This window comes from Balaenoptera acutorostrata, chromosome 16, assembly GCF_949987535.1.
Source record: "Balaenoptera acutorostrata chromosome 16, mBalAcu1.1, whole genome shotgun sequence".
NCBI classification, from domain to species: Eukaryota; Metazoa; Chordata; class Mammalia; order Artiodactyla; family Balaenopteridae; genus Balaenoptera; species Balaenoptera acutorostrata.
In genome coordinates, this window is record NC_080079.1 from 61,694,259 (window position 1) to 62,270,974 (window position 576,716).

At 38.3% G+C, this 576,716-nt stretch overlaps 11 protein-coding genes and 4 pseudogenes across 58 annotated transcripts; 12 read left to right on the top strand and 3 right to left on the bottom strand.

Moving 5' to 3' along the window:
- Positions 1-354: 354 nt before the first annotated feature.
- Positions 355-149,076, top strand: USP54 (ubiquitin specific peptidase 54). Of its 22 annotated transcripts, none has more exons than XM_007166601.2 (23): positions 355-467; positions 75,915-76,753; positions 87,569-87,661; positions 104,195-104,329; positions 105,890-106,003; positions 106,143-106,225; positions 106,646-106,751; positions 106,864-107,016; positions 108,716-108,865; positions 110,590-110,758; positions 112,097-112,267; positions 114,710-114,841; positions 115,011-115,391; positions 115,647-115,878; positions 116,808-116,941; positions 126,727-126,894; positions 129,410-129,529; positions 130,461-130,656; positions 132,470-133,851; positions 140,950-141,068; positions 141,682-141,822; positions 145,515-145,701; positions 147,768-149,076. In XM_007166601.2, the coding sequence occupies exons 2-23, from the start codon at positions 76,607-76,609 to the stop codon at positions 148,325-148,327; spliced, it is 5,073 nt and encodes a 1,690-aa protein (XP_007166663.2). In that variant the 5' UTR covers positions 355-467; positions 75,915-76,606; the 3' UTR covers positions 148,328-149,076. The 22 variants fall into 22 exon arrangements, 20 of the variants coding, with proteins under 20 accessions (XP_007166663.2, XP_057386531.1, XP_057386530.1 ...); XM_057530548.1 differs by having other exon boundaries at positions 373-467; positions 76,195-76,753; XM_057530547.1 differs by lacking the exon at positions 355-467 and adding an exon at positions 578-596.
- On the bottom strand, positions 36,940-37,397 carry LOC103000680 (protein FAM136A-like; annotated as a pseudogene).
- Positions 149,077-151,085: 2,009 nt separating the features above from the next.
- Positions 151,086-198,849, top strand: PPP3CB (protein phosphatase 3 catalytic subunit beta). Of its 9 annotated transcripts, none has more exons than XM_057530562.1 (15): positions 151,092-151,255; positions 165,100-165,300; positions 165,998-166,122; positions 169,900-170,011; positions 171,822-171,967; positions 172,236-172,375; positions 172,478-172,555; positions 172,661-172,755; positions 175,536-175,661; positions 183,328-183,405; positions 187,981-188,007; positions 190,065-190,149; positions 190,880-190,977; positions 195,787-195,816; positions 197,231-198,849. In XM_057530562.1, exons 1-15 carry the CDS (start codon positions 151,171-151,173, stop codon positions 197,407-197,409), a joined length of 1,605 nt encoding a protein of 534 aa, XP_057386545.1. In that variant the 5' UTR covers positions 151,092-151,170; the 3' UTR covers positions 197,410-198,849. The 9 variants fall into 9 exon arrangements, with proteins under 9 accessions (XP_057386550.1, XP_057386547.1, XP_007166661.2 ...); XM_057530563.1 differs by having other exon boundaries at positions 190,068-190,149; XM_057530565.1 differs by lacking the exon at positions 151,092-151,255 and adding an exon at positions 152,769-152,784.
- Positions 198,850-206,757: 7,908 nt separating this feature from the next.
- MSS51 (MSS51 mitochondrial translational activator) lies at positions 206,758-210,824 on the top strand. Its single transcript, XM_028168582.2, is given in 7 exon segments — positions 206,758-206,978; positions 207,262-207,417; positions 208,011-208,128; positions 208,623-208,781; positions 208,783-209,218; positions 209,530-209,623; positions 209,928-210,824. Coding segments are annotated over 7 exon segments (1,404 nt in total). The 3' UTR covers positions 210,148-210,824.
- Positions 210,825-215,586: 4,762 nt separating this feature from the next.
- Positions 215,587-243,720, top strand: ANXA7 (annexin A7). Of its 3 annotated transcripts, XM_007166608.2 has the most exons (15): positions 215,593-215,726; positions 219,005-219,110; positions 219,204-219,258; positions 221,729-221,933; positions 222,541-222,642; positions 223,255-223,319; positions 223,759-223,824; positions 228,027-228,129; positions 228,349-228,443; positions 231,264-231,377; positions 231,616-231,786; positions 234,718-234,888; positions 234,968-235,043; positions 236,464-236,576; positions 239,029-243,720. In XM_007166608.2, the coding sequence occupies exons 3-15, from the start codon at positions 219,205-219,207 to the stop codon at positions 239,149-239,151; spliced, it is 1,458 nt and encodes a 485-aa protein (XP_007166670.2). In that variant the 5' UTR covers positions 215,593-215,726; positions 219,005-219,110; position 219,204; the 3' UTR covers positions 239,152-243,720. The 3 variants fall into 3 exon arrangements, with proteins under 3 accessions (XP_007166669.2, XP_007166671.2, XP_007166670.2); XM_007166607.2 differs by lacking the exon at positions 219,005-219,110 and having other exon boundaries at positions 215,587-215,726; XM_007166609.2 differs by lacking the exons at positions 219,005-219,110; positions 223,759-223,824 and having other exon boundaries at positions 215,588-215,726.
- Positions 243,721-244,205: 485 nt separating this feature from the next.
- Positions 244,206-334,690, top strand: CFAP70 (cilia and flagella associated protein 70). Of its 7 annotated transcripts, none has more exons than XM_057530452.1 (28): positions 244,206-244,251; positions 245,995-246,097; positions 247,015-247,201; positions 263,101-263,199; positions 263,369-263,448; positions 264,650-264,829; positions 268,452-268,634; positions 271,018-271,112; positions 275,288-275,387; positions 280,159-280,293; positions 288,389-288,559; positions 289,500-289,580; positions 291,156-291,247; positions 294,071-294,131; positions 294,454-294,648; positions 296,165-296,296; positions 301,408-301,533; positions 303,600-303,733; positions 303,855-303,970; positions 304,169-304,393; positions 314,980-315,138; positions 316,007-316,128; positions 317,595-317,747; positions 318,267-318,428; positions 319,111-319,200; positions 324,428-324,529; positions 333,159-333,206; positions 334,553-334,690. In XM_057530452.1, exons 2-28 carry the CDS (start codon positions 246,035-246,037, stop codon positions 334,631-334,633), a joined length of 3,372 nt encoding a protein of 1,123 aa, XP_057386435.1. In that variant the 5' UTR covers positions 244,206-244,251; positions 245,995-246,034; the 3' UTR covers positions 334,634-334,690. The 7 variants fall into 7 exon arrangements, with proteins under 7 accessions (XP_057386435.1, XP_057386437.1, XP_057386438.1 ...); XM_057530454.1 differs by having other exon boundaries at positions 333,159-333,245; positions 334,553-334,659; XM_057530453.1 differs by lacking the exon at positions 244,206-244,251 and having other exon boundaries at positions 244,916-246,097.
- On the top strand, positions 326,992-327,655 carry LOC103001866 (ADP-sugar pyrophosphatase-like; annotated as a pseudogene).
- Positions 334,691-336,012: 1,322 nt separating the features above from the next.
- Positions 336,013-337,623, top strand: MRPS16 (mitochondrial ribosomal protein S16). The gene is made up of 3 exons (XM_007167675.3): positions 336,013-336,196; positions 336,634-336,894; positions 337,381-337,623. The coding sequence occupies exons 1-3, from the start codon at positions 336,184-336,186 to the stop codon at positions 337,512-337,514; spliced, it is 408 nt and encodes a 135-aa protein (XP_007167737.1). The 5' UTR covers positions 336,013-336,183; the 3' UTR covers positions 337,515-337,623.
- A 2,490-nt stretch (positions 337,624-340,113) lies between these two features.
- Positions 340,114-350,630, top strand: DNAJC9 (DnaJ heat shock protein family (Hsp40) member C9). Its single transcript, XM_007167681.3, has 5 exons — positions 340,114-340,440; positions 340,613-340,753; positions 341,401-341,655; positions 343,520-343,606; positions 343,978-350,630. The coding sequence occupies exons 1-5, from the start codon at positions 340,261-340,263 to the stop codon at positions 344,095-344,097; spliced, it is 783 nt and encodes a 260-aa protein (XP_007167743.2). The 5' UTR covers positions 340,114-340,260; the 3' UTR covers positions 344,098-350,630.
- Positions 343,589-436,101, top strand: ECD (ecdysoneless cell cycle regulator). 3 transcript variants are annotated; one of them, XM_057530460.1, is made up of 14 exons: positions 343,589-343,606; positions 409,422-409,639; positions 413,124-413,241; positions 415,393-415,480; positions 415,594-415,772; positions 416,720-416,912; positions 417,494-417,622; positions 420,268-420,396; positions 422,356-422,441; positions 431,126-431,232; positions 431,363-431,546; positions 432,560-432,627; positions 433,820-434,034; positions 435,816-436,101. In XM_057530460.1, the coding sequence occupies exons 2-14, from the start codon at positions 409,435-409,437 to the stop codon at positions 436,044-436,046; spliced, it is 1,932 nt and encodes a 643-aa protein (XP_057386443.1). In that variant the 5' UTR covers positions 343,589-343,606; positions 409,422-409,434; the 3' UTR covers positions 436,047-436,101. The 3 variants fall into 3 exon arrangements, with proteins under 3 accessions (XP_057386443.1, XP_057386441.1, XP_057386442.1); XM_057530458.1 differs by lacking the exon at positions 343,589-343,606 and adding an exon at positions 407,983-408,189; XM_057530459.1 differs by lacking the exon at positions 343,589-343,606 and adding an exon at positions 408,196-408,387.
- Positions 346,700-407,883, bottom strand: FAM149B1 (family with sequence similarity 149 member B1). Of its 5 annotated transcripts, none has more exons than XM_028162956.2 (14): positions 407,692-407,883; positions 403,628-403,732; positions 402,560-402,689; positions 376,814-376,956; positions 375,912-376,028; positions 371,515-371,682; positions 367,754-367,941; positions 356,399-356,523; positions 354,454-354,560; positions 351,854-352,078; positions 350,218-350,341; positions 349,847-349,972; positions 347,945-348,023; positions 346,700-346,829 (listed from the first exon to the last, which is right to left on the bottom strand). In XM_028162956.2, exons 1-14 carry the CDS (start codon positions 407,736-407,738, stop codon positions 346,777-346,779), a joined length of 1,737 nt encoding a protein of 578 aa, XP_028018757.2. In that variant the 5' UTR covers positions 407,739-407,883; the 3' UTR covers positions 346,700-346,776. The 5 variants fall into 5 exon arrangements, with proteins under 5 accessions (XP_028018757.2, XP_028018758.2, XP_028018759.2 ...); XM_057530462.1 differs by having other exon boundaries at positions 346,758-346,829; positions 347,955-348,023; XM_028162957.2 differs by lacking the exon at positions 354,454-354,560 and having other exon boundaries at positions 351,820-351,968.
- Positions 436,102-437,505: 1,404 nt separating the features above from the next.
- Positions 437,506-456,192, bottom strand: NUDT13 (nudix hydrolase 13). Of its 3 annotated transcripts, XM_028162978.2 has the most exons (10): positions 456,065-456,156; positions 451,932-451,997; positions 450,939-451,030; positions 445,277-445,416; positions 443,517-443,651; positions 442,586-442,692; positions 441,328-441,453; positions 441,052-441,163; positions 440,175-440,329; positions 437,506-439,077 (listed from the first exon to the last, which is right to left on the bottom strand). In XM_028162978.2, the coding sequence occupies exons 3-10, from the start codon at positions 451,019-451,021 to the stop codon at positions 438,877-438,879; spliced, it is 1,059 nt and encodes a 352-aa protein (XP_028018779.1). In that variant the 5' UTR covers positions 451,022-451,030; positions 451,932-451,997; positions 456,065-456,156; the 3' UTR covers positions 437,506-438,876. The 3 variants fall into 3 exon arrangements, with proteins under 3 accessions (XP_028018779.1, XP_007167745.1, XP_007167746.1); XM_007167683.2 differs by lacking the exon at positions 451,932-451,997 and having other exon boundaries at positions 456,065-456,192; XM_007167684.2 differs by lacking the exons at positions 443,517-443,651; positions 451,932-451,997 and having other exon boundaries at positions 456,065-456,192.
- Positions 456,193-474,521: 18,329 nt separating this feature from the next.
- P4HA1 (prolyl 4-hydroxylase subunit alpha 1) lies at positions 474,522-561,482 on the top strand. Of its 3 annotated transcripts, none has more exons than XM_007167686.3 (15): positions 474,522-474,707; positions 501,951-502,058; positions 502,996-503,092; positions 504,401-504,552; positions 507,282-507,419; positions 520,574-520,813; positions 523,180-523,376; positions 525,666-525,842; positions 528,942-529,012; positions 543,493-543,592; positions 550,442-550,495; positions 555,550-555,615; positions 558,249-558,317; positions 558,810-558,906; positions 560,369-561,482. In XM_007167686.3, exons 2-15 carry the CDS (start codon positions 501,983-501,985, stop codon positions 560,437-560,439), a joined length of 1,605 nt encoding a protein of 534 aa, XP_007167748.1. In that variant the 5' UTR covers positions 474,522-474,707; positions 501,951-501,982; the 3' UTR covers positions 560,440-561,482. The 3 variants fall into 3 exon arrangements, with proteins under 3 accessions (XP_007167748.1, XP_007167747.1, XP_057386344.1); XM_007167685.3 differs by lacking the exon at positions 528,942-529,012 and adding an exon at positions 527,848-527,918 and having other exon boundaries at positions 474,523-474,707; XM_057530361.1 differs by lacking the exons at positions 474,522-474,707; positions 528,942-529,012 and adding exons at positions 475,097-475,320; positions 527,848-527,918.
- On the top strand, positions 538,907-539,756 carry LOC103013291 (enolase-phosphatase E1-like; annotated as a pseudogene).
- Positions 550,517-553,818, top strand: LOC130705000 (vesicle-associated membrane protein 7-like; annotated as a pseudogene).
- Positions 561,483-576,716: the final 15,234 nt, after the last annotated feature.

The following is a 576,716-nucleotide window of genomic DNA, read 5'->3' on the forward strand; positions in this document are numbered from 1 at the left end:
AATTTCTGGCTTACTCCCTCCATCTCTACTCTGCATGCATAAGGAAAATGCCAGGAAGACTGAACTTCAGCCAAGGCGACACTGCTTTAAGTTTGAGGCCTGGGAAAAAGCCCCATACCTCAAGTTATTCCGGTGTAGGGTTCGTCATACTAACTTCCCCCATCCCAGACCGTCCTGCGTCCTGCCTACAATAGTTTTCCGACTCTCCTGCCAGTTCAATATCCTTCCCCGCCCTCGCCCACCTCCAGACCTTTCCAGGCCACCCCTTAAGCGCCTTGCGGCCGCCATTTTACACAATACTATCGCGAGATATACTTAGCCTTCTCGACCCTGACTCATTTACTTTCTTGCGAAACACTCTTCCCGGCCGTTCTCGGCGTAGCTGAGGAAAGTGTCGCGAGAGCTGGTTGCCTTGGCTCCCTGTAGCTATAGCAGCCACGGCGGTTAATGATGCGGCGGCAGAAGCGGTGAGTGCGACACTCAGGGGGGCGGGGCCGGAGGTAACAGGGTGCTGGGGTGGGGGGTGTGGTAGCGCTTGGGGGGGTAGTGGGGAAGGTCGGGTCGCGGGAGCAATGGGTCCGAGTGTGACGTGTGGGGTAGGACCCGGGTCCAGTGGCTATAGGGACGGGGCGCGGGTCTGCACTAGGGTACGCTGTGAGGGTTGAAGCTGGTGGGAGGTCCAGGGGGAGGGACCGGGGTGTAGAAGGGTTCAAGGGGCAGGGCCCGGAGTGTAAAAAGGGTGTTCGTGTTGGGAACAAGATGGTTATGGGGACTCAGAATTGGGTAAAGAGACCGGGCTACACCGAGGAGTAAGTGGGAAGAAATGGGGTACAGCGAGGAGGAGGGTACGTTAAGTGGGATCCTAGAGGTTGGGCCCGGTTTGCTTTGACCTGGCGGAGATGGGGGGTGCCGTGTCAGACCTTCGCAGTTTCCTGGGGTCCGCCTGAGGCTGGTCGGGGACTGCGCGCTAGGACCTGGGTCCTATAGGACATGGCGGGAATGGTGGCGTCCCGGAACTTCACCGCCCCCCCCCCCCCCCCCCCGCTTCCAAAGAAATCCCCCACGGACTCTGAGATGTGAAAGGAGGGTCCTGGTGAAATAGTGTTAGTTGGAAAGGTTCTTTCGGTGGTGGTGAGTGGGATAATGAATGATGCTGCTCTGAAATAAAGTGTGGGGTGGGGGCGGGAGAGAGAAATTCTTGAGAAAAAAAAACTAAGATGTGCGTATCGAGTTGGAAGAAGGGGGTGTGTGCTAAGTTCATGTTTCTTTCCAGATTCATTCAAGTGTAGAATTCCTTTACGGTGTACTTATGAAATTATATATGCGGTGTAAAATCAGTTTAGATCATACAGTGAAAGAATGTACAGTACGACATTTAAACCTTCCACGAATGTAGTTTAAAAACTAAGAAAAGTGTTTCTACTGCAGCAGCACAAGGCTGAACACTAGGGATAGTTTTAGTTACTTGAATATAAAACCTAGTGTTCCGAAAGTGTGTCTATTCAGGTTGTTTGCCTTTTAAGAAATGGATGAAGTTTTATTTTTAGGAGACAGAAAGAGTTTTGAATGTCCGTCAATCTGGAAATAAAAGGAGTCTTCCGGGAGTTAAAAATCACTGAGAGGCAAAACATTTACTCTCTGAGTCTCAAGGACTGTTTTCTAGAGACAGGTTTGGATCACTTTGCTGTTAACTCTTATTTCTAGTGAAAACAGTGGCATCAATTCAGGCATAAAAAATAATTTGTTCATTTCAATATACAGATACAAGCTTTCTGATAATTATTTCTCACTATCTTTTGTAGGTATAAATTTGCAAAGGCATAACCTCTCTTTTTATTAATTTATTTTTTTTTGAGAATTAACGTTTTATTTGATGGCCTTGCTGAGGACTTAAGCCTGGAAGACAGCCTCTCAGATGACTCTGAGGGACTGCTCTGAAGACGTAAGGGAGGAGCCAGGATATATAGGAGTTTTTGCAAGAAACCAGGTAGTAGGAACATCAAAAGGTTATTGTTAATGAAAGAAAAACAGGGACTTTCCTGGTGGTCCAGTGGTTAAGACTCCAGGCTTCCATTGCAGGGGGTGAGGGTTCGATCCTTGATAACCTCTCTTTTGATTATGTAACTGGCTTTCTCCATGTTGAGGTTCACAAATTCATTAATTAGAATAGTGGATTTTAATCCTTCCAGAGCCAGCCTTGATGTGGTTAGTCATTGAATCTATTTATTTGATGTATGTTAGACTAAAACTTTTAATTTGTAATGTTAGTAGCTAACCTTTAAAGTCGAAATGCTTTTCTGAGGCAAGATAAAGCTTTATGTGGTTGAGTCCAAAAGATTTCTCCATGAATCCATTAAGGAGCTTTACTGAGTTCCTATTATGTGTAGAGTACTGTGTAAGGCATTGCAGGGGGGAAAAAAGATTAATTCATTCATTTATCCCTTCAACAAACGTTTATTGAGACCTATTTTGTGTCTGATTACTAAGTCTCCAGGAAACAAATATAAGTAAGCCTTGCTCTTTGCCTTGGAATTGCTCAGAGCCTAGGAAGGGAGAGAAATAGAGAAACAAATCATTACATTGTAGTAAACACAATATATATGTGAACACAGGCTTATGAAACAAGATTCTGGCCCTGAGGAGTTTACATAGTAGTTGACAAGACTAAAATGGAAGAAATTATTTTAAAAATTACAAAATATTAAACAAATTCTAAACTATGCTGCATCAATAAAACACATTACGTTTCTCAGAAGAGATACAATTAGAATGGAAGCTTGAGGAGAAAATTCACAGATCGGTTCATAATTTAATAGTGTTTTTAAAGTACTCTTAAATATCACTGAACATTATTATTATTTTTTAAAATTTATTTATTTTATTTATTTATTTTTGGCTGCGGTGGGTCTTTGTTGCTGCGCGCGGGCTTTTCTCTAGTTGCGGCGAGCGGGGGCTACTCTTCGTTGTGGTGCGCGGGCTTATTGCGGTGGCTTCTCTTGTTGCAGAGCACGGGCTCTAAGCGCGTGGGCTTCGGTAGTTGTGGCTTGCGGGCTCTAGAGTGCAGGCTCAGTAGTTGTGGCGCACGGGCTTAGTTGCTCCGCGGTATGTGGGATCTTCCCGGACCCGGGCCCGAATCCGTGTCCCCTGTATTGGCAGGCGGATTCTTAACCACTGCACCACCATGGAAGCCCTTGAACATTCTTAAGTCAATAATAATAATAATAAGCATAAATGCTAACATTCATTGATTGATTATTAATGGCCTAGGCACATTATTTCATTTTATTTATTTATCCCCCCACACCCCCAATTATCTCATTTTATCTTCACAACACTCTGCTAGTCAGCTGGTACTAATACTTCAATTTTAAACATAAGAAAACTGAAGCTTAAAAAATTCAAGAAGTTGCCGAGGATCATAGAGCTAGTAAATGGCAGATTAGGGATTGGAGTTGGAAATATATGTGACTGGTAATCTAAGCAAGATTCCTTTCTTTTGCAGTAAGAGGGCCTTGGAATGGGGTAGGGGGCCAGTCATTGAACGTGGAATTGGTCAGAAGATCAGAATTCAATCTCTGTGTCTCTTTATTCATAGATTTTTCTCCCTCAAATATTGACACTACATATGAGGAACTAATTTGAATAGTAGCATGATGCTGAATATGAGGTTTGTATTGTACAGAGAATTGAGTACATTACCATATTCATGTTGTATATGATTGTATTGGTTGCTATGCTTGGGAAAATAGCTATAATAAGCAATTGTTAACATCTGTAAGCTTCCAGAAAGTGATCATTTTAACAGTGGAAATGGTTATCTATATTTATATACAGGGCAAATGTTATTACAGCAGACTAAGGGATTTAGGTAAAAATTTTTGTCTACTGCATTTTAAAAAAATTTTATTTTATTTTAATTTTTTTGTATATTTGCTTTCAGATTTTTAAAACTCTATATTCCAAAGTCCAAAATCTGATTTTCTGGTTGAAATTCAAATTTTATATCTTCCTTTTATATTGAGGAAACTGGGAACTTTTTTTTTTTTTTAATTTTTATTTATTTATATATTTATTTATGGCTGTGCGGGGTCTTCGTTTCTGTGCGAGGGCTCTCTCTAGTTGTGGCAAGTGGGGGCCACTCTTCATTGCGGTGCGCGGGCCTTTCACCATCGCGGCCTCTCTTGTTGCGGAGCACAGGCTCCAGACGCGCAGGCTCAGTAATTGTGGCTCACGGGCCTAGTTGCTCCGCGGCATGCGGGATCTTCCCAGACCAGGGCTCGGACCCGTGTCCCCTGTATTGGCAGGCAGATTCTCAACCACTGCGCCACCAGGGAAGCCCCGAAACTGAGAACTTTTAAATGACTTGCCCAAAGTCATTTAATGCAATGTCCCAGGTATTCTTAAGAATTATATGCAGATTTGACGGTGAGTCAGTGATTTTTTTTCATTGAGTTGACTTTCTGCATCAATCCCTCATCGGTATAGATTTTACCTGGAATAGCACGGGGGTGTGAATGAGATTCCAATGTTTTCTAACACCTTTTAACTAAGTGGGCTGTGTGCCCATGTTTTAATGTGAGTTATTTTTGAGACATTGAGACATTTTTCCAAGAAAGGTTTAGAGCAAGAGAGTGAGATGACAGGAAGAGCCTTGAGTGGTGAGAATGGGAACTTCTCCAGAAGGGTTGAAAACTGAAAGCAGTTGATGATGTGTAAAGAGGATAATGGTCTAAAAGTTTTCTTTAACTCCACCCACTACAGGAGAGCCTGGAGACCTTTTCTTCTACTTTGATACACACAGCCTCTGGAAAGATTCTGTCCACAGGGAGAAAGTATTACTTTCTCAGCATTTATATTAGCAATAGTAAATAGACATTGATCAAACCAAAAGCAATTTACATGGTAGCTGAAAAGTGATATCTCATTTTAGATTTCCATCTCTTTGATTACCTGTGAAGTTGAACATTTTCCTGTATTTATTATTTTTTATTAGGCAAAGAATAGAATAAGCAGTTTCACAGAGAGAAATACAAACAGCCAATAAAGAAATAAAAAACAGACTGACAGGCATAGAAAACAAACTTATGGTTACCAAAAGAGGAGGGAGGGGAAGTTTGGGATTAACAGATACACAGTACTATATATAAAATATTATTATTATTATTTTTTTGGCTGTGTTGGGTCTTCATTGCTGTGTGCGGGTTTCTCTAGTTGCGGTGAGCAGGGGCTACTCTTTGTTGCAGTGTGCAGGCTTCTCATTGCGGTGGCTTCTCTTTGTTATGGAGCACAGGCTCTAGGCGCGCGGGCTTCAGTAGTTGTGGCACGTGGGCTCAGTAGTTGTGGCTCACGGGCTCTAGAGCGCAGGCTCAGTAGTTGTGGCGCATGGGCTTAGTTGTTCCTTGGCATGTGGGATCTTCCTGGACCAGGGATCAAACCCGTGTCGCCTGCAATGGCAGGCGGATTCTTTTTTTTTTTTTTTAGACTTTTTTTTTCTTTTTTATTTATTTTATTTATTTTTGGCTGCGTTGGGTCTTTTTTGCTGTGCATGGGTTTTCTCTAGTTGCGGCGAGCGGGGGCCACTTCTTGTTGCGGTGCACGGGCCTCTCCTTGCGGTGGCCTCTCTTGTTGCAGAGCATGGGCTCCAGGCGTGCAGGCTTCAGTAGTTGTGGCTCACAGGCTCCAGAGCGCAGGCTCAGCAGTTGTGGCACACGGGCTTAGTCGCTCCGCAGCACGTGGGATCTTCCCGGGCCAGGGCTTGAATCCGTGTCCCCTGCATTGGCAGGCGGACTCTCAATCACTGCACCACCAGAGAAGTCCCCATACATAAAATAGATAACCAACAAGGACCTACTGTATAGCACAGGGAACTATATTCAATATCTTGGAATAACCTATAATGGAAAAGAATCTGAAAAACAATTTGATCTATCTCTCTCTCTACCTATCTATCTATCTATCTCTGAATCACTTTGCTGTATACCTGAAACTAGCACAACTTTGTAAAATAGCTACTTCAATTAAAAAAAGAAAGAAAGAAAAAGATCCTCAAACTCACATAATTTGGAAACTGCAAATTAAAACTATTTTTTGTTGACTTCTCTTTTTTATTATTTAAATTTTTTTTAGATTTTTTAAATTAATTAGTTTATTTGTTTTTATTTTTGGCTGCATTGGGTCTTGGTTGCTGCGCATGGGCTTTCTCTAGTTGCGGTGAGCAGGGGCTACTCTTCATTGCAGTGTACAGCCTTCTCATTGTCGTGGCTTCTCTTGTTGCAGAGCACAGGCTCTAGGAATGCGGGCTTCAGTAGTTGTGGCACGTGGGCTCAGTAGTTGTGGCACACAGGCTTAGTTGCTCCGTGGCACGTGGGATCTTCCTGGGCCAGGGGTCGAACCTGTGTCGCCTGCATTGGCAGGCAGATTCTTAACGACTGCGCCACCAGGGAAGCCCCTGTCTTTAAAAACATTTAAAAATCTTACAAATGTTTAAATTGTATACTTAATTTGAAGAAGGAGAAAAAAAGAATACATTCTTTAAAAAAAATAATTCTTTATGTAGAGGCTAAGAAGCAAAGGTTCCTCTTCTAGAACTATCCTGCTTGGTGAATTTTCTTCCAGTTCTTTTTCCTGCAATATATGCAATTTCTATTTATAATTTCTATATCTATTTATATCTTTTTTAAGTCAGTGGAATGATAATTTTTTTTCCTGTAGTTCTTTTTTTTTTTTTTTAACTTAGCAATATGCTTTTGAGATCTCATCCTGTCAGTACACACTTTTTTTTTTTTATTTTTAACATCATCCCAAGCTCGGGATGAGGTTTAGAGCTCTCCATCAGCATCACACCTGACAATTTTTTTTAATTTTATTTATTTATTTATTTTTGTATTTATTTTTGGCTGTGTCGGGTCTTCGTTTCTGTGCGAGGGCTTTCTCTAGTTGCAGCAAGCGGGGACCACTCTTCATCGCGGTGCGCGGGCCTCTTCACTATCGCGGCCTCTCTTGTTGCGGAGCACAGGCTCCAGACGCGCAGGCTCAGTAGTTGTGGCTCACGGGCGTAGTTGCTCCGCGGCATGTGGGATCTTCCCAGACCAGGGCTGGAACCCGTGTCCCCTGCATTAGCAGGCAGGTTCTCAACCACTGCGCCACCAGGGAAGCCCCAGTACACACTTTTTAACAGCTGATTGTATTTCAGTTTGAATGTCTGTAATTTATTTGTTTCTTTTTCTATGGACATTTAAGTTTTCTCAGATTTTTGCAGTTATCAGAAACACTGAAATGAACATCCTTTATTCTTGTCTCTTGTGCAAATGTCCTAGAATAACTCTAGAGTAGGTGCCTAGAATTGTTGTTTTAAAGGTATACATGTTTCTAATTTTGAAAGATACAGCCAATTTGCCCTACAGTCTATGTACCATTCTTTATTCCATGAGCAGTTTATGAAGTTGCCTCTGATACTTGATATCAGTCTACATTTTTACTAATATAATGGGTAAATTTTAAAATTTTAATTTATAGTCTCCAGATTACTTGTGAGTTTGAACATCTTTTTGTTTCTTTATTGGCTGTTTACATTTCTTTCTGTGAAATTTCTTATTCTGTTCTTTGCATATTTTTTAACTGGGTTGTTTTCTTTTTTCTAAAAATTTATTTGTTTATTTATTTTTGGCTGCGTTGGGTCTTCGTTGCTGCACGCGGGCTTTCTGTAGTTGCGGTGAGCGGGGACTACTTTTCGTTGCGGTGCGCGGGCTTCTCATTGCGGTGGCGGAACACGGGCTCTAGGCATGCGGGCTTCAGCAGTTGTAGCACGCGGGCTAAGTAGTTGTAGCTTGCAGGCTCTAGAGTGCAGGATCAGCAGCTGTGGCGCATGGGCTTAGTTGCTCCGCGGCATGTGGGGTATTCCTGGACCGGGGCTCGAATGCGTGTCCCTTGCATTGGCAGGCGGATTCTTAACCACTGTGCCACCAGGGAAGCCCCACCCAGGCTTTTTGGTTTTGTTTTGTTTTTAGTGGCCGTGCCAGGAGGCTTGCAGGATCTAATTTCCTGACCAGGGACCGAACCTGGGCCGTGGCAGTGAGAGTGCAGAGTCCTAACCAGGGAATTCCCAGTACCACCCAGTTTTAATTATTGCTGAAGGTCAGGTTCCCCTCAGTCTTAGAATATATATAAGAACAGATTTTTTTTTCTTTTAGAAGCAGTCTTTCAGGTTTTGTTACAAAGATTCTGTTGGGAATGTAATTGGGATTGATTGCAACAAATAAATTACTTTATGTGTGAATTTGTACACCCATGAATTTACAATGTTGAGACTTTCCATTTAGAAACAGTGTATTCTCTTTATTTAGGTTTAAAAAAAATCCTTTAGAAAAGTTTATAGTTCTCTTGATAGTGGTTTTGAACATGTCTACTTTTCTAGTTATTTTATGGTTATTTAAAGTTGATATGGCAATTGGGATCTTCTACCTCATGACATATAAAAAATTGGTTATTGCTGGCATATAGGAAAGCTATTGATACTTCTATGTTGATCTTGAATTGGATAACATAGTAAATCTTTTTTAAAAATGATTTAAATGGTTTTTCATTTGATTCTTTTGGATTTTCAAGATAGTTGTCTTTTTCAGCTCTTCATGTCTTTGCCAATTTTCATTTTGGTGTATGCAATTTTTTTCTTATTTTGACATGTTTTATAGCTCTTTATGGTAAAAATATTAATCATTTATTATATAGCTTGCAATGTTTTTTAGTTTGCTCTTTGTTTTTATAGGAAACCTTTTGACCATCAATGGGTAAAACACTAGAATGGGCTACTGTGATGCTTCAAAGTTATCTTGACAACAGGAAAATTCTAAGAGGGTTAGAATTATTCAAACCAAGTCTGGTAAATAAAACTATGAATTAAAAATAGAGGAAAAGGGGCTTCCCTGGTGGCGCAGTGGTTAAGAATCCGCCTGCCAATGCAGGGGACACGGGTCCGAGCCCTGGTCCAGGAAGATCCCACATACCGCAGAGCAACTAAGCCCATGTGCCACAACTACCGAGCCTGCGCTCTAGAGCCTGTGAGCCACAACTACTGAGCCCGTGTGCCACAACTACTGAAGCCCACGTGCCTAGAGCCCGTGCTCCCAACAAAAGAAGCCACCACAATGAGAAGCCCGTGCACTGCAGCAAATAGTAGCCCCCGCTCGCCACAACTAGAGAAAGCCCGTGTGCAGCAACAAAGACCCAACACAGCCAAAAATAAAATAAAATAAAATAAATTAATAAAAAAAAAATAGAGGAAAATAGCTCACTTCTGGGTTCAAATGAGATTTCATTAGAACATTCAGAAACTCTTTTAACCTTATTTATAGTGATGTGTCATCTGAGTTAAAGGAGTTGAATTTAAATTTGGGGAAACAATAGCTGAATAAAATTGATCAGGTTGAAAATATACAATAGAATATATAAATAATAATCATGTCTGATATTTAATCATACATATGGAAGAAGCTGGTTTTTCTGATTACTGTTATACCTGGGGAAAAAAGATAACTCTTTAGGAGCAATGTTCCTTCACAGCTCGCTTCTGAAGGGAAATCCTGACATGTGGACATTCCTGAGTTTAGCATTGAGGTGGAGGTTGGCATAGCAGAAAGAATGTGGGCTTTGGAACCAAACAAACCTTGGTTCCCATTCCAGTTGTTCACTTATTAGAATTGTGATCTTTAGCTCATTGTCATAGCCTCCTCTGTAAAATCGTATGCTTAAAAAATGGTATATCACATCAAATAACATCATCTACTGCTCAAAATTGATACTGCTGTGCAGCTTCATTACATGGTACAAATATTTGATCAATGAAAAGCATACTATTACTTAGGAGGTCTGAATTCACATGTTTGCTGCTGAGCCATCGTAACACCAGTCAGATTAGGGGTTAGGAGAACCAAGAACCTAGGGTTAGTACCACATAGGTTAGGTACCAAGCACCTAGAAGCATGTTAGAAATGCAGAATTAGAATCTGCATTTTAACAAGATCCCCAGGTGATTCATATACACCTTAAAGTCTGAGAAGCAGTGATCTAATGTGCAGTATCTAAAGGAAGGTGGTAACTCCAACTCAAAGCAATAGGGGTTGAGATGGTAGGAGCTATAGAATATTAGACAGGTAGTCACTCTGTGGTTCCAGATGATTCATTTATTCACTGTAGGACCCTCTCACCAAGCTGGGGGATACAAGGAACATCTTCTAGGAGACAGGGCTAGCAGGATCGTGGCTGGGTGTCTGGTCACTAGCCAAGGGGTTTGACATTAGAGCAATAGCTTTAGTCTCTGCAGGAATCTAGGCTAGCTGTGCTGTTCAATATGGAAGCCACTAGCCACATGTGGCTATTAAAATTAAATAAAAATTCAGTTCCTCAGTCATACCAGCCACATTTCAAGTACACAGTAGTCACATGTGTCTGCTATATTGAACAGCGCAGTGCAGATATTGAACATTTCCATTAGTGCAGAAAGTTCTGTTGGACAGCACTTGAGAGGAATAGGCAGAGCTGCCAAGGTAGGGTGGGTATTTGCCTTAAAGGCTGTGTCAAAATGGCCAAGTATAGAAGGCAGAGAAAAATCCATGAATTGCTGGTCACACACATAACTCCCCATCCTGTTCCAGAACCTTTCCATTGCTGATAGCTGCTGGTAAATTCCCTGTCCTGTTAAGGTCTGGGTGTGCCTGCAAGTGAAAGCATCAACTGAAAGGTAAGAGAGGGCAGAAGCTGACAAGGAAAATGTTCTGGAGAAATTGCTGAACACTGGGAAGAGTAGGAATGGCTGGGTATGGAGTTAGGAAAATCATATGAAGTACTTAAAGAGATATTTAGCTGCTAGTGAAATACCATTGCTCCCAGAATAAATAATACTGAAAATAAATTCTAATGTCCACATTAATGCCAAACCAGTCACCAACTTGATCACATCTTCACTAAAGTTTTTAAGTTGGTCTATCAATGTTAAAAATATGAACATATTTTTTTACGTTTAATGAGAATTAGTGGGAAAGTAGAATTCAGTTTGAGGTTCACTTTTCAGTCTTTCGCCCCAGAGAATACATCTATAGAAAAGGCTATCCAAATTCTATTTATTTTTGTTTTGGGGACGGTGCCATATAGTAAATTTGTGAATTACTGTATTTCTCTTTTTTTATTGATGGTTTATATCAGACACATACATGAATATTTGTAGGATTGTTGTATGTATAAAAATGTTTTAAATTTTCTGTTACTCTTTCAGAGTTTTCCTTATTTCAGTTTGGCTATGTAGGCAAGTGGCTTTGGCCACATCACGCAGCATGAGGAACTTCCCAAGCAGGGATCAAACCTGCGCCCCCTGCAGTGAAAGCACGGAATCTTAACCACTGGACCACCAGGGAAGTCCAGACCAGTGGCTTTTAAGAAAAACCTATTACATTTGTTTTTTGCAAATAGAAAATATAGCCCTTTCATTGTTGGTATGCAACTAATGAAGTTTCTGAAATTGACATTTCAGTATTTTAGCACTTTCCATTAACAGTACCTTCCTGTACCACATTGAAAGCAAGAAACATGTTCCAAAAAGCACATTTTTCAAATAACATTTCTTTTTTTTTTTGGCTGCGCCGCAAGGCTTGCAGGATCTTACTTCCCCCACCAGGGATTGAACCCAGGCCCCGGCAGTGAAAGCGCTGAGTCCTAACCACTGAACCGCCAGGGAATTCCCTCAAATAACATTTGAGTTTTTAAATGAAAACAGAAGCTGAGGATAAGGCTATATTGGACTTTTGCAAAATATATTTTTGTCAGTCTTATTCTGACCTGTGTATAGATTCATTTTTTCCTAAGACTTGAAAAGTAGGCTTTTAATATACAGCTGGTGGGAAGTCAGTGACTTCCCAGAAGAAAAAAATGTTCATTTTCTCCTGAGAAGAAAATTTGGATAAATACTTTTTAGTTAATACATTAGTTTCATAGTAGGTTTGTAGAAAAATTCACTTACTGTAGAAACAGAGCTTTCTCTTTGTATGTCATTGTCTCATTTCTGACCTGGGCTCAGCTCTTGTTTCCCTGTGCAGATCCACTTCCTTTGGTGGTGCATCCTGTCCTGGGTGTTGACCCCAGTCAAAGCTGTATGGTGCCAAAAGAAAACAAGTTCCTTGATCCTCTTTTGCTATTTCAGCCTCTTATTTATCTTTACTTGTGGTCTTTGAAGACCAGAAATGTGTTTGTGAACAATTGAGAATTGCATCATGGGTGTTGCTACAGTGTTGGGGAACACCAGAGAGAGGCAATATCATTTTAATCTTGGGTTTTTCCCCTTTTTCGGGTCCACCAGGTCTAAGGAAACTTCTAGTTATTTAACAGAATTGAAATAAGAAATTTTGTAATTACAAAGGTAGGTTTTAGACACCTCAGAGTTACAGAGTATTTACTGATATTGAGAATACACGTTAAAATTATTCATGCTTTATCAGTCAACACCAATGTTTAAATCACAAATTGCCACATAGCAAGTTATTTTGGGTAGGAATTCTGTATGAACCAAATTCTGGTAATGATTTTAATTGGGCAAAGTATAGAAGTCTGATTTAGAGGTGTCTTTTCCTATGCCTCCTCTAAAAATTCATGAAAAGAAACAACTCCCTTTAAAAATTCAACTTGTTTTTATTTCACAATGACTTTCATCCTTTTTATGCCTTATTTCAATAGATAGTTACTAAGCATCTGCTTTTTTTTAATGTATAAAGTGAATTTTCCAAAAAAAATAATTAATTTTATTTTTGGCTGCGTTGGGTCTTCATTGCTGCACGCAGGCTTTCTCTAGTTGTGGCAAGCGGGGGCTACTCTTCGTTGTGGTGTGTGGGCTTCTCATTGCGGTGGCTTCTCTTGTTGTGGAGCACGGGCTCTTGGTGCATGAGCTTCAGTAGTTGTGGCATGCGGGCTCAGTAGCTGTGGCTTGCAGGCTCTAGAGTGCAGGCTCAGTAGTTGTGGTGCACGGGCTTAGTTTCTCCGCGGCATGTGGTATCTTCCCAGACCAGGGCTTGAACCCATGTCCCCTGCATTGGCAGGAGGATTCTTAACCACTGTGCCACCAGGGAAGTCCCTGGTTTTTAAAAAAATTTATTTATTTTATTTTTGGCTGCGTTGGGTCTTTGTTGCTGCGTGCAGGCTTTTCTCTAGTTGAGGTGAGCGGGGGCTACTCTTTGTTGCGGTGCGCGGGCTTCTCATTGTGGTCGCTTCTCTTGTTGCGGAGCATGGGCTCTAGGCGCGAAGGCTTCAGTAGTTGCAGCATGAGGGCTCAGTAGTTCTGGCTTGCAGGCTCTAGAGTGCAGGCTCAGTAGTTGTGGCACACGGGCTTAGGTGCTCTGCAGCATGTGGGATCTTCCTGGACCAGGGATTGAATCCCCTGCATTGACAGGTGGATTCTTAACCATTGCACCACCAGGGAAGCCCTAAGCATCTGCTTTTAAAATAAGTTTTATTAAGGAATAATTAACATATCATACAATTCACCCATTTAACGTGTACAGTTCAAAAGTTACTATATGTGCAGAGTTGTGCAACTGTCACTTCAATCAATTTTATTACATTTTATCACTCCAAAAAGAAACTATATATCCATAAGCAGTCATTCTCCATCCCAACCCCTCCCTCCCTTGGCAGCTACTAATTTATTTCTGTCTGTATAGATTTACCTATTCTGGACATTTCATATAAATGGAATCATAAAATACCAATATGTGGTCTTTTGTGACTGACTTCTTTCATTCAGCATAGTATTTTCAAGGTTCATCCATGTTGTGGCATGTATCAATGTTTTATTCTTTTTATGGCCAAAAAATATATACCATATTCCATTATATGAATAAAACACATTCTTTTTTCCATTCATCAGTTGAGACATTTGGGTTGTTTCTACTTTTTAGCTATTACGAATGAGACAAATGAGGTGCTTAGCCCACAAAATAAGGATACTAAGGGTTGTGCAAGTGCAAAATTTAAGGAGGCAGTCACTCTCAGGGTTGTGCAAGTGCAGGGTTACTTGATTGACCTTGAGAGTGAGTGCCTCCTTAAATTTTGTACCTCCAGTGTCCCCCCATAGTCTTGGCAGTGGATTGGCTTTCCTTGAGCTTCACTGAATATCAACCACTTAAAAAAACTGAGTAAGAAGGTATGCTTTGCTCTTTGTCACTTTCCTGTTCAATAGCGTTCAGTGATCTGCCATTGACTATCAAAGACTAACCTGTGATTTGTGATTCTAGTTTTATTTCTAGTTAGATTTCCACTGTCTTATTTCAGCCAGTGTAAAGTACTTTCTATTCCCTAACAAGTCAAAAGCTTTTCTATTATCCTGACTTTGCCCAGTGCCATTTTTCACCTGGAACTGATACACTGAACAGATCCTATTTGTGGTGGCACTGATGAGGGTGAACCACTATTTGAGTTTATGACACTAATCTTGTTCAGATTCTAGTTCCCAAGTATTAGACATAATCTCCTTCCTCTCTAGATCACAGATATTTTTCAGGAAACTAGTTAGGAACTTTCTGACTAGATTTCTTACTCAGAATGCAGAAAGATATGTGTCCCTAGTCAGGACAGATTCCATAGTTATGGTTTAAATTTTTCTCTTTTTTTTGTTTTGGCCACGCAGTGCAGCATGTGGGTTCTTAGTTCCTCGACAAGGGATTGAACCTGTACCCCCTTAACCACTGGACCACCAGGGAAGTCCCCAAATTGTTATTTTTCCTACATTTCCTACAATTTCCTCAAAATGCTTTGCTTAGCTCTTGCTGAACAGTGCCCAAGGGGATTACTAATGTTATGCAACTGATTTGTTTGTGCCAATCTCTGTTTGTGCCAATAAAGCCATGCAAATTTGAGGCCATTAAAAGTAAAATCAAGTCATAGTAATGCATGTACATTGTTTAAAAGTGAAATGATAGTTTAAGGCTTATAAGGAAAAACATCTTTCTTCTGCTCTACTCTTCCTTACCTACTCCTGATTCTTGTTCTTCAGAGCACTTTTAAATGTTGTCTTTTTTTTTTCTTTTTTGTATTTACTTTCATATATATTTCTAAATAATATGCTTAAACTGCTATTTCCTACCCCCACCCCCATACACACACACTAATGTAAATATAACTTTTTTTTTTTTTTTGGTTAAATTAGTTGTGGTAAGCAGAATAATGGCCCTCTCGAATATATCTGTGTCCTTATCCTCAGAACCTGTATGTTCCCTCATGGCAAAAAGGAATTAAGTTTGCTAATCAGCTGATTTTAAAATAGGGAGATTATCCTGTATTATCCAGATGGGTTCAATATAATTAAAAGGATTGTTAAAAGTGGAAGAGGGAGGCAGAAGAGATGCTATGTGAGAAGGACTCAATCTCTGTTGCTGGTTTTGAATATGGAGGAAAGAGGACCGTAAGCAGAGGCATGCAGGCATCCCTTAAGCATCTGGAAAAGTCAAGGAAACATTCTGCAGTAGAACCAGAAGAGAACAGTAGCCTTACTACCACCATGATTTTAGCCCAGTGAGAGTGTGTTGGACTTTTAACCTACAGAAGTGTAAGATAAAAAATTTGTGTGTTTTTTTTTTAAATTAATTAATTAATATTTGGCTGCGTTGGGTCTTCGTTGCTGTGCGCGGGCTTTCTCTAGTTGCAGCGAGTGGGGCTACTCTTTGTTGCAGTGTGCAGGCTTCTCATTGTGGTGGCTTCTCTTGTTGTGGAGCACGGGCTCAGTAGTTGTGGCTCGCGGGCTCTAGAGCGCAGGCTCAGTAGTTGTGGCGCACGGGCTTAGTTGTTCTACGGCATGTGGGATCTTCCTGGACCAGGGCTCGAACCCGTGTCCCCTGCATTGGCAGGCGGATTCTTAACCACTGTGCCACCAGGGAAGACCTCCGTGTAATTTTTAGAATAAGCTTGTTTAGGTCTAAAGAAGGCCTTGCTGGGATTTTGATAGGAATTGCATTAAACTTATAGATTAATTTGGGGAGAATTGACATTTTTATCACGTTGAGTCTTCCAATCAATGAACAAGCCTGTTTATTTATGTCATCTTTGATTTCTTTCATCAAACTTTTAGCATACAGACCCTGTACATGTTTTTGGAAAGTGTATATACTTAAGTATTTAGTTTTTTTTACAGTGATTGTAAATGGTAATGTGTTTTTTATTTTGTTTTCTGCATGTGTATTGTTAGTACAGTTGACCCTCGAACAGTACAGGTTCAAACTATGCAGGTACACTTATAAATGGATTTGTAAAAATAAATACATACTATAGTACTACATAATCCTCTGTTGGTTGAATCCGAGGATATGGAACCGCCCATACTGGAGGGTGACTGTAAAGTTATAAGTGGATTTTCCTCTTGCTTAGGAGGTTCTGCACCCTGACCCCTGTGTTGTTCAAGGGTCAACTGTATATAGAAATGCAATTGGGACTTCCCTGGTGGTCCAGTGGTTAAGAATCTGCCTTCCAATGCAGGGGATGCGGGTTTGATACCTGGTCGGGGAACTAAGATCCTACATGCCGTGGGGTAACTAAGCCCAGGCACCACAACTAGAGAAGCCCATGCCCTGCAGGGAAGACCCAGCGCAGCCAAAAAAAAAAAAAGAAAGAAAGAAATGCAATTGATTTTTTTTTGTGTTAATCTTATATCCTGTGGCCTTGTTATTACTTCTAGGAGTGTTTTTGTAGATTCCTTGGGATTTACTATGTAGACATCATGTCATTTGCAAATAGAGTTTTATTTCTCCCTTTCCAATCTGTATGCCTTTTATTTCTCTTTCTTGCCTATTACAGTGCCTAGAACTTCTAATATTATGTTGATTAAGAGTAGTGAGAGCAGACATCCTTGCTTTGTTCCCAACCTTAGGGGGAAAGTATTTAGTATTTCACCTTTAAGTGTGATGTTAGCTGTAGGTTTTTGTTTTTGTTTTTGTTTTTGGCTGTGCTGGGTCTTTTGTTGTGGTGCATGGGTTCTTCTTTGTTGCAGTGCGCGGGCTTCTCTAGTTGTGGCACGCAGGCTCCAGAGTGTGCGGGCTCAGTAGTTGTGGCTTGTGGGCTTAGTTGCCCTGCGGCATGTGGGCTGTTAGTTCCCCAACCAGGGATTAAACCTGCGTCCCCTGCATTGGAAGGTGGATTCTTAACCACTGGACCACCAGGGAAGGCCCCTGTAGGTTTTTGGGTAGATGCTTTTTTTTAACATTTATTTATTTATTTATTTATTTATGGCTGTGTTGGGTGTTCGTTTCTGTGCGAGGACTTTCTCTAGTTGCGGCAAGTGGGGGCCACTCTTCATCGCGGTGCGCGGGCCGCTCACTATCGCGTCCTCTCCCGTTGCGGAGCACAGGCTCCAGACGCGCAGAATCAGTGATTGTGGCTCACGGGCCTAGTTGCTCCGCAGCATGTGGGATCTTCCCAGACCAGGACTCGAATCCGTGTCCCCTGCAGTGGCAGGCAGATTCTAAACCACTGCGCCACCAGGGAAGCCCTGTAGATGCTTTTTTATCAAGTTGTAAGCACATATTTTAAAAATTTCAGGTGAAATCATATTTCTTCTGCAGTGCTTCTCCAGATTCCCCCAAGCTAATATTTACCCTCCATGTTTCAACAGCATTCTGCTTATATTACTGTTACTGAACTCTTACTTAATTGTTTCCTGGTTGATTTGTGTTCATCCATCCCTCCCTCAGACACATACACCCTCTAGGCTATGAGGGCAGATGCTGTTTTATTAATTTTCATATCACTAGTTTAGAACAGTGTGCCTGGCACCATTGAATTGTTTGATTGAGTGAGGGAGTGAATGAATGAGTAATTGAACAAGAGAATAAAAAACTCTCTCTCACAGGGCTTAAGATAGTTTTTAGTGATAAGGGTATGAACTTTGGAGCCAGACAGAATTCAAATCTCAGCCCTTCAATTTAATACTACTGTGCAAAGTTGGTCAAATTACTAAATATTTCTGAACCTTAGCTCTCTTATCTGTGAAATTAGTATAATAATAACCTACTTGAACAAATTAAGTGAAATAATAGATGTTAATTCTCAGAGCAGTAGCTATCATGTTGTAGGCACTCAAATTTTAGTTTTCTTTCTTTTTTTTCTTCATTGAACTGTTTTAAGTATTTAATGATAGTGATTGTAAAATCACTTTGTGAACCGCAAAAAGTTATTTCAAATATTGTTCATGTTTGTGTTAAAAACAGTCAAACTAATTTTGATTATGTTGGTTTAAGGGGAAAAAATAGGGACATGAGAAAATGGAGAAAGTTTGAATAACTTCTGTTGAGCAATACCATGTGCCAGCCACTATGCTCAACACTTTACATATAGTAATCCATTTAATCTTTACAATAACCCTATGAAGCACATACTTCCTCTGAAGGATGATTTCTTAGTTTTTTAATTGTAGTTTCCTTACCTCCACCCTTTCTAAATAAGCCTCAGGAATGGGGCTAATACACTTTAATGCAGATTTCAAACTTTGTATAGAATATGAAGAAGAATAATTATTTTATTTCTAAGCTCTCATCTTAGTATTTGGGGACTGTGTACTTTAGGTTAAGTCTTTGTTTTTTTCAGCAAACCTTAGTGGTGATATTTATAGGCATACATTGGAGATATTGCAGGTTTGGTTCCAGACCACCACAATAAAGAGAATACTGCAATAAAGTGACTCACCTGAGTTTTTATATCCCACTGCATATAAAATTTATATTTATACTATAGTCTACTAAGTGTGCAATAGCATTATGTCTAAAAATGTACTTTTTTTTTTTTTTTTTTTTTTTTTGCCACGCTGCGAGGGCTGCAGGATCTTAGTTCCCTGACCAGGGATTGATCCCCAGGGCCACAGCAGTGAAAGCGCCGAGTCCTAACCACTGGACCGTGAGGGAACTCCCAAAAATGTACATATCTTAATTAAAAAATACTTTATTGCTAGAAAATGGTAAACATCATCTGAGCCTTCAATGAGTTGTAATCTTTTTGCTGGTAGAGAGTCTTACCTCAGTGTTTATGGCTGCTGACTGATCAGGGTGACAGTTGCTGAAGCTTAGGGTGGTGGTGATGGTTTCTTAAAATAAGACAACAGTGAAGTTTGCCACATCAATTGACTCTTCCTTTTACGAATGACTTCTCTGTACTATGCAATGCTGTTTGATAGCATTTTACCGACAGTAGAATTTCTTTCAAAATTGTCGTCAATCCTCTCAAACCCTGCCACTGCTTTATCAACTAAGTTTATGCAATATTCTAAATCCTTTGTTGTCATTTCAACAATCTTCACAGCATGTTCACCAGGAGTAGATTCCACCTCAAGAAACCATTTTCTTTGCTCCTCCATAAGGAGTAACTCCATATCTGTTCAAGTTTTATCACGAACCCGTCAAAGTCATCTATGAAGGTTGGGAACAAACCTCTTCCAAACTCCTGCTAATGTTGAAATTTGACCTCTTCCCATGAAGCACAAATATTCTTTTTTTTTTTTTTTGCCGCACCACGTGGCTTGTGGGGTTTTCATTCTCCAACTAGGGATCGAACCCGGGCCCTTGGCAGTGAGAGCATGGAGTCCTAACCACTGGACCGCCAGGGATTTACCCACAAATATTCTTAACGGCATCTAGAATGATGAGTCCTTTCCATATCTATTGCATCTATAGCCTTACAAAATGTATTTCTTAAATAATAATGAAGCTGCACACCCAGATAGGGACTTGAACCCACTGTCTTTTAATTGGGATCACACACTTGGTCTCAGGACTTAATGAAGCTCAGGTTCTTTATGTCTCATCACAGAAGGAATTCCGTGAGAGGCAAAGTGATAGATAAGAAGTGGATTTATTTAGAGATACACATTCCATAGACAGAATGTGGTCCATCTCAAAAGGCGAGAATGGTCTTGAGAGAAATACACTCCACAGACAGAGTGTGGGCCATCTCAGAAGGCAAGAGGCCCTAAAATATGGGGTGGTTAGTTTTTATGGGCTGAATAATTTCGTAGGCTAACGAGTGGGAGGATTATTCCAACTATTTTGGGGAAGGGGTGGAGAGTTCCAGGAACTGGGCCACTGCCCACTTTTTGACCTTTTATGGTTAGCCTCCAAACTGTCATGGCACCAATGACACTGTAGGTGTGGCACTTAGATGCTAATCTATTATAGTGAGCATATAATGAGGCTCAAGGTGCACTGGAAGTCTGCTATCTTCTGCTGTCTTGGACCTAGTTGATTCTAACCAGTTTATGTCATATCCTCAAGGGCTATGTCCTTTTTTTTTCCTTTTGGCTGCGCCCCACGGCATGTGAGATATAGTGCCCTGACCAGGGATCGAACCCACGCCCCCTGCATTGGAAGCGTGGAGTCTTGACCACTGGACTGCCAGGGCAGTCCCTATGTCATTCTTTTAGAGGTTGTTCCCTGCCCGCTTCCCTTCTATTTCAATAAGACCTGAAAGTCAGAATTACTCCTTGATCCATGAGCTGCAGAATGGATGCTGTGTTAGCAAGCATGAAAACAACATTAATCTGGTTGTACATCTCCATCAGAACTCTTGGGTGACCAGGTACATTGTCAGTGAACAGCAATATTTTGAGAGGAATCTTTTTTTCTTATCTCAACAGTGGACTTAAAATATTCAGTAAACCATGTTGTAAACAGATGTGCTGTCATCCAGGCTTCGTTGTTCCGTTTACAGAGCACAGGCAGAGTAGACTTAGCATAATTCTTCTTCTTTTTTTTTTTTAATATTTATTTATTAATTTGGCTGCACCGGGTCTTAGTTGCAACACGCGGGATCTTTGTTGCAGCACGCAGGCTCTTTAGTTGTGGCGTGTGGGATCCAGTTCCCCGACCAGGGATCAAACCCGGGCCCCGTGCATTGGGAGCACGGAGTCTTGACCACTGGACCACCAGGGAAGTCCTGACTTAGCATAATTCTTAAGGGTTCTAGGATTTTCAAAATGGTAAATGAGCATTGGTTTTAACCTAAACTTGAAACTGTGCACCTCAGATTGGGACTTGAACCCACGTGCTGGGACTTGAACCCAGCCTAAACCCAGATTGGGACTTGAACCCATGCGTCCGGGACTTGAACCTGGCCAAAACACTGATTGGGATTTGAACCCACGGTCCTTTAATTAGAATCACTCACCTGGTGTCTGGACTTACTGAGGCTCAGGTTCTTTGTGTCTCAGTGCAGAAGGAATTCAGTGAGAGGCAAAGTAATAGGCAAGAAGTAGATTTATTAATATAGGATGCTTGTGAGAGATGCAAGCGGTCAGGCAAGGAGGCTCTGCCCCAAGGATTAAGTGGGCTACAATTTTATAATAAAAGGAAAGTAGGGGAGGGGAAAAGACAGCCTTTTTCGAGTAGACCTCAGGCTTACATCACTAGCTCCTCCTTCCTATTGGACAGGACAGTGTCTGACCCTATGAGGTCAAACTGGGACTGTCATAGCGCTTATTCAAATCAGTAGAAGGGTGGTAACATTTTTCTTTCACCTAATGACCTGGGTCACATCTCCTGGTTTTATTTATCGCTTTATAGTTAAGCAAGGCTGCTGTGTTCCACAACATTCCGATAGCTTTCTTGAGCAATCATTAACTTACAGTGGTCTCCCAAAGTTTCCTAGGTTTCCCTCTCTATCTATAATCCCATACTGGGACTTCTACAACTACCTGTATAACTATCCTATCCTATCCCTATCAAAGTCACCGGCTGCATTGAAACCGAGCAGGACCTTGTGGGGCCTTCCTGGGTACAAAAGCCCCTCTGTGTCCCCTGTTTCTTGTTTGTAGAGAAATGTTTTAGTCTCCTAGGCCTTCCCTGAGTTCCACAGAGCAGACTCAAGCAGTTAGTAATTAGAGAAGTGAGGGAATGCAGAAACAAAGGAAAAGCAGTCAAGCAAGAAAAGTAATGATAGCTTAAACAATAGTTCAGCTGTAAAACAGAATCACGGGCTTTGCTGGTGGCGCAGTGGTTAAGAATCTGCCTGCCAATGCAGGGGACACGAGTTCGAGCCCTGGTCCAGGAAGATCCTACATGCCGCGGAGCAACTAAGCCCGTGTGCCACAGCTATGGAGCCAGTGCTCTAGAGCCCGCGAGCCACAACTACTGAAGCCCGCATGCTTAGAGTCCGTGCTCCACAACAAGAGAAGCCACTACAATGAGAAGCCCTCGCACCTCAGCGAAGAGTAGACCCTGCTCGCCACAACTAGAGAAAGCCCATGCAGCAACAAAGACCCAACTTAGCCATAAATAAATAAATAAATAAATAAATAAATAAAAACAGAATCACAGGACTCCTAGTTCCTCCTCAAGAGATATACATAACAATCTGATGCATATCTTTGAGTTGTTCTGCAGAAAATAAAACCCCCACCCAGGTGGAGGTGACTGCATGCTGACCACAAGCGCTAGACCCCAGACTGGTTAGACCCAGAAAGTTGATGATTAAATTTTCCAAAATGTCATCCTGTTTTCTCATTTTCAACGAACCAGAAGAAGGTCCATGAGCTGATCTTGCACCCTGCAACCTTCACCCCTAATGTTGCCTTTAAAAACCAGTTCAGGTCTTTTGAGCATGAGTTACCTGTTTGCCTTGCTTGGCACCCTGCAATAAATGCTGTACTTTCCTTCACCACAACTTAGTGTCAGTAGATTGACTTTGCTGCCTATTGGACAAGTGGACCTGAGTTCGGTTTGGTAATAGCATTAGCCCCTAACAAGAGAGTCAGCCTGTCCTTTGAAGCTTTGAAGCCAAACTTTGACTTCTCTCTAGCTATGAAAGTCCTAGAAGTCATTTTCTTCTAATAGAAGGCTGTTTTGTCTACATTGAAAATCTGTTGTTTAGTGTAGCCACCTTTATTAATTGTCCTAGCCACATCTTCTGGATAACTTGCTGCAACTTCTACATCAGCACTTGCTACTTCACCTTGCACTTTTATGTTATGGAAATGACTTCTTTCCTTAAACCTCATGAACCAACCTCTGCTAGCTTCAAACTTTTCTTCTGCAGCTTCCCTACTCCTCTTAGCCTTCACAGAATTGAGTAGAGTTTGGGCCTTGCTCTGGAGTAGGCTTTGGCTTAAGAGAATGTTGTGGCTGGTTTGATCTTCTACCCAGACCACTTAAACTTTCTCCATATCAGCAGTAAGGCTGTTTCACTTTCTTATCATTTGTGTGTTCACTGGAGTAGCACTTTTAATTTCTTTCAAGAACTTTTCCTTTGCATTCACCACTTGGCTAACTGTTTCATGCATAAGGCATAGCTTTTGGCTTATCTCAGCTCTTGACATGCCTTCCTCACTAAGCTTAATCATTTCTAGCTTCTGATTTAAAGTGAGAGACGTGACTCTTCCTTTCACTTGAACACTTAGAGGCCAGTGTAGGGTTATTAATTGGCCTAATTTCAATATTGTTGTGTCTCAGAGAATAGGGAAGCCCTTGAAGAGGGAAAGAGATGGGGGAACAGCTGGTTGGTGGAGTGGTAAGAACAAAGCAACATTTATCAAATTTGCCATGTTATATGGGCATGGTTTGTGGTGCCCCAAAATAATTGCAATAGTAACATCAAAGATCACTGATCACAGACCACCATAACAAATATAATAATAATGAAAAAGTGAAGCACAATAAAGTGAGGTGTGTTTGTACTTTCGACTTCCTTCTCTAGGTGTATGTTAGCTACCCCCAATATATTAGGTTCTTCAGTTTTATGAAACTGATCAGAGCAATAAATTCATTTATTGCCTATGGCACATCAGTTTTTTTCAACAAATATTACCAATAAGGCTTGAATTGATTTTTGTTTTTTTCTTTGGCTGCACAGCATGTGGGATCTTAGTTCCCCCACCAGGGATCAAGCCAGTGCCCCCTGTAGTGGAAGTGCGGAGTCCCAACCCTGGACCACCAGGGCAGTCCCAAGCTTGAATTGATTTTTGAAAGAAGAGAAAAGCAGCAGACTGTTTGAACTAGGATTTAAAATATTTCTCACTCAGTAATTTATATTTATCAGGTTTAGACCTATTTTGATTAGTTCTCTCTCTTTTTTTTTTAATTGTGGTAAAATACACAATGTAGAATTTACCACCTTAACCTTTTATAAGTCTACAGTTCAGTAGTATTAAACATATTCACATTGTTGTGCAACCAATCTCCAGAACTCTTCTCATCTTGCAAAACTGAAACTCAGCACCCATTAAACAACTCCCCATTCCTCCCTCCCCATAGTGCTTGGCAACCACAATTCTATTTTCTGTTTCTGAATTTGACTCTTCTAAGTACTTAATATAGATGGAATCATAGAGTATTTGTCCTTTTGTGCATGGCTTATTTCACTTAGCATAAGGTTCATATATGTTGTAGCATGTGTCAGAATTTCCTTCCTTTTTAAGGCTGAATAATATTCCATTGTATGTGTATATCACATTTTGCTTACTTGTTCACTTGCATTTCTTCCATCTTTTGGCTATTGTGGATAATGCTGCTATGAACCTGCGTTCAATTCTTTTTTTTCCCCCAGTCTTATTGAGATATAATTGACATACAGCACTGTATAAGTTTAAGTTGTACAGTGTAGTGATTTGATTTACATACATCATGAAGTTATTATCACAGTAAGTTTAGTGAACATCCATTATCATGTAGATACAAAATTAAAGAAATACAAAAAAATTTTTTTCCTTGTGATGAGAACTCTTAGGATTTACTCTCTTAACAACTTTCATATATAACATACAGCAGTGTTCATTATATTTATCATGTTGTACATTACATCCCTAGTACTTATTTATCTTATAGCTGGAAGTTTGTACCTTTTGATTGCCTTCATCCAATTCTCCCTCCTCCCCCTCCCCACCTTGGTAACCACAAATTTGATCTCTTTTTCTATGAGTCTGTTTGTTTGTTTTTGAAGTATAATTGACCTATAACACTATGTTAGTTCCTCTTACACAGCATAGCGATTCGATATTTCTATATATTTCAAAATGATCACCATGCTAAGTCTAGTTATGATATGTCACCAAAGATATTACATAGATATTGAATATATTCCCCAGACTGTACATTTCATACCCATACTCATTTATTTTGCAACTGGAAGTATGTACCTCTTAATTTCCTTCACCTATTTCTTTTCTCCCCCCAGCTGCCATTCCCTCTGGAAACCACTTATTTGTTCTCTGTATCTATAATTCTGTTTTGTTTTGTTTACTCATTTGTTTTGTTTTTTAGATCCCACATATAAGTGAAATCATTCTTCTTTTGATCTTTTGCATCGTAATTTGATGACTACTGTTCTGTTTGGATTCCTTTCTCCTTTTTTGTGTGTGGTTTTATTATAGATTTTTGGCTTGTGGTTACCATGGGGTTTATTTATTTTTTTATATCTTTTTTTTTTAATTTTTTAATTTATTATTTATTTATTATTATTATTTTTTTATTTTTGGCTGTGTTGGGTCTTCGTTTCTTTGCGAGGGCTTTCTCCAGCTGCGGCGAGTGGGGGCCACTCTTCATCGCGGTGCGCGGGCCTCTCACTATCGCGGCCTCTCTTGTTGCGGAGCAGAGGCTTCAGACGCTCAAGCTCAGTAGTTGTGGCTCACGGGCCCAGTTGCTCCGTGGCATGTGGGATCTTCCCAGACCAGGGCTCGAACCCGTGTCCCCTGCATTGGCAGGCAGATTCTCAACCACTGTGCCACCAGGGAAGCCCTATTTTTTTTTTTTTAATATCTTTTTTAAAAAAATAAATTTATTTATTTATTTTATTTTTCTGCGTTGGGTCTTTGTTGCTGCGTGTGGGCTTTCTCTAGTTGCAGCAAGTGGAGGCTACTCTTCGTTGTGGTGCGCAGGCTTTTCACTGCGGTGGCTTCTCTCGTTGTGGAGCACAGGCTTTGGTCGCGTGGGCTTCAGTAGTTATGGCACGTGGGCTCAGTTGTCGTGGCTTGTGGGTTCTAGAGCGCAGGCTCAGTAGTTGTGGCACACGGGCTTGGTTGCTCCGCGGCATGTGGGATCCTCCCAGAGCAGGGCTCGAACCTGTGCCCCCTGCATTGGCAGGTGGATTCTTAACCACTGTGCCACCGGGGTAGTCCCTACCATGACGTTTATATATAGCTATATATCTATATGTATGTGATTATTTTAAGTTACTGATCTCTTAAATTCAGATGTATTTTAACAGCCCTGCATTTTTACTCGCCCCCACTCCTCACCCATGTTTGCTGGTTTTGACATCATATGCTACATCTGGGTGTATCCCTTAACTACTTATTGTGCATACAGATGATTTTAGTACTTTTGTTTTTTAACTCTTTTACTAGCTTTACATGTGGTTGGTTTACTACCTTTACCAATGAGATTTTTCTTTTTGTAGTTTTTATATTTCTAGTTGTGGACTTTTTTTTTTTTTTTTACTTAGAGAAGTCCGCTAAACATTTCTGTAAAGTTGGTTTGGTGGTGCTGAACTCTTTTAGCTAGCTTTTTCTTGTCTGTAAACTTTAGATTTCTCCATCAAATCTGAATGAAAGCCTTGCAAGGTAGAGTATTCTTGGTTGTAGGTTTTTCCTTTTCATCACTTTAAATATATTGTGCCACTCCCTCTAGCCTGCAGAGTTTCTGCTGAAAAGACAGCTGATAGCCTTATGGGAGTTTATCTGAAACTTGTTGCTTTTGCATTGCTGCTTTTAATAGTCTGTCTTTATCTTTAATTTTTGCCATTTTGATTACAATGTGTCTGCGTGTTGTCCTCTTTGGATTGATCCTCTTGAGACTCTCTGTGCTTCCTGGACCTGGATGTCTGTTTTCTTTTCCAGGTTAGGGAAGTTTTCAGGTATTTTATCTCGAAATATGTTCTCTGTCCTTTTCTTTCTCCTTTCCTTCTGGGACCCCTGCAATGTGAATGTTAGAATGCTTGATGTTGTCTGAGAGGTCTTTTAAGCTGTCCTCATTTCTTTTTTCTTTTTTCTTTTTTCTGTTCAGCTTCAGTGATTTTCACTACTCTGTCTTCCAGCTTGCTGATCCATCCCTCTGTATCATCTAATCTACTGTTGATTCCTTCTAGTGTATTTTTTATTTTATTTATTGTATTCTTCAACTCCATTTGGTTCTTCTTTATATTCTCTAACTCTTTGTTAAAAACTTCTAACTTCTGACTCTTCATCCAATCTTCTCCTGAGTTCTTTGAACATTTTTACGATCCTTACCTTGAACTCTTTATTGGGTAGATTGCTTATCTCCACTCACTTAGTTCTTCTGGAGATTTATCTTGTCCCTTCATTTGGTACATATTCTTCTGTCACCTCATTTTGCCTAATTTGCTGTTTTTATTTCTATATATTTGGTAGATTGGTTATGTTTCCTGATCTTGGAGAAGTGGCCTTTTGTAGGAGACATCCTATGCATCCCAGTAGTGCACTTCCCTCTGGTCACCAGAGCTATGTGCGTGGGTCCTTCTGTTGTGGTGGGTTGACTACTATGGGTGGTCTGGTAGGTGTGGCTGGCCCCCTCTCTGGTTGGTTGCCAGGCCCTGACTTGTGCAGAGGCTACTGGCTGCTGGTGTGTGGGGCCGGGTCATGAGGAGGCTGGCTCTGGGGCCCCAGGGGTCCTGGGGCTAGTGCTGGCACACTGATGGGCAGAGCCATGTTCCAGGGTGGGTGGTTGTGGGGCTGGGGGTCCTGGATCTAGTGTTGGCCTGCCTGTGGGTAGGGCTAGTTCCTGACAGAGCTGGCTGTGGGGTCTGGGGTGTCCCAAGCTGGTATTGGCCCACTGGTGAGTGGGGCTGGATCCTGGGGCAGCCAGCTGAGGGGTCCAAGGTGTCGCAGAGCTGTTGTCAGCCTGCTAGTGAGTAGGGCCAGGGCCCAGGGGCGTGGGGGTGGGCAGGTTCCTGATATGGTTGACTGTGGGGTCCTGGGTATCTTGAAGGTGGTGTCAGCCTACTGGTATTGGATTCCTCTGCTGGTGCCTGCCCACTGGTGGGAGAGGCTGGTCCTGAGGCTAGTGCTGGCCCATTGGTGGGTGAGGCTGTGTCCCAGTGTCTCTGGCCAGCCTACTGGTGGGTTGGTCTGTGTTCCTGCTTGGCTAGCTGCTGGACTGAGGTGTCCCAGTACTGGTGCTGATAGGCTGGTAGGTGGGGCTGGGTCTCGGCATTAATAAGCTGAAGGGTGGATTCCAAATTGGCGTTTGCCAGCACCAATGTCCACATGGTAGAATGAGCTCCCCAAAATGGCTGCTGCCAGTGTCTTTGTCCCCAGGATGAGCTCCAATTGTCTCCTGCCTCTCCAGGAGGCTCTCCAAGATCAGCAGGGGGTTCTGACCCAGGCTCTTTTCAAATTACTGCTTCTGCGCTGAGTCCTGGAGTGTGTGAGATTTTGTGTGTGCCCTTTGAAAGTGGAGTCTCTATTTCCCACAGCCCTCTGCCTCTCCTGAAAGTAAGCCCCACTGACCTTCAAAGCCAAATGTGGGGCTTGTTGTCCCAGTGCAAGACCCAGGCCTGGAGAGCTGGTTGTGGGCCTTGGACTCCTTGTTCCTTGAGAAGAACCTATTCAATTGTAGTTGTCCTCCCACCTGTGGTTTGCCTACCTGGGGATATGGGTTTTTACTATACCATGTCACCACCCCTCGTACCCATCTTTTTGTGGTTCCTTCTTTATTTCTTTAGTTGTAGAAGATCTTTTCTCCTGTTCTTCCAGTTTTTCTCATCAGTATTTCCTCTGTAAATAGTTGTTATTTTGGTGCACCCATGGGAGGAGGTGAGTTCAGGATCTTCCTACTTCACCATCTTGGCCAGTCCTCTCAGTTCTTTTGGATATATACCCATAAGTGGAATTGCTGGATCGTATGATAATTCTGTCTTTAATTTTTTTGAGGAATTGCCTTACCATTTTCTATAGTGGCTGCACCATTTTACATTCCCAGTAGGAGTTCCAGTTTCTTCACATCCTCATTCACAACTGTTATTTTCTGTTTTTTTTTTTTGATAGTATCCATCCTAATGGGTGTTTTCAATTTTCATTTTGGTTTTGATTTGCATTTCCCTAAAGACTTGTGATGTTGAGCATCTTTTCATTTGCTTATTGGCCATCTGTACATCTTCTTTAGAGAAATGTCTATTGTCCTTTGTGCACTTTTCAATCACTTGTTGTTAACTTGTAGGAGTTCTTTATATATTCTAGATATTAACTCCATATCAGATAAATGATTTGCAAATATTTTCTCCCATTCTGTGGGTTGTCTTTTCACTCTGTTGACTGTGTCTTTTGGTGCTCCGAAGTTCTCTGTTTAAAAATTTTTATTATTTATTATTTAAGACATTTAAGAAGAATAATACAATAAGGATCCTTGTGTCTACTATCCAGCAAATTAAATATTACTAAATAAGTTGAAGGCTCCTGGTTTTCCCCTTCTTGATCACAAGTCCCTTGCCATCTCTCAAAGGTAACCGCTAATGAATTTGATGTTACTCCGACTAGTTTATATTCCTACCTCAGCCTGTTAGTGTATTAGAAGCTTACCATGACAGAGGTAAAAATACTGCAAAGGTCCTGAGGAAGGTTGAGATGGGAAGGGTTATTTCTTAGATTTTTTTTTTTTTTAAGTTGAAAGCCCAGTTCGGCACCGTCAGACAGTTTTATATAATAGGTGCACAGAAATATTTGTTGAATGACTATTTGGTACCCAGGTACTTTTTTTTTTAAATTTTATTTTATTATTTGCTTTTGGCTGCGTTGGGTCTTCGTTGCTGTGCACGGGCTTTCTCTAGTTGCGGTGAGCAGGGGCTACTCTTTGTTGCAGTTCGCGGGCTTCTCACTGTGGTGGCTTCTCTTGTTGCGGAGTACAGGCTCAGTAGTTGTGGCGCACGGGCTCAATTGCTCCACGGCATGTGGGATCTTCCTGGACCAGGGCTTGAACCCATGTCCCCTGCATTGGCAGGCGGATTCTTAACCACTGCGCCACCAGGGAAGCCCAGTACCCAGGTACTTTTGATTGAAGATAATTAAAGTACCAATATTACATCATTTTGAAGTGAATTCTATGTATCTTTTGAGTTAGTATTATTATGTGTTTTACCAATAAATAGACAGCTATGGCAGAGTAAATGTTTTCTTAGAAGTAGTGAAACTGAGGGGCAAACTTGGGTTTGGAGCATTTAGCTGTAAATGCATATAGTGCATTTAGCTGCCTCTGTTAATTGAGACTTGTAGACAAGACAAGCAGAATAAGAGAATGGAGAAGCATTACATTCCTGGTTTAAGAAAATGAGTTGTAAGTTCTGAAAAAAGGGGTGATTCTGGTCAGGTCTGACTCTGGGCAAGGACCTGTTGAAACAAATAGTGTGATGTTCACAGGGTAGAAGTGAAGAACCTGACCTCCATTATAAGCTGAAAATGAAATCCTTCTCTAGTGAGGCCATACTGGGAGCAGCAGCAGCTGCTACTGCTATACTGCCGCGTGAATTTGGTGGCTATGTGAGGTGGCCAGAGCAGGAAATGATTCTGTGGCAGTAGGCATGTATAGAGAAGGACTTGTTCTGGCTCTGGCCAAGTGGTTACACAGGTTGTGGGTGTCACTTTAAACATACAAAGACCTGCTGGCTGGAGGAGGAGCAACTTCCTGAGGATCAGGTGCACATCTGAAGGGATGAGCTCATCCTTCTAACCAGACCTGCTCTAGATGCTGAGTGAATGTTTTCCTAATTGCAAGTCCTGCAGCTGGGAGAAGCAGGAAATGGTTGAAGCTTCAGGCACTTTGTGAGTAGCAAAAAAACAGAAGCAATTTTGGGACTCTTTTGAAATGTGTGGTTGTGAATATCAAGTTGAAGGTGACACATGTGCACATTCATTTTTTCTCTAAGTTGAGGTTTGCAGTAAAGTGTGTCGATGGTTGAGGAAAGCTTTGGTGGTTTTAACTTTATTCTAGTGATTCGTTTTGAGGTGACTTAATAGTTTATTCCTATACTGTCTTTTTTGATTTTGCTTCTTTGGGCAACAAAAATCCTGGGAGTTCCTTTTTAATTTCCAAGGATCTCTATGGCTTTTTTAAAGCTTTAGTTAATGGGACTTACCCGCTTTTTAAGTCCCCTGTGCTGGCTTTCAGAGCCCTATGCATGATTATATTTTGTTTTTTGTTTTAATTTACCTAAACTATTCACTTTAAGTAAGCTTCTTTAAAATTAAGTTGGCTTAAAAAAGAAATATCAATTATTAATTATTTTTTAGTAAACATTTTTCTTTTGAGATACTTCTCAAAATTCACACAGAATTAGAGATCTGATATACTCTTTACCCAGTTTCATCCAGTGGTAATATCTTGCAAAACTGTAGTGCAAAATCACAACCAGCATATTGACATTGATACAGTGAGGGTACAGAATATTTTCATCACCACAGGATACATCATATTACCCTTTTACAGCTATACCCACTTCCTTTGCACCTACCCGCTCCTTAACCCCTGTCAACCACTAACTGAAAAATCAGTTTTTAAGCAAGAAGCTTTGTGTGCTGTCTTAAGTAGTTTTGTGTTAGAGATCTACATGACCTTATGAAAAGAGCCCTAGGCTGCAATAGGAGATTTTGGTTCATTGTAGCTCTTTGACCTTGGGTAAATAATTTAAATTTCTCTGTTCTTCAGTTTCCCTATGTGTAAAATAGGATAATGGTATATTAGTTTCTATTTAACCTATTTATAGGATTTTTGAGAAATTCTAAAGTTCTTTAAAAAATAAGCACTCTATAGATTATTACTAGCAGCAAGGACAATAGTTTTAAAACTAGAAAGTATATAGCAAATTGTAAACTACAAACTAGCCCAGATGGCAAGAATGATCATTTTAAAGTGAATTTAAATTTTAAGGCTCAGTTGAATTTCAGAGTACTGAATTAACTGGCTGATGATCTCAGAGTCACTGTTGTTAATCTTTGAGAAATCATAAAAACCAGAGAGAGACAAATGTCCTGATATCCAAAAAGAGGAAAGTAGTTGGAAAACTGCAGACCTGTAAAATTAATGTTAAATCCAGAAAAATTAAATTATAAGTGATCAAACAGATGATACGGAGTATTAACCCAAAAGATTTAGTATAGGCTGATTTATCATAACAAATTTCTTCTATTTCTATTCTTAAATTCTATTACTTCTATTTAGAATTACGAGGTTAGTAGATCAAGAGATTGTTCTAGTTATAGTCATAATCCCACAGTTTCCCAGTCTTTCTTTTTTTTAACAGCTTTATTGAGATATAATTCACATACCATTTAATTCACCCATTTAAAGTGTACAGTTCAATGGCTTTTGGTCTATTGCATTGTTAATGTTTTTTAATGTTTAAATTAATGCAATTTTTAAAAACATCTTTATTGGAGTATAATTGTGTTACAGTGTTGTATTAGTTTCTGCTGTATAACAAAGTGAATCAGCTACATGTATACATATATCCCCATATCCCCTCCCTCTTGCGTCTCCCTCCCACCCTCCCTATCCAACCCCTCTAGGTGGTCACAAAGCACCGAGCTCCCTGTGCTATGCAGCTGCTTCCCACTAGCTATCTATTTTACATTTGGTAGCGTATATATGTCCATGCCACTCTCTCACTTCGTCCCAGCTTACCCTCTCCTGCCCCCGTGTCCTCAATTACATTCTCTATGTCTGCGTCTTTATTCCTGTCCTGCCCCTAGGTTCATCAGAACCATTTTTTTTTAAAGATTTCATATATATACATATTAGCATACGGTATTTGTTTTTCTCTTTCTGGCTTACTTCTCTCTGTATGACAGACTCTAGGTCTGTCCACCTCACTACAAATAACTCAATTTCGTTTCTTTTTATGGCTGAGTAATATTCCATTGTATATATGTGCCACATCTTCTTTATCCATTCATCTGTCGATGGGCACTTAGGTTGCTTCCATGTCCTGGCTATTGTAAATAGTGCTTCCATGAACATTGTGGTACATGACTCTTTTTGAATTATGGTTTTCTCAGGTATATGCCCAATAGTGGGATTGCTGGGTCATATGGTAGTTATATTTTTAGTTTTTAAGGAAAAAACTGTTCCATACTGTTCTCCATAGTGACTGTATCAGTTTATGTTCCCACCACCAATGCAAGAGGTTTCTCTTTTCTCCACACCCTCTCCAGCATTTATTGTTTGTAGATTTTTTGATGATGGCCATTCTGGCTTGTGTGCGGTGATACTTCATTGTAGTTTTTTTAAAATTTATTTAATTTATTCATTTTTGGCCGTGTTGGGTCTTCGTTGCTGCGTGCAGGCTTTCTCTAGTTGCGGAGAGCGGGGACTACTCTTTTGTTGCTGTGTGCGGGCTTTTCGTTGTGGTGGCTTCTCTTGTTGAGGAGCACGGGCTCTAGAGCACAAGCTCAGTAGTTGTGGTGCATGGTCTTAGTTGCTCCACGGCATGTGGAATCTTCCTGGACCGGGGCTCGAACTCGTGTCCCCTGCATTGGCAGGCAGATTCTTAACCACTGCGCCACCAGGGAAGTCCACCTCATTGTAGTTTTGATTTGCATTTCTCTAGTGATTAGTGATGTTGAGCATCCTTTCACGTGTTTGTTGGCAATCTGTATATCTTCTTTGGAGAAATGTCTATTTAGGTCTTCTGCCCATTTTTGGATTGGGTTGTTTGTTTTTTTGATATTGAGCTGCATGAGCTGCTTGTATATTTTGGAGATTAATCCTTTGTCAGTTGCTTCGTTTGCAAATATTTTCTCCCATTCTGAGGGTTGTCTTTTCTTTCTCCCAGTCTTTCATGATAATTTGTAGCTGTTATGTAGTAAAATATGGTTTGGTTGATTGACTAAATGAATGTGTAGAAGATTGAATAATTGTACCCACTTAGACTCTTGATTTCACCAGGAAAAGCCTCTGGTGGATTTTCTTTGGACCTTGGATAGAGTAAAACAATTTTATTTATTTTTATTTATTTATTTATTTTTGGCTGCGTTGGGTCTTCGTTGCTGTGTGAGGGCTTTCTCTAGTTGCGGTGAGCGGGGGCTTCTCTTCATTGCAGTGAGCGGGCTTCTCATTGCGGTGGCTTCTCGTGTTGTGGAGCATGGGGCTCTAGGCACGTGGGCTTTAGTAGTTATGGCACACGGGCTCAGTAGTTGCGGTGCACGGGCTTAATTGCTCCGCAGCATGTGGGACCTTCCTGGACCAGGGCTCGAACCCATGTCCCCTGCATTGGCAGGCGGATCCTTAACCACTGTGCCACCAGGGAAGTCCCACTGAAACATTTTTAAAACAAGTTAATCAGAGATGTAAGTATTGCAAAGATGCAGGAATAGTTAATTTGACAGATGATAAATAAAGCCTTAAAAATTACGTCCATAGGGTGAAATCATGGACTCAAACTGAAATTAAACTTAGCAGGAGTAAGTCCTATATTTAAATTCAAAACTTCAAATGCACAATAACAGGATGAGGAAGAGCTGGTTGGGCAGGAGTTCATGTGAAAAATATCTGGGAATTTTGGTTAATCACAAACGTAGCAGCAACTGCCTATGAAATGTGGCTGCTAAAAACACCTTCAGCTATATTACCAGTTTATCCAGGTCATAAAAGTATTGGTTCCAATATATTTTTGGGCTAGATTGGAAATACATTTTGCATATTGGTTTAAATGGACACTGATAAAGTTGAGAGCATTCTAAGGAAGGGAGACTGGACCAAAAATGGTGTGAAAACCATTTATGTAGGAAATTGTTAGGAATTGAGGAGGGGAGTATTGAGAAATTTTAAAATAATTTAAAACATTTATTTAAATTTTATGCAATTTAAAATGGAAACATGGGTATTTGTTACATAATTTTTCTTTATCTCTTAGAAATAAAACAATAGAGATAAAACCAAAGCCCCTTCCCTCTCCCTCCCTACAAGGAACTTTATCTTATTTTTATCAAAGTAATACATGTGCATAGTTTTAAAAATGTGGGGCTTCTCTGGTGGCACAGTGGTTAAGAATCCGCCTGCCAGTGCAGGGCACACAGGTTCGAGCCCTGGTCCAGGAGGATCCCACATTCCGCGGAGCAACTAAGCCCGTGCACCACAACTACTGAGCCTGTGCTCTAGAGCCCGCGAGCCACAACTACGGAAGCCGGCGCGCCTAGAGCCCGTGCTCCTCAGCAAGATAAGCCACCGCAATGAGAAGCCCGCGCACCGCAACGAGGAGTGGCCCCCCGATTGCTGCAGCTGGAGAAAGCCTGCGTGTGGCAGCGAAGACCCAACACAGCCAAAAATAAAATAAATAAAAATAAATAAAATTTAAAATGTGAATAGTTTATATGTGTAGAAGGAAAAATAGCAGTTATCCCCCCCACAGAGGCAACCATAATCAAGTGTCTTAAATATTTCTAATAGTATAATCATATCAATTGCTTTTAAAAACTGTTAAATGTATTTAAAGTGTTCAATATAAAGAATATGAAGTGTTGGCCCTTTTAAATACATATATGTGTTCTCTGGTATATTTTCAACATAGTTACGTGATTTGGGGTGTAAAGTCGTTATTTATTATTTATATTATATAAATATTGAACCTGAGCTACATCATGTACAATGATGATAATTCTTTTTTGTTTTGTTTTGAAAAATTACGTCTTATTTATTTTTAAAACCAAACCACTAGGAAAATACATCACCATCTTGAAACAGCAAACAGACAGGCTATATTATCAAGTAATAAGTTGGTAAAAACACAACAACAAGGTCCTTAATAAAACGATAAGGTGCCAGAACTGGGGCAAGAACAACCCATGTCGCAAAAGTGGTATTTGGTAACGGGGGTGGGGTGGCTGTCCCATTTTTTGCTGTAAAGGAGTCACAGCTTGCCCCTGAGTTGCTTACTTTTTCTCCTTTGACCTTCATGTTGCCAAGGGATTGTTTCAACAGAGCTCTGTTACTACAGGGGACAAAGTAAGCAATACTGGGTTTAGACTTTCATTCTATTTTGTTTTATGAAAACCAGATTTTTCCAAAGCCAGTACTTCATAACTCTCTTAATTAAGCAGCTAACAATTCGTCTTTCGCTGTTCATTCCTGAATACTAGCATATAGCACAATCAAAATCCCCTTTCCCTTCAAGGGTGAGTGTCACTGCAAGATTGTCTTGTGACTCGGCTGGCTCTGCTGCAGACAGCCTCAGGGCTCATCATGGCTGCCAGTTAGAGGGAAGGTTTGCTTCCCCTACCAGTGTGATAGCGCTTCTTATATTTTTTCAGGGTCTCCAGGCTGAAAGATGTCATGTGTGAGAATTTTAAGAAATGTCCATCCACATTTTGACGGCCAGAAATGAATATCTGCAAGGACCCTTTCAAAGTTTTTATCCAAACTACCTCCCCCAACTCTACATCTTAAAGTAACTTCATGCCCTTGTATATAAAACAAAACCAAGCAAAACAGATCCCCAGAAGCCCCCTTTCCCCTTCTAAATTAGTGACCTCATGGATTTTGTTTTATTTCCAGTTTGTGGAAAATGTTGTAGTGATCCTTCTGGTAAACAGGAGGTTGGCAAAAATAGAAACACCTCTCCTCACACTCCACCAGATCATAAGCAGGTCAGATGAACCTGCCAGCCTGTTGGTATCTGTGTACTAAGAGAATCTGGTACCTTGGAGGGCTCTGGTTTGGTACAAGGGAGACTCCTTATTGCCAGGATAAGCACTTGCCACATGAAATTCAGGCTCACAGAATCTCTCCTGTGCTATCTCTGACCCAAATTTTAGCACCAGTTTTTTTCACTTTCTAGGATTCAAACACAAAGGAACCAGTGTCCAGAGGCAAGTGACCTAGGTCTTAAACTTGCGGCCATCCTTAATTTCCTCATTCATAAACTTTCCTTAGAAAACCCAAATCCCCATTCCTCTTTTTAAACAGATTCCTGCCTTCAGCCCCAATGGCCAATAGCAGACATCTATTTCCCAATGGATGAGAGAGACTCCTTCATCTTCTTGGTCATGGTTGGGATGAGGTTCATGTGGTCATCCACACACTTGGTCACGCAACTCTCTAGCTGCCGCTTCACCTGAAGCTCTTTACTCCCTGCATCTATTGAATCTTTGGCTTTGTCGTTGCAGTGCATAGTGCACCGGGCCAGGCCGTCCTGGAACTTCTCCAACTCACTGGTCACCAGGGCCTGGGCTTGAGCCAGAGGTGCATGGCAGCACGCAATGCACTGGTGCACTTGCTGCATGGACGCCTGGCTGTCCTCACAACAGCCGGCACTGCAGCGGAACATGAGGCCCTGCATCTTTCCCAGATGTTCTCTCTCTCCAGACTCTTCACCATGGAGTCCACCGCCTCCTGCACCAGGAGCTGTTGCAGCTGCGCTATGGCGACCCGGTGCTGCTCCCTGCCGGCAGGCGCCCACATGGACTCCCGCTCAAGAGCCCGCCCCCTTGCCGCCGCTTCCTGGGTCACTGCGGCCCGCCCTTTCCCGATAATTCTTTTCTTTTACAACTTTTCATTTGCCTTCGGCATAATTGCCTTGCTTTTTTCATTTGCTCGGTTTTTAAAGTTCTAATCACTATTAAATCATTCCCAGACTCTTAGCTAGGACCTAAAACTCTGCTTCATTCATTCAAATCCAGTAGGTAAGTTATCAGTCCTTTTTTTCCCCCTTAGAGATCTACCTTGTATATTCCATTTTTAAAATGATACATAGCATTAAATCTTAAGACTGTATCACATTGTATTTATTCATTCCCCTTTGATGAACATTTAACTTGTTTTCAGTTTTCCTCTAATTAAGGAAGATACATGTGTGAGAATTTTTCTAGGCTATGATGAGAAGTGAAATTACTAGTGTATTATTTATCTATTGCTACATAACAAATTACCTCAAAATTTTGCAACTTAAAGCAACAAATATTTGTTATCTGTGTTTCTGTGAGTTAGGAATCAGAGTGTGTCTCTCATAGGCTGTAATCAAGTTATTTATTTATTTATTTGGCTGCGTTGGGTCTTCATTGCTGGGTGCGGGCTTTCTCTAGTTGCGGGGAGCAGCGTCTACTCTTTGTTGTGGTGGGCTGGCTTCTCATTGTGGTGGCTTCTCTTGTTGCAGAGCATGGGGTCTAGGCATGCGGGCTTCAGTAGTTGTGGCACGCAGGCTCAGTAGTTGTGGCTTGTGGTCTCTAGAGCGCAGGCTCAGTAGTTGTGGCTTGCGGTCTCTAGAGCGCAGGATTAGTAGTTGTGGTGCATGGGCTTAGTTGCTCCGTGGCATGTGGGATCTTCCGGGACCAGGGATCAAACCTGTGTCCCCTGCATTGGCAGGTGGATTCTTAACCACTGCACCACCAGGGAAGTCCCTGTAATCAAGTTTTTAACAGGAGCTTTGATTTCATCTGAGGACTCAACTGGGGGAGGATCAGCTTCCAAGTTCTGCCTCTCATGTGGCATGATTCCGCTTCTCACGGGTTAATTGACTGAGGACCTTAGTTCCTTTCTAGCTTGTTGGCTGAGGCATCCTTCAATTCCTTGCCTTGTGGGACTCTCTGTACAACATGGCAGCTGGCTTCCATGACAGTGAAGAAGATGGAAGCCAGAGTCTATAATCTAATCTTGCAAATGACATCCCATCACGTTTGCTATATTTTGTTCATTAGAAGCAAGTCACCAGATCCAGCGCATACTCAAAAGAGTGGGGATTACATGAGGGGATGAATAAAGTTGTGTACTGCTCTGAGTCTTGGTTGTACTAGAGTATTTAGCCTGGAAAGAGGCGACTAAAGGAACACATGAGTTTTGTCTTACATATTTGAAGGCATACGTAAAGAGGAAATAGTAGATCTCTGTTTTTGATCAGAGATTGAACTAAGAGCACTGGGTGGAAATTAAGATGTATGGCCTTATAAGATAATGTGATTTCTGTTCTTGAACATAGTCTGTTAGGGGCTGGGTGACCTCTTGTAAAAAAGATTACAAAAAAATTTCTTGCATTAGGTTAGAAACTTTAAGTTCTTCAAAGATTATTTCTACTCTAAAATTCTATAATTATAAATGAGTGAGTTTCAAACTGTTAGTATTTGAGTAGTCTGTTAATCACTAATCGGGGAGAAGTGTATAGGCTTACATGTGTATTTGCACATATGAGGTTTCATTTAGAAGATTCAGATTAAAAAGTTAAGAGGAGAGCTATAAATTTACATTTTAATTATTTAAAATCACTGTTCTTATCCTGTTTTTATATTCCTTTGGCTACCATAGAATGTTTACTACTATAATTCTTATTTTAAAATATTAGCAGCAACTCAGGTTTTTTCTTCTAACAAAAAATATTTTCATTGTAAAAGAAAAAATAGAAAATACAAATAAGGAAAAAATAAGAATACCTTATAATCTTCCCACCCAAAGATTATATTAACAATAACTATATTAACATCATGGTATAATGGTATATAATCTCTCTGACATTTTAATTTAATTTTACATATACAAATACACACACAGATTTATTATTTGTGCTAATATGTTCTATAGCATCACAGCAAACGCTGAATTAATGAATACTGAATCATTGCTCCTAGGGGAAATATAGGATTAGGTTCCTATGAGTCTCTGGTCCCATTTTTGTTAACTAATCAACATGTAACCTTGTTTTATGTGTGTTTTTGTTTAAAGACACATTATTTAATATATATTATTGATTCACTAACATTGAACTCATGGTGAATAGCACTGTGACTTATGCCTGAATGAACCTTATCTAACACATGTATTTTCTCCAGAAGGCACATCACAGCCTTCTTGCACTTAGAAACAATAGACTTCAGTACTACACTTGGGAGTTATTTTAAACAGTGAAATCACCAACCAAAAGCACAAAAGTGTGAAAAATGTTGTACTAAATAAACCACTAAAAGGACACTAGCTTGTAGTATGAGAGCTGAAACAGAAGGCTGAGTATTGCCTTCAGGCTTTGACCTCAGTTGGGAATGTGCACCTCAGGCAACTCAAAATTTTCACCATTCTGTGCATTCACATGTCCATGAGTGATCACAGAAGTGTTACAAATATTGATTTTGAGGTTACAAATAATTTTAGTGAATAGGAAAATTGGCATATGAGGAATCCATGTAATGAGGATTGACTCTGTGTGTGTATAGTAGCTTTTGTTTTCCATTTTGCTTGATTTTATAAAAATGAAATATTTTTGAAAATACTGTTATAATCTGCTCTTTTCACCTAACATCCTAATAATTTATTCATTCAGCAAGTTATTTATGGCATGCCCACTATGTGTCCACATAGTATACTAGATTCTGGAGATACAGTAGCAAATAAGGTAAACAAAGCCCTTGCCTTATGGAGCTTGCATTCTAATGGGGAAGGTAGATAATGAGTAATGTCTGGTAGTGATAAGTACAATTTAAAAAACTAAAGCAGGGTAAGGAGATAGGGTGGCAGTTGTTAATTTTATTTTATTATATTAATTAAAAAATTTTTTTTTTCTTTGTTTAGAAGTTTATTTTTTGGCTGCGTTGGGTCTTCATTGCTGTGTGTGGGCTTTCTCTAGTTGTGGTGCATAGGCTTCTCACTGCGGTAGCTTCTCTTGTTGCGGAGCACAGGCTGTAGGTGCGTGGGCTTCAGTAGTTGCGGTGCGTGGGCTCAGTAGTTGTGGCGCACGGGCTTAGTTGCTCCGAGGCATGTGGGATCTTCCTGGACCAGGGATCAAACCCTTGTTCCCTGCATTGGCAGGCAGATTCTTAACCACTGCGCCACCAGGGAAGTCCCTATTATCTTAATTTAATATACTTTTTTTAGGTAAACAAATATTGACTTTATTGGCAGTTGGCCATTTTTAAAAAAAATTATTTATTTTATTTTATTTTTGGCTGCGCTGGGTCTTCATTGCTGCGCACGGGCTTTCTCTAGTTGCGGTGAGCGGGGGCTACTCTTCCTTGCAGTGCATGGTCTTCTCATTGCTGTGGCTTCTCTTGTTGCAGAGCATGCGCTCTAGGTGTGCAGGCTTCAGTAGTTGTGGCTCGCGGGTTCTAGAGTGCAGGCTCAGTAGTTGTGGCACACGGGCTTAGTTGCTCCACGGCATGTGGGATCTTCTCGGACCAGGGCTCGAACCCGTGTCCCCTGCATTGGCAGGCGGATTCTTAACCGCTGAGCCACCAGGGAAGCCCTAGCCATTTTAATTAATTAATTTTTATTGAAGTATAGTTGATTTACAATGTTGTGTTACTTTCTGTTATATAGCAAAATGATTCAGCTTTATATATATCTATATATTTTTTTCTTTTTCAGATTCTTTTCCATTATAGATTATTACAAGATATTGAATATAGTTCCCTGTGCTATACAGTAGGACCCTGTTGTTTATCTATTTTATATATCGTGGCATGTAGCTATTAATCCCAAGCTCCTAATTTATCCCTCCCCTACTCCTTTCCCCTAAGTTTGTTTTCTAGGCAGTTGCCAATTTTATTGTTTTAATTTTTTGTTAAAAAATTTTATTTTTTTTTACGAAAAAACAACCTACAAAATGGGGGAAAATATTTATAAATGACACAACAGACAAGGGCTTAATTTCCACAGTATACAAAGAGCTCCTACAACTCAACAACAAAAAAACCAAATAACCCAATTGAAAAATGGGCAGAAGACCTTAATAGACATTTCTCCAAAGAAGACATATAGATGGCAGTAGGCACATGAAAAGATGCTCAACATCACTAATTATTAGAGAAATGCAATTCAAAACTACAATGAGGTACCACCTCACACTGGCCATCCTTAAAAAGTCTACAAATAACAAATGCTAGAGAGGGTGTGGAGAAAAAGGAACCCTCCTACATTGTTGGTAAGAATGTAAGTTGGTGCAGCCACTATGGAAAACAGTATGGAGGTTCCTCAGAAAACTAAAAATAGAATTACCATATGATCCAACAATCCCACTCCTGGGCATATATCCAGAGAAAGCTATAATCCAAAAAGTTACATGCAACCCTATGTTCATAGCAGCACTATTCACAATAGCCAGGACATGGAAACAACTGAAATGTCCATTGACAGTTGAATGGATAAAGAAGATGTGGTACATATACACAATGGAATACTACTCAGCCATAAAAAGAACGAAATAATGCCATTTGCAGCAACATGGATGGAACTAGAGGTTATCATACTAAGTGAAGTCAGAAAGAGAAAGACAAATACCATATGATATCACTTATATGTGGAATCTAAAATATGGCAAAATGAACCTATCTATAAAACAGAAATAGACTCATAGAGAACAGACTTATGGTTGCCAAAGGGAAGTGGGAGGGAGAGGGATGGACTGGGAGTTTGGGGTTGGTAGATGCAAACTATTACATTTAGAATGGATAAACAAGGTCCTACTGTGTAGCACAGGGAACTATATTCAATATCCTGGGATAAACCATAATGGAAAAGAATATGAAAAAGTATATATATATGTATATATAAAAAATGGAATCACTTTGCTGTACACCAGAAGCTAACACAACATTATAAGGCAACTATACTTCAATAAAAAACTTTTTTTTTTTGCTGCACCATGTAGCATGCAGGATCTTAGTTCCCTGACCAGGGATTGAACCCGTGCTCCCTGCAGTGAAAGCGTGGAGTCCTAACCACTGGACCACCAGGGAATTCCCCAGGAATACATTTCTTTATATTGGTATGGACTCATAGATATTTATCTTATTCTTTAGCCTATAATCCAATATTACATTCTTTTTCTTCTCAAATTGTTTTAGATTTGGCCATTGGGCACTCCTTTGGTTGTCTTCTGTGTCCCTTTGATATACCTCTATCAATTTAGGATATTTGTTGTGTTTTGTTTTTAGCATTTCCTTACTTTTTGACATTATAAGATGCTCCAGGCTCATCTAATGTATTTCCTGTCCCAGGCCTAGAATCAGCCATTTCTCCAAGGAATCTTGGATTCTTTTATTGGAGAATAGTATTTGAAACTAAGATGTCAGGTCTAGGTGTGCTTGTTGCAACTGGTGTGTCATTGATTCTAAGCATTCTCAGCTGACAGAGCAAGTAAATATATGCGTGTATACATATACACATCTGTAAATATTTCTAGATGTAACCATCTTTATCTTTATTTATTTATTTTTAAAAAATCTTTTATTTTTTGGCCGCGCCGTGCGGCATGTGGGATCTTAGTTCCCTGACCAGGGGTCGAACCCACGCCCCCTGCATTGGAAGCGCAGAGTCTTAACCACTGGACTGCCAGGGAAGTCCCCCATCTGTATCTTTATTAAGCTAAACAGAAGTTTATATTCCAACTCTAATCTGTTACCACATGGATAATTTTAGCCTTTTCTTCCGTCTTATCTGTAACTTCCCATTCCAAACGTGAGAAACCTTCCACCATCTCCCATTCATTTACTTAATTGTTCAATTCCAGTATACATGTATAGTGTTTTTCAGAATTGTTAACTTGTACACCTTTGGGAAGCATCTGTACTAGCTAGAATGGCAGTGGTAACGTTCAGTTTCTTTGCCATTAGTCTTACAAACTCCAGTCATTTCCATAGTTGCTTAGGTCAGTACCTTTATCCACTACCCCCTTCAGTGAGGTTGTTTAATACATTTGTATGTTTTTATTATGGAAAATTTCAAACATATACAAAAGTAAGGAGAAGAGTGTGTTGAACTCATCTGTACCCATCACCAGCTTCATGAAACTATTAAATACACGGTCAGTTGTGTTTCATCTATCCTTCCCCCACTCCTCCTTTAGTCAACCCATAATTATTTTGAAGTAAATTCCTTACATATTATTTCATCTGTAAGTATTCCCAAATGAGACTTACCGTAATTTAACCAATCTCCTGTTGACAGACATTTAGTTTTTACTTATTACAAACAGTGCAACTGTAATATCTTTCTACATTATCTTTGCAAACTGCAGGGTAAATTTCTAGAAGTTGAATTGCTGAAACAAAGGGTATAAGCATTTTAAATTGAGAAATACCACCAAATTAATTTTATTTCTACCAGGAGTGAATGAGAATTTACCCCTCTCCTCACCCTCACCTGCTCTGGTTTCACCAAACTTTTAATTACTTGGCATTCTGAGATACAAAAGGTGATAGTACTTTTCTTTTGCATTTCTTTAATATGAATGAGATAGGACATTTTCCCTATCTTTATTGGTCATCTATTTTTTCTCTCTGTGAACAGGACATTTAAATTCTTTGTTTAAGGAAAGAAAATAAAGTGGCACAAAGGACCACTTCCTTTCCCAAACCATTAATACTATGCTGTCATGTCTCCCTTTTCCCCTGTTCCCAGTTCAGATCACCAACTCGGGAGTGGTGTTTAAGTCTCTTTAATGAAGGTAAATACTTGCCCATCTTTTTGCCCTATCCTTCTGTCCCCCTTTTCACTCACCAAAGGTTCATTAGTTCTCTGCTTTCTTTGCACCTTGAGCACAGTCAGATTGTTTTTCAAACAGATGGTTTTAAGTCAGCTTCTGAGAGTACTCTGGGGAAATTTGCCCGAAAAGCAACAGGAAGGATTTCTACAGACATGTAGGGGAATGTTTGTAATTGTTTAGCAAAGGGTGTGCCCAGCAAGTATCGTTTCAGGCTGCCTTGTTCATCTGTTCTGTCTTTCCACCCAAACATAACACTTGTACTCTTGACTTCTGCTGCTGTGACATGTCGGTGGCATTTTCAGCCTTATTTTTGTCACAGTGAATTATCTGTGTCCATTCACTTTGGACATACATGTAATCAGTAGTATTACTGTTGGCTTCTTGATTAGAGAAATGGTGATTGCATTCTGTCCTGAATTAAATAACAATGTCAGACAGTAAGAATGCCCTGACAGCCTGATTTTCTTGCTTATGTATTCTTTAAAAACAGCTATTCAGAATCTCATACACACATAAGTTGTTTGCCAAGCATTTGAAGCCATCTAGTTTTACCAGGTGGCAGCTGCTGTTGTTTATGGGAACCTAATTTAAACCACAGACATGAAACAGTGTCCTTGTTTTGCAAAGAGGAAAACTGTAAATTTTTAAAATAACAGCTTTATTGACATATAATTCACATACCACACAATTCATCCATTTAAAGTTTTACAATTCAGTAGTTTTTAATATCTTTACAGAGTTGAACAACCATCACAATTAATTTTAGAATATTTTTATCACCTCCAAAAGAAATGGTATATCTATTAGCAGTCACTTTCTATTTCTTTCACACCTCCTCTCAGTCCTAGGCAACCACTAATCTACTTTCTATCTCTGTAATTTGCCTATTCTGGATATTTCATATAATTGGAATCGTACAATAGGTGGTCCTTGTGACTGGCCTTTTCACTTAGCATAATATTTTCAAGGTTTATTCATGTTGTAGCATGTATTAGTACTTCATTCTTATAATGACAGAATACTATTCTATGGTATGAATATATCACATTTTATTTATCCATTTATCAGTTGATATACATTTGGGTTGTTTCCACTTTTTGGCTATTATGAATAATGCTGCTATGAACATTCATGTACAAGTTTTTAAGTGAACATATGTTTTAATTTCTCTTGGAGATTATCTATCTACCTACCCACCTACCTACCTAACCTACCTACCTACCTATCTATCTCTAGGAATAGAATTGCTGGGTCATACGGTAACTCTATGTTTAATCTTTTGAGGATCTACCAGGCTGTTTTCTAAAGTGGCTGCACCATTTTACATTTCCAACAGCAGTGCAGGAAGATTCAGATTTCTTTCCACTCTTGTTAACCCTTATTATTATAGCCATTTTGGTGTGAAGAGGTGGTTTTGATTTTCATTTCATTGTTTAACCTATGTTTGTTTTTTTAATTATTAATTATTAACAAGCTATCAGCTTTATTTTTTACAACAGTTTTAGATTCATAGAAAAATTGAGCAAATAGTGTTACCAAATTCAGATTCTGCTGCTCACTGCTCAAAAGCTGATACTTGACAGACATGTTGGTTGGAAAGGAAAGGTTGCTTTATTCAGGAGGCTGGCAATCTGGGGAGATGGGAGACCTGTGCCTAAAACCCAACTCTGACGATTCTGCTTAACCATGAAAGTGTTTTATTTATTTATTTATTTATTTATGGCTGCATTTGGGTCTTCGTTGCTGCACGTGGGCTTTCTCTAGTTGCAGCGAGCAGGGGCTACTCTTCGTTGCGGTGCACAGGCTTCTCATTGCGGTGGCTTCTCTTGTTGCAGAGCACGGGCTTTAGGCGCGTGGGCTTCAGTAGTTGTGGCGCACAGGCTTAGTTGCTCCGCGTCATGTGGGATCTTCCTGGACCAGGGCTCGAACCTCTATCTCCTGCATTGGCAGGCGGATTCTTAACCACTGTGCCACCAGGGAAGCCCCAGGAAAGTGTTTTAAGGGAGAATCATTTGGGGAGGAGGTCAGAGTCTTCCTTATTTTCTGTGTGCAGGCTTTCTTCTGATTGGTTGGTGGTGAGGTAACAGGGTGGTGTTCCAGGAATCTTGTGCACAGCCTGAAGTTACCCTCCTCCACCTAGGTGTGGACCTTAGTTCCTACAGAAACCCTCAAAGGTATTGTTATGTATATTCCTTGAAGAAGAACAAGGACCCTGCTTTTATTGCTGCACTGTTTCTTTCTTTTTAAAAAAATTTTTAAATTTATTTGGCTGCATCGGGTCTTAGTTGCGGCATGCGGGATCTTTCATTGCAGCGCACGGGCTTCTCTCTAGCTGTGGCCCTGACCAGGGATTGAACCTGCATCCCATGCATCGGAAGGTGGATTCTTAACCACTGGATCACCAGGGAAGTCCCTGCACTGTTGTTTCTTTTTTTTTTTTTTTTTTAATTAATTTTGTAAGTGAAATAAGGAGCATTTTCTTTTTTCTTTTCTTTATTAATTAATTAATTTATTTTTGGCTGTGTTGGGTCTTCGTTTCTGTGTGAGGGTTTTCTCTAGTTGCAGCGAGTGGGAGCCACTCTTCATCGCGGTGCACGGGCCTCTCACTATCGCGGCCTCTCTTGTTGCGGAGCACAGGCTCCAGACGCGCAGGCTCAGCAATTGTGGCTCACGGGCCCAGCTGCTCCGCGGCATGTGGGATCCTCCCAGACCAGGGCTCAAACCCGTGTCCCCTGCATTGGTAGGCAGAGTCTCAACAACTGCGCCACCAGCGAAGCCCCTGCACTGTTGTTTCTTAACTGCTCCTCCTTTGTTTCTGCATTCCCTCCCTTCCCTGATAAGCAACTGTTTGAATCTGCCCTTTGGAACTCAGGGAAAGTCAAGGTGGCTGAATAAAGCCTATTTCCTACAAACAGGAAACAGGGGACATGGAAAGGATTTATACCCAGGTGGGCCCCATAGGGTCCCGCTTCGTTTCAATAGTAGAGAGTTCCCATATTGTGTCTCTCCATACACGGTTTCCCCTACTAGTAACATCTTACACTAGTGTGGCACATTTGTTGCAATTAATAAACCAATATTGAAACATTATTAACCAAAGCCCATAGTTTGTTAAGATGTCTTCAGTTTTTTTTTAATATCTTTATTGAAGTATAATTGCTTTACAGTGTTGTGTTAGATTCTGCTGTATAATAAAGTGAATCAGCTATATGCATACATATATCCCCATATGCCCTCCCTCTTGCATCTCCCTCACACTTCTTTATCCCACCCCTCTAGGTGGTTGCAAAGCACCGAGCTGATCTCCCTGTGTCATGCAGCTGCTTCCCACTAGCTATCTATTTTACATTTGGTAGCGTATATATGTCAATGCTACTCTGTCACTTCGTCCCAGCTTAGTTTTTTTTCTGTTTAAGTCCCCATCTAAAATTCCACATTGCATTACTTATCACCGCTCCTTTTGGTTATAACGGTTTCGCAAACTTTGATTATTTTTGATGACCTGGACAGTTTGGACTATTGGTCAAGTATTTTGTGGGATGCCCCTCCATTGGAATTTGTCTGATACTTTTCTCATGATTAGACTGGGGTTATGGGATTTTGGGTGGAAGATCCAGATATATAGTATCATTCGCATCACATCATATCAAGGGTAAATGTTATCAACATGATTTATCATTGTTGATATTGACCTTGATCACCTGACTGAGGCACTGGCTGTCAGGTTTCTTCACTGTAAAGTCACTCCTCTTGCCTCTTTCCATGCTGTATTGTTGAGCAGCTTTTCATGTGCTTATTATTCATTTGTGCATCTTCTTTGGAGAAATGTCTATTCAGAACTTTTTTAAAATTGAGGTTTTAAGAAATACCCTTTTTTTTTTTAAACATCTTTATTGGAGTATGATTGCTTTACAATGGTGTGTTAGTTTCTGCTTTATACCAAAGTGAATCAGTTATACATATACATATGTTCCCATATCTCTTCCCTCTTGCATCTCCCTCCCTCCCACCCTCCCTATCCCACACCTCTAGGTGGTCACAAAGCACCGAGCTGATCTCCCTGTGCTATGCGGCTGCTTCCCACTAGCTATCTATTTTACATTTGGTAGTGTATATATGTCTATGCCACTCTCTCACCCTGTCACATCTTACCCCTCCCCCTCCCCCATCCTCAAGTCCATTCTCTAGTAGGTCTGTGTCTTTATTCCCGTCTTGCCACTAGGTTCTTCATGACCTTTTTTTTTTTTTTCCTTAGATTCCATATATATGTGTTAGCATACTGTGTTTTTCTCTTTCTGACTTACGTCACTCTGTATGACAGACTCTAACTCCATCCACCTCACTACAAATACCTCCATTTCATTTCTTTTTATGGCTGAGTAATATTCCATTGTATATATGTGCCACATCTTCTTTATCCATTCATCCGATGATGGACACTTAGGTTGCTTCCATGTCCTGGCTATTGTAAGTAGAGCTGCAATGAACATTTTGGTACATGACTCTTTTTGAATTATGGTTTTCTCAGGGTATATGCCCAGTAGTGGGATTGCTGGTTCGTATGGTAGTTCTATTTGTAGTTTTTTAAGGAACCTCCATACTGTTCTCCATAGTGGCTGTATCAATTTACATTCCCACCAACAGTGCAAGAGTGTTCCCTTTTCTCCACACCCTTTCCAGCATTGATTGTTTCTAGATTTTTTGATGATGGCATTCTGACCGGTGTGAGATAATATCTCATTGTAGTTTTGATTTGCATTTCTCTAATGATTAATGATGTTGAGCATTCTTTCATGTGTCTGTTGGCAATCTGTATATCTTCTTTGGAGAAATGTCTATTTAGGTCTTCTGCCCATTTTTGGATTGGATTGTTTGTTTTTTTGTTATTGAGCTGCATTAGCTGCTTGTAAATCTTGGAGATTAATCCTTTGTCAGTTGCTTCATTTGCAAATATTTTCTCCCATTCTGAGGGTTGTCTTTTGGTCTTGTTTATGGTTTCCTTTGCTGTGCAAAAGCTTTTAAGTTTCATTAGGTCCCATTTGTTTATTTGTGTTTTTATTTCCATTTCTCTAGGAGCTGGGTCAAAAAGGATCTTGCTGTGATGTATGTCATAGAGTGTTCTGCCTATGTTTTCCTCTAAGAGTTTGATAGTGTCTGGCCTTACACTTAGGTCTTTAATCCATTTTGAGTTTATTTTTGTGTATGGTATCAGGGAGTGTTCTAATTTCATACTTTTACATGTACCTGTCCAATTTTCCCAGCACCACTTATTGAAGAGGCTGTCTTTTCTCCACTGTATATGCTTGCCTCCTTTATCAAAGATAAGGTGACCACATGTGCGTGGGTTTATCTCTGGGCTAAGAAATACCCATTTTTAAATTGGATTGCTTTTATTATTCAGTTGTAAGTATTCTTTATCTATTCTAGATACAAGTCTCTTATCAGAAATGTAATTTGCAAATATTTTCTCCCATTTTTTTGGTTATCTTATTACTTAAAAAAATTTTTTAAATTTATTTATTGATTTTAGGCTGCATTGGGCCTTTGTTGCTGCGTGCGGGCTTTCTCTAGTTGTGGCGAGCGGGGGCTACTCTTCGTTGTGCGCGGGCTTTTCATTGCGGTGGCTTGCCTTGTTGTGGAGCACGGCTCTAGGCGCGGGCTTCAGTAGTTGTGGCACGTGGGCTCAGTAGTTGTGGCTCGCAGGCTCTAGAGCTCAGGCTCAGTAGTTGTGGTGCACAGGCTTAGTTGCTCTGTGGCATGTGGGATTTTCCCGGACCAGGGCTTGAACCCATGTCCCCTGCATTGGCAGGCAGATTCCTAACCACTGTGCCAATGATGGTGTGGTTTTTAAGGTTCAGTTGAACATGGGGAAAAATTTAGCATGTGTGTGTGTATATATATATATATATATATATATATATATATATATATTTTTTTTTTTTTTTTGGCTGCACCACGTGGCTTGCAGTATCTTAGTTCCCCGACCAGGGATTGAACCCAGGCCCCGGCAGTGGAAGCATGGAGTCCTAACCACTGGACCACCAGGGAATTCCCCTAGCATGTATATCTTAATACATTATTAGTAACTCTACCCCAAATCAGTTATAATTTGCTTAAATGTGGTAGAAATCTCAGAGGCTTTCACTACAGCTAGAGAAGACCAGAGACGATTTAGGATAAATATTGCCAAAAATGTAAATTACTCTGCTGACAGCTTAGCACAACTGTAGACTCAATTTGGTTCTTGTGAAACCTCTTAAGGAGAGTTTTTGCCTTTAGAATCTTCTGAGTTAACACGCATAATTATTTCAGTGACATAGCAAGGTGTTATCAGAACTGGAAGCAAATTGCTCTTCAGTTTATTCCCAATTTTAGTTTGTGGCCATCCTGAATTTTTGGCACAGTCACCACTGTCCTTTAGTCCTCTCATTATGTGCCTGACCTAAATCTTCACAGATTTGGAGTAAGAACACTAGAAGAAAGAGTTCTAGACGTGGATTTGGGGTCTGAGGGTTTGAAGAGGTTTAGGATAAGAGCTATATGGATAGAGAAGGTAAAAATGAGAAAAATATAAGATTAGGGGTCAGACATGGTTTCAGAAAATTGGAGGGAGAGTGTTAATGTAGAAGCAACATAACTGGGCCTCAATGTCCTCTACTTACAGGAAGTAGTAAGTTCAAGCTCTGTGTGGTCTCATGAGATCACTTGGACAGGGTCTGTCTGAACTTAGTCTGTTCTGGAGTCTATAGTACAGGAATAGGCTAGCAACATAATTTTTACTTGCACTCTATTTCATCGTCTTCCCCTCACCCCCCAACATTTTCTTCTTTCTTTCTTTTTTTTCCCTTAGGCATGTCTTTCTTCTTCCTTGATTTTGCCTTAAACTTGTAGGCTTAAGATTTAAAAGAGAATGAGAGGTTCGTGTTTTTAACCACTTTCTATGAGACTAGTGATGCCGAAAACTTGGCCTCTGCGCTCTGGTGCCGAATTGAATCTTGGACACAGAGTTTTGGGTGAAGTAGAAAAGAATAGCTTTATTGCTTTGTCAGGCAAATGGGGACACAGAAGACTTGTGCCCTGAAAAACTGTGTGTCCCAATGTGGGGGGATTTGGTGAGGATTTTTTTTTTTTTTTTTTTTTTTTTTTTGACCATGCCACATAGCTTGTGGGATCTTAGTTCCCTGACCAGGGGTTGAACCTGGGTCCTCAGCAATGAAAGCAAAAGAGTCCTAACCACTGGATCACCAGGGAATTCCTGATGAGTTTTACAGCAGTGGTTCAAGGGCAGGGTTGCTGATAAGGATCAGGGTGTGTGAAGGGCCTGCACTCCTTTAATCTGGCCTCAGGTGGTTTCCTGATGAGCTTCTGTAGGTTGTCAAACTGTGACCTTCTCTGGAATAAAGAATGCTAATATCTTCCATTTGTTGGGGATTTTAGTTCTGTAAAAGAGCTCAAAGATATCATTATGAGTATCCCTTGAGGACCCTGCCCCAAGGCTACACTGTTGTTTCTTGGCTGCTCCTCCCTTGTCTCTGCATCCCCTCCCTTCCCTGATTAGCAACTGTTCCGAAAGGCTTCCATGCCCAAGAGCCCCACAGAGTCCTGCTAGGTTTCACTAGCATTTAGGTGATTCTGTGGTGCTTGAGAGATATTTGACATCCTTACTCCTCTCTAGAAGCTTTCAGCCTCTTTGAAGAAATTTTAAACCGTTGTTCTAGAGATATGTTGGCTATATTCATAATGACATAGTGCTATTTCAAATAATTTTTAGGATAATGCAAGATGTAACTAAATATATGAATTTAAATGATAATGATATTATAACATTAGAAACTCAAATAAGTGGCCCCTGACTGCCTTTCCTCTTTTTTCAGAGTCCATTTGTGTGAGAAATACACAGAACTGTTTTTGGATGGTTTGTTGCTTAGGTCTGTGGTTAACAGCCAGAGTTTATCCGAAGTATGTCCTTAGGATCATAATTGTTTGGGTTTTTTTTTTTCTTCTCTCTTCCTTTTTTGCATTATACCTCTTCTTAGTAATGGATACTTGAGTAAAATAATCAGCTATTCAAGGTACATATGCTATTTACTAACACTAAATAAATCTCAGAATATAAACTAGATACAAATTAGCTATGTAGTTTTTATTGTTTTCCATGGACTTTCCAGTATATTCTTCTTTACAATCTAGAGTCAAAGGCTAGAATATTTTCTCTTGGGTTCCTTGTTAACTAAGATCAAGTCCATATTTTAGTTTCATTTTCCAAACTCCAGTTTAAGCTTTTTTTCCCCCATGTGAACATATAGCCAGGAGTCAAATGCTACTGTTCTATGGGCTTCCACTTGATATAAAGCAGTCTTTACCCTGCCCCTCCCCACCTCAATCCTCCATAGTTTATTTAAGAGTCTCCAAATTTCCTCACTGCTCCCTAGAGTGCTAGAATCAAGACACTTTTATTTTCCAATCTGGCTCCTACTCTGGAGCCACTCAACTCCTTCCTTTGCTGCTAATATCAGCATTATCATTAGCATCTCAGAAATAAAAACCAACAAAAATGGTTTTTGGGGTTACTCCAGGAGGGAGTCACCTTGGTTTTTCTTAGAGAAATTCTGTTTCTCTTTTATGGCTCTAAGAGAAGCAAAATATTCTCTTATTAAATTGAACATTCTGCTGTACCCTACCCCTCTGAATAGTGGATGTGACCAAGTGGGAGTTTTCAGCCTGTGTTCTTCCATATCACCCCCCCCCCAACATACCCCACCCACCCGCACAAGGATTTCTCTTGATTGTTTTATTCAAGTCTTAGAAGTAGTTTCTCCCTGCTAAAATTTTTTATATTTTTTCAGAGGTCTTTGTCTGTATAGTCAAAGGTGGACTCTTATGGTATAACATTCCCTGCAAAGTACTTGAAAAATAGGACAAGTTTTGTTGAAGCACAGTTTTACAAAGTACTGTTGTTATTGAACTGAACTTGAGTTCACATGCTTGGAGCCTAGGAAAGCCAATCTGCTGATACCAGGTTGTGGTGAAGGAAAGCACAGCATTTACTGCAGGATGCCAAGCAAAGAGAACAGTCAGCTTGTGCTTAAAAGACCTGAACTCCCCGGTGGCTTTCAGGGAAGCTTTATTTATTTATTTAAAGTTTTTTTGATGTGGACCATTTTTAAAGTCTTTATTGAACTTTTTACAATATTGCTTCTATTTTATGTTTTGGTTTTTTGGCTATGAGGCATGTGGCATCTTAGCTCCCTCACCAGGGATCGAACCCACACCCCCTGCATTGGAAGGGGGAGACTTAACCACTGGACCACCAGGGAAGTCCCAGGGAAGGGTTTTTTAAAGGCAACATTATGGGTGAAGGTTGCAGGGTGCCTAATCAACTCATGGACATTCTTCTGATTGGTTGATGGTGAGGTAACAGGGTGATGTTCCTGGAATCTCAGTCATCAATCTACTGGTTCCAGCTAGTCTGGTGTCTAGTACTTGTGGTTAGATGTAGTCACCATTCTCTACCTGGGAGGGCGGGGGTCTTAGTTTCTGTAGAACAGCTCGAAGATATGCATCAGATTGTTATCAGTATCCCATCAGGAGAACCAGGAGTCCTGTGACTAATCTAATCATTGATTGCATGAGGCTGCTCTTTGGAACTCAGGGAAGGCCTAGGAGACTAAAGCCTTTTTTCTACAACCAAGAAACTGAGACACGGAGTGGCTTTTGTACCTGGGAAGGCTCTGCAGGCTCCTGCTCAGCTTCACTGTTGTAACCAGTGTCATCCAACTTCAGGATCCCTGAACATTTAAAAATGACATCTAAACCCATATATGTTAGTCTTCCTCTTTGTTTGGGAACCCTTGACTGAAACTCCTCACCTTGGCTAGGCAGGATGATAACTGCTTGCCTGAGTTGTCTCACAATAGGAGGTCCTGAAGAAGAACATGGTTCTGCCGTGGAAAACTAACCGGGATAATTTGGGAGGAGCTGAAAGGAGGGAGGACACGCCAGCCCATAGTATGTCTTGTAAAACTAACCTGGAAAAATTTGGGAGGGGCCAGAGGAGGAGGGAGGAGACAGTGTGTCCTGGCAACCTCCCATAAACCTTCACAATGAAATCTATCTTAGCTGAGACATGCCTGTGCCACCAGGAAGGACCGTGAGTCAGACCGAATATGGGCCAAGCAAGATGATTGGCCACCTGGAAACTGATACCCTTACCATAAAACCTGAGACTGTGAACCATGGGGCAAAGGAGTTCTCCTAGGTTCCCTTATCCTGTTGCTCTCTGCTCGGGCACCTCTTCCCAGTAAAATCTTTTGCTTTTGTCAGTATGTGTGTCTCCTCGGATTCGTTTCCGAGTGTTAGACAAGAGCCCACTCTCGAGCCCTGGAAGTGGTCCCCCTTCTTGCAACATCTTGACCTAGCAATCATGCCCACAAAAACACTCCTACAAGCAATTTGGCACTCATCTAGCACAAAGCTGTAGTTACTCAATTTATTTTGGGTTGAGATGCCTAGTGGTTGACACAGGGTTCTCTTTATATGAGACAGAATCTCCTATGCAGTCTTGAAAAGGAAATAAGAAATGTCCAAAAATAACTTACACAAGGCAGAATGTGAGTATGTAGGAGAGTTTTGCATGAAGTATTTTCTGAGGGGCTTCAAAAGAGATTACAGTTCATTAGGGTGAGATTTCCCTGTGGATCACCTCCCTTACCTGGCTGAGATGAGAAGTCACGTTATCTAGTTGCATTGTAACCAGGGTTGAAGCTCTGTAACTCTGCCCCAGTATTCTTAGTTTTATTTGATTAGTTCCACAAGGAATATATAACCATCTCTTAAGGACTTGATTGGAGAGCTTGCCCTTGATATTTGTACACTCTTTTTTTGTATTTAGCACTGATCATAGAAATCCTGTGTTTCACATTTTGAAATGACACTAACATCTCCACCCCCCCACCAGGCACTAGGAGACCTGAATTAGAATGCTAAGGGTTAGCAAAAGAAAAGCAATAGTTTCTTTTTCTTTCTTTCTTTCTTTCTTTTTTTTTTTTAATTTGGGCACTTCCCTTGTTGTGAAAGGACTACTTTAGACTAGTATATTGTTAAAATGTAAGAGCTTAATTAGTTTTGGGTAGTGCCTGCTTTTGTTTAATTTTACCAATAAATCTTAATTAAATCTTTAAAAAAATCAACCCATACATTTTCTCTCAACCTATAGAAATACAACAGAACTTCCTATTCGGCAAGGATTCTGCTGATGAGTTTTTTCATCAGTATGCTTGTAAAAACAACTCCTTTCAATAAAGCTGTTTTATAACAGGGAGTAGTACATAGAAGGGTGTGCGTTGGTCCTCTGGGGCCTTTGTGCCCTGCCTGCAAATGTGAGTTCTGGGTGGAATGATCACATGTTTGGGGGTAGGACTCTGCCTGCTGTTTGTTCTTGGTGATATAATTTGGCCTCTTCCCTGAGAGAAGGAGGGAGAGTTTTCACTGTCCTCGCCTTTCAGGTTGGGAATCTTTGAGAGTCCAAGCTTTTAAAAATTGATTCCTGAATCCAACATCTCAGTTTACACAGTAATTTTCTTTAAGAGTGTGTCTTGTTTAAGGTAGTTGGAAGAGTTTTGCCTCTTAAAATGATTTAATTCAATTTAAGTCTAGACAGTCTTGGAATTATGAATTAAGAATTCGAACAACGACATCTTTTGACTTAGTGCAAAGGACTTTTTTAGTGCTGGCCCTCCATTTGAAAGCAGCTGCCACTCCGCAAACCTTATTGTTATAGTGCTGACCTCTGTCATCAGGAATGCCCCGGGAGGAAACAGACTCCTAAATGTTTTTCTTAAGCCTCTATGAAGTTTGTGATATGTCCTTTCAAATTACTTTTAGTTAGTTTCTTAAGTTTACTTTGTGTTTCGTTGGAAGCTCCATGTTTTTAGCTTTATCATGAATTGTCAGTGCTGAGTTCCTGGTAGGTGATAAAAAGAATTGCCCTTTCCCTGTTACTCTGTTCTGTGGGAAGCCTTTGTGGTTTAAATTCACAGTTTCCCATTGTTGCTAGCTTCAGTTGTCTCCTCCCTCTGTACCCTTCCCTCCCCAGAACTCTAGCTCTTCCCTTGCCCCTCCCCGTTCCTGTATCACTGGTCCCACAAATGCCCTTGTGATTGCTGGTGGCCTTTTGCTGGAGGTGTGAGTGTGCTCTCTGGTAAGTACGTGCTTATGGTAAAACTGGGTGGGTGGAGGGATGTAGGGAACTGGTCAGTCTTTGTGAAGTGTTGCTTTTAACAGGCAAAGTGTAAACCTTGAAAGTGAGGTTAACTTCCTAACTTTCAGAAGGCTTCTTTAGTGCTGACTGTTTCTGTTCTTCCCTCCTCTTATTCAATTATTAAGGCTTTGGAAATTTGATTTTTATTATTGGTTTAAAAACCCATTCTCATAGATTTTCTTGAGCTCATAGGATTAAAGGCAAGGGTTGTGGGTTTAGTATTTTAAATTTCCTTCAGATAGAAGGTTATTTGTGATTTCTTTATACTTATTTTCAGTATTAACATACTGATAAAAGAAATAATGAAGAAGAGGTCTTATTTTGTGGCTAAGCTGGAAAGTAGCATTTATTTCCAGAATTGGAATGATTCTTTTTTCTTCTCAGCAAATGTTGGCAAAATTCACTAAGATTTTGGCAATATATTGTCAATTCTGGGAAATGGTTTGCTGAGTACTTGAGGATAACAGATGGTTCTGGGAATTACTTTTGGGAAGTTAGATTTGTTCATTAGCACCTTCTCTCTTGAGATGTGAGATCTATAATCCTTTTGAAAGTAAAATATTTAATATTTGGTGTTCAGCTTAAGTCAAATATCACTTTCATAATGGGCTTTCTATTTCCTTGGATTATACGTTTTGATCCTCAACTAAGAAACTGTGTGTGTGTGTGTGTGTGTGTGTGTGTGTGTGTGTGTATGTATGTGTTGACATTGAATGGATGATATTCTGGTATTTCAAGCAGTTATAAAGTTGTAAGCCTTGGGTTCTTCAGAAGTACTGCTAATTAAAAGTTATTTTTATGGTAGATGATGCGAGGGAAAACTTGTTTGTGGTATTTCATTGCGGTTCATTGCAGTTTGTGGTATTTCATTGCAGTTCAACCTTCCTAATTGATAGGTGCACTTGTATAATAATGAATTCCTGAGCTCTACTACCATGTGGCAAGTGCTAGTTTCTATGCTAAGTGCTTTGCATTTACTTCTAATTCCCAGTATGACCTTGTCAGATAGGTAGTATTATCCCTTTGGGAAACAGTCATGCATAGGTAGAACATGGGTTTTTCTTTTCTGGAAAATGAGGGAAATAATCCCTACTTGGTAGATTAATTTTGAGAACTAAAGGACGTACCATGTGTCTGGTGCCTAGCATAGAGTTGGTGTTCACTAAGTGGTGGCTACTGTTATTATAATTTTACAGCTGAAAGAGCTGGAGGGTAAGTACTTTGCTTAAGGTCTCTCAGTTGTCAGAAGTAGAGGTGGGAATCGAACTGGCTCAAAACCAGGAGTCTGGCAGCATGTTTTTGTTTGAGTATTGGAAGGCTTTTAGAGTAGATTTCAGTGGATCCCTGCCCATCCCTCCACTCCTGCCCCCAGAGAGGAGGGGTTCTTGATATACGCCTTTCTTTCCTTGGTATCCTCTGTCACCTTCCCAGTCATGTGCTTGGTCTCTCACACTGGAGTTGCTTGTGCCATTCAGTGCCAGTGTTCTCCCAGCAGAAATGAGTCAAGCCAGTGCAGTCAGTGGCTTTTGAAAGAGCCATCATGCTTTCATTATTGTTTGTGCTGAAATAATTTGGGTAGTGGTATGTTTATTTTTTTTTTAATTTTTTAGTTTTTTAAATTGTAAACTTTTTTTTTTAAATGGTATGTTTATAATGATTAATAAATACTGCATGGTTGCAATCGAGCATTTAAGTTAAAAAAATCTTAGGGTTTAAAAAATTAGGAAAAAACTCTCTAGTTCTAAGTTACTGAACTAGAGGATAATATAAGGCAACTTTATGGAACTCATAGTTATCATTTTGCTATCCTGGGGCCTAATGTATTCACTATTGACTTTTTCCCCTTTATCTACCACAGTTACTAGTTTGGTGCTATTAGCAGTATGTTTGAGGAAGAATGTTGTGTTTGTCCTACTGGCTATTAGGTAGAGTATCTTTCTTCCATAGACCTTTGGGAAACAGAAGGTATGATTTAGGTATGATATGATTTAGGCAGTAGATTCAGGGAAGAAATAGAGATGACTGGTTATACTTATAACTGAGTTATCTCTAAATTGAAAAATGTATTTCAAAAAACTTAGTTCTTCATTTATTCTTTTATTTAACAAGTATTGAACATCTGCTGAGTGTAAGGCAATGTAACTTTCTGCTTTTTATTCTAATAAAGTACTCATGTGTTGGTTAAGAACTGATTAACAAAGTGTTCCTGGGAGGGAGAGATTAAATCCCAATTGGTGGGGGACAGTATTTAGAAAATCTTTTGGGAAATGAATTAAATATAAATGACTACTCCTTCCTAATAGGGTGTGACTGTTATTAGTCGTTATTACTATAAATTGCCAGCAGGATGGCTTCTTCAAACAGGTTTGCTGAGTGGAGTGGATTACTAGTATTAGGAAATACTGGGAAGATGGGGCTGGGGGAAGGGTAATACAGATAACCCTTGAACAACAGGGACTGGAACTGCATGGGTCCACTTATATGCAAGTTTTCTTCAATAAATATACATATTTCTTATTGAGCAAAATGCTGGCTGTATACATAGAACAACTCATTTTTTTGTGTTTTAAGTGTAAGTATTTTGTCACTGAAGTTTTTTGAGCTAAATAGTAATTGATCAGAGATTGCTTTTGGCACTATTTTATAGATAGGATTAGAAGGGGGAGAATAGTTTGGAAGTTACCACAGTAGTCGAGGTGAATTGTATTGAAAATGCATTATTTTTAGAATACATTTTCCCTCATTTTGATAGGCTTTTGGTTTGTGCTATCAATTATAGTTTAATCTCAGAATTTTTACAGTAAGTGTGTGTGTGTGTATGTGTGTGGGTGGGTGTGTGTGGGTGTGTGTGTGTAAGAGAGAAAGGGAGAAGGAAAGAGAGAGGATGGGTATAGGGGATGCAGTTATCATAATCATAGCTACTATTTATGGAGCTCCTATTTTGTACCTGGCCCTAAGTATTATAATTTTGTTGCAATACTCTCAATAAATCACATTTATTACATGTAGTAAATGACCTGAAAGTGATGGAGCAGGATTGGAATTTAGATTCATTTTATCCTGCTTCTTCATAATTATCATCAAAACATTTATGCCTCATTTACTAGATACTGGGCTAATTTTATATATATATATAACATATATATACACATATATGTATGTATACACACACACTATTTCATTTAACCCTCGTAAGAGTCGTATGAGAGACATATATATTTTTTTTAATTCCATTTTATTGATGAGGTACCTGAGACTTCAATAATTGATTCAATAAGTTGGTCAAGATAACACAGTTGTTAGGTGGTAGAGTCCAAACCTGTTCTACCATGCGAACTCTAGGTCCCTAAGTTTTATTTTTATTTATTAATTTAAAAAATTTATTTATTTTATTTATTTATTTTTGGCTATGTTGTGTCTTTGTTGCTGGGCGTGGGCTTTCTCTAGTTGTGGCGAGCAGGGGCTACTCTTCTTCGTTGTGGTGTGCGGGCTTCTCATTGTGGTCGCTTCTCTTGTTGCAGAGCGCGGGCTCTAGGCCCGTGGACTTCAGTAGTTGTGGCTCACAGGCTCAGTAGTTGTGGCTCGTGGGCTCTAGAGCGGAGTCTAAGTAGTTGTGGCACATGGGCTTAATTGCTGCACGGCATGTGGGATTTTCCCAGACCAGAGCTCGAACCCATTTCCCCTACCTTGGCAGGCGGATTCTTAACCACTGCGCCACCAGGGAGGCCCGGTCCCTAAGTTTTATAATTCACATTGTGTTCCCTGGGAATGGTACCTCCTGGATCTCCACTATGATCATGGTGTTTCCTGAGGTTATATAATGTGGTTGGCCCTGCAAAGGCTGCACTTTTAACCACTGTGTTCTTTCTACTATCATGCTGCCTCCCTTAGAAGTCAGTAAATTATCTATATAGCTCTGGATCTTTATAAGGAGGCGCTAAGTAGCCTGCAAATGTCATCTCTTTTTACTTATTTTTAAAATTTATTTATTTATTTATTTTTGGCTGTGCCAGGTCTTAGTTGCAGCATGTGGACTTCTTAATTATGGCATGTGGACTCTTGATTGCAGCATGTGGGCTCTTAGTTGTGGCATGCGGACTTCTTAGTTGTGGCATGCATGCGGGATCTAGTTCCCCCACCAGGGATTGAACTGGACCCCCCTGCATTGGGAGCACGGAGTCTTACTCACTGGACCACCAGGGAAGTCCCCAAATGTCATTTCTTAGTCATTAAATTTGTCACTTAATAGCAAAGTGAAACATGTCTTCTTGGGTTTTTTTTCTTTTTTTTTTCCAGCTGCTTTTGGACAAATTTATTGTAAATGGCAGTTTTCTAAGCTCTTACAAAAAGAAAAAATGTAAGACTTTCTGTCCTTTATCAGCATACAATTTTTCTTGTTGTACATGATGTAATAATTTGAAGCTGCCAAAGTTCAACCCTCAGGAAATTGTTTGAGTTGAGTAACTGTATTCACTGGGGAGTTTGTGATAACCAGCCCATAAATCAACAAATAACGTGGCCTTTTTTATGGTTGTAGATGCTATCTCTTTTTATTTTTAAGCTTGAATGAGAGCAATTATTGATTGAGTTGATACAGTCTTCATTAGAAAAAACCATCTGCGATATCTCAAGCTAGGTATGGAGATTTGGAGGACTTTTATTTAAGGAGAGTCAGAGTTTATCAGAATGTTGGAATTGGCTGTTCTAGGTACTTATCCCTTCAAACAAGAAGTTTTCTCTTTAAATTAAACTTTCAGTGATTCAGTGCCTATTATATTCAACTTCTGTGTGGAATAAAAAGATACCCTTAAGGAATATGTGAGGTACTCCATGTACACAAATAACTGTAATATGGGGGAAGATGGGAATGCTTATCTTGGAGTGGAGGATGAGTGAGGGGCACTTAATAGGTGCTTAGTGAAATGTCTGATGAATAAATGAGTGAGTAGAAGATGTAGCTGGAAAATGGTGGTAAGGTCTAATGATTCTTAAGCTTTGTGTAGGTGCCAGACATATTTAATTCAATCTTATAAATTAGTTAATTTTACTAGCAGACTATGCAAATGTAAAAATATGCAATAAAAAAAGCACAATCGGGCTTCCCTGGTGGCGCAGTGGTTGAGAATCTGCCTGCCAATGCAGGGAACACGGGTTCGAGCCCTGGTCTGGGAAGATCCCACATGCCGCGGAGCAACTGGGCCCGTGAGCCACAACTACTGAGCCTGCGCGTCTGGAGCCTGTGCTCCGCAACAAGAGAGGCCGCGATAGTGAGAGGCCCGTGCACCGTGATGAAGAGTGGCCCCCGCTTGCCACAACTAGAGAAAGCCCTCGCACAGAAACGAAGACCCAACACAGCCATAAATAAATAAATGAAAAAAAAGGCACAATCACGGACTTCCCTGGTGGCTCAATGGTTAAGAATCCACCTGCCAACGCAGGAGACATGGGTTTGAGCCCTGGTCCGGGAAGATCCCTCATCCTGTGGAGAAACTAAGCCCGTGCGTTACAACTACTGAGCCCACATGCACAGCTACTGAAGCCCGTGCGCCTAGAGCCCATGCTCCGCAACAAGAGAAGCCACTGCAATGAGAAGCCTGAGCACCGCAATGAAGAGTAGCCCCTGCTCGCCGCAACTAGAGAAAGCCCCCACGCAGCAACAAAGATCCAACACAGCCAAAAATAAATAAATTAATTTAAAAAAAAAGAAAGCGCAATCATGAACATGAGTCAATAAGAAAAAAAAACTGTCAAAATAGGTCCTGTTGACTGCTTTGGGTTTTTTTTTTTTTTTTTGTAGAAAAGAATAGCTTTATTGCTTTGCCAGGCAAAGGGGGACACAGCGGGTTCCTGCCCCTCAAAAACTGTTTGTCCCTGCTTTGTTGTTGTTGTTGTTTTAAGTTTACTGTTTGTTCATGTTTTTTTTTTTGTTTTGTTTTTTTGTTTTTTTGTTCATGTTTTTGCCCTGTAAGCAGTGGAATAAGTGGACAAGAAAAAATTATGGGAGGGAAACTTGTGAAAACGCCATCCATTAATTTCTCCCCTTGTGAATTATAAAAATACCATTTTTCTGTAGCCAAAAGAATACCCATCTCTGGAAGCCATTGAAAAGGGGAGTGTCATGGTATTTTAGGAGTCCTCTGGTAGTCACATATTTAGGAATGGAGACCTGTCAATGAGTCAGAATGTGGCCCAGTAGTCCAGAGGGGAGAGGATCTGGACCTTAGCAGCAGCAGCAATGAAAATAGAATGAAAGGAAGTAGAAATCCACATCTGACCCCCTGTTTCTAAATAGGAAGTAGTTACCAATTATTAAACAGCTTTCATATCGTTAGAATATTAGGCGTCTCAATGGTTGGTTACCTCTGGTCCAGAGTCCTTTCATTCTGCTTTTAGGGAAAATGAGTTTAAATTCCAATTTTAGTTTTACTTTAAGTAAGGAAACTATAAGTTAAAGATAATTCATCTATGAATTATAGATAATTTAGAAAATAGAGAAAAGAGGAAAAAAAATTCATCACCCTAACAAGACCCCCGTTATTTTACATTTACTTATCCTTGATCTTGTAGATTTAAAAACTTTTCTAATAGTTCATTCTAGGTAAATCAAGCTCTGAGAAACAGGTTTCTGAACTAATAACCCGTTAACTGCTAAACTGTGATGTTAAACATGATAACCCCAGACATTTCACACAAGCCTTCATTGGACTCTAAATTTCCCATGATCACAAACTATTAGTCCACCTACCTATATAAGTATAGATATTAATCCTCCAATTGCCTCTATTCTGCATTGGGCCCAAGCTTTCATTTCCCTCAGTGAATTATTTGCACATTTAAAAAATTTTTTATTTGAACCAATTTTGGACTTACAGAAAAGTTGCAAAAATAGTACAGTTTTTATATAGCCCTAACCCAGCTTCCTCTAATGTTATCATCTTATATAAGCATAGTATAATGATCAGAACCAGGAAATTAGCATTGGTTCAATACTGTTAAGTAAAGACCGTCAAACTTCAAGTTTCTTCACCATTGTTCTTTATTGAGGATCCTATCTAGGATCTCACATTGCATTTTAGGCTTTTTTCCTCCTTAGTCTCCTAGGTTCTGTAAAAGTTTCTCAGTCTTTCTTTGTCTTTTATAACTTTGACATTTTTTGAGGGTATTAGTCAGTTATTTTGTCAAATATTCCTCAATTTGGATTTGTCTGATTTTTTTTTTCCTCATGATTGAACTGAGATTATATGGTTTAGGCAAGAATGTCAAGAAATGTGTTCTCAGTGCATTATTACCATGGGATTCATGATGTCAATATGTATTATTGCTCGTGATGTTTGACTTGATCACTTGGTTAAGGGGGTTTCTGCCTGGTTTCTCTACAGTAAAGTTACTATCTTTCCCTTTGTGGTTAATAAATGTCTTGGTGGAGATACTTTGATACTATCATTTGCATGAACGTCATGGAATTCTCTACGTATAGAATTAGTAGTATTACTTAGAGACCGCATTGAACTTCATTTAATGATTATGAAATGAATTCCCTTAAGGGAGCTATCCCTTTCTAAGATACCTGCACCTTACTCCTGGTTTCATCAAAGGACCTTCAGGTTCTGCAGGAATAAATCCATTCTAGTCAGTATTGGTCTCAGTTACACTCATATCCTATTCATAAAGAAGTCTCCAATGCTAATAAGCTATAGATCTCTGAACCTCCTTTACCCGACTGTCTCTTAGGGTGACAGGCTCTTCCTGTGGCCCAGTGTCCTTCCAGGCCTCATCTCTCTTTACAGATAAGCCAGTTTCATTTCGCAAACATTTGAATGACTACTTAGGGTTTTTTCAGACACAGAGGCTAAGAGAAACTGAGTTTGTTGGTGAGGAATATAGTGGTAGATAATTAGGGCAGCTACGTCTATAGCCTGGTTTAATACTTTGGCCTGAGAAAAATGGCAGCACATTATGATGCATTGTGTATACTCGTTGTGAAGTAATCATTCTCTGTATTTCATTAATATAGAGAAATGTTTTTTTCTAGAGGTCTTTATTTTCTAGAGCTGCACCTCTAATACTGGCAGTCTTGAGCCATGATCTTTTAAATTTAGCCCTGCCATTTCTACTCTGTCAACTGTGTGTGGATCCCTAGTTGAATTATTACAGTCAGCCCAAGAATGAAAAATTCAAATATAAACCAAAGAGTACAATTTGGATCTATTTAGTGCTAACAAAATTTATATAACGCATAATGTATTAGATGGCTTTGATTAGTAAAATACAAATTTATTAGTATTACCGAATTTAAAGTAGATTTTTGAATCATATATTTTCTCAAGTAACATATACTATAAAAGCTCAGTTTCTGTAATATGATTCAGAGTCTGTGGGACCTGGAGCTTACATAATTCAGGGGGCCCACTTTAAGGGAAACATTTTTTTAAAAAAAGAAAAGTAGATATTGGGCCTGAGGGCCTGTGCAAGAGAGGGGCCCTGAAGCTTAATCTTCATGGGTTCTTCTTTTTTTTTTTTTTTTTTTCTTAATTCTACCCCACCTCGCCCTTGCCTTTCAGTGTTGGCTGCACATATGGTGCCTCTCCCTTCCCAAGGAATTGCTTTTACTGATATTATTTCCTGTCATAATTCATGGTTTCTTCTTAAGCTTGCCTCTGGATGTGGGGGTCTGCAAAAAGGTTGGGACCCACTGTTTTCCATCATTTCACACATGGCAAAGGTTTTTTAGCCTGCTCATAGGAAGTTAGTGTGTTCAGATTGGGAACAATGTGGGACATACAATTTAGTAACTCTGCTACATAAAGAAATAGGTAATAGGTGATAAGATGACATTCTTCTTTCCCAATTTTGGCTTCTAAGCTTCCTAGAAGTTTACCTGATGTTAGAGACAACAAGGTAATGCAGACTGTTTTGACTTAGTAAATCCCAGGAGCTAGGTCATAATGATGATTAAATAAGTATAAAGTAGATTAAAGATTAAATAAATATAAGTATTTATGTTCACATTTTTTATTTCTTCATGATTCAGACTTGGTAGGTTGTATATTTCTATATTTTAATTTATTTCTTCTAGATTATTCAGTTTGTTGGTGTATAATTGTCCACAGTAGTTTCTTATGATCCTTAGTATTTCTCTGTTATCAGTTGTAATTTCTCCTTTTTAATTTCTGATATTATTTATATGAACCTTCTCTCTCTTTTTTCTTAGTCTAGTTAAAGATTTGTCAATTTTATTTATATTTTCAAAAACCCAGCTTTTAGTTTCATTGGTCTTTTCTGTTGCCTTTCTAGTATGTGCCACTAAACAAATAATGTAATGCTCACCAAGTTTGTTTAGCTTTCGGTTTTTTGTTTGTTTGTTTTTTTAAACTAAGTATCTAAGGATATGACTCAGATGCATTTATACAGAACTACCTCACTAGGATCTCATCTGCCCAAAGCTGTGTGATGTCCCTTAAAATGTTTATATTGGGCTTCCCTGGTGGCGCAGTGGTTGAGAATCTGCCTGCCAATGCAGGGGACACGGGTTCGAGCCCTGGTGTGGGAAGATCCCACATGCTGCGGAGCAACTGGGCCCGTGAGCCACAACTACTGAGCCTGCGCGTCTGGAGCCTGTGCTCCACAACAAGAGAGGCCGCGATAGTGAGAGGCCCGTGCACCGTGATGAAGAGTGGCCCCTGCTTGCCGCAACTAGAGAAAGCCCTCACACAGAAACGAAGACCCAACACAGCCAAAAATAAATAAATAAACTTAAAAAAAAAAAAGTTTATATTGACAGTGAGGAAAGCCTGAAGTTTTAACTGAGTCACATTAATATTAGAATATCTTGCTTTATAAGATGAAGTAATTATGGAAAGTTTATGTATATGTATATATGTATGCATACATACATATATACACACACATATATGTTTAGAATCATGCTTTTTAGTTAGAATCACAATTTATAAATAGAAAGATAGATTATATGACAAATAAACTATAGTGAACTCCTATGTAATGTATCCCACAATAACAGGTATTTGTATATAACACAATAACAGGTATTTGTATATAACACAATTGGCTTCTGACCTCCATCCATTCTCTATTCTCAGATGGGATGGAGGGGAACAGGGAGAGGGGAAGGACCCTAGAAACAATGGTCTGATAGAAACATTAATTTCCCTTAAAATTATAGAAAATTTATATAGGAATTCAGAAATGGGGGAGATCCCTTCAGGCTTGGCGTAGTCAAGGAGTGTTTTACAAAGGTTTTTACAAAGAGACTGGGTTACCTATAGAGGGGAAGTAGGATACTGAGCATCCCAAGTAGGTAAAACTATTAATAAGATCACAGAAATGGGAAAACTCTTTGTTTGGGGAGAAGGTTTTTTGTTTTCTTTTTATAAATTTATTTATTTTATTTATTTATTTTTGGCTGCATTGGGTTTTTGTTACTGTGCACGGGTTTTCTCTAGTTGCAGCGAGCGGGGGCTACGCACACGCTCTAGGCGCACAGGCTTCAGTAGTTGTTTTTGTTTTTTTAATTGACACTTTAAAATATGCTTTAAAAAGTGTTTTTTAGAATCTTTGGTAGTCTATATAAAATTACCAAAATTTATGTTAAAATACCACAATCTTTTTGGTATAGAGTTCTGAGTTTTGCTAAATGCATAGAGGTAGTGTAACTACCAGCACAATCAAGATATGTAACAGTTTCATCACCCTGGTACTGCCCCTTTGCAATCAACCCCTACTGTCACCCACAACTTCTGGAAACACTGGTCAATTTTGACTTTTGAATTTTAATTTTGACTTTTCCAAGATGTCATAAAAATGAAATCATATAGTATATAGCCTTTTGAATCTCATCATAGTACATTTGAAATTCATCCATATTTTTGTGTATGTCAGTATTCTTTCCTTTTTATTGTTGAGTTTTATGTATGTACCATTTACTAGTTGAAGAACATTTGGGTTGTTTCCAGTTTTTGGTGATTATGTGTAAAGCCACTATAAACACTTGTGTAAAGGTTTTTATGTGGCATAAGCTTTCATTTCTTTTGGGTAAAATACCTAGGAATAGGATTGCTAGGTCAGATGGTAAAAGTATATTTAACATTATATATAATTGCCAACAGTGTCATTTTGCATTTCTATCAGCAATTTAGGAGACTTCCAGTCGCTCTGATACTTCCTCATTAACCTTTGTTATTGTCAGGTTTTACATATTTTTGTTTTTGTTTTTAGCTATTTTAGTAGGCATGTAGTGTGGTTTTAATTCCATTTCCCTAAAGACTAATAAAATTGAATATCTTTTTATATGTTTATTAGCTATCTGTGTATTTTTTTTTTAAATTTATTTATTTTATTTATTTATTTTTGGCTGTGTTAGGTCTTTGTTGCTGCTCGCGGGCTTTCTCTAGTTGCAGCGAGCGGGGGCTACTCTTTGTTGCGATGTGTGGCCTTCTCATTGGGGTGGCTCTCTTGTGTAGCATGGGCTCTTGGCGTGTGGGCTTCAGTAGTTGTGGCTCGTGGGGTCAGTAGTTGTGGCGCACAGGCTTAGTTGCTCCACGGCATGTGGTATCTTCCCGGACTAGGGCATGAACCTGTGTCCCCTGCGTTGGCAGGCGGATTCTCAACCACTGTGCCACCAGGGAAGCCCTGTGTATTTTCTTTAGTGAAGTATCTATTCAAATCTTTTGTCCACTTAAGAAAATTCTATATTTTTTCTTATTAAGTTTAGAGGATTCTATGTATATTTTGGATACAAGTCATTTATCCAGTATGTGATTTGAAAATATTTTCTTTTCATCCTTGGGTTGTCTTTTCATTCTCTTAACAGTGTCTTTCAAAGAACAGCACCTCTTAATTATGATGAAGTCCAATTCTATAATTCTTTTTTTCTTTTATGGGTTGTGCTTTTGTTGTTGTACCTTAGGAATCTTTGCTTAACCAGAGGTCACAAAATTTTCATCTGTCTTCTAGAATTTTTGTAGTTTTAGGTTTTCCATTTAGGGCTATAATCCATTTGGAGTTGTTTTTGTATAAGATGTAAGGTATGGGTCAAGGTTCAGTTTTTTGAATATGTGTGTCCAATTGTTCCAACATCATTTATTGAAAATACTATCCTTTCTCCATTGGGTTGCCTTTGCACGTTTATTGAAAATCGGTTGACAGTATTTGTGTAGGCCTGTTTCTGGGCTCTCTATTTTGTTCTAGTGATGTATGTATTTGTCTTTTCACCAATACCACATGGTGTTGACCACTGAGTGTTCCAACTTTTTTCTTCTGTTTCACAATTCTTTTGGCTATTATAATTCCTTTGCCTCGGGATTTACCTGGTGGTCCAGTGGCTAAGACTCCGCACTTCCAATGTAGGGGGCCTGGTTTCGATCCCTGGTCAGGGAACTGGATCCCCCATGCCGCAACTAACTAAGAGTTCGCATGCTTATTAAAAAGATCCCGCATGCCACAACTAAAGATCCTGCATGCCGCAACTAAAAGATCCCGCATGCTGCAACTAAAGATCCTGCGTGCTGCAACGAACATCCCATGTGCTGCAACTAAGACCCTGTGCAGCCAAATAAATAAATAAATATTAAAGAAAAATTAATTCCTTTGCCTCCATATAACTTTTAGAATCAGCTAGTCAATTTCTACAAAAAGAAATCTTGCTGGGATTTTGATTTAAAATTGCATTGAATCTATGGATCAGTTTGGAGTGAATTGACACCTTAACAAAACTGAGATGTCCAGTTTACAAACATGGCATGCCTATCCACTTACTTCAGTTTTGTAGTTTTCAGGATACAGATCATATATATATATAGTTACATTTATATCTAAGTATTTTATATTTTATGGTATTATTTTAAGTAGTACTTTAAAAGAATTTTGGTTTCCAATGTTCATTGCTAGTATATAGGAACACAAATGATTTTTAAAAAAAATATTGACTTTGTATTCTGTGATCTTACTGACTTCACTTATTAGTTCTTAAAGTTTTTTGGGTAGATTTCTTGGGATTTTCAAGTGTAACATCATTGTCTGTAAAGATGGTTTTTTCTTCCATTGTAATCTATATGTTTTTTAAACTTCTTTTTCTTGCCTTATTATACAGGCTAGGACCTCCAGTATGATATTGAATAGGGGTAGTAAGAGTAGACATCTTTGCTTTTTTGGGGACCTGAAAAGGTAGGAGTGATCCTACTGAAAACCTCTTTTGGCTGAACAGCTGACATTGTTCTACTGCTAAGGAATGATTCAAGCTTTCCACTTTTTTGTGTGAAATCACAAATAAGTAATGAGGTATGTTAAAGAGAAATATTAGTTTAAAAAAACTAATTATATAAATGAATTGGAATAGCAAGAGACAGGAGGCCAGAAAGACTTTTGTATTGTAATAGTCTAAACGGGAGGTAATTGTGGTGTAAACTAGGTGATGACACTGGGAGTGAAAAAGAAGGATCAATGTAAGAGATTTTGAAGGGAGAATTGAAAAGCCTTTATGATGTGGATGGGGAAGGGGGAGAAGGATAGGAAGGAGTCAGAGGCTACTGAGGTTTTGAACCTGGGTAATTGGAGATGCTGATCTCGGGCGGCCTCGCCTGCAGGGGCTTGAAGCAGGATTTTGATTTCCGCCCAGAGATTGAAGTCAGGCCGTGGCAGTGAGAGCGCCAAATCCTAACCACTGGACCACCATGGACCAGTGGCCAGTCACAAGGCCATGGCCTGTCAGCCGTGTAGAAATGAATTTCCACATAGAGACGGAAAGTAGTGAAACAAGTAAAGTGTTTATTAGGAAGAAAAAGAGTACGTGTGGATAGACACACAGGCAGGCTCAGAGAGAGTTGTGCCCTTGTGGTAGTTATTTATTTATTTATTTTTGGCTGCGTTGGGTCTTCCTTGCTGCACGTGGGCTTTCTCTACTTGCGGCAAGCGGGGGCTACTCTTCGTTGTGGTGCGTGGGCTTCTCATTGCGGTGGCTTCTCTTGTTGCGGAGCACGGGCTCTACGGCACATGGGTTTCAGTAGTTGTGGTGCATGGGCTTCAGTAGTGGTTCGCGGGCTCTAGAGCGCAGGCTCAGTAGTTGTGGTGCACGGGCTTAGTTGCGCCATGGCACGTGGGATCTTCCTGGACCAGAGCTCGAACTCGTGTCCCCTGCATTGGCAGGCGGATTCTAAACTACTGTACCATGAGGGAAGCCCCCCTCATGGTAGTTTGAATCACTTATATTGGCCATTTCTTCCAGGTTTCCTTTGGCCAATCATCTTGCTTTGCCTGGTTTTGAGTCCGTATTTGGTATATGTCAGGGTCCTCCCATGTGTGTGCACACATCTCTTAGCCAAGATGGATTCTAGTGAAGCGACCTAAGGTAGGTTGACATCTCTTACTATGAGGTGACGCCCCCTCCCTTTTGACCTCCAAAGAGCCTTTCTGTGCATGTATAGTCAGGAAGGTCTTCTTGACCTCAAGAAAGAGAAATATGTTGTCTCTATCTTTTATCTGGGCAGTGCTCAGCTCTTCTCTCATGCCTGTTATTTTGGAGTATCGGTCCACAGGGGACAACTCCAGCTGCCCAGCCTGGGGCCCATCAATCTCCTGCCTCAATGCCATTAGTAAAATAAATAAATAAATAAATTAATTAATTTTAAAAATGGGGGATAAAGAGGAGGGACTATTTTTTGGGGGAAGGTGGTGACTTCAGATTTGGACATGTTAAACTTGTTTTGAAAGTGGGACAATGTGCACATAGTTGGTAATTTGGTTTCAGAGTTCATAAGATTTGTGATTTATCAAACCAGAAGTTATGGTTGAAGTTCTGATGGAAAAGGGGATGAGAACACTAATGGGAAGTACTCTAGACAAGAGCAAGAAGGTCTAATTTTAACTTTAGGTAATGTTTAGTTTTTTTTTTTTTTTTTTTTTGGCTGTGTTGGGTTTCATTGGTGCACGCAGGCTTTCTCTAGTTGTGGCGAGCAGGGGCTACTCTTTGTTGCAGTGCACGGCCTTCTCATTGCAGTGGCTTCTCTTGTCACAGAGCAAGGGCTCTAGGCATGCAGGCTTCAGTAGTTGCGGCACGTGGGCTCAGTAGTTGTGGCTCACGGGCTCTAGAGCACAGCCTCAGTAGTTGTGGCTCACGGGCTTAGTTGCTCCGCGGCATGTAGGATCTTCCCAGACCAGGGCTTGAACCCATGTCCCCTGCATTGGCAGGTGGATTCTTAACCACTGCACCACCAGGAAAGTCCCAGAATGCTTACTTTTAAGAAAGCAACAAAAGAGAGAGAAAATGGACTGTCAGAGCAGTAGGAGAACCCGTGTTCATTTGTCATTCTCTCATTTTTGTCATTCTTTTATTTTCTTATTAATTCACCCTATGAATTCACGATTGTGTTACATCAGGCAGCCAATGTTAGGTGCTGCAGAAAAGTTAAGAAGAATGAGGCATATGGAAAAAGCCAGTGGGTTTTGAAATTAGGAGATTTCTTTAGAAAGCAAATGTTCCATGAAGTAAAATTGTGGTGGTGGAATAAAGGAACAGTACCATGTTGTGAAGAGATTAATGATGAGCAAGGAGAAGCAGCAGTTGTAAATTATTTCACAGAGATGTTTAGCAGTGAAAGGTTGAAAAAAATTTAGGACAGTAGGCGTAAGGATTTAATAAGTTCAAGGTGGTCTTTGCTGTTCTGGTTTTTTAAAGAATATAGGATATCTATGTGGTTATCTTTAAAGGGAAAAGAGCTCATGAGAAGGGAATGTTTGAATGGTAATAATAACAATAACAATAACTTATATAGCAGTTACTATATGCCAGACATTGATATCCTCATAATAAGCGAGAAGATACTATGGATATAGTTTGTAATTATTGACATGTGGAGTGTACCAAGGAATTGAGGTAATTGCCTGTTGATTTATCAGTGCAAGTATAGCTTCTTCAGTAAATTATAAGTAAACTGCTATATAGGATAACAGAACCAGAAATGTGGGCAAATTTTCTGGAAACTGTTGGGATATGTCAGTGTTGTACAGTTTGACTTCCTGTTGTTTGTGTTACTTTTGACTTTAATCACTAGTGATGGGGCTACTGTTCCTTCATTAGAAACTGAGATACTCTTCATGGCTTTTCCATTTGAATCATTGATCAGTTGAACATGGTCAGTGTTTGTAGACCTTCTAAAATGTTACCCTATTCCTTGTAATAGACTCAGTTGTTTACCTTTTTATGTTAAACTTGTATTTTTTAAATAATTGTAAAATTCAAATGTTTCTTCAAGCACATAGCTAAATCATACTGACATGTACCTTGTTCTATGTGAGGCCTATTGTTGTTTTTATATAATTAGAAGACTTATTCCTGTTGGCTTACAACATTCTAGTATCCTGAGGTCCCCAAACAGAAATTTACTTTTCAATTTTTAGGCTCAGCAATTCACTCATTCAGTGAACTCATTATTAATTCTTTGTTTTGAAAACTTGCTTTCACATACCTATCACATTAAATCTCAGTCACTGTGTGAAATAGGTATTGTGCCACCGTTCCATAGACCCAGAGAACAAAGTTCAGGACACCTAAGTTATTTGGGATTACATAAAGTAGTAAAAATGTAGAATTTGAACCCATGTTTTTCCAACTCCAAGTCTAGTCCTAGTCCTCTTAATAATATCACAATTACTCTACATCACTTATTCCTGACAACAACTTGAACTTACACTGTTTCGACCTCTCCTTGTCATAGAAATAGGATTCAAGCTTTATTTCCTTTTAATTTGTCCTCATATCTATACATTTTTATATTTTTCTTTTTCTTTCTTTTATTTTTAGTTTGGGATTGCCAATATCATCTGGCATGGTTATTATCTACCAGCTTAATGATTTTAGTCATGATTTTGCATTGAGTTACTAATACTACATACAGTACAAGTTAATTCTTACATAATTTTAAATTCTTCTATTATTTGCAGATATCAATTCCTTTTCAACTTAAAAAAATAATTTAAAACTTACAAACAAGTTGCAAGAAATGGAACAAAGAATTTTCATATACCCTTGAGCCAGATTTATTTATTGTTAACATTTTGCTATATTTGCTTTACTATTTTCTCTCTCCTTCTCTCTCCATATATACATAAGTATACACGCATACACACAAATTTTTTTTTTTCCTGAACCGTTTCAGAGTAGGTTGCAGACATTATGCTCTTTTACCCCCCAAAATACTGTGGTATTGCCTAAGAAGTTCTTTTTCTTTTTAAAAATAGTTTGTTAGAGCCATGTCGGTAGAACTCTTTATTTTCTCATGTATCTTTAGTAGATGGATTATATTGTTTGGTGCTAGACCTGTAATTTAAGTGAAATATTTTGCCATCAGTATTTCTTGGACCGTTTGTTATTACCACTCTTGGCTTTGTTCTTTTTGGCTCTCACCTCTGGTTTCTGACACACCCAGCTCAAGTGTGAGAGCTTTTTGCCTTACCCTACATAATGCTGCCATTCAGAGCCTGAGAATCTTTTTTTCTGCTACTGCCTTTTTTCCCTTTGCTCCCTGAACTCAGGGGTGTGTATCATAGGGCAGGCTGAGTTTCAGTGAGCTCCTGATGTGGATACTGGAAACCCCACCTGCCTGCCAAGTCCTTTTGGCTTTGAGCAAAGTGGAGGGTTGGTATTTGTCATTCCTTTGCAGCAGTTGAGCTGAAGGAATGCTGCATGGCTTGTTGGAAGTTGCTTAGTGGCCTCGAGTGGGGTGTGTATGGGGTGTGTGTAGAGGGTTGAGGGTCTTGTAGTCTGTGTAGGAGACATGGGATCCTTCCTGGTGCTATATGTTAATCATCAGGCAGTGTTTATTGAGTGCCTGCTTATGACTAGACTAGCACTGTGTTAGGAGCTTTTGGAATAGTATAATAAAATACATAATTAAGTCACAGTAAGTAGTCAAACAATTCTAGCTCTGCCACTTACCAGCTTTGATTTGGGCAAGTTAATGTCTTTAAGCCTCCCTTTACTCTTCTGTGAAACAGAACTATTAATACCTACATGATAGGGCTGTTATGAAGATTAAATAAAGAATATAGGTATTGTTTAGCACATGTCTGACACTAGTTAGTATTTCATTTCATACAGTCATAGTCAGGATATATGACTGACACCATATAAAACAAATAGAGATTAATAAAAACAAATACAGAATAATATGACACTATAATGTATAATCTAATACTTTAACTGTGACCTGTTGATTATAAATAGTCTGGGAATTTAGAGAAGGGAAAGAACAGGCTGTGCAACCGTTTAATGCTCCTGTGCCTCAGCTTTTCCACTGAACACACTATGGATAGTGCTAGGTGATCCAAGAATGATTAAGATGTTATAGCATTTTTGCTTTTTTAGGTCATCCATACGATGGTGGGAAGGAAGGGAGAAGCTTGGGAAACTGTTAGAAACCAAATTTAATATTTAACATTCTTAATTTTTTCCTTCTTTAGACCTGGCAGCCTTACAGGAAAACTTAAAGGTGAATATTAGAAGCATTTCCTTCTAAGGAAATTTTCCCTTGTTGCCTCACTGGCATTTTAATTAGTTGAAAATTAATGTTGATCAATGGATGGCCTCTGATTGTGAACGCCTTGGATATAATCTGAGGATTAAGTGATTTGTAACCCAAATTATCTCTCTGATCCTCTGGCAAAAAATGTAACATACAAACAGGTCAGAAGAAGATTTAGCTCTTTTGGACTGGATGTTAAGGACATATGGTTTACTCACCATGAGGGTTTCTCTGGGATGGGACATCTTTACTCAGAGCCCAGACTGATAAATGTGCCCCTCCCACCTTTAAATAGGCTTTTATAGCCATGAGCATGTAAAATACCTTGAAAAATTTCTGTACTCACAACATCCAAAACAAACTGTTTCAATTGCTAGTTTGGTGTGTGTTTACTTGGTAACTTTTTTCTTAGCCTGATTTTGGAAAGTTTGCATTCAGTTCTTATTTTTGTCCAGGTCAACTTTCTTCTCCTCCTAGAAAATTTGGGAGAAGTCTCCTATGAGAGTAAAGCTGCACACACCTTTTTCTCCCCACCTCTTTGGTTTGAGTGTTTCTCCTTTTTGTTGTTATTAGGATTTCTTTGCGGGGGTGGGGTGGTGAGCATTGTTTGCCTCGGTTCCAAGTTTTAGTGAGAGGTGAGGCAACGCTGATCTTGGCAGAAGCGCACAAAGCTAGTAGAGTCATTAAATGACGCAAGCTTTTGATTGTTTTTTTTTCTTTCTTTAAAGCTCTCTGGCACAGCTGGCTAGTCTAGTCACAGAGGAAAAGAGAAGAGACTTTCTGAAGTTCTGGATGGAATACTAGAAAATGTTTGGGGCATATTAAAAAACAGCAGCAGAACAACAACAACAGAAACTCCATTTATTTCAAACAAGCTTCTTAGCTTTGTGGAATCTATGTCAGTTGCTTAGAACTTGGGTTTTTACTTCAGAGGATGATGGGACGAGGCAATAGAAGCCGAGGAGGGTTGCGTTGGATTCTTGCTTATCTGTCTGCCTCTCCTTCCAGTTGGAAAATTCTTCAATCCACAAGAAGCATTATAAACAAGCCTAAAGAACACATCCTACCCTGATCCTGGATTCTGTTGGAGTTGAGGAGTACAGCCACTTCACCAGGGTTTTATGGAGGCAGTTCAAGAAAAATCGAAGGAAGGATTTCTCTGTTTGAATTAATCCTGTGCCATGTTACATTTTGGGCATTGCTTGGAGCAAGTAGAGGACAACTCTGTCATGTGGATCTAAGGATACCTGAGTTTCTTGAGCTGCATATATGATGTTTGAAATGTTGTAAATTCAAAATCTTTCAACATAAATTTGTTAAATTCTGGATTCTCTTTATATTAAGGACTTCAGCAGACAGAAACTCCCTCCCCAAAAGATACAAAACTTCCTCTGTGTTTTCAGGCTAAATGTGAACAATAATGTCTTGGAAGAGAAATTATTTTTCAGGGGGCCGTGGTAGTGTCCAAGGGATGTTTGCTCCTCGAAGCTCAACCTCCATAGCCCCCAGCAAAGGCCTCAGCAATGAGCCAGGACAAAACAGCTGCTTCCTCAACAGTGCCTTGCAGGTAAGGGTAATTTCTTTCTTTTTGGTGAACTTTGACTTTCACTTGCTGATGCTGTATTTCTGATTACTCTTTTAAATCTAATACTTGATAGTCTCTGTTTGAGGTCAGCAGCCTAAGATCATTTTTTAAGTTAATCTCTGTGATCGTAGGCAAGTCACTTTATCTCTTTGTTTCTCAATTACCTCATTTGTAAAAGAGGAGAGTAATAATGATAGTAGAAATAATAACTGTAACTACTACTACTTAGCTGTCTAAAGGGAGGTACATGGACTAGATGATCTTACTACTTGTTTATTGACTTTTTTCCTGAACAGTCTCTACTGTTTCCTTTTTTTCCATTTGAGACGAAGGTGTCTCATCACCCTAGTTGCTTTCCTCTAGTATAGAAAGCAAAATTCTTTCCACAAGTGAAAGATTCTCAGGTATGTTATTCTTTTTTTTTAATATTCTTTTTTACTTTTTATTGATGTATAATATACATACAGGAAAATGCATGTATCATAATTATACAATTCAACTTTCAAAACTGATCACAACCATGTAAACAGCACCCAGATTAACAAAGAGCTGATTTCCAGCTTCCAGAAGACTCCCTTGCGCTCTCTTCCAGTCACTAACCACTCCCCGAGGGTAAACACTATTGAAGGGTAACCACTAACCATAGATTAGTTTTGCCTGTTGTTGAACTTAATTTAAATGAATCAGGTATGTTATTCTTGTCTCATAATATTCAGGCTCTTAGCACACGTACTGATCGGGGTCCAGTCTTTGTCCACTTCTTCATCTCCTTCCTCTGAGCTCTCCTGCAGTGTCTGGTCAGATACGCTTACACAGAGCTGGTAGAAAATAAATTCCTCTAAGGTGATTATCTACTCTAAATTCTCCCTTTTTGTCTTGCTTGCCACTTTAGCTGTCTCAGAATCCCAAAGCTTCCTGTCTGTCTGCCTGCCCTGCCCAATCAGGGCCATAGTGTGTTCGGTTCATCCCCCTTGGTCTAACTTTCAAGTGATTACTTTCCCCTTTTTTCTCCTCTTCACAGTAAAAGTAAATGAAATTTGCCACCCAAGATAATTATGCTTGGGTAAGATATTAGCTTTACACCTCAGATGTATGAGAAAATAAGTTGTTATGAGAGAAAAAAAGACAAGACAACATATTTGGTATAAAAAGCACTGGACTTAGGAGACCTGGGTTCTAGTTTTAGCCTTTCTTTAGACTAGCCTTGTGACCTTGTACAGGTAATAGTATTTTAATTTTCTCATTTGTAGTACAAGAATCTTGTCAAGCTTGTTTATTTATTTACTTATTTATTTTGTATTATGAATCTTCATGTACACATCAACCAGGCTCAACAATGATTAATATTTACCAGTCTTAGTTCATTCACTGGCCCCCTTTTTTGCTGAATTATTTTAAGCTACTCCCAAGCATCATGTGATCTTTAAATACTTCAGTGTATTTCTCTAGTACATAAGGACATGAAAAAAACCATAATCTCAATGACTTTATCACACCTAAAAAGTTTAGCTAAAATTATTAGTATTATCTAATACCCAGTCCATGTTTAGTCTTCTCAGTAGTATAAAAATGTCTTTTTAAAAAAATTGAGGTAAAGTTGATGTACGATATTATATAGGTTACAGGTGTACAACATAGTGATTCACAATTTTTAAAGGTTATACTCCATTTATAGTTATTATAAAATATTGACTGTATTCCCTGTGCTGTACGGTATATCCTTGTAGCTTACTTATTTTATACAGAATAATTTGTACCTCTTAATCTCCTACCCCTATCTTGCCCTCCACCTTCCCTCTCCTCACTGGTAGCCATTAGTTTGTTCTCTATATCTGTGAGTCTGTTTCTTTTTTGTTGTATTCACTAGTTTATTTTATTGTTTAGATTCCACACATAAGTGATATCATACAGTATTTGTCTTTCTCTGTCTGATTTATTTCACTTAGCATAATAACCTCCAAGTCCATCCATGTTGCAAATGACAAAATTTCATTGTCAAGATTATTTATGTAATAAAATTTCCATACTCTGTTTTCAAGTTTTTATGTGAAAACATTAAAAAATTCTATGCTGTCAAGAGTCAAAAATTCAAAAATTCTTTGCTGTCAAACTATAGAAAGAGTTTAAGTACCTTCACTAATTACTACCACAAATTGTATGCAGTTGCAGCGGGGGCGGGGGTGGGGGTGGGTGTTTGGTTAGGCTTTTTTCCCCCGCATATTAACTTTTTGAGTTACTTTGCATAAAGTAATAATACTTTTGTAATTTAGAAGAAGGTAAAAAAGGGTGTTGATATAGATGTGTGTGTGTTTACCTACTATCAGGCCATAGTCCTGTTTTTATAATTCTGTTTTTTTCTATATGTTCTATTTTTATTGTCAATCTAAGCAATAATATTTACAAATTTCTGTTCTAATTTCCAGTGCCATATAGAACATATAACTTACACACACATACCTATTTCTATATTTATACTTGAAGACATTGATAGTTTTGGAGTGCCTATTATAATCATGTAACAAGCTGAAAGTAATTGTTTCAATGAGCTAATATTCTAACTTTTGGCATGAAAGCTGTGTTCACCACAGATGTATTGAACCCATTACATTTATTATAAAAAGGTGTTGCTTATTTGGGAGTGTAACGTGTTTCAAAGAACTTTTGGAAATACATATCTGTAGACACCTAAGTATGAAGAAGCCCCAGAGGTGTGCTATAATCTGGTGCTCCAAAAGTAGTGCATTTTCATATATGGTGCTATTTAAATGTTTTCCAGATAAGAGGAGCTTCCTAAGGCATTTGTGCTATATGTTACACCATTTCTTTTTCAACTGAACTCATAGTTTATTCAGATTTCGTGAGTTTTTTTATGAAGTGTCTTTTTGTATTCCAGGATCCCATCCAGGATACTACATTTACATTTACTTGTCCTGTCTCCTTAGGCTCCTCTTGGCTGTGACAGCTTCACACAATTTCCTTGTTTTTGATGATCTTGACAATTTTGAAGGGTACTAGTCAAGTATTTTGTAGGATGTCCCACTGTTGCAATTTGTCTGGTATGCTTCTCATGATTAGATTGGCGTTATGGGTTTTTGAGAGGAATACCATAGAAGTGAAGTGTTGTTCTCATCACATTGTATCAAGGTTACATACTATGAACAGATTTTTTTTTTAACATCTTTATTGGAGTATAATTGCTTTACAATGTGTGTTAGTTCTGCTGTATAACAAAGTGAATCAGTTATATGCATACGTACATCCCCATATCCCCTCCCTCTTGCATTTCCCTCCCACCCTCCTTATCCCGCCCCTCTAGGTGGTCGCAAAGCACCAAGCTAATCTCCCTGTGCTAGGCAGCTGCTTCCCACTAGCTATCTATTTTACATTTGGTAGTGTATATATGCCAATGTTACTCTCTCACTTCATCCCAGCTTCCCCTTCCCCATCCATGTGTCCTCAAGTCCATTCTCTATGTCTGTGTCTTTATTCTTGTCCTGCCCCTAGGTTCATTGGAACCAATTTTTTTTTTAGATTCCATATATATGTGTTAGCATACAGTATTTGTTTTTCTCTTTGTGACTTATTTCACTCTGTATGACAGACTCTAGGTCCATCCACCTCTCTACAAATAACTCAATTTCGTTTCTTTTCATGGCTGAGTAATATTCCATTATATGTATGTGCCACATCTTCTTTATCCATTCATCTGTCGATTGGCACTTAGGTTACTTCCATGTCCTGGCTATTGTAAATAGTGGTGCACTGAACATTGTGGTACATGACTCTTTTTGAATTATGGTTTTCAGGGTATATGCCCAGTAGTGGGATTGCTGAGTCATATGGTAGTTCTATTTTTAGTTTTTTTAAGGAACCTTCATAGCGTTCTCCATAGTGGCTGTATCAATTTATGTTCCCACCAACAGTGCAAGAGGGTTCCCTTTTCTCCACACCCCCTCCAGCATTTATTGTTTGCAGATTTTTTGATGATGGCTGTTCTGACCGGTGTGAGGTGATACCTCATTGTAGTTTTCATTTGCATTTCTCTAATGATTAGTGATGTTGAGCATCTTTTCATGTGTTTGTTGGCAATCTGTATATCTTATTTGGAGAAATGTCTATTTAGGTTTTCTGCACATTTTTGGATTGGGTTGTTTGTTTTTTTGATATTGAGCTGCATGAGCTGCTTGTATATTTTGGAGATTAATCCTTTGTCAGTTGCTTCATTTGCAAATATTTTCTCCCATTCTGAGGGTTGTCTTTTCGTCTTTTTTATGGTTTCCTTTGCTGTGCAAAAGCTTTTAAGTTTCATTCAGTCCCATTTGTTTATTTTTGTTTCTATTTCCGTTTCTCTAGGAGGTGGGTCAAAAAGGATCTTGCTGTGATTTATGTCATAGAGTGTTCTGCCTATGTTTTCCTCTAAAAGTTTTACAGTGTCTGGCCTTACATTTAGGTCTTTAATCCATTTTGAGTTTATTTTTGTGTATGGTGTTAGGGATTGTTCTAATTTAATTCTTTTACATGTAGCTGTCCAGTTTTCCAAGCACCACTTATTGAAGAGGTTGTCTTTTCTCCATTGTATACTGTTGCCTCCTTTATCAAAGATAAAGTGACGGGCTTCCCTGGTGGCGCAGTGGTTGAGAGTCTGCCTGCCAATGCAGGGGACACGGGTTCGAGCCCTGGTCTGGGAGGATCCCATATGCCCCGGAGCAGCTGGGTCTGTGAGCCACAGCTGCTGAGCCTGTGCGTCTGGAGCCTGTGCTCCGCAACAAGAGAGGCCGCGATGGTGAGAGGCCCGCGCACCGCGGTGAGGAGTGGCCCCCACTTGCCGCAGCTATGGGGGGCCCTCGCACAGAAATGAAGACCCAACACAGACATAAATAAATAAATAAATAAATAAATAAATAAATAATTTAAAAAAAAAAAGATAAAGTGACCATATGTGCGTGGGTTTATCTCTGGGTTTTCTGTCCTGTTCCATTGATCTATATTTCTGTTTTTGTGCCAGTACCATACTGTCTTGATTACTGTAGCTTTGTAGCATAGTCTGAAGTTCAGGAGCCTGATTCCTCCAGCTCCGTTTTTCTTTCTCAAGATTGCTTTGTCTATTCAGGGTCTTTTGTGTTTCCATACAAATTGTGCAATTTTTTGTTCTAGTTCTGTGAAAAATGCCATTGGTAGTTTGATAGGGATTGCATTGAATCTGTAGATTGCTTTGGGTAGTATAGTCATTTTCACTATGTTGATTCTTCCAATCCAAGAACATGGTATATCTCTCCACCTGTTTGTATCATCTTTAATTTCTTTCATCAGTGTTTTATAGTTTTCTGCATACAGGTCTTTTGCCTCCTTAGGTAGGTTTATTCCTAGGTATTTTATTGTTTTTGTTGCAGTGGTAAATGGGAGTGTTTCCTTAATTTCTCTTTCAGATTTTTCATCAGTAGTGTATAGGAATGCAAGAGACTTCAGTGCATTAACTTTGTATCCTGCTACTCTACCAAATTTATTGATTAGCTCTAGTAGTTTTCTGGTAGCATCTGTAGGATTCTCTATGTATAGTATCATGTCATCTGCAAACAGTGACAGTTTTACTTCTTCTTTTCCCATTTGGATTCCTTTTATTTCTTTTTCTTCTCTGATTGCTGTGGCTAAAACTCCAAAACTATGTTGAATAATATTGGTGAGAGTGGGCAACCTTGTCTTGTTCCTGATCTTAGAGGAAATGGTTTTAGTTTTTCACCATTGAGAATGATGTTGGTTGTGGGTTTGTCATATACGGCCTTTATTATGTTGAGGTAAGTTCCCTCTATGCCTAGTTTCTGGAGAGTTTTTATCATAAGTGGGTGTTGAATTTTGTCGAAAGCTTTTTCTGCATCTACAGAGGTGCTCATATGGTTTTTCTCCTTCAATTTGTTAATATGGTGTAGCACATTGATTGATTTGCGTATATTGAAGACTCCTTGCATTCCTGGGATAAACCCCACTTGATCATGGTGTATGATCCTTTTAATGTGATGTTGGATTCTGTTTGCTAATATTTTGTTGAGGCTTTCTGCATCTATGTTCATCAGAGATACTGGCCTGTAGTTTTCTTTTTTAGTGGCATCTTTGTCTGGTTTTGGTATCAGCGTGATGGTGGCCTTATAGAATGAGTTTGGGAATGTTCCTCCCTCTGCTATATTTTGGAAGAGTTTGAGAAGGATAGGTGTTAGCTCTTCTCTAAATGTTTGATAGAATTCGCCTGTGAAGCCATCTGGACCTGGGCTTTTGTTTGTTGGACGATTTTTATTACCGTTTCTATTTCAGTGCTTGTGATTGGTCTGTTTATATTTTCTATTTCTTCCTGGGTCAGTCTCCGAAGGTTATTCTTTTCTAAGAATTTTTCCATTTCTTCTGGGTTGTCCATTTTATTGGCATATAGTTGTTTGTAGTAATCTCTCATGATCCTTTGTATTTCTGCAGTGTCAGTTGTTGCTTCTCCTTTTTCATGTCTAATTCTGTTGGTTTGAGTCTTCTCCCTTTTTTTCTTCATAAGTCTGGCTAATGGTTTATTAATTTGGTTTATCTTCTCAAAGAACCAGCTTTTAGTTTTATTGATCTTTACTATTGCTCCCTTCATTTCTTTTTCATTTATTTCTGATCTGATCTTTATGATTTCTTTCCTTCTGCTAACCTTGGGGTTTTTTTCTTCCTCTTTCTCTAATTGCTTTTGGTATAAGCTTAGGTTGTTTATTTCAGATTTTTCTTTTTGCTTGAGGTAGGATTGTATTGCTATAAACTTCCCTCTTAGAACTGCTTTTGCTGCATCCCATAGCTTTTGGGTTGTCGTGTTTTCATTGTCATTTGTTTCTAGGTATTTTTTGATTTCCTCTTTGATTTATTCAGTGATCTCTTGGTTATTTAGTAGCATATTGTTTAGCCTCCATGTGTTTGTGTTTTTTAGTTTTTTTCCTGTAATTGATATCTAGTCTCATAGCGTTGTGGTTGGAAAAGATACTTGATACAATTTCAATTTTCTTAAATTTACCAAGGCTTGATTTGTGACCCAAGATATGGTCTATCCTGGAGAATGTTCCATGAGCACTTGAGAAGAAAGTGTATTCTGTTGTTTTTGGATGGAATGTCCTATAAATATCAATTAAGTTCCTCTTGTTTAATGTGTCATTTAAAGCTTGTGTTTCCTTATTTATTTTCATTTTGGATGATCTGTCCATTGGTGAAAGTGGGGTGTTAAAGTCCCCTACTATTATTGTGTTACTGTTGATTTCCCCTTTTATGGCTGTTAGCATTTGCCTTTTGTATTGAGGTGCTGCTATGTTGGGTGCCTAAATATTTACAATTGTTATATCTTCTTCTTGGATTGATCCCTTGATCATTATGTAGTGTCCTTCTTTGTCTCTTATAAAAGTCTTTATTTTGAAGTCTATTTTGTCTCATATGAGAATTGCTACTCCGGCTTTCTTTTGATTTCCATTTGCATGGACTATCTTTTTCCATCCCCTCACTTTCAGTCTGTATGTTTCCCTAGGTCTGAAGTGGGTCTCTTGTAGACAGCATATATACGGGTCTTGTTTTTGTATCCATTCAACCCGTCTGTGTCTTTTGGTTGGGGCATTTAATCCATTTACATTTAAGGTAATTATTGATATGTATGTTCCTATTACCATTTTCTTAATTGTTTTGGGTTTGTTTTTGTAGGCCTTTTCCTTCCTTGTGTTTCCTGCCTAGAGAAGTTCCTTTAGCATTTGTTGTAACGCTGGTTTGGTGGTGCTGAATTCTCTTACTTTTGCTTATCTGTAAAGGTTTTAATTTCTCCATTGAATCTGAATGAGATCCTTGCTGGGTAGAATAATCTTGGTTGTAGGTTTTTCCTTTTAATCACTTTAAACATGTCCTGCCACTCCCTTCTGGCTTGCAGAGCTTCTGCTGAAAGATCAGCTGTTAAACTTATGGGGATTCCCTTGTATGTTATTTGTTGTTTTTCCCTTGCTGCTTTTAATATTTTTTCTTTGTATTTAATTTTTGACAGTTTGATTAATATGTGTCTCTGTGTGTTTCTCTTTGGGTTTATTCTATATGGTACTCTCTGTGCTTCCTGGACTTGATTGACTATTTCCTTTCCCGTGTTAGGGAAATTTTCAACTATAATCTTTTCAAATATTTTCTCAGACCCTTCCTTTTTCTCTTCTTCTTCTGGGACCCCTATAATTTAAATGTTGGTGTGTTTAATGTTGTCCCAGAGGTGTCTGAGACTGTCCTCAATTCTTTTCATTCTTGTTTCTTTATTCTGCTCCCTGGCAGTTATTTTCACCATTTTATCTTCCAGCTCACTTATCCATTCTTCTGCCTCAATTATTCTGCTATTGATTCCTTCTAGAGTATTTTTAATTTCAGTAATTGTGTTTTTCATCACTGTTTGTTTGCTCTTTAGTTCTTCTAGATCCTTGTTAAATGTTTCTTGTATTTTCTTCATTCTGTTTCCAAGATTTTGGATCATCTTTACTATCATTACTCTGAATTCTTTTTCAGGTAGGTTGCCTATTTCGTCTTCATTTATTTAGTCTTGTAAGTTTTTACCTAGCTCCATTGTTTGTAACATATGTTTTTGTCCTTTGATTTTTTTTTGATGGGTGGTGCTGTATTCCTGTCTTACTGGTTGTTTAGCCTGAGACATCCAGCACTGGAGTTTGCAGGCAGTTGGATTAGAGCTGGGTCTTGGTGCTGTGATTAGGACCTCCAGGAGGCCTCACTCCAATTAGTATTCCCTGGGGTCTGAGGTTCTCTGTTAGTCTAGCGGTTTGGACTCGGAGCTCCCATCACAGGAAGTTGGGCCTGACCTGTCACCGGCCTGGCAACCAAGATCCCGCAAGCTTCGTGGTGTGGTAAAAAAAAAAAGAAAAGGAAGGAAAGAAAAGAAGAAAGAAAGGAACAGTATCAAAGTGTAAAAAACAAAATTAAATTAGAAAGATAAAAAATATTAGGAAAAATAAAACTATAATTGAAACAACTGCAACAAGGTAAAATAAAACCATAACAGAAAAAAGAAGAAAAAAAAGGGGGGAGGTGAACAAGCCAAAAGGAGAGAATAATAACGAAGTATAAAGAATAAAATAAAATTAGAAAAAATAAAAGATTTATTAGGGGAAAAAAAATATAAAAAAATCAACAACAATGAATCAACAAGGTGAAACAGAACCCCAATCTAAAAGAGGAAAAAAGAAAGAAAGAAAAAAAAGAAAAGCTTTGGCTATGGGGGTGGAGTTTAGGTGGTGGTGGAACTTAGGCAGGGGTGGAGTTTAGGGTGGGGCAGGATATAGGTTAGTGGGGGGGGTGACATTTGGGTGTGGGGCAGGGTCTAGGCTCCAGAACCCACGAAGCCAGCCGTAAAAGGCCTTGGGGGCGGGGCCTTGGTGGGGCAGTGTTTAAACATGGGGCAGGGCCTCTGCTTAGGACCTTCGTGGGAAGGAGAGAGGCAGCACGTGGAAAGGAGGGCCTCTGAAGTGTGGAGTTCTGGAGTTTGGAGGTAGGGCCCTTAGTGAGGGTATGTGGGTGGGGTTTAGGCCCAGCATGTTGGACAGGGTCTCTGAGTGTAGAGGTGGGGCCTTTGGTGGGGGTGTAGGGGCGGGGCTTGGGTTCTGCATGGCAGGAGGGAGGCTCTGAGGGCAGAGGATTAGGCCCTGGAGCCCAACAGGCCTCCTGGTGCCTAAGTGGACAAAGAAGGTGCTGGCCCGGTTCCCTTCTGTTCCTTTGTGCCCCTCCCCCATTGTCTCCCCCAGGGTCCCCTCTGCTGCTGCTGGACCCCTAACCATGGGTGGGTCCTGCTGGGTGTAGCAACTCCTCCCCTCCCCCAGCCACCACTCAGGGCTGCCAGTCCCAGAGGTCCAGCCTTTACTTTTGCTCCCCCTTCCCTCCCTCCCACTCCTGCAGGCCCGTGCGGCTGTAGGGGGCCTCAGTGGGCAGAGGATCAGGCCTGGGATCTCAGCAGGCTCCCGGGGGCCCAAGTGGGTAGGGGAAACCTGGCCACGCTCCCTTTTGATCCTCTGCCCTCCCAACGCTCACCCAGTTTCCCCCTTCAGGCGTGGGATCCCTTCCCCTCCCCCAGCCGCCCTTCAGGGATGCCAGTCCCCTCCCGTCTCCACTTCTCTTCCCCATTCACTCCCCTCATGCCCCACGTCCTACCTGGTTGCTGGGGGTTCCTCCCGTCCCCTTAGGTGTCCATGGTCCCCCACCGGTGCCTGGTAGGTACCCTAGTTGTGCGGAGATGCGAATTCTGCGTCCTCCTAGTATGCCGTCTTGACTCTGCCCCCTGTGAACCGATTTATCACTGTTGATATCACCATTATTTTTTTTATTCTGTTGACTTAAGGAGGCCACACCTCTCTCAGAAAGGTCCAAAAATTGAGAAATCTAACAAAGACAAAATTCCACACTACCATTCAAGCTTCTAAATAAGTTTTAAAATATTCATGGTTTTCTTGTGTGGACCATTAAAATAAATCCTTATTCCACAGTTTTTAACCCATAAATTCCCTCTTTAGAATCACATTTGATGTATCTTGTATCATATTTTCTCTGTGTGACCTACTTTATGTTCAAATTAGTGTCTTTTCCAGAATATGTTCATCTACCCCTCTGGTTGGATACCTCACCTTTTTTGACATTTTTTTTTAATACACTAGAATGAGCTTTTCTCTTGGGAGTAACAATGTCTATTGTCTACCTATGTTTGCTTGACTTCTTGAATTTGAAATTAAATGGGGGGTTTTTGTAGAGTAATGAAGTATTTTCCCTTTCCATCAGGTTTTATGGCACTTGGACATCTTCCGACGTAGCTTTAGGCAGCTTACAACTCACAAATGCATGGGAGATTCCTGCATCTTTTGTGCTCTCAAGGTAAATACTTCAAATTTGTTTCTTCTCACTATCATTAGGTTAATGATCAATATTAAGGTGGTTTGGTTATTCAGGTTGATGCTAAAGAATTTTTTACTGCATTATTTGCATGTGGTTTAGTACAAAGGATAAGTATGATTAGTTTTGCTTGTTTCAAAGAACTACTATGTGGTTTAGGTATTCTGTTTCTCTGAACCTTTTGCCCCGCACAACTCTATTTAATGTGATTGGATACTATTCAAATGTGCTTAGACTTTGAGTATTTATCCGAAAAGCTAACACTAAATTTTCGTTTTGAAAGAATAAACAACCAACTATTTTTCATGGAATTAACTACTGTCTATTAAAGCTAAACTTAGCAACAAACTCTTTCTATTAAGAAAAGCCAGGGGGGGCTTCCCTGGTGGCGCAGTGGTTGGGAATCCGCCTGCCAATGCGGGGGACACGGGTTCGAGCCCTGGTCTGGGAAGATCCCACATGCCGCAGAGCAGCTGGGCCCGTGAGCCACAATTACTGAGCCTGCGCATCTGGAGCCTGTGCTCCATGGCAAGAGAGGCCACGATAGTGAGAGGCCCGCGCACTGCGATGAAGAGTAGCCCCCACTTGCCACAACTGGAGAAAACCCTCGCACAGAAACGAAGACCCAACACAGCCATAAATAAATAAATAAAATTAAAAAAAAGAATAAGGCTTTAAAAAAAAAGAAAAGAAAAAGAAAAGCCAGGGGGCTTCCCTGGAGGCACAGTGGTTGAGAATCTGCCTGCCAATGCAAGAGGCATGGGTTTGAGCCCTGGTCTGGGAAGATCCTACATGCCACGGAGTGGCTAAGCCCCTGCACCACAATTACTGAGCCTGCGCTCTAGAGCCCGCGAGCCACAACTACTGAGCCCGTGTGCCACAACTACTGAAGCCCGTGTGCCTAGATCCTGTGCTCCGCAACAAGAGAAGCCACCGCAATGAGAAGCCTGCGCACCGCAACGAACAGTAGCCTCCACTCGCTGCAACTAGAGGAAGTCCGTGTGCAGCAACGAAGACCCAACACAGCCAAAAATAAAAATAAATAAATTTATTAAAAAAAGAAAAGCCAGTACTAAAATTTTCCCATTTTCCCATTCCCTAATATTTCCTATTATCACATGTAATAATCAATAGATTCTTTATATCAGTTGTGTACCCCATTATCTGACTCCAAGTTTTTCATTTCTGAATAAAATGAAACTGAGGATTCATTTAGAGATAAATAAAATGCCCTAATGTGAGAGGATTTTAGGTAAGTTGCTAAAGAGAAAGAACTAGGATGTAGAAGGGCCCATTCTCTATTACTTTTCCAACACTTACCCTTGCTGTTTTTTTGGTCCTGATATACAATGGATTATTTATGGTTGGATGAGTATGCCTAAGTTCTGAGTAAGCTTCTAGAGTCATTTTTCAGTCTCATGATGTCTGGATTCTTGGTTTGTCACAGGGATGCTTGGTTGTGATCATTATTAATTTAGTTGCTTTTACATCTGAGAGCAGGAATTGTGACCAAAAAATCCAGGAGAATTTCGCAGTTAAATTTGCAGCAACTGACTCAAAACAGTTTTTTGACCAACATCAGTTTGAAGTTTTAGTCCATGGTAGGCAGATATTTCTGGAAAGAGATAACTGAGTCTTCTGAACTTTTTGCCACTAGGGTCACAAATATCTTTTTTTTTCTACCCTTTGTTTGGAACCATTATAACTTTTAACAAAATATAGAATATAAATTATTGGTTAATAATTCAAAAAGAGTCATGTACCACAATGTTCATTGCAGCTCTATTTACAGTAGCCAGGACATGGAAGCAACCTAGGTGTCCATCAACAGATGAATGTATAAAGAGGATGTGGCACATATATACAATGGAATATTACTCAGCCATAAAAAGAAACGGAATTGAGTTATTTGTAGTGAGGTGGTTGGACCTAGAGTCTGTCACACAGAGTGAAGTAAGTCAGAAAGAGAAAAACAAATACTGTATGCTACCATATATATATGGAATCTAAAAAAAAAAAGTTCTGAAGAACCTAGGGGCAGGACAGGAATAAAGACGCAGATGTAGAGAATGGACTTGAGGACATGGGGAGGGGGAAGGGTAAACTGGGACGAAGTGAGAGAGTAGCATGGACATGTATACACTACCAAATGTAAAATAGATAGCTAGTAGATAGCTAGTGGGAAGCAGCTGCATAGCACAGGGAGATCAGCTTGGTGCTTTGTGACCACCTAGAGGGGTGGGATAGGGAGGGTGGGAGGGAGACGCAAGATGGAGGGTATATGGGGATATATGTCTATATATAGCTGATTCACTGTGTTATACAGCAGGAACTAACACAACATTGTAAAGCAATTATACTCCAATAAAGATGTTTAAAAAAATTATTGGTTAATTGGGGCATTTAAATATGAAATTTTAGTAAAACCAGATTTTTTACAAGTTGTAACATTTCTGATTATGCCCATTCAGACAGAAGTCCATCCAAAAGAGCATTTGGCTTGATTTTTCTGAAAGGTACATTAGCATTAAGTATCTAATTTTAGATAAACAAGAAACATAGTGGTCCTTTGGTCAGCAAGTCCAAGGGAAGTCTGGTTCATGACATTAAAACCAAAAAAACAAGGCAAGTTACTTGCTAGAGAGATCTGAATCCTGGAGAAATCCCTGGTAGAACAATCTCCTGAAACTGGAAACTCCTATCTGTAACAAGAAGGGATGACAGAAATTACATGACCCTCTGACATGCCTTTGATTAGTCAGGACTGTGCCATATTCTTCACTGACCCAGATGGGACTCTGGAGAATTGGCTGTCATAGTCTTGCTATGTTTCATTTTCCACAGGGACAAATTGTTACTTTAATATAAATCAATATAATTATATAAGTCAGAAAGATAAAGGAAACCAATCACCAGACCTTATGGGACACCTTCTGAGATACCCAGTTACAGAAAGGAAGTTGTTTTTCAAGCTAAAGGGGCTGAGGTTGTATCTTGGGAGTTTTTCAGAGAAGCAGTTGCTTATGATAGATAGGTAAATGGGCTTAGTGGATCAAAGGCTGTGTTTTGGGTCTTTTTATAAGTCTGAGGATGTGTTGGAATTTTGATGCTTACCTCATCACATCATTGCCTGATCTATCCATTAGATTTCTTTTCCTTCACTGCCTCTTTTGCTGTATTGGAAGATTAAAATTTTGATTTTTTTTCCCCTAAAGTGCTTTTCAATCTCTCAGTGCTAAATAAATGTTAAATAATTAGGCTCTAATTTGCACATACTTTGTTTTAGATGGCATTGTTTTCATTCTTTTAATTATTGTGCACTTAATTTGAAAATTATACTCTTAGACTTTCCAATAAACGTGCTTAGATAACTCGTTATTTGTATAGACAAAAAGGAAATTAGATCCCTACTTCATATTATACCAAAAGTAAGAATTTCAGATGAATTAAGGAGTAAAATGTGAAAGACAAAATACTTCGTTTTAGAAGAAACTTTGAGAGAATATCATGGCCTAAGAGATAGAGAGGATTTAATAAATAAGACATGAAAAATACAAAGTTAAAAAGCTTGATACGTTTTACTACAGAAAATTCAAGAACTTCTGTTCATCAGAAGACTCCATAAAGACAATAAATATACAAGGCTACAAATTGGAAGGAAGCATCTGCAATATATATAATCAACAGAGGACTGGTATCCAACATAGAACTCCAGAGAAGAACTCCCATGAAGAATAAGTAAATAATAAAATGAGTCAACAGGAAAATGGACAAAACACATAAACAGGCATTTCTCGGAATGGGAAACCCAATTGATATTTAAGCATATGAAATAGGCTTATTTTCTTTAGTAATCTAAGAAATGTAGATTAAACCATACCCTTCAGATTAGTAGAAATTTAAAAGTCAGATAAAATTGTTACCTACAAGGTAGAATAATGAGAATTTACATACATTTTTGGTTGGAATATAAATTGATACCACTATTTAGGAAACCAGTTTGTCATTACATTTGTCAAATAAAATTGAAGTAGCAGGTACCCTACTACTCAGTAATTCTACTCCTGGATATTCGCTGTAAGAAACTTCCTTGTACATACATACCAGAAGATATGTTTGGGGATGTTTAAGGTAGTATTTTTTTGTGTGATTACAGAAAAATGAAACAACCCATTCCAACTCTAATATAATCGATTAAAAAATTATGGTTTATTCCTAGAGTAGTCGTTTATTTCACTTCTATATAGTTGTGAAAATGAATAGCCTGCAGCTACATGTATCATTTTGAGTTAATCACAGAAGCCTTACAGACAGCCATCAACTTACGATGGTCTGACTTAACGATGATGTGAAAGCGATATGCATTCAGTAGAAACCTTACTTTGCATTTTGATCTTTTCTTGGGCTAGTGATATATATGGTATGATACTTTCTTGTGATGCTGGGCAGCTGTAGCACGCCTCAGCTCCCAGTCAGCCACACAATCACGACGTTAAACAACCGATACACTTGTAACCATTCTGTACCCATACAAGCGTTCTGTTTTTCAGTTTCTGTACAGTATTCAATAAATTCGATCAGATATTCAACACTTTATAATGAAGTAGGCTTTGTATTAGATGATTTTGCCCAACTGTAGGCTAATGTAAATGTTCTGAGCAAGTTTAAGGTAGGCTAGGCTAGGCTATGATGTTCAGTAGATAAGTTAGGCATGTTGTCAACTTACAATGGGTTTATTGGGATGTAACCCCATCATAAATCAAGGAAGATTTGTATATTGAATGAAAAAAGCAAGTCACAGAAGACTGCGAAACTATGATTCCATTTATATACAAATCCAAAACAGGCAGAATAAATAACATATTGTTCCGGGATACATATGTATGATAAAACTGCAGAGAAAAAAGGAATGATTTTCACAAAATTCAGGATAATGGTTACCTCTGGAAGGTGGAATGGGTAGGATATAATCATTTGTGGATACTCAAACTCAATTTTTCCATTCTTAAATTGTGTGGCAGGCACATGGGCATTTATTTATTATTCTTTGGCTGTGTATACACATGATGTTTGTTCTTTATTTGAATGATGATTTTTATTATAAATATAGAAAAATACTGCAATCATTCTGGAAAGTATACTAAAGTGTAAAGAGGAAAACTGAAAATAGCCTGAATTCCACCACAGGAATTATCATTTCTCTTTATGCCTCCTCTCTGGTCTATGATATTTCTAGTAATAGGTCTTTTTGCCCACCGTTTTAGTAAAAAGAGTACTTCTTTTTTTCAGACCCTTAATTGCCTTTCCATCTCTAGTATCTTCCTATTTCATTTGCTCTAACCGAAGACTACCCTGGAGTGCTATTTTGAAGTTACTACCTTCTTATAATCTTGAAGTGGCTCCCAGTTGTCTCTTAAATCACTTAGAAAAGCAGGATTATGGACATTTAAAAAACTAATTTCACACTTCCTTTTCCCTTCCTCTCCTTCCCCAGGCACTCCATTTCATCTATGATAGCAGATGGTACACTTACTATGCCTGCCTCTTAGACATTGCATTGCAAATGTCATTCACTTTGCCTGCATCCCTTGGCACCCAAAATAATAACAATAAACAGAACAGTAACACATCCCTTTTAAGCCAAACCACATCTGCCTTTCAAAACTCTTTCAGAAATTTATCTTCTTCATGAAGTTTTAAAAATACTATATCTACATCCATGATTGATTTTAACAGTGTTTAGCATGGCTGAATGGGTTTTTGGGAAGGTGGCCCAGCTTTTCTTCTCTCTTGGTGTTCCTCACAGTGCCTGGACCATAATACAAACACAACTTTTCTGGGTTCATATAGTCTTTTAGTACTTCTTGATATTTTAGTTACGGAGTTTAGGGTATTGCCTTTTCCTTTTCTTTTTCTTTCTGTCTTTTATATTCTCTCTCACTCTTGTCCTGTTTAATAGAGATTTTCATATTGTGACTTTTGGTCTCATACTTTTTTTTAGTAAGTCTACTAATCTAGGCCTTCATGACTCATTTAGTAAGGGAAGGGAGAGATGTGGGGGAGGGGAGGAGGGAGTCAGGAAGGGGAGTTGATGGTGGGAAAGATCTGCTGAGGGAAGAAGTGAAAGTCTGGGATTCTGTCAACAGAGCAGTTATCTGGTATCCTGCCGTTAAGTTACATGTTAACTTTGTGGTGTCCCAGTGTGGGTGTAATTCTATATACTTTTTTCTCTATGGGTGTAATTATATATATTTTTCTCTGCCTCTTATTTAAAAATCAGAGGAATATTTGATGAGGCTAATAAGAATTCCTTTTTGCTGATACTTCATGACCTGTTTGCATTCTTTAATGCTAAGTTTGATTTGTAAAATTCTTATTTCTTAGATTTTTTTAAAAACAAGAGATTCCAAACTTCCTGAATTTGAAGTACTCTGCAAAACTTGTCAGTTCTTTATAAAGTCAGAATTCTTTATGTTAGAGCATAATTGCTTATCTCTAGAACCTACTATTAAGGACAAAAAGAAACACAAACATGTTCCTCGATGAGTCAGAAGTTAGCCAACTTTCCCTTAATCTGATGTTTGGATGAAAGATTTGCCCTTCCAAGTCTGGCTGAAAGATATGTATCCCTGCTCTGTCTCCAGTTGTTTACTTAAAATGCATTTACTACTGGCCTTATGTGAATACCTTTTGGATCACGTCTTCTTTAATTTTTTTTTTTTTTAATTGAGTTTTGAACTTTATTTATTTATTTATTTATTTATTTATTTTTGCTGCGTTGGGTCTTCGTTGCGGCATGCAGGCTTTCTCTAGCTGCACACAGGCTTTCTCTAGCTGCAGCAAGTGGGGACTACTCTTCATTGCGGTGCTCGGGCTTCTCATTGCGGTGACTTCTCTTGTTGTGGAGCATGGGCTCTAGGTGCACAGGCTTCAGCAGTGTGGCACGTGGGCTCAGTAGTTGTGGTGCACGGGCCCAGTTGCCCGGTGGCATGTGGGATCTTCCAGGTCCAGGGCTTGAACCCGCATCCCCTGCATCGGCAGGCGGATTCTTAACCACTGCGCCACCAGGGAAGTCCCAATATTTTTGTTTTTTTCTTCTGCTCTATGAACGTCTGCTAATAGTCCTGTGCCTTGTGATCTTCATTGGTACCATAGTATATGTTGCATCCAGTACTTTTTGGTGGTTTGTACACAATATTTATGATAATCCATTTCTTTTGGTCCTGTAAAATATAGTTGTTTTTTTTTTCTGTGTTACTTGACACTAAGTCCCTAAAGTAATTACAGCCTCAAAATCTTGCATGCAAATTATTAATGAAGAATTTGTGTTAGTTTGTCTTTCTGCTTACTTTGAACCGCAATGCCTTTCAACTCTGACTTAGCAAATAGAAGAGATTTGTGGGGGACCTCCCTGGTGGCGCAGTGGTTAAGAGTCTGCCTGCCAATTCAGGGGACACTGGTTCGGGCCCTGGTCCGGGAGGATCCACATGCCACGGAGCATCTGGGCCCGTGCACCACAACTACTGAAGCCCACGTGCCTAGAGCCCATGCTCTGCAGCAGGAGAGGCCACCGCAGTGAGAGGCCCGTGCACCGCAGTGGAGAGTGGCCCCCGCTCACTCTGCAACTAGAGAAAGCCCGTGCGCAGCAGCGAAGACCCAGCACAGCCAAAAATAAATAAATGAAAACATAAATTTATAAAAAAAAAAGAGATTTGTGTGCTAATTACCCTGTCCCTTCTAAAATACCAAATTTATTCCCATCTAGTATTACTGTAAGATTTTTCCTGACCTAAATTGTTGTCATGCCTATAGCCCAGAGCTCTGATTTATTATTCATATTGAGTCTGCTCTTACACCCTGGCCCCCAGGGTATGACTTGACTTTGGTATTGGTTTATTTATTTATCTCTGTCCAGAGGAGGAAATCCATCCTCTGTACTTAGTATGCCACAAAGATTTTGTTCTCCTTCCAGGGATTGTACTAGAGGTTTTGCAGTGCCAGGATGTAGGACAGAGTGTTTTTTGTTATAGACAAAGAAGAATGCTGCATTGATTGATTAAATCCAACAAACCTTCTCAATTAGTGATTTTTTTTTTAAGGATGTTAGTATAAGGAATAAAAGCCAGGGAATGGTGGTGGTGATGGAGGTAGGTAGGGAGGAAATAGCTTTTTGTATATAGGGGTCCTGGAATGTAAGTCTGTACCTGTAGAGCAGTAAGACTGTTGTGAAGGGGCAGGAAAATCTGTGTTCTGCTGATAGCTCACTTGTTAATTGGGGGGCAATTTGAGAGCTCAGGGAACAAATCTCTCAATATTTTTTTATTGTGTAACATGTAGCTGTTCCTCTACTGGGGACTGAAGCATAAACATATCGAGTAAAGTGGTATAAGGAATTAGTCTGGTCATTTTTTTGTAGACTGTAGGAATGGAAGGTTCTTCATTGTCCTATAGTCATGGCCACTATCAGAGAGGAGTAAACCCATTATCCTAGACTGGCTATTTATTTAAGCCAGGAAATTAGATTTCTAGTATGTTACCTGGAAATTTTAGCTAGTAATAAATAGCCCTCACATAAGGAAGGTATGTCCTTATGTCTAATGCACCTATCCATTTGAATTGAACTTCCTTGTTCTGCTTATCTATGTGATGTGAACATATTTGTGTGGTCTTTTGGTTAACCTTTCTTAAAGTTGTAATAGGCTGTACCTAAATATTCTTCTTTATTTAAAATTATTTTATTTTTGGCTGCCATGAGTCTTCGCTGCTGTGTGGGGGCTTTCTCTAGTTGCAGCAAGGGGGGCTACTCTTCGTTGCGGTGCGCGGGCTTCTCATTGCAGTGGCTTCTTTTGTTGCAGAGCATGGGCTCTAGGCGTGCAGGCTTCAGTAGTTATGGCTCGCGGGCTCTAGAGCGCAGGCTCAGTAGTTGTGGCGCACAGGCTTAGTTGCTCTGCATCATGTGGGATCTTCCTGGACCAGGGCTTGAACCCTTGTCTCCTGCATTGGCAGGCAGATTCTTAACCACTACGCCACCAGGGAAGCCCTGTACCTAAATATTCTCGACTAATTTAATCATTGACATAACTTGGATAGTATAAAACTCAGGCTCTTATCCTTTTTAAAATTCTGGAGTTCAGAATTTTACATGGTATTTCAAATAGAGGGGTATGACTACAAGGAAAAATATAGCAGATCATCATGATTCTTTCCAGAGTTTATGGCAGAACCTGAAACTTACACAATCTCAAAATCTTTGTGCATGTCCAGAAGGGTCCCCCTTTTTATTTCCCTTGTGGGGTAAGTGGCTATGATATTGATTCTTAAAATTGATTCTTTGATTTGAATACTGTTGGTAATCTTTAAGGTCCTACATTTTTGATCTTGGCAAAAATTCCAGAATGACTGTTACATTTTTATAAATCTCAATATTAGTTTATGATTTCCGACTAAAAGCAATACTGTTCCCTGGTGAATTTGGCCTGTCTCTGTGTCTGTCTGTCCAGTGTCTTGAGGTCTTATTTCTATCTGTGTCTCTGCCTTTGTGTATGTGGGTGTCGTTTTTGCCTAGGTAGCAGGAATGCGTGTGAAAGGTGAGTTTATGATGGTCTTTTACTTCACCACTGTAAGTCCAAGGTATTGGGTTATAAATTGAATGCAAATAAAGCCCTAAACTCATGGGGAGATATGGTATTGGTAACTGAATTTAATTTAAAGGGACTGATATAGGATATGTGGGTAATTTTCTAATTAGGAAGTCCAGAAGGTAGCTATTTTAAGACATAAGGTTAAAGAATCCCAAGAGAGAAGCTGGCCAGCTGTTCTCTGCCTTCTCTTCCTGGAGCAAGATTTTCTGTTAAACTGACTGGATACCTTTTTCTGAGTGTGGTAATGGTATTATGGTTAAGTTTTTTTTTTTTTTAATGATTTTTTTCAGTTTTATTGCAGTATAATTCACAAATAAAAATTGTGTGGATTTAAGGCACACAACTTGATGTTTTGATGCATACGTATATTGTGAAATGATCACTACAATCAAGCTAATTAACATAGCCATCACTTTACATAGGTACCTTTCGTTTTGTTTTGTTTTTACTGCATAAATGTCACTTCAGAATTGTCACTGAATTGTCACTAAAGTTGTTATATTTAACAACTTTAATTTGAAGAACACATATTTGGTCAGCTCATAGACTACAAGCCTTGGGAGTTGCAGCTCACACTTGTCAGGGGAGATGTAATCACTGATTCTGTTATATCACAAAAAAATCACTGAACACTAGAGAAAGGGTTTGTTATATGGTTATGTTTTAAACAAAAAGGGTTCTTATTTTTTAGAGGCATATCCTGACATATTTACAGATAAATAATGTCTAGCATTGTTTCAAAATGATCTGGGAGGAGGGGTAAGTGGGTGGGTGGTATATATGAAATGAGATTGGCCACAGGTCAATAATGGTTGAGGACGGATGATAGGTACATGGGAACTTATTGTGCTATTTTGTCTACCCTTGTATGTTTGAACTTTTTTGCAATAAAATGTTAAAAATCCAGTGGTACTGTTTTGGATGCCAAAATGGTAAACATTTCAATATTCTTTCCCCTCTTGAAAGAAAACGTTCAACATTCTTTTGAACATACAAATCTAGGGTGAAAGTTCTATTTTCCAGCAGTCAGTGACTCTCAAGGAGTAGCTCCTTTATTTTCCTTTCAAAGGGTTGTGTTTACAAACAGGCTCGATTGGCCACATCTAGGCTTATGATTTATTTAGGTCTATGATTTACAGGAGGTGTGGAAAAAAAGGAATAGTTATGAAAGCCAAAATGATAGATTTGGGAAGCTTAGATCAAGAAGAGAAACTCTAAGAATTGAGTTAGTAGTAGTGTATAACATGCGTCACGCCTTTGTAGAAGGTGTTGCTGGACACCTCTCCGGGATGAGTTGAACTGCTGACTGGGGCACTTTTCAAAGACCTTGGGCCCATAAAGCATCAAATTTAGTGACAGCCCTTTTTCTTGACCCGTATCTTCTCTACTCATGAATTCTTTTTGATGCAAAGCTAGGACATTCTGAGAGAGAAATGGACAGCTGTTCCCTGCTTAAAGACAAAGTCTGTTTTGGGCTTCCCTGGTGGCGCAGTGGTTAAGAATCTGCCTGCCAATGCAGGGGACACGGGTTTGAGCCCTGGTCCGGGAAGATCCCACATGCCATGGAGCAACTAAGCCTGTGTGCCACAACTACTGAGCCTGCACTCTAGAGCCCGTGAGCCACAACTACTGAGCCCGTGTGCTGCAACTACTGAAGCCCGCACGCCTAGAGCCTGTGCTCCGCAACAAGAGAAGCCACCACAATGAGAAGCCCGCACCCGCAACAAAGAGTAGCCCCCGCTCTCTGCAACTAGAGAAAGCCTGCGTGCAGCAGCAAAGACCCAACGCAGCCAAAAATAAAAAATAAATAATTTTTAAAAAAAAGACAAAGTCTGTGTTTTAGGGGGAAAAAAAGGAAAAACTTAAGCAACAGCTGCATTTGTAGATGACAAAGCACAAAGACTTTCTGTCTTTATGGCACTTTTATCTTATTTACGTGGTTTTTACTAATCCAAATAATTATATGCTCCTGTGGGTAGAATTGTTGGCTACTTGATCCAAGAGAGATGGATGGGGAAGCACCTGCTTTTAGTCATTAGTCTTGTTGCTTTTGCACTGCATCCAAGAAAATAGTTAACAAACAAAAAGTAATTTGCCTTTTCCTGAGAGTGAAAAGGAAGACCTCTTTGGTTTCACTCTGTGAAGAACAGCAGAGAGAAACCTCAAAGGTGGGTTTTTTATTTATTGAAATGAAACCATCAGGGACCCCACAGGGGAAAATGATTCCTGGGTTTTGGTTCTTCCTGCCCTTTCTCCCTCTCTGCCATAGAACTCAGCAATTGGAAGAATACCAGTTTTTGTTCCTTATTGGTGCTACCACCTGTTCTTATTGCTGAACTAAATGTTCTTGGCTTTCTTTGGTGTGAACAGGATCTCCCTCTGGGAAAGGTGGGAGGAGGGTGAAAAAGGGAACAGGAGGAGGCCCATTCCTGCCTTGTGCTCATGTGAGAGGGACACACAGGGGTTAGTGTGCTGCCCTAACAGAGGGGCTTTGTGCTACAGCTTCTTCCAGAGCTGCGGCTCACAGATGCATGCTGGGCAGGCTCAGGCTGCTTCATCCCTGATACACTTGCTTCTTCCTAACAATGGCAGAGTAATACCGGTAACAATAATTAAAATACTGAATAGGAAAATAAAGAAGATGCAGGCAGAGGCTATTCTGAATACATTCAGATACTCCGTGTGTGTGGAGAAAACTGTTTGTAATTAAGAGGTTAAAAAAAGAGTAGCGGGGCTTCCCAGGTGGCACAGTGGTTGAGAATCTGCCTGCCAATTCAGGGGACACGGGTTCGAGCCCTGGTCTGGGAAGATCCCACATGCCGTGGAGCAACTAGGCCCGTGAGCCACAATTACTGAGCCTGCGCGTCTGGAGCCTGTGCTCCGCAACGAGAGGCCGCGATAGTGAGAGCCCCGCGCACCGCAATGAAGAGTGGCCCCCGCTTGCCACAACTAGAGAAAGCCCTCGCACAGAAACGAAGACCCAACACAGCCATAAATAAATAAATAAATAAATAAAATTAAAAAAAAAAAAAAAAAGAGTAGCATGGAGATGATGCCACTGAACACAAGAGCCAGATCTGTTGTTGCATATCCACTATGGGCGCAGTCAGAGCTCTGACTTTAAGTCTTTCTTTTTCTGTGCTGAAACCCTTGTTATCTAGGTCATGGGAAATCTGCATCTCTTGAATACAAGCAGCAGAATAGAGAAGAATTTCTTCCTTTGTACCTAGACCTTAGAGACTGGGGAGGTAGCTCAAGGTAGAAGCCTTTCTGACTCTCAAGGCCCTTCTTCATACGTCAGTGGCAGGCAGTAACCTAAAATGAATCCCAAATAGAATGATTATAATAACAGTTAACACTTAGATAGCACTTTCATACGGTCAGACTTTAGTCTAAGATATAAGTAGAAAGATAGATAACTTATTTAATCCTTAAATAATCCTAGGAGGTAAATACTGTTATTAATTCTCTTTTAGTAGAGGAAACTGAAGCGTAGAGAAGTAGGTAACTTGTCCAAGGTCATATAGCTGGTAAGTAACAGGGCTGGGATTTTGAACCCAAATACTATGGTTCCAGAGTCCATACTCTTAACTATTACTCTGTGCCATCTCTCAGTGGATCTCTGTCCTTTCTCACACAGGGTCATCTGAACCACAGAACACAGAAAGTATTTTGAGTGACTATTTTCTTAATTCTCTCTAGGATGGTAACATAACTAGTACTCTGCATAGGAGAGAAGTTAATTCATTAGGAACTGTTGATGCTTTAGAGTATTAATTCTTGAGGAAACCCAGTTGAGAGAGACTAAGGGGGCTGCAGTTTGCATTTGTTGTGTTTGTACAGAACTATCCTGAAACTAGTTTTCCATAGGTTTGTCTTGGAACCGGTTTTAGACTCTGAACAAAGGACCAAACCTCATCCATCCCTTGCTCTAGAGGTAGAGCCTTTGTCAGCATTAATGTCTTACCATTAACAGTTGAGAAGAGTGGCAGGTTGGGATATGATAGTGGTTACCAAGTTTTGCAAAGCTGAGATGACTTCCCTTCAGCATATCATTAAGTGTTCAGATCACCATATGTAGAAGCAGCCACTACTTCTTTTCCTACCTTCCTTTTCCTGTTTTCTTCACATTTCTCCAAGTTTCAAAATCCCATTGGTCACTTGGCAGATATCCAGTTGCCCTCTGGGAGTGTTTAACTGTGGACCCAGACCTTTACTTTTGGTCTAGTTTAAGGAGTCACTGATAGACATTCTTCCACTTCCAGCAACAAATTATGGAAGGTCTTGCTCTGTCTTTACCTGATCTTATAACAGACTTGTTAAAACTTTCTAGGTCACTCCAAAATAAAGTAATTATAATAGATTTCCCCCCAGCCCCATGCTTATTAAGTAATACTAAATATGTTTTTCTGTTGCTGCCTCCTCCACATCATATGGAATTGTTTGTAGGGAAATAATAGCAGGGTTCACAGTAAATTGTTCTCAAGTTGCTGTAGGGATAGATGTTCAGTGTGTATGAGGTGGAATGATGCTAGTAAGAGAACAGCAGTCTCTTGAAATTAGCAGAACAAGGTTTAGTCCCCTTTTGCTTGAACCAGTTGTGTTACCTTAAGAAAAATTTTCACCTTTTCTAGGTGATTCTTTATCTGCTTAAAAAAAAGAGAAGGGAGTTAATATTTTCCCTTAATAAGATCTAACCATATAAAATCATTCATTCAAAACTAGTTGTTGATGGCCTACATGCCATTACTATTATAGATGCTGGGAGTGTAGCAAGGAATTAAAGGGCAAAAATTTCTGTCTTCATATTCTAGAGAGTACAGTTAGACAATAAATAAGTAATATACATGGTATGACTGCTGGTAAAAGTGCCAAAGAGAAAAATAAAACAAGTAAGGGTGGGAGGTTTAGAAAGAGTGAGTGGAGCTTGCAATTTTAAATAACATGATCAAGAAATACTATATTGAGAAGGTAATATTTGGGTAAAAATCTGAAGGGAATGAGTGACTGAGCTACTGCAAGTAAAACGTCAAGTAAAATGAGGACCAATGATTAGCCATTCTAGGTTGGTGGGACCTCCTATTCTTAGCTCACATAGGTAGGTTTATAAAAGTGATCTCATTTCTGGTCTCATTAGTAAGTCTGAAAGTAACCCTGGAATTTTTTTTTTTTTTTTTAATTAATTTATTTATTTTTGTCTGTATTGGGTCTTCGGTTCGTGCGAGGGCTTTCTCCAGTTGCGGCAAGCGGGGGCCACTCTTCATCGCGGTGCGGGGACCGCTCTTCATCGCGGTGCGCGGGCCTTTCTCCATCGCGGCCCCTCCCGTTGCGGGGCACAGGCTCCAGACGCGCAGGCTCAGCAATTGTGGCTCACGGGCCCAGCTGCTCCGTGGCATGTGGGATCTTCCCAGACCAGGGCTCGAACCCGTGTCCCCTGCATTAGCAGGCAGATTCTCAACCACTGCGCCACCAGGGAAGCCCTGGAATTTTTTTATATGAATAAATTACTAATGAGGATTTCAAGCCAGTGACATTCTTTGGCATGTTGACATGTAACTCATTGTTGGGTGAGTTGTTTATCTGGGTGGTTTAGTGTGGATCTGGGCCATGTGATGTCAAGGAGCACATTCTAAAATCTCTGTGTGGAGGGTCCAATACCGCTTGAGAAGGACACCTCAAAGCATGTGCCACTTGTTTCCACTCTTTGTTTCCATTCTCTGGATATCACATTCAACATTGTTTCAGATATAGGTAAAGATGGAGAGGATAGATACATTTAGTTACACCAAAATTAAAAACTGCTGCGCTTGAAAGATACCAGAAGACTAGAAGAAGGTATTTGCTGCAAGTAGTACTCACAGAAGACCCAGAAAAACTAAATGTAGTTAGAAAGACTAAAATTAACCAGTCTGACTGTATTAATTGCTGACAAGGATATGGGGAAATTTATTTATATTCATGCACTGGTAGAAGTTTAAGTTGGCATAGCCTCTTTACAATAGCAAAAAATTGGACACTGTTAAAATATCTGTCAATAAAGAAATGGATAAATAGATGTGATATAGTAACATGATATAATACTATACAAATGGATAAATAGATGTGATGTACTAACATGATATAATACTATACAGCAGGGGAAAAGGATGAAATATATGGGTAACCTCAAAAAGAATGCTGAATTTTTAAAAAAAGTAAAATTCAGTGTGATACTTTTTACATAAACAAAAGACACACACACACAAGCATACTATGTATTATTGAGGGTTATATACATACACACACACATATATACACACATACAAATCTATGTAAAAGTATTATAAACAGAAGATTGTGCAACAAACTCATAGTGAGTGGCTGGTCTTAAGGGGGACTTTAGCTTTATCTGTAGATTGGAAGTAAACATGATAGAATGTTTATTTCTTAGTGTTAGACACGTAGGTATTTGTTATATTATTCTTTTTACTTTTGGGTAATTTTATAGTAGCTAAACAATTTAAAAGAAGGAGCCAGGTTTCATACGATGAGCCCCCAGAGAATAATTTACCAATTCAGTGACATATAATTTATCTTTATTTATTGTAGACCATCTACCTCTTTCATTAACTCACGACAACGGTCTCTCCTAATGAGTCCTTGATGGTATCACACTCAGATGGAAGAGCAAGGACCCTTATTAGCACATATCATGCCCTTTATTATGAGTCTTGTTTTTTTACTTTTTTATAACTAACTGCAAGCATATCAACTCATTCGAAGTACATTTGGCTCCATAGCTGTAAGCATGGAGATCCTAGCATGACAGACTGGGATGCATAGAAGCTCAGTAACAGCATTGTGCTTTTCCCCTTGTCTAACCTCTTCTCTACAGGGAATCTTTAACCAGTTTCAGTGCAGTACTGAAAAAGTGCTTCCATCTGACACTCTCCGCAGTGCTCTGGCAAAGACTTTTCAGGATGAACAGCGTTTCCAGCTGGGAATTATGGATGATGCTGCAGAGTGCTTTGTAAGTGCTGGCCTCTGGCCCTCTTTGATATGGGGTGAGACTATGGATGGTCTCCATCAGGGACTGGCTACTTCACTGTGCTCCTGGTCTCTACAGTTATAACTAGGAATTTCCCCAGTTTCTCTAAGTTGTTTCTGCTAATAAAGTATGAATTGCCTAGTGGGTTTATTCTTTTTTCTTCAGGCTTAGGGTAGTTTTGTGCTTGCCATCACACAGAACAGTAACTCTCACCTTCAGAGGAGACAAGGCCCATTAAAATACAAATTTCTGGGCCCAACTCCCTTGAGTTTCTGTTTCAGTAGGTCTGGAGTGGGTCCCAAGAATATCTCTAACAAGTTCCTAGGTGATGCTAATGCTGATGCTGCTGGTCTGGGGAGCACAGTTTGAGAGCTCCTGCATACTAAGGAGAATTAAACAGAGAACAGCTGAGTCCTTAGCACAAGTGTGATGTGCTATGTGGATGGCTACTTTGCTCCCAGTGACTTTTAGTAGAGGACCCTAACTCTTCTCAACTCTGGATTCTGTTCATCAACCTTCAAAAGACTCTATGCAGCCATTAAACAATCTGAGTGATATACGTCCTATTATAGGGTAAAATATAGGCCAAAATCAGGGGTGCCCCTGAGAAACTGGATCACTGCTTTATTGCTGGTAGGAATGAACAATGGCATGGCCACTCTGGAAAACACTTTGGCAGTTTCTTAAAAAACTAAACTTGCAAACTACCATATGATTCAGCAGTTAGATTCCTGTACGTGAATCCCAGAGAGATGAAAACATATGTTCATACAAAAACCTGTACATGAATGTTCAGAGAAGCTTTATTTGTGATAGCCCTAAAGTAAAAAAGCCCAGATGCTTTTAATGGGTAGATGGTGAAGCAAACTGGGGTACTTCTATATCAGGGAATACTGTGCAGCAATAAAAAGGAATGAACTGTTGATTTATGTAACAAGTTGAGTGATCTAAAGGGAGTTACGATGAGTGAAAAATGCAGTATCAATAGGTTATGTACTGTATGATCTCATTTATTTAACATTCTTGAAATAATAAAATTATAGAGATGGGACAGCATGTTAGTGGTTGCTAAGGGTTAGGGTTGGAATTGAGTGGGTAAGGTTTTAAAGGAATAGCAGAAGGGAGCTTTGTGGTGATGAAAGAGTTTTATATCTTAATTGTGGGAGTGTTTACATGACTATACATGTGATAAAATTGCATGGAGCTACACATACACCCAAATGAATGTATGTAAAACTGGTGAAATCTGAATAAACTCTGTGGATTTTATTGATGTCCATTTGCTGGTTTGGATATTGTACTATAGTTATGTAACATGTCACCTGTGGAGGAAACTGGGTGAAGGGTACATGGACCTCCTGTATAATTTTTTTGAAACTTTCTGTGAATTTATAATTATTTCAAATTAAAAATTAAAAAAAAAAATCAGAGGTATTCGTACCTTCAAGGAGGATTGCTGTTTCTCTGAGTAAACTGCCAACAAATTTGTGCTTTTGTTTGTTAAATATTGTCGATGTACTGCTTTTTGTCCTTCCCTATTAGGAAAACCTCCTGATGAGGATTCACTTCCATATTGCTGATGAAACCAAAGAGGACATATGCACTGCCCAACACTGCATCTCCCACCAGAAATTTGCAATGACGTTGTTTGAGCAGGTGAACCCTATTTCTATTCCCATCACTTCTTAGACCTTTTCTTCAAGAACACTTTATCCTAGGATGTAGGATGTCAAATGGGTGCCAAAACAGTTAATGACTGTGGCTGCTTGTTTTGCTTTTTTGTCCCCGGGCTTAGTGTGTATGTACTAGCTGCGGCGCCACTTCTGATCCGCTGCCTTTCATCCAGATGGTGCATTATATCTCCACTACTTCCCTTTGGTGAGTCTTATAGGGTTCTCTGTATACTTAGGCAGTCCTTCAGTTGACTGGGTTTTAACTGAAGGCACCCAAATAGCTTGTATCCTTATTGCTGAGTATTTGCTGTATTGTAGGAACTCAGAACAGTAATTTTAAAATAACCTGTGTTCTCCTTCTTTCCTCTCCCATCTGTCCCCTTTTCTTAGTCTCAAGTTCTGGCCAGCAGAGTGGGAGGAGGAATGGGGATTCTATGAGCTTTGGATTTGGGGACAGGCAGGCACACTTACTCTGTGGGATACTGAGGCTGGTCAGGATGAGGGGCTTTGGCATAGTGGGCAGAGGAAGAAAGTCAAACATGTGAGTTAGGAATTTGCATGAATGATTTAGCTATAACCCTGTACAGCTCCCAACATCATCCCCCTTCAATTCTCCATCTCGAAGCAATCAGGCTATTTGTATGCTGGAAAGACGAGAAAAACCCTCACCAAGCATGTTTGGTGAGCTGCTGCAGAATGCCAGCACCATGGGGGATCTGCGGAACTGCCCGGTGAGTTAAGTGAGGGGTGGGGTTCAGAGTGGGGAGGGAAACCCTGAGATTAGTGGAATTGAGGCAGGGTCAGTGGGCAACATTTCTCACTAGCATTATATATGTATTTCAGAGCAATTGTGGAGAGAGGATTCGGATTCGCCGTGTGTTGATGAATGCTCCACAGATTATCACAATTGGGCTGGTATGGGACTCGGACCACTCAGACTTGGCAGAGGATGTCATTCACAGCCTGGGCACCTGCCTTAAGCTGGGTGACGTGAGTGTTAGTTACCTTTATCTCTCACTTGGAGTTCTTGTAACCTACTATTGCTCAAGGGCAGTGAACTCTGAACACAAAGGTATATCCTAAATGGCAATATTAAAGAGTTTTGAAAAAATATATTGTGTGTATCTGTACACGTACATGTGCATGCATGTACATGCTCACATACCTCCTTTGCATAGGTGGCAAAGGCTTTTTGGAAGATATGGGATGATCTTGGCCTTGAAAGACAGGATGGGCAGAGCTTAGCTACTGATAAAACAAGTAATTCATAGAGTTATCATATGCTCTACTTATCATTAGTTAATACCAGTGTAGAATAGGGAAGTGTATTCAACCATGGGAGGTAGTAAGGTCAAAGAAGTGAGCAGTCCTGAGTAGTTCTACTATGGGAGGTGAAGGAGGTAGAAGCTGATGACATGAGTCCTAGAATATTAAATTCATGGTAGGAACCAACATCTGCTGAGAAGGTAATGAAGTGGCTTGGAAGAGAATTCTAGTGGAAACAGACTTCAGACGTGGGCTGTTTACCTTATCAGCGGCATGCCCTAGTATAGGTACAGCCAGGGTTTTCCTTCAGTTCAAGAGAAGAGCCAGAAAGTCTGTGGTTTCCTTTCTACTGGTTTCCCTCTGGGATGGTCCTGTGACTAAGGAGATCCCTTGTTGTTTTTTAATGTCATTAAGCCATGGTTGAGAATAAGTGAACCATCTGGGATCTTACTTTAGGTCTCCTTGCCAAGGAGTCTCTGACATAGTAGGCTATGCACAATAAAATGTCATTTTTCTAAATTTCTATAGCCTACATATTCTGTTCTGTTCTAGCTTTATTTTTATGATTGCTTTTTCGACCAGATTCCTCAAGGCAAGAGTCCTTGCCTTCAAATATTTTGTATGTCTCTTAACACCTAGGACAGTGCTAGATATCTAGGAATTGAAATGTTGGTAACTGGTATGGTGGGATTGCTCCCCCTAAGTGCTTTCTTACCTTCTACTTAGTGTCTCAACAGGAAATTTGTATTTGTGGCACCAGCTGATAAATAACCTTTGAAACTTGAGAATGTTTTGTTTTTGTTTTATTTTTTTTTTGACATTCCTGGCTCATCTTAGAATAGGCCCCAGCAAGAAAATATTATTAAACGGTACGAAGAGGACTTCCCTGGTGGCGCAGTGGTTAAGAATCCGCCTGCCAATGCAGGGGACACGGGTTCGAGCTCTGGTCCAGGAAAATCCCACATGCTGCGGAGCAACTAAGCCTGTGTGCCACAACTACTGAGCCTGCGCTCTGGAGCCCATGAGCCACAACTACTGAGCCCACGTGCCACAAGTACTGAAGCCCATGCGCCTAGAACTCATGCTCCACAACAAGAGAAGCCACCGCAATGAGAAACCCACACACTGCAACGAAGAGTAGCCCCTGCTCGCCGCAATTAGAATGAATGAATGAATGCATGAATGAATGAATGAATGAATAAATAAATAAAAGTTATGAAGAAGCATCACCATGTTACCAGTTTGGCCACTATCTCTCTGACATTTCGCTAAAATTTTGCCTTTTTATGTTCATTTCTGATGATTAATATGGATTAGCAAAAGGAGAAGCAAGTCAGTACCTTAATGAAGAAATGATGGAGTCTGCTGAGAGATGATGTGAGAGGGCTGAGTATGTGATGGTTCTTTCCTTTCTCCTCTTTCCCCACAGCTGTTTTTCAGAGTGACAGATGACCGGGCCAAGCAGTCTGAACTGTACTTAGTAGGAATGATCTGTTACTACGGCAAACATTATTCTACATTCTTTTTCCAAACAAAGATCCGCAAATGGATGTATTTTGATGATGCTCACGTCAAGGAGGTAGGAATATTCAAGTCCTTCTTGACGTGTTTGGTGAATGGAACAAAAAACTATGGACAGTTACTTGTCTTCAGTGTTTCATTTTCATAATTTTAATGTCTGTCTGCCTATCTATTGAATTTATGAGAGTGTCAGTCTTGTCTTTCCCAACAGACCAAGTTCCTTGAGGACAGGATCAATTTATCTTCTATTATTTTCTCTGAATCACCTCACCAGCATTCAGAACCGTTCTGAATTTATAGTTGAAAGGGCTTTTTAAAAAATATGTTAATTCGTTGATTTGAGCGAGATCTAATGCCTCAAATGAGGTTATAAGCTTAGCACAGAGTTCAGAATTCCAAATCTTGTAATTAACAGTGGGTAATACTTTGTCCCAGGGCTGCTATAAATTATTCTCTGATTGTTATCTCCCTGAATACTCTATCACGGATTAACGCATTTTGGGGGTAGTGTAGAGAAAATAAGGCTATAATGATATTTAAAGCTGGAAATTTGGTACTATCTAAACCACAGAGTGTGTGGCTGAAGTAGTTTAGGTGATCTGTGTGAGTTAGGAAGCCTCGTGTGATAAGGTTAGCAGCTAGGAGACTGCTGACTATAATCTACACCAACCCATGGGCCTTACGTAGTGTCCTCTACAAATAGTAAAGTCTTTGTTAAATTCCCTGATTCTCTTCTTCATCTCTTTTTTACTGTTGTAATCTTGGGCAACTTATGTAAATTCTTTGAGCTTTAGGTTTTTCATTTGAAAAATAATGCCTGCCTTATAAAATATTAAATCAGATTTGTATGTAAAAAGCATATAAATGTTTCAGTTAAAATGATAACTCAGTTATAAATTTACTGAATGTCTATTATGAAATAAACACTGTGCCAGTGGTCTGACTCCAAGGACACACCATCTAAGAATGTGACTGGATCAAACTTAAGAGAGAGTGAGTTTGGGGATTTGATTGGATTGTTGTTTCCATGGCTATTCTGTCACTTTTTTCCACTGCCATGGCAGCGCTGAATCCAGCGCAAAGCTAAGGCTGAGAGGTTCAGCTGTGTATTCTAAGCAGTTTGACATTTTATGTCCTGCCTTGTGTGAACTCTGAGACGGAATGTCACTTATTTTCAGGCAGTCTGTGAGACAGTTTCTGTCTGCTCTTTAGCTTCATGAAGGTGATTTTAATATTTAGGAGAAAATTATAGAAATGCAAATTTCAAACAAGGGCTTTTATTTGATGTCTGTGAAAAGAAATTGATCACCAAATCAACTGAAGTCCCCTCACATAGCATATTCAGCTTTGAGAACTTGTATTCATATTTCATAATTGAATTGATGTTTCACAGGAATAAAAGTAATTTTATTCATCATTCCTATCTCTTATAGGGTTTTAGTGCTTTCTAAAAGGATTTCATTAAAAAAGACTTAACAAAAAATTCATTGGGACTTCGCTGGAGGTCCAGTGGTTAAGACTCCGCACTTCCACTGCAGGGGGCGTGGGTTTGATCCCTGGTCGGGAAACTAAGATCCTATATGCCACGTGGCGCAGCCAAAAATTAAAAAAAAAAAAAAAATTCATTAAGTTTAGGTCCAAGATCTCTTTTGTTGTTTCTTTACCCAGTTCTTGTCTTTTCATCTCTTTTATTTTCTTTAGAAAAATAGAATAGAAAGATATGTGTTGAATTATGGATATGAAGTATAATTGTCATGCTTTTTCTGGTTGTTTCTGGTTCAGATTGGGCCCAAATGGAAGGATGTGGTGACCAAATGCATCAAGGGGCATTATCAGCCTTTGCTGCTACTTTATGCAGACCCCCAGGGTACCCCAGTGTCCACCCAGGACCTGCCCCCGCAAGTTGCGTTCCAGTCGTACAGCAGGACGTGCTACGATAGTGAAGATTCAGGTGAGCAGCCTAGCTCTTTACTTCTCCCTCCCCACTCCAATGTGATGACTGGACAGTAGGGTCTCACAGTCATGAGCCTAGCACTTAACCTAGCTTGGAGAAAGAGGATTCATCAGAGATAAGAAAGAAGTGCCAACTCATGCTGAAGCCCAAGTTGTGCCAGGCTTTGTTTCCTTCAGTGTTTAAGAATGTATTGTCTAGATCACCTGGCCCCGATTCAAAAATGAGAAGGAAATTATGTTCATTTAGACTGAGGTATTAAGTTTGTGAGGGAAACCTCACTATTTAACCTTCTAATATTGCTAAGATGACTCATTCTTACTAGCAATTTAACAGTGACTTGAGTTGTTAAGACCAAGAAAATGATATGAGTTACTACAAAGCTCGTCATTTTGTTTGGGATGAGAGATTTTTGTTTTAAAATGCCAAGTGTAGTAGCAATATTCCTTAGCTTATGAATCAGCTGTTCACTTCTAATTCAGTTATTTGGAACTTAAATCATGTTTTCCTGTAGAAACAGTTGCAGCTTTATTACTAAAGTCTCAGGCTATCCCTCAGAAACTCATCCTATAATAGAAATACAACCCTAATGGTTTTGGCTTGATTCCTAAAAGGAGGAAAAAGTAATGTTCTTTTCCTCTTCTGTATCTAAGGCTGGCTGGCCCTGAGTATAATTTTGAAAGAGAAGATACTTGTCTTTGGAATCTTTTCCCCTCCCTTTTGTACCTCCCTCCTGTTTGGTATGTTCTTCCCACCCTTGTGCCCCACCCAGACCTGCTCTGCTTCTTCTCCCTTCAGTCAAACACCCATTTACACTGTTGTGCTTATCTCAGCTAGGTGCTCAGAGGAAAGTAGTCTAATTGAACTAATTCACACCAAAGTATAAATAACTGCCCCATAATGTCTCATAGATATTAAAAATGCTTTTAAATTTTTAAAAGTGACTTTTCTGGCAGTATAGGAGAAAAATTCTGGGATAGGGAAACAACTGGTTATGTGTGCCAGGTTGGCGTGGGACTTGCCATCTAAGTAGATCTTACTTTTCACAACTTTTTCCTTTCTTCTACTTTTCCCCCTGTAGGTTTTCTAAAAGCCCCACAGTTTTTCACAATGGCAGGCAAAGGGAGGGCTTCAGCAAGGTAGGGGCAGGAGTGGAAGGAATTGTGTGCCTGGGTTATCTGAAGTTGGGAGTTGGGAAGAACGGCTCTTCTATATCCTTCTCACCCTTCCATTTAGGAAGTTCTTACCTCGTGAACCTTTGTTGCCGTCCAGCTCTTCGCCCCCTCTCTGTCACTGTCCTCTCTCTCCTCACCTTTGCATGTCTCCTCCTTCCCTCAGGGAGGGAGCCCTCCATCTCAAGTGATACTCGAACAGATTCTTCAGCGGAGAGCTATCCCTACAAACACTCCCACCATGAGTCTGTGGTCAGTCACTTCTCTTCTGATTCTCAGGGAACAGTCATCTATAATGTGGAGAACGATTCCACGTCTCAGAGCAGTCGGGACACAGGTAGGGACTTATACAGTGGACCCTGCTTGCCTGATTCAGTTCTGCATAGAGGGTCTCCCAAGAAAAAGAAACTGGGGCAAGTCAGAAATGTTTGTCATGCAAAGGGGGAAATGCACAGAACTTGGGTAATTGAGAGGGATGGAAGAAAGCAACTCAATTCTGAATGAATGATGATGTTCCCGTCAACAGCAGCCTATCAGTAAGGACCCTTGTAATGTGATTGTTTATTCTGAAATCTTTTTCTGACGGCTTTTTTCCTGCTGTGCTCTGGATCCCTGTCATTCTCATAGTGCCCCATTAACCCTTGTGGTCTTGCACCTCATTTCCTTCTCATGCCAGGCTTTGTTTGAAAGCCCTGAAGGGCTTTGAGAGAAGGGGCATATTTATGGATGGGGAAACCTGCTCATGACCTTGCTGGGCTTCCTGAAGGACAGAGAAATAAAAGGATGGAAAGCTAGCCTGTTTGTTATTGTGAGTTCCATGCAGAGAACATTCTTGAATTGTTCTATTAATCTACAGAAGATTGTGCCTGTGTCAGTGGAAGAAATCATTACAGGGCACAAAAGGAAGAACAGTAAGTGACTGACTGCTGAGATGAAAAGTTCATCACCTAAGGCATAGAACAGTGCCCATACTTTTAGAGACTTGGGAATTAGTGATCCCATGGCTTCAGATTGGTGGTTTACATCCTGTGCATGCCCTCTAAAAAAAAAAGAGAGAGAATTTCAAACATATTCAAAAGCATACAGAATAGTATACAGCCCCTTCATGTACCCATCACCTAGTTTCAATAATTATAACTCATGGTCAATCTAGTTTTATCTGTACCTCTGCCCACTTCCCCTACTCATGGATTATTTTGAAGCAAATCCCAGACATCATACCACCTTTTCCATAAATGTTAGTATGTATCTCTAAAAGAATCATTTTTTAAATTAGTAACTTCTTAAAACCACTAAATAACCAATGAGTGTTCAAATATCCTATTATCTCATAAATGTCATATTTTTTAATGGTTGGTTTGTTTTTGACGCAGAATCCAAATGAGGTCTACACATTGTGATGGGTTAATAAGTCTTTTACATTTCCTTTAATCTGTAGGTTTTGCCTCTGTTTCTTCCTTTCTGTTTATTGTTGAAGAACTAGGTAGTTTGTGCTGTAGTTTTCCCACATTTAAAATTTTGCTGATTGTGTCTGTATGGTAAACTGTAGCGTGTTTCTCTGTCTTCTATATTTTTTATAAATTGGTAGTTGGATCTAGTGGTTTGGTTGGATTCATGTTGGATTTCTTTTGATGACTATTGCATAGATGACTACTGCAAAGTGTGATTTTTTTAGATTGTATTTCTGAAACTGTGAACCAGGGAGAAACCAAGTCACAGGATAAATAAGGAGAGTCAGGTTTATTTGAAGGGTTTGTGAATGGCTGGGGGTGGGGGAGCATGCCCATTGGTTTTTACATTTTCGGATTTAGCTGTTCCAACTGATAGGTCTTTCTTATGGGCCCAGAGATAGCAAATGATTAGATAAAAGCAATAAGAGATTGCGTTGGTAATTGAAAATATTTAGCCATATCATTGCATATCATACCTGAATATGTACAAGGATTTTCATAACTAACATATGAAAGCAAATTTCTGCTAGCTCTCAGATATTTGAGAACCCTAGGGGATTTCATCTAAGCCTATATTCCAATTTAATTGTTGCTTAATTCACCTTTGGCTTCCAGCAGCTTAGATGATTATATCCTTTAGAATCTGACCTTTGCTGTTGTCAGATCATACTTATACATTCACATACTGTGGGCGTGAAGTATGGCAAGTTACATAAAAGAGCCCAGATCTCCTGGGTTTCCCAGTGATTAGTATTGAGGAACTATGAAGTGTAATCTCTGGGCGAAGTCAAGTTTGGTAAAGCATGGGTTATGGCTGGGAATGAGAATTATTCAAAGTTCAGATGTCCTTTGGAATGATTCACATTTAAGGAATGTTTAGAACTGGGTCTTAAAGCCATATACAATCAGAGCTCTTGTGGGCAAAGGCTGGGGCACCTAGGATAATACCAGATGTAATAAAAATTAAACTTCACTCGGTATGTGTTGCTACCATGATATTCTTATATAATCTTTAAGACTTTTGCCTTTTAAAAACTACCAAGTAATGTGTCCTTCTGGGTCACTGGGAAGGATTATGAGCGGGATCGAGATTGGTACTTGCTCAGGAGACATTGTAAATTTGGAAGTTCCCGCTAAATACTTGAGCTTTTCTGCCTTTATCTATTGAGAGATTCCTGCTACACTTAAATCACATAGTCTTGGCCTCTCCAGCTTCCGATCCACTAAGTTTGTGGTACTGCCATGAATGCCAAAGGGAGAGTAGGTTCTCTAAAGGATGGAGGTCAGTCTCAGATACCAGCTTACCCCCATTTCCTTGTTTTTTTCAGGACACCTGACTGATAGTGAATGTAATCAGAAACTCCCATCCAAGAAAGGTTCACTGATAGAGCGCAAGAGGAGCTCTGGCCGGGTCAGGAGGAAAGGCGATGAGCTTCAGGCCTCAGGGTACCACAGTGAAGGCAAGCCCCCCTGCATAGTTTCTCTTTCTTTATTCACTCTGTCACACTCACACTCCAACTGTGGCTTCTCCTGTCTGCTCAAAAGCCTTTCTTTCTTTTTTGACTCTGGAGTCTGGGTGCCCGTGATGACTTTAAACATTTACAGTTGTTTCATCCTTTGTGTTTTTAGGAGAAACACTGAAAGAGAAGCAGGCTCCTAGGAATGCCTCCAAATCATCCAGCAGCACCAACAGGCTAAGGGATTTTAAAGAGACAGTCAGCAATATTATCCATAACAGACCGTCCCTGGTTTCTCAGAGCAACCTAGGATCTCCCTGTGTGGGGAGGGGAGGAGACCAGACTGACAAAAAACCTCCTCGGAACCTGCCTTTACACTCTCGTGACTGGGAAGTAGAGAGTACCAGCAGTGAGTCAAAATCCAGTTCTTCTAGCAAGTATCGTCCAACATGGAGACCCAAACGGGAGTCTCTCAATATTGACAGTATCTTTAGTAAGGACAAAAGGAAGCACTGTGGCTATACGCAACTTAGCCCCTTTTCTGAGGATTCAGGTAAGGAGATAATTAGGGAAGAATTGAGCTTTTGAATAAAGTTGATTTTTGTATTTTTTAAAAAACCTAGGTTTTCTGGTAGACTTGGCAAGGTGCATTTTTACCTTGAAGGGTAAAAATTTTACCCTCATGGGTCGCCTTTTGGGGATACGAGTTCGGTGAATGAGTAGCTAGAGGGAAGGGTTAGTTATATCTTGATTTGAGGCAGATGCTAAATCTACCTCCTTTTCCATACTTGTCCTTTGATTGGGATAGCTAAAGAATTTACACCAGATGAATTAAGCAAGCCACCTGCTTACGACATTAAGACTGGCAGACCAAGACCCCAGTACAAGATCTGGGGCCCAGTACGGCCAGCCTGTCACCTTTTAGAGCAGCACCCTCGCCTAATCCAGCGAATGGAATCTGGCTATGAGAGCAGTGAGAGGAACAGCAGCAGCCCTGTCAGCCTGGACGCAGCCCTGCCTGAGAGCGCGAATGTCTGCAGGTATTGTTTGGCCTTTGAATAGCTGCATTGTCCCTTGCAGAAATGTGAGCCACCAAGAGGCTTTTTAACTCAGACAAGTGAAGAGATGGACTTTATTACTGTCTTGTGGGCAAGCAAAATGTGCTTGATCAACTTTCTATGGCAACAGTACCCTCTGCTGGGAGAAGGAGCAAAGGCATTTGAGAGAGAGGCAACTTTTAAAGTATTATATATAAAATAATTGTTTAGTAAATAACTTTTATTGAAAGAATGAGTTAGTGAACCAAAACTTACATAGTTCTACGATCAGAGAGAAAACCCAATTGTTATTTATTCTTGCCTTTTATATTAGGCTTTTTTTTTTTTTTAGATCACTGGGGATTCTGTGTCTTATGAAGCCAGTGATATTCATAATTCCATAAGATAATGATGACTGTTTAATAGTGGTCATTGCACCCTGTCCATAGGGCCCATTTGCTTTACAAATTTCAGATCTCCATATATTGTTTTTACTGAGTTGCCTCAGAGACAAGCTTCCTAACAGTATAGCTTTGAAAGGAGTGATATCTTCTGCAAGAGTGATAACCGTATCCTCATACTTTCCCACTGCTCTTCCCTGACCTCAGACCCTGTTTAGTTTTACACATGAGAAGATGCTACAAAAGTATAAGAAAGAGGAAGGTAATCCATATGAGAGCATTTGTTTATTAATTCATTAAATAAGTTTTGTGCCAGACACTGCTAGATGCACAAAATGTGAATGAGGTGAGATAAGATGGGGGAACGAGTGGGTATTTCAATTTTTCAGAAGTAGTTTTGCAGGTATTTTAATTATATTAGTTCGATGTTTGGGGGTTTTGTTGTTGTTTTTGGAGGGAATTTAGTCCTAGGAATGTTGCTAGTTATCAGCCTTCGGATGCTTTCACTAGACTCTGGTTTCTGTTTTGAAGGGATACAAGTGCTAAGAGATCAGCTGGGTTGGCCCCTTCCTGGCGTCACATCCCAAAGTCTCACAGTAGTAGCATCCTGGAGGCAGACTCCACAGTATCCAGGAGTGGCTGGACAAAGAATCAGCCCCTCTCAGGTAAGTGCAAGGACGTTGGATTTGGAGAACTGGATTTTACTGCCAATTCTATTTGGGAAACAGCCTAACCTGAGCACATTTGAAATTAGAGGACAATTGTACTTTGTTCCATCAGAATGTAAATGTGAAGACATTTGATCTGCTCCATCTCTGGATTTATCTTTTTTGTTGTTGTTGTTCTCTATCATAGCTTGCCTGCTTGCTCCTTTCCACCTTGGAGAGAGCCCTGGAGGGAGCAAGAAGGAACAGAAATATGGTGAACAGTATCAGTAGCACCTGCTTTCCTCAGAAGAATAACTCCTAGGGCTTTCCTTGGTATAGAGGCATTCTTGTGGGAATGGATTTTTTATTGTTTAGTACTATGAATTGAGATAACAAGGGGGACATGTAGGCTATGGGCAAAACTGGGAAATAAGCAGGTCAGAACTACCCTTACCCCTGCCTCTATATCCTGTCTAGTATCCCTGCTTTGTTTTTCCTTCTTGAATGTGCCTGTGTCCCTCCTTCTCAAAACAAGCTTGAAAGGAATGATCTAACTCTTTTACACTAGATGTATGTGACTGAGAATAGTTTAAAGTATGCTTTCTCTAAGAGAAACTAGCATTTTAACAAGTCAAAGCCTGAAGATAAAGGAATATTGGAATTTCAGGTATGAGACACCAAGCATAGACATTTGAGGTAGTCATAGGTTTTATATCCTTTTTACATTCTTCTCACAACACACATATATACTTACAGTGCATATTCAAATAAGTAAAATAAATCCTTTACTTACTCACAGCTGAAAATTGAGGTGGTAACTATGTAGTCTCCCGAACATGGAGACTTTTTGTGATGCTTGAAGGAAGGTGGTGAGTATTCAGTATTGTTTAGTCGGCTGAGGAGTTCTGGGGTCCATTCGTCTAACTTAGAAATCAACCTTCTCTGAAAGATGTGTTTCATCCCTTTTTTTTCTGGTATGTTAGATCAATTGGGAGTAGGGTGTGTGGGCAGAAACCTAACTATGGTCTGGTTTAATGACCTTCTGAATAGATATGTGGCCAGCTCACTAGGGAGACAAGGACAGAATATTATGTGCCAACCTGTAGAGATGACACCAGGAACATTACTAGTCTGACCACCAGTTCTCTTAATGGCCACTGAAAGTTCTTAAAGGTGACTGGAAGGGTGATATGCAGCAGAAATAAAAAGGCGTGAACTCTTTTAGGTATGAGTGCCATAGGTTGCTAACATCTGGCAGAGCAGAACAATGCCTGCAGAAGCAGATATCTCTGAAATCCTGGGCTAGAGTAGGTTATAGTTAGAAACCCATAGTTATAGTTAGAAACCCATTTCATTCTTCCTAATGAAATTATAGGTTTGGTTTATTTCCCACATTTTAATTTATCTCATATTGACTAACATTGCTTTGAGAAACTTGTGCTCTTCCATGAGCCTGTTCCCCCTTCTCTTTCCTTCGATAGCCAATAGCTTTTCAGCACACTAAAGACTGAGTCTCATGATTTCACTGATAGCCCTAATTCTAGATTAGCTGGATAGAATTCACCGACTGGATTCCTCAACTGGTAAAAGATATTTGGCAAGGAGTTAGAATAAATTCTTCACACACCATACACCCCACCATCCTCTTTGTATAGTAAACCCTATTTTTTTATCTGGTGACAATGACCACCCTTTTAAAAAATTACAGAAGTAAATGTTAGCCCAACAATTCAGTAACTTGCCCATTGCCTCTTCAAACTGAAGGAACCACTGTTATCATTATGGCATGTATCTTTCTACATCTCTTTCTGTGCTTTCTATTCTAGGTACAAGTACATAGATAAGTTTTTTTATTTATACATCTTTATGGGGGTATAATTGCTTCACAATGCTGTGTTAGTTTCTTTTGTACAACAAAGGTTGCGCTCAGCCCCTGGCCTTGATCTCTCAAAGACCCCGACAGCAGAAATGGAGCACAGTCTCCATGAAGCCAATACAGTGTCTACTTCTCAGGTAGCCACCTCAGGTGCTAAAGTTTTGGGCATGGGGTGATGTGTTGGGAGAGAATTATGGAGAGATATGAGTGGTAGGGTTGGTGGTAAAGCAGCAGCATGGTAATGTGGGGCTATTGGAAGAGAAGACGGTCTATGATTGGGCTGCTTCTCCTTTTTTTTGTTTTTTCTTTTTTTTAACATCTTTATTGGAGTATAATTGCTTTACAATGTTGTGTTAGTTTCTGCTGTATAACAGTGAATCAGCTCTACATATACATATATCCCCATATCCCCTCCCTTTTGAGCCTCCCTCCCACCCTCCCTATCCTACCTCTCTAGGTTATCGCAAATCACCGAGCTGATCTCCCTGTGCTATGCTGCTGCTTCCCACTAGCTATCTATTTTACATTTGGTAGTGTATATATGTCCATGCCACTCTCTCACTTTGTCCCAGCTTACCCTTCCCCCTCCCCATATCCTCAAGTCCATTCTCTAGTAGGTCTGCGTCTTTATTCCTGTCCTGCTACTAGGTTCATCAGTACCATTTTTTTAGATTCCATATACATGTGTCCGCATATGGTATTTGTTTTTCTCTTTCTGACTTACTTCATTCTGTATGACAGACTCTAGGTCTATCCACCTCACTACAAATAACTCAATTTCGTTTCTTTCTATGGCAGAGTAATATTCCATTGTATATATGTGCCACATCTTCTTTATCCATTCATCTGTCAATGGACATTTAGGTTGCTTCCATGTCCTGGCTATAGTAAATAGTGCTGCAGTGAACTTTGTGGTACATGTCTCTTTTTGAATTATGGTTTTCTCAGGGTATATGCCCAGTAGTGGGATTGCTGGGTCATATGGTAGTTCTATTTTTAGTTTTTTTAAGGAACCTCCATACTGTTCTCCATAGTGGCTGTATCAATTTACATTCCCACCAACAGCGCAGGAGGGTTCGCTTTTCACCACACCCTCCTCTCCAGCATTTATTGTTTCTATATTTTTTGATAATGGCCATTCTGACTGATATGAGGTGATACCTCATTGTAGTTTTGATTTGCATTTCTCTAATAGTTAGTGATGTTGAGCATCTTTGTGCCTCTCGGCCATCTGTATGTCTCCTTTGGTGAAATGTCTGTTTAGGTCTTCTGCCCATTTTTAATTGGGTTGTTTGTTTTTTTGATATTGAGCTCCATGAGCTGTTTGTATATTTTGGAGATTAATCCTTTGTCAGTTGCTTTGTTTGCAAATATTTTCTCCCATTCTGAGGGTTGTCTTTTCGTCTTGTTTATGGTTTCCTTTGCTGTGCAAAAGCTTTGAAGTTTCATTAGGTCCCATTTGTTTATTTTTGTTTTTATTTTCATTACTCTAGGAAGTCAGTCAAAAAACATCTTGCTGTGGTTCGTGTCGAAGAGTGTTTTTCCTGTGTTTTCCTCTAAGAGTTTTATAGTGTCTGGTCTTACATTTAGGTCTTTAATCCATCTGGAGTTTATTTTTGTATATGGTGTTAGGTAGTGTTCTAATTCCATTTGTTTACATGTAGCTGTCCAGTTTTCCCAGCACCACTTATTGAAGAGGCTGTCTTTTCTTCATTGTATTGTATATTCTTGCCTCCTTTGTCAAAAATTAGGTGACCATGTGTGTGTGGGTTTATCTCTGGGCTTTCTATCCTGTTCCATTGATCTATATTTCTGTTTTTGTGCCAGTACCATACTATCTTGATTACTGTAGCTTTGTAGAATAGTTTGAAGTCAGGGAGCCTGATTCCTCCAGCTCCATTTTTCTTTCTCAAGATTGCTTTATGTATTCAGGGTTTTTTGTGTTTCCATACAAATTGTGCAATTTTTTTGTTCTAGTTCTGTGAAAAATGCCATTGGTAGTTTGATAGAGATTACATTGAATCTGTAGATTGCTTTGGGTAGTATAGTCATTTTCACAATGTTGATTCTTCCAATCCAAGAACATGGTATATTTCTCCATCTGTTTATGTCATCTTTGATTTCTTTCATCAGTGTTTTATAGTTTTCTGAGTACAAGTCTTTTGCCTCCTTAGGTAGGTTTATTCCTAGGTATTTTATTGTTTTTGTTGCGATGGTAAATGGGATTGTTTCCTTAATTTCTCTTTCTGATTTTTTGTTGTTAGTGTATAGGAATGCCAGAGATTTCTGTGCATTAATTTTGTATCCTGCAACCTTACCAAATTCATTGATCAGTTCTAGTAGTTTTCTGGTGGCATCTTTAGGGTTTTCTATGTATAGTATCATGTCATCTGCAAACAGTGACAGTTTTACTTCTTTTCCAATTTGTATTCCTTTTATTTCTTTTTCTTCTCTGATTGCTGTGGCTAGGACTTCCAAAACTATGTTGAATAAGAGTGGCAAGAGTGGACATCCTTGTCTTGTTTCTGATCTTAGTGGAAATGAGTATGATGTTTGCTGTGGGTTTGTCATATATGGCCTTTATTATGTTGAGGTAGTTTCCCTCTATGCCCATTTTCTGGGGAGTTTTTATCATAAATCGGTGTTGAATTTTGTCAAAAGCTTTTTCTGAATCTATTGAGAGGATCTTATGGGTTTTTTTTTTTTTTTTTAAAGAGATTAATTTTCAACCCAGGCCCCCTGCATTGGGAGCATGGAGTCTTTTTTTTTTTTTTTTTTTAATCTTATTTATTTATGGCTGTGTTGGGTCTTCGTTTCTGTGTGAGGGCTTTCTCTAGTTGCGGCAAGTGGGGGCCACTCTTCATTGCGGTGCGCAGGCCTCTCACTATCGCAGCCTCTCTTGTTGCAGAGCACAGGCTTCAGAGGCGCAGGCTCAGCAATTGTGGCTCACGGGCCTAGTCGCGCCGCGGCATGTGGGATCTTCCCAGACCAGGGCTCGAACCCTTGTCCCCTGCATTGGCAGGCAGATTCTCAACCACTGTGCCACCAGGGAAGCCCCGATCTTATGGTTTTTATTCCTTAATTTGTTAATATGGTCTATCACATTGAATGATTTGTGTATATTGAAGAATCCTTGCATTCCTGGGGTAAATTCCACTTGATCATGGTTGATGATCCTTTTAATATGTTGTTGGAATCTGTTTGCTAGTATTTTGTTCAGGATTTTTGCATCTATGTTTATCAGTGATATTGGTCTATAATTTTCTTTTATTGTGATATCTTTTTCTGGTTTTGGTATCAGGGTGATGGTGGCTTTGTAGAACGAATTTGGGAGTGTTCCTCCCTCTGCAATTTTTTGGAAGAGTGTGAGAAGGATGGGTGTTAGCTCTTCTCTAAATGTTTGATAGAATTCGCCTGTGAAGACATCTGGTCCTGAACTTCTGTTTGTTGGAAGATTTTTAATTACAGTTTCAATTTCATTACTTGTGATAGGTCTGTTTATATTTTCTAATTCTTCTTGGTTCAGTCTGGAAAATTGTACCTTTCCAAGAATTCGTCCATTTCTTCATGGTTGTCCATTTTATTGGCATATAGTTGTTTGTAGTAGTCTCTTATAATCCTTTGTATTTCTGCAGTGTCAAGTTGTGATTTCTCCTTTTTCATTTCTAATTTTATTGATTTGCGTCCTCTCCCTTTTTTCTTGATGAGTCTGGCTAAGGGTTTATCAAGTTTGTTTATCTTCTCAAAGAACCAACTTTTAGTTTTATTGATCTTTGCTATTGTTTTCTTCATTTCTATTTCATTTATTTCTTCTCTGATCTTTATGATTTCCTTCCTTCTACTGACTTTGGGTTTTCTTTGTTCTTCTTTCTCTAGTTGCTTTAGGTGTAGGGTTAGATTGTTTATTTGAGATTTTTCTTGTTTCTTGAGGTGAGATTGAATTGCTGTAAACTTCCCTCTTAGAACTGCTTTTGCTGTGTCCCGTAGGTTTTGGGTCATTGTGTTTTCATTGTCATTTGTTTCTATGTATTTTTAAATTTCTTCTTTGATTCTTCAGTGATCTCTTGGTTATTTAGTAGCACGCTGTTTAGCCTCCATGTATTTGTGTTTTTTATGTTTCTTTCTGTAATTGATTTCCAATCTCATAGAATTGTGGTCAAAAAGATGCTTGGTACGATTTCAGTTTTCTTAAATTTTCCAAGGCTGGATTTGTGACCCAAGATGTGATCTATCCTGGAGAATGTTCAGTGTGCACTTGAGAAGAAAGTGTATTCTGCCACTTTCAGGTGGAATGTTCTATAAATATCAACTAAATCTATCTTGTCTGTTGTGTCATTTAAAGCTTGTGTTTCCTTATTTATTTTCTGTTTGGATGATCTGTACATTGGTGTAAGTGGGGTGTTAAAGTCCCCTACTATTATTGTGTCACTGTTGATTTCTCCTTTCATGGTTGTTAGTATTTGCCTTTTGTATTGAGGTGCTCCTATGTTGGGTGCATAAACATTTCTAATTGTTATATCTTCTTCTTGGATTGATCCCTTGATCATTATGTAGTGTCCTTCCTTATCTCTTGTAACAGTCTTTATTTTAAAGTCTACTTTATCTGATACGAGTATTGCTACTCTAGCTTTCTTTTGATTTCCATTTGCATGGAATATCTTTTTCCATCCCTTCACTTTCAGTCTGTATGTGTCCCTAAGTCTGAAGTGGGTCTCTTGTAGACCGCTCATAATGGGTCTTGTTTTTGTATCCATTCAGCCAGTCTGTGTCTTTTGGTTGGGGCATTTAATCCATTTACATTGAAAGTTATTATTGATATGTATGTTCCTATTACCATTTTCTTAATTGTTTTGAGTTTGTTTTTATGGGTCTTTTTCTTCTCTTGTGTTTCCTGCCTAGAGAAGTTCCCTTTAGCATTTGTTGTAAAGCTGGTTTGGTGGTGCTGAATTCTCTTAGCTTTTGCTTGTCTGTAAAGCTTTTGATTTCTCCCTTGAATCTGAATGAGATCCTTGCTGGGTAATCTTGGTTGTAGGTTATTCTCTTTTATCACTTTAAGTATATCCTGCCACTCCCTTCTGGCCTGCAGAGTTTCTGCTGAAAAATCAGCTGAAAAATCCCTTATGGGGATTCCTTTGTATGTTATTTTTTGCTTTTCCCTTCCTGTTTTTAATATTTTTTCTTTGCATTTAATTTTTGTTAGTTTGATTAATATGTGTCTTGGTGTGTTTCTCCTAGGGTTTATCTTGTATGGGACTCTCTGCAGTTCCTGGACTTGGGTGACTATTTCCTTTCCCATGTTAGGGAAGTTTTCCACTATAATCTCTTCAAAAATATTTTCTCAGACCCTTCTTTTTCTCTTTTTCTTCTGGGACCCCTACAATTCGAATGTTGGTACATTTAGTGTTGTGCCAGATGTCTCTGAGATTGTCTTCAATTCTTTTCATTCTTTTTTCTTTATTCTGCTCCACGGCAGTTATTTCCACCATTCTGTCTTCCAGCTCACTTACTCGTTCTTCTGCCTCAGTTATTCTGTTATTGATTCCTTCTAGTGTATTTTTCATTTCACTTATTGTGTTGTTCACCTCTGTTTGTTTGTTCTTTAATTCTTCTAGGTCTTTGTTAAATATTTCTTGTATTTTCTCAATCCGTACCTCCATTCTATTTCCGAGATTCTGGATCATCTTTACTATCATTACTCTGAATTCTTTTTCAGGTAGATTGCCTATTTCCTCTTCATTTATTTGGTCTTGTAGGTTTTTACCTTGCTCCTTCATCTGTGACATATTTTTTTGCTGGCTCATTTTTTTTTTTTTTTTAATTTTTTATGAGTAGGATTGTGTTCCTATCTTACTGGTTGTTTGGCCTGAGGCTTCCAGCACTGGAGTTTGTGGGCTCTTGGGTAGATCAGGGTCTTGGTGCCAAGATGAGGACCTCCAGGAGACCTCACTCCAATGAATATTCCCTGGGATCTGAGGTTCTCTGTTAGTCCAGTGGTTCGGATTCGGAGTTTCCACCACAGGAGCTTGGGCCCAGCCCCCGGTTTGTGAACCAAGATGCCACAAGCCGTGTGGGGTGGCAAAAAAAAAAAAAAAAACACAGAACAATAACAAAGAGTAAAAAATAAAATTAGACTAAGAAACTAACAGATATGTTAGAAAGAAAATAAAAATAAAAATAAATATGAAACAACAACCGGAAGGTAAAACAGAACCACAATAGTAAAAAAGAGGAGGGGAAAAGAGAAAAAAAAAGGCGGAAAAGGCCTTGGCTTTGGGGGCGGGGCTTAGGCACAGGTGGGGTTTAGGTGGTGGGTGGGGCCTATGCTTAGGACGCACAGGGCTGGAAAGGGCCATGGGCGGGGTGGGGCTTAGGCTGTATGCAACAGAAGGGGTCCAGGCGTGCCTCTGTTCTTGGGGGGCAGGGGACCCAGCCTGGGAGCCCAGCAGGCTTCCCAGCCCAAGTGGGCAGGGCACACTCCCTTTGTGACTTTCCTGTTCCTCCATCCTGGAGGGCCCCTTCATCCCGCCTGCCTCTCCTGTTCTCCTCCAGCCTCCCTCCTATGCCCCCAGAACCAATGTAGTAGAGGGGGCCTCTTGAGGGCATAGGACCGGGCCTGAGAGCTGGGCAGGTTTCCTGGGCCAATTGGGCAGGGGAAACACCAGGCATGCTCCCCCTGATCCGAGCCCCCAAGGCTCCCTCCAGGCATGGGAACCCCTCCCTGCTCCCAGCCACCCCTTGGGGGTGCAGGTCCTGTCCTACCTCCACTTCTCCTCCCCCCTTAGCCCCCCAACGTCCTACTGGGTCGCTTGGGGGTTCCTCCTGTCTCCTTGGGCATCGAGGTCCCCCACCATCATCTGGCAGACGCCCTAGTTGTCCATAGATAAGTTTATTACTAGCATTTAAAAATAAATAAAAGGAAGTCATACTATAGATATTATTCTGTCACTTGATTTTTCACTTAATATATCATGGACATCCTTTTAGATGTGTTTGGTTCCATCTGTGAAAAATTGAAAAAATTAAATTTTTACTACTATCAGTGTTTTCCAAACTCATTAAAAAGGTGGTGGAAATTAAGAGGGAGAAATTGACTTGTTTGAAGCTTCCTGGTGAGTCACTGGTAGCACGTGGTAGAGAATGCTCTATAATAGTTAAAAGCACGGATTATGAATTTAACCTATTTGACTTTAATTCAGCTTTACCATTTGCCATTTTTGTTACCTTGGGTAAGTTATTTATCATCTTTGTGACTCAGTTTCTTCATTCTTAAAATGTGGGCAATAATAGTATCTACCTCATATATTATTATTATTATTTTTTTAAATTTTATTTATTTATTTATTTATTTTTGGCTGTGTTGGGTCTTCGTTTCTGTGCGAGGGCTTTCTCTAGTTGCAGTGAGCGGGGGCCACTCTTCATCGCGGTGCGCGGGGCTCTCACTTTTGCAGCCCCTCTTGTTGCGGAGCACAGGCTCCAGACATGCAGGCTCAGTAGTTGTGGCTCATGGGCCTAGTTGCTCCGCAGCATGTGGGATCCTCCCAGACCAGGGCTCAAACCCGTGTCGCCTGTATTAGCAGGCAGATTCTCAACCACTGCGCCACCAGAGAAGCCCTACCTCATATATTATTGTGAGAATTAAATAATATATGTAAAAGTGTTTACAGCTATGCCTGTCACGTAGTAAATACTGAACAAATGTTAGTTGTCATGTTGTTATTGTTGTTATAAAGCACCCAATAAATATTATTATTATTCATGGCCTAGGTATCATCCTGAATCTGAAATGGAAAGCACTATGCAAATATGAACTCCAAACTGAAGCCAAGAGTTCCAAAGGAAAAACAGTGTGGTGGCCATAAATACAGCAAGTGCTTAGTCTTGGTTATGGAAATGTGGCGACTTCTCTTCTCCCTTGCTTGTATTCCAGGTGGGGAGATATCTTCCAAAACTGAACTGGATGAATTACAGGAAGAGGTGGCCAGAAGGGCCCAGGAACAGGAACTTCAAAGGAAACGAGAGAAGGAATTAGAGGCAGCTAAAGGGTTTAACCCTCATCCCAGCCGCTTCATGGACTTAGATGAACTGCAGAATCAGGGTAATTGTTGTGAGCATTAGGTTGTGGGTGATGGGAACAGAGAAAGCTGGGAGGAAAAAAGTATTCAAGCTCATAAATTCTGTATTCTCTTTAGCCAAGTTATATTTTATCTTAATGCAGCTATTTCAGTGAGAGCTAGTTAAAGTAGGAGGTGACAAGCCTATTGGTTAGAGACAGGCACTGATTTGGGGCCCATTTATTAAAAGCTTGTAGATTAGAGATAGTATATTGTTCATGAAAAATATTTCTGATGAACAGCTATATAAGGTGTAAATTAAACTACTCACAATTCAGAAACAGCAGAAAAAGGCAGTGAGTGAGCCACACTGACAGTGAGGGGAATTCTTCTCGCTCAGCAGAAATATGCCCTTGAGATTTCCTACCTGGAGCTTCAGGGAAGTGGATCTACCAAACAGGTTCTAAGAACACAGAGCCTGATTTCCTTTTGATCCTCTGATGATTCATATCCCAATCTCACACAATTTTCATGAACTTTACTTCAGCTTCTCCAGCTGCCCCACATTAGTTACTTTTTTTTCCTTCAATTGCTTTAGGACATCACTTTGTACCAGCAGAGACTAGCCTTCAAAATAAGAGTTCAAAAAGGCTGAGGTATCTATTTTAAATAGGCCCTGAAACCTATATCTCTGTTTTTCTATGAAATGAATTTATTATTCGGAACCTCCAGATGCAACAAATTGTGCTAAAGTAGTGTAAGGAATAGGAGCCGATGCTGTTTTGGGTGGCTGCTTTCTTTTGATCACTTCTTTCTTCTTATAAACACTTAGAAGAACTTCCTGGGCTTATTTGGGGGCTACTTTTCTCTTCTAATCCTACTGTCTTTTGATTCAAGGCAGTTGTTGCTTTATACTTTCCAAGGCACTGTATTTGTCTTCAAATTAGTTTACCATTCCTAATTTCTTAGATGTCCCTATGTTTCGATAGTTTTTTCTTCCTTTTTGTCCTTAAGCTATATCACATTGGTGTCTCAGGTTTATTTTGCTTCTGAAAGAGGGGGTCTTCTCATCTTCCTCCCTTGCCTTTCTCCCCGCTCTGTCAGTTGGGTGGTACCTTAGAGTTGAGAGTGGATCCCTCTGGCTGTATTTCATTGTCAGTTCTCCATACACTTTGGTTTAGAGCAAGGAATGTAGTGCTAAGATTCTGGAGGATAAGAATTAAAATTTAGTACAAAAACAAAAAAAACAAAAAAACCCAAAATTTAGTATAATCATTGACCAACTATAGTTTGCCTATATATCTCTGTACAGAACTTTTTTTGTTTTAATCGCTCTAGCTACCACCTCTGATTATAAAGGTTGTATAGATTCAATTGATTTCAGATATAATGAGAAAACTTCAGGCCTGAGTACCCACTACTCCAGGGACCATACCTCTAGCGGTGGAGTAGAACCCAAATGTCAAGTTCTTCAGAACCAACTTGTTACTTCTACTTCCTTCTCATTGTTCTCCGAAGCTATTGGTGAATTAGGGAGTGAATGTTAGGGGTATGGAAGAGCTTTTCTTACCATGTCCAGCTGGAGGTTAATGGAGGATGGGTACATTATGGGAGAAATGATTTTTTTTTTCCTGTGAGCTTGTGAAAACTCACCATTAATCCCATTGTAGGTGAACTTGGGTTACAGCTTACTACTAATTTATGGTTATGAGTGAGTAAAAAGCAAGGGGATACATAAACTTGAGAATTCTTTTACAAAAGTTGCCCTTACAGTACTTTCTTGCTTTTCATGTGGCACTGTTCCTAGACTCTCCTGCACCTGCTTTGGCACACATTCACTTTCAGGGGAGGAAGCAACATCTTATGCTCACTGCAAGGGAAGGTGACTTTTTTACAGTAGGTTTGGTGAGCAAGGGCATGATAGAAGTAAATACTTAGCAGTGCTGATGAAAGGTATGTGTGTGCAAACCAAGAACAAGGGCATTTCCACTGGCCTGGTAGATACATTGAAGTTAGGAACCGTAGAACACCTGTGCCCAAGAGGGGTATTGATTTTCCAGGTGCAGGTGGTACAGAGAAAACTATGAATTAATGTAGGAAAGAAGTGTTACAGATGGCTTTTCACAGAGTACTGAAGCCACTTTTGCCTTAACACAGCAGTGGAGGTCTCGGTGGAGATCTGGAGCGTTGAACACAGGTTGCCAAGATGTATCTTGTTGCACTGTGGAGAAGCACGTCAGTTCCAGGCATAAGAACCCACCCTTCTATTATAGACAGTACTTTGTTGTTCTTTCCTTGAGGGCCTCCCTAAGAGGTCTTGGAGTTGGAATATGTGGTGGACAATGACATCCCCCTCTTTCATGGCTTTGGTAAGGTCGCAGCTAAGGCAAAAATGGATGTCCTACGTGTTTCAGAGAATTCTTAATAGTAATGGTCAGTTGGAGTAAGGGTGGACCAGAGGCTCAGCAGCAAGGATCTATGTGCTCTGAAGGGAAAAAACAGCACATAGGAAAAGCTGGAACAGATTGTTATGAAAATGAAAAGTGCTGGCCCTTTCAGGGAGGAGTGACGGCTTTGAGAGGTCCCTACAAGAGGCAGATTCAGTGTTTGAAGAGTCGCTGCATCTGGAACAGAAGGGAGACTGTGCTGCCGCTTTGGCTCTCTGTAACGAAGCTATCTGTAAGTAACTTTAACCGCTATGGCTATGGCACTTTTGACTAACTTCACAATAGGTATTATTAGTGTTGTCACTCAGATAGGATAAAAACAGCTTTTAAGTCTCCTCACTCTCACTGCCCCAAACTGAGGCACTTTAGCTATCTTTTGCCCTTCAGTTTCTAAATGTGCTAGGCGCTGTCACTGTGGCCTATGGATATTTATTGGAAAAACCTCAGCAGGAGTCTACAAAAGAACTATCCAGCCAGACCTACCTTCTAATCCCAAAATAAAGTTAGATTTCAGATGTGAGATTAGTCTGCTCTTTCTCTAGTTACTGACTAGTGAGGTGGAGTTTAGGGCAGGAAGAAATGAATAAATTGGCTGTGACTTCCCAGGCCTGTGACTTTGAACTGCATATTTGATTTTTTATGTTTCTCCCCTGCCTTCCTGCTATGCTGCACCATAAGGTTACAGCAAGGGACTAAGGCTTAGAATTTGTATCTGGTTCTTTAATGTGACCCACAAGAAACTGTGTTCTATAAAGACAGATGCAGGTTTGGATCTTATTTCTGCTGTTGGCCATCGGGAAGGGGGAGATGGGAGCAGAGAATGGAGACCAGAGTCGGACAGGTCAGTTGCAAAGGACAATGAGAGTGGCAACGTCTAAGATGGAAGCACCAGTTTATCTTCCTGACTCATTTTAGTTTAGTTTTTTGTTTGTTTTTAAAATTTGAATTAACCTGTTTGGCCTCCATGGCTTCCATGAATGTTCCTTATAGCCAGAGGCAGCTCTGTGCCCTGGACAGCATATGCATGGTCCACGCCTTGTATTCCTGCTGCATATTTTGAGTTTTACTGCATATCTTTGCTCATTTTTGGTTGAATTTTATTCTTTTTATTTTTGTTTGTATTTTTGTGTTCTGTTTCTGCTATATTTTCTTTTGCATTTTAGCTAAACTAAGACTTGCCCTGCATGGTGCCAGCTCTAGCACGCACAGCAGAGCCCTAGTCGATAAGAAGCTGCAAATCAGTATTCGAAAAGCACGGAGCCTGCAGGATCGCATGCAGCAGCAGCAACCATCTCAGCCGCCGTCGCAGCCCTCAGCCTGCCTCCCCTCACAGAGGGGAGCCCTCCCTCAGCCAACAAGGTAGTGCCTGGGAACCATTGTAGTTTATGGACGCCAGGGGAGGAAGTGACCATGGGTGCTCCATAGCCAGCTCTCATTGTCTTGGCGACTCCAGGGGAAAGAGAAGAGTCCTCTGAAAAGATTTCTTCTCTCAGGTCAGACATACAATGAAAAGCTCATCCCACTGCTGGTCCTTTTCTTAATGGTTCCTAGGAAGATGCAGAAAGTATAGCATAATAAATAGACCACTTGTCTATATTTCCTGTGGGTGAGTTAGTCTCTGGACTTGTGTAATAACATGATTATTAAATTTGTACCTATTATGGTCTTAGACATGGCAATCTGAGTTACATTTCACTTTGCAGTAGAAACCGTGTGATTTATTTTGGGATTTCAGTGCTTCCTGTCCGTCAAGGAAGCAGAGAAAGCAGTCTTCCTTGCTCTGATTGATCCGTTGAGAGGAGACACAAAGATTCCCTTTGTTTTGCTTCCCTATGGTCAGGAGTAGGAAAAAAGTCCCCATGGCCATTGGTGTAGTTTCCCCATTTTAGCCCTTGAAATTGGCTGTTACTGAGAATAGATAGATTTAAGTAAGAATTAATTTTGGCTGTTAACAAGCCTGAGTAGTTTTCAGAATATAAACATTATAAAAGAAGCTAACGTTTTTTGAATATTTGCTCAGGCACTAAGCTGAACACTTCTATGTTTTATTTTATCTAATTCTCACAATAACCTTAGGAGACAGGGATTACTATTTAGCAATGGTTTATAAATAAGAAAACTCAGGCTCAGAGAGGATGAGATAAGTAAGGTACCCAGGATTACTCAGCTAGTAAGTGGTAGAAGCATGGAATTCAAATCCAGGTCTGTTTGACTCCATTCGGCTTTCCTTATAAGTAATATCATATTCTTCAAAATGTTGTAAGGGTGATTGAACGACTATGCCCACAAAAGTTTATAGTGTATTATCATTCAAATCTAATGCTCATAGCTAGGATCTTCCTCTTTCTTCTTTTCTCCTATTGTTTACCCCACTCGCTGAATGCTAATTTGAGAATCTGATCAGAGATGTGTTTTGATTATAAGCAATTTAGGCAGCTAAACTCTTTTCAGAAAACTTCTGCCATTAGATGTATGTGAGTGATTGAGGTTTTATCTAAGTGCTTCTAGCCCTGAGTTCTTTAGGTCAGAAATACAAAACAATTAGTAAGAAATCAACTAACTGCGGTTAATCCCTACTTCCACTCCCAAATCTCAAGAGAGTCACAGCACATTACTTTGGGGAAATATCTCAGTAAATAAATACAACCAAATCCAGATTATAAAAATACACTTGAAATGGTTGATTTTTATATTAATCCCAGGAGCTCAAATCATCCTGTACTCCGTAAATGTGGCCTTCGGGTTCTTTTGGCTGATCTGCCTCTCAGGACCCTAGGGACGAGTGATTTCTAGGCTTTGCTTACCTTCTACTGTCATTTGCATATGGGATGAGCAATTTTTGTTTTTGAATTTGTAAGTAGAATATGATTGGAATGGGACTTTACAGGGAATGAAGAATATTAGCAAGAGCTTTACTTATTATTACTGTGGGCAACTTTGATGAGGGTATTTAATAAAGAGAATTAATATTACCTGTTACTTAGGTGTGAGCTGACTGCGTACCTTCTCTTGTGAACCTCTGATCTGTTGACTCTACTTACGCTTGTCTTTCCATTTATTTTCACCATTACCTCTGTGAATAGCTAGAAATGGGAACCAAATGAACAGTTATTTTTCTAAGTGATCTTGTCAATTAAGACAGCTTATGACTGGCTCTCTCTATTTATTTCAGTGAACAGCCTATCCCGCTCCAAGTATTGTTAAGCCAGGAGGCCCAACTGGAACCCTACATGAATACAGAGTTTGGGGCCAGTTCTTTCATCCACTCACCCGCTTCCTGCCATGAGTCACACTCGCCATTATTCCCAGAGTCATCTGCCCTGTCTGCTCCACAGCACAATTCCTCCGGTGGGTCTGCCTCGAACCTTCTTACTTCTGTTGAGGTGGACAGCATTGACCCCTCTGTGTTCCACAGGCAGGGCTTACATAAAACACCAGGGAGAACTGAGAAGAATTCTCATCATGGTTGGAAACCAGAGGGTGAGCTGCAAAGCTACAGGGGGGACAACAGCAGCTGTACCAGGTTCCCCCAACAAGAAGGAAGAGGCACTGATCAAGAACAGCTATTCCAAGAAAAGAGGGATCCTGCTGACTCATCCCAGGTGATGCCTTGGCTACTACAGCCAACTGGAACAACCACCTCGGAGAGAGGAGATGCACACAGTCTAGGCTGTGGTCCTTCAAGTTCATCAGCTCAGCCCAGCCTTTCTCTGTACAGGGCCTGCCACCCCATAATGCCTGCTCCTTCCTCATCTGTGCTTCACTCTCCTAATACCTTACAGAAAACTAACCAATGCCTCCAAACCCAAAGCCTCAAAACTTCATTGACTTCAAAAGTGGACGGAGGCAGTGAGGAGCCCTATAGGCCAGAGTTTCCTACCACAAAGGGGCTTGTCCGCTCTCTGGCAGAGCAGTTCCAGAGGATGCAGGGCACCTCCACAAGGGATGGTACAGGTTCCCAGGATAGAAGTTTGCCAAACAGTCGAAGGAAGGACTCTTCCCTTTCTGAATCAAAGCCTCCTTTCCCACAGGGTCAAGGGAAAGGTCATTGGCCTTGGGCAAAACAACAGCCCTCGGTGGATGGTAGGAACAGACTGCCTTCCTGGGGAGAGCCTGCTGATCATCCTTCTCTTGCCATGAACTCTGGGCTGCCTAATGGTGAAACTTCTAGGGGAGGACAGTCCAGGTTGGCAGAGTCAGGTATTTACCATGGGAAACCGTCTCAAGTGAGAGATGCTAGGCCTAAGGAGCTGGGCAGCAGTGTCGACTTGGGGACTTCCTTGCCTTTGGATTCCTGGGTGAATGTTACAAGGCTTTGTGATTCTCAGCTTGGGGTCCCTGGGCCAGGAATGAAGTCCTCCCCTCCTGATTCCCATACCTGTGTAACCTATCCAGAAAGAAACCACATCTTTTTGCATCCACATTGGAACCTAGACACAGAGCAGGAGACCTCAGAATTGGAGTCTCTCTACCAGGCCAGTCTTCAGGTTTCTCAATCTGGCTCTTCTGGATGGGGGCAGCAGGAAGTGGCCTGGAACCCACTGAGCCAAACAGGTAAGAATGCAACCAGGGGCAGGGGGTGTGGGAGGCATAGAAAAGCTGAAGGCAGGAAGATAAGATCAGAAGGGGGATGGTGTTCTATGTAAATAATATCCTCAGCTTAGGAGGCGGCAGTAGAACTTCTGACTTTATTCATAAAGACTTCATGACAAGGGCTAGACATTTTTCTGACATTCTAGACATTCTAGACATTCTAGAGTGGAGAATGGGGGCAGAATCATCACTCACAGGCTAGTTCCCTCCTTCTAAAGAGACCAGTGAGTATTTGCCCAGGGCTGCTGTAGTATGAATGCTAAGGAGTGGTTCCTAGGCCTTTGAGAGTGACTCAGCATGAGGTATGGGAGGCTGAGAGGAAAAGTCATTCTTCTGTGGCTTAGGAACAAGCTCCAACTTGCAGTGAGGATGTTCACATTGAGCCACGTCTCCAGTGTGGCATATCCAGATCATACTGAACCAGCAATATCAAGACCTTCCCTGATCCGTTCAGGAACTACCAGGTTTAGAATTTTCAAGGTGGTATGCTTGTAGGGTACCTGTTGACCGACTCTTTGTGAGATTATATTGTGTGAAGAGTGAAGTCTAATGTTAAATGCACAGCACAGAATTAGTTCTGTAAACTGAAGACATGAAGGATATTTATAACTTAAGATTGATGTACTTAAGAACTCCAAAGCCTGAACTATTGTTGTGTCTCCATCATTAACTGTCAGTAAAAATTTGGACAAGTCATTTAATATCCAAGTTTTTACCTATAAGATGAGAGAATTGGTTCAATGATTTTTTTTTAAAGATACCTTCCAACTCTTTAAATGATATGTATGATTCTGTAAAATTAAACTCAGAGAAATTTATCTTCAGTTTAGGTGGTATAGTTCTTTGCATGCAGCCAACCAACATTTAATTATAGCCAAATAAGTGGTTATTGAAAATCTGCTATATTCCCAGGAGCATCAGAGTGGGGGATATCATATAAATATAAGATTTAATATTAAGATATGTTTTTTAGGATCTCCACTCTAGTGTAAACTTTGCAATAACATTTATTAAGTGCTCCTTAGGTATTAATACATAGGACAGGGCAGTATGGGAAGATTACAAAGAATGAGGAAAAGTTGGAGTTTGCCTCAATTAGCTTCCTCTCTAATATAAGGGAGAAAGAATATACAAATGTCAAGTATTTTAAGAATCATAAACACATATAAAAAATATATTGCAATTAAAACTGAACTAACCAATTGAATGTCAAACATTATATTACAAACAAAACAAAACAAACCTTATGTTACCCCACATAGCAACATTTTTTATTGTAGATGGTTTTGAAAATATATAAAGTAACACAAATCATTGATAACCCCGGCAGTAGTTTCATGAGTTTACTTCTGGCTTTGGGTTGCCGCGCCCCACCCCTGGTTGACATACTTTTTTTTTTTCTAAATTTCCCCTAGTTTACTTTTTTTTTCCTAATTAATTTTTATTGGAGTATAGTTGCTTTACAATGTTGTATTAGTTTCTGCTGTACAGCAAAATGAATCAGCCATACATATACATATATCCCCTCCCTTCCGGACTTCCCTCCCATTCAGGTCATCACAGTGCACTAAGTAGAATTCCCTGTGCTATACAATACATTCTCATTAGTTATCTATTTTATACATAGTATCAATAGTGTAGTGACATGCTTTTTTTTAAAATTGAAGTATAGTTGATTTACAAAGTTGTGTTAGTTTCAGGTGTACAGCAAAGTGATTTAGTTCATATATATATATATACATATATATATATGCGTGTGTGTGTGTGTGTATATATATATATATATATATTCTTTTTCAGATTTTTACCATCATAGGTTATTACAAAATATTGAATATAGTTCCCTGTGCCATGCAGAAGGTCCTTGTTGTTTATCTATTTTATATATAGTAGTGTGTATATGTTAATCCCAAACACCCATTTTATCCCTCCCCCTCTTTCCCCTTTGGTAACCATAAGTTTGTTTTCTATGTCTGTGAGTCTATAGTATTTCTGTTTTGTAAATAAGTTCATTTGTGTCATTTTTTTAGATTCCACATATAAGTGATATCATATTATATTTGTCTTTCTGTGACTTACTTCACTTAATATAATAATCTCTAGGTCCATCCATGTTGCTTCTGGTTTTGTTTTTTTATGCATATATACTATATATTTATTTGTTTTGTTTTTACAAAAAGCTGGATTATAATATATGTATATAGTTTAGTCCCATGATTTCTTACATTATATCCATAAGCATTTTCCCTTTGGAAAAAACTACTTTTAATGACTATAATATGCTGCATATGAATACACCATAATATATTCAACCATTCTACTGTGGTTGAATATTTAGGTTACTTAAAATTTTTTGATAATACAGCACTGTGATGAATATCTTTCTACTTAAGAGTTTGGCCACATTTCTGATAAACTCCTTAGGATAAACTTTTAGAAGGGTAATAACTAGTTGAAGGTTATAAACTTAAAAAAATCTCTTGATACATACTGGCAAACTCAGGAAGATTATACTTCTGAAAACAGTATGAAAGCGTACCTACCAACCATTAATTTTTACTTAATAGTGAACAAAAACTAATTTTAAAAATCCAGTTAATGAATCAGTCCTCAAAATAACTTGTCAAACCAAACTAGGCTTTATTTTGGTTAGAGTCTCTTTTTTAAATTGAGTCTTTCAGAACTGACGTGGCAGAATAAAGAAGAGATCAGTGGAATAAATCAAGAAGTAGACGATGAAGGAAAATGCAATTAGGATCCATATATGACATAATATATCTTTAGGGGAGTCTTCCTTTATCTTATTGTAAAGCATTTATTAAGCACCAAATTACTTTTTTTCTCCAATTTTATTGATATAGTTGACAAATAACATTGAAGTTTCAGGTCTACAGTGTGATGGTTTGATACATGTATATATTGCAAAATGATTACCACAGTAAAGTTAGTTAACACAGCCATCACCATACCTAATTACAATATCTTTCTTTCTTTTTTTTGTGGTGAGAACATTTAAGATTTACTGTCTTAGCAACTTTCAGGTATATAGTAATACAATATTGTTAACTATAGTCACCATGCTATACATTAGATCCTCAGAACTTATTCATCTTATAACTGGAAATGTGTACCCTTTGATCAGCATCTCCATATTCCCCCCACCCCCTGGCTCCTGGCAACTACCATTCCATTCTCTGTTTCTATGAGATTGGCTTTTTTAAAGATTCCACATGTAAGTGTGATCATACAGTATTTGTCTTTCTCTGTATGACTTATTGCTTTAAAAAAAAGAAAGCTTTATTGATATATAATTTATATACTGGACAATTCACCCATTTAAAGTGTACAATTCAATGGTTTTTTAGGATATTGACAGAGTTGTCCTTCCATTACCACAATCAGTTAAAGTGTTTTTTCATCACCCCCAAAAGAAATCCTGTACCCATTAGTATTCACTCCCCAGTAAACCTCTAATCTATTTTCTGCCTATAGATTACCTATTTTGGACATTTCATATAAATAGAATCACATAGAATGTGGTATTTTGCAACCAGATTAGTTTTGACATGACTATAGTTCCTAAAGAGTTATGTGAACACTGCCCTTGACCTATATTCTAAATTTCATAGTATTTTGAAGTTGCTCACACATCATCTTAAAAATAAAAAATAACTTTTTGTTACGGAAAACTTCAAATATATTCTAAAGTAAAGAGTAAATGTTATAATCACCCCCTTGTTCTTATCACTAACTTCCACAGTGATTATCTTGGCCAATTATCAACAGATGGCTGATTTTGATTTAGCGACCCCTCGCCCCGCCCCCGCCACTTTCCCTCCCCACTGGATTATTTTAAAGCAAATCCCAGACATTATATCATTTCCTCCATAAATAGTTTGGAATGTATCTCTAAGAAATAAAGACTCTTTTTTAAAAGGCAGAACTATAATATTATTATACCTAAAAAATTAACAATAATTTATTAATATAATACAGTGACTAGCCAGTATTCAATTTTTTTCAATTGTCCCACAGATGTCTTTTCACAGTTGGTTTATTTCGAATCAGAATCCAAACAAGATCCACACATTGCATTTTGTTGATGTGTCTCAAGGCTTTTTTTAAGCCTGTAAGATTCCTGTCTCTTTTTTCCCCTTGCCATTTATTTGTTGAAGAACTTTGGTCATTTGTCTTCCACGTTTTAGATTATATTCTAGGAGAGATTTTTTTGTTGTCATTTTGTTTTTAAAACATGTTCTCCTAAGGCCCTCTTTTTCCCTATAACTTGGTACTTAGGGCTAGAAGGCTTGATTCTTGATTAAAATCAGGTTTACTTTTTAAAAATAAGAATATTTCATAGGTAGTACTTAGACTTCTTATATCATATCAAGAAGTACATAACGTCTGGTAGTCTTTCTTCTTGTTGCTATTGATCAGTGAGTAGATGTCACCTTAATTCTATCAAATTGAGAAGTCCCCTCAACAGTACTCCTTACAGAAGGCCACCTCCACCTCTGTTTAAGTATCTTTAAAGGAATCAGTGTCTACTCTCTTCAGGAGGTTCCAATGGCTACCTTCTTGTCTAGGTAGGAATCACATTTGACTTGATTAGAGGAGCACCAAATTCTAACCATTACAGCTAATTCTTAAATCTGGCTGCCCATCATAGTCACCTGAAGAATAGGTTTTTTTAAAAAAGAAGAATTTTATTATTATTATTTTTTAAAATAAATTTATTTATTTTTATTTTTATTTATTTTTGGCTGCATTGGGTCTTCGTTGCTGTGCATGGGCTTTCTCTAGTTGCAGCGAGCAGGGGCTAGTCTTTGTTGCAGTGTGCGGGCTTCTCATTGCAGTGACTTCTCTTGTTGCAGAGCATGGACTCTAGGCACATGGGCTTCAGTAGTTGTGGCACGCGGGCTCAGTAGTTGTGGCTCACGGGCTCTAGAGCAGCACAGGCTCAGTAGTTGTGGTGCACAGGCTTAGTTGTCCCACGGCATGTGGGATCTTCCTGGACCAGGGCTCGAACCTGTGTCCCCTGCATTGGCAGGCAGATTCTTAACCACTGCGCTACCAGGGAAGCCCAGAATAATTTTATATAAATGGGATCATAGCACACATGATTTTTGTTCTTGTTGTTTTATATTTATTTATTTATTTTATTTTATTTTTGACTGTGTCAAGTCTTAGTTGTGGCATGCAGGATCTTCCGTTGTGGCACACGTGCCCCTTGCTGCGCTGGGCGGGCTTCTCTCTAGTTGTGGTGCACAGGCTCCAGAGCATGCAGGCTCCAGAGCACGTGGGCTCAGTAGTTGTGGCACATGGGCCCTCTAGTTGTGGCCTGCATGCTCAGTAGTTATGACGCATGGGCTTACTTGCCTCATGGCATGGCATGTGGGATCTTAGTTCCCTGACCAAGGATTGAACCCACGTCCCCTTCATTGGAAGGCAGATTCTTAACTAGACAGCCAGGGAAGTTCCCATGATGTTTTTATTATAGACAATTTTTGTTTCTCTCTCCTTCCCTCAAATCAATCCCTACCATTTATCCCCCACCACCTTCTCAGACAGTAATCTAATGTGCATATTTCTGTATTTCTCTGTTCATATAATCCTATATAGATCTACATATATAGTGTTTTTTTGTTTGGGGATAATATTACAGATTTTTTTCCTTTAACTCAACAATACTTGATGAAAATTCCTCTAAGTCATCTAGTTTAACTCAATTCATTCTTTTTAGTGGCTGGACAATATTTGATATTCAGGATACTGTAATGTATTTAGCCATTCTGCTATAGATGGGCATTACTTTATTTCTAGTTCTTGGCCACTACGAACAAGGCCGCAATAAACAGATATTTTTGCTTCTTATTCCCAGGAGTAGAACTATTGGTTAAGAGGGTAAATATATTTTCAGTCTTAATGGTTATCTCTAGATTGCTTTTTAGGAAAACTATAACATTTCACATTTCCTCCAACGATGTTTGAGGATATTCTCCCACACTTTTTGTGGAAACCTTTTAAAAATAAATATTCCCAGGCTCCAACCGGAAAGATTCTGATTCAGTAGGTCTGCGGAGAGGTACACAAAGCTGTATTTTTTTAAAGTTCTAGATGAATCTGAGGTAGTATTGGAACCACTGCATTTAAGCACAAGGAAATATTGAAAAAACTGGCCTTCTAGCCTAGTATCAGCAATATCATGCTTTAGCCAGGGACACATATTAGAATCAAAATATCAAATCAAGACATGAATTGGCAATAGACATATATATCAAATGTAAGTCAAGGATGTGTGCATTTTCAGAATGGAAGGCTTAGTTAGTTGTATTGGGGCGAGCCCCTTGGGAGTCGCATATCCAGCTTGGAGCAGCTCATCTCTTAATAGTCTCGCAAGATTTTGAGGAGGAGATAAACATTTAGAATTTGTTTAGAACTTAAGTGAATAAAAGAGAGAAGCTAATGGGGGCAATAAAAGAGCACTGCACATACAAAATGTTGCTGAAGAGCTCCTGCTCATAGTATATAACTGGAAGTGTAAATGCAGAGACTTGAGTTTTAATCCTGGTTAAACTTCTTACTACTTGTCAGATCCTGGAACTCATTTTCCTGCTTTGTAGAATGAGGCGGTTTAATATGTGATTACTATGATAATTTTCAATTCCTAACCAGACTGGAGATAATAGTTCCTTTGTCATCACAGACGCTCTAGAGAATCACTATATCAGATAATTTCCTCTGTATGTATTATAAGTCTTGGGCCCAAGGCTGACAGAAGCAAAGCTGATTATATTTACTATTCAGCTATCTGTCCACAGAGCCCTTTCTCAACAAGGTTCTTCAAGGCCTGTGTTCTGAGACCCTTATGGCCTTATAGGAAGCTATCCATATTCTGAAACTCCTGTTTCTACATTCCAGGAGCCCATCCTCCAGTGGATTCAGAGATGCATATTTGTTATTTAATGAAACAAGAATTCCTGAGTTTTGTGCTGCCAGGCTGAGTTTAGACTCCAGGAGAAGAGATGGCTTCAACTTGTATTATGTTTTCCTCCTCAGGCTCTACAGATGGTGTAGGGAGGAGGTTGCGCTCAGCCCCTGGCCTTGATCTCTCAAAGACCCCGACAGCAGAAATGGAGCACAGTCTCCATGAAGCCAATACAGTGTCTACTTCTCAGGTAGCCACCTCAGGTGCTAAAGTTTTGGGCATGGGGTGATGTGTTGGGAGAGAATTATGGAGAGATATGAGTGGTAGGGTTGGTGGTAAAGCAGCAGCATGGTAATGTGGGGCTATTGGAAGAGAAGAAGGTCTATGATTGGGCTTCTCCTTTTTTTTGTTTTTTCTTTTTTTTAACATCTTTATTGGAGTATAATTGCTTTACAATGTTGTGTTAGTTTCTGCTGTATAACAGTGAATCAGCTCTACATATACATATATCCCCATATCCCCTCCCTCTTGCATCTCCCTCCCACCCTCCCTATCCCACCCCTCTAGGTGATCACAAAGCACGGAGCTGATCTCCCTGTGCTATGCGGCTGCTTCCCACTAGCTATCTATTTTGCATTTGGTAGTGTATATATGTCAATGCTGCTCTCTCACTTCGTCCCAGATTGGGCTTCTTTTGAGTGAGAGGAGATTGCCACATGGCCACTACCTTTTAAATACATCTAATTCAGATATCTACTAGTGAGTCTTACCCTATTCTCTCCCATATCCCTCGGGACAGGGCCTGTGGGAAAACCACAGGTCTGGTGTTATGTGTCTGCCTGTGTGTGTCTGTGTGTTCGAAGGCTGCATCTTGCCGAGGCCCCAGCAGGGAGTGTGGGGAGGATGATCAGTATGGTGCAGAGAACTTTCGGCGCATCTCACGCAGTCTCAGTGGCACCGTTGTCTCAGAGAGGGAGGAGGTCCCAGTCTCTTCCCACAGTTTTGTAAGTAGAATCAGGGTCTATCTATTCAGAGCATCCTCTTTCTCTTGCTAGGTAAAAATATACTGCAGGTGAAGGGGCAGGAGAAACTGAAGGTTGTAATCTGGGGGAAAGCCATGTGCACTCAGCAAAAATGAGGACACATAGTCATTATTTTCTTGACACGCATTTACTTGGAGCCTAGAAGAATGTCCCTTCTCTGTAGCAGTTCTGGAAGGTGTATTATAGACTTCCCCAGGATGAGAAGAGTACTAGCAGCCTCAAGAGGAGTCTCGGAGAAGCCACTGCTGCTGACTGGGTCAGCACCCACTGTACTAATCAAAGGAAGAAGAGAAGAGATGGGATGGAGTATTTTTTTGCCTTTTCTTCTCCATCCTAGTACCTGACTGAGTGGGGTCCAGTGTGCTTTCAAGCTGAAATGAAGCATGTACATTAGCAAGAAAAGGAAAATGATTTAAAATCCTCATCCTTGGGGCTTTTCATATGGGATTAATGTATGTGAAAGGGACAGGGACACCCAAGTCAGCAGAGATCAGCAAACTCAAATAGTTTCAGTGGTTGGGTTTCTAAAACGTGCCTCTTGAGAATTTCACACACTTGCCCAAGGCAAGTTGAATTTTTATTACAGTAGGGGTCAGGATACAAAGCACCAGTACATTGAAGCATGCTCACCAGGTCAGTTTGATAAATACTAAAAAACAGGTCTTAAATATGTGACATAAAAATAAAAAGGTACAAAAAGAAAACTGTCTCTTCCACCAGTTCTTCAGATCCAACTTCTTTCCCTAGAGGTAGTCATTTTTTCCAGTTTATTGCTTATAAGTTTCTAAAGAGCTCTGAACATTCTTTTTGGAAAAGGTGGTCTTTTCTTCCCAATATTTGTTCTCATATACCTTTAATGGCGAATTGTTATTTTCCTAGGAGAGTTGGCTTCCTTTGTCCTGACTTCTGTATCATTCATTTATTCATTGATTCATTCTTTTTTTTTTTTTTTTGATGTGGACCATTTTTTTAAAGTCTTTATTGAATTTGTTACAAAATTGCTTCTGTTTTATGTTTTGGTTTTTTGGTCGCGAGGCATGTGGGATCTTAGCTCCCTGCCAGGGATCGAACCCACAACCCCTGCACTGGAAGGCGAAGTCTAAACCACTGGACCGCCAGGGAAGTCCCGATTCATTCTTTTAAACAAATGCCTTTTGAGCTTATGTTCTAGGTATTGTGCCGGATGCTGGGGAAATGGTGGTGAGTGATCTAGATACAGTCCCTGCTCTCATGACTTTACAGCCTACTGGGGGAGACAGATAAATAAACAATTGTAATATAATATGATAGGATTTAATGCTATGGAAGCATAATAGAGGGGACATCTAAACCAGGCTTGAAGAATCAGGGAAATCTTCCTGCAGGAAGTAAAAAGAATGTAGCAGATAAAGGCACCTGAAGCAGACATTAACTGAGTTAAAAGAAGCTCATTGGTATGGCATGATTAGAGTCTGGTGAGGGAAGGATGGAGGGTATTGACAAGTGAGACTGGAAAGACTATAAACAAGGGTCATATCATGAACCACAGTAAGGAGTTTGGGAGGATAGAAGTGGATATACTGGAGAGCCAATTAGGAAGTAAAAATTAATATGTTTGGTACCTACTTGCCTGGATATGGGGAAAGGAGAATCAAGGATAATATCTAGGAATTGTGGGTTGATAATGATAATATATGAGGGAGGAGAAGCAGGAATATATTTGGGGGGAGAGATAGCTGCAATTTTGGATATATTAAACTTGAGTGGAGACAGGTATCTGGTAGGCCTTTGGTTGTGAGACATATAAACTTGAAATTGAGATTCAAGAATCATAGCCACTAAAAAGAGGAAAAGAGTATTACAAACAGAGGAGAGGAACCAGGACATATCCCTGAAGAGTATCAGATTTAAGGTGGTTCTTCTGAAGAACCCCAAAAGGAGACTTGGTAAAAGAGACCAGAGAGATAGAAGGGAAACCAGTGAAGAGTGGTGTCTCTTTCCTCTATGGCTGTGTCACATGCCGAGAAGACTAGCACCTGGTCCTTATGCTATATGGTGAATGCCTACCATGTGCCATGCTGTTGTTAGGTGCTATGAGCACACACTGATGGAACAACACAAAATATCTTACAATCTAGTAAAGGAAATAAGATATACTGGCATATAGATGATTTTATTTAATATATGATTTATTAAGTGCCTGTAATGTTCCAGGAGCTGTTCAAGGTGCTGGGGATACTGGAGTGAAAAGAAATGTATTCTACTAGGAGAGAAAGACAATAAACAAGTAAACCCCAGACAATGTGTGATAAAGAAGAATAAAACAAAGGAAGAGGATAAGGAGTAAAGAGGTAATAGTGGTTATTCTCAGGGCTATTTTTGATAGAGTAGTGAGGGAAATCAGCTCTAAGAAAGTAACATTTGATCAGAGACCTCAGTGACATGAAGGTGTAAGCCACAGGAAGAACATTCCCGGTAACAGAAACGCAGAGTGTAACGGCCCTGAGGTGGAATGAGCTTGGTGTGTTTGAGGAACGTTAAGAAGGTTAGAGTGTAAAAGACACAGGAATGGTAGGAGATAAAGTGAGAAAGATCAGCATTGCCATATCACATAGGAACTTGCAGGCCACACTAAGGAGGTAGTGGGCTGGAGATAGGAAGACTAAATTGGAGGCTGCTGCAGTGGTCCAATTGAGTTTAAATATAAAACCTATATAGGTAGAAATGACATTACATGGCATAGGCAACTAATGGAATTGTGGAAGAAAAGTGCAAAATCAAGGGCAGTGTCAACATTTGAGTCTAGGTGACAAGAAAATATGGTACCAGGAGGAGGAGTTTGGAAGAATATTGGTTTAATTTTGGACATATTAGTGTTTCATATGTTAAAGGGGATATTTTTGAGATTTTGCCACAGAAGCGAATGTTGAATGGAGTATAGAGCAGGTCATAAGCATCAATGGGTACAAACTTGACAGGCAGCACCAAAGTGGAGACTGTGGAGTGTAGCAGTAATGGGAAAGATGGAATAGAGAGTTTTTGATTGTACATTTAGTGAGATATATATTAGTTCCCAATATTTAGAGAGAGTGTAGAATTTTCTTTTTCAATCTCTCAGGCTTTCTGAATTTCTCTCATTTCTTCTCTATTTTTAATTTCTTAATTTTTAAATTTTTAATTATGTATTTTTTTAGAGGCTTTTGTTACTTTTTTTTTTTTTTTTTTTGGCCATGCTGCACAGCTTGTGGGATCTTCGTTCCCTGACCAGGGATTGAACCCGCGCCCTTGGCAGTGAAAGGGCATAGTCCTGGACCACCAGGGAATTCCCCTCTTCTCTATTTTTAAATTTCTATCACAATCTCTCTCATTCTACTATTAGCATTAAGGAGTTTGCTAAAGACCTTGATGTTAGGTTTGGGAAGGTGAGGGTTATGAGGAAGATAGATTAAGGGAAGAGAATCTGTAGTTTGGTGTCTCCGGTTCATAGTGGTCAGGATGTTTCCTAGAGGGGCTGATAGGGAGAGTGACAAGTAAATTGGGTCCCTCTCTAGATTAAGGAATGCTTGTACTCTAGTTCCTTCCATCTCCCCCTGCTTTCCTCACTGTTTACCCAACCATATCCTGCTGTGTGTTAATCCTCATCTCTATGTTTTTTTGTCTTGTCTCATTATAAGGATTCATCAAACGCGAGGAAAAAGCCTTTGGAAACCGGGCACCGTTGTTCCAGCTCCTCTTCCCTCCCTGTCATCCATGACCCTCCTGTGTTTCTCCTTGGTCCCCAACTCTACCCATCCCAACCACAGTTCCTGTCCCCAGATGTCTTGATGCCCAGCGTGGCAGGGGAGCCCCATAGACCCCCAGGTAACTCTCCCCCCTATCTACTATTATGTGCTGGAATGTGGTACATTTCCAGGGACTTGGAAGAATCAAATCAGTACACCTGTTGGGGGGTGGGGGAAGAGGGGTCACAGGTGGGGTTGTAAAGGGATATGAATTACTGCTTTAAAGATGAAGCATTGATCTAGATGAATTATGACTGAATCATTTCTTGGGCAACATGGTCTAGACCAGAGCTCCCAGAATCTAACTACCCATGAAAATGAATTGCTTCAGTCATGATAGGATATGCTTTTAAGTGACCAAGGGGAGTTAATACCCAGTCTTTAGGATCCCCCAAAACAGGAAGTGTCATCTCTATCAGCTAGTTTTCTCTCCTTCTATCCCGAGTCTCAGTTGAGCGATGGTCTAGGACAGCGGTCCCCAACCTTTTTGGCACCAGGGACCAGTTTTGTGGAAGACAATCTTTCCACAGATGGGAGGGGTGGGGGGGATGGTTTGGGGATGATTCAAGCGCATTACATTTATTGTGCATTTTACCTGAATTACTATTACATTGTAATATATAATGAAATAATTATACAACTCGCCATAATGCTGACAGGAGGCAGAGCTCCAGCGGTAATGCGAGTGATGGGGAGTGGCTATAAATACTGATGAAGCTTCGCTTGCTCTCCTGCTGCTCACCTCCTGCTGTGTGGCCTGGTTTGTAACAGGCCATGGACCGATAGTGGACCATGGCTCAGGGGTTGGGGACCCCTGATCTAGGAGGACGAGGAGTGAATGGGAGACTTGGAAAGATCCTTGGAATATCCATGCCATGTATAGAGACCCAGACAATCCTGGGGAAGGTGGACAGTATCCTTTGGGCTTTCTTTGACCCTCCACAGCTAGATTTGTTCCTTTTCCTCCTTATGGGCCGAATCTACAATTTAAGGCAGTGATTCTCAACGGGAAAGGGGAGGTGCTACTGGCATCTTGTGGGTAGAGGGGCCAGGGATGCTGCTAAACATCCAGCAATGCACAAGCAGTTTCCTTGCACACTCCATCCCACCCCCAAAACAAAGAATTGTCAGCCCAACATATCAGTAGTGCCGAGGCTGAGAAACCCGTCTGTGGATATGTAAATCCCCAGGGCAAGGGATGGTTGTCATTCTTAGAACAGAAGATAGAGTAGTATTGTTGATATTTGTGTCCAAATTTTAGGGAGCTTTGGATATGCAGGCCTTCTGGATAAATGGACTGCATGTTACTCAGTGGAACAGCCAGCTAGCCAGCCTCCTTTGACAGTTATTAGGGGCATCTGATTAGTCAGGCAGCATTTGTTGCAACTTGTTCTGCACCAAATGCTACAGTGAATACAGGGGAGAAAGAAGGCAGCTCTCTGCTCTCAAAGAGCTCAGAGTTTCAATAGTCAGATATACATATGTGTAAGTATAGTACAGGTGTTGATGGAATTTTAAAATAAAGAATGAAAAATATTGTTTAGAAGTGATTTTTGGAAAATTAGTTATTTTGTTTCTTTTAAGTAAAGGGGAATCAATGTATAGAAAAGGCATTCCACATTATGTATGTGGGAGTGGTGCAAACAAAAGCAGAGATCTTGGAGAATGAGCAAGAATGTAAGCAGACACAGCTTAATTTCAGTGAGGGTACCATGTTAAGAAAAACTGAGTGATGCTTTGGAGTGGTGGCTCTAAGGAGTAAAGTTGTCACAGTGAGAACATACATTTGCAGTATTAGAGAGCCATTTGTGTGTGACTGTGTGTGTGTGTGTGTGTGTGTGTGTGTCTGTCTGTCTGTCTGTCTGTCTGTCTTTTGGAGGAAGGATTATAGTGCAGTGAGATAGAAGTATGGCAACCTCCAGGAGACTGTTTCATTTGCACAGGTTGGAGGTAAGAGACTTGATTTTAATGTTTATTAAGAATTTTTAAAAATGAGATTAAAAGCAAAGCTAGGTTCCTTCTTTTCCTTACGTGTATGTTCTTGGAGAGGTGGGGAGTTGGAAGGAACAGCCAGAAATGGTCCTCTGGAAAGGAGAATGGTTTTACTGAAGATGCTCAATCGTTGGGTTTCTTTTCTCTTCCCAGGAACTTCGAGGAGTGTCCAGCAGTTTCTGGCTATGTGTGACAGGGGTGAAACTTCCGAAGCGGTCCAGCACACAGGAAGGACTTTGAACTACCGGAGTCTCCCCCATCGTTCCAGAACAGACGCCTCCCAGGGAGAATGGTCAGAGACCAACCAGCATATTGGCACCAGATTCCTGACTACTCCAGGGTGCAAGCCTCAGCTAACCCACACTGCCACACTACCAGAGAGACACCAGGGCCTTCAGGTTCCTCATGCACAGCCCTGGGAGGATCTTTTCCATTCACCCTCCCACCCTCCCATTGTTTACCCTGTGTCCCTACCGTCAAGCAGTCTTTGTGTACCCCTGAGGTCAGCTTGGAATTCAGGTCCTGTTCCAGGGTTTCGAGCCCCTGGTCCTCGAAGAGTGGATATGCCTCCAGATGATGACTGGAGGCAAAGCAGTTATACCCTGCAATCTGGGCACAGGAGGACAGGGAGAGAGGAGTTTCTGTTTGTTCTAGCGGATGCCCCTGGAAGAGAGCAGATCAGGGCTAGAGCCCTGCAGCACAGCAGGTGGTAAAGGTCACCCCTTTCCTCTCCTGGAGCCACAGCTTTCTCTGTTAAACTGTACTGCAGCAGAGTTGGTACCCTGAATCCGTGCTGGGGCTGTGCTAGTCTCATCTCAACATAGAGTTGGCACCTTCTCCTAGGGGTGCCAGGAACTGCTAAAGAGACCTGGCTCTTTGAGAGGGAATATTTGAAATTCCAATTTCCATTCACCTAGCAAAAGGAAGCAGCTGCTGTTTAGGGTTTTATTTGACCCACCTTAAAGATGAATCCATATTACTCTGGACACTAGCCATTCCTTAGAATCTTAGGGTCACCATTTTATTCCTGAATACTCTATGCCCCCACCTCCACCTGAGCCCTCGTATTCTGTTCCCTATTATATTACCAACTTGTTTGTTTTATCCACCTGTCCCTATTACCTGACCTTCTGTCTTCCCAATCCCCCATCCTTGGAGGGACATGTAGCCCTGTAGTCTTGGTCTTGACCACATCATTCAGGCTAACCCACCTGCCCAGATTGTCCCTCTGCCCTCAGACTTTTGGCCTAGAATGCGAGGCTGCCAACATAACAATTGCTCGTCTGAACGGTTGGAGTCAGGCACACTAACATACCCTCCTGTCCTCAGCAGCAGAGCCATTACTGCCACTCGCTCAGTCGCCATTGTAAACCCTGAGAGTCAGCTGAACTATTTTAGGGTCAAACATACTGTTTTTGTAAAGTATTTTTCATTAATAAATCTATAAGATAGTTCTATTTAATTCCTTGTCACTTAATTGTCTATTTAATCCCTTTTGTATACTCTTGCTGTTTTGTACTGGGGTGGGGAAGCCTGGAGAAGCAAGAAATACCAATTCCCAGTGGCCTGGGGCTCTGTATATGGCTTTTGACTGAGTGAAAGTGAGGAGCCAAAGAGGAATTGAAGGATAGTTGAAGGGTATATATTCAAGGTAGGAATCAATGGGTCCTAATATGGAGTGACTTTCCTTGTTATTATTGCCACTAGTATATTTTCTATCCCTTTCCTGCCAAGAGGCACTCAACACATTACACACTTTCTCCTTCCCTCGTTAGGGAGATTTTCTGGGGATTCAAACTCCTCTTACAAACTCACTCCTGGTCTAGGTACTCTTGGTGCCCTCCCTCTACAAGTTTGTGATGTGCCTCGTATCCCTTCCTTGCTCTCTTCCCATGGCTGCCCCTCCCCTTCCCCTGTGGAATTATTGCACTTCCATGCCAGAAAGATCCATTTTCACCCCTGCCTCACTCCCAAATTCACCTCCCTCTAAAAACTATTCTGTGAGTTCCCTTTGCAAAGAATACTCACTGGGCATTTCTCTTCTCTTTTACCCCAGCTCTCACAATCACTGAGATTGACGAAATGAAGAGGTAGAAAGGTGCTCTTTGAGACCTTTGAACAACTGCTTATCTAATTATCACCATCTATTATGAACAGATTCTGAGCACATGTAGTATTGAGCAGGAGGATGGGCAGGCATTTCTCACCCTATGCTACTTGAATCCTATGCCATCAAGATATATAGATCTTAGTGGATATGCTGGTCTCTGTTCATGATCCATTACCTCTCCTGGTGTCATACACACACTCTTCTTCTAATAATTATTGATTGAACAGTTTTTTTTTAATTAATTATTTTTGGCTGCACTGCGTCTTCGTTGCTGCGCACGGTCTTACTCTAGTTGCGGCGAGCGGGGGGCTACTCTTCGTTGTGGTGCGCGGGCTTCTCATTGCAGTGGCTTCTCTTGTTGTGGAGCACAGGCTCTAAGTGCGTGGGCTTCAGTAGTTGTGGCTCACAGGCTCTAGAGTGCAGGCTCAGTAGTTGCGGCACGCGGGCTTAGTTGCTCCACAGCACGTGGGATCTTCCCGGACCAAGGCTCGAACCCATGTCCCCTGCATTGGCAGGCAGATTCTTAACCATTGTGCCACCAGGGAAGTCCCGAACAGTCACTTCTTGTACCACTACTCCGTTCCCCATGAATGTCCGTCTCTATAAAGTTTCCATAGAAAACCTGGGCCCACATTTCTGTATATGCAGAGAAATACCCTGTGAGGTATTTCTTATGAGGAACTAATTTCCAATTCCCTACTTACTCCTCTGCCTTCGGAATCTCTGTTTTCTGAATGAATCAAGAGGGAGGCTGTGTCCTTTTCAGGTGAATTCTGTACTCTTTGAACATCTCTTGGTGTCATCCCTTCCTTTCCTCTTACCTGTTTTGATTCTTAACCCTTGGAGCCTAGTCTGCTCTACCTGCATTGTTACTCTGTGCCTCCAGACTCTTGACAGTTCCAGGCTCTAAACACAAGGGTCAGTCAGATTCTCTCTCAGACTCCATTCTGAACTGTTGCTTTGCTCTAGAATCTAGAATGCTTCCTCTATTTCTCCTGTCAGTTACCAAGCAAAGTACCCGGATTTGGTAGTCAAATTGTTATATATTTTTTCTCTATTAGTAGGAGATTCTTAGGTTTGATCAAGTCTCCCCATCTTACTGGGAGCTCCATAAAAGCCGGTGTCGTGTTCCCTAGCACTCATTCACCGCAGCAACTAGATGCAGACAGCCATCTCTTCTCATTCTCTTTTGTTTTTGCCTGCCCAGAATTTTCACCTGATCCCTTGGCTCGTCCCGTTTCTCTCCTAGCCTTAGTAATTTTGCCCAAGTCCCTAGAGCCTGCTCCGCCCCCGCCCCCGCACGCGCGGTGCATGCCGGTCTTAGCCCCTCTGTAGGGAAAGAGGGTCCGCCATGTTCCCCGGCGGCGCCGCCGCTTGGCTCTGGTAGCCGCCGCCCCCGCCCCCAACCCCGCCCGGGCCAGCGCCTAGCCGAGCCCCGGGCCCAGCATGGCCGCCCCGGAGCCGGCCCGGGCTGCACCGCCCCCACCCCCGCCCCCGCCGCCTCCTCCCGGGGCTGACCGAGTCGTCAAAGGTGAGAGGTGGACGAAGCCCTGAGGGCCTGGCCTGAGGAGGTAGTTGTGTGAGGGCGGGCGGGAGACCGTCCCCTCCGGAGCGGGCCCGGAAGGGCGGGCGAATGACTGGCTGCCTCCCTTGGGGAGTGGCCCCTGGGCGGGCCCCTGCTGGGCTGGGCTGAGTCGGTGGCGGCGGCTCCGAGGTGTCTCGCTTGCCTTCAGGCCGTGGCGGGGGTTTCGCTCTCGGGGTCTCCTATCCGAAGGGGTGAGGCTACTAGTCTCAGTGAGCCCCTTTCTTTTCCTGCCCGGTCTGTCAGAAGCGGCCCAGAGGCCGCGATTAGCTTCCTGCACCGCGACAGCTGCACGCCTGGCTTGCCGGGGCGGACCGAGGGGCTCGGAGACCTTCAGCCACGCGGGGCCGGGCGATGAGCAGTCAGAAATCACCTCGGCTTTGGCCCACGTCTGCTCCCCAGTGACAGCCGTCTGCCCTATTCGCGCCTAGTTAGCGCCAGCCGCAGGGGTTCGCGCTCGGCCCTCAGGTGTCACCCCGCGCGGAAATTGGGGGAACTGTATGGGATCGGACAAGGGTGAAGGGACGAGCCAGAATTTGGGGGCCCCGGCTTTAAGTGCAGAATAGATGGAAAAAAGACAGCATAAAAGAGAAAAAAGCTTCAGGGATAGGAAGCATTTACGTAGAAAACCGTCACCACTCTTTGGTCAAAGGCCAAGAGGGGTTAGCCCTCCTTTGCAGGCAGACACCCACACACTCCCCCTAGAAGAAAAAATTAAATATTTCTCAGCTAGTGCAGAATTTATGGTTGTTTAACGACCATAGGTCAGCAGATTAATTTAAAATAGAGAAATTGAGGGCTAATTTAGAGTTGCTTAAGATTTCCACGCTCTCTGGGAGAGCCCATCAACTTCAAGGACTGCTGCGGAGGTGAAAAGCACAATTTGAAATGCTTTTTCTTTATCCTGTAGCTTGGTCAATAAATTGAAATCATTTTAGAATAAAGGTTTCCTTATTGTATCACATTTACTTTTGAAAGATAGATACTTCTTTTATTTATTTATTTCATTCAGCTTCTTAAGTATGCTGGCACAATGTAAACACTGTTAGCCCAGTTTTGGAAATCTGACTAGACATGTTTCCATTAAAATATTTAAAAACAAGAAAAACTTTTCCTTTGTGTTTTTTTAATTTTAATTTGTCAATTCGAGTCTCCTTTAATAATAACACTAATTTGTATCTAGGCTATGTAGATAATTTAAAAAACAATAGTATATCTGTTCAGGCCAGTTATTGGAATGAACTTAAAAAAGAGTTTATGGAATCCTTGTCCTGAGAAATCTTTTAAAAAAGAGAAAGAAAAAAGATTGGTAGTTCAGGCATTCATCCTATCGTGAAATCCTGAAGTTCTGTGGGGGTGGGAATAGGAGACATGGGCTGCCTGTTAATTTGCTGACAGTATACTTGTGCTGTTTGTTAATTTCTCTGGGTACTTTTCACCCTACTGTTAGATGGGACAACCAGTCACATTGCTGAACAGTGAGTTTATGCTCTCTTTATGCTTGTGAATCTTCTTGTTTCTTGTCATATATGTGGTAATATTTCCCTTGTACTGCTTTAATACAGTAAAAATAAGATTCCAGACATAAGGCATATTCCTTAGGGGTGAGTTTTGAATGCAAGACACAGTCATGTTTGCAGTTTATTGGTATGAAATAAAAGTCATTTGATTTAGGTAAATAGGAGTTTGTTGGTATAGAAAATTATAGTTTAGTAGAGCTCATGGATATAAGATCTCATGTGCTTCGTAGTATATTCTTCAAGACAACTTTTAATTTTTTCATGGAATTTTTTAGGTAGTTGGAATGACTGATATGGATCACATGCTTTAGATATAGTGTGCAGCAGACTGGTTTGCGCTGCTCATGGAGTCTCTGGCTTCCTTGGAAGTTACTGGGAAACTTACCTTTCGTACAGAAATCTCCTTTTAGATTTCATCTTCAAGCTTTTCTTGTCCTTCTCAGTCAATAATTGTACTCTAATGTTGCATTTGATGACAGAGAACACCAGTTTCCTGAAGATATATGACCACAGTGCTAGTTCAACTTAGGTTTAACTTGTTAAAAATCCAGTTTTCTTTTAAGTCCAGTATGTGCTAGTTTTGCATCAGTACCATTTCATAGTAGTAATGTTATGGAGACCATCATTGACGTTGAATACAAGTAGTCTTTTACTCCCTGAAACTTTTCCTTGTTGTCTCTAAATTTTATACTCTTATACTTCTAGTCAGGAGGCCTATATTTTATGGTCACATAGGTTTTGAAGGGGAAATAGGTCTTTCTGTGTTTAATATCAAATGCCTGAAATTCACATCATGTGAAGTTTGAGATCTTGGAATACTATAGGTGATTCATGTATAAATTATCTATTCACTGAAATTATTAGTGGTAATTCCATATCCCTGATTATGGGTGATTAGGTTTCCTGGTTAGTTAAAGACGTTCAGTTCTGAGCCTGCTCCAGCTGCTGGCTCTGGTCAAATTCTGTTTGAAAGTTGGTGTAGCCCAAGTGGTTTAGGTGAGATAGTATGCCCTCTTGACAATCTTCTGTTAAGCATTTTTCTATCTTTAGCTAAGATAGGAAGTTGAAAATAAGAAAATAGAAACAAACTAGGAAAAACAGCTAATTGTATTGGCGTGAATGCCTTATTGCCACATCAGCAAAATTGGTGTGTGTAATTTAAGTATAAAACCCTGAATTTATGTATATTGCTCTCCCTCCTCGCCCGGAAATTTGCTTGACCTGAATTGTTCAGGTACTTCCTTTTCTTTCCAGATACTTTTAAAATGTACTTTTTGCTGGGTAGATGGGGTCCCAGATTTGTAAAACTAGATTATCCCTTGAGATTATTAAATCTATTACTTCTGATACAAAAATCCACCTTTATCGCTTAGAATGCATTGTCTATATTGTGTATATGTTCATTTTAGCACCCACAATGTGACTCTCTTTTGCATTCAACATGTTTTCTTTATTTCATAGGTTATATTATCCTTATCTCTTAAATTATCAGACTTTCACGTTGAACCAAAATACTAAAGAGTGTGTGTTGTTAGTTTTTTAGCTATTATATATCTGATGGGCAGCCTTATGATTCATTTAGGTTCTCTTGCCAGCTGCCCTGCTTATAAATCTGAGGCTAACGTGTTTTCCAGTACCTTAGCTTTGTTAGGATTGCTTATTTTCATTACAGATTTTTAGATGACCCACATAGGTCTTGGGGTCACATAACTACTTCAGTGTTTTTTACTAGTTCTATTTCATTATATTTTAAAGCAACTTGAATTTTAATTTTTGTTTACAAAAGCTATTTTGTGGACTTACCTATCTAAAAAAAATAACTCTTGAAAATGATTTTTCTTTTTCTTTCCACCTTCGTTAAACTGTTTAGCATACTAAAATAAATCTTCAGTGCCATGTGTCCTAGAGAAAGCAGAGGAACAGAGAATATTGTGTGTGTATGTGTGTGTGTGTGTGTATGTGTGTGTGTGTGTGAGAGAGAGAGAGAGAGAGAGGGAGAGCGCGTGCGTGAGAAGGAAAGAGAACACTGGCAACAAGTCATCTTAGAAGGAAAATGCCAAGGAGGAAATACAGCTGCTCAGTAGTGAAGCAAAAGCTTTAGGTTTGGAATTATTGAATGAATTGGCACGAGTTATAAGGAAAAGTTTGGTGAAAGAATTTTGATTTATTAGATGAGGTGTGTTTTAGTGCCAATCATATGACTTCATTTCATTGTAAAAATGTTTGTTTATACACAGAGGTGAAATAAGCTAAAGCTAATTGGCATCCTTGTATGGTATGTAAAATTTATTTTGGAAATTCAAAGTAATCAAATAGCAAATATTTATTTAATGCCTGCTGTATAGCTAAAAACTGTAGGGAAACAACAGAAGTGTGAAAGATAAAATACAGTCTTGGTCCTTGGGGAAATAAGTACTCATGAAAAGTTAATCATTTATGTCATAAGGCTGGGTGTGATTAATAATTGCCAGATAAGTGGTAGACCCAGCAAGCTGAGTTCAAAGGAGGTAGTGATCACTCTGGACTGGAGTGGTGTAGCAAGGGTTTGTATAGGAGGAAAGAGGCCTTGAAGGATGGGTAAGATTCAAATAAGCAAAAGATTGGGACCATTTATTTGTGCAACATTTATCGAGTATGTGCTTTGTACCAGACATAATACTAGGCATTAGGGATACAGAATTGAATTAAGTAAGATAGATTCTCTTGGAGGCAGTCTGGTGGGGGAGACATTATTGCAAATAAATAATATAATGAATTAGGTACAAAGTGCTGTTGGAGCTGTAAAAAAGGAATTAACTGTCTTAATTGGAGGGAAACTTTACTGAAAGGATTATGTTTTGAGGGGAGCCTTAAAGGATGAGTAGAATTTCTCCAGATATAAGGTAGGGCTGGGATAGAGAAAATATTTTCTGGTAGAGAAAACAGCAGCAGAAAGGCATGGAGTTTGAAAAAAGCTTGAAATGTGTGACAGTATTGTGTAAAGTTCTTGACAAGCAGGAGATGAAGTTGGAAAGGATTTTTTGTACACCAAGTTGAGGATCTGAAACTTAAGCTAAGCAGTATAGCCTCTGGATGATTAAGAACACTGGATGATTAAGCCTCTGGAGTCAGACTGCCTGGGTTTGAACCTAGTTCTACTTTAACCTTTTCACTGAGGACAAGATACTTAATATCACCAACCCTCAATTTTCTCATCTGCAAAATAGAGTTAATAACATGGGATTTTTGAAGGATTAATAGAGACAATTCATGTAAAATTTGTACCACAGTGCCTGGCCTGACACATGGTAAGTACTCAACTAATGGTAGCCATCACCATTATTATTATTGAAGATTTTAAAGTAAAGGAATGACCCAGTATTTTGGTTTTTGAAAGCTAACGTGATATTGTGTAGAATGAAATATTAAAATGGGAGAGGCTTAAATCAGGATGTCAGAAGATTAATGGAGTAGTCCAAGTGCAGAATGACCACAGCATGAATTAAGAGAAAGAGGAAAACCAGATATGACACAAATTCTGAGTAATATTAGAAAGTAGATATATTGGATCAGTGACTGGGTGTGGGAATGAAACAGGTGGAAGAGCAAACCTTTTTGAGAAAACAGTAATCAGACTAATTTTGCTTTAGTGATTGTTTGAGCATTGGCAGAAGAGATTGGAGTGACATGGAAGATACTGGGAATGGTTAAGAAAGACTTTGAAAATAAATTTCAGGCTTTTGTTCCCGTTATTCTTTAGTCCTTAAGAAACCACCCCAAATTTTTGGGTAGATTTATCTACCTATGCTTTGTACAAAAAAGGGGAGGAAAAGTAGAGATTTTAGTTAGAGTTTTCTCGTACACAAAGTAATAAGAACTTGAACTAACATTGCAGCAATGGAGGTGTTTAAAAAAAAAAGAGAGAATTTGAAGAATCAGTAGGACCTGGAGTCCAGAAAGAGAACAATTACACCAAAATTTTAAGTCAGAGTAACAGAGAATGATGATACCATAACAAAAATAAGCCAGGAAGGGGAACCAGTTTTTGAGGGAAGGTTATTGTGTTCAAAGAACCACCACAAATTAAAAGGAATCCAAGGGATACCTGGAAATTTTGAAGACAGTGTTATAGGATCTGCTGAATCTTTCTTTAGAGCATGCTTCTACCCGTGGCATCTGAATGGGTTATAACGTTCTTGGTGAAGAGGAGAGTTTTGATGACTCTTTTAGTCAGAAGAGCATTGTCACTGTGTTGATATAAGACAGATAGTACTGGAGTAGCATTCTGAAGGACTCAGCTTCAATCATGGCTCTACCCCTTACTAGTTGAAACACCTTGAGAGAGCCATTAACTTATCTGAACCTGTTATCCTATTTGTGCAATTGAGATAAAACTTGCCCTACTGAACTCACAAGATGTCTCTGAGAATCATAGCGTTATGTATGTGAAAGCAGTTTGTAAACTGTAAATAAAGCACTATAAATATATTGTCATTGCTACATAAATTAGTGTAAGATAAGTAATTTAGAAACTGTAACTAATGTATCATTAATTCAGTAGACATTAGTATTCATGTTCTAATCACTAGGTATGTAGAGATGAAAGACAGCTCCCTTGCCTTCAAGGAGCTCATAAGCTTGAGGGGGAGACAAGATATTTACAGTACAATTGATAAGTGCCATGATGTAGGTGTGCATCATATGCTTTGCTATGGGACCACAAGGAGGGGGCACCATTAACCTAGCCTGGGAACAAGAAATGTTTTCAAGAATTAGAACACTGAAATGAGGTTTAAGGACAAGGAGAAGTTAGACAAAGGGTGGGAATAGTGTACCCCCAAGTAATAGGGCGTGCAAAGTACGGAGATATTTTTAAAGTGATGTAACTTTAAAAATGAAGATTAAATATCTGAAGTATAGGATGTGTCTGGAATATGAGTTAGTGGCAAAAGATGAGGGCTGGAGATGTAGGGAAGGGTTAGATTACAAGGGATCTCATATGGTATGTTAAGAGACACAATTTGGATTTTATATGATGAAGCCAATCTTGAAACAGGAGGATGTTGAGATTAGAATTTTAAAAAGTATTCTGAGTTATTGCGAAGCATGGGCAAATTAGCAATTTTAGAAAAAATAAAAAAGTCCTTATTCAGTGTCTCAGGACCAAAGGGACAAAACCAGATCAGAGAATTATTTAGGACCTATTGGCCATGTTAGGGTGAGGAAGAAAAAGACTTCTAGGATAATTTCCAGATGAGTAGCTATATTGGTGATAGTTTAGAGGGAAAGTTCATACATTAAGTTTTGGACATATTAAGTTTAAGATACTTATGGAACATTCAAATGAAAATATTTGATAGTTCAATAAGGACTTGGAGTTTAGGGGCAGGGTCTGGACTGAATAATCTATTTGGGAGTCCACAAAATAAAGATTTTAGTGAATCCATAGTTATGAATGAGAGGAGTGTGATATGAGGGTCAAGGACAGAATCCTAGGTCACACTGTCCTAGGACCAGAAAAAGGACTAGAAGTTCATGAAATAGGCTGATCAGGTATGACCAGAGAATTAAGAGAAAAACCAGGTGAGTGAGTTCAAGAACCCAAGAGAGGAGAGAGGTATAAGGTGAAGGAATAGAGCAGAAGCCAGATAAATGTAGATTGAGGAAAGTAGACAAAAAAGTGATTAAAATGAAGCTATACCCTGTAGATTACTCTTTCAAGAAGCTTAGTTGTAAAATAAGGGATATATATGGTAGAAACAGGGATGAGGAGTAAGGGAGAATTACTTGTTGGGGTTGTTTGTAAGATCATAGAGACTTTAGTACAGTCTCCCCTCGGTATCTGTGGGGATTTGGTTCCAGGATACCCCTCCCCATTCCAAAATCCGTGGATGCTCAAGTCCCTTATGTAAAATGTTTTAGTATTTGCATATAACCTACCTATAGCCTCACATTTACTTTAAATCATCTCTAAATTACTTATAATACCTAATACAATGTAAATGCTATGCGAATAGTTGCCAGAGAGGCAAATTCAAGTTTTGCTTTTTGGAACTTTCTGGAACTTTATTTTTAAAATATTTTCTATCCGTGGTTGGTTGAATCTGCACAGGCAAGCCTGTGGTTGTGGAGGGCTGGCTGTATGTTTATCTGCTCAAAGGGAAGAACCAATGGAGAGTCAGAGGCAGAAGAAACAGAATAGGGGCATGGGTGGGTGGGAAGGGTGAACTGAAGTGAAGAGGTTGGGGGAGTGGGATTCAGAGCACAGTAGAATGTTTAGTATTGGATGGACGGAATACCTCTTCCTTGATAGGAAGAAATGTAAAGTGGATACTGGCATAGATGTGGATGGAGAGGGACAGAAAAGTTGACATTTGGTCTGAAGGTCTTAATTTTCTCTGAAAAAGATGCAAGTTGACTACTGAGTAAGAGAGAAATTAAGTGTAGGGTTCAAGGAAGAGGTGATCATTTGAAATCTCCACTGAGGAGAATGGGAGAGAGCACAGACTAGAACGTTTAATAGGATTGATGGCAAGTGCTAGTGACCAACTAAGTTGGAGACCATGAATTTGTAGTAGCACTGAGCTGTTTTGATGATTTTATACTTAGCATCCAAGTTTAGAAACTAACTCATCCAAGAATTGGAGTTTTGTAAGTAGGGTAGAAGGACAAAAGGACTTTAAACAATTCAGGATGTTGTTTAAAAAGTGGGTGGGTGATGGAATAGCTTCAAAATTGCAGCAAGCAAAGGTATCCAGAAGGGGGTTGATTAGGAGAGGCTGTCCACGTTCTTGCTATAATTGGAGAACAGATGAAGAAAAGGGAGTGAAACTGAAAGGATTAGAGATTTTGGTCATGGAGTAAGAGATTGGAATTCAGGATTTCAGAGCTGGAGCAGAAATTATGGCTAAGGCTAGGGGAGTTGAAGTAGAATGGAGCTCAAACCTCTCAGTTCTTGGGTTTACGTAGGTCATCCACATGGACATTGATGATGGTGGTGCTTAGAGTGGGGAAGGCTTTCGAACCAGGAAACTGAGTTTCATGTGAGAGATGACCAGAAATTTAGTAGATGGCTGGGACAAGAATAAACTAGCCAGAAGTCATGAACCTCAAAGCAGGAAGCATTTTCTTCTTCACAGGAGTGATGATGTTGGAAGTGGTAGTGGGGAGCTGAAAGAAGACTGTAGCCTTTTCTGCTCAAATAGTGGAGTGTGGAAAAATGAGCATCGTCAACTTTGAAAAAAGTGTTTCAGAAGTGTTGTCCTTCAGGCGGACTAAGATATAATTGAGCTAGAGAGATGAAGACAGCATTTTGTGAAGAGCTAAAATGTGTGTGTGTGCGCGCACCCATGCATGTGCACACAGGAAAGAAGGGTGGATTTTTATTTTTTTATTTTTTAGTGGGAATTCTGCAGGCCTCAATGAAGAGGATTGGGAGGGAGGAGAACAGCCTGAGGATGGCATGGTGTGAACAAAAGAAATACAGAGAAAAAAATCAGGAGGAACTTTATTTTGGACAGTTGCCAGTAATGGCAATGGTGAGAAGCACAGACATCTGAATGATACTTTGGAGTAGTTTTCAGGTGGCACAGGCTGCACCCCAGTTGGTGTTGGAGGCCTCACGGGGCTAATAGTTTGCAGCCTTTGCTTAGAGTTGGGCAACAGGATTAGTTAAGTCCCAGGATTCCTTACCCATTAGTAGGAAAAGTAAGATCTCTGCTCTTCCCCCATCCTTGATCAGTCTGTGTCCCTGGTTTATTTTTTCAACTTCCTACATTAAATTTTTTGAAGCCTTGTCTATCAGCCACCATATATTAAATCTGAATTAAAATACCTTGTGAAGGTTATTGATTACTATACAGATATGACCTTCATGCCAAAATTTGTGTTAAAGGAAATTTTCCAACAGAACAGTTTGGTTAAAGTGAATATTACCAAATCAAGTTTTCTAGTGTTGGAAACTTGGTGATTTTATGATTTTATAGCTCTTTAGGTTGTTCAAGCTAATCCTCCATTTTAGCCATTTCAGTTATTGACGATTCACATTATATTTACATACATGTATGTACTGGTTTTTCCCTATCTCAAACATAGAAGAGTTGGAAAAATAGTCTGAAAATAAGGAGAAAAAAAAATATAGGATGAAAACCCTAGAAAAACAGGAATAGTTGGCTGAAGATGAATTAGAAATGTAAAAAACCATTTAAAACCTGAACTTAGATGGAAATGCTTTAAAGTACCTTAGGAGTTGATGGTAGTAGTTGAGAATATTAATTTTTTTTTAAATAAATTTATTTATTTATTTTTGGCTGTGTTGGGTCTTCGTTGCTGTGTGCGGGCTTTCTCTAGTTGCAGTGAGCAGGGGCTACTGTTCGTTGTGGTGCGCAGGCTTCTCACTGTCGTGGCTTCTCTTGTTGCGGAGCACGGGCTCTAGGTGCGCAGGCTTCAGTAGTTGTGGCACGTGGGCTCAGTAGTTGTGGCTCGCGGGCTCTAGAGCGCAGGCTCAGTACTTGTGGCGCACGGGCTTAGTTGCTCCGTGGCATGTGGGATCTTCCCAGGCCAGGGCTCGAACCCGTGTCCCTTGCATTGGCAGGCGGATTCTTAACCACTGCGCCACCAGGGAAGCCCCGAGAATATTAATTTTTGATGAAAAAAATTTAACCCTCTATTGACCAACAGGGTCAGTAATTAATTTCCTATTAGGCCAAATTCTGTTTGGTCAGTTTTCTTTTGCTTAGTTAGATCACCTGCTATGGCTCCTTTCTCCAACTGCCAAAGAGCACAATGCCTTTTTTGCCTCTATTTTCTTATTTACTGATATATTAAAACATTCTTTTGAAACTCTCTATTCTCCACTATCAGTGTTGTGTTGTTAGAACAACAGTTTTTCATCTACTTTTACCTATGGTGGCATTTCTTCACCCTTCAACCTGTACCCATTCCTTAAAAAGTATCCCAACTGGTGTTGAAATTTAAAAGGATGCCTTGAATTGAAAAAGAAGTGGAAAACATAGGTCTGGAGGCAGTTTATACTTTTTTTTCCCAGATGAATAAAGACATTCTGACTCTTGGTTAAAGAGGAGCAGTAGCTCAGTGTGACTTGGAGTGGGGCATTCGCAATGTGCATGAAAACATGCAGTACCACAGGCGACTGGCTGAGTGGGGCAGAGAGGGAGATTGTCTCCCAGATGGGTTTTTAGGAAGTTCTGTATTTTGAACAGAATTCATCTGTTAGTGGACTTATGTTGTTGATTATTAGGAAGTATGCATAATCTAGAATGCAACATTTTAAACAGTATCTTTTATTCTAAGTAGAGGAAAAATTCTCTTGGCCTGATGAGAAAAATATGATCCCATCTTGATCTCAGAAATTTGTATTTAAGAGATATTTAAACTTTTCATTTTCATGATGTCCCAAAAGTAACTTTTATTTAGTAATTGTTAAATTTTGTAGTTTATAAACAATTGGTTTACTGTTAGGGGCAAATTTGGTTATAGCATATAGTATAATGGTTTGTTTAATCTTTGGTTGGAGAAGAGCATACGTTAAGAAAGGTTTTTATTTTATTGGAATCTGACATACTATATTTGGGGGAACAAAATGTCTTTTAATGTCTTACTCTAGATGCAGTAAAAAGTAATGGGAATAGATGTGTTCTAAAAGGGGGGGGGAAGCAAGTTCAAGTTTTGTTTTACTAAGTATCAAAAAAGATGAAAGCAAGAGGGATTGATGATTTCAAAGTCTTTTAGAAATGGTTGCTATCCCTCTGCCTTAGTTCTTATCGCACTTATAAGAACTGAGTTCTTGGGCTTCCCTGGTGGCGCAGTGGTTGAGAATCTGCCTGCCAATGCAGGGGACACGGGTTCGAGCCCTGGTCTGGGAAGATCCCACATGCCGCGGAGCGACTAGGCCCGTGAGCCACAGTTGCTGAGCCTGCGCGTCTGGAGCCTGTGCTCCGCAACGGGAGAGGCCGCGATAGTGAGAGGCCCGCGCACTGCGATGAAGAGTGGCCCCCACTTGCCGCAACTAGAGAAAGCCCTCGCACAGTAAACGAAAACCCAACACAGCCATAAATAAATAAATAAATAATTCCCATTTTAAAAAAAAAATTGTTTAAAAAAAATTGTTAAAAAAAAAAAAAAAAGAACTGAGTTCTTCCTAAATTTTTTTCCTCCTATGAGAATGTGGTTATTTACTCTTCTTAGGTAATTGATGTAATTCTAACCCAGCCCCCTGTTTTTTTAAGTTGAACTGTGAAGAAACAGTTGGTCCTATACTTTTCCAGTCTTCTGCATAATAATTGATGATCACAGTGATGGCCCTGAAACATCAAGAAAATACTATGTACTGTATGCCCAAATATAAAGTGACATTTTTCTTTAAAAATTTTATTTTAGAAAAGAGAGATCTGCCTTACATTTGAGTCTATAGGTAGACTAAATTCTTACTATAAATTTCTCTCTTTTTAAAAAAATATATTTATTTATTTATTTATTTATTTGGCCGAGTTGGGTCTTTGTTGCTGGGCGCGGTCTTTCTCTAGTTGCAGCGAGTGGGGGGCTACTCTTTGTTACGGTGCGCGGGCTTCTTGTTGCGGAGCACGGACTCTAGGCGTGTGGGCTTCAGTGGTTGTGGCTCGCAGGCTCTAGAGCGCAGGCTCAGTAGTTGTGGCTCACAGGCTTAGCTGCTCCGCGGCATGTGGGATCTTCCCGGACCAGGGCTCGAACCCGTGTCCCCTGCATTGGCAGGGAGATTCTTAACCACTGCGCCATCAGGGAAGCCCTCTTGCTTTCTTTATTTTGAAAAACAAAGTACTGTTTGGTAAAGGGCCTAAAACTACTTCAATCCAAGCTGGTTTTGAATGCATAAAGAGGTCATTTGTTGGATTCAGTAAAAAAGGAATAAAAAATTTTAACAGATATGTAGTAACTTTTCCTAGGTATATGACCTCAAAATTGTGGTAGATACCACTGAAAACGGACCTTCACATTTTCCATTCCATTTAACAAATATCAGTTTAAAATCAACATTTTAAATTTCATTTAAACAGGAGCAAAGTATTTTCAATTATAGTGAAGACAAAAATCATTGTACTATTTTTTGTTGAAAATTCCCAGTATATGAAGAAGATAATAATGTTTAAAGACATTATAACTTTGACCTAAAACCTTGCTAATGTGTTTGAAAAGAGAATGGTAATACAGTCATGAGAAATGAATCACAGGCATGAGAGAAAAGTATTGATTTTAACATTATGAGTAAGAATAAGTGACTGGATTATTCAATGACAATGGATTTAGAGCTTTAGGTTGGAATCAGTTTGTCTTTTGTTTTTTCATCTGGCGTTTCTTATTATGATTAAATTCTCATGAATAGAAAAAAGCAAATATCAGTTTAAAACAATACAGTTGGTAATTACTTGTGGAAATCGTAAATATATGCTACAGGAGTAAAAAGGCCAACTATTTCAGTAGTTAGACAAATGGAAATTGTGGCTTAGGATAAATTTGCAGTGATAGCATTGAATATGTATTTTAAAAGTACTGTATCTCAAACAACTTAAATGGGAGTGAGGATGATTTGCTTTTGAAAAGTATGTTAGATGACTCAAAAAATGAATCCAGTGATAAGGAATACACTGATGTCAAAAATGTGTGTAAAGATTTTGAATGAAAGTATTTTATGAAACATGAAGGTAAGAGAAAAAGCAGTATTTCAAAATTATCGTGATTTATTAATGTTATTTTAAATCTATATGTGCATCTGAATTAATTTAAATTCCATCAATAAGCATTTGGCTGTTTTAATCTATATCCCTAGAAGTTTCTATTCAAGTTGGCCAGCAGGCATTGTTTTATATATTTTTAATAGGAAGTTGGTAGATCACCTTATATTTGGGATTTCTTTCTATTCATGCTTATGTGGTATTAAGTTATATTTATTGTACTTCATTTAAGATGAAGAGTGTATGTTTTGAGAATTCTACCAAAAAATGTTTTAGCTTAAAGAAGAAAGCTTTAGTTATCCTGAAAGAACTTTTAATTTTGTGAGACAGTTTATTTCTCTAATAATTCTTCTGTTATTATATATAGATTATTAAAAAGGAAGTATAGTTTGATTACTCTTTTTTTTAAAAAGCTTTTAAAAAATTAATACCCCATCCAGTAAATGAAGAAGCAAAACAAAAACTTCAGCTTTTCAGTTTTTACTCTTATTTACCTAGATCCATTGATTAGTTTGTATGTTAATATATTAATAGTGATTTATTTTTTATTAATTAAAAAAAATTGCAGCTGTCCCTTTCCCCCCAACGCATCGCTTGACATCTGAAGAAGTTTTTGATATGGATGGGATACCCAGGGTTGATGTTTTGAAGAACCACTTAGTAAAAGAAGGTCGGGTAGATGAAGAAATTGCACTTAGAATTATCAATGAGGGTGCTGCCATTCTTCGGAGAGAGAAAACCATGATAGAAGTAGAGGCTCCAATTACAGGTACACTTATTTATGTTTTGGATATTATTTTTTACTGCACCATTATTTACTTACCTAAATATAAAGCTGTTTCTTCTTCATTCATATTGTATACTAAATTAATATTACATGGACATTATCTTGAATTTCCAGATTATTTTCTTTTTAAAGTTTTTGCCTGTTTTCAATGAATAAACATGATCCTAAAAAATCTGAGTGCAGAAGTTAGTCTAATATGCTTTTGTGAAGGTTTCATTAGTTGTGTTGGCCATCATTGAATTTGATTCAACAAATACTTATTTACTTTGTTTTCAGTCATTAGGGGCAAATACCTCAGTGCTGTATCAGATACCAAAAGTGATCATTTAGAAGTCAACAGAAAGTATGGAGTTAGAATGGAGATTTTACTGCCACCATTATAATTTTGTCATCCTAAGACATGCATGCTTGGCTTCCTAAAGAGGAGCTTTATAAAGTTAGATGAAAATTTTGTCACTGACTACAAATTTCATTACTTTTGTTATATCTTGTTCTAGATCTTGAGCACATGAACACTTGTGTACACATCATCCCTATCATGACTCTTCATAGATTACTTCCTTCTTAAACCTTTCTTGATAGAATTTTACACTATCTCTTATGTAAAATAAATTAGAATTTAAGTAAAATTTGTTATTTCAGAGTTTTTTTTTCATATCTAATAATCTTCTTGTTTCAGTGTGTGGTGACATCCATGGCCAATTTTTTGATCTGATGAAACTTTTTGAAGTAGGAGGATCACCTGCTAATACACGATACCTTTTTCTTGGTGATTATGTGGACAGAGGTTATTTTAGTATAGAGGTAATAATCATATACTGTCATTTGATTTGCTTTTAAGTGTTATCACAGATGATTTCCATTAATTCCTAATAAAATAAGTTCCTTAAATTACCTGTATTGGGTTCTTTTTAATACCTCTGCATATTCTAAAGTTTTTAGTAAAGCTACTATTTATTCCTCTTCTGTCTTTCAAACTATTCTTTTAATTTTCTTTGTGCTACTCTTAATGTAATTATAATTGCCATTTTTCCCAGTGGAAATTGTGAGCAAACTAAGGGGTCTTTATTGCCCTGTTATCTAGTGGCCCTAAGGAGGTAATGCTGTTTATCTCTCTTGCCCCTAAAGTTATTCACCCATGCAAAAAAAGATTAATTGTATTTTTTCCGATTAAATAAAATATATTACAGTGCTTTTATTGCTTAAACTCTAGTACTTCTTTCCCTCCTTCCATAGCAATTAAAACCCAAGTATATCATATAGAATCTTTATGCGTTCTGAAAGTATTTGTTTTAAAAAACTTGAGACATTAAAATGACCTGTTGATTATCACTTAACAGTAGATGGTTCTTTTTGCTCCTTTTACTTTTCTAATTATATAAATTAAAATAAGATATAAATATAGAACAATTTGTATTTTCTAATATATGCATCTCTTTCTTTCCTTTTTTGAAATGAAAATGGAACCCTATTATAAGGTTCTGTAACTTCCTTTTTTCATAAATCCCTATGCTGTGATGTCATTCCAGGTAAATAATTATAAATTTACAGCATCATTTTTAATAGCTGCATTGTATTCCATTGACTAAACAAATCACAGTCAATTTAATCAACTTCTTGTTGTTAGGCATATGAGGTGTTCCCAGTTTTTTGCCATTATAAGTGATGCTTCTGTGAGCCATATTATTTATACAGCTTTATATACTTGCCCAATTATTTCTACAGGACAGATTCTTACAGGTAAAATTGTTGGGTAGAAGCTCTACAAATAGATAAGTGTGTTAGCATTAATGTGTTTCAGGCATATTCTAAGCACTTAATACACATTGATTAATCTTTACAACAAAGTTATGAGGTAAGTACTATTATTTTATCCATTTTATAGAGGAGTCTGAGGCTTGGAGAGGTTAAATAACTTGCCCAAGGTCATATTGTTAGTAAGTGGTGGAGCTAGGCAGTTTGACTCAGCCTGTGCTCTTAACCATCTCCCCCACTAGATACTGAAGCTTTACCTGGTGAATTTCCATGCCGATTACTGTTGTTTAATTCTCCTCCAGTGTTTTCAACCTCCTTTCTGAGGTATGCTAGGATCCTTAGTGGGGAAGAGAGCTCAGGGCTCTGTCCACCCAAATTCCCTTGGGAATTTTATTATCCTTAGTTCCTCTTTCCATTCATAGTTTCATCATCAGCCTCCTCAAACTTCCCTGGAGCCTTCAAGAAAACTAGAAAATTGCCCTCCTTAATAAAAAGATTGGGGGCTTTTTTTTTTTTAATTCTATTCTGATTGGGGGCTTTGACAAAAACAATAAAATAAAAAATTTTAGGAAGCTTAGTTGGTACCTGAGCGTGTTGGTATGTATGTCTTTGTATTAGAGGGTTTAGTAGCTGACTCTTTTAATATATTTTATTGTTATAAAAGGAAAATAATAAAGAATCAGAATAAGGAAAAAGGACAGGTGTTTAATAAGTATTTCCCCAGTTTAATTATTTTTTTCTTGTGAATAAAATGAAGATGTGAATAGTTACACATTTCATATACCTTAACTTGTTTAAAATAAAGTTTGTGGGAATTCCCTGGTAGTCCAGTGGTTAGGACTCTGCACTTTCACTGCCAAGGGCTTGGGCTCTATCCCTGGTTAGGGAAATAAGATTCCGTAAGCAGCGCGGCCAAAAAAATAAATAAATGAAGTTTGTTTTTTCTTTTTGTATATGATTATGTAAACCAAGCTTATTTACATATGAAATAGTCTTTCCTTTTTTTTTTTAACCAAATAAGTAAAATGTGAGTCTGTTTCTTTTTTAATTTTTTTTTAATTTTATTTTTTTAACATTTTTTTTTAGTTTATTAATTAATTTATTTATTTTTGGCTGTGTTGGGTCTTCGTTTCTGTGCGAGGGTTTTCTCTAGTTGCAGAGAGTGGGGGCCCCTCTTCATTGCGGTGCGCGGGCCTCTCACTGTCGCGGCCTCTCTTGTTGCGGAGCACAGGCTCCAGACGCGCAGGCTCAGTAGTTGTGGCTCACGGGCCCAGTTGCTCCGCGGCATGTGGGATCTTCCCAGACCAGGGCTCGAACCCGTGTCCCCTGCACTGGCAGGCGGATTCTCAACCACTGCGCCACCAGGGAAGCCCTTTTTAACATCTTTATTGGAGTATAATTGCTTTACAATGGTGTGTTAGTTTCTGCTTTATAACAAAGTGAATCAGTTATACTTAGACATATATCCCCATATCTCGTCCCTCTTGCGTCTCCGTCCCACCCTCCCTATCTCACCCCTCTAGGTGGTCACAAAGCACCGAGCTCCCTGTGCTATGCAGCTGCTTCCCACTAGCTAACTATTCTACATTTGGTAGTATATATAAGTCCATGCCACTCTTTCACTTCGTCCCAGCTTACCCTTCCCCCTCCCCGTGTTCTTAAGTCCATTTTCTACGTCTGTGTCTTTATTCCTGTCCTGCCCCTAGGTTCTTCAGAACCATTTTTTTTTTTTTTTTTTAGATTCCATATATATGTGTTAGCATACGGTATTTGTTTTTCTCTTTCTGACGTACTTCACTCTGTATGACAGACTCTAGGTCCATCCACCTCACTACAAATAACTCAGTTTCGTTTCTTTTTATGGCTGAGTAATATTCCATTGTATATATGTGCCACATCTTCTTTATCCATTCATCTGTTGATGGACACTTAGGTTGCTTCCATATCCTTGCTATTGTAAATAGAGCTGCAGTGAACATTGTGGTACGTGACTCTTTTTGAATTATGGTTTTCTCAGGGTATATGCCCAGTAGTGGGATTGAGTCTGTTTCTTATGTTAGGTGTATTTAGGGAAAAATAGCTGCTGTACTCTTTTAATATTCTTTTTATTTAAAAATTGCATTATCTTTGAGTCATTTCACATAATAAGCACCTACATTATATAAGGCAACATTCATAACCAACAATGTAAACATAAAGCATGGTTATTCTCTTCGTTAGGCAGCATGGCATAATGTTTAAGATCAGAGGATCAGAATCCTATCTCCATTACTTAGAGGTTTTGTGATTTCGGACAAGTTACTTAAGCTCTTTGCTTCAGTTTCCTCATTTGTAAAATAGAGATAATATTATATACTTCGTAGGGTTGTTTGAGGAATAAAGGAGGGGAATTAATTATATAGTGCTTGGCACATTATGAGTACTCTATAAATGTTAGCTGCTATTATTTTTGACATTGTTATTGTTTTATTTATTGGTATACCTAAGGAGGAGACCAATCTGCTAATTGTTTTTACAGCAAACAATTTGTAAATCTAAAGTAATTAAATTATTTGACTCATTCATTCAACAGATATTTATTGCTCTTCTACTATTTGCTAGGTGCTTTTCTAAGAGTGGAGAATCAGAAGTGAATAAGATGACAAAGTCCTTAATTTCATGGAGCTTATGTTTTAGTAAGGGACAAAGAGAAGAAGATAATAAAAAGATAATGAAGAGTGATAGAGATTGTAAGGGTAATAGGGCTAGAGGAAAAGAAGCAAAGATCAAACAGCTTATTTAAACAAAAATATAAGATTAATTGACTGGAAACATTTTCTTTTGTAGTGTGTCTTATATTTATGGGTCCTGAAGATTCTATACCCAAGCACATTATTTCTTCTGAGAGGCAACCATGAATGCAGACACCTTACTGAATATTTTACCTTTAAGCAGGAATGTGAGTACTGCCATGAGAAATATTTTCACTTCCTCAGTATTCTTTTGGAGTGATGTGGGTAGTAAGAGTTTGAAGATTTTACAGTGCAACATGTAAGAACAGATTTTGTGTCCAAATGTGTAAAGCTTTGAGGAAGATTGTCTGGCGTTCTCTAGTGTTTAATTTTATTCAGATGTTTTCATTTCAGTATTTCCTATTAAGTTTGATTTTTACATATGTACCTAGGAACAGTTTTGAGCTCTGTATGTAGTTTTAATGTTAGAATTATTTTTTCTAACAGGATGAATATAAACCAAAAGAAAAGAAATGTTGCGTTGGAGATTTCTCTCCATCAATATTGAGGCATTCCCATGAAAATTCTTAGCAAATTAATTATCCTGTCATCATTGCAGATTGTTTTATTTATTTTTTAATTATGCAGATTGTTTTAAACACACTATTAATGAATGGAAGGTCTTAACCTACAATGTTTACCCCATTTCTCTCTTAAATTATTATGGCTGTGGTAATCTAATAACTATAAGCAACCATATGGTATGGAGCAGTGTTTGACCTTTTTTCACACCTCATAGCTGTGTACTTGTTAATATTCATGGCTGTATTAAGTCTTAGAATTAAGATTTAAAATTAGAAATAACTTCAGAATTATTGAGGCTCAAAACATGATTCAATAAAGATCAATATAGTGATGGATAATGGCAGAGGTGGCAAACTCATATAACTTCAAGGATCAGGTGGGTAACCTAAAGAATATAAGATGAGACCTGGAAAGTGCATGCTTGACCTAAAAGCAATCAAATTAAAATTTTTATTAAACCACAGTGTTGGAAAACAGATCTGTCAGCAGACTATCAGTTTATAACCTCTGGTTGCTGGATATAGATTTTCTCATATTTGAATGTTACAATATTAAAAAGTGAAGTAGGAACTAAGTTCTCTTTTTTCCTTAGATAAAGAACAAACCGTCCGCCAAAATCCCACCCAAAACATAAAATATCCAGGAATTTAAAAGTATAAAGGAGCAAGGGAATGTGTATGATATCTACTTAAAAGTAGATGAGAGTTTAATTTGGTAGAGTCTTTCTTGTGTTATATTGGCTTCTTGCTTCACTGCCCATTTTAAGTGTTCATTGTAGGCTAAAGGAAACCCTCTGCTCCTCCAACATATGAATAAAATCTTTTTTTTAATTGGATAGACCTTGAGTTTTGTTGTGGTGATATAGTAGTCTTGCCTATAACAACAAAGTAGTCACTGACTCTTAGAATAAAATAAAGTATTAACACTATTTTAACTTTTAGTTCTAATTTTGCCTTTCTTGGCCTATAAAGGTAAAGAGTTGAACTATTTTTAGAGATTTGGCTTATTTATTTTTAGTAACATTTTATGACTATCTGCTGCATACACAAAATAAATTTAGAGAGAGCAAATATTTTGTCTTCACAAGATCAATAACATTGCTTATCCTTCTTGATTCTTATGGGGCAAGATGCTTGCCTTTTTTTAAAAAATTTTTTTACGCAGTAAAATTTACTCTTTGTGGTGTTTAGTTCTGAGTTTTGACAAATGAATAGAGCTGCCTACCACCACAGTCATGATACAGAAAAGTTTTATTGTCCCTTAAATTTCTCCCTGCTGCCTTTTTATACTCACCCCTTTACCCAGTCTGAACCCCTGGCTGCCACTTGGCTGTTTCCCTTATCTTTAATTTTCTTGCCTTGGTTTTAATAGTCGTGTGTATACACACACACGTTTTCAAAATGATCAACAAGTTATGCAGTTTTCAATTATTGAATTTTTTTCTTTTTCTAGGTAAAATTAAATATTCAGAAAGAGTCTATGAAGCTTGTATGGAAGCTTTTGATAGCCTGCCTCTTGCTGCACTTTTAAACCAACAGTTTCTTTGTGTTCATGGTGGACTTTCACCAGAAATACACACACTGGATGATATTAGGAGAGTGAGTATATATTTTAGTTCCAAGAGTTGATTCCTATTTATAGTATTTTGTTGGGTAGAGACTAGAAGCTTCAAACCTCTCTTCACTGCCAAGATTAGGTAATGGTAAAAATTAATATACTGATATTTTATGGAAATATCTTCTAACCATTCAGAACAATGTAGTACGGACAGTATTCAAAGTTGGTACCACTTTCCTATGTCCATTCCATTCTCACTTTTTGACAAGTTATTTCTGTTCTTTGTTTCTTTCTTTTCTTCTTTCACAGTTAGATAGATTCAAGGAGCCACCTGCATTTGGACCAATGTGTGACTTGCTATGGTCTGATCCTTCTGAAGATTTTGGAAATGAAAAATCACAGGAACATTTTAGTCACAATACAGTTCGAGGATGTTCTTATTTTTATAAGTAAGGAAAAATATCCAAGTTTAATCACATTGTAGTTGTTAAAATAGCATATGCTTCATATAGAAAGTCATTATTTTACTTAATTTATTCTTTTCCCCACAGCTATCCAGCAGTGTGTGAATTTTTGCAAAACAATAATTTGTTATCGATTATTAGAGCTCATGAAGCTCAAGATGCAGGGTAAGAATTCTGTTTCCCTGACCCATATTAACACCTTATGTACAAATCAAACTTAGTAACCATGATTGATGCTTTACGATGCATATTAAGCTATTTGTTTTGCAGCTATAGAATGTACAGAAAAAGTCAAACTACAGGGTTCCCTTCATTAATAACAATTTTTTCGGCACCTAATTACTTAGATGTCTACAATAATAAAGGTAAGATGTTGTTGATAAAAAAAATTGTTAAACGACTTAATATATAAATTGACTTATTTTTTTGAAAATATAATAGAAAAGGGGTATTGTTTGAAACTGTAACTATCCAAATCTCATTATAAAAAAGTATAAGATATAAGGGAGGGGAGAGGGCAAGAAATAAAAATCCAAAATGTGAAACTTAGGTCATATGTAGCCATTCCACAACTTGTCATTCACAAAAGCTGCCTTGTGAAAGAATGTTCTGAGGTAACTACGTCAAGCAAAAATAAACACGATTTTCTCAAACTCCCGTTTCTTAAATCTTCCCCCTTATAGTCAAGAGAATGTTTTCTTGTTTGCATAAAGCTGCTGTTGCTGCTTTGACCATTTCATGTATTTGTACCGTATAGTTGTTTATCATGTCTCTTGTTTTATGTTCACTGATCTAGGTTTTCTTTCCCTTTCTTATTCCCTACTTTTATCTCTACTGCCCCATGATGATTTGTAGTTGAGGCTTTGATTAAGTCAATCTGACCTCCTTTTCAGGGATACATTCTTCCCTTTCCTTTCTTTTTACTGATCTTTCTTCCTTTTTTCTTACGTCTTTTTAATTTACCTTCTGTTCTAGTGGTTCCTGTTCCCCCTGCCCCTTCCTTCCAAATTTGCTCTGTCTATAATAACTGGGTTTACTTTAACTTTGAACACAGTTTATTGAGAGGTAATACCAAAGGATCTTAATCTAGTTAAGTGTGTGCCAGGGACACTGAAGATGAGCTTGAGTATGTTTATGTAGTTCACATTTTCAGAAGAGGAAATTAAGAAGCCAGCTTCTATTCTGTCTTGACATGTCTGGAATTCAGTTGACTATGCCATAGTTTCCAGGGTCAGACTGGAGTGGTTGTACCAGGAGGAAAGAACAGAAGGTTAAAGACTTTTAAAAGTACATTTAGAGAAATAATGAGGTCGTTGCTAAATATGGGTTGTGGTGTGAGTTCAAAAGAGGAGTGGAATAAGAGTTTTTGGAAGAGTATAGATGATAGTTAAAAGATTAAAACATTTGCCTGAGATCAGACAGTAGCAAGCTGTATAATAACTTGGATACAGAGTATGCTACAAGAACTCCATACTATATTAATTACCAAAACAACCATACCATTGACATTAACTGAGTTGGTAATCTTTAGAAGCTAGTATCATTGCAGCCTCCAAGGATTACGCCAGTGCTAAAATAGTCTTTTAAATTATATTTTGGTTTATACATTTTGACGCTTCTATAAAGATACCTAATGAAGCATGGCTTCATTTTTGAAGAGGAACGTATCTAAGTTTGGATGCCATCCTCAGAATTGATTTGTTACATTTAACTTTCTACCTGTAACCTCCCCTTGTCAGTACTAAAGGAGCTAGTGTTCAGTGCTCGGTTGATTACTGCCTTACTGGTTGTCCTTCGTCAGTTTAACTCAGGAGGTTAAGGGATCACTTTTCTTAGTACTCAGAAAAGAAACTCAAACCATTGAATCTGTCTTGTCAGAATCAAATGTCTCTTGGTAGTTCTGATTCTGTACATAGTGTTAATGACTTGAGTGCTTACATGGTATGGGATATGTTTGTAATGTTTCATTCCATCTGTAAGGCAATTTTCTAGATTCTCTTTTTTAAAGCTGAACGCTTGGTATCAGCCCTTAATTTCTGAGGCTAAATTTAAAATATGTTTATTTCATGGGAATTTCATAAGGGAAACAAACATATTAACTTTTGACTCTGTATGAGCTAGAATGCCAGATCTTGGAATTTAACATCTACATTTCAGTGCTTTACATTAAAATGAAAAAAAAAAAAGTAACCACATAATTATTATAGTATCTACAAAGCATTTTATACTTTTATGTACTTTCATGTGAAATACATTCTCTGACCTTAGACTTCTGAGGTAGGCAGGGTGAACATATTAGTCTTATTTTATAAATGAGAAACAGATTAGTTAAATAATTTGCTAACTATTGCACAGCTAGTATATGCTGTAGCTTAGATTAGAATCTAGCCCATCTAGTCCAGTGTCCCATAAAATAATATAACTAGTGACTGAAATCTATGTCAGGTTAATTTAAGGTACTGTTTATATCAACTTATGAAACATTAGAAAGATACCTGAAGTTGAGAAGAGTATGTTACCTGTGGGTTATTTGGTTATAATATTTCCTCTTTTGGTATTTTAATGGAATTTTTTTCTATATGAAGTAAAATATTTTTTGTAGTAGTTTCATTTGATTTCTTACAATACATGAAATAAGTACATTCCTACATTCATAAATAAAATGTTCCAACTTTTTTTTCTTTTCTGTTTTTTTTTTTCTTGCTTTATTTCCATTTAGCTGTCCTTTTCAGGTTCCTGCAACTAAAAAGACCCTCTTAAATTCTTCCAACTTGTATGAAATTTTAAACCTAGAAAATTGTTCATTGTCATTCTGTGCTTCCTCTAAAAACTGAGTTTTCACAATTTTGGATTTAGTAAAAGTGCATGTTTATCATTGGATTATAAAGTAAAACAAACATTCGAGAAAGACTGGGAATTTCATTAATAATGACAAGTGAAGATCTGACTATGCTCTACATAAAAGTGTGTTAAAAGCAAAAGTGTGCTACTACTAAAAATTAATTCCTACCTCCCTCTACTAGCCCTCGTTCTACTCACCCCTTGATTCCCCACCCCCTTAAAAAGATATTTTCTGCTTATATGTGTTTTAGACTTTTAGAGCTAAAGGCAAATTGTTACATTGACATTCAGACTTATCTTGCAGCTGCTGTATTAAAGTATGAAAATAATGTGATGAATATTCGACAATTTAACTGTTCTCCACATCCTTACTGGTTGCCCAATTTTATGGATGTCTTCACATGGTCTTTACCATTTGTTGGAGAAAAAGGTATGATTTTTATTTAAAAAAAATTGTTTTATTACTGTTACATTTACTCCAGTTTACTATTGCAGGCATATACTACTTGCTAAAGGAAGCTGAAGTCTAATTTCACTGTGGCTACAGCTCTACTTGTGTCAGTGGGTGTGGATATGAGAGCCTCAAAGATATTTTAGTTAGCTGTTTACAGCCCCCATGTGAGGGTGTCTGGAGGACTGGGAGAAGACTTATAAATAGCCTGATGTTGTCTTCAGCTGTTGGGTTTTCTTTCTTTTTTTCTTTAGCTTAAATATTTTATGAAGGAAAAGAGGGATAGCTTTGCTTTGGAATGGACACTTTTACATATTTTAACACCACTTTTGGGGATGTCATGGCAATTCATGGGAGAATTTAATAGGCCTCATTTGAGGCAATATTAGTCATTTTTTTTAGCAGTTCTGTACTCTCAGAAATGATAAAGAGAAATTCAGATTCTGACCTAATATTTCTTCTCCTATATAAAAAAATATGTATACAATTTTACTGGTAATGCTTTTCTGATAATTTAGAGATTCCTATTACTATGTATTTAATAGGCTTTTTTAAAAAAATAAATGCTATTTAAGAGATTTTGTTTTTGTATTTTATTCTAGTTCTATAGAGTTCCTAAGATTTCCTTACTTTATCACATTCTTCTTTTTCCATTTTAGTGTTAATTTTCCCATGAGGCAATACCTCAGTTTCCATACGTGGAATATAAGAATATTAGAGTACAGACATGATTGTAAAACATTTTGTTCTATATCCCTCTCTATTTTTTCTCACCTCTTCTGTGTTACAAAATGTTCCTTCCTGTCTGAGATATGTTACTTCTGCCAAGGCAATTTTTCGTTCTGCAATTCAGAGTTAATACTTAAACTGTGTATGTTAAACAGGTTTTTTGCAGATTGCCTTTGGTCTTTGTCAGTTATTCCGTAGGTCAACATTAATATGGAGATAGAATTACCCACTTTAGCATTTGAGAAGGGGGCCAGTAAAGGGCTTAGGTGCAAGGGATGCATTACACTTATAACCTTCTATCTTTGGTATATGAGAAATAGTTCAATGATAGCATCATCAGGCTGAAGGAAATTTAAGAATTCATCTTGCTCATTCTCCTGCCTCCAGGAGGAGAATAGTTGCAACACAACTATTTTAATGTAGTATGAGTGGGGTGGGGTGTGGGGAGAGCAGGGAAGATAAGGTAGGAGGAGAATGGATATTTCTAATTTGATTTTCTGATGCCTCCACAAAAAAGGAAATATTTCATTATATCTAATCTAAATGTTTATGCTATGAGTATTCAAACAAGGAGAGAGAAGATAATAGGTTTTCTCAACGAATGCACCTATCAAAAACCAGGACATCATAGAATTTTAGATCTCATAGTATACTTAACAATCATGTAGTCCAACTCCTTTTGAGAAATGAGAAAATTTAATCTAGTTTCTGTGGCTCTCTCATAAGTGAAGAAGAACAGTGGGATTCAGGGATCCTACATTTGAAGTCTGCTACTCAGTGATCTTCTGTTCTTTTTTGCCACTCTGAATCATCTTAGCTATTGTGAGGACGTGTTCAAACCCTTTGACCATTTTTGTTGTTTTTCTGTGGATCTTCTCTAAATTATTCATATCTTTCTAAAAATGGGAATCCCAGATTTGAACATTATACGCAAATAGAATCCTAACCAATGTTGAGCACAGTAAGAAAATTTTCTCAAACTCTTTGCCTAGTTTTCCATTTTAATACATGTTAGCTGTTTAAATAGCCTAACTACTTCTTCATTCTAATGAAAATTTTCTTTTGGTGTGAAAAGCAGCAAATGGCACTTCATTTGATTCCACATCGAAAAAGCCAGTTTGACTCTGATCTAGTCCCTGGGAAGCAACTAACCTAACTAAGCCAGAGGCTTCCTTGGAGGCTGGTTTAATCCCAAAGTTAGATGAAAGTAGTGTTTTTTAGCCTTTTGGGGGCTTTTTATTTCGTTTTTAAAAAATGTTATGTTGTAAAATTTCCAGCACGATACAAAGGTAGAGCGAATAATATGATGAATTCCTATGTACCAATTACTCAGCTTCGACAATTACCAAATCATGGCCAATACTGTGTCATTTATATCCCCATCCACTACTCCCCATCCCACACCTCAATTATTTTGAATCAAATCTCAGCTGTTATTTTTTGTATCTATAAATATTTTAGAATGAATCTCAAAGATAAGGACTCTTTTAAAAAAAATTAAAGTACACAAATACATTTATTAATTTCTTAATACAAAACCCTTTTGAGAATCTGGTGAAAGTTACAGACTTTTCCTCCAGAAAATTTCATGTACGAAATATATGTACCATCTGTACGTATGTAACATTTTGAGGATGCTTACAGATCTGAAGTGGATTGGTAACCCCACTCAGGCTTATTGGCCCCAATTTAAGAACCTCTGTTTCAGAGAGTTCAGCATGGTGTGATCTTCCGTAGAAGGTCATACGTGTAGGATTTGTTCATTTATTAGATTTTTTTGGAAAGTCTGTTTTATTCAAGGTACTAAGGATACAAAAATGCAAGTAAGATATTGGGTCTCTGCAGATTAATAGGGGACTAAAGATACATAAGTAATGATAAAATGTAATATGGTAAGCGCTCCAAGACAAGCATAGTTTTATAGGAATTAACAGGAGAGAGGAGATTATATCTGTCAGAGGGATTAAAGTAGCATTTGAACTGGGGCTTAAAGAATGGTGGAATTGTGCTGGTAGATGTGGGCAAGAGAATTCTAGGTGAGAGAACTTCCGAAGCCTGAGTCTGAAAGGAAGAAAGCATGACGTCACTGACAAATGTTGAGGGGTTCAATTAGATTAGCAAGTAAGATGTATGAAGGACAGTAGTAGAAAAAGAATGAAAAGTTAAGTCAGGGTTAGATCAGGGGGATCTTGATCACTTAAACAGAGAATCTGGAACTTTGATAAATAGTGGGAAGCAACTGCAACAGAATATAATCATGATAGTCATTTAGAAAAATTACTCTGGTGAAGTGAACTGGAAGGAAGACTAGCGATTGGGAGACCTGTTGTGAAGCTTCATCAGGAGTCAAATGGAAACATAATGAAACCCTGTTAGCATTAGGAATGGAGAGCATGGGAGAACTGCAAGAACTGTCAAAGAATCAGTGAGACTTAACAAGGTTGCATGTTTAAGAGGAGGGAATGGTTGAAGATGGCTTGGATGTGTTGAGTCTGGTAATGATAGTGCTATTAACACACTGATGAAACTTCTGTTATTCTAGCAACCCCTTACTTCAGTTATAGCTTCTCTTCATCTTCACTGGAATTGCTAGGCCTTTGACCATGTTGTTTTCTTTTTAGTCAGATCCCCCCTTGCCTCTCTTTCTTCTTAACACACCCCCAAACTCCTTTCTCTCGTTTTTCTACTTTGTTCTATAAATGTTAGCCCCAGTAAAGTCTAACTATCCATTTTTTCCGTTCTTACAGTCAACATATAAAACACTGTTGGAGATATTTATACAGCCTTATGATTTGGTACCACCCTTTGATTTCTAGCATTAGCTAGGCTCTCAGTAGTACCCAAACATCCTTTATGTCACTAGTCTGCCTCCTCACTCATTTCTGTTAGGATATATTCTAAAATTTTATCTTTTTTACTTAAACATTTTCTTTTTCTAGCCACTTCCGTTACTCTCAGAGAGAACACGTACCATTAATGGGAGCTTTCTGTACTGACTGTTCCCCTGCCTTATAAATTGCAGTCTTTTTTTTTTTTTGTCCGTGCCACAGCGCTTGCAGGGATCTTAGTTCCGCAACCAGGGATTGAACCCGGACCCTTGGCAGTGAATGTATGGAGTCCTAACCAATGGACTACCAGGGAATTCCCAATAAACTGCACTCATCTTGAATTCTTATCCTGTTGAAGATGTGACCCTTCTCTCCAGGGCTAGCCTTTCTAACTTGTCCTTATATTTCATTACCCTTCTGCTTTTTCAGGAAACTTACTTTATTATTTACATCTTCTATATCTTCAAACTCTCTCTGCTAAGCTCTTTTGTAAATTGTTCAAATCTATCTGATCTTTAAATAAAAAATAAATAACATTTCCTTTATCTGATATCTTTCATTGGCTACTACTGTGCTATGATTCTCTTGCCTTTCCTTCACAGCTAAGCTTCTAGATGGAAAGCACTACACACTTAAAAGCTACTATTTAGTATCCGTAAATGACTCTGGTAACTTTCAGGATAAACCTTAGCCTGTCACATGTGGTCTTTGGACCTTCCCTACTTTCTCTTCAGCCTCACTTTTTGTCTTTTTCTTTCACGTTCTCTATGTTCCAGGTATGAAACAGCCCAGCCAACTTCCTTAATGTATTATATGCTCTTTAAGTTTCATGCCTTCTTACTTTTTCTTTATTTTTTCATAACAGCTTTATTGAGGTATAATTCAAATACCATACACTTAACCTATTTACACTGTGTAATTCAATGGTTTTTAGTATATTCAGAGATGTGCATCTATCACCACAATCAGTTTTGAAACATTTTCACCATCCTCCCAAAGAAACCTTGTGTCCATTAGCATTCACTCCCCAGTTCCCCCCACATCTTCTTTCCAGCCCTGTGCAACCACTAATCTACTCACTATTTCCACAGATTTGCCTATTCTGGGTATTTCATATAAATGGAATCATGCAATATGTAGTCTTTTGTGACTGGCTTCTTTCCATAATGTTTTCAAGGTTTATCCATGTTGTAGCATGAATCAGTACTTTATTCCTTTTTATGACCAAATAATATTCTATTGTGTGGATATACATTTTATTTATCCATTCATCAGCTGATGGACAATTGGTTGTTTCCACTTTTTGACTACTATGAATAATGCTGCGATGAACATTCCTGTACAATATGGTTTCATTTTTCTTAGGTATGTAACTGGGAGTAAGCATTGCTGGGTCATATGATAACTCTATGTTTAACCTTTTGAGGATCTGTCAAACTGTTTTCCAAAGCAGCTATACCATTTTACAATGCTACCAGCAGTGTGTAATGTTTCCAGTTTTTCCATATTCTCGCCAACACTTGTTATTATGTATCTTTTTTTTTATTATAGCCATCATATTGGATATGAAATTGTATCTCATTTCCCTAATGAATAATGATGTCAATGAGTATATTTTTATGTGCTTATTCGACATTTGCCTATCTTATTTGAAGAAATGTTTATTTCTAAATAGATTCATTTTTAAAAGGATTATTTGTCTTTTTACTATTGAGTTGTAAGAGTTCTTTGTATATTATAGAGGCAAGTCCCTTATCAGATATATGATTTGCAAATGTTTTCTCCTGTTCTGTGAATTGTCTTTTCACTTTCTTGGTGATGTTCTTTGAAGCACAAGAGTTTTTAATTTTGATGAAGTCCTCTTTATTTTTTCTTTTGTTGCTTGTGCTTTGGTGTCATATTTAAGAAACCATTGCCAAACTCATGAAGATTTACTCCTATGTTTTCTTCTAAAAACTTTATAGTTTTAGCTCTTACATTTAGGTCTTTGATCCTTTTTGACTTTGTGTGTGTGTGTGTGTGTGTGTGTGTGTGTGTGTGTTGTGTGAAGTGGGGGTCCAACTTCATTCTATTGTATGTGGATATCCAGTTGTCCTAGCACCATTTGTTGAAAAGACTATTCTTTCCCCAGTGAATTGTTTTGACACCCTTGTTGAAAATCAGTTGACCTTAAATGTGAGGTTTTATTTCTGGACTCAGTTTTATTCCACTGATCTATATGACTTCTTCTTACTTTTTCTAACTTCTGTTTAGAATGCTTTATCTGCCCTCTCCACCTGGCAAATTTCTACTTCATGATTCCTCTACCAAAAGCCTTCTTGTCTTTTTTTTTAATGAATTTATTTATTTATTTTTGGCTGCGTTGGGTCTTCGTTGCTGCGCGTGGGCTTTCTCTAGTTGCAGTGAGCGAGGGCTACTCTTCGTTGTGGTGCGCGGGCTTCTCATTGTGGTGGCTTCTCTTGTTGCACAGCACGGGCTCTAGGTGCGTGGGCTTCAGTAGTCATGGCATGCTGGCTCAGTAGTTGTAGCTTGCAGGCTCTAGAGTGCAGGCTCAGTAGTTGTGGCACACAGGCTTAATTGCTCCGCGGCATGTGGGATCTTCCCGGACCAGGGATCAAACTTGTGTCCCCTGCATTGGCAGGTGGATTCTTAACTGCTGCTCCACCACGGAAGTCCCAAAAGCCTTCTTTTCGTCAGCAGATCTTGTGCATAACTCTGCGTACTTACAGCATAGTGCTCATCACTTTTTTGTGATACAATATGTATGTATATAACTATATATCCTTAGTAGTTAGTAAGCTTTTGCAGAGTAGAGACTGGACCTTTTATATCTGAATGCCAGAGCTTTAGCACAGTGCCTGACATGTGGTGTGCTATTAATATACTATAGGGGAAATAATAGGGGCAGTATTGAATTTTGTTTGAATGTGTTCATTTCAAGGTGCCATCAGGACCTCCAGGGGCTAATATTCAATAGGCGTTTTTATTATTAATTGAAATTTGCTTATACCTTTAATTTTTTAATTTACTCATTTGTCAGATATTTACTGTATGCCTCTCATGTGCCTGGCATGGTACCAGGCTCTGGGGATGCAGTAAACAGAACAGCACCCTGCACTCATGAAGCTTTCATTTTAGTAGGGGAAACAGATGATATACAAATAGTCTGAGACAGTTGGCAATAAAACCAGCAGGGAAATCCAGAGATTGAAGGAGAGGTCGAGACTGGCAATAAAGAATTTGGAATCATCTTCAAAAGGTGATAGTTGAAAATATATAGTAATGGATGGAATCACCAAGAGATTGAACATATAAAAACAACAGGACTGCAGAGAGAATCTTGAGAATGTCCAAATTTGCGGGAAAAATAGTCTGAAAGGTAGAAAAACCAGAAAAGTAGAATCCTGGAAACCAAGGGAAAAGAGAAGGCAAAAAATATATAGAACGGTGAAGGAGAATTAAGCCTAAGAAAGAACCATGGGTTCCAGTTGTTAGATAGTCATTAGTAGTCTTAAGAATTAAGTTTCAGGGGAATTGCTGGAGCCAGTTTTTAAAAGATTGAATCCTGAAACTTTTTGAAACAGTGGAACTGTGCCATGGTTTTTTCTTACTCCTTTTTTTTAAAAAAATATGTATTTATTTACTTGGCCATGCCGGGTCTTAGTTGCGGCATGCGGGATCTAGTTCCCTGACTGGGGATCGAACCCGGGCCCCCTGCATTGGGAGCATGGAGTCTTAACCACTGGACCACCAGCGAAGTCCCTTTCTTACTCCTTAATGCTGTATCCATAAATGAAGAATTTAAATGTATGTATTTAGATGTTATTCATCCCTGTTCTTATCCCTGTGGGGGCTTCATTTTTTTTTTTTTTTCCCTGAGAGACCTGAAAACTTATTCCATAAGGAATCTCTCAAGCTTGTTAGCCACTTAATTTCTTTCATTTTGAAAGCCCTTATAGCTTTTAATTCCGTCATTTCTGCTATCAGAATATGTTTGTCTTCTTGGATCATTTATATAAATAGTTGCCCTGTATACATATAGATAGTTGAATATGATAAACTAATGTGTAACTTTTTTTTTTTAATAGTGACAGAAATGTTGGTAAATGTTCTGAGTATTTGCTCTGATGATGAACTTATGACTGAAGGAGAAGACCAGTTTGATGGTATGACTATTCATTTTACTGTTTTTTATTGTGAAATAGTATCTTTTAACTGCCCAGTTTTAATATACTCTTGTAAAATATAGTCATTGCTCTCAAATGGCTATGCTATTTGATAAGTGACAAGTCACTTTTTCAGATATTATTTATTTTAAGATTTTAAAATCATTTCAGTAATTTTTTTTTTCTGTTGGTATGGGGAAGAAAATGAATTTAGGGAAAGGGGAAATCTGGAAGAAAGAACAGAAGGAAGGGAAAATTGAAGTGCTAAAAGAATGTGGTTCTTCATGAATATGGACACTACTTAGAGAAGGGAGGATAAAAATGTTTTTTGTTTCCTTGGTACTGTATTCTTAGTGCATCAGAAACATACCTGAATACCCAATGCCGTTGTCACTTCTTCCTTTCAAAAATCAAAGTAAGCTGTTCTCAATTTATGAGTGGTTATGTTCTAAGAGACCACTTGTTAGTTTAGTTTAAGATTCAGCAAGCATTTTTTCCATACAAAGTTATACATGGTTGTTAGTTGTTATGTAAGCCAACCAGCCTATGTACCTAATGCACATTTATAGTATAAACTAATATGATAGAAACAAAATTACTTTTATTTTTATGTTCTGAAGTTTTTATTTAGAACTTAAATTTAAATATTTATATTAATTAACTGAATGAACAAAAACATAAAGTTTGTAAGCTGAAAACTCTTTATTCCCTTCCATATGCCCCTCACATCTTTGTTGCAGCATACTTTTCATAGTTTTAATTAGTATATAAATGTTTCCATGTATTAAACATAATCTACATATTGGTAAAATTCGATACCTACATATTTCTAAGTATATTAATATACCATAATCTTTGTAGTTAATATTATATTGTTTGGCATTTGGGTTGCTTTAAATTATTTTTATTATGAATAGCATGCAATAAACATATTCATACAATAGTTTTAATTTTCCTTTTTGGAATAAATTTCTTGAAGAGAATTACAGAGTTAAAGAGAATGAAGAGTTTTAGCTTCATTATTTTAGCTATGAACTGCCAGATTACTTTGCATAAGAATTGGACCAATATGAAGTGTTTCTAGCAATGAATCTATAGACCTGTATTTCTTCACAGGCCCACCTAATTGGGTTTTGGTTGTTTTTACTTATTTTGCTTGGTGGCTATAAATTACAGTCGGTTTAATTTACATTTCTTTGAATTCTAATGATGCTAAGGGAGAAATTACTATCTGCTTTCCCAACTATGTAAACTGTCCCTATCAAGTGACCATTTAACAAGTAAAATCTGAGTAAACACTGTTTAGAAATTTCTCTACTTACAAACAGGTTTGATTCTTAACCACAGTTTTAAGTCCATTTGTTGAAAGCACAAAGTGACTATATACAAGTGTCTGCTAGTGCCATCTGTTGGTGGCAGGCAGGGATGTGCTTTTACTCTGGTTTATAGTTTTGTTCATTGAAATAAATTAACTTATATCAGTTCTTTTTTTGTTTGGATAATAAGATTTAATGAATAATATTAATTTTTCCTTATTTTAATCCTCTCTGATATTTTGTATAAGCTTTTAGTTCTAACATATTTCATCATATCTGTCTTTTCCATAAAATTTTTAAATAGTTTTAATTAAATACTTATTTCCCCTGTTCTGCAGTCACTGTTGTAAGACTAGTTCTGGGTTCAGATTCTAGTTCCTCATAATGGCTATGTGACCTTGGGCAAGTTACTTAACCTTTCTGAGCCTCAGTTTTTTTATCTTCAAAATGAAGATAATAGTTCCTACTTCATAATGTTATAGGTATTGATGTAATGATCAATAATATAATGAAATAATTTTTGTACATGTTCCACTAATTTTTTCAATAGAGTTTTCTGTTAATTTGTCAAATTCTGTGAACTATCTAGTAGGAGTTTTAATTGGTGTTACATTAAATCTGTATCTGAATCTAGGAAGTTTTTAAAAAATATTTAATTTTCTAAACTAAGATCAAAATCTCTTGCTCTGTATAATTAGTTCATTTACTATAATTACTCCTTTTAATATATTTAATATATAATTATTTTATTTAAAATTATATAGTTTTTCTTTGGGAAAAATCTGTTATTACCAAGTTAAATTAATATTTCAGTATTTTATGTTCTTATTACTATTGCAACTGGTATCTCTCTTATATTTTCTGACTGTATAAAGGAATTATATATTTGTGGGTTTATCTTATGTTCAACAAGTTGGATCAGCAGAATTACTTCCTACGGTAATTTTTGTTTTCCTTAACTTTAAAAAATATGTCATTTGCATAAGGCTGATATTGTTTATTTTCTACATTTTTACCTTTTATTTCTTTTTCTTCAAAAAGTTTGTATCAATATTGTTAATAGTGTTAAATAGGAGTAGTGATAGGTGATGCTTTAGTCCTCTTTCTATAGTAAAAAGGGAAAAGGTTTCCATGTTAAGTCTAATATAGTACTTGGTTTAGATACTGATGCTTTATAAGAAGATAGACACTGAATCATTTTTGGGAATTCAACCAGGAGTAAATATAAAATTTTATTATATTCCTTCTAATGAGATTTTATGTATCTTATCAACATTTTTCCTATTAATGATAAATTATGCTTATTTATCAACTTGTTACATCATTCTTACACTCCAGAGATGAATCAAATTTGATCATTAAAGAGGCACTGTAGTTTAGTGACAAGGATCAGTGGTTCAGGTGTCTTGGTGCTACCATTATACTAGCTGTGTAATCTTGGGAAAGTCACCTAACTTCTCAAAATCTTCTCTTCCATAGATTGAGGGAATAGAGAGGATGAAAATTCTTTCCCACTCTTAAGTAATTTAAAAAATTCGTAAGCACCATTTATGACAATGTTTCTATGGGAAAATACACTGAGCTCCAGCTCTGAATACTAGAAATAGATCTCCCTTCACTGCCAGCATGGCAGGTGCAATTACTCCACAGTTCTTCACCCTTACACTACCAAGTATTAAGAGCAGAGATGCCAAGAAAATTTTAAGGTTACGGGTCTGGGAGTTTACATCAAGGAATGAGAGTGGTTTGGGGGAGAAAGAACCTTGAGGAATGGAGGAAAGGGGAGGAGTTTAGGATAGATACTAGGATGGGATAGGGAAAAGAGCTACTGGAACTACATTTGTTTCCCTTTCTTATACATATTCCCTTATTTCTTCCCCTTAACCCTATCTTTTCTTCTTTCCTTTGAGCATGATAGCATACCTTCTCTCCTCTCCTTCCCCTTTTCCTACTCAGCAGTGGGACCATGCTATGGACTGGGCCTGGGAAGAAATCTGACTTAGAAAGAAAACTTGTTGGGTTGGGGATTGCTGTGGAGACACAATAAGGGTTTAGCTTTCTGTGGGGGAAGGGAAAGAACAGGATTGGACATTTCCCACTGGGAGGAAGGAAAGAGTAGATTTTGCATATTCAAGGCTGAAATTGGCTAAAGGAATAAGATTCTCTTTCTTCTTAAGTGATGGCCTTTGGTATTCTGTATTGTTTAATGTACATGTGGGTTTATTTTTAAAGGCAAAAATTTGCATAAACATATTGCATGTGTAAATGCACGTAGTGTTCCTTTTAGAGGTGTTATGTAATCATTAAAGGGAATTTTTGAACACTGATTTCTATGATATTTAGAATGCATACTGTTTCTTTCAGTTATTTATCTTTTGTCTTGAGTTTGGTAAAGGAAATACATAATCCATATGTGTTATAGTTTTACTAAACTAAAACTTTGCATTTCCTATAATGGAATCATGTATCTCAGCATTAGAATGGAAAGCTCAAATGAGACATCTCTGCTGCCTACTCTAAGAGCTATTACTTGCTTTGAAACAATCTGTTGCTATTTGTGCAAAAAGATGTCCCTCAAACTCCCAGATTGGATTGGGAACAGAAAGCACATACTGTTGATCCTGAGTATGTGCAAAAGTTACACAATTCTGATTCAAGAAATTGTGTGCTCTTGTTATTATGGAGTGTGGGAGGCTTAGCCTTTCCTTTATTGGGAGTGGGTAAGGTTTTCCACTGAGGTAGTTTATAAAGTTACCTACATTTCTCTGTGTATGCTACAGATTTTGCAGATGTTGGTGTCCTTGAAGAACCACATGAGTTTGTATCTCATTTGTGTCATTACCTTTCACTTAACATACTTCCATGGGTGACACATTTCCTTAAGGGTATTAATATAAATGTGCGATTGTTGTTAGCACAGTCTTTTATCAGTCTTATGTGTTTTCACGTGTTTTTTTCTGTCCCTAATTTGTCTACTTTCATCAAATATTATAGTCATTCTGTCCATAATTTCTTCTGAACACATATCTTTTAAGAAATCTTTCCTTTAGAGCTCTACCCAGTGGCATCCCTCCTTTATTTGCCAGATCTTACAGTACTACATTTTTCAAATTTCAAATATGAGGACCTTCATTTTTCTCCCTTTCTTTCTACATTCATTCTTCAGTACCACTGCCAAGTTAAATCTCTATCTTTTTATTTGTCTCAACCACCTTTTCTCCATCATTCACTTCCTTTTTTCTGGACTCTCCATCTGAAGAACGGCTCATATATGGCAATAAAAAAGGTACAGACCAGACAGAGTAACATTGTTTTGAAATATGACTTCATAAGTTATTCTCATGTCCATGTAAGTTTGTGTATTAAGTATATTTATGCAGAGTCCTCTTGGGCCTTGTGCAAATTTAGTTTAAGTTTTATCTAAGTTAGAATTTGATGTTTTTAGAAGTCATATTCCAAGATATCTGTCTTTCTGTGCATGGAAATATTTTTCCCTCTTTTTCATTCCTCTTGTTTTAAAATTTCATTCTTTTGCTTATTTGTAATGTTTTGTACTTTTCCCTGCATGACTAGGGGTGTTTGATTGTCTGTCTGATTCCCCAAAGTAATTTTACTGTGGACATTTACTTTAATATTATGCATGATGTGTTTGTAGACTGATTTAAAATCCTGATTTGTAAAGTGTTTTTATATTCCAGTGAATTTTTAATTTGAAATCAGTATAGTTTACATATCATTCAGTTTTATAGATATATAAATTAAGGCTGAAAATGTGAATGTATCTCATTACAGCCATCCTCCCCCATCTCCGTACTCCTCTCCCCCAGTCTGGCTATTTCAAAAATTCTGTCAATTTTAAAACAAAATATATTAATTTATTTGAAGAGAATCAGACTTACCCTATGTCCTTGGACAAGACACTTAGTAAAGTTAGTTTCTTTGTCTATAAAATGAGGAAATTGAACTTTGCAGTATCTCTAATGTCTTCAAATTCCAATGTTCTATGATTTTGAGACTTTAAGTAATTTTTTTGGCATCTTAAAAATACCTGTGTAGTACCATGGACCTACACAGTTTTGGATTTGTAAAAGCTATGCTTCAGCACTCATAATATTACACTTAGAGCATCATAAACATGGTTGTAGAGCCTATTTTCTCTAAAATATGTCTTGTTTTCATCTTTGAAATTGGATTTCTTTTTCTGTTTCCTTGCAGTAAGGTCCAGTCATCATCTTAGTTTTTAATTATATGTATTTGTGGACTGCTTGAATTTTAAATAAGATGCTCTAGCCCAAAAGACTTTTGGTTGTTCAGACCTCTGTGTACCTAAGGCCCCTTTTGGTCTAGTGTCTTTAGCCTTTCCTTAACCTTCTCCTCAACCACGGTGCTTCCATATGTTTGTTTTCATCATGTTGAAGCACAGTTCTAAGGAACCACACTCTTGGGTCCAGAGTGATTCTAGTTGCTGTATATGAGATAACAGGACTGAGATTGTTGTTCTTTCTGGAGGCCAAGGGAAGGAAGATAACAACCTTTGAGTCTTTATTCAGGCAAAGATTCAGTTATTTTGATATATTCTCTTCTGTATCAGTGATAGGCAGCGCAGCTAACCCTTTGGAGATGAAGCATTAGTGATTCTTTAGCCATGTTTTTTGGGGAGTCTTTTCTCATTGCTCACTCTCCTTGTGTCATACTCACCTAGGGATGTAAAAGCTTGTATATATTTGCATGACCTTAGAGGACACCTAGTCCATGAGGTTGAGATGTACATTGTTGAAATGCTGCTGTGGTCCCTCGTTCTGGGTCACCTGCCCAGTAGTTGCTTCATATCACTGTTTTCAGACCAGCTTTTAGCAAGGAAGCTTCTTTTGTCATAGTATGATGTGATATTTCCAGCCTGCATGTCAAAGGCTTTTATGATAATCAAACAGAAGTCTAAAGGTTATGACCAGTTCTAGTCTGTTAGTCTGCATGCCATAGGCTCTCATGAGAATTAAACAAAGACTGTAGAATTGTTACCATTTTTTTGTCCTCTGGTTTGTGATACAGGTTGGACTCTAGTTTCTTTCCCATTGCTGTTTTACTGGTTAGTCAGTAGTGTGAGAGTGATAAAGTTGGCTGATTACTTTTCAGTTGTATCTGTGTCAGAGCCCAGTATTAGACCAGTGCTGAGCTAAACATTGAAAGAGAAGCTTTTTGGCATGAGTTCATCTAGTTTCTTCCATGTGAGCTGGTGGCGAGGGGCTTGGTATTGGTTCAGATGAGAGTGAAGCAGGCTAATAGAATGGTACAAGTATGGATGCCCTAAACTTGAGTCTTTCTTTCTATTTATTCCATTGAAAGTAGGTTCAGCTGCAGCCCGGAAAGAAATCATAAGAAACAAAATTCGAGCAATTGGCAAGATGGCAAGGGTCTTCTCTGTTCTCAGGTAATGATATATTTTCCCAATGATTTGTTTTACAGAAATCACTTTTATTATACTTTATTGTAAGCGGTGTCCTGTTTGATATCTAAAAGCAATATAGTAGCATTCTTTCTATAAAGAAGTTGTATACTTACATGTTGAAGAGGGGAACACAGGTCCCTTTGAAACTAGTATTTTTGACCCTTGTGATTATTATTGTTCACCTTTGGTATCTCTTGTCCTTCTGTGATGAAAGTATTAGATCTACACTTTAAAATTAGAGCATAATAAGGAGGAGGGGGCACTTTTTAGAGTGTTCCTGATGAACTTGCTCATCTATAAAGGAAGTCCTTTTTGCTGGAGTCATAAATTGTCTTCCTGGGGTTAATTCAGGAAGACCAGGTTTAAAGGTGCACGTGAATGGGTTAGTCCTTAAAAATTTGTTTGCAAAACTGCTTATATCAGACATGAAATACCATATTTTATCAATTTTATGATACCCATTGGTGATGAATCTCACCACATATTTAATAAAGCTTTTCAGGAGGAACAATGTATGTCTCAGTTGTATGGCATACCCTCATATCTGAAACATTTAGAACGTGGAAAAATGTATATCTTGGAATTGAGGAAAATATGGTAATAGCAATGAATGTCATAAGTTACATACATGGCCTCATCTGGGCCCCATCTCCTCTTTTAACCTAAGTACTTGTTGGAAGTCTCTGATCTTTGTTATATCTCTCTGCTATAGGGAGGAGAGTGAAAGTGTGCTGACACTCAAGGGCCTGACTCCCACAGGGATGTTGCCTAGTGGAGTGTTAGCTGGAGGACGGCAGACCCTGCAAAGTGGTAATGATGTTATGCAACTTGCTGTGCCTCAGATGGACTGGGGCACACCTCATTCTTTTGCTAACAATGCACATAATGCATGCAGGGAATTCTTTCTGCTTTTTAGTTCTTGTCTCAGCAGCTGATACAAGCAGAATACTATATGATAGGTAGTGTCTGATTAATAACCTGACCAGGGCAGAAAATGATAGAATGGGTATTCCTTTCAATTGAAAATAATGATCAGTCTCTCAGCTTTTCATGAAATGATATGGGAATAACTCATATCATAATGTCTGAAATATTTATTCGTTTGTCTAATGCACCCTTTTCTTTTTAAAGCCTCAGTTTCAGAATGTGAATCAAGGATATCCATATTACTTAAATGGAAATGTAATTCCAAGTTTCTTATTTTTTTATCTTTCTAATTTATGTAATTGTATTAGACTGTGCTTATATTTTCAGATGTTAATTTTAGAATTAACAATCTGCTTGAGCCCCAGAACATTACTTATGCACTTCACTTGCCAAAACATTTGTGCAAGGTTTTGTACCCTGGTAAATGATGCCAAAGTTTGTTTTCTGTGGTGTTTGTCAAATGTTCTATGTATAATTGACTGTCTGTAACACGCTGTTTCCTTCCTCTGCAGATGTAGCTGCTTTCCTAAATCTGTCTGTCTTTCTGTAGGTTAGCTGTATGTCTGTAAAAGTATGTTAAGTTAAATTACTCTATCAGACACTTGTCTGTCTTGATGTAGAAGCAACTTTGTAGCACCTTGTTTTGAGGTTTGCTGCATTTGTTGCTGTACTTTGTGCATTCTGAACATGAATGTAACGTTAGATATTAAGTCATTGTTATAAGGGGTGGAATTTAAATCCTGTAAGTCAAAATTGAAAGGGTGTTATTAAGTGTGCCTTTATTTTGCATGAAAATAAAAAGAATTATACGTAAAGCATTCCTGTAATCTGGCTCATTGAATATTTTATATTTTAAAAAAAAACTTAAGTTTTTTTGGAGTAAATATTTGTGTAAATACTGGGTTAACTTTTTGAAAGCCCATTACAGATTAAATAGAAGAAAGTGATGTGAATGTTATAGACTATACCCAATAACTGAAAGTCTAGATTTCTTTCCCTTGTGGTTGGAAAGCAGAAAATGTGATATGTAAAGCCTTAATTTATGTTTTATTGTAGTCACTTCTGACAGCCCTCCAAGGGTCATTGTTGTATTAAAACAGGAAGCAACAGATCTGATGTTTTCTTAGTCATGTTTGGTGTTGTAATTAGTCAAATTTTTAAGGCAAAAAAATAGGAAATTTTAATTTTAAATTTTGAATAAATTTAAATTAGATTGACTTTTCACAATTTCATTTCACTCGGTCTCATAATAAATGCTTAAATAAATAAAAAGAATTTTTCTGTAGACAAATAATTTCTACTTGTAGCCTATACATGTTCTATTTATATGTTATTGTGTTGTCTGCTACCACTACTGGTATATGTGAGATATATAAGTATGTTTTGAAATTATAGCTTCAAATTTTCATTTTGAATGAGGTTTCTTTTTTGGATTTAAAAAAATCTGCTTTGATTCTCTTTATATTTCTTGCCCTTCATTTTTCTTATTATCTTGTAAACATTAGGAAAATGAGCTAAAAAGAATTTCATTAAAACAAATTAAGAAGACCTTAAACATTCAATAAAACTAGCAAGAATGTTAATAGAAAAGGATGAATTTTAATAACTTGAAAAATGCCATATCCTTCCTCCTGTTTGTTCAGAAAAGGAAAAGAAAACCGAAAGGGTCTCATACTTAAATAAATCTAAACTATGGTCATCTCTCAGTTATCCTTGGATATATTATTACTTTTATGTTGTATCCACAGCAAACCTTTCTTTCAGATTTCGCAATTAGCACCTGCTAATTACATGCTTTGTTGAGAGCTCAGCACATCTATTTATTCTTAATTTGCATGCAGCCTGAAGCTCAGTCTTCCAACTTTGAAATCACCCCCAACTGCAGGGAAGGATTGAAAGACAGCTTTACTGAAGGGACTGTCTATTCCTGGCGTAGAGTGAGTTACTGGATGGTGCTGAGCTTAAGGGGTCCAATTTGGGAAACTAGATAGCTCCCTAGCTCTGCCAGCAATGGATCTTGATCGTGTGGTTTACATTTGGTTGAAGTGATTTCTCTAGCATAAGACAAACCCATTTTGAAACAAATAAAACTCATACAGAAGTATGACCACCCATGTGATTTTTAAAAATTTATGTAACATTTAAAATTTTAGTAGACATGACCCCTGACGTGAATACCTGAGAGCTAAATATTGCAAAAAGAAAGTTTTAAAATTCTAAGACCTCCATCCTATTGTCAGAAAATAGAAATTGTCTCATCAATAACTTTACAGTTAATGTATGATATTTCTCAAGTGTTTTTACAAACTGCATAACTCTGTTGGAGTAGGATTTGATAATCATATTTTATGTGCATTTTCTTCTTGGAAGTTTGATTGGAAGCTAGCCGTTATAATGCTACCTTCACGAGGACCTATATGAGAAAATATGTGGCCATCTATATTATAGTAAGGTCAATTCCTCTTGATCACTTATCCTGTGTAGTATGGAGGAACACAGTTTGAAACAGCATTACACTCAACCTTAGTAAGGCCATGTCAAGATGCCCCATAAAACTGAAAAAAATTGAGGAAAAATAGTGCTTTTCAGATAGAATTTTGCAATTATCAGATATCTTTCTTTCCGGCTTAATATGTAAGCTTCAAATGATCTTCTTTGAATTCTAAGCATTCAAGGTTAACATGGTATGCAGTTTTGAGTGTGATGTACATTTTGTGTCCTGAAAAGGATTTAGGAGCATTTAGAGGCCTTGGGAAAGAGCAGAGAATATAAATTGACCTAGAAAATGCATATAAAATTAAAAGCCCCCAAAAGTGTATTGTCATTTTCATAATTTGAAAAAAATTTTAATAGACTTTTAAACTATTGACATACTCAAATAGATACTAATTCTTACAGTGATAATCAGTTTTTTATTTTTAATTTATTACTATATATTATACAAATTATGAAATATCTCATATAAAATCACTTCTGTTACCACAAGCTCTTTAAAACGTAGATTCTGGTAGGCATTTTATTTTTCCCTATTTAATTTCTAAATTATAAAGAAAATAGTCCATCTTTTGAAGAATAGGAATTCCAGGGCTGATCCAGTAGAGGTGGGTCATTTATCCCAGTTTTCTGTCTGGACAAATTCCAAGAGTATTTTCCAAGTGTACAGGGCTAGATTTTTTAAATGGTGATTTGTACAGTGGGTATACAATAAGTATATCTGCTTTAATTTGTAATATGATTTAACAGTTGAGAAAAATTAATTCTTCCTTTATTCAGTGTTTATACTCCTTTTTTGGCGGTCCCCACTTTACTATCTGATTAAGATTACAAACATCTAATTTAGCCTTCTTTAATTCCTTAGACTCATCAGTGTCCTTTCACATTAATAACTGCTTTGGATAAATTTTATTATTTCTAAATCATGTGTACTGCTAGAAGTTCATTTTAGGAATAATTATTCTAATTGGCCTTATCGTTGAAGCAAAGTAGGAGGGATGGAACATTATCATTATAAATATTATGAGTTTGTGCACTTTGGGTAAAGTGAAGAATTGAGACTTGGCAGTATTATCAGGCAATAATGTTCTCTGCAATCTTTGGTCCTGGTCCTCAGTGTGAGTGCTTTATACAGTTTGAACCCAGAAATGAACCAAAAGAATCTTTGACTACAAAAAAGTGTATGACTAAATATGTTGAAATTCTCTAAATGGGCCAGAGACAAGCTATACCAAGAATGTATTTCTCATTTATATGACCTATATGTATGTCCATATCATGAAATGAATAGGATTTATTGCCTGTAAGACCTCAGTTCTATCTCTTGATTCCTCTCTAGTTGGTAGATGGGCTTGAAAACATGCTCAGTAGCCTTTTTATCTTCACTTGAGGCTGTTAGTACCTGAGGTAGATTTGAGTTCGTGATACACTGAACATAAATGGATTTTTATATATGTTATATGTTGATATCTTTAGATATCTTTAGATATTTGGAACACCAATTATAATAGAAAGGAAGTTCCTAGTAGACAAGAGGAGTCCTTTTAGATTACCCACAGAGGACAAGGACTATGGAACTGTTCTAATTAGAGTAATTCACTAAGTTTACTGACCATAAATTTCATTGTAGCCATACCAACTTTTGCAGCTTATGCTTTGCCCTATGAATTAGAAGTGACAGGAAAAGCATTGCTGACCCCTTCTAGTTTATATCTTAGGGAACCAACTGGTGATAAGTATTATTTCAGTTAGACATGAAAGAAAAGAATCTCCTTCTGTTTGCTTTGCTACAATTCTACCATCATAATTTCACTCTATAGAGAATTTCCTTGTGATTGTGATGGATGTGACACAATAAACATGTTGGAAAATTCTAAGGTCATCAAAATACTGAATTCAAGATGGGTAATTAATACTAGTGTGCATTTGCATGGATGCTGAGGTGTCTGTTTACAATAGGTCTATGTGTTCTGTGCTCTGAGCGATGGTGTCTTAGTGCTGTGTGTAAACTGTGCTGTGTCAGGAATTGGGGGATTGGATGGGGCTCTCTAATACGGGTACTATATATGTTAAATTGTAAATGATAATGTAGTATGGGGTACTGTTATATTTTAAGTGATCATTGCCTTTTCTGCTGTACGATATGACCCTTCTCATCTCTCTCATTCATTTTGCATGCCTCTGCTCACTTCTGTACAGCCACAGTTGAGGCTATTGAGGCTGAAAAAGGTACGATCAGAGTCCTTGCACTGGGCAGAGATCTGTGGTGTGTGGGTGGGCATCAGAGAATGTCCTGTGGGTGTGTCTTACTTCTAGCTTGCACAGTCCAAGATGAATCAGACTCACTGACTCATCAAGTTTAACAGTCATATCTTTTTCTTCTTCTTCTTTTTAAATCACAAGGACTGAGTTCCATAGTGACAATTTGTTTTTTTCCCTTTTCTAGTATAGTAATGTGACCAGCATTTAATGTTCCAGAATTCTTTAGAGTACAGCATGTTATGGTATAATATTATAGCATTTACAGTTGCAAATAAAGATCTGTTCCATATTTTGCATGATTCTGTGCTACTCAGATTTTTTTATTCTTAAGTGAAATCCTCTCTAGATATAGGTTTGGTATACTCATGATATAAAAATGACATACTCATTTTCAGTAATTCACCTGAGAGTGCAGGGCTGTCACTATGATTTTGTGCTGCAGTCTGGGCTAGTGTTTGCTGATAATATTACATCCGCGTATATCATGTATTGGCTTGGTATTCCACGTTGCTGAAAGCTTTGCTGCCCCAACCACTTACTTGGTTCACATGCACAGACTCTGAGTCCCAGGGATTGCATATTAAAGCAACCAGATTATAACCAATAGTATGGAAATTTTTTCTATGTACATTTTAATAATAGAGGATGCATCACTCCAGATGAAGTGAATGAGAAACCATAACAATTGGAGGAGGATTGCCGTTTATTTTGATTTGGGTTTCCAAAAAACAGGCAGTGAATGGCCAGTGAATTAAGGAAAACATCTCCTAAAATATGGAACTATAAATACGTTTTACAATCTGCCAAACACAGATCTAAGATCTAACTCCTGGAGGCATTTCCTACCTTTTTCATTTCATATTGGTGGTAATGGGGTGATAATACCTTGACCTCCAAGGTAGTTCTGATCTGCTAAATTTTAACTTTCTTTTCTTCTCCCACGCTCTTGGTACAGATTTGTATGTTGAGGATTAACCTTGTTTAGCCTCCTCACTTGCCCCTACTCTTGTTGCTGCCTTACTGTGATAGTCACTGGTGATCTTAGGGCCTGAGGTAGGAGATAATTGATGTAGTAGAAGTTAGGTTGAGACCCTGAGACCATTGCCTGGAGGTCTTGGGGCAGGGGAGGATTATTTTTGTGTGTGTTTTTTTTTAAGACTATGTAACACTTGTCGTCTATGAAGCTGTCATGTTTATATTTAGGTTTAAACATTTCACATTTTAAGGGGAAATCTAGAATGGGGATAGGCTTCAGTTAAAGTAAGATTTAAATGTTGCTATGTACAACTAATTTCTTTCTTCTTAAAAATCATTAATTATGTTTTTGAAATCTCAGAAATGTTTTTCAATTACTGACTTATCAAATTTGCATTTTGTTAAGCAATACGAGGATTCTCTCCACCACATAGAATCTGCAGTTTTGAAGAGGCAAAGGGTTTGGATAGGATCAATGAGAGAATGCCACCCCGGAAAGATGCTGTACAGCAAGATGGTTTCAATTCTCTGAACACCGCACATGCCACTGAGAACCACGGGACTGGCAACCATGGTGCCCAGTGACCCACGGCTTCCCAGGGACTCTCACATCTCGGGCCCCAAATGGACAGATCACCCGAGGAGCTGGAGGGGTCGGTCAAGCTGACTGTAAATGTCACAGTCCCTCTGGAGAAACCATTGTGCTTTTGAGACCCCAGCCCCCTTCCTGGATGGAGGCTTGAGGGCCCTGGGACATGTTGTGCTACCTGATAAGATTGGGTCATCGCTGCCAAGGTGGAGAGCAGTGAGCAAGGGGCTTGGGGCAATTTCCAGTGGAGGGCAACTACACCTCCATTTATGCTTGTGGTTCACACATTTAAGTTTACAAATGAGATTTCTTTTTCCCCTCAGTAGAATAAGATTTTGTTTTTCAACCATAACTTCAAATACAATCCTAAGAGATAATGTGGACTTTTTTTTTCCCCCATGAAATGTCTTTAAAGGATGAATTAGCATGGTCTTAAAATACATTTCCGAGGTTACTAAGCTGTGTTTTGAATTATGGGCAAAATGCTGAGAAACCCAGTTGGCATTTATACAAAATGCTGACCTCAGGTCTATAGTTCCTAAATGTGGCTAATTCTGTAATATAGTCTTGGTATTTTTCAATTATGAATGCATAACCTATTTCTAGGCTGACTCTCTTACTTGTCCACAAATCCAAAAACTAATTTAGAATCTTTCTTGCCCAGATCTTTTGAGATTTACACCCCAGAGATTTAAGAAGAAAATCTCTAAATTTCAGAATTATGAAGAATTACAGAATTACTCATTTAAGGTACTTTAAAAGAAGTTTGTACATTGTCAAAGTAAATTTTAATTCAAATCATGTCTGTAAAACTTGACGTATTTTGTGTATGCATGTTTTCATTTTGCAAATATTTAATATATAGACCTATGATGTACAGGTACGACATGTATAGGTTACCTAGATGTTATGAGAAATTTTAGTTTATTGTGAGTACTCAAGTTGCTTAAATAGCCACCAGGGTGATTTACTGCTGGCTTTCTATCATTTTATGTTTTGATGCAAAGGAAATTTTTAAATGTTCTGGAAGTGTTTTTGATTAAGCAGTGCAGCATAGAAGCAACGGTTCTGTTCAGTCATTCAGATGTTAGTGGAAGCATAAAAGTCAAGACTGCATGTTGAACATTTTCTTTTGATAGTTACAGAACTGCTTGGTTAGACTAAATGGAACCATGTGCTAATTTTTCACAATTACTGACCTGTATTGATTGCCACAGTAGTTTGGTATTTCCCTTTACTTTGGTGGCCTGCTTCCCTCATGCCCTGGAATACAACTCAGAGCTCCAGGCAGCGGAACCATCTATTGTTTGTTTGCCAGAAAGTGCACCCTGTATGGTCTCCTTTCTAAGTTGGAAATATTATGCATGTGCAGGACTATTTGAGTATTTTATAAACAGTAGCACACAATAAATTCCATGCATGGGCCGCTGCTCCTATCTCTGTGTTGGGTTTTATTTGGAAGATGTAGTCTGATTTGACCTCATGCAAATCAGAAAATCCTGTTAGTAGAATTGGGATATTCAGAGAAAATTATCTCATGGGTAGTTCATGGTAATTTGATGAATTAAATTCTTGTCTTCATAAATTTTGCTCATTTTTTTTTTTTTTTTTTTTTTTTTACCTTGCTTATACTTGTTTTACATGAGCATTAGTAACTGAGCACTCTGGGTGCCTATTATAATAGGCCTAAATCTATTATTTAAAATCAGTGTTTCACTTAACTTTTAATTGAAAGAAAACGTTATTGTCTAGAATTTTGTTACAGTAGTATTTGGAATTTATTAAGTGTTTTAACAATAAGAAAAGAATAATACTGCATTTTCCTGCCATTATACTCCTTTCTTCTTTGTCACAATCAAAATAAGTATAGAATTTTGCAAATTGAGCGAAATTTGCATATTGTTCAACATTTTATAATGATATAATTGTATAGCAACTTTAATTACATTTTTTCAACAATAATTATAATGATACACATTATAAAGCATTAACTTAGGGACTTCACTGGTGGTCCAGTGGTTAAGACTTCGCCTTCCAATGCATAGGGTGTGGATTCGATCCCTGGTCAGGGAGTTAAGATCCCACATGTCTTGCGGCCCAAAAAATAACCAAAACATAAAACAGAAGCAATACTGTAACAAATTCAATAAAGACTTTAAAAAAACGCATTAATTTAAATTGAAGTATATATACATGCCTAATTCGTGGTAGCGAACAGAACTCAAATTGTTGATCATTACAGCTTCTGCTTGCTGTAATATTAACTTGCATCCCAGTCCATGAGCTGCCTTTACAGTTATTATGTACTGTATACTAAATATTCTCTTGATGTTATTGGTCTATGAAAACTATGCATCTCTAAATTAAGAGCTTAACTAATATATCAGGTAGCAGGAACTTCTTTAGTTCCTTAGGCCCATTACTAGGGTTATATAGTGTTTATGGGAATCATGGGTAAACATAAAGCATCATTAGCAAATCAGAAGAATTAGGGTCAATGGTAAAAATTAAGAAGAAAATAAGAGGAAGGAATGGAACTCAGAAAAAGTGGTATACATGAAGAGTGGTAGAATATCACCCAGTGCCTCAGAGACCCCTTCCTACTTGTTTTTTTTTAAATCTATTTTATGTATTTTTTGGCTGCGTTGGGTCTTTGTTGCTGTGCGTGGGCTTTCTCTAGTTGCAGAGAGCGGGGGCTTCTCATTGTGGTGGCTTCTCGTTGCGGAGCGTGGGCTCTAGGCTCGTGGGCTCTAGGCTCGTGGGCTCTAGAGCGCAGGCTTGGTAGCTGTGGCCCACGGGCTTAGTTGCTCCGCAGCACGTGGGATCTTCCCAGACCAGGGCTTGAACCCGCGTCCCCTGCATTGGCAGGAGGATTCTTAACCACTGCGCCACCAGGGAAGCCCCCTTCCTACTTGTTGAATAGGAAGCTCTTTCTAGTCTGTCTTCTAACTAGTTTCACAAGGAACCATAGAAGTACTTTTAAAGGTTTTTTTTAATGTAACTCATGATGAATGCAAATTGTGAAAAGTTCAGATCTTTCTAAATTGTAAATTTAAATGTCTACCAGAATAGTAGTAATGATGGTGAAATGTAAACTACTATTCAATATCAATTTTTTTCTATATATCATCTCCCTTTATATTCAAAGATGACACTTCTGAGTTAGAAAAGACAATCTGACTTCTTTTACCTTTTGCAGTTCAGCCATTAACAAACCTCAAAACCTTTCAATTTTCTGCCAGTTAAATTTGAAATTGGCCTGAAACCTTTGCTTAAAATGAATTACCCCTATTTTATTCAGGATTTTTGCCTATTGCAACTGATTTTCCTTCGTCCACAGCTATTTTACATAATGTTATGTAATTTTTTTTGCATCCTTAACACTTTTCTTCCACCTTCCCTGCTTGTAGTTTGTGCTTTCTACAGTTTGGGGTTCCTTTGGAATCCATTCTCTGCATCTGTTCATACATAGATTTATTTGCCACGGTCCAGGACCTTACTGCAAGTGGTTCTGTTCCCCAATTTGCTGATGTTCACAGAGGCAGGTAAGTGACATAGCTGGGGCCACATGTAAGCAGCGTCAGGTCATAGAGTCATATAGGACCACTGCACTAACAACTTCTGATAGGTTTGGAGCTTGATAGCTCTAAGTGAAAAGGAGCTAGAAATGTGGAATTAAATTCCCTGGATCAGCATCCATTACAGGAAGGAATGAGATGTTTGAGTTGATTCTTTTCTATTTTCTCTTCCTAGAAATAGTGTGTGTTTTTGGTCTTGCTTACTTTAATATTCCAGAAATTTTTATTCCTCTTTTAAAATAAACAGGTGGAATGCCCCTGATGACATTCACTCAGAAAGTGCCTTGCTCTCCTTTCAGGGAAATTGAATTTTACAAATTAATTCTGGACGTTTCCCCTACAATTGATTTCCTTCTGTACCATTAAATGGCCATTTGTATTCTCCTTTTCTGGGTATCATATTTGTACTTAAACCTACATTGGTCACTGTTGAGTTGTGTTTGAGCAGTGTTTGTTATGCTAAAAAGGACTTTGGGCTTGGGAGAACTCATCCTGTGTCTAGATTGACATCTAGAACTCTAGGGATTCCTGTTCCTCTGGGCTATTGTTTACCTTTTCCAATCAAATACTTCTGAACTAATCCCAAGGGCTTTTTCCTGACGTTGTGGACTGGGAGCAGAAATGCTGCCTTAGTGAGAGAGGTCCAGGAAGCAGTAAGCTTCATCTTTCCTCAGCCTGCCTGGCCTATGGTGAGTTTGGGAGTGTTGACAGAGTTCTGAGCCTTCTTGGCAGAGAAGGAAGGTCAGAAAGAGAGAAGTCCAAGGGCAGGGGGCCAGGTCCTTATTTGCCTCGTTAGGGAGAATTCAGTGTTGTCTGTCTGGTTGGCAGGACATACCTAATCACAGAGACCCAGCATTTCAGCAGTTTGCAAAGGAAAGTGATATGAAGGGACAGCTGCAAATCAGCCACAACGTAGATCTGAGGAGATCAAGCATTTACTTCACTTGGAAGAAAGAAGGAAGGAAGCTGAGGGCTTAGCAGGGTAAGTTACTTTTCCATCAACTCCTCTGCTTGCTTAGTTTATAGTTAAGTAAAGTATTTATCACTCCAGGGAGTGTTAATCACTGATAAAGCAGCTGAATGTTGTCCTAATAGCAATGTGTCTAATGTGTTTCTCCTTTTCTCTTTCTCTTTCCTAACCCCTTTTGAGGATCCCCAGTGACGAGCTTCACTCACCCTTCTCTACCCTACTCCCTAAAGACATTTTTTGTTTGCTGGTGAATTTGAGAAAATTAGATGGGCCTCACTGGTCTGGAGATGGTGAGAAGATGACTGTGATTTAGGTGAAATTTGAGGCTGTTGGTGGTAAGGAGGGGTGAATATGGGAGACCTAGGTGTGGGAATAAGCTAGCTAATATTTTAGAGAATTTAGAGATGAAGGATAAGAGTTTTTGTAGGCCATCCAGTTCATGTCTCCTCTCCAGTCCTTGGTGTTGGTGTTCTCGCTCTTATATACTGGGAATAAATTAGACCCCAAGTCACTGCCTTTGTTTCTCTCAGGTCAACTCCCCACCCCCGAACTTGGAGGATACTAGGCCTCATTGCAGGAAAGTTAGAACCAGGGGGCCTGGGTACACAAACTCAGACATGAGCCTGATGATATATACAGATGCAAATGCAAAGACCTGGCTCCTCATTCCCACCTTCTTACCTTCCTGCCAGAAAATTATCCATTTGTATCAGGAACCCACTCTAGACACAGAGGAAAATATGACATCAAGGATTTCAGCAACTTCATGCCTCCCCAAGCTGTGTGATCCCTTGACTTCCAGCCAGTTCAGCCAGTCTTCCAGTGGACTTAATCTTCCATTGGAGGAAGACCTCTCTTTGGAAAGGTGGATAAGTACCTTTCTGGTCTTAATTGGCTTCCATTGCAGAATAAAGGCCTTTGGTTGAATATCAGGAAGATATTTATTATTACTTCTGGAATTTAAGACTCTTGATTTATCTCAAAGATACTTTTCCTCCATACCTGTAAAGAAGAGTCCATTCTTTCAAGGTTTAAAAAGGTGGTGTCTTGCCAGAGGGGGCTGGGTAGATAGAGCATATAAGTACTTATTCTAGAATTGCAGTGGCTCTGGGAATGTGATGAGAATGGTGATTAAAAGTGGAGGAAAGGGCTTCCCTGGTGGCACAATGGTTAAGAACCCGCCTGCCAATGCAGGAGACACAGGTTTGAGCCCTGGTTCCGGAAGATCCCACATGCCACGGAGCAACTAAGACCGTGTGTCACAACTACTGAGCCTGCACTGTAGTGCCCACAAGCCACAACTACTGACGCCTGCGTGCCTAGAGCCCGTGCTCCGCAACAAGAGAAGCCACCGCAATGAGGAGCCCGCGCACCGCAACGAAGAGTAGCCCCCACTCCCTGCACTAGAGAAAGCCTGCGCGCAGCAACAAAGACCAAATGCAGCCAAAAATAAATAAATGAAAAAAAAAAAAGTGGAGGGAAGAGCCAGGTCAGTTTTCGGAAATGGTGTCCTAAGGTTTGAAGGCAATTCCATCTACCCTTTAGTAAAGAGAAATAACCCTTAAATCCTAAAATAATGTACTATCTTTAGGTCTAATTTCTTCTTTATTGGTGGGAACGTAGAAGTAGAAGATATGATATGCAGATGAACTTAGTTATCTCTGTTTTGTGGACTCTGAAACTGGCCATTCATCTGTGGGATGAGGGGGGAGAATAGGGGTGGAATGAAAGGACGAGGAGAAAGGAAGTACAAAGGAAAATCAAATTAGTTCCTCCGTTAACCTGAGGACCGTGGTTTGCAAGAGCCATGTTGTAAGATAATGGATATTAGCTGGATGATTTGGGGAGGGTATTTGTTTGATTGTTCTGCCACCTACATCTCAGCTGAATGATCATTCTGGAGTTTTTTCCTAACAGATCTAGTCCAGAAGGATTAAATGTCAGACCATTTTTGTAACAAAACACAATTCTTGATTTGAACTTTGTTACCTCATTCACAGTAAAAACAACCACTGTCAGCGTTATCCTCTTCATTTCCCTGTCCCTGGAGGCAGTTTATCTGGGGAATAAAACAATTTTTTAGCTTCAAAACCTCTATAGATACCTTTCTTTTTTTTTTTTTAATTGAGGTGAAATTTACATAACATAAAATTAATCCTTTTAAAGTGAGCAATTAAATGACATTGAGTACATTCACATTGTTGTGCAACCACTACCTCTATCTAGTTCTAAAACATTTTCATCAACCCCCGCAAAAAGCCCATAACCATTAATCAGTTACTCCTCATTCCCCCTTCCACCCAGCCCTTGGCAACCATGGATCTGCTTTCTGTCTCTGAATTTACCTATTCTTGATATTTCATATAAATGGAATCATATAATGTCTCATTTTGTGTCTGGCTTCTTTAACTTAGCATAATGTTTTTGAGGTTCATCCACATTGTACTATGTATCAGTACATTTCTTTTTATGGCTGAATTTATATACATATACATATATATACATATATATGTGTGTGTATATATATATATATATATATATATACACACACACACACACACATATGTATATGTATATGTATCTCCCAATTTGTTTATTCATTTTCTTTTGATAACCTTTAGTTTGTTTCTACCTTTTGGCTACTGTGAATAGTGCTGCTATGGACATTTGTGTATAAGCATTTGTTTGCATACCTGTTTTCAGTTATTTTGGGTGTATACCTAAGAGTGAAATTGCTGGGTCATATGATAATTCTATATTTAACTTTTTGCAGAGCTGCCATACTGTTTTGCACAGCAGCTGCACCATTTTACATTCCTACCATCAGTGCAGGCAGGTTCCGGTTTTTCTGCATCCTCACCAACACTTGTTATTTTCTAGTTTTTTGATGATAGCCATCCTAATGGGAGTAAAGTGGTGTCCGTGGTTTTGATTTGCCTTTGATTAGTGGTGTTGAGTATCATGTGCTTCTTGGCAATTTGTATATTTTCTTTGGAGAAATGTCTATTCAAGTCTTTTGCCCATTTTGTAATTGGGCTATTTGTTGTTGTTGAGTTTTAGGTGTTCTTTACATATTCAGGATATTAATCTCTTATCAGATATATGATTTACAAGTATTTTCTCCCATTCTATGGGTTGCCATTTCACTTTGTCCTTTGATGCACAAAAGTTTTAAAATTTTGATATAGTCCAGTTTATCTATTTTTTCTTTTATTGCTTGTGCTTGTGGTGTCATATTCAAGAACCTGGCAAATCCAGAATCATGAAGCTTTTCCCCTGTGTTCTTCTAAGACTTTATAGTTTGTTTTTTTTTTTAACATGAAAGTTACCATTTAAAAATGTTTTTTTTAATTAGTTAATTTATTTTTGGCTGTGTTGGGTCTTCGTTGCTGCACGCAGCCTTCAGTAGTTGTGGCTCGCGGGCACTAGAGTGCAGGCTCAGTAGTTGTGGCGCACGGCCTTAGTTGCTCCGCGGCATGTGGGAGCTTCCCGGTGCAGGGATCGAGCCTTTGTCCCCTGCATTGGCAGGCGGATTCTTAACCACTGCGCCACCAGGGAAGCCCCTAAGACTTTATAGTTTTATCTCTTACACTTAGGTCTTTAGACTTAATAATCCAACTCAAACCATTCTAGTTCCTTAGTTCCCAGAATTTTCCCATCTACATTTGTTATGGTCACACTCTTCTTTGTGCTTAGAGTTCCTGTTTCCCTGTCTTTGTGTATTCACAGTATTGCCATACTTCATGGTCTATTCCAACTGCTGCTTCATAAAGTCTTTCTGTAGCTCGCCAACTGAGAGACTCTCTTCTTCTGATCTCCCATTAGTGCTTTAGTTTCACTTTTCTTGTAGGATTTATACACTGCCTTATATTATAGTTTATATCTAACGTCTCTCTAAGACATTTAGATGTTAAGTATATTTTTTCATATTTGTTTCTGTTATAGTGTTTTGCAAAGATTTTATCTGTTTATCAATAAATATTTATGTTTTGTTTTTTCCAATATAGTCCCTTTTGTTTACTCAGCCCTCGTGGAAGGAATGGGAGAAGACAGGCCAGGGAAGGAGGACACCGCAAGAGTTCTCTCTAGGTAGTGTGTGAGTGTGGGTTTAGTTCTACTTCAGAACTCACCTTCTTAGAAAATTTTCCTAATAATGTGCATAACTTGGCATTGTAGTGCTAGTGCTCATTTGGTATTGCATTTGATTTCTACTTTTTGGTTTATTGCTTACAAATGTGATGATAGGTGTTTTAAAATGAATGTTTTCCTTCCCCAACTAGATTAGATTGACTGTTTCTCCAGTTAGATGGTAGTTTTGGACAACCAAAACTTTTGTTGCCTTTTCCTCTCTTTTAAGTTGATTTTTTAAAATACACTAATAGTATACGAATATATTCTTTGTATAAAAAGTCACACATTACAAACAAGTCTAAAGTTCCCTTTTATTGATCCAATTCCCATCCTAATGCCTTTTCCCCTCCTCAGAGTTAATCACTGTTATCAATTTTATATGAGTCCTGCCAGACTTTTTCTAAGCATCTATATTATATATAGAACTTCATGTATAATACATATATGTATAATTATATTCACATGTAATTATTTCTCTTTTTCACAACTGCCTGTGGTGATCAAAATCTGTAGATATGAAATAAATCTTACTGATACCTGGGCCTGAGAGACTGGAATGACAAGTGAAAGGTCAAACATATGAAAAAACATCGTATGTGTCCAACTTACAAAATTCCATTCCATATCTGTTCTACGTATAGTCCCCAGGTATCACTGGACAGGCCATGGCTCCACGGTCCCGATGACGAAGGCACAAGAAACCCCCCTCATCAGTGGCTCCCATGGTTGTGACCCTACCCACAGTTGTGACTCCTGTGCCTCTGATCCTCTCAAAACCTGGCCCTAGCATTGATACACTTGGCTTCTTCTCCTTGGAGAATAATGTTCCTGGCCTATCCCAGCTGATCCTTCAAAAGCTGAACATGAAAAGATATGAAGAATACAAGTGAGTGACTAGCTCTATGGAAGAGTGATACATTGTCACTGGTAGAAGTGATTCATAAGGTGGAGAGGGAGTATATAGCTTGGGGAATATGGGGTATTTGCAACGAGGGATTTTCTCATCCTGACTTTTGCCAGTTTTATTATTATAGAAGAAATATAATTTGCTTAAAAGAGAAACGATGGGAGTAGGAGAGGTGCCAATATATAGGAGGCAAGGTAGGGGTCATGAGAAATTTTGGAGGTGTTTTTCCTATTGCCACTCCTTCTTCATGCTGTCTCTGCAGGTTGGTGCTAGATGGGGATACTCCTGTATCAGGCTTTGGATATCGATGCCTTCAAGAAATGTTCCAGAAGATGGAGGACACATTCTGATTCTGTGTTCACTGTAAAGTACTCCCTAGTGGCCTTTCAAACTCCAAGGTCCTCCGGCACTGCAAGAGGTGATTAGTTGGGGGCTAATAGGGGAGACATCGGAATGATCCTATTCTAAGACCTCATTGCAGGAGGAAAGGTCTGAGAATTTTCAGAATAACTTCAGGCTCGCTCCTCATTTTGTGTGATCTAGGCCACAGAGAAATTAGAAAAGCGTTGCTTATAAGGCTCCTGATTATTTTGGTATTATGGGGAGGTTAGACAGAGACCAGAGTATAATCCTTTCTACTTCTCTTCTCTTGAGCACTTAAGTGGTAAGACCATATCTGTCTGGGGAGGTTGGGGTCAAGCCACACCTGTGATAACAGGGCAGCCACAAACTCCTGGTGTTTTTTTTTTTTTTTCTGTAAGGGATGTAAAAAGTTCTAGATAGAGGCAGAGGTGTCACTGTAACCCAAGAGAAAAATTACATTCCCACTCCCTCCTGCCTCCTCTGCCAAACGTAGCCCCAAATTTGCTGCAGCAGCTGTCATTCCTCTCCCTACTTTCCTCACCCAGTGATCTTTCTTCCCAGGTGCAGGAATATCAGTTCCCTTCCCCAGGAGTCCCCCATTCACCTTTGAGGTACAGGAACATCTGTTTCTGGGCCTCATTCTCTCAGGTGCAGAAATGTCTATTACTGTAGTCCAGAGTGCCAGAGGTCTGACTGGCCAGCACACAGGAGGGTTTGTCAAGAGCTGCGTCTTGTAGCTGTGGACCATCTCATGGAATGGTCACAGGTGGAGTGACAGTATTGGGGAACTTTGCCATAACGGTCATAGTTGGTGGTACTTGGAGAAAGATATGAAAGCATGTTGTTTTGAGGAAAAAATGAGGAACTGAGTGGGACAGGGCAGTCTTGGGGACCAGTTGGTAGAATGAACATGGAGGGAGTATTGAAGCCAGGGAAGGATTAGGTCATTTCTTTTTTTCTTTTTTTTTTTTTTAAAGTATTTATTTATTTATTTATGGCTGTGTTGGGTCTTCATTTCTGTGGGAGGGCTTTCTCTAGTTGTGGCAAGCGCGGGCCACTCTTCATTGCGGTGCACGGGCCTCTCACTATCGCGGCCTCTCTTGTTGCAGAGCACAGGCTCCAGATGCGCAGGCTCAGTAATTGTGGCTCACGGGCCCAGCTGCTCCGCGGCACGTGGGATCTTCCCAGACCAGGGCTCGAACCCGTGTCCACTGCATTGGCAGGCAGACTCTCAACCACTGCGCCACCAGGGAAGCCCAGGTCATTTCTTATTCCTTCTTTCCTGCAGGTGATTTTGTCCTTCCCTCAGGACCTTGGTCTTGGCTGACTAAAGTCGTACAGGGCTGGGACACCTGGTTTTCTATGCGACATTTACAACTAGAGGCTACTCTGGATGCTGTGCTTGGTAGTCCGGCCATGAACCACCCTGTGGGCCAGTGTAGGATGGCCAAGGCCAGATCCAGATGTCCTGCAGGGCTCTTTGAAGCAGTTGCTGACAATTGCCCTGTCACGGCCCTTGACACTGGGCTTTGGGCTTCAGGCCTTGGGGATAAATGTTGGGAAGGTCGGGGGACGCACAGTGCACGTGGTTGGTGTTTCTCATGCAGAGACGTTCCTCACTCACTCTGGGGACTGTGATGAACTTGGCTACATGTTTCCTGGGCACCTTGGCCTCCATGTAATCATGGTGGGTGTAGATGTAGCTGCTGGCTTTTCACAGAGTGCCTCACCTTCACTCCTGGAACCTGGCACAGTTCAGCTTAGTGGCCATAGGGGCCTCTATCATGACTTCTGGGAGGAGCAGGTAGAGTCTGGGCAGATAGCGCATCCAGATTTGGTGGTGGCATTCCATCCAGGTAAGAGTCATTTGTTTGGGGGAATACAGGGTCGGTCCTCTGGGAGTTTTCCATCCTGGCTCTTGCACCTTTGGAACCCCATTCATTTGGTCAGGTTAAGCATAATATAATGAAGACCTTGGTTGATCATTAGCCATATGTGCTACACCTGGGTCCATAATTTTCCATTAAAGAATCTGGGGCGGGTGATGGTGGTAAATGAGCATTGGAGGTGAGCAAGGTGAGGGGTGGACACAATCAAAGAAGTATGTTGGTTAGGGTCTACCTTAGCATTTCCCCTTTCTATTCCCATCTCCATTTTTGTTCCATAGGTTTCCATGCTTCCCCGGACCTGATGGAGGCTTGGCTGCCCACCCTCTTGCTACTTCGTGATTATGAGATCCCTACGATGATTACTGTTTACAGGTTTTGACCTCCTCCTATTTGTGATACCTCCCCAATTCACTCACACCTCTATGTAGATGAGCTTATTTCTCTCCCCCTTGCTCATCTTCTGCCTTCTGGTGAGGATTTTCTTCCTTCCCATGCTTGGCTTTCTCATCCCTTCAAAGTGTTATGCTAGTTAATTGAGTAGTTAGTCTAGACATTTGGGAGGGAGGGATAGCTGTTGCGTTAGTCCAGCCTTAGGTAATTTTTGGGATTGATGAGCAGTTCCTCTCCTATCTCTTTCATAATCAGCAGAGCAATTTTTCTTATCTGTCTCCCATAGCCAGCAGGAGTTGGCAGCCTCTTTGCAGATTCTGGTGGACCTGGATACACACATCACAGCCTATGGAGCTAATCCTTTTGCGTCCCTCAAACCTGAACAGGTCTACTCCAACCCCAACAAGCAGCCAGTATACTGCAGTGCCTACTATATCATGTTTCTTGGAAGCTCCTGCCAGCTGGATAAGAGGCAATTGGAAGAGAAAGTAAATGGCAGGGTATAAATAGCTGAGCCAGATCCTGACTGGATGTCTAGAAAAGGCAGAGATTGTGATGAAATTACCTGCTGATGCCAGATTATTGCCAACTTTCAAATCCACTATATCGTAAACTTAATTCACTTGTCTCGGTAGATTCTAAGCTGAATGGGAGCTCCTGTATGATGTGACTCATGTCTAAGAGGTTAGCCACATGTAGCTTCTAGAGACAGGATTCTAGATTTAGTGTGTGGCAAAAGGCCCTTGTATCAGTCTTTGTAGAGCCTTAAGTTCCTAAGAGTTTCCTTCATGAGAAAGTTATACATTTTGACTTTAACCGGATGGCACCAAGGAGAAGAATGGCACCTTATTCTTCTGAAAAAGACTTTCTTCTTATACAGCAATTTGGGCTAAAAAATGCAGAGGTCTTAATGACTTGAAGTAGTGGAAACATGAGCAAGTCAGAGAAGCGGTTGGGAACATGGGGGAGGTTGTGAGGATTGGTACACTGTTCTACTTCCTGGCTTTTTTGAGATACATGTCTCATTTTCCTATTTTCTCTCGGGGACTTCTAATTTTAGAGCAGCTTTTTGCCCTTGTGTTGTATTTTAGGTATCCCAGGGTGTATCAGACTTTACTTGAATATACTGGAGTTTGTTATCACCTGGTCTATACCACAATAAACTCAGTTTGGGGCTTCTTAAGTCACTTGTTTTATCTTATTTCCTATTCACTGCCAAGTGTTACTTGTCTACACAGAACATCTCAAGATTGGAGGTTTCTCTCTTGCCAAAGGAGTGATTAACATCAGCTCTCTGTTTGGGTCTGCCATTCTACCACACCCTGTCTATTGTCATCCTTCTCTTATCACACTCTCAGGATTAGGATATTCCCTAGATATTCATTTCTACAACTTGCTGTGACCTCAGCCTCTCCACTTATATCCAGAATATATATATAGAACTCTTACAACGCGATAATAAAAGGACAAATAACTCAATTTAAAAGTGGGCAAATGATCTGAACAGATTTTTCTCCAAAGAAGATATACAAATGATCGATCAGCACATGAAAAGATGCTCAGCATCGTTAGTCATCTGGAAATACAAATCAAAACCACAATGAAAGAAAGCACTTCTTTTGCTAGGATGACAACAATAAAAAAGACAGATAATAACAAGTGTTAACGAGGATGTAGAGAAATTGCAACCCTCATACACTGCTAGTAGGGATGTAAAATGGTGCAGCTATTTTGGAAAACAATTTGGCAGTTTCTCAAGAAGTTAAACATTAAGTTACCATTTGATCCAGCTATTCTGCTCCTAGGTGTGTACTCATGAGAAATGAAAACATTTGTGCACAAGTGTTCATAGCAGCATTATACATAATAGCCAAAAGGTAAAAATAACCCGTGTCCATCAACTTGTGAATAGATAAACAAAATGTGGCATATATGTATAATGAAATATTTGGCCATAGAAAAGAATGAAGTACTGATTCATGCTACAACATGGATGAACTTTGAAAACACGTTCATCCATGTTCATGTTAAGTGAAAATCCAGTCATAGAAGACCACGTTATTGTCTGAGTGCATTTATATAAAATGTCTAGAGTAGGCAAATCTATGGAGACAGAAAGTAGATTAGCAGCAGCATAGAGATGAGGGTGGTGAGCATATTGGGGATGACGGCTAAAGTGTATGGGCTTTATTTTGGGGGTGATGTAAATGTTCTAAAATTGTGGTGATGGTACAACTCTGAATATATTAAAAACCATTGAATTGTACACTTTACATCAGTGAATTATATCTCAATAAAACTGTTACCAAAAACAGTTTTTTAAATCAGAGTGTAAAAAATGAGAATATTTGTTAAGTGCTTAACATAGTGTCTAGCATATAGTATGTATTTAATAAATGGTAGCTATTATTGAATACATACCACTTTGAATATTATTCAGTAACATAAACAGGTTGAACTTACTGAGCAAGATGGTTCGACAATGGAAGAACCAGTCAGAATGCCATTTTTGTGGTTCAGATGATGTAATGCATGTATCAACTAAAGTGACTAATGGTAGTAGTTAGGGAAAAGAAGAGGTCTAGCTATAACAAGGAAAGTAAACAGGTAGATAATGATATTTTATAGCTAGAATGTGAAAGTAAAATCTATAGGGCTTAATTACTGATTGTTATGGGTGAAATGTGATATATCTATCAGAGTCTAATCAGGAGACAGAAACCACACAGTAACAGGTGACACAAAAATTTCCAGCTTAGAGTGGTGGTGACAGTACATGAAAGTGCCTTAGCTTCATGCTAAATGCTGAGGATTCCAAATGGCTTTTACCCTTAAAGTGTTTACAGTTTAATAAAAGACTGATGTTAAGCAGGGGCAATATAATGAGTTACATTTTCTAAGGTCAGCATATGAAGTGAAAAAGCTGTATTTTCAAAACTACATTGAAATTCCTTTAGGATAACACTCCATTGTGGATTCCAACATATCCTTCTCTCAACAAATCTATCAGAGCCAGTTATTTCCTCCACTATTGGAAACAGACTTCTGTTTATTTAGTTGATCACTGGATGAAATAATTGGCTTGAGTCTGGGGGGCCCTGTTGTAGTCAACCAAGTATTTACTGAACATTTTATTTCTAGTCTCTAGAGATACCCCTGTTCTCAAGCAGTGTACATTCCGAGGGCAGCAGGGGGAGATGACAAACAGTAAATACTGTTATTTTATATGCTTTTAAGTGCTACAAAGAAAATTAAATAGGGTAATTAGTGTGTATAACTGGTAGTGGTGTTAGTGACAGTGGGGCTACTAATGCTACAATGTTCAGGGAATACATACCTCTCTGAGGAGATGGATGACATTTGAGATGTAACATGCAATAGAGAACATTCCAAATAGGAGCAATAACAAGTGTAAAGATCCTGGGAATCTCTGGTGTGTCTGGTCACAAGCTTGGTATGTTTAGACAGAAGGTCATTTTGACCAGAGTTTAGTGCTTGAGAAGGAAGGTGAAGAGGGATGAGATCAGAGAGGTAGGCAGTGGCCAGATTATATGGGGCTTGATAGACCATGGCTAGGACTTTGGATTTTATTCTGGTTCCAGTGGGAAGCTAGTGGAGGAGTTTAATCAAGGGAATTATATGACCAAATCCGTTATTTAGGAAGATTAGTCTAACTCAGAGTTTCTTAACCTCAGCACTACTGACAGTTCAGGCTGAATAATTCTTTGTTGTAGGGGGATGTCCAGTGCATTGTAAAATGTTTAGTAACATCCCTGGCTCTCCCCAATGATACTAGTAAAACCCTCCTCCCTAGTTGTGACAACCAAAAACGTCTCCAGACATTGCCAAATGTCCCTTTGGGGACAAAATTACTGCTCTGTCTGTACAAAACGTATGTGTGTTTATTTTAATTTTATATATATATATTTTTTTTATTTTTTGCTGCCGCACTGCTTGGCATGCGGAACTTCCCTGACCAGGGATTGAACCCACGCTCCCCTGCATTGGAAGCACAGTCTCAATCACTGGACCACCAGGGAAGTCCGGTATGTGTGTTTAAACACCATGGAATATTCACATTAGGAGAAGCATAATGTCTCCTATTTTATGTGAACTCTGGAGCATATGATGACTTTCAAAGGTGTTTTATTTTGTTTTTACTAAGTTTATGTGGTTGAATACAGGCAAGTTAAATACTCATGTGCTATGACTACTGGTTTTTTTTTTTTTTTTTGGCTGCATTGGGTCTTCGTTGCTGCGCGCAGGCTTTCTCTGGTTGCGGTGAGTGGGGGCTACTCTGTTGCAGTGCGCAGATTTCTCATTGCGGTGGCTTCTCGTTGCGGAGCACGGGCTCTAGGCTCATGGGCTCAGTAGTTGTGACTTGCAGGCTCTAGAGCGCAGGCTCAGTAGTTGTGGCACATGGGTTTAGTTGTTACGCGGCATGTGGGATCTTCCCGGACCAGGGATTGAACCAGTGTCCCCTGCATTGACAGGCGGATTTTTAACCACTGTGCCACCAGGAAGCCCATGACTACTGTTAAATGTGTCACAGCAGACATCTATAAAAGGTTTTGTTGGGTGCAAAAAAGGGAGTCTACCCAAGGGAAGGTAAAGAAAAGAAGGTCAGGAAAAGCTTGAGGCAGGAAGGAGATGGGTGATCTTTGAATTGAGTCTTAATAGATTCATAATTGTTAAAAGGCAGGCAGTGCTTTCTAGGCAGAGGCAGCATGAGGAGAGGGTCTGTGGCCCTGGAGGGCCTTGTATGTCAAGAAAGAAGGACAAATTGAAAGGATGAAGTGGGAAATCTAGTGGTATCTACCTGAATAGACTATCGGATATTTGGGCCTATAGCTCAGGAAAGTGGGTGGGAAATAGGAGGTTTGGAAAATAACCTCTCAAGCTGATAGTTAAGGCAGAGGGAAGGGCAGGGATGAGATCACCGAGGTAGTAATATAGAGCAAAGGAGTAAGGACAGGCTTCTTAGGGAATGCTTAAATTCCAGAGGTCTCCACGCAGATTGGACAGAAAGGCCCAATATTTTCCAGACAGATTGGTGGGAGCTGGGGAATTAATGCTGGGTACCCAGAGTGTTGTGCAGTTTTGTTTAAATTTGGCAGTGACCTTTCTCAAGTACCTTCCACTTCACCCCTATTTTAGGGCCGTGTATATCTTGCTTTGCCACTTAAAAATTTAATCCACCCTATCCCACCCCCATGAGGAAGCTTTTGGGTAGAAAAGCATGTGGAGTAATAGATTAATAGTTCTAAAACTTTAGTGTGCATAGAACCACCTGGAGGGCTTGTTAAAACAGATTGCTGGGCTTCATCTCTAGAATTTAATTCATTAGGTCTAAGGTGGAGCCCAATAAGTTGCATTTCTAACAAGTTACCAGGTAATGTGGCGGCTGCCAGTCTGGGGACCACAGTTTGAGAACCACTGTAAAAGGTAGCCAACTGGTTCTTTGCTCTGGAATATAAACTTTCTTAATGAGTTTAAGATACTGGTCTGGGCCCTTGAAATTGCCTCAAATGTTTAATGCTAGAGCTCTAGTGTGAGGGGAGCCTGGAATCACCTAACAACTCCCTTCTGGAGTGGTTTTGATTAGTGCATCTCCTGTTCCCACTATCTAGGAGCCTCATAAATATTAATTCAATTCACAAGGGACTAATAAAAGACACCGTCTTTGTCCTCAGAATATAGGGAGGACGGCACATCAGGCGGAGAGGCTGCCCCTGGCCTCCCAGTTTCGAGCCCTGCTTTGCCGCCCACCACTGAAGGGGCTTCGGATTCCTCAGGACGGCTTCAACTTCCCAAATGGCTTGAGAGAGCCCAGAAGGAACTGTGATAAAACTGGCTGGTGCACCCGAAGAGAGCGTCTCCTCGCAGGTGGAGCGGCGAGGCTGGGCCGAAAGGAAAGCCCGAGCAGCGGCACCGACGGCCGCCGGGACTGGCTCTGTCGGCACCGCCCCCTGCGATCCTAACGGGCTCGGGCGGCGGCCCTCGGCGCCCCGCCCTTCCCGGGCCCGCCCCCGGCTCCATCTTGCCGGAGACCAGGTTGGGCTGTGACGCTGCTTCACGGAGTCAGGTGAGGAACGGCGTACCCTACCCTTGCCACCCCTCGTCCCCCTCGGTCGCCTCGCCCCGGCCTGCTCTGAGGCCTGCCAGCCGGGAGAGGGCGGGGCCCCGCCTGTGTCCCCGAGCCGGGGGGCGCTGGAGGAGCCTGTGGGCCCCGGGAGTGGCCGGCGACTCAGTGTGCGCGTTTTGGGACCCGGGCTGCCTGGTGGGGGCGTTCGGCCGGGGGCGCATTGGGGCGGGATCGGTGAGGCGGCCGGGCAACGGGAAGTCCTGTTCGCCGGTCGTCTGTGCCCCGCGGCTGTCCGGAGGTCCGAGGGAGCAGTGAGGCTTCCCGCGCAGGCAGGGGGACCACAGGTGGAGGGATTGAGGCCAGAGGATGGCCCTGCTGAAGCGACCCCAAGGAGGGCTGAGTAGGAAAACCGGTGAGCAGCACCGAAAGCTAAGTCCGGCTGGTGACTAGACTTCCTGGTGACACAGCAAATTTAGGGCAACTTGGGACGTTTGTACTTGCTTAGTGAACCTAGGACAGAATGCGGAAGCCTACAATTGTACACTGGTTCAGGTTTATAATTCTTGGGAACTATTCAGGGAAGTGGCATTCCAGATTTGATTCCTAGTACCTTAGCAGCAGCAAACGTGCGCTGATTTGAACCCAACCTGTGTGAACACTTCTGCAGAAGGAGATGGCTGATGTCCACCATAAAGTGACAGAAGTGAAAAGAAGTCGTCCAACTGCCTTTAAACTCTCTAATTTCTGCCAGTTGGTGGGGAGCTCATCTGATAATCTGTCCTAATTAGATAATGAGTGTAATGAGTTACCTATCAGGCAGGGAAGGAGTGTCAAGTACTAGCTAGGGAGGTAGAAGAGAGAATTTCGACCACTGCAAAGTGAAGCCTCCTTTCAGTCCTCGCTGGTGGTGACTGCCTACCCTGTCCATGCAGAGCCTAGTCGTGCCTCCAGTTCTTTATTGAAGGGTCCTTGCTGACAGATTTAAATGGTCTTTCCCAATCAAGAGGCAGGTTTTGGAAAATTGTAGTATCTGCTGTTGGCCATCTTCATACACCCTTTCTATTTTGTATTTGTTTCATAAATTTGCAACAGCTGCCTCCTGTGTTCCTGGGCTTCATGCCATCTCTGAGACTTGCATAGTGAGACCCATCCCTTTTAGTAGTTGACTCACTGGGTGGAGATGGTTTGGAAAACCAAGAATGCTTTTCTAGTCTTTTAAAAGTAGTTGCTGACGGAGGATGTTGAAAAGGAAATAAAAGTTCTGGTTCACTGGTATAGTCTGATTATTCCTTGGGCAAAGTTGAGTAGTTTGTTGAGTCACCCTCGGGTTTGTTTCAGCTTTTTACAAAAGCTTTTTAAATCTGCGTTTTGAATAGACGATACATGCATAATTCCAAAAGGACTCTTAGCCCTTTTTTTTTTTTCACACACACACACTGTATTTTATTTTTACAAGAGATAAATAGACTGACACCAAGCATTGTACATGGATGACCACAACAAAAGCAACAATGATTGCAATTACCAAACATGAAACACACTCCTACTATGTCATAATATTGACATTCAGTCCAGTAATCCTCCACTGTAACAGCTCCTTTACTTTACAGTGAAAATTGATTTGTATATTCTTTGCAGCCCTTTTTTTTAGTACATTGAAAAGTCTCCTTGTTATGCCCCAGCTCTCCTCTCCAGAGGCAGCAGTGGAGTACTGTTTCCTACTTTCTTGAGTATACTTTCAGGGATATTCTCTCTATATACAAGCAAATAAATGTAATTTTTACACATTTGGTTGCAAATTATCTATGTAGTTTTTCATCTTGCTTTTTTCCCACTTAATATGACTTAGAGATGGTTCCACATATGAGTAAAAAGAGAGCTGCTCATTTTTAATAGTTGCCTAACACTTCATTGTATGGCTATCCATAATCTGTTTTACCTGTTCCTTATTAATGGACTTTTAGATTGTTTTTAACCTTTTTTTTTTTTTTTTTTTTGGCCATGCCACGTGGCTTGCAGAATCTTAGTTCCCTGACCAGGGATTGAACCCAGGCCATGGCAGTGAAAGCGCTGAGTCCTATCCACTGAACTGCCAGGGAATTCCCAACCTTTTTCTGTTACAAATAGTGTGTAATGAATAGCTTTGTACATATATAATTTTGCATTTGTGTAAGTATTTGTATGAGGTACATCCTGGAAATGGAATTGCATTCTAGTCCTTTATATAATTATGCTTCAAAATGTACCCAGATTCATTTTCTTAAAGTTGTTTTAAGTTTTCTCATGTACAGATAGTCTTTATCTTCATTCTGTTCAGAAACTCTTGTTGACATAGTTCCTCTAGTGCCCTTAAAGGTAAGATTTAATGTAGTAGCTAAAGGCTGTAGAAATAGGACTTTGTCACTGGAACAGTTCCTGAGGTTTAGAAATTTAAATTGTTTTTGTAGTCTTTGGTGCTATAAAACTTGTTGCCTTTAAAATTATTATTAATTTCTCCCATAAATTATTTTCAGACTTTTTCACTTTCTTTTGACCCTGACCATCTGACTGTTCTTAGATGGTATTGTTTCTCCTTTACTCCTTTTTTTATCAGCTGGACTTGGGGAAGAAGACAGCAAAAAATGATTTAACATCCTTTGCAACCAGGTCTTTGGATCCCAAATGACTGTTTTAAAACTGACTGGATCAGTTTTCTTATTTTCTTTCAACTTCGACTAAATATATGCCCATTCATTCTCAATTTAGCAAGTTTTTAGCTTCTATGTGTGCTTATGTCATAAGGAGCACTATAATAACTTAAATTTATTTTCTCATTTTCCTTCCCCCCCGCCACCATCTCTGTATCAGCACCTAGGACAGTGCTTATTAAATAGTGGGCTTTCGTAAGTGTTGAACTGGATTTGTTTGGGGTACTTTTTTAAAAAAATTTTTTATTGGAGTATAGTTGATTTACAATGTTGTGTTAATTTCAGGTGTACGGCAAAGTGAATCAGTTATACATATACATATATTGACGCTTTTTTAGATTCTTTTCTCATACAGGCCATCACAGAGTATTGAGTAGAGTTTCCTGTGTTATAAAGTAGCTCCTTATTAGTTATCTGTTTTATATATAGTAGTGTGTATATGTCATTGTTTGGTGTCTTGATAAAAAAGAAATATAAATCATTTATAGCTGTATTGGGGAGACGAGCCAAAACACATATTGAAAAACTTGGCAAATTAGGTGGTAGATTCAGAAATGCCAAAATATTCTGGTATCAAAATATCATTCACAGACCAGCAGCAATAGCATCACCTGGAATCTTAGTTAGGAATACAGAATCTTGGGCCCCATCTCAGAACTACTGAATCAGTCTGCCTGCTGGACTCTTTTGAAAGAAGGTGTGTTTTGATTAAACCCTATGACAAAATATATCTTCAAAGGCCTTAATCCTTATAGCAAATTACAGAAGACATTTTTTATTGTTGTTACAGAATGTCGTACCCGGGCTATCCCCCCACAGGCTACCCAGCTTTCCCTGGATATCCTGTAAGTATTGCCACTTATGATACTAAAATAGCTCATGTCCTTGGCACAGGTCTTGTATAGAACTAGCCAGCCCATGACAGATCTTACAAATATTCTAGAGCAGGGGTCATAAATTCAAATGGCCAGAAGTACTGAGTAGAGTACGTGAGGGAAGGCAGGTGTTGTGGGGAACTACAGGGACTTGGCTCACCTGTGGAAAGGCAGCAGTTAGTCAGCTTAAGCCGAATGTGTCCATGCAGGGAGGCTGACCCAGTGTTGCTGGATAATTCCATATCTTCAAGTAAAGCCAACAATCTGGATTTTATGTGAAATTGCCCAATTTTTAAAATTGGGAAATGAATCTTTTTAAATGTTAAATGCTGGGCTTCGCTGGTGGCGCAGTGGTTGAGAGTCTGCCTGCCAATGCAGGGGACACGGGTTCGAGCCCTGGTCTGGGAAGATCCCACATGCCGCGGAGCAACTAGGCCCGTGAGCCACAACTACTGAGCCTGCGCGTCTGGAGCTTGTGCTCCGCAACAAGAGAGGCCGCGATAGTGAGAGGCCCGCTCACCGCGATGAAGAGTGGCCCCTGCTTGCCGCAACTAGAGAAAGCCCTCGCACAGAAACGAAGACCCAACACAGCCAAAAATAAAAAAATAAAAAAATTTTAAAAAGGAATTGCTTTAATAAGAAAAAAAAATGTTAAATGCTGTATGATTCAATACAACATGTAGGTAAGCTAAATCGATCCTTTGAGTCACTGGGTTTTTTTGTTGTTTGTTTTTTTTTTTTTAAGTATTTATTTATTTATTTATTTTGGGCTGCGTTGGGTCTTCGTTGCTGTGCACGGGCTTTCTCTAGTTGCAGCGAGCAGGGGCTACTCTTCGTTGCGGTGTGTGGGCTTCTCATTGCGGTGGCTTCTCTTGCTGCGGAGCACGGGCTCTAGGCGCGCCAGCTTCAGTAGTTGTGGCACACGGGCTTAGTTGCTCAGCGGCATGTGGGATCTTCTCAGAACAGGCATCGAACCCGTGTCCCCTGCATTGGCATGTCCCCTGCGGATTCTTAACCACTGTGCCACCAGGTAAGTCCTGAGTTACTGGTTTTTAACCTTTGTGTTAGAAGGTTTAAAATAACTTAACGGGGGCTTGACTCAGAGGTAACAAATTGCAGTGGATTAGAGGTCCCTGGATTAGTACTTCTGAGACTTTTAGTATTTGGAGTGCATGTTATAAATGTGCTACCAAGTTCTGCCTTGTTGATGTCTATACTGTTCTGAGGACTAACCTCATAGCTGAGGCATAAGTAAGAATTGTGTTTCAATTTTATGCTCATAAGTATGTAGGGCTTCTTTCTAACTCTGGGAGAATAGAAAGAGGGGCCTATACAGATTAATGATAATGTGTATATTCTTATGTAAAGTGAATATATAGCTCTCCTGAATTTAGCATAGAAGAGATGAGAATTATGAATATGTTCCCAGGTCCCTACGTACTAAACTGGACTCTGACCACCATTTCAGTCAATATAGGCTAATTGTTAAAAACAGGCAACCCTAACATCCCAATGACTTAACACAATAAAAACTTATTTCTTGCTTACTTCAGTCTCCTGGAAGTCAGTGGTGGGGGTGGCGGGGGGAGGGGTGTGGTGGGGAGCTAGGATGCTTTGTTCCATGTCGTCTTGCGGGTTCCCAGGCTCCTTCCATCCTCTGTTGCCTTGTTATATTGGCTCTACCATCCTCTAGTGCCTTGGAGTCCTCCACTGGATCTTCTGCTTCCAGCTGGCAGATGAAGGAAAAGAGAGAGGAAGAGAGAGCTTAGAGGATTGGGCAGAAAGTTAAGGGGGCCAGGCTGGAAGTTGTGTACGTTACTTCTGTCCACATTCGTTTACCAGTATTCAGTCATATGGTCCTATTTAACTGTAACGGGGTCCTGGGAAATGTAGTCTAGTTTTGTGGCCTGAGAAAAAGTTTAGTGAACATGTATCTCTCCACACTTAGACATTGTGTGATCTGAACTGAGGTCCAAAATGTCACACCCAGTGTATGACTCAGGTCACCATTTGTTTTTTTTTTTCCCCTATTATGCACAGTTCCAGATGTGTTGCAAGAAAGCCATGAATTCTTCTCTTTAGGCTAGAGAGGCAAATCTTCCTATTATTTCCAGGTGCTAGGAAAATGAAGGAACTAATGAGCTTTGCCAGTTGTTCCTGAAGGCTTGAGGTTTGGAAAGAGCCTGGTTCTTACTCCCAAATAGAGAAACAGACCCTTCTTGCCTAACACAGGTAGATTTATATATAACTGAATTCTGACAAACAAGTGTCCTGACAAACTAGTATACTGATAAACTAGTATGAGATACCAGGACTTCTAATGGGCTTTTTAATATGTAAAAGAATAAGCTAGACCTTAACAGTTATCTTTGTTTGTTTCCTTAGCTAGGTTCTATTTCTCAATGATCACATTCATTTGAAAATTTTTCTGGTTTTTCAGCCTGCGGGTCAGGAGTCATCTTTTCCCCCTCCTGGTCAGTATTCTTATCCTAGTGGCTTTCCTCCAATGGGAGGAGGTGCCTACCCACCAACACCAAGTAGTGGCTACCCAGGAGCTGGAGGCTACCCAGGAGCTGGAGGCTACCCTGCCCCTGGAGGCTATCCCAGTGCCCCACAGCCAGGGGGAGCTCCATCCTATCCTGGAGGTGAGTCGTGGGTTGTGGAATTAGTATAGCATTTTTTTTCTTCTCTCTTTAATCCTCTTGGTTCCTTCTTGTTTTGTACGAGGTCAGAGTTGCTCTTAGCCTACTTTCTACCTTAGACAGTAAGGACCTAGCTGGCAAGATAGAAGGATAAAGGTTCTCAGGAGGCATGAAAGCTGGGAGCAGTCTCCAAAATTCTGTTGTGAAAGGAATTAGAATAAATCTCATGGTAATAAAGGACCAATATATAATGGTTTTGTTGATAATTTGTAATCTTAAGAACTGATTAACATATTTCAATTGGCATGATTGTGACCTTAGGACAGCTTTGTCCACAGTATGTAAAAAACCAAACCAACCAAACAAACAAACAAACAAAAAACTTAGCACTTTTGTATTATAAGTTATTAAGGCAGATGAATGAAGTAACATTTTTTTTTAATTTATTTTTTAATGGGGAAGGATTTGTTGAGAAATTGAATTTAGACCAAAAGGGACTACTGCTATAGCATTAATAGTATATTTTCTTCTACTGTTTCTAAAGTTTTCACTTCAGTCATGAGAACTGTCACTGTAGTTTGTTTCTTTTTTTCTCTTGTTCTTCCTCCAGGCCAAGGGTTTGGAGCCCCACCAAGTGGAGCAGGCTTTTCTGGCTATCCGCAGCCACCCTCACAGTCTTATGGTGGGGGCCCAGCACAGGTCCCACTACCTGGTAGGTACTAACTGTCCGGAGAAAAACAGTAGCTTGATATTTTGAATTTTGCAGTTGCTGTTGAAGGAACTTAGTAGTTTATGTTTGGGATCGTCTTTAGTAAACGTTTATACTAAATACTTCTTAGGTAGTATATGGTTTCATGAAATGTATTAATTTGATGAAAAAGTTTAATCAGCAGGATGGCAATAAGGACCTGTTTTTTTCATTTAAAAAAAATTATCTGTCCAGAAGCCAAAAAGCAAAACCTTCAAGAACTTCTCTGCTCGTTAGTATAGCACAAAGGAAACAACCCCCAGAACTATGTCCTGTCATCCTTTCCAGATAGAATCAGAATTTAATCTGGTTTAAGTGTTTTGTTCTTTTTTTAGAGTATTGTTTATAAAGAAATTATGTTAAATTATTTTAAAGAAATTAGGACATGGAATATTTTAAAAGGTCCTTGTGACCAAAATTGGTTTTTGATTCAGTAAATTATAATACTTAAAAATTATCCTAGTGAATAAATAGTGTGAATATTCTCATATGTTTCCTTATTCATAATAAATCAGTGCTGTTTTGAAAAATTAAATCAGTTAAGACCTGATTGCTGTATTTTTTCTTAATATGTAGGTGGTTTTCCTGGGGGACCGATGCCTTCTCAGTACCCTGGAGGACAATCTCCTTACCCTAGTCAGGTATTTTTATTTTTTATTTTTTTTCCTACCTTTTAAATTTAGTCTGGGTAACTGGATAATGGTAAAGAAGAGCACTACTCCTTTGCTGACATTAGAGCTTTCCATGAAGCAGAGGAGATGGTCTAAAACAGTTCACTTAAGACTTTAATCTTTGCTTCTGTTAGACTCCATGCTCTCTGGTCCACCTGCTTTTAAGTACTGTCCTGATGACTTTGATAAGACGAGCATAGGTCCCTTCTCACAGGTGATGACACCCATACTCTTTTTCATAGTGATTCACTTGGACTCTTGGTGTTGGTTTTAGTTCTTTTTCCTCCTCCCTTGCTGGCAGTATAACTATGAACTCAGGTGACTGGGTGATTGATATTTCTGCCAGTGTTTTATGAAGTATGGTTTTGTTTTCCATATTTACCTTTATAACTTTCCACTCTTCTTTCAGATCAATACAGAATCCTTACCTTCCTATCCTGTTTTCTCTCCTGTTTCTTTGGATTATAGCAGTGAAGTGAGTAAGGTTTTTTAATGTTCACTAATCACTAGATCTCCTATATGTGCCTTCATTTGTTTCTAATTTCTCCTGTATTTGTCTCTCACTACTTCCTTGAGGGCTCATTGTATCTGTTTTTATCTTTATGTCCCTGTAGTGCTTGGCAGGGCTTTAAATACAGTAGCCAATTAATGTCTGTTAAATTGATTTTTCAGGAGTCTCAGAAGGTCTCCCATATATCAAATCTTTGCCCTGTCTCAATATAGCTCCTTATTTTAATATTAAGTTTTATTCTTTAATTGACTTGTTAATTCTTTTATATCCTATGCAAGTTACTAGGAACATAAGCAGTTTTATGTTTACCTTATCTTCATTTTCTCATTTCATACTGTCTATTCATAAAGATCTAGCATTTTTAAGCTTTTTTTAGGCTGGGATTGGTAAGGGGTTACAGAATTGGAAGAAAAACAACTTAGCCATTTTCTGGCTTCCTTTCCAGATTTGAGGAATTTTTGAGCTCCAGAGAGATCAAGAAACTTGTCCAAGGCCACACAGCTAGTGAAAGTCAAAGCTGAGACTAGATACTAGCTCTTCTGCCTCTCAGACCAGTGGTCTCTCTGGTATACAGTGCTACTTTGCTGATACAGTAAATGATATTCCTCCAAAGCCCATAGTAAATTGCTTTCAATCCTTTTTTAAAAAATTGTTGATTATTAATCATATTATAAATCTGTAGTTATTCTAATCATTTGTTATGAGAATTTTTAGTTTAGTTTAAGCATGCATCTGCTTTTAAAGACATCGTTTTATGACTGAATATAAAAGATTTTTAAACATAAAAACACTAAAAGTAAAACACACATACACATGCAGCTTATCTTGCATAACAATTACCACCCTAAATTGAAACCAGGAAGTTACAGAGCAGTAGATTTTGGGAGATGGAAAGTGGAATAGATGGAAGTGGAATAGACTACCTTGTGAGGGGTGAGCTCCCTGTCACTGAAAATCCCCTGATAGAAGTTGGTGTGTGTGTGTGTGTGTGTGTGTGTATAGGAAGATGTAAAGAAAGTTTTTGTCTTGGTTGGGCAGTTAGGCCAGGTGACCTCTCCTGAATGATCCAATTCTAATTCTATGGCAGTTTTTCAGCAGGAAGGTTGGAATGAAATGGATGTCAAAGGGTGGCACTTTTGGTGGCAGATAGTATGGGCTTTGCTGTGCTGAGAAATCCTCTGTAGTTAGGGTTTTGACCTCAAGAATATGGACCCTGATTTCTTTGAGTTCAGTATAATGCCTGCAGAATGATAGTATTCTTGATGAAGATTCACTTCAAACTTAGACTTTCAACAAAGCATAAAACAAAACCATTTTTCCCTCCAGATGAAAAATGGAATAAGTCTTTTGGTGGTTGTTGTTTGTTTTTAGAAACAAGAGGATGACAGAAAATGATAGTCGTCAAACAGTACATGATGAGGGTTAGTTTCTCTTACTGTCCAGTTCAGTGTATTATAAACAGAGGCTTCTGCCCTGCTTAGGATTTTAGTGACAGTGGTTACATCAAAGAAAACTTTCATCAGTGCTTGATACATTAAGCCTCATGTAAAGGCAATATGTTGAAAAAAATTTTCTGCTTGAATATTTGCTACAAGTAGAATAATTTTAGTTTTTCCTTAAAACCAATATACAAATATTTCTTGTTAGTTCTCTGCTTACATTCCTGGCTTAGAAACTAGTGAAGGATGATTGTTAGGGCTTATTGGTAGAAGAAAATGTTGGTGTGAGAGTAGAGATGAGTGGGAGGAATAAAAATGTTTGTCGAAGGGTCTGGTCTCCTTCTCCCCAATCACTTTGCCCCTCCAGGTGTTGGCATATTGCTGTTGCTGTATTCAATGGGTATAACTCGAAATACCGTTTCAGTTGCCTAGAAAGCAACTGAATCATTTTGTGTTTTGAAATGATTTTGATTGCATCTTTAAATGATATTTTAGAGATACTTGGTTAAATAAAATGTATTATTAAAATTAAATTTTAAAAAATGTTATGGGGGGACTTCCCTGGTGGCGCAGTGGTTAAGAATCCACCTGCCAATGCAGGGAACACGGGTTTGAGCCCTGGTCCGGGAGGATCCCACATGCCACGGAGCAACCAAGCCTGTGCGCCGCCTACTGAGCCTGTGCTCTAGAGCCCGTGAGCCACTATTACTGAGCCCACGTGCCACAACTGCTGAAGCCCACGCACCTAGAGCCCATGCTCCATAACAATAGAAGTCACCGCAGTGAGAAGCCCGCACACCACAACGAAGAGTAGCCCCCGCTCGCCGCAACTAGAGAAAGCCCGTGTGCAGCAACAAAGACCCAACACAGCCAAAAATAAATTAATTTTTTTAAAAAATGTGAAGGGATATCATCTTGCTGCATCCCATCTCTCTTAAACCCTGATTCGAATATTTTAAGAAAACTAATGAATTGTTTCATAGCTTTGTATTTAAAATTTTTTAAACTTAATTTTGTAATAATTTCAGACATAAAAAAGTTATAAAAATTGTATACAGAATTCCTGTATACATACCGTTTACTCAGATTCTTACATAAACACAGTACAGGAAATAACAGTTTTATAATACTATTACCCAACCTTTAGACTTCATCAGTTGTCCCAGTAATGTCCTTCTGATTCAGGATCAAATCCAGGATGAAACATTGCATTTGTTGTCATGTCTTAAGTTTCCTTTAATATGAAATAATTCTTCAGTCTTTGTTGTTAATCACATTGATACATTGGAAGAATACTACCAGTTATTTTGTAAAATAATCCTTAATTTGTGTTTGTCTGATAAGTCCCCCTGATTAAATCTAGGTTCTGCCATTTTGGCAGGAATACCACAGAAATGATGTCGTGTCCCTTGTGAATCATATCAGGAGGCACTAGTTGTTGATTTACCCCATTCCTGGTGATAATTGGTTTTGATCATTTGCTACAGATGATGTCTGCTAGGTTTTCTGCTGTAATGTTACAAAGTATGCAAATATCTTGGTTCTCATTATACTTTTACCCACTGATTTTAGCATCCATTGATGATTCTTGCCTGAAACACTTCCTACTGTGGTCTTTGTCATATGGTGATTTTTAAATTTCTTTATAGATTTGTATTTAAAAACATACAGTCCTTGTTTTGCTTTCTGGTTTATTTCCTTATAAAATCGATGAAGAGTATTGTACCTCAGATGACAGTCTCTAGTCATTAATTTCATCTTCATGCTTTTCTTATTATAAAATGTTTTATTTTATGTCTAATAATCAGGGCCCATACAGGAAATGAAGAGCTATTACCAGAAGTATATTGCTTGTTTGAAATCTCATTGGGCAACTCTGGCTCTACCTCACTAAAGCCATTATTATATTCTTTAAATAAAACACTGCCACTCATCTCACACTACCCAGGGATCAATCTCTTTTTTTCCCTCTTATTCTACCAAGAAGGAAACCAAGGCATAGAAAGATTGTGACTATCTTCACAAGCTTGACTATCTTGTTTTCTGAAAGTTTGGTGTCTGGCTGTCTTTTGGTGGGAGAAGGATAGTCTCTGTCTGTTCCAGAATGAGCCATGAAAATAAATATCCTTATCCTAAAACCTAAGTACTGGCCTCCTTGCCTAAGGGTGATGATCAGAGAAGTCTTTTTCCACCCCCCCCCATATATATATATATATTTATTTATTCATTCATTCATTCATTCATTTGCACCAGGTCTTAGTTGCAGAAGGCGGGCTCCTTAGTTTCAGCTCACTGGCTCCTTGGTTGTAGCACATGGGCTTCTTAGTTGCGGCAGGTGGGCTCCTTAGTTGTGGCATGCGAACTCTTAGTTGCGGCATGCGCATGGGATCTAGTTCCCTGATGAGAGATCGAACCCGGGCCCCCTGCATTGGGAGTGTGGAGTCTTATCCACTTCGCCACCAGGGAAGTCCCATAATCGGAGAAGTCTTAAGTTGTCTTCCTGTAAGCAGAGAAACCTGAGTTGGATTTTTTTTTTAAGTTAGTATTTCTTTTATTAAAGGCGTTGAACATTTTTTCATATTATTTTTCTTCCAGTTTTATTGAGACCCAATTGAAATATAACACTGTATTAGTTTTAGGTATACAACATGTTGATTTGGTGTATGTATGTTACTGTGAAATGATTACCACAATAACTGATTTGGATTTTATGCCTCTTGTTCTCAGCCTGCTTCGATGACTCAGGGAACTCAAGGAACAATCCAACCGGCTGCCAACTTTGATGCCATGAGAGATGCAGAAATTCTTCGTAAAGCAATGAAGGGTTTTGGTGAGGAAAATATATTTTTGTCTTATTTACAATCAAATTCAAGTGATTGAATGTAAGGTAAAAATAAGCTTTATATCATAAACCAAGTTTATGTGTGAGCCTGTGTGCACATCCCTCAATTTAATCTGGCACCAGGCGCCTTGTAAGCATCTAAAAGATGTCCTCAAGGAGCACCCCACACAGACCTCATCCTTACTTAGACATGTATGGTTCTTTCAGGTACAGACGAGCAGGCAATTGTAGACGTTGTGGCCAGTCGTTCCAATGATCAAAGGCAAAAAATTAAAGCAGCTTTTAAGACCATGTATGGCAAGGTATGTTTTGGTTTTTTTTCAGGAGTGAGCATGAACAGTGGCCTTACGCCCTGCATTCTGTCAGGTTGGATACTGTCTTTTTATTAGTACTGGTGAGTACAAAGTAGAGACAACTAGGTTTCAGAGACCCCAGGAGAGGTGTATTCAATATTTCTTTCTTTCTTTCTTTCTTTTTTCTTAAATAAATTTTTTTATTTATCTGTGGCTGCGCTGGGTCTTCGTTGCGGCACGTGGGCTTCTCATTGTGGTGGCTTCTCGTGTTGCAGAGCATGGGCTCTAGGTGCGCGGGCTTTAGTAGTTGTGGCTCGCGGGCTCTAGAGCGCAGGCTTGGTAGTTGTGGTGCACGGGCTTGGTTGCTCCACGGCATGTGGGATCCTCTCAGACCAGGGCTCGAACCTGTGTCCCCTGCATTTGCAGGCGGATTCTTAACCACTGCGCCACCAGGGAAGTCCCATCAATATTTATTTCTCTTAGAAGCCTTTCCAATTCTAGAGTAGTCCTTGATCTCACAGTCATACCTATTTACTATGTCTGGTAGGTGACACATGTTCAGTAAAAAGTAGATTATGACCACAATCCTGATCAGTAGCTTGGTTCTCAATCTTCTCCTTACAGTTGGATTCAAGGACTTCTTATGTAGCCCTTGCTTATTTTTGGTCCTTGGCATCATCTTTCACTCTTCTCCCTCCCTCTAAACATATCTTGTATTATGACTTTATAGAACTTCTTGCCATTCCCTGCACACATACTTCTGTTTGGTATATGTTGTTCTCTTGTCCTGGAACACCTTTGCCTTTTTTCCTGCATGGCAAACAAATTCTTCAGGATTTGTCTTGATTAAGCTACTTTGTGAAGTTTCTCTCATTGCTCTGGGCATAATTTGGCTGCTTCTTCCACTGTGGTCCCATAGCGCTTTGTAAAACCTCTACTATAACTAATCTCACTGCCCACTCCCCAAAACTGTGAGCTCCCATCAGGCAAACCATGTCATATTCATCTTTGTATTTATAGTACCAAGTACAGGAACACTAGCAGATAGCCACTTAAATATTTGTTGAGTGGATGATCAGTGACTAAATCCAGCAAGATTCTGTGGCTGAAAGGTGTCATCGTTTCTTAAATATAAAGGGCAAGACTGGGTAGCATTGGTTTGCCATTTAGATAGGAATCCTAAAAATTTTCTGATATCCTCTGAATCCAGTTTACTTTTCTCAGAATGGAAGTAGAGGTCCACTGGCTGGTCTCACCTCATCTTTTCTACCCTCCCTGCCCAACCCCAAATCCACTTCCTTAGTCTTAAGGCTGATTAAGTGACACAAACTCTAGTTTCTCTTAGTGTTCAACATCAGACTCACTTTTCTCACAAAAGTATTTTCCATATTATGAATTTCTTTAGTTCACATGTAGTCTGTGCTTTGTTGTCCTGAATTTTCTCATACAGCACTTTTGAATTCAACCTAAATTCCCAGCCTGTTTTCCTTACCCACAGCCACCTTTTCTCTTGACTTCTTATTAATAAAAATACTATTCCTCTAGCCTGCCGTGGAGTCTTCTTTGATTCCACACTCTTCTTTGTCAATTAATCAGTGAATATTGTTTCAGTGCCTACTGTATGCCAGGCACTGCTTTGTCCTAGCAACTGGTTATTGACTGTGTCTTGTTGATCTAATCTGTAAAAGAGCTCTTCAAAAATGTGTCTTCTGTCTCCTTTTTTTCTTTCCACCACTCAAGTCCAAGCCTTTATTACTTCTTACCTAAATATTCCAGTAGCCTAAATTTCATTTATAGCCTCTGTCGTTATAGTCCGTACTGCCTGTTGATACTGCCTGTTGTTGCTGTATCAATGCCATTTTCTTATGTAAAAGTTTCCAGCAACTCCTCCCAGCATGCAGAATCAAATCCACACTCTTTAGCTTGGTATTCAAGGTAATAATCCAAGCATATAGTTACAACTTTGTTTTACTAATCTCTGAAAACATTACCCTCTAACAAAATTGGTTGTCTTGTTCCATTGAACAAGCTTTGCTCATTCTTGCCTCTATACTATTGATTCTCAATCTTAGCTGAGTATCATAATCTCTTTTCAAACTTAAAAACACGCACAGAATCTCTGAGTATTCATTCTTGACGTAAGTGTTTTTTGTTTGTTTTTTTTTTAGAAAAATTCTGCAGATGATTTTAATGCATATAGCCAAGGCTGGGAACCACTTTTCTGTTCCTTGTTTGTGTTCCTCCTCCTTGCCTGAAATACCTTTCTTCTTTCTCTTTGCCTGCTAATTTTTACATACTCTTCAAGATCTGGACTAAAAGTTTTCTCTGAGCTCTCTAGCCCACTTTAACTTTTCCTATTTCAGCTTATTTCTGTGCTACTTACTCATCTGGTGCTGGAGTACAGGCTGCTTTATATTAACTTTTTTTAAATGTTTATCTTATCTTTTCAAATAAGAACATGATGATGACAATTTCTACTTCCTCATAGAGTAAGAACAGTTTCTTCTACTAAGTAAATATCTGTTTATCATTTTGTTAATTTGAATTATTCTTTGTTTCCTATACCTCTTATTTTGTACCTAGTGTAGTGGTGGAACTACAATAAATTTATTATTAAGTGTTTATTGATAGAATGAGTAAAATATATCTGCTTGAGTGTAATAAACTTAAAATAAATATTTATTTATTCCTTAGTATATAATATTCAGAACAGCAATTGAGGCTTTCATATAGCAATTCAATTCCATTTTTTCATATTTTCCTTAAAAAATGTAAGCAAAACAAAATTTGGAGAGCACATATACTTAGTTTGTATTTGTAATTTAACAGGATTTAATCAGAGATCTTAAGTCAGAGTTAAGTGGAAATATGGAAGAACTGATCCTTGCCCTGTTCATGCCACCTACGTATTATGATGCCTGGAGTTTACAGAATGCAATGAAGGTACTATATGGCATTTACTTTGAGTATTTTATCCTATTTCAAATGTAAAGCCCCATAAATTATGGCAGTTCTGAATTTATAGTGACAACTAAATCAATACATTATTTTATATCACCTGAATATATAGAGCTTTTCAGGTCTGGAGGCCAAAGAAATATTTGATGGAACAGTAAGATTTAACTACTTTCAGAAATTTGGTGTTTTGTTGTATAATTCTCCCTTTCTTCATTTCACATAGGGAGCAGGAACTCAGGAACGTGTATTGATTGAAATTTTATGCACAAGAACAAATCAGGAAATCCAAGAAATTGTCAGATGTTATCAATCAGAATTTGGACGAGACCTTGAGAAGGATATTAGGTCAGATACATCAGGGCATTTTGAACGTTTACTTGTATCCATGTGCCAGGTGAGTATAGCATGAAAGTTTGGGTGTTGGTGGAGGGAACATTTTTTACTGCCTGTTGCCAGTGGCCATTCTTTATTCCTTTTAATATTTAGCCCCCTTGGAATCTTGATATCTTTAAGAGGGGACAACGCAGAATCCACTGTACAGGTTTCTTTGTAGTCACTACTGAAATTTATTTCTGCAAATCTGGCCTTTGTAAGGAATCAGAAATTAACCTCTTTAAGGTTGTATGAAATCAGAAATCAGCTTGAGGCTCTGTGTCTTAGAATGGCGATGAATCTGTACTTTTGAGCTTAGCATTGTACTGTCAGTTAAGTCGGACCATCAACTGAAGGTATGTAGGTCCGCCATGCAAGTGCTACAAGAGTGAGGACTGTGAGGAGAGCCAGAAATGCAGAAAATGTTTCAGCGTTCACAGTAATATTGTGCTTAGTACCCTCCTTGTTCTGATTCCCCAAATGTGCTGGAAAAGTGGCAGAAAATTCTCCAAATAGGGTATTTGGAATGATACTACAAATACACTTAGAATGAGATAATCAGGGTATATTTGAAAGAGATGATGCAAAAGACTAGCACACTGATTCAGTATCAGGAGTTGTTGGCTATCCTGCTAGCGCACAAGGTTGGACAGTCTTGAAGATTCTAAAAGTAGAGGAGAGGCTCTTCACAGCAAAGGGAGGTAGTTGCAAAAAAGACAGTGTGCCGAAGTGCGTGGGTATGGAAATGAGAAAAGAAAGCAAATGGGTGGGAGGACATTGAATTTACCCACAACAGAGTAACAGAGCAGGGGAGTAGGTTAGCATGAAAAGAAAATCAGGACCAGAGAGTTAATGCTAAAAAATGATTAAGACTTTAATGAGGTGCTGAATATTTCTTTATGCAGGGTTCAAGGCCCAGCCATCTTTCAAAGTAAAGGACCCTATTCCAGGGAGTGGCTTCCTAGGAAAATGGGACTGTATTGTGTGCTTGAATCCAAAGGCAATCATCTGGGGAGTTGTTCCTGAGGTCCTTTGCCTGTGCTGTATTCAGTAGCCCATTTAGAATATGCTTCTACACATTCCTTGTGCCCAGTGCTCTTCAGAAGACAGTTTCTCACCTTCAAGGAACACCTCGCCATTTTGTTGCTCAGACAGACACTGAGACTCTAGAGGGCAGCCTTTCCTTTGTTTGGGTTTGTGTTTCTATTGATATTTTTGAGAGAAACCAACTACCCATCTAAGCTTTACTCTTGTTCAGGCCCAGAGCTTCCTCCCTCCCTCTCTTCTTCCCAGTGAAGAGTTTGGTCTATAAATTGGTACAGGCTAGCAGTACTTGAGTTATTTATAACTTCTTCTAAAAGGCTCACATGTCATTTTCATGTATACATTCATAATAAATACTTGTATATTAAGATTACGCTTGGATGAACGAAAGGACGTTCATGAAACCTCCATATTATATACTCCCTCCTTTGACTTAAATTCCTTGAGGGGAGGGGCCTTGTCTTTCTTGTGTCCCCACCACTTAACACATCCTGTTGGTTCTGTTCCTCTGGAGAACCCTGACTAATACAGCCTGGTACAAAGCAAGTGCTCCATACCTTACAGTTATATGGATGAATACAAAGTGGAACTTAGTATAATGCATATTGATCTTAAATCCCAGCTAAGCAGACTCATAATTTCTTCATTTGAGTAGTAGTTTATATCTCCTATTAGAGGAGGTCCTCAGCGTGGCTCAGTAGTCGCTTCATCATGAGAAATCTAAAGTTACTTCAGACCCTGGAGTTCAGGGATATCCAGCCTCCAGGAAACCTCAGTGCTTATCTCTCCGAACTGAACAGGGGACAGTGCTTATTGGCTCAGAACATGAACCAATAGAAGTAGACCCTATCACAAGAGAAGTGAAAAATGAAATTCCTTTGGTGGCAGAAGGCTTTCTCCCGGAGGATAGAAGTGGCTGCATTGTTAGTGTTCAGGACTTGCTGGATCACGAGTCTGTGTGTGTGGCCACAGCCTCCGGAGGTGTCATACTTTGCAGTCTCCACACACACCATTCTGTTTCTCCCTGGCCCAATTACCACCCTTCAAGCCACCTCCTCAGAGAAGCATTCTTGGACTCTCCTGGGCCATTTGTCATTCCCTGCTCTGAGCCAGCACTTAATTCCCAGAGACCTCAGTTATAGCCCTAATCCCACTGTGGAGGCATCTTTTATCTCCTTAATGGGAGGAATGGAGTGGCCATAGTCACTTCCAGTCCTTGTGGTTTCTATCATGCCTAGTCTCTTAATACCTGTTAATAAATGTTTATTGAATAAAAACAAAAACAAAACCAAAAACCCCAAAACTTCTAAACCAAGGACCAAACCCTGAAGAGTAACTTTTTTAAGAACGCCTTTCTCTTGGTGTACCAAGAGAAAGCTTTTTAAAGTGAATGTTAATAAAATTTTCCACACTTTAAAAAATAAAACGTGTGTGATTTTTTATGGAAACCATTTCTGATTTAATTTAGCTCTCAAAGCCCTGAAAACCTCTCATTTTAATATAACCGCATTAAACCATGGTCATATGTTATAAAATCCAAAGTTGGCAGTGTAATAAAGTACTAGTTACACTAGTATAGTTTCTTTGGAAATGAAAGATAAGTGTGACAAACTTTATGCATTAATTTTTAGTAAATTGTCCCTTTAAATCCAAAAGTGACTAGATTGGAAAAAATTTTTTTTTTTTTTTTACAATTTTATTTTACTTTTTTGTTGCATGGCATGTGGGATCTTTGTTCCCTGAGCAGGGATCGAACCCGTGTCCCTGTTATGGGGACCTGTCCCCTGCAGTGGAAGCACGGAGTCTTAACCACCAGACCACCAGGAAGTCCCAGAAAAACCTTTTTTTTTTTTTTTTTTTAATAGAACTTGTATCACCTTCTTCTAATTCCTGCCTTCCTCTTTTGCAGGGAAATCGCGATGAGAACCAGAATGTTAACCACCAGCTGGCTCAGGAAGATGCTCAGCGTCTCTATCAGGCTGGTGAGGGGAGATTAGGGACAGATGAATCTTGCTTTAACATGATTCTTGCCACAAGAAGCTTTCCTCAGCTGAAAGCTACCATGGAGGCCTATTCCAGGGTATGAGCTTTTCTTTTGAAGATTTGGCTTCTATTTTAAGGTGTGAAAATATTTTAACCGCTATACTTTTTGTTTACAGATGGCTAATCGAGATTTGTTAAGCAGTGTCGGCCGTGAGTTTTCTGGAAATATTGAAAGTGGTTTGAAGACCATCTGTAAGATACTTTAGTGTTTTGCTTTGTTTTGTTTGTAAATGAGTGAGGCTTTGAATAGTTGTTCCCATTAAGTGGTGATTATTAATATAGCCTCACTGGAATCTACTTAGGCAGAGGCCAAGCTAATCCTATGTTTTTATATGCAATTCTCTATGAATGGTTGGTGGTGTGATCAAATAGGATTGTTTTGAAATTATTTGGTCTGTATTCTCTATGCCCTTCTTGAGGACTATACAAAAATATATGATAGATTGTAGCATTTCCATTAAGGTGAATAGGAAAGCCCTAAGGAACTACAGAGTGCCACCACACAAAGTGTCATTTTGAGCCCCCCAAAACACCTTTCAAGTACTTAGCCCTATGAGACCCTTTTCCATTTTGAAATTAAAAACCCAGTTTTTGGTGTCCTGACATTCAGATGTTTAATGAAATGGAAATTTCATTCTCATGGAGAATATAAGACTAAAGAGAATATTAGCAACACATTGATATTAGCAATTGAATATCTTACAAATACTACTATAGTAATTGTAGCTAACATAATGATGTATAGTTAGTACATCTCTACCATCTGCAGGTAGAGACTTTGCTAATTTAATTTTCCTAAGAGAAAACATGTCAGATTTCTTATTATCATTCTCAAATCTTTGCTCATATCTGTGTTTTCTTTTTTAGGCTTTTTTTTTTTTTTTTCTTTAAACAAGCATGTTTTAATGGGATTTTTTTGTTGTTGTTTTTTTAAATTTTTGGCTGTGCTGGGTCTTCGTTTCTGTGCGAGGGCTTTCTCTAGTTGCGGCAAGCGGGGGCCACTCTTCATCGCGGTGCGCGGGCCTCTCTTGTTGTGGAGCACAGGCTCCAGACGCGCAGGCTCAGTAACTGTGGCTCACGGGCCCGGTTGCTCCGCGGCATGTGGGATCTTCCCAGACCAGGGCTCGAACCCGTGTCCCCTGCATTGGCAGGCAGACTCTCAACCACTGCGCCACCAGGGAAGCCCTGTGTTTTCTTTTTTATATTGGAGTGTATCTTACATCCTTCCCTCAGTCAAATGATATATTTGACATCTAGAATTCAGATTTTAGTCATTATTCCTTTTAAGTAAGATATTACCAGGGCACAGTTGCTACAGTTTTTCTCACTTTAAGGGGGAAAATGTTAAGAAGCTAAGTGACTGCATCTATGGAGAGAAAATGGGATTTATTGGCCAGAGGGAATCTTGTAGAATTGAAGGTAGCCTGTCTGATGCTGCTGGAAAGAAAGATGGAGGCTGAGAAAAATCAAGGGGAGAATATCTTCAACTCACCTCAGATTTCTGAGATGATTACATAGAAAATGATCAAAAGCAGCTAGAAGTGATAGATGAACCTGGTGTGTGCACACCTTTGTCAAGTCATTTCACATCTGAAGCATCTCTCATTTGCAGTGCAGTGTGCCCTGAACCGCCCTGCCTTCTTTGCTGAGAGGCTGTACTATTCTATGAAAGGTGCCGGCACAGATGACTCCACCCTGGTCAGGATTATGGTCGCTCGAAGTGAGGTGAGGCTTTCTCTGTTTGTCTGATCTTACTTGGTTTTGAATGTTGATCCTTTTTTCTTAGCAATATTAAAAACATTTTTTTCTTCTAGTTTTATTGAGATATAATTGACACTGTATAAGTTTATAATCGGCACTGTATAAGTTTAAGGTGTACAGCATAGTGATTTGACTTATATGCATCATGAAGATTTTCACAGTAAGTTTAGTGAACATCCATCATCTCATATAGATACAAGATTAAAGGAAAATGTTTTCCCTTGTGAAGAGAACTTTAGGATGTACTCTCTTAACAACTTTCATATATAACGTAAAGCAGTGTTAATTATATTTATCTCGTTGTACATTACATACCTAGTACTTACTTATCTTATAACTGGAAGTTTGTACCTTTTGACTGTCTTTCTCCAATCTTCCCTCTCCAACCCCTCACCTCTAGTAACCACAAATCCGATCTCTTTTTATGAGTTTGTCCCTTTTTAAGTATAATTGGCCTACAACACTATGCTTATTTCTGTTACACAACATAGTGATTCGATATTTTTATACATTTCAAAAGGATCCCCATGGTAAGTCTAGATATGACATGTCACCTTACAAAGATATTACATAGTTATTGACTATATTCCACACACTATACATTTCATACCTGTGACTTACTTACTTTTCAACTGGAAGTTTGTACCTCTTAGCCGCCCTCACCTATTTCTTTTCTTCCCCCAACCCCCTCCCTTCTGGCAATTACCTGTTTGTTCATTGTGTCTATAACTGTTTCTGTTTTGTCATGTTCGTTCATTTGTTTTTTTAGATTCCACATATAAGTAAAACTGTACAGTATTTGTCTTTCTCTGTCTGACTTAGAATGTTAATTTCTTAAAAGTTCCTTAGTTGGTTCTCAATCCCTCAGGACTGACATTAAGAAAGGGCTCTCTTTCTCACTGCTGGTAGAGGTTGTATAAAGCACAGTGTTCACTTTCCTCATGCTGTGAGAGAGACTTGCTTAAGTGAAACAGACCGCCAGGGAACTCCAGATGTTTATTTTTTGGTTTTCATTTTGCTTATGTAAAAAACTGTATGAGGGAGTTCCCTAGTGGTCTAGTGGTTAGGATTTGGCGCTTTCACTGCCATGGCCTGGGTTCAATCTCTGGTCGGGGAACTGAGATCCTGAAAGCCACAAGGCACGGGGTGGAAAAAAAAAAACTATGAAAGACCTATGCAGATTAATCCCATTGCACATAAAAATTCTTAAAATTTAGCATACACTTAATTATGAAATAACTGTAAAAAATTTTATCTTTACCTTTTTACCTAAATATAGCCTCAGATGTATTCCTTTCTTTGACTTTGTTTATTTAGTGGACTTCTTTTTAATCAAAAGAAAACATATGCTATGAAATTATGTGAAAGGAGGTAAATCATTTTTTAAAAGAGAGCCGTAATACAGTATTTGGAAAAACCTTCTTGTGTATTTGTTTTTAGACTTAAATTTTCTAAGCAGGATCCCTTTTTCTCTAATTATAATAAAATATACGTAACACAAAATTCCCATTTTAATCATTTTTAAGTGTACAGTTCAGTGACATTAAGTACATTCACATTGTTGTGCAACCATCACAACCAGAACTTTTTCACCTTACAAAACTGAAAACTCATTAAACAATAATTCACCATTCTCCTTGCCCCCCAACTCGTGGCAACCACCATTCTGCTTTCTGTCCTATGTATTTGACTACTCTAGATACTTCATATAAGTGGAATCATACAGTATTTGTCCTTTTTAACATCTTCAAGGTTCATCCACATTGTAGCATGTGTCAGGATTTCCTTCTTTTCTAAGGCTGAATAATGTTCCATTGTATGCATACACCACTTTTTGTTTATTCATTCATCCGTCAATGGACACTTGGGTTGCTTCCACCTTTTGGCTGTTATGATTAATGGTGCTATGAACATGGGTGTACAAATATTTGAGTCTCTGCTTTCACTTTCGTGTATACCCAGAAGTGGAATGGCTGTATCATATGGTAATTCTGTTTTTATTTTATTTTTTTGAGGAATTACCATACCATTTTCCCGTGGTGGCACCATTTTACATTCCTACCAGCAATGTACAAGGGTTCCAACTTCTCCACATCCTTGCCAACACTTGTTATTGTCTGTGTTTTTGATAATAGCCATCCTATCAAATGGTTTTTAAATGACTAATATATTTGGAATAGTAGATGAAACTAGTATCACCCTTATCCAATATCTTTACAGAACAGTAAATCAGACATTCACTGGGTGACGCTAGTACTGGTATGAATGCTAGCTATAAAATGCCAGTCATTTGGTGTTTTTCCCCTCTGCTTTGGTTATAATTAGGATCTTTTCACTATTAAAGAATAATTTAATAAATATCAGTTTTCTTTAACAGCTGTTTTCTAATATCAAAAATATCATGTCTTGCATGCAGATTGATCTTGTACAAATAAAACAGATGTTCAGTCAGATGTATCAGAAGACCCTGGGCACAGTGATTGCAAGTGACACGAGTGGAGATTACCGAAGGCTTCTTCTGGCCATTGTGGGCCAGTAGGAGAGATTTTTTTAAATGAGTGAAGCTATTCAGAGCTTATCCTTCAAAGCAATGACTGACCTGCATGCAGCAACATCAATCCTCACCTAACCAAAAGAGCTTTTTACTAAAGACTGTGTCAGGGTATTGTGCTTGGTTTGCACATGTGGTTATTGCCTTAATTCCAATGTTATTTTTTTCTCTATATACGATCAAGTAAAGCCATATCACAATGATGAAGTAATAATGCAATGTTTGTAAAACATAATTCTCACTGCTCTTATTCTAAATAGGATACCAAATTGAATAAAAGTCAAAACAGTCTGTAATTCTGTGTAATAATATTGAATAAAAAATTCAATATTGAATAAATTTGAATAAATATTGAATTAAAAAAAAACTTGCCTTCCATTGGACAGTTATAGTTGGTAGTATGTCAAAACTGTATTACTTTTTAAAAAAATTCAGCTCTTTTTGACCTAGAAGAGCAATTTGCATCTTACTTTACATAAATTGGTATTCTATATTCATAAACACTAAACTTCCCACATAGAAAATAGTTTAGTATTGCCTGTAATAACTTTTAAAAAAGGGATTATGTGTTTATGTGCATAAAATATATAGCCTACTTTTATGTCTACTGAGACTGCCTAGAGATCTTTATTGGCCCTTGATTTTTAAAAAAAATTTATGAAAGACTTTAATTTTATTTGCAGTTTAATCATGATTCAAGACAGTGAAGCTTGCACATAAGAGGTGCTGAATTAATGAATAAACGAGGCTTAAATCATCTTCCTGGGAGATTGAATACTAGCTCTTTGGAGAAGTAGTTCAGGGAGTCAGTGATTTCAAACCTGGCTTTATTCCCAGTACTGAGCAATTACTTATCGAGTATGTTGAGCATTACAGTAGGTAGTTAGGGAAAGTATCAATACAAAGGAAGGAGGTTTGTAGTCTAGTGGGGGTTCTAAACAAAAATTAGGATACAAGGAAATTGTAAATGTTAGATTATAAATTCTGCTGAGGATAATAACCCTATTTGTTCTTTGTGTTGAGCTCCCCGGCACAAAGCAGATATTTAATACAGATCTGGTGAATGATAGTACTAAAAATTGAGGGGGAGAATAGTAATTATCAATTATATTTTGATAAACATTTGTTTTGTGTAAGGACCAAGGGACATACATACAAGGTGGTATAAGACACAACCTTACTCTTAGAGAGATAGACCTATGTACAACTGTAGCGCAGGGCAAAAGCAAGATACATAGGTAGAAGGATCACTGGCTAAGATAGATTTTTTGATATAGGTTTTGGAAAAGTAAGTAACAGTGATGGGATTTGGTAAAGGTGAGAAAGAGGGGTGTAAGGTACTAAGGAAAGAAAAGATATGAGCTATATATTTTTAAACTTTTAAAAATTGAGGGCTCTCCTGGTGGCGCAGTGGTTAAGAGTCCGCCTGCCAATGCAGGGGACGCGGGTTCGAGCTCTGGTCTGGGAGGATCCCACGTGCTGTGGAGCAGCTGGGCCTGTGCGCCACAGCTGCTGAGCCTGTGCTCTAGAGCCCTCGAGCCACAGCTGCTGAGCCCATGTGTCACAACTGCTGAAGCCTGCACGCCTGGAGCCCGTGCTCCACAGCGGGAGAGGCCACCTTAATGGGAGGCCTGCGCACCGCGGTGAGGAGTAGCCCCTGCTCGCTGCAAATAAAAAGAAAGCCTGCGCACAGCAGCGAAGACCCAGCACAGACAAAAATAATTAATTTTTAAAAATTGAGATATAATTCATATATCATACCATTCATCCTTTTAAAGTGTACAATTCAGTCATTTTTAGGATATTCATGCATTTGTGCAACAATCACCACAATCAATTTTTGAACATTTTCATCACCCAAAAAGAAAACTTATACCCATTGTCAGTCATTTCCCCTTTCCCCTCCTTCTGCCCAGCCCCTGGCAATCACTAATCTACTTTCTGTCTCTATGGATTTCCCTATTGGGGCTTTTCATATGAATGGAATCATACAAGGCATTGCCCTTGTGTCTGGCTTCTTTGAATTAGCATACTGTTTTTAAGATTCACCTGTGTTGTAGCATGAATCAATACTTCATTCTGATTTGTGGCTGGATAATCCATTGGATATACATTTTGCTTGTCCATTTATCAATTGATGGACATTTGGGTTGTTTTCACCTATTGACCATTATGAATAATGCTGCTATGAACATCCATGTACAAGTTTTTCTGTGGACACATGTTTTCATTTCTCTTGGCTATAGTACTATGAGTGGAATTGCTGGTACATACAGTATCTTTATGTTTAACTTTTTTTTTTTTTTTTTTGCTGCCCATTAGAACATTTATTTCTCAGAGAGAAAATAAGTTTAAGACAGTCATATTACAGTAAGTAAAATTAACTTTTGTATTCTTTACAAGCATAGATTTTTCTCTTTATTACCTCTCTTATACCATCTGTTACAAACAATTCTAGAAAGCAAATAAAGTCACTTTCTACAATAAATAGAGCATCGTGTGCTTCACAGCAGACATGACTGAGACGTAGGCCCCATGCCACAGCAGGACCTGAACCGTTTCCCGTTCTAAAAGAGCAGTTTTAAAAATGAGATTCAGAGAGAGACTGAAAGATTCAAAGAGACTGAAAAAAAAAGGGAGAGAGAAAGAGACTAAGAGAAAGTGTTGGGGGGAAGAAAGAGACACAGAAAGAGAGTACGTTTAACCTTTTAAAGATCTGCCAAACTATTTTCCAAAGCAGTTGTATGTACCATTTTACGATCCTACTGGCAATGAATGAGGCTTCCAATTTCTCCTCATTCTTATCAACACTGTCGTTGTCTATTTGAATATAGCCATCCTAGTGGATGTGAAGTGGCATCTCATTGTGGTTTTGATTTGCATTTCCCTAATGACTAACGAGCATATTTTCTTGAGCTTATTGGCCATTTGCATATCTTCTTTGGAAAAATGTCTATTCAAATACCCATTTTCATATTCGGGGAACTAGGATCCTGCAAGCCTCACGGCCAAAAAAAAAGGTATGTTGTGCACAAGGTAGGATAGTTATTTCAGTGCAGATTCACTCACAACCCTCACTGGGGAAAAAATCCAGAGAGAAATGCCTTACTCAACAGTTGCATAGTTTTATTTTGAAAACTTTTATGACTTATAACACTGCAACTTTAAAAAATATTTTTCTTTATTTTTATAATTTTTATATGTTTATTAGCAGAAATACAATTTATTTTTAAAATTTGGCTCTGGTAATTGTATCCTAAGCAAAGAGTTTCCATGGGGAGTAGTGTGTGGGTGTGTGTATAGTTTAATAATATATTTTGAAATAGTTTCAAATGTATAGAAAAGTTGCCAGAACAGTACAAAGAACTCCCATGCTCCCATGTCCTCTTCACCCAGATTCTCATATAGTTAACATGTTATTGGTTCATTGCTCACTCTGAGTATGTGTGTGTGTGCATATATCCTTTGTTATTAGTCTTTTTCTGAAACGTTTGAGGGTTGAGAGAGCAAACTGCAGTCATGATGTCCCATCACTCCTAAACACTCCAGCGGGTATTTTCCTCCAAACAGGGACACTCTTCTACATAACAGCAAACAATCTTCCACACCAGGAAATCAATATTGGTACAACACTACCACCCAATCTACTAAGCCCATTCAAATTTCGCCCACTATCCCAACAATGTCTCTTTTCCTTTCTGGGTCAACATGCTATACAGGAATACATATTGCATTTAGTTGTGTATTTTCAGACTCCTTTAATCTGCAAGAGTTGCCAGTCTTTCATGGCCTTGACAGTTTTCTTAAAGGGTACAGGCCTTACTTTCTATAGCATGGCTTACAACCGGGGTCCCTTGTTTGCAGGAGTACCACGAAATGATGCTTTGCTTTTCCCAGTGAGTCTCATCAGGAGGCACAAAATGTAGACTCCTCCCGACACTGGTGATGTTAACCTTGATCACTTGATCATGTTGGTTTCTTAAATTCACTGTTTTTCCCTTTGTAATTGATTAGTATTCCAAAATCATGCCAGTATCCTATTCCTCATCAAACCTCCACACACCAATCTTAGCACTGAAGACTCATGTCTAAATCATCCACTTCTATAGTTGGTGCCAAATGGTAATTCTCTATTTCCATCATTTCCTCTCCATTATTGGGTTGGCATTCTACTGTTAGAGCTTTCCTTTCTCTTCATTTATTTATATCAATGTGAACTGGTGTATTCCTATTTTATTCAATGGATTGTAACCCATTATTATCATTGTTTATCTTGATCCTCAAATTGTCTCTGATTTGGCCAGGAGCCCCTTCAAGCTGCCTCTTAGCAGTGCAACATTTTAAAGTTGTATACTGGTAAGATTCATCCATGTTGTGAAGAGCTGTAGTTTATTCATTTTGACTCCTTTGTAATATGTGATATTGTGAATATATATCAGTGTATTCATCCACTCTTCCGTTTGGGTTGTTTCCAGGTTTTTGCCATTGTATTTTGCCATTCCAACTCTAAAGTAATGTTGAATTTCAAACGTATTAAATTTTTGCATTAACATCATATACTTTGAGTCTATTTATTGTATAAATATTGAGCCCTAGAAGCAGTGCGGTTTTGCATTCTCCCCAACAGTGTGTGAGAGACAGGCTCCCTTTTAAAATATTGTCTTATCTGCATTTTTCACGGAGAAAGATTTAAATGACCTGTTTTCAAAACCGTTTAATAAAGGCTTTTATTTTATCTTTAAATAAATTTGCTTTTGGTTTTTCTCCTATTTATGGAGAGATACTGAAAGAAAGGGGTCGAAAAAGCAAACTCGAAAGGTGGAAAACTTTGTACTTAGCCAACACTTATGCCAAGGGAAAGTGGCATCGGCGAAAACACAAGTGACCGCAAATACAGAGGCTGTCGCTCAAGAGCAGTGTTTCCGGAACGCAGGCGCAGAAACTCGCGCCCCGCCCCCCTTTCCCTCACGGACAATGTTATCGCGAGTCTTGGGATAAACTTGCCGTGATTGTGGAGACAAATTTCTCGCGAGATGTAATTGGTTGCTATAGTTGCAAAAAAAAAAACCACCTCTGCGGCTGAGTGAGGTAAGTCTGCTCTTACTCCTTAGAAAACCGTCTCTTCCCGGCCTCCCCACCCCGGCCCTGCGGCCACACCGTGTTACCTCAGTCTCTTCTCCCTAAGCTTCGGCCAGGCTGAAACGCACACGCCGCATCCCTGCACGACTGTACTGCCGTACAGACTTGAACGCCACCGACCCCGCTAGGCGCGGACGCTCTCGCCAAGCCCAGGCCTCCCACCCAAAGCCAGACTGAGACCCCACTTCCCACTTTGCGCCGAGATTCCCCTACAGTAAGCGCAGACTGCGCTCCTGTCCCCAGACCACTCCCAGTCACATCATCTCCTTCACCTAAACGATTTCTTTCTTTTTGTTTTTTGGGGTTTGTTTGTTTAAGCTATTGTTTTTTGTTTTTTTAATTTTTTAAATTAAAAAAAATTATTGGAGTATAGTTGATTTACAGTGTTGTGCATCTAACCTTTTTCTAATCTGACTTTTCCCCTTCAACTTCTTCTGAGCAGATGACAAGAAATGCGTGCCTTGTCAGTGGCAACAGGAGCCCCCACTTAACTGCCTTGACCATAATTTTTAACTAGCCAGATTTCTTGCACTCATTGTTCAACAAATATGCTGCTAATGCCTCTTGCGGGCAAGGCATGGTGCCAGGCACTCAGGGACTGCAGAAATGTATGATAGATTACTTGTCTTTAAAGAAGTAATTAAGCATTCAAGAAACGTAGTGCATATTAATAACACCATTTGTTCGGTGCTTCATAGGTTAAGCGGTTTTACTGTTTTAGTGGATATTCGCAACAAATGTGAAACAGGTCAGAAGTTATGTTATCCGTTTTATAGAAGGTGAGACTGAGGCTCAGAGAAGTTAGGCATTTGTCCAGGGTCAGGCTAGTGAAGGCCTAATTCACATGCTACTATTGAAAAGGAAAGGAGACAGATGTAAAAGATCGTGTCAAATGTAAACTTGATAAGAAAGTTGTCAGGGCCACTTAGGCCCTGAATGAGCCTGGAGACATAATGTTGAACAAGTAATCTGAGACTTGTAGGTAACAGGAAAAATGAGGGAGTCGCTAGAAAGAGGCAGAATACTTATAAAGCTTGGGGCAGCAAGGTATCTCTTTCTTTTTTCTACCACCAGTCCTAGACACACTTAGCATAGTATATCCGATGTAAATATTTGAATTGCATTAAGTTCCACTTTGAATTGAGTCAGAAAACATGACCTTTTTTCTTTTTCCTTAACAGATATCCAATTTATTTTTGAAGTCGTGTCCTTAGTATTGTAAAATAATTTGAAAATATCTTTGACTAAATAAGACATACGTCAGGACTTTTTCCAGTGGACTAACATTCTGTGTGGCTGCTTCTTTCTTGTTATCAAAATATATTTTCCTAAAACTGATAGATTAAGTAACGCTTGAGGGGAGTTTTGCACATCAAAAAAAGAAAAAAGCTACCAAAAAACACTTTGAAGGAGGTGGGGTGATGGCATTCCTACCCTCTTTGCCTTGTGATAATTTGTGCTTAATGGGTTAGTTACATGTATAAGGATCTTTTTAGCACTAACCAGCAGAATCATCCTTGTGACCAGGTCCCTAAGGCACTGCCTGTCTGGCAACAAAGGTTGGAAAGTGCACAAAACAGTGCTGGACTAGGGCATTTCTCTAGGTTCTCCCTTGGTATTGGTTATGATGTAATGTGGATACTTGTGCAACTATGGTATATAAGGGGACAGGTTCATTCATTATGTTCACAGAGATCAAAGAAGACCAGAGAGACTTTGCCCAGGTGCTGATATGGAGCAGGGGTCATCAACAGGCAGACCCGTGCAGATCACTGTGACAGATGGATATGACTTGGTAAAGTTATTTTGGGGAATCCTGGAAGTCCTTAGTTTATCCATTCTCCTTGAAAGTACTTTTGTCTTTGGGCTCAGGTCTCCCTGTCAGTCATCCAGTTGTGGCTTGGGGAAGATGTGTTGGGAACATTAGCAGGAGGCATGGTGTTTTGCATTATTCTGTACCACCAAACCTCCTGGCTTTACCTAGCAATGGCACTTCCTTCTCAGTGTTCCTTATTGTTAGTCTATAATCAGCAAGTCATATTAGTGTGTGTAAAATACCTGGCAATTTGAATACTAAATTTAATGGGAGTGAAACAACTGGTTTTCATTTTCCTAGACAGCAGTTCCTTTCTCCTGAAAAGGATCTGAATTCCTCCAGACCTTCTCTTGTGATTATTTCATTTGATGAATTTAAATAATAAAACTACAATATGATATAACTATTAAAATTTACAAGAATAATGAAACGTCAAAATATTCATTCAGTACTATGAAGTCAAAAAGCTTATTTCAAAACAGGATGTAATAAATGATCTCTCTTTTAAAGGGTATATATAAAAATGTATATACAAATGTGTGTGCATATATATATATATATACACACACAGCAAAACACTAGAAAATATATTATTACAGGTAATTTGTTTTCCTATGTGCTTTCCTCACTTTTTCAAATCTTCCACAATGTGCTTTTATAATCATATAAACACAATAACTCATTTTTCAAAGCTTCCAACTTAACGGCCTTTAAATAGAATGTTGCATTTAGCTACAACTAGATTTGTTTAATGACTTTCTACTTCCCCCGTTTGTATTTGTGACATAGCTTGTTAGGAAAACGTGCAAAATGCTATTTAAAGTCAAAATGGGTTGCCAGATATGTAGGAAAATTCTCTATTTGAATATAATTGTAAAGTATGTTTCTGTCAACAGAAAGGTTTTAAAGGAGATACTCCAGTTACCTTTATCCGTGCAGAATTCGATCAGGTGGTTCTGGGAGACTCTGCAAAAATTACTGTTTCTCCAGAAGGAACTGCAAAATACAACTTCACTTGCAGTTTTGAGTTCAATCCTGAAGGAGGAGTCACTTTAGATGACCTCGCCCACAAACCTGTGTTCTGTAAGTCCTTGGAATTCTAAATATGTTAATTATATGAGTGATAAGGATATTCTGAGGTATTTAGTAGCTGTTGTAGGGACAGATGAACACATTTTACCTTTTTAATCTGGGAATAACACAGTATACTTTGAGTCCCACCTGGTTCTGGCAGTTGTCACCATGACCTACTAATTTTAATCAGTTTGTATTGAAGACCTTTTGACACATAACTGAACTTTAAAAAAAAATTTTTTTTATTTTCCAAATTGACTTTATTCTTTCCAGCAGCTGACGATAAAACATACATATGATAAAAAAAAAGAATATTTATACAATTTTGAAGAAACAATAAGCAATAACATGGAAGCAAACATACTCTTTTATGAAAAAAACAGCCCCCAATTTGAAACAGGACCAATGATATATAGATAATTTGATCTATTCATATGTACAACTCATTTTAATTTCCCTAAAAAATTATTATTTAATAACTTTTTAGTAACTAATCAATCCTTATTAACAGTCAAACAAGTAAGAATGTAGATAATACTCAATTCAATCCATGGGTGTAAATGAATAGACATATAACTAAAATTTGTAGCCTTTGTCTCCTAAGCTGATTTGTGAGCTTTTCCTTTGTATTCCTGTATTTAAGGTTGCCAGATTTAGGGGAAAAAAACAAAACAAACAAACAAAAAAACCAAAAAACAAAATTTGGGACATACTTACACTAAAAAAAGTATTTGTTGTTTATCTGAAATTCACGTTTAATTTGGCATCTTGTATTTTACCTGGCAGCCCTACCTGTACTTCTGTATATTCACCAAACTGTATAGCAATTATTAATTTGCCTCCCTTGTTAGAGGAGACACTTTTTGAAATCAGGGCTGTATCTTATTTATTTCAGAATTTCTAGTGCTTAGAAATAACTGGTATAGAAAGAGGCTCAAAAAATGTTTGTTGAATGAATGAATGGATAAATAGATGGATAGTTTCTGTATTCACACTTTTACAGTTTCTAACTACATAATATTATCTCTGAAATACTTTGTTCCTAAACCTATATTCTAGGCTAAGTCTTTTTTGTTTGTTTGTCTTAACCCATACTCTTTTTTATTTTTTGGTAGTGTGGTTTTTAAAATTTTATTTATTTATTTAACTTATTTTTACTTTTTAAAAATATTTATTTATTTATTTATTTTTGGCTGTGTTGGGTGTTCATTTCTGTGCGAGGGCTTTCTCTAGTTGTGGTGAGCGGGGACCACTCTTCATCGCGGTGCGTGGGCCTCTCACTGTTGTGGCCTCTCTTGTTGCGGAGCACAGGCTCCAGACGCGCAGGCTCAGTAGTTGTGGCTCATGGGCCCAGTTGCTCCGCGGCATGTGGGATCTTCCCAGACCAGGCTCCAGGGCTCGAACCCGTGTCCCCTGCATTGGCAGGCAGATTCTCAACCACTGTGCCACCAGGGAAGCTCTTAACTTATTTTTCATTGAAGTACAGTTGATTTACAATGTTGTGCTAATTTCTGCTGTACAGCAAAGTGACTCAGTTATACACATACATACATTCTTTTTTAATATTGTTTTCCATTACGGTTTATCCCAGGGGATTGGATATAGTTCCCTGTGCTATACAGTAGAACCTGGGTGTTTATCCATTTTAAATCTGATAGTTTGCACCTACTAACCCTAAACTCCCAGTCCATCCCTTTCCCTCACCCCTCCTCCTTGGCAAGCACAAGTCTGTTCTCTATATCTGTGAATCTGTTTCTGTTTTGTAGATAGGTTCATTTGTGCCATATTTTATTTATTTATTTTTGTTTTGTTTTGTCTTTTTATTATTAACATTAGTAACCCCGAGATATGTTTAAATTAGAATTGTCATTTTGAATGTTCACATTAAGATATACTGTAATTTGACTTATGAAGACTTTTTTTTAATTAAAAAATTTTTTTATCGAGGTATGGTTGATTTACAATTTCGTGTTAGTTTCTGCTGTACAACAAAGTGAGTCAGTTATACATACACATATATCCACTTTTTTTCTGCCATATTTTAGATTCTACATATAAGTGATATCATATGGTATTTGTCTTTCTCTTTCTGACTTACTTCACTTAGTATGATAATCTCTGGTTGCATCCATGTTGCTGCAAATGGCATCATTTCATTCTTTTTTATGGCTGAGTAATATTCCATTGTATATATGTACCGTATCTTCTTTATCCATTCATCTGTCAATGGACATTTAGGTTGTTACCATGTCTTGGCTATTGTAAATAGTGCTGCTGTGAATATAGGGGTGCATGTATCTTTTTGAATTATAGTTTTGTCTGAGTATATGCCCAGGAGTGGGATTGCTGGATCATATGGTGGTTCTATTTTTAGTTTTATGAGGAATCTCCATACTGTTTTCCATAGTGGCTGCACCAACTTACATTCCCACCAACAGTTTGGGAGGGTTCCCTTTTCTCCACACCCTCTCCAGTATTTGTTATTTGTAGACTTTTGACGATGGCCATTTTGACTGGTGTGAGGTGGTACCTCATTGTAGTTTTGATTTGTATTTCTCTAATAATTAGTGATGTTGAGCATCTTTTCATGTGCCTACTGACCATCTGTATGTCTTTGGAGAAATGTTTATTAAGGTCTTCTGCCCATTTTTCTATTGGGTTGTTTGTTCTTTTGTTGTTCAGTTGTATGAGCTGTTTGTATATTTTGGAGATTAAGCCCTTGTTGGTTGCATCATTTGCAAATCTTTTTTCCCATTCTGTAGGTTGTCTTTTTTTTTCTTTTTCTTTTGTTAATATTTATTTATTTATTTTAATTTTTAAAAATAAATTTATTTATTTTTGGCTGTGTTGGGTCTTTGTTGCTGCGCGTGGGCTTTCTCTAGTTGTGGCGAGCGGGGGCTACTCTTTGTTGCGGTGCGTGGGCTTCTCATTGCTGTGGCCTCTCTTGTTGCAGAATATGGGCTCTAGGTGCGTGGGCTCAGTTGTTGTGGCTCATGGGCTGTAGAGCGCAGGCTCAGTAGTTGTGGCACACAGACTTGGTTGCTCTACGGCATGTGGGATCTTCCTGGATCAGGGCCTGAACCCTTATCCCCTGCACTGGCAGGTGGATTCTTAACCACTGGCCACCAGGGAGGTCCCAATATTTATTTATTTATTTAATTAATTAATTTTTGGCTGCGTTGGGTCTTAGCTGTGGTATACAGGATCTCCGTTGCAGCATGGGGGCTCTTTCGTTGTGGTGCACGGGCTTCTCTCTAGTTGTGGCTCGTGTGCTCAGTAGTTGCGACACATGGGCTTAGTTACCCCACGGCATGTGGGATCTTACTTCGCCAACCAGGGATTGAACCCACATCCGCTGCATTGGAAGGTGGATTCTTAACCACTGGACTACCAGAGAAGTCCCTTTTTTGTTTTTTTTTTTATGGTTTCCTTTGCTATGCAAAAGCTTGTAAGGGTGATTAGGTCCCATTTCTTTATTTTTGTTCTTATTTCTATTCCCTTGGGAGACTGACCAAAGAAAACATTGGTACAATTTATGTCACAGAATGTTTTGCCTATGCTTTCTTCTAGGAGTTTTATGGTGTCATGTCTTATGTTTAAGTCTTTAAGGCATTTTGAATTTATTTTTGTGCTGCTGTGAGTGTGTGTTCTAACTTCATTGATTTACATGCAGCTGTCTAACTTTCCCAGCACAACTTGCTGAAGACACTGTCTTTTTCCCATTGTATATTCTTGCCTCCTTTGTTGAAGATTAATTGACCATAGGTGTGTGGGTTTATTTCTGGGCTCTCTATTCTGTTCCATTGATGTGTATGTCTGTTTTTGTACCAATACCATGCTGTTTTGGTTACTGTAGCTTTGTGGTATTGTCTGAAGTCTGGTAGAGTTATGCCTCCTGCTTTGTTTTTTTCCTTAGGATTGCTTTGGCAATTCTGGGTCTTTTATGATTCCATATACATTTTTGGATCATTTGTTCTAGTTCTGTGAAAAATGTCATGGGTAATTTGATAGGTATTGCATTAAATCTGTAGATTGCTTTGGGTAGTATTGCCATTTTAACTATTAATTCTTCCAGTCCAAGAGCATGAGATATCTATTTCTTTGAATCATCTTTAATTTCCTCTATTAATGTTTTATAGTTCTCAGCATATAAGTCTTTCACCTCCTTGGTCAGGTTTATTCCTAGGTATTTTATTTTTTTTGGTGCAATTTTAAAAGGCTTTTTTTTTTTTTTTTTCTTATTTGGCCGCACCAAGCGGCTTGTGGGATTTTAGTTCCCCAACCATGGATTGAAACCAGGCCCTCTGTAGTGAGAGCATGGAGTCCTAACCACTGGACCACCAGGGAATTCCCAAAGGTATTGTTTTTTTACATTCCCTTTCTAATATTTCATTGTTAGTGTAAAGACATGCAGCCGATTTCTGAATGTTTATCTTGTATCTTGCTACTTTGCTGAATTAATCTATTAGATCTAGTAGTTTTTGTGTGGAGTCCTTAGGGTTTTCTATATATAGTATCATGTCATCTGCATATAGGGACAGTTTTACCTCTTCCCTTCCAATTTGGATACCTTTTATTCCTTTTTCTTGTCTGATTGCTGTGGCTAGGACTTCCAATACTATGTTGAGTAGAAGTGGTAAGAGTGGGCATCCTTGTCTTGTTCCAGATTTTAATGGGAAGTCTTTCAGCTTTTCACCGTTGAGTATTATATTGGCTGTGGGTTTGTCATAATGGCTTTTATTATGTTGAGATATATTCCCTGTATACCCACTTTGGTAAGAGTTTTTATCGTGAATGGATTAGGTGCGTATATGTTGATGAGTGTAAAATCCTCTTCTTGTATTCATCCTTTTACCATTATATAATGTCCTTCTTTATCTTTCTTTATGGCCTTTATTTTAAAGTCTATTTTGTCTGATATGAATATTGCAGCTCCCGCTTTCTTTTCATTTCTGTTTGCATGAAATATCTTTTTCCATCCCCTCACTTTCAATCTATGTGTGTCATTTGCCCTAAGGTGGGTCTCTTGTAGGCAGCATATTGTAGGCTCTTGTTTTTTTAATCCAGTCTGCCACTCTTTGTCTTTTGATTGGAGCATTCAGTCCATTGACATTTAAGGTAATTATTGATACATAATGTATTTATTGCCATTTAAAAAAAATAAATTTATTTATTTATTTTTGGCTGTGTTGGGTCTTCATTGCTGGGCACAGGCTTTCTCTAGTTGCGGCAAGTAGGGGCTACTGTTTGTTGCAGTGTGTGGGCTTCTCATCGTGGTGGCTTCTCTTGTTGCGGAGCACAGGCTCTAGGCACGCAGGCTTCAGTAGGTGTGGCATGTGGGCTCAGTAGTTGTGGCTTGCAGGCTCTAGAATGCAGGCTCAGCAGTTGTGGCATACGGGCTTAGTTGCTCCGTGGCATGTGGGATCTTCCTGGACCAGGGCTCAAACCCATGTCCCCTGCATTGGCAGGCGGATTCTTAACCACTGCGCCACCAGGGAAGTCCTTTATTGCCATTTTAAACCTTGTTTTCCAGTTGATTCTATGTTTCTTTTTTGTTCCTTTCTTTTTCTTTTTGTGGTTTGATGATTTCCATTTATTTTATGCTTGTGTTCTCTTCTTTTTGGGTTTAGTGAATCTATTGTATATTTTTGATTTGTGGTTGACCTGTTTTTCAAGTATGGTAACCTCTTCCTATATCTGCTTGCTTTAGACTGATAGTCATATAGGTTCAAACACATTCTTAAAAAAAAGAATCTACATTTTCTTACTCTCCTTTCCCACGTTTTAGGATTTTGATGTCCTTTTTTACATCTTCATGTTTATCCTTTTTCTGTTCCTTGTGTTTATCATCGCTTTCACAAATAGGTTTTTTTTTTCTTTTTGATCTGTATACTGGCTAATTTAAGTGATTTACTTTCCAATTGTAAACTGTGATTTCCTCCTTCCTATATCTTCTTGTTTCTTTTCTATTTAGAGAAGACCTTTCAATATTTCTTTTAGGATAGGTTTAATATTGCTGTATTCTTTTAGTTTTTGCTTGTCTGAGAAATTCTTTATTTCCCCTCCTTTTCTGAATGATAATCTTGCTGGGTAGAGTATTCTAGGTTGCAGATTTTTCCCTTTCAAAACTTTGAATATATTTTGCCACTCTCTTCTGACCTGCAGCGTTTCTGTAGAGAAATCAGCTGATAGCCTTATGGGAGTTCCCTTGTAATTAACTTTTTTTTTTTTCTCTTGCTGCCTTTAGAATCCTTTCTTTATCTTTAACTTTTGCCATTTTTATTAGAATGTGTCTTGGTGTAGGTCGGTTTGGGTTCATCTTGTTTGGGACCCTCTGTGCTTCTTGTACCTAGATATCTGTTTCCTTCTTTAGGTCTGGGAATTTTTCAGCCATAATTTCTTCAAATACATTTTCAATACCCTTTTCTCTTTCTTCTCCTTCTGGAATCCCTGTTATGCATAGATTGGCATTCTTTATATTATCCCATAGGTCTCTTATATTGCTTTCTTTTTTTTGCATTTGGTTTTCTCTCTGCTGTTTTGATTGGGTAATTTCCATTATTCTATCTTCCAGATCCCTTATTCTTTCTTCTGCATTATTCATTCTGCTATTCATTGCCTTTAGCTCAGCTTTTGTCTTGGCAAATGAATTTTCTAATTTTTCTTGGTTCCTCCTTGTAGTTTCTAGTTCCTTTTTACAGTAATCTGCATTTCTGTCAATAGCCTTTCTTAATACTTAATACTTAATGAAAAAGTATTTTCATTACCTTTTTGAACTCAGTGTCTATTAGACTGAAGAAGTCTGTTTCCTTGTTTGTTCCTTCTGGGGAATTCTCTTGGTCTTTTAACTGGGAGTTAAAGAAGCAGTTTAACTCCTTCATTTTGCTTATATTTCTCTTACTCTGTGAGTTTAGGAGAAACTGTTTTCTACTCTCATCTTGGAGGGCTATTTATATGTGGGAATGTCCCTGCGTAGCTTGTGTAGGTTAAATATATTTTTGGCGTGAGGGCTGTTTTTGGTTTGGATGCTTGCTGTCTCTTTCCACAGTTTGTGCTGGCCGTTATCCCCTTGATAGTGGGTGTGCGGGTGTGCAGCCCGAGCACACTCCCAGGAAGGCAGTGGTTGGGGCAGCGGTTGGTGCCCAGTTGTGGGACCCTCAGTAGTGGCAGCGGTCTGCACCCACCTCTGGAGTCCAAGATGGCAGTGGCGGCTCATACCTGCCCCTGGAGCTCATGTAGGCAGTGCCCTGCCACCTGAGAGCGTGTGCGGAGAAAGAAGCTCCTATGGAGGTCCCCCCTCTCTCCTCTCGCACCCCTAACAATGGCATCTTGCCTCTCTGGTCGGCCCAGGCTTCTTCCTGTACTCCCTTGATTGAGGCACACCACACCCTAGCCCCCTCAGGCTGTCTGCATGCAGCCAACCCCAGTCCTCTCCCCTGCTCTGACCTCCAAAGCCCGAGCCTCAGCACTTAGCCCCCGCCCGCCTCAGTGGACAAGCGTCTCAGGCTGGGGAGTGCCGGGTGGTGACACCAACCATCTGTGCAGGTTTCTCTCTGCTTTGCCCTCTGCAAATCGGTTGCTGCACTCTCCTCTGAGGCTCTAAAGCTCCCCCTCTGTTCTGGCTGATCTCCCCGCCAGTGAGGTGACTTCCCAGTGTGTGGAAACTTTTCCTCTTTCACAGCTCCCTCCTGGGCGCGCAGGTCCCATCCTGATTCCTTTCTCTCTTTTTTTTCTCTTTTCTTTTGTCCTACCAAGTTATGTGGAGATTTTCTTGCCCTTTTGGAAGTCTGAGGTCTTCTGCCAGCATTCAGTAGATGTTCTGTGAGAATCGTTCCACATGTAGATGTATTCTTGATGTATTTGTGGCAGAAGGTGAGCTCCCCACCCTATTCCTCTGCAATCTTGATACGATTGATGACCCATACTTGTTATTTTTTGTTTTTGTTATTTTTTAGTGGCACATCTCCTAAGGTGCCTGCCAAAACCCACAGATTCCAAGATCCCAAACCCAGAGAGGTGGACCTGAGAATCTATACAGTATTCTAGAGCAGTGCTTTCCAGACCTTTCTTTCCGTAACAGTCACCTGAGAGAAAGTAATCTGGGAGAAAGTAATCTTCAGGGTCCCACCCCATACCACTAAATTCACAATTGCCATGGGAAGAGCCTAGGTAGCTGTACCTTGGGGGAAAAAAAGTCTCAGGTGATTACTGGGAAACACTGTTCAAGAACAGTGATCCTAGCTCTGGCATAGGTGGGAATCAGTCAACCACGGAGGCATCCATCTGACCTGCACTCTTTTATCCCACCCACTCTCTTCTACTTCTTTCTTCTTTCCTCTGTGCTTCTCTGTCACCCCAAGTAAGAGTTGTATCTCAATTGCCTTCTTCTCTAGCATGCTGGATGGGAAAGACAACACTGGGCCATTATTTTAAGCATGTCACTGAACTCATGAGAAAGAAATGGTAGTTCCTTTGTCCCAGAAATGAAACAGAAACTGAAACCTGGAACTCTTGAACAGCTGCCATTGCTGTGTGGTGGTGTGGGGAGAGAGGGCAGTATTCTAAAACCCAGGGGCTTGGATTTTAATGCTCTTACAGAGACAGAGACTTGGGCTGCTGTAGATGGGAAGTTGAGAGTGAGACCACCTACCTTGTCGTAAGCCAAGACTCTCAAAAAAATTGGGCTAGGAAAAAAGTTCACTCACCATTATATCTGTCTAGGTGCTAGGTAGACAAAAAAGCTTCCCTAAGAATTAGTAATCATAGAGTTATGTTGATCATTAAATACTACGTATTTTCTTAAAACATGCAAGGAACATTTGTATAATAAAAGCTGGCCACTTACCAGGCCACAAAGCAAGTCCTGCCATATACCAAAGAATCAGTAGCATATAGACCAAGTTTTCTGACCAATATACAACAGTCAAAAAAATAAGAAATAACAAAAATATAACAAAAATTATTGTGAATAATTCATGGGACAAAGAAGAAATCATAATAAAAACTGCAAAGCAGTTAGAATCAAGTCAACAGTAAAACACCAAACAGCAAAACTGTGGGATATAGCTAACGTAGTGCTTAGAGATACATTTATAATCTTAAGTACAGTCATTAGAAATCAAGAAGAATTTTAAACAGAACTTCTGCCTCCAAGAAGATGGACTAGACATACTTTCCTCTATTCCTCTCATAACTATAAACCCTGGACATTATTTATATAACAAACATAACAGACTCTGAAAGGTAGAGAGAAGAAAGAAATGAGACTTGAGGAAAGACAGTGTGAGTTCCTTGGGTTTTTCTTTTTGCCTCATATATCCCAAACTCTATGCTGAAGAAGCCAGCAACCTGGAAACAAAAATGGGTACAGATCAAACCAACCAACCAACAAAAGTCTTCTCTCTCTAATCAAAAGACCAGGAAAGGGGGCAGCCTAGCATGACAGAAAACATTTAGACAGAAACTGCTCTACTGCAGTCAAATGCCCAGAAAAAAAAACTGTAGCCCTACCCACACCCAAGCCAAGTGGGGAACCTAGGCTTACACACACACAAAGCTGAAATAACATGCCTCAACAGCCTACTTGAGTGGTGTCAGAGAAGACCAAGTAGGAAGCCAGGACTTTTATGCCCTATGGTAATGACCCCCCTCTCTCAACATGTGTTTTTTGTTTTTTGATTTTTTCCCTTTGGCCGTGCCATGCAGCTTGCTGGATCTTAGTTCCCTGACCAGGGATAGAGCCTGTGCCCAGGCAGTGAAAGCACCGAGTTCTAACCACTGGACCACCAAGGAATTCCCTCAACATGTGGTTTTAATGGAGACTGCACGGGGAGCCAGGGCTTCTGCCCCAATCTGGCAGTAACAAGGTGCTCCTCCACTCCCCACTGGGGTGTGTCAAACGGGGTCTAGTGTAAAATCAAAACTCACCATCACCTAGTGGTAATGCATCTACACCCACTGTAGTATCAGTAGAGAACAAGTAAGGAATCAGAACCCCCATTTCCCCTCAGCAGTACGGAGGAGCCACCCCACTCAGGTATTAATGGAGATTGAGTGGGGAGCCTAGACTTCTATCTCCACCTGATAGGAGATATGTAGGAGCGGTAGGAGCGCTCCTGTGTAGGAGCGGTGTCAAAAAATGCCAGCAAAAAAGAAGGTTTAAGTATGATTCAGAGTTTCATAACATAATATAAAAATTCCAGCTTTCATTTGAAAATCACTCATTATACTAAGAACTGGAAGATCTCAAACTGAATTAAACAAATAATCAGTAGATGCTAACACCAAGATGACAAATATGTTAGAATTATTAGACAAAGATTTTAAAGAAGCCATGATAAAAATGCTTCAATGAGCAATTGTAAACATGTTGGAAACAAATGAAAAAACAATAGATAGACTCATAGGGGAAATAGAAAGTCTCAGTAAGAAATAGAAGATATAAAGAAGAATCTAGTAGAAATTTTAGAACTGAAAAATACATTAACTGTTATGAAAAGCTCAGTGAATGGGCTCAACAGCAGAATGGAGGAGAAAGAGGAAAGAATCAGTGAACTGGAAGATAGAGCAAGAGAAATTACTCAATCTGAGTAATGTAGAAGAAATAGACTAAAAGAATATGAGCAGAACTTCAGAGTCCTGTGGGACTATGACAAAAGATTTAACAGTGTTATTGGAGTATCAGAAGGAGAGAAGAAAGAGAGTGAGGCTGAAAAAGTATTCAAAGAAGCTAAGCCTGAAAACTCCCCAAATTTGGCTAGAGACATAAACCTACAGATTCAGGAAGCTGAGCAAAGTCCCAACAGGATAAACCCAAAAGAAATCTGTACTAAGAAACATCATAATAAAAATTCTGAAAACTAAAGACACAGAAAAAAAAATCTGAAAGCAGGGGAAAACAACTACAATGGTATCAGTTTCTCATCAGAAAACATGGAGGCCCAAAGGAAATGGAACAATATTTACAAAGTGATAGAAGAACTGTTCACCTAGAATCGAATACCTAAATAAAAGGTATGAAGTGGAAATCAAGATATTCTCAAATGAAAGAAAACTAAGAATTTGTCACCAGAAGACCTACCCTAAAAGAACGGTTGAAGGAAGTTCTCTGAACAGAAAGGGAATGATAAAAGAAAGAACCTTGAGACTTCCCTGGTGGTGCAGTGGTTGAGAATCTGCCTGCTAATGCAGGGGACATGGGTTCGAGCCCTGGTCTGAGAAGATCCCACATGCCGCGGAGCAGCTGGGCCCGTGAGCCACAATTACTGAGCCTGCGCGTCTGGAGCCTGTGCTCCGCGATAGCGAGAGGCCTGCGCACCGCGATGAAGAGTGGCCCCCGCTTGCCACAACTAGAGAGAAAGCCCTCGCACAGAAACGAAGACCCAACACGGCCATAAATAAATAAACAAATAAATAAAGCATGACACAAATTAAGCAATGTGAATACCATCAAGCTTTAAAAAAAAAAGAAAGAACCTAGAAACATCAGGAAAGAAGAAAATATGGTAAGCAAAAATTTGGACAAATAAAATAAGCTTTCCTTCTCCTTGAGTTTTCTAAATTGTGTTTGACACTTGAAACAAAGTATAACACTATCTGATGTGGTTCTGTATATTGAGAAAGTATTTTGGGCAATTATAAACAGGGAGGGCAAGGGGACATAAAGGGAGGTAAGGTTTCTATACTTAATTCAAACTAGTGAAATGATGACATCAGTAGATTGTAATAAATAGTATATATATAATGCAATACCTATAGCAATTACTAAAACATCTATACAAAGAGATATATTCAAAAGTATTATAGGTAAATAAAAATGGAATTCTAAAGAATGTTTAGGTAATCCAGAGGAAGGCTGAGAAAAGAAAACAGAGAAATGAAAAAGAGAGGACAAACAAAACCAGCAGACTTAAGCCCTAATATATTAATAATTACATTAAATATATCAAGACAGATTGCAAATTTGATAAAGAAATACAGTATATACTAGAAACTCAAAATATAACCATATGGTAAGGTAAAAAGTAAAAGAATAGAGAAAGATATATCTACATAAATATAAAATTACAAAACATTGCTGAAGGAAATTAAAGATGACACAAATAAATTGAAACATATCACATGTTCATGGATCGGAAGATTTAATATTGTTAAAATGTCAGTACTTCCCCAAGTGATCTGCAGATTCAATGCAATCCCTATAAAAATTCTAAAGACATTTTTTTTGCAGAAATTAAAAAAAAAACCTTTCTATAATTCGTATGAAATCTTAAGAGACCCCAAATATCCAAAACAGTCTTAAAAAAGAACAAAGTTGGGGGTCTCATACTTTGTTTTCAAAACCTACTACAAAGCTACAGTAATCAAAACAGTGTGATATTGACAGAAACAGAGACATACAGAACAGTGGAATAGAATAGAGAGCTGAGGAATAAACCCTAACATATATGGTCAAATGATTTTTGACAAGGATGCCAAGACCATTCAATAGGGAGGGTAAGTCTTTTCAACTAGTGGTGCTAGGAAAACTGGATATCCACATGCAAAAGAATGAAGTTGGACTCTTACCTAACACCACATTCAAAACTTAACTCAAAAATGGATCAAGGACCTAAATGTAAGTTCTAAAACAATAAAGCACTTAGAAAAAAACATAGGTCAAAACTTCATCACATTAGATTTCGCAGTGACTCTTGGATTGGATAGCAAAGGCACAGGTAACAAAAGAAAAAAATGGACAAATTGAACTTCATTAAAATTTAAAACTTTGGGGCATCAAAAGACACTATCCACAGAGTAAAAAGGCAACCCACAGAATGGGAGAAAATATTTACAAATCATATATCTGATAGGGGGTTAACATAGAGAACTCCTAAAATTCAATACCAAAAATACCCCAAACAACCTAATTCAAAAATGGGCAAAGGGTTTGAATAGACTTTTCTCCAAAGATGATCTACAAATGGCCAGTAAACACATGAAAAAATAGTCAACATCACTAATTAGGGAAATGCTAACCAAAAATACGAGATACAATCTCATACCTGTTAAGATGGCTTCTGTCAAAGAAACAGAAAACAAGTGTTGGCAAGGATGTAGACACATCGGAACCATTGTGTACTTCTGGTGGGACTGTAAAATGGTACGGTTACTGTAGGAACTGGTGGTTCCTCAAAAAATTAAAAATAGAATGACCGTATGATCCAGCGATTTCACTTCTGGGAATATATACAAAAGAATTGAAAGCAGGGTCTCAAAGAGATATATGTACACTTATGTTCATAGGAGCATTATTCACAAAAGGTAAAATGTGGAAGCAATCCACGTGTCCATTGACAGATGAATGGATAAGCAGAATGTGGTATATATGTACAGTAGAATATTGTTCAGCCATAAAAGGAAGGAAAGTCTGACATATGCTGTAACATGGATGAACTTTGAGAACATTATGTTAAGTGAAATAAGCCAGTCATGAAAAGACAAGTACTGTATGATTTCACTTATATGAGTTACCTAGAGTAGTCAAATGCATAGGGATAGAAAGTATCCTGGTGATTTCCAGGGGGAGGGGAAAATGGGGAGTTATTGTTGAACAGGTATAAAGTTTCTATTTTAGAAGGTGAAAAGAGTTATGGAGATGGATAGCTGTGATGGTGGCACAAAAATGTGAATATACTTAATACCACTGGACTAATACTTAAAAATGGTTAGGATGATCAACTTTATGTAATGTGTATTTTAAAACAATTTTAAAAAGACGTAAAAAAGAATATTCTGCCATTACTCTTGAAAACTTTGATAAAATGGACAATTTAGAAAACCTAAAGAAATGGAAGACGCATCAATAGAGTGAAGGAGACTTAAGAGACACCAGCTAATCACAATGTGTGGAACTTATTTGGATCCTGATTCAAGCATTCAAAGAAAATGCTGTTGAGAGGTATGAGGTGGAACAAAAGGAAAGGCATACCATGTTAAACAGGAATGCTCAACATAACAAAGATGTCATTCTCCCTCAGTTTATCTGTAAGTTTAACATGATCTCTATAAATCTGCCAACATTATTTTTTTAAATTATAGAATGCTTACAGAAAAAAGTTTTTTTTTTAAATTTATATTTTATTTATTTATTTTTGGCTGCGTTGGGTCTTCATTGCTGCACATGGGCTTTCTCTAGTTGCTGCGAGCGGGGGCTACTCTTTGCTGCGGTGCGCATCCTTCTCATTGCAGTGGCTTCTCTTGTTGCGGGGCACGGGCTCTAGGCACACGGGTTTCAGTAGTTGTGGCACATGGGCTGTAGAGCGCAGGCTCAGTAGTTGTGGCACACGGGCTTAGTTGCTCCGTGGCATGTGGTATCTTCGCGGGCCAGGGATCGAACCCATGCCCCCTGCATTGGCAGGAGGATTCTTAACCACTGCACCACCAGGGAAGTCCCCAGAAAAAAGTTTTTAAAGTAAGAATAATCAGGAATTTCTGAAAAGAAAGTTAATGAGGGATTATTAATCCTACATGACAGTAAAACATAGTGTAAGACCATAATAAAACAATGCGGTATTTGTGCATGCAGAGACTTACAGATTATTAGGACAGACTAGCAGGTCCAGAGATTGTCACCAATACTTCTGGTAAGTTAGCATCTGATTAAGATGACATTTCACATCAGTAGGGAAAAAGATGGTCTATGTAATCAGTGGTGTAAGGACACCTGGGTAGCTCTCTGGAAAAAGATGTAACTAATATCTCAGAATTACACCAAAATAAATTCTAGATGGATAAAAATGTGTACAAAGTTAAACCATGTAAGTATGTACCATAAGAAATCATGGAATTAAAACAAATAAACATAGGGACTGGGGACTTCCCTGGTGGTCCAGTGATTAAGAATCCTTCCAGTGCAGGGGACATGGGTTCAATCCCTGGTCAGGAACTAAGATTCCACATGCCACGGGGCAGCTAAGCCCGTGTGCTGCAACAACTGAGTCCACATGCCCTGGAGACCACGTGCCACAGCTAGAGAGAAGACCCCACGCCACAACGAAGATCTTGCGTGCCGCAACGAAGACCCAATGCATCCAAATAAATAAATAAATAAATAAATAAATATTTTTTTAAAAAAGGAAAAAGGGACTTCCAGGTTCCCTCTTTATTTTATTTTATTTTTAAAATTTATTTATTTATTTATTTTTGGCTGCGTTAAGTCTTCATTGCTGCACGTGGGCTTTCTCTAGTTGTGACGAGCGGGGGCTACTCTTAGTTGTGGTGCACGGGCTTTGTGTTGTGGTGGCTTTGCTTGTTGCAGAGCACGGGCTCTAGGCTCTCAGGCTTCAGTAGTTGTGTCATGCAGGCTCAGTAGTTGTGGCTCACAGGCTCTAGAGCGCAAGCTCAGTAGTTGTGGCACATGGGCTTAGTTGCTCCGCGGCATGTGGGATCTTCCCGGGCCAGAGCTCAAACCCGTGTCCCCTGCATTGGCAGGAGGATTCTTAACCACTGCACCACCAGGGAAGTCCCAGATGGTGATTTTTAGTCTTTCCTAAAATTGATTGAGGGAGTCATGACCAGTAATTTCTTATACATGAAATAGAATAGAAAATACCTAACGATTTTGAGCTAAGGATGAATATTACATGAAACTTTGTTATAATCATATGTATCAATAAGTTTATACATATGTGTATACATGATTATGATGTAAAAATCCTTTTTAAAAATAATTTGCATGCAAAAAGATTAATAAGTCACTGAGGAGGTCCAGTATCTTCCACTGGAAGTCACTAATAATGGTGCCTTCTCGAGTTTCAAGTTCATTTCTCTTAACTTGAATTTCTCTGACAATGCTTTGTTTGTTGCACCTTGGTTATCTGATGTGTGAGCTAGACATGTTCTCATTTTCTTTGTTTTGATTTTTCTAGTAACGATGACTGAAGCTTTACCAAAGGAAAAGAAACAGAAAGAGGAGAAGACCATGATTCTTGGTCAAGCTGTGGTGGACCTTCTTCCTTTACTGGAAGGTCAGATGTGTGATTTGCTCAAAAGCAGAAATAACAAAGCTCATAAAACTTAGTTCCAGAGAAGTGTAAAAATCAGGCTCAGTGAGTTTGAGGGATTCACTGAAAGATGAGCACAGTTATTTCTTCCTAACCCTTCCTTCTTTGGCTTGACTTGGCCTTCTTTTCGCAGGAAAGAGTTCGTTTGAAACGATGGTCCCATTGCACCCTGTGCCAGGCTCGCCCTTGGAACCTCTTCGATCAGGTGTTAAGGTAATCAGAGTTTTAACTCTTAACATTTCAGCCTGATATTCAGTCAAGTCTGTCTGCTCTTAAGGTTAAATTTAGTTGAGTCCAGTTCATCAGGCACCTTCTTTTCACAGGCACACATAGTGCTAGGTTCTGGGAAACAAAGATGAATAAGGCAGACTCCTACTTTAGGAGTTCATAATCTACACATCAGAGGTTATGACCAGTGTGATCAAATGGTGGGGTGGGGCATATGGACACAGAGTAGGTATCTGTTACTTGGCCCCGGGGTAGATGCAGGGAAGGCTTAACCATGGAAATGCCTCTTTAACTATGACCTGATGAATTAAATTAAATAGTATATGAATGCATCTAACACACTTTCTGGCATGGTAGCCTGCTTCTGGTCACTGGAGGAGGGCAAGCATGAATTGGTAGGCTGTGTTACTGGTTTGTGTTCTGGACTTTGTTTCCCAGTTCCTCCTGGGATCAGTAGCTTCTTGGGGCACTGCTTTTGCCACTCTTGTACAAGTACACTCACTCTCAGCAGATACCACAGCTGTCTTCAGTTTTGCACAAGTAAGGCCCAACTGCCCCAACTATTCTGAATGCAGTTCCCTACTTAACCGTTGATGTAGGCCCCTTCCTGATTCTTGTTGATTCTGACCTTCGAGCTGCCACAATCCACTCCTACATCTGCTGTGATTCTCTCCTTCTCTTATTTTAGGATGTGATTGGTTTCTCCTAGGTTTTTTTGGTAGATCTGATTTAATTTGCTTTCTGTCTTTCAATGATTCCTAAAAATGTGTAGTCCAGTGATGGCATTTCTTGTTTTCCAGGGCTATTGTAGCATTATTGTTTTATTGGATATAAAGATAATCATTTAATATCCTTCTGTCATTCCATGTGATTTGTGCTGGAAAGAAGTAGATATCTGGGCTCAATCTGCCTTCCTTGGTCCAGTGTCCCAGTCTATGTACTGTTGATTTCCCTTAGATCTTATAGAAGAAAAGAAGGGAAGGGCTCTAGCTTAGGGATAAGGTTCTCTTCTTGGCTTTATCGCTAACTCATGGGACCTAAAAAAAGCTATTTGAATCCTCTGTATGGAAATAATTAAACCTGACCTTCTTACCTTGAGTAGTGATGTGAGGTTCAAATGAGATAATGTAAAAAAAGAGAGGCCTCTGGCATTTTCAAATGTCTGCGTAATTATATTCTTTTACAGCAGTGCAGTCTTGAAGTTAAAGTGTTTGTGGCGGAGCCCTTATTGACCGCAGCCCAGATCTCAGGAGGCAATCTCCTGAAGGTCACATTGGAGGCTGCCTACTCTGTGCCTGAATCCTTCATTCCAATAGGGCCGCTGCAGAACTGCATGGTTGGTCTGCAAGTTCCATCAGCTGGAGAGGTAAAGACTTAAAGCAAGATATTTATAGAGATTTAAACACTCATATGGTCATCTCTTCCTCACCTTCTAAGATTTCATTCAAAGCAGGCTCTGTTAATGGCTGAGATTTATTTTAGGCTCAAAAAAATAAAGTTTACTTCTGTTTTATACATGCATGTTAATATTTATAGTTTACATGTTATACATAATATAGACTACATATAATTTATATCAATAAATACATATTTATGATGGAAAATATATAAAACATTTAAAATCTGACAATTTTTGGATGTAGTGTTTCTACACAGATTACTTTTATGCATATATTTTGTGGATTTTATATAATGTACTTTATTATACAAAACTTTCTTTTAATTCCAGGTTATTTTCTTAGTCCAGATTTCTATAGAATGCTTGTGTATGGGTCTTTTGAGGCTCTTGAGATTTCCAAATTACTTGCTAAAAAAATGTAATTAGGGCTTCCCTGGTGGCGCAGTCGTTGAGAATCTGCCTGCCAATGCAGGGGACACGGGTTCGAGCCCTGGTCTGGGAAGATCCCACATGCCGCGGAGCAACTAGGCCCGTGAGCCACAACTACTGAGCCTGTGCTTCTGGAGCCTGTGCTCTGCAACAAGAGAGACCACGATAGTGAGAGGCCCGCGCACTGCGATGAAGAGTGGCCCCCGCTCGCCGCAACTAGAGAAAGCCCTCGCACAGAAATGAAGACCCAACACACCCAAAAATCAATCAATCAATCAATAAATTTATTTAAAAAAATGTAATTAGTTAATACTCTTACTTGCTTTATTGCCATTTTACATTTTTCGTATAGAAATCTCCAATTCTCCTTCACCATTTAACATTCCCACCTGCAGTGCACAAGGGTTCCAATTTCTCCACATTTACCAACACTTGTTATTTTCTGTTTTTTGATAATAGCTCTCCTAATAGATGTGAAGTAGCATCTCCTTGTGTTTTTGATTTGCGTTCCCCTAGTGACTAATGATGTTGAGCATCTTTTCATGTGCTTGTTGGCCATTTGTATATCTTCTTTGGGGAAATGTCTATTCAAGTCCTTCACCCATTTCTGAATTGGGTTGTTTGTCTTTTTGTTGTTGGAGTTTTAGGAGTTCTCTATATATTTTAGCTATTACTCCCTTATTAGATATGTGATTTGCAAATATTTTCTCCCATTCTATTGGTTGCCTTTTTTACTCTGGTTAGTGTCTTTTTAAAAATAATTAATTAATTTATTTATTTGGCCATGCCGCATCTTAGTTGTGGCACATGAGATCTTCATTAGGTTGCCGCATGTGAGATCTTTTAGCTGTGGCATGTGGGACCTTTAGTTGCGGCATGTGGGATCTTTAGTTGTGGCATATGGGATCTAGTTCCCTGACTAGGGATCGAACCCAGGCCCCTGCATTGGGAACATGGAGTCTTAGCCACTGGACCACCAGGGAAGTCCCTGGTTAGTGTCTTTTGATACCCCCAAATTTTAAATTCTGAAGTTCAATTTGTCCATTTTTTTCTTTTGTTGTCGTAACCAAGAAATCATTGCCAAATCGGATGTCACGAGGCTTTTCCCCCTGTTTTTGCGTGTAAGAGTTTTATATTTTTAGCTCTTATATTTAGGCCTTTGATCCATTTTGAGTTAATTTTTGTATATGCTGTTAGGTAAGAACCAACTTCATTCTTTTGCACGTGAATAACTAGTTTTCTTAGCACCATTTGTTGAAAAGACTGTCCTGTCCCTATTGAATGGTCTTTTTTTAAAAAAAATAAATTTATTTATTTATTTTTGGCTGCATTGGGTCTTTGTTGCTGCACGTGGGCTTTCTCTAGTTGCGGCGAGCGGGGGCTATTCTTCATTGCGGTGAGCGAGCTTCTCATTGCAGTGGCTTCTCTTGTTGCGAGCATGGGCTCTAGGTGTGCAGGCTTCAGTATTGTGGCACGCAGCCTCAGTAGTTGTGGCACGTGGGCTCAGTAGTTGTGGCTCACGGTCTCTAGAGCGTAGGCTCAGTAGTTGTGGCGCACGGGCTTAGTTGCTCTGTGGCATGTGGGATCTTCCCGGACCAGGGCTCTAACTTGTGTCCCCTGCGTTGGCAGGCAGATTCTTAACCACTGCGCCACCATGGAAGCCCTGAATGGTCTTGGCATCCTTAATTTTGACAATTTTTGCTGGCATTTGTTTTTTTTGTTTTTGTTTTTGAAGATTTATTTATTTATTTATGGCTGCGTTGGGTCTTCGTTTCTGTGCAAGGGCTTTCTCTGGTTGCGGCAAGCGGGGGCCACTCTTCATTGTGGTGCGCGGGCCTCTCACTATCGCGGCCTCTCTTGTTGCGCAGCACAGGCTCCAGACGCGCAGGCTCAGTAATTGTGGCTCACGGGCCCAGTTGCTCCGCGGCATGTCGGATCCTCCCAGACCAGGGCTCGAACCTGTGTCCCCTGCATTGGCAGGCAGACTCTCAACCACTGCGCCACCAGGGAAGCCCTGTTTTTTTTTTTTTTGAGGAGCAGATTTTCAAAGGTTCTTACTCTGCTGTTCTAGAAATGCCCCTCCTTCACAGAAGTTTTAAAACTTAACCCAAAGAACTAGAATAGTTGAGTTACAGGTTATGCCAATTTTACTTTTTATAAGAGACTACAAAATTGCTTTCCATAGTTGTACAAATTTACACTTCCATCAACTATGTATAAGAATACCATTCTCTTCACGATGCTGTCAACACTTAATATTTTCAGACTTTGACTTTACCAATCTACAGTTTAAAATGGTATCTCATTGTTTTAATGTGCATGTCACTTATTATTAATGATTTTTAGCATGTTTTTATTTAAATGTTGGATTTTTGAATTTCCCTTTCTATAAATTGTCTATTTATAGCTATCAATTTTCTATTGCAAGTATATTTTAGATAAATTACAGATATGAAAATGCCTATATTTTTAGCCCTTTGTCAGATTTGTTTGTTTTTTAAAAGATAATTTTTAAAAAGGTACATCATGACTCTCATATAAATATAAAATGACATAAAGGGTTTAAACCAGTTCAGAGGAGAATCTGGGGACTTCCCTGGTGGTCCAGTGGCTAAGACTGTGCTCCCAGTGCAGGGGACCCGGGTTCTATCCCTGGTCAGGAAAGTAGATCCCACATGCGGCAACTAAGAGTTTTCATGCCACAACTAAAGATCCCACATGCTGCAATGAAGATCCCACATGTTGCAACTAAGACCCAGCCCAGCCAAATAAAGAAATAAAGAAATATTTTTTAAAAAAGGAGAATCTGAACAAATGACCCATATATACAAGCAACCAGGAATCTTGAAATATATTTGCTAATAATTCAAAACTTATCAGCCATAGCACAATAATCAATTTTATCTCCACTGGGCAAAATACATGTCCATATCTATGGACAAGAATAATTTGCATTATTATCAATTTTCTATAAATTATGGAATTATAAAATAGCAGCAAAACAATGAAAGACACAGACCCCTCTTTAGAATCAGATAATCACAGAAGGATCTGTTAGACAACACCTGGCATTCCATTGAAAAGACACTTCAGTAATCTTTTTTTGTCTACTTCAAAGTCTTTCACAAAATTTCCTGATATATGGTATTTATTTCTATAGAAAGACTATCCCATTTTCTTCAAGAATGGAACTCTGAAGCTTGGAGGGGAAAGAGAACCTGTTCCTCGGCCCAAAAAATGGCCTATTGCCAACATTCTGGCTCCAGGAGCTAATAACATTCCTGATGCTTTCATCGTTGGTGGGCCCTATGAGGAAGAAGAAGGGGAACTCAACCATCCTGAGGTGAGAGAATTAGGCGGGTTTGGTGATAATCTCAGTGCACTGACATATGATAAAACATATGTTTACAGTTTTTAAATCACTGTAATTCATATACATCCGTCACCTCTTAAGACAAGTGTATGTCAAAATAAAACAATTATCCATAAAGTTCTGATTAAAATATTTCCTGACTTCTTAAGTCCAACAAACAAAATAATTGATTTAATTCATATTTACTCTTTATTTTATTTGAAATTTATTTATTTATGAGTAGGTTATAATACCGTTACAGGTCAAAGTAAAACATTAAGAGATATGCAGTTAAAGTTTCCCCCCTCCTCCATGTCTCTTCTTCCTAATTCCTTCCCAGATCATCACCCTGGTAGTTAACCTTTGTTATAGTTTCTTGTGTTTCCGTCTGGATACATATTTACGCACATAAAAGCAAAAGTAAATAGTCAAAAGAAGACTCAGAAGCAGAAACATTTAGAAAAGTAAAGTTTCCTCGTAAAGGATGCAAGGGAGTCAGATTTCAGAAAGACTGGCTAAAAGACATCAGCGTAGTAAAAGTCAGGGATCAAACTGTTTTTCTTTAGGGAGTCCAGATATATAGGAAGTATTCAAAGTCTTGCTGTTTTCAGATCTAGAACCTGTCAAGAAGACTCTGCTATTTTTGCTTTATCTCAAGTGTGAAATGTTTATTTATTTATTTTTAATTGAGTGTATATAAAGTGCTTAATCATATTGGAAGTAGGGAAAATGTGTTTTTTCTTCACATACTCGTACACACGTATACCTACACGTATTCTTTCCCTATCATTTTTTTTTCCACAAATGGTGGCATACTCACACACTTCTGCAACTTGCTTTTTTCGCTTTATAGTGTATCTTGGAGATTTTTTCCACATTCTTTTTCTTTCTTTATTTGTACTTGTGTAACAGAGCAGGACCCTATGGGGCCTTCTGGGGACAGGCCTTTCCCCCACATCCTCTGCTTTAGCTCCTCTCTGAAGCACCTAGATAATAATATTTGATGCACATTTCCTGAGTTGTTTTACAGATGTGAAAACCCCCCACCAAATGGAAGATGACCATGAGCACATAGACCCAGGCCTCCTAGAGCCTAAGTACTGAAAATGTTAACCCCTGTGACACCACCCTGTTCCCTAACCATCAGCCAATCAGAGAATTGTGCATGAGCTGATCACATACCTTGTGACCCCTCTGCCCCCCACACACCGGGCTTTTAAAAATTTTTGCTGAAACCCTTCAGGGAGCTCAGGGTTTTTAGGGCATGAGCCACCTGTATCCTTGCATGGCCCTGCAATAAACCTTTCTTTCTCTGCTCCAAACTCCAACGTTTTGGTTTGTTTAGCGTCGCTGTGCGTTCGGCACATGAACTTGCGCTAACACTTGCTTTATGATATACGTTTTTTAAGGTATAGACATACTTTAATTTGCTTAACTAGTCTCCTGTTGGTGGACATTTCAGTTGTTGAAATTATTCTTTTCTTTTTGTTCCTTCCCTCCCTCTTTCTTCCTTCCTTCCTTCCTTTCTTTCTTCCTTTCTTTCTTTCTTCCTTTCTTTCTTTCTTTCTCTTTCACTCTTACTTCATATTTTTCTACAACCTATGTTTGTCAAGAGCATAGAAAATGCTGTAAACACACATTTGCAAATGTATTTTGAATGAGCTGATAATCATTAGTGGAAACATTCAATAAAGTAATTTTACAATGAGTGGTTGAATTACTTTCAGTATCTGATTCTAAATATTTTAAATAGAGATAAGGCTAGCAATACTTTAAAAACATTGTGCAACGTCTTTTCTCATCATTGTGATTACTAAAAATTCATGCTCTTCTTACATTAATGTTTTCATTTAGATCAGATATTTTATTTTAGATATTTAGATTTTATATTCCATTTTAGTTTAAATAACTAGTTCTCAACCCTGGTTGCTCATCAGAGTCACCTGGAAAGCTTTTAAAATAATAACAATGGCCAAGCTGTAACCCAGATCAATTACATAAGAATTTACTTTCAAAATAATACCAACGCCCAGGTTTTGATTTTTTTTTAGCAACTCCCAGATAATTCTAATATGCATCCACGGTTGAGAATCACTGATTAAGGTTATGTGAGTGAATATTTGGCAGTTAGTATTAGATTGATATAAGGATAATATAAGTATTTTATTCTATATACTGTATTAATAGTAAAGTATCCTCAAATTTAAGATGGTGGTAGTATTTTCAGTAGTAGTCATACTTATAGTAGTAGTAGTAGTAGTAGTAGTAATAAAAGTATTGTGACCAAATCCATTAAAAGAATGCCCCACAGATGGAGCAGGAGACAACCATGGCATACTGAGAGAATAGAAGTCTCTGTCTTATGATTTTATAGGACAGGGAATTTAGGAACCAAGCAGAGTGCATAAAGAAAAGGATTACTTGGGACTTGGAAAGTCGCTGCTACCTTGATCCTCCTGCAGTGATCAGGTAGGAAGAGGGAGGGAATATGTCTAACCAACACAGACTGTAGGTGGGAAGAAATGTTACTTTTGTTTATTTATATTTGAGTTAAGGTGATCTGAGGTTCTCTTCCACCACATCTGCTAATAGCAGGCTTCTAGTGATGGTAGCTTAACCATGGGGGATTCTTGTTTCTCTTTCATATAAAAGAAGTTCAGAGCTGGTATGTGTTGTGGCTCTACAGTATTATTAGATATCCAGGCTCAATCTTTCTTTTTGCTCTACCTTCTTTAACATGTACGTTCCATCCACAAGATTGTCTCATGGTTCAAGATGACTATTGGAGCTCCAGCCTGCACATTCACATTCCTGTCAGAATGTTGGAAGAGGGGAGTGCTTATGGATTAAAAAAGGACACACGCTGGCTGTATTAGCCCCTCTTATAGAACCTTCCTGGAATCTGACAACCTCTGTTTACATCTCATTGGCCATCTCTCGATGCAAAAGAGGCTTAGGAAATAGTGGTGTTGTTGGACACATTGTCACCCAGACTAGATCAGGATTTATATACTAAAGCAGAACACGACACAGTTTTGTGTGGGTAACTATCAGTCTCTGTCACAGTGACCTGGAGATTAGGGAGAGGTGAGAAATAGAGGATTATCAATATATGTATAATTTGAATGAAAATCTCTGTTTTTTTCAATTAGTAGACTATTTTTTAGAACAGTTTTAGGATTATGGAAAAATTGATCAGATATTTCAGAGTTCCTATATACCCAATTTGACAGTAGTGTATAATATTAATGTACATTGTTGGATTTGATTTGCTGATATGTTGTTAAGGATACATTGTTACTATTATTTGAACAGTTATCTATTTGACTGATTAAAAATAAGAAAAAAAAATTTTTTTTTAATTTATTACTTATTTATTATTTATTTTTGGCTGTGTTGGGTCTTCGTTTCTGTGCGAGGGCTTTCTCTAGTTGCGGCAAGCGGGGGCCACTCTTCATCGCGGTGCGCGGGCCTCTCACTATCGTGGCCTCTCTTGTTGTGGAGCACAGGCTCCAGACGCGCAGGCTCAGTAGTTGTGCCTCACAGGCCTAGTTGCTCCGCGGCATGTGGGATCTTCCCAGACCAGGGCTCGAACCCATGTCCCCTGCATTGGTGGGGACAATTGTCCCTGGTGCAGTCATTCCCTGGTGCAGGGAAACCCTGAGAAAAAATTTTTAATTTATTTTACTTTAATCTGTTTCATTCTCTGATTTTCTTCCTTTCTTTATGTAGATCCATGTTTCTGACCCATATCATTTCCTTTTCTCTGAAGACTTTTAGCACTTTTTGTTTTTTTACAGGCATTTAAAAAAATAAATTTATTTATTTATTTGTTTTTGTTTTTGGCTGTTGGGTCTTTGTTGCTGTGTGCACGCTTTCTCTAGTTGCGGCGAGTGGGGGCTACTCTTCTTTGCAGTGTGTGGGCCTCTCATTGTCGTGGCTTCTCTTGCTGGGGAGCACGGGCTCTAGGCACGCGGGCTTCAGTAGTTGTGGCACGCGGGCTCAATAGTTGTGGCGCACGGGCTTAGTTGCTCTGCGGCATGTGGGATCTTCCCAGACCAGGGCTCAAACCCATGTCCCCTGCATTGGCAGGCAGATTCTTAACAACTGCGCCACCAGGGAAGCCCAACTTTTAGCATTTCTTGCACGGCAGGTCTACTGGCCACAAATTCCTTCCATTTTTGTTTGACTAAGAAAGTATTTTTCCTTCACCTTTGAAGGATAATTCCACTAGATACAGAATTCTAGGTTGGTGGTTTGTTTCCACACCACTCTCTTCTTGCTTGCATGATTTTTGAAAGGAAGTCCAATGTAATTCTTATCCTTATTCCTCTGTAGGTGAGGTGTTTTTTTCTCTTCTTCCAAGATTTTCTTTCTCTTTGGTTTTCTGCAGTTTGAATATGATATACCTTAGGTGTAGACTTTTTTTTTTTTTTTTTGTATTTATTGTGCTTGGTGTTCTCTGAGCTTCCTAGATCTGTGGTATCTGCCATTAATTTGGTAAGATTTGTAGCCATTATGACTTCAGATATTTCTTTTGCTCCTTTCTCCCTTTCTTCACCTGCTGGTATTCCTGTTATACCTTTTGTAATTGTCCCACAGTTCTTAGATATGCTGTTGTGATTTTTAAATTTTTTTCCCCTTTCTGTTTCAGTTTGGGAAGTTTTTATTGGCTCACTGGCTTCAAGATCACTTAGTCTTTCCTTAGCTATGTCAGGTCTGTTGATAAGCCCATCAAATGAATTGTTCCTTTTTTTTAGTGTTTTTGATTTCTAACATTTCCTTTTGATTCTTAGAATTTCCATCTCTCTGCTTACATTACCCATCTGTTCTTGCATTTTGTCTGCTTATTCCATTAGAGTTCTTAACATTACTAATCATAGTTATTTAAAATTTTCTATCTGGTAATTTCAAAATCTGTGTCATATCTGAGTCTAGTTCATATGCTAGCCTTGTCTCTTCAGACTGTATTTTTTCTTGCCTTTTACCATTCCTTGTAGTTTTTTATTGAAAACTGGACATTATATTTTGGGTAGTAAGAAATGTGGTAATTAGGTTTTTTACTGTGAGTTTTTATGTTAACCTGGCTAGGAGGTAGGCTGTGTTTAACACTTGCTGTAGCTGTAGATGCTAGAGGCTTCAGTGTCCTTTTGCTCCTTCCCTATTGTCTTTGGGTTTGCTAAGAGCTCTTTCCTAAATAGGGTTTGTGTTTTGCAGATTCTCAGTTCTAATTCACTGTTATTATACTGGATCCTGTTGATGTGTGGCAGTAAGGTGTTGGGGAAGGGAAGTGTTCTATACTCCTGTGATTAAATCTCAGTATTTTAATGGGTTTGAGCCCATAGGTTGTGACTTCATAAGTGTGTAATAGTCTTTTTTTCTTCCTCTCTTCATGTGAGACAGGAAGGCTAAATAGGACTGGAGTTGTCTAATTGCCCTTTCCCTGGGTCAGGTAAAACTCTGGTAAAGTAGTTTCCCTTACAGAGCAGGCCTTTGTTATGGAGAATACTCTGGACATATTTTAATATGGTTACCTTTCCTTTCTCCCTGCCTAAGTCTATTCTCTTGTTTTCACCGTGAGAGTCTGATGGAGCTCCTTGATTTAAAACCCAAGAACGTGTGGGGACCCCCTAAGACTGGGCACCCAGGAGTTTTTAAACTCTCTGGTTAGTTCACGCTCAGCCTCCAACAATCTTTCAAAATTATCATTAAAGTGTTTCTACCAGTTACTGGCTCTAATGGCTTCTGATGCCTGTAAGCTGATCTCAGCTGTGATTCTCAGTACTTGCCTGTTTCTCTAAACTTCCAGGTGGCAATTTGCCCTGTGAACTTAATTCTTAGATGGATCTAAGAAAAGTCATTGATTTTCAGTTTGACTAGCTTTTTTTTACATATGCCTTTATTTTTTTAAATTAATTTATTTATTTGGCTGCATTGGGTCTTAGTTGAGGCACGCAGGCTCTTTGTTGCGGCGTGTGGGCTTCTCTCTAGTTGTGGTGCGTGGGCTCAATATTTGCTGCGCACAGTCTCTCTAGTTGTGGTGCTAGGGCTCCAGAGTGCACAGGCTCAGTAGTTGTGGCACGCGGGCTTAGTTGCCCTGTGGCATGTGGGATCTTAGCTCCTCGACCAGGGGTCGAACCCGCATCACCTGCATTGGAAGGTGGATTCTTAACCACTGGACTACCAGGGAAGTCCCTGACCAGCTCTTTTCTTGTTGTGAGGACAGGAATGATAGCTTCCAAGCTCTTTATGTGTTTGAGCTGGCAATGGAAGTCCTACTATGATTATTTTCATGGTAGAAATAAATGTACTTTATACTATTTGCATACTTGTCTGATTATTTCTTTAGAATAAATCACTAGAAGTGGAATTTGTGGGTCAAAGGCTATGAACATTTTAAAGACTTTTGATTCATGTTGTCAAACTGCTCTCAAAAATATACAATTTGCTTCTGCTAGCAGTATAGTATAATTATTTTTGGAATTTTATTGCTATGAGAAGGTTTTAAAAGCCCACATGCCTAATAAGAATTTTTACATATGTGTATTCCATTACTTTTTAAGGGAGGAATACTTCCTTTTGACCTAAATTATACTAACCCCATTTTTGCATGTAATGCTAATGGACTGATTTTTGATCTGCAGTTTTCAGAAGCGAATTGCTGATTGCCGATTTTGGCCTGTAGAGATCACAAGGGTTCCTCTGGTTACCGTACCCAAAGGAAAATCTGCTAAATTTGAAAAGGTAAATTAGATTACTTAAAAATATTTATATAAGAAATGCTGGGTCAGACCCAACCTGTTTTTCTGCTTCTAATTCTGATACCAAAGGAAAATATGAACTGTGTGGCTGCTCCCTAGGGTGACCAGCTCATCCTGATTTGCTTAATAGTTTCCCGGTTTTAGTGCTGAAAGTCTCATATCCCAGGAAACTCCCTTGTTCCTGGCAAATCAGGATGACTGATAACACTAGTTCCCTATTGTCCACTAAAATTTATTTAGGCTTTATTCTCAGATATCCTATTTCCCTTTAGCCCTTTATTATAGTTTTACCATGGGTAAAACCATGAAAAATAGCCTCTTTTTTTTTATGCTTTTCTTTTTTTTTTTTAATTTATTTATTTAATTTATTTATTTTTGGCTGCATTGGGTCTTCGTTGCTGTGTGCGGGCTTTCTCTAGTTGCGGCGAGTGGGGGCTACTCTTTGTTGCAGTGCACGGACTTCTCATAGCGGTGGCTTCTTTTGTTGGGGAGCATGGGCTCTAGAGTGCAGGCTCAGTAGTTGTGGCATGCGGGCTCAGTAGTTGTGGCTCACAGGCTCTAGAGCGCAGGCTCAGTAGTTGTGGAGCTCGGGCTTAGTTGCTCCGTGGCATGTGGGATCTTCCCAGACCAGGGCTCGAACCTGTGTCCCCTGCATTGGCAGGCAGATTCTTAATCACTGCACCACCAGGGAAGCCCCAAAATAGCCTTTTAATACATCAAAAGTAGTTAAATATTGGCAATATGGTTCAAACTACTACATCGTTCTAAATTTATTTTAGACTTACCTACTTAAATTGTTTTAGCCCTCTAATTAGAGTAATAGGATTCATAGATGAACTACTATTCTGAGAAGATACAGCTTTGATGAGCCTAGAAAAGTTCTCTACGGTATTTTGTTTGTTTGTTTATGATAAAAATAAATGCATTTGTCCAAATGACTGTGTTTCCAGTTCATCCCACTGACTATGCCAACAGTTGCTTCCTATCATGCTGAAGAAGAAAACCACGGGAAATAGCCTAAGAAACGTCCCCTACAAAAAGTCTTTTTTAAAATTGAAATATAGTTGTTACACAATATTATTAGTTTCAGGTGTACTACATAATGATTTGACACTTACATACATTATGAAGTGTTCACCATGATAAGTCTAGTAACCATCTGTCCCCATACAAACTTATTACAATATTATTGACCACATTCCTTATGCTGTATATTATATCTCTGTAACTTATTTGTTATATAACTGATGGTTTGTACCTCTTAATCTGCTTCACCTGTTTCTCCCACCCCTTCTGGCAACCACCCATTTTTCTCTGTATCTATGAGTCTGCTTTTGTTTTGTTTTTTTCTTTTTTTTTTTTTGATTCCACATATAAGTGAGATGATGTGGTATTTATCTTTCTCTGACTTAATTTCACTTAACATAATACTGTCTAGATCTATCCATGTTGTCACAAATGGCAAGATTTCAATTTTTATGGCTAAGTAATATTCCATTGTGTATATATATACATACCACATCTTCTTCATTTATCTTTTGATGGACAATTAGGTTGCTTCCATATCTATTTTAAATAATGCCACAGTGAACATTGGAGTGCATATATCTTTTTTTGTGTGTGCGTGTGTGTTTTTTTTACTTTTTTTGTTTGTTTGTTTGTTTATTTATGGCTGTGTTGGGTCTTCGTTTCTGTGTGAGGGCTTTCTCTAGTTGTGGCAAGTGGGGGCCACTCTTCATCGCGGTGCGCTGGCCTCTCATTATCGCGGCCTCTCTTGTGGCGGAGCACAGGCTCCAGACGCGCAGGCTCAGTAATTGTGGCTCACGGGCCTAGCCGCTCCGTGGCATGTGGGATCTTCCCAGACCAGGGCTCGAACCCGTGTCCCCTGCATGGGCAGGCAGATTCTCAACCACTGCGCCACCAGGGAAGCCCAAGTGCATATATCTTTTCAAGTTCATGTTTTTGTTTTCTTTGGGTAAATACCCCAAGGTGAAATTGCTAGATCATATGGCAGGTCTATTTTTAATTTTCTGTGGAACCTCCGTAGCGTTTTCCATAGGATCTCACCAATTTACAATCCTACCAACAGTACATGAGGTTTCCCTTTTCTCCACATCCTCACCAGTGCTTATCTGTTGTCTTTTGATGGTAGCCATTCTGACAGGTGTGAGGTGGTATTTCATTGTGGTTTTGATTTGCATTTCCCTGATTGTTAGTGATGTTGGGCATCTTTTCACGTGTCTGTTGGTCATCTGTACGCCTTCTTTGGAAAAATGTCTATTAAGGTCTTCTGCCCATTTTTAAATCAAGTTGTTTGGTTTTTTTGATGTTGTATGAGTTCTTTGGATATTAACCCCTTTTTGGATATATAGTTTGCAAATATTTTCCATTCAGTAAGTGGCCTTTGCATTTTGTTCATAGTTTCTTTCACTGTGCAAAAACTTTTTATTATTTTTAAAATATTTATTTATTTATTTAGGCTGCACAGGGTCTTAGTTGCAGCACACGGGATCTTCATTGCGGCACGTTTTAGATTCTTTATGCAGGATCTTTAGTTGTGGCACATGGGCTTAGTTGCTCCGCGGCATGTGGGATCTTCTCGGACCAGGGATTGAACCTGTGTCCCTGCATTGGCAGGTGGATTCTTAACCACTGTGCCACCAGGGAAATCCCAATGATGCGTTTTAAAATGGGAATGTTTTCTTAATTTCTCTTTCTGCTAATTTGTTGTTAGTATATAGAAATGCAATGTATTTCTGTATATTAATTTTGTATCCTGCAAATTTATTGAATTCATTTATTAGTTCTAGTAGTTTTTGGATGGTATCTTTAGGATTTTCTATATATAATATCATGTTGTCTGCAGTGACAGTTTTACTTCCTCCTTTCCAGTTTTCCTTTTATTTCTTTTTGTTGTCTGATTGCTGTGGCTAGGACTTCTAATACTATGTTGAATAAAAGTGGTAAGAGTGGGCATCCTTGGGACTTCCCTGGTGGCACAGTGGTTAAGAACCTGCCTGCCAATGCAGGGGACACGAATTCGAGCCCTGGTCTGGGAAAATCCCACATGCCATGGAGCAGCTAAGCCTGTGCGCCACAACTCCTGAACCTGTGCTCTAGAGCCTGCTAACCACAACTACTGAGCCTGCGTACCACAACTACTGAAGCCCACATGCCTAGAGCCCGTACTCTGCAACAAGAGAAGCCACTGCAATGAGAAGCTGGCGCACCACAACAAAGAGTAGCCCCTGCTTGCTGCAACTAGAGAAAAGCCAGCGCAGAGCAACGAAGACCCAATGCAGCCAAAATAAATAAATAAATCAACAAATAAATAAAAATAAATGTATTAAAAAAAAAAAAGAGTGGGCATCCTTGTCTTGTTCCCAATCTCAGAGGAAATGCTTTCAGCTTTTCACCTTTGAGTATGATGCTGGCTTTAGATTTGTCATATATGGGGCCTATATTATGTTGAGGTACATTCCCTCTATACCCACTTTGTTGAGAGTTTTTGTCATAAATGGATGTTGAATTTTGTCAAATGCTTTTTATGCATCTATTGAGGATAGATGCATAAAAGGAGGATCATATGAGGATCATATGATTGTTATTCTTCAGTTTGTTAATGTAGTATATCACATTGATTGATTTGTGGATATTAACCCATCCTTGCATCCCTGAGATAAATCCCGCTTGATCATGGTGTACGATTCTTTTAATGTATTGTTGAATTCGGTTTGCTAATATTTTGTTGGGGATTTTGGCATTTATGCTCATCAGGGTTATTGGCCTGTAATTCTCTTTTCTTGTGATATCTTTGTCTGGTTTTGGTATCTTTGTAATATATAATATGCATTGGCTAACATTCCTTAGATTTCTAAAGCAACATAATGTTATCACATGAAGATAGGACTTTTAATCTAATTTCTAATTATTGTTATAATCAGCAAAATCAAAGAGATTACTTTTAACCTTGTGGAAATTAAATGTGTTTTCTTTCACTAAATTGATTTTTTTCCTTGTAAAAGTTTTCTATGGCAAGCCATACAACCATTAAAAATTATGTTAAAATATATTTACTGACATGTTCTTCATCTTTGTAATGAGAATTTAAGTGAGATTAGGGTTGGCAAATACATGGCAGCAGACTGTCAGTCAACCTTCTTCATCCATGGCAGATATTACTGATCAATCAAAGCATTCTTTTCTTTTGAACCCAAATAAGGACACAGAATCTTTCTCAACACAGAATTCTAAAACACCTCCACTAATTGGTTAGAATTTAAGCATAAGTTAAATCCTGTTTGTCGTCACTGATCCGGATGATTTGTAAGGCGCATCTCATTCATATGAATCTGTGAACTAAAGCTAAGGCCACAATCCGATTTCTTTTAAGCTTTTGTTGTTATTACTGTTTTTCGCAAAGCTTCACTTTTTTCTAAGAAACAACATGGTGAAATTGACATTTTGGTTGAATATATAGTATTAATTAGTTTGCATATGTGTTGATCCAACTATTATCTTTACTGTTCATTAACAGTGTTAGTATACCTTATCTCAGAGATCATGGTATTTTTAAACCCAATTATAAATAAATAGATAAATGAGCAGAGACCCAAAATGTCGTATGTAACTGGCCCAAATAAAGTAGCACAGCTAGTTCCTAAAGTCAGGTCTTTGAACTGCTAAGTCAGAGCTCCATACTTCATGCTACATTACTCTGTAGCACTAACAGCTGTCTGTTTTTATTCCTTTAGACTGATGATGAAGGTCAGCTTTCATTTCATGGTGTGGCTTATGTTAATATGGTGCCATTGCTGTATCCAGGTGTGAAGAGGATTCGGGGAGCTTTTCATGTTTACCCTTACCTAGATAGCACAGTCTATGAAAAGGTAAGAAAAATTTGAATAGAAGGTATCATCCTAATTTATTCTTATGTATGTGTTTACCTACATCTTTAGCACACATAGCTTTGCAATTGATATTTGGAACCAGCTGGTATACTGGGATGTTAAATGTAGAGCCTTGAAGTCTTCTGCCCTTGAACCTTAAAAACTTTAGGATAATGAAATCCCAAAACTGGAAACAACCCGACTCTCCATCAATAGGTGAACAAAAAAACAAATTATATGGTATAGCCATACAATGAAATACTACTCAGCAATAAAAAGGAATGAGCTATTAATATGTGCAACATGGATGAATCTCAAATGCATTATGATAAATGAAAGAAACCAGACAAAAGAGAGTACATACTGTATGATGCCAATGAAATACAATTATCAGAAAGTAGTGGCAGAAAGCAGATCAGTGGTTGCTTGGGAACAGGGATAGAGGGAAGAATGGATTACAAAAGAAATATGAGGTAAGTTTTTTGTTTTGTTTTTTTAAATAGAGATTTTTTTATTTGAGACTTTTTTTTTTTTTTTTTTTTGGCTGTGTTGGGTCTTCGTTTCTGTGCGAGGGCTTTCTCTAGTTGTGGCAAGCGGGGGCCACTCTTCTTCGCGGTGCGCAGGCCTCTCACTATTGTGGCCTCTCTTGTTGCGGAGCACAAGCTCCAGACGCGCAGGCTCAGTAGTTGTGGCTCACGGGCCTAGTCGCTCCACGGCATGTGGAATCTTCCCAGACCAGGGTTCAAACCCGTGTCCTCTGCATTAGCAGGCAGATTCTCAACCACTGCGCCACCAGGGAAGCCCCAAGGTAAGTTTTAAGGATGATGGAAATACTGGTTATTCTAACTGCAGTAATGGTTTCACATGTCAAAATTGATCAAATTGTATACTTTAAATATGTAATTTATTATATAGGCATACCTCATTTTATTGCCCTTTGCTTTATTACTCTTCACAGATCTTGCATTTTTTTTTACAACTTGAAGGTTTGCGGCAACCCTGAGATGAGCAAGTCTATGGGTGATATTTTTCCAACAGCATCTGCTCACTTTGTGTCTCTGTGTCGCATTTTGTTAATTCTCACAATATTCAAACACTTTCATTGTTGTTATATTTGTTATTGTGATCTGGGATCTGTGTTGTCACTAGTGTAATCGTTTTGGCCTTTTTTAGCAATAAAATATTTTTAAATTAAGATCTGTACTTTTTTTTTTTTAATTTTTAGCTGCATTGAGTCTTCGTTGCTGTGTGCTGGCTTTCTCTAGTTGTGGCGAGCAGGGACTACTGTTCGTTGCGGTGGTGGCTTCTCTTGTTGCGGAGCACGGGCTCTAGGCACATGGGCTTCAGTAGTTGTGGCACGTGGGCTCAGTAGTTGTGGCTCGTGGGCTCTAGAGCACAGGCTCAGTAGTTGTGGTACACGGGCTTAGTTGTTCCATGACATGTGGGATCTTCCTGGGCCAGGGCTCGAACCCATGTCCCCTGCATTGGCAGGGGGGTTCTTAACCACCGTGCCACCAGGGAAGTCCCTGTACATTGTTTTTTAAGACACTGGTATTGTACACTTAATAGATTACAGTATAGTGTAAACATAACTTTTACGTGTACTGGGAAACCAAAATAACCATTATTTGCTTTATTACAGTTATTTGCTTTATTGAGGTGGTCTGGAACCAAACCTGTAATAACTCCAGAGTAAGCCTGTATTTCAATTTTACCTCAGTAAAGTTGGAAAGAAAATCTTCCGAATAATGAAAGAAGTCTTTTGTGTTAAGTATACAAAAACTTAAATACATGTACTGATTAATGAGCTATAATATGGTTCGTGTAATTTTCAGATGTTAAAATGTTAACATACACATTATTTATTTATTTAAGTGAAAAATCAATTTTATCATTTTTCTTCTTAGGAGAAAATGAGGCTTTATGAAACACAACAGTAATAACAACAAAAACGCATTACTATTTTATCATTATTAGGACAAGTATTTCTCAATAATAGAGTCATGAAAGATCCATCAGCTATTTGAAAACCAACTGAGTAATAAACTCTGTATAAGTATCCTTGAATCAGAAATCAAACTTATAGGGATTTGTCTAAAATAAATCATTTAATAGGATCAAAACCCTCCTATTCATGAAAACTTTTGGGGATCAATAATAGCAAAACTAAAATTAAGATTAAATGTCTAATAATAGAGAAAGGATTAGTAAATTATTGTAAATAAAAATGGTGGAATATGCATCCATTAAAAAGATAATCATTAATGTTTTGTAGATAGTTAAATGAAAAAAAGAAAGCAAAAATTTTACATATAGCATAGATCATGATAAATTCCAAGTGAGTTTATTAAAATAAGTTAAATGTGAAGTCTATAAAAATAGAAGTGTCTATTAATTAAAGATATGAAATAAGGGAAGACTTACTGTGCTTGAAAACAAATGAAAGATATAAAAGATTTAGATTGCCAAAAAATAAAAATCTTCTATACATAGAAGAAACCATCATTAACAAATTATAATGTAACTAAAAAATTGGGGAAAATATTTGAATACATATCAGAAGATGGCTACTATTCCTAAAATATAAAGCACTTTATTGTATCAGTCATATCAAGATATTTTTGGTGAATCTGAGGGAAACAGTATATCATAATTGAAAGGTTATAGGCGTTGATGTCAGGCAGTTTCTAGACTGAATTCTGGAACTGCCAGACAAGCTGCCATTTACTGACTTTGGGCAAGTGACTAAATTTCTCTCAACTTTATTCATCAGTAAAATGGAGACACTGCTTGTTTCCTAGAATTGTTTTACATATTAAATGAGATAACATATGTAAAGCACTAGGGATACAGTTGACACACAAACATTTTTGCCTGTTACTTTTTTTTTTTTTTAAATGGGCTACTTTGGCTTTTTTTTTTTTAACTTTGGATTTATTTATTTATTTATTTATTTATTTATTTATTTATGGCTGTGTTGGGTCTTCGTTTCTGCGCGAGGGCTTTCTCCAGTTGCGGCAAGTGGGGGCCACTCTTCATCGCGGTGCGCGGGCCTCTCATTATCGCGGCCTCTCTTGTTGCGGAGCACAGGCTCCAGACGCGCAGGCTCAGCAACTGTGGCTCACGGGCCCAGTTGCTCCGCGGCATGTGGGATCCTCCCAGACCAGGGCTCGAACCCGCGTCCCCTGCATTGGCAGGCAGGTTCTCAACCACTGCGCCACCAGGGAAGCCCTTGCCTGTTACTTTTATTATACCCATATGAAGGAGAATATTGTGCATATATTAAAAATTATTCTCATGAAAACTTTAAAAACATGAGAGGATGCATGTGATAGTCTGTTAAATGAAAAAGGATATAGAACTACATCCACTATGATCACAACTTTTAAAAATATATAATCATAATTTTTAAAATATATGAAAAATATTGGGGAGGAGACATTTCTGGGTATGTCTGAGTGAGGAGGTTGTCAAATTTTCTCCCCCTAAAAGCAACTGTAAAGCTGGACAAATTGACAAAATGCCATTTCAGTGCTCTGGAAATTGACCAAAGGCATCAACAAACTGAGAAGTATTCATGCATGAAAAACAATGGAGTTTGAGGCATTCTTGCCTAGGTCTGCTCCTAAACCACCTCCCCCTGCCTCTACTCTAATTTAGCTTAATCAGTGAGGTGATTCTTCTAGGGCAGGATGGGCTGTGAGGGCCAGCAACTTTGCTGCCACAGAGAGGGCTCACAAAATTTGGAGCAGTGGGTGAAGGACCCATGCCTGACAGTGTCATTGGTTGAAATGGAGATCTTGGTGGAGAGCAACCAACATATTGTAATGAGAGTCCTAGGAGAAAAGAGAGAGAAAGAGGCAGAAATTATGTTTAAAAAAGTAATGTCTGAAAATGTCCCCTGTTTGATAAAAACATTAATCTACATACCTAAGAAGTTCAGAGAATTCCAGGTAGGATAAGCATATGGAGGTCTATAGTATACACATTATAGTGAACTATTGAAAGAAAAAGAAAATTGTGAATTCAACAGGAGAAAAATGATTCATCACTTACAGGGGAGCACCAACATGGTTAACAGTTGATTTTTCATCTGAAACAAGGAATCCTGAAGGCAACGGAAACACAGATTCAAACTGCTGAATGAAAACGCTATCAACCAGAAATGAAGGTGAAATAAACACATCCATGGATAAACAAGTATTAAAAGAATCTGTTGCTAACAAACCTGTCTTGCCAGGATTACTAAAGGGTGTCCTTCAGCTTGAAAGAATATGAACCAAATGATAAATTGAATCCACAAGAAGAAATGAGCACTAGAAATGGTTAAATGTAAGTTAAGTATAAAAGATTTTAGAAATATATTTTTTCTCAGTTTTGCTCTTAACTTCTTTGAGAGATGTGACTGTATAAAGCATTAGTTTTATTATTGGGTTTGTAACTTACATAGATGTAATTTATATGATAATAGTAGCATAAAGGAGAGAGGATAGAATGGAGCTATAGCACAGTAAAGTTTATATATTTTATCAGAATTAAGTTAGTCTCATTGTGAAATAGATTGTGATTAGTTCAGATGTACATTGTAATCTCTAAAGCAATCACTAAGAAAAGTGTGTGTGTGTGTGTGTGTACATATACCATATGCATACACTCAAGTATATATATATATTTAACATTAAAAGAAGGCACTTAAAGAAGGAAGAGAGGAACAAAAAAGACAAGATAAATAGAAAAGAAATAGCCAAATGTCAAATATAAATGTAAATATTTCAACAATAACATTATATGTGAGTAGTCTAAACACCCCAATGAAAGAGATTATGAGACTGGATTTTAAAAAAATCAAGATTTGAGAAAGACAAATATTATATCACTTATGTGGAATCTAAAAAATAATACAAATGAATCTATATACAAAACAGAAACAGACTCACAGACATAGAAAATAACTTACAGTTACCAAAGGGGAAAGGAGGTGGGGGGAGGGATAAATTAGGAGTATGGGATTAACAGACATGAACTACTATACATAAAATAGATAAGCAACAAGGATTTACTTCAGAACACAGGGAATTGTTTTCAATATCTTGTAATAACCTCTAATAGAAAATAATCTGAAAAACATATATATCTGAGTCACTTTTCTGTACACCTGAAACTGACACAATATGGTAAATCAACTAATACTTCAATAAAAAAAATCAAGATTCAATGATATGCTGTCTATAACAAATACATTTTGGTTCAGACACACATAAGTTGAAGTAAAAGGATGGAAAAGATATACTATGCAAATAGAAAACATAATGGAGCTGAGTGGCTATATTTATATCAGACAAAATAGACTTCAAGATGAGTAATAGTACTAAAGACATAGAGTGGCATGTCATAATAATTAAAGGGTCAATTAATCAGGAAGATAGGATTTATAAATTATAAATTATTATATATAATACATGTGTAAATTATAGGTGAATACACACCTTACAACAGAACCTCATAATACATGAAGTCAAACCCAACAGAACTGAAAGGGGTAATAGACAATTTGACAGTAACATTTAGAAATTTCAATATTCCGCTCTCAATACCTGGCAGAACAACTATATAGAAAATCTGTGTTAAACATAAACTTAGCATACAACCCAGCAAATCATTCCTAGGAACCTACCCAAGAGAACTGAAAACCTGCATTTACATGAAGACATGTACGTGAATGTTGATAGCAGCATTATTCATAATAGCTAAAAACTCACAACAGTCCAAATGCCCACAACTGGTGAATCAATAAACAAATTGTGGCATATCTATATTAGGGAATACTATTTAGCAATAAAAAAGGAATGAACTACAATTAATGTAATATGCCAAAATCATTGAATTTTTTTTTTCCTGGAGCAAAACTCGAATAATTTACTTCCTTGTCTCTGTTGGACTTGCTGCTGAAACAGAACCTGATTTCACCCTTGTTGGTGGCCTCTTCCATTCTGATACTTGGTTAGATATTGCCCAGTGAATTCCATTTTAATCTTCATGGGCTAGCAGTCTATATAGTACCCCTAGCTTAAACAGAGAATATCCAAAATTGTAAATATTTCATGTGTTTCAACCAAGCAGAAAAACATTCTCAGGAAGGTGCTGCTTAGTCCTGTAAATCAGATTTTTTTTCCCCAAATCATTGAATTTTGACTACACTTTAAATGGGTGAATTGTATGGAATGTTAATTTTATCTCAGTAAAGCTGTTTTTAAAAAAGAGTGAACTCTGAAGCCTTTGCAGATGTGATTGGTGCCCTGTGGCACCCTGACTCCTGCGAAGCTGTGAATCCTACTCGATTCCGAGCTGTCTTCAAGAAATATGTTCCCTCCTTCTCTGGATACAGCCAGCAGGATGCCCAAGAGTTTCTGAAGCTCCTCATGGAGCTGCTACACCTCGAAATCAACTGACGAGGCCGCCGGGCTCCACCAGTCCCGGCCAACAGTCCAGCTCCCTCCCCACCCTGCCCTGGAGGGGCTCTGCTAGAACCTGAGTTAAGTGGTGACGACCGAGCCAACCTAATGGGAAGCTTACCTGGAGCGAGAGGACAGCAAGATTGTGGACTTGTTTGTAGGCCAGTTGAAAAGTTGTCTCAAGTGCCAGGCCTGTGGGTATCGCTCCACGACCTTCGAGGTTTTTTGTGACCTGTTCCTGCCCATCCCCAAGAAAGGATTTGCTGGGGGCAAGGTATCTCTGCAGGGTAGTTTCAGCCTTTTCACCAGGGAAGAAGAGCTAGAATCGGAGAATGCTCCACTGTGTGACCGGTGTCGGCAGAAAACACGAAGTACCCTTTCAACATCCTTAAGCCCCCAGGCTCCCCATTTACCTCAGAGACGTCTATTTTTGTGTCTTTTTAATCGGGGAGAGGGGAGGGGGGAGGGGGTGGTTGTACCTCCCATTATTTTTTTTATTAAAAAATACCCTTCCACCTGGAGGCTCCCTTGTCTCCCAGCCCCATATACAGAGCTCCCCAGGCCCCTGCCCATGTACAGCCCCAGACCCGCTACAGTCTCACTATTTTTTGTGAATAAATTTATTAAGAAAAAAAAAGTGAACTACTGATACATGCTATAATATGGATGATTACTGATACATGCTATAATATGGATGAACCTCAAAAACATTATGCTAAATGAAAGGGAGACACAAATGACTACATATTGTATAATACCACTTACATGTAATGTTCTCTCTTCCAGAGATGTTAAAATTTGAAAAAGTTTGCATCTTAGAATATATGAAATACAGCAATTACAGTAGACGTGGTAGGATTGTGAGTGATATTTAGGATTTATAATTTTTCTTTAATATTGTTGGACTGTCTTTTAGCAGGTTTATTGAGGTATAATTGACATATAATAAATTGCATATATGTAAAGTGTACAATTTAAAACTTTTGACATAGGTTTGCATCTGTGAAACTATCACCACAATCAAGATAATGAAAATATCCATTATCCTCATCTGTTAACCTTCTCTCCCACCTCTGTCCACTTCTCCCCTCTTTTGTTTTGTTTTTTTGGTCTTGTTTCTCTCACTTAGAATAAATTACATTTAGATTCATCCATGTTGTTTAATTTAAAAATTATTTTAAGATTCTTTTCCAGTTATTTATCTATAGTTTGAATTTTCCCATACAAATGTTTACTTTAAACTTGCACTATTCTTTCAATTATAATTGATAGGCCAGTAGTATTTAGGCAGATAATATTTCTTGTACAGAAATAAATTCTATCACTTAAAGTTAATCTGAAATTATGTGTCAAAGTTTAAAAGCTTTCTGGTAATAAGTTATGAGACACCAAATCAAGCCAGGTTGAAAGTTCTCTTATTAATTTAAAAAATAGGGTAGGCAGCTATGTTTCTGTGATGGTTTCACCTGTTCAACAAGTACGGCAAGACAATTGTTTTTTGCTTCTCCTATCCATCTCTGATTGTACCATATTGAAATTGTCTAGAAAACTAAATGATATTAATGAATAATGTGGGTTTCTATTGAGTTTGTTTCATTTGCCTGTGAGTCATTACATTTTTTTGTTTCTTTCTTTCTTTTCAGACCAAGTGTTTATTTAGCTTGTTCCGGGATACTGGCCATAATTTGATTCAGAATAATAAAATAGGAGGAATTAATTCTCCAATGTCCAAACCAGTTATTTCTAAGAACCTGAAAGAAGATAAAACAGTCAAAGAAAAGGATATAGAAGCAAGGCCTAGGCCTGGGGATGTGGTAGGTTGTTGAGAAGGTGATGATTTTGCTGGTTTTGTTACATTCCAGAGGCTTGCACTGATTTCTCATTTGATGAATTGCCTCAGTTTAGCTTGCGTTTTGATGCAACATAATGGTCCTTGCTTCTGCTATTGTGGAGATCATGTAAGAATTGAATTTTTTTTTTTTTTTAGAAGTCAAAGAACCAGCTTTATTAATTTCTGGACAAGCTCCCCAAAGTGGAGGACTTGAGAGGGCTAGATGAATTTTTTTAATAATTAAAAAAAAATTTATTATTTTAAAAAATATTTATTTATTTCTTTATTTGGCTGCATAAGGTCTTCGTTGCAGCATGTGGGATCTTTTGTTTTTTTTTCTTTAGTTGCAGCATGTTGAATTTTTAGTTGCGGCATGTGGGATCTTTTAGTTGCAGCATGCAGGATCTTTAGTTGCAGCACGTGAACTCATAGTTGCGGCATGTGGGATCTAGTTCCCTGACCAGGGATCGAACCCAGGACCCCTGCATAGGGAGCGCAGAGTCTTAGCCACTGGATCACCAGGGAAGTTCCAAGAATTGAATTTAATTTTTTAAAATTTATTTATTAATTAATTTATTTATTTTGGCTGCGTTGGGTCTTCGTTGCTGCATGTGGGCTTTCTCTAATTGTGGCGAGTGGGGGCTACTCTGTTGTTGTGGTGGGCGGGCTTCTCATTGTGGTGGCTTCTCTTGTTGCGGAGCATAGGCTCTAGGCACGCAGGCTTCAGTAGTTGTGGCTCGTGGGCTCTAAAAGGTAGGGTCAGTAGTTGTGGCACACGGGCTAAGTTGCTCCACGGCATGTGGGATCTTCCTGGACCAGGGCTCGAACCCGTGTGCCCTGCATTGGCAGGCAGATTCTTAACCACTGAACCACCAGGGAAGTCCCAAGAATTGAATTTTTGAGGTGTGCTTATTTTCTTTCAGCAAGCACCTAGTATAAAATCTCAGAGCTCAGATACTCCTTTGGAAATTGAACCCTCTCTTTGCAACAATCCAGAAGGACAGGTAACTATGCATGAAGAGTTTGAAAATTAAGTTTAAATTCATCAGTCCTTTACTGAGCAAGATAGTATGATATAGTGGAAAATGCTCATTATCTGAGTAACCATCCCATGTTTGCCACGACTAGTTTATGACCTTGGGTAAATTTCTTTGTCTTGTTGAGACTCTCTAAAAGGAGTGGATACCAGATTAATTTCAAGGTCCTTTCTAGCATTAAAAATTTGTCTTTTATTAATTATGCTATATTAAGCACTATGAGAGATGCAAAGATGCATCATCTGCAGCGTTTATTCGTTTGCCCTCAGGACACTCAGCACTCTGGTGGGCAAAACAGACTGGTACATAGCTAACTGTAAGACAGAATCTTGATGAATGCTGTAGTAGAGGTACAAATGAAAGTGCTATGTGGCCTCAGAGGAGTCAGATGGGGCAGTCTCAGAAGACTTCAGGAAGAGGTGGTATCGAAGCTAAGTAGTGAAAGATAAAGAGAGCCCTTTGCCAAATGAATTTCAGGAGAAGAATTTCAGGACCAGAGAACAGCTTGAGTCAAGGCACAAAGAAGGTAGTAGAATTCAGGATACATCAATTAATTCAGTGTATGGTATAGAGAAATGAAAATAATGGTTCTAGAAGGAGGTGATAAAGAAGACAGAGACTGAGCTGAGTTTTAGAAAGACTTTGAAAGCCTTGCTAGAAAGTTTGGGCTTCATTGTATAGATGATGAGGGACTGTTAAGCCTTATCATAGAGACTCACACTGAAGTTTTTTAAGTCACGTAGAAATAATACCTCATGAGTGTTTCAGGGCAGTACTCTTGCCAGGATATGGAGAAAAGAGATTGAAGTTGTGGTAGGGGCTTCAGATGTCAGTTTATGGGTTTTATTTACAGTACAGATGAGTGTTGATAACAGTTTAACCTAGGGAAGGGATTGTAGTAAATAAAGTAAAAAACCTGTGGAGGCAGGGTGTGGAATTTGAAAGCTTTGGGGTGTTGAGGAAGAAAAGTTAAAGATAACTCAGGTTTCAAGCCTCACTTTCTGGAAAGATGACAGAATCATTAAGAGAAAAGTAAAAATAGAGATGGATATAGGGGAAATGATAAGTTCAGTTTTGGACATGTTGTATTGATAGTTAGGATGCTGGCAAGAATCTGGGTAGAAATGTCCATGAGGTTGAAGTTGATAGATGGCGCATAGGAGGGTGTGGGTGGGAATGTCAGACGGTTATGAGGTTATTTCTTCATGACTCCTGAAAGAGGTTTGGTAGAAGAAAGAATGGCATTCACTTGAAACAATTCCAAGAACAGTATCGAACAAATTAAACAAGACTTCAGCTGGGGTAGAAGTGTCCAAGAATAAAATTGAAAACCTTTTTCTGCAAGAGATAACCAGTGTTACTATTTCTGTTTCCAGTTATTTTTCTATGTAAAAAATGTTTTAAGTCAGAATCACACTATATATAGTTATATACACAATTTTCTCACTTATTATATTGTGAGCATTATCTTATGTTACTAAAATTTTTTCATAAATATCTGTTTTTCTGGAAAGAATAAATTAGAGAAAAATGTCTTTACAGCAATATGTAGAAGCAGGGACATACATTGTGTTGGAGATTGAGCTGGACAAAGCCTTGGTTCCGAAGCGAATGCCAGAGGAACTAGCCAGAAGGTGTGTAGCAATGGTTCTCATACTTGCTTTGCAAGACAGTTTAGGTATAAATAAAAGGAAGTCATTTTGTCCACGTAAATGTAATTTTTCTTGGGCTAAGCAGCAGACAGTTTTCTTTTTTTTTTTTTCAGATAAGTTTCTTTTGTTACTTTTGTTTTCTTGTTATAAAAGCAGTATGTTGCCAATTACAAAAAACCCTGAGAATTTCAAGATAGGCAAGGAAAAAAAAAATCAACAAGAAAGTATCTAAAAATACCCAGATTTCTTTCTACTCACCCAGTGATAACCACTTTTAACACCTTGGTACTTATCCTTCTGGAGTTATTGTAAAGTCCCTATATTATACACACACACACACACACACACACACACACACACACACACACGCACCCTTGTCACATGTAAATATATGTAATTTTTTAGAACTCTTTTTATATTGTACCACAGTGCTTTGATTGTGTTTCTAGGAAGTTATCCATTTCATCAAGATTATCCAGTTTGTTGATGTGTAATTATTCATAGTATTCCTTTATATCCTTTTTATCTCTATAAAATGGGGAGTAATGTCTCCATGTACATTCTCAATCCCTCTACATTTCTTCCAACCCTCATGCCATTTCCCCACCAACACCCTGCACCCCAGTCCTAAGCAATCACTTACCTACTTTTTTGTCTATAGATTTGCCAACTCTGAGACATTTCATAAAAATGGAATCATACCATATGTGGTCTTTGTTGACTGACTTTTTTTTTTTTTTTTTTTTTTTTAAATTTATTTATTTATGGCTGTGTTGGGTCTTCGTTTCTGTGCGAGGGCTTTCTCTAGTTGCGGCAAGCGGGGGCCACTCTTCATCGCGGTGCGCGGGCCTCTCACCATCGCGGCCTCTCTTGTTGCGGAGCACAGGCTCCAGGCGCGCAGGCTCAGTAACTGTGGCTCACGGGCCCAGTTGCTCTGTGGCATGTGGGATCTTCCCAGACCAGGGCTCGAACCTGTGTCCCCTGCATTGGCAGGCAGATTCTCAACCACTGCGCCACCGGGGAAGCCCTTGACTGACTTCTTTTATCTAACATAATGCTGTCAAGATTCATCCAAACTGTAGCATGTATCAGTACTTCATTTCCTTATTGTTGAGTGGTATTTTATTCTATGAATATACCACATTTTGTTTTTCTAGTCTTCAGTTGATGGACATTTGGGCAATTTATTCTTATTTTAGGGTTCTATAATGATTGTATTAAAATGGAAGTCAATTCATGTGACTCCTCTGTTCAGAAACTACCAGCAACTCCCCATCACACTCTGAGTGAAAGTCAAAGGCTTTACAGTGGCCTACAAGGGCCTACGTATTCTGCATATATTTTGTCCTCATTTTTTTCGGTCCAGCCAAACTGACCTCTCGCTATTCCTCACACATGCCAGGCACACTCTTGCACCAAGGCCTTTACACTTGTTGCTTGCCTTGCCTATAATTTCCTTACCCCAGATACCTACATGACTTGTTTCCTCACTTCCATCAGGTCATACTCAAGTACTGTCATCTCACTGCGTCTTTCCCTGGTGAAATATGCTCCCCAACTCCACCACCCCCAGCCCCCAACATAGTCTGTCTGCCTTCTTGCACTGTTTTTCTCTATGGCACGTATCACTAACCAATTTATGGTATTTATTGTCTTTTTTTCCCGACTAAAATGTAAGCACCATGAGGGCAAGAATTGTTGTCTGTTTTGTTTAATGCTCTATCCCCAGCACCTAGAAAAGTGCCTGATGGATAATAGGCACTCAGTATATATTTTGAATAAATGAATAACGTTGTCTCTGGAGAGGAAACTGGGTGGCTGGACAACAAGGTTGGAAGGAGACAATTTACTATATATTGTTTCATACGTCTTAAGTTTTGAATCATGTGGATATATTATCTATTAAAATAAATAAAATTAAAATTAGGAATTATGAGCAAGGTATAAAATTACATAGGACCTATTCTCACTTTATTTTTTTCTGGCCGTTCCACGCAGCTTGCGGTATCTTAGTTCCCCAACCAGGGATTGAACCCATGCCACTGCAGTGAAAGCTCCAAGTCTTAAGCACTGGACCACCAGGGGATTTCCTCATACACAGGACCTATTAAAGAAAAATTGAAGTTGTGAATTTTTTTGTAAACTTCAAGGCAGTGTAGTATACCTCAGTAGGAATGTGAAACTGTAAGAAGGAAGAGCTATAACTTAATTTCCTTTAGGTTCTTGTAAGAGCTCATGAAAATGGAAGGTAGAGGTTTTGGCATAAGTAGTTTGACTGTGATAAAATATATTTTCTTATTCACCATAAAGTTTGATATCATTACTGTAGCTTAATGCAGTCTTATAAATTATGACCAAGAGTACACTTTTTATCCTATTGGAAAGGAAAGAAAAGCTTTTGCTTGCCTGTACCATTTATATTTACAAAACTTTGTGCTTTCAGAGACTCAACTGAGTACACATAAAGTCATAACACCCACCTCTTTCTAACCCCTGAGTCAAGCAGCTTGTGTACAACAGTTTAAAAAAATGTGTAAGGGTAAAGCCAGGGCTCAAATTAGCCAGAAGTGCAACTTAGCTACTTTCCAGCTAGCTGCTTAGTGGCTTTCTTCTTGTCTGGTCCACAGCCATATGCTGTTCTGAGGTTCACGTCGAGGTTCTTACATGAGAGAATAGCTCAGTGCTCAAGTGTGATGGGCAACTGACCTTAGATCTCCCTCACCTAGACCTTAAGAGGTGGGAAATAAAAGAACATAAATCTGCATATAATAAAGTTTTGTTTTGTCTTGTTTTTTTCTGATACAGGGTCAAGGAAATGATACCTCCAAGGCCGCCTCTTACCCGTCGGACGGGAGGAGCTCAGAAGGCAAGTACCAAAGCCAAGGTGAAACTCTAAGATGTTGAGTGCACCCATGTGAAAATAATGCATGGGCTCTTCAGTATGTTTTCCAGAAAGGGGGAGAAATTGTAGCTTCACATATTTTCCTTCCTGCTTCTATTTGTGACCAGTGGCATTCAGTGAAGAGTATACAGTGTTTAATCTTTGGCTGATGGTTTCTGAGCTGGGAAGAAAAGGGCAATTTATACCTAAAGTATTATTGAATGTAAAACCCAATCCAGTTTCAGACTTCCATTCCATGTCTTGACCTCTTTGAGGCCTCTTTACCAGACATTTTGTATTTTTCTAGGCGGTGAGTGACTACCACATGCAGATCAAGAACATTTCTAGAGCCATTCTGAATGAGTATCACAGGATGTTTGGAAAAGAGGCAGTCAAAGTGGGGAGTGATCTGGATAGTGAAACCCTGGAGGAGCAGAAGTGCCAGCTCAACTATGAACTTAATTGCTCTGGAAAATACTTTGCTTTTAAAGAACAACTCAAGGTAAATATTAATTTATTTAATGATTCCATGGATTTTTATGAAGCATCTTCTCTACATACCTAGTTATCATTTTTTCTCTGGTTATGTTCATCTCTGCTCTACCTTCCTTGATGTTGGTGCAAAGAGCTGTGTTCTCTATGATAGAATGTCTGGAGACATCCTTCCACTCCTGTAGAGCCTTGGAATGGTTCAGTATCTGTCCTGAGTGTAAGCTTTTAAGAAACTAATTCTTCACTTGAAGTTAGGCCAGATTTGGGGCCAGATTTCATGTTGCACTAGCAGGCAGAAACTCTGTACCTGGTATTGATTCCATGACTAATTATCTCTGTCTCCCATTACAAACCTTTTCCTAGTCCATAGAATCACTAAGATTTGAGAAATATTTACTTAATAATAATTTCCCAAATAATAATGGCTAACATTTATTATTTGTTGTATACCAGATACATTTTTAAATGCTTCATACTTTACTAATTTAATCCTCACAACAACCCTATGACATAGGTACTCCCCATTTTACAGATGGAGAATTGCAACATTAGTTGGTTAGATAATTTGCCCAAGATCACAGAGCTAGTAAAGGTCAAAGATGGGGTGTAAATTCAGGCAGTCTGGCTCCAGACTCACATTCTTATCTGCTACACTGCACTGCCTCTCTATGTACATTTACTATGTGCCCTATACTATACCAAACAGATAGGAAGAAAGCACGTGGAAGTAACAAAGGGAAAAACAGCTGATATCCATGGAGGCAAGAGGCTATTCTCAGGTGACATAGTCACATCTCAGTTGTGTCTCAAGTGACCTTACCACTCTGAGCCTCAATTTTTTGCCTAACAATGAGGGATGATATTAATATGATCACATGGGGTCATTATTAGAATTAAATAAGATAATGCATGGAAAGTGCTTAGTACAAAACCTGGCAATAATGTTAACTTAGGGGAGAAAAAAGAAGACGCTGTCCTGGCTATAGCAGTATGTTATTTGTACAGCATTTTAAATTTCACCACCTGTTATTTCTCTTTGGCTTCTCAATCATCTTCTGAAGCAAGATAGGAATACCAGGAGTACATATCCATTTAACAAATGAGGAAACTGAAGTACCAAGTGTAAAATAATTTATGAGGTTGTACAGTGGCAGGATTAGAACCAGGATTCCATTCTCCAAACTCTCAAATCAGGCCTTTCTCCTTTTCTCCCTTGAATCATGTGGCCACCATGAGAAAGGTAATGCATAAACATAATGCTAAGGTATTTTTGGCTTTATGACTCTCTTCACAAAGTATGAATCCTGTATTGACCATATTGGTGATGATGGTGATGTTAAGAAAAGAAGCCATGTGGGGTATGTTGATTGGGGGAAAATCAGAGAACCAACAGTCTAGCAGTCACCAAGGAAAATCAATCACCTCCTGGAGTTCTGATGAGCCTTAGGTCAGAAACTCACGGGAGGCCTGTGCTGTTAGCATGGTGCTAGACTGTGTTATCAGATGGTGATATGTGTCTCTTGCAGCATGCTGTGGTAAAGATTGTGAGAGAGAAGTACTTGAAGACAACAGCATTTGAAAGCCAAGAGGAACTGCAGAAATTTATTAGTGAGCTCTATGTTTTCTTGGTGGATCAGATGCATGTGGCCTTAAATCAAGTAAGTGCTTCAGAGCTAAGAACCCTTCCTTTTCTCTGTAGGTCATCAGGGTCTCCTCTGAATGATTCCTTCCTTTCTTGCTTCTTTTCTTCCTTAATTCCACAAACATTTTTGTGGGAGTCTGCTCTGTGCTAGGCATTGAAAACACAAAGATGAATAAGAAACTGCCTAAGTTATAAGACTAATTTTAGGGAAAATAAGGGGGTATCCTCTTTCAACTTCATAGAAAAATTAATTTCATAACTGTCATAAATTTGATGGATAAGAAATAAATAAAATCAGCTATGTAAATTGTGGAAAAAAATTATTCTATTTATTCTATGAATGTGTGCAGTTCTCAACTTTTTCTTCAAGACTGACAATCAAAACAAAGAAAAACTATGAGTTTTCAGATATTATACTTGAATGACAATGACACGTCATATATGCCTTTTCTATCTGACTGGTCTCCCACTTGTCTGTTTATATTTGTACATCTTACATCTTGCCTTCATTTGCTCATTTTTTTAAAAATTTTATTTATTTATTTATTTTTATTTATTTATGGCTGTGTTGGGTCTTCATTTCTGTGCGAGGGCTTTCTCTAGTTGCGGCAAGTGGGGGCCACCCTTCATCGCGGTGCGCGGGCCTCTCACTATCGCGGCCTCTCTTGTTGTGGAGCACAAGCTCCAGACGCGCAGGCTCAGCAATTGTGGCTCACGGGCCTAGTCGCTCTGCGGCATGTGGGATCCTCCCAGACCAGGGCTCGAACCTGTGTCCCCTGCATTGGCAGGCAGATTCCCAACCACTGCGCCACCAGGGAAGCCCTGCTCATTTTTTATGTATGCAGTTGTGGTTTGTTTGAAAACAAAGACAAAATCGAAGTGTTTTTGTCCCCCTGGTAGTCTCTAACCAGCTATGCATCCTCAAAGCCTCTATTTTTTTTTTTTTTAAAGGAAAGGTGGATTTTTTTTTTTTTTTTGGCCTCGTTGGGGCTTCGTTGATGCGCACAGGCTTTCTCTAGTTGCAGTGAGTGGGGACTACTCTTCATTGCAGTGCGCGGGCTTCTCATTGTGGTGGCTTCTCTTGCTGTGGAGCACGGGCTCTAGGCATGTGGGCTTCAGTAGTTGCAGCACACGGGCTCAGTAGTTGTGGCATGCGGGCCTTAGAGTGCACACGCTTCAGTAGTTGTGGCGCGTGGGCTCAGTAGTTGTGACGTGCGGGCTCTAGGGCACATGGGCTCAGTAGTTGTGGCTCGCCAGCTCTAGAGCACAGGCTCAGTAGTTGTGGTGCACAGGCTTAGTTGATCTGCGGCATGTAGGATCTTCCTGGACCAGGGATTGAATCTGTGTCCCCTGCATTGGCAGGCGGATTCTTAACCGCACTGTGCCACCAGGGAAGTCCCCCAAAGTCTCTATTCTATTTGTTCTTTCCTTCACTGTTTTTTTCTCCTCGGCCACCATCACTTTTTCTTTCACCTGTTCAGCCTTCCTGAAAGAGGTAGGAGTGTCCAGTATCCTAGGGTTAAGAGAACGATCCTGCACAGGTGATTTGGATGATTTGATTTGGAAAGCAATTGAGAACTGAGCATGAGATGGTAATTACTGTTGCCTGTGTCCCCAAGGAGCCCCTGTCTAGTAGAGGAGAGAGGCACAAAATACAAATAACTGCAGTAGAGTGAGGTAAGTGCTGTGACAGAGGTGTGTCCATGGTAGAGCAGGTTAGGGGATGCCTAAAGAAAGTATCAACTTCACCCTGAGATCTTTCAGGGAAGGATTCACAGAGGAGCTGTGACTCGACCTGGGCCTTGAAGGCTAAAAAGAAGCTCTCCAAGTAGATGTTTCAGAGCCTTTGAGTCATAGAGAACATCATAAAGGCTTAGAAGCTTGGAAGAATATGGCATATACAGAAACTGCATATGGTTCAGGAGCAGAGGTTGAAGTGGTTGAGTGACAGAGAAACAGGCGATGAAGCCAGGGATCAGTTCCTGGTAGGGGAGCTGGGAGCGTGGATGGAGGCCTTATATGCCACACAAAGAAGTTTTGACTTTTTCCCTTATTAGCAGTTAGATGCAATAAATTTAATTATTTTATACTGGGAAATAATATGATTAGATTTACATTTTACAAAAAGCACTCTGATAGCAGTATGTAGGATGGGTTAGAGGTGGTGAACTGGTGATGTTAACTGGTTATTACATACTAAGGAGGAAAAGAGAGCAAAGATTCTTAAGTTTAAGTCTCAGTGACTGGGTAGCTGGCAATACCATTGACTAGGACAAGAAATACAACATAAGCAAATTTGGTGGAAGGCACGTGATGTTGAATTCAGTTTTAAACATTGACTCCTGTGGGGTTTTGCTCAAGAGAGAGATCTGGGCTAGAGATAAGATTTGGGAGCCTTGAGTATATAGATGCTAGTCCAACTGTGGTCATAGATGAAGCTGCCAAGAAAAGCACGAGTAGAGAGAGAAGCAAGCTGGTGGCAAAACCCGAGGAAACACCAACATTTAAGGGATGGATAAGTAAAAGAATTAATAAAGGAGACAAGTAAATTGTTGAAAAGGTAAAAGACCCAGAAGACAGTGGTATTTCAGAATCTAAGGGAAGAAAATTTTAAGAAGAAAAAATGGTCAGCGTTGTCAAATACTCTGAGGAGTTCAAGAAAAACAAGATCTGGGGTAGGGGGAGGGGAGATTGGAGAAAGGAGGTCAGAAGGTACAAATTTCCAATTACAAGATAAATAAGTACTAGGGATGTAATGTACAGTATGAGGACTATAGTTAACACTGCTGTGTGGTATATATGAAAACTGTTGAGAGTAAATCCTGAGTTCTCATTACAAGGACAAATTTTTTTTCTTTTTTTGCTTTCTCTTTTTATTGTATCTATATGAGATGATGAATGCTAACTAAACTTTCTGCAGTAGTAATTTCACAATATATGTTAAGTCAATATATGCTTATACAGTGATATATGTCAGTTATATCTTGATAAACCTGGGGAAAAAAGAAAAAAATCTGAAAGGTTTTTTTTTTTTTTTTTAAAGATTTATTTTTTTTTTATTGATTAATTGATTGATTGATTGATTGCTATGTTGGGTCTTCGTTTCTGTGCTAGGGCTTTCTCTAGTTGTGGCAAGTGGGGGCCACTCTTCATCACGGTGCGCGGGCCTCTCACCATCGCGGCCCCTCTTGTTGCGGAGCGCAGGCTCCAGACACGCAGGCTCAGTAATTGTGGCTCACGGGCCCAGCCGCTCCGCGGCATGTGGGATCTTCCCAGACCAGGGCTCGAACCCGCGTCCCCTGCATTAGCAGGCAGACTCTCAACCACTGCGCCACCGGGGAAGCCCTGAAAGGTTTTATTGGATTTGGCAATAAGGAGGTTGTTGTTACCTTTACAGAGCAGTTTCATTGGGCTAATGAAGTGGATTCAAATGATAATGAATTGAAGAGTAAATGAGTGATTAGGAAGCAGGTGGAATATAAATTCAGGAAGTTGGAAGATGAAGGGAAGAAGTTGGAAAGTAGTAGCTAGAAATTAGAGATTTTCTTTTTAAGATGGAAAAGTCTTTAGAACGTCCACAGGTTTAGGAAGAGTCAGCAGACTGGGAGAAGTTGAAAATTGAGGAAAAAGAGGGAACAACCAATGGCAAACTCAGGATATACAAGTGGAAAAGGATCAAGAATTTAGATGGAACGATTAGCCTTGAAACAGAGACGGATGTGATGCCTCGTCCTCTGAGACGGAAGGGAAAGAGATACAGTGGATGCAGAAAGGAACAATTCGGGTGTAGGATTCAAAAGTTGAGGGTTTTTTTGCCTAATGATTTCTATTTCTTCTGTGAAGTAACGCCTTTACTGAAAGTGAAGGGGTAAGAGTTGAATGAAAAGCTTGAAGAAAATTTAGATAGTGCACAGCATTATGAAAAATGTTGCTGAACAAGGACAAATACATAGATTGCTGGGAGTATTAAAGGCCTTCAGCTAAGACTGTATGCGGTTTTCTTCAGGATCGGTTAGCAGCTCCTGTCTAAGAATGAAGAAATCCGATTGTAGGATTGTTTTAATTTGGGAGTTTTCTGGGCAAGTGCAGGAAAAGGACAAGGATGCCCAGAACTTGAGTGTGCTGGTGAGAGAGTAGTATGAGTAGAAATCATGAGGTCCAGGCTTATCCATTTGGGAAATGATGGGCATATTGGATGTCAGAGAGAAGTTTTAAGGGGACTAAATGACAAGAAGGGAGAAGGCTTGTAATGTGGGTTTGGGGAGTGGATATTAGAGGTATAATATTTCTGGTTTGGGCATGGCAGTGTGTTGCTGTAGGGATTTGGAGGTCAAAGTCACCAAAATTAAAAAGAACAAAGAACAGAGGCATTAATCAATGATCGAAAGCTCACTTTGGCCCATCTCAAATTTAGCTTTACTCTTCACATTCCTTAGTAACTCTACTTGTTAAAGTCAATGATATTATTTTTATTTGTAGTTAAAGAATTTGGTGGGGTGGGGGGGGTCTTCCCTGGCCATAGCGTCTGGCCCAAGAGATTACTTGTTATTACCAGACTTGCTTTCCTATCTGGGTATATAGGATATATTATTTTTCCTTCTACCTTTCTGGCTATTCCTAAAATGTCTCCTTTGTAGAATCTATCTGTCTATATATCCCACTGAAAATGTAGATGTAGCTGCCAAAGATTTACCCTGGGCTCGTGTTTTCTTGATGTTTAAAGACTCTAGCTAGTTCTTGCCAACTCTTTTCATGTCATGACACCTAAAAAATGATAATATTTGTCTGTACACTAGAGAAAGTGAAAGAAGCTGTTTGAGGTTAGAAGTGACTTAGTTAGGGATTCTGGCTGCCCTAAGGGTTGAAGAGAGCAGTTGTGCCCTGAATAATTTTTTACTCACTTCCATGAGCTTAGACTGTTGGTATTCAGATACCTGAGATTCTATTTCACCCTTGATATTCATCCTTTGGTTCCCTCTCACTCTCTTAGTGTATTGGCAAGACTGTAAGAAACCTCGATATCTTTTTTGACATCATGACTAGAGTCTCACATTTGGTTTATTCTTATAAAACTTCTCTACTTGTAATTGCTTCATTTTGTCTGCATAACATCTTGATGATGACAAGGCCATGCCAGATGATGTCCAAGGCACTCCTTCAACCATTTATACCAGCAGTGAACAGCTTCGACTCTTTGCATTCGAAGCAGAAGTCAATGAGAACTATGAAATGGCAACAGTGTACTATGAAGAGGTAATTAAACATCTTTCTGGTGGTTGTCATTACTGCTATTTGTACAATATGGGTATAATAAACAGTAGTTTCTGATTGTTTAAAATCCAACCTTATTGGTGAAAGGATAGACACATAGATCAATAAAACAGAGTCCAAATATAGGTGCACACAAATAAGGCCATTATATTTTCGACAAAGTTGTTTACAAATTTACAAATTCAATGCAGAAAGGGTAGTCTTTTCAAAAAATTATGTTAGAACAGTTGGTTATCCGTATGCAGAAAATGAACCTCGAGAGGCAGAGATCAAGATGGCAGAGTAAGAGGGCATGGAGCTCACCTCCTCAGCACAAACACATTAAAATACATCTACATGTGGAACAATTCTCACTGAAAACTAACTGGAAACTGGCAGAAGGACTCCTGTACAACCAAGGCTCTAAGAAAGATACACACACAATTGAGTAGAAGGGGAAGAAAAGTGATCTGGTTAGGATCTGTGCCCCTCGGAGGGGACTCAGAGGAGAGGGGAGATTGCACTGGTGTATACCCACACTGGGGAGTGAGTGGGTCAAGCCACAGACTGGGTATCCCAGTCCTGGGTTCCTATGCAGAGGAGACAAGCCACCTTGGCTGGTTGGAGGACTGCTGGGATGGACAAAAAGGCTGGAGAAGCCTGGACTCTGCTCCTGAGGGGTGCAAGTGTCCTGGCTTGCCCTTGAGGCAAGGCAGAGAGAGGTCTGCCCTACTGGCTGCCAGGTTTCCCATGGCTGCCTCACCGTGCACCTGGGCCCAAGCCAAGCCAATGTTCCAGCCCCACGTAGACCATGCCACAGCACAGCACTGGATCTGGGGGGCCACAACCAGGGAAAAGACTCGACCCTGGGCTGCATCTGAGAAGAGCCGCTGATGCCTACACAGGCAGTGCATCGGACCTCTGTATGCACATGGGCCCCAGTTGCTTCAGCACACCCCTCCTCTGGTGCAAAGGTTTTGGTGTGGGGAGAGGGAAAAATGCGTACTTAATGGGAACATAGCCAGCTGGAGGAAAAATCAAATCCAGTGTTGTGAAGCTATTGCCCTATGTTTTCTTCTCAGAGTTTTATAGTTTTAGGTCTTAACATTTAGGTCTTTGATTCATTTGAGTTATTTTTGGTATATGGTATTAGGTAAGGGTCCAACTTCAATCTTTTGCATGTGGATATCCAGTTTTCTTAGCACAGTTTGCTTAAAAGACTGTCCTTTCCCTATTGAATGGTCTTGGCACCTTTCTCAAAAGTCATTTGACCATATATGCTACGATTTATTTCTGGGCTCTCTGTTCTATTCCCTTGATCTCTATGTCTGTCTTTATACCAGTATCAGACTGATTACTGTAGCTTTATAAGTTTTGAAATCAGGAAGTGTGGGTCCTCCAGTTTTGTTCTTTTTAAAGATTGTTTTGGATATTCAGGGTCCCTTAAGATTCCATATGAATTTTAGAATGGGCTTTTATATTTCTGCAAAAAACAGCATTGGAATTTTGATAGATATTGCATTGAATCTGTAAATTGCTTTGGACAGTATGATATCTTAACAATATTAAGTCTTGCAATCTGTGAACATGGAATGTATTTCCATTTGTTTATGTCTTCTTTAATTTCTTTCAGCAATGTTTTATAGTTTTAACTCATTATGAGTTGCTTTTATTATTACTTATTTGTGGATAAGCTTATATTTGCATTCTCAAGACTGTGACAGAAATGATTATATGTAAATCTTTAAAATGAAATATAAAATGAACCTTTTGGTTCCCAAGTAATTGGATGAGCGTATGATGACCAGAACACTGACACTAGGAAGCAATGACTTGAGGATTCATTTTTTACATTATTTCAACAAATACTTATTGACCACATACTATAAGCCAGAGAAGTGACTGTTCTAGGCATTCGGAATTCAGTGGTAAGCAAAAAAAGAGGTCATAGTTTCTACTTTCATAGAGCTTATAGTATTTATGGAGTGCTTACTATGTGATGTTGTGTGCATAAAGAATATGACATGGCGTCACAATAGCCTTGGTCCTCCTGATGTTTCATGTGATAGAGGTTGGTTCGTGAGCCCCAGAACCTGGAGCACTGGCTGGACTACGGTGCCTTCTGCCTCCTAACTGAAGACAATATCAAAGCACAAGAGTGTTTTCGGAAAGCCCTTTCCCTGAACCAGAATCATATCCACAGGTATGGTTGGAAGGGAGATAAGGAATGAGTAGGAGCAGATAAGCTTCTATATGAAATTGTCTTGGTTCCATGACTGTGACATGGGACCATGTTGTTAATCATGTTGGTGGTCTCTTCTCAGCTTGTTGCTGTGTGGTGTCCTGGCTGTCCTGATGGAGAACTATGAACAGGCAGAAATTTTCTTTGAAGATGCTACTTGCTTGGAGCCAACTAATGTTGTAGCCTGGACTTTACTTGGTTTGATATTTTCCTGTGATATGAATGTGTTTTCTTTCATTAGAAGATTTTCCCTTTCTCTTTCCACTCTTAAATGGCTCATCACGTAGTTCTTAAACTTTAGCAAAAGTGTGGGAAATTTAAGTGAAATGTTGTCATTCTTCAGTATACGATGGTGGGAAATTAGTCACATTTATTTCAACATCTTTTTTTCTTCAGGCTTGTACTATGAAATTCAAAACAATGATATTCGAATGGAAATGGCATTTCATGAAGCCTTCAAACAGCTTCAGGCACGAGTGCTTCAGGCACAAGTTACAAAGCAGACGCGCACCAGTACTGTGGAGTATGTTGAAGAAGGAGGGAAAGCAGACTCCTGTTTAGGCCCTTGGGGAATAACCAGTGGTTCTTCTACAGCAGCAGTCAAGGTGGAAGCCCCAGCAGGTAGGACCAGGGAGATGATGAGTGGCTATTGGAAAAAATTACTGGCCTTATGAGTAGGACCTGGCACATAGTAGGTACTCAGTAAATAGCTGTTAAATGAATGAGAAGGTGGAGTTTTGAGTTGTTCCAGGGATACCAGGAAAGAGACCTTCTAAGTGTTTCCTCATTCATGTGACGGAAAGTTGGAAGCTTCTACTTGTTGCTATTCAGTTTTTTGAGACTTAGAGAATTTACTGTCTCTGTGTATCCCTAAAAGGGGTATCATTTTAGCTGAGTAAATTTCATTCTTTTTCCCCTCACTCTCTTCCCCAGTATGTAAGGTCCCATTCTTGTGATTGTTAAATTTGTTTATTTATACACTGTATTTTTTTCCTGTTCTTCATTGACATTCTCCTTTCCTCCACTTTAGGAAATCAGTCATTCTAATGTGTTTAATGTGTGTATTTTTGTTTATGTGTTTCTTTTTTTTTTCTTTTTAAAGGGAGGCTGCAATTTGTTTTTTTAATTAATTAATTTATTTATGGCTGTGTTGGGTCCTCGTTTCTGCGCGAGGGCTCTCCCCAGTTGTGGCAAGCGGGGGCCACCCCTCATCGCGGTACGTGGGCCCCTCACCATCGCGGCCTCTCTTGCTGCGGAGCACAGGCTCCAGACACACAGGCTCAGCAATTGTGGGCCACGGGCCCAGTTCCTCCACGGCATGCGGGATCCTCCCAGACCGGGGCTCGAACCTGTGTCCCCTGCACTGGCAGGCAGACTCCCAACCACTGCACCACCAGGGAAGCCCTGTTTATGTGTTTCTTGCATATGTTATTTTGTTTATAAGTTATTGTACATTGTTATTTTGTGAGCATATATTTTCAACAGTTTGAGGTATAATGGACATTTCATAAACTGCACATATTTAATGTACAATTTGATGTTTTGACATATGAACACACCCATGGAAACATCACCACAATCAAGATGATGAACATATCCAAAATCCCCAAAACTTCCCTTGTGCCCATTTGTAATCTCTTTCTCTTGCTCTTATTTCCAGATAACAACCAGTCAACTTTCTATCACTATAGATGAGTTTGCATATTCTAGAATTTTAGAATTAAGCAGAATCACACAGTACATACTCTTTTTTGTCTGACTTCTTCCCCTAAGCCTAATTATTTTGAGTTTCAAACATGTTGTTGCCCATATCAGTAGTTCGTCATTTTTTATTTCTAAACAGTATCCTGATGTACAGAGATACCACGCTATGTTTATTTAGTCACCTGTTGATATATATTTGGGTTGTTTCTAGTTTGGGACTATTAAAATAAAGCTGCTATGGATATTTGTGTACAAGTCTTTGTATAGACATATACTTTCATTATCTTGGGTAAATACTTAGAAGTTGAATAGCTGGGACCCTGGGTTATCTAACAGTATGTTTTTTATTTTCTAAATATTTGGGGATTTTTCCAGATGTCTTTGTTTTTTATTTCTAATTTAATTTCATTGTGATTAGAAAATGTGCTTTGCATGATTTGAATCCTTTAAAATTTATTTGGACTTGTTTTATGGTCTAGTGTTTGATCTGTCTTGATTCCATATACACTTGAAAAGGGTGTGTATTCTGCTATCATTGAGTGGAGTGCTCTATAAGTAGGTTTAATTAGTTGATTGTGTTGTTCAACTCTCCAAATGCTTTGTAGTTTTGTGCCTTTGAAGTTTTGTTTAAATATTTCTTGCCTCAAGTCACATTTTCTTCAATTAACTTTATAATATTAGTTTTACATTTAGATCTCTTTTAAATTTATTTTTATTATTTTATTTATTTATTTTTGGCCGCCTTGGGTCCTTGTTGCTGTGTGTGGGCTTCCTCTAGTAGCGGTGAGCGGGGGCTACTCTTCATTGCAGCGTGCGGGCTTCTCATTGTGGTGGCTTCTCCTGTTGCAGAGCACGGGCTCTAGGTGTGTGGGCTTCAGTAGTTGTGGCACGCGGCCTCAGTAGTTGTGGCTCATGGGCTCTAGAGCACAGGCTCAGTAGTTGTGGTGCACAGGCTTAGTTGCTCCGTGGCATGTGGGATTTTCCCAGACCAGGGCTCAAACCCATGTCCCCTGCATTGGCAGGCGGGTTCTTAACCACTATGCCACCAGGGAAGTCCCTACTTAGATCTTTAATCTATCAGGAGTCCATCTTTGACTGTGATGCAAGGTAGGCATCCAATTTTATTTTTCTCCACATATAGATCTAGTTTTCTCAAAACCATCTATTAAACCATCATCTTTTATCCTTTGCTTTAAGGTATATATGTCTCTGAGCTCTCTGTTCTGTCTCATTTGTCTGATCTTAAAACAATATCACACTCTTTTTATTGCTGTGGTGTTATAGTATGCCTTCGTATCTGGCATATGAGGTTCTCCCATTTACTTGCCTTTTTTATACCTGACTTACCTATTCATGAATGTTTATTCATCTGTATGAATTTTATAGTGAGTTTATCAAGTACATTAAAAGTCCAGTTGGAAATTTTATTTGGACTGTATTGAATTTATAGATAAATTTAGGGATAATTAACATCTACATATTATTAAACCATTCCATCCAAGTGTGTGGAGGATCTCTCCATTTACTCAGGTCATCTTCTGGGTTCTTTATTAAAGTTATAACATTTTTTTCCAGTGAGGCCCAGTTTAAGTAATTCATAGATATTTTATAGATTCCATTGCTATCATAATAGTATCTTATTTTAATTATGTTTTCTAGTTGGTTATTGCTAGTATTTTTTAGTGTATGCTGTTTATTTTCTACATTTTAGATTTTAGTGTATACTATTGTTTTTTAGATTGAACTTGTATATGACAATCTTGTTTGACTCTTACTGATTCAAGTAGATTATTTTTTTTTTCAAGTAGATTATTAATTCTATTATTTTTTTCCAGAATATGATTATCATATCATCTGCCAATAATGACAGTGTTACGTTTTCCTCCCAATCCTCATACTACTCATGTCTTTTTATTATCTACAATAATATGTTGTATATTAGTTGTGGTGTTCAGCATTTTCTTCTTTCCTGTCTTAAGGGGAATGAGTTTAAAGTTTGTCTATTAAATATAATATATGCTGTAAGCTTTTTCTGAAAAACCTTTACAGAATTAAGGAGGATCTCTTCTATTCTTAATTTCCAAAGAGTTTTTTTCATTAATAGGTGTTGATCTTTATCAAATTCTTTTTCTGCATCAGTTGAAAAAAATAAAATTATTTTCTCCTTTTATCCATTAATATAGTGAACAACATTGATAGATTTCTTTTATATTGAACAATCCTTGCAATAACTGGAAATCCTACTTGATCATAATGTATTAGTTTTTAATATACCTTTGGATTTGAATAGCTAATGCTTTATTTTGGATCTTTGCATCTATGTTCATAAATGAAATAGCCTGTAATTTTCTTTTGTCATCTATTTTTATAATCAAGATTATTAGGCACCTTTCCTTTGCTCTTCTGTATCAACTTATATATGATACAATTGATTTTGACTTAAACATTTGGCAGAACTCAACCATAAAACAACTGGGACCTGGGGTTTTTGGCAAAGGAGGTATTGACTATCATTTCATTTTATTAATCTTTATGAATTTTCATTCTAAAGACACAGACCTACTAGAGAATGGACCTGAGGCTATGGGGAGGGGGAAGGGTAAGCTGTGACAAAGTGAGAGAGTGGCATGGACATATATACACTACCAAATGTAAAACAGATAGCTAGTGGGAGGCAACCGCATAGCACAGGGAGATCAGCTTGGTGCTTTGTGACCACTTAGAGGGGTGGGACAGGGAGGGTGGGAGGGAGGGAGATGCAAAAGGGAAGAGATATGGGAACATATGTATATGTATAACTGATTCACTTTGGTATAAAGCAGAAACTAACACACCATTGTAAAGCAATTATACTCCAATAAAGATGTTAAAAAAAAAAGAATTTGCATTCTGTATTTCTTATTGTGTTATTCATGGTATTTTATACTTTTTAGAGTTCATCAATTTCATCTAGGTTTAAAAATTATATTAGAATATGATTTTTCATATTAATCTTTTATTTTTAAATACACTTTATTTTTTAGAGCAGTTTTAGGTTCACAGCAAGATTAAAAGGAAAGTATAGATATTTCACATATACTTCTTGCCTCCACACATGCATAGTCTTTCTTCCCCATTATCACCATGCCTGGTGACATATGATACGCAGTATCTTAAAAGCTTATGTGCCATCTGTATATCTTCTTTGGTGAGCTGTATGTTAAGGTCTTTGGCCACTTTTTAATCAAGTCGTTTATATTCTTATTGTTAGTTTTAAGAGTTCTTTGTATATTTTGATTAAGTCTTTTATCAGATGTGTCTTTTGCAAACATTTTCTCCCAGTCCTATGGCTTGTCTTCTCATTCTCTTCACATTGTCCTTTGCAGAGCATGAGTTTTTAATTTCAGTGAAGTCCAGCTTGTCAATTCCTTCTTTCATGGGTCGTGCCTTTGGTGTTCTATCTAAAAAGCCATACTCAATGTCATCTAGGTTTTCTCTTATGTTATCTTCTAGGAGTTTTATAGTTTTTGCATTTTACACTTAGTTCTGTGATCCATTTTGAGTTAATTTTTGTGATGTTATGATGTTATCATTTTTTTGCATGTAGATGTCCAATTGTTCCACTGCTATTTGCTGAAAAGTCTATCTTTGCTCAATTGTATTACCTTTGTTTTTTTAACCACACTGTCTTGATTACTGCAGCTTTATAGTGAGTCTTGAAGTCAGGTAGGGTCAGTTCTCCAACTTTGTTCTCCTTAAATATTATGTTAGCTGTTCTTTGTCTTTTGCCTCTCCATATAAACTTTAGAATCAGTTTGTTGATATCCACAGAATAACTTTCTGGGACTTTGATTGGGATTGCATTGAATCCATAGATCAAATTGGGAAGAACTGACATCCTGATGATAGTGAATCTTCTTATCCATTAAGATGAACTATCTCTCCATTTATTTAGTTCTTTTTTGATTTAGTTCATCATAGATTATAGTTTTCCTTATACAGAACTTGTACATATTTTGTCAGATTTATACCTAAGTTTTTCATTTTTTGGATGCCAATATAGATAGTGTTGTGCTTAAATTTCAAATTGCACTTATTTGTTGCTGGTATATAGATTAACTTTTATATATTAACCTTGTATCCTGCAATTTTGCTATAATTGCTTATTAGTTCCAGGAGTATTTTTGGTCACTTCTTTTGGACTTTCTACATAGACAATCATATCTTTTGCAAACAAAGACAGTTGTATTTCTTCCTTCTCCATTTGTATTCCTTCCTTCCCAATTTGTATTTCTTTTATTTCTTTTTCTTGTCTTGTTGCATTAGCTAGGACTTACAGTATGATGTATGATGTTGAAAAGCAGTGGTGAGAAGGGATATCCTTCCCTTGTTTCTGATCTTGTGGGAAAACTTCAAGTTTCTTACCAGTAAGTATGATGAAAGCTATAGTTTTTTGTAGATATTCTTGATCAAGTCCAGGAAGTTTCCCTCAATTCCTAGTTTACTGAGAGTTTTTATCTTGAAGAGGCGTTAGATTTTGTCAAATGCTTTTTCTGCATCTATTGATATGATCATATGATTTTCTTCTTTAGCCTGTTGATATTCTGGATTACATTAGTCAATTTTTGAATGTTCAGCCAGCCTTGCATACCTACATTAAATCCTATTTGGCCATGGTGTATAATTCTTTTATATACTGTTGAATTTGATTTGCTAATATTTTGTTGACAATTTTTGAGTCTATGTTCATGAGAGATAATAGTCTGTAGTTTTCTTGTCTTGTAAAGTCTTTGTCTCGTTTTGGTATTAGGAAAATGCTGGCCTCATAGAATGACTTAGGAAGTATTCCTTCTGCTTCTGTCCTCTTAAAGATATTGTATAGAAATGGTATAATTTCTTCTTTAAATGTTTGGGAGAATTCACCAGTGAACCCATCTGACCCTCGTATTTTCTGTATTGGAAGGTTATTAATTACTGATTCAGTATATTTAATACATATAGTCCTATTCAGATTGTCTGTTTCTCCTTGTGTAAGTTTTGGAAGATTATGTTTTTTAGGAAGTTGGTCCATTTCATCTAGGTTATTAAATTTGTGGGCACATAAGTGTTCATAATATTCCTTTACTATCTTTTAAAAAAATTAATTAATTAATTAATTAATTTATTTATTTGGCTGCATTGGGTCTTCATTGCTGCACGCAGGCTTTCTCTAGTTGCGGCGAGCAGGGGCTACTCTTCGTTGCGGTGCGCGGGCTTCTCATTGCAGTCGCTTCTCTTGTTGCAGAGCATGGGCGCTAGGTGCGTGGGCTTCAGTAGTGTGGCATGAGGGTTCAGTAGTTGTGGCTCGTGGGCTCTAGAGCGCAGGCTGAGTAGTTGTGGCACACAGGCTTAGTTGTTCTGCGGCATGTGGGATCTTCCTGGACCAGGGCTCGAACCCATGTCCCCTGCATTGGCAGGCGGATGCGCCACCAGGGAAGCCCTTTACTATCTTTTTAATGTCCATGGGATCTGTAGTGATGTCTCTTCTTTCATTTCTGATATTAGTAATATGTCCTCTTTTTTTTTTTCTTTTTTTTTAGTTAGCCTGGCTAACGGCTTACTGATTTTATTGATCTTTTCAAAGAGCCAACTTTTGGTTTCATTAATCTTCTCTATTAATTTTCAATTTTAATTTTATTGATTTCTGCTTATATATTTATTATATCTTTTAACTTTGTATTTAATGAAAAATTCTCAACAAAATATTAGCAAACCGAATCCAACAACACGTAAAAAAAGATCATACACTATGACCAAGTGGGATTTATCCCAAGTTCACAAGGACGGTTCAACATATGCAAATCAATCAATGTGGTACACCACATCAACAAAAGAAAAGACAAAAACTGCATGATCATTTCAATAGATGCAGAAAAAGCATTTGACAAAATTCAACATCCATTCATGATAAAAATGCTTACCAAAGTGGGTATACAGGGAACATATCTCAACATAATAAAAGCTATTTATGACAAACCCACAGCTAATATAATACTCAACAGTGAAAAGCTAAAAGCCTTCCCACTAAAATCTGGAACAAGACAAGGATGCCCACTCTTACCCCTTCTATTCAACATGGTATTGGAAGTCCTAGCCACAGCAATCAGACAAGAAAAAGAAATAAAAGGTATCCAGATTGGAAGGGAAGAGGTATAATTGTCATTATACGCACATGACATGATACTATATGGAGAAAACCCTAAAGATTTCACACAAAAACTTCTAGAACTGATAAATAAATTCAGCAAGGTAGCAGGATACAAGATTGACATACAGAAATCTGTTGCATTTCTTTACACTAACAATGAAATATCAGAAAGGGAAAGTCAAAACAAAACAAAACAAAAAACAATCCTTTTAAAATCGTATCCAACAAACAAACAAAAAAATACATAGGAATAAACCTGACCAAGGAGGTGAGAGACTTATCCACTGAGAACTATAAAAAACTGATAAAGGCAACTGAAGATGATTCAAAGAAGTGGAAAGATTGCTTATCTCCACTTTTTTTAGTTCTTTTACTGAGGTTATGTCTTGTTCTTTCATTGGTAACATATTCATCTGTCTCTTCATTTTGCCCAGTTCTCTGTTTATTTCTGTGTGGTAGGCAGGTAAGTTGGTTACATTTTCCAATTTTGAAGAAGTCGCCTTATGTAGATGTCCAGTGGGGCCCAGCAGGGCACTCATTTCTGGTCACCTGAGGTATATGCTCTAGAGGTATCCTGTATGTAGGCTGCATGCACTCTTCTTTTGTGGCAAGGTGAACTAATGTGGGCATGCTGGTAGGCGGGGCTGGGCCCTGGCCCACTTGTCTGTGAGGCAGTGCCTCATGTGGTGGCTGAGGGCCCACTGGAGGGCACAGTAGGCTTCCTGTGTGGTTGGCTGTGCAGCCCTGGGGGGACTTGGGGCTGGTGCTGGCCCACTGGTGGGCTAGGCTGTATCCCTGTGCAGCTGTTTGTGAGCTCCAGGAGGGCTCATGGCTTGTGCCAACCCACTGGTGGGTGGGGTTGGTCCCCGGTGGTAATAAGCTAGAGGGAGGATTCTAAAATGGCACTTGCCAGTACCAGTGTTATCATGGTAGAATGATCCCCAAATGGCTGTCAACAGTGTCTCCATCCCCAGAGGGAGTACCAGTTGCCTCCTGCCATCCAGTAGGCTCTCCAAGATCAGCAAGTGGGTCTGACCCAGGCTTCTTTCAAACTACTGCCTCTGCACTGGGACTGGGAGCGTGAGAGATTTTGTGCACTCCCTTTAAAATTGGAGTCTCTATTTCCTATAGTCCTTCAGCTCTCCTGATCCTAAACCCCAGTGGTTTTCAGAGCCAGATGTTCTGGGGGCTTGTTTTCCTGGTTCAGGATCCTTAGTTTGAGGAGCCTGATATAGGACTATGGCCCCTCACTCCTTGGGGAGGACCTCTATGATTGTGATATTCCTCTCGTATGTCGGTCACCAACCTGAGGGTGTGGGTCCCGACTATACCATGTCCCCATCCCTCCTACCATCTCACTGTGGTTCCTTTTTTAAGCCTTTGGTGTGGAAAATATTTTCTTCTAGTCTCCGTGTCATTTTCATAGATAGTTGTTCTGTAAGTGGTTGTAATTTTGGTGTGTTCATGGGAGGCAGTGAGTTCAGGGTCTTCCTTACTCTGCCATTTTGGCCACCTCTCCAGTTTCTTTTTTTTCATTAAGATCATCACTTCTCAATGATCAGTCTGCATATTTAACCATTCTCTTTTCTTGAAATACATGTTGGATTGCCTCCATCTCCAATAGTTTGGGTTTCCTTTGGTTGCTTCACTTTCTTGTCACACCCATTAGATGTAATCATTTCCCAGTAATACTGTCTTACTTTCTAAGAGCTCACCTACCCTCACAGTTTCTATTTTCACTTCTGATAACTGTCAGATTTCTATCTTTAACCTTGACATCCCTCCAGAATCAAGCAGTTGGATTTTTCCACTAGTTAACCCATCTCCTCATATCTCAAACTGACTCTACATCATTATATTAGGTACCCAAGCTCATGATCTCAGAGTCATCCCTGCTTCTTCTTGCTTTCTTGCTTGAGCTTCCCCTGATCCCAATGTCAAGTTGATTTCCCAGACCAGTTGATTTTCTTTCAAAATGCTCCCTACATCTTTTATATTTCCACTACTCTCCATTACCAATATCCAGAATGTTATAACAGCCTTATTACAGACTTCTTTGTCTCCATCAACATTTTTTTCTCCTTGCTGCTTGGTACTGCTAAAGTAATCTTCATAAAATCCCACTTTCATCCTCTGATTTTTCTGCTCAAAACCCTTCATTGTAAACCTCTTCTTTTTCCTACAGAAGAAAACTCCTAGCATTCAAATATCAATACGGTCTAGCTCCCAACCTACCTTTCCTTAATTTTTACTATGCAATCCTCAGTACCCATAAAAATAATTAGCTTGCTACTTCCATGCTTTAGCCCCTACCTCTCTACCTATCCAACTTCTACCTATTTTTCAAAACCATATCTTTTTCTCTAGCTGAGAGTGACCTCTTCTGATTCAGAACCAGCTGGCACTGATCATTTCCTAACCGGCATTGCTTTTTATTTTTATTCCTAAAACATTTGTTTATGTGAGAGGCAGCTTGGAATGTTTAAGAGCTTCAGCAAATTATTTAACTTTTCTGTGGTTCACTTTGTTTAATGGAGCATAATAAGTATATCTCATAGTGTTGTGAAAAATAAATAAGATTGTACATGACAATCCTTAATATAATACCTGGCATATAGTCATGTTCATATATAACTACTTATAATGATGATGATGGTGATTTTTTTTTAAATTTATTTTTGGATGGGTTGGGTCCTCGTTTCTGTGCGAGGGCTTTCTCCAGTTCCAGCGAGCGGGGGCCACTCTTCATCGCGGTGCGCGGGCCTCTCACTGTCGCAGCCTCTCCCATTGCGGAGCACAGGCTCCAGACCCGCAGGCTCAACAGTTGTGGCTCACGGGCCCAGCTGCTCTGCAGCATGTGGGATCTTCCCAGACCAGGGCTCGAACCCATGTCCCCTGCATTGGCAGGCAGATTCTTAACCACTGCGCCACCAGGGAAGCCCAATGATGGTGATTTTTGAACAGTGAAATAAAATAGAATTCCTGTCCTTGAAGGGTTTTAATATTATCTAAAAATATGTTAATCTTCTCCTCTGGATTCTTGAGATTCTAGGCTTAGCATATAGCTTTTGTAATTTGTTTGACACTATCATGACTTGGGCTGGCAGAAGGGTTCGACTAGGGGGTCATAGTGGCAGGAGCTGTGCTGTCTGTTTAGCTTGCACTCTTTAAATTATTCAGAAATATAAAAAATCTCTAAAACAAGTCTTTCCATGCAATATTTAGGGGTTATGTTTCCTATGCTTTGGAAATTAATTGTATTTATCTCCTGTAATAACCTTTTAATATACAATGTAGGAAGGTAGTTTTTTTTCTCATTAAAATTTAATCTTTTTAGGACTAGGAGCTCCATTATCCATTCTAGATGAATTTCTTGATGAATCCTCTAACCTGCAGTCTGAGTCACATGAACCCATTTTGTCTGTACAGTCTCAGGATCCAACTACCAGCCAAAAACCATCCAACACATTTGTCAAGAAGATACCATCAAAAAAAGGTAATTAGAATAAAGATTTCCACTTGGAAGAAGGGCATAAACAAACTAGACAATGTTGAAAACTCTTTTGATGACCAAAATGGCAATCTTAACTTGTTTGAAGTTGATTAGTTTATCTGTAATATTGTCTAAATTCCTTCATGTGAGGCTAGACTCTGAAATCCAATCTCAGTAATGCAACTCTTTCTATAGTGAGGATTTACATTTAGCTCAGAGAAGTAGCCAACTATAGACCTGTGATTTTCTGGCAATGAATTTTCATTTTTACAGTATCTAAAGATTCAGAGTATCTACAAATCTCTTTCACATTCAGGAAGATCTGAATACTTTTTTTTAATTAATTTATTTATTATTTATTTTTGGCTGTGTTGGGTCTTCGTTTCTGTGCGAGGGCTTTCTCTAGTTGCGGCAAGCGGGGGTCTCTCTTCATCGCGATGCGCGGGCCTCTCATTATCGCGGCCTCTCTTGTTGCGGAGCACAGCCTCCAGACGCGCAGGCTCAGTAGTTGTGGCTCACGGGCCCAGTTGCTCCGCGGCATGTGGGATCTTCCCAGATCAGGGCTCGAACCCGTGTCTCCTGCATTGGCAGGTGGATTTTCAACCACTGTGCCACCAGGGAAGCCCCTGAATACTTTTTTTTTTAAAAAAGCTTTTATTTCATTCAACTTGCATTTGGAACCACCAGTAGAATAACCTCGAGAACCTTTGAGATCTCCTCTTTGGGGGCCATTGCTATAGAATAATCTATTGCTTTCAAGATTATAATTTCTCTCATATATTAGAGTAGAATACCCTCCCTGCTATGTGTCTGAGCTTCTGAATTTTTCCTTTATATCTAATTGTCTATTATTTTAATATCATATTTTCAGAAGCATCAAAATGTCAAGAGTCATCGACTTTTCTGCATCCCACCCTTTATAGTGTTTCCCAAACTCCTACCACCATCTTCATGGAGACCATACGCTTCTTGATGAAGGTCAATGCTGTGCAGGTCAGAATATTTGAAAAAGGGCAAGTAGAGTGAAAGATTTTAATGAACTACTTATTCTATCATAGTGATGTCTTCGCAAGCTTAAATGTGTATGATGCAGAAATCAAACATGCTTTGAGAGCACACTATAGACACAATGGAATAAACATTCAAACATGAACTACTCTCTGCAGAGAGCATCAGGAGACCTCACTGCAAGTCTGCTCCCTATAGAATACCAGCAAAGCAAAATCAGACTCTTAGTCATATGTAGCCTGATGTTACTTTATTATGGGAACTCATGTTATGTGAGTGTTGTGGGTTCACAGGAGCCTAAGCACACCCTTCTTCCCTTCCAGGTTCTGAACCAATTGGAAACAGATACACAGTGCTATATGGGGGGATAAAAATACTAATTTTTTATTGGTATAACTGGGCTGGATATGTGACTGGTCCCAGATTTGATTTACCCTTGCAGTCACAGGTGGAACAGATGGAGAATTGAAGTCTCCTCCCAGAGAAGAAGAGCATCCTGTAAGGTCTACCTACCACATAGGAAATGAGAAACATATCCATGAAGCGAGCAGTAAGAGAGAGAGCAAGATCCAGGAGGCAAGAGATTTGGCCCTCAACCTATAGAGTGCATGCCCCACTTGAGGGTGGGCAACTCAAGATAGGGCAAGAATTATGAACTAGGTGGGAGTGGGCCACATTAAACAGGAGGCTTTAATATACTAACCTTTCACAATAGAGAAACAGGCTCTCTGTCCCCCTAATTAAATAAATCACTTTTCCCCCATGTCCAAGAGTCAGAACGCAGGTTGAGGGAACAGCTGCAGAGCCTCCCCCCCAGTATTTTCCTAAGAAGGTATCATTATTAGTGGAAGTGTCTATATTATAGGCGGAGATGAGAACAGAGGGAGAAGAAGGGTTTCCCCTCTTCTTAGCAAGTACCTATGACTTTGTTAAATTTGCAGGCCTTATATCATATTAAAAACAAAGTATAGCCCAAAGTATAAAACTGGTGAACATAACAAATGCTTGAGAGTGTGTCAGAAACAAACATTTATGTTTCTAAGATCCTGAGTCTAGAATTTTAGAAAGGGAGGTTTTGCCTCATGCTAAGTTTCCTTATAAATACAAATGCCTGAAAATGTTACCTCGTATGAAAATGGGGTGGTTGATGAAATGCCTTTGTCTGCTACACAATAGGCTAAAACTCATCTAGTATGACCAGCAAGACCAGAATTATACAGTACTGTAGATAATTCACTTGGAAATGTTACTACATGAATAGCTGGTAATGGAACCATGATATGCTGAATGTTTATAATTCACCTCTAACCTTTTGAAATTGATAATCATTTCATTCTATAATATTGTCCTTATTATTTATTATCAGAGACATAATCTTCAACCGTGAGAGCTATGGAATTGACACCATGCAGTCATTTACATGTTTCTTATAATCTGATTTTTCCTTGCAGTATGTACACAGAGTGCTTGCACATGAGCTACTATGCCCTCATGGAGGCCCCAGCTGTGAGTATTACTTGGTGCTGGCCCAGACACACCTACTCAAGAAGGATTTTGCTAAAGCAGAGGAATACCTTCAACAAGCAGCCCATATGGACTACCTGGTAATAACTTTTGCTAGAGCGTCTTTTAAGTTTGGTTTGGAGAAGGGACAAGTAGGCCTTCTTAAAGGTGGTGATGCCATATCACAGGTAGATTTCTGGTTATCAAAGCTGGGGGTTATCAGCTGTTGGTAAACTCATTTATCTAATTTCCTTCCATTTGTTTTTCTTAATCAATCATGACTTTTACAAAGGACAGAGAAAGAATAAGGACAGCTCTTTAGCAGACACCTTATCTATTTCAAGTTTCCTGAACTTCTACTTTCTCATTGTGAACATCATCATGGTTATGCATGAATATTTTTCTTAATATTTTCCCCAAAGACAAAATGGCTTTGAAGAATGCAAGAAAAAAATGAGAGGGCAGTCCTAGAACAGTATCTCCCAGTGCAACTGAATGGCCCTCTTTCTAATTTGCAAAAGAACATGGACTTCATCTAAATTTAGATGTTAAACAAAGATCATTAATGTACTTTTAAATACCACCTCATCCCATGTACTACTTGTTCTTCACTTTCTTAGAACCCTAATGTCTGGGGCGTGAAGGGCCATCTCTATTTTCTGAGTGGAAATCATGCTGAGGCCAAGGCGTGCTATGAGCGAACCATTAGTTTTGTAGTGGATGCTTCTGAGATGCACTTCATCTTCCTGCGACTGGGGCAGATATATCTGGAAGAGAAAGAGGTGAGGAATAGAGATGGGGAGTAACTATGTAAATCAGGTCATTGTCTGGGACCTGATTACAGTTCAAGCATTAACATCCATCTTTGTGGAGTAAGAATAGTAATATGATAATGACACTTTTACATCCAAAGGTAAAGTGACTTGCCCAACATCAGATAAACAGTAATTAATAGAAGCAGGATTCAAACCCAGGCAGTCTAGTACTAGAGTCTGTGGTTTTAACCATTATGATACTAAAAAAGTTGTTAAGAACTCAGTAAGTGTTATTTTAGCTATTATTTTAGCTTTCTTTTATTAAAAGTAGTAGAAGCATTCTTAGCTTGACTTAACTAACAGAAAGGTACCACTCTGGTCGGGGATGTTGATAATGGGAGAGGCTATGCATGTGTGGGGACAGTGGGTAAATGGAAAATCTCTGTTCTTTCCTCTCAATTTTGCTGTGAACATAAAACTTCTCTTAAAAAGTTGTCTTAAAATATATATATATTTTAAAAATACATATATAATATATATATATATATATATATATATATATATATATATAAACATATATATACATAATCCAAGGACTCATCTAACTTAGATCGGTGTGGAGTACAATTACAGAAGCCCCATGGTTATCCTAGCAATGCAGTGTTTGAAGCTTCCAGATCAATAGCTTAGTGGTGCTTTCTTTCTACAGTACGAAAAGGCAAAGAAAACCTACCTGCAAGTCTGTAAGAGATCGCCTTCATGCCTTACCTGGCTAGGACTGGGAATCGCCTGTTATCAGGTAAGAGGATCAGGTCTTGAGACTAGCCTGTGCATACAGCTGACCTTGACTCCTTGGCCTTCCAGGCATCCTGGGAGTTTGGATGATGGTAGGAAGGCTATCAGGGCAGTCTTCTCTAATGAAAAGTTGCTCTTCAAAGCTGTTCAGTAAACTGAAGGTCAATCTGAACTACAAAAATAAAACGTTCTTTAAAAATCCCACAAAAACTGAAGCATGAAGCTATATAATAAAAAATTTCATGTTATTTGGTACATAAGCTTGTAATTTTATGATGTTATCTGTAAGAGAAAAGTGATATGGGATATAAAGAATCTACTCAATTAAAGAAACTAATTGATACTTATTAAGCTCTGTGTCCCTTCTGTATTCAGGAGGAGTTGCTACAGCTTCTGGTAGATCTTTTGTTCCACTGGCCCTAAAAACTCGTCACCCTTCCCTCCTTTCCTCTAATCTTTGAAAGAGGCATGCATTCTTCTGTTCTTGTCTAACTTCTTCATGTGTATTCTTGATTCTATCCCTCTCCTTTTCTCCTAATCCCTCACTTTCTTAATATTTTCTTTCTCTTTGATTTACATTTTTAAGCTTTCCTTCCTAATCAGCTCTTTCACTGTACTTTTCCCCTTCTTACTAAACAATAACAACAGTAACAACGTCCCTGGTTGTTACCGTTAACCAAAAGAATTGTTTACATTCCTTGTCTCCTATTCCTCATTGCTGTTTTTTTAACCATAAAGGTAAAATATAGTTATAGAAATTTGGATGATACAAAATATGAAGAAAACATAAAAGTATCCATAATCCCCACCACTCAGTGATAACCACTATTAACATTTGAATGCATTTTCCTCCAGTCTTTTTTCGTACGTATATGCAAGTAATTTTTTTAAAAAGTTCTTTTATTTATTTATTTATTATTTTTGGCTGCATTGGGTCTTTGTTGCTGCATGTGGGCTTTCTCTAGTTATGGAGAGCCGGGGCTACTCTTCGTTGCAGTGCGTGGGCTTCTCATTGCAGTGGCTTCTCTTATTGCGGAGCACGGGCTCTAGGCGCATGGGCTTCAGTAGTTGTGCACATGGGCTCAGTACTTGTGGCTCGTGGGCTCTAGAGCACAGGCTCAGTAGGTGTGGTGCATGGGCTTAGTTGCTCCGCGGCATGTGGGATCTTCCCAGACCAGGGCTTGAACCCGCGTCCCCTGCATTGGCAGGCAGATTCTCAACTACTGCGTCACCAGGGAAGCCCTGAAAGTAATTTTAATGTATAAAATTGTAAATAATATATTTACTGCTTTGTAATCTTTTTTTCTACTTAACAGTATAGCATTGGTACCTTCTCACATAATCAAATAGTCTAAAACATAAATTTTTTTTTTAAAGAAGGATATTTATTTTACTTTTTTTTTAAAAGGAATTCCTTTATTTTTATTATTTATTTATTTATTTATTTATATTTTGGCTGTATTGGGCCTTTCGTTTCTGTGCGAGGGCTTTCTCTAGTTGCGGCGAGCGGGGGCCACTCTTCATCACGGTGCGCGGGCCTCTCACTCTCGCGGCCTCTCTTGTTGCAGAGCACAGGCTCCAGACGTGCAGGATCAGTAGTTGTGGCTCACGGGCCTAGTTGCTCCGCAGCATGTGGGATCTTCCCAGACCAGAGCTCGAATCCGTGTCCCCTGCATTGGCAGGCAGATTCTCAGCCACTGCGCCACCAGGGAAGCCCCTAAAACATAAATTTTGATAACTGCATGGTATTCCCTGGTTTGGATACATAAGTAAGGTTATCATGTAATTTATCATACAAACCAGGACACTTCTGAGAATGAAAAGGGTGATATTAATAATTACACTGGGACACAGGGAGTGTCCCAGGCCAACCAGGACATGTGATCACTTATATAGAAGCCATATGCCCCCACTACACCTTCCCAGAAAGGATGTAAAACATCCGTAGCTGTTAGAAACCTAACAGCACTTCAAAAGAACAAGAAACCAACTGTACAAACTAGTCAGCATAAATCATGCTTCTATTTGTTTTAAGTAGCATAAAAAATATTTTCATTGATATAGAAACTCAAAAAAACTTGGGTTAAGTCCTACTGCTAAGGTATCCAAGTAATCTCTGCCCCTCAGTCAATGTTTTAGTCATGCTATACCTATGTGTGGATATACCATATCTATTTGACCAACCACTTATTATTGGACATGTCATTAGTTTCTACATCTATATATTATAAATAAAGCAGAAATAAACATTCTTAAGACATAAATCTCTGTGCTTAATTCTGTTATTTCCTTAGGATACATTCATAAAGAATGTAGAAAAATTTTTAAGTATAGTGTCAACTCACTTTCTAGAAAGGCTGTAAACTGATTTATATTCTGCCAGGTGTGAGAGTCCATTTTACTGTTCAGTCATGAACAATGGGCATTATCATTTTCCAATTTGATATATATCTTAATTTACATTTTCATCACTAATGAAGTTGAAATCATGTGAATTATCTGTTCATTTCTCAGGTACCATTTACCCTTCAATTCCTTGCTATTAGGTGTATACCCCTTAAACACTTTGCTGAAACTTCTCTGATGGGGGCCCCCTATAACATCCTAATTGCCAAATGCAGTAGACCCTCTGATGAAGTCTCTGTGGCACTTAACCCTGCTGACTGCCTCCTTCTTGAAACCCTGTCTTCCCTTGACTTCCACAATACTGCATTCACATCTTTCCAGTTCCGCGCCTTCCTCTCTGGTGTCCTTCTCAGCCTTTTTTGCCGGCTCCTAGTCTTTTACCCATCATAATTGTTGGGTCCTCCTGGGTTCTATAGCCAGCTCTTCTCCTGTCACCTTACTTCTTCTCCCTAAGAAATATCATCTACCCCAGTGGTCTTAACTACCAATTTGCCCCAATGAATCCTAAAACTTCAGTTCATAACACTTTTCATGTTCTGACCCTTATATCAAACAATGTAATAGACAGCTCCATTTGATGGTCCCCCAGACACCTCAAAATGTACATATCCAAAATATAACCTAACTTATCTCAGAAGGATTCTCACATTCCTTAAGCCTGTACCTTCTCCTGTATTCCCTGTCTTAGTAAATGGGACTATAATGAATCCAGTCAACCAAGCCAGAAACTTAAAAACTATCCTAGGGCTTCCCTGGTGGCACAGTGGTTAAGAATCTGCCTGCCAATGCAGGGGACACGGGTTCGAGCCCTGGTCTGGGAAGATCCCACATGCCGCGAAGCAACGAAGCCCATGAGCCACAACTACTGAGCGTGCGCGTCTGGAGCCTGTGCTCTGCAACGGGAGAGGCCGCGACAGTGAGAGGCCCGCGCACTGCACTGAAGAGTGGCCCCCGCTCTCCACAGCTGGAGAAAGCCCTCGCACAGAAACGAAGACCCAACACAGCCAAAAATAAATAAATAAATAAATTTATTAAAAAAAAAAAAGTCTTAGCCAGTATCTTAATTAAAAAAAAAACAAAAAAAACTATCCTAGTCTACTTCTGTTACTTTTAATTAGGCATCAAATATCCTATTGATTTTGTCTCCTAAATGTCTGTTGAGTCTACTGTCTCCTCTCCATGCCTATTTTTACTGCTCTAATTCAAGCCTCATCCCTTCTTTACCTGCTAGGGTGTTCTCCTGTCCTCCCTCAATTCATCTCCTGCATTGTTATCAAAGTGGTCTTTAAAATATGCAAATACCAGGTTACTTCCTTACTTAAACTCCTCAATGACTACCCCTTATTTCAGAATAATATTCAGATTTTTTTGAATGATCTGGTCTCTTCCTAACTCCTTGGTCTTATCACTTCCTTTGTTTTCTCTCTTTTCTCTCTTCTCTCTCTCGCTTTCTGTTTGTCTCTCCCTTCCCTCCCTTCTCCAGCCACAAAAGCATATTAAGAGTTTCCTGAGCATGCCATGCTCTCTGAAGCTTCTGTGCCTCTGTATATGAAGTTCCTCTTACCTGGAATGCCTTGAAGTATAGCTAACAAACTCCTATTTATCCTTCAGGATTGACTTCAGCAGTGTTTCTTCTCTGAAGCCATCCCTTACTCTCAGGGTAGAATTATTCCTCTTTTCCTTTGTCCCCACACTAGATTATTTATATATATATATATATATATATATATATATATATATATATATATATATATACACACACACATATACATATATATATATATATATATGCTTTTATTATAGAAATGCTTATTTTCTATCAGAACTCTTTATGTGTTTGAGTTTTCATTTTGTCTTAATTTTTTACATATCTGTCAGTGAATTCTTTGGGCAAAAGTTGTATTTTTTCTTTTTATTCCAAGTATCTAGCATACTGCCTGACACAGAGTAAAATAAATCCTTAGCAGATATAGGTTGATTAAATAGTGAATCAATATCTCTGAGACATTTAAAGTGTGGACCAAGGTATGGGCATTGCCGAAAGGCCATTCTTCATATTGTCTTGGGCCTAGAAACCAGTTATTTTATTTTCTAAAACATGAAAAATGAAGAACGATTTTACTGGGGAGAGAGAGGTATCTTATCCTTTCCTTAGGTGGCCTTTTGGAAGATTTTACAAAACAAACTCACAGTATTAGGGAGCAGCAATGATATCCATGTGCCCAGAGCTCAGGGAACACCCTAGAATCTCTGAATGTTGTATTGATTGCTCAAGATTGTGCTGTCAATAACTCATATTAGGGGAAAGAGAAGCTTTCTGAACAATAGTATTTTGATGGGCTAATAGGACTTTAACTTAAGAAAGGGATGTACAATGTAAAACTACAAATGTATCTGACAGCCCACTGTGTATGGGGAAATCACTGAATGAGGCACACATGATAGTGAATACTTCTGGTTTTCCAACCCTGGCACCTGAAGCTCCATGGTTCATGGATGCCCTGATGGGCCTGCTATAGAGAGAAGGGAGAAGAGAGGGGTGTAACTCGACAGCTCAGCAGGCAGGGCTCCAGATTCCTGTACCTGACTTTTTAATCAGAGCAGTTCTACTTTTTCTCATTCATATATTGGAACACCACCACATATGATTTTGTTTGAAGAAAGAGTTCTGTTGCTAAAAAAGTTTTAAGTTGAAAATTATTAGTATGGGTCACATATACCAATGTTATTTGGACATAGCATTTTCAGCTAAACAGATTCCAGCTGGCTTAAGTGAAAACTACTTTGACTTGACTTAAATCACGTTATCTTCTTTTTCTATCAAGCTGGATGAGCTCACAGAGGCTGAGGATGCTCTCTCTGAAGCCAACGCACTGAACAACTACAGTGCTGAAGTATGGGCATATCTGGCTCTGGTCTGCCTGAAAGTGAGTGATTATTATCCTTACACAATGCCCTTGTAGAGCAGAGAGGTGAGGGACCAAGTAAAGAAAGAGATAGCGGGAAGGCCATCAATGCATGATAGTTGAGGTTTGATGAGCTCCAGATGTGGTCATTATACTGGTGATGAAGGAGAGTTCATGTCTGGGAAGCCTCTACTTGGGATGTGCTTGAAAATCATATACTTAGGTGTGTTTGTCTGGAAAGGAGATTCTAAAAATGGGAATGAGGCACTTGGGTTTGGTGGTCTCAGGTGAGTGGTAATGGGGTGGATTGGAGTTGACTGTCAGTGGGGGTTTCAGATGGGGTGGGCTCCCTGAGCTGCTCAGCAGGCCCCAGCCCAGGCCACACAAACTAAGCCCAGCCCAGTGTGTGCCCTGACTGAAGATAAAGGAGCATGTATGGATCAGATCTTGGTCTGGGGTTGCAGTTAGGAGATGTGCAAGGGCTGTGCAGTGGGATGGCAGATTAGACTTGGGGAAGGTGAGAGATTCTCCTTCTGCCCTCCTCAGCACCACTCTGCCTGCCTTCACTCTCATGTTTAGGACCTCAAGTCTGGGATTGTATAGTCATTCTATTTATGCTCTGGATCTACAAAAATGTCATATATGGTCTAGAAAAGCTATAAAAGAATCTAATGATAAAAAGAAAGGCAAAGTAGACTATAAGGGTGTAGCCATAAATGAATTACCAACAATAGGAACAAAAGAAATCTGATAGACTGAAGTTATTTTCCCAAAAGATCCCATCATTTAAAAAATGCACCAGATGCTATGAAGCATCTTCTTTGTAATTGTCTGTAACATTTTTCTTTGAGACCAGAATTCAGACAGATGGTTTAGCTATTCAGACACATAGTTTAGATATTTACCTGATACTAATCAGGAAAGACATGGTATTTATATTTTAAATGTATTTAGTTATATTTAATGACCTGAGTTCCTTTTTCATTAAAGTTGTTTTCATTTTAAAAAAATTAAAAATGGGAGTGATATTGTATCAGAATATAACAAGGTCAAAGACCAGCAAAGGAGATACTCTGCTAGTGTTTCTGAATCATTCCATCCTGTTGAACTGCTGACTGAGGGTGCTTATCCTTGAAATAGATGGGAAATTTTGTGTGGGGGGGTAATTGTGGGAATGGTGATAGCTGCTTTACCTATAGAATATAACCCTCCCATAATTAAAATAACTTGCTTCAATAACTTGCACATTAGCCTAAGATTCAAATTGGGAATAAAGAGAGTGGCCCTCAGTCTTCCATTGGCCAATACAACACAGAACTGACAGGGAATATTGTGATTATAAGAGAAACAGAATAAAAATTACTGGACTTTCTCTTTGGAGTAAATATCAATACGAGAAATACCTGAGTTCTTACCCCAGCTGTGCCACAACTAGCTGTGGGATACTGGGGAAGTTACTTAAACTTGCTGGGCCTCAGTTTCTTCATCTTTAAACTAAAAAGGTCAAAATGGAAGATTTTAATACACTTCTCTCAGAAACTGCTAGATCAAATAGGGAAAAAATTAAGAATGTGTAAGATTTGAAAAAAACAACAAGGTTGAGCTCAAACACTAATTATATAGCCCTGTACTTAATCATAGAATACATATTCTTTTGAAGCACAAGTGAATTATTCATAAAGGTTGACCATATGCTAGACCACAAAGATAGCTTCAGTGAATACCTACAGATCACACTTCAGTAAAATTATAAATCAACAACTAAAAGATAGGCCAAAAGACTCACATACATTTGTAAATTTAAAAAGATGTTTCTAATTAATTCATAGATCAAAGAGAAAATCATATACAATTTCTTTTGGTAGGTAGAGTTCTAAAGATGAACCCCCCAAGATTATTTCCTCAAACACTAATATACCACAAAACAAGCCCCAGCAAATTTAAGAGGATAGAAATTATATCAAACATTTTTTCCAACCACAATGGTATGAAACTAGAAATCAACTATAGAAAGAAAAATGGGATAAAGAACAAACAGTGTAGACTAAACAACATGCTACTAAAAAAGCAATGGGTCAGTGATGAAATCAAAGAGGAATTCAGAAAATACCTCGAGATAAATGAAAATGGAAACACAACTTTCCAAAATCTATGGGATGAAGCAAAAGCAGTTCTAAGAGGGAATTTCATAGCAATATAGGTCTTCCTCAAGAAACAAGAAAAGTCTCAAATAAACAACCAAACCTACCACCTAAAAGAATTAGAAAGAGAAGAACAAACAAAGCCCAAAGTCAGTGGAAGGAAGGAATTAATAAAGATTAGAGAGAGCAGTAGCACCACACCTCTTCCAACTACGGCCTCAGACCCATGCTTTCACCTGCCGCCCCCCCCCCACCCCCGCCCAAAGGAGTACCCATCCCTTCATCCCATGCCTGGGACGTGAACTTCTTGCCTGGGGACTATAAAGACTAACTAGTTTGAAAATGGGAAAACAAGAACCAGCAGATTCTTCTCAAAACACCAGTCTATTATTTCAGAAGAGCTAATTTCAGAAGGAAAATGGGTCAAGCTTGATAAAACAAGATCACCATTACAGGGATCTTACACATAAAACAAGAACTTGGGAAACTGTGAAGTGGACAACTAGGAAAGGACAGTCTGCTGATGGTGTGGCCGGTTATCCCAGTGCTTCAAAGAACCCTTCATTATGAATGTATTATTCTGGTAAAGCAGTTCTGACCACCACTGGGAGGCTACTGCTTAGAATTCCCTGTGGGTCTCACTGATGACAACGAAAGCCTAGAAGCAGCTGCTCTTCGGGAGCTAGAGGAAGAAACTGGCTATAAAGGAGATGTTGCTGAATGTTCTCCAGCTGTATGTATGGATCCAGGTTTGTCAAATTGTACCACACACATCATGACAGTAACTATCAATGGAGATGATGCTGAAAACCTAAGGCCTGAGCCAAAGCCAAGAGATGGAGAATTTGTGGAAGTAATTTCCTTCCCAAAGAATGACCTGCTGAAGAGACTTGATGCTCTGGTAGCTGATGAACATCTGACAGTGGACGCTAGGGTCTATTCCTATGCTCTGGCACTGAAACGTGCAAAGATGAAGCCATTTGAAGTGCCCTTCCTGAAGTTTTAAGGCCAAAGGACAGTGGCCATGTTTCTGTAAAAAGAACCACCAGACCTCCTTCACTAAGACTTTGTATTCAGCTTAGTTTTAATGTAGATTTGAAATTAGCTTTTTCATAAAATAAAAGCAACACCGAATGCAAAAAAAAAAAGATCAGAGATGAAATAAATAAAATAGAGATAAAAAATAATAGAAACGATCAATGAAACCTAGAGTTGGTTTTTTGTTTTTTTTTTAAAATTTTTTATTTATTTATGGCTGTGTTGGGTCTTTGTTTCTGTGCGAGGGCTTTCTCCAGTTGTGGCAAGCGGGGGCCACTCTTCATCGCGGTGCGTGGACCTCTCACTATCACGGCCTCTCTTCCTGCGGAGCACAGGCTCCAGACGCGCAGGCTCAGTAACTGTGGCTCACGGGCCCAGCTGCTCCGCGGCATGTGGGATCCTCCCAGACCAGGGCTCGAACCTGTGTCCCCTGCATTGGCAGGCAGATTCTCAACCAGCATGCCACCAGGGAAGCCCTAGAGTTGGTTTTTTGAAAAGATAAACAAAATTGATAAACCTTTAGCCAGGCTCACTAAGAAGAAAAGAGAGAGGACCCAAATAAACAAAATCAGAATGAGAAAGGAGAAATAACAACTGATACCACAGAGATACAAAAAATCATAAGAGAATAGTATGGACAGTTATATGCCAACAAATTGGACAAGCTAGCAGAAATGGACAAATTTCTAGAAATGTACAACCTGCCAAGACTGAGTCCAGATGGAATAGACAATTTGAACAGACTGATCACTAGAACTGAAATTGAATTTGCAATTTAAAAAACTCCCAGCAATGAACTGGGAGACTGGGATTGACATATATACACTAATATGTATAAAATAGATAACTAATAAGAATGTGCTGTATAAAAAATAAAATTAAATTAAAAAATTAAAAAAAAAACAACAAATTCCCAGCAAACAAAAGTCCAGGACCAGACAGCTTCCCAAGGGATTTCTACCAAATAAATAAAGAACTAATACCTATCCTTCTCAAACTATTCCAAAAAATTGAAGAGACCAGAACACTCCCAAATTCATTCTATGAGGCCACCATTTACCCTGAGACCAAAACCAGACAAAGACATTACAAAAAAAGAAATTACAGGCCAGTATCTTTGATGAATAGATGCAAATGTCATCAACAAAATATTAGCAAACTGAATCCACCAATGTATAAAAAGGATCATACACCACCATCAAGGTGGATTTATTCCAAGGTCACAAGGATGGTTCAACTTTTGCAAATCAATCAATGTAATATACCAAATTAACAAAAGGAAGGTTAAAAATCCCATGATAATCTCAATAGTTGCAGAAAAAGCATTTGACAAAAGTAAACATCCATTCATGATAAAAACTCTCATCAAAGTGGGTATAGAGGGACTATATCTCAACATAATAAAGGCCATTTATGACAAACCCACAGCCAACATCATACTCATTGGTGAAAAGCTAAAAGCCTTCCTGCTAAATTCAAGAATAAGGCAAGGATTCCCACTCTTGCCACTTCCTTTTTTTTTTTTTTAATTGAAGTATAGTTGATATACAGTGTTGTGTTATTTTCTGGTGTACAGCAAAGTGATTCTTTTTCATAATCTTTTCCATTGTAGTTTATTACAAGATATTGAATATAGTTCCCTGTGTTATACAGGAGGACCTTGTTGTTTATCTATTTTATATATAGTAGTTTGTATCTGCTAATCCCTCACCCACACCTTTCCTTTTGGTAACCATAAGTCTGTTTTCTGTTTTGCAAATAAGTTCATTTCTACCATTTTTTAGATTCCACATATAAGTGATATCATATGATATTTGTCTTTCTCTGTCTGATTTACTTCACTTAGTATGATAACCTCGGGGTTCATCCATGTTGCTGCAAATGGCATCATTTCATTCTTTTTTATGGCTGAGTAATATTCCATTGGAGATAGACAGATAGATATCACATCTTCTTTATCCATTCATCTGTTGATGGACATTTAGGTTGCTTCTGTGTCTTGGCTACTATAAATAGTACTGCTATGAACATTGGGGTGCATGTATCTTTTCAAATTAAGAGTTTTCTCCAAATATATGCCCAGAAGTGGGATTGCTGGGTCATATGGTAACAAGGTATGCTGAAACTACTGATGAATGTTTAAGGAGGAAGAAGATATTTACATAGTCTCAAGTATTTCGCAACAAGATATTTATTAATTACAAGGGGGAACACAGTAATGCCATAGTAGAAAAACCTGGCAGATAACAATCTAAACAAATAATCAAGGTTACCATCACCATTATTGGGATAAACAGCATGTGCCTCCTAACAGAACGCACTGAGGGCAACACAACAGTGTTTTTGAGGTATTCCTGCTAAAAGTTCATAAGCTGATATAATCATAAAGATACATCAAACACTAATTGAGGAATATTTTACAAAATAACTGCCCTGTACTGTTGAGAAATTCCAATATCATGAAACAAAAAGAATCAAGAACTACTCCCAATTAAAAGAAACTGAAGACATGAATACTGAGTAAAAGGCATGATCCTGGATTTTCTTTTGCCATAAAAGATATTACTGGGGCATTTGGAAAAATCTGAATGAAGTCTACAGATTAGATAATAGTATTATATTTGTACTAATCTCATGATTTTGATAATTGCACTGTGCTTATGTAAGAGAATGTCCTTGGTTTTAGAAAACACATACTAAAGTCTAAAATTGCATCATGTTTGCAATTTACTCTCAAATGGTTCAGAAAAAGTTAAAATATATACTTACGTATCATGTATATATGTATATATGTGTGCATGTGTATGTGTGTATATACAGAGAGGAGAGAACTATTCTTGTACCTTTAATCTGAAATTATGTCAAAATTTAAAAGATAATTCATTAAGATAACATAAATTAATACCATGCTACACACCCATTAGAATGGCTTAAATCGAAAAGACTGGCAATTATTGACAGGGATGTGGAGAAACTGGAATCCTCATACATTGCTGGTGGGATTGCAAATTAGTACACCACTTTGGAAAACAGTTTGGCAGATTCTTAAAAAGTTAAATACATACTTACCATATATCCCAGCAATTCCACTTCTTGGTATCTAGTCAAGAAAAGTGAAAACATATGTCTACACAAAGATTTCTCTATTTCATTACAGCATTTAATAATAGGTAAAGATGGAAACATTCCAAATGACCCATCAGTGAATGGATAAACAAAATATGGTATATTTATACAGTGGAATACTATTCAGCAATAAAAATGAAATTCTGATTTATGCAACAGTATGGATGAACCTCAAAAACATTATGCTAATTGAGAAGCAAGGCACAAAAGACTATATATTATACCATTTATATGAAATCAGGAAAATTATAGAGATGAACATAGATCAGTGATTCTAGGGCCAAGGGTCGGTATGGGGATTGACTGCAAACAGGCACGAAGAGACTTTTGGGGAGTAATAGAAACCTTCTAAAACTGGATTGTGGTGATGGTTGCACAGTTGAACCTTAAAATTAGTGAATTTTATGGTACATATGTTATACCTCAATAAATCTATTTTTAAAAGATTAAACAGCCCACCAAAATGAGGAATAAATGGACTGACTGTTCAATAAATAGTGGTGGAGTCATTGGCTATCCATATGAAAAAAAAAGTAGTCGTTACTTCACCCCCCACCCCGCCCACACACACACACTATTCCAGCTGGTTTAAAGGTCTAAATCTTAAAACTTTAGACTCTTTAGAAGAAAATATGGAGGATACCTCTTTGCCCTTGGGGTGTGCATGGTTTCCTTATGACTATAAAAGCACAAGGCAAAGATAAAAATATCAATAAATTAACAACTTTTAAATTGGAAATTCATGTACAACAAAAGGCACTAAAATAAAGCTTAAGGACTTTATTATAAATACTTGCAGCATTTATAACTAATAAAGGATTAATATCCAGAATATATAAATATTTCCTGCAATAAGAAAAAAACCCTGCACACAATCTGATTGAAAAATGGTCACAGGATAGGAATATATAATTTGCTGAAGTGGAAACTGTAAAAGTCAATAAATATATGAAGAGAAGTTCTGCTTCACTAGTAACCATGAAAATGCAATTTATAATTATGCGACAGAAATTCACACCCATAAGATTGGGAAAAATTAGTTTGATATTACCAACATTGATAAGGATTGTCCTAATTGCTAGTGGATGTAAAGTGGTACAACTACTTTGAAGTGCAATATGGCATTATTTAGTCACATTCATATCTACAACTTAGCAATTTTATATATAGATACATTCCTAAGGAAAATACCAGAAAACATGTACAAGGATGTTTACTGCAGCATTTTACATAATAACAAAACAAAAAAATATTCTTTTTCAAAATTTTGCCTGTTCTGGATCCTTCCATCGTTTGGGTCTCTGCCTCCCTATGGCAGAAGTGAAACAGAAGTAATAATGATAGGAAAGGAAGATGTACTGGAAAATGCCCCTGGAATTCAGTGAACTTCAGGTAGAACACTTCAAAGTTTAAATATTTTAGGAAAGTCTTTGGGGTAATGAAGTCTTCTGTGAACTAGTGAAAATTTACCATGGACTAGCACTAATCAGAGAATTGGACTTGATATCCTCTAAATTCCCTTCTAACCTGAACAGTCTGTGGTTCTCATATTTATGTATTTAAATTTTCCAAAGTGACTCTTAATACTGCAGCTAATTTGTTACGCACAAACTTATGAAATATACTAGTGAATTCATATTATTCTCATTTAAGTCCTACATGATTACTTCATACAAGAAAAAACTAGAAGTAGTGTTCTCACCTCATATCCAGATCTGCATGGAAGTAATTCCAGTATCTGCTTTTTCTAATGCATACAGACAGGATAGATTGTAGTAGTTAAAAACCTGGACTCTGGAGCCAAGCTGCATTGTTTTAAAACCTGGCTCTTCCACTTATTAGCTTCATAACCCTGGCAAGTTATTTATCCTCTCTGTGCCCAGGTTTCTCTATCTGTAAACTGGGAACTATAGATAATAGTGGCATGTAAATATCAATAATATATTGATACAATATAAATATAAATAATAGTGGTATGTATGAAAGTAAAGCACTTTAAAAATGTAAACAATTAAAACAATGTAAACTACAAAGCAAGCACTATGTAAGTGTTAGCTGTTATTAACAGAATAGCTTCAGTCCTGAGAGTAACAAATGACTCATGGTGCTTTCAGGAAAAAAAAAAAAGAGAGGCCAAGTTGTCTTTAAGCTTTTTGAAATGAAGGAGGGATATATATATTATATATATATGAACATCTGCTTTTCCCTACCACCTTTCATTTTCCTGCTTCCCCCTTTGAATTCAGAGGTTCTTAACTAAGAAGGTGTAAATCCTCTGCTTATGTACTTTCCCTTCATAATATTTATGACATGTCCTCATCACCAGGCGGTGCTCTTTTTTTCAGGCTGGACGGCAACTGGAAGCTGAGCAGGCCTACAAGTACATGATGAAGGTATGATGCAGATGCCTCTGCTGTTCATACTGTACTGAGGTTGGTAAACCGGGGGGAAGGTGCTGGCTTAATTCAGGACTTGACTTTACAGCATTTCACGATATGAATATTTTTCTAGAGGATTTTCTTACCATCTTTGGCCATTATCATGGGGCTGCTGGGTTTGGAATAAAAACCCGCATATTACCATGCGGGATCTTTTGTTAACCTCCCTGGGCCTCATTTTCCTCACATATAAAATGAAGGTGTTGCTCTAGTCCAGGGGTCAGCAAACTTTTTCTGTAAAGGGCAAAATAGGAAATATTTTAGGCTTTGTGGGCTACATGGTTTCTATTGTAACTACTACTCTGCCCTTGTAGTGCAAAAACAGCTATAGACAATACACCAACAAATGAGCATGGCTGCATTTCAAATAAAATTTTACTTACAAAAACAGGCAGCGGGCTGGATTTGGCTTATGAGCAATTACTTGCCAACCCCTGGTCTAGTCTATCAGTTATGATTGCAAGTAATTTGACTTGGAAGACAGTGGCTTAAACAAATTAGGAGTTTTATTTTTCTCATCTAATGAAAAGTCCAGAATTGGTACCACAGTGTCATCAGAGACCCAACCTCTATCTTTCTGCTTCACCAATCATAGCATGCAGTTTCCGTCCCTCATAGCTGCAAGACAGCCATTGTAGCTCCAGCTATCATATCCATGTTTCAGGTACAATAAAGAACAAAGCAGGGAAAGGACAAAGGGGCCATGCTAGCTATTTCACCTCCCTTTAAAGAGATATGACTTTACCTTACATTTCATTGGCAACAATTGAAATTACCCCTAGCTGCAAGGGAAGCAAGAAATGTGGCTTTTTAGTTGGTTACATTGCTGCCCTGGAAAGAAATGAAGATTTTGTTAGTAAAAGAAGGGAGAGAGTGGGTTTTCAGTAGGCAACTAGATGTGTCTGCTACACATCTAGATTTTAAAATTAAAGTCTAATGTCTTTGATTCCTGTGTCTTTGATTCCTTTCTCTCACTTGCCAAATGGGAACATTATTCATTAGTTAAGATATATTGGGTGATAAGGTAAACTCTAAAAATAAACTTTAAGTTATTTTACAAAAAAATACACAAATTGTGACTGTTCATACCACGTGATGAATTTTCATAAAGTGAACACATCCATGTAACCAGCACAATGTTTTGAGGTCTTTTTAATGGAGTTATTGTGAAATAGAGAATACAGGAAGAGTCAGTTCCATCCTGAGGAACTATGTTCTTTAGCTGTGGTCCCGCAAATGAGGGGTCTCCACATAGGTATATCACGTATGACATGTGTCCTTCCCTTCCTCCTCTCATGCAGCTGAAATTGAAAGATGAGAGTCTGCTTGCAGAGATCCACATGGTACAGGAGACAGTTGGCTTTGGAAATCCATCTTTCTGACATCCTTCCACCTGAAGAATTTTCTGTATGGGATACTGAGCTCCTTTCCTTCCCAGAGAAATTAAACCCTGGATGTTTCACCATATGAGGGCTTGGGATAAAGAAAAAATGATCTTCAGCACAAACTGAAACCCATTCACTTATTTCCATTGGCTATCTTACTGGATGGCTATGTTACTGGATGTTTTAGTGGTTGACAGTAAACTGGATGGCAATAAAAAAATCTAAATAAGAGATTCAGAATTCATCAGTTAAGGTATACTGAGGTATATATAAGAATATAACTCTGTGTGTGTGTGTGTGTGTGTGTGTGTGTGTGTGTATAAGTAAGGTATAGTAGCTTCATTATTAGGGTTTCCGGTGAAAGCTTATCAGGATCACTCCTAAAGGAGGTCAACTGCTAAGGTCGTTGGCCAGGTTCACTTACTGGAACTTGGGAATTAAAGCATCATTTCTAAGGTGGGCGGAAAGGAAGAATGCTGTGCTGGGTCACTGCATTAGGGCAAAAAGCATATGAGTTGTGGCCAGAGCCTTTGGATCCAACAGTGAACAGAGAAGCTTAACAGACTGGTCTTTGCTGAAGGTATCTTCATGGATCTAAACCACAAGGGCTCCATGAAGAGTCCATTACCCTATAACAGATGCAAAACTCCTCACAACGGAGGCCATTTATTCTAGGGCTAGAGATGACAAAGGAACCATACCTCACCCCTGTCCTCCGGATCAGTGCACAGCAAAACCAGAAATAAAGGCTCCCCTCCTTTATTTTTTAAAGGAGGCAGCTGAAAGAATAGGAGGAAGGTGGGAGAACAGGAGGGAAGGTGAGAGGCTTATCAGTAAACACAGAAGGATAAAATCAACTCTACATTCACTTACAGTCCTTCTACTCTCAGTCCTAACGCTACCTCCTTTATGAAGTCTTCCTGAGGCACAAAGGAATTATCAGGTTCACCTCTTCCGCTCACTCCAGGACTGTGTACTGACCACTCCTAGTTACTCTGGTGTAACCTCGCCGTCTCCGCTACCAGACTGTCAAGCTTCCTGGGGGCAGGGACAGCGCATTTTTGCGTTCTCGGCACCTCGCCTCGGCCCTAACTGGTGCTCGGAAAAAGTTTGCTGGAAGGATGGATTTGTGGAGCACTTTAGCACTTCTTAGCCGCTCCCACGACTGTCCAATACTTCTCCCTCTGGCAGGAACCCAAAGGCCAGTGAGGGCCGGGAGATCCCACAGCGCTCTGCTCGCACTTACCTCGGCCCCAAACTGTAGCGCCCCTTCTTTGCGGCAGTTGAGGTACGCTAGGTTCCACTGTGTTGCGTTGCGGGAAGTGTAGGGGCGAAAAGCGGAAGAGGCGGGGCGAGTGGGCCGTCCGCTTCCGGCACCGAGGCGCCCGGCCTGGGGTCGCGGAGGGTGGAGGGAGGCCATTCCGGAACGCTGACTTTTCCCGGTCGTCCTCCGCGCCACCGAGGCGGTAGAGCGGATCCACGCGGGAGGCCAGAAGCTCCGAGGCTTCGCAACTGGTGCACAGGCCCCGGCGCCTGCCGGCTGTGCTATGGTCCAGCTCAGTGAGTGATGGGTGCCCCGGGAGACTTTAAGAGCGGTCGCGGGGGTAGGGGGCGTGCGGGACTGGGTGGAGCTGCGCTCCCGTAGACGAGCTAGAGGCAACCCGTACCTGAAACTGCACACGTTTGACCCTCTCCTCAGTGGTTTTCTTGTTTTGTTTTTAAGTTTTCGCGGAAACCCTATGAGATAAACGGCATTCATTTTATAGATGAGGCAGTTGGACTCCGACATGGTCCAGAGCCAGTGTTGAGTGCGTTGGGGGATGGCTGGAGTGCATGCATAAGAGGAGTTTCACAAAGAAATGGTATCTAAGTCAGATTGACAAGAATTGGTTGGAAGTAAGGACCTTTCAGTGGAGGAAGGGGGCTCATTTTATCTATCTCATTTTGTCGGTTTTGTGCCCTCGATTCTTGTGTCTTAAGCACTTATTTGTCTACAGGTACTCTGCTCTGCAAGGCCTACCATGGAGGCCACTTAACCATCCGCCTTTCCCTGGGTGGCTGTACCAACCGGCCTTTCTACCGCATCGTGGCTGCTCACAACAAGTATCCCAGGGATGGCCGTTTCGTGGAGCAGCTGGGCTCCTATGATCCACTGCCCAACAGTCATGGTGAGAAACTCGTTGCTCTCAACCTGGACCGGATCCGGCATTGGATTGGCTGTGGAGCCCACCTCTCTAAGCCTGTGGAAAAGCTTCTGGGTAACTCAGCTCTAGCCTTAACTCTTTGAGGGGATTTTAAATTGAAATCAGCTCGAAGATGATGGGAATTAAGAACGGTTTTCATTATCTCCAGGCTAATCAGGACTGGAGTGAGAACTGAAATTGATCTGATTGCCATTTTGAATCTGGAGATTCCTTTTGTAGACTCCTTTATGAGACTTTTTGGATGACTGAGATTTTATGCTAAAAAATGGGAATGGTGTGTCTTGAATGGCTATCTGTCAGTTCTTTTTTTTTCCAAGTAAGGAGAATAGTGTTAGGAAGTAGACAACATCCATTGTGACCTTGCAGTAAACGGAAGGAAGTGAGTTGGGGGAAGAGGTAAAACATTTTGTTGAGTGAGGAACTTGATTTGAATCTATGTTCTAGATCAGGTCTCTGTTAGACCTCAGTTCAGTGATGCTGAGTTCCCAGGGAAACATTAGCTTATATTGTTATAATGAATGAAAATCCTATTACTTTTAGGTCTTTCTGGCTTTTTCCCTCTGCATCCGATGATGATCACAAATGCTGAGAGGCTGCGACGGAAACGGGCACGAGAAGTCCTCTTAGCGGCTCAGAAAACAGATACAGAGGCTACAGAAACAAAAGCAAACTGACTTCAGTGATCATAGCAGTGGGAACAAGGTCAAAGTCCTCTTAAAATATTTGTGCAGAGCTCTTAGTTTTATTATATTTAGAGGTCAATAAATGGAATTTTTTAAGTCATCCATGAGATTCTGGCCTGACCTGAACAGGGCCCAGGGAGAGGTTTGTTCCTGACTGACATAAAGCTGGTATAGGTACTAATTAGCTTTTTCAGCCTTCATCTGGGGAAAGACAGTGGCTGTGGGGTGGGTTGGACTCTGGGTCTCTTGGACAACTTTACCGCCTGCTACCTTCCAGGACTTCCCTGTGTTTCAAAGTCCCCAACCAGCATGTCTGTGTCCTATCCAACTAATTCCTACTTTAATCATTTATGGTCATCCCACCAGCTCAGGAACACAGTTACTTCAGTTACTGTTCTTGTAATTGCAGATTTACATTGTCTTGTCAACACAAAATTTCAGATTTACAAAGGTAGGTTTGTTATGAGCTTTTAGGCTCTAACAACCTACTTTTTAGGAATAACTGGAAGAAAGATAATATTGTAAAGTACTCACATACATTTTTAGGCCTTTTCCGTGCAAGGTTATTTGTGAGAATTATAAGATATCATGAAATTAGGTAGGATTATCTCGTTTATAGGAGCAGAAGCTGAGGTTCAGCAGTAGAAACTTGCCCAAGGCCACATAGTTTTAATATTGGGCAGAGCTAAGAGTCAGACCCCAATGTTCCTACCTGGAGAGCCCTTTCCAACATGTCGTATTGTCTGTAGTGGGGGGAATGAGCTAAGATGAGGGGCTTTACAAAAATCCATTTAAAAAGTCAGTGACAGAATCAGGTTTAGGTATCATGATTTGGTAATACAGATGACTGGTTGTGTCCCCCAAAACCCAAAATAGGACATAATCTGTTCCACCAGAAGCGCAGCAGGATTAGATGGTTTTAGTGCACATAGGATAATACAGATTTCATAATCTGACATAAAACTAAAATATAGGAGATTTATAGAGGAGATTCTGTAGCCCTATCAATGTACCAAACTATTTTATTCTCTGGGTTTTGTATTCTGAGAACAGTTACCAGCCATCTCAAAATCTGAGGTCAGGGGCTTCCCTGGTGGCGCAGTGGTTAGGAACCCACCTGCTAATGCAGGGGACGCAGGTTCGAGCTCTGGTCCTGGAGGATCCCATATGCCGCGGAGCAACTAAGCCCGTGAGCCACAACTACTGAGCCCGCGTGCTACAACTACTGAAGCCCACACACCTGGGCCCGTGCTCCGCAACAGGAGAGGCCGCCGCAGTGAGAAGCCTGCGCACCGCAACGAAGAGTAGCCCCCACTCGCCACAGCTAGAGAAAGCCTGTGTGCAGCAACAGGGACCCAATGCAGCCAAAAATAAATAAATAAATAAATTTATAAAAATAAAAAAAAAAAAAATCTGAGGTCATCAAGGCTCTCCCAGGGTTGTCACTGGTTGACTTCCACTTACTTTGGGTCGACTTTAAAGGCACAGCAGGCAGAGAGCAACTGACTTTACCTGGGTTTGATCTTGGATCTAGGAAAGAGAAATGTTTTGAAAACCATTTCAAAGTTTAAAAGATAATAATCTACCCTGGAGAGTTTGAGGTTTTTGGAGAAGCTTTAATTGGTAGAGCAGAGGAGAATGTAATTCTGGAAAGTCTTGTCCAGTGAGGGGAACTGATGTGAAATGGGTATTTTGAGCTACTGAGTTTCTTCCAACTCACGTATTCACTTTGTGCCCTGGTCTATCTTTTGTCTAAGATCTATATACACAAACTTCCTATGTGAGCTCATCCTCTCCCTGATTTCCAAAGTTTTCTCTAGCCCTAGCCTTGCTTTGGATTTCCAGGCCCAGATTTTTTCACCAAGTCTTGAATGATTGCATCAGCCTGTCTTGCTACCCGCTCAAGTCCAACATGCTCAAACCCAGAACTGCACTTGAGAAAGCTTTTGCTTCCGAAGCTTGCGTTTTTATTAAGATGAGCATTTGGATCATGTTATCTCCAGCAAAGTGGAAGGTGATTTAGGAGCTGGAAGGTGAATGGAAATGATTCTGTAATAAATGTAAAATCTAGAAGTTCTATCAGACAAAGAATTTTTAAAAGACCGGTATTTTGTCTTTTTGTTTAATGTAGGTTTTTTAAATTGCAGGGCTCAAGGGAAAGTCCCTACCCAGTGGTCCCAACCTGTAGGTTGCAAAATTATTTGGGCCTCAGAGCTCTATGTACTCTTGTCAGATCATCTTTGGAAAAGAACAAATCTGTTTAATCTTAAGGTTAAATTTAAACCATGTGAAATTGCCAAATGCCGATGTTACGCTGTTTTTCACTGAAAACAAAAAGAAAACAGTGCATAGTTTCAGCCTAATATGAACGTTCCTTATATTGTTGCATAAACTGAGCTAGGACGTCGGGGAAAAAGTAGGTGCGAGATTTCCAGAGCATCGGGAGGAGGGCCGCGGAGGAGAGGGCGTGGTGGAAGGAGGTCCCGGCGCTAGAGGAGACCAGGGACGCCGCCTCCACTCTCCGCCTCAATTCTGGCCGACGCAAGCTTGGCCACACCCCATTTTGCAACCGCCGTAAAGTGTGGTGTCGTGGCCCCGCCCCTTCCGGCGCTTCTTGTGACGCCGGCGCCCTGGGCTTTTTGCGCGGGAAAAGGGAGCCGCGCAGGTCTCTGCTCAGCGTCGCTGGAGTCAGGCTGATTTCGCTGAGGTCACCGCCCGCTCCGCACCGCTGCGGGCCATGGGGCTTCTGGATCTGTGCGAGGAAGTGTTCGGCACCGCCGACCTTTACCAAGTGTTGGGCGTGCGGCGCGAGGCCTCAGACGGCGAGGTCCGACGCGGCTATCACAAGGTGTCCCTGCAGGTGCACCCGGACCGGGTGGGCGAGGGCGACAAGGAGGACGCCACCCGCCGCTTCCAGGTGCGCTAGACCCCGGTCCGCCGGCTGCCTGGGCTTCTCTCCGTCTTCTGGCCGCCTGACCCCGCCCAGGTGGAGTGAGCCGAACCCGGCCTGGCGTTTTCTAATCTTTATTTGTCGCGGCGCGGTTTCAGTGAGAGGCGCAGGGTTGATTTTTGGATGCTCTTTCCCGCAGATCCTTGGGAAGGTCTATTCCGTTCTGAGTGACAAAGATCAGAGAGCAGTGTACGATGAGCAGGGAACTGTGGACGAGGATTCTGACGTGCTCAGCCAAGATCGGGACTGGGAGGCCTATTGGAGGTTACTGTTTAAAAAGGTAAAGAACTCTGGAGATTTCCTTGTGACTGTTTCCATCATTCATTCAACAAACGTTTATTGAATGCCTCTAAGGCCTTGCATTTTGTGTTGTGTAAGAATGAGGAATTTTTTTTGGCCTCGAAATATTAATAAATAAACACACACATACACACCGGCGTTCCTCAGGAGATACCTATCTACTTACTGATCTTTGAGGAAGGGAAGACTTATCTCACCGTTAGGTTGAACCGTGTGTGTGTATCCATAACACATGCACCTACACACACACACTCTTACAGAAACGGGTCTTTAATTTTCCGTTGATGTAGAGTGATTGTAGTGAAACGGGGGCATTTGATTTTTTTACAAGATGTGCTTTATTTTACATATCCCGATGTAAGTCCTGAAACTTTTCCTAGCTTGGAAACTTCACTTAAATTTTCCTGGTCTGTAGCTTAGTAGTTGTAAAGGTTGGACTAGGGAGAACTTTGGAAAATCTTTGGCATAGAAACTTTGGTTCCTTGCAACAATTTCAACTCAGGCAACTGAGTTGAGGAGAAACATTTGGGGAGAAACATTTCAACACCTAAATATACTTTTTACTAGTATTTCTTTTATTTAAAATAAAATTCTCAAAGTTAAAGCATATGTCTCTCATTTGTTCAGATATCTCTAGAAGACATTCAAGCTTTTGAGAAGACATACAAAGGTTCTGAAGAAGAGCTGGCTGATATTAAACAGGCCTATCTGGACTTCAAGGGTGACATGGATCAGATCATGGAGTCTGTGCTGTGTGTGCAGTACACAGAGGAACCCAGGATAAGGAACATTATTCAACAAGCCATTGATGCCAGAGAGGTCCCGTCCTATAATGCCTTTGTCAAAGAAGCACAGCAAAAGATGAATGCAAGGAAAAGGAGGGTAAGATTTTGAATGCCATTTATATCTTGACTGCTTCCAAAAAGAATTTGAGGATATTTACAATAATGAAAATATATACAAGACAGCTGAAATAAAGATTAGGTTTAACTTGTTTTGTAGTTTTCATCTAATAAAATGAGCAGATCAGCTCATTAAGAGAACCTTTTTTTTCTACTGTGCTGTGCTCAAGAGGATTTTACTGCATGGATTATTTAGATAATCAATATCATTTTAAAGTACCACTGAAATATTCTTTATATGGGCCAATTGTTGTAACCTTACTGAGGCATTCCTGAGGAGATAAAGTAATGGAGTCCAGATACACAGGCTAGACAGTGATTCTTACTTGGTTAAGGTGTGGGGGAGAGGGTGACAGAGGCTGTCTCTTTAAAACTGTGCTTGTTAATTCAGATTCCTTTGTTCTTGCCAGATTGATTCTTGAGTTGGACCCAGAATATACATTTTTTTAAACAAACTATTTAGTTTATTTTGATAACAGTGTCTTTCCAAACACTTTGAGGTACACTTTTGTGGAGTATCAAGGACTGTGGCTTGTGTGTCCTTTATACCCATATTAAACTGTGGAGTTGGTGAGGGTAAGGATGACGGCAGGGGAAAGGAGCTTAAGGATATCTGGGGTTCAGGGAGGGAGTGGATTCAAGGTAACAAACATCTGTGCCTCTGGTCTTTTGGTATTAAAGGCACCATTGCCTCAACCTGACTTTCATAATGGGAGCTCCACGGAGAGCAAACAGTGTAAGACTGTAGCTCTTTGGTGTGTACTTTATTTTGTATGGCTGAAATGGGGGTGGAGGAAGGTCTGCAGCTTTTAGGTAAAGAGACACAGGAGAAACCTGACACCTGTGCTGAGTTGAGAGAAGTGGAATGTGTATCAAGATCATCATTTTGGCTCATAGGCTACATCTGTCTAGATTCAAGCTGACAGTTTATCTTAAGTTGGTAATCATTTTTTAGGTGAAACTGAGCACAGCTGTATTCAGGAATAGGCTATTAGCTTGAGAAACTTCCCTAGAGTTTGGGGGAGCGGGGCGGGAGGCTGGAATACTTTTGAGTGAGACTCCCACAAACTTGGAGAGGGGAATACAGTATTAAAAGAAATAAATTGAATACAGGGACTGAAAGTAGACAATGGAAACTGTGTCTCTTTATTGGAATAACAGGGTCCTAATGTATCATAACTCCCAGTATTAATAGTATTCATTGCTACTTAGAAAATTCACTGGAGGTTGGGGCCTCTTATAGTCTTAGTTGTTGCCCTGAAGGAAAGAATGAACTTATTAACCTTTCCCAAGGTATTCTTGTGGTATTTTGGAATCAGTGCCCTCGTAAAATTTGGCAAGAGGAGGTGGCTTTGAAATCCGGTAAAGAAAGGTTAAAACTGAATTTGTTAGAGTTTATTCTAACTACTCAGGGGAAATTTTAAACCGGGGTTGCCCTCAAGGCTGCCACGAGTCACATGTAGTAAATTGGGTTTCCAGAGGAGGAATCTGAGGCACCTGTATCCTGGCAACATTTTGAGGGCATTCTTGGCTAAGTGCCCTTTCTTAGCTCTTCTAGCATTTTGGTTTCCTTCCTGTCACCATGTGGTTTATGAAACCAAGTTACCTGCTTACCCCTAGCAAATACAAATGGGGAACAGTCAGAAATGCTTATTGGAATCAGAGGATCTACTGCTTGATGTCAGCAGTGCTGCCTTTTAGTGAGTGTCATATTTATGCAATTTTATCCTTTTAATTTATATAATCTTCAAATTGAAGGAGTCTTAAATTTGCTTTGGGGAAAGAGGGTGTATTTTTAGTATTTGCTAGATTGCCATAGCGTCTCACATGAGTTTCTGTTTTAGGCTCAGGAAGAGGCTAAAGAAGCAGAAATGAGCAGAAAGGAGTTGGGGCTTGATGAAGGAGTGGATAACTTGAAAGCACTCATTCAGGTAAACCTGGCAGGTTGTCTGTGAAGGTTGCCACCACTTCTTTCATGTTCTGATTCCTACTGCTAATATTTTCTTTGGAGTGTATGTACAGTATTGTGGGCATTTTGTTTTCTTCTTTTAAGACATTCAGGTACCATACAGTCATCCTTTTAAATTGTACAATTCAATGGTTTTTAGTATATTTATCAGGTTTTACAGTCATCAGCACTGTCTAATTCCAGAACATTTTCATCACCCTAAACAGAAACCCCTTATCCATTAGAAGTCACTCCCCATTCTCCCTTTCCACCAGCCCCTGGCAGCTGCTAAGTACTTTTATCTCTGTGGACAGTCTTGTGTTTTGAAAGCTTGTGTTTTGACTTCTCAAACAGAGCAGACAAAAGGATCGGCAAAAGGAAATGGACAATTTTCTGGCTCAGATGGAATCAAAGTACTGCAAACCTTCCAAACGAGGAGGGAAAAAAACAACTCTCAAGAAAGAAAAGAAATAATGGAATTTTCTCTTCAAAGGTCCTTAGGTGTTAATTGATGCCATTGTAGGCAAGGTGCCGTCAAGATTTGAAGACAAAAGTTAACCCTTGAGAAAAGTTGTCTTTCAAGCCTAAATTATTCAGATCAACTATGTAAACCAAACAGAATCTCTCAACCCGATCTTAGTATATCTTGGAAACACCCTGATATTATGTGAGGTCCTCCTATGAAGGAATTTGGTGGTGATCATTGAGGGAGCAGAAGGGTATATGCTTCCTGACAGCACTCTTCTATGGGTCTTCTGTACAAGGAACTGTATCTAGAATGCAGATCTATCCCTACCACATTTAGCAGTTGTCATTTTGCCACACAGGAGTGAGCTGCAGGGTATTCAGTGGTGTGTGTTTACTAGAACAGGTACTCGACCTAGCCTCCAACACACTTGCTGGACGTCTGTCTTCCAAATACTTGCCAGTTTGCTTTCAGTCTTAATGTTCTTGCATAGACCCTCTCCTTTTTGTTTTACTCACCTAAGTTTTGCACTCTTTGCTTGAGGTTTATAGGAGAAACAGGTGTTCAGATAACTTCAAGCATCTTTGTAAGAATTATACATGATTAAATAAACAAGTAAAAAAATGACTGTTAAGTTCCAGGGGCTTTTTAAATGATCCCAGTGTGATCATTTAAAAGATGATCTAGAAAAAATATGAATGGTGCTTAGGATAAAGAAGAGAGAAGAAAAGTAGTCGTAGTCAGCATTGTAGCAGATAGCCTGGTTTAAGTTGCCTCAAGAGATGTTGTAGTCCTGCCTGTAACTGCTGAATGTCCTTAGGTCACTGAGCTTGTCTGAACTTCTTTCCTCTATAAAAGAGTAAGGGAGCTGGGCTAAATGACCTATTAGAGGCTCCTAACTCTTAACTTTAACCTTGAAAGGCAAGCCATCTTGATCCAGTGGTTATTATGTACTCCTGGTATTGATTTGTGAGAATAGTACAGAGATTTTCACTTACATTTAGTTGAATTTGTATGAATTCATTAGAATATATGGAAATTTTTTAGGGACTGTTCAACTTAAAATCTCTGATTTGTAAGCTAATATATTCAATACCATATACATAAAACAAGCCTTCTGTTACTGAGATTTATGTATCATAATTTATCTGAGGTAAGCCCATGACACGTTTTCAGTTTGTGATTATAAACAGGTTAAAAAATACTCTTCAGGGCTTCCCTGGTGGCGCAGTGGTTGAGAATCTGCCTGCCAATGCAGGGGACACGGGTTCGAGCCCTGGTCTGGGAAGATCCCACATGCCGCGGAGCAACTAGGCCCATGAGCCACAATTACTGAGCCTGCGCGTCTGGAGCCTGTGCTCCGCAACAAGAGAGGCCGCGATAGTGAGAGGCCCGCGCGCCGCGATGAAGAGTGGCCCCCACTTGCTGCAACTAGAGAAAGCCCTCGCACAGAAACGAAGACCCAACACAGCCATAAATAAATAAATAAATACCCCCCCCCAAAATACTCTTTAATTGCATTAAAAATACAATTTAATGCAGGTTGTTTGAAGCGTCTGTCTTCATATGATAGCATTAGATAACTGCGAAATAATAAAATTACCCCAGTTGAATTGATCAACTCTGAAGATTAACAGTAAGATCTAAAACCAGTATGATCATCAAAATTAAAATTCAGTGAAATTTAAATAAATTTATGCCATAGTTAAAATCATTGCTGCATTCATGAGTGCACTCAGGAAAGGTCCATGTGAAAATTGGAAGAATGTCAAAGTTCTCTTCCTTTGCTCTTAGGATATGTTTATACTGGACTAATTTGCAGAGTTTCTGAAATTTTAAGAAGTTGTGTCTTGCTGGCTCGCTAATAGAAATATTCTATAAATTTTTAAATTGCCTTTCTTAGATCTGCAGGAGAAAATCGGCAAGTTGAGTTTAATATTTGGAAATAAATACGACCACTAAAGTACTTTAAGAAGAAAAGAAGCATAACCTGATGTCAAGCAGGTGTTGTGAGGTTGAGTTGTCGTATCTGAAAAAAGAAATCCATTATGGTTTATTACATAGGTTACTTTACACCAGTGCTCAACATTTATGTCTTTAGTTACTCACCCCTGCCATATCTGTCTGCCTATGGGATTGGACATCTAAAGAGAAAACTTTAGGAACGACTCATCTGTTTGATGAGTAGCTCAGATTTTTGACAGCGCTGTCTCCTAAAAATGACGTAAAAGTGAGTACACCTGTCCAGAAATTAACACAAGCAGAAGCATTCTGAAGCCAGTGATAATGTTATCAAATAATTTCCTACTTTTTGTGTATGTATAGTCTGATAGAATCCTGCAATAACTGAACTGATCATTGTTAACAGACAACATGAACAGTGATTTGGAGGATATTACTCTCTTGTTACATCTTTGGGTACAAATTTTACTGTCCAGTGAAATGGTTAACTTATGCTGAAAGAAGACAGTAACTGGAGATAGAAACAGTACCCATGTAATCTTTGGCTGATACTGTTCTCAGTCTGTTGTACCAAAATAACTCTTCATGAAGATAGTTTCAAGTTGTCTCCTGTTTACAAGCTGTGCATCATGAGATGACTGAACACTGATTTGTGAAATCTTCCCACATGTTCCCTGCAGCCTGAGGCAGGTTCTTCTCACTTGCCCTATGGTCCCTGCCTGGTTCTAGTGATTGGTCCACCTCTGTTTTGAGATTTTGTAGATCCATGTAACAGGGCCTGTCAGACAAAGATGACATCATAGAGTAACATTAGTAGACATTCTAGATTTGATCATCTCAAGTTCATATGTACAGGCTTTTTTGCTCCAGTTATCAGTTAGACTTTAAATTTGGAGCCTGTGACTAAATAGTAAAGTATATACTTACCAAGGCAATAAAAATCATGTTTGCGTATTTTATAATGTAAAAACAAAGAAACAAAATCTATATTAAGATATGAAAGCAGTAACCTAATTTTAGAAAATAGCCACTAATTTAAAAGGACTAAAATGTCTGTTTCACTTACCTAAATATTATACTAGTTATACTTGACCGGCAGCATGGCCAAATGTAATAACTAGCTCAGAGGCAGCAGTGCTTCTCTGAGGACTGATCCAAGAACCGAATCCACTGAAAGCATTCAAAGACTACCAAACGATGCTACTAGGAACCGAACTAAAAGAATTCGCTTGGATTACAGAGAAGGTTTGAGGCAGATTACTTTTTAATGTACTTGCTGATTAATCTGATTATTAACAGGAAACATTTCAACTGCCCAATAGTTCTAAATTTCACCTATAACATAAGGAGAAAATGACCCTGATGGTGAGACCATTATAGGAAGAATTAAGACATCCTTAAATTTTCTCTCATCACTCATATGAAAATAGAAACTACAGAATATAACTTAGAAGACAAAAAAGTTAATGGGATAGAATCAGACTCCTCGTGTCTTGACATTGTGAATTTCTTTTCTTACCTTGGCCTAGCAGCTTAACTGACCAGAGCAGTTTAATCCATAGCAATATGGGGTTTGCCAAGTAATAAAATCCATGCAGTGTTTGAATGTTACGAAAATGACTTATTTGGCTTAAATTTTTTAGGTTAAAAAAAGTAGTTTGCCAGAATGGCAAGAGGTTAATTTTTATATGAGAAAACAAATCTGGAACTTTCTGGCTTTGAGCAGTGGAGTTCTGTAGTTTTTTATTATATCCCATATTCCAAAATGAATTTGAGGTAATTTACAAAGATGTAGGAAAACAAAATATAATAAAATCTGGAGGAAGGAAAAATAAGCATGGAAAATAGCAGGGTCTTAACCACATAGTAGTAAAATAAAAGCCATGGCCCGACCTGTTCGTGCAGATCCCCTACCAGGTTGGGCCTGATGAGGATACTCAGTAGCACATGAACAACGATACTGTGTGTCCGGCTGAAAAAGAGAGAAGATGAGACACTTCTTACGATGTGACTTCTCCCAGAGGATAATGTGTTAACTTGGTTTACGAGGGAAAACCTTGAAGTTGGACAGCAGTGTAATCGACATCATCTGACATTCTGAGGGACAAGTTGGCTAAGTGTACTCTTACATTCCAAGTAAGAAAAATCTCAAGCCAGAAGCCCACAGAGCCATTGTTAACTTGTAAAAATTGCAAGTTCTACAACTTTATTAATATGCCTTTAAGAAAATCTTAGCATTTATAAATAATCCATATGGTTTAATATTTCTACATACTTATAATTGGCTGTCAAGGGAATTTTTATCTGATTTCCATTGCCTGCTGACTGTTTAAAACAACAGAACAGAACCTTTTCAGCAACACTGAAACACCCATGACTTTACTTCCATGCTTGAAATGTGACTCTCAATATGGAACTCAGACATTTCAAAATTATCTCAAGGGATTTAAAGATTTTAAGATACAACTAAAATACCTAAATGCAGATATTAAAAAAAGCTATCAATACCATCCCACTGGTACTTCTAGAATAAAAAACGTCCCTCTCAGTTTCCTGTCAGCACTGAAATTAAGAGATTTGAGATTTTTTTTTTTCTTTCCTGATGAAGCCCCATGCTTTCTATCAGGGATCAGCAAACTTTTTTTTGTAGAGGGCAAGATAAGGGTAAACGTTTTGTAGAGGGCAAGGGTAAACGTTTTATGTTTTGTGGTACATACTGTCATTGGAACTCCTCAGTTCTGCTGTTACAGTAGGAAAGCAGCCACAGACAGTGAATGAGTGTGGTGGCTCTGCTCTAAGAAAACTTTATTTACAAAAACAGGCAGTAAGCTGTGCATGTCCAGCCCATGAACTAGGACAGAGGAAAGAAAAGATTCTTCCCTAGGACCTGCAGAGGGAGCATGGCTCTGCTGACACCTTGATTTTGGACTTAATAGGCTCTGGAACTGAGAGAATAAATTTCTGTTGTTTTAAGCCACCCAGTTTGTGGTAATTTGTTATAGCAGCCCTAGGAAACTAGTACAATGTCCCATTCATTTATTACTCTCACCACTCTTCTAATGGAGGAAGAATCGTACAGTGCTTTAGGCTGATACAATTTAAGGGTTATGAGTTGAGATAAGTGTGTTGCAAATACCAGTGTCTTGAAAACTGGTATAGGATGTGGGTTCCTGGTGCCTGTTTCCTGGGCCATAAGTGTGGCCCTAGTCACTTCCTAGGCTCTCCAAGCCCTCTTGCACAAAGCAAATGAGGTGGGGCTGAGCTCCTGGCTTAGAATTTTGGGCAAGGTCAGTGCATGATCTCCAATCTCCCAATCAGGTTTTTTTCTATTACTTGTTTAAAAGTAAAAGGGCTAGTAAATGTACATTAAGTGGTAAGGCATTGTCAGCATTTCAAGCACCAGTTAACTAAGAACCCCCAAAAGTCTTAACTCGCACATCCACCAGTCCACATACATAATCTGATACCATTTTTTTGTGTAATTCCCTAAGAGCAGTGTTAGAGAATGAAGTTAATGCTAATCTGATACACACTGGGGTTTAACATTTTGCTTATTCTCAGAAATAGCTAAACTTTAAATTGCTTAGAATTTGCAATTTATGTATAAGTTAAGAGAATGAGTGGCAGAGACCGGTTAGAGTTTCAACAAAATATACTTAAAACATTATTTTCATTAGAACCTCATCTTTTATTCTTAGAGTTGATTAAGCCACCATGTAAAGCCTTAAGTCCGTCAAACTATTTTTTTTCCCTTTGCTCAACTATCAAGACCATAGAGGAAGTATTTCACTCTACCAAAAATGACTGAGTTGTGTTAGGCCTGGAGAAAAAGTCTGGTAAAAGGAGCCTCTCGTGGGGCTGCTGATGGTTAGGCTCATCCACCGCTGCACTTTGAGCTCGATTGGAATCACCATGGGTTTTCTGCAGAAGAGACAAAAATTACAGAAACAGTTAATTTGTAGTGGGAGCTGTGCATGTCCTATATCAGCCCTAACAGGTATGGTAACTGCAGGCCAAGCAGCTCCAATGCCATCGTCATAAGTCAGAATTCAGTGTGTACTTTTGACAAAATATAGTGTTAAGTCAAGACCAGAGCACAGACCCTGCAGAATTACTGACCCTGAGGTTTTATAAGCACATGGAAAGGCAATAGGAAAGAGACATACCGTTTGCCTTTGTGGCCCCACAGTGCTCAAGTGTTCCACTTCAGTTGTGCCAATAGGTGGCAGCAGATTGTTTCGACTCAGGGGCAGTAGTGAGGGAGAGGAGAGTGAGTCGGCTGCCACTGGGCTGCAGATCCCATCAGCAAAACCAAGACATGAAAGCATAAAGTTACAACAATATAAGCAAACTGATGAGAATCAAATAAACTGAGCAGATGAGTTTAATTTCATGCACAGAAAGCTTTAAGCTGCCTGCATTTTTAAGTGAAGAGATCTCAATGAAAGGATTTTGGAGAATTAAAGTTTTGGGTTTTCTTCATAGTATTTTCTTACTTATTGTTGAAACTTCATCCTGAGCACACAGCAGAAGTTGACCCTTTCTCCCACAGAGAACTGGAATAAAACAATTTTCCCTATATTGTGTTGTATTTCTCTGACAGTTATGGATTTGTAATTTCACATCTGATGGAACTCACAGTTCTGGGCTTTCTAGTTGTCCTTTTCACTAAAAACTATAATTTCCAGGTAAAGTTCCTAAACTTATTTCCTTCCATGGGATTTGGAGCAGTTTGCAGTATTACTCATGCCCAAGATAGTAATTAAAAGCTGAATGATACTTTTCATGTCCCAGAAAAAAACAAAGCAACTTACTTTTCCACTTTGAAAAAAGCACTGTCAGAGGTATGAGAGATTAATTATACATCAAGACCACTCATACTCAAATGAATGTATAGCTATATCAGTATAAATATAGCTACATCAACATAATAAAATAGAGAGCAGCTGAGAACCCTGGTGTCCTAACAAAGATTTTTGGTGGTTTGGGACACCTCTTTTAGTAAGTCTATTGGGATAAATTGTAACAAGAAATTGAAAAGTCAAAATCAAGAAATGTTGGGAGAGAAGTATAGTGATGTGCTTGATTTAGAGGCTGAATTCAAAACAGTTATGGCATTGTCATCTCACACCCTTGTTCATAGTGTTAGAAATTAACTATCCTAAGATGTTTTGTAAGTCAACAACTAATGAAAGAATTTTATGTTAAAGACTTGGCTTGGTATTTTTTGCACAGTGAGGCTCAGAGTGTCTAGTGAATGAAAGGTGGGAAAAGGGAAGAGAACATGTTTAGTGTTACTTCCTAAGACGTGCCAAGGGACATATTTCCTGGTGTATAAGCATCTACTTATCTGAGGTTTATAAAGTTTTCATTGTCAATGGAATAGGTAGATCCCAATGGTACAGAAAAATATTAAAGGAGAATTAACTATTTGGGGAAGAATTTCAAATTCTTCTGAGGAATTTCTTCTGAGGATGTTCCCACTAAGGAAAATGTTTTAATAAAATACATATGTCTTTTATTCTTTTGGTGAGTTCTACTGAAGTATTCTAGCCAACATTTTATTTGTAGAAATATAAATCTTTAGCTAAATCAATAGGAAGATCCAGTATATCTATATTTCATTCAAATTTAACTCCATTTTTTCTGTATTAGATTTACACCAGTGTGCAGTTCATCATAAGACTATGTAATGATTACTGTCTAGGCATATATTTCAATCTTAGATTTAAGTTCATTCTCTATGTAAAATTCTTCATTAGTTTTACCATAGATTCCAGAAATTCTGCTTTTGAAACCTACACTCGGGATCCTCTGAGTATTTCTTCCATAGGTCTTGGTGTTCCAGCGCGTGAATGGCTTGTGCTGATGGGATGAAGGGTACGTGGTGGGGGATTGCGTCTCCTGGCGGACTGCACTGTATATGACAGAAATGATGTACTAAGCTCCAGGGCTCGATTTGGCCAATTTCGAGTTGAAAGGATGGTACTGGACCCAGGCCTCATAAGTAGCTTGTCATCAAGATCTCTAGTGGCCAAATATCAGAAACCCACAGTGAGATCAAGATTGCTCTGTACAGGGAGACAGAACTCAAAGGGTAAAAAGCCTTAGACTATAAAATACATTCAAGGGAGAAAAAAACGAAAAGAGAAAACGATAAATAACCTAGTTTTAGAAGTTACATAATCTAGCTCAGGCATGAGAATGTGTACCTAAAAGAAGGACATCATTTCAATCTTACACATAATTTACTAGAATGGAGACTTGGGAAAGCAAGTCCACTTTTCACCTGCCATCACAGTCACTTCTTCAGTTACTGGTAAAGACTAACCTGTAGGGTACTGACTCCAAAGTGCTTCCCAAAAGTTTACCTCAGGGACTGTTTGAAGCATTCTTTTGTGCTGAAGGAATGTCACCAGAAAGACTTAGTTGAAAGGCCAATATTGCTGCTTAGTAGTGGGGTGGCACTAGTGTGGCTCCCACTGCAGAGATTAAAATGCTGAGCTAGTTGGAGCCTACAGGGATGGGGGTTCCTTGGAAAGCTGGGAACAGGCAAAGGGTCCAGAGCTTTGTACAGCCCAGGGCAGTAGATCCCCATTTGCATAAACAACTGTGAAATATAACACTTTTCTGTAAGACTGATAAAATACCATGCTCAACAGTTCAGTAGCTTAAACTCTGCCTTGTAGATTCAGCGGCTTTGTTTTTGTGTTTTAAGCAGATGAGAGAACGTTTGATTCTATTGTAAGGCACCTAAGAGATAGTATTTACACTGTGATGTGGAGGGGAAGTGAAAGAATAAAGCTCTGCCACGTGCTCTTGGCTTTCAGCAAGTTCCTCAATCTTTCAGGCCACTTTGGTGTCCTCTAGTGCAAAATATGCCTCAGGGTTTGGAGAACTTTGAAGGAAAAATGCCCATCACAGAATAGGGCTAAACCTTGAGCCTTGCTCATATGAGATCTTTCTGGTCTTCCTAACCATTCACTTAAGCCTTTTCTTTATACAGCCTACTGCTTTCTAATTACAGGGGTTTAGGCCTTAGCTGCTCTTTGTTCATCTTTATTCTTCCTCTGGACTACTCATTTATAACTGGATTTATCACCTCCATGCTCCTAGATCAACCTTCAAATCTGACCTTCTGTATGGCCCGTCATTGTAAACTCAGCACACCCCAAGCTCATTTTCCCCCTGCCAAACAAGCTTCCCTTGAGCTTGAAATCTGAGTTGACTTTGATTCCTCTATTTTTATAGAATTTGATTTCTTTTACAGTATCTCCTAAAATATTTCATTCCTTTTTTTAGTCTTGCTACAACTTGAGAACAGACCCATAGCAGCCTGAACTCCCGCATTAGACTCCTTACTTTCAGTTCCTCCTGCGTCAATCCAATCTGTTTCCTACTGCTGTGAAATCTATCTTTCAAATTCCTGTTTTAAATATATGTGCTCCCCAGCTGGACTCATACATTGCTCGCGTGGGAATGTAAAATGGTACAATTCCTTTGGAAAATTGTATGGCCGTTTATTATAAAATTAAGCATACACTTAACCTATTCTGTAACACTTTCACTTCTAGATACTGAAAAACGAGACCATAGGTCCACAAAAAAAACCTGTGTAAGAATATTTATAGTGCCTTTTATACATAACAGCCCCAACCTGGAAAATAGCCCAAGTGTTCATTAACGGAAGAATGGGTAAACAAATTGTGGTATACTATTACAATGGAATACTACTTGGCAATAAAAGAGAATCACATGCAACAACATGGATGGATCTCAAAAACATGACATTCAAAACCCTCCATAGTCTGGTCCCAATGTTCTTTAATTTCATAGTGTCTTCTTTCCCACTAATCACACCATGGTCTATTTTAGTTGTAGAAGATTGTCAGTGGTCTTTGATCAGAACATTAAAGTTCTAACCTATTGCTTCCTATCCTACTACAGCAAAAATGGTCAGCTTTCTCTTCTAAATATTTGTATTTTCCTGTCTCCAAACCTTTTTCCACACCATTCCTCCTACCTAGAATAGCCTTGCTGCTCTTCTCTGCTTATCCAAACTTCCATCTTTCAAGGATATGTTCAAAACCTACACTTACCCACCAAAATGCTTCCCTTCTTTGGGACTGCCATAGTGCTCACACTGAGTACACAAACTTCACACTCAGTCACAGGAATGCCCTGTATGGTTAGGTCTCTTTTTACCTTTGTGCCTTCTCACCAGTTATTTTATCAGCTCCTTGAAGGTGGAGACCATTTTCCTTATATGTTTTTACTCCCCAGATGTCTCTGGTTGCTTGGTACGTACTCAATACATGTATGTTGATTGACTGACTTTGCTCTCCTTTTATTTCTCAGTGATCTACTTAAACTCTATAGTCTTAAAATTTTATACTTCTTACAGGAGCTTGTCCATTAGGGAGAGATTTCTTGGCTGTAGAGGCATCCCATGAACCAAGAGACCATTCACATTTGGCTGATGACCACTTGCTGCTTGACAGAGACTCATCTACATATCAAAAGAAGGTGTTACTCATTATTGGTTGGTGAAGATATCAGCTTGGTTTCCCAATTTTGCCAGAAGTTAGTATTTCCAAAATAGGTCATTTATACATTTTTCTCCTATGCCTTAACTTTTGTATATCTTGGCCAGTACCCCAGCTGGAGCCCCAAGTCCACTGTCAAGATGACAGGATCAGAGTGCTTTCCTCTCCATTTCTAAATGGGGAAGCCTGGTCAACTTAGATGAAAGCAATTAATAGCCACTCTCAGGGGAGAGAGGACCTTTATTGTCATTATTATTTACATTATACTAGAAAACAAAATATGGAACAGAAATGGGGAGAATAAGGGTAAACTCTATCTCTTTTACCGTCACATAATCCTATGCTCTGCACAAACTAATGCTTTCTCCTTCACTACACCTGGAGCAGTCAGCTCTCAATAATAACGTAAATTCTGACGACTTTATTAGAAGGAGTTAATTGTATTTGTTCTAATGTTAGCAGGATTTAATCTTACCTGGACTGCCACTGCCACCTTAGTGTCCTGTTTATTTTCTCTCTCAGGTAGTCAGTTAAGTGCCCTTTCTGGCCAGCTCCTTCTCTGCCACAGTATGCATTTTCCTCCTCCTTTCTCTTAAGAATGTTTGGATTATTGCTTCTCCTTCCTTTGGTCATTAACAACCAGAACCGTGTACGTTAACTTTTCAGGGCTTAGGCTACCCAGGTCATAACCAGGCCAGTTCAACATGTAGAAGTATTTTATTACCATCATAGGAATATTAGATTATTACCTGGGTCATCCTCCAATGTGATAAGGTATGGGCCTTACTGAGTTTATTTTTATTTACTTTTTTTTATTGAAGTAGAGTTGATGTACATATTATATAAGTTACAGGTGTGTACAGTATAGTGATTCACAAGCTGAGTTTACTTTTAAATAACCCTTTTTAAAATATAGCTGCACAATATCTGGCCAGTACACCAACAAAGCAAATACTAGATGTACTAAACCCAGGCTCGATGAGCATGGGCCAAGGATGAGAATCCTTTTTCTCTTTCTTTTTATCCCTCCCCTGCTCCCACACTTTTTTTGCTACAATTAACACTGGGAAGCTATCATGTAGGAACTGGGATTACATAAATCATTACACATGGATGAGACCAGGCTTATCAACCTTCTGCAAGAAATGGCCATTTTTATATGCTTGTCTACAGACTTATTTGAAACCATTTTCTCCTCCCTTTGGTTTGCCTTTTACATCTGGTTATGATTAGTAAACATCCAAAAAGCAAAAAAGTCAACAGATTCAAATATTAAAAATAAAACAAAAACCAGGTTGTCTGAGATAAGAGAAAAAAGAGGGAAGAAGTCAAAAAGAAATTCAAAGGACAGAATGTTAAGGCCATAGAAGATCTGATATTCGTCCCTCTTTTCATCATATTTTTCATTTTTCCCAAAGCAGACTTAAGCTGACCATATAGTTGAGTCTAGATTGCACAGCTTATAGATGCCTTTTCAAAAGAGCTGATTGAGAATTACTTAACTCTAATTTGCTATTTTTTTTTAACAGGTTAAAATTTTTTTTATTGTGGTAGAATATACATAACATATTTACTGTGTTAACCATTTTCACACGTACAATTCATTGACAAAGTGCATTTGCTGCTATTAATTTTTTAAACTGAAATTAAACATCTTTGCAAAGAGTCACTGGATTACTGTGATAAACACATAACTTTACTGAAAAAGAGTCATAGTGATACAATTAAGGCAAATAACTGAGCAAACTTCATCTACAAGAACAGTCCTAGGTTCTCCAATACATTCCCCTGTGTGACTTACCGGATTTGAGGTGATGGACAGCACCTTAGACTGTGGCACTCGAGGTAAGACCAAAGGTTGTGGTTCATTCAGCACACAGGGGCTTTCTGAAGCTGGTCTGGTGATTGCAACATTACTGTCATCATCTGAGCAAAGGAATAGAATCTATTATCCATGAATATCTTCAGACCCACAACAACAGTACTGTGAAAAAAAAATCTCCCCTGAGAATTCATAATCTCAAGCTAGGCTTCACTCATCTTTGCAGCCCAATTTCATACCACCTGCACAGTTCAAAAAAAACCCTTTAAACCATGAATTTATTTTAAAGTGTTTCCCAGGCTGGTGATTCCTATTTGTACCTGGCAGAAGGAAAAGCAAAGATTACTAGAGCAAAGCTGTCTAATAGAACATTTGGAGATTAAAGGAAATGTTCTACATATGCACTGTCCAGTATAGTGGCCTCTAGCCACATGTGGCTATAGAGCATTTAAAATCTGGCTAGTGTGAGATCTAATCAAACTTGCAAGCTTTTGCACAACAAAGGAAACCATAAACAAAACGAAAAGACAACCTACAGAATGGGAGAAAATATTTGCAAATGATGCAACCAACAAGGGCTTAATTTCCAAAATATACAAACAGCTCATACAACTCAACAACAAAAAAAACCCTATCCAAAAATGGGCAGAAGACCTAAACATTTACCAAAGAAGACATACAGATGGCCAATAGGCACGTGAAAAGATGCTCAACACTGCTAATTATTAGAGAAATGCAAATCAAAACTACAGTGAGGTACCACCTCACACCAGTCAGAATGGCCATCATTAAAAAGTCTACAGGGGGCTTCCCTGGTGGTGCAGTGGTTAAGAATCTGCCTGCCAATGCAGGGGACATGGGTTTGAGCGCTGTTCTGGGAAGATCCCACATGCGGAGCAACTAAGCCCATGCACCACAACTACTGAGCCTGTGCTCTAGAGCCCGTGCGCCACAACTACTGAGCCCACATGCCACAACTACTGAAGCCCGCGCACCTAGAGCCTGTGCTCTGCAACAAGAGAAGCCACTGCAATGAGAAGCCTGCGCACCGCAATGAAGAGTAGCCCCCACTTGCCGCAAGTAGAGAAAGACCGCATGCAGCAACAAAGACCCAACGCAGCCAAAAATAAAATAATTTTTTAAAAAAAGACTACAAATAACAGATGCTGGAGAGGATGTGGAGAAAAGAGAACCCTCCTACACTGTTGGTGGGAATGTAAGTTGGTGCAGCCACTGGAAAACAGTATGAAGGTTCCTCAGAAAACTAAAAATAGAATTACCATATGATCCAGCAGTCCCTCTCCTGGGCATATATCTGGACAAAACTATAATTCAAAAAGATGCCCCTGTGTTCATAGTGGCACTATTCACAGTAGCCAAGACACAGAAACAACCGAAATGTCCATTAACAGATGAATGGATAAAGAAAACGTGGTATAATGTATACAACGGAATACTACCACTCTGTAAAAAAGAACGAAATAATGCCATTTGCAGCAACATGGGTGCAACTAGAGATTATCATACTAAGTGAAGTAAGTCAGAAAGAGAAAGACAAATACCATATGATATCACTTATTCGTGGAATCTAAAAATGTGACACAAATGAACCTATCTGAAACAGAATCATGGACATAGAGAACAGACTGGTGGTCGCCAGGGGGGAGGGGGTTGGGGGAGGGATGGAGTGGGAGGTTGGGGTGAGCAGATGTAAGCTTTTATATATAGAATGGATAAACAACAAGGTCTTACTGTATAGCACAGAGAACTATTCAATATCCTATGATAAATCACAATGGAAAAGAATATTTAAAAAAAGAATGTACATATATGTATAACTGAATCACTTTGCTGTACAGCAGAAATTAACATTGTAAATCAACTATACTTAAGTAAAAAAAATAAAATTTGGCTGGTGTGATTGAGAACAATTTAAATTTTACCTAATTGTAATTAATTAAAATTTAAATAGCCACACACACCTAGTGAAACCTCATGCCCATTACCACTGCCAGTTTTTGTAAATAAAGCTGTAAGAGTAGTTTGTTTATTCTCATTACTGTATAGTACTCCATCATATGAATATATCAGGTTCTGCTGTTGAGGGATGTTTGGGTAGTTTCCAGTTTATGTTTTCCAGTACATAGTGCTGTCATGGACATTCTTATATATGTCCTTGGGGAAGATGTATACTGAGTATATAGTAGTATATGCAGCCACATCCACTCATATACATATTGTTTATGGCTGCTTTCAAGGGCAGAGTTGAGTAGTTGCAACAGAGACTGGATGGCTGGCAAAAACTAAAACATTTACCATCTGGCTCTTTATACACAAAGTTTGCTGATCCCTATTTTAGGTCAATCAACCCACTAAACCAGTCAGAGACCTTCCAGCTCCATTATAAGATCATTGTCTTTTTTTCAAACTTTAAGTTTCAAAATCAGAATAGTTATACAATGAAATAACCTAAATTTATGGATGCATGGAAAAATAAACTAAAAGAATATTAATTCATAGCCTAACATTGGTAAATTGTGAAAGGTGAAATGAAAGTTTTCTCTGAAAACTTTCAGTGGTTGATAATGAAAACTGAAGTAATTCCTTTTTTACCAGGATTTATTATTATTGGGGTTTGGATATGTCTCTGGACTTGATCATCTGTCCTGTATCTCCCAAAACTTAACCTCACATAATATAAAGCAGTTTGTTTTGAAAAGGGTCTTAGACCTACTCTTCTCCAATACCAGCTTTAAAAGGGAACTTAACATGCATACAACAGAGTGGCTTTAAAAAAACAAAAAAAAACCTCACATGGACAGTATCAACTGTGGCAAACATGTGGAGCAACTGGAATGCTCATACAATACTGGAGAGAGTGTAAATAGATGCATCCACTTTGGAAAAATATTTGGTAGTATCCACTGAAGTGGGAATAGCATATCCTATGACCTAGCAGTGCCACTGTTATGTACCCAGTACATATGTTCACCAAAAGACATATATAAGAATGTTTATAACAGCACACTATATGCCAGCAGACATAAACTGGAAACTACCTAAATGTCCATCAACAGTAGAATGTGATATATTCATACAATAAAATACTATATAACAATGAAAATGAACTGTTACACTCAAAACAGTTGAATCTAACAAACATAATGTTGAGTTTAAGAAGCCAAATGCAGAAGGGCACATACTATATGAATCCATTCTTAAAAGTTTTAAAACAGGCAAAACTAATCTGTGGTGCTGTAACTCAGGATAGGTTTACTTTTGGGGGATAGGAGTTTAGTAACATGAAAGGGGCTTCTGAAGTATTGGTAATGTTCTGTTCTTGGTATGAGCATTGGTCATACAAGTGGATTCAGTTTTTAAAAATTAATCAAGCTTGATGTAAATTTATTTTGCAATTTTCTATATAGATATGCTTTATATTTTTTTAAATATATTTTTTAAAATTTATTTTGGCTGCACCAGGTCTTAGTTGTGGCACATGGGATCTTAGTTGCAACATGCAGACTTCTTGGTTGTGGCATGTGGACTCTTAGTTGCAGCATGTATGCGGGATCTAGTTCCCTGACCAGGGATTGAACCTGGGCCCCCTGCATCGGGAGCACGGAATCTTACCCTCTGGACCACCAGGGAAGTCTCTCCCCTAGATACACTTTAATAAAAGTGTTTTTTTAAATGTATTTCCTGGACTTGTGCTTCCAGCCAAGATGGAGCAACAGGGACTGGCTTTACCCTCCTGCTTAAAACAACCAATAAATCCGTGAAACAATGGCTTTTAAGACACTGGGCATCAGGTAATGAAAGACAGTGAACCATGAGATAGTAAACAAATGATGCTAGCTCTGCAACTGCCTTGAAAGAGTTTCCAAGACATGACACAAAGAGGGAGAACAAAGGCAGATCCTGGTGGACTCCCTGATTTGAAAGTCCAGAGAGACCAAGACTGCTAGGGTTCATAGGAGAGAGTATCAGAGAAGAAAAATGCACAGAAAGGGAACCCAGGATATCTGTAGAGTGTGGGGTGTCCTTTGAGTACTCAAAGGAGTATTGATCACTGCATGTATGAGAAAAAACCACCTGAGGCTAGAAAAGAGAACCAACTGAAAGAATTAGAGGGAATAGTGCCTGCTGCCCACATGGGACCAGGAACAGTGCCTGGTTCTTCCAGCCACACTAGAAAAACTCATAATTAATGGGGCATTGGGCAGAGTACTTAGGACAATCTTGCCTCAGTATCTGGGGGATAATTAGTTGGACTGAATGACCTGTCTATAACAAATCATAAAAGCAAGACCAGAAGAGATCAAACTTTTTACAGGTAACTTAAGTGCATCCCAGGAAAAACCGAAGAAGATACATACAAATGAAAAAAAAAAAAAATCGACTCCCAATAAGATAAAATTCACCATGTCTGGCACCCAAAGAATACCATGCAGGAAAATACAACTCACAATGAGAAGAATATCAATCATTGAAACCAACCCAGAATTCACACACATGTTTGAGTTATCCCACTTTTTCAAAAAGAGACATGGAAGATATAAAATTCACCCAAATCGTACTTCATAGAAAACAATGAGTAGAGAAATACACTGGATGAGCTTAACAGCAGATTCACCATTGTAAAAGAAAATATTAATGAACTTGAAGGCACAATAGGAAACATCCAAATTGAAATACACAGAGAAGAAAATTCTTTAATTAAAGCATCACATTTGAGGGATCAGTAAGCAAATGGACTAATATATATGAGTAACTGGGGTCCTAAGTGATGGTGGGCGGCAGAAAAAATATCTGAAGAAATAATGGCTGAAAACTTTCCAAACAACGAAGACAATAAACCCACAGATCCAAGAAGCTCAACAAACTCCATGCAGAAGTAACATGAAGAAAATTACATCAAGGCACATCATAATCAAATTGCTCAAAACCAGTGAAAATGAGAAAAATCTTAAAAGCAGCCAAAGAAAAAATACATGAACACAGGAACAAAGAAAAGGGTGACATCAGATTTCTTGTGCAAGTGAGAAGACGGTGGACGACATCTTTAAAGTATGAAGAAGGAAATCCAAAAGAGGGGATATATGTATATGTATAGCTGATTCACTTTGCTGTATGTACAGTAGAAACTAACACAATATTGTAAAGCAACTATACTCCAATAAAATAGGTAACCAACAAGGACCTACTGTATAGCACAGGGAACTCTGCTCAATACTCTGTAATAACCTAAATGGGAAAAGAATTTGAAAAAAAGTAGATACATGTATATGTATAACTGAATTACTTTGCTGTGCACCTGAAACTAACACAACATTGTTAACCAGCTATACTCCAATATAAGATAAATTTTTTTAAATAAATAAACAAACGAGATACACTGAATGTTAAAACAAAAAATGTACCAAGAGAAAAAGTGTCCACCTAAAATTCAATACACCACACAACTATCTTGCAGAAATTAAAGAAAAATAAGGAAATTGTCATATATCAAAAGAAAGCATTTCTCACCAACAGACTCACATACAAGAAATCTTAGAGGACATCTCTCAGGTTGCAAGAATTTTTAAAAAATTTTTTAATGAGATAAAATTTGCATAACATGAGTCACTGTTTTTAACCATTTTACAGTATACAATTAAGTGGTTTTTAGTATATTCATGATTTTCTGCAACCACCACCACTATCTAATTTCAGAAAATTTCTATCACTCCAAAAAGAAACCCCATACCTCCCAATGCACCTCTTCCTCCATCCCCTGGCAATCATTAAACTACTTTCTCTATGGACCTGCCTGTTCTGGAAATTTCACCTTAATGGAATCATACAATATGTGGCCCTTTATGTCTGTCTTCTTTCGTTTAACATAATATTTTCAAGGTTCACCCATGTTTTAAGATGCATCATTACTTAATTCCTTTTTTTAAAAAAATAATTTATTTTTGGTTGCATTGGGTCTTCGTTGCTGTGCACAGGCTTTCTCTAGTTGTGGTGAGCGGGGGCTACTCTTCATTGTGGTGCGCGGGCTTCTCATTGCGGTGGCTTCTCTTGTTGCAGAGCACGGGCTCTAGGCACACGGGCTTCAGTAGTTGTGGCATGTGGGCTTCAGTAGTTGTGGCTCAAGGGCTCTAGAGCGCAGGCTCAGTAGTTGTGGTGCACGGGCTTAGTTGCTCCGTGGCATGTGGGATCTTCCCAGACCAGGGATCGAACCCATGTCCCCGGCATTGGCAGGCAAATTCTTAACCACTGTGCCACCAGGGAAGTCCCTAATTCCTTTTAATGTATGAATAATACTCCATTGCATGATGTATTAGTTACTCAAGCTGCCATAAAATATGACAGACTGGATGGCTTAAACAGCAGAAATTTATTTTCTCACAGTTCTGGAGGCTAGAAGTCCATGATCAAGGTGCTGTCAGGGTTGTTTTATAGTGTGACCTCTCTTCCTGGCTCCTAGGCAGCTGCCTTTTCCCTCTGTCCTTGCCTGACTTCTTCTCTTTACACACACAGAAATAGAGAGCTGTGATGTCTCTTCCTCTTCTTACAAGGATACCAACCCTATAGGATTAGGGTCCCACCCTTCTGACTCATTTAACCTTAATTACCTCCCCCTTCTGACTCATTTAACCTTAATTACCTCCCTAAAGGCCCTATCTCCAAACCTAGTCACATTGGGGGTTAGGGCTTCCACATATGGATTTTGAGGGGGACACAATTCAGTCCATAACACGTGGATATACCAAATTTTGTTTATCCATTCATCAGTTGATGGATGTTGATGTTTAGGTTGGTTCCACTTTTTTTTTTTAAATAAATTTATTTACTTATTTATTTTTGGCTGCATTGGGTCTTCATTGTTGTGCGTGGGCTTTCTCTAGTTGTGGCGAGCAGGGCTACTCTTCGTTGCAGTGTGCAGGCTTCTCATTGCGGTGGCTTCTCGTCGTGGAGCACAGGCTCTAGGTACACGGACTTCAGTAGTTGTGGCATGTGGGCTCAGTAGTTGTGGCTTGCAGGCTCTAAAGCTCAGGCTCAGTAGTTGTGGTGCATGGGCTTAGTTGCTCTGCGGCACATGGGATCTTCCCAGACCAGGGCTCAAACCCGTGTCCCCTGCATTGGCAGGCGGATTCTTAACCACTGCGCCACCAGGGAAGTCCTCGTTCCACTTTTTGACTATTATGACTAATGCTGCTGTGAACATTCATGCCAGGGTTTTGTGTGGATATATTTCATTTCTCTTGATTATATAACTTTGAGTGGAATTGCTAGATCATATGGTAATTTTATGTTTAACTTTTTGAGGAACTGCCAAACTGTTTCCACAGTGGCTGCACCACTTTACATTCCCACCAGCAATTTATGAGGGTTCCAGTTTCACAACCTCAGGAACACTTATTAATGTCCTTTTTTTTTTTTTTAAATACAGCCATCCTAGTGGGTTTGAAGTGGTGTCTCATTGTGGTTTTATTTTTGATTTGATTTCCCTAATGAATAATGATGTTGAACATCTTTTCATGTGCTTATTGGCTATTTGTATACCTTCTTTGGAGAAATGTCTGTTTGAGTTATGTGCCCATTTTTTAAAAAATAAATTAATTTATTTATTTTTGGCTGCGTTGGGTCTTCGTTGCTGCGCACAGGCTTTCTCTAGTTGCGACAAGCGGGGGCTACTCTTTGTTGCAGTGTGTGGGCTTCTCATTGTGGTGGCTTCTCTTGTTGCAGAGCACGGGCTCTAGGCATGTGGGCTTCAGTAGCTGTGGCTCGCGGGCTCTAGATCTCAGGCTGTTGTGGCGCATGGGCTTAGTTGCTCCGCAGCATCTGGGATCTTCCCGGACCGGGGCTCGAACCCATGTCCCCTGCTTTGGCAGGCGGATTCTTAACTGCGCCACCAGGGAAGCCCTATTTGCCCATTTTTAAATTGGGTTGTTTTTATCTTTTGTTTTTGAGTTGTAGATCTTTATATACTGTGAGTACTAGATTCTTATCAGGTGTATGATTTACGTACATTTCCTCCCATTCTGTAGGCTGTCTTTTCAGTTTCTTGATAATGTCCTTTGATACACCCTAAAGTTTTTTATTTTGATGAAGTCCAATTTATTTATTTTTTCTTTTGTTGTTTGTGGTCTTGGTGTCATATCTCAGAATCCACTGCCAAATCCAAGCTCAAGAAGATTTACTCCAATGTTTTCTTCTAAGTTTTATAGTTTTAGCTCTTAAATGTGTACCTTCAATCCACTTCAAGTTGATATTTTGTATATGGTGTGAAGTAAGGGTCTAACTTCATTCTTTACCATGTGGCTATCCAGTTGTGCCAGCACAATTTCTTTTTTTTTTTCCTATCTGAATTTTTTTGATTGACATATAGTTGATTTACAATATTCTGTAAGTTTCAGGTGTACAACATAGTGATTCACAATTTTAAAAGGTTATACCCCATTTATAGTTATTATAAAATATTGGCTATATTCCCTGGCAGTACCATTTCTTAAAGAGACTATTCTTCCCCCATTGAATGGTCTTGGCACCCTTGTTGAAAATCAGTTGGCCATAGATGTGTGGATTTATTTCTGGACTTTTGATTCTATTCCATTGATCAGTATGTGTTCTTATGCCAGCACCACACTGTTTTGATTACTGTAGCTTTGTATTATGTTTTTAAACCAAGAAGTACAAATCCTCCAAATTTGTTCTTTTTCAATATTGTTTTGGATATTCAGGATAACTTGCATTTCTGTATGAATTTCAGGATCATTTCTGCAAAAAAGGCAGTTAGAATTATGATAAGGTTGTACTCAACCTGTAGATGTATTTAGGGAGTATTGCCATCTTAACAATACTTAGTCTTCCAATTCATAAACAGAGGGTGTCTTTCTATTTCTTTAGGTCTTCTCTATTTTCTTGCAATAATATTTTGTAGTATTCAGTGTGCAAGTCTTACACTTCCTTGGTTCAGTTTATTCCTAAGTATTTTATTCTTTTTGATGCTATTATAAATGAGTTGTTTCCTTAATTTCATTTTTGATTGTTCATGGGTAGAAGCTAGAAGAACTTTGAGAAGCATGATAGAGAAGACATAAATTACCTTGAACAGACTTAGGAGGAATCTGGATTTGGAGGAAGCTGTAGGGGAGGGCTCAGAAGGAAATGAGAAACATGTTATTAGAAACTGGAAGTATGGAGATGCTTGTTATTTTGTGGCAGAGAGCTTAGTGAAATGGTCTCCTGTGGTCATGTGGAAAGCAGAACTTTTAAGTGATGATCTTGGTTATATAGCTAAGGAGATTTCCAGTCAAAGTGTTAAAGGTGAGGCCTGATTTTTTTCTTGCTGCTTATAATCAAATACGAGATGAGAGAGATAAATTGCGGGAAAAACTATTAAACATAAAGAAACCAGGACTTGATGATTTTGAAAATTCTCAATCTCTCTAGATGGCATAAGATTCTAAATAAAGGAAGGCTATCAGACCCCCAAAATTCTACTGGCAGGAAACAGTCTAATAAAATTACTTAGCTACAAACATGTGCTATGTTTCATGAAAAAGGAAGGATGACTCAGAGGGCAAAACCAAGAGCTCAGAGGGTAGAGCAGAAAGCTGAGAGGATTATTTCCAGGCCTTAAAACTTAATGAAGGAACTCCCAGTATTTTCACAGCTGGATTTCAGAATTGCCGTGGACCCTTTTTCACTCTCCCCTCCCCGACCCCAGCCTTTTAACTGGAGTGTCTATAATGGTTATCTTTTTCCTGGCCCACTATTGTATGTTGGGTGTGTTGGGGTCAAATAACTTGTCTCTAGGAGTAGAATGGCTGGATTATATAGTTAGATGTTTATATACCTGTGTATATAAGCTTTAGTTTCATAGGTTTATAGATGGAAAGGAATTGTGCCCCAGTAATTTCACTTCCTGTATTACATCCAGGAACTTCATTCATACCAGGACCTGATTCAAAGTCTTTGGAGCTGATGCTGTAATAGATGATTCTCTTGGAAACCTTTGAAGGGAGTTGAATGTACTTTGCCTGTGGGAGCACATGAATCACTAAGGGCCAGTGGGAAGACTAGTGGACAAATTCCAAGGTGCACCCCCCACCCCCCGCCATGATTCTCAGCTCTTGATGTTCACACCTTCCTGTAAACCCCTCCCTTTGAGCATGGGCAGGACCTGTGACTTGCTTCAGATCAAAAGATGATGGTAAAAGTGATGGGATGTCACCCCCATGATTATGTTATATAAGTTTCTGTCTTGCTAGCAGATTAGCTCTCAGTCTTTCTTGCTGGCTTTGGAGAAATAAGCTGCCACGACTGCTACAGTTACAAGAAACTGGATGCTTCCAAAAACACACAAAAGGGGAAGTGGATCCTTTCCTAGTTGAGCCTCTACATGAGAACCCAGCTTTAGCCAACACCTTGATTGCAGCCTTGTGAGATCTTAAGTAAAGGACTAGCTGGCTGTTCCTGGACTTCTGACCTACAAATCTGTGAGATAATAAATGTGTGTTGTTTGAAGCTGCTAAGTTTGTGATAATTTTTGTGCAACATAGAAAATCAATACTAAATATACATTTAACCATATAATCCAACGATTTCACTTGTAAAAATCTACCCAAGAGAAAAGGAAATATATATCAAAATTCTTGTACACTAGTGTTCGTAACAGCATTAATAGTCCAAAAATGAAAACAATCCAAATGTCCATCAACAGATAAATGGATAAACAAGTTGTGGAACAATGGAATACAGCTCAACAATAAAAGGAATAAATTATTGACACACACAGTGACATGGATGACTGTCAAAATGATCACACTGAGGGAAAGAAGCCGACAAAAGAAGAGTAAATACTACATGATACCATTTAAGCAGATAAGTTGTCATTTGGGGATGGTGGGTCAGGCAGGGGCAGGAGGGAGGGATTACAAGGTTATTAATTTTGAGAGTAATGGATATGTTCACTATATTGATTGTCTCATGGTTTCATGGCTGTATACATAGGTCATCTTATCAGATAATACACTTGAAATATGATTGGTTTATTGTATATCAATTCTTCAATAAAGCAGTGTTTTAAATGTATTTGCACATGTTTTTTCTCACAAATAATTATATTCAAAGAGAAAGCACAATCTCTATCTAGTCATCATAGAGTAGGCCTTGTTACTCATCCACTCATTCCCAGATACTTTCCAAATATCTGTTAGTTTCTATGAGAAATACAAATATGATTCTTTTGTACTAATGAACATATAATTTAATAGACTGGTTACGGTTTGGAAAGCATAAGCAATTATTTTTTTACATTGTTTTCACAAAGAGCCTTACCAGAAGCAAATCCCTCCCAGTGACTACGTGTCAGCTGCTCCATACAGCTTAGGACCTTGCTCCACACATCGTCAAACACATAAGCAAGGACATCCTCCTTCATGCAGTAAAATGGAGCAATGGGTGGGTACCCTAATTTCTGTTTGTCTGTAGCTGCTTCTGATTTCTTTCCATGAAACCCCTCTTCCCTGTAACAGAAGCAAGAAGGAAAGACTTCATGGTTACTCTTCACTGGGTGTTCACCACTGTCTTTTGGCTGCTTAGGAGTGTGATTTATGCTCCCACCGCCACCACCCCCTTCCTCCCCGCATATATAGCACAGGTATTAAATAGGCTTGTGAACTAAGGGAGTTTTCAACAGAGGAGACTCTGCATTTCCCTTTTTACACCCATCCCACCCCACCCCCCAACTCTGCCAAAAAAATAGAACAAGAAAAAGAAGACTGAGAATCATTGTACTTTTTTAAGCTTTAAATAGATGGGCATTTTAAATTGAGCAACAAGCAATCTATGACAATTAAGCACACAAAAATAATCTTTTTGTTGTAACTGGATAACATTTAGATTAATATTAACTTGACACAGTTAACGATGCGCATATTACTGTGATTATGCTGCATAATTATTTGAGGCAATGATCCATTAGGGAAATAGTCCACATATATTATTAAAATTAGTATACTTTTACTAATCCAAATAAACATTTGGTAATTGGCTGTAAAGGAAAAAGAGGGAAGCCCAACAGCACAGGAAGCTACTCTGAGGCTCTTCTGGAGACTGTGTATCTGTAACCCAGAAACTTCCAGTTAGGCAAGTCTGTCTCTTCTCTGGCAATGAGTGCCAGTAGCCCCAGATTTCTGGGGGAAGAAAATTTGGCTGATGGATGTGCTTATCTATGACAGATGTATTATAAACTAAGACGAAGCAAATTCTGGAACTGGCTTGGGTGGAGAGAAGTACCTTTACAGTGAAAGTTACTCCTAGGGCAACAAAGTGCTCAAGAATGAAATAGGAAACTGTAGGCAGGTAAGAAGGATGCTAAGAGATTTAAGCAGGGCAGCCAGACTCCCTTTGCTTCTCCTTTCCCAAGGAAGAGCTAGCCTGGCATTAAGTGGCAGAGGAGGCTGATTAGCATTAAATGTATTTCAATTTATATTTCTTTTTGGAGGAGATAACATAGTCATATAAAAATTCAAATTGTATAGAAGGAAATATATGTATGTAGTGAAAAATAAGTCTCCTACATCTCTGTCTCCCAGTCTTCATCCTCAGAAGCAAACATACATAGGTCCAGGGAGATAGTTACATTATACACTGTACTGCATCTCACTCTTCTGTCAATGTATCTTGTCCATGATCCCTATCAATACATATAAATCTGCCTCTTTTAAAAAATAACTGCAGAGTATTCCATTGGGTATACCATAATATATCTAACTAGACAGTTATTGATCAACTAACCTTTGCTTTTATAATCAATACTGCAATTAATATCCTTCTACAGATATTCCTCGACTTACGTATTGGGTTACAGCCCAATGAACTTATGAAAATATCACGTCAAGAATGCATTTAATACACCTAACCTATTGAACATTATAGCTTAGCGTAGCCCACCTTAAATGTGCTCAGAACACTTACATTAGCCTACAGCTAAGCAAAATTATCTAACACAAGAACTATTTTATAATAAAGTGTTGAATATCTCATGTAATTTATTGTATACTCTATTGAAAGTGAAAAGCAATGGTTGTATGTTTTTAAGTATATTGGTTGTTTACCCTCATGATTGTGTGGCTGACTGGGAGCCGCAGCTTGCTGCTGCTGCCCAGCATCCCGAGAGAGTATCATACTGCATATCGCCAGCCAAGGAAAAAAACATCAAAATTCAAAGTACAGTTGCTACTGAATATGTATCACTTTTGCACCATCGCAAAATCAAGAAATCATAAGTCAACTCATCTTAAGTTGGGAACAATATGTATGTACTTCTTTGGCTACATGGGTATTACATCTGTAGGATAAATTCCTATAAATAGAATTATTGAGTCAAAGGGTATGTGCATTTCAATTTAAAGAGGTGGTATACATAGGATCCAGAAAGTGTACTCTCGGGCATTTATCCCAGAGACATGAAAATTTTTGTTCATACAAAAATCTGTGCATGAATGTTCATAGCAGCTTTATTAATAATAGCCAAAAGCTAGAAATAGCCCAGGTGTCCTTCCACAGGTGCACAAACTGTGGTACATCCATACCATGGAACGTGCTGACAATGAAGAAGGATAAATTATTGATAAACCTAAGTAAATAAATAAATAGGTGGTATAATTCTCCAGTAGTGAAAGAATATGCCTCTTTTCTCATTCAAGGAATTGTTAACCTTCTTTATCTTTTGTCCTTTGATAGTCTGACATGTAAAAGAATACTCATTATAGTTTTAATTTGCATCTCTAATTGTGAATGAGATTGAATTCCATTTCATATATTTAAAATCCATTTTCTTATAATGTGAACTATTCATGTTCTTTGTTTCATCCTTAATCTTTTCCTTACTTATATACATATTAAGGAAATTAAGCCTCTGTGCATGCATGAACTGCAAATATTTTTGCCAGTTTGTCATTTGTCTTTTGACTCTATGAGTTTTTTCTATGCAGAAATATTATTTTATGTAGTTTTTTAAAGAATTTCTTAAATGACTTGTAGATTTTGTGCTATGGTTAGAAAGACCTTCCCTATTCCCAAGTTATTTAAAAAAAAAATATTTCATATCTCATTTTCTTCCAAACTTACATGATTTCATTCGTCACATCTCAATATCTCAGTGATATCTCTAAAGAGAAGACTGCCTTTCTAAAAATCTTCCGTTTTACCTGAAAATTCATTTGGGTTTACTATCAAGAAAGGGGAAGAGATGCCCCAGGGACACCTATGAGCCATGAACATCACATTTTAAATTAGTTAAATCTGCTGTATTTTTTATAAGTTAAAATGAAGGGAAAAGACCTTTGAGGAAAAAGGAAGAGAAAATATGGATAATTTGACTCAGGCCAGATGAAGTGAAAGGGAAGGGGGCAATCTCTGGAAAACCAAAAGAACATACTTATGATTCCCTTGGAACAATGAGCTAGCTCAACGGTGTTATGTTTGGAAATCTGGGTTGTGTTTACCTGACCCTAGGACTGTGTACCTTGAGCATGTAGTAAGCATGGCTCAGTAGGAAATATGGGAAGAAGTCCAGAATCATGTGACACTAACTAGACTTAACCACAGCCTCACAGCCTAAAATGAAATTCTCACTTCTAGATGTACTACCGTGACTATCAATTCTGAGCTTTTAAAGGCTTAGAGGAATAATTTAAGAGTTTAATATATCAGAAAAGTAGCATGGAATAGTGAAGAGAGCACTGGATTTAGAATCAGATGAATAAAGTTTTCATGAGTTACTGGTGATACTTTACAAAGAGGAAAATCAAATTATGTGGAGAAAAAAATTAATTCATTTAAAAATGTTTAATCTCAGGAAGAGGCAAATGACGTGTGCAGGAAGAAAACATACAAGGAAGACTGGTATGTGAAAGCAATAGGAATTTATATCAACTAAGTACATGACACTGGATAACTGAGAACTAATAGAAAATAAATAACAAACAGACATCAACTTAATTATAGGTAATATTGGTAGTATACTTTAGAAAAAATAGATATTAACAACAAAATAGGAGGGGAGTAAAAAGTTTAAAAGACATAATACTCACATATCTGTGTGGTCGAATGCTAGGTATTCCTCTATTATTCCTTCTGAGAAGATTATACAGTCTTCCTCTTCTCTTTCCATAGAACACAAGATAGGGGATTTGGCAATGGAAGATGCTTTAGGAGCATATGAAGATGAAAAATGTAACTTCTTTTCCCTAATACCAAATCTGGAAGAGGAAAAATATTATGTTCAACATAAACAGTTCTCAAAGCAACTCATTCGCACAAGTTTCAGCTCAAGGTCCCTTGCCCTAGTGACACCTTCCTGGGCTACTCTAAACCTTAATACCTGTTATTTCTCAGAACAGGAATAAATAAATACTAGCCATAGACCCACTCTACTTAGATATATTATGCACTATTGAATACTGCTTGCTATCTTTTCAGATGCAACAGCTATGGCTATAAAATACGTTTTTAAAAAAAATCTAATAATATTTACATTCATAATTAGCTCTTTAAGGTACCTCAGGAGGTTATATGTTTATTTCAATAACTCCGTCATTGTTCAAAATGCATACTCCTAAAGGGCAAGTATCTTCCCTTACTTATATTTGAATTTCTCATCCTACCCAGGTATTCAATGAATATATGATGACGCCTTCACTTCAGCAGGTTTACTTTGGAGAAAGTCAGTCAAATCTGAGCAGTACAATTTTTTAAATGGCTCTCAGTTTAACCAAATATTAAATATAACCAATGTATGCTTTGTGTTATTCTCTCTCTTTTTTTTTTTAATGCGGGTTCAGATCCCAGCTCCTCACTTCTCTTTTTTTTTTTTTAATTTTACTTATTTATTTATTTTATTTTTGGCTGTGTTGGGTCTTCGTTTCTGTGCGAGGGCTTTCTCTAGTTGTGGCAAGTGGGGGCCACTCTTCATCGTGGTGCGCGGGCCTCTCACTGTCTCGGCCTCTCTTGTTGCGTAGCACAGGCTCCAGACGCACAGGCTCAGTAGTTGTGGCTCACGGGCCTAGTTGCTCTGCAGCATGTGGGATCTTCCCAGACCAGGGCTCGAACCCATGTCCCCTGCATTGGCAGGCAGATTCTTAACCACTGTGCAACCAGGGAAGCCCACCTTTGTCCGTTTTTAAATTGGGTTATTTTTGTTGTTGTTGTTGAATTGTAGAAGTTCCTCATATATTCTAGATATTAGCCCCTTATCAGACATGCAATTTGCAAATATTCTCCCCCATGCCATAAGTTGCCTTTTCACTCTGATGATTGTTTCTTTTGACGCACAGAAATTTTTGAGTTTGATGTAGTCCCATTTGTCTATTTTTGCTTTTTGTTGCCTAGGCTTTTGGTGTTCTATCCAATAAATCATTGCCAAATCCAGTATCCTGAAGCTTTTCCCCTGTGTTTTATTCTAGGAGTTTTAATTGTTTTAGGTCTTCCATTTAGGTCTATAAAATCCATTTTGAGTTAATTTCTGTATATGGTATAAGGGTCCCACTTCATTCTTTTGCATTCTTTCCCCAGCACCATTTGTTGAAGAGACTGTCCTTTCCGCATTGTGTAGTCTTGGTGCCCTTGCTGAAAATTATTTAGTCATATACGCAGAGGTTTATTTCTGAGCTCTCCATTCTTTAATGATTTTTTAAGGGTTATAATTCTGCATATAGTCATATACTTTAGCAACTTATTAGATATAGTTAATTTTTGTTGAGGTATGTATTTAAAGTAAGGGTAGGTAAGCCCCTTAAGCTAATTTGAAGCAGATGACTGCATAGTTTTTTTTCAAATGGAAATGTCCTCAGACTCATCTGTTCATGGTCCTTTTCTGGCCTGTGTTTCCTCCTTATGCTGCCACCATCTTCTATTGTTATAAAGTTCCTGGAATTCCATTTTGACCTAGACACTAATAATTTGTTTTGATTGATAACATTGTTTTGCAACCATAATATCAATTAATTCATTTTCATGGAGTTTGTTTTCATATAAATATGATGTTTTAATTTAGTAAAAAAAAAAAAAGTTGATGCTAACCATGTTCTACACATTGTGTGAGGTGTTAGAGATACAAAAAGGAAGAGACTGTATTTTTGTGTTGTTTATTATATTACTTTCCTCTGGCCCAAGAACTCCTCAAGAATGGAAGCTGGACCAAATACCTTGTTTAGTACATTTGAGATTTGAAAGAAATCCAGTGTGGGAGGATTAATGAATGAGAGAGAGAGTGACAGAAGATAAAGGTAGAGATGTAGGCCGGGGCCAGCTTATGATATAATTTTAGATTTGTATCTTAAATTCACTGGGAAGCTATTGAAGATTTTTAAGTGGGGACAGAAAGGATTAACCCTGAACTTTAAAAGGAGAATCTGATGTAATGTGGAGGGGCAAGAATGGATATAATTTGAAATGTTATTTTTGTAGAAAGTAGATGATCAACCTCATATTTTATGGAAAACTGATTTGTTAAACTGAAAAATACCAAAATGAATTCTTGACACATTTTTTCACACCACTTATTACAAAAAGTGGCAGAATTGCAGCATCATCACCAACTTACATACCCTCACTACCCAAATTTTGTTCTCAAATACTAGTAGCCTCTCAAAGGAATTAGGTCTCCTTGAATTTCAGCTGATACCGTGCCTTCAAGGAAGAAACAATTTTTTTCCAGGATGGGCCTGGAGCATCCTATTGTAACCAGAAAACAAGGATACAGTCAAGACAAAAACAAAGGAACTAGCTTGACATGGCTAAGTTGTAACAATTTGAGCATCAATAATAATTATGGTTAATTAAAATATATAAATATTTTGAAATGCAATGAGTTCATTAATGGTACTCGAGAGAAAATATCAAGTATGGACAAAGTGGTAGTGCTAGGAAAATAAATATGGATTATATTTAATTTGTTATTATTTTCAATAAGTAGTGACATGCTAATATAGCTGAATAACTTGTTTCATTTAAATATATGTCTGTATATAAAGTATAGATAGGTAATTGTTTCATCTGTATAGTAAAGAAAGGTAATTATTGAAAACTGTAAGTCAAATAATCCAGAAAAGCAGAACGAAAAATAAGAAGCACCAAGCAGCAGTGGTGGTAGCAAGTAAAAAGGAAAGAAAGGTTGCCTGTACTAAGTTGCAGAATGATGATTTAGCCAGATGTCCTAAAAAAGGAGGAGCTAACTGCTCAGATTTGTTCCTTATTTCTTTGGAATCTCTAAATGGAACTGCTATTTATAGTTATAAAACAATAAGGCATATATAAAGTTTATACTAATGGATCGGGTAAATATATCTTAATAGCAGGACGTAAGTTATGTAATTTTGGTCAGTGAAAATTAAAGGATACATCATTTCTGTGGGAGACATTAGTTTGTAAAAGTCTGACCTTTATATAAAAGGAGTAAACTTAAAAAGGCTTATTGATGTAATACATGAGGTTTAAATTTAGAAAGAAAGCTCAGCCTAGTGACCAGCAGCTTGAGCTTAAATCACTTTGAAAGAAGTAAACAAATCCCATTCTCTGACCAAAAATCAGTTAGTTGATAACCCAGATCCCATAACCTTAACTGGCCTAAGACAATAATGTTTTACTTTGTGGTCTGATGAAATTACTACAAGCCCAAAAAGGCATCAAAAGCAAGTATTACTACAACTCTTAGAAGGTATCAGTATAAGTAAAATTACAGTCTTGGGAAAAAGTAAAGGAATTTATTTTTTTACTTATTTATTTGGCTGTGCCAGGTCTTAGTTGTGGCACACGGGATCTTTAGTTGCGGCATGCGGGCTTCTTAGTTGCGGCATGCGGACTCTTAGTTGCGGCATGCGTGCAGGATCTAGTTCCCCGACCAGGGATTGAGCCCAGGCCCTCTGTATTGGGAGCACGGAGTCTTATCCACTGGACCACCAGGGGATTCCCAATATTTTTAAAAAGTAAAAATAAAAATAAAGAGTTTGAGGTGTTAAAGAATTAGCCATTTTAGCTAGTGTACTAATTACCCATTTTAAGCTGATAAACTAATACCAGTTTAACTTCCATAAAGAAATTAAGTTTTAATTAGTATTACACGTTTAAGAAAATGACTTTTCAAAATTTTTTTCAAAAAACTTTTAAAGTCTGTTTCTTAGATCCCTGAATTTCTTTAAGCCAGTCTATCTACACATTTATTCCAAGAGGGAAGTGCCTATATTTATAGACAGATGTAGATATATATGAATCTGAATAACCCTTAAATCCTAGAGAATGTCATAGTTTTTGAACAAAAAACTAAGTAACAAAATTCTAATATGCATAAAGACTATGGTCAATCTTACAGAATTTGCTGTGCTTTACTAAATACCAATAAATAGGAAGAAGTATTTTAATCCCTTAGTATAACTGGTAGAATATAATACTTGCACGTTAGAATACGTAAGTACTTACATATTAGAATACTTACATAGTAGAATCTCTTTCTTGAGACGGTGTTGCCTCATGTGAAGCTGAAACAGCAGAAGGGGACCTAGGATACAGTCCATAACCTTCACTTGGAGTGATTATCTGCCTACCCAGAATCCTTCAAAGTGAAGAACATAAAGAGATAATTAAGCACCTTCACCTGGCATACATACAAAATGTAGGTATTTTTGGAACAAATTTGATGGCTCTACATAGAAGTCTAGTACATACTTAGTCCATTACTGATTTAGAATGATTCTTGAGAAAAATGTGAATCCAGAGCCTTTTTAAAGGTATATCTCTCTCCTATACAATGGAGATAGAAAGGATAAAGGTTTTCCACCCCACTGAAAAAAATCCAAGGGAATTGGGCAAACATTTGTAATTTGCCCTCCATCCTCTATAACAATCTTCATTAAATTTGCCAAAATGGGTGAAAGCCAGGCCAAATTAGTGAAAACTGAATTATATTCTTAAGAACATGAAGCTTTATAAATTTTAAGTATGTGTAGTAAGTGCACTAATGCAGTTTCTAAGGAAAGCTTCCTAATAGCCTATGTTTGCTTTCAAGTATACATGCATAAGAATTTACTTATAGACAACAGTGTAATCAAATATATTTTCTGACCCTCTTGTTCAAAAGAAAGGCTCTTTGGACAGCCACAGTACACAGATCACAGTTACTGGTATAGAAGTTGTTTTACTTGATTAGGACAGTATATTGGTAGTTATGAAAACTCTGAGAAACTTCCATCAACATGAGTTTTCTGTCATCTGAGGCTTTATACCACATCGCCTTATTTATATAAATCCATGCCCATAGAGATTTCAGAATACAAGCTTTCTTGGAAATCTGCTCTTCAAATTTTAGTATTAGCCATGAATATACAAGGGCTCCAATACCTGAGGTGAGGAAAGCTACATGTCCACTGTTGGCACTCTTCTTGTAGACTTTTAATATGTACACTCAACTTCTGCTCATACAAGAGCTCGTCAATGGCTGTGAACATTGCGTGGACTTTTTCAGTGGCATTTTGATCAAGTTCCTAAAAGAAATTATCACCCCAGAATATTTAGATGAGCTTCAATCTCTGTTAATAATCATAAAGGTTGAAAGCAATCAGATTCTGTTTTGTTTTCAATATTTAGTCCATTTGTGTGAAAGAAAGGTTAGTGAGTTTTTGGATCTTACAATATTCAGATGGCCTCCCTATTCCTATTTAAAGAAAATTTGTGGAAATATCTACGTTTTTAAAGTAACATTTTCTTCATCAAAAAAATCCAGAAAAGTATAAAGAAAAATAAAAATTACCAGTAATTCTACCACTCAAAGATAATGATTGTTAATTTTATTATAGTTGCTTGGTTCCAGTATTTTTTTTTTTTTAAAGGATTTTCTTATTTATTTATTTATTTATTTATTTATTTTTGGCTGTGTTGGGTCTTCGGTTCGTGCGAGGGCTTTCTCCAGTTGCGGCAAGCGGGGGCCACTCTTCATCGCGGTGCGGGGACCGCTCTTCATCGCGGTGCGCGGGCCTTTCTCTATCGCGGCCCCTCCCGTCACGGGGCACAGGCTCCAGACGCGCAGGCTCAGCAATTGTGGCTCACGGGCCCAGCTGCTCCGTGGCATGTGGGATCTTCCCAGACCAGGGCTCGAACCCGTGTCCCCTGCATTAGCAGGCAGATTCTCAACCACTGCGCCACCAGGGAAGCCCCCCAGTATTTTTTTTAGAGCGTAAGGTAGACAGTCAATCCCATATATGTATTACTTTGTAGTCTGCATTTTTCACCTGACAGTTTACGTTAAATCTTTGCCCTATAATCTATCCTTTTGCAGCAGCCAAAAGGATGGCTATAAAATGTGAATCTGATCATGTTATCTGATTCTCTGCTTACTGTCTACCTCATCTGTTTTTATGTGCCCTTTTACATTCAGGTGGAAGAAAAGTTACACCTTCTTTTAAAAGTATAAGATGAGAATTATGTATTTTCACTCTAACAATGAAAGTCAGCTTCTATCCAATAAAAAAAAAAAGGGCTTGCTAGGTAGATTTAAGGTTCAATTTTAAAGATTCAACACAGGGACTTCCCTGGTGGTCCAGTGGGTAAGACTCCGCACTCCCAATGCAGGCGACCCACGTTCCATCCCTGGTCGGGGAACTAGATCCCACGTGCATACTGCAACTAAGAAGCCCGCATGCCACAACTAAGAAGTCTGCATGCCGCAACTAAAAAAAAAGACTCAACACAAATATAGCTTACAAAATTTCCTACTTATTGTTTTCAAGCCTGGCAGGGGTGGGGTCAAATTTTCCTGGTCTCAGTGAAACTTGTTATTTTTCCTATTAAATATTTATCTACTTAAATTCTACTCATGTCAACTTTCTTTTGCTGGTATTTGACTGTTATAACTTTTTCATCCCTTGATTTTCAACGTTTGAATGTCATTTCATTTTTGATATGTTTCTTTAAATAGCATGGAGCTGGATTTTTAAAAAATTATTATTTATTTATTTATTTTGGCTGCGCCAGGTCTTAGTTGCGGCATGTGGGCTTCTTAGTTGTGGCATGCAGACCCTTAGTTGTGGCACGCATGTGGGATATCTAGTTCCCCAACAAGGGATCGAACCTGGGCCCCCTGCACTGGGAGCGTGGAGTCTTACCCATTGGACCACCAGGGAAGTCCCTGTAGCTGGATTTTTAAAAACCAATTTCAGAGTCTCTGTCTTTTATTTGTAGGTAACTTCTATCCAGTTATAATTATTGTAATGTACAATATTTGGACTTATTTCTACCATTAATTTTGTGTTTTCTATTTAATCTTCTTTTTCTTGTGTTTTTTATTCTCTTTTCCTTCTGTTACAATGAGTAATCCTTATTCCCCTTTTAAATTTGGAAGTTATTCATTATTTTTATATTCTGTTTGTTACAGTTAAAATTTTGGCATCCATACACCCTTATTTTGCTAACAAAGTTTAAAGTTTTTCAGGATTTCTGTCCTCTACTGAAACAAAGAAAGAACTCTGATCATTTTGCATTATATACATATATCAAATTATTACTTTGTATACCTAAAAGTAATGCAATGTTATATGTCATTTATATCTCAATTTTTAAAAAGAAAAAAGGAGAAAAAAGACATGAGATACATTGTGAGGATAAAATACACAAAACTTGATGACTGATTCAATGAGAGAGGTGGTTATAAAGATGAATTCAAGCCTTCCATTCTGGTGATAGGATGCTGCTAGTTATAATGTGAACATTCATCAAGTAAAATATCCTAAACTGAGAGGATATCAGAGCACTTTATACTAATTAACGAATCTCTATCATATCTATTTTCATTTAACTTTTAATTTTTACCTAATTTCTGTCTTGGTATCATATATTTTTAAAGCAGGAGGGGTAAGTACTTAGGACTTCTCAGGAAACACTTTTACAAGTGTTTTTCAAGCTTCAGGACCATGTGGACAATGAAATCAATTTTAAAATGTTATTAAATAATACCAAAAAAGTGAAATATAATAAGGCAGAACAGAATGTAAAACATCATAGTGATCACTCACATAATGATTATTACCTTGTGTAACTTTGTGTTCTGTCTTATGTACACACACTGGGTTGCAATATCAACTACATGTCCCTTCCCTCCTTCAGTTTATAGGATTATTGACAGGAACAAAAAGGGATGTAGGGGCTTGAGACATCTTTCACCACTTTGACAATAAATGACATTCCAGTTATGTGAAACAAAAATTTTTTAAAAAGGACTTTGATATGCTTCAACTTCCCTCTAAGCATCTGTGGGATTTTTCTTTTTGATATTCTTTAACTTCCCTCTCAGCATCTTCCATGTGATTTTTATTTTGAATTCTAGTATTAGTGTTTTTTTTTTTTTTTTTTTTAATTTTTTTTTTTTTTAATAGCTACTTTATTTATTTATTTATTTATTTTTGGCTGTGTTGGGTCTTCGGTTCGTGCGAGGGCTTTCTCTAGTTGCGGCAAGTGGGGGCCACTCTTCATCGCGGTGCGGGGACCGCTCTTCATAGCGGTGCCTGGGCCTTTCACTATCGCGGCCCCTCCCGTTGCGGGGCACAGGCTCCAGACGCGCAGGCTCAGTAGTTGTGGCTCACGGGCCCAGGTGCTCCGTGGCATGTGGGATCTTCCCAGACCAGGGCTCGAACCCGTGTCCCCTGCATTAGCAGGCAGATTCTCAACCACTGCGCCACCAGGGAAGCCCTATTAGTGTTTTTTTTAACACAAAATGTTACTGTTGTTTTAGTGACTACTTAGGTTTACCAATATGCTTTGCCAATTACTTTGCTCTCTGTTGCTTGTATACCATTCCTTCTGGCTTTATTTTCCTTCTTGCTGCAATCTGTCCTTTAATTGTTCTTTCAGTGAGTATATATGAATGGGAAACTCTTGTTCTATAGATGTTTAAAATGTCTTTATTTTGCCTTCATTACTGAATGATAGTATATAATATGTATATATAATTTTATTATTTATCATATATATGATAAATAGAGATATATCATTCATTTTTTCCTTAGCACTTTACCGATACATCATTATCATCTGGCATTTATTGTTAATTGTGAGCAACCTGTCGTAAGTCTGATTTTTACTCCGTTATATGTGGTTTCTCTTTTCTAATAGCTTTTAGCATTTTTTAAAATCTTTGATTTTCAGCGGTTTCTCTGGAATATATCTGAGAGTGGTTTTTTTAAATTTGTCCCTCACTTGATATGCTTTTTCAACATGAAGACTGTTGTCTTTCTTCAATTCTTAAAAAAAAAAAATCAGTGATTATTTCTTTGAATATTGCCTTTTTCCATTTTCTCTTTCCAAAATTTGTTACACATATATTACAGCATCTTGATCCATCTTCCATGTCTCCAAACTACTCTTCAAATTCTCAGTGTCTTTAGCTCTGTAGTTCTAGGTGATTTTCTTAGTTCTCTCATTCAATTCACTACTATTCTGTTTCACTGGGTCCAGTTTACATATAGTAGTTATGTCCAGTTATCTACTCAGATATTTCAAATGCTATTCATGTCTAAGATTTTAAACTGAATTTTCATATCTGTCTTTTCTTAAATTAAAATCTCTACCTGCTTTGTTTTAAAACCTCCAATAATTTTAATGGATGCTATCTTATCCCTTAACTCTTTGAGTATTTAAAAAGTTTAATAAACCTTACTGAGGAATAGTTTACATACAATAACATTTCAAGTATCTACAGCACAATGACATTTGACAAAGGTATTAACCCAAGTAACCACCATTCTTTTCCAGATGTAGAAGAACATTTCTGATACCCCAGAATGTTCCCTCATACCCCTGTGCAACTGAAGTTTCCCATTCCCCATGTCATGAAATGATTAATCTGATTTATAGCACTATAAATTAGTTTTGTCTGTTACAGAACTTCATATAACCAGGATCATGCAGGATGTACTTTTTTGTGTTTTGCATTATATACATATATCAAATTATTACTCTGTATACCTAAAAGTAATACAATGTTATATGTAAATTATATCTCAATTTTTAAAAAGAAAAGGGGAAAAAAAGACATGAGATACATTGTGAGGATAAAATACACAAAACTTGATGACGGATTCAGTGAGAGAGGTGGAATGTTTTTCAGCAGAATGTTTTTGAGGTTCACCCATGTTGTTGCATGTGTTAGTATTCATTACATTACATTCACTACATAGTATTGCATTGTAAGAATATGCCACAATTTATCCATTCTCCTGTTGAGGGACATTTGCATTATTTACAGTATTTGTTATTATGAGTAAATATATGAACATGCATGCACAAATCTTTTTCTGGACATATATTTTTATTTCTCTCAGATAAATACCTAGCAGTAGAATTACTGGTCTTATAATGAGTGGATGTTTAATGTTAAAATAAACTACTAAAACTATATCACAGAATAAATATACAGGTTAGCACTCCCACAAGAAATGTGTGAGCATTAAATCTGCTCCACATCCTGGCTAATACTAGGTATTGTCAGTCTTTTTAGTTTTAGCTATTTTAGTGAGTGTGTATCATGATCGTTTTAAATTTGCATTTCCTTGATGATAATGATATTGAGCATCTTTCTATATGCTACTTGGCCATTCATATGTTTTCTTTTACAGAGTGTCCAAGCCTTTTGCTCATTTTTTTTCAACTGGTCTCTTTATCTCCTTAGTATGGAGTTTTAAGTTTTGGATAGAAGTCCTTTGTCAGATATAAGTATTGCAAATATTCTCTCCCAGTCTGTGGCTTGTTCTTTCATTTTCTTGATAGTGTATTTGGGAGCACAAAAGATTTGAATTTTTTTTTAATTTTTTTTTTTAATTTTATTTATTTATTTATTTATGGCTGTGTTGGGTCTTCGTTTCTGTGTGAGGGCTTTCTCTAGTTTCGGCAAGTGGGGGCCACTCTTCATCGCGGTGCGCGGGCCTCTCATTATCGCAGTCTCTCTTGTTGCGGAGCACAGGCTCCAGACGCGCAGGCTCAGTAATTGTGGCTCACGGGCCCAGTTGCTCTGCGGCATGTGGGATCTTCCCAGACCAGGGCTCGAACCCGTGTCCCCTGCATTGGCAGGCAGATTCTCAACCACTGCACCACCAGGGAAGCCCAAGATTTGAATTTTGATGGAGTCAAATTTATCCATTTTTTTAGGCTTGTGCTTTTGTTGTGTCGTATCTATGAATTCGTTGCCTAACCCAGAGTCTTGCAGGTTTTCTCATACATTTTCTTCTAAAAGAATGACAGTTTTTGCACTTACATTTAAGTTTATAATTAATTTGAGTAAGTTTTCTGTATGATGTAAGGTAAGGGTCTGAATTCATCCAATTTGCATATGGATATCCAATTGTCCCAGCAACATTCATTGGAAAAAATATCCTTTCCCTGTTGAATTGTCATCACCAAAAATCAATTGACCAAAAAAAAAAAAAAAAAAAAAAAATCAATTGACCATAAATATGAGTTTATGTCTAGATTCTCTATTCTGTGCCATTGAATTATAGGCCTATCCTTATGCCCTTACCATACTGTTTTGATTACTGTACCATTATATTAAGTTTGAAATGTGATAGAGTAAGTCCTTTGTCTTCTTTTTAAAATTAATTAATTTACTTTATTATTTATTTTTGGCTGAGTTGGGTCTTTGTTGCTGCGTGCAGGCTTTCTCTAGTTGTGGCGAGCGGGGGCTACTCTTCGTTGTGGTGTGCGGGCTTCTCATTGTGGTGGCTTCTCTTGTTCTCTAGGCACGCGGGCTTCAGTAGTTGTGGCTCGCGGGCTCAGTAGTTGTGGCACATGGGCTTAGTTGCTCCACGGCAAGTGGGATCTTCCCAGACCAGGGCTCGAATCCATGTCCCCTGCATTGGCAGGCGGATTCTTAACCACTGCGCCACCAGGGAAGTCCATGTCTTCTTTTTCAAAATTGTTTTGACTAATCTGGGTCTTTTGCAATTCCATGTCAATAAGGATCAGCTTATCAATTTCTACAAAAAGCCTGCTGGGATTTTAATAGGGAATGCATTGGATATATAGATCAATTTGGGGAGAAATGCCATCTCAGTATTTAGTCGTCCAATCCATGAACATGTAATGATTCTTATTTGTTCATATTTCATTTTTCTCAGTAATGTTTTAAATTTTTCAGTGTATAAATCTTGTTCTCCTTTCATTAAGTTCATCCCTAACAATTTTTTGTTCTTTGTGAATTGAATTTATTTTTAATTTTAACTTTCAGATTATTCATTACTAATGTGTAGAAATACAATAGGTTTTAAAAATTTAGATACAATTCCCATACCATGAAATTCATCCTTTTAAAGTGTAAAATTTAGTGGTTTTAGTGTATTCCCAGTGGTTTGTAGCATATATATGCACAGTTGTGCAACCACCACAACTATCTAATTCTAGAACATTTTCACCCCCAAAGAAACCCTGGCTCCATTAGCCATCACTTTCCATTACTCTCTGTGCCCAGCCCCTGCCCACTACTGATCTACTTTCTGTCTCTATAGATTTGCTCCTCTGGATATTTCATATGTGTGAAACCATGTAACATGTGGCCTTTTGTATCTGGCTTCTTTTACTTAGCATGTTTTCAAGGTTCATCCATAGTGCAGCATGTATTAGTATTTCTTTCCTTTTTATGGCTGAAAAATATTACATTACATAAATATTGTAAATACCACATTTACAATTGATTTTTGTAAATTGATCTGATATACTGTGACCGTCCTGAACTCATTTCTTAGTTCTAGTAGATGGAGTGGGGGTGGGGACAGAGGGGAAGTTTTAGGATTTTCTACATCATGTCATCTGTGAATGAAGATAGTTTAACTTATTCCTTTCCAGTGTGGATGCCTTTTACTTCCTTATTTTGGTCTATTGCCCTGACTAGAACCTCCAATACAATGCTGAATAAAGGTGGCAAGAATGGACATCTTTATCTTGTTTTGATCTGAAGAGGAAAATATTCAGTCTTTTCCCATTACATACACTATTAGCTTTAGGTGCCTTTTGTCAGGTTGATGAAGTTCCCTTTTATTTTCTAGTTTTTTGAGAGTTTTTATCATGAGTGGGTGTTGGATTTTATCATATGCTTTTTCTGTGTCTATTGAGATAATCATGTCATTTTTTCACATTACTATGATGTATTAATTTAATTTTCTGATGTTGAACCAGCTGTGCATTCCTTGGATAAGTCCCACTCAGTCAGGGTAAATAATCCCTTTATGTTGCTAGGTTAGCTTTGCTAATAATTTAAAGTTTTTTGTATAATTTCAAGAGGAATATTAATTTGTAGTTTTCTCTTCATGTGATGTCTTTGTCTGACTTTGGTGTTATAGGATGGCCTCATAGGATGAATTAGGAACCATTCCCTCTTTTCTGAAAGATTGGCATTATTTCTTCTTTAAATATTTAAGCATATATAGAAATACAGTTGACGTTTTTATACTGACCTTGTATCTTGTGGCCTTGTTAAACTCATGTATTAGTGCTAATCAGTTTTGTTTGTTCATTTTGTGAATTCCTGAGAATTTTTTACATACAGAATTCTTTTCTTCTGATGTCTTTGTCTGGCTTTGGTATCAGGGTAATATTAGCCTCATTGAATGAGTTGGGAAGTGTCCCTTCCTCTATTTTCTGAAAGGGTTTATGAAAGATGGTTATTATTTATTATTTGAATATTTGGTAGAATTTACCAGTAAAGCCATCTGTGCCTGGGCTTTTCTTTGTAGGAAGATTTAAAATTACTTATTTAATTTCTTTAATTAATATATATCTGTATGGATTTTTAATTTCTTTTTGAGTCAGTTTGGTAATTGTGTCTTCCTAGAAATTTATCTGTTATATCTAAGTTATCTAATTTCTTGACATGAAGCTGCTTATTATATTTCCCTAGTCCTTTTACTTTCTGTAAGGTCAACAGTTATGTCCTCACTTTTATTTCTAATCTTGTTAGTTTATGTCTTCTTTTTTCTTGGTCAAAGTAGCTAAAGACTTATCAATTTTGTTGACTCTTCAAAGAACTTTGACTTTATTGAGTTTATTGTTTTTCTGTTTCCTATTTCATTAATTTCTACTCTAATCTGTATTATTTTATTTCCTTCCTTCTGCTTGCTTTGGATTTAATTTGGTCTTTTTTAGTTTCTTAAGGTGGAAGCTTATGTTATTGATTCAGTATGCTCCATTTTTCTGTAGGCACTTTTGTTCTGTTGAGGTATAATTGACATACAACATTATGTTAGTTTCAGGTATATAACATAATGATTCAATATTTGTATATACAGTGAATTGATCTCCATAGCACATCACCATACGTAGTTACAAAAGGTTTTTCCTTGTGATAAGAATTTTTAAGATCTTTTCTCTTAGCAACTCTCAAATATGTAATACAGTATTATTAACTATAGTCACCATGCTGTACATTACATCCCCATGACTTATTTATTTTATAACTGGAAGTTTGTACCTTTTGATAGGCTTCACCCATTTCACCCAACCCCCAACCCCACCTCTGTCATCACCAATCTGTTCCATGTCTATAAGCTTGATTTCTTTTTCTATAGGTACTTAAAGCTGTAAGTTTCCCTCTAAGCACCACTTCAGTTATGTCTTATAAATTTTGATATTCTGCTTTTCCATTTTCATTCAATTGAAAATATTTTCTAACTTCCCTTGTAGATTGTTCTTTAACCCATCAGTTATTTAAAAGAACAGTGTTTAATTTTCAAATACTTGGGAATATCCCAAATTTATATCCATTGTTGATTTCTAACTTAATTCCAACATGGTTGGAGAACATACCTAGTACAATTTCAATCCTTTTAGATTTATGAGACTTGTTTTTTGTATGCTTGAAGATTATATATTCTGCTGTCATTGGATAGAATCAATTAGGTCAAGTTGGTTGATAGCACTGTTCAAGTCTTCAGTATCCTTGCTGATCTTCTGTTTAGTTGTTCTATCAAGTATTGAGAGTGGACTACTGAAGTCTCCAGCTACAACTGTTGTTTCCCATTTCTCTTTTAAATTCTGTTGTTTTGCTTCATATGCTTTAAGGCTTCCTTGTTAGATGTGTATACATTTATAACTACTTTATTTTCCTAAAGAATTGGCCTTTTTATCATTATGGAGATGTCCTTTTGTTTCTAGTAGTATTTTATGTCTTAAAGTTTACTTTGTGTTCAAATTCAAGCAGGTTTTATGGCTGCCTTGGCTCTTAATTTCTGTGCCCTTTCATCTCCTTTGCATTTGTGTGCTGACTCATAGTCAGCCATTTGTGTGTGCATAGTTTGGGCCCTCTCTGGTCTCTCCTGCATGGATATATGGAGAGTTTATTAGGGCCTCCTATGACTTATTTCCCAGACCTCCTTAATAAATTTCTGGATAGTCTGCCAATCCATTTTTTGCCCCAGCTAGTACTGAAACCTCAGACTATCTGAGCCACTGTTTTTCCTTGTTCATATGCTACCGAATGTGCTACTGTTGTTGACAATGCTATTGAACTTAGAGTTCATCCAAGTTCCATTCCAAATCTATTGAGCCCTCTCTGGTGGTGAAGCTGCTAGTTTTCACAGTTTGTCCCTTTAAAGTTGAACAGACTCTTATTGTTCCTAACTCAAAGTTCTATTGATTTTCATGAATAACTGCTACTTCATTTGCTGTGTACCTTTAGTCAATTTTCAGAATCCTGAAATGATTGCTTTAGACAATTATATCCAGTTTATTGTTGCTTTTGGGGAAGATTTGTCAAGCTACTCACTCTGCGACACTATTTAGAAGTCCCACCTCATAATTTTCTTTTATTAAATTGTCTTTGTCAGGTTTTGGCATCAATATTATGCTGACCCGTAAAATGAATGAAAATGCTCCTGGTTTTGGGAAAAGTTTGTATGACTGTTATTTCTTCCACAAATGTGTGTTCTTCCACCTGAGCCTAGAGCTTTCTCTGTGAGAGTTGCTTGATTTAGTTTAAGAGTTTTACAACTATTCAGATTTTTGAGGAATTTGTCCATTTCATCTAAGTTATGGAATTTATTGGCATAAAATTGTGTATATTATTCTGTTAATATTCTTTTAATGTCTGTAGAATTTGTAGTGACATCTCTTTCATTCCTGATATTTGTAATTTGCATTTTATTGCTTTTTCTTGACTAGTATCACTAGAGGGCTTATTAATTATTAATCTTTCCAAAGAATCAACTCTAGGACTTGTTCATTTTCTCTTTTATTTACCTATTTTCTATATCATTGATTTTGCTTTTAATTATTTCTTTCATTCTACTTTGGGTTTAATTTACTCTTCTTTCCTAGCATCTTAAGGTAGAAACTTAGGTTACTCATTTTAAAGCTTTCTTCTTTTTCTAAAATAGGCATTTAAAGGTATAAATGTCTTTATAAGAACTACTTCAGCTGCATCCGTGAATCTGGATATTTTGTGGTTTTACTATCATGTAGTTCAAAATACCCTCTAATTTTCCTCGTAACTTAATATTTAGAACAGTGTTATTTAATTTCCAAATATTTGGGGATTTTTCCAGGTATTTTATTGTTATTGATTTCTAATTTAATTCTATTGTTACCAGAGAGCATAATCTGTCAGATTTAATCTTTTGAACAATATTGATATATTTTATGGCCCACCATACAGTCTGTCCTTGTCAGCATTCCATATGTTCTTTTTTTTTTTTTTTTTTTTTTTTATAAATTTATTTATTTATTTATTTATTTTTGGCTGTGTTGGGTCTTCGTTTCTGTGCGAGGGCTTTCTCTAGTTGCAGCGAGCGGGGGCCACTCCTCATCGCGGTGCACGGGCCTCTCACTATCGCGGCCTCTCTTGTTGCGGAGCACAGGCTCCAGACGCGCAGGCTCAGTAGTTGTGGCTCACAGGCCTAGTTGCTCCGTGGCATGTGGGATCTTCCCAGACCAGGGCTCGAACCCATGTCCCCTGCATTGGCAGGCAGATTCTCAACCACTGCGCCACCAGGGAAGCCCATTCCATATGTTCTTGAGAAGGATATGTACTCTGCATTTGTTGGGTATAGCATCAGATCTTTTATGTTTTTACTGATTTTCTAATTGTTTTATTAATAACTAAAATCTCTAACAATAATTGTGGATTCACCTAGTCCTCTCTTTAGTTTCATCAGTTTTTCTTCATACATTTTGAAACTCAATTAGTTGCTTACTTATTTAGCAGTTACATCTTCCTGGTATACGGTGTTGTGGACTGAATTGTGTCCTCCTCAAATTCATATGTTGAAGCCCTAATCTGCAACATGATTCTATTTGGAGATAAAGCCTTTAAGTTGGAAATCAAGGTAAAATGAGGCCATAAGGGTGGAGCACTAATCTGATAGGATTAGTGTTCTTATAAGAAGAGGAAGAGACACCAGAGATCTCTCTACCTGCGCCTGTGCCCAGGAGAAAGGTCATGTGAGGACACAGTAAGCCAGGAAGAGTGGCCTCAATCTGTCAATGGACACTTAGGTTGCTTCCATGTCCTGGCTATTGTAAATAGTGCTGCAATGAACATTGTGGTACATGACTCTTTTTGAATTATGGTTTGCTCAGGGTATATGCCTGGTAGTGGGATTGCTGGGTCATATGGTAATTCTATTTTTAGTTTTTTTAAGGAACCTCCATACTGTTCTCCATAGTGGCTGTATCAGTTTACATTCCCACCAACACTGCAAGAGGGTTCCCTTTTCTCCACACCCTCTCCAGCATTTATTGTTTATAGATTTTTTGATGACAGCCATTCTGACCATTGTGAGGTGATACCTCATTGTGGTTTTGATTTGCATTTCTCTAATGATTAGTGATGTTGAGCATCCTTTCATGTGTTTGTTGGCAATCTGTATATCTTCTTTGGAGAAATGTCTGTTTAGATCTTCTGCCCATTTTTTAATTGGGTTGTTTGTTTTTTTGATATTGAGCTGCATGAGCTGCTTGTATATTTTGGAGATTAATCCTTTGTCAGTTGCTTTGTTTGCAAATATTTTCTCCCATTCTGAGAGCTGTCTTTTCATCTTGTTTATGGTTTCCTTGCTATGCAAAACCTTTTAAGTTTCATTAGGTCCCACTTGTTTATTTTTGTTTTTATTTCCATTTCTCTAGGAGGTGGGTCCAAAAGGATCTTGCTGTGATGTATGTCATAGAGTGTTCTGCCTATGTTTTCCTCTAAGAGTTTTATAGTGTCTGGCCTTACATTTAGGTCTTTAATCCATTTTGGGTTTATTTTTGTGTATGGTGTTAGGGATTGTTCTAATTTCATTCTTTTACATGTAGCTGTCCAGTTTTCCCAGCACCACTTATTGAAGAGGCTGTCTTTTCTCCACTGTATATTCTTGCCTCCTTTATCAAAAATAAGGTGACCATATGTGCGTGGGTTTATCTCTGGGCTTTCTATCCTGTTCCATTGATCTATATTTCTGTTTTTGTGCCAGTACCATACTGTCTTGATTACTGTAGCTTTGTAGTATAGTCTGAAGTCAAGAAGCCTGATTCCTCCAGCTGTGTTTTTCTTTCTCAAGATTGCTTTGGGTATTCGGGGTCTTTTATGTTTCCATACAAATTGTGAAATATTTTGTTGTAGTTCTGTGAAAAATGCCATTGGTAGTTTGATAGGGATTGCATTGAATCTGTAGATTGCTTTGGGTAGTATAGTCATTTTCACAATGTTGATTCTTCCAATCCAAGAACATGGTATATTTCTCCATCTGTTTATGTCATCTTTGATTTCTTTCATCAGTGTTTTATAGTTTTCTGAGTACAAGTCTTTTGCCTCCTTAGGTATGTTTATTCTTTTTGTTGCAGTGGTAAATGGGATTGTTTCCTTAGTTTCTCTTTCTGATTTTTCGTCATTAGTGTATAGGAATGCAAGCATTTTTTAAAAATTATTTATTTATTTATTCATTTATTTTTGTCTCTGTTGGGTCTTCGTTTCTGTGCAAGGGCTTTCTCCAGTTGCGGCAAGCGGGGGCCACTCTTCATCGCGGTACACGGGCCTCTCACTATCGCGGCCTCTCTTGTTGCGGAGCACAAGCTCCAGATGCGCAGGCTCAGTAGCTGTGGCTCTCGGGCCCAGTTGCTCCGCGGCATGTGGGATCTTCCCAGACCGGGGCTTGAACCGTGTTCCCTGCATCGGCAGGCAGACTCTCAACCACTGCGCCACCAGGGAAGCCCATAGCATTTTTTTTTTAAACAGTTTTTTTTTTTGGCTGCATGGCATATAGGCTCTAAGTTCCCTGACCAAGGATCGAACCTGTGCCCCCTGCAGTGGAAGTGTGGAGCGTTAACCACTGGATTGCCAGGGATGTCCCCAAACTACCTTTTTTTTTTTTTGGGCTGCGCTGGGTCTTCATTGCTACGTGTGGGCTTTTCTCTAGTTGTGGCGAGCGGGGGCTACTCTTCCTTGTGGTGCGTGGTCTTTTTGTTGCGGTGGCTTCTTTTGTTGTGGAGCACGGGCTCTAGGCACACAGGCTCAGTAGTTTCAGCACGCAGGCTCAGTAGTTGTGGGTAGCAGCTCTAGAGCGCAGGCTCAGTAGCTGTGGTGCATGGGCTTAGTTGCTCCGCAGCATATGGGATCTTCCCAGACCAGGGCTCGAACCTATGTCCCCTGCATTGGCAGGAGGATTCTTAACCACTGTGCCACCAGGGAAGCCCCCAAACTGCCTTTTTATCCCTAAAAAATATTCCTCTTTCCTAGTAATCAACTCTGTGTCTTGACGTTTATTTTGTCTCATATTAATATAAGCCTATTGTGTGCACAGTATAACTTTCTCTGTCCTTTTAATTTCAATCTATTTGTGTCTTTATATTTAGAGTTCATCTCTTCCGTACAGTATATAGTTGAGTCTTTTTTTTATTAATCCATTCTGTGTTTTATCCATTCCATTTTTTTGTTTTAATTATTGACATAGTTGGGTTGTAATCTACCATCTTGCTGTTTCTTTTCCATTTGTCCCTTTTTTTGGGGGGGGGGATCCTTTCTTGTTCTTTTCCTTTCCTGTCTTATTCTAGGTTAATCAAATATTTGTTAGTATTCCATTTTATTTCCCCTATTGGCATCTTAGCTTATTCTTATAATTTTTTAATGCTTGCTCTAGGGCTAATAATGTGCATTCTTAACCTATCAAAGTCTAGTTAGTCAATATTTTACCACTTCATACCTCCCTCTTCATACTTTCCACTTGTCTTGATACCTGACACTTCACAAATGTAATATTCTTATAACAGTATAATTCCATTTATATTCACCCATTCTTTGAGCTATATTTATCTCATCTTTTACTTCTACAAATATAAACTCCGTCTTGCACATGTTTTGCTTTATTCAGTCAGTTATCCTTTAAAGAAATCACTAAAAAATATAGACTTTTGTATTTACCCACCTATTTACCTTCTGGTGTTCTTTATCTCTCTGTGTCCTAAAGATTCCAACTTCTTCATCTGCCCTGAACTCTGATCTCTGTTACTCAGCAAAATGGGACCACTGTGCTTTGTTTGGACTCTATCTTACAATTCCATAGTCAGAAAATTATTCCCAGGCAGGGAGCCAGGGTAAACAGGGGCCTGCCTACCTTATGAGTTTCTTTTCTCTCAGGGATTATAGATATGTGCTGCCTGTTAACCAATGCCTCAAGAGACAGTCAGCATGGAGTTTCAAAGCCAAAACAGAATAAGGAAGGCATCAACCTGGGAAGGCAGCCTGTTATAAGATATTGGAACCTAAGCACAGTAAAGAGGGCGTCTGTGTAGGAAGACAGCCTGTTGTATGGTAGGAGCCTAAGAGAGGCAAAGAGAACATTTAAGCAGTTTTTCTGACCCTGAGCAGTGTGAGAGGGGTGTTCTAATTACTTTGGCAGTGTACCAGATTACTCCAAAACTGAATGGCTCCAAATAGCAATAATCATGTATTATCTTTCCAGGTTTACATGTGTCTGGAATTTACATAGCTCACAGCAGGAATGGTTTGTCTCTTCTCCACAACATCTGGGATATCAGTTGAAAAGCTCAAAGGCTTAGAGCTGAAAGCATCTGAGTGCTCATTCACTCAGATATCTGGCAATTGATGCTGGCTTTCAGCTGGGGGCTTCAGTTTCTCTCTACATGGGCTTTTCCATGTGGTTTGAACTTCCTCACAACATAGTGGCTGAATTCCAAGGTCAAGCATCCAGAGAGAGAGAAACAGAAAGAGCCAGGCAGAAGCTGTGTTGCTTTCTAACCTAAAAAATCATGCAGCATCACTTTCACTGCATTCTACTGATTAAGGCAGTTAAATAGTCCATTCAGGTTCAAGGGGAAAGAACATAGAGCCTATCTCTTCAGTGGAGGAATATCAGTATCTTGTAATAAGGGCATGTCAGATGGGATATATATTGGCATGACTTTTGAAAATATAATCTGCCACAGTGGGTGTTTGCCTGGGGAGCAGGTTGTTGCAGGGTGATGGAGCACAAGTGAGATGAGGAGGATGTCCTTGTGGGAGAGCAGCCAGCTTATAATGTTGGAACCACAATGGAGAGAAGAAAGTTACCATGTGGGGAGTCGGCAGCCCCACACAGGGTGATAGCCCAGGCAGCCTGAGGAAGGTGCCTATTCGGAGGCGAGGACAACATTGGGTGTCTGACTCTGAGTGGGATGAGGAGATCATTCACTGGGTGGGAGAGTGCAAGGGGCAGTGACTCAGCACAGGGTGTTGAAACATATGTGGAGTGAGAAGAGCATTTGCAGAGGTTAGGAGGCAGTGGATTAGTAGGAAACTGGTTATGTTCAGGGGGACTAATCAAATAAGTAAATATATTAAGAATAACGGAAGCCACGTTTATCACCGTCAGAGAAAGAAGTTACAAATTTAGAAAAGGAAAAAACTAGAATGAACCTTGTCATTTCACAGTGGGATAGGAGGAGTACTTATATTCCCTAGTTCTGTCCACTGGGAGGGTTTGGGAATCAGTGACACCTAAAAAGCAATGAGCACGCTTAGCACCCAAATCTTTGTTTCTAAACATGGCATAAAAGGAACAAGGGCTTCTTAGAGAATTGGCTGATTCCAGGGTTGGGGCAAAGAAAGTACAAAATAAGCCTGGATATCTTGTGCCAGAAAGTAAGGAAATACTCAAAGAAGGACGGGAACATGTCAAAATGGCACAGAAGCAGCTTGAAGGGAATTCTGCGGGCCAAATCTGGGACAATTGGAACTTCAAGATAAATAATGATAATGATGTATTATATATTACAACTAACTGAACAAAATAGGAATCCTTGAGTCTACACTGATGTAAATCATAAATTGAAAGTCTGAGGAGGAACAGGATAGTAGCTACATAACTTCAATGTACCGCCCCGTAAAATACTTTTTTTAAAAAAATATCTTTATTGGAGTATAATTGCTTTACAATGGTGTGTTAGTTTCTGCTTTATAACAAAGTGAATCAGCTATACGTATACATATATCCCCAATAAAATACTTTCAAATGCAAAGGAAAGTCACCTTAATTAAGTGATCAAAGTGAACAACATCAATAATGTGACAAATGGAATTATGTGCCACCTAATAGAATGCAATGAGAAAAACAAGTTCATTTCTGTCATATCATAGACTCAAGAACTGTTCCAGATTGAGGGAGACTAAAGAGACTTGACAATGTGATATAAACTTTTGCTGTAAAGGATATCATTGGGACAACTAGTGAAACTTTAATGGGATCTATGGATTAGATGGTAGCAATATATCAGTGTTAATTTCCTGAATTTGATGCTTGCCCTCTAGTAATGTAGTGTGTCCTTGCTTGAAGGAAATACACACTAAAATATTTGGTGCAAGGGAGTATCATGCCAGTAACTTACTCTCACACCATTCAGGAAAAAAACAGTTGGCCTCCATATTCATGGGTTTGTAAACGTAAAACACATTTATATTGTATTAGGTATTATAAGCAATCTAGAAAGGATTTAAAGTGTACAGAAGGATATGCGTATGTAATATGCAAATACTGCACCATTTTATATGAGACTTGAGCATCTATGGAGTTTGGTATCCACGGGAGGTCCTAGAACCAATCCCTCACGGATACCAAGGGATGACTGTTCTTTTTACTATACTTATAACTTTTCTGTAAGTTTGAGGTTGTTTCCAAGTTATTAAGAAAACACAATGTGCAGTAATTGCAACTTTGATCACAAAACTTGAATTTGATTAATTAAGACACAATCCATTACTAATAATGGATTTCAAAGGAATTACCTACTCTGACATACATGTGAAATCTGCAAAGAAATGTTTGTGTAATACAAGGAAAATATCAACATTATTTATATACTAACCAGGAACCTTGAAAACAATCACAATTATAGCTATAAGTTTCAAAGAGAAATGTATTCTTCAAAATATTAAACATAGAGTTTTTATATGACCTAGAAATTCCACTCCTAGGTGTATACCTAAGAATATTCAAAACATGTCCACAGAAACACTTGTACACAAGTGTTCATAGTAGCATTATTCATAATAGCAAAAAAGTGAAACAATCCAAATGTCCATCATCTGATGAATAAACAAAATTGGTATATCCATGCAATGAAATTATATTCATTAATAAAAAAGAAGTACTGATACATGCTATAACATGGATAAAATCTGAACATATGCTAGGTGAAATAAGCCAGACACAATAGGTGATATACTGTATGATTCATTTATATGAAATATCAGAATAGGCAAATCCATACAGACACAAAGCAGATTAGTGGTTGCCAGGGGCTGGGTGGAGAGAGAAATGGAGAGTAATTGCTAATGGAGACAGGGTTTCTTTTTGGGTTGATGAAAATGATAGGATAGTTGCACAACTCTGTGAATATACTGCAAATCACTTAATTGTTCACTTTAAAAGAGTGAATTTCATGTATGTGACTATCACAGTTAAAAAAAGTAAAAATAATAAATCCAGTGAAAGTCTAATCTAGTATTAAACACATGAGAAATCTATTAAAACATTTAAATGAAATATCAAAAGTTAAACACATGACAAAGAATATAAATTTCTGCCAGAAGCCAACATTAGCCTAGAACTCAGTTCCCTTAAAAAACATGAACTCGGGCTTCCCTGGTGGCGCAGTGGTTGAGAGTCTGCCTGCCAATGCAGGGGACACGGGTTCGAGCCCTGGTCTGGGAAGATCCCACATGCCACGGAGCAACTAGGCCCGTGAGCCACAATTACTGAGCCTGCGCGTCTGGAGCCTGTGCTCCGCAACAAGAGAGGCCGCGATAATGAGAGGCCCGCGCACCGCGATGAAGAGTGGCCCCGCTTGCCACAACTAGAGAAAGCCCTCACACAGAAACGAAGACCCAACACAGCCATAAATAAATAAATAAATAAAACCTTTAAAAAAAAAAAAAAAAAAAAAAAAACATGAACTCTGGGACTTCCCTGGTGGTGCAGTGGTTAAGAATCCACCTGCCAATGCAGGGGACACGGGTTCGAACCCTGGTCCGGGAGGATCCCACATGCTGCGAAGCAACTAAGCCCGTGTGCCACAACTACTGAGCCTGCACTCTAGAGCCCGTGAGCCACAACTACTGAGCCCGTGTGCCACAACTACTGAAGCCCGCACACCTAGAGCCCATGCTCCACAACAAGAGAAACCACTGCAATGAGGAGCTCACACACCACAATGAAGAGTAGCCCCTGCTCGTCGCAACTAGAGAAAGCCTACACACAGCAACGAAGACCCAACACAGCCAAAAATAGATGAATTAATTTAAAAAAACAAAACATGAACTCTACACCTATATACCAGCAACAAATAGATTTAAAATATGATTTTTAATATACCATGCAAGGTACCTAGGAATAAATCTTCAACAAATGTATATTACTTTTATGGATAAAATTATAAAAATGTATTAAAAGACATTAAAGAAATGGATATTAAATGGAAAGATTTATATATCAAATTCATGATTAGGAAAACTCACTATCATAAAGATAGCAGTCCTCCCCAAATTGACCTATGCAATTTAATAATCAGATTCTAACATACATAAAAAAGATTGGCCAAGACAATTATCAATAATGTAGTAAGACTTCCCTATCACATATTATAGATTATTATAAAGCTATAGTTTAACTAAAACCAGTTGTATTAGCATGAGTTTAGAATAGAACAGTTTAGAGAGCCCAGGAACAGACCATTTCATATTTTAAAACTTAATCTATAACAGAGGTAACATAGCAAATCAATGGAGAAAGGATGCAACAGTACTTTCTGGAAATAATGCTACCTTTTATGGAAGAAGCTGGAAATATATATGTGCATTTTTAGTGATCACAATGACTAGAGGTTGCTACAGGTATTTAATAGGCAGGGATCATTAATACTAAACATCCTGCTATACATGGGACATTGCTGTAAAACAGCCATAACCAAAATGCCAAAAATGCCCTTGCTTAGAAATCCTGAACTAGTTAGTAAATGGTGCTGAAACAATTCATTATCCATATGGAAAAATTAAAATTATGTTCCTGCTTTATACCATATACAAAAAACTATTCCAGGGGATTAAAGACCTAAGTGTGGGAATTGTGAAAGTTACAAAAGCCACATACCAGGAAAAGATATTTGCAATACATTTAACAAAGAATGAGTGTATCAGTGATTAATTGCATTTAGTTACTACTAACAAAAACAACAGTGACTTAAACAAGATAAAAGTTTAATTTTTTCTCTGAAAAAAAATTAAATCTAGAGGTAGGCATTAAAAGCTGATATGGTGCCTCCATGGATATCAAGGACTCAGTTTCTTCTATCATTTCCATCCTCAGTGATGCTTTATGGTCCAAGATGGCTGCTTTACCTTTAGCCATAGTTCCATGTTCCAGGCAGGAATTAGGAATTTTCCAGAATTTTTTCTGGAAAAAATGGCATTCCAGAAAGCCCCATCTCCTGACTTATTGTACAATTCATTAGCTACCTCTACCTGTAACAGAGGTTGGTAAATAAATTTTCAACGGGGTACAATACCAAAAGTTCTCTAGTTGTACAGGGACAGTGGACACTATATAACTATTTAGAACAGGGGTCAGCAAACTATGACCAGTGGGACAAATCCAGCCCACAGCCTATTTTGTAAATAAAATTTATTGGAACACTGTCATGCCCATCTATTTATGCACTGCTTATGGCTGCCTTCTCAGTGAGAGTTGAGGGTCCTGACAGAGTCTGCAGAGCCTGAAATATTTACTATCTAGTCTTTTACAGAAAAAGTACACCCACCACCCCTAATTTAAAAGACAAAGAGGTACTTCCCTGGTGAGCAGGGGTTAAGAATCCGCCTGCCAATGTAGGCGACACAGGTTTGAGCCCTGGTCCAGGAAGATCCCACGTGCCATGGAGCAACTAAGCCCATGCGCCACAACTACTGAGCCTGCGCTCTAGAGCCCACAAGCCACAACTACTAAGCCCTCATGCCACAACTACTGAAGCCTGCATGCCTAGAGGCCGTGCTCCACAACAAGAGAAGCCACTGCAATGAGAAGCCTGCGGACCGCAACGAAGAGTAGCCCCCACTCACTGCAACTAGAGGAAGCCCGCGCACAGCAACGAAGACCCAACACAGCCAAAATATAAATAAATAAAAAATAAGTTAAAATAAATAAATTTAAAAATAAAGACAAAGAACTCCTACTAATTAATATGAAAATGATAAACAAATAAAAAAATAAATGAGTATGAAATAATAATAGGCAATTCACAGACTACAAATATGCGCAACATCATGTATGAACTTTCCAAACAGTTCTAGGCAAAAGAAGCCAGATATAAAAAATACATACTGTAGGATTCCATTTATATGAAGGGCAAGAACAAGTAAACCTGGTGATAGAGGTCAGAATAGTGGTTATCTTTGGGGTTGGGAGAGGGCATCTAGGAGCCTTGTGGGATGCTGATTGTCTATATCTTGATCTGTGTACTGTTTTCATACATACACACATACATACACACACACACACACACGCATGCACACCCAATATGTAAGTTATGCAGTTTTCTGTAAGTTGTGCAACTTTTCTAATCAACCCCATTGCTTCAGATACCTTTAAATTAAAAAACTGTAAGTCTGGCAAAGATGAAAAAGTTTGATAATTTACTGTTTTGGTCAAGAGTGTAAGAAAATAGGCCCTTTCATATGTTCCTGGTGAGATTGCAGATTGTAATAACTTTTACAGAGGTCAATTTGGTAACAACTTTCAAAATTACAAAAGTATGTATCTTTTGAGCAGCATTCGACCTCTAGAAATTTATCCTCAGATATGTTCATGTATATGTAAAATAATATATGTACAGGGTCATAAATGCAGCACTTTTTTTGTAATAGCAATGGCTATGCAGCCATCAAAGAACAAAGCAGTTAGTTTTTTAATAATATATATATTTGAATATACTATAATATAATATACATAATATACTATACTATAATGTAATATATTCTTCAAAATATATTGATAGTGTTAAGTGGAAAAACAAATAGCCCTGGATAGAGTGTATAATGACAAGCTTTATGTAAAAATTAAAATGTACAAAGTTAGCAAAGGAATCAATTAAATTTGTAAATAGAGAATCCCTGTCTGGTTCCTTGCTGTAACTGAAATAGCTTTAGTGTTTTGCCATTTAAACTGATATTCAACTGGCAAATAGTCATGATCAAGTTTCAAGGGTTTCCTTCCCTATCTAATTGAGAATTTTTATAAGGAATGGTTTTTGAGTTTTATCAAGTATCTTTTTAACATCTGTTGGCTTGATCATATTTTTTCCTTTAATTCACTGATGTTAAACATATTAATACATTTACAGATATTGACCCATCTTTGTATTCCTAGAATAAACCTTATTTGATTATTTAAAAAAATACCAATCCAAAGTACATAAAACTAAAATAGAATAGAACTGGGTTAGATATTTTTATGACTGTTGACTATAAAACTTTAAATAATAGATATAATTAGAATAAAAAAGAAAGTCTTCCTTCACATCATTATAATAACTTTGTTAATTTTAAAACAATATTTTAAAAGAAATAAACCTAAGAATATAAACGCTGGCATGATTATAAATATATTTGGCAAAGTAGTAAGCCATTAGTTAAATTGGGGGGAAAACTGTATTCCTATATACCAGTGATAACTCAAAAACACCTAAGTTCAAAAGCAAGGAAAATGTATAATTAAATACTAAGTTCAATTTTAATATCAGTTGTATCTTACAACAAGAGATTTACTCAAAATAAATAATGAAATGATAAAGCGGATTAAATTAAAGGAAGATCTAAGTAAACTATATTTCTAGGTAGAATACTAAGTTCAGTTAAGGTACAAAATGACTGAAATGTGTTTATAAAGTGATTAGTACAGCGCCTAGCATCTATTAAATATTCAATAAATTTTAGTTCTCCCTGCACCTAATTTAATATAATGTTATAATGCAATATCAATTAAATCCCTCATGAATATTTAATAAAATTTCATACAAGGGAAAATAAAATGTATCTGAAAGAGCAAAGAGGACACAAATACAATACATGTTTTTTAATGAACACTAATAGATTTTCCAAGATTTTTTTTTTTTTTAAATATTTATTTATTTATTTATTTATTTATGGCTGTGTTGGGTCTTCGTTTCTGTGCGAGGGCTTTCTCTAGTTGCGGCAAGTGAGGGCCACTCTTCATCGCAGTGCGCGGGCCTCTCACTTTCGTGGCCTCTCTTGTTGCGGAGCAAAGGCTCCAGATGCACAGGCTCAGCAATTGTGGCTCACGGGCCCAGCCGCTCTGCGGCATGTGGGATCTTCCCAGACCAGGGCTCGAACCCGTGTCCCCTGCATTGGCAGGCAGATTCTCAACCACTGCGCCACCAGGGAAGCCCCAAGATTTTTAAAATATCATGAAAACCCTATGATATTAAGTCAAATGTAGAAAAATGGTTCAAACAAAGTTGGTTCAACAGTAAAAGAACTTAATTATCCTCACACCATATACTATTTTAAAAGTCTGGTGAGTTAAAAAGTTAAACATGCAAAATTCTATTAAAAAGCTATGAAGAAGAGTATTATAATATTCCATCTTTCTAAAGATAAAATCCTGACTAGTAAAGAAATTAAGGTCAAAAGTAATATGGTTATATTTGAATTTTTTTAAAAAAATCTGTTACACAATAAATACCAAAAGGAAAGCAGGGAAATGGGAAACATTTGTATGACATTCATAACTTACAAAGAGATACTAATTACAATATAGAGACAACTGATGGAAATATATAGTCAGTACACTAAAACCTCACAATAAGTCATCAAATTAATTAAATCATTACGTAGGGATAAAATTTAAATTCTTTACCATGGCCTTACAAGATCTAGTGCTGCCTACCTCTCCAGTCTCATTAGCGCTTTCTCCCCTGGTACACTATCCTTCAACCACCCTGACCTTTTTCCAGTTCCAAGAACATACCAAACACTTTCCCTTGGAAACATGAAGATCTCTTCCTCCTTAGGGCCTTTGCAGATGCTGCTGGTTACCTGCTGGAAGCTCTTTTCCTCATTCTTCACGTGGTTAACTCTTCAGTCTTCAAGTCTCAGATCTACCCTACATGATAACCCAACCTAAAGTGAATCCCCCTTATAGAGTTCTATTTCAGCTCCCTGTTGTCTTCCCTAGAGTACTTATCACCTTTTGTAGTTATTTTGTTCATTTGCTTTTGTCAATCTCCCTCATTAGACTATTGAATCATGTAAGTCTCATTCACCCCATATTCCCAAATACAGTGTCTGACAACAAATGTGCTCAATAAATATTTGTTGAATAAATAAAAACTGAAAACCCAAGTATCAGATAATAATGAAATTACTAAATTATGATATAATATATTAAAACAAGGAAATGCTATATAGCTATATATAACTACTCAAATTGACAAGTATGGAAGTAGTAAAAGAAAATGTCTATATGAAATAACGGTGAATGAAGAAGCAGACCAGGATGCACATATATCGTACAACTATGTAAGGCAACTATATGTACATCCAAATTAAAATGACTAGAAAATAACTCATGGTGACAAAAAGGTTGTAACAATTAGCAGGCTTTTTGTAAAGAAAGCAGGTTGCTAACAATAATATTGTATAAAGTCAGTATTGTGGAAGAGTGCTTACAAAATAACAGTAAGTGAAAAAACAGAGCACAGTATTGTATGTACACCATGACTATAGCTAGGCCAAATTAAATATAGATTGAAAGAGGATACAGAAATAAAAATACCTATTGCATCAAGGTGAGAAACATGCATAAAATTTGTTTTTTAAATTTTCTTTTAAGGTTGTTGGTCTTTTAAAAATAATACTTATAATGGCAGATAGTCATGAATGAATAAATAAATAAATCTCATTATCTCAACACCCAATTAATAAATGAATAACATTTTAGGTAAATATCTTTAGTCTTTTTTTCTAGTATATATAAGCAAAAATAGCTGTAAAATAAAATTAGAACTACACTATACATATTATTTTTAACGTGCTTTTTTTCATTTAATAATATATCATAAACATCTTCCCAGTCTATATGGCTTAGTAATAAACTTTCAAAACCATTTTAAACAACAAGGTAATATTAGTGGAGAGACACACTAGTGGACTGAGCACAGCAGAAGGAGTGGATCCAGGGCCCAGATCCATACCAACCTGCAAGTGTTTAAGCCATACACTAAGCATCTCTAAGGATCAACTACTACATCCATAAAACAGAGCAATACTGAAAGAGGGTGAAGCTGATGCTTCTTTACAGCTATTTTAAAGGGTAAATAAACAATGTAGGAGGGACTTCCCTGGTGGTCCAGTGGTTAAGACTTCGTGCTTCCACTGCAGGGGGTGCAGGTTCGATCCCTGGATGGGGAACTAAGGTCCCACATGCCGCGCAGCACGGCCCAAAAAAATAAAATTAAATTAAAAATAAACAATGTAGGAGAGGGAAGGCATGAAATATACTGACCAAACTGACAAATGCTAACTCCCAGAACAGTCTCCCAAGCACTCCATCAGAACATTAACATAAAACTCACACCATATCCCCAGGAGAAGTCCGAGCTGCCTTCAGTAGAGATCCCTGTGCCTGTATAACTTGGAAAAGCAGACCTTGAATTCCCAGTGTCAGCTGATGTAAAAGGTGATTCTTGTGTGATGTCAGACTCACTAAATGCACAATTTGGAAGGACAAGAGAAAACAGAAAAATTCTTATATTTCCTCAAGTTTCTGCAGCATTAACTACTCAGCAATCTATTAGGTGATAAGCATGTGTAGAAATATATCCACAGAGGCAAAAATAAGTGAAGGACTTGAAATGTAAGCATCATAGTAAAGTCGGACCTAATTCCTACAGAATTGATGGCAGCCATTCTAAATAATTCTAGTCTTAGTTTACAATGAATACTTTAACATTCCACTTATAATATCTACCCTTGAGAACTAAAGACATTTCAGAAATGTCTAGGAATTCACTTAGAATAGTATGTGAACTTGTATGGCACTTTTAGTTTACCAAGCACTTTCACAGATATTAACCCCATTTTATCCTCACAACAACCTGGTGATGCAGAACTCAACCCCTTTTTTAAGACAAAGAATCTGAGATTTAGTACTAGGTGTTGAAACTAGGTTTTATGACTGTAATTTTTCTATGATACCACATTGCTTCTCAGAACCCTCTGTGAAGTTAACGTATCCTCTATTTCTTAAAATAATAACTGCAGCTAATATTTACTCAGCATTTACTGTATTTTATCTCATTTATATTCACAACACCCTTTAAGAGATACTATTACTAGGTAAGTAACTTGCCCAATATTATTCAGCTAACAGATGACAAAACCAGGATTAAAAATCAGATCTGTGTGGATTCCTCCTGAGTCTCTGCTTTTAACTACTTCATCATACTGCTTTTCAAAGGTTATAAAAATAAGTGTTTCCATTAGCTGTTCCAGAATGAAAGTTGAATGGTATTGAAAAAATGTGATAAAAATTCTTGTTTTGTTTCATTAGTACAAGGCTTGATACCAATCCTAAGGCAAAAAACCAAAACTTTTGCCATTATCAAGTGCAATAAGCAAACAAGTACACTTTTTGTTATTACCTTTGGGAACTTATGTCTTTTTCATGGGTGTCATTGGTAGAGGAAATTGCATCCAGCTGCTCTGGAAGGGGATGATGATTAAGAGCATGTTTTGTTATTCCTTTCCTGTGAAAGAGAAAAACAAAGTTATATTTCCTGTAAAGAAAAAATATATACTTTTCAGTAACTTGATCTACAAGTTAGTTGCCTACTTCTTGCTGTTCTGGAACTGCACTGTCCAATACAGTAGCCATTAATCACTAGCAGTTAAAATGTGGTCAGTTGGAAATGAGATGCACTTTAAGTGTAAAACACACAGGATTTCGAAGTCTTAGTACAACAAGAATGTACAATGTATCATTAATTATTTTATCTTGATTACATGTTAAAATGATAATATTCTGGATATATTTGGGTTAAACAAAATATATTCTTAAAATTAATTTCACTGCAAATTGAAAATATAATAAGGTATAACCACACACCTATTAGAACAGCTAAGATAAAATATGGTGATAACACTAAATGCAGATAAGGATATGGAGAAACTGGATTTCTCATACATTGCTGGTAGGAATGTAAAATGGTGCAGCCACTCTGGAATAATTTCAGTTTCTTATAAAACTAAACACATGTGTTTATCATGAGACCTAGCCATTGCACTCTTGGGCATTGATCCCAGAGAAATGAAAATTTATGTTCACACAAAAATCTGTACACAAACGTTCACAGCAGCTTTATTTATAATTGAAAAAGTTTGGAACAACTGAAATGTTCTTTGACAGCTGAATAGTTAAACTTTGGTATATCTACACAATGGAATATGATTTAGCATAAAAAAGGAGTGAACTGATACATGCAACAACTTGGTTGGATTTCAAGGGCATCATACTTAGTGAAAAAAGCCAATCTCAAAAGGTTACATATACTATATGATTCCATTTATATTACATTCACAAATGATAAAACTATAGAGGTGGAGAAAAGATTAGTGGTTCCAGGGTATGGAGAAAGGAATGGATGTGACTGTAAAGGGATATATAAGGATGTTTCTTGGTGGTGATGGAACAGCTCTGTATCTCTATTGTACCAGTGGTTACATACATCTATAAATGAGACCAAATTGCATAGAACTATATATACATATATACAAAGGAGTGGATATAAAAATTGATGAAAACTGAATAAGGTTTATAGCCTAGTTAACAGTACTGTACCAATGTCTGTTTCCTGGCTTTGAAATTATATTATAGTTACATAAGTTGTCATCATTGGGGGAATCTGGGTGAAGGGTTCATGGGACTATGTACTATTTTTGTAACTTCCTGTGAGTCCATAATTATTTCAAAATAAAGAGGTAAAAAAGTTAATTTCACCTGTTTCTACTATTTTTTTAATGTGACTACCTGAAAATTTTAAATTATGTATGTGTTTTGTATTATATTTCTATAGGACAGTACTGTTCTAGAGAGTTCAACATGTGCATTAGAATAAACTATGGGGTCAATTATTATATGTTCCAGTCCTAATCATCTACAATAGACTTTCCTTCCCCACAAAATTCTGTAGTCAAATAACATGATAGGTTAAACAAAGTTACACAGGTTTCTTTACAAGAGGTCTTCCCAGGGCTTTGAATATGCAAATGTATATTATAAATCTAATACTCTTGTTTCACAGGAAAGGAAAGTGAGGCACAGAGGGATTAAGTAACCTGCTTAAGGTCATATGGCTAGTAAGTAATGGAGCCAGGATTCAAATCCAAGTAGTTTGTTTGAGGCTTCTCAGAGCAAATGAATAGTTTGAGATTTTAGTAAACTGTACCATTTTTGTATATAAAGATAAAGACCTAGTCAGCAGAGCTTGTACTTTAAATTATTTCTCAAATGGTGGGGCTGGATTTGTGTAGAGCTATTTGTACTTCTCTCATTCAATGATTTTACAACCAAAAGCTTGTCTTTGAGACAGTGGCAGGGATCAGAAATGTGGATTCCAGCTATGAAATAGAAACTTAAAACATATTTTAGTCTGTCAGAGAAATTTGGTTATGAAGTGACAATTAGATAATACCAAAGAAATATTAAATTTGGTCATAGCTTTGTGGTTACATCAGAAAATGTCTATAATTTTTAGAAATGCATAATGAAGTATATGGAGTGAAATGATAGTGTCTGGGGTTTTCCTTCCTTATTTCACAGAAGACAGGCTGAAAAAAATATATAGATGAAAGATGAAGCAAATATATTAAAATTTTGATAACTGTTTAATGTAGGTGATGGGTAGGTCATTATATTATTCACTATACATTTGTGCTTGAGATTTACCATTTTTAAAATGTTAAGCTGTATATTTTATCCCAACCTCTTTTCAATATCTATAATTTGGAACTATTAGGGAGAAAACTAAAATTACTTCTTCAAAGCAAATTATCATTATAACACCTAAAGTAAAAATTACTTTTAATATACTGTTATTTAGATGCATATAATCTTCATTATCATCATTATTCACATTATTCTGACACTTCTAGAGAATCATCTTTTGGGAGAGTTATCTTTAGGGAGTATCAAGTCAACAATAGAGAACAAGTAACATAACCATACTGGGTCAATAATTCTGGCCCAATAAGTGCTATCAACAATTTTTTCCATAAATGGTATTTTTTTTTCACTCTCAGAATAGTCAGAATTAATTATGAAAGCAGATTTTTGGCTAAGCCCTGTTCCCTTTATTGGTAAATGACTTTCTTCTTCCTAGTTCCTAAAAAGCCTATTAACTGAATTGCTTCTGTGTCCTATCCTATTATTTAGTAGATAATAAGCTTCTGAAAGGCAAGGAAAGATCATAGACTGATTTTGTTTGTATGGCTATTGTACCAAGTAAAGGTGGGAAGGGACAAGGAAATTACCATTTACCGAGGACCTACTATGTGTCAAGCCCTATGCCATCACTTTAGGTATGCTTTTAGATAAGGTCTTATTCCTATATTACAGAAATGAAGGCTCAAAGATTTAGTAATTTGCCTAAAATTAACAAGGCTAGAAAAGAGTCTAAACAGAAACCCAGATGTGACTGAAGATACCATGCCTGTTAATTACCCTGTATAGTTAATATTTAATTAATAGATGTATGGTTGCTAAAATTACATAGTTTAGTGGAGGAAAAAAATTGGTATTTGGGGTTGAAAAACCCAAGCTCAAAACCTATTGGTTATATAATCTTAAGATGTGTACCTTTCTGATATTTCATCTGCTGAAAAACTAAAGATAATCATACCCATCTTACAGAGTTGTTAAGAGAATCAAGATGTGAAAGTCTTTTTGAAAGTGTAAAGCATTAATAAATGAATGACATTATCATTACTTCCTACATTATAACACTTCACTAGGGGTGGGAGGTGGGTCTTTAAGCAGGAAATATTTGCTGTCTAAAGTCTCAAAAGCAAAACTGATCCTCAAGGATTCTGACACGAAATTGCAGAGGTGGGGAGGCAGTATGTGTAATGGTTATGACCACAAGCTTCAAAACCAGATTGACAACAGGTTTGTACTTCAGCTCCACCACCTTCTGGCTGTGTGATCTTTGGCATGCTACAATCTTTAAGTCTGGGATCTTTATCTGTAGAAAGTGCAAAATAATAGTTCCTATCTGGTCTCCTTATTGACAGGATTAAGTGAGCTAATGCATGTAAGCAGCTTTGCACTGTGCTTGGCACTAGACGTATTCAACTTCATTGTAGCACTCAGCTATTAATAGCTTCACGAGTTGTCAATGGTCATTGACACTGGGGCACGAAGCACTGCGGAAACTACAAAATGCCTTAGGAAACCCAGTCCCCGAGCTCAAGAAGTGCAACCCAAGAGGGCCAAGTCCTGGGACAGCACAGGTAACACGCCCTTAGCTGGAGATGGAGGTAGAAGGGGCAACGTCCGGCAAGGCTGGGAGGAGAGAATTCCGAAGAAAATTTTCTTTCCCTCGCCCTGGGAAAGGAAAAAGGAGCAAGGGACTGGTCAGGGAGGGTCCCCAGAGCGCCTGCGGCCCGCCTCGGCCTGGGCCGGGCTGGGGTGGCTGAGCAGTCCACTCACAGCTCTAAGTTCTGTGGCACCGCCTTCCGAGTGTATCTGGAGATCATCCTCCTCTTCTTCCTCAGCCGCGGCCGGGGCGGGTAAGCCAGGTTGGGGGCTTCTGGGCCTGGCCCTCCCGCCGGCTCCGGCTCAGCCCCCTCCCGCCACCTTCCGGCCCCGTCTCTTAGACTCCGGGCCGTCACTCCCCCAGGATCCCCACCTCCCTAGTCTTCCGCCCTCCTTGCTTCCCCGTGGAGCCGGAAGTGATGAAGGCACACGGGCACCCTCCTAATGCTCCCGCCGACGCGCAACAGGGACGACGCACGGGGTTCCGAGGCTGAGCCGGTTTCTGACTTTCAGAGTTTCTGCTGGCTTCTGGTCCCAGACGAGCGTGTGGACCTAGTCTGAGCCAGGCTTTGGCTGCTACTGGCAGCTCCCGACCAGCTCACGTGGTAGGAGAGGCGACTGAGGAAAGGTGCCACAGCAGAGACTTGCCGGAGAGGCCCAGACCCTAGAACCGTAAGCGGAATTGGCTTCATTTTGTTGGATGAAGGAGAGCGTCTAGTCTGAGTAAAAAGCCCTAGACTCCAAGTCAGGCCTCTGCTGCTTGGTTGCTTCTCTTGCTGTGCTCCCGGTTTTCTCATATGTACAGTGTGGAGTTAGCCTGAGTGATCTCAAAGCCCCTTCTAGTCCTGACCCTAAGTTCTTCATAATAAGGTGTGTTTGGCATTATGGGTGGGTGGGTAGTTAGCATTTGTCTACCTGGGTTAAAAGGCCAAATGATGATTTGGACAGAAAGTAGCGAATGAGTGTCTGGATAGAAGATGCAAGTTCCTCTCGACCTCGTTTTACTAGTCCGTTAGAAAAACAAGTCTAAAAATCGAATTGCAGACGTAAAGTAGATAATCCAAAACAGTGTCTTCCTTTACCAAGCCTCACCTGGAAGCAATAGTGAGCTAGTACTTTTGTTTGTAAGGGGAACCCTTAGAAAATAGTTATTTACCACGTCCTAATACACCAGAGCTATACCCTTTGAGACCTGAGAAGGGGGAAGATTTAGGATAGATAGTTGTAGGATCAAGAGCCGTGGGCAGATTATTTGGGGGTGAAATGATAAGGCATGAATGTTTTGTAGTTTTGAATTCCTCTATGCCATACAATGGGAGAGATTTAATTCTGCAGAGTAAGGGAGATTGCTTTTCAGTAAATTTAAATAATAAAAATTTAAACTAGGGACGGATTACAGATATGATACAGTAACAGTCTCATTCTACAATTAAGGAAAAAGCCCCAGGAAGAAAGTGAAATACCCAGAATAACACAACTGGGACTACTGGCGGAACTGGGACTTGTGACAGTGTTTCAAAAGATGTTATTGCAGTGTTTCTAAAAGTGTGTTATACACACCACTGCTAGTGCAAGGGCAAACAGTTTTTATTTTATTCTTACATACTTATTAGTTAATTTGGGAATGTGGTACTGGATTTCCATTTATTGTATTATATCAAAAGTTCCTTTAATGTAATCGTAAGTATAACAATGTCATTAAAAGAATGTTAAAAAAGAAAAAAAAATGTTAAATAAATGTTATTATAGTTGGTATGTGGTCAAGGCAAAAATCATGATGATGGTATGTGGATAACTGAATTTTGGGAAACAATGTTAATGGAATTGCCTAGCATAGTTCAGGGAATGGGATATTACTTCTACATTATTCTATATGGTTTATATTATTGAAACTTTAAATGTAGCTTTCAAAGAAGAATGGAGGAAAATATGAAGTTTGCTACAGTGGAAGACACTGTAGAATACTGCCTGTTCCTGATACCAGACGAACCAAGGGACCCAGAAGAACACAGAGAGATTCTTCAAAAGTACATTGAGAATATAATGACCCAGTTTGCACCTATGCTGGTCCCCTATATCTGGCAGAATCAGCCTTTCAATCTCAAATATAAACCTGGGAAAGGTAAGGCTCTTTTGCTTATTTTGCTTTGATATGGGTGACTTTTAATGTCATTCTGACCACAGTGATGTATGATAGTCCACAGTTCATTCAGTGTTAGGAGATTTTTTTTAAATTAATTAATTTATTTTTGGCTGTGTTGGGTCTTTGTTGCTGCGCGTGGGCTTTCTCTAGTTGCAGCGAGCAGAGGCTACTGTTGCTTGCGGTGCGCAGGCTTCTCATTGCGGTGGCTTCTCTTGTTGCGGAGCACGGGCTCCAGGTGCGTGGGCTTCGGTAGTTGTGGCATGCGGGCTCAGTAGTTGTGGCTCGTGGGCTCTAGAGCGCAAGCTCAGTGGTTGTGGCGCATGGGCTTAGTTGCTCCGTGGCATGTGGGATCTTCCCAGACCAGGAATTGAACCCGTGTCCCCTGCGTTGGCAGGCAGATTCTGAACCACTGAGCCACCAGGGAAACCCTGTCAGGAGATTTATATCCTGAACTTTTTATGGTGTTTGCCTCTATTCAGTTAAGCCCTTGAACTTAAAAAAAAATTTTTTTTAATTCATGTTGATGAATGCTTTCTAATAGTCATTATCTTAGGAACTAATATATATTCAACATTATTAAGCCATGGCTCTTCTTTTGAACTTTAATTACTATGCCATAATGTATCTAGGTACCTACACTAAACAGGTTCAGGCATCTGGCTTCCTTAACCATAGTTCTTTTAGCTGTTACTCTGTATTCCTCAGTCTTGATAGTATGTTTACTAGGCTGCCTTTCACATAGTTGTTTTGGTAAGGATCTAAGAGCGGCTCTGCTTGGCTTATAAAGAGAAATAATTGAGCTAAATGACCATTATTTGCCACTCGGAAGCATTTTGAGGTTCCTTTACTGCTTCTCTGTATTGTCAGTGCTTGAGATCTGACCTCTGGCCAAATATGGTACTTTGTCCTGTCATTTCTTATAACTTTACTAAAATGAATCATGGATAGGTGACCAAGGCTCTACTCATGCAGTGACCTCTGTGGAGTCTTATTTCAGATCAGAAGCCTGGCATCTTGTGATACCGTCATTCTGTCTCTCAATTTAGTGCTTATCTGTTTCCGTTTGGCTAGCAGTTGCCAAATGCAAAACGTTAATTTTATTAAACGCCTATTCACTGAAACACGTGATATTTATTGGCAAGAACACTGTCCCATTAGCACAGCCAAAACCAATTCCCTACCTTTTTTCTAGAAAATCATTTTTACACAGTGTTTTCTTGTCTTGCTTAATGGGATTGCTAGCCACCTAGTTATCAAGCTTGTTAGTAATTCAGAATCATCTTCAACTCCTCACTTCACCATGTTCAGTCAGGCACTAAATCCTAGTGTGATTACTCCTAAAATATGACCCCTCTCTACATCTCTTTGGCTACAGTCTAGGCCCCCTTGATCTCTTCATCTGGAAGACTACAGTAGCCACCTAACTAACCTCTCTGGTTCCAGTGTCTGCAGTGCCTGACACTGTTGCCAGTTACCTTTGTAAAACACAAACTTGATCATGTCACTCTCCTGCCTAACATCCTTCAGCAGTTCCTCATTGCTTCTGGATGAAATTCAAATTGAAGTTTAATATGTAAGGTAGATAAAAATAGACACCCTAACTGGAGCTTCTATACTTGATGAAACTTGGGAGATCTGGAGTAGGGAGAAGAGTTGGTTGGGCAGTTCTTCCCACCTGTTTGGGGTTTTTTTTTGCCATGGTAGCTCTTGAGACACTCCACAGTACACTTGTTTGACCTTCATTCTGTTAATATGGTATATTACATTGGTTGGTTTTCTTGTGTAAAATCATCCTTGCATTCCAGGAATAAATCCCACTGGGTCATGGTATACAATCCTTTTAATGTGTTGTTGAATTCAGTTTGCTAGTGTTTTGTTGAGGATTTCTGCATCATTATTCATCAGGGGTATTGGTCTGTAGTTTTCTTGTATTGTCTTTGTCTGACTTTAGTATTAGGGTAATGCTGGCCTCATAAAATGAGTTTGGGAATGTTTCCTCCTCTTCAGTTTTTTTGTAAGAGTTTGAGGAGGATTGATGTTAATTCTTCTTTAAATGTTTGGTAGAGTTCTCCAGTGAAGTCATCTATCTAGTCCTGGGCTTTTCTTTGTGCAGAAGTTTCTATTACTAATTCAATTTCCTTACTAGTTATAGATCTCTTCAGATTTTCTATTTCTGCACAATCCAGTCTTGATAATTTGTGTGTTTCCAGGAATTTATGCATTTCTTCTAAGTTATCCAATTTGCTGATGTACAGTTGTTCATAGTGTTCTCTTATAGTCCTCTTTATTTCTGTGGCATAGGTTGTAATATCCCCTCTTTCATTTCTGATTTTAGTTATTTGAGTCTTTTCTCTTTTTTCTTAGTTAATCTAACTAATGTTTTGTCAATTTTGTTGATCTTTTAAACAAACCAACTCTGTTTAATTGATTTTTTAAATATTGTTTTTCTATTCTCTATTTCATTTATCTCTGCTCTAATCTTCATTATTTCCTTCCTTTAGCTTTGGGTTTAGTTTGTCCTTCTTTTTCTAGTTTCTTAAGGTATAAAGTTAGGTTGTTGATTTGAGATCTTTTATAACTATAAATTTCCTCTTAGCACTGCTTTCACTGCATCCCATCCGTGTGGCATGTTGTGTTTTTGTTTTCATTTGTCTCAAGATATTGTCTAATTTCCCTTGTGATTTCTTCTTTGACCCATTGGCTGTCTGAGTGCCTTGTTTAAGTTCTGCATATTTTTGGATAATGCACTTGTTTGAAAATTTCTGCTGATATTCCCAGAACACTCTATTGTCTGTCATGCCTCTGTGTTTTTGCACATGCATATGTTCTCTCTTTCTGGAAAGCCTATTTCTGGTCATTCCTCCAGATGAACGTAGCTCAGATATCACATACTTTATGCTCACATAGCCCTCAGTGTACACCTCTGTTCATCATCTTGTTTTGTGATGCTTGGTTGTCTATCTCCTGTTGTCTAGACCCTAAGCTCCTCAAGAATAAGCTTCTTTTTTTTTTTTTAATTTATTTTTATTTATTTATTTTTGGCTGTGTTGGGTCTTCGTTTCTATGCGAGGGCTTTCTCTAGTTGTGGCAAGCGGGGGCCACTCTTCATCGCGGTGCGTGGGCCTCTCACTATCGTGGCCTCTCTTGTTGCGGAGCACAGGCTCCAGACGCGCAGGCTCAGTAGTTGTGGCTCACGGGCCTAGTTGCTCCGCGGCATGTGGGATCTTCCCAGACCAGGGCTCGAACCTGTGTCCCCTGCATTAGCAGGCAGATTCTCAACCACTGCACCACCAGGGAAGCCCTAAGTTTCTTGTATCTTGTTCAGGATTGCAACCCCAGCTCCCAGTATAGTACCTGGCGCATAGCCAATCAATAAATGTTTGTTTAATTGAATGATTACTTGTACCTTTATTTGCACTGGTATATTTATTTGGTAATATGATTGCTTTTCTCTTGTTTTTAGGAGGTGTTCCTGCTCATATATTTGGCATGACAAAGTTTGGAGATAACATTGAGGATGAATGGTTTATTGTTTATATAGTAAAGCAAATTACAAAGGAATTTCCAGAGTTAGTAGCAAGGTATTATAGCTTTATTAATAATTCTAAAGGAATTCTATTATTGAAAATGACTACATTTTTATCCATTTAGTAGTATTTTTTTCTGTAGTCTGGTGGAAATTGTACAAACTTGGGATGTAGATTTTAAATGTGACTTCTTCCTTTTTTCTTCCTTTTCTCTTGTGACTTCCTTTTCTTGAAGAAGAATTAAAGAATCATTTGAGAGTTCAACTTCAAAAAGTTTCAAACAAAACCTGCTTATTTTAGATTTTCTCTTTTTCTTCTTATTATGAAAGAACAAATACACATGGTAAATAAAATTCAAACAATACAAAAGGGTGTACTGCTCTGACTTCCCAAAAGTAATCACCATCAAATTTCTTGTGTCTTTAAAAAAAGAAATTCATCTATAGATATACATATTTCACAGATTTCTTAATATGTCTTCCTCTATTAGACTATAGCTATATTTTATGAGAAATCATATACAGAAGAAATTTAAAGAGAAATCAGCACGCAATTTTATGGCTAGGAAGCAAAGTAGATGATAGTGCATTCTAATTCAGTGTTTAAAATAGAAATGGATAATTCTCTGTAATTCCAAAGTTTTGCCAGCAGAGGGCGCTTCACCACTTAACATATGTCCTAGTTTTCCTCATCAGCCCCCGAATTCTGGTCTTCTATCCACCCAGTCTTTCCCCCAGCAGAACAAAAAGAAAACAACAACAACAATTTTGGAAACTTGTTATTATATCAAAATTTCAGGCATACATAAAAGTAGAGAGATGGGTACCTTCACGTACCCATCACTCAGCTTCAGTAATTATCAACTCCTGGTGATTCTTATTTCATTTACTTCCTTCCCCACTCCCCCATCACATAGCAAGATTATTTTAAAACAAATCTCCGGTATTATGCCATTTGATTTTTAAATACTTCAGGATGTAAATCTAAGAGATAACAAACACTACTGTTAACATACCTACAAATACATGGCAATAATTTCTTAATGAATGATAGAATTTTAAATGAACAGACACAAAAATAGTAGTTTCTATCTTTACTAGGATAATAAGAAGGGGGCAATACCTTTCATGTGCTGATTCTGAGTTTTATACATGTAATGATGGTTCATACCTACACACTAGGCCTCTGAAGCTCTTTAATAGGCATCTTCTATCTTGTCGGGGTTTTTTTAAAAATTAGAAAAAGGAAGAAGTTTTTCCTCTATGTCTCTGCCAGATTAATATTCCTAAAGTAGAGCTCGAACCATTTTAGTACGCTACTCTAAAACCTTTCATTCATTTTGTCTATAAAATTGAACTCATTCTCATTGATTCTGCCAACATTTTAAAGCTCTTCACAAAATGATATAACTGTGCTTTTCTAGTCGTCTTCTTTACACGTCATTCTTCAAATATCTACCTTAAATTGCTACCTCCATGGTTTTGCTTATGCTCTTCCCTCTCCCAAGAACATCTCTCCTTTTCTCCATATATTGTATCTCCACCCATTAATAGTAAAAAAAATCTAGAACAGTATATATAATATGCTACCTTTTGTGCGACAAGAGAAGAAAGAATTTATATTCCTATTGGCTGGATTACACATAAGCAAACTCTAGAGGGATAAACAAGAAATAACAATGGTGGAGGGGTCGGGCATATAGATACAAAAGCAAGAAGGAGACTTTTTCATTGTATAACTTTTTATGTATTTTTTTAAAGTTTTAACCATGTGACTGTGTTACCTATTCAGAAATTTAAATTTTTAAAAAATGATGCAAATGAGGCAAAACAACATTATCTTTCAAGGTCCAATAATACCTCCTCCATAAAGGTTTTCCTAATCTTGGCTATATGTGATTTTTTTTTTCTTTTGAAACCCCATAGTACTTTATATATTTTCCATATTTTTTTCTATTGTTATTTATTTATGTACTTATTTTTCTCTTCTTATCACCCTCACCTAAGGAATTCCTCCTTACAATCTTAGAGTCTCCTTCAGTGCTTAATGGTATCTTAAACATTTTGCTTAATTATAGAAATCTACACATGGTGCATACTCATATATTTACTAAGATGAAGGAGAAAATGTATTAGAACAAATCTGTTTGATTATTAGCAAATATGTGCTTCTTTGAATATAAAGTTAGAACTTCTTTTGCATTAGGATTGAAGACAATGACGGTGAATTTTTGTTAATAGAAGCTGCTGACTTTCTCCCTAAATGGTTGGATCCTGATAATAGTGCCAATAGGGTAAGTATATCCAAGTTTGGAAAATCTACAGAGGTGAAATCATGTTGCAACATTTTCATATGCACCGAGAGTTTGTCACTGCCAGGTATGAAAATTAAAACATCATTTTGCAGGTGTTTTTCCATCATGGCGAGTTATGCATTATTCCTGCACCAAAGAAACCTGAAGCAGTATCCTGGTTACCCACCACAGTCCAAACAATCTCACAAGCACTGAATATAATCTCAACACAACCAGAAAAAATTTTGGCTTCAGAATCTATACGAGCTGCTGTGAATAGACGCATCAGAGGGTAAGAAAAATAACACTTTCATTGCTAGTCAGGGAGCCTTTTGATTTCATGTCGCTCAAGTCTTCTGTTGAATGTGGAATTTCTTTCACCTAGATTAATGCCAGTTTTCATGCTGTCTTCATCCTTTGTGAGATTGACCAACAAATTAAACTTACGTGTTTTAAAATCAAGAAACAGATGTATCTTTTAATTTCCATTTAAAAGTATCATAGGCCCAATATTTTTGCATTTATTTACCTTAGATATTATGGCTAAGTATTATGTAGATCCATAGATAGAAATTTTCAGACCTTTAGAAATGAAAACCTAAGTGAGAACAATTGTGTTCAGGCTTTTTCTGTGGTTCTGGGTGTATATATGGGATTCTTTGACCTTGGTGGAGCACCTTAGGCTCTATTCAGAAGAGAATACCTTAGTCTAATAACATACTAATTCAGCCATTCAAATTTGAGTACCTATTAAGTGTTTAGCACCATTCAGGTCTTAACAGTATTAAACATCTCTTTTAGCTTCACTTCAGTACACTTTGTACCATTTTTTAGGAGAATAAGTTCTGATTTTATTTTTTATTGGACCACCTTAATCCCTTTTCTTTATTTTCCATTTCTTCCCACTTTTTCTGTCTCTCTTCCTTCCTGTAATCTTTAGTATATACAGTATCTTTTTTTTTTTTAATTAATTAATTTTTTTGGCCGCGCGGCTTGCAGGATCTTAGTTCCCCGACTGGGGATTGATCCTGGGCCGCTGGCAGTGAAAGTGCCAAATCCTAACCGCTGGACTGCCAGGGAATTCCCTACAGTATCTTTATCTTCACCTCTCTTGTCACTTTTTCCATCTCACTCTTGATGAACCAAGACAAGATAAAATGTTAAGGAGGAAGTAAATGGTATAAGAATCCTAGATGTTTACATATCATAAAATAAAAATAATTATGTTACCTGTCACAGATACCCAGAAAAAATTAAAGCCTCCCTTCATCAAGCACACTGCTTCCTTCCAGCCGGCATTGTAGCAGTGCTAAAGCAGCGCCCCAGATTGGTGGCTGCAGGAGTCCAGGCATTTTACCTGCGGGACCCCATTGACCTGCGAGCCTGTCGTATATTCAAGACATTCTTGCCTGAAACACGAATAATGACTTCGGTAAGCTAGTTCTCTTGGTCATTTAGTTTCTCTCACTGGAAATAAAATTGAACATTATTTAATTGTTCACTAGAAAAAAATCGGAAATATTCTGTTTCCTCATAGCAAGTTAATATACATTTTTAAATTTTTTCTTCTCTCCCATCCAGGGGAGGAAGATTGTAAGAGACCTGACTCCTTATTTTATATCTCAATGTTTCCTAGCTATTTCTGACCATATTTTCCCTATTTGAGTAGTTATATCCTCTTAACAATAAAACATTTCATTTCTTCCAGAGAATTAAGAATTATTCTATATCATCCACCCATCAAAATTGCTGTGTAATGTAACTAATGATTTGAATTACCTTAGTGATAACTAAATATAGACAAGTGAAGGTAAATTTTATGGGTGTGTGAATTACATCTCCGTAAAGCTGTTACTAAATAATGTAGGCAGTAAATAGGTTGGATCTTCTTTGCATTTATATGAATGTGAAGCTCATAAATGAAGTTACTATGAAGTTATTATTAACTATGAAATGATATTCAAATTTTTAATTTCAGGAAAAGACTCACATATTTTGTGCCCCAATGTCCAGGTCACTTTCACTAAATGTCTGTATGCACAGTTGGTGCAACAAAGGTTTATGCCAGACCTGCGGAGTGGATACAAGCTGCCTCCTCCATCTCATCCCCAATACCGAGCCCACGAATTGGGCATGAAGTTGGTAATGTTAAACCAGAAATTTTAATTTTCTTCCTTTATATCAAAGGGCTCTTAAGAAGATAATGACAGAGCATAGATATCTAGATATATACCCTATTAATGTGAGAATGTAGTATAATGTGGCATTTCAAATAAGAAGGAAAACTGGATTATTCAGTAAGTGATGATAAAACTGTGAAGCGGGCTTCCCTGGTGGCGCAGTGGTTGAGAATCTGCCTGCCAATGCAGGGGACACGGGTTCGAGTCCTGGTCTGGGAAGATCCCACATGCCACGGAGCAACTGGGCCCGTGAGCCACAACTACTGAGCCTGCGCATCTGGAGCCTGTGCTCCGCAACAAGAGAGGCCGCGATAGTGAGAGGCCCGTGCACCGCGATGAAGAGTGGCCCCCACTTGCCACAACTAGAGAAAGCCCTCGCACAAAAACGAAGACCCAACACAGCCATAAATAAAATAAATAAAATTTGAAAAAAGAAAATGCTCCCTATTAAAAAAAAAAAAAAAAAAACTGTGAAGCCATCTGGAAAATTTAAGTTGATTACCTCACACCTATGCCAAAATAAATTCCAGTTGGACCAAATATTTAAATGAAAAAAACGAAACCATAAAATTTGAAAGAAAACATAGGAAAACTTTTGAAAATCTGAGTAGGAAAGGCCTTTCTAAGCATGACTTGAAACTAGAAACTGTGAAAGAAAAGATTGATAAATTCGATAATATAAAAGCTAAGCATTTCTGTATGAAAAAAACATAAATATAGTCAAAAGACAGTAAACCTGGTGAAAGTGTAAAATATATTTGCCATTTATTTATTTATTTAAATTTATTTTATTTTTGGCTGTGTTGGTTCTTCGTTGCTGCGCGCGGGCTTTCTCTAGTTGTGGCGAGCAGGGGCTACTGTTCGTTGCGGTGCATGGGCTTCTCATCGCGGTGGCTTCTCTTGTTGTGGAGCGTGGGCTCTAGGTGCGCAGGCTTCAGTAGTTGTGGCACACGGGCTTCAGTAGTTGTGGCATACGGGCTTCAGTAGTTGTGGCACATGGGCTTCAGTAGTTGTGGCTCGCGGGCTCTAGAGCCAGGCTTAGTAGTCGTGGCGCACGGGCTTAGTTGCTCTGTGGCATGTGGGATCTTCCCGGACCAGGGCTCAAACCCATGTCTCCTGCGTTGGCAGGCAGATTCTTAACCACTGCACCACCAGGGAAGCCCTATATTTGCAGTTTAAATGACAAAGAGTAAAAAAACTAGTAAATGACAAAAGTTGATTTATCTAATATATAACATTCCCACAATTCAATATGAAAAAAAATAGTACTAATCAATCAAAAAATGATCAGAAACCATTAACAGTCCACAGAAAAAGAAATACAAATGATTTTTATGAAAAATGTTGACACTTGCTCATAATAAAAGAAATGCAGTTTAAAGCCACAAAATAGTAATTTTCACCATTTGATTGCCAAGTATCCATAAGTTTGATAATGTATACTGGGTTTGTAAAAATACATAAAGAGGTACCCTCAAACATTATCGATAGGAATATAAGTTGAATCAGTCTCCTAGAACAGTTTGTCACTTTCCATAACATTTAAAATGCACAAACCCTTCTGCTCAGCATTTTCACTTCCAGAAATCTATCCTCCATATATTTTACTTGTGCACAAAGACGTAGGAGTATACTCATGAAAGCATTGTTTATAGTAGCAGAAGATTGGAAACTACCGAAATGTCTGTTAGTAGAGGAGTAGTTGGATAAATTATGGTCTGTCCATGAAGTGGGATGGATAAATTTATATATGCTCATATGAAATGATATCCAAGGTATATCACTAAGTGAAAAGCAAGGTTCAGAGCAGTGTGTATGTTGCCATTTAGTGATAAAAAGGATGGAGTAGGAGAATGTACATATGCAGACATACACATATCTGCTTGAGTGCATAGATTACTTCTGAAAGGATATGTAAGGAATTGGTGACAGTAGTTTTCTCTAGAGTGATCAGGGAAGTCCCCTATTAGAATTATTTTGCCATGTGCATTTATTATATTTTTTAGCCAAAGTACTCTTAAAATGAAGTGATTCCCTCCCTTTACTATGCCTGAGACTATGTTTAATTCATTTATAATTCTGTTAGACAAGAAACCTTTTGCAAGCCTTTTTTCTTTTTTTTTTGTGAATTTTATTTTTATACAGCAGGTTCTTATTAGTTATCTATTTTATACATATTAGTGTATATATGTCAATCCCAATCTCCCACTTCATCCCACCACCACCCCCCACTTACCCCCCGCCCCCCGCTTTCCCTGCTTGGTGTCCATACGTTTGTTCTCTTCATCTGTGTCTCTATTTCTGCCTTGCAAGCCTTTTTTAAGCAAACAAGAAATAAGTTTAAATTTCTAGTTTTTTAATTAGTGAGAAAAGAAATCTCTTTGAGGAGGATAAGAATCTTTGTTTTGTATTATTTGCTTCCCTTTTATAATTTTTAATAATCTGTAAAGATTAAGAAACTTGGAAATAAAGTCAGATTTATTTTTCGTAAAATTCAAAAAGTGTTATAAATGTCCACACAGCCATGTGTCCAATCACCTAGTTCTTGAGTGTGGTTAAATGGAAAGAAATTAACCTAATAATAAAAATTCTATCTTTTCCATCTAGGCTCATGGATTTGAGATCTTATGCTCCAAATGTAGCCCACATTTTTCTGACGCCAAGAAATCTCTTGTGACTACCTCACCGCTCTGGGCTGGCTTCCTTGAAAGTCTGAAAAAGAATGATTACTTTAAGGTAGGACTTGCAATGCATTTTTTTTTTTTTTTTTTTTTTTTTTATGTATGTATGTATGTATGTATGTATGGCTGTGTTGGGTCTTCGTTTCTGTGCGAGGGCTTTCTCTAGTTGTGGCAAGCGGGGGCCAGTCTTCATCGCGGTGCGTGGGCCTCTCACTATCGCGGCCTCTCGTTGCCGCGCACAGGCTCCAGACGCGCAGGCTCAGTAATTGTGGCTCACGGGCCGAGTTGCTCCGCGGCATGTGGGATCCTCCCAGACCAGGGCTCGAACCCGCGTTCTCTGCATTGGCAGGCAGACTCTCAACCACTGCGCCACCAGGGAAGCCTGCAATGCATTTTTTAAATTGGGCAATCCAGGGAAAGTCAAGCCAGTGATTTAAAGTCCTATATCCCTATTTAATGTGTGACATAATTGTAGGAACTAGAGTTAAAAGGGACCATTCTAGCTTGGTGGTAAGGAGGGAGTGTCTATAAACTGTTTCCAATATTTTAGAAAAAATAATAACATCTATATAAAGTGATAAAAGTTATTATTTGTATCAGATGAACAACTTGCACAAATCTATAGAGCAAACATGAAGACACCAAATAGAAAAGTTAGCAAAGACATGGATTAAAAAATTTACATGACCTAAATGGGAAGGAAATCCAAAAAAGAGGGGATATGTGTATACGTATGGCTGATTCACTTTGCTGTACAGCAGAAACTGACACAGCAGTGTAAAGCAACTATACTCCAAAAAAAAAAAAATTGCAAAAAGACAACTAATAAATTTCTCTTAAAATATTCACTCTCACAAGTAGTAAAGATAACCATATTAACATAATAATAAGTACTGTTTTCACATATGTAAAAAGGATATGAATGATATTCAGTGCTGTTGAGAATATAGTGAAAATGATACACCTATACATTGCTGATAACATCGTAATAGTTAGAACCTTAACTGGGAAGTAATTTGATAGTGTATTCCAAGAACTATAGAAAGGTTCAGACTTGGAGCCTTCAATTTAAATTATCTACTTTGGGCTTCCCTGGTGGTACAGTGGTTAAGAATTGCCTGCCAATGCAGAGGACACGGGTCTGAGCCCTGGTCCGGGAGGATCCCACATGCCGCGGAGCAACTAAGCTCATGTGCCACAACTACTGAGCCTGTGCTCTAGAGCCCATGAGCCACAACTACCAAGCCCGCACACCTGGAGCCCATGCTCCACAAGAGAAGCCACCGCAATGAGAAGCCCGTGCAACCAATGCAACCAAAAATAAATAATAAATTAATTAATTTTTTAAAAAATAAAAATAAAAATAAATCATCTACTTTAAGGAAACATCCAAGAAGTAGAAAAGTCCTTAAGAATATGATGATTTTAAAGACTGTGTAGTGGTATGGAAAACTGCTTATATTATAGTATATTTTTTTAAGAATATAAAATATTAAGTATGAATGCCACCATAAACATGCATGTGAAAGATAGAAATGGTAGTTAAGGTGGGATTATGCTACTTTTTGACTTGATTTGTACTTTGTTTTATACATTAATTACTAGTTAATCAATTATTTCTTAATAATGAGTTAAATAACAGAATAACTTGTTAAATTATTAACAAATAATTATTTGTTATTTGTTATAATATACATATTATATGTAATAATAAATTATTTGTTATCTTAATAATAAGTTAAATAATAGAAAATGATAGAAAACCTTCCAAATTGGAAAGAGGCCCTTAATGGTGAAAAGGATGAGGGACCGCTACATTTAACCTAGTCCCTTTTTTGAAGAAACTGGAGCCCAAACAGGTGCATCAATGACAAAACAGGGACTAGGACTCAGGCCTCATGATTTTTGAACAACATATTATATCGTACACTGCCTCCCTGAAAGTTGATGGTGAGCAGGTTATTTTAATGATACCATATATATAATGTTCTGATGGGCATTATTATTTTTTTAGGGACTGATAGAAGGTTCTGCTCAGTACCAGGAAAGGCTAGAAATGGCAAAGAACTACTTCCAACTCTCCATAAACCGGCCAGAAAGGTGAGTTTATCGCTACCTGAACAGATCGATAACTTCCCAGAAGTTAAGGACTTACTTTTGAGATAGTTGCAGATGTTGGAGTTTCCATATTTAAACAGTTAATGGCCAGGCTCATGACTACTGAAGGAGCGGGGGTTGGGGAGAGGAAGTGTTGTTACAGAAGTTTGCTGGCACTGGCAGCCGTCACCACCATCACCGTCATCATCATCATCATCATCATATAATGGTTAACGTTTATTGAGTACTTACAAAGCATAGGCCACTAACTTGTTTAATCCGCCTTAAAGCCCTATGAAATAGGTACAATTATTATTTTCCCTATTTACAGCTCAGAAGCCGAGGCCAAAAGAGATTAAATAATTTGCCAAAGGTTACACAGCTAATAAGTGACAGACCTAGGATTTGAACTCAGGCAGTCTAGTATTGAGCCATGTGCTTAATTCCTATGGGAGTTCTGGGCTGTGTTTAGATTTTTTAGGTGGATCTGAAACGCAGGATGAAGCAGGCATTCACCTTCCAAATCAAATCTCATTCTAACCTGCTGTACATTTTCTGGGGGAGGGAAGAAATGAACACAGGGTTGGAAGGAAATGGCTCCCCTTTAAAATTTGATAAAGTTGAGTTTCAGTTCTAGTAATGGTGGAATAACATATCAGAATAACCCCATGCTAATTACAATGATAAACCCTGGGCAGAATATAAAAAACAGTTATTTGAAGACAGTGGAGAACAACAAAAGCAGGCAAAAATCAGAGGGAATAGGACCATTGAAAGAAGAAAATCACATTTGTCTGACTTGTCCCTTGAGGGTACTTCTAGTCAGTGTGGCTCAAGGAAATTGGAGCTCCTGCAGAAGGTCTTATTGGGCTGAGGAATCAAAAGTCAGAATTTGAATATTGGAAAAAATTCAGCTTTATGTTTGCAAAATTGAATTTGAGATACTTAAAGCTATTAAATAACATGAAAGAAATAACTTTGTATATGTTATGGTTAAAAAGGTCCTGAGTTGTGTGTGGGTGTGTTTTTTGTTTTGTCATTGGGCTTTTTTTTTTTTTTTTTTGTCAAACCAATCTGGTTTTGAACCCCAGTCATTTTGCCAGCATCTCAAACATCACATATTTGTGTAATAAAATGTTCTTTGAAGACTGCATGAAGCAAAGCTGATGCTGAGAGAACTCTAACCTCAGTGTCTGTGAGGTGGTAATGACTTTACAGCAGTCTTTACTCTTTTGTAAGTGTCTAGGGGTGCCTTTGTCCCATTCCCATCTGTTTTATGTCAGTAATTGGAAAAGAGGATGCCTTCTTAGGGTATCCTTTAAGAAAACTTGGGGCCTTCCCTGGTGGCGCAGTGGTTACGAATCCTCCTGCCAACGCAGGGGACACGGGTTCGAGCCCTGGTCCAGGAAGATCCCACATGCCGCGGAGCAACTAAGCCCGTGCACCACAACTACTGAGCCTGCGCTCTAGAGCCCGCGAGCCACAACTACTGAGCCCGCGTGCCACAACTACTGAAGCCCACGCACCCTAGAGCCCGTGCTCCACAATAAGAGAAGCCACCGCAATGAGAAGCCTGCGCACCGCAACAAAGAGTAGACCCCGCTCACCGCAACTAGAGAAAGCCCGCGCGCAGCAATGAAGACCCAAGACAGCCAAAAATAAAATAAAATAAAAAATAAATTAAAAAAAAGAAAACTTGGGAAAGAAAACAAAGGAGGTGGCCCTCATAGTTAGGAGAATCTCCCCCAGATGATCCCTGTCTCCTCTAGGAGACCACTTCCGTTATTGAAAAGTGTTACCTTATAGTCTTAGGTTGAAGAGAAGTTAAGAAATGAGGGACACTCATATGTAGGAGAGTTAGGGCTTCTCCCACAAAATAAGATAGATTGATGGTTGGGTAGTTCTTTTTAAATATAATAAAGTTTTTTGTTGTTATAAAAGTAACATATTCATTCATTACAGCAAATACAGAAAGACGTAAGAAGGAAAAAATTTATATCATGAGTAAACTACTATTATTATTCCAATCTACTGCCTTCCAGGATTTTTTTCCCCATAACCAGTTGATTTTTTAAACATTTTTTATACTATATAGAAATCTTGTATCCTGTTCATAATTTTTACTTGTTATGATCTTACATTTTCCATGACCTTAAAAAGTTTTGATAAGCATATTTTTAAATAACCACACAGCATTTTAGCAAATGGACCATAATTTACTTATTGCAAATAGCTTAAATATCCAACATTTTAATGAGTGTTGCAGGAGAGGCTCCCATTCACCAAACCAGGATAACTTCTAAACAGTTTGAAACCAAACTCACATCTCCCTCCAGACCTCTTCTTTACTTCCCAATGTTCTTTTTTTTTTTTTTTTTTTTTTAATTTTATTTTTGGCTGTGTTGGGTCTTCGTTTCTGTGCGAGGGCTTTCTCCAGTTGCGGTGAGCGGGGGCCACTCTTCATCGCGGTGCACGGGCCTCTCACTATCGCGGCCTCTCTTGTTGCGGAGCACAGGCTCCAGACGCGCAGGTTCAGCAATTGTGGCTCACGGGCCTAGCAGCTCCGCGGCATGTGGGATCTTCCCAGACCAGGGCTCGAACCCGTGTCCCCTGCATTGGCAGGCAGATTCTCAACCACTGCGCCACCAGGGAAGCCCCCCAATGTTCTTTTTTATTAGCTGAATTAATATCATAGACTGTTTCCTACTGTCTTTTAATAGTACCACCATCCTCCTTATCACCCAGACCTCCTGGCTCTCCTTGGATCCTGTCCTTAGATCCTGTTTACTATTATCTTGTGTCTTGCATTCTTTTTCCTTACTGCCCAGCTAGCTACTCTACTTACTTAATTCTTGAACTATAGCTGCACCTAAACTTGTTTCTCAACCTCTAGAGACTCTTCTCTTCCAATTCAACCATTAGAGCCAGGAGAATCTGCTTGAAGTATGTCTTTAATCATGTTACTCCCCTCTCCTAAAAATTATTAGAGATTGTAATAGTGAAAAATTACAAACAGTCTAAGTGTCCATCAATAGTAGATAAATGAATTGCAGTGTATTTACATGATGGCCTACTATCCATTAGTTAACCAGAGATTAGCTAAATATCCATAAATCTAATTCAGGATTTCTCAACCTTGACACTGTTGACACTTTGGACCAGATAATTCTTTGCTGTGGGGGACTGTCTTGTGCATTAGTATAAGATGAAGCAACATCCCTGGCCTCTACCCAGTAAATTCCAGTAGGACTGGCTCCCCTCTCCCCACCAATTGTGACAACCAAAAATGTCACCAGACATTGCCAGATTGTCCCCAGTTGAGAACCACTGGTCTAAATGAATAGATTTCAGAAACATAATGTTGAGGGAAAAAAGCAAGTTGTAAATTTGTAAAATACAGGTGCTATGCATATAAATTGTAAAAATACACAAAATATCATGTATTATGTGTAGATACATGTATCTATATTCACGCAATAAATATTTATTATCTCCTATGTGCCAGGCCCTATTCCAGGCACTGGGAATGCAGCAAGTGAACCCAAAGTCTCCCTGCCCTTATGGAGCTTATATACGAGTGTAGGAGAAAGACAGTAAACCATTATATGATGTTAGATGGTAATGAGTACTTTGAAGAAGAAGCAGTGTTTGGGGAGAGAGATATAAGGGCTGCTCTTCTAGATAGGTTGGCCAAGGAGTTTTTCTTTCAGAAGAGATCTAGGGAAGTGAGGGAATGAGGCAGACAGGTATTTGAGGGAATAACATTTCAGGTAAAGAGAACAAAACAGTAAATACAACAAACAGTACACACACACTCTCTCTGTCTCTGTCTCTGTCTCTGTCTCTATCTCTCTGTCTCTCTCTCTCTCACACACACACTCAGTGGCCCAGGAGGATTCTTGTGAGAGCAATCACCTTTGGGCAGCAGAGAAATGGATTGGAACTGGGAGTGTTGATCATCAAAGGAAACTAACTTTATCTATCATATTTTTTTGTAAGTACACGCACATATTACTAGTTTGGTTTTTATGTTAAATGTATAAATGTAATCATATAATTAGACTAGAGATAGGTATAACAATATTATAATTCTGGGTGGTAGAGATATGGGCATTTATTGTATTACCTTTTCAACTTGTCTATATTATTTAAATCTCATAAAACAAAAATTAAAAATAACAAAGAAGCCATCAGTGATCACCCACTCCTTATTTCATTGAGTCTAAACTTAGCCATTTCACGCTCACTGTGCTGTCATCCAGCCCATCTGTTCAGCCTCGGATTCCACCCTTAAGCCAAACTGAACCCCATTTGCTCTCTGAACATGTTCCTCACTTCCCTGCCTCTATACAAATGCTCATTTTTCCCCTTGCATAGTTTCTCTACCCTATCTTACCTGTCAAAATCCTCTTGATTCTTTAAGGCCTAACTCAACTTCTTCCATTATCTCTCTTTTTTTTTAAATTTCTCTGCCTCCACCCCAGTGAATGTAATTACCTTCTCCTATGACTCTTTTTTTGTTTGTTTGTTTTTATTTGTTTTTATTTTTGTCTGTGGTGGGTCTTCATTGCTGTGCGTGGGCTTCCTCTAGTTGCGGCAAGCGGGGGCTACTCTTCGTTGCGGTGCATGGGCTTCTCATTGTCGTGGCTTCTCTTGTTGTGGAGCACAGGCTCTAGACGCGTGGGCTTCAGTAGTTGTAGCACTCAGACTCAGTAGTTATTGGCACGTAGGCTCAGTAGTTGTGGCTTGCGGGCTGTAGAGTGCAGGCTTAGTAGTTGTGGCCCACGGGCTTAGTTGCTCCACAGCATGTGGGATCTTCCTGGGCCAGGGATCGAACCCGTGTCCCCTTCATTGGCTGGCAGACTCTTTTTTTTTTTTTTTATAGACTTTTACTTTTTTTTTTTAAGTATTTGTTTTTTTTTTTTTAATTTATATATGGCTGTGTTGGGTCTTTGTTTCTGTGCGAGGGCTTTCTCTAGTTGTGGCAAGCGGGGACCACTCTTCATCGCGGTGCGCAGGCCTCTCACTATCGCAGCCTCTCCTTGCGGAGCACAGGCTCCAGACGTGCAGGCTCAGTAATTGTGGCCCACGGGCCCAGCTGCTCCGCGGCACGTGGGATCTTCCCAGACCAGGGCTCGAACCCGTGTCCCCTGCATTGGCAGGCAGACTCTCAACCACTGCGCCACCAGGGAAGCCCATGGCTGGCAGACTCTTAACCACTGCGCCACCAGGGAAGCCCTCCTATGATTCTTTGTATTGATAGCATTTGGTATTCCTCTATGACTTTATATGTTTGTAATTTATTATGATTATTTGTATATTTCTTTTCTCTCTCCTAGTAATATTTACATATTATGGAGTAGGGATAGTTTCCTGTTACCCACATGAGTTAGCAAGGTGTGCAAATGTTTATTAAATGAATGCAAGTCCATTATATAACTTGATTTACTCCATTATAAATAGTTCAGACAGGGTTCCATGAACTTATATAACAAATCACATCACCATCATAAAATAACTCACTCATCATATAAATAAACTCTGTGTGTATTTCATTACCAGTTTATAGTAGGAGGAGCACAAAATAGTATCAGAAGACTTGATTTCAAGCCTTTGCTCTGTCCAACTAAATGACCTTGCAAAACTTATAGAAATTCACTGGGCTCCGGTTTTCTCATTTGTAAAACAGGATTATTACCTCCTCATAATAGTAATTAGAAGGCTAAATGAGAAAGTGTATTTGAGGACTTCCCTGGTGGTGCAGTGGTTAAGAATCCGCCTGCCAATATAGGGGACGTGGGTTCGAGCCCTGGTCTGGGAAGATCCCACATGCCACGGAGCAACTAAGTCCGTGTGCCACAACTACTGAGCCTGCACTCTAGAGCCCGCGAGCCACAACTACTGAGCCCACGGGCCACAATTACTGAAGCCTGTGCATCTACAGCCCGTGCTCTGCAACAAGAGAAGCCACGACAATGAGAAGCCCATGCACCGCAGCGAAGAGTAGCCCCCGCTTGCCGCAACTAGAGAAAGCCCGTGCACAGCAGCAAAGACCCAACACAGCCAATCAATCAATCAGTCAATTTAATAATAGAAAAGAAAATGTATTTGAAGTACTAGCCTAGCATTTAATATATGATAGATTAATTTTGTTTTGTTTATTTTTTGGCTGCGTTGGGTCTTTGCTGCTGCGCGCGGGCTTTCTCCAGTTGCGGCGAGCGGGGGCTACTCTTCCTTGCGGTGCGCGGGCTTCTCATTGCGGTGGCTTCTCTTGTTGCGGAGCACGGGCTCTAGGCACGCGGGCTTCAGTAGTCATGGCACGTGGGCTCAGTAGTTGTGGCTTGCGGACTCTAGAGCGCAGCCTCAGTAGTTGTGGTGCACAGGCTTAGTTGCTCTTCGGCATGTGGGATCTTCCCGGACCAGGGATCGAACCCATGTCCCCTGCATTGGCAGGCGGATTCTTAACCACTGCGCCACCAGGGAAGCCCTGACAGATTAATTTTTGTTCATACTTTATGCATACTAGATTAATTTTTGTTCGTATTTTCTTCTGGGTTTTCTTTTCCTCGTATATATGATATATATAAATCGAAAGAGTGATACTAAATCAACAGCTTCATGATAGTGTTCCATGGAGCCTGCTGCAGATCCAAAGGGGAAGGCAGAATGGGCAGGTCTCCGAGCCTCCAGCCTCCATTTCAATTAAAGCAGTCTTTCAGGGTTTTTTTTTAGCTTTACTGAGGTGTAATTGACAAAATTACAAAATTATAAGATATTTAAAGTATCATCGTAGTGATTGGATATACCTATTCATTATGGAAAGATCCCCACCACCGAGTTAATTAATAGATTCATCACCTCACATATTTATTTATTTATTTATTTATTTATTTTATTTTATTTTTTTGCTGCATTGGATCTTCGTTGCCGTGCGCTGGCTTTTTCTAGTTGCGGCGAGTGGGGACTACTCTTTGTTGCGGTGTGCGAGCTTCTCATTACGGTGGCTTCTCTTGTTGTGGAGCACAGGCTCTAGGCGCACGGGCTTCAGTAGTTGTGGCTCACAGGCTTAGTGGTTGTGGCTCGCGGGCTCTAAGGCACAGGCTCAGTAGTTGTAGCGCACAGGCTTAGTTGCTCCGTGGCATGTGGGATCTTCCCAGACCAGGGCTCAAACCCATGTCCCCTGAGCTGGCAGGTGGATTCTTAACCACTGTGCCACCAGGGAAGCCCCACATATTTATTTTTTGTGTATGTGTGTGAGAATAATTTTTACTCTCTTAGCAGATTTCATTTATGTAATAGTGTTATCAACTCTAGTAACCATGTTTTACATTAGATCCTGTGACTGTATTTATCTTATAGCTGAAAGTTTGTGTCCTTTTACCAGCCTCTGCTTATTTCCCTCACCCCCTAGTCCCTGACAACCACTTTTTTATTCTGTTTCCATGAGTCTGACTTTTTTTTTAGATTCCACATGTAAGTGATACCGTGCAGTATTTTACTTTCTCTGTCTAGCTTATTGCATTTAGCATAATGCCTTTAGGGTATATCCATGTTGTTGCAAATGGCAGGATTTCTTTCTTTCTCATGGCTGAATAATATTCCATTGTGTGTATGTATATCACTATCTATCTGTCTATTTATTCCACATCTTTAACCATTTATCTGTTGATGGACACTTAAGTTGTTTCCAGTCTTAGTTATTGTGAATAATGCTGCAGGGAACACGGGTGTGCAGACATCTCTTTGAGATCCTGTTTTCATTTTCTTTGGATAAATACCCAGAAGTGGGATTGCTGGGTCATATGGTAGCTGTATTTTTAATTTTTTGAGGAACCTCCATACTGTATTCCATAGTGGCTGTATCAGTTTGCATTCCCACCAACAGTGCACAAGGGTTCCCTTTTCTCCACATTCTTTCTTTTTTTTTGGCCACACCATGTGGCATGTGGGATCTTCCCCGACCAGGGATCTAACTCGTGCCCCCTGCATTGGGAATGTGGAATCTTAACCACTGGACCACCAGGGAGTCCCCTTTTCTCCACATTCTTGCCAACACGTGATCTCTCTTGTCTTTTTGATGATAGCCATTCTGACAGGTGTGAAGTGGTATCTCATTGTGGTTTTTATTTGCATTTCCCTGATGATTAGTTGATGTTGATCACCTTTTCTTGTCTTGTATGTCTTCTTTGGAAAAATGTCTATTCAGTTCCTCTGCCTATTTTTAAATCAGATTGCTTGGGGGTTTTTTTGCAGTTATGAGTTCTTTATATATTTTGGATATTAACCCTGTATCATATGTACGGTTAGCGAATATTTTCTCCCATTCTGTAGGTTGCCTTTTCATTTTGTTGATGATTTCTTTTCCTGTACAAAGCAGTTTTTCTTTTTTTTTGGCTGCATCACCCAGCTTGTGGGATCTTAGTTCCCTGATCAGGGATTGAACCCGGGGCAGTGAAAGTGCCAAGTCCAACCACTGGACCACCAGGGAACTCCCCAGAGCAGTTTTTCTTTGAGCACTTTTATATTTTAGAGTTTCTGGTGAAATTTTGAGAAAAAGGATTCTGTGTCCTAAACAAATGTTTAAAAACAAATTAAACTAGATAATCCCTTCCAACTTTAAAATACTCTGTTTTCGTGATTATTATTCTAAGCTCTCATTAAATACCCATGTCTTTGATTTTTTATAGCTCTCATGCTATGAGCCCAGGTGAAGAAATCTTAACGTTATTACAGACAATACCATTTGATATAGAAGAGCTTAAGAAAGAAGAAGCTAATCTTCCCCCAGAAGATGGTAAGTGATGGACCAGGATAGAGCAGAGGGGTTAGAAAGAATTGAAACATTCCACTAAGTCTCAGAGGGTCCTTTCCTGAGAGTACCTGTCATGTGAGTATAGTATGGCAGTATCATGCTTCTTTTTCAGATGACCAGTGGTTAGATCTCTCACCAGATCAGCTGGACCAGCTGCTGCAGGAAGCTGCTGGTAAAAAAGAACCAGAGCCCGTTTCCAAGGGGCAGGAGGAGAACTATGACTTAACTCAAGTCTCAGAGAGCATGAAAGCTTTCATATCCAAAGTCTCAACCCACAAAGGAGCAGAGCTGCCTCGGTAATTTGTGTTAAAGTATAAATATCTAAATGGTTATAGCCTATATGTTGACATCTCCAGTCTTTGCCAGTTCTCTCTCTCTTTTTTTTCCTTTTTCTTTTGTTTCATTTTTGTTTTTTTTTAATAAATGATTTTTACTGCTTTGTTTTCCTCTTTTGGTGCCTAGTACAATGATAACTTACTTATCTGGAGTCAGATTTCTAGTAACCTGATCCATTATGATCCTTGAAGTAAGCCAAAGAGCCCACTCAGCAGATGTAAAGGCCACCACCCCAGAGCTGTGCAGGGCAACCATTGTACGTTATTCTTGAGACTTTTACTCAGAATTTTATGGACTCCTAACTTCTAGCTCTCATCAAGCTCAGACTTCTGATCTCCCACCCTCAAGCGGATTGGAAGCTTCAAACTCAAAAGAGGAGGATAAAAGTGTTTATCAGAGGAAGAAATAATAACAGAAGAAATGAGATGTTACATTTGGCAAGTAATAGGGAAAAAAGGTAGAATTGTTAACTTGCACAGCAAATATTATCTTCATTAATGTTGATGCTCGTTAGCCTCATGAGAAGATTAAAGTTTATGTTTAGTATTCTCTCTTTAAGAAAGCAGAGATAAGGGAAGGTTTGTTCTTACTTATTTTTAAAGACTTGGTTCTTAAAAAGATAAACTTTATTTAAGTGAACTTGGATAAATAACAACGTCTGCTAATGTTAGCTATATCTTATGGGAGATGGAGAGTGGGGAGATCCCGAAATCAGCGTAAATTAAATGTGCATAATCAAAGTGCAATTTTTACTTTTTTTTTTTTTTAATTTTTACTTTTATTTCATCAATCTCTCCCATTTCTGTTGCCCTATCAGTAAGCGTAATGATTTTTAAAATTTAAACTACAATTTTCCTTGCTGTGCCTCTTTTGAGAGCGTATCTCTGGAGCCTTCCTAAGAATGGCGCCAGTTTAGAAAAAGTTTGAAAGAGTTTTGTTTGGGATAAATTGTCTTTTTCCTTTAATCTTACAGAGAACATTCTGAGACTCCGGTCACTTTTGATGCAGATTCTTTTCTGAATTATTTGGATAAGATCTTAGGTGAGTTACAGTGTGATGTATATTTTCATTTTGCAAGTGTAAGTAGTATAGCAATTGCTAGAGCATTGGAGCATTGGATCTCATTTGCTTTTTTTTTTTTTTTTTTAATAATTTTGAGTTGCTTTCAACCATTAATTATTGCCCTATTGAATGATTTTGCGGAGGATGCCTTGCTTAGTGCCTGACAGTAGCTGTTCATTAAATCTTTGTTGAATGAATGAATGCTGTGTGTTTAGATAGGGTTTTACCTGGGGTCCCGTATTACACTGTTTTTTTCTCTTTTAGACATACTGCACTTATACACTAATAATAAAAACACAAATAGCCCAATTAAAAAAAAATCAACAAAAGATATAAACAGGCAGTGCCTTGAAGAATAAATATAATCGATAGATATTTGAAAATAGTTAACTGTTTCTAGTAAGCAAGTAAATACACAATAAAAATAAGAACTTTTTTTTTTGCCCATCATATTGGCAAAAATTTAAAAGATTGATAATGAGTTTTCTGAAGGGTTGGAGAAATGAGCACTGTCAAACTGTGGGAGTAGAAGTGTAAGTTGTCTTTTCTCAAGGCAGTTTGATGCTCCAGAATGTTCATAAACTTTGACTTAGCTATTTCACTTCCAGGAATTTAATTTATGAAAAAGTTATATATGCTAAGATGGTGATTGCAACATTGTAGTAGCAAAAATTGGATTATAGTTCAGTTTTACAAAAAAAAAACGTAGAAAAGCAAACCATAGTTCAATATGTATATATATACAAATGTGTTTTATATATATGTACATATACACACACACACACAGAATCGCATAAATAAAGGTCTGGGTACCCACTGAACTGTGAAAAGATGTTTAACTCTGGGAAGAGAGTGAAGTGTGAGACAATTCTACATAACTTGAATGTTTACATCAAAATGTATTCATGGATTATGTAGTTTTTAAATTTTTTAAGTAAAACATTTTAATTAATTGAATTCACATTAAAAAGAAAAAGCTGAATCTTTCAGCTCAGCCTGTGTACTTTTCTGCAAATGTTTGCCAGCAGTACCATTTTCTGGAGGGGATTTTTCTGAAGTAGTTTGCCTAATATTCTCTCTTTTTTGCAGATAACATTCTCATTCTTTTGAGATGTGTAATCACTCCAAAAAAATTGAATGAGTGGCTCTTTCTGTGTTGGGGTCTATGTAGGTTCAAGGCCCCATGACTCAGACTCTGATGATCTGGATGAGGAAGACTCTGAATGTTTAGATAGTGATGATGACTTGGATCTTGAGACACAGGAGCCTGGGGAAGAAACATCTGTAAAAGGAACTCTTGATGATCTCAAGTCATACATGGCCCAGATGGACCAGGAACTCGCACATACCAGCATTGGCAAAAGTTTCACCACCCGGAAGCAAATGGTATGTGTGTGTTTAACCTCTTTCCCTTTTGAGTCTAGGACAAAGGATAGCTAAAACCGTATTTTATCTTAGTTTTTCTTTTCTTTTTTTCTATTTGATTCATGGTGATTTTCTGTGATGAAGTTTTTAATTTGAATAAATAAGAATGCTAATTTTTTCCTAACACTGGTAGGCTGACAGATTATTAATTTTCTTAAACATAAGCTTGACTATATTACTTATTCTATGTTATCTATCAGGATTTTTTTAAAAAGTCATGTGATATGTTCAAATTAGTATGTGGTTGCATACTCCTACTAATAGCTTAAATTCATTTTAAAAAAAGAGAAAGGATATTAAATATCCAAGTAATTTTCAAGTCTTAATAGTGTTTGTTTTATATGTTTCCCTTATTTAGAGCCAAATTTAGAATTCATCTTCCACTCATGTTTTTATCCTAGTTTTTATACCAGCACTGTCTAACCACAGATAGAAAGAGAATGGACCCTGGAGTCTCATGGGCCGGGTTTGAAATCGAGCTCAGCTATCCACTGTGAATGTATCCATTAACCAATAATCTTCATGTCATAGAATGAACGTGAGAGCCAAATGAGACAACAGTAAAACCCATAATGAGCCCTTAATTAATGTCATTCCCCTTACTTTGATCATCTTAACCACATTTAAAACTAATCACTTTCAGTATTGCCAAAACCTACTAGAAACCATACATTAGGTTTTTTTTTTTTTAAGGAATTCCTTTATTTTTATTATTTATTTATTTATTTATATTTATGTTTGGCTGTGTTGGGTCCTCGTTTCTGTGCAAGGGCCTTCTCTAGTTGTGGCAAGCGGGGGCCACTCTTCATCGCGGTGCACAGGCCTCTCACCGTCACGGCCTCTCACCATCGCAGCCTCTCTTGTTGCTGCGGAGCACAAGCTCCAGACTCGCAGGCTCAGTAGCTGTGGCTCACGGGCCCAGTTGCTCCGCGGCATGTGGGATCCTCCCAGACCAGGGCTCGAACCCGTGTCCCTTGCATTGGCAGGCAGATTCTCAACCACTGCGCCACCAGGGAAGCCCCATACATTAGGTTTTAATGTGAATACAAACCACCTGAAGATCTTGTTAAACTATAGATTTTGGTTAAGTATGTCTAGGATGGGCCTGAGATTTTACATTTCTAATAAGTTCCCAAGTGATTGATGTGCTGCTGGTCCAGGGACCACACTTTGGGTAGCAAAGATATAAAAATCTACAGATCAAGCTGCAATCTCTCAAATTCTTTCCTCAGCCTATGAAATCAGAGGCTCAAGTACCAATTCACAGTCTCTGTGGTTGGATCCCACAAGGCCCCAAGTTTTTATTTTGTTTTCTCATTGGGGTGGGGGTTGTGGGTAGGGAAGAAATCTCACTTCTTTCATGTAGAGAAAATTTAGATTCTTTTTTTTTAATGTTCATTTTTCTGTTTATTTCTTTTAAAACTCTTAGGCAAGCTATAAAGTTACCTCCTTAACTCTGGTTATCTCCCTTGGGCTACTTCAAAATCGGGAAGAAATCCATTTAATTTGCAGAAACTTATCCTAGGAAGAAGTGTGTTTTAATCTTCGGAACCAAATTTTAATGTGTGTGTTACATTACATAGTTTATTATTAGACTTCATTTTTATTTTCTATTAAGAAGGGAATTTCCTTTCTAATATAGAAATCAATTTTACATGGTTGCTTATTTAGCTTTTTAATGTAACTGCCATCCAACCTAATAGCATATTGTACCATGATTTTCTTTTCCCTCCATGAACAAGGAGCCTCTATCCCAGACTGCCAGTAACAATTCAGAGGAGGAAGATTCTGGTGCAGGAGGATCTGTTATGACACCGGTGGATGTAGACCTGAACCTGGTTTCAAACGTACTGGAATCCTATAGTTCCCAAGCTGGACTGGCAGGACCTGCTTCCAACCTTTTACAAAGCATGGGTGTGCAGCTGCCTGACAGCGCTGATCACAGACCCGTAAGTAAGCCAACAAAAGATTAGCCAGCAAACCTAGCCTCTGTTGTTTCTTCTTAAATAAATATTGAGTCTGACTATGCTCATTTCTAGTTTTGATTCCACATTTAGTAAAAATGTTTTCTTCATTTTCAAGTTCACAGATTAACTTCTCCTCTATGAGCCCCAAATGTTGCCTTCTCTGCACAAGTCTTTGTGATCTCAACTCTGGGATGCACACAAGGTTTTGAAATCAGCAGAAGAGAGAGAATCAAGCCCTTGAGATAAGATGTACACTCCATGTTTAGAACATTAAGTTTATCGAGAATTAAATATTGGGTAGAGGAAGGAAGGTAGATAGGCAAACATAAGGAATGAATGAGTTGCTTTTTTATTCCAGTTACCAATGACCTTGAGTCAGTCTCCCTCTGGTGTCCAATAATTTTAGCATTTTACCTGTTTTTGCTATTCTTCTTCATGGACCCATTGGGTTCTTTTTATCCTTAGCACCTTCGTGATTCATTGCCACATAAATATTCTCCAGCCAGGTGAGCCCTGCACCAAAGCTTCTTTTATTTATCTGCCATTTTTCAGTACCCCAACCCTGCCCTCTTTTGCCTGTGCTTTCAGTTGTCCTTGGAGTTCTAAGAAGCAAAGCCCTCTTCCCACTCACTGCTGGGAAACGGTTCAATGTTGCAGCTCCTCCTATTAGCCATTCTCATTTTTTCTTTTCCAACACAACACATTAATCCAAAAGTAAACACTTACTCCATGGTAAGTTTGAGAAACTCATAACCAGGAATCCTGCACACTCCCCTTTTTATCAGTATTTTCAGATTCCCCAGTCTGAAAATACTGTGTACACATGTGCTCACAAACACACCCACAAAGAGATAGAAAACATTGGGAGACGGTAATACACATGGACCCTGAACTGTTTTCTTCTAACTGCAAGATATGAAGAAATCTCAGGACCTCTCTTTCGAGAGTGCTTTTCCCTTCTACATGCTAGGTTCAGCCCAGGTCAGGGCAAGCTGCCAATCTAACAGGACAATCAAGTCCCATCACGTATTATCCCTCAACATTTCCTGATGAAGGCAGTTTGATTTCCCCAAAGCAATGATGTTTTTGCTGGCAATGGTGAGAGTAACAACCTTTTGGGATCAAAAGGAAATTCAGTTGCTTCAATCTTTCTAGTTCTAGAATCTCTTTTACTTAGTCCTGTGGGACTTGGATGTGTGAATAATCTTAGGGTCTCTGGCACTTGTGTCTTGAATCACTAGTTAGTTGCCTAAAAGTACCTGAAGATAAGACTCTTTCCCCAGCCATTCCTCTTTTCAAACGGCCCTCTAACAGGATTTCTTCTGAATATTGCTTTAGTCATTCCACAGACTTGGAATCTGGACTTAAATGTTTGTCACACTAATAAAGAGATTACTCTCTCCCACCCCCAATTCTCACTTTCTACAATTTTCTCACTTCATAAGACAGAAATATACATCTGAACAAAGGTACAGAAATTTATTTCATTTCCTCCAGATAAGTGCTTCTTCCCTATGACAAGGTTTAGAATGGCATATATGAATGATGAGAAATCCTAAATTTAGTTTATCCCATAAAACTCAAGAAATGGTTCATTTTCACTGATCGCTTCGTTGAAGTTACAACACTTACTGGGTGTGCAAAAGGCAGCAACCATTTTACGTTTAGGAAAACAGGCATGGCAAGTGATAATCTTTTCCCTGGGTCACAAACTGAGCAAGTAACAGCAAAAAAGACTTACGCTGTTGAGCCCCACTGGCATGCAGTTACCTCAACAGAACATCACTGCCTCTGATTTACTAGAGAGTACCTTGAGGAAGACCTTAACTCCCACTTTCCTGGGATGAAGGATTTAAAGGAATATGACTTTTACTTAACTACCATGTACAAAATAATTACCTCTACATAAATTCAAAAATGTTGTGCTGGGCTTCCCTGGTGGCACAGTGGTTAAGAATCCGCCTGCCAGTGCAGGGGACATGGGTTCGAGCCCTGGTCCAGGAAGATCTCACATGCTGTGGAGCAATTAAGCCCGTGCGCCACAACTACTGAGCCTGTGCTGTAGAGCCCGGGAGCCACAACTACTGAGCCCACACGCCTAGAGCCCATGCTCCGCAACAAGAAGCCACTGCAATGAGAAGCCCGTGCACCGCAACGAAGAGTAGCCCCTGCTCGCTGCAACTAGAGAAAGCCTGTGCACAGCAACGAAGACCCAACACAGCCAAAAATAAATAAATAAATAAATTTGTTAAAAAAAAAATGTGCTATTTTTTAAAATTGTACGAGGATAAAAAGGAATTCAGTAGGGGGTTGAGATCTGCTATATATATATTTTTTTCATTTCAATGACTATAATTGCTTTGTGATCCTAAGAGAAAAGAGTATATAAAAAGAATATAGAATCTGTTATGAACAATGATCTTTACATTTAGTATATATTTTCAATATTAAGATAAAAGTTGTAACCAAAATTATACCAGGCACATTTTGGCAGTTAGTATAAACCCAGCATTGACAAGCCACATGCCAAAAGATGTTCGCTTCCAAAGCACAGGAGAAAATGAGCAAGGGCCCATATCCAAACTAATACTTCAACTTTCCCTCTGATTTTGACAATTGTCATCTCATCAGTTTTGGCATTTTTGATTGCCTATGATTAGGAACTTCTTTTATTAACACTGCTGGCAGATGTGCCTTGCTGTAGGCTCACCATCTGCTCTGCCTTCTTATGATGTTGGCCTGGAGATGACCTTTTGTACCACCTCTTTATCAGTTGATCTCTGATGTGCCCCTCTGAGATAGGAGGGATTTATCTGATTAGGTGGCCTGATCTGAGCTAAGCAGGCAGGATAGAACAGGTCGGTTTTTCCACCCACTCCTTTATCAGTTGGTGGGCAATGGCTAACTTGGGGGGCAACCAGAATGGGAAAGCCCCATTCTGTTGCTGATAAGATGGGTTGTCTTTCCTCAGGGCTGTGGCCACCTCATCATGACTGAACCAGGCAGCTGCTTCTAGTTCTCTCAAGTTCATCTGGATCTGAAAGACATAAGGAAAAACAGGATATATGGTTAAGAGATACAAAACTTAGAATACGATGGCCAAAGATGAGAAAATGGTTCCAGAACTGAGCAATCTTAGAAGGTAATATCTGGGATCTATAGTCTGGGAGATAATCAGTTCTAGATAGGGTCCAGAAGCAAAAGTACCGTAATTAAGAGATGAGAGTTAAGTATATATTTTAAATATTAAAAAAAATTTTTTTAAATCCTGGAAGCTCAAATAGTAAAATATTAAGTGGTTTGGGAATTCCCGGGCTGTCCAGTGGTTAGGACTCGGCACTTTCACTGCTGTGGCCCAGGTTCAATCCCTGGTTGGGGATCTAAGATCCTGCAAGCCATGCAACGTGGCCAAAAAAAAAAAAAGAGAGAGAGAGTGGTTAACATTGAGAGGTAAGTTATGAGTAATACTTTTCTCTTTGTGCCTAACTTACATAACTAAAAAAAGAACATATAAATGTTATCTTCTTTAAAGGATGTGTTAATTAATGATAGTCAAAAGCATAGTATCTGCCTTGCAAGAAGCAAAAATGCAAACTGCATCCACAGGGAGCTGAGACAGATTAGATATTATTCATTGTATAGAAACCAAAGCACAAAATAGACAGACTTTGGCACATAGGGACCACAACACCATCTGTCAGGGATGTAAGAGCAAGATGAGGTGGGATAAGACAACATCTAAGTCCCTTTCAATCAGAAGTTCCTATGATTTTATATTATTAGTCCCCAACATCCTGACTGGAGCAATAATACCAATTCTGAAATCAATCATTGAATTTTATATATTTATTGTGTGCCTATTCGATGCAAAACTTTGTTAATTTCCTGATGATGAAAGATAAATTGTTTCATGATTGAGATATATACAAGGAAGAATGGTGATTGTGTTGGCACTCCCAATTTTTATGGTGATTAGTTGTTTATAAGATTGCAAATTCCTTAAAGGTATAAATCATATATTACATGTCTTTGTATAATCTAAACATTGCTGGACTAGACAGGTGCTTAGTAAGTACCTACGGACCAGCTTGGATGAGGCAAAGGATATATCATAAGGGAAGCATCAGAACTCACCTCTGTCTGCCCTGGTTTCACAGTTGCATGACAAGCAATCATAAGTGCGCCATTAGGAAAGGGCCAGTGCTGAGATGCAGAGTATTGCAGTCTTTCCACCTCCAATCCCACCTCTTCTGCAACTTCTCGCCGGACAGCCTCTTCCAGACTTTCACCTATAAGCACACAGATTAATTCAGGACAGCCCTGCAGCAGGAAGGGTGATACAGAAGCCCGTTGGCGAAAGGAGCGCAAAACTGGCTCCAAAGTCAATGAAATACTCTTGGGAGAGCCCTAAATCTCCGAGTCTCTACACTAGGAATCAAGTCTGAAGTTGGGTATTGAACCGCAATACTTGAACCTACTAGGTTAGTTACACAAAATAAGAGTTGGAGAGGCTACTGCTGCCCTCAGGTTTTTAATAAAATTCAAATGCCGCATTTCACCATTTGCAAATTTTACCCCAATAGACTGACAAAAAAAACCCCTGTAAATAAATATTAAATTCTAGTTAATATAATATTAATATGCATGTTGAAATATTTAGGAGGAAGTGTACTAATGTCTGCAATCTATGCATCAAAAAATAAGATGGACTAATGGGTGGATAGAGGAATGGATAGACAGATACGTGATAAAGTAAGTATAGTAATCATAGAATTTAGGTGGTGAGTATATGGGTATTTACTGTATAAATCTTCCAGCTATGCTTATGTTTGAAAATTTGCCTATAAAATATTGGAAAATTGATTCCACAAAGTAGTTTTCTTGATATAATAGGGAAAAATGTGCTTGAGACACCAAGCACTATGGCAACAAGAATAAGAAATACATACTATTTCATACTATAAGATTTCATGTCTTTCAGTGTTATCTGTATATGCCCGAAATTCCTTACCTATATCACAAAAACCTGCCAAGGCAGAATACATTCCCTTGGGAAAGGAACTCTGGCGGGCAAGCAGGCATCGAGTCCCATCTGACACCAGAGTGATCACCACAGGAGTCATCTAGGAAAAGGGGATGGAAACTTGGGCACTAGGGCTTTGGGGCCTGTTAATGAAACAAAGTAATGGGTAACTAAGGAAAGCCTTTTAGCTGTACAGGCTCCCATCCCCAAGACAGAGTAGTGCACAGCCTTCTTGGATTACTGACCTTTTAAAGCGATGCTTACCTGTGGATAATAGATGATCTTATTGGAAGGGCACACACGCTTGCTGCCAGCCACATTCTTCTTGGTGGGCTGCCCACTTCTGCTGCAGAACTGATGAGCATCATGCCAACGGAGAAGAGCCTGAGCCTAGGAATACAAAGATGGGCTTGGTTTCATCTGGAGAGAATGTGGGGCTCATCTATAATGGTGCTGGGGCTACTATTAAGAGCAACTCAAAGGGACACACCAATCCCTTTTCAGCTCACCTACTTTAAATGCTTATTAACTATTTAAACTTTAAAATAAGGAAACTATTTGAACATAGTCCTCTAGCATCTGAAGTATGAATTTTATTTTATTTTATTTTGGAGGGCTGTGCCGTGTGGCTTGTGGGATCTTAGTTCCCCGACCAGGAATTGACCAGGCCCACAACAGTGAAAGCCCAACTCCTAACCAAACCACTGGACTGCCAGGGAATTCTCTGAAGTATGAATTTTTAAAAAGCATATTTTAAATGTATTATGAATTATTTTTAAAATATAATATATAAAATATCATAATGAACACCCGTGAACTTACGAGCCAGCTTAAAAAGAAAACATTTTCAGTATAATTAAACACCCCAACGTGTACTCCTCCCCAATAAAGTTGGAATTTTTTTGCAAATAAAAAATGTTTAGGGACTTCCCTGGTGGCCCAGTGGGTAAGACTCCACGCTCCCAATGCAGGGGGCCTGGGTTCCATCCCTGGTCGGGGAACTAGATCTCCCAAGCATGCCGCAGCTAAGAATCTGCATTTCGCAACTAAAGAAGTCTGCATGCCGCAACGAAGATCCTGTGTGCCGCAACTAAGACCCGGCACAGCCAAAAATAAATAAATAAATAAATTAATTAATTTAAAAAATGTTTAGAGATACCTCTTTAAGTGGGCAATCAAAAGCACTTTAGCAAGTGAAATCTAAAGCTGGAGGACAAGTCGTTAAAGCAATATAAAATAACTTCTCATGATGTATATGTCATGCTGTGGGTCATTAAAAATGTTTATAAGGCTGATAGATCATATTGCCATATATCTGCACACCCTCAGGAGACAATGGTACTAACAACGGTCCTGCCTAAAACGGGGTAAAAGAAAGGAGAATAAACAATCTCCCTACAGCACATTGTCCTTCTGCCAAGGTTTGTAGGAAGGACTATGATCTGAAAAAAAAAAATCAAATGTTTCCCATATACAAATACAAATTTGCTTAATTTCCTACAGAACCAAGAAATCAATCTACCGTGGAGAGCAAGGAGGCATCCTTCACATTCAGCTGAAAGAGAGCCTTCCTCAGCCCAATGAAAGACCCTTTGAGCTCTGTCTCCATTTCAGGTTTCTGTAAGGAAGCTAAAAAATGAGAAAAGAGAACAAAATGAAATGAATGTCAAACTTTACCTCAGGGACCCTCTCAAGTATATTCTGTTAGAACAGTGTTTCCCAAACTCACCTAATATGACTCAACTAGGGAGAATAAAAAAATATACAGATTCTCAAACCCCTGCCTGGAGATTCTGAATAGCAGGTGTGTGAGGCCCAGAAATCTTTATTTTTTAACAAGCACCAGGAGATTCTTATATTCAGGCAAATTTGGGAAACATTAGAGCATAGTGTTTCCCAAGATCCTCTTCGGGGCAGTAAGAACATTTGCACTAGCCACACACTATCCCTGGAAAAAAAGATGAAAGGGGACCTCTAAGCTCCTATCTGAACCTCATTCCAGCATCATTACATTTACAGCTACACCCTGAAAGAGAGAAGGAAAGCCTGACAGGAGCCATGAGCCTCTAGCAAACCAGTTCCCAAATGCAGGTCTGAAGACCCAGAGCTACTCCAAGGTAACATGTTTATGCACCTGCATTGATAAGAGAAATAAGAATAATGTCATGAATTTTAAAACATTTCTTATGAAATATTTAAGACATATAAAATGTATAAAGGTACAGAGAATAATACAGTAAACATCTTTGTACCACCACCTAGCTGAGAAAGAAAGCATTAAAATGTCCTTTAAGTGATGATGATGGTAGATGGTACTATCTTTTAAGGTCCTAACTTAAGAAAAATTGAAATTGTTTTGTATTCTTAAAATGTTCTTTGAAATTTTACTATTACGTGGAATCCCGAAGTCTAAGAACCACTGGGAAGTACCCATCAGGAATAATGTTATGTACCATTTATGGAAGAGGAGCTATTTAGACCTAGATCCAGAGCAAACCATGCTTCTTGCTGTTCGGAGCATCCAATTAGCACGGAATCTTCTATTGTTTGCATGTCCTGCCCAAACTTACCCAGGAGCCTTTCCAACTCTAAGAAACACAGAAGGAGAAGGGAAGAAAACAAGGGTTTTAATTAAACCATCAGAGCCATACTAGACTTATTGGAAACCATCTACTTCAACTTGAAGTAGGTACAGCTGGCTTCTAGTCACCACCCTGCAGCTAATTAGCTATGTAATCTTGGCCTAATCACTTAACCTCTCATGGCCTCCCTCCATTTTCTCATCAGCAATCTGGAGTTTAAACTAAAGGAATTCTTTCTGTGTAACACTGTATTACTCTATGATTGTATCATGAAAGGAGCATATCCCCTAGTTTTAAAGATACATGATAGTTAACTTATTAAAGCACTGAAAAAAAAATAAGTGTCAAACTTAAAATGGTAGAGAGACCAAAGCAGTTCTATAATTTACTCTTCAGATCATGCTGCTTTTGTGGGCCAGGGTAGACTACTCATCTGAGACCCTGGTCTGTAAAGACAAGTGCTGTATAGGGAGAAAATCTACTCTCCTGTGCATGAAGGACTCATATTTATTTGTTTATAATACAAGATTACATTGCTAATCTATAAATAATGTTTAGTGCCTTCTGATAAACATCCTCATATACTTATGCACTGCTAGAAACTACCTATCTAAGTATTCCAACATCTGACCCTGGCAATGTATTTAGAACTTTGTGCATAGTGACATCACGTAAAACTCAAGGTAGCATCTTGAATGCCAAATCCCAATGGCTTAGATATCTCTAGTTATATACCTTAAAAGAGTTCTCAAAACAATTTTAGTTCACGTTTAGTTTTGATCCTTCTAAGGAGAAATTAAGTCATGATGCAAATCTTAAACAGTGTAACAGTGAACAGCTCCTTGGAGGCTGGAAATTGCTGGTCCAAGGCAGGGGTTGGCAAAATATTTCAAGTTCTGTGGGCCATACGGTCTCTGTCACAATACTCTGTTTTACCATTGTAGTGCAAAAGCAGTCATAGACAATATGTAAATGAATGAGTGAGGCTGTGTTCCAATAAAAATCTATTTACAAAACAGACATGGGGGCTTCCCTGGTGGCGCAGTGGTTGGGAGTCTGCCTGCCAGTGCAGGGAGCGCGGGTTCGGGCCCTGGTCTGGGGGGATCCCACGTGCCGCGGAGCGGCTGGGCCCGAGGGCCACAATTGCTGGGCCTGCGTGTCTGGAGTCTGTGCTCCGCAACAGGAGAGGCCCGCGCACCGCGATGAAGGGTGGCCCCCGCTCGCCGCAACTGGAGAAAGCCCTCGCACAGAAACGAAGACCCAACCATAAATAAATAAATAAATAATTTAAAAACAAAACAAAACAAACAACAAAAAAACAGACATGGGTTCCAATTTGGACAGCAGTTTTCCTGACCCTTGGTTTAAGGCTATAGTGGTTCATACCATCACCAAAAAATATTCGATTGGGCAATTCAGGTTTATACATTAAATTATTAATTGACAAAAGAAGTTTGAAAAATCTGGACTCTAAACTCGGAGGATTCTTCTCAGGGATTTGATATGGACCGAGTTCTGCTTAGCAGCCACCGCCTGGTCTACTTTACTAGTCTGCTTTACTAGTCTGCTTTACTAGTCTGCTTTACTAGTCTGCTTTACTAGTCTGCTTTACTAGTCTACTTTGGGCTTACCTAATAGGCTGTGCTGGGGGGCCAGGTATTGATGTTCTGATTTCTGAAGCAAAGGAGCCAGGTTATGAAAGAGGTAAAATGCTCCTGTCTGCTGGGCTTTTTTACATGCATCATCATCTTCCTTCAGCTCAGATAAATACCTGTGTTTTGGAAATAATCAAAGCATTACAAAACCACACTTTTACAGCATTCTTTTACAGCATTCATCTTTGAGAATTCTGTTCCTGCACTGGTCTCCTACCACGGTTATTTCCTTTTATTTATTTACATCCTAAATTTCTTTAAAAAAGGATTTGAGGTGGCTACAGGGGGTCATTCCCTCCTTTGTCCTACTGTATACCTTGCCCATACTTCTGTGGTTGCACTTATGTGGTGCTATTTGTTAATCTGTGTCTCCCCTGAAAGACTATGATCTTTTGTTTTTTTTAACATCTTTATTGGAGTATAATTGCTTTACAATGGTGTGTTAGTTTCTGCTTTATAACAAAGTGAATCAGCTATACATATACATATGTCTCCATATCTCTTCCCTCTTGTGTCTCCCTCCCTCCCACCCTCCCTATCCCACCCTTCTAGGTGGTCACAAAGCACCGAACTGATCTCCCTGTGCTATGCAGCTGCTTCCCACTAGCTATCAATTTTACATTTGGTAGTGTATATATGTCCATGCCACTCTCTCACTTTGTCCCAGCTTACCCTTCCCCCTCCCTGTGTCCTCAAGTCCATTCTCTAGTAGGTCTGTGTCTTTATTCCCTTCCTGCCCCTACGTTCTTCATAACCATTTTTTTTTTTTTTAGATTCCATATATATGTGTTCGCATACGGTATTTGTTTTTCTCTTTCTGACTTACTTCACTCTGTATGACAGACTCTAGGTCCATCTACGTCTCTACAAATAACTCAATTTCATTTCTTTTTATGGCTGAGTAATAGTCCACTGTATATATGTGCCACATCTTCTTTATCCATTCATCTGTCGATGGACACTTAGGTTGCTTCCATGTCCTGGCTATTGTAAATAGAGCTGCAATGAACATTGTGGTACATGACTCTTTTTGAATTATGGTTTTCTCAGGGTATATGCCCAGTAGTGGGATTGCTGGGTCATATGGTAGTTCTATTTTCAGTTTTTTAAGGAACCTCCATACTGTTCTCCATAGTGGCTGTATCAATTTACATTCCTACCAACAGTGCAAGAGGGTTTCCTTTTCTCCACACCCTCTCCAGCATTTATTGTTTGTAGATTTTTTGGTGATGGCCATTCTGACTTGTGTGAGGTGATACCTCATTGTGGTTTTGATTTGCATTTCTCTGATGATTAGTGATGTTGAGCATCCTTTCATGTGTTTGTTGGCAATCTGTATATCTTCTTTGGAGAAATGTCTATTTAGGTCTTCTGCCCATTTTTGGATTGGGTTGTTTGTTCTTTTGATATTGAGCTGCATGAGCTGCTTGTAAATTTTGGAGATTAGTCCTTTGTCTGTTGCTTCATTTTCAAATATTTTCTCCCATTCTGAGGGTTGTCTTTTCATCTTGTTTATGGTTTCCTTTGCTGTGCAAAAGCTTTTAAGTTTCATTAGGTCCCATTTGTTTATTTTTGTTTTTATTTCCATTTCTCTAGGAGGTGGGTCCAAAAGGATCTTGCTGTGATTAATGTCATAAGAGTGTTCTGCCTATGTTTTCCTCTAAGAGTTTTATAGTATCTGGCCTTACATTTAGGTCTTTAATCCATTTTGAGTTTATTTTTGTGTATGGTGTTAGGGATTGTTCTAATTTCATTCTTTTACATGTAGCTGTCCAGTTTTCCCAGCACCACTTATTGAAGAGGCTGTCTTTTCTCCATTGTATATTCTTGTCTCCTTTAACAAAAATGACTATGATCTTCTTAAGGGCAGGGTCTGCCTTAGTTCTGTATCATGAGTAATTAGCATATTGAATGGCTCAATTCAATAAGTATTTATTGAATTGAACTTCAAGGGTAATAAATATTTACTGAATTGAACTTCAAGGTACTTTGCCAATATTATGCTGTGAGGCAAGAATTTACATGCAGTGGAGTGAAAGGAAAACAAGTTCAGTGATAAAACATCAACCATAGAGCACCTAGAGATGGGAGCAGACTTTATTATTGCAGACAAGGAACAAACACTATACCTTCAGAAACCCTTATTCAATCTAGGGATGGTAAAGAGCAACTTTTATCTTCAATGCACTCTCGTTTCAAACATCTGTTTCCCCAAGTGGATGCCGTTAGCTTCTTATCTCTACTGAAGGGACCATTGATGAAAGTGAAGCCATATTTGACCTACACTTATTTAATAAGTGTAATATTTTCAATAGCCAAAATTAAAATGTAGAAAAAGAGTACATCCTGTAATTAGTTTCTCTAAAAAAAAAAAAGTAATGGAGCAAGTTCTGTACCTTCATTAAGGACGGCCTAAGTCTATCCTTTCAAGAGCCTTGGGAATCAGGGCAGGAACCGCATGATTCAGGGAGGACTGAATGTGGATTCTCCTTCTGTGGCCTTAGGGATAATGATTTTTTTTTTTTTTTGGCCGTGCCACGCAGCCTGCAGGATCTCAGTTACCCGACCAGGGACTGAACCCAGGCCCCAGCAGTGAAAGCCTATGGTCCTAACCACTAGGCAACCAGGGAACTCCCAGGTATAATGATTTTGACCGCTGAAAGCCCTACAACAGACTCTCACGTATATGGCATATTTTGTCACTTAAGTAGGAAACACAGTTTACAGATATTTTCTGTAGGATCTGGGAGCTTTTGTAACACCAGTAGAGTTAACTCCACATGAAACTACAAAGTAAAATGATAAACATGCCCCAGTGGCATCTATAGGAACCTATTTTTGACTGTATGATAAAAGCGATTGCAGTGAGCTCTTTGTAACCAGAAGACAAAAGAAACCTGAGATTTGAATACTCATGATATTTTTATACTTATTGTGAGTGACTGCAACCTCCTGGGACAAAGTCTAAATGTATGTCAAAGGAGAGCTATGTGCCACTCAGAAGTTACCAAATATAAACAATAGAACAAACTGCTAACTTCGTAAAAGAACAGTAGGAGTGATACAACCTGTGCTTTGCCCTAAAGACCCTAAAAAGCAAAACATCTACAAAAACATCCAGGTTAAGGTCTTAAACCTGGGGCCTCACTGGAACTGGTACTGAGATCCAAAAAGTTCCTTGCATTCTTCTTGATTGGAACACTTTTTTTAGAAATGCATTTTTTTGCTGTGCACCTGAAACATTGTAAATCAACTATACTCCAATAAAAAAATAAATAAGCTAGAAGGATATATTGTACAGCACAGGGAATATAGCCAATATTTTATAATAACTTTTAATGGAATATAATCTATAAAAATTTTGAATCATTGTGTTAATCACCTGAAACTAATATAATATTGTAAATCAACTATACCTCAATAATAAATAAATAAATCACTTAAAAATACATTTTTCCCCTTTAAGTATAATAGTTTGGAAACCATAACACACTAAGATTATCAAACTTAAACATTTTTTCTTATTAATTTATACCCCCATAACATAGGAGCAGGTTTTTTAAAAAATAAATTTATTTATTTATTTATTTATTTTTGGCTGCGTTGGGTCTTTGTTGCTGCGTGCAGGCTTTCTCTAATTGTAGCGAGCGGGGGCTACTCTTGGTTGTGGTGTGCGGGCTTCTCATTGCGGTGGCTTCTCTTGTGCAGCATGGGCTCTAGGTGCACAGGCTTCAGTAGTTGTGGCTCACGGGCTTAGTTGCTCTGTGGCATGTGGTATCTTCCCAGACCAGGGCTCGAACCCGTGTTCCCTGCATTCGCAGGTGAGTTCTTAACCACTGCGTCACCAAGGAAGTCCCCGAGTGGTGGGATTCTGGATGATTTCCCTTTTTTAAAAAAATTGGTAACTGTATTTTCTGATTTCTATAGAATGACTATTTTTTAACTTTTTTAATAAGAAAAAAGGGACTTCCCTATGGCGCAGTGGTTAAGAATCTGCCTGCCAATGCAGGGGACACGGGTTCGAGCCCTGGTCCGGGAAGATCCCACATGCCACGGAGCAACTAAGCCCGTGCGCCACAACTACTGAGCCTACGCTCTAGAGCCCATGAGCCACAACTTCTGAGCCCGCGTGCCACAACTACTGAAGCCCGTGTGCCTAGAGCCCGTGCTCCGCAACAAGAGAAGCCACCGCAATGAGAAGCCCGCGCACAGCAACAAAGACCCAACACAGCCTAATTAATTAATTAATTAATTAAATTTTTTAAAAAAAGGATCCCACCACTCAGAGATGATCATTGTTTATACCTTGGAATTCTCCAAACTATTTATTAATATTATGCATCTATACATATACAATAAGTACTTTTAGAACTGATCTACTAATTTGTAGCCTTTTTTTGTAAGCACATTAACATTTTTCACACCATATTCTTTACTGATAGAATTTTATTTTTCTTATGATTTTTTATTCATTTTCAATACATTTAATCACTCTAACACTCATTTTTTAGACTTCAGTTAATTCTGTTATTGTTCTTAAGAGTCTCAGCCTGAGAACTGTAAATAACCCAAATGTCCAACAATATCTAAAACAAGTATTGCAATTTTGTTGTCTTCTCAGTCTTGCTCATGTAAGATTGTGTATGTTTATGTGCCTTTAAATATTGAACTGGGCACTCATGTATGGCAGTGCTTTCAGTGTGGGAAGCCCTGGTTGTGAGTGTATCCCTCCAGAGAGGTTTTACATCTGCAAGTCTACAAATACTACTTAAAGTCTTTTCTTAGGTTGGGGGTTTTGGACCTCACCACGTAGATGATGCAAATTTAAACCCCAAAACTGAATGAGAGCAGGCTACTGATATCAAATTCACAGATTTTAAATTTGCCCGGGCTGGGGACAAAGCAGTCCTTTATCACCTTTCTGTACTGGTGTAGATTTTTTTTTTTCTAGTCTGCCTTTCACTGTGGTTCAGTTCTTGGGGGAGGGAGTTGCGGGGGGATGGGGGAGGTATGCAGGTGGTATGCAGGGACTGGAGTTATCTACCTTATTTTCAGGAACCTTAATGAACTATTATTCAATATAGTTTTTAATTCTATCATATGGGTATAACGTGATTTAATTAATTTTTCCCTTACTGTTTATTCATCCATTCAACAATATTTCAGTGCCTACTATGTGCCAGATACTAGGGTTTTACGCACTAGGGGTACCATAGTGGAAAAGACAAAGTTCTTATCTCTTTTTTTTTTTTTTAAAGTCTTCATTGAATTTGTTACAGTATTGCTTCTGGTTTTTTTATGTTTTGTTTTTTTGGCATGTGGGATCTTAGCTCCCCAGCCAGGGATTGAACTCACACCCCCTGCATTGGAAGGCGAAGTCTTAACCACCCGCCAGGGAAGTCCCCAAAGTTCTTATCATAAAAAAAGAATTTATATTTAAGTATGTCAGACATTTTAGATATTGGAAATTTAGTTGTTTAGAAATTCTCTAATTATAAATAATTTGCATTGAACATCTTTATACGTAAATCTTAATCATATATCCGTAATCCCCAATATAGGATTTTGAGATATTTATATTTCATAATTTAATGGACCAAAGATATGATAATCAGAGCTCAGTTTGGTCAAAACTCACCGTGTCTTAGTGACATAGGTTGACAGCAGCCTACAGCACCAAAAAGATTTTCTCCTGCGAGTAATTCCACAATACAGGGACATTGTCAGGTCCTTAGGGGAAAGAGGAGTTTAGAAAAAAGAGAGATCATAGCATGCAATTTAAAGTAATGAATCACCAAAAGGGTTATACTTTAAGCCAGAATAGGATCACTATTTAATATTAAGGAAAGATAAACTGAATGGGAGTCAGATGATCCGGCTTCTAAATTGCATTTATACTGCTAACTGGCTGTGGGATTTCAACTTTTCAGTACCTTTCCTAATCTACAAAATTGAAACCTGTTCTGCCTACCTAATAGGTTGTTGTGAGAATCAGCTAACTATCCATGAAAAAAATATGTGCTCCTCCTTCTATATTGTGGAATTCTTGCTGGGTGGTAGTCGCCAAGCCAAGGCCTACGTTTCTCTCCTCCTTTGGTCCTTTGGTGGGACCAAAACTAGGTCTTAACAATGGAATGTGACTAGAAGTGATGTGTATCTCTTCTAGGCTGACACAGTTAAGCAGTGGTATGCCTTCTTCATCCTCTATCCCCATCTGCTTGGAAGACTCTGGAATGGCAGAGCCATTAGATGGAAGAGCCTGGATCCCTGAATCACTACATGGAGAAAAGCCACCCACCAACCAAAGAGTCCCCACCTTGGGCTACTTGTGAGAGAGAAATAAGCTTCTACCATATTAAGCCACTGAAATTTTGAAGTTTTTTTTACAGCAGCTAGCATTACCCTAATAGACCAAGTAAGCCTAGGAGTGTCTCCAGAGTAATGGAGCCAAGTTTCTCAGAATACATGAAAAGCAAAGTCCTTTTGAAAATGAAGTAAGAAGAATCCTGTAGATAAGAAAAATATAAAATTACAGGCATTTAGGAAAATATTTCAAAAGGCAGCTATGCAAACCCACATGGATCTAAGATACTTTTTAGGTCTCACTTTGAGAGGAAAAATAATTCTATACCTTAAGAATCCATTCTGCAGAAGGTGATTTCTTTTAAATTGTGTAACAGTAAGTGTTTTATTCTCCCTGAAAAGTACAGTTCACATTAGCAATAAAAAAGTCAAAGAAGTTCCACTGAAACAAGAAAATCAGTACAGTTAAATAACCAACCACCCTTTTAACTGTTCCCAAGGGAAGCAAGCTTTGACAGTAAACCACCAAGGAATGTCTAAAGTTTAGGCCTACTTCTTGGTTGCATAATTATGAATCACTGATGACTAATACTTGGACAGTTTTGGCTATAATCTATGTCCTAACCAAGGGTAAAATATATTTAGTAAGTGACATTCAACAAAATATTTATTGAGTACTGACTTTATGCAAGCTCTCTTAAGGGACACAATAATGTATAGGATAAACATCCCTCAAGGGATTCTAGCAGGAGAAAGAAAATAAATATATAGCTTTCACAGAAGGCAGTATGTGATATGTGGGTTATAAAGCGCTCTAGGAGAGTATTAAAAGTATAATCCCTATTTTAATAACCCAAAGACTTCTGTGATATACTGGAGGAAATGAATTTAAAGTCAACATTTCTGTCTCATATACAACTCTGAGAGTGTAAATTGATACGATATTTTTGGACGGCAATTTGGAAATATCTATCAAAACGTGAAAATAAGCATCCCTTTCCCCTAGCAATACCACTTCTAGGAATTTATCCTAGGATAAAGGATATGTACAGGAATGTTAACTGAAAATTATGATAAAATGGAATAATATACAGCTATTAGAAATAAACAGATAACAGTAGAAAAAATATATGTAGTAACAGGGAAAGACATTCAGAATATATTGTTAAGTAAGAAAAGCAAGTAGTATTTGGTTAGTTTAGCATGATCTAATTAATTTATAAAGAAAAGGATATATACATATACATACCAATATAATTAATTGGATATGTATTTATTTATATTTTTTAAATGACTAGAAGTCCATATACCAAAGTGTTAACGGTGACTAATTTGAAAGAGTGGGATGGACACAGGGATTGAAAAGGGTACTTGTAATTTTGACATTTCTGTACTTAAAAAAAATTTTTAACCATGTGTTCATATTTTTTGTACAATAAGATAGCATGTAATAAAACAGTAGTTCCCAGGACTAACTTCACTGTGAGGCTTTTTCCAGGCCACTGTTCACAGTAGCACTTCATCTCATTCCCTGAGAACCATAGGGAATTTCTTTGGTGAGTTCCTTGAATTCCTTTGGTGAGACTGTAAGAGTTGTTTGTAGTTATGACTACCAACTAATCTGTGTGGCCCACTGTGCTTCGCCGCCTGACGTTTTGCCTAAATGCAATCAATGCCTACTAAATTAGCCTTAGCCAATTGTGGATTATCATGTCCTGCTGACTCATATGTTGGTGGTCACCGAGCTTGTAGAAGACATAGTAAAGTTCCTAATGTAGCTTAAAAAAAATTGATAATCAAGAGGAAAACCAAATATATTTTAACTGAGAATTGTACCTTCATTGGTACAGTCAAAAACCCAGTAAAGATTAAGTCTAATACCTTTTCTAAATGGTCCCTTGTTTATTTTTTCTACACATCTTATATAAAAGCAGTGTAGACTACTTAAAAGTCAAAGAAGAGAAAATGATTTCCTTAAAATTCAGCTTTAACCATACTTTTCTCTCAAATAGATCATTTAAATTATCAAGTTAATATAACTATATTACAGGACATCTAGAAAACAGAATTGTAAGAGTGCCCATAATATCACCCCATTAATATAACTTATAATTTATATACTAGTCTTTTGCACATACAACCTTTACACATTTATAGTCAGTAAACATTTTTTCAATTTGCTTTCATGAAACATGTCATAAGCAGTTTTCCATGTTTTTGTATAAGGTTTACTTATTGATTTTTTTTTGACTGTATAATATTATACCAAGTAGACTCCCATCCTTATTTTTCTAAATATTCCCCTAATTTTAGACATTTACGTGGCTCTGATTTTAAATTACCAGAAATAAAATACTGCTAAATACTTCTGTGCTGATATTTTCAGGTTACCTCTTTAAGATAAGTTCCCCTACATAGAACTACTGGGACAAAATTTGTTTTAAAATTATATGGCTCTTTCTACACATTGCCACACTTACAAAGTTTGATAGCATTTGGTTAAAAAAAAAAGAACTTTTATATTTCTTTGATCACTATTGAGATTCAAAGTGTTTTCAGATTTAATAGTTCTAGCACCCCTTTTGTAAATTGTCTGTTTGATGTTCTGTGCTCATTTATTTATTGTGGTTTTACTCTACTTTTGACCATTCTAATTTTTAAAATGGTATAGTACATTTATAGCATTTTCCACAATATGATCGCTGAAATGCATTGTAGGAACCACTGCTATATGTATTGCTTTTCCCTGGGAAGCTGCCATTCAGACTGAACCTCAGCACAAAAAAAGAGGCTTGTTAAAACAGTCAAGAAGCTATGTGAGATTACTTTTAGGATAAAAATATAATTTCTTATGGCCATATATTATTTAGAAACCTCATGCAGGAAAAATTTGCTACTGCTTTTCTGAAATGGTTTGTGATTTTCACCTTTAGGGGTCTTCGGTGTGATATATTATTCAAAATGTATTGACCCAAGGGCTCAGACTTGGTAAACATGCTGATCAACAACTGGTAAACATGCTACATATGAAACTCACATCCACCTGTTCAAATTCCCCATTAGGAATAGGATAGTTGTTTTTGTTTGAATTGGCAACTATTATTGTACTTTACGCCTGATGGCACACTGGGGATAAAAATGCACTATTCACAAAATTAGTCTCGGAAGAAAATATTAGCACCATTATTTTACTTTAGATGACAAGCTCAGGCCTGCCTTCTATTTTGTTTTCAGTGCAAATTCATGTCTCCTCCAAAGCAAGAAAGGGACAGGGAAGTAAGCACTGGAGAGACTCAGACTTTTGTCCCTGGCTTTCCCACTGACTGAATTTGTGACCTGGGGCTGTCACCTAACTTATTGGGGAGCTTGGTTTCTGTCTCACTTCTCACAGGGGAAGAAAGGAGAGAAAAGGGATCTAAAGTGTGTTATAACTATGTCAGGTTTTGACATACCTAATTCTCAGATGTGTTAGACTGTAAAATCCTTAAGAGTTGGGATTGCATCTTCCCTATCTACAGCATCTTGCATAGTCCCTATCACAGTATAAAACACAATATATATGAATGAATGAATGAATGAATGAATTTATTCTATTTTACAAGAGAGGAAAATAAAGCTTTGAGAGGTAACCATCTGAGGTGATGATCTAGGGAGCAATAGGTAGAAACTGAGGGCTATCTGGTTCCAAAGCTCATGTTTTGATGAGAAATACATGGGAAATCACCTTCCAGCATTCATGTACTATTTAAGTTTTTAGAAAGTACAATTTTTAAAAAGTACTTTTAAAAGTAAGTTTTTAAAAAAGACTGATAGAGATGAAAGGTAATATTATTTTGACCAAAAAACTATTAAATAATGATGAGGCAAAGCCCTTAAGAGGAAGAATTTCTCTGAACCTCCTGTAATAAATGATTCACATATACTTTGCATCCTGTTCATCTTAACAGAAGAAAGATTAATTTATAAAGCACTACAGCATGACAAAAAAGCCCATCTCGAATCTCTCTGGTTACTCTTCTAAGAAGAGGCCAGGTTCAGTAGTGTTTGAGAGAGTTCTTTTCAGGGAGTCTGATTTTTCATGATTGTGGACCTCAGTGGGATGGGAAATATGCAAAACTGAGGAGCTACTGGGAAACAGATTTCAAGGTCTCACTGACCAGCTTTATGGTTTGCTTTCTAAAAGATAATTTTTCCTCCCTTAATTCAAAATAATTCAGGCACAATGCAGAGAAGTTAACAAATTCCATTTTTAAACAACTCTCCTAAAAAGTATCAGAAAATTATTAGCTGTAGTTAATCTGATAGCTCCACAAGTTATGATGCAAAACTGTGGTCATTGCCTGGTTTCTGCAAGAAGGAAGAGAGTCTGACAGAGAACTTTTTTCAAGTTCTGATTATGTCTCCCCATAAAATTCTTCTTCCACTTAGAACCTGAATAGGTTTCTCTTCCCCTGTACTTACTCTGAATTCTCTTGGGGATGCCTGCCTAGGCCTCAACAATCAGCAGAACCAGCAAACTCCAAATGTTGGACTCTCCTTCCTCAATGGACGATTGCTCCCTCTGCCACACTTCCCAGAACCCTCCTAGAGATGCACTCTGGGAAATGTAGTTCAATCCCCAGGCATGCTGCTATGCCCTCCAACTGCAAAGTTAACCATGGTTGTCAAAAGCACGATCTTCTGAGATCTAAATTCATTACCAGGAGAACTACTGCGGTAGTTTTAGCATTAGATCCATTTTTCAATAACAAAAAGATAGTCTTTAAACCCATCCTCCTACACAAAGGCATATTTAGGGTGGGTCACGCAGAGAGGAGTATTGGGATGGGAATTCAGATACCTTTCAACCTTTCTGGATCTCTAACTCTATCTATGTCTGCTAAGTTTAGAGCTAGCTCTAAGATTTCATGAAATTCTGCCAGTTTGAAAGGACAGGACTGTGTCTAGATGTGTTTGAGCTTTTGGCAGAATGCGTCCCTTGATGAACCAGGGGAAGAAGATTCCATCTGACTGAAAGCAGTCTCTCAACAAAACTACTCTGGTGCTGTTCCTTTTTCTTCTTACTACTAAAGTTATTTGTTTACATGGAAGACAGTTTTGAAGGCCATTCTTTCAATATATATTTAATAAGTACCAAATGTGCTTGGAACTGTTATCCGCACAGGATACAGCAGGGAACAAAACACATGAAAATTTCTATCCCCATGTAACTTACAGTCTAGAGGAAGAAACAAATAAGTAAATATACAATGTGTCAGGTGGTTATAAGTGCTATTTTATACAGGGTGGTCAGCCTCATTGTTAAGGTGATATTTGAGTAAAGACCCTAAAGGAGGTGAGGAAGGAGGCCAAGTGGATATCTATGGGAAGAGATTTGTAGACAGAAAAAAATCAGCAGATGCCAAAGCCCTAGGGTGGAAGTGTGCCTGGCAGGTCTGAGGAAAGGCTAGGACAAAGCATGGTGGTCAGAGATGAGGTTAAAGAGTAGCCAAGCACCAGATCACGTAGGGCCTTGTAAGTCTTACAATTCTTATAGAGCCATTGTAATGCTTTCGGCTTTTACTCTGAGAAGATGGGATGTTACAGAACAGTTTGAGCAGGAGAGTGAGATGATTTGACCTACATTTTATTTTTTAATTTTTTTTTTAGTTTTTAAAAAACATTTATTTATTTTGGCTGAATTGGGTCTTTGTTGCAGTGCGCGGGCTTCTCATTGCAGTGGCTTCTCTTATTGCAGAGCACGGGCTCTAGGCGTGCGGGCTTCAGTAGTTGCAGTGCGTGGGCTCAGTAGTTGTAGCTGGCGGGCTCTAGAGCGCAGGCTCAGTAGTTGTGGCACACAGGCTTAGTTGCTCCACAGTATGTGGGATCTTTCCAGACCAGGGATCGAACCCATGTCCCCTTCATTGGCAGGTGGATTCTTAACCACTGTGCCACCAGGGAAGTCCCTTGACCTACATCTTAAAAGAATCACTCTGTGTGCAATTAGACTGTAGGGGATAAGAGTTATTAAATCCTGAAGTCATTGTTAATATGTACCTAGGTTATGTGGGAAGGAAGAGTAGCAGTTCTGGGTAGTTGACCAGTTATTTCTTTTGGATCTTACTATTAGCACATGAACCCAAGCTTTTTATTAGATTGATTCATTAGCCTTAAGGAAGGCACAGATAATTTGAGGGAAATAAGATATAAAGTCAGTGAATTCCAAACAAATGGGGAAGAATGCTTAGAGAAAGTTAGGGCTCTAATAATTTTTTTAAATCAAAATAACTGTATTTTTGAGCAATTAAGTGTTAAGTGCTATAATAATAAAAAATAGTACTATGGTCTGAATGTTTCCATTCCCCCCCCCCAAATTCATATGTCAAAACCCTAATGCCCAGTGTGATACTTTTAGGAGGTAAGGACTTTGGGAGGTGATTATGTCATGTGGATGGAGCCATTATGAATGAGATGAATGCCCTCACATAATAGTCCTGAGAGAGCTCCCTTGCCCCTTTCACCACATGAGGACACAACGAGTAATCTGCAACTTGGAAGAGGGCCTTCCAAGGACCTGAGCATGCTAGCACCCTGATCTTGGAATTCCAGCTCCAGAACTGTGAGAAATAAGTTTCTGGTTTTTTTGTAAGCCACCCAGTCTGTGGTATTCTGTTATAGCAGCCCAAACAGACTGAGACAAATAGCTAAGATTAATTAAGCATTTACTGTATTCAGGCACTATGCAAAGTGTTTCACATATTTATCATTAATCCTCACATCCTAAAAGATACATATTATTATTTGCACTTTACAGATGAGAACACAGAGGCTTAGAAAAGTTACATAACTTGTCCATATTTACACAGCTAGTAAGTAGAAGGGCTGGATTTTAACCCAAGTCTATCTGATTCCAGACAGACCTTGTGTCTTTGACTACCATAATGTACTATAGGCTTGGGTTATATCTGACTGGGTGTGGGGCAGGGAAGCTCAATAAAAATATTGGAAAATATTGGAATGATGGAAATAATCTCATGTTCATAGATTGGAAGACTTAATTTTGTTGAGATGACAATATTCCCCTAATCTACAGATTCAACGCATCCCTGTCAAATTACAGGTAGCTTGTTTGCACAAGCAACAAAAGAAAAAATAGGACTTCACCAAAATTTTAATACTTTTGTGCTGCAAACAATAGCACCAAGAACTTGAAAAGACAACCTACAGAATAGGAAAAAAATGTATTGACAGTCATACATTTGATAAGGGACTTGTAACCAGAATTTGTAAAGAATACTTACGACTCAGTAATAAAAAGATGAATAACTGGGGCTTCCCTGGTGGCGCAGTGGTTGAGAATCCGCCTGCCAATGCAGGGGACACGGGTTCGAGCCCTGGTCTGGGAAGATCCCACATGCCGCAGAGCAACTAGGCCTGTGAGCCACAATTGCTGAGCCTGCGCGTCTGGAGCCTGTGCTCCACAACAAGAGAGGCCGCGATAATGAGAGGCCCGCGCACTGCAATGAGGAGTGGCCCTCACTTGCCGCAACTAGAGAAAGCCCTCGCACAGAAACGAAGACCCAACACAGCCATAAATAAATAAATAAACAAATAAACCCAAAGTTTAAAAAAAAAAGATGAATAACTGAATTTTAAAATGAGCAAAGGATATGAATAGACATTTCTCCGAAGAAGATACAAAAATGACCAATAAGTACATGAACAGATGCTCAACATCATTAGCCATCATGGAAATGCAAATCAAAATTACAATGAGATACCACTTCATACCCACTAAGGTGGCCACATGGAGAAAATGGAATCATCATGTACTGCTTATAGGATTGTAAGTGGTGTAGCTGCTTTGGCAAACAGGTTGGCTGTTCCTCAAACAGTTAAACATAGAGTTACCAAATGACCCACCAATTCCACTCCTGGGTATATATTCAAGACAACTGAAAACATATGTCCACACAAAAACTTGAACACGAATTCTCATAGCAGTATCATTCAAAATAGCCCCAAAGTAGAAACAATCCAAATGTCCATCAACTGATGAAGGGATAAACAAAATATAGTATATCCATAAACAGTATTTTATTTGGCAATATAAAGGAATGAAGTACTGATACATGCTACAACATGGATGAAGCACGAAATATTATGCTAAGTGAAAGAATCCATTCACAAAAGATCACATACTGCATTTATATAAAATGTTTAGAATGGGCAAATCTATAGAGGTAGAAAGTAGCTTAGAGGTTGCCTAGGGGTGGGGATGGGGGAAATGTTGGAGGAGAATGGGGAGTGACTGCTAGTGGAAACAGAGGTTTGTTGTTTTTGTTGTTGTTTTGGAATGATAAAATGTTGTAAATTTGATTGTGGTGATGGTTGCACAATTCTGTGAACCCACTAAAGATCACTGAATTGCACACTTTAAATGGTAAGTTATATGTTATTTGAATTATAGCTCAATAAAGCTGTTAAAAATATTCAACCAAATCATTAATTATGTTAAACAATTATAGTACATGTTTAGTAAATACAGCAAATATGGTGTAGGTACCTGTAATCCTCATAGTTTTTTTAGGTCATAAAGTAAAAATTGTCTTTCCTAGGGCATGCTTAAGTTCAATAAAGTGGCTTTATTTAATCACATAATAATTTAATACCATATACTCTTTAAAATTTTATTTATTTATTTATTTGGCTGCACCAGGTCTTAGTTGAGGCACACGGGATCTTCATTGCCACATGTGGGATCCTCGTTGCTGCATGCGGGATCCTTAGTTGTGACATGTGGGATCTTCAGTTGTGGCATGTGGGATCTTTAGTTGCAGCATGCGGGCTCTCAGATGCAGCATGTGGGATCTAGTTCCCTGACCAGGGATGGAACCTGGGCCCCCTGCATTGGGACCATGGAGTCTTAACCTCTGGACCACCAGGGAAGTCCCCATATACTCTTTTTTTTTTCTTTTTTAACATCTTTATTGGAGTATAATTGCTTTACAATGTTGGGTTACTTTCTGCTGTATAACAGAGAATCAGCTATACGTATACTATATCCCCATATATCCCCATATCACCTCCCTCTAGCGTCTCCTCCCACCATCCCTAGCGCACCCCTGTAGGTGGTCACAAAGCACCAAGCTGATCTCCCTGTGCTATGCGGCTGCTTCCCACTAGCTATCTATTTTACATTTGGTAGTGTATATATGTCAATGCTACTCTCTCACTTCGTCCCAGCTTTCCCTTCCCCCTCCCCGTGTCCTCAAGTCCATTCTCTATGTCTGCATCTTTATTCCTGTCCTGCCCCTAGGTTCATCAGAACCATTTTTTTTAATATTCTGTATATATGTGTTAGCATATGCCATATACTCTTTTAAGGGCACAAATTGAGCCTCAAGTCATTGAATCCCAGTCTAGTTTTTGGTGGTGAAAGTAACAATGTATTTTATTTATTGTTTTATGAAAATTCTCTGTTTATTTTTAATTTTTATTTATTTACTTTCATTTTTTTTTTTTGGCTGCGTCAGGTCTTACTTGAGGCATGCGGGATTTTTTGTTGCGGCATGCAGGCTCTTTGCTGTGGCGTGTGGGCTTCCCTCTAGTTGTGGCGTGCAGGTTTTCTCTCTCTAGTTGTGGCATGTGGGTTTTCTCTCTCTAGTTGTGGTGTGCGGGCTCGAGGGCGCGTGGCCTCTGTAGTGTGCGGCACGCAAGCTCTCTCGTTGAGGCACATGAGCTCAGTAGTAATGTATTTTAGAGATATGTATTTATTAATTCATTGAACATATTCTTATTGAAAACCTATCATGTGGCAAGCATCATGCTAGAATTGGGGACACAATGGTGAATAACATGCTGTCTCTGCCAGAAAAAATTAATTATGCTTGTACATGTGTGTATGGGGTATGTGTGAGTGTCTGTGTGTGTGTGTGTGTGTGTAAGCATGTAAGCATGTGAGACAACAGCCCATTTACTCAGTGTTTGACCAGTTATAGGAGTGGATATTAGGATGTAGGGGTACCTGAGCAAACTTGGAGAGAAATTGCACGTTCATTCTGTAAGCAGGCTTACCGTTGGATATTGTCTCATTTCATGTGAGACAAGAAATAGATCTTAGCAAACAGGGTGGGAAGTGGTGTCATGAGGGCCCCTGAAATAAATAAGCCACTGGCAAAGAGCCCTGTGTGTCTGCATAGCCAGTGGTGTCATGTACACTGGGGAGGTCCTTATGCTTCTCTTCAAGAGCAAAGTACAATAGGTTTCCTTCTCTTCCACCTCCCCAAATATGGAGTAATGTTTAACACACAGCGGGGAGTAGAACCAAGACTAAAGGCCATATTCAGCTGGAAGACAAAATGAAACAGGACAATTAGGGTATACCAAGGTAAACATTAATTTGAATACATGATTTTGTTAGTATAATGCAGTCACTAGACTATGTGTTTCTATTTCCTGTTAATTGAGCTCTTACTCTCTTTGCTTTAATTCTTTCATTTAAAAAAAAATTTTTTTTTTAAATTTTTACAGCTACTTCTGGGACATTTTATTGTAGTCACTAGCAATTCCATCAGAAAGCTGGCAACGTTAAAAAAGAAAAAGATAGAAAATTGTCACTTTCATTATCAGTTAAAAGGTCCAGCAAAAGGCTTTCAATAGTGGGTTATAACTATAGCTAACTTTCATTTCTCTAGTGTCTTGTATAGTGTCATCTTTACCCCAATATCCAGAGGGGTTCTAAGTATAAGACAAAGTGTACACTGTGTGTGGTTATATTCCCAAAGTAATTTTTTCTGTTACCTACTCTGGTGATTATTTCACTTTTCCAGGCCTCAGTTAGAGATATCCCTAAAGCTCTAATATTTTATAACATAAGGATTATCCAAATCTATGGTCGTTAAGTTTTCAATGTTGGATGAAAAGAATTTGGAGATTTCCGCTGATTGACAGTATCCATATATTCTGTATTCCTATATCACAATGGAAGCTTAGGAGGTAGTTGTTAGCAGTTATCTATTGTCACAATAATGCTTCATAGCAAACAACCACAAAATCATAGAGGCATAAAACAAGGGTTTATTACTCACATACCTGGAGTGATTGGCTAGGTGCTTCTGCAGATCCTGATCAGGCTCATTTACATGTCTAGGGATGGTGCACTGTTGGATAATCTAGAATGTTCTTGGCTGGGACATTGGGGGTGAGTTGGCTGTGCTCCATGTGTCTCTCATTTTCTAGCAAGCTAGCATGGGGATATTCTTTTGAGAATGATGGCAGAGGGTAAAAGCACAAGTGGAAATATGCAAGTCTCTGCCTGCATGACAGTCAAAGCATATTATATGGTCAGGCCCAGAGTTACAATAGGACGGTATTAGAAGATTTCATGGCACAAGGTGTTGTTAGGGGTTTAGGTCAACTACAGAGTTATAGGGAACAGTTCCCAAGAGATCACTCTCACTTCCAATACCAACTGCAATTTCAAGGGGTTTCCAAAACCATTCTCAATTTTGATAGAAGGACTCACAAAACTCACTCATTATACTCGTGGTTATGGCTTATTACAGGATAAGAATACAGATTAAAATCAGCCAAGGGGAGAAGCATTTAAGGTGAAGTCTGGGGAAGTACTAAATGTGGAGCTTCTATTGTCCTCTCCTCATAGATTCAGGATGCATTATTTTTCCAGCAACAGTATGTGACAATACATATAGGATGTTGCTAACCAGGGAGACTCACCCGAGTGTTGGTGTCCAGAGTTTTACTGGGGATCCGTCACCCAAGGCCCCCACCCTAAATCACATTGTTGGTCTTTGTGGTGTGGCCACCCCCTACTCTAAATCACACTGTTAGACTGACTATCCCCTGTGACCTAAGGCCCTCAGGGAGGCAGACGCTCCTATCAGACATGAGATTACCTCCCAGAAAAATGGCAAAAGCCAGACCTCATTTTGGGCGAGGTAAAAGTTTTTACTATATAGGAAGTAGGGAAGTAGGGAAGAATCGGAACTCTCAGTGCAATCAATCTGCCACAGTAGCTCTATTAAAAGGATTCCTTAAATTGGTATAGGATAGGAAGCAGTGTTCTTTAACTTCAGGATTGGCTTAAGAACTAACATTAACCATAGACTGCTTATAGATGCTGTAAGTAAGCATCCTTGTCTTTACCCCTTATGGCTTATTACAGGATAAGAATACAGAATAGGATAAGAATAAGTATTCTTATTCTCATTCTTAATAAGTATTCTTATGGCTTATTACAGGATAAGAATAAGTATTAAGATTAGGACTAATTGTTCCATTTCATAATTTTTTTCAAAGTCATTGAAACAGGTATAAAACACACCAAATTGGTTCTATGATTAAAAAACAATAACAAAACAAAACCTCACAAAATTTTATACTATACAGCATGTAATGATGGTTACTCATATTAATACAGTACTTCATACTTTCCCAAGAAACTTTCAAAACAGCCATCACAATTGATTCTCATAATGTCTTTGTGTGGTTGATAAGGCAAATGTTATTATGGCCATTTGGTGGATGAAGAAATTTCAGCATAAAAGTTAAAGGGATTCACTGAGGGACACCTTGCTGAACTGTTAATGGTGCACAAGAACCTGGGCTCACTGATTCTACCAGTGCTCCTTCCAAAATAAAAGTTTTTCTTCCTGACAAATACTATAATTCTGTGACTGAATGAATTCCGAGCCCCAAACTCTTGAGTCTTGCTTCAGCAAATAAAGATTTCTGGCATTCTTGTCTGGTTTGTTTGAGCTCTTGACAAGTTCTCTGGGTCAAAGAAATGCATGGACTGGCCAAGCTCTACAAATCTTTCTGACAGCCAAGTCAGATGCTGTTTGTTTATACACAGAAGCATTATTCTGAAATATAACTTTTTGTTTTCAGTAAAATATTTTTAAAATTTGTATGCATTTCCTATCCTTGACAGAATAGCTGTTGGATATTCCCCTGCAAACTATAGCACTTGAAAATATTTAATATTTAGGACTCAAGCTATTTATATTCAATGAGTTATACATCACTAAGGAAAGATACCAGGAAATGGAAAAGGAGGAGCAAATAGAGTCTGATACAACTTTCATACTATTCGTAAATTGTTCACAAACAAAATAAATCACTCTTCCTTAATCACCAATATATTTCCAATACCTGATACAATGCCTGGCCTATTGTAGGTGCTCAGTAAATAATTGTTGAATGAATGAATAAGTGATTAACTAAAATAGGCCTCCAGTTACAGCAGTTGCTTGATAGAAGGCAGTACTCTCCTGACACCATTGTTTCCTCTTGGAAAACAACTACATTTCCTTTGGGAATTAGAAATTTGGTTCAAAACCAGAGAACAGTTAAGAGCTGAGTTGGAGCCTTCTCCACAATGACTCATACTCATGTAGGGTACTACAGCAGTTAAGATGTGTTTGGTTACTTGCAACTGAGATTTGAGAAAATACATATTTAATTTGCTTAAACACTAAGGAAACTTACTAGCTTGCATAGCTAAAGCACCCAACTGTAGTTCAGGGCTCAGATACCACTCGATTAAGGTTTTACTCAGCTTCTCTCACCTCTGACCTACTTCATGTGCTGTCTTTGTCCTCAAGTTGGCTTCCATCATGGTCGAAGAATGGCTGCCAGATCTTAGGGCTATTTACTTTCTTGTTCCTATCCAGAGAGTATGTCCACCCTCAGCCTTGAAGCAAAAGTATTGGTCTTCACTCTATTTGGGTCAGTTTAGCTTATAATCCCCACTGTCTGAGCCCCTAACCAAACGATTCCTGAGGTCAAAGGAATGTCATGAATTGATTGGGACCTGGGTTAAGTGCCCATCCCTAAACCAGTCACTGTGGCAAGACAGATTGAAATATTACTGATGTGAATCAGGTTTATCAGGGTGGGGCCACCCCAGATTTTGGAGCAAAGTCTCTTGGATCTGCGGTTTGATATATTTTATCATTTTTGGAATGTTTTCTGCCATCATCTCTGCAAACATTTCTAAAGCCCCATTTTGTCTCTCTTCTTCTGGGACTCCAGCTACCTAAACGTTGGATTGTTTGATATTGTTCCACAGCTTTTGGATATTCTGTTCTGTTTGCTTTTCACTTTTTTTTTTTCTGTTGATATGTTGGTTTGGATGACTTGATCTTCTTTTCTCAGCTGTGTCGAGTAACCAATGAGTTCATCAAAAGAATTATTCGTCTCTGAATATCATGGGATTTTTTTTCCCCTAGCATTTCATTTGATGATTTCTTTTTTTTTTTAATTTAAAAATTTTGGGGAGGATTAAAATATTACTAGTTATTGAAGAAATAAATGAATGAGTGAGCAAAATTCAAGTTAGGCCTCAATTCATTGGGCTATTTGTTGTAGTTTTCATCTCTCTACTGAAATTTCCCATTTGTTCAGGCATGCTGTTCACTTTTTTTTTTTTTTTTTTTGCTAGTTAGCTTGAAGTCCTTATTTGATAGTTCCAACATCTGGCTTATATCTGAGTCCATTTCTGTTGACGGCTTTATCTCCTGAAAGTGGGTTTTTAAATTTGTTTCTTTGTTTCCTGTGTCTAATGGGGTTCCAATGAATGCTGGACATTGTGTGTAGCGCAGTACTGTTTTCTGGTTAAGTCGTGCCCACACGTTGCAATGAACGCACCTCTTCTTCTGTCAGGTTCTTAATGTGGCGGGGTGAGGGGGGCGGCTCAATCTAATTTAGGAGTTGAGCTGGGCTGAGGCTTTGTTGTTGCTATAGTTACTTTCATTACAGCACAGACTTCACATTCCTTTAGGAGGAAGGTGCTGTGCCCTTGTGCTTACTTAGTGTGCGGCTCGTGTGCCAGAGAGTTTTTCTGTGTTCCTGCTTTCAATTGTCCCTGCATTCTTATGCCACAGCCCTCTTTCTCTCCACTCTCAGCATTAGACTGCGTGTGTGTGGAGATTCTGTGGTCCTGGTCCAGTCTCAGTCTTAGGCAGGCCCTGTGTGCCTGGGCCTTGGGAGGTGGGACTTTTTCAGTCTCTCTTGAGCCACGTCAGCCTTTTATCTATGGTCAGTCTTGGGCAAGAGTTTCCTGCTTTTTCCTCAGCAGTAGTAGAACTCAGCTTGTTATCAGTGTAGGATTCAGGGTCCAAGAGGGTTTCCTGCCTCTCCCGCAAGAATAGAGGGTTGTCTTATAGTTTCTCCACCTACAAGGAATCTTCAACCTGTGCCCTGGGAGCCAAAGGGTTTGCTGCCACTTACGCAGTGGCTTAAGGCTTTCGCTTTGTAAGGTAGAAGAGCCTGAGGAAAAAAGGTTTGGGGGGAGGTTTTATGTCCAACTCCTAGCTGCTGCCAGTTTCCTCCTTTACTCCTGTACCATCCAGTGGAGCTCTATGATCTCCTGCCCTGTTCCCAGCCTTTCATCTGAGCACCACTAAGCTTGTGGGAAGAACTAGTGAGTACAATCTCCCCTTGTGCCTGAGGCACCCAACTGACAATACTTGGATTTCAACAGTTTGTTAAAATTTTTCCTGAGTTTTTTCTTACTCTGCAAAGGTCTAAACTTTGTGTTCCATTTCTCCTTGGAACTCAGGTTACTCGGTTGCCTTGCAACCTCAGCTGTCTGATATGCTCAAGAACATTTATGATTTTGTAGATTATCTGCCTTTTTTCCATTGTAAACGTGGAAGCAAAATTCCTTTCAGTTTTTTACATCCTAAGCAGAAGTACAAGTCACACTGAAACTGAAAGGCTGGGCAATTTGGGAAGTCTTAATAAGGTTGGTAAAGGGAGGAATGAATACTAGGTAGGCATCCCACAGTGTCCATTCCAGGTAAAAATATAATTAATACAATTTTAGTAATAGGTTTTGTAAAGGAAAAGTTTGGCTTGCTTGTTTAAGCAGTATGTATTGATAGGTTAAGAGAGGCTAGGTAATGCTACGGTTATAAACAACTCTAACTTTTAGTAAGTTTACATTATAGAAGTTTATTTTTCACTCAAGCTGCATATCCAGTGGAGACTGTCAAAGCAGTGGAGAGTTTAGGCCTCTGTTCATTGTAGGAACTCAGAGACCTGTACTGATGAAGATTTCATCTTGATACAGGCTTCCAGGGTAACTGCAACAGTGGGAAGGGAACATGGTGCAACACATTCTGACTTTCAAACATGTTGCTTTCATTGGCCAAAGCAAGTTAGCCACAACTAACTTCAAAGACAGTGAAGAGCAGATCTTTCTGTCTGGGAAGAGAAAAGCCCTAGAATTATTTGGTGAACAACACTAATGAATGCCATGGGGAGGTAACTTTACCTTCCCAACCAACAGCAGAAAGATATGTGCAGTTAATGTGTGGTTGACTCAAGTTGAGCAGAATTAAATCTAAAGAAATCACAGATTAATTTTAAATTAGAACTGCAAGTAGATAGAAAGTCAGAATTTTAGCCCTTATATCAGTTCCTGTAGTGATGTGGAAATCTGCTTAATATTGACAAACTGGTTATTAATTGGCAGAGTAAGTCTGTAGCCTATGATGGTCCCTGACACTTCAAATCCATTAAGATTCAGAATCAAATTCTTTAGTTTCTCTACAAATTCAGCTCACTTTCCCAACTTCCTTATTTGGGTTGTTGTTACCACTATTTGGCCAGTTTTCCAAACTAAAGACCCTGGCACAATTTTTATGTAGCTCATATGTCCTGCCTCATGAGGGTACAAGATGAGGAGTTCGCATGCCTTTTATTTATTTATTTATTTATTTATTTATTTATTTACTTTTGGCTGTGTTAGGTCTTCGTTTTTTTTTTTCTGTGCGAGGGCTTTTCTCTAGTTGCGGCAAGCGGGGACCACTCTTCATCGCGGTGCGTGGGCCTTTCACTGTCCCGGCCTCTCCTGTTGCGGGGCACAGGCTCCAGACGCGCAGGCTCAGTAGTTGTGGCTCACGGGCCTAGTTGCTCCGTGGCATGTGGGATCTTCCCAGACCAGGGCTCGAACCCGTGTCCCCTGCACTGGCAGGCGGATTCTCAACCACTGCGCCACCAGGGAAACCCCTCGCATGCCTTTTAATATTAAAATTAGAGGTCTTAATGCTTCTATTGTGCTTATTGAGAGAAGATCTTTCTTCCTCTCTAGAGTCCTCTTCCTCAGACAATTCCCATGATTTCAAGAATGCTTATCTGGTGTAAAGGGTCTGTCCTAATAACTACATTCACCTCTAGGAGAGAACAGTGGGAAATTTACTCAGACCCTTGAGAAATGTCATAGTCTTCAGCCACTGTTTCAGTCGTGATCATATACGTAAGTGTATCAGTTTCTTATTGCTGCTATGACAAATTACCACAAACCTGCTGGCTTAAACAATATAAATTTATTATCTTACAGTTCTGACAGTAGGTCAGAACTCTGACAGTGGTCTCATTGGGCTAAAATCAAAAGTATTGTCAGGGCTGCATTCCTTTCTGGAGGCTCTAGAGGAGAATCCAATTCTTTGCCTTTTCCACTTTCTACAGGCTTCCCATGTTCCTTGGCTTATGGCGCCCCTCTCTCCATCTTCACGTCAGCAACGTATCAAATATCTCACTTTGCTTCCATCCTCGCATCTTTCTCTGATCAGAGCCAGGAAAGGTTCTTAGCTTTAAAAAATCCATTTAATCAGATTGGGCCCACCTGGATAATCCAGGCTAATCTCCCCATATAAAGGTCCTCAATTTAATTATACCTGAAAAGTTCTTTTGCCATGTAAGGTGACATATTCACAGGTTCTAGGGATTAGGATGTGGCCATTGAGGGGCCATTATTCTGCCTGCTACAGTGAGTGTCCCTATTGAGGCCACATGATGGAGGTGGTCTGGCTACCCCATTGCAGCCGCTTTCCTCAGTGCCACAGCGACAGGATATTAGTGACTGGAATGGTTTCTAGTCTCAGCTACATTCTAGAATACCTCATCTCTTGACTTTCGTGTCCTTACTCATGATTAAAAGTAAGTCCCTATCACTCCTAGTTCTAAGACCCATCCCGTGTCAACTGACATGGAAAACTCATATTTTTTTACATTGTGTTTTTACTTTGTTAACAATAAATAACGTAATTTTACTTCACTGTTTAAAATACCTCAGTGCCTTCCCATTGTACTTGTTACAGTACTAAGCAGGCCCGGCTGACTGAGCCTTCACATACCGATCATACCAGTTTCTCCCTTGCTTATTGCACTACAATCACACTGAATTTCTTTTAGCTTCTCAAATGCACCAAGCATTTTCCTGTCACAAGATTCTCACACATTGTCTTCTCTCTCTTTAGATTGTTCTTATTCACACACTTCGGCTGGCTAACACAGGTCTCAGTTTATGTCAGTTCTTCAGGGACACTTTCCCTCTGTTATGAATCTAAATTATGTCCTTCCTATTATTCTTTTTCATAGCATCTTGTCATTTTCCTTTGTCATATTTGTTTATTTACTTATTTATTTATTTAAGTGTATTGTCGGTTTCTGTAAAAGGACTCCAAGTTCTGTGACAGCAGGAAACATGCCCAGCATTTAGCATTATTTAGGTCATATAGGGAAGTATTTATTGGGTGAATGAATTCCCACTGCCACAAATGTAGGTTTTAACTCTATCCAATAAGTTTATAAATGCTTTAAAATCAGAGACTGTCTAATTAAAGTTTGATCTTCCATAGCCCAGTAGGCAGTGTCTTGGACACAGTGGTAAGCCTCCCATAAATATTTATTCAATGAATCGTGAATTACTAATCTAGATGCCACTTTCTTCTAATTCACATAGCATAATATTTCTAAAATACTGGCTCCATCATCTTAATCCCCTGGTAAAAAACCTATCCACCATTACCTATTTCACCAAATTTAGCTTTATTCACTCTCCTCACTATCAAGTTTATTTTATTTTAATTAATTAATTAATTAATTTCCAGAGAAGGAAGGATTTATTAATATTACTTGCAGCAAGTAAGGAGAACACTTGCTTTCCCAAAGCAGTGTCTCCAAGTATGTAGTATTTTATAATCCTCACAACACATTCAACACTTATACACTCTCTCAAATAATTTCTAATTGTTTCGTATGTATGAGTGCCTTCAGTAAAAGGGTCTATGTCTTCTGTTTTCGCTGCCTTTTTTGTTGGGCACACAACAAAAGTGCTCAATGTCAAGGGAAGAAACCATCATTCAAAATGTGAAATAAAACGTTGATTTATTACTTTCTATGTGTAGAAAAGCACTATGCTTGTTTGACTGTCCCTCTGCTGATCTTATCTTGTTTTTGTGAAAGACAGATTTCAGGGATTGGCTGACTTTCAAAGGTGAAAGTGGGTTGATGTCCGCTGTGGAAGCATGATTACTCTGCTGGCGAGACTGTTGACAATTGGCTGAATTTCAGAGATGTGCTACTAGAGTAAAGCTGTTGCTGTTTTGGCTAACTTTAAAAAGTGGGAGGCTGTCACTGACTGGCTGGTTTTTCAGAAGATTGTTCATAGGGTTGAGTGGCCATTTATCTATTAATTGAGTTTAAAATCACTTCTGCTCATTACTTGTTACTGTGGCTACATAATAGGCTTTTCCTAAGAATATAGGACTTTCAATATTTCTTAAAGAAATATTTATTGATTAATTTTTCAGATGTAAAAGAAGAGGTTTAATGGTGGTTTACCTCCACTCTAATGTTTGACCATTCAGAGGGGAGTCATGTCATTCTTTTTCTACTCCCCAAGGTATTTGTCATCTTCATTCTAACTAAGCAGGGATGATTGGGTTGAGTAGTCATATGTAGATTTGATATGAAGTGTCCTTTTTGGGCAACCAAATGATATTGATAGGGATAGGTTAGAAGTTTCTTTCAGCTTCACAACTCATGATTGATAATGTCACGTAAATTTTTAGGATTGTTGTCACATTTGGGAAAATTTCAAATAATTTTATTTGTATGACTTAATAGAGTTTTCTTTAAACTGATGACATTCTAACCAGTTTGTTGTGGATAGCCTCATTAAATTCTGACAGAAAAGGACTTACTTTTATTGGCTAAGCATTGATAAGCACTAAATCTTTAATTTTAAAATGTATACATCCAGTAATTGGAAGAATTTCTCACAGATTAGCTTTAGGCTCCCAAAGTTTCAACTTAGCTTCTCCACCACTATCCATATATTTTTGATGCTAGAACACAGGACACATTCAAATAGCTATATGGTGTCTGGCCCTGTACCTTTGTTTTACAGTGCTTGGTGGGTCAGTACAGTGGGTGGTAGGAGTATTCTTGGATGCCACTCCTACACTGGGACAGCTGAATATATCTTAACTATACCTGGGAATGACTGTGAATTACAAAAATATATCCCACTAAACTCAAGCCAAATGTATTCTTACTCAAGTTCCCTACAGTTAAATTATAAAAATGCCGTCTAGCCACTCCAACACCACTAGACAAGGGGAAGTGTGATGTAGGGAAAATCAGTGAGGAAAGAATTAGAAGTCTAAAGATTGCCATTAAAATTTTTACTTTCACAAATTTTACAAAAGCATATGACTGTGTGAGCGTATTGTTAGGGCCTCTTCCAGGGTCTTGGAAAGGGCTAGTGCAAATGAAGCCCCCTGAAAATGAAGCTTTCTTAGCTTCACAGTAAATCTGCCTCAAGGTCTGGAGCCATTTTATTTACAGGGTAAAATGCAATTTTCAGAGTCTGCTCTATATAGGGCCAGTGGATACGCTGATTATAGCTCCACTTGAGACCAAGATTTAAAGAAGAGATCTTTGCCTCTTTTGTGTCAAGGGCTCCCTGCTATTTGTTTAGACTAGTGGTTCTCAAACTCTTTGGTCTCATAACCATTTCACACTCCTAAAAAGCATTGAGGACTCCAAAAAGCTTTTATGTGGATCATACCTATCAAAATTTACTGTATTAGGAGTTAAAACAAACACGTAAAATATTTATTTATTCATTTAAAAACAATAATAAATCTGTTACATGTTAAATAACATACTTTTTAATGAAAAATAACTATTTTCCAGAGCAAAAATAATTTAGTGAGAAGAGTGGCGTTATTTTACATTTCTGCAAATCTCTTTAATATCTGGCCTAATAGAAGATTCTCATTCTTATGCGTGCAATATCTTTAGAGTGAAAAAGGCAAATAAATTTTTAGTATGAAATAATTTTGCCCTGTGAACCCCCTGACCACACTCTGAGAACTGCTGATTAGCGGTTCACTATATTTATCACTGTATTTAATTTCTGGTTGCCTACTCTTTCCCAAGTACCCTCTCTATGACTATTTCTGTATCTGTATAATTAACTCCACCTCCTAGATAAGAGTTAAATTTTAATTATTGCTGTGCTTTTTAGCATTCATGGAAAACTTTAGAAACCATTTTTTTTCACACACACACACTGTATTTTGTTTTTACAAGAGATAAATAAACTGACACCAAGCATTGTAAATGGATGACCGCAACAAAAGCAACAATGATTGCAATTACCAAACACAAAACACACACATACTATGTCATAATATTGACATTCAGTCCAGTAATCCTCCACTGTAACAGCTCCTTTACTTTGCAGTGAAAATTGATTTGTATATTTTTTGCCTCTGAGTCCTTGTGGGATATTTTTTTTTTATTCAAACAGAAAGTCACAAAATTTATACTCATCCTCATCAGTTCACTCAGTCCCATGTAATTAATTTTTTTTTATCTTGATATTTTGTTAGCACTTTTATGAATTCATCAGTTTTCCATTAGAGTTCTGAAAATGCTTATTCATTCAGTTCAGCAGTTTAGTCAGTTACCAGAAACCTGTACTTGTCAGAGTCTTTTCCATGAATTCCTTGAAGATGAAACCCTTTTATAGGAACATTTTTGCAAAAGCATCAGAGTACACCCAGAACTGTCTGTAAATGACAAAAGACTTAAAAATGACCACGGTTAAAGATTTGATGAAAGTTCATAATAATGCAATTGACAAGGAAATTTAGTTACTTCTGAGATATACATTTTAAAGTAATAACTAGAATTATGACTTATAACATTTTAATGATTAACAAGTCTTAGAGAAGTCTTTCTTCCCATTCGCTGACAAGGGAAAAAATATCTCCTACGTTGTCTGCTCCCTGATAGTAAGGCTTTCTTCTTTCAGAATTATAATGACTAAGGCAAATATTAGACTAAACACAACACTGGGTTCCTTATATGCTACAACACCATCTAATGCTTACCAAGCCCTTTCTGTGTGCTAGGCATGGGCTAAGTGCTTTACATACATTATCTCATTTAATTCTCACAACAATGAGGTAGGTACTGTGAGGTACCTACCGTCATTTTCATTTTGCAGATGAGGAAACTGACATACGGAGAGGTTAATGCCCAAAGTTTTACGGGACTGAGCCGTAAATTGAACCCAGAAAATCTCTGGAGCACGCAGTCCATTATCTACCGATTAAAGTATAAAAATGGGCAATAGAGCGAGATTCACATAAAAAGAGTGTAGGTAAGAGAGGGAGGTTAGTAAAGCAAAAAGCCTCAGGGCCAAGACAGCTGAGATATCAATACAGGATGTAGTGTTATTTTCCACCCGATACGTCTTTTCTGCTTTATTTCCTACGCTTCCATGTTCCTCTTCTCAAATTTAAGATATTTCCTCGCTGGTGGTTTCGTTGTTCAGGCCTGACTGGGGCTGATCCCAAAATTCAGGCGCTAAACAACCTGTTGAAAGAAGCGGGGCAAATCCGAGGTAACCACGGTGACGGTGGCGTGGTGAGAACCCCGCGCAGGCGCGTTACATCACAGGCGCGCCCGCCGGCCCCTCCTCTGGGCCTCAGACTCCACCAGCTGGTGCGGAGTCCTGGGCGTGGGGCGTGGGCCGCGGGTAGGGGTGGAGAGGGCCCGGGCTGGGCGCCTGCGCAGACGCCGGGACGCTGGTGTGATCGAGCTCACGTAGCGAGGGTTGCAGTCGCCTCCTCCTCAGCGCAGCCGTCGCAGCCTGGAGGTTATAAAAGGGCTAACTGGCTCCCTCTGCTGCCCAGTCGCGCCGCCAGCGGGCTGAGGGAAGGGTTTAGTTAGCTGGCCGAGCGCAGGCGACCGGGGACTGAAGAACGCGCAGCCCTCCCGTGCCACTTCCCAGGTGAGACGCTCCTCCGACCTTGGGGACTGAGGCTTAAGTCCTTGGGCAGCCGTGGCCCTTCTCGGATGGCTCTGGTGGTCTGGTCCCTGCCCCCTCTCGTGGTATGGCTCGGGGGCAGGGGGAGGCTCCCCCAGTTTACTACTACTGGCTCAGTACCTTCTCCCCTGGAGACTCGGCCCCTCGTCCTGCGCCCCGCGTCTCCTGGGTGCCCCAGAGGTCCTTCTGCCCTCCTCCGTGCTCCTCTTCCCACCGCCTCCCAGGTTGGCGCCCCCGACTGTTGGGGCTGCGGCAGCATCAGTCTCCGCCCCGGGGACCAGCACTTTCTTGAATATTCCTTCCTGGGGAGGAATCACCCTGTTGAGTTTTCCGAGCTCCTCTCCTACCTGGTCCTGCCTAAAAAGCTGAGGAGTACGCGAGGGTTTTCGGCCTCCACAGCAGCAGATGGTTAGCGTGTGGCAATGGAGAGCGGTTTTTAAAGCTTATAGCTGATGGGGAAGCGCTCGGGCATTTTTATCCTGCCGAAGAGTCGTGGGGTCTGGGAAGAGGACCTACGCGGAGAAGTTCAGGCTTTACTCATCTGTTGCGCGCAGCGGTGCTGCCGGAGCAGCTGGAGGTAGCCCCGGGCGGCGAGTTTCGGGCGGCTTGGTTGAGGAAGTCCGCTGTCAGATCCTCCAGTCAACTGGGAAGCTGATCTTCTTCCTTCCTTCTTCTGCCACATAAATTTTTTAAAGGCACAAGAGCTTCTCCCCTCCCCCTCTCTTTCTCTCCGCCAAGTTTGCTGCTTTTAAAAGTCCACATCAGTAAATGGAATTCTTTGGCTGTGTGAGAACTTAGAGTTACGTGGATGGCCCCCAGCTGTATGTTTTAAGGGGGAGGAAGAATGGTTCCATAAGTATGGGACCATTTCTCCTAAATAATCGATTGTATTAAATACAATCAGTTTTTAGACACTAACAATTTAGGCGTTCCGGGTGGAGTGGTGAAGACTTGGAATTTTGCACTGTTTGCTTTAAGAAAGGGATGAAGAAGAAACTAGATCTCCTTTTAGGAATTGATCGAAAAGGCCGAAGCGGCTTGCCAATTTCGACTTAACTGTTTCTGGTTTCTCTGAGAGCTATGGACTTTCCCTTGGAATGCACTCTGAAGGGATGAAATAGCCACTACTGAGTGGGGGAAGGGAAAAGACGTGGCAGCAGTGTTCTTTCATCAACTTTTGCCTTTTTTTTTTTTTTTAATAGGTTCGGGGAAGAAACGTATTTCCCTTTTTAGATTTAGATGTAGCTTATGAATGAGGCTAGTCTTTTCCTAAAATAATCTGATGAAATATTCAGTCCTCATAGCAGGAACACTGGAATTTAATTTATAAAACATTTAGAAGGGATTTTTCTGATCAAGTATCTATGGAAAAAATGGATACGTTAAGGAGGAAATATTTAAGAAGCTGAAAGTGAACAACCGTGAATAAGGTTTTTTGCCTTGATTTAAAATTTAGACATTCAGCGATTTTTCTTTAACTTTGACACTTAGCCTGTGAATATGATTTCTAAATCTTAACGATGAATTTCAAATTTTATCTTTTCTTTCTGTGGGAAGCATAGAAAGTTTTATCACTTACCTTTGAAAGTCATGTCAGTTTTGGTTTTGGTACATTATGCTTTAAGTCCTGCCAGTATTTTAGATGGCTGATGGCAAATGACTCTTTTTTTAAAAAAATGTATTTTATTTTGTTTATTTATTTTTGGCTGCCTTGGGTCTTCGTTGCTGTGCGCGGGCTTTTCTCTAGTTGCGGCGAGCTGGGGCTACTCTTCGTTGCGGTGCGTGGGCTTCTCATTGCGGTGGCTTCTCTTGCTGTGGAGCATGGGCTCTAGGCGCGCGGGCTTCAGTAGTTGTGGCTCACGGGCTTTGTTGCTCCGCGGCATGTGGGATCTTCCCAGACCAGGGCTCAAACCCGTGTCCCCTGCAGTGGCAGGCAGATTCTTAACCACTGCGCCACCAGGGAAGCCCACAAATGATTCTTATAGATTTAACACAGTTACTAGGAAGAGGACTACTCTGTGTCTTTAGGTGAATAATGCTTTGATATCTTAAAATGAGTTTTATTTTGAAGTACTGAAAATCAAGGATTTTGGTGAGCGGATAATTGTATTGGCCATTTTGTATTTTGGTAACTAAAGTAGTAACAAAAAAAAAAGATGAAAAAATGTGTACAACTTTAATTTATTGCAGAAAAGTTTAGACAGTGTAAAAGACTATTGAAAAAAGAAAGCTTTGTATTACCAGGGTAGTCCAGGTTGTCACAGGGGAATCTTGGCTTTTTGGTAAGGAGGTGTTAACCTTTTCTAATAGTGCAGAGTGGGTTGTATACTGACAAGCAGTATCTTTCATAGGGCAAATGTGTTCAAGCTCCTGCTTTTATTCCAGGGATGCAGCCATAAAGCTTGTGAGCCTTCATTTCTGTGGAAGGAATGCCTTATTTTACGTAGCAGTTATTAACTGGGAGGGATGTAATTACATCTCTTAGATTTGGAAAGTGTCCCTATGAGATACATAGTAGTAGTTCTCAACCTATTTTGAGGTCATGAAGTCCATTGAGAATCTGACAGAAGGTGTGGGCCCTGGGTCCGAGAATGCAAGTACACACATCTGTGTAGAATTTTAATTAGCATTTACACATACTCTCTCCCTCCACAAGTGCATTTATAAACTGCAAAACCCTAACCCTACAAGAACCAAAAAGTAAAAGGTATGGAGTAAGGGCATCTAGGTATCTTGAGGCAGGGTTTCTTGAATATTTTTGAAAATTGAGCTGGGCTTGTAAGTCTGACTGGACTTGACTGTATAGATGACCCTAATAAACTTTTGCTAAAAGGGTTTTAACAAAAGTGAGTAAGTTGGAGAATTGTTGAATTGCTAAATTGCCTAGGCAGTCGTACATCATACTGGCCTACCCCAACCCCTTATATGTTGTAACATATCTTTGGTTCTACTCTGAAAGTGGAAAATACTTTAAGGTAAAGAAAAGTAAATTGCACAGGCCCTTGGCATTACACTTTATTGCTCTTCTGACAGTGAGATCTTGAATCTTATAATTACATAATGGGTGTGTGTGTGTGTGTGTGTGTGCATAAAAAATGAATGTGTAAGAGACAAGCCAAATAAAGTGTGTATGTGTATTTGTGAAAGCTTCATTAGTTAAAGTTTCATTTGTGTTTCTACTCAGTGAAATTTATTTGTATAAATTAAAGGTGTCCTCTCATTAGTTTTCTTCTAGCCAAATATTGTGCCTCAATAAAAACTAATGACTCTCAAAGGACTTCATTAAGGTTACTCCAGCGGTTTTGAACTTGATATAATGAAAAACATTCCTTTTCCTGATGTTGCTTTGGATGATCAGTATGACTATTAGTATATTTGGTTGTGTATTGGCAAAAAATACAATATAGAGATTCATGCTTCTTACATAGTTGTCATCAGTGAATGAGTACTATCTTGGACTTCTTCCCCTTCCTGCTTAGTGTTTTATATAAATGTGTTCATGTTTTGGTTTACATATTTTTCACTTAAATAGTGATATTATATCAAAGTAATATACTCAGCCTTTCTTGTTGAGCATTTGAGCTATTTCTTCATTATAAGTAGTGTGAAGAGAAGGCTGTAATTTAGTGCTTAATTTTATCTACCTGTTTAGCTACAGTAAACTTTAACCAGTTTTCTTTCTAGCTGTACTTTTTTTTTTTTTTTTTAGGAAAAGAAAGAACATGACAATAAAATTCTTATGTCAGTACTTTTTTCTTCCCACTAAGTGAATTTTCTAGGGGATTGGATTGGGCTCTGATAAGATTTTTTAATCAACCTGATAACAACTAAAGCACTTTACAATTTATAAAGTGTTGTTTCATAATATTATATAATTTAATCTTTAAAATAATTCTGTGAGGTGGTTTTATATCATCCCCATTTTACAAATAAAGAAACTGAGATTCCAAGTCAAGTAATTTGCCCAAGAATTAGTAGTCAAAATTAGTAGTCAACAGTGAACATTGAGATGAAGCATCAAATGGAAGAATCTTCTGTTATGTCTATAGCAGTGAAGAAATGGATTCTATAAGCGTGTTGTAAAAATTTTGGGAGAAGATGCTTTTGTAAAGTTTCTGGGGAGTAAGTAATAGAAATAGAAACTTGTAAAGTATTAATCACTAATTTTCAGATGTCTATTTTAATCTATTTTCTGTTTTTCTGAATCTATATTTTTTAAGGTTTTTCACCTCAGTACCTCGCACTATTGCCCTTATAATTTCTCAAGCTTTTCAACCATGAACTGTTTTCTGAAAAATTTTAAGAATTTCTGTTACAAAGGGAAATTTGTGTACAAAGTATGTTTAGTTTTAGAGAATGAGAGAAAAAGGTGTTTTCCTTGATTCAATATTGTGATCATTAAGTATTAGCATCTGTTACTATGTTCTGAACATTGTGCTGGAAGAATCATGATAACAACATGTTTGAATTAACATACAGAATAGAGGACAGCTACACAGATTTATATGCTTGTTTTATTTGAGAGTGTTTAGTAAATATTGATTAACTGGTTTTAAGTAGGCTCAAGACTTCTCTTACACTCTAATCTTATATTAACTGGATTTTCAGGTCTGATTCTTTCAAACAATGATCAATAAATGATTATTTTAATGCTTCTTTTTTTTTTTTTTTTTTTTAAATTTTATTTATTTATTTATTTATTTATGGCTGTGTTGGGTCTTCGTTTCTGTGCGAGGGCTCTCTCCAGTTGCGGCAAGTGGGGGCCACTCCTCATCGCGGTGCGCGGGCCTCTCATTATTGCAGCCTCTCTTGCTGCGGAGCACAGGCCCCAGACGCGCAGGCTCAGCAATTGTGGCTCACGGGCCCAGTTGCTCCGCGGCATGTGGGATCCTCCCAGACCAGGGCTCGAACCCGTGTCCCCTGCATTGGCAGGCAGACTCTCAACCATTGTGCCACCAGGGAAGCCCCTATTTTAATGCTTCTTAAACCTAGTTGTTGAATTTAGGTCCTCAAAGCATTACTTGCTGTATACATATGGCCTTTGTTCTTGCCCTCTTGTTCCAACAAACTCCCCCCTTTTTTTAAACCCAGACAAGAGTTTATTCATATTCAAAAGTTGCTTGAAGACATTCTCAAATTTGCATACTCTCAAATTTACCAGTCTTTAAACCTCAAAGGTATTTTGAGAATAGATCTCAATTTACTGTTTGAATAAAAAAATCTTAATGATATTTGTGAACAGTAATCATAGCTACCAAGTGATAATGTTTTATAGGTAAATAAAAACACTAACATATGACATAATAAGGGTGATTACTAATAAAGTAATTGGTATACTGTAACAACTTTATCGAGGTATAATGGATATACAGTAAACTGCACACATTTACAGTGTGCAATTGGTATGTTTTGACAAAAGTATATACCCATGAGATTGTCAACACTGTCAAGATAAGGAACATTTTCAACACCTTCAAGAGTTTCCTCATGACTCTTTGTAATCCCTCCCTCCTGCTCCTTCCTGCCCTTTCCTCATCCCCAGGTAACCATTGATCTTTTTCTGACACTTAAGATTTGTTTGTATTTTTGAGAGTTTTCTGTAAATGGACTCATATAGTATGTACTTTGTGCAGTGGGGAGGAGGGTGTCCAGCTTCTTAAACTCAGCATAATTATTTTGAAATTCATCCACGTTGTTATGTGTTCGTTCCTTTTTATTGTTGAGTAGTATTATATTGTATGGATATACCACAAAACTTTTTTTTTTCCGTGTACGAATTGATGGACATTTGGGTTGTTTCCAGCTTTTAATTATTATAAACAGAGTTGCAGTGAGCATTCGCAATTCGCAGATAAGTCTTTGGAGGAATATATACTTTCTTTTCTCTTGCATAAATATCTAGTAGTGGAATAGTAACATATGTTATAGGGAAATATTTCTTCCCAGATTGTGGCTTGTATTCATTGTTTTAACAGTGTGTTTCAAAGAGCAGGAACTGTCTCTAATCATGGACAGAATGTCTATGCAGAAAATCGGAAAGATTGTTCAGAAAGCTCCAGCCCTAATAAGTGAATTCTGCAAGGTTGAAGGACAGAATGTCAATACATAACAATCAGTTGTATTTCTATATAATAACAATGAACAATTGGAAATTAAAATTTAAAAGTACCATCTCAATAGCACCAAAACCTATGAAATATTTAGTATTAGCTTTACAAGACATGTGCAAGATTTGTATAATGAAAATTATAAGACACTGGTGGAAGAAACCAAAGAAGACCTAAATAAATGGAGAGATATGCCATATTCATGGATTGGAAGGCAATATTGTTAAGACAACCATTCGTCCAAGCTGATCTATAGATTCAATGCAATTCCAGTCCAAATCCTAGCAGGGTTTCTTACAGAAAGTAATAAGCTGATTCTAAAATTGATATGGAAAAACAGAGGAACTAGAAAAAGGTAAAATAATGTTGAAAAAGAACAAAAAAGTTGGGAAACTCCTGATTTCAACTTACGTTGCTGCGGTACTCAAGGGTAAAGATAGAGAAAAGATAGATCAATGGAACAAAACAGAGAATTCAGACACAAAATGGTCAGTTCGTTTTTGACAAGGGTATTAAGGCAATTCAATAGAGAAAGGATAATCTGGAATAGTTAGACGTTCATATGCAAAAACTGTCTTATTTGGGCGTCTGATATCCTCTGTTGGACACTGGGCAGCCCCTTGCCCAGAAATTTATATAAATCTTGGGACAGATGACACAAAGGCACCAATGGATATGAAATATGAAATAAAGTTTATTCACACAGTCAACTGAAAAAGGATTCCTCACGGAGAGGTCTTAGGTTTAGTCCAGAATGAAGCAAAAGTGAAGAAGGGCGGTTGGGTTTAATTTTTATTGTGGCCAGAAGGAGTGTGATAGTTCCCATGTGTGGGATTTACATGGTTTTAGCTTCCCACTGACGCCCAAGGAGGCAATGGCTGGGCTTTCTTACTGACTTATCCAGATGTGGGGCAAAAGGGAGAGGGAAGTGGGGCTTTAAGGCAATGAGCACTCAAACGTCAAAATAGAATACTTTTCTTTATTATAGCCTCAGTGCAAAAATTCCTCACCGTCTGTGCAAAAACTAGTTCAAAGTCGTTCGTAGACCTCGAGATATGACCTAAAGCTAGAAAATAACTTGAAGAAAATATAAGACAAAATCTTTTTGAGACCTTGGATCAGGCAAAGATTTTTTTTTTTAATCACCAAAAAATTAGACACCAAAAGCATGATCCATAAATGAATAAATTGATAAATTCAACTTCATCAAAATTAAGAACTTCTGCTGTTTGGAACAGTGTTATGAGAATGAAAAGACAAGTCACAGACTGGGAGTTAATATTCCCCTAACACATATCTGACAAAAGACTTGTATCCAGAATATATAAAGAACTCACAAAATTCAGTAGTAAGTGAACAACCTAATAAAAATTTGACAGAAGATTTAAGTAGAAACTTTACCAAAAAGACCTACGGACAGCAAATAAATATACCAGAAGATATTAAACATCATTAGTAATTGCAGAATTGCAAATTAAAACCACACTGAGATACCAGTATACACTTAAGTGAGAAAATTAATTGAGACATTAAGAAGAATGAAGGAAAAAAGGAAAAATAACAATACCAAATGCTGATAAGAATGTGGAGCGGGCTTCCCTGGTGGCGCAGTGGTTAAGAATCTGCCTGCCAATGCAGGGGACACGGGTTCGAGCCCTGGTCGGGGAAGTTCCCACATGCCACGGAGCAACTAAGCCCGTGAGCCACAACTACTGAGCCTGCGCATCTGGAGCCTGTGCTCCACAACGGGAGAGGCCGCGACAGTGAGAGGCCTGCGCACCGCGATGAAGAGTGGCCCCCACTTGCCGAAACTGGAGAAAGCCCTCGCACAGAAACGAAGACCCAACACAGCCAAAAATAAATAAATAAATTTAAAAATTAAAAAAAAAAAAGAATGTGGAGCAGTTGGAGCTTTCATCCGTTGCTGATGGCAGTGCAAATGGTATAGTGACTTTAACATTTGGCAGTTCTTTATAAAGGTAAACATATGCTTACCATACAACCCAGCATCCCTACTCCTGGATTTACCAGGAGTTTTTTAAGCTGTTTTTAAAATAGCTTTATTGAGATACAGTTCACATACCATACAATTTACCTCTTAAAGTGCTTTTAATACATGCACAGAGTTGGTGTAACCATCATAACAATCAATTTTAGTACTTCTTTTTTTATTACTCCAAAAAGAAACATCAGATCCATTAGCAATCACTCTCCTCCCCCTCCCCCAGCCCTAGGCAACCACTAATGTACTTTTTATGTCTGTAGATTTTTTCACTTAACATAATGTTTTCGAGGTTCATTTGCGTTATACCATGTATCAGTACTTCATTTCTTTTTATGACCAAATAACATTCCATTGTATGAATATATCATATTTTATTTATTCATCATTTGATGGACATTTGGGTTGCTTCCACCTTTTTGGCTATTATTAATAATGCTGCTATGAACATTCATATACAAATATTTCTGTGGATATGTGCTTTCATTTGTTTTGGGTATAGACTTAGGAATGGAATTGTTGGGTCATATGGTAACTCTATGTTTTTAGGAACTGAAAAACTGTTTTCCAAAGTAGCTACACCATTTTACATTCCCATCAGCAGTGTATGAGAGTTCCAGTTTCTTCACATCCTTGTCAACACTTATTTTCTTTTTTACTACAGCTGTCCTAGGGGCTGTGAAGTGATATCTCATTGTGGTATTTGATTTGCATTACCATAGTGATTAATGATGTTGAGTGTTTTTTCATGTACTTATTGGCCATTTGTATCTTCTTTGGAGAAATGTCTCTTCAAATCCTTTTCCCATTTAAAAAATGGAGTATTTTTAATTATTTTTACTGTTGGGTTCTAAGAGTTCTGTATATATTCTGGGTATTAAACTTTTGTTAGAGATATGATTTATAATTTTTTTCCCATTCTGTAGGTTGTCTTTTCACTTTGCTGAAGAATGAAAGTTTTAAATTTTGATGAAGTCCAATTTAATTTTTTCCTTGGCTTCTTGTGCTTTAGGTGTTATATCTAAGAAATTGTTGTCTAGGTGTATGTATAATTGCCTAATCAAGGTTATGAAGATTTACACCTCTTTTTTTCCTAAGAGGTTTATAGTTTTAAATTTCATAATAATCTTTGCTACATTTTGAGTTAATTTTAGGGTCAATTTAAAGTTTTCTTAGTTTGTTCCCAGGTAATTAACATATTTGTTGCTGTTGCAAATGAGATAATTTTTCTGTTGCTTCCTGTGATTGGTTCTTGTTTGTATGAAAAGGTCCTTTTCTAAACGGAATGCTCTTTCTTTCTAAATGATAATTTTTCAAGTAGTATAGCTTGCTTTAAAAATTCAGTCTTTAATGAAGTTTCATTGAAAGCTATGCTTTTGGAATAGTTTGCTTCACCACATATTCCTTACTTAAGCTTAAAAAAATCTAAAATGTATATTGTACGAGATTTTATTTTACACTTGTATCCTAAGGGTGGTGGCGAAGACACTACAGTTGCCTTTTCAGGACTTCCTCTGAAAATCAAAAATAGATGCAATTTGTTTTGGAGCAAAAGGGATTGATGGTGGTATTATGCCAACTAGTAGAGGTGTGGTTGATCATTTGGATTTTGCTATCTCTGTCTATGATTTGAATTTGTCTCTTCACTTCAGTGCTACTTTGACTTCGTTTTTTAGCTCGCTTATTTATTTATAGAAATACAAATTTTCTATTAAAAATGTTTATTAAAATGCAGAAGTTGAGTGAATAGAACTGACTGTGATCCCAACTCTCAGATAGTTGTTAACATTTTTTGAGTTCTTTTAATTACTATATAAAGTTTTAAACTTTTTACATATATATCCAAGTATATTCTTTTTTTTTTTTTTTTTAATAAAATTTTTTTTTTAAAGGATTTTCTTATTTATTTATTTATTTATTTATTTATTTATTTATTTATTTTTGGCTGTGTTGGGTCTTCGGTTCGTGCGAGGGCTTTCTCCAGTTGCGGCAAGCGGGGGCCACTCTTCATCGCGGTGCGGGGACCGCCCTTCATCGCGGTGCGCGGGCCTTTCTCTATCGCGGCCCCTCCCGTCGCGGGGCACAGGCTCCAGACGCGCAGGCTCAGCAATTGTGGCTCACGGGCCCAGCCGCTCCGCGGCATGTGGGATCTTCCCAGACCAGGGCTCGAACCCGTGTCCCCTGCATTAGCAGGCAGATTCTCAACCACTGCGCCACCAGGGAAGCCCCCAAGTATATTCTTTAAACTTAGAAATTAGGCTTTAAACTTCCCCATATTTATGTTTAGCACTCTCCAAATTAGAAAACAAACCTAGTTTTAAGAGTTTAGGTCTCTATCCGTGGTGGCACAGTGGTTAAGAATCCGCTGCTAATGCAGGGGACACCAGTTCGAGCTCAGGTCCGGGAAGATCCCACGTGCTGCGGAGCAACTAAGCCCATGCGCCACAACTACTGAGCCTGTGCTCTAGAGCCTGCAAGCCACAACTACTGAGCCCGCGAGCCACAACTACAGAAGCCCGTGCGCCTAGAGCCCGTGCTCTGCAACCACAGAGCCACCACAATGAGAAGGCTGCACACCACAACGAAGAGTAGCCCCCACGTGCCGCGACTAGAGAAAACCTGCGTGCAACAACGAAGACCCAGCGCAGCCAAAAATAATAAATAAATTTAAAAAAAAGCAGTTTGTCTCTAAAGAATAGCTGCTTTTTATATTACTGCTGTTTTTTAATATTCTAACCAATATTTATTGATATTCATGTTATGAAATACATAGTTTCATTAATATAACCAGTTTATACAACCAAGAGAAAATACTGCAAATTATTCAAATGAGAAATGTATAGACTTTGTTAATATTTGGAAATACCAGCATTTATAAGCAACAAGGAAAGCATGTATAATTTAATGTTTACTTCTTTTCCTTCTTCCCTTCCACTGCCTCTGTCCACTTTCTTCTCCCACTCAAATTCCTAAATTACAAAGACTGTGCATTTGTTTGCTAGTAGATTGGGCTGCTTGGTCCTTCTCACTGCCTTAGCCCAGGGTTGAGGTTGCCTGGGCTTCCCACAACTCTCCAAGTCTTTTCTTTTTCCATGTCCCTTGAGACACCCTTGGCAACATATCCAGCTATTCTTGAGCTCTTGCCCCACATTCAAAAGTAACATGTCTTAAGTGTCTTCGATGTGTCAGGCATCCTCCAAGGCACTTTCATCTGAAGTACTGCTGTTTTTTTTTTTTTTTTTTTTGGCCGTGCCGCGCAGCATGCGGGATCCTAGTTCCCTGACCAGGGATCAAACCCGTGCCCCCTGCAGTGGAAGCACAGAGTCTTAACCACTGGACCACCAGGGAAGTCCCTGCTGATCTTCTATTACTGGCTGGCGGTCAAGTTTGGCCTCATATTTGATACCTTACCTTTTTGCTTATTCTGCTTCTAGTTAAAGGGACCACCAAATAAAAGTGGACATTATTGATGAATTTTCCTAAATTGCAGGACTCTTAGTATCACTTATGGTAAATTGTTTTTCTACCCTGGGAACAAGAATCCTGAACTTTTATCCTGTATTGGGAAATGTATGCATTACTAACTAAAGTGTTTGAAATAGTTGAGAGGTACACTATACAGTTTAAAATACACAGTTTAAAAGTCAGTGAAGAATGGCACCGCTTTAATTATAAATAAGATTCATTTCTTTCTCAAATCTTCCCCTCAGCCTACATTTATTTTTTAAATGTTTCTGGTTTAGGGGAACTTGACTTTCCTAGTTGAAACAGAAACTTTAAACATTGAGTTTAACTTCAATTGTGAATCCAATTTAAATCTTTTTTTTTTAATGGATTAAGATCATATTTATTCTTAAACTTTGTATCTCAGATATAGAAGTAGCATGTATTGGATCTCCAAAATTAAGAAAAACATTTAAAAGATCATTGAAAAATATCGCTTTCTAGTGCTAGGGAATAGAGAGGGGTAAATATATGAGAATTATTTACCTTATTATTTAGTTTGCCTCTAAAAATATTAACTACAGGGTTGATGAGAGAAACTTTATTTTTTTTATTTTTTTTATTTTTTATTTATTTATTTATTTATTTATTTATGGCTGTGTTGGGTTTTCGTTTCTGTGCGAGGGCTTTCTCTAGTTGTGGAGAGCGGGGGCCACTCTTCATCGCGGTGCGCGGGCCTCTCACTATCGCGGCCTCTCTTGTTGCGGAGCACAGGCTCCAGACGCGCAGGCTCAGTAATTGTGGCTCACGGGCCCAGCCGCTCCGCGGCATGTGGGATCTTCTCAGACCAGGGCTCGAACCCGCGTCCCCTGCATTGGCAGGCAGATTCTCAACCACTGCGCCACCAGGGAAGCCCCGAGAGAAACTATTAATTAGGACTCTGGCTTAAACAGAACTCCAACTCATACTAGTCCATAATGGAATTTATTTAAGTATTGTGGGGATAGGGAGTTGTCTTAACAACAGAGGTCAGGAGTGTGATTAAACTTTAAGAATAATTGGAACATGAGAATATTTTTTTCTGTCTCTTGTCTGTCTTCTCTGCGTTATTTGCTTCATTTTAAAACCTTTCCAGATAAGCTTCATTCACTTGGTCCCTAACTTCTCCTGAGCTTTATTTATAAAATAGTTGAGGCATTCAAAGAGTGCCTGCCACTTCTTTCTCAGTTTCATTTTCAAATTTTCCAGCAAAGAACTTTGAATGGCTACTTAGTCAGGGAGAAGTATCATGCTATATACCATGACTGGTAAAACTATGGGGATGAATTAAAGATAGACTGGGGGAGTAAAAAAAGGTAGAAGGGGGCAGTTTCCAGAAGAAAGAGTAGGGGTGGTTGAGGTGCCATAGGGGGAAAAACGGGTATGTGTTTTTGAAATGGTCTTATCTTCAGATTACTTCTGACAGGGAAGACTTTGAACTTTGGAAGAACCGCCAAAAGACAGCCTATGTAGCACTTTCAGTTAAGGGCAATATCTTGATTTAGAGGTTCTTTTCAACTAAATCCTGAACTGTTTTTTCCATTGGAATGATGCCAAAGACTGGGTTCACTGCTCAGTTACAGAAAGTTGTGGCAAAGAGGCTAGTATGATTTCTGAGTTTTTTGTTTGTTTGTTTGTTTTTAATAACAACTCTTTTTTAAAAAAATTTATTTATTTTTGGCTGTGTTGGGTCTTCACTGCTGCATGCTGGCTTTCTCTAGTTGCGGCGAGTCGGGGCTACTCTTCGTTGCGGTGCACAGCTTCTTACTGTGGTGGCTTCTCTTGTTGTGGAGCATGGGCTCTAGGCGCATGGGCTTCAGTAGTTGCAGCACACAGGCTCAGTAGTTGTAGCTCGCGGGCTCTAGAGCGCAGGCTCAGTAGTTGTGGAGCACGGGCTTAGTTGCTCCGTGACCTGCGGAATCTTCCCGGACCAGGGATCGAACCCGTGTCCCCTGCATTGGCAGGCGGATTCTCAACCACTGCGCCACCAGGGAAGCCCTGGTTTCTGAGTTTTTGATCAAAAGGTTGCTCATACCATTAAAGCAGTCATCCATCGTATTTTAAGTGTGTACTAGAGATGCATCTCACTCTCTTTGGGAGCAGATGTATGACTAGAATTCATAGAGTTAAAACAAATGGCAATTTACAGAGGGATAATAGGGAAGAACAGAAACATAACTAGTTCTATTAGTAATCACTCTTAGTTGTCTTGGAAAATCCATCCTGCTTATACGGTAGAGACATGCTGTCTTGATGTATATACTACATTGCAGTGGCCTGAATTAGAAGCCTGAATGTGTGTTGGTCTTTTGTGTTGACCAAAAACTGTCAGAAAGATTAAAGTCTAACACAGATGTCAGGAAAACCAACAGTTGAATATGGAATTTGTATGAGGAAAAATAAACTTAAAGCTGGAGCTCTCTAAAAGAAGGTTTGGAACAGTTGTGGAAGGTGTGGAGAGACTGACTGTTAGAAGGAGCCCTGTGGAAAAGTTTTTGTGTCAGAGAAAGTTTAGATTAGAATAACAAGCATTTTTTAGTCGGCCTTATTAATTTTTGAGTGATTTGTCTGGGAAAGACAAACTTTTAAATGTTGCAACTTTTTTCTTGGAAGGAAAATGTTAGACCAAAAGGCTAATAGAATTATTTGCCAGATGCCCTGTTCTAGTAATACATTGAATAACTTGAACATACAATTCAGTGAATCCTGATAACTCAAAGTCGTAAACATTTAGAATGTAGCAGAACTGTTTTAAAATCTGTTCCCAGGTTTGATTGATCTGTGAGTATGTGGGACTGGACTTTCCTGGAAGAGAAGGACTGTAGGAAAGTTTCAGATAAATAGTACACTTTGCAATTTATTTTTGTCCAGGTCTACCTGAGAATATGTTTCCCAGGTTGTTGTTGTTGTTGTTTCTTTATAGTTTTAAAAATATTATATTCATGTATGTCAAACATTACATGTAATATACATGTGTGTTATAAAAATTAGATAAAAAACACTCACGAACCTACCATCTAGCCAAGAACCAAAATATTATCAGTAATTTATCTGTACTGTTTTAGCACTAAATTTTATATCAGTATAAATTTGTCTTTGTATCTTTGACTCTTCTTTGGCTTTGTTTTCTTTCCCCTTTCCTCCCCTCCCTCCCTTTCTTTCATCAGGTCCTCTCAGGGATCTGAGATTTACCTTTCTTTTAAAGGAGATTGCATCCTCTTTAACCCATTTAAATTCTATTTCAAACTTGTTTGAGGGTTTAGAAAGAAGGTGTCTTACTTTTTTTTAAATTAATTTTTATTGGAGTATAGTTGCTTTACAGTGTTGTGTTAGCTTCTACTGCACAGTATATCTTACTATTTTTATTTTATTTATTTATTTATTTATTTATTTATTTTTGGCCGTGTTGGGTCTTCGTTTCTGTGTGAGGGCTTTCTCTAGTTGCGGCGAGCGGGGGCCACTCTTCATCGCGGTGCGCGGGCCTCTCACTGTCGCGGCCCCTCTTGTTGCGGAGCACAGGCTCCAGACACGCAGGCTCAGTAGTTGTGGCTCACGGGCCTAGTTGCTCGGTGGCATGTGGGATCTTCCCAGACCAGGGCTCGAACCCGTGTCCCCTGCATTGGCAGGCAGATTCTCAACCACTGCGCCACCAGGGAAGCCCTATCTTACTATTTTTAATAAAACCCTAATGTCTTTTGGGATGCTTTACTCTTAGTTGCATATAATGATTTGCTTTGCAAGCTGGTAACTGAATGAAGGTGGTAATAAATGGAAGTGAGACATCATAAGTAAAGAAACCATTATGTTTTTTTTTTTTTTTTAAATTTGAGTCTCAGATTTTTTTTTTTTTAATTTTATTTATTTATTTATTTATTTATTTATTTATTTATTTATTTATTTATTTATTTATTTTTGGCTGTGCTGGGTCTTTGGTTCGTGCGAGGGCTTTCTCCAGTTGCGGCAAGTGGGGGCCACTCTTCATCGCGGTGCGCGGGCCTTTCACTATCGCGGCCCCTCCCGTCGCGGGGCACAGGCTCCAGAAGCGCAGGCTCAGCAGCCGTGGCTCCGCGGCATGTGGGATCCTCCCAGACCAGGGCTCGAACCCGTGTCTCCTGCACTAGCAGGCAGATTCTCAACCACTGCGCCACCAGGGAAGCCCAGAAACCATTATGTTTTAAAAACCTGTGATTGATAAAGATATGCTTGCCTATTAACATGTCACTTAAGGTTTCTGAAAGAATGTGGATTAGACATAGTATTAAAACAGATTAGAGGAAGCATTCCCTAGATTAATTAGAAATTCAATGACATGTTCCAAAAAATAAGTTGAAGTAAAATGTATTTTAAAGGCAGAGAGCACCTTTTGTGTGATTTCAAGGGATGGTTGTATCCTGTGGTTCTCAAAGTGTGATCCCCAGAGCAGTAGCAGCAGCAGCATCACCTGAGAACCTGCATAAATGATCTAGGTACCTCAACCTTTAGGTGATCTGATACAGCTAAAGTTTAGAACCACTGCTGTATAGGCTACCTTCATTTTTATTAACTAGCTTACGTTGGCATGGTAATTTGGAGTAATGCTGTGAGGGTCTGAACTTTCTATTGCAAGTGACAGAAATCCAACATGAACTAGTTTAAGAAAAAGGGAATTTACAGGCTCCCTTAGCTGAGTTGGAAGATTATTGGGATAGCTCACAGATTCAAAGCAGTAATTGTAAGAATCAGGACTGTGGAGCTTGTAAAGCTGTTTGTCTCTGCATAACTTTGTCCTGTTTATAGATTAGGTTCCTATCTATCCTTGTCAAGTGGGAAAGATGGTCACAGGCAGCTCCAGATTCACATCCTCTGAACTTAGCAATTCAGAAAGAGCTGCTTTTTACCATTTCACAAGCCCACTCCTCAACTGTTATGTTCGTGGGAATGAGAGTCAATGACTGCCTTAGCCTGGGTCATTTGTCTGTTTCTGGGAGGAAGGAGAATAGAAAAGTATGCTACTCTGACAATGTGCAATAGTTCACTTCTTGATACCTGGGTTGCTTTCAAATAAGCTTAACAATCTTTGAAGCAGAGAAATCTAGAGGTTTATAGAGTTAGAAAATGGGACATGCTCATACGTGTTAGCCACTTTATTGTGTTAGAGTGTAGTTAAGCATTTCATTAAAGGCTTACAGTGCCATAATATGGAAGTTGATGTTTTAGGTTTATTATTTTGAATAGAGTTAATTTTTGTCATTATAAAAGTAAATATAATTAGAGAAATGCAAATCAAAACTACAATGAGGTACCACCTCACACTGGTCAGAATGGCCATCATTAAAAAGTCTACAGGGCTTCCCTGGTGGCGCAGTGGTTAAGAATCTGCCTGCCAATGCAGGGGACACGGGTTCGAGCCCTGATCTGGGAAGATCCCACATGTCGCGGAGCAACTAAGCCCATGCACCACAACTACTGAGCCTGCGCTCTAAAGCCCGTGAGCCCCAACTACTGAGCCCACGTGCCACAACTACTGAAGTCCACGTACCTAGAGCCTGTGCTCTGCAACAAGAGAAGCCACCACAGTGAGAAGCCCGCGCACCACAACAAAGAGTAGCCTCCACTCGCCACAACTAGAAAAAGCCTGCATGCAACAACGAAGACCCAACACAGCCAAAAATAAATAAAAAACAAATTAAAAAAAAAAACTCTACAAATAACAGATGCTGGAGAGGATGTGGAGAAAAGGGAACCCTCCTACACTGTTGGTGGGAATGTAAGTTGGTGCAGCCACTATGGAGAACAGTGTGGAGGTTCCTCAGAAAACTAAAAATATTGTAGAATTACCATATGATCCAGCAGTCCCACTCCTGGGCATATACCTGGACAAAACTATAATTAAAAAAGATAATGCACCCCTGTGTTCATAGCAGCACTGTTCACAATAGCTAAGACACGGAAACAACCTAAATGTCCATCAACAGATGAATGGATAAAGAAGATTGGTACATATATACAATGGAATACTACTCAGCCATAAAAAAGAAAGAAATAGGATTTCCCTGGTGGCTCAGTGGTTAAGAATCTGCCTGCCAATTCAGGGGACACGGGTTAGAGCCCTGGTCCGGGAAGATCCCACATGCCGTGGAGCAACTAAGCCCGTGCGCCACAACTACTGAGCCTGCGCTCTAGAGACCACGAGCCACAACTACTGAGCCCACATGCCTAGAGGCTGTGCTCTGCAACAAGAGAAGCCACCGCAATGAGAAGCCCATGCACCGTGACAAAGAATAGCCCCCGCTCGCCGCAACTAGAGAAAGCCCTCACACAGCAACAAAGACCCAGTGCAGCCAAAAAGAAAGGAAGGGAGGGAGAGAGGAAGGAAGGAATTTCTGCTTAAAGAAAGAAAAAAAAACAACGAAATAATGCCATTGCAGCAACATGGATGCAACTAGGGATTATCATACTAAGTGAAGTGAAGTCAAAAAGAGAAAGACAAATACCATATGATGTCACTTATATGTGGAATCTAAAATATGACACAAATGAGCCTATCTACAAAACAGAACACAGACATAGAGAGCAGACTTGTGGTTGCCAAGGGGTAGGGGGCTGGGGGAGGGAAGGACTGGGAGTTTGGGATTAGCAGATGTAAACTATTAAATATAGGATGGATAAACAACAAAGTCCTACTGTATAGCATAGGGAACTATATTCAATATTCTGTAATAAACCATAATGGAAAAGAATATTAAAAAAAGAGAGTCTACATACAAGTGAGTCACTTTGCTGTACAGCAGAGATTGGCACAACATTGTAAATCAACTATACTTCAATTAAAAAAAAAACCTATTACATGATGAGAAAAAAAATAAACATTGAGTATAAAAGTAAATATACCCTATGATATCTGGAAAATGCAGAGAAATAGGAAAAAAATCACCTAATGTTCTCCTCTCCAGAGACAACTACATTTTGGTGAATTTCCTCTGCATATTTTCTTGCATAGTTATGATCACATTATAATGTTAATTTTTTTTGAATTTTACTTTATTTTTTTATACAGCAGGTTCTTATTAGTCATCCATTTTATACACATCAGTGTATACATGTCAATCCCAATCTCCCAATTCATCACACCACCACCACCCCCCCTGCCACTTTCCCCCCTTGGTGTCCATACATTTGTTCTCTACATCTGTGTCTCAGTTTCTGCCCTGCAAACCGGTTCATCTGTACCATTTTTCTAGGTTCCACATATATGCATTAATACGCGATATTTGTTTTTCTCTTTCTGACTCACTTCACTCTGTATGACAGTCTCTAGATTCATCCACGTCTCTACAAATGACCCAATTTCGTTCCTTTTTATGGCTGAGTAATATTCCATTGTATATATGTACCACATCTTCTTTATCCATTTGTCTGTCTATGGGCATTTAGGTTGCTTCCATGACCTGGCTATTGTAAATAGTGCTGCAGTGAACATTGAGGTGCATGTGTCTCTTTGAATTATGGTTTTCTCAGGGTATATGCCCAGTAGTGGGATTGCTGGGTCATATGGTAATTCTATTTTTAGTTTTTTAAGGAACCTCCATACTGTTCTCCATAGTGGCTGTATCAATTTACATTCCCACCAACAGTGCAAGAGGGTTCCCTTTTCTCCACACCCTCTCCAGCATTTGTGGTTTGTAGATTTCCTGATGATGCCCATTCTAACTGGTGTGAGGTGATACCTCATTGTACTTTTGATTTGCATTTCTCTAATAATTAGTGATGTTGAGCAGCTTTTCATGTGCTTCTTGGCCATCTGTATGTCTTCTTTGGAGAAATGTCTATTTAGGTCTTCTGTCCATTTTTGGATTGGGTTGTTTGTTTTTTTAATATTGAGCTGCATGAGCTGTTTATATATTTTGGAGATTAATCCTTTGTCCGTTGATTCGATTGCAAATATTTTTTCCCATTCTGAGGGTCATCTTTTCGTCTTGTTTGTAGTTTCCTTTGCTTTGCAAAAGCTTTTAAGTTTCATTAGGTCCCACTTGTTTATTTTGTTTTTATTTCCATTACTCTAGGAGGTGGATCAAAAAAGATCTTGCTGTGGTTTATGTCAAAGAGTGTTCTTCCTATGTTTTCCTCTAAGAGTTTTATGGTGTACGGTCTTACATTTAGGTCTCTAATCCATTTTGAGTTTATTTTTGTGTATGGTGTTAGGGAGTGTTCTAATTTCATTCTTTTACATGTAGCTGTCTATTTTTCCCAGCACCACTTATTGAAGAGACTGTCTTTTCTCCATTGTATATCCTTGCCTCCTTTGTCATAGATTAGTTGACCATAGGTTTGTGGGTTTATCTCTGGGCTTTCTTTCCTGTTCCATTGATCTATGTTTCTGTTTTTGTGCCAGTACCATATTGTCTTGATTACTGTAGGTTTGTAGTATAGTTTGAAGTCAGGGAGTCTGATTCCTCCAGCTCTGTTTTTTTCCCTCAAGACTGCTTTGGCTATTCGGGGTCTTTTGTGTCTCCATACAAATATTAGGATTTTTTGTTCTAGTTCTGTAAAAAATGCCATTGGTAATTTGATAGGGATTGCATTGAATCTGTAGATTGTTTTGGGTAGTATAGTTATTTTCACAGTATTGATTCTTCCAATCCAAGAACATGGTATATCTCTCCATCTGTTGGTATAATCTTTAATTTCTTTCAACAGTGTCTTATAGTTTTCTGCATACAGGTCTTTTGTCTCCCTAGGTAGGTTTATTCCTAGGTATTTTATTCTTTTTGTTGCAACAGTAAATGGGAGTGTTTCCTTAATTTCTCTTTCAGATTTTTCATCATTAGTGTATAGGGATGCAAGAGATTTCTGTGCATTAATTTTGTATCCTGCAACTTTACCAAATTCATTGATTAGCTCTAGTAGTTTTCTGGTGGCATCTTTAGGATTCTCTATGTATAGTATCATGTCATCTGCAAACAGTGACAGTTTTACTTCTTTTCCAATTTGTATTCCTTTTATTTCTTTTTTTTCTCTGATTGTTGTGGCTAGGACTTCCAAAACTATGTTGAATAATAGTGGCAAGAGTGGACATCCCTGTCTTGTTCTTGATCCTAGAAGAAATGCTTTCGGTTTTTCACCATTGAGAATTATATTTGCTGTGGGTTTGTCATATATGGCCTTTATTATGTTGAGGTAGGTTCCCTCTATGCCCACTTTCTGGAGAGTTTTTATCATAAATGGGTGTTGAATTTTGTCAAAAGCTTTTTCTGCATCTATTGAGATGATCATATGGTTTTTCTTCTTCAATTTGTTAATATGGTGTATCGCATTGATTGATTTGTGTATATTGAAGAATCCTTGCATCCCTGGGATAAATCCCACTTGATCATGGTGTAGGATCCTTTTAACGTGTTGTTGGATTCCGTTTGCTAGTATTTTGTTGAGGATTTTTGCATCTATATTCATCAGGGATATTGGTCTGTAATTTTCTTTTTTTGTAGTGTCTTTGTCTGGTTTTGGTATCAGGGTGATGGTGGCCTCATAGAATGAGTTTGGGAGTGTTCCTCCCTCTGCAATTTTTTGGAAGAGTTTGAGAAGGATGGGTGTTAGCTCTTCTCTAAATGTGTGATAGAATTCACCTGTGAAGCCATCTGGTCCTGGACTTTTGTTTGTTGGAAGATTTTTAATCACAGTTTCAATTTCATTACTTGTGATTGGTCTATTCATATTTTCTATTTCTTCCTAGTTCAGTCTTGGAAGGTTATACCTTTCTAAGAATTTGTCCATTTCTTCCAGGTTGTCCATTTTATTGGCATAGGGTTGCTTGTAGTAGTCTCTTAGGATGCTTTGTATTTCTGCAGTGTCTGTTGTAACTTCTCCTTTTTCATTTCTAATTTTATTGATTTGAGACCTATCCCTCTTTTTCTTGATGAGTGTGGCTAATGGTTTATCAATTTTGTTTATCTTCTCAAAGAACCAGCTTTTAGTTTTATTGATCTGTGCTATTGTTTTCTTTGTTTCTATTTCATTTATTTCTGCTCTGATCTTTGTGATTTCTTTCCTTCTGCTAAGTTTGGGTTTTGTTTGTTCTTCTTTCTCTAGTTCCTTTAGGTGTAAGGTTAGATTGTTTATATGAGATTTTTCTTGTTTCTTGAGGTAGGCTTGTATTGCTATAAACTTCCCTCTTAGAACTGCTTTTGCTGTATCCCATAGGTTTTGGATCGTCGTGTTTTCATTATCATTTGTCTCTAGGTATTTTTTGATTTCCTCTTTGATTTCTTCAGTGATCTCTTGGTTATTTAGTAACGTATTGTTTAGCCTCCATGTGTTTGTGTTTTTTACGTTTTTTTCCCTGTAATTGATTTCTAATCTCATAGCGTTGTGGTCAGAAAAGATGCTTGATATGATTTCAATTTTCTTAAATTTACTGAGGCTTGATTTGTGACTCAAGATGTGATCTATCCTGGAGAATGTTCCGTGCACACTTGAGAAGAAAGTGTAATCTGCTGTTTTTGGATGGAATGTCCTATAAATATCAATTAAATCTATCTGGTCTATTGTGTCATTTAAAGCTTGTGTTTCCTTATTAATTTTCTGTTTGGATGATCTGTCCATTGGTGTAAGTGAGGTGTTAAAGTCCCCCACTATTACTGTGTTACTGTCGATTTCCTCTTTTATATCTGTTAGCAGTTGCCTTATGTATTGAGGTGCTCCTATGTTGGGTGCATATATATTTATAATTGTTATATCTTCTTCTTGGATTGATCTCTTGATCATTATGTAGTGTCCTTCCTTGTCTCTTGTAACATTCTTTATTTTAAAGTCTATTTTATCTGATATGAATATTGCTACTCCAGCTTTCTTTTGATTTCCATTTGCATGGAATATCTTTTTCCATCCCCTCACTTTCAGACTGAATGTGTCCCTAGGTCTGAAGTGGGTCTCTTGTAGACAGCATATATATGGGTCTTGTTTTTGTATTTATTCAGCAAGCCTGTGTCTTTTGGTTGGAGCATATAATCCATTCACGTTTAAGATAATTATCGATATGTATGTTCCTATTACCATTTTCCTAATTGTTTTGGGTTTGTTTTTGTAGGTCCTTTTCTTCTCTTGTGATTCCCATTTAGAGAAGTTCCTTTAGCATTTGTTGTAGAGCTGGTTTGGTGGTGCTGAATTCTCTTAGCTTTTGCTTGTCTGTAAAGCTTTTGATTTCTCCATCGAATCTTAATGAGATCCTTGCCGGGTAGAGTAATCTTGGTTGTAGGTTCTTCCCTTTTAGCACTTTAAGTATATCATGCCACTCCCTTCTGGCTTGTAGAGTTTCTGCTGAGAAATCAGCTGTTAACCTTATGGGAGTTCCCTTGTATGTTATTTGTCATTTTTCCCTTGCTGCTTTTAGTAATATTTCTTTGTCTTTAATTTTTGCCAGTTTGATTACTATGTGTCTCGGCATGTTTCTCCTTGGGTTTATCCTATATGGGACTCTCTGTACTTCCTGGACTTGGGTGGCTATTTCCTTTCCCATGTTAGGGAAGTTTTTGACTATAATCTCTTCAAATATTTTCTCGGGTCCTTTCTCTCTCTCCTCCTTCTGGGACCCCTATAATGCAAATGTTGTTGCATTTAATGTTGTCCCAGAGGTCTCCTAGGCTGTCTTCATTTCTTTTCATTCTTTTTTTTTATTCTGTTCCACAGCAGTGAATTCCACCATTCTGTCTTCCAGGTCACTTATCCGTTCTTCTGCCTCAGTTATTCTGCTATTGATATCTTCTAGTGTATGTTTCATTTCAGTTATTGTATTCTTCATCTCTGTTTGTTTGTTCTTTAATTCTTCTAGGTCTTTGTTAAACATTTCTTGCATCTTCTTGATCTTTGCCTCCATTCTTTTTCTGAGGTCCTGGATCATCTTCACTATCATTATTCTGAATTCTTTTTCTGGAAGGTTGCCTATCTCCACTTCATTTAGTTGTTTTTCTGGGGTGTTATCTTGTTCCTTCATCTGGTACATAGCCCTCTGCCTTTTCATCTTGTCTATCTTTCTGTGAATATGGTTTTTGCTCCACAGGCTGCAGGATTGTAGTTCTTTTTCCTTCTGCTGTCTGCCCTCTAATGTTAATTTTTTTCTTTTTTTTTTTTTGGCTGCGTTGGGTCTTCATTGCTGCGTGCGGGCTTTCTCTAGTTGTGGCGAGTGGGGCCTACTCTTCCTTGTGGTGCGTGAGCTTCTCATTGCGGTGGCTTCTCTTGTTGTGGAGCATGGGCTCTGGGCACGCGGGCTTCAGTAGTTGCAACAAGCGGGCCCTAGAGTGCGTGGGCTTCAGTAGTTGTGGCTTGCAGGCTCTAGAGCGCAGGCTCAGTAGTTGTGGCACACGGGCTTAGTTGTTCTGTGGCATGTGGGATCTTCCCAGCCCAGGGATTGAACCCCGTGTCCCCTGTATTGGCAGGTGGATTCTCAACCAGTGGATCACCAGGGAAGTCCCTCTTTGTTTTGATTAGTATTTATTTATAACTTTCTGTCAGAGTGTAGTGGAAACAATCTCATTCAATACAGAATCCATCAGGGTTGTATGATGTTTATTTTTTTCAGGAGTTCATTTTTTTACAGCAAAATTGTGAGGATGGTACAGAGATGTCCCGTGTACTCCCTGCCCCCACACATGCATAGTCCCTCACCAGAATGGCATATTTGTTAAAATTGATGAATCTACATTGACATGTCATAATTGCCCAAAGTCCATAGTTTAACATTACCCCTTTACTCTTGGTGTTGTAAATTCTATGAATTTGAACTAATGTATAATGACACATATTCATGATTATGATATTGTAGAATATTTTCACTGCCCTAAAATTCCTGTATGCTCCATCTGTTTATCCGCCCTCCTTCCATCAACCACTGATCTTTTTACTCTCTTCATAGTTTTATTTCTTCCAGAATGTCATATAGTTGGAATCATGCAGTATATAGTAGCCTTTTCAGATTGACTTCTTTCACTTAGTAATACGCATTTATTTCCTCCATGTTTTTTTTTAATGGTTTGATAGCTCATTTCTTTTTAGCATTGAATAATATTCTGTTGTCTAGATGTATCACAGTGTATCCATTCACCTACTAAAGGAAATCTTGGTTGCTTCCAAGTTTTGGCTATTATAAATAAAGCTGCTATAAATATACATGTGCAGGTTTTTGTGGGGACATAAATTTTCAACTCCACTGGGTAAATACTAAGGAGCATGATTGCTGGATCATATCATAAGAGTATGTTTAATTTTTTAAGAAACTGTCAAACTGTCTTCCAAAGTGGCTGTACCATTTTGCAATCCCACCAGCAATGAATGAGAGTTGATGTTAATTTTTAAATCTTGTTTTTCATTTAAATTTACAAGTAAGGAATATGTTCACTTTAAGTTTCTTGACATATAACACTATCATTAGATATTTTAAATTAAGTTGTTAAATTTGTTTAGTTGTTCATTTGATAGGCAAAAACTGGCCATCTTATTTCAATTTTTTGTGTCATTGAATACCAATGAGTGAGTTTTTGTTTTTGTTTTTTGGCGGTTTAGTTAACTATAGTTCCTCTTTTGTGGCTTTATGGGTTCTTAATCCACTTATCTACTAACATCTTAGTAGTTTTCTTACTGATTTGTAGGAGTTCCTTAAATGAGCTCTGTTTTCTTTAGTTTCCTAGTTTGTAGTTTAGTTTTTTAAAAACATACATAAACCTAAATTATTTTGTGTATATAATTCCATCTGGCTTTTGATAGGTTGTCTTATCATTTTTAAGTGTAAAAATTCTACTCTCCTTTCAGCGATCCAATAACTTTTCCTTTTGTTGTTTTTTTTTTGTTGATTATAAGTCTTTATTCCATCTAGAATAAAGCAGTTTTCAAGCTTCTTTTTTGTAATTTCTGTAGGCTAATGGTTCTTGATTCATTGTGAGGTTTAAGGATGATAAAAGATGACAGAAACTTTAGGGACAAAATATATTTTAGCAATGAAAAAAATGATAAGCTCTTATCTGACAAATGTAAAGTTTCTCATCAGAGTTAAACGTTTAGACAACATTTCTGATTAGCCTTCTGTTGGTACAGCAAAAGCATTTGTATTTGCTGGAAATAACATTGATTTATGAAGAAATTATGGCAGAAATCTGTTTAAACAGTGAGAAAATTCTAGACTGTTCAGACAGCCCAGGATTTTGAAAAAGTCTTGTGCTTTGGCAGGAACCCAGGAGAGGAAGTGTCTGCATCTGCTGCACGCTAGAAGCCTTCCCAAAGAGTTACTGTAAAACAGCCAAGAGAACAGTGTATTTCACTACTGTGTGGTTCTGGAAGTAACTGGAAGTTTGCAGACTTGAGGGAGGAGGCTTAGGAGTACTTCCAGGATGTCAGTGTCAGTTTCTGTGGTGATCTGTTTTTATTGATTCAAGTTAAGGGAAAGTGTTTTGTGTGTGTATGTGTGTAATAGGGAGTTTTCCAATGTGGACTTGAACCTGTTGCTTTAGGAGAAGTCACTTGGGAAGAGTCAGAGGTGCCTGTACAAAAGAGGAATAGGATGACAAGTCAGAATAACCAATGGGTGTCTGTTATTGGGGCAAATGGTACTGCAGTTGTAATTTATTTTCCTGTAAGGTAATAAGGGAGAAGGACTTAAAGTCCATGTATGGTGTGGAGAAGGAGCAAGAGAAGAGTGCTAACAGGGCCTTTGGGAAAGCAGGGTAAAAATCTTTCTGCTGGTTAGTTGATAATCTGCATCTGCCATGAAGAATCCATTCCAGAAAAGACAGCACTACGGGGAACAAAGCAAAAAAGACAGAAGGACTTTGCTGCCAGGTTTTAGAAAAAAATGCCACAGCTTTGTACTGGGCTAAGGATTTTTTACATAGAACACAGTAGATAAGAGAAAAAGCTCAGCACTGGGCCCTTTGAGAGAAATTGCTAGCTTAAATCGACAGGGTTGGTTTTTTGTTTTTTTTTTTTAATTCTGTACAACTTTTAAAAAATAAAACAGCTTTATTGAGATATAATTCATATACCACACTGTTCACCCATGTTCATGCTTACGTAGTTTTTAGTACTTTCACAGTGTTCTTCACCAGTTGATCACCACAGTATATTTTAGAACGTTTTCATCACCCCAAAATCTGCAACTTTTAATTGAACTTATTTTAAAATTTAAAGCCATTGTAGGGAAAAGATGGAACAAGTTAGGAATTTAGAGGATTAATCAGAAAGCTCTGAAACCATTTTTCCCTTTAAGCATATTCTAACATTTTAGTTTATTTTACATTTATTTATTTATTTATTTATTTTTGGCTGAGTTGGGTCTTTGTTGCTGTGTGCGGGCTTTCTGTAGTTGTGGCGAGCGGATGCTACTCTTCGTTGCAGTGCGTGGGCTTCTCACTAAGGTGGCTTCTCTTGTTGTGGAGCACGGGCTCTAGGCGCGTGAGCTTCAGTAGCTGTGGCTCGTGGGCTCTAGAGCACAGGCTCAGTAGTTGTGGTGCACGGGCTTAGTTGCTCTGCGGCATGCGGGATCTTCCCGGACCAGGGCTCGAACCCATGTCCCCTGCATTGGCAGGCGGATTCTTAACCACTGCGCCACCAGGGAAGTCCTCCTTTTTTAAAATAATGGCCATATTTCTCTTGTAGGTGTGCGATCCTGTAAAAGTAAGCCTCTGAAGATGATCTGGTGTATTTTAGTTGTAGGGCTTCTACTTCCCCAGTCTTTGGCTGATCCAGGCTTTTTTACTTCAATTGGTAAGTCTTAATTATGTTTTGTTGTTTTTGCATTTAAAAATTTCCATTTTTTTGTGTTTTTAGATCAGTAAAAAAAATACATTGTGTTCCCAGAGACTGAAACATTACTTCAGTCCCTGCCCCTCTAAAAGTCTCTCTCGTTTTTAAATTCAATTTTTTTCTTTAAATTATTTTCTCTGATTACAAAAGGAATACATTTTCAGATTAGAAACTTATGAAAATTTAGAAGAGCATACCAAAGAAAATTCTCTGGTAATGAATCCAGCAAATCATTTAATGTATATACTTAGTCTTTTATGTTTTCCTATATGCATACTTCATATGTCTTAAAAGAGAAGTTTTCTGTCATCCTGTTAACCAGTTCTACCCTCACATGATTGTGGAGCTAAATAAAACACAAACAAGTATTATAGTTATGAACCTAATTTTGGGATGTAAAATGATGAGTTCTCTTTTCCCATTATGAATAACTAAATATGGATATTTGAATTGCAGTTGAGAAGTATACTTTTTGTTCGTGTGGTCTTTGTTTATTGAATAAAAATTTAGTTCTAAGTAGTCTCAAAACCACAAAAAGGTGAGGGGGGAGGTAGGGAAGAAGAAACATTGATCCTTGGAAAGTAATGTTTTGAAATTTAAAAATAAATTTTTAGTTGAAAAGACAATTTGTTGATATGGTCCAAGCTTGCAGAATTAAGTAGCTTGAAAATTTGAATTGGAACACATGATTAGAAGAGTTTTTGGCTTTATTTTTATTTATCTGGTTTGAAAAAAAGGAAAAAAAGAAAAAAAAATGATGCTCTCTCTAACATATCTGATTCATGCCAGGTAAGTCCTCTCAGAATGAAGCGTTCTCAATCATTCTTAAATTATTCTAAAATACTTGTTTTGACCAGTATGGGTATTTGATTACTTTCTTCCCTTTTTCTCCTTCTAGGTCAGATGACTGATTTGATCCGTACTGAAAAAGATCTGGTGACTTCCCTGAAAGACTATATTAAGGCAGAAGAGGACAAATTAGAACAAATAAAAAAGTAAGCAAAGTGTTTTACTTATTATGACTCTGATTCCACCTTCATGTTTTCTTCGTAGAGCTAAAACATTCTTTGAGTGAAAATGAAAGCCCTCTGTCAGTCTTAAAAAGCCAGTTGAAATGGCTAAAGTAGGAGCACAGAAAACAGAAGTTAGGCCCAGGCTAAGACTTCACTTGAAGAATATGGATTGAGATAAGAATATAAATGGGTATGGGTCATTGACTGACAGTTTTTTTCAATGGTTGCTAATATCTTCTATCCTCTTCTAACCTCCCTAATCAAGCCACCTTCTGGAGCAATTTTCCACTGCTATTTATCCTTCAGTCCTATAGTTCCATTCTAGAGATTACAGTGATAAGTATAGTATTATTTAATTGATATAGTTTTTCCTTAAATGCTTATTTATTTATTTAAATTTATTTATTTATTTATTTATTTATTTATGGCTGCGTTGGGTCTTTGTTGCTGTGTGCGGGCTTTCTCTTGTTGCGGTGAGTGGGAGCTACTGTTAGTTGCGTGCGTGGGCTTCTCATTGCAGTGGCTTCTCTTGTTGCAGAGCACAGGCTCTAGGCGTGCGGGCTTCAGTAGCTGTGGCACGTGGGCTCAGTAGTTGTGGCTTGCAGGCTCTAGAGCACAGGCTCAGTAGTTGTGGTGCATGGGCTTAGTTGCTCCGCGGCATGTGGGAATCTTCCCAGACCAGGGCTCGAACCCATGTCCGCTGCATTGGCAGGCAGATTCTTAACCACTGCGCCACCAGGGAAGTCCCCTAATTTATTTTTAATTGACTCAGGTTCATATTTAATTGACCTGAGAGTTCCAAGCCTTTGTTTAATGAGTAGCTAAGTATTCAGTTTTTTTGTTTTAAAATACAATTTCTAGATACTGAATATAAAATTTTGCTGTAAGTTTGATTTAAATGAACATGTAACTGAAATTGGATTGGGCTGATTACTTTGTAATAATCAATTATTTGGCTTTAAGGACCTGTAGGGAAATGAATATTTAGATTCTTACTAGAGGGATCCAATCACAACTTTTACTAAGATAGGTTGCGTTTACTGTAACCATTTGGGAGAAACAAAACTAAAACAAAAAGTCTTGTAGTTATATTTTGATTTTGCCAAGCTAGATCTTATCTGTAAGAGAATCTTGCTTTTTAAAAATCCTTTATAATTTTACTTTTAAAAGGATTTTAAGTATAGTTTTAACTCAAAACCCTCTAATCTTTTTTGAGTGCTTTACTAGTGTTCTTCCTCATTGAGTGTGTATATGCTTTATGTAGATTCCACTTATCTCTTACATTTTTAGATGGGCAGAGAAGTTAGATCAGTTAACCAGCACAGCAACAAAAGATCCAGAAGGATTTGTTGGACACCCTGTAAATGCATTTAAGTTAATGAAACGTCTGAACACTGAGTGGAGTGAGTTGGAGAATCTGGTCCTTAAGGATATGTCGGATGGTAAGTCAGATGGTAAGACTAATGAGCCAAAAAAAAGTAGGGCTTTTTTGCTACCACCTGTAGACATGCCAGAAGAAGTGATAAATTCAGTTCCCAGAACATCAGGTGTTCAGCCTTGTAACTGAATTATTGCTGAGATGTATTTGATTTGACTAGAGTTAATTTAGTCTACATCCTGAATTCTTGATTTAAAAAAAAAGATGAATAAAAACTGGAAGTAAAGAAAAATAAAACTGTATTGTTAAAATGTAATTTCTGCTCTTCATTTAACATGGTCCTTTTTGCTTTGAAATCTAAAAAAGTGAATCAATTATTTGGCATACAGCTTCATTTCTGAGGGTAATTGTTTTCATTTTAGGATTACCTTCAGATTTAAAAAATTTTATGGGTAAGTCTTTATCTTCTAATCAATTTTTAATGTACTGGCAGTGATACTAATAAGGAAAAATGTTAGCTGTGTTTTACATAGTACTTTGAAGCTTAGGATTGTTTTGTTTAACATAGACAATAAATTTAAAAATTGAGGCTGCAAACAGTAATAATGAATGTCTTTCTAATTGAAACAATAAAATTGTAGTTGGAGTATTGAGATATTTTAGATATTTCAGTAACAGACACAGAAAACTAAGGCCAGAGTTTAATGAAGTAGAGGTATTATGCTTTAGTACATAGTGTTTATTTGTTGAATGATTGAAGGTGGCAAAAAAAAAAAAAAAAGAGACAGAGAACTGAGCCAACTGTGTAGATGAAGCACTCCAAGGGTGCTTTCAGGTATTTGTGAGCAGTAAACTAAACTATTATGCATAGGACAGGAAACCTTGAAAAGAAAAATTAAGGCAAGCACTTGTGAATACTTCTTTGAGATGAGAAGGAAATAGTACCTGTGATTATTTGTTGTCATATAACACCATGAGAACATTTTTAAGGTCATATATGTATGCGTTTGTATACATATATACATATGCACACACATTTATTTATTTATTATATTTTTAAAAAATCTCAAGTATGAACTAAGTTTTTTTTTAAAGTAAACCTTAAGACTTAGGCGTTTTAATCTGTGGCAGTCATTCCATAATGCTATAGTAGATATACGTTTTTTCTTTTTATTAGATAGGATTAAAATTTAGATTTAGATTTTGTTTTGGGGCATAAAAACGTTCCAGTCTTTTGTAAAACTTGCTTGTAAAATTCCATGTGGATATTGTGACTAGGAGTTGGTCTTAAAACTAATGCTTAATATGGACTTAGGCCTCTTCCAGCTAGTTGTTCATTTGTACATTTCAATTAACATAAAAATGCCTGGCCTTTTGATGATCAAAGTATGCATAGTTGATTATAAGTAAATGAGAATGGAGGGAAGTCTTGTACCTAACTTTGATTTGCAAATGATGACACATGTTATTAAAATTTTAAATCACTTTTTGTTTTTGTTGTATTGATTTCTTAAGGAGTATTTAGCATCCGTTCTCCTTAGGAGTTACATAGTTATCAGTAATTAGTTTCTTAGTTTTATTTTTGCTGTATTTTATGTAAAACCCTTTAAAATTAATGTTAGGATTTATAGAGTGCAAACCTTGGTTGATGAACACTATATTTAATAATTAAACAGATCTAAATATATTTTAATAAACTAGCTTACCTGATACTCCTAAATATATAATAAATGTCTCTTCCTTCTCCTTAAAGAATTCCACCAAACTTTATATATCTACACATTTATGTGATACGTGGCACATGGAAGAAGAAAACATAACTTTAAGAGCATACATTTTACTTACTGTTATCTGAAAGTATAATTGGTTGCCAGTGAACATCGTTTTCAAATCTTTAAATGTTCACTTTTCAAGCTTAGTGGAGGCTGTGTTGTGTAATTTAAAACTCTATTATGTTAGTTGATCTTTACCTAGTAATACAGATATAATTTATGCAATGACCTCAGATTACTTAAGCAACATTAAAAATGGTTTGGGAAGATGAACAACTTAGAGGTATGTCAAGTCTCGTTCAGTGTATTTAACTTTTTCTTGTTACACATGGTATGGTGGAAAATAATAATAAAATAGATTTTGAAAAATCCTTTTAAGACTCTATATTGGAAATTGGAAGTCTGTGAGTTTCTAGAGTCTTTTTTTCTTCCAATTTTATTGAGATATTAGTGATATACAGTACTGTATAAAGTGTACAGCACAATGATTTGACTTACACACATCATGGAATGATTATCACAGTAAATTTAGTGAACATCCATCACCTCACATAGATACAAAATTAAAAAAATAGAAAAAAATGCTTTTCCTTGTGATGAGAACTCTTAGGATGTACTCTCTTAACAACTTTCATATATAACATACAGCAGTGTTAATTATTTTTATTGTGTTGTACATTACATCCCTAGTACTTACTTATCTTATAGCTGGAACTTTGTACCTTTTGACAGCCTTCCTCCAGTTACCCCGCACATCCACCTCCTGCCTCTGATAACCATAAATCTGATCTCTTTTTGTATGAGTTTGTTTTTGAAATATAATTGACCTACAACACTATGTTAGTTCCTGCTATACAACATATTGATCCTATATTTCTATATATTTCAAAATGATCACCGTGATAAGTCTAGTTCTGATGTCATCACCATACAAAGATATTACATAGTTATTGACTATATTTCCCACACTGTACATTTCATACCCGTGTCTTGACTCTTTTTTTTTCCCCCCTATTTTAAGGTTTTATCTCTAACCTAACCATTCAGAGACAGTACTTCCCTAATGATGAAGATCAGGTTGGGGCAGCCAAAGCTCTGTTGCGTCTCCAGGATACCTACAATTTGGATACAGATACCATCTCAAAGGGTGATCTTCCAGGTAAGAATTATTCTGGTCTATAAAAATCCTATCACCTGGCTTTTCCGTTCAGTCCATTAGGACAATGTTAATATAAAAAGACTTCCGTATTTTAAGATTTTTAACTTTAATTTGTTTCACAGCCTTTGAGGACAAAACAACCCTTTGTCTAGGACTGAATAGTTGTGGATAAGCTGCTAGCTTGTTACTGTGAAATCTGATAATTATAGGGACTAACTTAAGTAGGCAATTTTAGCATGTAAGAAAAAGAAACAACCAGTTTTCCAAATGTCTTTCTTTAGAATACCCAGTGTTTGTATGTTAAGTTATAAGGAAATTGATAATCAAAGTTTATATATTCAATAATTTAAAACCAAGACATGTTGAGTATGTACTGATTTTTAGTGTTCTACAGTGTGAAGCATCCTGCTTTCTGACCTTTTTTTGGCAAAACCCTCTTTTTTTAAGTTACAGCTGATTTCATGGTAATTTGCTTAAATTTATTTTTATTGTGAAAAAAACATAAAACAAAATTTACCATCTTAACCTATTTTAAATGTGCAGTTTATGGTATTAAGTACATTTACATTATTATGCAACCATCATTACCATCCATCTGCATATAGCTCTTTTCATCTTGTGAAACTGAAGCGCTATACTTGTTAAACAATAACTCCCCAGTTCCCACTTACACAGTCCCTGGCAACCATCATTCTAATTTCTGTCTCTGTGACTTTGACTACTCTTAAGTACCTCATATAAGTAGAATCATACAGTGTTTGTCTTTTTGTGACTGGCTTATTTCACTTAGTATAATGTCCTCAAGGGTTGTAGTATACGTTGGAACTTCCTTCATTTTTAAGGCTGAATAATAATCCATTGTATGTATATACCATATTTTGCTTGTCCATTCATCTGTTGATGGACACTTGGGTTCCTTCCACACATCAGCTATTGTGAATAATGCTGCTGTGAACGTGGGTGTGCAAATAGCTCTTCAAGACACTGTCTTTCATTCTTTGAGTATATACCCAGAAGTGGAATTGCTGGGTCGTATGATAATTCTGTTTTTAATTTTTGAGGAGCCAACATACTCTTTTCCATAGTAGATATACCATTTTACATTCCCACCAACAGTGCATAAGGGTTCCAGTTTCTCCACATCCTTGCCAACACTTGTTATTTTCTTTTTTTTTTTTTTCTGATAGTAGCCACTCTAGTGGCTGGTATCTCATTGCAGTTTTGCATTTCCCCAATTATCAGTGATGTTGAGCATCTTTTCATGTACTTATTAGCAGCTGCCTGTACATCTTCTTTGAAGAAATATCTATTCGAGTCCTTTGTCTATTTTTTAATTGGGTTATTCATTCTTTATTGTTGAGTTTTAGAGGTTCTCTATATATTCTGGATATTAATTCCTTATGAGATGTATGATTTGCAAATATTTTCTCCTATTCTGTGGGTTGCCTTTTTACTCCGTTGATATTATGCTTTGTATCCAAATTTTAAATTTTTTACCAAGTCCAATTTGTTTATTTTTTCTTTTGTTGCCTGTGCCTTTAGGGTCATATACAAGAAATCATTGCCCAATCCAATGTTATAAAGCTTTTGTCCTATGTTTTCTTCTAAGAGTTTTATTGTTTTAGGTCTTATATTTAGGTCCTTGATTTATTTTGAGTTAATTTTTACATGTGGTATTAGGTAAGGGTTCAACTTCATTCTTTTGCATGTGGATATTCGGTTCTCCCAGCACCATTTGTTGAAAAGACCATCCTTTCCCCATTGAATGGTCGTGCCATGCTTGTCAAAAATCATTTGACCATATATACAAAGGTTTTTTCTGGCTCTGTATTCCATTAGTCTGTAAGTCTGTTTTTATGCTGATACACACTATTTGATTATTGTAGCTTTGTAGTAAGTTTTGAAATTAGGAGGTGTGAGTCTTCCGGTTTTGTTCTTCTTTTTTAAGATTGTTTTGGTTATTCTGGGTCCCTTGAGATTCCGTATGAATTTTAGGATGGGTTTTTCTGTTTCTGTTTTTAGTATTTTGATAGAGATTGTGTTGAATCTGTAGATTGCTTTGAGTAGTATTAACATTTTAACAATGTTAAGTCTTCCAATCCATGAACATGGGATGTGTTTTCCATTTATTTATGTTGTCTTTCAGCAGTTTTTTTGTAGTTTTCACTGTATGTCTTTCACTTCCTTGGTTAAGTTAATTCCTAAGTATGTTATGCTTAGACTTGTTTTAGTAATTTTCTTTTAGATTGTTCATTGGTACATAGAAATGCAACTGATTTTTCTGTGTTGTCTTTGCATCCTGCTACTTGGCTGAATTCATTTATTAGTTCTAACAGTTTTTTTGTGGACTCCTTAGGATTTTCTAACATAATATAATGTTATCTGCTGGATATTCCCTGGCAGTCCAGTGCTTAGGACTCCATGCTTTCACTGCCGAGGGTGCAGGTTCAATCCCTGGTTGGGGAACTAAGATCCCGCAAGCCGCGCATTGTGGCAAAAAAAAAGATAATGTTATCTGTGAACAGAGATCATTTTACTTCTTCCTTTCCAGTTTGGGCACCTTTGAGCTTGTTCTTGCCTAGTTGCCCTGGCTAGAACTTCAAGTACTAAGTTGAATAGAAGTGGCAAAAGTGGGCATCCTTGTTCTTGTTCTTCATCTCAAAGGAAAAGCTTTCAGTCTTTGACCATTGAGTGGGTTTTTCAAATATATCTTTTATTATGTTAAGGTAGTTTCCTTCTATTCCTAGTTTGTTGAGTGTTTTTTATCATGAAAGAATACTGAATTTTGTCAGTTGCTTTTTCTGCATCAATTGAGATGATCGTATTATTTTCCTTTATTCCGTTAATGTGGTGCATTACATTGATCGATATTCATATGTTGAAACATCCTTGCATTCCAGGAATAAGTTCTACTTGGTCATGGTGTATAATCATTTTAATATTATATGCTGCTGAATTCTGTTTGCTAGTACTTTGTTGAGGATTTTTACATCAGTGTTCATAAGTGATATTGGTCTGTAGTTTTCTTGTAGTGTCTTTTTCTGGCTTTGGTATAAAGGATAATACTGGCCTCATAGAATGAGATAGGAAGTGTTCTTTCCTCTCTTTTTGAAAAGTTTGAGAAGGATTAGTATTAGTTCTTCTTTAAATGTTTGGTAGAATTCTCTAGTGAAGCCATTAGGTCCAGGGCTTTTCTTTTGTCAAGAGACTTTTGATTACTGATTGTCTCCTTACTAGCTATAGGTCTATTCAGATTTTCTATTTTTTTCTTAGTCTTGGTAGGTTTTGTGTTTTTAGAAATTTGTCCATTTCATCTAAGTTATTCAATTTGTTGGTGTACAATTTTTCATAGAACTCTCTTATAATCCTTTGTATTTCTGTAGAATCAATAGTAGTATCCCCACTTTTATTTCTGATTTTAGTAATTTGAATCTTTTTTTTTCTTAGTCCATGTAGCTAAAGGATTGTCAATTTTGTTGACAAAATTCTTTTCAAAGAACCAACTTTTGTTTTCATTAATTTTCTCTATTGTTTTTCTATTCTGTAATTTACTTCTCCTTTAATATTTCCTTTCTTCTGCTAGCTTTAGGTTAAGTTTGTTCTTGTTTTTCTAGCTTTTAGGTTGTTGATTTGAGATCTTTCTTGTTTTTTAATGTAAGTGTTATAACTATAAATTTCTCCCTTAGCTCTGCTTTCATTGTGTCCCATAAGTTTTGGTATGTTGTTTTCATTTTCATTTGTCTTTAAGTATTTTCTAATTTTCCCTGTGATTTCTTCTTTGATCCATTAGTTGTTAAAGAGTGTGTTGTTTAATTTCTGCAAAATTTGAAATTTTCCAGTTTTACTTGTGTTACTAATATCTAACTTCACATGATAATTTACTTTTGCCATCTCTCACTTTTTCTGTGAGTGTGTGGCTTACCCCATTACTATCTTCTTGTCATTATCAACTGGAGAAATAAAGTATATTACCTCTATCATCATACTGAAATTGATTTTCTCCTTAAGAAAATATAGTGGGATGAGTTACTTGTTAAGATGTTTTTCTTGCTCATCTTCCTAAATTTGGAGTGAAGTATCAAGTGGAAAAACTGACCATGGTATAATATTAAATAAAATTTCCTTTAAGCTGGAATGTAATTTCATCAAGTTGGACTTCCAAAAAAGTACAAATTTGCAAATTTTATTTTCTGTTTCTACTAATATGGTACATTATAACACTTCTGAAGATCACAGCTTTGTTTTGTTTTGTTTTTAAAATTAATTAATTAATTAATTTGGTTGCACCGGGTCTTAGTTGTGGTAAGCGGCTCCTTAGTTGTGGCATGTGGGCTCCTTAGTTGCAGCTCGCAGGCTCCTTAGTTGTGGCTCACAGGCTCCTTAGTTGTGGCTTGCCAGCTCCTTAGTTGTGGCATGTGAACTCTTAGTTGAAGCATGCATGTGGGATCTAGTTCCCTGACCAGGGATTGAACCTGGGCCCCCTGCATTGGGAGCGTGGAGTCTTATCCACTGCGCCACGAGGGAAGTCCTGCCTTATGTTTTTTAGTTCACTTCTGGTTTAAAACATCAATTTGTTTAATAGATATTAACTATTTAATGTTTATTTAATATCTACTTAACATAGTAACCATTATGTTAAGTACTAGGGATGCGATAATGAATAACACTGCTTTTTCCCTTAGGGTACTTATATTATGATATGGTATGATGAATGCCTAGATGCAGATAACTTAGGATACTGTGGGAGCACATAGGAGAAAACCTAATTCTGGACTTGATAAGAGAGAGGCATAAAGTAAGACTTCCTGGAAGACAGGATATTTTTAAAAATTGAGATGTAATGGACAAGGAATTAGCTAGGAAATTGGGGGAGGGGGGGAAATAGTGGGCATGAGAAAAATATTCCAAACAGAACATGTATATAGGCCAGAGAGGAGAGAACATTTAAATCAGATATCTAACAAGTAGTTTGTTCAAGGGGTGAGTGCATGAACAGTGGGAGGGAGTTGGTTTTGTGAGAGTAGTGAGAGATGAGGCTAGATAGGTAAGCAGAAGCCATCTCCTGATGAACTTTGTAAATCATGTGGAGGAGTTTGAAGTGTTCTGAGTGCAATGAGAAGCTATTGAAAAGTTTTAAACAGGGAGGTTATATGATTTTCATTTTAGAAATATCATTCTGGCTGCAGAATGGATTCAGATCTGGGGGTAGGGACAAAGAAATGAGGGAGGAGGCTGTTGTAAAAATTAAGTAAGAGATGATAGTGGTAGCTTAGGTTATTTCCAGTTTTTTGCAGGACCAAGGTTTCAACAGACATCTTTATGTCTTCTTGTGTCTATTACACACATAAAAGAGTTTCTCTTGGATATAAGCTTCTCAAACTTTACTAGATGTGGCCAGATTTTTCTCCAGAGCAGATGTACCAATTAATACTCTCACCAGCAATGTGTGGGAGTTCCCATTTCTTCATATCCTTGCCAACACTTGGCTTTGTCAGATTTAAAATTATAGCAGTTGAGGTGTGAAGCGATAGGGATGAGGGTTGGGGGAAGGATGATTTGTTTTTTTTAATTGCCCTCCCCCCAAAATCAGAGAAATGCTTATTTCAGTGGATTTATATTGATGCCATGTAACTCCTTGATTAATTTTGTCTGTTTCTTTCTCCTTTTTGGGCCTACCTTTTGAAATGCTTTCTTGATATTTTAATATAAAATCTGATAAGTTATATGGATTTTGGCACTAATGATGCCTTTACAGTTCATATAGACTGTTCCTTTAGTTTCAGGTTGTTCCTAACCCTGATTTGTTGAGTAGATTTTTAGCTTCTGAAGATATTACACTTTTGGTGGGGGAGTGAAGTAGAAAAGAATAGCTTTATTGCTTTGCCAGGCAAAAGGGGGGACCACAGCGGGCTAATGCCCTCAAAACTGTGTGTCCCCTACACTTTTCTTTTTGGATAGAAAATGTCTTATATATAAAATTTGATTTACTTCAGGTGGAAGTTGAATGTTCTTCTTGGTCATTTGCATCACTATCTTGGTTAGCTGATAAGGTTAACTACACCAAGCAGTAGATTCTCTGCACATCTCTGGAGCACACTCAGCTATGAGTGTACCATAGTGCCTCTGATGCAAGACATCAACTTCCCAAGTGTATGCATTTTAAACATATTTGTCCCTTACAAATCAAATTTTTGTCCACTAAGTGTTCCTATAAAGTGTAAGAATTTTTAAATCTCCCAGTTTATGGATGAGCCACAAAAAATGTATTTCTAAGTAAATTTTCCTATACTGTCATATAATATTATAGTTTATATTGTGATAATAAATTAAAAGGACTCTTTTTGGTGTTAGTTTTAACTGTAAATTTGGGTTACTACATTCGGTTTGACGTGCTAACATCAGTCATCCATGCCACTTCCTTTGAACCAAAGGAATTTGCAGCTTATTCTTTTTTCTCGTCAAATTCTAACTATTTGTGCTTTGCATGAAAGTTTTTTATAGTCTTTTTCTGCCAACATCACTTTCCTTATCTCATTTTCTTTGTCTTCTTGTGCATTTACTTTTTCTTCTCATGTTCTCTATTTTGGAAGCAGCCTTCCCTTTCAAATGCTACATCACTTCATTTTCATTTTCATTTTCTTCTTTAATACAATTCCTAGGCATTTTGCCTTTGATAATTGTGAATAGATCAATAGGTAAGATAACCAGAGATACTTTAACTACCAAGGCAGAATAGCTAAAGATACTCTACTATCCCCATTGTGCTTTCAGATAATGTTGCCAGGATATCAGGTCATGTAAAAAATATTTCTGGTGCTCTCTACGGGTATTAATGGCATACTCTCCTCTTGTGTCTTTTGCATGTCCCTGAGAAAAAACATTCTTTTTTTTTTTTTTTTTTAAATTTTATTTATTTATTTATTTTATTTTTTGGTTGTATTGGGTCTTCGTTTCTATGCGAGGGCTTTCTCTACTTGCGGCAAGCGGGGGCCACTCTTCATCGCGGTGCACGGGCCTCTCCCGTTGCGGAGCAACGGCTCCAGACGCGCAGGCTCAGTAATTGTGGCTCACGGGCCCAGTTGCTCCGCGGCACGTGGGATCTTCCCAGACCAGGGCTCGAACCCATGTCCCCTGCACCGGCAGGCAGACTCTCAACCACTGTGCCACCAGGGAAGCCCCAAAACATTCTTAATTACTGCTTTGTAAGCTCGTCTTAGAACTGTATTCCAGTTCTCATAACTGAAAAATAATAGGAGAGTCAAAATTCAGTATGTTTCTTTTGTTTCTGAAATTGTGTCATGTTAAACTATTAATAAGTTAGTTTCTTGGTATCCTTTTCTAGATTAGAGTGTGGAGTAGAGAGTTAGTAACTGTCAAAATATGGATCTTCATCTTCATTTTAGTAGTACACTGATAATCAGTTACTATCCATAAGTGACTAACAGGAAGCAAAAAAAAAAAATAGTGAATGGAGGTAGTTGTATGATTTGAATATTTAATTGTATTGGTCCATGTGATCCTCCAATGCATACATCTCCATGCTAGGACTGTGCTTGGTACTAGAATGTAACAGGTCATATCCTCAGACTAGGGCATGCTATGCCCTAGACAGTGAATGTCTGATCACTAGCAAAATGTGCCCATGATTTTATTTCCTCTTAATTTATTTCTCATGAACTCCTTTTCTGCTAGCATTAAAAACAAAACAAAACAAAACATGTTGACACCATTGGATAGGTTATAGCTAAGTCTGGTTTTAGCCAATTTACTGCCTTGTTGAAGTATAGTCAATCAAAAGTTAAGGAAAACACCATTGTATTCCTTTTTCTACCAGTTTCCTTCGTGATGTTATCAGACATATGTTTCTTTTGGTTAAATAACTAGAAGTGAATTCTCTGGGTTGCATGGTAGGTATATATTTAATTTTTAAGAAACCACCAAATTGTTGTACCATTTTATACTCCTGTCATCAGTGTATGAGAGTTTCAGTTCCTTCACATACTTGCAAACACTGTGAATAAGTCCTCCAACTATGTTCTTTGTTAAAATTGCTTTGGCTATTCTAAATTCTTTGGATTTCCATATAAATCTTAGGATCAGCTTGTCAGTTTCTACAAAAATGCCTGTAGGAATTTTTATTAGGGTTGTTTTGAATCTTGGGGAGAATTTGGGCAGCACTGTCATTTTAAAAAGATAATTTTCTAATCCATGAACATGCTATCTCTGTTTATTTAGGTCAGAAAACTTGGTATAGGAGATAAGATATTTTGACATTAACATTAAACCACTGTGAGTCTCACATTTATTGTTTGAACGTTGGTATCAAAAGTTGGAAAAAATTTTCTTTTTCTTTCTCCCCTCCTCCTTTTCTCCTCCTCCTTCTTCTTCTACATCTTTTTCACTGAAAGCAAATTTGTCACAGGCTCAGTTTTTAATTCATATCCTATCTTTGTCCTCTTCTGTTGTTCAAAAACTTTATATTGTTTTGGTTTCTGTTATATTTAGAAATGTGTTGACAAATGAAACATGATAACACATTGTCCAACAGAGGAACATGAAACTAACTAGCATAGTGGGCAGTATCCATTTTGGGGTCTGACATAATACCTTTTTCATTGGATTGCCATGAGAATCAAATGAGCTAAAAGCATGTGAGAACTAAAACTGAAAAATGCTGTTATTAATGTTTTATTTAAAAGCGGTGCCCAAATAAACTTTTTTAAAATTGAGACATAATTGACATATAACATTGTATTAGTTTTGGGTGTACAACATGATGCGGATATGTACGTATTGTGAGATGATCACCACAAGATGTTAACATCCACCATCACACGTAGTTACAAAAAAATTTTTTCTTGTGATGAGGACTTTTAAGATCTACTCTTCCAGCAACTTTTAAATATACAATACAGTATTATTAACCATAGTCACCATGCTATACATTACATCCCCAGGACTTATTTATCATATAACTGGGAGTTTGTACCTTTTGACCACCTTCACCATTTCTCTCATATTAGTTTTAGTTATGCAGAACTTTTTATATTCGTTCAAAGTCCAAACTATACTAATAAGGTCCACTGACAGAAGTCTCACTTTCATTTCTGTACTCCTCAACCTGTTCCTTTCTTCTTCCTATATGTAACTACCACTTTATTAGCTTTTTCATTTCCACTGTTTCTTTTTGAAAATATAAGCAAATGTATATATATTCCTATTTCCTCTCAACATCAGCAGAGAAGGCAGCATGGTATAAATACTTCCTGTACTTTGGCATTTTAATTTATTGATATGCTCTAGATAGTACTTCATATCCTATATAGAAATCCTCCTCATTTCTTTTTACAGCTGCATGTTACTCCATTTTGTGGAGTTACCATAGTTTATTTAACTGGGCGCCTATTGATGGACATCTGGTTTGTTTGCAGTCTTTTGCTTTTATAAAAATAATACTTCCATTAACCTTGTGCATATATTATTTTGTTTTTTTGCTAAGTGATCTTTGGGATATTTTTTCTAGAAGTGATGCCACTGAATCAAAGAGGAAATGCATAGGAAATTTTGCTAATATTGTCCCAGTTTCCCCCCATAATGGTTCTGTCATTTTGTATTTCTAGCAGCAATATATGAGAGTGCCTATTTCCCCACAGCATCACAAAAAAAATTTCAAACTTTGAGATTTTTGCCAATCTGATGGCTCACTTTTCTTTAAATGTATACCAATTTCTTTGGTTATCTTTTTTTTTTTTTTTTTTGGTACCTCAGACTTTTCTTTTGGAATTGTTTTCTTCCTCCTTGAAACAAATCTTTAAGAAGCCCTTGCATGTACTTTGTTTGGCTTATTATTCTCTATGCTTCCTGAATCTGAAGTTTCATGTATTCTAATTCTAGAAAATTGTCCATCAATATTTCTTTAAATAGTGCCTTTTCCACATTCTGTTGTCTTCTTCTGACACATGCTGTTGTCTTCTGTCTTCTTTTTTTTTTTTTTAATTAATTTATTTATTTTTGGCTGCATTGGGTCTTCATTGCTGCGCTCAGGCTTTCTCTACGCGCGCAGGCTTCAGTAGTTGTGGTTCGCAGGCTCTAGAGTGCAGGGTCAATAGTTGAGGCACATGGGCCCAGTTGCTCCACGGCATGTGGGATCCTCCTGGACCAGGGCTCGAACCCGTGTCCCCTGCACTGGCAGGCGGACTCCGAACCACTGCGCCACCAGGGAAGCCCTGTCTTCTTATTTTTTCTTTCTTGTCTTTTAACTAGAACTTCATGTGTATTCCTCCTCTCTGCTGCATCCTGGGTAGTTTATCCTATGGTAATTTATTCAGTTCTCGCTTCTAGGTTTATTATTCTCTTTTTTGTTGTGTCTAACTTGCTGTTTAACCTGACCAATATGTCTTTATTTCATTGATAATATTTTTAATTTCTGAAAGTTCTATTTCTTCCCCCCACTCAAATCTGCCTGGTCTTTTTTAGGGTATCTTACATGTTCATATTTTCTATTTTTAAAAAATTCTTTAAACATTTTAATTATAGTTGTTTTGTATTCTTAATCTGATAACACCAACATCTGAAGACCTTGGGGGATGTCTAATACTGGTTTTTAATAGTTTCTGCTAATTTTGCTCATAGTGGCTTGTTTCATCATGTGCTTTGTGATTTTGGATTGTATGCATTTCTTCAGATTGTGTGTTGGAATATTGCAAAACCTGAGGTGAGGGTGCATTTTGCAGAGTTTAAATGTTGCTTCTGCCAGTTGTCCTATTACATTACCAACCTATGACTACTTTAAGTTAAATTCTTGGCTTTAGTTTCCCAGACCATGGAGACAGCATATGTTTGAAATGAAAACCTCCCTGAAAGTGTGCCTGTGGAGTTCTAAGGGGTTGTTTTTCCCCTACCTGCAGTGAAGACTGAGGAAAAATAAGTTCTTCTGTTGTTTCTCTTTGCCAGCTGACAGAGTTTATTTTCTAGTTCATTCTTCCATTCAAGATGTAGTTCTTCAAGGGTCTGCTTTGTCACTTTGCATGGGCCTGAGGCTTTATCTCCTGTCCCTTTCTTGGTGGTTAAAAAATCAAGCTTCTAGTATTCTGATCTGGTGACTGCCTCCAGAGGAGATGCAGCTTCATCCTCTGCTTACCTCTCTAGGTTTCAAGTTCCTTTTTGGTTTTGGCCCCAAGAAATTTGCTTAATTCCTGCGAACTTGGCCATAGTACAAATGGATAATTGTTACATTTAATTCAGCATTTCTAGGTAGAGTCGACCCTTGAACAATGCTGGGGTTAGGGGTGCTGACCCCCTGAGCAGTTGAAAATCTGCGTGTCTATTTTGACTCTCCCAAAACTTAACTACCAATAGACTACTGCTGACCGGAAGCCTTACTGATAATTTAAACAGTTGATTAACACATACTTTGTATGTTACATGTATTATATACTGTATTTTTACAATAAAGTAAGCTAGAGAAAAGAAAATGTTATTAATAAAATCATAAGGAAGAGAAAATACATTTACAGTACATATATGTATTTACTGAAAAAAATCCACATATAAGTGGACTTGTGCAGTTCAAACCCTTGTTCAGGGATCAACTGTGTTTTATATCAGAAGCAATTCCCTCTGGGCCACCCCAGAATATGTGGTCCAGATGTAATTTTCTCTCTGTTGCTTACTTAACATGGTATACACAAAAAACAACATAAAATACTCAGGCTTTTAAAGTCTCCTCTTAACTCACCTGATTTACTGTTTATAAAAATGCAGTGTTATATGGTTGCTATCATTCAGAGTATATTTTTTACATTTATTTCTTTCTATAGTTCTTTCTCTATTTTTCCTTATTCTTATGAAAGTAATGGTAATTGTACAATATTTGAAACAAATAATTAGTCGATAATAAAAAGACAAGTAACCAAATTTTTAAATGGGCAAAAGGATTTGAATAGACATTTTTCCAAAGATGATATACAAATGGCCAATAAGCATGTGAAAAGATGCTCAACATCATTTAGGGAAATAAAATTTAAAAACCACGATGAAATACTACATCATACCCACAATGGCTATAATAAAGGTGGAGAATAACATGTATTGGTGAGGATGTAGAGAAATTAGAACCCTCATACATTGCTGGTAGGATTGTAAAAAGGTGCAGCCACTTTAGAAAAAAGTTTGGCGGTTTCTGAAAATGTTAAGCATAGATTTGCCATAAGACCCAGCAATTCCAGTGCTACATATACTCAAGAGTAATGAAAAAATGTGTCCACAGAAAAACTTGTACATGAATGTTCACAGTAGCATTATTAATAAAAGCCAAAAAAGTGGAAACAACTCAAATGTCCATCAACTGATAAGCAAAATGTAGTCTATCCCAATGGACTAGTATTTGGCAATAAAAAGAACCTTGAAAACATTATGCTGAGTGAAGGAGTCCAATCACGGAAGACCATATGTTGTGTGATTCCATTTATGTGAGATAGCCAGAATAGGCAAATCTACAGATACAGAAAGTAGATTAGTGGTGTCTAGGGATAGGGCAGGAAAGGGGAGATGATGGGTAGTGACTGCTTATGGTTACAGAGTTTCTTTTTGGGGTGATGAAAATGATCTAAAATTAGATTATGGTGATGGTTGTACAACTCTGTGAATATACTAAAAACTATTGGGTTCTTTAACTGGGTGAACTTTATGGTATGTAAATTACATACCATTAGTGCTTTTGAAAAGGATTACTGTAGGGGAAGGGAAGAGGGGAAAGAATCAATTGAAAGATTTGTCTCTCTTCCTGTCCATTTATCCCTTGCCCAGATTGTTGGTTAAGAGTTAGATATATCTCATATGGTGATTCCCGCTGTGTTGGAAAATTGCATGCTTCAACTTAATTGATGCTTCATTTTGGTATGATGGCTGATAATTGAAGTCTCGGGTTCTATAGGTCCCACGTTATCTATTAGCTGTGTGATCCTTGCCATGTTTCATTACCTTGTAGATTGTTCCTTTGTTTATAAACTTAGGATAATTCCTGCTTTTCCTCCCTCAGAAGGTTGTTGTGAGGTTCAAATGAGAGCGAGAGAGTACTTTGAAAGCTGTGTAGTCCTAAATAAATATATAATAGTATTAAGATTCCTAAAGTTCTCTGTATTTTGTTTCCATAGGAGTAAAACACAAATCATTTCTAACAGTTGAGGACTGTTTTGAGTTGGGCAAAGTGGCCTACACAGAAGCAGATTATTACCATACAGAACTGTGGATGGAACAAGCACTAAGGCAGCTGGATGAAGGCGAGGTTTCTACCATTGATGAAGTCTCTGTTCTAGATTATTTGAGCTATGCGGTGTACCAGCAGGGAGACATGGATAAGGCACTTTTGCTCACAAAGAAGCTTCTTGAACTAGGTATGTTAATTTGGCCTAATTCAAGGTTAAAGATGTATTGGTGGATATATAGATATACTAATTATAATTATGTGTGACTGTATATATTTGTCATATAGCTTTGTTACTTTTTATTTGTCATAAGTCAGGAGCTCATCTGTCAGATGTACTTTATCTTTCTGTTTATCCTCTAAATAAATGGCAACTGGTCTTTCTCACCTAACAGTACTACAACAGTAGCTGTGTTTCTCTGCTCTGTACTCTTCAGGAATTTCAAAATTGGATCTAACCTAGCTAACTCAGTCAAAAATATTTGTTTACCCTGTTGCCATATTAAATATAGACCTGTGTCCTTTGAAGGAAGTTTTTGGTTTATTGCATTTCATATTCAGAAATAGTGATTTGAAATGTCAACCTTAAATAAAAAGGTAAAATGAGGCACACTCAAAATTGTCCAAAAGATGAGTTCAGTCAGTAATAGCAGAGGAATTGCATTCAGGACCTGCAAAATGTAGGAAGCTACAGGTGAGACCATTGAGGGATTGGGGTAGGCTATGTTTATGGGCAGGGAATGTAAAGAGGGGAGAGTTCAGTTAGAGTCTGTTCAAATCAAAAACAAATGGGGACTAGCATTGAACATTCCCTAAGCAGACAAAAGCAGTCCAGTCATACAAACAAAGCTCAATTCAGCTTACTTTTAAGACTAACTCAACCTGGGTGATTTCTTGTTCATGCCCCTGGAAACCATAAGCAACATTTCCTAAGATTGATATGAGGCAACCCCTGACCAATTCCCTATAATTTAAGAAAATTCCAATATTATCAGTTTTCTGAAAATCAGGCATTTATGGGAAATCAGTCTCTCAGTCCTTAAGTTTTGTGGTCCTGAGGGCACATGAATGAGATTTTCCATTTTATATCCTCTGGTTGAAATTCTTTCATAGAAGTAAATAGAATGGAAATATATTTGATTGTCATATTCAAATGTTAGGAAAATATGATATCTTATGAAGATTTTACTACTAGTATTTTGAACAGAGATGTAGTGTTTCTGTAAGTATGAGCCAGGGGCCACATGCATCAGAATTACTTGGATACTTATTAGAAATGAAAATTCCTTGATCTCCATGCCAGACCTACTAACTCAGAATCTGTGGTGGAGTTGTATGCTAAAAAAATTCATGTGGTCTTTGGTGTATAATGAAGCTCTAAAACTTAAAAAAAATTCTTTTTATGAATAGGTAAATATGTGTATGTTAGGAGAGTCGAACAGTTCAAAAACATTGGTCATCTGAAAATAAGCTTTTGATAATTAGGTTATTTCTTAGTTGAGTGAATTAATAAATTGAGATATTAATTCAATTACCCTTTTTTTCCCAGTGTTTTTTAGTGATATTTTTCCTCCTGACTTAAAAAATACTTCATTCATTGTAGAAAAAATTTTAAAGTAGAAACAGATACAGAAGAGTCATCACTCAGAGCCAATCACTCGGAGATACCCACCAATTTTTTTTGTTTCCTCATAGTATACCCCCTCTCCCCTTTTCCCTTTCTTTTACAAAAGTAGACTCATATTGTGTGTATCACAACATATATTATGAGCAGTTTCTCAAAGACAAGAAGTATTTTACAAATCTAAGGCTAGATTTTTTAAACACTTCAATTAATGTCACAAGTGAAGTTTCTGTGTTCTGTTCTGTCTTTTTCATTTGTGTGTGCGTGGTTGTTTGGATTTTTTTTCTCCTGGATGGGTGGAGTAGTCCTCCTTTCCCCTACTAAAAGATAGCTAACAATTATGACTAGCAATTCCAAGGCAGTTAGTGGATTCTGGCTTATTTGAAAATTATATTTTTAGTTTCTCTTTTCCGTCTCACTTAGAATTTTGGGATGGAAGTCCACTCAGCCCTCAGAAGTAGACTGTGTTCTGTGTTTATAGTGTGTCTGTGGTAAAGGTTGCTTTTGAAATGTATACCTTGTCTTCCCCATGGTCATTACATTTCAATCTCAGAAAAATCTTTTCCATTGCCTCAAATAAGTGTAATAAGTAATACTGGAAAATTCATTTGACATCAAAGCTGATTAGTAACTTCTCACATGGAACATTCTCAAAGTAGAAGCGGTAATTGCTACTTTGAAATAAATGGCTGATTTCCATCTCCAGAACTCTTTTTATATAGGGTGACTATATGTCTTGATGTGCTTGGGGCAGTACAGGTTTACACCTATTGTTTTGGTATAATAATTTTCATTAGTGCCTCCTTTCACTCTCAAAAGCATCCTGGTTTGGAAGGTAAATTTATATATTCCTCCACTTGTATATTGTTGTATTCTGATGCTTGAACAACTGTAAGCTTACTCATGGACATGCTTTCTTTCTTTTCTAATAGATCCTGAACATCAGAGAGCTAATGGTAACTTAAAATATTTTGAGTATATAATGGCTAAAGAAAAAGATGCCAATAAGTCTGCTTCAGATGATCAATCTGATCAGAAAACCACACCGAAGAAAAAAGGGGTTGCTGCGGACTACCTGCCAGAGAGACAGAAGTACGAAATGCTGTGCCGTGGGGAGGGTATCAAAATGGTAAAGTGGAAAAGCCAATTGTGTGTGTGTGGAAGTGCATGTGTGTGCGTGTTTGTACATAGTTCTAGAGAGATTTCAGAATTCTTTGATTTTTAAACTTTTGTGATAAAAATCAGAATTATTGATAAAGTATTACAGTATGCCACATCACTTTATTGAGGTGTCACACTTAATATGCTCCAACTCTTAGTAAAATAGCTTTAAAACAAAACTTGTGAATCATATACCATTACAATGCATTTTTGGTAATTATTACCCTTTTCATAGATTAAAACAGGCTTTTTAAGGTGAAGAATCAGATAATTTAAGGGAAGTGATAAAGTTTTTTCTTATATCTTAATGCAAAAAAGATTTCAGCAATCTTAAATAGAAATAATATACCATTCTAACTCACCCTGTGAAAACAATGGATTTATCTATACAGTGATCTCTTTTGGTTCTGCTCCTAGTCAACCTAGACAAGATTGCCTAGTGAAATGTTTTCATCTATTTAAGAAATATTAAAAATGCACAAAGACTTTAAACAGATTTTGGCTTTAACATTTATTCTTTAAAATACTAAAATGTGTCTATAAATATCGCTTTGTTTATTGTATATCTATATTTATGTATTTGTACTCAGATTACCAGTGCTTCAGGATACTTAATAGGTAATAGGCCAAAAATAATAAAGTTCAAGCGTGGGGAACATAGTTTTTGTTCAGCCTTAGGACTTTTCAGATCCTTTTTATGATAATGTGCATTATGAATAGGATATACTTTGTTTCTCAACATTAATTGATCATGGAATCCTTATTTAAGGAATATCATGTGGCACTAGTGTTCAGTTGAAAGCAGGCATACGTAGAAGGAGTTAGTGAATTTTTGAAGTGAGTACTTTTAAGTGAAAACATTTGAATAGTGTGTATCTTTTTCTCTACTACTGTTAAACTGAAGCTGGCTTTTATGTTTTTATGTTGATGACTTCCTGGTATTTGATGACTCACTGTTGACAGCCTAACCTCTAACAGCAAATAAGTAGATCATATTTATGTTGACATTTTTGATAAGTTTGTGGATTCCCAGAAGAACATGTTTACTTTTGCTTTGGGAGCTAATAAGTAAATACAAATTAGACTCATGAAACATTTTTTTAAAATTTCACATCTAAATATTTTAGTGTGTATCTTTTAAAGATAAGGACTCTTAAAAAATAACCACAATACCATTATCATGGTATTTCCAGTATCACAGTATTCATAGTAGTTCCATAGTATCATCAAATATCTAGTCAGTGTTCAGATTTCCAATAGTAAGCAGATATTTTTTATTGCCCTTAGAATCTCTTAAAGAAGAGAGCAAAATAGAACTACAGATATAAAAACAGAAGTCTGTTAATTTGCCAGTTTGTTGATGTAACACACACATGTCAACTCTGCCCCAGATCAAAAGAGCATCCTTTTTCTCAGAATAGTTAAATTCATCTCATCATCATATAAAAAACTTATTTGATATAAAACCTTGGATTTGATTCTAGGTAAATAAAGTACAAGAATAAACATGAATCATTATTTGTTTTTGTATAGTTAATAATTAAAACCAAAACTAATATTATTCCTACCTCATAATATGAAATACTTGTTTAATCAAGAGAAGAATCAGCAATGGAATAACTTACTTAGTTAATATAATACATAGATGATTGAAAGGAACATTTATTTGTTTTATTGACCACTCTGTCTTTAATACCTGCTAGTAAAAGCACCTAGCTTCTTTGTTTAATAACTTATTTTCTCTTTTTCAGAGCTACCCATTTTCTTCTTTACTTTAAAAAAAAAAATCCCTTAAATTTTTTTAAAATTGGGAGGTATTTGGGAAAACCTGGTTAGGTTTTGTTTTGTTTTCTTTTTTTTTTCTTTCAGAAACTTTCTGAGTGCTTCCCAGTTACTTTGTGAAGTTTGGAGCAGTGCTGGTCATTCATTTCATATTTCTATAAATATTTTATTATTTCTTTCATATTTACAATGCCTGAACTTTATTTTGATGAGAGAAGGGGTTAAAGAGAAACCTCACCTTTTAAAAATTTAAGGCCTACCATCTCTTCCAGAAAATAATCATTAATAAAACTTTTAAAATCCTGAAGGTCCCATTTGATGCAGAATATTTGCAGGGTACTGTTTCTTTTGTGTGTTCTTCCTCAGATAATCTGTGTATACAGTAGCATGATTATTGTTTCTTATCTTCATAGGAACAAGCATTAAAAATACTATTACTCTAATATATTTATAATTTTTTTAACTTTATGTTTAGACTCCTCGGAGACAGAAAAAACTCTTTTGCCGCTACCATGATGGAAACCGGAATCCTAAATTTATTCTGGCTCCAGCCAAACAGGAGGATGAGTGGGACAAGCCTCGTATTATTCGCTTCCATGATATTATTTCTGATGCAGAAATTGAAATTGTTAAAGATCTAGCAAAACCAAGGGTAAATAATTTTTTTCTTTTTTTCTCTCCTCAATTTACTCTACCGGTGTTTCAGTTTTTTCCTTTGCAAGATTATAAAAATGATAATTGACATGGCAATAAGCCCATAGATAGTTTTAGATATTGTTGTTGCAAACTAATGGAATTAACTAAGCTCTGTACCAGTTGTTCTGTGTCATCAACACAAATAACATACCTTGCAGCTGGGTTTTAAGCCCTTATTTATGAAAATCATAGATGAGATTTTTATTCACACTTGACAAATTTGTGTTTCAGCATCTTCCTGAAAAAGTTTTCTATGTGCTTTGGGGCCCTTTAATCTCAGAGACTAATCAAAGACCAACTTTTTATATCTTCTATAGTTTTATCTGAAATAATACTTGAAGTATTTTTATTCCTGTTTAGGTACATTATTACTAGAAGGATATAACTAGGTACAAGCATCTTGCTAATCTGAAATAATGACATCATAGTTTTCTGACTTCAACCCACGTCATTTATCTTAATAAGAAAAACAATTTATTGTAAACACAATCCTATAAACTTAGTGTTTAGCATAGAAATTCTTCTTTTGCAAGAGTGTGAGAAAGATTGCCCTTTATGCTCTTGCCTTTTTTCCCATCAGCTTGTTCTTAAAATCTGTTTGGTCTTATTGATAGTAAAATACAAACCACCATCATTTTCATAAAGAGATTGTTAAATAAACACTAGGAATATTTTTGCTCGATTATTACACAGGAATTGGCAAATTTTTCTGTAAAAGTCCAGGTAGTGAATATTTTTTTAGGTTTTGCAGGCTGTATAGCCTGTTATATAACTACTCACCTCTGCTGTTGCAGTGCAAAAGCAGCCATAGAAAATACATAAATGAACGTGGCTATATTCCAATGAAAGTTTATTTTTAAAAGCAGGTGGCTGGATGAATTTGGCCCATGGACCACAGTTTGCTGTTCCGTGTTATATCATAAAAGTTGAGTTGTCTGGATATCTGTACTGTAGAATAAACTTGAAGTCAGAATTTTTGTTGTTGTTGTTGTTGAGTTTTACTACTTTTCCAAATGGGTACTTTTTGTTTTTTACTAAAGATTACATTTTAAATGGAAAAGGCCAGTCTAATATGTATGGATGTTGTCCAAGGGAGTTCTTATAAATCTCTTAAGCAGAATGCCACTTACAATCACGTCATATTCTGTCATTCTCTTTTGGATTGTAGTTCACTATTTGTGGTCAGTAAACCAAAATTACCTTGGTAGAATATTTATTAGGAATTCATTTCAGCTTGGAGATCAAGTCTTATATTTCTGGGTTTGGAAGCCTCAGTCTTCAAAGTGGATGCCTCAGTTGGATTATTTGATCAAGAAATTCAATGGCAATAAAAATTTTATACTCTTTTGTTAACATCTGAATCATCCTTCATTTTTAGAAAAAAGTTTAAAATCATTATCTTGGCTGTCTTCTCTTTCTGTTTTTTAACATTTATGAGTTCTTTTCATCTGTCTTTGTGCTCATCCAAGATTATTTCACTGTTTATTTACATCTTGAAGGAAGAAAAGATGACCTTGAAACAAATTTTGAACATTATCTTTGCAAACATTTCCATCACCGACAAAATTAAAACAAAAAGTTTGGAATGGATTATTAACTGCAAATAGCCATTCTTATAACTATAAATTAGACTTCAAATTTTAGAAATTTCTTTTCCTCACTTCACGTCCTCTAACCGTTGAAAGAAATTTAATTTCCAGTCTCTTTTGTTTGTGTACCCTCCATTCATGCAAAACAAAAACAAAAAATTTTAAAGAACTTTTAAAAATGTAAAAAATTTAAAAATCAACAGGCTTTCAAGGCTAAACACAGGTGACTGGAAGTCTATGGAATTATTTTCTCTTTTTAGCCACCTTTGTAAAAAAAAAAAAAAATCCCAGAATTCTGACTGATTGGATAAATGTGATTCATTTTTTTTTTTTTTTTTTATAATGCAACTATTTTGATGGTTGGCTTCACAGCTGAGGCGAGCCACCATTTCAAACCCAATAACAGGAGACTTGGAGACGGTACATTACAGAATTAGCAAAAGGTAAGAGATGTGTATGCTGCATATTCTGCCCTCTAATGAGTGTTTTGTACATCCTACAGGAATTATTCATTTAAGGGAAGTAGGTCATTTTCAGTCTCCAGTCAAGTCACCACCTATTTTTATGCATGGATAAACTGCTTTGTGTTTCACAGGTCTTTCCCTTTAACTAGAAGTTCTGTTTTTAATATTTAATTGGTCTGTTATTTTTAGGGAGTTAATATGCTTTGCATCGCTCTTCAGGTTAGGAATCAAATATCCAGGAAATGGCTTTTATACTTGTTTTCTTTTTCTTGCCAAAGATGGGGGGAAAGAAAGCAGCAGCCTGGATTAATCTGGGAGTAGTCTTTGTTTACGTAGTTCTCTCATATTCATAAATGCTGTGGTGAATTCACATCGTTCTTCATGATGATTGTATTGGCATTTGTTCCTGCATCTTATAAAATAACATTGTCATTTTGGATAATCTATTTCTCCTGTTGGAGTTTTTATTTTTAAAAACTTGCTGACTTAAAAGCTGGCAATGGAAAGAACAGAGTTATGCTTCAGATCTCAGTCTTCCAAATGCTATTGCTTCTGAGTTTAGTTGCCTTTTACTTCACCAGAGAGATTTAACAACAGTTATAGCTTGGTGAGAGTTTTAAAAAATGAATTTAAAGAGACTAAAGAGACCACTAATTATTCTTTTGTCAAATAATTTAAAGAACATTAAACTTCTAGATCTGAGAAAGCACCTGTGAAACCCAGTGCTATAAAAAATTTACATAGAGCTTCAAATGATTTTTTTAAAAAAAAAGTGAAAGGACAATCTACAACAAAAATCTGTCAACCCATTTTCTCTTGATTTGGAAGTGGCTTTTCTTATTGCCACCTTTCTAAATGTTTTTGCTGATTCGAAACCATTACCTACCATCCAGACCAATCTGAACCCTTCCAATCACCTGTGGCTTGGCAAAACAAAACAAAACAAAAGCCCCAAATTGCCTGCTACGTGAGTAAGTCCTTGTCCTTTCTCTTTTTTTGTAGCTGAGCCGAGCTACAGTACATGACCCTGAGACTGGAAAATTGACCACAGCACAGTACAGAGTATCTAAGAGGTAAGGGAGTAATGGGAAGAATTTTAGTCATATTTGGACTATTTTCTTTCTTGAGAATCTAATTTTCATAAAACCCATCATATGATTTCTAAGACCTAGGCTATTAGGCATAGGTATTGGATGACACCCGTGCCTGACTTTTCATGATGGATGTGGTTATGGGGCAGTTAATAGAAATTACTAGATTTTAAAATGCCTGCTGAGATATCCCAAACCCTACCTGATAAGTGAAGTTGTGTTCTCATATTAAAGTTAAGGGAAGTTCCCAAAGAGTCTTCATTGAACAAGGCCTAATTTGGTCTCTGTAGTAAAGCAGGGGTTGAAAAATCTCTGGGTTACTCAGTAGCTGTAGGTAGTGAGAAAATGAATGCCTTGAAGGATTACCTTCAAATTACCTTGCAAATCCTCTGCAAGTCAGTTGGTTTCAAATTCTTTGCTTTTAACAATATTTAAGAGAATCTCCTTAAGTTATTGGCTGATAGATCACTGAAATAATTTTTAATAAAAGGTCACTGTAACTTGTAAGTGTATATAACATATAGGAGCTCACAAAATAAGTGACATTATTTCAACAGAACTCCTTTTCCATCTACTTATTTACATAAAGGTTTCTCAGCTCTCATAAAAATGAAAATAGAAGTATCATTGAGCTGAATTCCGTCTCATTGTAGCAATATTTATGCACAGATATAATACCTAATTGAAAATAACAAAATAAGCTTTATCCATCTCATTAGGAATATTTTAGTATATTTTCACTTTTTATATTTAATGATGATTGTTTAATCATGTTCTTTAGATTAATGTATACTAATTATAATTGTAATAAACCATTCTAGGAGACACTTTTTTTTTTTAACACTTAGGCCTTTATGTTATAGGAAATTTATATTTTTATCAGTTTACATAAATATTTTTCTTGTAGAGAAGTATAATGTGATGAATAAAAGACTTTTGGTCATAGAAATATATCACTCTAGGACAGGGCTTCTCAACCTCAACACTATTGACATTTTGGATCAGATTGATTGTTGTTTGTTGACTGACCTGAGCCTCATAGGATGTTTAGCAGCATCTCTAGTGCCCACTGGATGCCAGAAGCACCCATCGTCCCAGTTGTGACAATCAAAAATGTCTTCAGACATTGCCAAATGTCCCCTGGTAGGCAAAATTCCCACCACCATGCCTGGGAACTCCACCTCTCTACCCCTGTTGAGAACCACTGTTTTAAGATAAGAATGGAATGAAAATGCAAGTTCAAGGAAAAAAAGAAAAGAATAATGTAAAATTTCCAAGTTTTTAAAAAATGCTTCATTAATATATTCTTTATGAAGTGGATGATGGTGGGCATAAAATCATTATGGTATTTAGAGTCCACTGGATACATAAGACAAGTAATCATTTTTCAGAAATTACCACTGTTTTCAGTATGACAGAATTAAATCCTTTGAAACTCTTACGATGAAAAATTTCATTTGTCAACTAAAAATTGTGCAAAGGAGTACATAGATTTTAACAACTATCTTAGGCACTCAAACAAAAAAAGTTAACATTGTTGCTATAAGTCATAGCAAAAGTACTATAAAGGCTAGACAGAATGCATTGATTTCATTTTCTTAATTACTCTTTTTAGGCAAAGCTTTATGTCCTTCACATATTAACTTTCAGCATCCCCACACACATACTCTGATCTCCTAACTGTTTGCCCTATACCACGACCTGTCCCCTTGCCCCTAATCACATTCCTATAATGTGATTTTGATTTTAGTAACACTAATAAAAGGTAAGGATTTGCAGTAACTAATTTGGATAGACATATTGAGCCATGGTTTATAATGCTTCTGTGCATAGTAAGTAACCCTCGTTTTGAGTAAGCTAATTTTCCATTTACGGAACCTTATTCATGTCTAAAAAAATGAAGCCGTTATCTATTTTTAAAAAAATAACTAAATCCATTATATATTTTATCAGAGATTACATGGTGTTAGGCATTTTTACTGTCATAAAGCTAGTAAGTATCTAAAGTCTCCAGATTTTGCTGTTTTTAGGAATCATTTTAAAACAAAATTTTCTGAACTTAGTGTTCTAGAAGTCATTTTTGGAAATTTTCTATATATACAGTAGACCTTTTGACAAAATATTCAGCCCACAGAGTCATTGGGCTTTTACCAACAATTCAAAATAAATCACTCTTAGAAAGGTGGTCTACAAACATTTTTTCTCTGTTAGGAACTAAATACCTCTAAATATTTTGAACTTATTTTTTAAATATTATAATTTTATAGCTCTGAGAAGCAATTTTATTGGATTTTTGAGAAAGGCCCAACCATACTTCATATTATTTATAATAGCAGAAGATATTTAGCCAGTAGCATTAGAAGCATTAGAAGACTGAGTAACACTACAATAAATTCACCCAGGCTTGGCAAAGTATGCAGTGTGGGTGTGTGTTTGTGTTCAAAACAACGTAGTAAAGTAAAAAAAAGAGTTCCACAGCACAGTGATTTTCATCTTTACTCTTGAGGAAAATTGTTCATCAGCCCTTTTAAAAATAAAATATATATGTTGAGAGAGAGCTCTTAACTGTTAAGGAAGGAATTTGCTCCATAAAATATCTAATACATTTCATATTTTAACAAATTAAAAGTTTCTACTATTTTGGAAATTTAATAGCTATGTCAAGACATTTTCTACCCATCACTGTAAATCTGAATTTGAAGATTTTACAAGTGTAATAATTGAGTGTTTTCTGTTTCCTTCGTATTTTATGCCTCTGAAGAAGGCATCTCAAATGCAAAATAGCAGAAAGAGTTTATGTGTACTGATGTCAGTTAATGTGATCCCTTTTACTCTGGGAACATCTGTATTTTGAAAGGCTCAGAAGGGAATTTCAAATATCTGTATTTTGAGAAATTTCTTAAGTGATTGCATCATCATCTGTGGAAGTAAAAATATGTTCCAGTGTTCTAGCAAATAGAATTTTCTTTGGGCAAAGTATGTGTGGAAATCCATTACTGTTTGAAAACATAAAGTTTTAATTTACTTTATTGACTATCTGTGAACTTTTGGCAAATCATTTTCTGTCTTTTCCAATATTTAAAAAAAAAAATTTACTACAACTTGTTAATGGAGAAGCTAATAATTTTGGCTAAATCAGAGAAATGGAATTTTAGTTTTTGAGAGGTAAACATTCAGTTGTATGCTCTGAGAAGACAGTTTAGTTATTTGAGCTCATAAGTCCAGTTAAAGCAATATAAACAATGAGATATGCAAATAAACAGTCTATTTAGTATGATAGAAAAAGCTTCTTTGATTCTGGTGGAATCAGAATCACTTCTTGGAAGTGATTTCATTTTTTTTACTTTCAAGTACAGATTCCTACAGTATGATATTTTATTATGCTTAAGATTTAATTTTCCCCATGTTAATAAGGAGCAAATACAGTGTAAAAATATATTAATATTTTTACAATATAGAGGGCAATGCAAATAGCTTTGTTTTTTTAAATTTTATTTTATTTTTTATACAGCAGGTTCTTATTAGTTATCTATTTTATACATATTAGTGTATAGATGTCAATCCCAATCTCCCAATTCATCCCACTGCCACCCCCCCCCCGCAAATAGCTTTGAATGATATCAGATTTTTTTTAAAGTGGCATAATTTTTTTTAATGAATAATTTTTTTAAATAAATTTATTTATTTATTTTTGGCTGTGTAGGGTCTTTGTTGCTGCACACAGGCTTTTCTCTAGTTGTGGCGAGCAGGGTCTACTTTTTGTTGCGGTGCACGGGCTTCTCACTGCAGTGGCTTCTCTTGTTGTGGAGCACGGGCTCTAGGTGCGCGGGCTTCAGTAATTGTGACACGCGGGCTCAGTAGTTGTGGCTTGTGGGCTCTAGAGCGCAGGCTCACTAGTTGTAGTGCACGGGCTTAGTTGCTCAGCGGCATGTGGGATCTTCCCAGACCAGGGCTGGAACCCGTGTCCCCTGCATTGGCAGGTGGATTCTTAACCACTGCGCCACCAGGGAAGTCCAAATTGGCATAACTCTTTTTTTATTTTTATTTTTTATTTATTTATTTTTTTAATGCTATTCTTGTCTGCTTACATTCTTTTTTTTATGTATGTATGTATGTATGTATGTATGGCTGTGTTGGGTCTTCGTTTCTGTGCGAGGGCTTTCTCTAGTTGTGGCAAGCGGGGGCCACTCTTCATCGCGGTGCGCGGGCCTCTCACTATCGCGGCCTCTCGTTGCCGAGCACAGGCTCCAGACGCGCAGGCTCAGCAACCGTGGCTCACGGGCCAAGCCGCTCCGCAGCATGTGGGATCCTCCCAGACCAGGGCTCGAACCCGCGTCCCCTGCATTGGCAGGCAGACTCTCAACCACTGTGCCACCAGGGAAGCCCTGGCATAACTTTTGACAACAGCATTGCCTTCTATTGGGTAGAACAGTGGTTCTCAGATTGAGATAACTGAAATGGATAGATCTGTAGTGTTGTATAATGGTCCCACTAAGAACCAAAGGGACTGGATAAATTCCCAGTCTGGATGATTAGCCTTTCTTTGTTAACTATTAAGCACATAGAGAAGAATTATTGAAAGTTTTGCCCTCTGTAATTGGCACTTTGGGCCCTGCATTATCTTTTGCCTTTGCAAAAAATCACATAGTGGCATTCAAGTTACATTAATCATATTTCCTTTGGAGGTTTTATAACAATCTTCAAAACCTCCAAAATGGTGTTGTCTATTTACTTGAGCATGCCTTCCTTAGTATTAGAAATATAGTCATGCAGTGTGAGAATGTTTCTCCTTACTTAAATAAAGCATTCCAGTGATATTTTTAAAAAGCATATATTAAAAGAATAAAGATTTTTCAACAGTAGAAATTCATTAGAAATGAAAAAAAAAAATATTGCAATGTTACTCTGCATGCACAACTTAGCTCTCACTTTCCTATCATTAAGAACAAAATAAATATATTTTGGGTTATCTAGTTATTAATGGAAAAAAGGGACACATATAAAATTATCTGGAGAAAGAATTCTGTTTTTCTCCTGGCACTAAATTATGTTTTGTGGAAAAAACACTGTAAAACTTAGTTGACATTTTCAATTATAATTGTACAAAAGATAAAGAATGTTATTCAAATGATTTTTTTCCTGTTACAGTAAATACTATAACTTTACATTCTAACTCAGTTAAAGCACTGGGTACTAGAAGAAAGAATGTTGATTTCTGATTACTTAATTTAATGTAGGAGTAAGACTTCCAGATCCTAAAGAATTGACAGTTAACATATTACAGTATCATTGTCTCCACTGAATTTTTAAATTTTAAAACAACTCAGAGCTAATTTCTTCAACTACCCGATAGGTCTACAATAATGTTGCTGAAGACGGATTAGCAGTAATGCTTTAAGGGTGGGATCTAGATGAATGAAATGTTTTAAACATATGGAGTTCTCCAGCTTAGGAAAATCTTAGTATATTTTGGAGAGGTTTTCATGTAAAAGTCAAATTAAGTGAAATAACTTCCTATGTAGAACTCATTTTCCTCTCTAATGACTATGGCAGAACCACAATTAAGATAAGTTTATTTTTAAGCTGCAGTTATCAATGACTTTCTCTCATCTGAGGCTTAACTGCTAAGCCTCAAACCTTCTATTGAGATCATTTGTGATATAACAAGAAGTGCAGATTAAAACTTCTTTTAAAAAGTAAAAAAATTAAAATATTTTTGCCCTAAGATTGGCAAAGATTGAAAAGATTGATACTGGCAACGATTTTATGAAATGGGCACTCTCATAAACAGTTGATAGAAGTATAAATCACTGAAACTTTTTTGGAGGGCAATTTGACATCATTTATCAAAATGTAAACGTCATCTAGCAGTTCCACATCTAGGAATTTGTCCTACAGAGATACTCCCATAAGTATGCAAAGATATACAGAAATTTCTGTTACAATATTGTTTGTACTAGAGAAAAATTAGAAACAACCTTATTTAACCAGTGCTTTATTGACTGACCTTCATGGTCATTTTGAAATTAAAGGTATTTTATTTTGAAAAGAAAAGCAGTAATTTAAAAAACAATGAGGAATGGAAATGTAAAGTGTTACAGTTGCTGTGGAAAACAGGCTGGCAGTTCCTCACAAAGTCGAACATAGGATTATGATATGATGCAGAAATTCCACTTCTAGGTATATACCCCCAAAAATTGAAAGAAGGGACTCAAACAGATTACTTGTACACCCATGTTCATAACAGCGTTATTCACAGTAGTCAACAGGTGGAGGCAACCCACGTATCCATTAATGGATGAATGGTTAAACAAAATGTGGTATAAACAAATTATGGACTATATTCAGCCTTAAAAAGGAATGAAATTCTGATACATGCTATATAACATGGATGAACTTTGAGGACATTATACTAAGTGAAATAAGCCAGGTACAAAAGGACAAATATGGTATGATTCTACTTACAGGGGGTACCTAGAATAGGCAAATTCATACAGACAAAAAGTGTATTAGAGGTTACCAGGGGCTGGGAGGAGAGGGAAATGGCAAATTACTGTTTAATGGGTACAGAGTTTCAGTTTGGGATGAAGAAAAAGTTTTGGAAATAGATAGTGGTGATGGTTGCATGACTTTGTGAGTGTACTTAACACCACTGAATTGTACACTTAAAAATGGTTAAAGTGCTTAATTTTATGTGTATTTTACCATATTTTTAAAAAATGGTTAAAGTGGTTAATTTTATGTTGTGTATTTTTTAACCACAATAATTTTTAAAAAATGAGGCAGTGCTATGTGTATTGACTAGGAAAGATGTCAGAAGTATTTTCAGGGGGAAAAAGTGTATGTGTATATTATGGTGGAAGATTGAAGGGTGGATTCTTTTTTTTTTTTTTTTTTTTAATTCTCTCTGTATGTTTGTTTATACACGGGGGAGAAATGTTGAGAGGATACATATCTATTTGTTAATAGTGTTTACCTGTGGGGAGTGGGACTAGGAAAGGAACTTCATACACTTTTATACTGTTTGAAAATTTTAAAATTTTGTTTATTTATTTATTTTATTTTATTTTTGGCTGCGTTGGGTCTTAGTTGTGGCACGTGGAATCTTTCGTTGCAGCGCAGGGGCTCTTCGTTGTGGTGTGTGGGCTTCTCTCTAGTCGTGGTGCATGGGCACCAGAGCATGCAGGCTCAATAGTTGTTGCACGCAGGCTCTCCAGTTGTGGTGTGTGGGCTCCAGAGAGCGTGGGTTCTGTATTTGCGGCACGCAGGCTTCTCTGTAGTTGTGGCGCACAGGCTCAGTAGTTGCAGTGCGCGGGCTTAGTTGCCCCGTGGCATGTGGGATCTTAGTTCTCTGACCAGGGATTGAACCCGTGTCCCCAGCATTGGAAGGTGGATTCTTAACCACTGCGCCACCGTGTTTGAAATGTTTATAATAAGTATTTCTTTAAAAAATAGCTTTATTGATTCACCCATTTGAAGTGTACAAGTCAGTGGTTTTTAGTATATTCAGAGACTTGTGCATCCATCACCACAATTAATTTTAGAACATTTTCATTATACTCCTTAGCCATAACCCCTCAATCCTTAGTCCTCTCCTTGCCCCAGCCCTGGGCAACCACTAATCTGCTTTCTGTCTTTATGGATTTGCCTCTTCTGGATATTTTTTATATACTACATGGACTTTTAGTGTCTGGCTTCTCACTTGGCATGTTTTCAAGGTATGGCTGAACAACATTCTTTTGTATGGATATGCCACCTTTTATCTGTCTTATCTGTTGATAGATATTTGGGTTATTTCTACTTTTTTGGCTATTATGAATAATGCTGTTCTGAAATTCATGTCTTTTGAGGCACAAACGTTTATTTTGATGATGTCCTGTTTATTTTTGTTGTTGCTGCTTGTACTTTTGAGGTCATAGGTAAACCATACGCCAATTTTTTTTTCTAAAAGTTTTGTAATGTTAGCTTATATATTTAGGTCTTTAATCCCTTCTGAGTTAATTTTTTTATTATGGTGTGAGGTAGGGGTCCATCTTCTTTGTTTTGCATATGGTTATCCAGTGTCCTAGAACCATTTGTTGAATATAACAAGCATTTCTTGCTTCCATAATTTTAAAACTATAAAAGTAAAAGATTGGAATGATAATTTGCTAAAATGGCAAAAGTAAATGTGTTCTTGATAACAGGGGACTTCAGTCTGAAGAGTTAGTAAGCAAGGAAAAGATTAAAGATAGAAAGGGAGCCAATAACTGCTGGAGTAAGGCCAATGGAAAAGGTAGATTCAAAAGTATGGATAGACGCTCCAGCCTCTGAAAGGCTGAAGGACAATGCTTCTACCAAAGTACAAGAGAAAAATGTAAGAATAGATGCTTAAGAATTGGTGGTAGCAGGGAAGAGAGTTGAAGATGTCAGAAGACAGGTTCTCTTGGGTGATAGGTTCCAGGATGAAATAGGAACAGTTATTTTATCAAGATGTATTTAGTTTGAAACTTTATTAGAACACTTGCCAATCTTGTGTTGCAGTTATCTATAAAAATCAAGTCAGTAGTTGGTTGCTTATAAAATTCAAAAATCTATGAAATTGTTGCTAGGCAAAAAAGGTACATTGAGGGGGCTTCCCGGGTGGCGCAGTGGTTGAGAATCTGCCTGCTAATGCAGGGGACACGGGTTCAAGCCCTGGTCTGGGAAGATCCCACATGCCGCGGAGCGGCTGGGCCCGTGAGCCACAATTACTGAGCCTGCGCGTCTGGAGCCTGTGCTCCACAACGAGAGGCCATGATAGTGAGAGGGCCGCGCACCGCGATGAAGAGTGGCCCCCGCTTGCCGCAACTAGAGGAAGCCCTCGCACAGAAACGAAGACCCAACACAGCCAAAAAATAAATAAATAAATAAATAATAATTAAAAAAAAAAAAAAGGTACATTGACATACGAGATTAGTTCTACCAGGAACTTGGTCAGAATTGGAAGAAATAAGTTCTTAGTATATTTATCAGCTACATCCTTTATAAAAATAAAATTCTTGGATTCTTCCTATTTCTGTGACACAGAGGAATTCTACTTGGCCAATCCCTATAAATTTGCATGAGATCATCAGACAAATACTTATGGTAAAGTAAAATAAATCTTGGATTAGTTCTAAGACGTCTTCAGGATTCATTCATTCAGCAAATATTTATTGAGCATCTACTATGTGCCTGGCACTATGGATATAGTGGTGAGCAAAACCAGGCAGAATTTATATGTATTTGGAACTAGTAGTTGAATGAAGATGTCTTACCTTAATCAAATAACAAATTAATGTACAATTGTTGTAAATGCCACAAAGGAAGGATATGTAGTACTATAAAAACATACTGGGGTGGCTGCCTTCTCCACTTCCAGATGCATGGAGGTAGGGTCTCCCTGATGCGCTTCGGGTTGCAGGTAGTTGCCAACCCTGAGATTAATGGAGGGCTGTGAGACGCCCACGATGGTTCTGCAGGCACAGGTGCCACTACCCTCCCACCTCCCAATCTAGGGTGATTCTCATAGTAGCATCCAGTAGGTGCCCACCAAAGTCACCGTGATCCATTAGATATTAAAGGTACCACAAGCTTGATTAGTTTTGTGACGAACACTTAATTTCTTTACATCAAAGAAAACATTGAGTATCTTAACAAAGAGACAAAGATACTTCTTTCCTCTTGGAAAGAAGAGGAGTGTCAGCAGGACCTCAATCTTTTTTTTTTTTTAATATTTATTTATTTTGGCTGTGCTGGGTCTTAGTTGCAGCATGTGGGATCTTTAGTTGTGGCATGTAGGATCTTTAGTTGTGGCATGCACGCTTCTTAGCTGCAGCATGCAGACTCTTAGTTGCTTCATGTGGACTTCTTAGTTGCGGCATGCAAACTCTTAGTTGCAGCATGCATGCGAGATCTAGTTCCCCAACCAGGGATTGAACCTGGGCCCCCTGCATTGGGAGTGTGGAGTCTTACCCACTGGACCACCAGGGAAGTCCCAGGACCTCAGTCTTTTGAGGAAACAGGCTGAAGAGGATTCCCATGGGGTTGGGGTATTCTGATCCCTGCAGCATTTGGGAAATGGAGTGGATGATGCAAAATAGATGGTCCGTGCTGTGGTAGATAATGTGTGCTGGCAAATGTCTCTGGAAAGAAAGACCTTGGTACTGAAATAACTTCAGGGCTACGTGGCGAGCAGCATTCACAGCTGGGTGCATGAAAGTAGCATTCTTTGAAGATGTAGTTCCAGCAGTTAGGAAATGGAGAAGCTGGAATGAACGTGTATATCTATTCTTCAGGGAGTGTGGGAGCACAGAAACTAGTACTTGGGCAGTGTACAGAGGAAGATATTGGTGAGTTGTCAATGTTACTTTGATACCAAGATTGGGCAAAGTGGAGAATGAGTTGCTGAATGATTGTGAACAGTATTGAGTGCTCGGTCAACAATGTCCTGTTTACGATAGACATTACCCTCGAGGCTAGTGCTACTGAGGAAGTGGACATGTATGTAGCTGTGGTGATAAGACATGACAGCGTGGGATTAACACATGATGAAAAGACTAGAGCTTCATCAAATCCTTCAGCAAATTGTACTTGCCCTTCTCAACCTAGAAAAGGATTTCTAAGGAAGACAAACTGTTCCTCGTAGTTACCCCTGTTGTCTAGCTTTAATGGTAAAAGCGACTTACTTTAAAAAATGTATATGTATACACACAAATATGTATGCAAATATGTGTGTGCTCAAATTACCTTCCACAGGTATATGAGTGGAAAAACTCAATTCGGTGAAATGAAAACTTACTCTATTATATGTAAAAATTGTTTGAAACCACAACACTAACACTTATTGAAGGCAAAGTGTAGATATTAGAAGAAATGACTAAAATACAGATCAAATATGTCAGGTATCAGGTCATGCACCAAAATGGAAAGCTAGTTTTGAGAAGTTATTCAGAAGCCTTGCTGTTTTAAAAGCTGGAAGTGTTTCAAAGGCTTATTCCTAATAATAATAATTGCCCCCGTTTAATTGTGAAGGAATAAAATTTAGATCACAATAGCTGCATTTCACAATATTTGCCTAACTGTATACAAAAGACAAAGATATTTGCTTGTTCTCCAAAAGAGGGCAACATTAGAAAGAAAACTCACTTCAGTTTTGAACAATTGAATGTATATTACTTAAGAAGAAGCTCTTTAAATCAGTGCACCTTTTCTCTGGTACAGTAAACAATTGCTTTACCAGTGAAAAGGTGCATTGATTTAACAGCCAAAAAAGAGATATAGTTCTTAATATTTCATGAAACAGCCCTAATCCTGTCAGTTGTTTTCATTATAGATTTTATAGTTGCCTTTCTGACCACTTCTTAGCAGTCTGAGAAAATATACTGTTATTTACTATTAAAAAAAATGATTTTACTGAAATCAGCCCATCAGATCAAGAGGAATCCTAATGCATTTTCCTCTGAAATGGATGTGAGAAATGTAAATTTTGTAATGAGAAATGTAAATTTTGTAACTATATTATTTATCTTCTTTCACTTCTAATAGCATGTCATGTCAATTTCATGTGATGACTTAAAAACTTTTTCCTCTTACTGTTCCAAAAACAAAACAAAACAAAAACCTGGTCTGGCACAGGAGGAGTCAAGGAAGGCTCCTCTGAAGAAGAGACGACTAAAATGATAATCCAAAGCCTTAAATTTGCAAAGTTAAGCAGAAGAATACTCTGGGTAGAGATGAGCATGTGCACTAGCCTTTGGGCAAGAAGAAACATTGTTGAATAAGTGCTGCTGGGGCACTGGGAGAAAGGCAAAATACAGTGTGAGAGGCTGAGGGAGACCAGGAGGGAACATCCAGAGAGACTAAAGGAATACCTGGAGAATGAATGAGTCAGGAGGAGAGTTTCAAGAAGGATGAACATTCTGAAATGTTACTAAAAGAGCAAATACTATGAGAATGGGAAAATCTTGTTAGATGTAGTAGCATAGTAGGGTTATGGGTGAGATATTAGCAAGAGCAGTTTTGATGGAGTGATGGGGACTAAAGCTAAATTGGAATGGATTGAGAAGTGAGGAGTCAGTGAAAAGGTTAACTTGAAGATGGAGGAGAAAGAAGTTGGTGGCTGGAGAGAGAATTGAGGGAAAGAATTTAAATTTAATTAATTTAAATTAATTTAAATTTAAATTTTTGCTTATTTATTTAATGGGAGAGTCTAAAGCCCCGTTAAAAGCTGTGGGAGGAATTATTGAGAAGAGATGTTGATTATATGAGAGAGAGAAGGGCTCATCAATGATTTATGGTTCCTAAAATGGCAGGAGATAATAGAATCTAAGGCAGAGGATTGGCCTTAGATAATGGAGAGAAATCTCCTCTTGGAACTGGAATGAACTAGAATGAACTATGTATAAGGAAAAGATTGTATGGTTTCTATTTTATCTGTGACATAGGAGATATGTAATCCACTGAGTAAAGGAGTCTGAGGTGGGTTGGGGTTCAGAATAGAGGCGAGAGAAAGAGTAAGGCCCATTTGGAGTTAGTGTTCATGATTGTTTGTTTTGTTTTTTGTTTTTTTTGGCTGTGTTGGGTCTCGTTGCTGCACATGGGCTTTCTCTAGTTGCTTCGAGCGGGGCTGCTCTTCATTGTGGTGTGTGGGCTTCTCATTGCAGTGGTTTCTCTTGTTGTGGAGCACGGACTCTAGGTGCACAGGCTTCAGTAGTTGCAGCCTGTGGGTTCAGTAGTTGTGGTTCGCGGGCTCTAGAGCGCAGGCTCAGTAGCTGTGGTGCACAGGGCTTAGTTGCTCTGTGGCATGTGGGATCTTCCTGGACCAGGGCTTGAACCCATGTCCCCTGCATTGGCAGGTGGATTCTTAACCACTGCGCCACCAAGGAGGTCCCAGTGTTCATGAATTTTTAGTGGAACATATCTGCCCTATCTCATGACTTTTTCCAATACGATTTGGTGATATAGGTATAAGCTTGGAGAAAAGAAATTCATAAGGCTTGTGTTTTTTGCCAGACAGGTGAGTTTAGGCTTTTAATCAAGAATGCTGTTGAGGGAATTCTCCGGCGGTCCAGTGGTTAGGACTCCACGCTTCCACTGCAGGGGGCACACGTTCGATCCCTGGTTGGGGAACGAAGATCCTGCAAGCTGCGTGGCGCGGCCCAAAAAAAAAAAAAGAATACTGTTGAAATGATGGACCAAAGCTTGATGAGAGAAGTGAAGAAAGAAAAAGTCTGACAGACTGGGAAAAAGCATATGTAAAGGAGAGAGTTGAATTTTGCTGTGCCATGTTATTGAGCTATATAGTTCCCATACTGTAAAATTCACCCTTTAAAGTATACAGTTCAGTGGTTTTTAGTCTTTTTTAGCTGTGCAGTCATCACCATTATCTAATTCCAGAACATTTTCACCACCCCAAAAGAAAATCCTGTACCCATTAGGAGTCATTCCTTAATACCACCTTCTCGTGGCAACCACTAATCAACTTTCTGTATTGATTTGCCTGTTCTGGACATTTCATATTAATGGAATCATAATGTGTGACCTTTTGTGTCTGACTTATCTTTCTTAACATAATGGTTTCAAGGTTCATCCATGTGCTGGCATGTATCATTACTTCCTTTTCATGACACAATAATCTGTCTTATGGATATATAACATTTTATGTATCTGTCCATCAGTTGATGGACATTTGTATTATCTCCACTTTTTGGCCATTATTAATAATGCTACTATGAATACTTATGTACAAGTTTTGGTATGACCACACGTTTTAATTTCTCTTGGGTATACACCTAGGAGTGGAATTGCTAGGTCATATGGTAACTCTGTGTTTAACAATTTGAGGAACTGCCAATGTGTTTTCCAAAGTGGCTGCACCATTTTACATTCCTACCAGCAATATATGAGGGTTCTAATTTCTTCACATCATCACCAACACTTATTATTGTACACCTTTTTGGTTATAGCCATCCTACTGGGTGTGTTGGGTACCTTTTAAAACTTTTTTATGTAGGCAAGTAATACATGAATTTTTCTTATAAAACATTAGCATTATATAAATCAGGCTAAAACCCCTATGACCTTCACCCTGGCCAGTTCCTATACCTTATCTAAAAGGAACAGTTGTTTTCATTTTGATGTATGTATTTTTCCAGAATTAAAAAAAATTCTCAGTGTAGATAGTCCTATATAGTCTTCTTACATTAATCCATCTGTTTTCATAAAAACTCAGTAATAAATGATATTAGTTTTTTTCCCTTTCCAACCTCTAACTGTAGAATGTAACATCTTTTAAAAATTATAGCATCATTAGTAAAAATCGTATCAAAGAAGTAAATGAAGTAAATGCCTATAGATAAAGCCTTAATGTCCTGTATATTATGGCTTTTTAAATGACAGCTATTGGTCCTCATGTATTGAAACTTTATCAGTAAAACTAATAATTTTCTTCTTGTTTTTAGTGCCTGGCTCTCTGGCTATGAAAACCCTGTGGTGTCTCGAATTAATATGAGAATACAAGATCTAACAGGACTAGATGTCTCCACAGCAGAGGAATTACAGGTAGGTAATCACGTCCTACACTTCTTCAAAAGATGCTTCAGATGAGATTTTTTCTGTCACTATACAGGCAGTACTCAATTTGCATGATACTTTGAGACTGTAAAAGTGAATATATAAGCTGAAACCATATACAGTGATCTTAATAATCAGTAGGAAAAATTGTTCTGTGACCTTTAAAATTTTTTGTCAAGACATTAAAAACTCTTACTGTTGAGTATAAACTTACAGGGAAATGAAAAATATGTAAAACTAGTATTTATTAAGTACACTGTGATTTTTTTTTTTCATTCCTAGGCCTGTCAGGTGGCCATGGCAGTTTTTTTTTTTTTTTAATTATTTTTATTTTATTTATTTATTTTTGGCTGTGTTGGGTCTTCGTTGCTTTCTCTAGTTGGGGCGAGCGGGGGCCACTCTTCATTGCGGTGCGCAGGCCTCTCGTGGTGGCTTCTCTTGTTGTGGAGCACGGGCTCCAGGCGCGGGAGCCTCAGTAGTTGTGGCACGTGGGCTCTGGAGCGCAGGCTCAGTAGCTGTGGCGCATGGGCCCAGCCGCTCCATGGCATGTGGGATCTTCCCAGACCAGGGCCCGAACCCGTGTCCCCTGCATTGGCAGACGGACTCCCAACCACTGCGCCACCAGGGAAGCCCAGTTTTTGTTTTTTTTAATAAATTATTTTTTTCTGTTTTCTAGTAAGAAATATTTCACATACCATAAAATTTACCCTGGTTTTAATATTCACATGGTTGTACAATCATCACCACTATTTTCATCACCTCCAAAGAAACCCCAGTTAAGTAGTCACTCTCCATTCCCCCTCCCTAGTGCCCCTGGCAACTGCTTCTCTACCTTCTGTATGTAAGTTTGCCTATTCTAAATATTTCATGTAAATGGAGTAATACAATATGTGGCCTAGTGTATCTGGCTTATTTCACTTGACAATGTTTTTAAGGTATATCCATGTTGTAGCATGTATCAGCACTTTATTCTTTTTCATGGCTGAATAACATTAACATTGTCTTGTTTGGATATACCACGTTTTATTTATCAGTTGGAGGGCTTTTGGATTGTTTCCACTCTTTGGCTATTAAGACTAATGCTATTTGTCTACAAATTTTCGTACAAATGTCATTTAAATTTCTCTTGGGTATAAACCTACATATGTAATTGCTGGGTCATGTGGTAACTTTAATATTTGAGGAACTGCCAAACTGTTTTCCAGAATGGCTGCACCATTTTACAATCCCATTGGCAATGTATGAGGGTTCCATTTTCTTCACATCCTTGCCAATGCTTGTTCTTGTCCAGTTTTTTTATTAAGGTCATTCTAATATGTTTGAAGTGCTATCTCATCATGGTTCTTGTTTGCATTTCCCTGATGGCTAATGATGTTGAGTATCTTTTCATGAGTTATTGGCCATTTTTTAAAAAATTTATTTATTTTATTTATTTTTGGCTCTGTTCAGTCTTTGTCGCTGCGTGTAGGCTTTCTCTAGTTGCAGTGAGCAGGGGCTACTCTTCGTCGTGGTGCATGGGCTTCTCATTGCGGTGGCTTCTCTTATTACGGAGCATGGGCTCTAGGCGCGTGGGCTTCAGTAGTTGCAGCACACAGGCTCAGTAGTTGTGGCTCGCGGGTTCTAGAGCACGGGCTCAGCAATTGTGGCGCACGGGCTCTAGAGCCAGGCTTAGTAGTTGTGGCACATGGGCTTAGTTGCTACGCAGCATGTGGGATCCTCCCGGACCAGGGCTCGAACCCGTGTCCCCTGCATTGGCAGGTGGACTCTCAACCACAGTGCCACCAGGGAAGCCCCAGCCATTTTTATATCTTTGAAAAAATTTCTATTCAAATCCTTTGCCTATTTTTTATTGGCTTGTTTTTCTTTTTATTGCTGAGTTGTGTTATTTATATGTTCTGAATACTTGACCCATATTAGGTGTATGGGTTGCAAATATTTTCTCCCATTCTGTGGTGTGTCTTTCACTTTCTTGATGGTGTCCTTTGGCAAAAAATTTTTAATTTCTATGAAGTCTGATAGGTCTTTTTTTTGGTTGCTTTTGCTTAAGGTGTCTAAGAAACCATTGCCTAATCCAAGGACATAAAGATTTACACCTATGGTTTTTCCTACAGTTCTTATGGTTTTATTTCTTACATTCAGGTCTTTGATCCATTTTGAGTCAATTTTTGTATATGGTATAAGATAGAGGTCCAACTTCATTCTTTTCATGTGGTTAGCCAATCGTCCCAGCATAATTTGTTGAAAACTAATCTTCCCTATTGAATTGTCTCAGTAATATAAAAGATTAGAAATATTGAGGATTACAGTGTTTTATTTCTTTGTAAACACTTACCAAGAATAGTTTATGTTCCTTCATCTCATTGTGAAACTTACGATACAGAGTGAGCATCTTTTCCTTTGCAAATTGTCATACTTCTAAGTTTGGATCAGCTTTCAACATTTTATTCCTTTGTGCTTTCAATGTTGTTAAATATCTCTGAGGGATCTTTTATTGTTGATTTTTTTCCAGTCACTTCCTCTAAGACATCTTCTTCATCCTTTTCATCATGATCACTTTCCTTATGTTAGTAAGTTTACCTTCACAAAATTCCTCTGACTACGTATCTAGAGTTTCTCAAACAGCAAAAGTTAGAAGCATTTTCCTTGTCAGTCTTTTCTTCTGTGTCTTCATTTAAGTTTGATTTCTTTTTTGGCAGGGGGAGGGGGGCTCAGCATGAGGTTTTTTTTAGTATTGGAGTATAGTTGATTTACAATGTTGTGTTAGTTTCAGGTGTACAGCAAAGTGATTTAGTTATACATATATGTATATCTATTCTTTTTTAGATTCTTTTCCCATATAGGTTATCACAGAGTACCAAGTAGATTTCCCTGTGCTATACAGTATGTCCTTATTAGTTATCTATTTTATATATGGTAGTGTGTATATGTTAATTCCAAGTTCCTAATTTATCCCCCCCCCCACCTTTCCCCTTTGGTAACCATAAGTTTGTTTTTGAAGTCTGCCAGTCTGTTTCTATTTTGTAAATAAGTTCATTTGTATCATTTTTAGATTCCATGTACAGTGATCATATGATGTTTGTCTTTCTCTGACTTCATTTAGTATGACAATCTCTAGGTCCGTCCATGTTGCTGCAAGTGGCATTATTTCATGCTTTTTTTTATGGCTGAGTAAAATTCCACTGATATATGTACCACATCTTCTTTATCTATTCCTCTGTTGATGGACATTTAGGTTGCTTCCTAAATGCCCAGGAGTGGGATTGCTGGATCATAGGTAGCTCTATTTTTAGTTTTTTAAGGAACCTCCATACTGTTCTCCATAGTGGCACCACCAATTTACATTCCCACCAACAGCATAGGAGGGTTGCCTTTTCTGCACACCCTCTTTAGCATTTATTGTTTGTAGACTTTTTGATGCTGGCCATTCTGACCAGTGTGAGGTGATACCTTCGTAATTTTCTTGTTTCTAGTTGTGGCCCTTTGTTTTCTTCCTAGAGAAGTTCCTTTAGCATTTGTTGTAAAGCTGTTTTGGTGTTGCTGAATTCTCTTTAGCTTTTGCTTATCTGTAAATCTGGTGATTTCTCCATTGAATCTGAACAAGAGCCTTGCTGGGTAGAGTGTTTTTGACTGTAGTTCTTTCCTTTTCATCACCTTAGATATATTGTGCCACTCCCTTCTGGCCTGAAGAGTTTCTGCTGAAAAATCAGCTGATAACCTTATGGGGATTCCTTTGTATGTTATTTGTTGCTTTCCCCTTGTTGCTTTTAATATTTTCTCTTTAATTTTTGTCAATATGATTAATATGTGTCTCAGCATGTCCCTCCTTGGGTTCATCCTGTATGGGACCTGCTTCCTGGACTTGGGTGACTGTTTCCTTTCCCATATTAGGGAAGTCTTCAGCTACTATCTCCTCAAATATTTCCTAAGGTCCTTTCTCTCTCTCTTCTCCTTCTGGGACCCCTATAATGTGAATGTTGGTGCATTTAATGTTGTCCCAGAGGTCTTTTATACTGTCTTCATTTCTTTTCATTCTTTATTCCTTTCCACAGCAGTGATTTCCAACATTCTGTCTTCCAGCTCACTTATCCATTCTTCTGCCTCATTTATTTGGCTATTGATTCCTTCTAGTGTAGTTTTCATTTCAGTTATTGTATTGTTCGTCTCTGTTTGTTTGTTCTTTATATCTTCTAGCTCTTGTATCTTCTTGGTCTGTGCCTCCATTCTTTTCCTGAGATCTCAGATCATCTTTACTATTATTCTGAATTCTTTTTCAGGTAGATTGCCTGTCTCCGCTTCACTTAGTTGTTCTTCTGGGGTTTTATCTTGTTCCTTCATCTGGAACATTGTCCTCTGCCATCTCATTTTGTCTAACTCTCTGTGTTTGAGGTCCCACAGGCTGCAGGATTGTAGTTCCTCTTGCTTCTGGTGTCTGCCCCCTAGTGGATGAGACTGGTCTAAGAGGCTTGTGCAGGCTTCTTGGTGAGAAGGACTGGTGCCTGCCCACTGGTGGGTGGAGCTGGGTCTTGTCCCTCTGGTGGGCAGGGCCCTGTCAAGGGATGTGTTTAGAGGCGGCTGTGGGCTCAGGAAGACTTAAGCAGCCTGTCTGCCTGTGTTCCTGCCCTGTTGGTTTTTTGGCCTGAGACGTCCCAGCACTGGCACCTAAGGGCTGTTGGGTGGGGCCAGGTCTTGGCGTCAAAGTGGCAGCCTATAGGGCAGCTCACGCCAGTGAGTACTCCCCAGTGTCTCCGCCACTGGTATCCTTGTCCCCATAGTGAGCCACAGCCACCCCCACCTCGCCAGGAGACCCTCCAAGTCCAGCAGATAGGTCTGACCCTGGCTCATATGAAGTCACTGCTTTTTCCCCTGGGTCCCCGTGCACACAAGACCTTGTGTGTGCCCTCCAAGAGTGGAGTTTGTTTCCCCCAGTACTGGGGAGTTCCTGTGATCAAGCCCCACTGGCCTTCAAAGCCAAATGCTCTGGGGGCTCCTCCTCCCAATGCCAGACCCCCAGACTGGGGAGCCTGACGTGGGGCTCAGAACTTTCACTCCTGTGGGAGAACCTCTGTGATATAAATATTTTGCAGTTTGTGGGTCACCCACCCAACACTTATGGGATTTGTTTGTATCACGAATGCATCCCTCCTACTGTCTTGTTGTGGTTTCTTCTTTGGAAGTAGAATATCTTTTTTGGTAGGTTCCAGTCTTTTTTGTTGATGGTTGTTCAGCCATTAGTTGTGATTTTGGTGTTTTCACGAGAGGAAAGGTGAGCTCAGGTCCTTCTACTCCCCCATCTTGTCCTGGAACCAAGCCCATTTAAATTTGATTTGAATTTCACTTACAGCATTATTGCTTTCCATTTCTCTGCTGTACTGTATCTTGTTGGCCAATTTCTTCTTCTAATTGTCTGTTTTTGTAAAATATCACATAGGTTTTTACTGGGAAATAAGGAGGCAGCATAACTACATGCTTTGCTGTCTGTGCATGAACTGAATAACAGATATGCAGTGACCAATCACTGATTGATTGATAGACTTTGAAAGAAGTGATGTGACTGGTCATTGATCATGATATGTAGCTGTTATTTGTATAGTAATTTGTGGGCTGAAGAGCTGGTAGCAATATTTGCACTTTATGCAATTACTCACAGTTAATGTAACATGGTAACTAAAATGTCCACTGTGTCGTTGGGGGTCTGGTGTTAAGGGTTAGCTAAACCATGGTATCTGAGATTTGTGCATTTTGGAACTGTGCAAAACAGGACTTCCCGAATTTAAATTTGCTTATATTAAGTTATTTACTCCATGGTCATCTACAACTTCCTTGGTACTCGTTTGATTATTAAAAAAACTATGATGTGTCTTTTTCTTTCCTAATTTGTATTTATTCTCACCTGCCAAACCTTCACAGGCTCTTTCAGGCTACTTGATATATTTCTAACGTAATAGTCTGATTCAACCCAACAAAGGCATCTACAACATAAGAAGTAAAATATCCACAGTAATAATAATTTACATAGGACTTGGACTTTGCTGTGGGCAACACTTTTAATTATGTACTCATTTCATTTCATCAATAATGCTCTTTAAATTACATTCTCCTTTCATTTTCTGAGCATTTTGTCATATTGAGGTGGAAGGAGGGAGTTAAGGAAGGTATCATTATCCTTATTTTACAAATAAGAAAACTGAGGTTGTATCCAAAGTTACATATACTGTATTGTAACTAAGAAATCTGGAACTTGAACTCAGACCAAATATTTCTCTTACTTTCTTTTGCTGCTTCATGCTGGGGCATTGTCACATCCAAATGAAGTTGTCAGGGCCTTCCAACAGGAATAATTAAATTGGTGTTAACTTCTTCCCTTTTTTACCTAAGTAGAGAAAAAAAAAATATGTAGGAAACTGGATTTCATTAAAGTAGATTGGGAGTTTGCCAGCATTTTGGGCTTTGGAAAACATGAGTCTTGATTTAAATTCCCAAGGAAAGTATTCAGTGAAAATTAATAATAAAAATATTGAAATTCTAATTCTAGAAATTTTTAATTCTAAAATTCTAATTCAGATTTTAGTTTCTTATGTATTAAGGAAAACCATGTCCCCCAAACATTTGCTAAAGAAAAGCATATTAACTAAGGTTCTATAATAGCATATAGTAGCTATCCTTAGTTTTTCATCCTCGGTTTTTTAGGAACTCTTTATTGATTTAAAAAATGCTTTATTTCTCATTTATTTAGAAGTACCTAACCATGATATATAAGAGGCCAAAATGGGACTCATAGATATTTTTGAATAGTAATCTTGATAGTTCTTTCATTGATGTTTTGTTTCTCTCCTTCAGGTAGCTAATTATGGAGTTGGAGGACAGTATGAACCCCATTTTGATTTTGCACGGGTAAGTAAAAAAAATGGCGAATGAAGGAGTTCCACTGAAGCTTAGGCATGACATGTTAATTCTCTTCTTTTAGTATTAAAAATTCATAGCTTATTTGGAATTTGTGGAAGCATGGTGGAATAGATATTCTGTAAAGCCTTTTAAAGCAGTAAAAAAATACCTAGAGACACGGTAAAAGAACTTAGGATACTTTTAAATGCATTGCTGAGCTTTGAAGAAAGTAAAGGAAATTCTCAAAGGCAAACTGAACAGAGATAAACCTAGAGACTAAAATTAGAGTGTTTAAAGGGAGCAAAAATGCTGAGACTGGAGGCATGTACCTCCAGGAATCTAGAGCTTTGGGGATTAACAGCTCTGTGAGAGGACCTGCTATAGTGTAGGCTACTGAACTGAGATCCCTGCATGAAACCTAAATCTCCAAAAGGATTACACCTTCAGAGAAAGAATGGCCTAGAAAATCATCTGCTTTGAGTCAAGACCCTTCAAAAGAGTTTCCTCTCGCATCCTAGCTGGAGTATGATGTGTTATGGGGAGCTTTTTCTGGCAGTTGGAAAGCAGAGGCCTGCCAACAGATACAGATGCCCCCAGGATGTTAGATACTTCAGTTATCAGATACAGAATATAAAATAACTATATAGGTCCAGCCTAGCCTCCTCTGGGAGCGGGCAGTTGGCGAGCCCACGCTAACCTGCACAACTCTGTCCCGATCCCCGAGTTCTCACATGGTGCCCAGACAGATCGGATTGAAGCCATGGCCATTCTTTTCGCTGTTGTTGCCAGGGGAACCACTATCCTTGCCAAACATGCTTGGTGTGGAGGCAGCTTCCTGGAGGTGACAGAGCAGATTCTGGCTAAGATACCTTTTGAAAATAACAAGCTAACGTACTCACATGGCAAATATTTGTTTCATTACATCTGCCAAGACAGGATTATATATCTTTGTATCACTGATGATGATTTTGAGCGTCCCCGAGCCTTTAATTTCCTGAATGAGATAAAAAAGAGGTTCCAGACTACGTATGGTTCGAGAGCACAAACAGGGCTCCCATATGCCTTGAATAGTGAATTCTCAAGTGTCTTGGCTGCACAGCTGAAGCATCACTCCGAGAATAAGGGCCTAGATAAAGTGATGGAGACTCAAGCCCAAGTGGATGAACTTAAAGGAATCATGGTCAGAAACATAGATCTGGTAGCTCAGCAAGGCGAAAGATTGGAATTATTGACAGATAAAACAGAAAATCTCGTGGATTCGTCACCTTCAAAACAACCAACAGAAATCTTGCCCGCGCCATGTGTATGAAGAATCTCAAGCTCACCATCATCATCATCATCATCATATCAGTCGTATTCATCTATATTATTGTGTCACCTCTCTCTCTGTGGTAGATTTACATGGCCAAGCTGTGTGAAGAAATAAAAAAGTTATCATTAACCAAGGATACGAGAGAACAAGGAGTTAAAAGCAATCCGTTTGATTCAAGCCTTTTAATACTGACAGATGGTGTCTGCCAGTCTCTTCAACCCTCTTCTTTCTCTCTTTTGTTTTAATATTGTTCTGTGCCTCCAGATTTATCTTTGTCCTATCAACCAGTTTATTCCAGTGCACTTCAGACCGAACCATTTATTGCAGCAGTAGCCTTAAAAAGGCGTTTTGTTTCTTTGGTTTTTTAACTAGTGTCATCTACTTATAGATACATTTTTGTTTATAATTGCACAAAGCTATCACCAAGGTAGAAACCACCTGTCTTTTGAGCTGTCTGCTGAAATTATGGATGACCTTTGTGCACACAAAAGTTCAAGAGACAGATAGTATTGCTAACATCTCATCTTAATGTCCTTTGATTTTGAAGGGTTTTAAGTGCTTGGAAACAATATACATGGAGAATTGTTGTTATTTGGGGAATTGTAATTAATTGTTGGTGTTTCTAGGAGCCCAAGCAGGTAAAGTATTAAACGTTTTATCTCAGGGAGATGGGGAACGTTTTGCTAGCCTCTTAGAAGCAAACAGAATTATCCTTGTCTGCCTATTATTAACTTTTAGGAAGAAAGTTTTGATCTTTCACAAACCTCGCAGAGCTTGATATCCCCTGTTTCCCCATTGCAGTTGATTTGAGAAGACAGTGGTTTAAATATTGTTGAAGGTTGTGGTTTTTTACATATTCCTTTTTCTTTGGTGGATATTTAGGGCAATTGTAGAGATAATAGAATGGGTAGTGGACGGAGTGGGGAGGCACATTCCTCTGGCTCACCAAAGAAAAAGAAGAGAACCACAGTGGAAAAGCCCAAACTGAATATAGTCAGCAGTCAACTCCAGGATTTGGGTTTGACTGGTGTTGAATAATAGTTTGAGCATCCTTTGCAGTTTAGTTAAGTTCTTTAATCTGCCTAGTTTTGAAGAATTCTCTTGTGAAACTTGAGAGTAGACAGTATGATACATAGAAAGAATACAAAACATTTTAGCTAACATCCATGTAACTGCAGTGTGAAAAAACTGGAGTGTAATCATACTGCTTTGGCTACTCTGGCATCTGTTAGCTAGTGTGAACTTCTAGTGTGTATCTGAAAGGACAACATTTGCTGCCCTAGATCTAATTGCATTTATTTATCAATAAATGCCAGTAAATGGACATTATATTACATTTGACTATTTTCCCAATGAAAGAACAAATTGGTCTGTAAAACCTAGTCACCTGTTTAGTCTAGTCATGTGCCTTGAATATTTATATGTGTCACATAATCTGGCACCTGCAACCTATTCTTCCATCTATACCTTTCAATTCATGCTGATTCATTTATTTGACATATATTTTCAACCCCCTGGAACTCTTTTCCTGGTGATCATGTATAGTGCAAATGTTTTTTCAGTCCTTTTTATCAACACTAATGCCTTTTAATTACATCACCACTTCCTGTTGGAAAACACATTTGTTCCATGAAAACATTTAGCATTCCTTAATAATAATTTCCAAATGTCTTTAATCCCAAGAAAAAGACTTAAAGCTTATTTCCCTTTCTTATACACACGTGAATAAAAATGATGTGCATGTTTTAGGGATAAATTGCTTAACCATCTCTTGATCTATTTATGTATAAGAATGCTTTTTAAAGCACATACCTTGTTTTAAATGATGCACAAACTGAAGGCATTAATAAAATTTAAGAGTAATAGAAAAAAAAACTATATAATACTTTAAAAATAAAAGAGGATAAAAATTAATGAATTCTCAAAATGATTTAACATATTTGAAAAATAAACAGAAGCTTTAGGCCGAAAACATTGTTGAAATTTAAAATTTAGTGTATAAGTTAAACAGATTAGAGACAGCTGCAGTGAATTAGTGAATTGGGCAATAAATCTGAAGAAATTACAGGAATACATTTTGAAAGACAGGAAGATAAAAAACATAAAATAGATGCAGAGGCTAGAGAATAAATAATATTAAAGCAGTTTGTTAAAAAGTTGTCCTTGCCCAAGTACTCTTGCTTAAGATCAATAAACATTTAGCCTTTTTAATAAAAAAGTTAAGTAATTTTAACATATCAAGCTATAAATTGTCATTCCCAAATCTTAATTTAAGCTTTATCATAATTACATGACTTCTAAGGAATGTGCCAAGTATTCTAATAAACTTCTTGATCTATTACCATTTTTTAATAAGAGTATATTCTTTGGAAAGAAAACAGTCTGTATTGTATTAAATTCCTTGACTGGTTTAATCCCAGAATCCTAGACTCTTTCTCTGGGCAGGCTAGCAAAGAATATATTTTTAGTCTCTTTTCCATCTGTTTTCAATTATAGAAAAATGTCTGAGGATCTTGGATGATGTGAAAGACTACAGTTTAAGTCCTCACATTAATGTAACTAAATTTTTTTTCTTAGCTTTTTATTTTGAAATAATTGTAGATTCCTAGGAAGTTTCCCCCCAAATATACAGGGAGATCCCATGCACCCTTCACTCAGCGCCTTTAGTGCTAACATCTTGCATAACTATAGTACACTATCAAAACCAGGAAATTGGTGTTGGCACAAGCAACAGAGCTTATTCATATTTCACCAGTTATGCTCGCACTCATGTCTGTCTGTCTATACAGTTTTATTACATGTGTAGCTTTATGTAACTACCACCACAATAAAGATACATAACCGCACCATCACTGTAAGACCCCCTTGCAGTACTGCTCTGTAGCTACATATACCCTTCTGCCTCCCATCCATAACTGCTGGTAACCACTAATCTGTTCGTCACTAAAATTATTTCAGAAATGTTATGTAAATGTCACATACGGCATGTATCCTTTTAAGATTGTCTCTTTTCACTCAGCATAATTCCCTTGAGGTTCATCCATGTTTTTGCAGAACATATCACCAGGGTGTTCCTTTTTTTTGCTGCGTAGTATTCTGTGGTATAGGTATACGACAGTTTTAGTCATTCATCCTTTGAAGGACATTAACGGACAATTTGAGGATATGACAAATCAATGTGTATAAATCTCTGTGTGAAAAATACATGATTTTCATTTTTCTGGGAAAATGCCAAGAGCCTATACTGTATTTTAATTTAGCTTTAAATAGCCAGACGTGAATTCTCCAGCCAGATTAAAGTGCTGACAGACCAAAAGACAGTCAAGAATAGTAGCAGTGACATTTGAATGGATCATGAGTTCAAAGTAAATCTCAAGGTAAATTTTTTTTTACCCACAGAGAATTGACTTTATGAATGTAGCTGAGAGACTCATGTCTTGCTTTTTTGGAAGCTAAAACTATAGGTGTTAATTTTTAAAATAATCTGTGGATCGTAGATATTGGTTCTCATTATATAGGCTAACAAATCTGTTTTTTCCCCCCGAATGGTCTTATCAAAAGTATTCAGTGTACTAGTTGAATCAACAACCAACAAATATCTGACTGCCTGTTGTATATAGTGCACTGAACATCATAAAGGAACCTTTTGGGGCTGTTTTTAGCATACTTTTCAGCATATTAATGATGTTAGTTGCCATTGGAGAATTTGCATTTCTGAATTTTATACCACTGAGTTGTGTTTTATTCACAGAAAGATGAGCCAGATGCTTTCAAAGAGCTGGGGACAGGAAATAGAATTGCTACATGGCTGTTTTATGTAAGTTATAGCTAAAATTTTTAAGTTGGGATTTGATCACATGACTCATTTATTTTGATGTGTTCAGATGTTTGTTCTGTTTAGCTCTTGATTAACATCCTAGTTTAATGTTTTTTTACAACTGAGTAAAGGGAGTTAAGAATTTTTTCTTTGCATTTATAACTTTTTCAGATTGTACTTATTACAACCTGAAGAAGAAAGTTAAAATTATACCTAGTCCCACTATTTGGAGGCAGTGTGATATTTTGGAGTATGCACTGCCATCTATAGTCATCTATAATGTGTATATAAGCAACTCTATGTATTTGTAGGAATTTATGTGTATATATACACATTATCTTAATAAACTTTTATTTTGAATTTATTGATAAATATCATATCAGAAAAGTGTACAAATTTTCACAAAGTGAACACTAGCATAATCAGCACCCAGATCAAGAAATAGTACATTAGAGCATGCTAGAAGCCCTTTCCTCAAGGGTAACCATTCTCACATTGTTCATTGGTTTCAAAACAGTATGATCTTTATTTTTTTAATTGTTTATATATTCATACATATAGAAAAAATTAAGCTTTGATCATAATATTTGCCCCAGTTATCTATTGCTGCATAACAAATCACCCCAAAACTGAATGGTTTAAAGTAACAGTTTGATTCTTATCTTTCATGGTTGTGAGGTTGATTGGGCTTCATTTATGGTTCTTGCTCTGGATCTCTCATGCATTTACAATCAGATGATGGCTGGCACTGGGGTCACCTTAAAGGTTGAGGTTGAGGCTGGTTTTTGGCCAGAATACCAGCATGTGGGCTGGGCTTCCTCATAGCATGAGACTGGATTCTAAGAGCAAGTATCCCCCAAAAGGCAGTACATAACTTTTTTTTTTTCTTTTGGCTGTGTTGGGTCTTCGTTGCTGCACGCAGGCTTTCTCTAGTTGCAGCGAGCGGGGGCTACTCTTCATTGCGGTGTGCAGGCTTCTCATTGCAGTGGCTTCTCTTGTTGCGGAGCACGGGCTCTAGGTGCACAGGCTTCAGTAGTTGTGGCTTATGGGCTCAAGAGCACAGGCTCAGTAGTTGTGGCACACAGGTCGCTGCAACTAGGGAAGGCCTACACGCAGCAATGAAGACCCATGGCAGCCAAAAATAAATACATAAAGTAAATAAACTAAAAAAAAAAAAAGCAGGGCTTCCCTGATGGCGCAGTGGTTGAGAATCTGCCTGCTAATGCAGGGGACACGGGTTCGAGCCCTGGTCTGGGAAGATCCCACATGCCGCAGAGCAGCTAGGCCCCTGAGCCACAATCACTGAGCCTGCGCGTCTGGAGCCTGTGCTCCGCAACAAGAGAGGCCGCGATAGTGAGAGGCCCGGGCACTGCAATGAAGAGTGGCCCCTGCTTGCCACAACTAGAGAAAGCCCTTGCACAGAAACGAAGACCCAACACAGCCATAAATTAATTAATTAATTAATTAATTAATTTAAAAAAAAGCAAAGAAATACAAGAAAATTGATGCTATATTATTTGGTCCAATATCCATAAATGTTAGATTATTTGTGACTATTAGACTATATATTAGATAATTATATCCCCTTTTAGTTATATATAGCATTTTTATTAGATTAGTATTCATTTTTTTCATTATTTGAATGCTTTTCTCAGATGGGCCACATAGCACAACTTTTAAATTTCTCTAAAGTTAATTTTTTCATTGCTTAAGAGCTATTAGCTCTTTGATATCGATTATATATTTATCATGGTAAAATACACTTCTTTATATCACTGAATGCCTTTAGCTTTAAACTGTGTTTGATACTAAGATCAAACTCTTCTTTGGTACAGCATTTGCCTATAAATCACTTGTTTTAGATGTGACTCTTGAATATAGCATATAGTTGGATTTTGCTTTGTGATACATTAGTCTGACTCTACATTCTACTTACGTTGTTTTTGAAAAAAATCTTCACTATATGATCTGTGTTTCCTTTGCCTCATTTTATGCATGTGCTTCTTCAGTTAATTTGGAAGGTTTGTGTTTTTATTCTAATTCACCATTAAGAATATAACTTTAAAAAAAAAAAGAATATAACTTTATAAATCTTTTAATCTTGTATTTTTTAGTTAATATGTGTTGCTACCCTACCATGAGAAATGACAAAACTGGTTTTAGTTTATTACTTTTCTCTTGGTGTTTACTTCTATTTTGTTTGAATTCACTTATTTAAATATTTATTGAATACCTACTGTTTTGAGGCTATTCTTAGCAATAAACAAAACAGATGAAAATTCCTGCCCCCATGGAGATGATATTCTAGTGCTATAGAATACATATTTATACCCCATGTTACTTGATTTGTCAGTTTTAAATCATCTCTTTTTACCTCTGGCTATAAAAGAAATAGCTATCCCAAATTATACCCCAATCTCCCTTGCTAACTTCATCTTTCCTTTGCTTTTATATATCTATGTAAACCTAAATAGCATCGTATTTTTTAGAAACTGACTAGCATGCACAAACCCATTTATGTAAGTAGAAGTCCAGATATTCTCATTCTAGTATTTAGTATCAAATCTACCTCACAGTGGCATGTTTAACTTTATTCTACCAGCACTTTCGATAATACTCTCATCTCTTATTAGATGAGTGATGTGTCAGCAGGAGGAGCCACTGTTTTTCCTGAAGTAGGAGCTAGTGTTTGGCCCAAAAAGGTAAGCTTAGTTTGTTATTTTAATTTGGGAGGGGGGGGGTCCTCTGTATTTTTTTCCCTGAGGAATATATGCACCTATATTTCATAGTCTAAGTAGTAAATAACATTTTTAAAGGTAGTATACTTAAAGACTACATTATGTCTAGGGAAAATTTTAGATATTGTACAATTTACCATGAGTACCTAGAGGTATGAACAACCAGGGATTAGTATTTAGAAGTTTTCATTTCTAAAATGGGTTCCATATGATACTTGCTATTCTAAGATGTGTTAGCTTTGGCAAATACACTTTTTTGTTAAGTAACGCTGATATTAATGCTTTCATGTGATCACCAAAATTTTGTAGATTATATGATACCTTCAGAACTATATTAGAGGAAGATATAGTGCTGCCATAGAGAATTATTTCCATAGAACAGAGGAAAATTTAGTTACTATAAAAAGCAATAACCTGATACTTTGTTTGGGGATAATTTTGTATTATTTTCCACAGGGAACTGCTGTTTTCTGGTATAATCTGTTTGCCAGTGGAGAAGGAGATTATAGTACACGGCATGCAGCCTGTCCAGTGCTGGTTGGAAACAAATGGGGTAAATATTTCCTATATTCTCTTAATAGAATTTGTGATTTTTGTCTCTTATCTAAAAATAATTATAATTTACATCTTAAAAGAAAGTGAAAAAAAAATCCTGACAGATTTGCCTACTATGACTTTAACACTGAAAGGGATTCAACCAAGCAAGTTTCTGATCTTAATATAAATTTGCTTTCAGCAGATCAGATTTTTTATGACATTTTTAACACTATTTCCACTTATTATTTAAGAAATGTTAATTTACTCAAAGTTGAATCTTCCTCTCATGGGGTTCACAGTTGTCTCTTGTAGTAGATACTAATACAAAGATATAAACAGAAGACAGTAACTACTTACTTACATTTAGGGAGGCTTCTTCGAAGTTTAATTTTTATATTTAGTCTTGAAGATAGAGCAGTAGTTTTCCAGGCATGTTAGGGACCAGGGCCAGGAATCATATGAGGCTAGAGAGGTACTCTCAGGTTCATGCAAGTATAGAACTGGCCACATTAAAAAAAAAAAAAAAGAAAGAAATGGGTGAACTTGTTTTTATATAGATTTATTTAACCCCATGTATCTATTTCCGTATGTGTCACTTGGCCACATTCCACACTTCAAGTGCTTAGTAGCTACATGTGTCTAGAGGCTACCGTATTGGACATAGCAAGATTAAGGAGTGATACCTGACCATCAGGATTTAAAAGAACTCCCCTGATGATTACTAATATTTGAGAACCACTGGACTAGAATGAAGAGAGGCTAGTGGAGGAGAGATGAGTTTAGAAGGCTGTTTTCTGTTGTCCAAATGGGTGATGATAAAAGCCTGGACTAAGGCAGCAGCAAAAGGTTTGGAGAGCAAAGAATAGATTGAAGAGATCATAGAAGTAAAATCAGCAGGGTTTGATGAATAAAAGATTGGATACACGGGTTAAGAAAGGTAACAAAGTAGTTAAGAATTAACGAGTGCTAGTTTAAATATCTTATACATGTTGATGCCATTGATTGGGTTCTATGCTATAGAAGGAGGAGGAGAAAGAAATTAATTCCTTTTGGGGTATATTAAAAAACAGTATCTTGGAACAAAGGAAACTTGATGAGCACATAATATGAGAGATTAATCATAGAGTTGTGTTCACTTTTAAAACGTCTTTGTATTAGAAGTGGTATTTTGCAAACAAGTAAAACAGTGTTTTGTTCTGTCTGTACCTACATCTCAAGTCTTACATTGAACATTAGAAACTTTAGGAAATACACATGCACAGATCCTCAAATGTACATACATATATATAAAATCTTTTTTATTTCCAGCATTTAGTGAAGTTCTTAAAAAGACAGCCTAAGTAGCATCTGTCTTTGTCTGGTTTTGGTCTTGAACTTTTTTAGCCCATGTGGAAACTTCATTATAGTCCTAGCTCCTAGGAGTTAATTAAATACTAGTTAGATAGTGGGGGACATTAATATATTATTTTCTTTCACAGTATCCAATAAATGGCTCCATGAACGTGGACAGGAATTTCGAAGACCATGCACCTTGTCGGAATTGGAATGACAAACAGACTTCTCTTTCTCTCCTGTTGTACTCTAATGTGTCTGATACACACATTTCCCAGTCTTAACTTTGAAGAGTTTACAATTGACTAACACTCCATGATTGATTCAGTCATGAACCTCATCCCATGTTTCATCTGTGGACAATCACTAACTTTGTGGGTTTTTTTTTTTCTTTTAAAAGTAACACTTAAAACACCACATCTTACATATGAAACCTTAAAGTTCATTTGGTATCACAGAGGACAAAGCAAGGCAGGGTAAAAAAATGAGGAATTTTTACATTTATGGTATATTTTAAAGACTTTTTTTGGTTGGATAAAAAATACTATTTAAGCATCTGATTATAGTATTTCAGTACATCTCAGTTGGTGGGTGGTAGGCTAGAATGGTCCGTGTGATTAAGGAACAGATGCCGTATAGTATGTACCTAGGTATTATGTTTACCTAGTCTTAACTCCCTTCTGGATCTGCCTGAAAACTAGGAATAAACTAGCCCTGTAAACTGGGTTCCATACAATGTTTGCCCCTCCATATGCTATTCTAATTTGATTTTTTTTTTCTCCCATGTCATTTTTAAAGTATGCTTTACTTTACCAATCCCCTTCTTTCCTAGCTCCTCTGTGGTGAATTAAATCTGAGTTACAATACTTTGATTTAAAAAAAAATTTTTAACAGAAGGTCCTACATTAAAAGAAGACTGGGCCTTCTTAACTAAAATGATCATGACCTTAGTCTGTTTCTTGTTTTTCTTAAATGACTGATGATTTTGTCCAAAAAATTTTACTGTTTTTCTTAGTGCTAATTCCTTGCCTCTTATTTCAGCTACCTACAGCGGGGGATGATGATGTTGGCATTCGGATTAAAAAAATATCGTGCCTTAGGAGACTGGAAATTTTAAAATGTACAAGTCCTTTCAATGATGAGGGAATTGATAAAAAAGGAGTTTTTCCTAAAAAGCCAAAATGTTTGTTTTTTCAATTCTGAAATGTGTTGTGACAAGTGACCTATTTATGATCTTAAATCTTTTTTTTTTTAAATGTTTCCGTTTTCTGTGTGGTATTTTTCGTATTTAAATGTGAATGTGTGCTATAGCAATAACAGGTTATTTCTTTAGAATTAGAACTTAGATTTATCCTCCTGATTTTCATTCACTCTAAAGTCACATTGTTATGGTAGAAAATTAAGGCTCTTTTAACTTTCAGATATTTAATCAATCAAAATATGTTACCTTCAAAGGGAGCTCTACAACTTTATTACTATGGTTATGGAGTTTTTACAGTAATGCTACTTAAGATTTTCTGTTGTTCAAATACATGGTATGGTAGTAGAAAGCTCTGAACCTAATGAAGTATGTTAATTGACCCTTTAACCTTTATATTTCTTATGGTGAATCATAGTTCACATAAGGGCTCTTTATCCTTTATGCAGTATTTAAATAAGGAAGAATTTGGTTAATTCTCTGGGAAAGAGGGTATTACTTCACCAGTTTTTTAAAAAAAGTGAACTGTGAACTTTATTTCTCCGAACTATCCTTTGTTCCACTACAAGTACTTTAGTAAGAAATATTGAGAATTAAGTTCATTAATCTAATCAGATTTTGTGACCACAGATTTTTTAAAAATCTTTTTTAGATGGAAGCAATGTAAATTCAAAATTGAAGAAATAAAATGGGTGTTCAAAGAAAGGATACTAATCCTTAATTGCCACGTGTTTTAGAAAGTAGAATAAAAAATATCTATTTCACACGGAAACAACATATTCCATAATCTTACAAATTTCATTATATTCAACCCCAAACCCCACACAGGGATTGGTAAACTCTTGTCAGTGTTAGGTCTTACAGAACCCTCCCAAGTTTCATAATTACCAACTATTTTTCTTTCCAAATGAAAAGGAGAAAAATATTCCAGTATCAAACTTTGCAATCCTTTTTTTTAATGCTGAACTTTAAAATAAATGAGGGCTAGAGCTATCACTGGAAAATGTGGAAACTGTGGTTTCCTCACCAACCCTAAGTGTCCATCCTTTAAGATTGGAAGTTTCATCATTCATTAACTTTAACCATGAGTTATCACCAGTATCACCAAGTTAGCTGAAGTTAACTGGAGTTAACTGAAGTATCCACCAGAACACTCAATCAGCAGGGTAAGTAAATGTCATAACTATGTAATAACCTACTAGGATTATTTAAAAAAATAATGAAGTGACTTTAAGATTCTTCAGAAAGCTAGATGGTAAATGCAGTAATGAAAGACACAACCAACCATATACTTTGGTGAATTTATAATAAAATGGTTACTGCAGTATAAAAGGATTGAGAAGAGTTGTTGTAAGCAGTAAACACACACACATATAAAAATATAATACCTTATATATGTGTGTGTATATAAGATATATATTATTGCTGCTGAGAAGAATCTAAATATCCTTACAGAGTCATGTGTTGCTGGTTATATGTAAATTCCATGCCAGGTTTCCACTTAAGTCCATATAGCTGAAAAATGAACAACCCATGTGTAGGACCTAATGAGCTAAACAACTGAATGACTAGATGGCTGCCATTAAGAAACTTACAGTGTAATACCAAAATAACAACAACAACAAATACCCAATCATGATTAAATAACTAAATCACTTGAGAAGGAATAAACAGAATTATGAAATGGAGATTGCTAGGAGAAAGCGGAAAGAAAAATGACATCTTAGTCTGGATGCCCAGCAGCACGAGAACCAATCCCTTCTCTTGGCAGCACTTTCTTCACTGGGGTAAAAGTTTGTTATTTAGCAGGAGCAGTACTGGGTAACTTAGAGAAATAAGAATGAATTGTCAGCACTAGAGAGTACTGTTTATTAAATTATCAGATTTATCAGAATGAAATAGATTTCATATTCCAATTTCCTAATGTCCTTGGATATTTTTCTACCACACTAATGAGTTTTGCAAAAGTAACTGTAGTAGAACCATAAATTTCTTGGCTGCCTGCTTTATTGACTTTTATTTGAGGACTTGGAAGTTTACTTTCTGTGTGAATGTAGCCTTCAATTAAATATACATTTTGATGCAGGAAGACTAAGTTGTAAAAAAAAAAAAATAGGTAGTTTTATCAAATGTGAAAGTTTAAATAAAAGGAACCACTGAAAAGGAGTGGTAGTCTTTATATCCTTCTTTTTGAGGCCTTGTTGAATTCGCATTGCAGCACTGTTCTATTGAAGTCAGTTGTACAAAACAAGATAATCACAGATAAAATGAGCTCTAAAATCTGAAAAAAGAAAATCCTTAAATTTTGTCATTTGGTTGTTCCAATTCCTAACAGGCTTGTTTATAATACAAATCTGTTTTAGGCTAAGCACTTTAAAAGATTCAGAATAGAACATTTTAAAGAGAATATGTAGAGTGATGTACACCTTGACATTTCATGGCTTTTTAGGGAGATGAATTTTATCTTTAGTCAGTTTCTTCTAGAAAAGGCATTCACTTATTTAAGTCTACAAAGAGCCAAAATTATTATTTTAATATCTACCTTAAAGTCATAAACGTAATTAAGCTCCATTGCAATATAGGTTTTACATGGGTTTGGATATATCATGGGTTAAATCATATTATGTAAATAACCTTATAGTTGTTAACTCTTAGAAGATGAAATAATTAAATTCACCTATAAAGTAAGTTATGTTCTATTTTTACTTTACATTTAAAAGGCACAAAAGTTAAGGCTCTGTAACATGAAACACCTTTCAGATTTTTATCATGAAATTGGAAAAAAGTTCTTATTAAAAATAATCAGTGTTATCTTTCCCACATTCCCTTTTCAATTCTGCAACTATAGGAAAATAGTCTATGGAAAAGTTGAAGTAAGGCAATCATTAAAAGTGCTCTGAAACAGTCCTACTTAGAGTGTGGCTTGCAAAAGAGTTGCCATGGGGTGTGTTACTGTTCCACAATGAGATAAGGAGATTACATCAAAATGTAAATACAGTACATCCATAACTACATGGTTTTGTTCAGTTGACTTTTTTCATAGCAAGATTATCAAGATGAAGAAAGCAGTGTGTTATTTACGTTGTGGTACAAGCTCCTTATATCTCAGTGAGAACTGGCTTTAAATAGCATTGCTCTAGAACAGTACAAATTTTGTTTGATTCTACATTTTTTTTTTTTAATTTTATAGCTACTTTTTAAAATTTTTATTTATTTATTTATTCTTGGCTGTGCTGGGTCCTCGGTTCGCGCGAGGGCCCTCTCCAGTTGCGGCAAGTGGGGGCCACCCCTCATCGCGGTGCGGGGACCGCTCTTCATCGCGGTGCGCGGGCCTTTCACTATCGCGGCCCCTCCCGTTGCGGGGCACAGGCTCCAGACGCGCAGGCTCAGCAGTTGTGGCTCACGGGCCCAGCTGCTCCGCGGCATGTGGGATCTTCCCAGACCAGGGCTCGAACCCGTGTCCCCTGCACTAGCAGGCAGACTCTCAACCACTGCGCCACCAGGGAAGCCCTGATTCTACATTTTTAACAGCACTAAAGAGTTTCATATCTGTGGTTTGGATCTTGGTGGGGTAGTGGGAGCAGACTTTTTATGTCATGGCATAATGGCAAAAACAATTCAGAATATTAATTAGCTTAGCATATAATGTATCAAGGAATCAACATACTATCCTTAGGGTGATAGATTTGGATCAACATTTCCTCTAGTTCTAAGACCACTTAAACTTAATGTGACTTATTCTTGTTGGTATAAGACATATTTAAGAACATCGGTTCTAGAGGAAGCTAGTGGACTAGGAAGCTCCAGACCTTTGTTCCCCCATGGAAACATGAAACCAGCAACTAGAGCCTGGATGAAGTAACTTTATAGAGGTCTGGAAAACAGCCAAAGGTTTAAATTAACCAAGTGAAAGCCAAGTTAAGAAAAAGCCATGTTCAAAGTGGTAGGAAATTTCACAGTGTTTTTACTTAACCTTGCCTCACCCCAAACCTGGTACAGCACAGGTGGGAGGAAGTAGCTGCCCCATTCCCAGTTTTTTTTTTTTTTTTTAAATATTTATTTATTTATTTATTTATGGCTGTGTTGGGTCTTCGTTTCTGTGCGAGGGCTTTCTCTAGTTGTGGCAAGCGGGGGCCACTCTTCATCGCGGTGCGTGGGCCTCTCACTATCGTGGCCTCTCTTGTTGCGGAGCACAGGCTCCAGATGCGCAGGCTCAGTAATTGTGGCTCACGGGCCCAGTTGCTCCGTGGCATGTGGGATCCTCCCAGACCAGGGCTCGAACCCGTGTCCCCTGCATTGGCAGGCGGACTCCCAACCACTGCGCCACCAGGGAAGCCCCCAGTTTTTATCTTTAACCAGAAGGAGCAGAGCAGATCTTGTTTGTAACCTTTTAATCTGTCTGGAAGCTGCATGAAGGACTGGTCTTTTTCACTTAATTCAGAGCTCAGAAGGAAAAGGGTATAGCTGGGAAAAGCCCTGGGAAGCATCAGACACTGCTTGTTAAAGCTGCAGAGGAACTACAGACCTGGAGTAGCCTGATGCAAGAGATTACAGGTAGTGGAATACAATAGAAGGCCCTGAAAAGTGGCTGGATGAGACTTCCAGAGAAAACAAGACTTTAAAAAGCAGCCATGTATATGGGGAGATGGAGAAAAGCATCAACAAAGGTCCAGGCAAGATGCATGCCAAGAAAAGACCTTGAACCCCATGCTGATCCCAAGGATTCAAATATGCTCTTCTGCAAAGACTGGGAGAGGCTACTCTTTCAAGTACCTAATTTTCAGCACCCCCCCCCCCCACCACACACACACAAATCACAAAGCATACATAGAAACAGGAAAACATTTCTCATTTCTCCCATTCAGAGGGAGAAAATTAATTGGAAGAAACCATCCCTGAAGAAACACAGACACTGGATGTACTAAACTAAGAGTTTAAAACGCCTGTTTTAAATATGCTCAAAGAGCTGAAGGAGAACATAGACAAAGAGCTAAAAGAAGCCAGAAAATGATATATGAACAAAATAAGAATATCAACAAAAGGATAAAAATTATGAAATTAGTTTAAAAGAACCAACAATAATTCTAGAGCTGAAAAATAAGTGAATTGAAAAATTCACTAGAGGGGTTCAACAGCAGGTTCAAATAGGCAGATGAATAAATCAGCAAACTTGGGGACAGGTCATTTCAAATTATCAAGTCAAGTCCAAGGAGCAGAAAGAATGAAGAAAAGTGAACAGAGCCAATGGGACTTACATGACACCATCAAACAGCCCAGTATATACATTATGTGAATCCCTGAGGAAGAAAGAAAATTTCTGAGAGATCATTTGAAAAAATAATTGTCAATTATTTCCCAAATTTGTAGTCATGGATTGACAAATTCCAGAAGTTTATAAAGAATTCCAAGTAGGATAAACTCAGAGAAAACCCTGAGACATATTATAATCATAGTACATAGTAAATCTATTCTACAAAAATGAGGGAGAAATTAAGACATTTCCAGATAAATAAAAGCTGAGGGAGTTCATTACCTCTTGACCTGCCCTACAAGAAATGCTTCAAGTTAAAAGGACTCTGGACATTGACTGGAAATCATATGAAAATATAAATATCTATAATAAAGGTAACTATATGGAACAACAGAAAAATCAACATTGTGATTTTGGTTTACAACTCCACTCTTTTTTCCTAGAGGATTTAGAAGACAAATGCATAAAAAATTATAAATATGTTAATGAGTACAATATATAAAGCTGAATTTGTGACTTCATTAACATAAAGGGGAGTGGATCTGTAAAGGGGTAGAGTTTTTGTGTGGGGTTGCAGAAACTGTTATTAATTCAGATTAGATTGTTATAACTTTAGGATGTTATGTGTAGTCCACGTGCTAACCATAAAGAAAGTATCTATAGAATATACACAAAAGGAAATGAAAAGTAATCAAAACGTGTCATTACAAAGAAAGTAAACAGAAAAGAAGGCAGTAATAGAGGAAATGAGGGACAAAAAAAGCTGTAAGATATAAAGAAAAAATGGCAAAAGTAATTTTGCCATCCCTAGCAGTAATTACTTTAAATGTAAATGGATTAAACTCCCCGATCAAAAGACGTAAATTGACATAATGGATAAAAAACACGACCTAAGTATATGCTGTCTTAAAGAGACTCACTTTATCTAAAGACATGCATAAGTTGGAAGCAAAAGGATGGGAAAATATATTCCCTATCAAAATCCCAATGATTTTTTTTTACCCATCATAAAATTAATATGTGGGTATAGAGGGAGCAGATCTCAAGACAATAAAAGCTATTTATGACAAATCCACATCCAATATAATACTCACTGGTGAAAAGCTGAAATCCTTCCTGATAAAACCTGGAACAAGACAAGTATCCCCACTCTCACCTCTTCTATTCAACATAGTATTGGAAGTCCTAACCACAGCAGTCAGACAAGAAAAAGAAATAAAAGATATCCAAATTGGAAGAGAAGAGGTAAAATTATCATTATATGCAGCTGGTATGATATTGTATGTAGAAAACCCTAAAGACTCCACACAAAAACTACTAGAACTGATAAACGAATTCAGCAAGGTAGCAGGATACAAGATTAACATACAGAAATTGGCTGCATTTCTTTATGCCAACAATGAAATATCAGAAAGGGAATGTTAAAAAAAAATACCTTTTAAAATCACACCCCCAAAAATAAAATACTTAGGAATAAAGCTGACCAAGGAGGTGAAAGACTTATATGCTGAGAACTATAAAATATTAATAGAAGAATTTGAAGATGATTCAAGGAAATGGAAAGATATCTCATGCTTTTGGATTGGAAGAATATTATTAAAATGGCCATACTACCCAAAGCAATCTACAGATTTAATGCAATCCCTATCAAATTACTCATGACCTTTTTCATGGAACTAGAAAAAATAATCCTAAAATTCATATAAACCAAAAAAGACACAGAATCACCAAAGCAATCCTGAAGAAAAAGAACAAAGCCAGAGGCATAACCCTCCCAGACTTCAGAAGATACTACAAATCTACAGTAATCCAAACAGCATGGTACTGGCACAAAAACAGACATACAGATCAATGGAACAGAATAGAGAGAGAGCCCTGAAATAAACCCACACACCTACAGTCAGTTAATCTTTGACAAAGGAGGCAAGAATATACAATGGGAAAAAAACAGTCTCTTCAGCAAGTGGTGCTGGGAAAGTTGGACAGCCACATGTAAATCAATGAAGTTAGAATACACCCTCTCACCATACACAAAAATAAACTCAAAATGGCTTAAAGACTTAAACATAAGGCACGACACCATAAAACTCCTAGAAGAGAAAACAGGCAAAACATTCTCTGACGTAAATCATACCAATGTTTTCTTAGGTCAGTCTCCCAAGGCAATAGAAATGAAAATGAAAATAAACAAATGGGACTTAAACTTACAAGCTTTTGCACAGCAAAGGAAACCATAAGCAAAATGAAAAGACAACTCACAGAATGGGAGAAAATAATTTGCAGATGATGCAATCGACAAGGGCTTAATTTCCAAAATACACAAACAGTTCATACAACTCAATAACAAAATAAACAACCCTATCCAAAAATGGGCAGAAGATTTAAATAGACATTTCTCCAAAGAAAACATAAAGATGGCCAATAGGCACATGAAAAGATGCTCAACGTTGCTAATTATTAGACAAATGCAAGTCAAAACTACAATGAGCAGAAGGGCCCCCCTTGTGCACACCACCTCCACAGACAACCGTCACCACATGATGGCCCAATTACAGCAGCACCGGCCACTGCTGTCTCCCCCATTCTACCTCTCCTCGACCCAACCCAGAGGGGTCAGAAACTGCTGCTAGTTTTCCAGCCTGAAGTAGGCCCAAGCTCAGAAAGGGGGAAATTTAGAATTTAAATTAATTTGGATTTTCAAAAAAAAAAAAAAACTACAATGAGGTACCACCTCACACCAGTCAGAATGGCCATCATTAAAGAGTCTACAAATAACAAATGCTGAAGAGGGTGAGGAAAAAAGGGAACCCTCCTACACTGTTGGTGGGAATGTAAGTTGGTGCAGCCACTGTGGAAAACAGTATGGAGGTTCCTCAGAAAACTAAAAATAGAATTACCATATGATCCAGCAATCCCACTCCTGGGCATATAGCCAGACAAAACTATAATTCAAAAAGATACATGCACCCCTATGTTCATAGCAGCACTATTCACAATAGCCAAGACATGGAAACAAGCTAAATGTCCACCAACAGATGAATGGATCAAGAAGATGTGGTACATATATACAGTGGAATACCACTCAGCCATAAAAAGAACAAAATAATGCCATTTGCAGCAACATGGATACAACTAGAGATTATCATACTAAGTGAAGTAAGTCAGACAGAGAAAGACAAATACCATATGATATCACTTATATGTGGAATCTAAAATACGGCACAAATGAACCTATTTATGAAACAGAATCACGGATATTGAGAACAGACTGGTGGTTGTCAAGGGGGAGAGGGTTGTGGGAGGGATGGATTGGAAGATTGGGGTTAGCACATGTAGGCTTTTATATATGGAAGAGATAAGCAGCAAGGTCCTACTACTGTATGGCACGGAGAACTATGTACAAAATCCTATGATAAACCATAATGGAAAACAATATGAAAAAAAGAATGTATATATTGTATAACTGAATCACTTTGCTGTACAACAGTAATTAACACAACATTGTAAATCAACTGTACTTCAAAAAAATAAATAAATAAAATTAATATGGAATCAAAAGGGACCCTAAATAGCCAAAATAATCTTGAAAAGGAGTAACAATAGAAGTCTCACACTTCCTGATTTCAAAACTTACTACAAAGCTACAGTAATCAAAATAGTGTGATACTGGCATAAAGACATAGACAATTAGTATAGAATAGAGAGCCTAGAAATAAATCCACATAACTCAACAAAATATAACCCAATTTAAAAAAAAAGATCAAGGACTTGAATAGACATTTCTCCAAAGAAGAAATACAAATGTCTAATCAACACATGAAAAGATGCTCAACATCACTAATGACTAGGGAAATGCAACTCAAAACCACAATGAGGGGGCTTCCCTGGTGGCGCAGTGGTTGAGAATCTGCCTGCTAATGCAGGGGACACGGGTTCGAGCCCTGGTCTGGGAAGATCCCACATGCCGCGGAGCGGCTGGGCCCGTGAGCCACAATTACTGAGCCTGCGTGTCTGGAGCCTGCGCTCCGCAACAAGAGGGGCCGCGATGGTGAGAGGCCCGCGCACCGTGATGAAGAGTGGCCCCCACTTGCCACAACTAGAGAAAGCCCTAGCACAGAAACGAAGACCCAACATAGCAATCAATCAATCAATCAATTAATCAATAAAAAAAAAAAAATAAATCTTTAAAAAAAAAAAAAAAACCACAATGAGATAAACTCTCACACTCTTTAAGATGACTATTATCACAAAAAATAAAAAATAACAAGTGTTGGTGAGGCTGTGGAGAAATTGGAATCTTCACACATCGCTGGTGGGAATGTAAAATAGTTTAGCCACTATATAGTCCTCTTCTGGGTATATATCCTAAAGTAATGAAAGCAGAGATTCAAAGAGATATTTATTTGTACACTCACTTTAATAGCAGCAGTATTTACAAGAGCCAAAAGGTGGAAGCAGCCCAAGTGTCCATCAACAGATAAATGGATAAATAAAAGATAAAAAGGAAGACAGTTTTTAAAATAAAAAAGAATTTAATAAAACAATCCAAAAGAAAATGAAACTGAAAATAAGCAAAGAAGATCTAACAGAGATCATGGGAATCCCTAAATAAACAACAAAACCAAGTAAAGAGAATCATGCTTAAAGTTATATTTCAAGAAAACTGTCTGTAGTATGCCTGACATTAAGCTTTTGAGTGCTGAGACATCCATTTCAAAGGCATCCATCTTGAATAACCATATTGCCAGCTATATGACACAGCTACAAGCAAAACAACTAGATAAGGAATCAGGCTGCCCCACACATGAAGTTTCCCTTTTAGAAAGCCCTGTGTCCTAGATAAATGACCACCTGAGCATACCTGCTTTTCACTTCCCATGCCCTATTCCCACTCTTATACTTGAAGCTTGCCAATAAAGAGTGAACCCACAAAATCTCAGGCACCCCACCCTCAGAACTTAATAAAGGCAGACCACCAGGTTTGTGCTCCCTCCCTCCCACTCTACCCGTGACCTACTGTGTGGCCCTTGGTAGTGCTGTGTACCCTCTAGGATATTTGAGTAATCTTGTTCTTCAAAGTTCCCTGATGGTTTTTGCTGAGGTGCTCCCTGCAATCATAGTAAGAACAAGGGCTGGTCCAGCCACAACATTGGCTCCAGTCCAGAAAACGTCTGCGGGGGCTCCCACAAGTAATAGGGACCCAGGCAAGTGTCTCAGGTATTCCTACCCAATAGCGTCACTATTAGTAGGCTGGGACGGACACAATACTTTCTTAAAATAAAAACGTTTAAAACTATATATTGAAAGAGCACATTGTGTACCAGAGAATAACAACTCAGAATGACCAACATCAATACATACTCGTAAAATGACCAGATTTTAAAGAGCAAAAAATTTCCTTTGAGCATTTTGGCAAAAAGACCACGTTACTTATAAGGGAGAGAGAATTAGATCATTAGTAGATGTTGACAGCAACACTTTATCCCAGAAGAAAATGGATATAAAATATATTTAAGGTAGTCAAGGAAAGAAAATGTGAACGAAAGGTTTTATATCCAGCATAACTACCCTTTAAGTATAAACGGCACAGACAAATCTATCAATATGCAAGAACTCAGAAAATATTGTTCCTGTGACACTTTCTCAAGAAATCTAGAGAATGAACATCTGACACCAGAATGGAAATTAGTTAGATATGAAAGATGATGAAAATACTAATTATCAAACCCATAGGATATAGCAGCAACTACAGAAAAATATTTAACTTTTAACATTTACAGTATAAAACCAAAAAAAAAAGATTTAAAATTAGTGTATTTATGGTGCAGCTACTATGAAAAACAGTATGGAGGTTCTTCAAAATATTAAAAATAGAACTACCATATGATCCAGCAATTCCACTTCTGGCTATTTATCTGCAGGAAATGAAAGCACTAACTCGAAAAGATATAGGCACCCTCATGTTCTTTGCAGCATTGAACATGAAAGCAATGTAAGTGTCCATCAGTGGATGAATGGACAAAGAAAATGTGATATATACACACAATGAAATATTAATCATCCATAAAAACGTAAATTTTGCCATTTGTGACACCAGAGATGGACCTTCAGGATGTTATGTCAAGTGAAATAAGTCAGACAGAGAAAGATAACTACTATATGATCTTACTTATATGTGGAATCTAGAAAGATAAAACAACAACAAAATACCTAAACTCATAGATACAGAGGACAGAGTTAGTGGTTTCCAAAGGTGAGGGATGGGGGTGGGGGTCAAAATAGGTGAAGGAGGTCAGGAAGTACAAACTTCCAGTTATAAGATAAAGAAGTCACATGGAAAAAGTGTAACTCTGTGTGGTGATGGATGTTAATGATTTACTGTGGTGATCATTTTGCAATATATATTAAGTATTGAATGATTATGTTGTACACCTAAAACTAATATAATGTTATGTGAGTTACATCTCAAAAAAAAATTATTAGTCCCAAGTGTCAGTAGTGCCAAGGTTGAGAAACCCTGATCTAAGTCACTTGATCAAGAACAGCTGAAAGAAATGTACTCATTGTGATGAAGTGCTGGTTTGAAGAACTTGTCTTTAAAATCCTCAGGTTGTATAACAGTTGAGCCTGCTAGATGTATTCATCAGATATCATGTTCTTCATCCTATTCCTTTTTTTCTTGGAACATTAAAGGTATTATAAAAACCAAAAAAAGTAATAATAAAATAAATGTATTCAATTAGAAAAATAGAGAAAACCTTTAGTAAGTATGATGGAAATAATTCGTGCCTAGATGCAAGTTTACAGCACCAAATGTCTACATTAGAAAGAAGAAAGGTCCAAATTTAACAACCTGGTTTCCACTTTAAGAAGCTGGAAAAGCTATACAATGGGGAATATTACTCAGCAATAAAAAGAAATGAAGTAGTTTCTCTGGTGGCGCAGTGGTTAAGAATACGCCTGCCAATGCAGGGGACACGGGTTTGATCCCTGGTTCGGGAAGATCCCACGTGCCGCGGAGCAACTAAGCCCGTGCGCCTGCGCTTTTGAGCCTGCGAGCCACAACTACTGAGCTCAGGTGCTGCAACTACTGAAGCCCGCGTGCCTAGAGCCTGTGCTCTGCAACAAGAGAAGCCACTGCAATGAGAAGCCCACACACCACAATGAAGAGTAGCCACTGCTCGATGCAACTAGAGCAAGCCCACGCACAGCAGCAAAGACCCAACACAGCCAAAAATAAATAAATAAATAAATAGGAAATAGGTTTTTTTAAGAAAAGAAATGAAGTAGTGATACATGCTACAAGATGGATGAACCCTAAAAATATACTAAGCAAAAGAAATTCATCACCGAGGACTGTATATTGTATGATTCCATATATATGAATGTCCAGAATAGACAAATCTAAAAAAGAAAGCAGATTAGTGGTTGCCTGGGGTGGGGAAATTAGGTAGTGATGGCATTAGGTTTCTTTTTGGGTTAATGAAAGTGTTCTCAAGTTGACTGTGATGATGAAAACACAATTCTTTGAATATACCTAAAGTCATTAAATAGTACATTTTAAGTTGTTCACTTGTATGGTATGTGACTTCTGTTTCAATAAAAGTTGGGTTTTTTTTAAAGACTAGAAAGGAAGAACAAATTAAACCAAAAGTAAGCAGAAGAAAACTAAGAGCAAAAATAAATGAAAGGAAAATAGACAAACTGTAGAGAAATTCAGTGAAACCAAAAGTTATTTTCTTAAATCCATCAATAAAAATTGATAAATCTTTAGACTGATAAAGAGCCAAGAGAAAAGAAACAAATTACCAATATCAGGCATCAAAAAAGGGACATTACTACAGTTTTTACAAGCATTAAAAGGATAATGGAGGGACATCCCTGGCGGTCCAGTTGCTAAGACTTCACCTTCCAATGCAGGGGGTGAGTGTTCAATCCCTGGTCAGGGAGCTAAGATCCCACATGCCTCGGGGCCAAAAAAACAAAACATAAAGCAGAAGCAATATTGTAACAAATTCAATAAAGACTTTAAAAATGCTCCACATCAAAAAAAAATGATCATGGAATATTATGAACATCTTTATATCAAAAATTAGGGGCTTCCCTGGTGGCGCAGTGGTTGAGAATCTGCCTGTTAATGCAGGAGACACGGGTTCGAGCCCTGGTCTGGGAAGATCCCACATGCCGCGGAGCAACTAGGCCCGTGAGCCACAACTACTGAGCCTGCGCGTCTGGAGCCTGTGCTCCACAACAAGAGAGGCCACGACAGTGAAAGGCCTGCACACCATGATGAGGAGTGGCCCCCACTTGCCACAACTAGAGATAGCCCTCGCACAGAAATGAGGACCCAACACAGCCATAAATAAATAAATTTTTAAAAAAATTAGACAATTTATTGACAAATTGACAAATTTATTTTATTTATTGAAATTGACAAATTTCTTGAAAGAAAAATTACCAAAATTTACTCAAGTAGAAACAGTCTGGATAGCCCCATTTCAAGTAAAGAAATTGAATTAATAATTAAAAACATTATCACATTATCCCAAGAATGTAAAGATGGTTCAATATTTTTAAAATCTGATGGCCAAAAAGCACATGAAGAGATGTTCAGTATCACCTCACACCAGTCAGAATGGTCATCATCAAAAAGTCTACAAACAATAAATGATGGAGAGGGTGTGGAGAAAAGAGGACCCTCCTACACTGTTGGTGGGATGTAAATTGGTACAGCCACTATGGAGAACAGTATGGAGGCTCCTTAAAAAACTAAAAATAGGGCTTCCCTGGTGGTGCAGTGGTTAAGAATCTGCCTGCCAATGCAGGGGACACGGGTTGAAGCCATGGTGCAGGAAGATCCCATATGCCACAGAACAACTAAGCCCGTGAGCCACAACTACCGAGCCTGCGCTCTAGAGCCCGTGAGCCACAACTACTGAAGCCCACGTGCCACAACTACTGAAGCCCACGTGCCTAGAGCCTGTGCTCTGCAACGAGAGAAGCCACCACAATGAGAAGCCCACGCACTGCAATGAAGAGTAGCCCCTGCTCACCGCAACTAGAGAAAGCCTGCGTGCAGCAATGAAGACCCAACACAGCCAAAAATAAAATAAATAAATTTTTAAAAAAGAGACTTGAAAAAAACCTGAAAGTAGAAATACCATATGATCCAGCAATTCCACTACTAGGCATAGATCTAGAGAAAAGCATGATTCGAAAACATATATGCACCCCAATGTTCACTGCATCATTATTTACAATAGCCAAGACATGGAAGCAACCTAAATGTCCATCAACAGAGGAATGGATAAAGAAGATGTGGTACATATATACAACACAATATTACTCAGCCATAAAAAGAACAAAATAATGCCATTTGCAGCAACATGGATGGACCTAAGAGATTATCATACTAAGTGAAGTAAGTCAGACAAAGACAAATATCATATGATTTCATTCATATGTGGAATCTAATTTTAAAAAATGATATAAATGAACTCATTTACAAAACAGAAACAGACTCACAGATTTCAAAAACAAACTTATGGTTACCAAAGAGGAAACGTGGAGAGGGGGGATAAATTAGGAGCTTGTGATTAACATACACACACTACTATATATAAAATAGATAACCAACAAGGACCTAAAATAGATAACCAACAAGGACCTAATGTATAGCACAAAGAACGATACTCAATATTCTGTAATAACCAATATGGGAAAAGAATCTGAAAAAGAATGAATATATGCATATGTATAACTGAATCACTTTGCTGTACACCTGAAACTATCATAACATTGTAAATCAACTATACTCCAATAAAATTAAAAAATAAAAATAAAATAAAATCTGTTAATTGAATCCACAGCCTTAATAAAGGTAATATTAATTGTTGGGGAAGGTGTTTGTCATCCATACATGATTTAAAAAAAAAACAACTTGGAAACTGGAAGTAGAAGGGAACCTCCTTAATCTGATTATGGGTATCTACTGTAAACTTCTAATAAATATCACACTTGACTATGAAACTTGTGTTTTGTTTTG

Coding starts and splice junctions, on each gene's coding strand:
- USP54 (XM_007166601.2), top strand. CDS start 76,607: ATGTCTTGGAAGAGAAATTATTTTTCAGGGGGCCGTGGTAGTGTCCAA. Junction 133,852..140,949: donor GAACCCACTGAGCCAAACAG/GTAAGAATGCAA, acceptor TTTCCTCCTCAG/GCTCTACAGATGGTGTAGGG. Junction 145,702..147,767: donor GGAGCCCCATAGACCCCCAG/GTAACTCTCCCC, acceptor TTCTCTTCCCAG/GAACTTCGAGGAGTGTCCAG.
- PPP3CB (XM_057530562.1), top strand. CDS start 151,171: ATGGCCGCCCCGGAGCCGGCCCGGGCTGCACCGCCCCCACCCCCGCCC. Junction 170,012..171,821: donor TTTTACCTTTAAGCAGGAAT/GTGAGTACTGCC, acceptor TTCTTTTTCTAG/GTAAAATTAAATATTCAGAA. Junction 190,978..195,786: donor ACGGCAGACCCTGCAAAGTG/GTAATGATGTTA, acceptor ACTTCTGTACAG/CCACAGTTGAGGCTATTGAG.
- ANXA7 (XM_007166607.2), top strand. CDS start 219,205: ATGTCGTACCCGGGCTATCCCCCCACAGGCTACCCAGCTTTCCCTGGA. Junction 223,320..223,758: donor AATCTCCTTACCCTAGTCAG/GTATTTTTATTT, acceptor CTCTTCTTTCAG/ATCAATACAGAATCCTTACC. Junction 234,889..234,967: donor CCATGGAGGCCTATTCCAGG/GTATGAGCTTTT, acceptor TTTTGTTTACAG/ATGGCTAATCGAGATTTGTT.
- CFAP70 (XM_057530452.1), top strand. CDS start 246,035: ATGGAGCAGGGGTCATCAACAGGCAGACCCGTGCAGATCACTGTGACA. Junction 271,113..275,287: donor GATCCTCCTGCAGTGATCAG/GTAGGAAGAGGG, acceptor TTTGATCTGCAG/TTTTCAGAAGCGAATTGCTG. Junction 288,560..289,499: donor GGCCTAGGCCTGGGGATGTG/GTAGGTTGTTGA, acceptor ATTTTCTTTCAG/CAAGCACCTAGTATAAAATC.
- MRPS16 (XM_007167675.3), top strand. Junction 336,895..337,380: donor GCCTGTGGAAAAGCTTCTGG/GTAACTCAGCTC, acceptor TATTACTTTTAG/GTCTTTCTGGCTTTTTCCCT.
- DNAJC9 (XM_007167681.3), top strand. CDS start 340,261: ATGGGGCTTCTGGATCTGTGCGAGGAAGTGTTCGGCACCGCCGACCTT. Junction 340,754..341,400: donor GGAGGTTACTGTTTAAAAAG/GTAAAGAACTCT, acceptor TCATTTGTTCAG/ATATCTCTAGAAGACATTCA. Junction 341,656..343,519: donor TGAATGCAAGGAAAAGGAGG/GTAAGATTTTGA, acceptor TTTCTGTTTTAG/GCTCAGGAAGAGGCTAAAGA.
- FAM149B1 (XM_057530462.1), bottom strand. CDS start 407,738: ATGATCTCCAGATACACTCGGAAGGCGGTGCCACAGAACTTAGAGCT. Junction 350,342..351,853: donor ATACTCAGAGGATCCCGAGT/GTAGGTTTCAAA, acceptor TGGGATCTGCAG/CCCAGTGGCAGCCGACTCAC. Junction 349,973..350,217: donor TGGGGCCACAAAGGCAAACG/GTATGTCTCTTT, acceptor TCTCTTCTGCAG/AAAACCCATGGTGATTCCAA.
- ECD (XM_057530460.1), top strand. CDS start 409,435: ATGGAGGAAAATATGAAGTTTGCTACAGTGGAAGACACTGTAGAATAC. Junction 420,397..422,355: donor AAAAGAATGATTACTTTAAG/GTAGGACTTGCA, acceptor TTATTTTTTTAG/GGACTGATAGAAGGTTCTGC. Junction 434,035..435,815: donor TCACCACCCGGAAGCAAATG/GTATGTGTGTGT, acceptor TCCATGAACAAG/GAGCCTCTATCCCAGACTGC.
- NUDT13 (XM_007167683.2), bottom strand. CDS start 451,021: ATGTCCCTGTATTGTGGAATTACTCGCAGGAGAAAATCTTTTTGGTGC. Junction 441,454..442,585: donor ATGCCTCCTTGCTCTCCACG/GTAGATTGATTT, acceptor TTGTATTCCTAG/GCTCAGGCTCTTCTCCGTTG. Junction 439,078..440,174: donor TGAAACCAGGGCAGACAGAG/GTGAGTTCTGAT, acceptor TATGTCTTTCAG/ATCCAGATGAACTTGAGAGA.
- P4HA1 (XM_007167686.3), top strand. CDS start 501,983: ATGATCTGGTGTATTTTAGTTGTAGGGCTTCTACTTCCCCAGTCTTTG. Junction 543,593..550,441: donor CCACAGCAGAGGAATTACAG/GTAGGTAATCAC, acceptor TCTCTCCTTCAG/GTAGCTAATTATGGAGTTGG. Junction 558,907..560,368: donor GCTGGTTGGAAACAAATGGG/GTAAATATTTCC, acceptor TTTCTTTCACAG/TATCCAATAAATGGCTCCAT.